Raw genomic sequence first — 576,716 nt, 5'->3', positions numbered from 1 at the left:
GTAGAAAGGCAAAACATTCAATTAACAAAAAAATTGTATCTGTTCATATACAGCAACGTTAGAGCATTGAAAAACGCAACCAAAAATAATGTACCTGCTATTGGTTCATCCAAAAATGCCTGTTTCTGTTTGCAGCACAAGGTGGGGCAGTTAGAGCCAAGTCTGTCCAGGGCTGAGATGAGGTGGTTGTGATAATGATAAAAGAATCCTTGCGGATAACGCTAGCGCCATAATGCGTTGGTGATGATGGATTAATGAGGAGGAAGAAGAATGACAGAACTTGGCCCTTTCCATATTCGCTATAATCGTGTACTTGGTGGAATATTGAATAAGATGACTTGTACTTATCTTGTTTTCTCCTTCCTTTGTTTGTTTGCTCGTCTTGTCCGACTTTTATCTTACTTTTGGCTTATTCACGGCTCCACGCCGTCCTCTCCATCGTTGTCACCAGGGCAGTCGTCTGTGGCTGATCTCTTGCCGCCCCTCACGACAACATTATTGTTGCCGTGAGAAGAAGCGATAGAGATCAGGCAGAGAAAGAAAAGACGAAATTTTTAGTCAACATGTTGAGTGCAATTTTTAGGTTAGTAATATCACGAGAATTCTATGTCTGTGTATCACCTATGCTACTACCGACTAACTACTCGCTAGGATGGACGCTACTCATCTCTCCAACTACCCACGTCAACACGGTTGACCTAGCGCTGTTCAACCACCTATGCTCATTAAAAGCCACAACCGCTTCCTTATCTACCATCTTTGCAGTATTGTAACTGTTGGTGTAAATTTTCGAATATTTTGTGCGGAATATTATTCAAGAGCCATATTATCGCTCAGGACTATCGAAAAACTACTTGAACTTCCGAGAAATAGAGCAGATGCGATATAATGGGGACTGGTACTCGCTCGTATTATTCTCGGTGGCAGTAATTGCCTATTTGTAGCGGTAGTCAACCGATTTGTCGGTATGCTCTTCAGACCGTGGTCCATTGAGGTGATTCTGTAACTAACTGTGGATCAACTAGAACTTCACTTGGAGATATGTATATATGCCGTGTTAAGTCTAAAGTTGCAGCTGTCACTGAGGCAAGACTTAATAAGATGTTAACGAAGTTGATAATTCTGTGAGGATGGTATTGAATCGAAAAAATCCTCATGCCATGGCCATATATTATGTACTACGACCATATTTTAGGAAGTGGGAATGATAGTATATTGAGGACAGCCCTTCGCTATCGCTTGAATCAGCCAGATAATCGAATACCTGTTTTTACTTGAAGAGCTATACTCTAAAAAGATTTAGTTAGAAATGAAATTCCAGTTGAAGTCTGCCAGGATTGGGCAATGGACAGAACAAAATATATATCGAGGCTATAAAGCTTTTCGAGAGATCCACTAAGTCCGACCGCGACGACAGCAGCAAGAATGGAGAGGAGCAGGCCGCCGATGAGTTGCCACCGTCCGACTTGATGGACTCTCCGACAGAGGCTCATCAGCATTAGGAGGGCCCTTGGGAGACAAACAGCGTCATTCATGATCATTTTATGTTGTTAGTTGAATACCGTTAACGCGGTTAGTCACACGACATGCAAATCATTCTAATAAAGGAGGGAAATAAGAAAATAATAATTATAATTAATTACATCCAAAACAATACAATAGAGGTGACAGTAACAACAACGATAGCAATATTAGTAATAATAGTAATAACATAAGAAACTGACACAGGAAACACAGCTACTGACTATAACTTCCTGCCCATTATCAATTGTACTTTGGCAGCATAGGTATAAGAAAAAATTCCGACTCATCATAGAACACTCAAACATATATTCATTCATACCTATACACCCATGCACACTCATACATGCATACACATGTATACATGTACGTGTGTGTATATTTTTCAGTGCTGGGCTGTCCATAATCGCATAACAGCCACAAATTCTATGGCAATCTCATAGAAAATGTCTCGATTACGCAAATAAAGACATCACATCATTTTTGAACACTCGTTCGTTCTAACTAGCGATAAATTTTAATTTTCATGAGTAAGTCAAAATCTCATGACTGGTGGGTAGGATTTGGTATCAGTTTTCTAGAGAAATTTCTGTGCATACCAGCAATTCATCTAGGGAACTGACTAAGCCCTCCCGGTGCTTCGGCCCAAACGGATTGAATTTAAAATCAAACCCGTTCAATTTCGCTCCATTCCGCTTTACGAGACACATGCTACACATAAAGCTAAATTATGCAATACTATACTACATACTGAGCTGAAAAACGGTAAGGCTGCTGGGAAGGACGGTATCCCGGCTGAACTTCTAAAAGCGGGGAGCGAGCGGCTGTACGAAGCAATCCACCGGATCATTGTCAGGATCTGGGAGGAAGAACAAATGCCGGAGGAGTGGTTGGATGGCCTCATTTGCCCAATTTTCAAAAAGGGACATCGAATGGAGTGTAAAAACTATCGAGGAATTACATTGCTCAATTCTGCCTACAAGGTGCTTTCCCGTATCCTGTTCTGCAGACTGAGACCGTTAGCGGAGTCCTTCGTCGGCGAGTACCAAGCGGGTTTTCGTGAGGGTCGCTCCACGACGGATCAAATGTTTACCCTGCGCCAGTTGCTAGACAAGTTCCGGGAGTACAACTTGCAGACACACCATCTGTTTGTGGATTTTAAAGCGGCGTACGATTCAGTTAAACGAAATGAGCTGTGGCAGATAATGCTAGAACATGGTTTTCCGACGAAACTAGTTACGCTGATTCGTGCGACGCTGGATGGATCCAAATCATGCGTTAGAATAGCGGGTGAGACCTCAGCTGCTTTCGTGACGTTGGATGGACTGAAGCAAGGGGACGCACTCTCTAACCTGCTATTCAACATTGCCTTGGAAGGTGCATTACGAAGAGCAAACGTGGAAAGGAATGGAACTATCATCACGAAATCTCACATGCTTCTTGGTTTTGCGGATGACGTCGATATCATCGGAATCAACCGTAGAGCAGTAGAAGAGGCCTTTAGGCCCTTTAAAAGGGAAGCAGCGAGATTGGGACTTACCATTAATACCGCCAAAACGAAGTACATGGTTGCTGGTAGGGAACGTGGGAGCTCAAGTGGTGTTGGTGCCGAGGTGGAGTTAGATGGGGAACGATATGAAGTAGTGGAGGAATTTATATACCTTGGTACACTCGTGACATGTGACAACGATGTAAGCCGCGAAGTGAAACGACGAGTTGCAGCCGCGAATCGGGCTTTCTACGGATTACGTAGCCAGCTGAAGTCCCGTAGTTTGCAAATTCGCACAAAACTGGCGCTCTACAGAACGCTAATCCTCCCGGTGGCCCTTTACGGACACGAATCATGGACGCTAAAGGAAGCTGATCGGCGAGTGCTTGGGGTTTTTGAGCGTAAAATTCTGCGATCTATACTTGGTGGCAAAATGGAAAATGGAGTGTGGCGCAGACGCATGAATCACGAGCTGTACCAAGTATACAAATATGCTGATATAGTGAAGGTAGTGCAATGTGGCAGGCTGCGGTGGGCTGGACACGTGGCCAGAATGCCCGATGAAAGAGTAGCCAAAACTATTTTCAGCAGAGAACCAGGAAGAGGCCGTAGACTCCGAGGCAGACCCCGCACCCGGTGGGTGTGTGCTGTCGAAGACGATGCACGTTCAGCTGGTGTTCGTGGGGATTGGAGAACGGCAGCCCAGGACCGACGGTACTGGAGGACTATAATTCGTTCGGTAACGGACCGTTGCCACTAAAGTAAAGTAAGTATACTACATACTACACATATATCTAACTTAAACTATATCACATTCTACATGCGGAATTAAGTTTAGGAGTGTGCCGAAGTGCGCGACAAACCACCTACCCATGGGAGGGCTATTGGTTCATCCAAAAAATGCCGTAACAAAATCAAATTACTCTTGATGCACAAATGGGTAACATTATCAGCAATTCAGCAACATTCGTAAGCAATTGCGCAATAATACAGTATTGTAACGCAATGTAAATATGTTGCTGTATCCATTCCATGCGAGACATTCGGCTTATACAAATTTGAAAAAAAGTTTATGTCGCCCCCCCCCTTCAAAATTTTTCGAAATGTGAAGGGGCAAAAAAATAAAGTGATATAATACTATGTTGCATTCTTTTGCAGATTTTTTACAGTTCAATGAGTTTACATCTCTAAATTATCCAATATGTGCAAAATTAAAGCAGTTATCCCGTTATTCTTGATCAACTTTCTTTCACCAATTAAGCTTTCTGGTTCCTGCTGTAAGTCACAGGCGACTATTTTGCTTGACTTTTAAGTTCCCGACCACCAAAATTGGGGTGCTTGCAATCAGACTTTTGGCTCCATTTGCTTTAAATTTCGTTCCATTTTAATTTAACTTGGTTTAAAAGAACCGAATCAGGTTGGGTCAATCAAACAATATATGAGTAATATATGAGTGAAATTCGGAACCGCTTTTGACGGAGCTATTCAGAATTGCAGTGGGATTATTTTTTCCGGTCACAGGTATTAAATAAGACAAAAATAGAAATACGACAAATTAGATACTCCGGAATACCAGCTATCGGTGCTTCCAAGGCTACAATTGGTCGTTTTATTCCGTAGTGTCCAAGTACATACCCTAATTTTGAATGTTGGGAACGTAAAACTCAAAGATACAGTTTTTTAGCATGCATTAGATGCATGCTAGTAAACTAGTAACTAGTAAGCTAGAACTAGTAAACGACACGAATTTGGATTATTCAGAAAAACAAGATAACTAACCGACTAACACGCAAGTTCAAAGCAAAATTCAAATGAAGTTATAGGTTTGTGACTCCCTAAGGTGGTCTTGTGGCACTCCACTATTATCACTGGTTCATCTCTACCAGGAACCGGGATGCTTACTTTACGTGCTCGGGTCGAAAAATTTTGAAGTTTGGTTTGGTTTAAACCATTTAAGTACTGTACAAAATTTTTGTATTAAATTTTCAATAATATGCATAAATAAACACTGCTTTCTTCTCTGTTTTTAGTTATTAAAGGTTTGATGTTATTATTTTTTCCTTGATAGCATGATGGTTGCTTTAGAAAAGTGTTCAGGAATTCTGAACAGGGCAAGTTATTCAGTATTTATCTATCATCAAATAATAGAAGAAAGACTTTAGATAAATTTGAAAGAGAGCAGAATTTTCATGTTTTTAACAGAAGAACCAAAAGACGAATTTCTGGCAAGTTGTAACGTCACCACGGTGCTCCAAATAGCGTTATTATCAAAAAAAATTCTCCATGAAATCTGAGTACACCAGCCGATTTGTAGCACTTACCACTATATTTGGGTGAAATTTAAAAAAAATCGTAGGCACGGTTTTGGAGATATGCCCTTTTAAAATGAAAAGAGCATAAATCATAAGAAAATTGACGCATAGCTATACAAATACGCTTGTTTAGTGCGCACAAGAGTACCAAATATCGGTAGAAGTATTCTAATATTTTTGAGATGTGCTGCATGTAATATAACAGAAATATGAATGACTTAATGAGTTTTGAATAATAATAATAAATTATTATGTAAAGTCACTTGCCACTCACTAAAGAAGGCTACAAGCCTAGGCTATTAGGCTCTGGCTAGGCTTTGGCTAGGACTTGTAGCCTTCTTTAGTGAGCTTTAGACATAAAATATTGTAGTGCTAAAAGTTTTCCAATTTTTTCTCGTGTATTAATGAATTTTGCTTTAATTAACTACATGTTTGTGAATATGTATAGAGTAAAGAGGGGCAAAAGTGTGATTCAATGGTTTATCAGTGCTGATTGCGCGTAATTTGACAACATTAGTATGAATAGTCGAATACTGCAGTAGCTATCTCATGAGATAGCTTGAATTTATCGTAAACATTTGTTGTTTATGAAGCACAATTGCTGAATTAAGTGTAAATGTTACTTTGGAGCGGTTTTGATGTAATATTTCGTTATATGGCAAATACGGCTCCTGTTGATATGGAGGCTATTGCTTGTTGAAACATTGCAGCAGCGTTTCGTATCAAACACCTTTTTTAAAAATGCGGTGAAAGAAATTCTCAAAATATATTTCTATTTCCATAATTTGATCAAACCCCTTAAAAAGTCTTGTACTGCAAAAATGCGATTCACGGGCGGAGCAAAAGTGCGATTCATGAACAAGTTTTTTTTGTTAGATTATAGTCACTTTAACCAGCTTGGGTCATTCGTGACTTCTGCGGGGTTGGGACTCGGCGTGAATGCTAACCACTACGTCGGGACTAACCCCTCATGGACAAGTAAATAATGCGTTGGTAATTATGAATTGGATTCAAACGAACTTTTGCCACGCTAATGGGCATTTTTATTTTTCGTAAAACTTTCCTACGATTTTCTTCGTGATTATCCATTAGAGTAAGGTGGGGCATAAGTGCGACATTTGAAGTTGTCTTCAATTTTCATGAAATGAAGCACAACAGTAAACTATATTTAATATTGATGTAACAACTCAACATCTTCACATTCAGCAATAAATCATCTGGAGCAATAGTATTAAAATTCATCATTTTTCTGATCAGGTGCCGAATCGCACTTTTGCCAAATTAGCACGGAAAAAGTGCGTTGACTGCGAGGCAAAAGTTCGAAGTTTGAATATATGAAATTAGTGCACTTGCTAATACCTACACTAATTGAATTGCACTTTTGTCCCATTTGGTGCTTGGCGGGATTTGATTAAATTATGTAAAATAGAAATATATTTTGTAAATTTTTCTCACCGCATTTTCAAAAGAGATGCTTGAGTAATGTGAAATGCTGCTTCAACTATGTTTATATTGCGTTTCCCGTATTACGAAATAAAACATCCAAACCGCACTGATTGAACATTTCCATTTAACTCTGCAATTATGATTCGTAAGTAGTAAATGTATATGATGGACTTTAAGCTGTCAAAGCATGTCAAGTCCATATTAATGTTGTCAAATTATGCGGAATCGGCACTGATAAATCCTTGAATCGGACTTTTGCCCCACCTTACTCTATCTCAAAAAAATAAATCTTACATTAACTTTTGTTGTAGTGCAGAACAAGGCCTACTATGTTCTTTTTATGATCATGACAGCAGTATGATTATTTCAAATCATTGTGTGATAAAATAAGCACAATTGTATGTGTATTTTGTCTTTTGCTACGAGATTTATGCCTTTTTGACATTAAATGGCCGTTTCTCCAAAACTGTGCCTACGATTTTTTTAAAATTTTGACTGAAGATGGTGGAAAGTAATACAAATCGACTGGTATACTCGGATTTTATGGAGAATTTTTTTTGATAATAACGCTATTTGGAGCACCGTGGTCACGCTACAGTAGATATTTGTATAACGCGGTTAATTGGGACCGCGTTATATGGAGCGCGTTATACAAGTACACTAATTGGGGGGTGACGGCTTTCTAAGGTCACTGACTTAATTCTTTTTATTTAAATTGTATCATTAACCCGACTTGAGTTAGTTCAAAAATGTTTTACCAATTTTACCAATACAAAAATTTCAACGGATATTCCCGAACCTCCAGCAGGCCAACCCGTAACTTTCTGCCCTACAACTTTTTAAAAGACACCACTGTCGTATCTGTTAACCGCGTTATAGAAATATTGTGGTATCCGCGCTATAGAAATCCGCGTTCATCGAATCCGCGTTTACAAATCTTGACTGTATTTGCTTTCCGAAACAATCTAGGTAAAGAAAATGCTATTAATTTGTTCACTTTTAATAGAAAATTTGATGCTCTTTCCAAATATATAATAATATTCGGGGGTTTCTCAACGATTTTCCAAGTTCAAACACAAATACTGTGCAAAGAAGAGTCAAAACGTTGTAACGTCACGGCGAAATGTGTCATATATAGATGTAACCTAACTTACGTCTGATTTTTCGCCCAATAATAATATTACGCTATCCAGTAGATTTACTTATAGAAGCATTTTTATAGCCTTACGAACAATCGAACTATTCTTTACATAAAATTCAACAGGAGTTCTCGATATTAGAAGGTTACAGAATATAATAGTTCTGCAGATTTTCCTTTTCTAGTATCTGTAATATAGTGCTCACAACTGTATAAAGTTACCTATGTATTTTTGCCTCATCCATTAATCGAACTTTAGCCCCGTCCGTGAATCGCACTTTTACCCTACTAGGTGGTGACGACCGGTCCAGCGTTATATAACCGTACATACATTCATTCATTCATTACATACATTCCTGGGATACATAACCGTAATTATTAGCTTTCTTCACCAAGCCCTATCTTATATATAAAAATGGATTTCTGTCTGTCTGTCGGGATGTTCCTTATGTAGAGGTTTTTGGGGCCAGGAAAGGTTTAAGTGATCGTTTGAGACCCCTCCCCCCACTAAGAGAGGGGGCTCCCATACAAATGAAACACAAATTTCCTCATAAATCGAGAACTCATCAAGCAGATAGAACAAAATTTGGCATGTGGGTGTTTTTGGTGACAAGAATTTATTCTATGGTAAATTGGGACCCCTCCCCTCTTTAGAAGGGGAATTATGACTCCTCTCCCCTTTAAGAGGGGGGGCTTCCATACAAATGAAATACAAATTTCCTCATAACTCGAGAACTAATCAAGCAAATGGAACCAAATTTGGCAAGTGAAGGTTTTCGAGGGCAAGAATATTTTCTATGGTGAATTAGGACCCCTCCTCACTTTAAGAGGCGGGGCTCCTGTACCAATAAAATACAAATTTCCTCATAACTCGAGAACTAATCAAACAAATGGAACCAAATTTGGCATGTGGGTGTTTTTCGAGACAAAAATTTTTTCTATGATGAATTGGGAACCCCTCCCCACTTTAGGATAGGGGGCTCCTATACAAATGAAATACAAATTTCATCATAACTCGAGAACTAATCAAGCAAATTGAACAAAATTTGGCACGTGAGTTTTCGAGGGCAAGAATATTTTCTATGGTGAATTAGGACCCCTCCCCACTTTAAGAGGGGGGCTCCTATACAAACGAAATACAAAGTTCCTCATAACTCGAGAACTAATCAAGCAAGAACTAATCAAGCAAATGGAATCATATTTGGCATGTGGGTGTTTTTGGAGGCAACCATTTTTTCTATGATGAATTAGGACCCCTTACCTTTTTAGGAGGGGGGGCTCCCATACAAACGAAATACAAATTTCCTCATAACTCGAGAACTAGTCAAGCAAATGGAAAAAAATTTAGCATGTGGGTGTTTTTGTAGGCAAGAATATTTTCTATGGTGAATTAGGACCCCTCCCCACGTTAGGAGGGGGGCTCCTATACAAATGAAAAACAAAGTTCCTCATAACTCGAGAACTAATCAAGCAAATGGAACACCTAATTTGACATGTAAGTGGTGTTGGAGGCAAGATTTTTTTCTATGGTGAATTGAGACCCCTCTCCTCTTTAGAATGCGAGTTATGACCTATCTCCCCTTTAAGAGGGTGGGCTTCCATACAAATGAAATGCAAATTTCCTCTTATCTCGAGAACTAATCAAGCAAATGGAACCAAATTTGGCATGTGGGAGTTTTAGATGGCAGAATTTTTTTCTATGGTGAATTACAACCCCTTCCCCTTTTAAGAGGGGGGCTCCCATACAAATTTTCTTATAATTTGAGTACTAATCAAGCAAATGGATCCAAATTTGGCATGTGGGGCTTTTAGGGGGCAGAAATTTTTTCTATGATGAATTAAGACCCCTCCCCTGTTTAGGAGGGAGGGCTCCCATACAAATGAAATGTCTTGAATTTATTTTATGATAGTTAGAGACCTCTCAACCCTGTGGTAGGGGGATATGGACTCTCATACAAATAAAACAGAAATTTTTGCGAAACTCAAAAACTAATCGAACTCGAGAAATTCGAGACTCTTGCATAAACCATTAGTCAATAACAAGACCACAAAAACTATCTATAGTAACACTAGATCATTCAGGACGACACGGCCGCGAGTGTTGCCGGTGACCCGCCGTCGGGAGCGCCGCCCACTGGGGGGAGGCAACTCCCCGCAGAAATCACTATGGTCTAGATTTATTTGTTTTCCTAGGTCTACCTGGGTTTCCTAAACGAGCGACAGCGAGTAAGGAGAGGATCGCGAAATGGTACTTTCCACTAAAAAGTTATCCGTGAAATGGTACATTCCGTTTAAGGTTTTTCGCAAAATGATATTCGGCGAAATGTTGTACAATAATGGCGAATATTACTATCCGCTTTCTGGCTATGCAATGAGGGGACAGGGGAGTTGTTTTCAACTTTACTGTGAGGAAAAATTACAAATTTGTATATTAAACTACCCATTCCTGGTAACTAATAAGCATTAACATAAGCAGCAAATCAGCGTATCTGGCATTTTATGCTACACGTTGTTGTATATTAGCGAAGATGTCATCGAGTATCTTCGAGAAACGCTGAATATCGAAAACTCTTCTGTGAGATGCACAAAGCTTGTGCCCAGGGGCAAACAACTTAGCGACCTGACATTCGTCTCGTTCAAAGTGTCAGTGTCTGCTGATCTGGAAGTTGCTGTAGGAGATAGCTTTTACTGGCCGGAAGGAGTGATAGTACGTCCTTTTCAACCAAAAAACGACAACTCTGCGGTCACTATTCGACCTCAAATATCAGGTTAACAACTGTGAGTAATTCTGCACCAATCAGTTCATTCTCAAATCAAGTTCTCCCTGTTGCACACGTTTCGGTTAGAAATGGCTTGGACAGTTACATTGAATCGGTAACAAAGGTTAACGACTTTTCTGACACCAGTTTAAAATCGTTGATTTCTAAAAAATCTCGTAATTTCACAACTATTGGTTTTCATAATGCTCGCAGCCTACTGAACAACATTGATAATTACCGTGCATTTTTCGAAAATACAATGATATCGGTTCTTGGAGTAGTAGAAACTTGGCTTAAGCCTGGAAACACTAACAGATCAATATCCATAAGCAACTTTAAAATTGTACGATCTGATCGCCTGAGCAGTACCAAGACTCGTGGGGGGGGAGTTGCATTTTACTTAAACAAATCAATGAAATATTCTGTTCTTTCTAAATCTCAAAAAGGTAGCGAAGTAGATTATCTTTTTATTAAGCTTACTAGTTTAAAAACTGTTTGCGGGATAATATACAAACCACCTAACATTCCTAGTTCTAGTCTAAACGAAATCTTCGAAATAATTGCTGAGCTATCCTCGTGTGAGCCGAATGTCTTAATCATGGGCGATTTAAACATTAATCTGCTAAAATTTGCTGAACCATCCGCGACAAAGCTGCTGAAACAGCTTGATACGGTGACTTTTAAACTAGTGCCCTCCCTACCCACATGTAATCGACCCAACTGCCCAGAATCTTGGATTGATTTAGTAGCGGGTAACTGTACTTTTAATATCAAAAATTTGTATCAGTCTTCATTTGGAGGTATTAGTGATCATGATCTAATCTGCTTCGATTATAGAATAAAAAGCCAATATTCCGCTCCCGAATATCATTGGACTCGTAAATATGGCAAAATTAATTACCACAAGTTTGCGCAGGATCTACGTAATGCCGATCTCTCTGTAATGCAACAATACAATGATGTAAATGATAAATTAGCTATTTTGAACGACACCCTTTTATCCATCATCGATCAACACGCTCCCTTGCGAAAGAAAAAGAGCATCGATCCCAAATGCCCTTGGATCGTTCAGAATTTAAATGTGCTATTTAAAAACAGATTGGATGCATATAATTGCTTGAAAAGAGATAAGCAATGTCTTAGTAAGTGGAACAATTTTACGCGGTTAAGAAATATTGTGAATCGTGAAGTAAAAAAATCCAAGCAAGAATTTTTCACTTCCCATCTTAACCCTGAACTTTCAACAAACAAACTTTGGAGAAACATCAAACAGCTGGGTCTTAAAGAGGCGTCTTCTAGAGCTGGTGGCGGGGACGTCAGTGCGTCATCGCTTAACACGTACTTTGTTTCTCAACTTAATCCCACACATCCCTACGATTTAACTGCGGATATAAGTCAGGAAAATTTTTCTTTCAGATGTTTATCTCAAGATTAAGTGTTAACCGAATTCAATTCGGCCACATGTGATTCTGCTGGAACTGATCAAATTCCATTGCATGTTCTAAAAAAGACACTTTGTGTCACGCTGCCTTTTATTACCGACCTGTTCAATTGTATATTAACTACGTCATGCTTCCCTTGTGACTGGAAAATTGCACGCGTTGTTCCTATTGCAAAAAATGAGAATCCTTCTACCGAGGCTGATTATCGTCCAATCAGCATTCTTCCCGCTCTCTCAAAAATCTTTGAAGGTCTAATAGCAAAACAACTGAATAACTATTTAGTGCAAAATAGTCTGCTGTGCCCTCTCCAGTCAGGATACCGTAAGCACTGCAGCACAACCACAGCGCTCATTAAAATCGAAAATGATATTCGATGCGCGTTGGATCGAAAGTTTGCTACAGTTATGGTGCTCCTTGATTTTAGCAAAGCTTTTGACTCAATCAACCATGCTTTACTTTGCATAAAGTTAAAGCGCATATTCTCACTACAAGACTGTGCTATTAAGCTCCTTCATTCATATCTTTCCGGCCGATCACTATACGTTGAGCTCAACGGCATAAAATCAGACTTGGCTACCGTAACAAGCGGAGTCCCGCAAGGATCAATTTTAGGACCGCTTCTGTTCTCGATGTTTATTAACGATCTTCCTGAGCAATTGCTGTACTGCAAATTTCATCTTTATGCTGATGATGTTCAATTATACCTTCCCGGTAAAAGTGATGAAATCGACATTCTCGTAAATAAAATCAATATGGACATAAAGAAAATTATGGATTGGAGTAACTCAAATGGTATTCGATTAAATGCTGGAAAAACTCAAGCAATCATTTTCAGAACGAAAAGAATGATTTTTGATGAAGTTGCTCAAGTTATGGTTGGAAACGAGATTATTCCCTATTCAGCGGTTGTCAAAAACTTGGGCATACTCATGGATAGCTATATGAAGTGGGATGCTCAAGTAGCAGCCGTGTGTAAGAAAGTTTATGGGTCTATGCATTCATTAGTAGCACTACGTCATTACACTCCACAACCTATGCGTTTACAACTAGCTAGAACTCTTATTGTTCCTTTGTTCGAATATGGTAGTGTCCTGTTTGCAAATGTATCTAACGAAAATTTCGAAAAACTCAAGTTGGCTTTTAATTCCGTCACTCGTTACGTCCATAACATTCGCCGTTTTGATCATATTTCAAGCTTTCAAAACTCATTGGTTGGGTGTACATTTGAAAATTTTCTCAACTTCCGAATATGCACTCAAACATATAAAATATTGTTTGATGGGCCAACTTATCTTTCAAACTTTTACTCATTCTCCCAATCAAATAGAACCAACAATCTTTTGCTAACCAGTTGTGTAACTGATGCTGGCAGGAAAGCCTTTCGTCACCGTAGTATCTGTCTCTGGAACCGTCTGCCGAGCGTGTGCAAAAGTGCTAGAAGCTACGCCGCCTTCAAAATATCTTGTAAAACATTCCTCTCAGCAGAAAACTGATTATTATTAGAACTGATTGATTATTAGCAGAAATCACATTGTACGCAAACTTTGAAAACCATTATAAGGTTACTTGTGTTACGTGAATATGTAGTTAAATAAATAAATAAAATAAATGTTGTACATTGGCATCCAAAATTGTATTCAAATTCTTCGTGTCGGTAATTAGCTGTAAATTAGCATTGTCAGCACTATAAGAAGGTTATCAGTAAAGTAGCTGTACATTTTGCCAAAATAGCATTTAAGGCGACTTAAATGCTTATTGGCCTACATTTGAATAGCATTGGTGATGCTTATTGGTTACCTGGGATGCCTTCATAGTTACGTAACTGCCAAAATGAATCATCTAAGGTTGAACTCCTCAGAAACTTGCAAAACTCGAGATTGTGACAAAGATCATCCGAGATTCATGATTTATGTACAACATAGGTTAATTTCTGGCAATACGAAGTTTGTCGGGTCAGCTATCATCAAAATAAAAACGCATAAATCTGTAGCTTCAATATTATATATTACTGCGGCATACATATTAACTTCAAAATATCTTACATCAAAACAAGCCATTTTCGAAGCCAGATTTCGAATCAGGCTATAACTGGAATAATTAATTCAATCACATTTCTAAGTGACCGAACAAGACCTATTTGCACTCATAAGATCAGTCTTTGGCTTCTTGATTCAATAAATATGCTATCGTTCCCTAATAGATATGAAATTCTGCCGATTAAAATGTTCGTGCTACAGTCGATTCTTAACAGTCGTTTTGCGACAAATATCTTACGGCTTGGAGGACTCTCATAATTGCAAGAAGACTATTACCGCTACTGTTAGATGATGAAGAAGGCATAAAAAATGAAAATGATGCAGTCATAACAATCCGGCATAAGTTATTTCCAACGACAGTAGTTGAACAAACCCCCGATTGTAGACTTCGGCCTGTTCTTGTTTAGCATTGTGCTTCTCTTCAGTACGTTTTGAATCGGATTTCGTCACAGTGATACGTGCAGGCGTAGCGAACGCAGGCAAACAGTAGAAACTGCTTTGAACGACAATCATGAAAAAGAGAGTACTTTTCGATAGCCTGCCTGGGATCATCATATTTCAAGTGAGCGCTGAGCGGTAAAAGGGGTCATGAGATTCCATTACTTTTTATTAAAAAAGTCACTATTATGAAATATTTAGAAACCAAGTCAATTTTTCTTGTAAACACAATTGTTTTCTGTATCTTATGACGCAAATTGGGTTTCGATGGACCTCAATTTAGATTTGCTATGGGACAAACTAAGCTAGAATCGTTTTTAAATGAGCGATAGATGGCGACCATACGGTAAATGCCACTCGATTGATCTATTATTGATGCTTCGTACGGAATATCATGTATGATTTTCGTCCAAAAACACCGCCGATATCACGTTATCAGTTTTTTTACTAGTTTTATAGGGTAGATCTTTATATAAACAACATTTAAATATAATCACAATTCAAAAGTTGCAACGATTCACGTTTAATACGTTTAAAACAAGAGACAAAACTCCCACAACACATCGCCTTAATTCTTGAGATATTGTACATTGGATATTGATTTCATTTCATTATATATCATGTGATAAATTTATTACATGCATTATATGATAAATCCATAAATACAAAGGCATCATATGAGTGGAAAACTGGAGGAAGGAGTGAGGAGTCAACCGGAATCACTAAGAGGAAACTCCTGAAGGTCTGAAGCAATATTTATTTTGCACTCTTCGAACAAACAAACCATCACGTGGGTTAAAGCTGGTGCACCGAAATTGATTGTTACATGGAAGAATCCTAATGCTGGAAGGAAAATCTTATAATCGGAATGCGCACAAGCGTTTTTGCTTGTGGGTCCGCCCAATCCCTTTTGGTCCTTCTACAACAGCTTTAGTGTGAAATTCATTTGACAATCAAATTTGGATCTGTCCCTAATGGTCCCCCCATACATACATACATAATACATGTTCTTCCACATTAAAAACTATTGAAGATACTGAATTACCTTGTCAATTTTTTTTTTAAACTCTGCCTTCTCCAATTTATCTATTTCTAGCAGAGTTATCTTATCATTGAGTTCCTGCACAACAGACTCTTCATTTTCCTTTTTGATAATCACCGCTTCTAATAGCTCCAGGATATTAATAACTTTAGGTATAAGATCAGTTACAGAGTTTGGTCCATTTTTGTCTATGATTTTTTCAAACTCCTTGCCAACTTCTGATGCCAAATCGTATATATCAACCACAGATAATTCTTCTATTGCGTTCATTATTTTATTAAAAACAAAAATAAATATCTAGTTTAAATTCACGTAATTTTGGGGCAAGAGATGAACCAGAGGACTAGTGTAGCTAGGTGCAGCTGTCAAACTTAAAGCCCTCCCTACACGCTTAAAAATTTGACCAGCTTTCACAAAAAGTGGACCAGCTCAAAACATGCGTATTTTTTACACACTATTTTGAGTAACTCTTACTCTTGGTTTTGAGTTCAACACTGATAAAAATAGACACGGCGCACAGTGGGACGGATTAAAAAGAATACGGACATCGGTATTTGTGACGAAACTACTAAAGATATCAACTTAATGTTTTCTGCAAAGTTTCTTCGCTTTATATTGCACTTTGCATTGAAAGTTGGATTTTGAGCACACTTGTCCAGTCACACATTTTCACATTTTGTAGGTGAGAAAAGTTGCCAAAATTTCATGGGAAAAAACCATGAATCTTGGTTGATTTCTATTTAAATTCTAATGCTTACGTAGAGTTGTTATCGACGCAAAGAATAATATAAAAATAGTTTCTAAATGCATAATTCCACGCATAATTCATAACTTGAATAAATATGCAGCATATAGGCATATATGAAATAAATGAAAAATTAAATACTATTTGCTTTCCCTACAACTGGTACTGGCGCCACTGCTAAATCAAATGTCAGCTCAGATGGGAGAGTTGTAATGATGGGAAATGTCGGTCAAAATCTATAACGATTATTGATAAAGTTTTGTTATCGTTAATAATTAATAACGATAATATGGCAATATAAGCAAAAATACGTAAGAAATGGAACAAAAATGTTAAAATATTAACAAACCAAGAAGAAGATTTCACTTTAAACCCTCCAATTTTCGATATTCTTCCATAACGATAAAGTTTGATGGTATTATCGATATAAGATTACTAGCGATATTATCAGTAGCACACTTTTCATCACAGTTTTGAAGGTTGCACTCAATAACTGTGCAGTCCAATTGAGTGTGAAGAGCGTAATAAGAACTTTTTTATGGTGTTGGAAAATTTGGGATTAAGGGGATAACACAACAGATAGAAAAAATAACTTTTTAGTTTTAAGCTTAACGTCTTCGATTGGTAAGAAATATTTGTAGATATTATTATTTTAAGCAACTTTACTGAAGAAAGAAAGTGGCTATCTCTTAAGGGAAAAAAGGTACGGAGCGAATCTTGCGGGTACCCCCTTAATATTGTTTTTTTTTACATAGCTCTTTTCTTTCAACTCTTATAAACATGAAATGTTCTGCAAAGTTGTAGACAATGCTAATTTGCATATTTTTGTAAAATATTTGGAAACTCTACAATTGCCGGTTTTCAATTTGTTGAAATTTTTTGCTTTTTTATTGCAAACTTTAAGGCGATGTATCTTGAGTAGTAGCAGAATGTAGCAGCTGACTTATAATGTTTTTGCAACATCCACTCTTTATGTGTAAGAGCATGTATAAATGACAGTGGGATCTCATGGGCCAAATGAGTAAACTGCATTTACATTTGGCGGACCGAGGATGGTTAAAAGCACCCGCAACTGCCGGCGCGGGAGATCTTGTAATTAGACCGTGAACCCGGAGGTATACAGTGCGCGAGGTCAAGGGACCCACCGAATCAGGCCAAACACAGTGTCGTGCGAACGCTAAGCCCACCGATAGCCTACCCGAACCGTACGAGCCGTAGCTAGTGAGCCAGTGTTGAAATCGCAAAGGGGACTAGCTTAAGGTCAAAGGACCGATCGAAGAGTGTCGTGAAATTCGTCCCACGCCAGTTTGGACGCTAATCCGCAGTTTTATTTGTGCGCAGTGCCTCTGGGTTGCGATTCGGCCGTTCGTTATTAGGCCTAGATACGCTACAGTGCCCCCGTCGGTGAAACAATTCTTGGCCAGCTTGGCTAAAACTTATTTACGGCCGTGACTATTGGTTTTGTGCACCCTGTCATCATAGCAGGACGCCGCTGCGTCCGTTTGTACCTCCTGTAGTGGATTCAACCCCTGATCACCCCTCGCATCACCCGTCACCAAAGTCGACCAACGAGCAGCAGCAGCAACCATCCCGGCACGCGGGGAGCCAGAAGGAAGTTTTCCGGCGAAAATTGCGCAAGTAAAAGTGACCTACTAACTCTTGTTTTAAAAAAAATAAATGTATGGTCTGGTAATTTTCGAGCTGTAAATTTATTTAAATTTGCACTTCCTTTTGCTTGTCTTTGAAGTTTGCTCGTTATAGTTATTCCTTTCAGTGACCATTGGTGTTGGCGTGGGTTGTAAGTCCGCCATTTTGTAGTTTTTTCCAGGAGACCAACCAAGACGACCCAAGCCGGTAAGAAACAAAGGCTATTGTAAAAAAAAACCTTATTGTACAAAAAGAATTGTAACAATTGGCGCCCAACGCAAAAATAAAAAAAATGGCTTAGTTCTTAGACCAGAAATAAGCCCCTTTTTTAGTCGGTCTCCTGGGGAAAATTCATTTCACAAATCGTTCATGAATGTCATCAGTTTTGCATTAAATTTCTAAGATTTGCCCAAAGAAGAAAAGTGATAAAACGAATCGTTGCGGGTGATGATAAAAAAAATCCTATATATCGAGTGCCGAAAGCTACGCGTTCGTATGAGTAGAAACGTCAAACACCGATCGATAAGTTATGCTCATCCATCGTTGCTATCTGCAGCATTGACATAAACGTCAGACACTGTTGTGTTGATCTTTGCTGCGCTGCAAATTGCGATCATTTACAGAAAAAGCAGGCTTAATTCCGTTTTTCTTTTGCATTTGTGGCAAATTTGGACAAATTGGATGGATTTTTCAACGTGAGCGATCGGGAAAAGTACAGTCAACTTTCGTTCGTTGGGCTATCTTTAACTGGGCTACGTTTTAATCGGGCTCCCGTTAATTGGGCTATAGCCCATCTAAAACGAAGTCAAACGTCATTTCTGACATCGTATTTTTTCTTTCGAGGGGCTCTTGAGTATAGTTCATTCAAGTATGGAAAATAATTTATATAGAAAATATTAAAATTAATTGAATGGAAAACAATTGCATCATATCGTTTTCCGATCCCTTATGAACTTGACCCTCCTATTTTTAGCATTACGGTGAAACAGTTAAAAATGCCAGTATATATTAACATTGTAGCATGAAATTCAGCTATTTACTTGTTAAACAATCTAGAACTAAATTTCAACAATGAAAAGATTAGGTTCCACTTTGATTCTGTATTTAACATAAGTGTATATTTTTATAAACCTTTCTGCGACGATTTCGACAAAAACAATCGATATATCCCTCGGTTTTGACATCTCAGCCCAATTAACGAAAGTCTTTCACTAAACGGTCTAAGAGCTTAGTGCAATTAGCGAAAGTTGACTGTAGTGGCATTTAGTTTTGACAGTGCTACATCGAGTGTTCGGGATAGTGATTGTGGGGGAAAATTTAGTTTGTACGGTAGTTTTCTGCTGTTCGAACTAATGAGTGAGTGTTTGGTGTTTGCTAATTGTGACTGCGAGTGTGGGCGAGAAATAATTTTGCGGTTTTTATATGCCACAGGCGTAGAAAAATAAGAGGGGGTCTCTTAAGAGTGATTGCGTGAGATTTTTTTTGCGAATTTTTTTATTTTTTTCATGATGGCCTTTAAGCACTACCCCGTAACAAAGTGACAGTTATTAACAGTTTCTCATAACACCCGCCAGTGTCAAAAATGTCGCGACGATCGTTTTTATGTACCGGTCAAAATTGACGCACCTTCGATTTCCAAAGGAAATATTAATTGTTGTTACGTTAAATGTGAACGCAAAAAGCTGACTGAACAACGATTTGAATAGTGCGTATTGATTATTTCAGCATTGTTTCACGTTTTCGGTAAAACTGTTTGAATTCTTGGTGGGTTGTTTAATTGATTTGTTTACAAGATAAAAAGCGGTATTTATTACAAGCTTGTCACTCTTGTGTACGAGTTGTCTGCTCTAAAGTATTTAAATATTGCGTGTTTCATTGAAAGTTATCCGCTGCGCAATTCAAAATGAAATGCTCTTTCATGATTGCTGGATCGATTTTGTCGTTAACAGAACAAGTTAAGCAAAATTCAAGAGTAAATCCAAGCAATAGAGATCGTTGCAGTTGTACAAAAAACACTCTGTTACATGACAGAACCAAATAGAGCATGTTATTATGACAGAAGAACCAGTTATGCTGCTATTGTCATCACCACGGAAACGTTTTGATACTTGACATAATGTTGTCAGTTCGTAAAATACTCTATTGAAATAATAAACCAATTCAGATCTTATATGCACAAGGGATTTTTTGCCAAAACAAATGATAATAAACTCTTTCTTCGATATTTACGCCGCTTTCAAACATCTATCGTGAACCATGAACCAGCAGTTTTAGGTACGTTTGATTAGTATGGGAGCTGTCACATTGTTACCGGGTTGTTTAAGCACTTAACATTTGACCAGGCAAGTGACGTGTTGTTAGGATGGTACTATGCGGTGAAGATGGAATGTTTAACCGACGAGGAATTAAACCATATACCAGGGACCGCAGCAGAAGAAGGAATCTTTTCATGACTTTTACTTTGAGGTTGAAAAGCTGTTTCGTACGATGAATGTACAAATTCCTGATTACAAAAAGCTTCAGATATTATTACAGAACATTCGCAGGGATTACAAAGGCGCTCTTGCGTTTACCCCGATCGGTGTCGCTTGTGTCTGTGGGACAAAATTTAGACTCGATAAGTTTTTTCTCTTACAACCGAGTTTTCGGAAACGATAGTAACGTCCAGGTAGTTGACGATACGAATTCCAAATCAACGAAAACAAAGAGCCAGTCACAGTCGCTACAAAGTAGTGCGCAAGTTTCCTTTAACCCCCGTAGTAGAAACCATCTGTCCACTAGCAACACAAAACAATCGTTCTTATTAATCGTTTGGAAAAAATCAGCAAAGCGCAAACTCTCAGAATAAGCAGAATGCCCCCTCACAAGCTGAGCCCGTAGCAGGAACTTCAGGCTCTCAAAATCGTTTGAAAAGTTTAACTTCGACGACTTGCTCAATTCCCATGTTCTCCCAGTAAACAACACATGTTTTAACTGCGACCGAGCCGGACATCATATGACGATGTGCCGTGAGCCACGCGGAATCTTTTATAGCCGAGGTGTGGTCTACACGGCTTCCCGACAAATTATTGTCCATACTGTTTTAAAAAAACGACCTAGACGCGGTCCAAAATCGTAAATCGCAGAATAGACGCGTAAATAACCACGTACCCGTTGACGCGAAAAGCCCCCTTCGTTCTGGACCAGCGCGAAAATATAGAAAAACACATCCTCTGATTCCACAAAGAAAAAAAAACACGGCATAAACACTAAAAAGTGCATCACTTTATTAAAAAAAAAACTCGTGAACAACACCATTCCTCTGCTTCTCCGTCTGCATAGCTCCATTTTTCGAAAACATGTTGAACCTACAAGAAAAATCGAAAAGAAAATCATTAATAACATATACTTACCGAAAATTGTCCGTATAAGCTGCTTTTCCGTCCAAAAAGTTCCTCAAATTGCTTAAACTTGTTCGCCACGAAGGCGATATGTTCCATGTTGGGATGATCATGATTTTGACAGAACCGTAAACATAAGTAAACTAGAGTGACTATATACAGAGTGGCGACAATGTCAAAATTGGAATGATAATTATCTGTCAGTGTCATTCCAATCGAGCAGACGGCCTATCCAACGCGTATGCAGGAAAGAGAAAGAAAAACCTTGGAAAAACCGCATTGCATACATTTGGGATGACTTGTCGCCACTCTGTATATAGTCACTCTAAAGTAAACAAGCTAAACAAGTCGACGACAGGGTTGTGTTGTGTCAGGCTACAAGCAGTCTGCGCACGTACGCAGCTACCCGCTTAGGCGCGCCCGGCAGAAATCGAACAAAAAACTGGCAGCGAAAAACTTTTTCTGCCATTCTGCCGGATTTCTGGCCGCCGTCACCCGTGAAAACTTGCAGAAATGCAACAACCGATTCGGGCAGAAATTTCGCCTAACGGTTTTGTTTTGATTTTTCTGGCCGAGTTCTGTTCGATTTCTGCCAGTCATATCGAACAGAACCGGTGCAGGAACCGGTTCGGCTGATTTTCCTTTTTTGTATTATTTTTCAATATTAAAGATAGAATGTCATCATACAAATTACGTTAAACCAAATTTATATTTATTTTTCTAGCTTTTTATTTACATTATCATAAGCACATCCTAAATGGCGCACAAAAGAACACCGGCACTGGAAACAATTTTCTGAAAAAAAGGTCTGGCTATAAATGTATCACACTAAACAAAACAAACATTTTTGTGATTAGTTATAGATGCAGATTGTTTAATTTGTTTAGTGTGGCTATACGAACAAAAACTGAAGTTTGCAGATATGAATTTGTAATTTCCTTACCTAGAATCGGAAACTGCAACGAGCAGCGTGTGTCATCTCTTGTCACTTGTTCTGACATAAAGAGAGTCACTGAGAAAAAAACCATGGTAATGCGAAACATGTATGCATGGTCATCTTAACTATATTGCAATATTGTAGCGCTTACCATGATTATTGTCAACTTGAGAAGTTTCGTGGTTAAAACTACTATGACAACAAGCAAATCGCTGACTATTTCCGTGGTTAAATTGACTTTTCTCTCTCATACTTCTAATGACAATATTTTTGCAGCTTGATATAACAATATTGAATTGTCAACAGGACCATAAAATTGGTAACTTACTAACTGTAAGAATATCATGGTAGTTTTAACATTTTTATGGGTTATCGTAACAGTATAAGTTTAGTGCTTTTCAACCGACTATGGAAACGCGTTTCTTGATGACAATTTTATGTTTATTTTGCCCTTTTTCTTTCTGTCATTTGAAACCGCACCGCCATTACGAAAAATTTGAGTCACGAGTGATGTGCTTAGTTGTGTTTTTTTGTTTTTATTAAAATTTTTTTGATATTATGAACAGTTTGTTAGTGCAAAACAAATAATAAAAAAAATCTAATCTTTAAGTGACAAATTGTATTAAATTATTTTCTGTGTACGTGAAAACAGGTTGAATTATTTTACTGTGTAGTGTACTAACAAAAACAAACTGCTAAACTGTTATGGTGTAATCGGTGTTATTTATAGCTTGTCTGTTTTATTTTTTTAATTGCGGATGGTGCTGGACTTCCGCTCTAAACAGTTCAATCGGTGGTTTAGACGTGTCCGTGAAGTGTTTTTGGATAAAACGCGAAATGATGTCCAAATATTTCCATTTAACTTGACTGCGGCGAGGGAGCTGCGGGATAGACTGTTGGAAACGTATATTTGGAACTGTAATAAAGGCAATTTATATATCCTATCTGCATGCAGACCATCATCTATAGGTAGTATTCGATATTTTTTGATTGTATGAATTATTGGTATCTTTAATATTCGTCAGGTATATTTGGATTACTACACATGAGACGCAAACTACTAGGAGCAAATTGTGATAAATAACTTTTTTAGGAAATGTACTGGCTAAGCTATGGCTTTACGATTGCCAATTGCAATCCTTGAGCGTAAAATATACCCTTGTGAATTAGTCAATGACCTGGTGAGTAACGGTTGAAAATTTAATAGTCATAATTTAATTGAAATGTTTTATACAGATCGAGTAATCCTTAAGCGACAAACATGCTCTTGAGTTAGGCCTTAGAGAGATCGCAATATGTGGAGGCGCGAGTGGAAAAGCACTATCGCAAGCGATTGAGCAGAGAATCATTACTGAACAAAGATTGCAAATTGCATCAAAAGTTGCGAAACACAAGAATCTTGCAGACAGGTATGCATTTAATGTTTTTATTGTATTAGCTATTAATATGCTTTGATTTCAAATTCTCTTTTATAAAAATTACTCAATCTGAGCAATTACTTTAGATACATTAATTTCTCTTCCATGAGTAGGTGGTTTGTTGAGTCCTTCAGCAACCGCCAGTTTTAGTTTCATGTATAGCATGTAACCTAACCTAATAACCCAATAACCAACACTCTCTACTTTTAAAAGCCGCAATTACCGTCACCGAGAAAAATTGGAATAATGCGAACGATTGCCATGTCCCCATTATACTATATCTGCTCGATTTTTCGTACTTCTGAGCGATAACACTGATCTTGAATAACTGTCAAGAATTGCGTTATGAAACTCCCTCTTCTGTTGAGTACTCTTACCACTGCGTCCATTATTTTGAACTATTGTGCTATGCCCCGTTTATTTCTTTTACTGTACGCTTCAAGCTTACCTATCACTTGTTAAGTAAGTAATAGGCTCGTAGCTGGAGCGAGACAGGTACCAATCAGGGATGACTTGGTTTTTGAACGTTGTTACCTTGATCGGCGACGCAAAGCAGATCTCCCTTGGCTCTGGTAGACCATTTTTGGGATACTGCACTCTACGTCCTATTAATGCTCCACAATTGCAGAGCAAGTGTTCCGAGGTATCACGCTCGGCATTACACAAGCGACAAATGTTATCTTGTACGAAACCGAGATTCCGAAGATGGTATTTACTCGCACAATGTCCTGTCACAAGACCGGTAAGCGTGCTGAGATTTCTTGATGTCAACTTTTGAGTAACCCTAATACACGGCGTTATAATTTTTTTGATTGTTTGAGGGATTGTACGGCCATCCAATTGGCCATGCCTGTTCGGCTCTCCCGTTGTGTCAGCTCACTTTTCAGCACACAGTCAGGGATGCAGCGAAATGGATTTGGAACCGTGAATGGAGGGTTAGATCCACATCTGGCTGGTTCGTCTGCAAGTTCATTCCACTCTATAGCGCAATGACCAGGAACCTAGTACAATTTTACCGAGTTCACTTGGCTTAGTTGCCGTAAGAAGCAATTGCAATCCCAGACAATTTTTGAGGAGCACTTAGAAACTTTAAAGGCTTTTAGTGCCGCTCCCATACCAATGAAACACAAATTTCCTCGTAACTCGTGAACTAATCAAGCAAGTGTAACAAAATATGACATATGGGTGTTTTTGGAGACAAGAATGTTTTCTATGATGAATTGAAACCTTTCCCCGCTTCAGGAGAGGGGGCTCCTATACAAATGAAATACAAATTTCCTTATAACTCGAGAAATAGTTAATCAAATGGAACCATATTTGGCATGTGGGTGTTTTTGGAGGCATGAATTTTTTCTATGATGAAATTGGACCCCTCTCGGTTTTTAGGAGGGGGGGGGGCTCCCATGCAAATGAAATACAAATTTCCTTATAACTCGAGAAGTAATCAAGCAAATGGAACAAAATTTGGCATGTGGGGGGGGGGGGTTTTGGAGCCAGCATTCTTTTAATGATGGTTTGAGACCCCTCACCCCTGTGGTAGGGGGATAAGGACTCTCATACAAATAAAACAGAAATTTTTGCGTAACTCATAAACTAATCGAATTCGAGCAATTTTAGATTCTTTCATAAAACATTAATCTTGTTATTGATTAACCACCAAAAACTATCAATAGTAACATTAGATAATTCAGCGTGCGACGGCCACACGCCGCGAGTGTTGCCGGCGACCTGCAGTCGGAAGCGCCGGCCACTGTGAGGGGCAGCCCCCCGTAGAGATTACCTCTATCTAGGTTTATTTATTTTCCTAGATCTACTGACCTCTATTACTTTCCTTCAGTTGGGTCACCCCTGCGAAATGGTACTTTCTACGAAAAGATTTTCCGTGAAATGGTACATCCCGCGTAAGGTTTTTCGCGAAATAGTATTTTGCGAAACTCTATATTCCGCGTTATAGTCAACCGAGAATTGGTGTTCCGCAAAATGGTATTCGGCTAAATGGTTTGCAATGATGGCGAATATCTAAATGCTATCCGCTTTATTTTATCAGGCTAAGCAATGGGGGAAGTTTGTCGGGTCAGCTAGTTTGTTATATACTACAAAGTTTTAAATAAACATGTATTTTGTTCTACCAGCTCAATAGGGGCAAGATGGGTTAGACTGAAAAAGACTTGTGTGGCACTCTATGTTTGTCCATATATCTATATTTTTGAGTTTATTTATTGTTGTTATTAAATAAGTTTTTAGCTGGCCCGGCATATATTTTATCCACAAAACAGTTAATGCGGCAAAAGGGTAGTTTTCCGACATTTCACTTTTTGTCTGATATAACTTTTATTTTGTTTCGTTTTATTTATTTTGGTTATTTTTGGATTTATATTATTAGTGATTTATCTAAATAAATGATAAGCTGCTTAAAATTGAATTCGTAGAAAAACGCATCGGGTACTTTCCTTAGGTGACCCGTCTTGCTCCACCTGACCCTATATTCTATTATAGCTGTTATCGCTGCCTGGACGACTGTGGGCCAGTCTCCCATAGCTACAGATATTCTTGTTCTGGGACCGTACACTCCAGCACCCATTTTGACTTCCATTTTTGACCTGTCGGTATAGAACTTGATTGAACCACTGTGGAGGCTAGGTCCCTCCCCAACTCATACCGAACGTGAGGGTTCGTTTAATGTGTATGGGATGTCATAGTTGGTTCTAGCTTTCATCCAATCACTATTCATTTCCGCAGCTGGACCGACAAACAGGTAGAAGATTCAGGATACTCAAGTGACCGGTTTTATCTCCGTCGAGTATTGTCTTCAATCGTTTAAGTGTTAGGACACTTTTCTTAGCCTCTAACTGAACATGTTGGTTCAGGGGTAGTAAGTGGAGGATAGCTTCTAGAACCTTTGAAAGTGTGCTTTTCATTGCTCCAGTTACGGCCATGCATGATAATCGTTGAAGTTTGTTCAAATATTCAATAGCTGTGGCTTTTATTAGTTTTTGGCCACCATACCTACGAGGCATAAGCTATCTTAGGTCTCACAACGGCGGTATAGACCCACATCACCATTTTTGGTTTGAGGACCCATTTTTTTCCTACCAGTCTAGAACATACCCATAAGGCAGTCTGCCTTGCTAATTATTAAATCTAAGTGTGCGTGCCAAGATAGTTTAGCGTATAGGATTACTCCTGAGACGAGACTCTACATTTAATTTCTTCCTTAAGGTGTAGAGATTGTAATTTCAGTTTCTTCTTCCTAGTGAAACAACACAAACAATTGTTGTTATAGAGGGATTGATGCCCAGGCCTTCTTTACTACACCAAGGCCCTCTGCATTCTATCCGATATCACGTCGTCGAATTTTCAAAGAACCATGATGACCAAATCATCAGCAAAACCCACAAATTCGAAACCTTTTGCCTCTTAGCTTCTCACAAGATCAGGTCCAAGACTTCCTGCCTCATAGCATTCATGAATGTAGGTTCATTGTTTTTATTAGCAATGTCGATATTGTTTAACGAGAGAAATTCTAAAAGGCACTCATCTCGATTGTTGATGTCGGTGCCAGCGAGGTGGTGTGGCTGTCAAATCACATACATTGTCCATGTCCCACTCATTGGTTTTAATACCTTTGGTGCTGGGACCTACTTAAAGGTTGATTCGTTTTAAAACAACTGAAATTAATTAGAAAGCAGTTAAACGTAGCCTTTTAGTTATAATTTAACTATTATTAGCTGTTATTTTCGATACGCTGGCTGGTTCCAAATTGTCGCCATTCATGGATGTTTAGTCCGCAAAATTTTGACAATTTCACACCCCTGGTCGGTGCTTCCCCACAAAATGCGATAGCGTTGGCATCGCAGCCGATAATACAGTCTTTGTTGACTTCTATGCAGAATTTGACGAACGCCGCAACCTCTTGAGTTGCAACCTTAGGAACGTCTCCAGGAAAATGGGGCGATGCTACGATAATATCGGATTTCCCTTGGCGATTGATACCTCAACTCTGATCGCCACTATGTCTCGTTTGATGAACTCTGTAATGGGCAAACAATTAATGTTTGCGTTGGCCAAGACAGCAGCTCTCGGAGGATCATATTTGTCATCATAGAAGAACTTACATGTTCTTGTTTGAATACCTTGTATTCTTCCTTTGTAGACCCAGGGCTCTTGAATCAGGGGTGGTATTGCGATTTTCGTTTCGAGTGATTTTAGTTCGTTTCGCCCATTCATTTAACGTGGTCGAAACGAACCAAAATCACTCGAAACGAGAATCGCAATGTCACCCCAGGGCCAGGTCCACACCGTGTTCGATAAACCTCCTGAAAATTACGCCCGAAACAGCTTTCGCAAGTGGAAGGTTTATCTGCACTGTATTTTTGTGATTTTTCCGCTCACTGGCATTTAGGAGAGACGGAATTACCGGAGGTTTGGCCTCATGGAGGCCGTAGTTTTCTTACTACCAGTAGCCGAACACACTTTGGATCGAGGGGGAGCTGGCTTCGTGTGGTCTCGCCTTTCCCACGTATATTACCGGAGTTTCCTAGAGACCACTTTTTTGGTTCCGCTCGAGGTTTCCACTCCTAGCGCCGAGGTTGCGACCCCGTTGACGGCCGAGCGTATCATACTCCACCCGTTTTCGAGGGTCGAAGCATCTAGCTTTAAGCGCACGTGTACTGCTATTAGGTAATTGTCCGAGTCGGTATCCGTACCCCGTAGGGAGTGTACGTTGGTGATATTCGAGAAAAACCGGCCCTCGATGTGAATATGGTCGATTTGGTTCGAAGTTCATTGGTCAGGTGATCTCCAGGTGGCTTTTTGGATATCTTTGTGGGAAAAGAAAGTGCTTCTGATCACCATCGCTGGTGATCATGCATCGCTGGCCGTTGTCGTTCGTATCGGTGTGCAGGCTATGGGACCCGATCACCGGTCTATACATTGCTTCCCTGCCGACCTGGGCGTTCATATCGCCGATGACGATCTTGATGTCCTGTCGTGTGCAGCTGCACATAGAACGCTTCCTTCTCGTCGTCGGGTCTACCTTCGTATGGACAATGCTCGTTTATGATGGTGTAGTTGAAGAAACGGCCTTTTATCCTCAACACACACATCCTCTCGTTGATCGCTTTCCAGTCCATTACGTGATCCTGCATTTTTCCCAATACTACGAAGCCCGTTCCCAGCTCGTCGATCGCTCCACCGCTCTGGAAAAATTTGGCTTTACCGCCACGGATCCTCCACACCTTCTCGCCTTTGCGACAGATCTCTTGCAGTGCCGCGATAAAAATGTGAGCCAAAATATTTCGGGGGATGGGCCAAGGCCGCCAGGCCCCCCTGGCTACGTGGCTGCTCCCACCATTATTATTACGGCAGATAAAATAAAGCTAATAGTATTTAAATATTCACCGTGATTATATAACATTTCGCCGAATTTTCGCGGAAAACCAATTCTCAGTTGACCATAATGCGGAATATAGTGTTAGCGGAATACCATTTCGCGAAAACCCTTTTAGCGAAGAGTACTACTTCGCGGGTGCGATCCTCACTTACCCGCCGTCGCTCGTTCGGACCCAACTGAAGGAAAGTAATAGAGGGCAGTAGACCTAGGAAAACAAATAAACCTAGACAGAGGTGTTTTCTCTGGGGTCAGCGCTTCCGCCGGCAGTACTCGCGACCTGCGGCCGTCTCGCCCTGAATCATCTAGTGTATATAAGCAGTTTTTAGTGATCTTGATATTGACTAATGTTTATGGAAGAATTTTTCTCGAGTTCAATTAGTTTTTGAGTTTTGCAAAAATATCCGCTTTATTTGTGTGAGTACAACCCCTTCCAGAGAAGGGAAAACCCCACCTCATCCAAAATTTGGTTCAATTTGCTTGATTGGTTCTCGAGATATGTAAAATTTGGGTTTTATTTGTATGGGAGCCACCCTGTGTAGTATAGTAAAATATTTATAAACTCTATTATCCGTTGATCTAGTAAACATAGATTCTTGGATATGCTATTTAATATACATACTGGGAAGTACAAACTTTACAACTGGGCGGCACAGACGTATTTTCATTAGCAGCACTAGCTAGTACAATAAGAACCTTCCCTGGCCCTAAAAACCGCATACAAATTTTCACTCCGATCGGTTTAGTAGTTTCCTATTCTATAAGGCACATGCAGAACAGACAAAATTCATTTTTCTGTATACCCAACAAACATTTTTGTTTAATAGTATACCTTATTAAAACCATTGTATAGCTAATACCGAGTAGCAAACGCCTGATAAGTTGTTATATAACAAAAATATTTGTTGGGTACAATATTTTCTTTTTCTTTATATTTTCCGCAACATATTTTTAAGAAAATTTGCATCTGTTACTTGCTTCCGAAATAGCGAACATAACCGGATTGCAGCTCTTTACAAAAACTAGGAATGAGCCAACACCATCCAGCAATCACAACATTTAGCCTCTATTGTGCGAACGGTATTGTTGCCGGGTCCAAGATCCACGTCATAGATCTTCTTGATTCGTCGTAAATACAATACAATGATCACGGTTTGCTCACCAACAGATGTTTTATATCGGAATCCACAGGCCAGTGAAACTTTTTATTTTATTAGGCCAGTGAAAAAAAAAGAATCAATCCAAAGTTTTAATCGCCGTCATCATAACTCCATACCGTACGGACTACAGGAAGCACCATTTGTGCTTTAGGTAAAGAAATAGAAAAATCATCTTTTATTATCTTCAAATACACCATAATAACTCTTTTTAGGACCAGCAATGAACTCGATTAGGACTGTTTCAAACGGTTGAGGCTAATATGTTGTTTTCCAGGTACAGTGTTTTACTGGATATTTCAGCAAAAAAACAGAAGTAAATACGTTTCGACAGAGGAAAGCGGCAATATAGTAGACCGACAGGAATCAAAAGTTAGTACATATTTTTCCTGACCGGTAGAGTGGCAGGTGCGGAACAAGCGTAGCATCCAGATGATCAGACAAACCAGTTCGAACATCCTGCCACACGTACAAACAAAAAGCAGGTTCTGGAACTGCCAACGATGGCTGATTCGTGTCGGGAATTGAGGATTACACTTTCGGTACCTTCAGTCGAATAATTCAAAATGACATCCTATGTAACACCAGCTAGACCAGTGATGGCCAAACTGCGGCTCTTGAATTTGGCCTTTGCGGCCCGCGAACTGGTTTGATAGATGGCGGACGGACACTATAGGTTGAATTTATTAATGTCAGAAGTCATTTAGGGCCGCGGATCTATTGGGGAGATCTGATTTAGCCCGCAATATGCTTGTACCGTGGCCACCACTGAGCTAGACCATCGTCAAACTATTTCCGTCAGCAGACACTGGAGCACAATAGACTTCTAAAACCGATCAGAGTCACAATTAGCAACTCCGAGACTTTGAAATATTTCAATCGTAAAATCTACTTCTACCAGCAGTTATGACGTCCTACTTGATCGGAAGATTTCGGCCGGCCTTTAAACTACCCCGAAACTACGGCATATCCAACGAACGAACGAAGTGAGTATTTAATTTTTGTCGTATTTCAATGTTTATTCAATTTTGTTCATTTCAGTCGTCTGTTATTCAAGTTGCTGACACACTACGAACGGACATAACGAAAACATCGCTCACAGTCGATGATATTTATTATGTGGTTAATCCAGGATTTGTTGAGCAAAAAGTCTTCATCTCAAAAACTAGAATGGAACGTAAAACGCTTCCGATGCTGGTTCCAAAAATTTAGCGTACCGATTTGACCACAATGATTTTCAGCTGGGAATTAACGATTTCCTGCAGTTTGATTTTATGGATGCTCCGCTAGTTGAATTACTGTTGCCTGCTTCAGACCTATTGCACTCTTTATCTGCATTAGACAACGAAAGACAGCCGGCATGATTAGATTGCCGTATGACAGACTTTCCCTTAGAACCGAACATATATAAAATGCTAATTATGTCGGTTGTACCAACCTGTTCTGATGAAATTGATCAGAAACCAATTGTTAAATCACTTGACGGAGATCACCTTTGCTTGCCGTTTATAACAGTTGAAATAACAATATTTTCAATGCATGGTGCACGGTGGAGAATCTTATCCTGTAGTTAGTTGGCATCATGGATAGGCTTAAGTTAGACGTGTTGTCTGCAGTCAAGAATACGGCATATGTCCAGAAAACTATTTCCAGGATTATCGATTTTCCCATCCGTACAGGATTCTGCTGCATAATGCCCCCGGGAGATGTTTCCAATTTATTCGAAGTCCCAATAACCGATGATCGTCATTGGATGTGCCATCATGATAAGGATTTTTAGAGTAGTAGCTACACGGGCTCGACAACTTTGAGGTAAATATTGGTATGTGTTAGTTTAGCACACGTCTAAAACCGCTTCTCATCCCAAATAGGATAACGTGAAGTCTATGCCACATTCGATTAATGTTCAGGCAGTTCAAACTCTTAGTGGTTTCACTTCAGTATATTCCAGCTAAATATGCCAGATCTGCCCGGCTCTGCTGCAGGCTGAACATCGCAAATTGTGGTTTTAGCCGCGGATGAATCTATAGTCGGAATGCAGGTAACCACAGTCAGCAAACCTACACTGCAGAGCCACACCAAAAACGTACGTAAAATTCCTGTTAAAATTATAGTAATCTACGATATATATGTATAGACATAACCGATTGTTTGTTATTTGGATTGTGAAATAATGAGAAATCCGTCTAATTTATTTATATATTACCGTTCACATTATACTTACTTCGAAAGAATCATATGAATCTTTTGCAATAATTGAATGTGGTGCATCTGCAAGTATACTTGAAAGTTTCTCTGCAAGTATACCTGCAGGTGCACCACATTCATTTATTGCAAAAGATTCGTTTGATTCATTCGGAGTAAGTATAACGTGAATGATCATAAAAACTATAAAATTTATAGTTGAGATGACTACGTTCATGGTTATTTCAACAATAGTTAATAACGTCATTTTTACCACGAAATTGTCACGACAACCAACTCGTCCCGTTCATTGCGTGTTTAAGATGACTATTTTCTTGTCAGCAATATCATACAAAACCTGGTCATGATAACAAAACCATTATGATGACAATTGTATAGTTTTAAATTATAGTTGTCCCAACCATACATGGTCATTTTTACCATAAAATTGTCACTGCAACCAGCTAGTTCCGTTTATTTTTTTGTCCAAGATGACTATTTTCTTGTCAGTAAAACTATACAAAAAGTGGTTAAGATAACTAAAGCATTGTAATGATGACAATTTTATGGTATACAGATTATAGTTATGCCTACTATGCGTGGTCAACCGTACCATGCGTCCATTGTTCAAGCTTATAGTCGAAATAACCATGAAAATGTTGTCTAGACCAGTTTTCCCAGTCGGTTGAAAACCACCATACTTTTCTGGTCAAGCTTACCCCTAAAATGGTAGAATTTACCATGAAATTTTTCTGTGTGCGTCGAAGTTACGTGAAAAGCTATGTGATTTTTTTCCATATAACTTTTCACGTAAATACTATATGATTTTCACTTGAGTCAGCCATGACGTAAATCAATGGCGAATCCAATGGAAACTATATGGTGGTCTAATAAATTTCAGTGGACTTTCACGTAACATTTATGTGTGAGAAACATAATTTTTAAATAAAAAGAATATGAATGCCATATGTCATTATAATGATTTTTATTGGATATTTTGATGATATTTATATATAGCTAGGGATGGTTTAGAAAATTTAGGGATTTTTTTTTTCAGTTTTCGATATAAAGGGAAATAATGAAGGTTTATTTATTATAATTTATTATAATATTATTTATAATATTACTGAACATTAAAGCTATTTTGCATTCTAAATAACATTTTTCTTCCCATAAGTTCATCATTTAGATTTCGATTGATGATTATGATTGATACTGGTGGTCTAGTGAAAAAGTTTGCTTCTATGATCTCAACTATATCTGTACTACCGATACATTCGTAAGCTTGGTAATGCTCATGAAAACAACCAGCTTTCCACTGTTGCAAGATCAGATAACATTTTTCCTCGCACAGTATTACCTCTATTATTTCGTACAACAAAATATTATTGCCAACACACTCCGCGACAAATTGACCTGTTTTATAAACAATATTTTCGTGAACTATAGAACTGGAAAGTAATACATGAAAACTTGTAGCTATATTTAAAGGTTGAATTAGCTTACAAAAATAATTTCTCAGTCTCAAATCTGACAGATGCGACTGTTTAGATTCACTAGATTTAAAAAATGTGTTATTTAAAAGATCGTTTGTAAATTGTAGATATGATTTGATACAAAGAGTATAACATATGTTTCTCCTAGAAGCCATTATATGAGCGTATTGTTTGAAACCTTTATGCTTCGCTTCGTTACGAAAACACATCATATTATAAATGGGCCCTGATGATAAAATTATGCTTGGGTAGTGTACTAGGAAATGATGTTTCGGTGTAAGGTCCTTTTTAAATAAATCTCTATAAATGGCATGGTGAGTGGCAATTAAACATTTTAATTCATCGATATTTTCCATAGAGAATGAGCGTCTTAAACAAAGATCAACAAGCTGTACGAGTTTAATGGCATAATTCCACACTGCATCATTTAGTGGTACATACTGGCCTATTAAGAATGTAAAACTGTGGCAAAAAACACGCATCTCGTTAGATGTTGATTTGAGTGAAACTGTTTTACGTTTATCTTTACTGCTAAATGATTCAATTATGTCAGGCATTCGAGATAGTTCACTATCCAGCGATAACTCCGCGACTTCTCTCTTCCGAGCATTCAAATCTTTAAGAGTAAAATATTTTTTGATATAGATACAATAATTTAGAATTTCAATAAAGCCGTATTTACACACTCCGGTACTAAATATATCGTGCATGGCATCCACACTTCTATTTTCGGTTACATGAAATGATGGCAAAGTGTTAAACAAAGAAGGTCCTGCGATACCTGTGTCACTAAGACTATTGATTTCCAAATCTTGTTCGTAGTCTACTCTGCGCCGAAGACAGTCTGCATGCTCAATCACATCCGTTTTTAGTAAATCTTTGGGCCTCCTGCAGAAGCGACAATAGAACGTGGCATTAAAGCCACTCGAAAACGAAAGCATGGAATGAATTCCAAGGTTGTCCCCTTGCAATAAACTTAAAACAAATTTCACTGACACAACTTCGCTGTCGATATTTAGTTTGATTCCATCTACTTCTATTTTTGTGAAAGCTTCTAAAACAGCAGCCATCACTTTATTTACCCCAACATCTTTTATGTCAACTTTTTTTTATCATGCCGGCCACAAAAATGTTATTCAATTTCGAAGCATATGTTTTTGGAGGTGTTGGGAAACTAAAATAAATTCCACACACTGAATGCCGGTTACTGTGTGAGCTTTGGCAATCATTGACTTCAAATTCGTCTGTATACAGCCAAACAGGAATTATAATTTCATTTACATACTTTTCCTTCACCCGCTGCCACGTAGAACCATTGATAAAATTATCTATAAACATTGATTTTTCCAAATGATTTTGATTTTCATTGGTTCGTTTAAAAACATTTTCGCACTCGAAAAATTTTTGTATTTGATTAAAGATTGGCATGATTATAAGATAACTTTTAGTGATTTCTTTGTCTATTTGTAATTCATGAATTGGAATAACTGAATAATTACAATTTTCAATCATTACTATTGATGGTGCTGGTAATCCGATTGCACACTTTATATATTTAAATAACTTGTAATCAGAATTTATCTCTCTAAATATCGTTTTCATTTTTTCTACTGTATTTCTAAATACATAGTCATCTTCTACATTTGATGAAGTGACATTTAAGCTCACAATGTAGTTCGGCAATTTCGTTAGCAGTTCTGTTACTTCATTTTGTATAGTATATACATCCTTCCTACTGAAGTTACTTTTTGCATGAAATTTCAACGTGAAATTAAGTGCTGCTTTATCGATTGCATTTAAACTACTCGCCGAGCAATAAGGTGCTACTAATTCTGCTTCCGATTGCATCTTTTCGGGAGATATGGCCCCTGATGATAACTCATTGACGTATGGCCTAGGGGCGTCTCACTAGAATTATATTAAATATATTCACTGCAAATACTGCAATCACTGCAAATATCGCTTTGCATCCATTTGCAGTGAATGCAAATTTTGCAACACCATCTGTCAAAAACTTCTCTGATATGTTGTTGTTCTTCGCGTTTGTGTTGTGTTTCTGTCCCGTTCGTAGCTGGTTTATTCCGCCAGAGAACTATTTTATTTTTGCTTGTGCGCTGATTTTTTTTGCTAGTGGTAAAAATTGTTTTTATGCAAGTAATCATGTATATTTAATAGAAGGATGCGGTATAGAGCATTCTTCAATGAAAGTGCATTGACAACCTGCAGTTTAATAACTTTATCGGAGGCTCGCCGTTGCACTTTTACCTAACCATGGTAAGATAAACCAGCTTTCGTACAGAATACCGGCAATGGAGGAGTTTGTTGGTCGCGTTCCGGACCACGTCACTACTAGCAGTTACTACGAGCAGGAACCACTTCGGAAGACCGTTCTCGAAACCTAACTGAATACGGTAAGGCGGTAAGTGTAATTCTATGAAATGTCAGCTTAACGTAGTCATTGCCATTGCTGTTTGTCGTTTTAGCATTCAAAGCGAAACATCGATACTGGATCACTGAGGGAGGGTGTATGGTGTCACTTGGAAATGCTCCGCAGTGATTACGAGGACGTAAAAAATACCGGAAGAGCTGAATCATGGTGCATGCCATCATCGGTGGCATCGTTGTTGACCAGTTAGACAGAAGCTCAGCAGTCGCAATCCTTTCGGCGCAGCAACCGCAATAGCATATACATATACATTAAGGGAACACGAAGATCCCACAAAATCTTTCAGTAATGTTGTTAAACATCACCTTTTCTCGATGGGATTTTTAGAGAAAATAGCTAACAAAAATCAAAGTTTCAAATTTATTCTATTGTCAGATTTTTTATTTATATATTTATTTTTTATTTGAATGTCAATATATTTCATTATTATAGTTAGGATTTTTTTTCTTCTTACAGTTGCTCATTTTGAGACAAATCATAAAAATATTAATCAACGGCTTAGTTCTAAGTCTCATCTAACCAGGTTAGATAGAACTTCATTATCTTTCGCATTATGACCGGTTACATTATCAGAATAAAAGTCAACAGGATAGCAACGTAGCTCCGGTATATCGCAAGCCAGCGAGGGAATCTTCAAGAAGTTACGAGTTGAGCAATCAGGTGCTTGCCACTATCGGTTGAATGCTTATCATCGATGGAAACAAAATTGTTTCCGGTACTCGGGTCCAACGTACTGAGCTCCTGTTTCGACATCCACTTCGGTGGAATCTTCGTTCCGAAATCATCCACGCAATTGTCGGTAAACGGGGCGCAATTCTCATAATCAACTCTAATACGATCGTTCATCACATCGTCTTTGTAAGCACGAACCAAAGTTTCCGACCACTGTTTTTATCGCTATAACCTCGGGTCAGTAAATTACACGCCAGAATATGCATTGTTGGATTGTTGCGCTCTTTGAACGAATTTTGACTGCCATGCTTCAGCGCAGCAATCAAAGCACTAGTAATCGTTTCGTGTCCAGAAATGTGTTTGGCCTTATTTTGGATACAGTAGCGACCACGACAGTATCGAATTCGACTTTGATTTAGGAGAAAAAAAAAGTAGCTTAATCGCGCCGCAACTGTACCCAACCACACTGTCACTATCTTGCTGATCGACAGAAAACCGATGAAACTAGATCCACAGAATCACAATCCAAAGCCATCCAGTACTTGAGCTAAAACTGTCACCGTCAGACGAAAGTTTGCCGGTTCCGGCCGGCAGCGCAGACGACAAACTAACACCGGCCGCGGATAGTTGGTTTTTTTCTCCGCGACACTCGCGATTTCATCGCTCTTTTGCTCCGAAACGCTACCATCCTACGTCGGTTTTGCCTTTGCCATCGTCATCTCGGGAACTGCTGGTGGCTTTGAACCAGAGAGCGAACAGTTCGCCTTGCTGTGAGCTGATTTGTTTTTTAGTTGACCATCCGCTAGAACTTGGTCTATCTCGGTTAATCTTCGGCAGCTGCTATTGTTATCTGTAAAAATGATTTACTTCTATAAGTGACTTTGTTAAAATATGTGAACAATGCTTAATTTAAATATCAATAATTCTATTCAAACGCCCACAAAACACTATTTATGACAATTTGTGAAATTAGACGCCTCCAAGAATTCGTTGTGCATTTGATGCAGAATGAAAGCATTCCAGTTTTGAATTAAACTTGCCATTATTGCCAGGACGGTACGTAACAAGTGCAGAAAGTTGCTAGTCTGGCAAGCTTGATTTCAAGTTCCAACATCATAGCACGTGGCGCAAAAAGCAAAGCTCACAGGCCAGAATGAACTCCTTTGCGCAACAATGCGACCAAATTCCTTTCCTCGACGGATAAATAAAATAAAGAGTCAAGTACAGTCAAATCTCGTTTTACGTCCACTATTGGGGGGACGTAAATCAAATCGGTCGTAAAAAAAGTGGACGTTAATTCAAATTTCGGACGTAAAACGAGAGGACGTTAATTCAAATTTTGGACGTAAAACGAGAGGACGTTAATTCAAGTTTTGGACGTAAAAAAAGTGGACGAATTGACATGGAATAACTCGTGATCCTGACCGTATAGCACGTTGGTGTCTTCGACAAAGTTGTTTAGCAGATCAAGGGCTTTTCGTCGGATTGTATGGATTATAGAATTGTCTCACTACGTGGCGCTAGTGTATATGTAGTACTCTTATGCAGGCCATATCTTGCGCTGCTGACTATCTAGAATGTTGCGGTCTTCGGGAAGTTTACGCAAATGACTGACACCTTCAAGATGGTATGGAAAATAATGCAGAATTCGCTCATTACGTGGCGCTAGCGTATATGTAGCATTCTTATACAAGCTGTACCTTGCTCTGCTGGCTATCTAGAAAGTTACGGTCTTCGGGAAGTTTCGAAAAAATTTCTGTTTTATTTGTATGAGAGTCCTTATCCTCGTACCACAGGGGTAAGGGGTCTCAAAGCATCGTAAAATAAATTCATGTCTCCAAAAACACCCACAAGCCAAATTTGGTTCCATTTGCTTGATAAGTTCTCGAGTTATGAGGAAACTTATATTTCATTTGTATGGGATCCCCCTTCTTAAAGAAGGCAAAGGCCTAAATTCACTATAGAAAAAAATCTTGCCTCCAAAACCCCTTACATGCCAAATTTGGTTCCTTTTGCTTGATTAGTTCTAGAGTTATGAGTAAATTTGAATTTCATTTGTATGGGAGCCCCCCTCCCACTAGCGCCACGTAGTGAGTCAATTCTGCGTTATTTTCCATACCATCTTGAAGGCGGCAGTCATTTCCCGAAGACGTTAATTCAAATTTCGGAAGTAAAACGAGAGGACGTAAATTCAAATTTCGGACGTAAAACGAGAGGACGTTAATTCAAGTTTTGGACGTAAAAAAAGTGGACGTTAATTCGAATTTTGGACGTAAAACGAGAGGACGTTAATTCAAAATTTGGACGTAAAAAAAGTGACGTAAAACGAAACACGTAAAATGAACGGACGTAAAACGAGATTCTAGTGTACTCCATTGTCAAAAAGTTTCAGGGTAATCCTCGATCAGGTTTGGTATCAAAGCCAATTAAAATTTTATCCATAACGACGAGGAACAGTAGCGATGAAGGTTTGTAACCCTGTCTTACTCCTGTAGCAACCCTTTTAGGGCTCACAGAAGGATCCAATCCACCGGAAATGTTGGAGTTTCCCAGATATTGCTGAAGAGTTGATGCAACATTTGCGATGGCGATACTGGGCAAGATTTCAGCATCTCGGCTAAAATACAGACTATTCCTGGTGATTTACAAGACTTCATATATACAATTTCTATTAATGACGGCACCTCCGGGTTGACACGGTCGATGCGACGTACTGTGGGCATCACGCGCTGCTGATTTTTCTAGTCTGCAGATTTTGAGACTCGGAAGAGTTGTTTAAATGCTTAGATGAACAGTTAGGCTTGTCTCGGTCGGTCGGACGGTCGATCAGTAATTAGCCAGCTCTGCCCGTGGCGACATCCTCGCATTGGTGCTAAGTCAACTAAGGTAGCAAAACTTTTCTACAATAAGTGGATATGTCTGCTGGTAGTGACCCTCTTCAACTAGTTAGTTGACCCTGGCTCTTTTGTCGCGTTTACAGAACTTCTGAACAGCTCTTTCCAGCTTGGAGTATCATTGATGGGTTGCTGTCTCAGTCGCCCTGGTTCGTGCACACTCAATCTTGGTTTTCGCCGTGTTTGGAATCAGGATACGATTGTTTTTATTGTTTATTCGCTCTGAGCCTCGTAAGCCCCTTGGACCTCGATTAGTTCCAGTATTTGGAGCTACAAGCTGCTAGCTTTTCTTACCCGTTGAGCCAACTGGCAAGACAAGTTGTTGGGCAAGGGTCTGTGAAGTAATCTGTGGCCACATTCCGCAACTCTTAATTTTACAAAATTGAAAAGCAAGCTCTCAATTCGAGTTACAGAATGACTTAAATTTTAAATAAGTACGAAATTTCTCTTTAAAGTAGTTAATCGTACTAGATTGAGTTAACTTATGGAAACGGGTGGTTTCAATCCTCAGAAGGTATTTTTAGCTCGGGTGGCACGTTCTTCATATTTATTTTGGACATTTGTGCCTCGCCGCTTTGGCTTCTCATCATCATTTCCCTGATGGGAAGGGAAAAGGATCAGGAAGAATGGGAGGGTTTGGACGGGGGAAAGAAATCTTCACAAAAACATTTAAATAAAAGAAAACCTATACTCCCGTATAGAGATGCCAATACTGGGCGGTATTTCGAAAACCGGTTTTTCGGTATTGATGAAAACCGCTAAAAGTTAATAATCGAAAACTACATTTAAAAATTTTATGATTTGAAGCAGATCTTTCCATAATCAATGGTACTCAATTTCTTTCGGCATAACTAATTGACTAGTTCATTAAAAAAATTTAGTTTTAAAACGCCAAGAGAATTTATCATGTTGTCTCTTAAACGAGAACAAATGTTAATGAATAAATTCTAATGAAAAAATTTGCGGAGGCAAAGAATTTTCATTCAGTGTCCTCGGATAAAGGAAGTACCTTACAGAATTTTATTAGCAAAACATCCTTGATGTCTTGAAGAATATTACAAAGTCATTTGTTTTTAAATCACGAATAGGGCGGTTAATTATAAAACGAATAAATTTAAATATATGAACTTTCTCTGAAATTCTACCAATACAGTAAATCGAACAGCAGTTGTGCGATACCTGAGAGGTGTTCCGAGAGCAGCTCTAGAGTCGTAGAGTTTGCAATTTTTCCGTTACAGCAATTCGACAGCAGCTTGGACTGGTTCTGGCAATGCAACGATTTCTTCATTCTTCATGAACTATTCATCGCATAACTAGTACAGCGTATATTTACTTTTTAGATCGAAGAGATGATTGGAGCACGTAGAATTGGCTCAGTCCTGTCAACAGGCTATTCTAACTAATCAGAAAGTTATTTCTATTCCAGTTTGTATTAGCACCCGAACGAATCCTTCTTCGGTGGTGTGTTCTGACATTTCTCTAGAATACTCCATCAATTTTCACTAGAGATTTTCTGAACAGCTTCACTGTATATCGCACATTCTTTTTTTGTTGCGCAATATTCTTAATAAATTGGTGCATTCAAGTAAGAAATCCAGGAAATCGGACCTGCTCTGCCCTTCGCAAAACGCTATGATGAAGGAGCATACGCCGCTGTACGAAGCTGACAATGTACAAAACCCTCATTTAACCGGTAGTTCTTTACAAACTTGAAGCTGTGACGTCACTCACAATGGAAATACGCGCTCTTGTCGTGTTTGACCGGAAGGTGCTGCGGATGATATTTGGCGGAGCACAAACTGAAAGCGGAGAGAGGGAACGTTTTATGAATCACGAACTACATACACTTGTTGGAGAGATTGCAATCGTAAGGGTAGACGGGGCAAGACCGCCCGCCTAAGCAAAACCACCTGTATAAAAAAAAGTTGTAGCTCAATTTCTAATCTATCTGCTTTAAATGAACAATTGATCTATTACCTACATGTAAAAAATAAAAACATAAATATTTGTAATGATTTTCTATTTTTTATTGCGATTTGGAAACACTTCCAAAAAATAGAGTATTTTTTCCATGCGGGGTGAAACATGCCCACTAACGGGGTAAAACCGCCATAGCGTATAACTTTAACAATATTCAACCGATTTGAATGAAACTGGTGGCATTGGATTCGTGAATTTATCTAATTTAAACAAATTGAACCAGTTTGCTATCAAACAATACATAGTTCCCCGAGATTCGCAAATTCGAAAGAGTGTCCGGCAACCACTCGTATTGGAAGAATATCAGTAATATAGGTACCAACAGTCTTGAAATTGATACCGTATAGTTTCTTTAGACAACAAGATGGATCGGGTTAGGCATCCTGGAGTCAATCTTTAAGGACTAGAGAGGATCTAAGATAAAATATAACAATATGGGTATTAAAGTTCCTACAATTTATCGGGTGGGTCATTTTTTGACATTTCAAATTGTTCTGATTGATAAAGCAGATGCATATTATTTTTCCATTGCTAAGATAATTTGCTATATTTTCATAAAAAATATGTTTATTCCATGATATTTGTTCCAAGAGGGAGGAATTATTGAAAAAAGCTATAACTGAGAAAACAAGAAAATGTCCATAGAGCCCGCGGGAAAATTGGCGATTTAGATTTTTCCAAACAGTCTACCAGCTACAAACACAGCACAGCACATAAGCACATTTATATTGCTTTATGTAAATCTGAGATTTTTTGGTCCAAACTATGCAATTATTTTAAAAATCTCCTTAGCGCACTAGCATTCTGTACAACGGTCTTGCGCCGTTCGTTGTGGTCGGTTTTACCCCCAAATGACCGAGTTACACATTTCACTATTTATTTCAACAAAACTGCATGAACAGTTACCTAATTTAGGTACTGTCGGATGAAGACAGGATCAGAGATGCGATATGGGTTGGATTTACTAAAAGTTTTAACGTTTTGAATAAAATAGACCCTAGGTTCTGCGGGAACAAAGTTATAAAAAACGAAACAATTATAACGAAAAATCTGTTTTTATTTATTTCTCCGATAGTTTATACGATATTGCTGTACAAGGTATTGTAAAATATTGCGAACGCATTCAGTAATATGACTGTCATCAACATTTAACACCAATTTGAGCAAGGCCCTGTAAAAACATGGTGGGCGGTATTACCCCGGCGGGCGTTGTTACCCCGTTTACCCTTATATCTGGCCAAAGTCAGTAGGCTGCGGTGGATTGGGCAAGTCGTAAGGATGCCAAATGACAGTGCGACAAAACCGGGTCTTTTCAACAACCCCACAAGTACTCGGTGGGATCGACGTGCTAGATTGCTCAACCAGATCAAAAGCGACTTGTAACTGCTGGGAAATTAGCGATGAGTGACCCATGGAGTGAACTGAGTTGAATGGAGACAACTGCTTAAAAAGCACGAGGCACTCCGGCTCTATGCTGACAACAGTGAGGTATTTCAGAGGTTTCCCTTTGAAAAAAATTACATGATTGAATTATTATTTGTAGAACTAAAAAAAGCAAAGCAAAGCCTAGCTGCTACATTCCGATTTCGAAACTTGACGTTCTGTTTTTATACGACAAAATTCGCAGCCAGCTTTTAGAGTGCAGGGCAATTGCAGGGCCAGTTGCTGCGATCCTATTGACTCTAACAGCCTCTCTCAGTCGAGATTCGAACATACGACGACTGGCTTATTAGGCCAGCACCATACCTCGAGGTCGACTGGGAGAACTATCAACAATACACTTTCAAAGTTTTACCAGCGATTTAAGCTTCTTGAGTTGTTATTTAATCATGCTAGAAAATACCGGTTTTTGAACGTGGAAAAACCGGTAATTCGGTATTGGAAAAGTGCCTGGCAATACCGGTAAAACCGGTAAAGCATCTCAACTCCCGAAGGGATACTGGTCGTCTTCGAAAAGAGCATAAAGCTTTTAACTAAGTTAGGAAACTTAGCGCCCCCGAGGGGATGACCTAGCAAAGCGTTTAATCCGTCATGCGGAATTGCAAGAGTTAAGCCATTCCACCCAAAATCTTAATCCATGCCCCTTATAAGTAGGCATGAATGAGTTTGGGGGAATGGCATACAGAGCCCTGCGCAGGCCTCTGAAAAGTGCATCTTTCAAAGATGCTGTAAAATGACGGCTTACCATCCTAACTTGGAACCGCAGGTCTGCAAAAGACAGACCCGAACGAGAAAAAGTATCTTGTCCGATTTTGCTTCTTTCGCCGATTTTTCTCATAATGTTTGCCTTTAGCTAACGTCGCCGACGCATTTTCATGAGAAAAATTTGCTAGAGAAGACTCACCGCTGGTTTCAATCCTAGTCAGTGTAGCAAATATAAATTTTTATGTTTACTCTTTCACATTTAGTAAAAGGGAATAGATAACCCGACAAACTTTCCAGCATAATATTCAACACAAAAAACTTGTATTTTTCCATTCTTGATGCTAATTTTGAGTTATATTCGAAAACCAGGAATTTTTCAAAAATCAACCAGGAAAACCGGGAAAAAACCAGGAATTTGAAATCACAGATTGAGTTGCCACCCTGATACACTTTGGCCAGTCGCTCAACCAGCTAGTCCCAGTTGCAAGGGGAGGCAGTAAAATCGACACAACCGTATCTACGAGCCGAAGCTGCTTTAATGGGGAAACAACTGTCAGCCTAGAGCAATTAGACGGTGAAAATTTCAATAGTTGCGGCTCCACTGTCTGCCACTAAAAATGAAATAAAAGCCTTGCACATCACAAACTCCCGGAATGCGTCGTCAATTCATGTTCGACAGACAGCGAATTTGGATCTCGCAGGGTAATTTTTCGTACGATCACCGCCTAGATATCGGGTGTGACTCCGCAAAATTGCACACCCATTTTGTCCTGCCGGGACAATCACCGCCTCACTGTACGTAGCCAAATCAATATCAATCAACTCGCTCTGATGTTAACCGATCAAAATCCGACCCGGTTGATTTTCAATCATACACAGCAAGTCCACCATTCTCTCCGACCGATATAGTTGATACTTGATAGTATTCTGGCGTTGAGACGGTTGAGACACTTGATCCGTACAATGTCATCACATGGTTTACTAAGAAGGATATGGTGGATCATGTAGAACGTCACTTGGAGATACGTATACATGCCGTGTTAAGTGCAAACTGTTACTGAAGCAAGACTTAATAAGATGCTACCGAAGTTGATAACCCTCTGTGAGGATGGTATTGAAGCGACAAAATCCGAATTCCATGGCCATATATTAAGCGAAAAAGGACTATGGATTGGAAACTCGGGACGTGGAACTGCCGATCTCTCAACTTCCATCGGAGCACTCGAGTGCTCTCCGACGTATTGAAGAGCCGCAAGTTCGACGTCGTAGCGCTGCAGATGTGCAGGAAGAGTTCAACGGTACGTACGTTCAGAGATGGACATACCATCTACCAGAGCTGCGGCAACACACGAACTGGGTATAGCTTTCATAGTGATGGGCGAGATGCGGACATGGGTGATTGGGTGGTGGCCAATCAATCCTCGAATGTGCAGGTTGAGAATCAAAGGCCGATTCTTCAATATAAGCATCATCAACGTGCACAGCCCTTACCTCAGAAGTAGGGGAATGCCGTCGTGGTTGGGTCATCTTTTGGTCCAAAAATCTCATTTCAAAAGAAACTTTGGTAATTTAACAAAGGTCCAAATACAAAGGTCTAAATACGAACTATTAATAACTATTTGTTAAATTTCCAAAGTTTCTTTTGAAATGAGAAAATTTAATCACCTGGTGAATATGAATAGCGAGAGCATTTCTAGTGAAACAACCTTCAATAAGAAATGATATGTTGCCGGACAAGAAAAGCAACTGCGTCCACAGAATCGGCCTCTTAGCGGAGCACGTCGAACGCGTGGTTCCAGCGAGTTCACTGGCATCTGCGGTCCCGTAAAAGGGACGTGAGCGTGACAAGAATTGCTGGAAGACTAACCTGACCGATGTATAAGGACAATGGACCATTTGAATGTTACCATTCAACAAATTGATAAAAATATGAAAGTGACAATGAATGAATGAATTTTACGGCAAAATTACGTATTGGGAGAAACGATTAGCAGCTGCTATAGGGATCACGGAGAGCAACTAACACAGTAACGGTGAACGAATTGGCCCGACTGGAACGGGAAACGCAGAATTTATTCTTGAAGCATTTCTTTATGTACAGCATGTTATGTTATAACTATATGTTCAAATACAATGTTTCATATCTCCGAGAATGTTTAACACATTCAAATCTCTGATAAATGGCTTAATACGTTAAAGTTATCTAATAGACCGTCTTATTTATAAACTGACTATACTTTGTGCACATCCTTCTATATACAACTGACACTTATCTCCTCGTCAGACATATCGTCTTTCGGTGGTTTATAGTCCTCAACTTGATCTTCCCGTATCATTCGGCTCAACAATTTAATTCAACGTTCATATTATCGTTCATATTCAATCGTTAAAACCGTCGATCGCTGGTTTTCGAAGAAGACAAAATAGAACCTCTTTGATTTTCCGGTCTTTAGATCACAAACCAGATACAAAACTAAGATTAGCTGGGTGTGCGGCATATATGGTGCCGGAGTGAATAGATCCTGTGAAGCCTGCGTATGACATTCGCACCGATGTTTGGTATCTAGGCATCACACTGCCGTATTTCCATACGTGCCGACGTCGCAGGCTGGTTCCGTAATGTTGCTAAAGATTTGATATTCAGTTAACTGCTCCGCAACTGGTTACCTCCGTGCTAATCACGCCGGAAAGTTTTTTGGATATACCTCCGTAAGCGCGCAGTTTTCTACCGTATTGCGGTGTTACGTTTGTTAAGTTAAAAACAAGTGAGTAAATAAAATACGTATATTTTAAAACAAGTCAAAGTGACTCTCATTCAAAATAACTCAATAACAGCACTTATTTACGCAAAACCAGAACTTTCTAATGTCAACGTTACTTTCAATATTCAAATCAAAACTGACGAAAACCCACTAAGTAATGTTTCAACTGCTTGTACGAAATTGATAATATGAAGCTACAACAGTTAAATATGACATGAACATCTGCAGTTTGGTATTGGTACTTCGCGTTGTCGGAAGTTTATCAAAAACAATCTCTTTTTTATTATAATTATGGTGATCGACACACTCTTGCATGGTCCATACAATCAATTATCTGCATGTCATTCAGCAATGCAACTTAAAAATAAAGAGAAAAAAATAACTCAACCGAATTGATTGGATGAGTTTCCTAAGACAGTCGACTAGATAGAACTTTATCAACAAATCTCGTCACAAAGATGCCAAATGTTGCACTGGGATGGTGTATGAATGTTGAAGAAATGTAGGTATTCCGAAATTTAGCACGCAAATCCCCGAGCAATCTTGGTCGTCTTTAATAATAGATTAAAGAATCAGTCAAACAATGTACTACGCACGTCTTGATATTCATACGACTCACGTGTTATTCTAGGTCGCCGTGGAAGCATTATGTCTATGTGCACTGGAGTTGCCTGAACTGGTATGCTGTGACGGTCCCTGATTTTGTTGTGTACGACTTGAGAATTGCATTTGGTTTACCGATTCTGTGTTTCGATAGCTTCCAGCCTGGTTTATCAATTACCAGCTGCCAGACAAGACCCAGGTAACCAATAAGCATTTCCAATGCAATTTAAAAGCAAGCCAATAAGCATTTAAGTTGCCTTAAATGCTACTTAAATGCTATTTTGGCAAAATATGCGGCTACTTTACTGCTAGCCCTCTAATAGTGCTGACAATGCTTATTTCTAGCTAGTTACCAACAAGAAGAATTTAAATAGAATTGTGGATGCCAATTTACAACAGTTATGTAGTCAAAAAGCTGATAAACAACAACCTGCAGTATAAAACGCCAGGGATGCTAATAAATGGCTAATTTACTGCTTATTTTAATGCTTATTGGTTACCTGGGCGATTTCTGATGTTGATTCTGAGCGTTGTCTTGACAATTACCAGACTACTGTTTTACCTGACTCACTGCTAATATACATGTTATTGAAATAAAACATAACCATACGTTTTATTCGTTTATAACGCATATGCAGCTAATATCGATAATGACTTTTTATAAGTTGTGCTTTCGTTATTGCATTTAACTTGTATTGTCAATTGCAAGAAAAATTGTACCATCCAAAGTGCGATATCGCTCATAAAAGTACTATTTTAGCTTAAATCGTTTCGGTCTCTTCGGCGCACTTTTTCGTTATCTTCCAAGCAATAAGTGCACCGAAGAGACCGAAACGATTTAAGTTAAAATAGCACTTTTATGAGCGATATCGCACTTTGGATGGTACAATTTTCCTTGCAATTGACAATAAAAAGTTGCATAAATAACAATTCAGTTTCACAATACAATTATTACGTACCACTGGCACTTGAAATATAACGTTTAAGTACGTTATTTTTAGTGAGCAAAATCTATACCTATAAAAATGGATTTCTGTCTGCCTGTCCGTATGTTCCTTATAGAATCGAAAACTACTGAACCGATCGGCGTGCAAATTAGCATTCAGGGGTTTTTGGGGCCAGGTAAGGTTCTTATGATGGTTAGAGATCCGTCACCCCACTAAGAGGGGGGGGGGGGCTCCGTAGCCGCAAGGTTACCGAGTCTGCTTTGACAAGCGAGTGGTCGTGGGTTCGAATCTTAGTAGAATCAAGTAATTTGATGTCAAGTGACTTTAGCATGGGTTTATTTTCAGGCCCCTCCACTTACCCTTCCTTCGTGCTGAATTCTATATTTACCATCTGAAGCCTCTTGATAGTGCGAATGTCCCTCCTATAGTTAAGTGTACTGGTCAGTGGTACGGGTGAGTCCTCGCCAGGGACGGCTATACTATGGGATAGTGCTGGCAGCGAGTAATAAGTGGGTAAAGTAGATCAAACTTTGAAGGAAGGGTAAACCCCAATACACGCAAGCACGCACACAATTTAAAATAAGCATATCGTTCACTCAATAGCGATTATAGCAAAATGAAACGCAGTGCAGGTCATACAGCAAACACCTTACAATAGATCAACTATACTGGTCGCAGTAATGAGTCCACACATGGAAAAAAGAAGGGGGACTCCCATACAAATCTATACCTATAAAAATGGATTTCTGTCTGTTATTTCACCATGGCAGTGATTTCCGCTATATGTATACGTTCATGCTTCATCACATTTGACATCACTAGTGTGCATCTTTCATCTATGTAAAGATACAGACCAGCCCTGGGACCTGGTTGCAGTTAAGCAATCCTCAAGGTTATGCCCGTGCGCAGGGGTTCGCCCAATGTACATAAATAAAACTAAAATCAAACTGTTTCAAGCGACGGCAATTTGGAGTCAGGTACGATGCTGCCAATGCTGCCTAAATTGCCCAGCATGGGGCTGTTATGTTAGGCCGTATAAATAAAACTGTTTGATTTGCTTTTCCGTGTAAATCTTATGGCAGAGTTTCCTCTAATTCTTTTATACGTACCCTTTAAAGGACGGAATTTTTCGGAAAACTGTTACTATGAAACAAGTAGGTACTTTTCCTAGAACTTATTTAACAATTGGAATATGAAGTGTAATTATTCAGCTAACATTACCCAACTTTTCTATTTTTAGGAGGCGCACCCAATTTTAGACAGTCTTTTTACCAACAGCTTTCACCTAGTAGTTGTGTGAGCTAGTGGTTAACGGGTTATAGGGAATTATATCCAATTTAAATTATATCCAAATCCATTTACGATTCCCTGCTTTCTACTCAATATTTAACAGAAGAATACAAGAAAAATGACTGAAGTCCTTGGAGCAATTCATCAAAAAAAAAACCCGAATTAATCCACCTAGCGGCGTGACCTAGCCTTTCTACTACAATAATCATTATTTAATTTCTCAGAAACATCTGAACAGAACAGAAAAATAATGTTAACACAAAAGATAATTTTTGCAGACTTGAATGAATATATATAGAAAATTAGAAAATAACCCCCTAACGGGTCTACAGGCGGCCTTTTCTTGTACAATTGTGAGTAACAGCAAGTGAAGAAAATGACAATTGAAATCTGAAATCAAAGAAAGAAAAAACTTTTCGATTGAATCCCACTATTTAATATTTATTTGCAACAGATACGTAGTTCGCCTAAGACGTGCAGGCTTCATCAGTGCCTTATTTCAAAGCGTATACGTATCTGTCGCGAATGAATATTAAATAGTGGAATTTAGTCGGTAAAAGTTTTTTCTTTTCTTTAATTTCAGAGTTCGTATTACACTAAGAGGCTTCAAAAACTTCAGACAATTGACATGTTTCTCACTTTTCTTGAATTTCAATGCAAATTAGAAAATTGCAAATTGTCATCACATACACACGTACATACATACATACATACATACATACATACATACATACATACATACATACATACATACATACATACATACATACATACATACATACATACATACATACATACATACATACATACATACATACATACATACATACATACATACATACATACATACATACATACATACATACATACATACATACATACATACATACATACATACATACATACATACATACATACATACATACATACATACATACATACATACATACATACATACATACATTGAATACAATCAACATTTGATTGATATGTTTTGATTTCACACGTTTTAACGGTTTAATATACGGTGCTCAAGTGTTAAAGTTTGAATAACTTTTGAATGAACCGTCCGATTTTAAATAACTCGGTTTCGTTTGATAGATCTCAGCAGTAATTTTCAAATTAAAATAAAATGCGTGATGTTTTACATTGAATTGATGTTTATATGTTTCAAAAATATGTTTTAAATACTATTTTTTCACATTTCTTTATGTAACTTTCAAACTACAAGGCCAATCGTCATGAAATTTGGAAGTTAAGGGTTTGCAAGACTCCTCTTTCATATGCAATCAATTTTGTTCAAATTGGTTAAGGGACCTGTGAGATAATGAAGTTCCATATTTTTCGTATTTTTATACATAACTTTTGAACTAAAAGTGCGATCAAAATGAAATTCAATAGCAACCTATAGGACACCTAGACCTTTCATTTGACACTAAGAACATTAAAATCGGTCCAGCCATCTCCGAGAAAAGTGAGTGAGATTGAAAGCGTTACATACCCACACACACACATACACACGCACACACACACATACATACACACACACAGAAAATGCTCAGTTTTCGAAACTGAGTCGAATGGTATATGACATTCGGCCTGCAGGACCTTCTTTCCATTTCCGGTTTTCCAAGTGATTTCTATACCTTTATACTATATATTTATATAGTAGAAAGGCAAAAAGTACAAGAAAAATGTTCAAAAGGAGTGACGCTGATTGAGACCGGTTTCGAAACCAGTCGATAATTTCGCTTTATGTTGGTCATTGTAGATTTTTTTTAAACATTAAGACTAGCATATATAAGATTGGATGTTGTTTTTTTTAAATGAACAATAAAAAGTATACTTACAGAATTTTTCAAAATATGACAGCGCCCGATCCTCGAACCCGTTGGACCGTTGATGGCCTGCTGTCCGACATAGATTATCATCTGAGAAATATTAACATTAGAGCCCTTCGAATCCAACTGGGCCATAATGAGGGAACTGTCGGTCGGATGTAGCTCGCGGAAGCAAGCAGCTGTCAGCTCTCGAATGCTGGAAAGTTCTTTCAGTATCACTGCTTCTATTGTTTTTTCCGCCGTGCAACCTGGCTGACATTAGAGTATTCCCTTCTTTGTTTCGGCAATGTACTCGTCACACCGTCTGTAGTCATTTTCAGCAAGGCCTGCTTTTCACCCAGCAGTTTTCGGTTAGAGGTAACACCCCCGACTCCAAACGAAAAACCATGATTCATCATAAAATAGGAAGCCAATCGCCACATCGACCGGATGGCCGTCTTCGCCGAAATCTCTCACAATCACGTAAAACATACAGCTTTTTGTATCAGATCCCATTGTACCTTTATCCATTGCGCCACACATCAGCTCGGAGTCACGGATGAAAACCCACGAATCCTTGATGCACATATCTTTGCCACTGGTATAATAGCGACCTTTCTTCGAGAGATTGGCATTTACAATGCACTGCCTGTTCGGTTTCAGTATCAAATTGAAAATTTGCTTGCCTATCCATATTTTTCTCGGCTTGACTATGGCCGGTTTTGGCAGGTCAATCTTCATATTAGTATAAGGACTGGACAGCATGCAGGCAGCCAATTGCATAATCTGTTCTCGAGTAAGGAATTGATCTTTCTGCGTTAGCAGAAAAGCACCAGTGATGAAATCCTGCGTAGCAGCAAATAGCAACTCTCCGTTTCGGGGTGTCACCAGATTGGATTTCTTCTGCAAGAGTTAATATGTAATGAAGTCAATGAGACACCGTGCCATCCCGCCACGATTACTGTACGCAAGGTACTTCTTAAATACGTTTCCTTTTTGCTGCACGTAATTTGCTCCGGAATATTTTTCTGTGCCATTTTTGACGCATTGCCATAATAAGTTGACGCATTTTCTGTCACAGAAATATAAAAATTAATCAGAATATATCAAATGAATAAAGTTAAAAAATCTTACCGTAATGTTAGCGCTATTGACTCTTACTGGAAACGTTAAAATTTTAGCAACACGGCTCCGGTACTCCTACTTGACGGATCATAAGGTTGGGATTGCGAAAATTACAGTACGAGTAGAGAAATCAACACGCTGGACGTACAAATTACCACGGAACCGATCCTGTTTTCCCTTCAGACGCTGTACAATTCCACGGGTTGGTTTTTTGGGTCGTAAAAAAAATTCAGCTCTGTTCGACTTCAATGTTCAATGACATTTCTTGCTGTCACACGCTGCGCTGACACTGACGGTTGCCGCCAATAAAAAAATCTTGCAGCAAAAAAATCTCGCTTGCATTTTTGCAGTGAATGCAAATGATGTAAAAAGCTAATGCAAAATTGCGAAGTGAGTCACCCCTAGCGTATGGCTCAGTCTGTACATTAACTATGGTATTATTTCGATTTTTAGAAAATGATTGATGATTTATAATGTGCTTTTTGAAAGGAAAGAAGCTTGAAAAAATCTGACGACAATTTTTAACTGTGCATATGTATTTAAATGTTGTGGGTATTGTCAATTGCAAGGAAAATTGTACCATCCAAAGTGCGATATCGCTCATAAAAGTGCTATTTTGCATTAAATCGTTTCGGTATCTTCGACGCACTTGTTCGTTATCTTCCAAGCAATCAGTGCGCCGAAGAGACCGAAACGATTTAAACTAAAATAGCACTTTTATGAGCGATTGCGCACTTATTGTTTGGACAATTTTTCTTGCAATTGACAATACCATATGATAATTTTTAATATGATCAAGATAATCATGAACGATAAAGAACGACATGCTACAACTTTTTAGCATACATTTAAACATGTTAAGCCTCGTCGATGTAACTGGTAGTTAAGAAATTGCGCAGCTGATTAATACTCGCGTAAGATTCTCGTTGGGGAATTCCGTAGACAACACCGCTCAAAAAATGCCACACAAGCTTAGACAACTTTGCATATGGTAGGTTGAAGACAGCGGTTAGTTTTATTAGTACATCCGTTGCTCTTGCAGCCGATGAAAGCTCGTAGCGTATATCTCCATATACGACCAAATATTTCCCAGAGAGATTATTTATTCCGCTGCCTAGGAAAACTAACTTCGGCGCAGGAGGCAAGTTGTGATCTCTGTATGCTTCATTCACGTAATCAACCTTCGATGCAACGTCTTCTTCGTTCTCCACAAAAACTATAGTATCTTCTTGTGCCACAGCGATGGTCGGCTTATATCTGACGGCTGCAGAAATGGGTGGCAAAACAGTATTTAATAGAAGCAGTAGAGCGCAAATTCTGGTATCTGAAATAAAACGTTTGAGTTAGATCTTAGATGTTAGCTAAAAGTATTCGGTCAACAGGTAATTCTTTTTTAAAGGACCAAAAACTAAAAAGTCTATGCTTAGGGTTGTATTTGATTTTGCAAAACAAGTCATCATTTCGGTTTTAGATCTATCATTGCTGCAAAAAGAGTTTCATTGCATTTTGTTTTCGATCAACCTGTATGATGATGCCTGTTTTGCCTTTTGAATCTGTAATTCACCCGGCAACCAAATAGATTATATACCACAGAATCACATTGACCGTTAGCAATCGTCAACAGGGGACTTAACGTAACGGAACCCCTGTGGGGGTCGAATTTATTTTCAATTTCACACGATTCCGGAACGTCAAAGTTGTCGCGTGAATGCGCACATTGAAAATACTTGCGACCATCACTGACGTTCCGTTTCATTACGATGGTCTTATAACAAATTCAGTAAAAGCTGTTGCTGTTTATAAATAAACTAGCTGACCCGACAAACTTCGTATTGCCACAAATTAACCTGTGTTGTACATAAATCATGAATCTCGGATGATCTTTGTCACTATCTCGAGTTTTGCAAGCCCCCCAGTGGGCGGCGCTTCCGACGGCGGGTCACCGGCAACACTCGCGACCGGCTCGTCCTGAATGATCTAGTGTTACTATAGATAGTTTTTGTGGTCTTGTTATTGATTAATGTTTTATGGAAGAGTCTCGAATTTCTCGAGTTGGATTAGTTTTTGAGTTTCGCAAAAATTTCTGTTTTATTTGTATGAGAGTCCATATCCCCCTACCACAGGGGTGAGAGGTCTCTAACTATCATAAAATAAATTCAAGACTCAAAAATCTCCTACATGCTAAATTTGGTTCCATTTGCTTGATTAGTACTCAAATTATAAGGAAATTTGTATTTCATTTGTATGGGAGCCCACTCTCTTAAAAGGGAAAGGGGTCGTAATACACCACAGAAAAAAAATTCTGCCATCTAAAACTCTCACATGCCAAATTTGGTTCCATTTGCTTGATTAGTTCTAAAGTTATGAGCAAATTTGTATTTCGTTTGAATGGGAGCCCCCCCCCCTCCTAAAAAGGTAAGAAGTCCTAATTCATAATGGGAAAAATGGTTGCCTCCAAAAACACCCACATGCCAAATATGGTTCCATTTGCTTGATTAGTTCTCGAATTATGAGGAAATTTGTATTTCATTTGTGTAGAAGCCCCCCCTCTTGAAGTGTGGAAGGATCCTAATTCACCGTAGAAAATATTTTTGCCTCCAAAAACCTCCACATGCCGAATTTGGTTCTATTTGCTTGATTAGTTCTCGAGTTATGGGGAAATTTGTATTTCATTTGTATTGGGCCCCCCCTCCTAATGTGGGAAGAGGTCCTAATTCATCACAGAAAAAATTCTTGCCTCCAAAAACACCTACACGCCAAATTTGGTTCCATTTGCTGGATTAGTTCTCGAGTTATGAGGAAATTTGTATTTCGTTTGTATAGGACCCCCCCTCCTAAAGTGGGGAGGGGTCCCAATTCATCATTGAAAAAAAAATTGTCTCCAAAAACACACATACACCAAATTTGGTTCAATTCGCTTGATTAGTTCTCGAGTTATGAGGAAATTTGTATTTCATTTGTACAGGAGCCCCTCCTCTTAAAGTGGGGAGGGGTCCTAATTCACCATAGAAAATTTTCTTGCTCTCGAAAACCTTCACATGCCAAATTTGGTTGCATTTGCTTGATTAGTTCTCGAGTTATGAGGAAATTTGTATGGAAGCCCCCCCTCTTAAAGGGGAGGAGTTATAATTCCTCTTATAAAGAGGGGAGGGGTCTCAATTCACCATAGAATAAATTCTTGTCACCAAAAAAAAACACCCACATGCCAAATGTTGTTCTATTTGCTTGATTAGTTCTCGAGTTAGGAGGAAATTTGTATTTCATTTGTACAGGAGCCCCCCCAGATAACACAAAATCGTAATAGAAAGTTCACATTAAATCGTTTTCATGTCAATTTCACATTGGAATTGTATAATGATTAGAGCATGTCAAATCGAAGTGAACAATAAGTTGTTTTGCAGTCGTGCGTGTCTTCAAATACAATTCATGACTGTGAATTATAAAGCAGGATAGACAATTGCAATATTTGATTATACCTTAATCATATATTCAGGAGTATTTAGTTGCGTGTTATAAAAACTGCGCAACATAGAATTACAAATAGTTGTCAAAATTTTCGCACGTATATCGCCTCCACTTTGGTACATATATGTTCTTATATGGCGTGAAATATAACTTTTTCGTTCAGATATGATTTCGTATACCTCAGTTGCAATCGAGACATACAAACCAAATGGTTTACTGGGCCCCCTCTTAAAGTGAGGAGGGGTCCTAATTCAACATAGAAAATTTTCTTGCCCTCGAAAACTTTCACATGCCAAATTTGGTTCCATTTGCTTGATTAGTTCTCGAGTTATGAGGAAACTTGTATGGAAACCCCCCCTCTTAAAGGGGAGAGGAGTTATAATTCCCCTTATAAAGAGGGGAGGGGTCTCAAATTACCCTAGAATAAATTGTCACCGAAAACACCCACATGCCAAATTTGGTTCTATTTGCTTGATTAGTTCTCGAGTTATGCAGAAATTTGTATTTCATTTGTATGGGAGCCCCCCCTCTTAGTGGGGGGAGGGGTCTCTAACCATCACTAAAACCTTTCCTGGCCCCAAAAACCTCTGCATGCAAATTTTCACGCCGATTGGTTCAGTAGTTTTTGATTCTATAAGGAACACAGGACAGACAGACAGACAGACAGACAGACAGACAGAAATCCTTCTTTATAGGTATAGATTTACTTTTCTATTGTTTAGTTCAATGTTAATTATTTCCTAAGCCTCATTGAAATTTTTTTCGTGAATCAAGTAGAAAAATTGGCAGCCCAGTCAGGACGTCATTTGACTTAATGTTTTTAATTACACGTTCATCGGTCATCCTTTTGAGTTTAATAAATGGATCAAAGAATGAAACAAACAGTAATTTTGAACTGTTGCTGGAATTAAATCACATTAAACACATTGATGTAAGTTAAAAGTGCATAAATGTTTTTGGCAAAAATCTACGCACAGTAATGAAGCAGTATCGCCTATAATAAAGGTGTTAGAGTAGCTGAGTATTGCCTAATCGAATCTGTCACCGAATCGAATCATTTCGGAACATATTGCAGTCATGGTTACTTCATTACAATATAGCATTAGCGGTCAATATTTCTGGCAAGAGGTACTACAGTGCAGAAATACAGAACCAGATAATCTTATACATTTCTTCTAATATAAGGCAAACTCTCAATCATCAAGGACCCTTCCATCTGAACAATTTTTTATCCGCTCGCAAATCACAGGATTTTCACTTAGTGAGTACAACAATACAACAGAAGTAATGAAGTCTTAAACACCAACGTAATTGAATCTTTATGCGTACATGTTTATCAGCAGTTAGATGGATTTTGCTGCTGGAAACGTTATACTCAAGTCACTGAGAAAAAATATGTAGTTTGCTTCAAAGGAACAACATATGCAGCATCAATCTGTGACAGATAGTCATCATTTGCTCTTTGTGTCCTTGATTTTATTAAATTGTAGATAGAATTAACCAAAGGGTGCATGTAATCAAAACGGACGAGTTATTTTTTGCTGGACCAGCATAGGAATCTTAACTCTCGCCCGGCTGGTTCATGGTTGCGATGCCCGCTCTTTTGTTGATTCTATCTTCTAATTGAGTAGTGCAACCGTTTTAAAGGTGTTCTATTTTTCGGAAAAGTGAAATTTTTTTGGACGAATGATTCTAATTGTTCGTATGGTTCACTAAATCAGTCGCTTGGTTTCATCGTGGTTCGATAAAACATATTCAAAGAATTAGACCTGAATTCTGGACAGGAATTTGATTAATTGTAAAATCAAGGCGTATACCGTGAGGTGCCCTAATTCCGTGCGGTGCCTAATGCAGCACACATGGCACTAAATGGACGGTTTCCTGGGGGAACATGCATATTTTCAAATGCTATTTTCCAAAATGCGAATAATTTGTTGGGAGATTATTGAATTAATGCTGAGTGCACGAAATTACCCGTGCGGAATTAGGCCACTTCACAGTATATATTTTGTTAAAACTAAATATACCTTCGTTGCTATTCTCAAGTAGCGGCAGCAAATCGACTGCAGATGGGTCATGCGACCTTTGTTTGAAATAAGTTTTCAATTTTCCTCCAATTGCGATAAATTTTTCCAGCCCCTTGGGTGCATCACAGAACAGTTGTGTAAAATCTAGATCAATCTGAAACCAAGTAAAAAAATAGAGGCTTTAAATGTTATTTTTACATTAAATACGATTAAGGCACTCATGTCTTCACATACTTACCAGCTGGTAGCCGAATGGATTTTGGTAATGGGGTAAATCCTTCACCAAATGTCGAACACACTTCAGGTTGCGTAGGGAGCGTTGTCGGAAAGAAAAGCTTTTGGCCCATTTGTCCAACACGGTTGACCAGGGTTCGTGATTTAGACGCAGCCAATCCACAACTTCTGTGTCGACAAGCGTGTCATCAGTGGCACTGTCTGCATCTGGCTTTAACCTCTTAATATGTTCTGCTTCTTTTAACTCCTTTCTTTTTAGGGTCTGCCTGATATTACCGATCTTATTCGCTATTTTACCTCCGTGGTTTCTACGGTCTCCTCCGCGCGGTATGTAATAATTTTCCTAAAGATAATATTAAAAGAAAAATATTCAATAAAATATATTGATTTTATACCTTTCTTTCCGACTTGAAGAGGGCCACGATGGTTGAGCTGTAATTATCTAAATCACAAGCCGTCGTCTTTTTCTTCAGTGAAATGTGGTACTTTGCTATAATTTCCGACAACTTCAGCTGGGATGTCTCCGATAATTCTGCCGCGTTTGCTCTCTGGATAATTTGTTTCCCGGATTCTGTTTTCTCGAGAATTTTGATTAAGAGGTTTGGCGTAAAACTTTCGGGGGTAGTTGCACAACTTCTTTCTAAAAGCAATTTTAAATACTATTTTGCAATAATGTTCATAAAAATTAATTTACCTTCTGTCTGATCGCTACACTCCAGATATTCAACGAGTTCGAACGTGTGCTGACTCTCGTCAGTACTGGCACAGCTAACTTCCTGAAAAGAGCAAAAAAATTACTTTATTCCTTCATAAAATATTTCATATATGTTCCTACCTGAGAATTGCAGTCACTCTCCGCCATTTTGCTATTTCAAATTTTCACACCGGAAATTCACGTAACTTTTTTTTTGCTTTTACTTGACGTTTCTCAGCATCACATACATTTTATGTGACGAACGCATGAAATTGAGGGGATATTCAAGTCCGATTTACCGTAGTCACATAGAAAATGCAATTGCTTCATAAAAATCAAATTACGTGATTTTTCACGTAACTTCGACGTGAATATTATTTTGAGTGTAAGCGGGTAGTCGACATTACACGCTTAACGTGAATAGTGTCATTCTGTGTGTTTCCCACTTTCTGTTCTCACGAGTTGAGATGTTTTCGGGCGACCACCCGGCACGCCGCCATTTTTCTATGACCGCAATCTAAAACGTCAAAACACTGGGCGGGAAATCATTTCATAGAAAATATATGGAGCGGCCATTGTTGTTTGGGGCCCAGCAACGAGGGGCCCATCAGTATGGGGGTACTGTCAAATCATATGTGAGAGTGTATTGGTGACACCGGGCTGTTTTCGGGAAATTCATGACGAGTGAACTAGTTTACCTCGTGCATCATATGGTAGATGCCAATGTTTAGAGTAAGTTTAAGATTAGGGGCCCCTAGCATAAATAGTGTAGTATGAAGTTGCGATTGATGTGAGTGCGTGATTTGAAAAAATGCGAAGGAAGAATGAAAAGAATGATTGAATTGTATGAATGATGTTGATTAAAAGGTCTAGAATGAACGTAGAAATTTACAGGAGAGAAGGATGAATGAATTGAATGATTGAAGAGCACGGATGAGAAGGAAATTGAAATTCGTTTGGTCCAAATTGATATTTGCGACGAGAAAAAGAAAAACAGACAGCCGGATGTTTGATAAGGTTTCGGTGGAGTAAAATTAGTTCGTAATTGGTTCTGTTAGACATTCCTACTCAACATGCGCGGCAATGGCAGAAAAATCTTTTATCTGACGCAACACGGAGATTCGATAATAAACACTTAGAATCTTCCATAAGGACAATCGGAGAGTTTGATTGATTCTGATTTTGACAGTTTTCGGATGGAGTGTTTGGATGGACAGGCTCACTGCTTTAAAACCTATTTCGATCCCATGGAAAGAGATCCTCTGTTTCACATGATCATTCACTGAATAGTTCTGGCATTGGAGGAGAAGTAGTCGCATCCCGCGGATGGCCAGGCTCACTTCTTTAATACCTAATACAATTCAGTGGAAATAGATCCTCTGTCTAATATGAAAAATCATCCATGGAATGGTTCAAGTTTTGGAGGAGAAGTAGTCGTATCCCGAAGATGGACAGGCTCACTGCCTCTGTATCACACAATTCATGAGAAAGAGTTCTTCGGGATTCTATCTCATGAATTGTATTTTTTATATTTATATTTATTTATTTCGTCAACCGATGTAGACTAGTATAATGCATATACAGTTTCTTATATAGAAGTCTTATAATTAGATGGTGATTAAAAAGTGTTCTTATTCCTTTGTTTCGTTATCTACGCGTTATGATTACGTATTGAATTAAAGTGATGTTTAAGTCTATGCCGAGACATTGTAAAGTCAATGGTTTCGCAGTATTGATTGTACGCTGCCATCATACGATTTAGTGGACCGAATTTTGCATAATTAGTACGATAATGGCTTATGGCAAATAAATTTCGATTACGAAGTTGCCGGGTAGGTGTATAAAAGTTCAGTTTTGATAAAAGTGTTGCTGAGTCAATACGGTGCGAAACGATATCGTTTACAAATGAGACCATTGCATAAATACGACGCTCTTTTAATGATTGTATATTTATAAGCATGCAGCGTGCTTCGTATGATGGAAGAGGAAATGCTGTCCAACCTAATTTACGAAGGGCATATAAGAGAAATTGTTTTTGTACTGATTCTATTCTTTCTTCGTGCGTGATTGAAAAAGGAGACCATACAATACTGCAGTATTCCAGTATTGACCTCACATAAGCAATATATAGTGTTTTGATGGTGTATGGATCTGAAAAATTATAGCTAAAGCGTTTAATAAAACCTAGCATGTTGTTTGCTCTGTGTATTATTGTGTTATAATGGTCGATGAAAGTTAGTTTGGAGTCTAAGATAATTCCTAAATCCCTAACTTTTTCACATTTTTCTACTATTTGATTTCCTAATATGATTGATATTTCCGGTGTAATTCTTTTTCTGCTAAATGATATAAGGTTGCACTTTTTTACATTAAGTTCTAATAAGCTTTTTTTACACCATATGTAGAATATGTGTATTTCGTTCTGGAATACATTGATGTCTTCTTCATTTCTTATTTCCAAAAAGAGCTTCATATCGTCGGCATATATTAGCACTTTAAGTTCCTTGAGAATGAAGGAAATGTCGTTTACATACAAGATAAAAAGAAGAGGTCCCAAATGAGAGCCTTGAGGAACACCAGAAGTGACTTGAATTGGATTCGAGGTCTTTCCGTTAAATTTAATTATTTGTTGGCGATTAGTTAAATACGATTCAAGCCATTTCTTTTGCAATTTGAAAAGCAGCATTGGTATGTCAATGCGATCAAATGCCTTGCTAAAGTCCGTATAGAGTGCTTCTACATGGTTTCCATTATCCATTGCATTCAGTGAGTGGTCTATGAATTCCAGTAAATTTGTCGTAGTCGAACGTCCTTTGAAGAAACCGTGTTGCATTTCTGTAATTCTGTTTTTAATTTGAAGGAATAGTTTTTCATTGATAATAGCTTCGAAAAGTTTTGGAATGCAAGAGATAATGGCAATACCACGATAATTACGTACGTCAGATTTCCGGCCCGATTTAAAGATAGGCATCAGAAATGAGCTTTTCCATATTTTTGGAAAGATTCCGGATTTTAGTGATAAGTTAAAAAGCCAAAACAGAGGAGTAGTGAACTCTATTGCAAGATTTTTTATAAATACTGGAGGGATTCCGTCAGGCCCAGGACCTTTTGAGGCATCCACATTTTTCAAAGCCTGCAAAATATCCTGAGCCTGAAGTTGGTTAACGCCAATATCCATTGAAGAATCCGGAAAAAATGCAAAATAGTCGCGATCGCGATCTTCTTCAGAAAATGTTGTATAGATTTCTTGAAAAAATTTTGCAAAAAGCTTACAAATATTTTCCGAGCTATCCCCAACATTTTCATCAAGATGCATTATGGATGGAAAATTGTCAGATTTTAGTTTAGTTTTCACGTAATTAAAGAAGTTTTTAGGACTGGACTTTATTTCAAGTTCAATTTTTGAATTGTACTCTTCAAACGCATTGCTGATTGCAAAATTTAGCTGGTTGCATACGTCCAAATATCTTGCTAAATTTTTAGTACTGGCATGTTTTTATAATTTTTATGCGCCTTTTGTTTGTGATTTTTCAAGTTCTTAATCTTACTGTTATACCAGACTGGACTTTCCGTATTTTTGTGACGTCTTCTTTTCTTTAACGGTATGTTCTGTATCATTACTTCTAATAAAATTTTATAGAATGTGTCTACAGCAACTTCGACATTTTCTTCATTCTTGAGAATAAGTTGCCAATTAACACAGTTTAATCTACGTCTAATGTTTTCATAGTTTGCCTTTTCGTATTCAAAAACTTCTTCGAACTCGCAATCGTTGGGTCTATGGTATTTGTGTATAGATAAAGAATATTCAATTGCTGTGTGAAACGCCTCATTTTTCCATAGTGGATTTAATGATTCAGTCACACAGAAGTCTTCATAAATGTTCGTAAGCAAAAAATCTAGATAGCAATTTTGTTGGTTTTTAATATGGTTAATTTGCCCAAATTGGCAGTTTTGTCGAAAATAAACTGCAGTGTTTCATTCTCCCCAACGATTGGGAGTAAGATGCATTCATTTTCAGAGTCTGGAATGAAGTCAGCATGGCGTTGATTGAAGTCTCCATAAATGTGAACTTTAACCTCGGGAGGCAGTTGTGATAGAATGTTTTCGGCAATTTGGAAAAATGCTTCGTAAGTTGTTTTATGAGCTTGGTCTGGAGGAAAATACACCGAGGCGAATACATGTGTTTCTCCTGCTAAATGTGATTTTACCCAGACATGCTCGAATTCTTTAAATTTTGGTGTCGTTATAATTTCGGAATTGAAATTAGACGACAAAGCTATGAGGACTCCGCCACCCGACTTCTTTTGAGACTCAAGAAAATTTCTGTCGTCTCTGAATACGTTAAAGGCACTTCCAAAAATTTCTTCACTTTTTACGCTTTCATTCCAGCTTGTCTCAGTTGCCAGAATAACAAAAAAGGATGAGCTATGTAAATTTTTATAAATTTCCTTCATTTTGGCTGGACTTTTCATGCGATTGAAATTTTGACAATAAATCAAAATTTCAGTCACATTCTGTTTTAGTGAAGAAATTGACGGAAGAGGGTCGGTTGAAGAAATACTTAAATTAGTTACCTCTTTCTCATCGAAAGGAGTCGTTACTTCCGAAAATTCTGGTTGGTGCTTCGGACCGGATGGCTAAATTTATCGGCGCTTTCCCTCGCACGTTGCAGGTACTGGATTCTCTGATTGTTGAGATGCCGTCGATAACCTTCCAAGTCGTCAGATGCTGCCTGTTTCGGTACACCAAATTCCTCATGTACCTCGAAAAAGATTTTCTGCAGGTCCTGCGCAGAGACCGGTAGTCCTTCTGAAGCCAAATTCATTTTTATGCTGGTGTTCGTCATACCTTCGTAGCAGAACGTTGGTTCCTTGTCGTGCATGCATGCCAGATAAAGACGAATGAGATACATAATTTTCGGATCTCGCAGTCGCGCTTTCAGGAAACGTCCGTCTCCGCCAGCTGATTGCTGCGTTAAGCTGACGATAGGTGGACGCATCGGGTTGGGTGTCCAGGTAGATGTTGAGTGCGATGATGACGTTGACGGTGTTGACGCAGTGCTATTTCCCGCTGGTGGTGATTCAATTCTATTGTGTTTTTTCTGGTGGCCCGTGTGGTAGGGGTTTAGAATTTCACCCTTTTGAAAGTCAATAAACTTTGGCACTGAAAGTCCTGCAATTGGGTGGTCCGTAGTTGATGGTGGACCAGCAAATTGTACTTTCGCTGTGGCCAGTAGCTGTTTGTCCGAAGCATTCGTACGGGTTTGTTTACCGATTCTATGATTGATATTTATATTGTTCTTAGTTTTGATGCGCTGTTGTTTTCTGCGTTTTCTGCTACGTCTGGCTTTTTCCGCAGCTCTTTCCTGAAGCCTACGAGTCCGTTGTTTGGCGTCATACATCGACCAGTTCTGCATCCAGCGCCATTTATTGCCCAAAAATCGCCATCCTGGAGATGAATGGTCAGTCTTAGGTTGTAGATTTTCATTATTTGCTGATGAAGTTTCTGCTAATTCTTCCTGTAATGTCTTCTGTGGCGGCGAAACAGCTGTTGCATTCGTTTCAACAGCAGACACAGCTGTTGAGACCAATTTTACCTCGTCCAGAATTTCGCGAAGGGTTGACTCGCAATTATATTGAGGTAATGATGTGTCGGCTCTTTCCATCGATAGAGCCATGTCGGTTGTCAGGCTTGATAGCCGTTCGTCCAAATATTTTTTTATTTTTTGTGACATCATTGAGTTTGCTTCGTTGATGCCAGTTATGGTCGTGTGCGCTTGTGAGTCACACGACTGAATGTGCTGACTGACCGCGTTGCACATTTTGTTGTTATTTGTGTTTATTGCCGCCAATGTTACTTTAACGTCGCTGAGCAGGTGTTCGATGCTATCGAAAAGTTCCGATACCAGGCAGAATTTCTTTAAGTCAGCAGCAACACGATGGTTAGCGTCGGTCTGTGAGGTAATGGCTTCTATGAGTTGTTCCTGTTGATGAAGCAGCTTCCTCACGTCGGCTTCCTTCCGTAGTATTTCCTGGCAATCGGCGCACATAGGCACCATGAAAGCCGTGATAAAATGCTCACGCTGCCGTTGCACTCCGATGCATGCTGCGTGATATTGTTTGTTACAATATTCGCACTTCCATAGGAAGCGGTCGTCACTGATACCACACGATTTAACTCCGCACGGCATGATTAATGATAAAAACGCGCGATTAAAACACAAAATTATTCACTATGTTATTGTTAAAAACGCTTACGCGACGGTTTAAGCGGTAAAATAAAAATTTAAAATTATGAAGAGCGCGCGCAGCAGCGATTCGAAAACGCGTGCGTCCGGTGTGACTGCCACTTGGCGAAAAAAAAAATTGACCTGATACTCAGGGAGCAGTAGTCTCATCTGCCGTTGATGGCCAGGCACACTCCACTAGTGTCATACAATTCGTGAGAAAGAGTTCCTCTGGTTCCCATGACAAATCATCTCACGAATTGAACTGATACTGAGGAAGAAGTTGTCGCATTAAACGATGACGAATGGTGGACAGGCTCACTCTTCTAGTGTCATACAAAATGCGGGATAGAGATCCTCTGATTATCATGAAACAATCATCCCACAATTTGCACTGATACTGGAAGAGAAGTAGTCGCATCGGATGTCAGCACTCAAATAGAGAAAAAACCTTCAGTTTTTTTAATCCGACTCGGGGAAAATTGTGACCATGTTTTGCCACGGTCACAATAAAATCCTTTGGTCACTGGGCCAGCTTGATTATTACCTTTATTTATATTGTTATTTTTTTGTAAATATTGTAAGTAAATGTCTGAATGTAAAATAAATGTCACTTCTCTGTGCTTGCATGTTTGAGAGACGTTTATTTTATGTTTAATAGCCCAATTGGTTGGTGTCCTCGAATATTATTTATTAAAAATTGTTTTCCCTGTTATTTATTTAAATTATTTTCCTTTTTTTGTTATTTATTTGTTGCATGTTATATTTTTTGGTTAGTTTAGTTTTGCTTGATATTATTTAGGATTCAATTTTATGGTTAGGGATAGATTAAATAAATATTTTGCATGCAACGTTACTTTAAAATTATCATACAGTTAAAGTTTGATCGGGACACCAACATAAAACGATAAAAATTGTCATAGATTTAGTACCATCAGCAGCCGTAGGAAAAACAACGGGGCAGCGGGATGAAATGCAAGGGGGGTTCAGGGCGGAAAGCGGACCGAGGGTGGTTAAAAGCACCCGCAACTGCCGGCGCGGGAGATCTTGTAATTAGACCGTGAACCCGGAGGTATACAGTGCGCGAGGTCAAGGGACCCACCGAATCAGGCCAAACACAGTGTCGTGCGAACGCTAAGCCCACCGATAGCCTACCCGAACCGTACGAGCCGTAGCTAGTGAGCCAGTGTTGAAATCGCAAAGGGGACTAGCTTAAGGTCAAAGGACCGATCGAAGAGTGTCGTGAAATTCGTCCCACGCCAGTTTGGACGCTAATCCGCAGTTTTATTTGTGCGCAGTGCCTCTGGGTTGCGATTCGGCCGTTCGTTATTAGGCCTAGATACGCTACAGTGCCCCCGTCGGTGAAACAATTCTTGGCCAGCTTGGCTAAAACTTATTTACGGCCGTGACTATTGGTTTTGTGCACCCTGTCATCATAGCGGGACGCCGCTGCGTCCGTTTGTACCTCCTGTAGTGGATTCGACCTCTGGATCACCCCTCGCATCACCCGTCACCAAAGTCGACCAACGAGCAGCAGCAGCAACCATCCCGGCACGCGGGGAGCCAGAAGGAAGTTTTCCGGCGAAAATTGCGCAAGTAAAAGTGACCTACTAACCCTTGTTTTAAAAAAATAAATCTATGGTCTGGTAATTTTCGAGCTGTAAATTTATTTAAATTTGCACTTCCTTTTGCTTGTCTTTGAAGTTTGCTCGTTATAGTTATTCCGCTCAGTGACCATTGGTGTTGGCGTGGGTTGTAAGTCCGCCATTTTGTAGTTTTTTCCAGGAGACCAACCAAGACGACCCAAGCCGGTAAGAAACAAAGGCTATTGTAAAAAAAACCTTATTGTACAAAAAGAATTGTAACAATGCAAAAAGAACGGAATCGCGCACAATCACTTCCACTTAACTTGGCGGTTGGGAATGAAGTGATTGCAAGTTTCGTCCTCAGATAAAGCCAGGAATCTAGGTACTTACGGAAGTACCTGGCCGAAAACTCTTCGGGATTGATCGCTAGTTCGTTAACTCAATCTTTCAGTTCGTTTTGGCCTACGCAAGTCATCTAGCCTTCCCTTTCCTTCAACCTGACTCGAACGGTTCCTTTTGAACTCGCGTTCGAAGCAATCTCATTCGGGCCACGTTATATATTCTGCTTCGGCTGCCTAAGGGTTCGCGCTTCATCGACACGGACGCATGGCTGCTATTAGCTTGGACAAACACCCAACCGGTCAATTTAGGAGTGGTGAATATTGCATCTGCTATATTTATCAATGCAAGATCGGAAACTGTTATATTCGCCAATTTATGGTTTGATCAACAAAACCATTCGAATTAAATAGCTAAACTAAATATAACTCTATATTGCTGTAACGTGCAACGGTTACATCACTCCATGCTTAAATTACGAAAATTTAGTTGAAGCAATTCAACTAAATTTTCGTAAGGGGAAATCTTACGAAAAAATTTTACTTTCATACTTAGAATAACGATTATATCTACGTACTAGATCTAATCAAAAGCTGAATAACATTCGGAGTCATATGTGTTCATCATCAGCCCGAAGGCCGACTCTTCATCTATTTCCAAACCACGATCGATAACAGATCGTGTTTGTAACTGACCTTTAACGTTGCGAAACTCCGGTCTTCAACGAATGTATACAAACTTTCTTTACGTTAATCTAATACTTCAAGAATTTCCCAGGTTTTTCTTTGATATTATGGACGTCATATTCATGACAGTTCGACAATTCAGTTTCCGTGATCGCAAGCATGGCATTCAAAACTCCCTTGGAGCGAAATAAAATCATTACCGTAAACTGGTATTTCCATCTTATTCTCCTCAATGAGAATGAAGATACCACTCAAACCCTGATAACCAGGGCTGTCATTCGCTCACACTATGCGCCCAATGTTCCAATATTATGCCTTGTCGCACAGAGCGATTCGCCAACACACCTCTACAGCTAATATGCACACAGCGTACGAGCGAAAGCGGAGTGGGAGCGAACGACAGCACTCGGTGAAAATCGCCCAGTGAGTGACAAACAGCACTTGGTGCTGCCCTTTGCCACACTCCGTGCGGAATTGCGCAAAAAATTGTTTTGTATTTACAAATTTTCTGCCCTTTTAAAAGTGAAAATACACGCTGCACTGAACAACTAATATGGTCTATGTTGAGTTAGTACGGATCAGGCACCGCAACAGTAAAAATGTTTTTTTCAATCACACCACTTCAACTGACGCAGCGCAGGGTGTACAATCCAGCCGCGCAGAGTGCGGCTCTTGGTGTGGTAAAGCACGCAGCAAATTTATCACTCTGCGTTTGCGGCTGCCTTTTCTTGGTGCGCATAAAACACGAAAGAGCGTGTTTAGCAAAAGAGACACTGAAGGGAATTTGTGGGCGAACACACACCGCATGGCGAGTGTTGCGTTGTTTAAGAATGTGTGTCTTTTGGTCTGCGCTGCGGTTTATGCCACCTCTGCTGATAACCAAACTTAAAACAGGCTCATTCAGCTTTGAACAACCTCAATCATTACGTTGAGCACTGTCGTGTCCGTCGGTTATTTTCAACCGAGTCCTCCGGAACACGGAACAACGTCCGTCAAAGTCTACGTTCGTCCAAAAACTGACTCTTTTGACGTAGGACTACGTCTTACGGCAAGTTTTGAGATAGGGTGTCATTCCAAAAAATCGAAAAATGCGAGCGTCACGAAAAATGAAAGGTTTTGAGCGCTAATAGCTCAGCGGTTTTCCGATCGATTTTCAATATTCTTACACCAATCGATCGGAAAATCTTCTAAGAATTGACCCAAATGAAGAAAAGTATGGATTCTTGATGTTGAACTATTGAAAAATTGAAAATAATAAACTTATGTTTTACCAGAATTCTCGCTTCGTGATTGGTTGGAAGATTCTTTACGATGATCTAAACCTATACTAATTTGATATCTGTGCTTGGGAAGTAAGCCAAAACAAGTGACAAAGTTTCCTCATTTCAACAAGATTTCTTAACACCGTGGTTAAACCTAGACTATTTTGATGTCCTTGCTTGGGAAGTACGCCAGAGAGAGTGACAAAGCCCCCTCGAGCCAACAGATTTCTTACGAACGCTATTAAACCTAGTCCAATCTGATGTCTGTGTTAGGAAAGTGTGCCAGAAAAAATGACACAAGTACGTTGTCCAAAAGATCGCAAATTCTTTACTGCGAGACGATTAAACCTCGGCGAATTTGATATCTGTGTTGGAAAAATGTGCTACAGCTGTAGTGTTCGGTTATAATACGACTCTGTATGAATACGCATGCTTGCCGTTTCATTTGAAGTGTAGTGAAAAGATGTGCTGTTGATAAAATAGGATTGAATTGGTAAAATCCCTTCAACGTGGGAAACCATGGATAATAAAAACAATCTTTAATTTCAGTAAGGTAGCAGGAGAATTTGTGTTCTTGATTTTGTTAAATAGTTTTCAAATTCACAATCTTTTGAGAATTGAACGTATGAAATGTTACTACTTTGATAAACGTTACATACAACGCATGTAGCATATATATATGTTGCATATAGCATGTATACGTGAAGAATCGAATGATTACAAGTATGAATCTATGCTACTATCACTACAAAGAGACTTACGTAGTCCTGCGTAACCTATATATGCGGTCGTGTCTTGTACACAACCTCTCTGATTTTTTTAGAGCATGCTATATCATGCCACAGTATGCGTAAATCTCATATTGAACGATTCATTTCTCTCCGTGTCTCTTATCATTCGTATGACGGTATTTTTCCTATGCAAGGGGTTTCAGTTACACTCAAGCGAGGGGCAAGACACTTCAAAATATTATCATAATATTAATATATTAGGCCCTATTAAAACCCTATAAATGTATAAATAAATGTAACTTTATAGGGCTTTAGGTTTATTATGGGTGGGAAAGGTCAATATATTAAGGTTGGAAAAATATTTCCATAGGGAAAAGTAATATATTTTCAACAGTGTCTTGCCCCTCGCACTCAAGTAAATACTCCAGTTTCATTAGATTTGTTTTACGCTGATTCATCTAACTCCCCAAGTAACCAGTGAGCACTTAAAGAAGCAGAAATCTAGCTTTTTATTAGCCTATGGTGCACACCATATCGTGCAGCATAGTTCAATATGCCAATAAAAAGCTGCTAGAAAGCAGGTTTTGGCGAAATATCCGGCTACATTAGTGCTTGGAGATTTACAAATGTCATAAAACGTAACGCCTGTTGCGTAACGGTAAAACGTCAAACATAAAAAAATACGAAAAATAATATTGTACATCCTTTTTTTTATCTTCCCTCTCTGTTATGCTTCACTCAAAAAAATAATCACTTACGTTTCAAGTGCAAAACCATATAAATATTTTCCATAATACTTTTCACCTAAATATCATCTGTTTTTCACGTAAATAATTACATTAATGTGATCTATGGGTGCACATATAAGTTACGTGAAATGCAGATACCTTGTGGCAGAACTTTATTTAACTTTTAGTTGAACGTCACATACATCTTATCTGCCTCATGCAAAACGGACAATTCCATAAATAATGATATTAAGTTTTTTTTTGCGAATATTAAAAAAACGGATTTTTTCTGACGATATAAAGTTTATTTAAAATTGTATATATAAGCACTATATACCTACATTCCATGTTTACATTGTCATTGTTTTATTCCTAATTTTTGCCTCAGCATTAGTCTGAAACCACTTGTTCTACAGGTGAATACTTTGTATCTGGATTCGATCTGGATGCTGCAAGCGTTGGTGGTAATACGGTGCTTAGGAGAAGTAACGCGATACAAAGTTTCGTATCTGAAAAATGCAAAATAATATGTAACATAATATCTTTAAACTGTTGATGAATTTATACCTTGGCTTGTATTCCTTGTGTTGAAACTTTTCAACAAATCAGCAGCTCCAATTGCTTTTTAGCTGCAAACGTCGCAGCTTAGCAATTCTTTATCACCGCCAAGAAAGCAGAAATGGATATCCTTCTACGGGGCGGATTTCCGCCTTGTAATAAAATATTGTTTTTTCCTAAAAAGGTAATTATTTTATAAATTGATTATTGAAATACGAGGAACAGTTACCTTTTTCCTAAAGCCTAAAGAGTGTCGGGACTGTGATCACAAGGACCTGCAGAAATTCGCAGTCTACCTTCTTTCCTGGCTCCAAATAATATTGTGCGACAACTCCAACAAGAAAAACGAAATCCTGAAATCATTGATATAAATGTATTTTATTGCTTATATTGTCAATTGCAAGGAAAATTGTACCATCCAAAGTGCGATATCGCTCATAAAAGTGCTATTTCGCATTAAATCGTTTCGGTATCTTCGGCTCACTTTTTCGTTACCTTCCAAGCAAGAAGTGCGCCGAAGATTCCGAAACGATTTAATGCAAAATAGCACTTTTGTGAGCGATATCGCACTTCGGATGGTACAATTTTCCTTGCAATTGACAATATGAATAATAATTTATATTTACCTTTGAAAAAGTGCAGTAAGTTGCCTGCGAAACACCAATTTAAAGACAATTCATTTGCCTCACTATCACTTGACGCCATCTTGAATGTTTTTCTTGTCGCTGTTTATTTTGCATACATGACAATCACGTGATAACTATGTGAACGGCACATGGAAAATACGTTAATCATCTATTTATTTTGCATATCTGACAGTCATGTGACAGTTATATGAATGGCACATGAAAATCAAGTTACATAATCTGTATTGCATACCTGACTATCACATGACATCAATGTGCACGTCATTTGAAAAATATGTTACATCATTTATTTATTTTGCATACCTGAAGGTCACGTGACAACTATGTGAACGGCACATGAAAATTACTTTATATCAACTATTTATTTTGCACACCTGACAATCACGTGACAGTTATGTGAAAGGCAAATGACAATGAAGTATATGTATATAAAATGTATATGTTGTCTACTTGAATATTAATATTTTACTATTTGAATATTAGATGGTCGTCGTAAAACTCATATGAATGCTGATATTTTAAAAGTATGTGCATTTACACGTAAAATGTATGTGGTCTTTTGGTTGAGTGTTATATAGCGTACTTTGTTGACGTTTCAAGATTGCTTTTTTGTTATTTTCTTTTTCGGTTAGAATTGAACCGCCAGCCAATCTGTCGATTACGTGGCTTGAAGTGGAAGAGTAGGGCAACGCCTTTACCAGTTGATCTGTTAACGGTAGTTGCGAGTCTACTTAAATTACCGAAATTCCTAACTCGAATGTTTGATTTGCTTATCAAGGCGGAATGGAGGGAAAGATTTTGTTTTTCACATTTCTTCCATAAGTTGCACTTTGGGAGAATTACCTACCTTTTATTTTCTTTTTATGTGATGGTATACATGTATAGAAATATTTCTTGCATATTATCAGTATGCATATGCCCTACAGATTCGTGTTGATGTTTAGTCAATCGGCGGAGCAGGATTTTGCGTAAGATAAAAAGAGAGGGAAGCATTTTTTCTGTTATCACACGTACGTTCGCAAGGAGATTTCCTGCAAGTGTGAGCAGTGTTCAAAATCTCTTTTGATGCCGGTAACGGCAATAAAGCTTGCTTAGAGCACCTAATCAGCTTTTCATAGTGCTTCAAGTAAATTTTAATTCAGCATTGAGAATGCCATTTTAAAGCTGCTACGCTTTGACAATGCTGAATTATATCTGGCAGCATGTAACTTGCAAATATACAGCAGCTTTCAAGCTTAATTCAGTGCTTAGCGGTTACCTGGGTCGGCTCGTTCCCTACATTCACCCCCTCCTCTACTCTTCTGATTAATTAACCAAAAAAAATCTCCATCACCATTTTTAACATCAGCATCGTTTTCATCTTTATCACTATCAATTTCGTCATTACCATTATAATTACCATGACCATCATCATAATTGAAGTCGTTAACGTAATTAAAACCATCAAAACGATCAAAATCATCATCATTTACGCCATCGAAATAATTAAAATCAACATCAATATCAACATCGTCATCAAATAGTCATTATTATCTAAATCGTCAACATTATTCACGACATCAAAAACATCAGCATCATCAAAATGCTCATCATATATGTCAACAATACTAACATCATTAAAATAACCAAATCGTCAATATCGTCTGCATATTTTTCGACATTACCATCATCATTTACGTCATTATTATCATTATCGTAATCATTTTCTATCATCAATACTATCATTGTTGTCATTACCACTATCATTTTCGTTATTACCCTCATCATTTTCGTCATTACCATTGCTATTTTGGCATTACCATCATCATTTTCGTTATTAGCATCATCGCTTTCATCATCATCACCTTAATTAGTTCCGTCTTTACAATCATCACTTTCATCAGATTCGTCATTGCCATCATCATTTACTTCATTTTTATCTTTATATTCGTCATTACAGCCATCACATTCGTCAGATTCGTCATTACCATAATTATTTTCCTCATTGCAATCCTTACTTTCAATATCACCATAATCAGTTTCGTCATTACCATCATTATAATCATCATTTTCATCATTACCTCTCAGGGGAACCTTCACACACAAGCGATTTTCTGCAGGTCAGATCAAACTACGCGTATCAGTGTGTTTCAGTAAACTATTCTACCTTCCCAGAGGCACGCGAATCACACACGAAGCATACACACAGAAAAATTTCATGGTAAATTCTACCATTTTAGGGGTAAGCTTGACCAGAAAAGTATGGTGGTTTTCAACCGACTGGGAAAACTGGTCTAGACAACATTTTCATGGTTATTTCGACTATAAGCTTGAACAATGGACGCATGGTACGGTTGACCACGCATAGTAGGCATAACTATAATCTGTATACCATAAAATTGTCATCATTACAATGCTTTAGTTATCTTAACCACTTTTTGTATAGTTTTACTGACAAGAAAATAGTCATCTTGGACAAAAAAATAAACGGAACTAGCTGGTTGCAGTGACAATTTTATGGTAAAAATGACCATGTATGGTTGGGACAACTATAATTTAAAACTATACAATTGTCATCGTGACAATGGTTTTGTTATCATGACCAGGTTTTGTATGATATTGCTGACAAGAAAATAGTCATCTTAAACACGCAATGAACGGGACGAGTTGGTTGTCGTGACAATTTCGTGGTAAAAATGACGTTATTAATTATTGTTGAAATAACCATGAACGTAGTCATCTCAACTATAAATTTTATAGTTTTTATGATCATTCACGTTATACTTACTCCGAATGAATCAAACGAATCTTTTGCAATAAATGAATGTGGTGCACCTGCAGGTATACTTGCAGAGAAACTTTCAAGTATACTTGCAGATGCACCACATTCAATTATTGCAAAAGATTCATATGATTCTTTCGAAGTAAGCATAATGTGAACGGTAATATATAAATAAATTAGACGGATTTCTCATTATTTCACAATCCAAATAACAAACAATCGGTTATGTCTATACATATATATCGTAGATTACTATAATTTTAACAGGAATTTTACGTACGTTTTTGGTGTGGCTCTGCAGTGTAGGTTTGCTGACTGTGGTTACCTGCATTCCGAGTATAGATTCATCCGCGGCTAAAACCACAATTTGCGATGTTCAGCCTGCAGCAGAGCCGGTCAGATCTGGCATATTTAGCTGGAATATACTGAAGTGAAACCACTGGCTACCTATTAGTTTGAACTGCCTGAACATTAATCGAATGTGGCATAGACTTCACGTTATCCTATTTGGGATGAGAAGCGGTTTTAGACGTGTGCTAAACTAACACATACCAATATTTACCTCAAAGTTGTCGAGCCCGTGTAGCTACTACTCTAAAAATCCTTATCATGATGGCACATCCAATGACGATCATCGGTTATTGGGACTTCGAATAAATTGGAAACATCTCCCGGGGGCATTATGCAGCAGAATCCTGTACGGATGGGAAAATCGATAATCCTGGAAATAGTTTTCTGGACATATGCCGTATTCTTGACTGCAGACAACACGTCTAACTTAAGCCTATCCATGATGCCAATTAACTACAGGATAAGATTCTCCACCGTGCACTATGCATTGAAAATATTGTTATTTCAACTGTTATAAACGGCAAGCAAAGGTGATCTCCGTCAAGTGATTTAACAATTGGTTTCTGATCAATTTCATCAGAACAGGTTGGTACAACCGACATAATTAGCATTTTATATATGTTCGGTTCTAAGGGAAAGTCTGTCATACGGCAATCTAATCATGCCGGCTGTCTTTCGTTGTCTAATGCAGATAAAGAGTGCAATAGGTCTGAAGCAGGCAACATTAATTCAACTAGCGGAGCATCCATAAAATCAAACTGCAGGAAATCGTTAATTCCCAGCTGAAATATCATTGTGGTCAAATCGGTACGCTAAATTTTTGGAACCAGCATCGGAAGCGTTTTACGTTCCATTCTAGTTTTTGAGATGAAGACTTTTTGCTCAACAAATCCTGGATTAACCACATAATAAATACCATCGACTGTGAGCGATGTTTTCGTTATGTCCGTTCGTAGTGTATCAGCAACTTGAATAACAGACGACTGAAATGAACAAAATTGAATAAACATTGAAATACGACAAAAATTAAATACTCACTTCGTTCGTTCGTTGGATATGCCGTAGTTTCGGGGTAGTTTAAAGGCCGGCCGAAATCTTCCGATCAAGTAGGACGTCATAACTGCTGGTAGAAGTAGATTTTACGATTGAAATATTTCAAAGTCTCGGAGTTGCTAATTGTGACTCTGATCGGTTTTAGAGGTCTATTGTGCTCCAGTGTCTGCTGACGGAAATAGTTTGACGATGGTCTAGCTCAGTGGTGGCCACGGTACAAGCATATTGCGGGCTAAATCAGATCTCCCCAATAGATCCGCGGCCCTAAATGACTTCTGACATTAATAAATTCAACCTATAGTGTCCGTCCGCCATCTATCAAACCAGTTCGCGGGCCGCAAAGGCCAAATTCAAGAGCCGCAGTTTGGCCATCACTGGTCTAGCTGGTGTTACATAGGATGTCATTTTGAATTATTCGACTGAAGGTACCGAAAGTGTAATCCTCAATTCCCGACACGAATCAGCCATCGTTGGCAGTTCCAGAACCTGCTTTTTGTTTGTACGTGTGGCAGGATGTTCGAACTGGTTTGTCTAATCATCTGGATGCTACGCTTGTTCCGCACCTGCCACTCTACCGGTCAGGAAAAATATGTACTAACTTTTGATTCCTGTCGGTCTACTATATTGCCGCTTTCCTCTGTCGAAACGTTTTACTTCTGTTTTTTTTGCTGAAATATCCAGTAAAACACTGTACCTGGAAAACAACATATTAGCCTCAACCGTTTGAAACAGTCCTAATCGAGTTCATTGCTGGTCCTAAAAAGAGTTATTATGGTGTATTTGAAGATAATAAAAGATGATTTTTCTATTTCTTTACCTAAAGCACAAATGGTGCTTCCTGTAGTCCGTACGGTATGGAGTTATGATGACGGCGATTAAAACTTTGGATTGATTCTTTTTTTTCACTGGCCTAATAAAATAAAAAGTTTCACTGGCCTGTGGATTCCGATATAAAACATCTGTTGGTGAGCAAACCGTGATCATTGTATTGTATTTACGACGAATCAAGAAGATCTATGACGTGGATCTTGGACCCGGCAACAATACCGTTCGCACAATAGAGGCTAAATGTTGTGATTGCTGGATGGTGTTGGCTCATTCCTAGTTTTTGTAAAGAACTGCAATCCGGTTATGTTCGATATTTCGGAAGCAAGTAACAGATGCAAATTTTCTTAAAAATATGTTGCGGAAAATATAAAGAAAAAGAAAATATTGTACCCAACAAATATTTTTGTTATATAACAACTTATCAGGCGTTTGCTACTCGGTATTAGCTATACAATGGTTTTAATAAGGTATACTATTAAACAAAAATGTTTGTTGGGTATACAGAAAAATGAATTTTGTCTGTTCTGCATGTGCCTTATAGACTAGGAAACTACTAAACCGATCGGAGTGAAAATTTGTATGCGGTTTTTAGGGCCAGGGAAGGTTCTTATTGTACTAGCTAGTGCTGCTAATGAAAATACGTCTGTGCCGCCCAGTTGTAAAGTTTGTACTTCCCAGTATGTATATTAAATAGCATATCCAAGAATCTGTGTTTACTAGATCAACGGATAATAGAGTTTATAAATATTTTACTATACTACACAGGGTGGCTCCCATACAAATAAAACCCAAATTTTACATATCTCGAGAACCAATCAAGCAAATTGAACCAAATTTTGGATGAGGTGGGGTTTTCCCTTCTCTGGAAGGGGTTGTACTCACACAAATAAAGCGGATATTTTTGCAAAACTCAAAAACTAATTGAACTCGAGAAAAATTCTTCCATAAACATTAGTCAATATCAAGATCACTAAAAACTGCTTATATACACTAGATGATTCAGGGCGAGACGGCCGCAGGTCGCGAGTACTGCCGGCGGAAGCGCTGACCACTACGAGGGGGGGCAGTCCCCAGAGAAAACACCTCTGTCTAGGTTTATTTGTTTTCCTAGGTCTACTGCCCTCTATTACTTTCCTTCAGTTGGGTCCGAACGAGCGACGGCGGGTAAGTGAGGATCGCACCCGCGAAATAGTACTTTTCGCTAAAAGGGTTTTCGCGAAATGGTATTCCGCTAACACTATATTCCGCATTATGATCAACTGAGAATTGGTTTTCCGCGAAAATTCGGCGAAATGTTATATAATCACGGTGAATATTTAAATACTATTAGCTTTATTTTATCTGCCGTAATAATAATGGTGGGAGCAGCCACGTAGCCAGGGGGGCCTGGCGGCCTTGGCCCATCCCCCGAAATATTTTGGCTCACATTTTTATCGCGGCACTGCAAGAGATCTGTCGCAAAGGCGAGAAGGTGTGGAGGATCCGTGGCGGTAAAGCCAAATTTTTCCAGAGCGGTGGAGCGATCGACGAGCTGGGAACGGGCTTCGTAGTATTGGGAAAAATGCAGGATCACGTAATGGACTGGAAAGCGATCAACGAGAGGATGTGTGTGTTGAGGATAAAAGGCCGTTTCTTCAACTACACCATCATAAACGAGCATTGTCCATACGAAGGTAGACCCGACGACGAGAAGGAAGCGTTCTATGTGCAGCTGCAGGCAACGTACGACAGCTGCACACGACAGGACATCAAGATCGTCATCGGCGATATGAACGCCCAGGTCGGCAGGGAAGCAATGTATAGACCGGTGATCGGGTCCCATAGCCTGCACACCGATACGAACGACAACGGCCAGCGATGCATGATCACCAGCGATGGTGATCAGAAGCACTTTCTTTTCCCACAAAGATATCCAAAAAGCCAACTGGAGATCACCTGACCAATGAACTTCGAACCAAATCGACCATATTCACATCGAGGGCCGGTTTTTCTCGAATATCACCAACGTACACTCCCTACGGGGTACGGATACCGACTCGGACAATTACCTAATAGCAGTACACGTGCGCTTAAAGCTAGATGCTTCGACCCTCGAAAACGGGTGGAGTATGATACGCTCGGCCGTCAACGGGGTCGCAACCTCGGCGCTAGGAGTGGAAACCTCGAGCGGAACCAAAAAAGTGGTCTCTAGGAAACTCCGGTAATATACGTGGGAAAGGCGAGAACACAAAAAGCCAGCTCCCCCTCGATCCAAAGTGTGTTCGGCTACTGGTAGTAAGAAAACTACGGCCTCCATGAGGCCAAACCTCCGGTAATTCCGTCTCTCCTAAATGCCAGTGAGCGGAAAAATCACAAAAATACAGTGCAGATAAACCTTCCACTTGCGAAAGCTGTTTCGGGCGTAATTTTCAGGAGGTTTATCGAACACGGTGTGGACCTGGCCCTGGGGTGACATTGCGATTCTCGTTTCGAGTGATTTTGGTTCGTTTCGACCACGTTAAATGAATGGGCGAAACGAACTAAAATCACTCGAAACGAAAATCGCAATACCACCCCTGATTCAAGAGCCCTGGGTCTACAAAGGAAGAATACAAGGTATTCAAACAAGAACATGTAAGTTCTTCTATGTTAGGTGATTTCGGAAGCTAAATTTTGTAGCGGTTGATTTTGTCTCGCTCAAACTAGAAATGGTTGTATATATTTAGAAATGTTAATTTATAAAGCTTTTATCATTCACGGATTTAGTTTCCTTAATAACGTATTGACGTAGGACTACGTCTTACGGCAAGTTTTGAGATAGGGTGTCATTCCAAAAAATCGAAAAATGCGAGCGTCACGAAAAATGAAAGGTTTTGAGCGCTAATAGCTCAGCGGTTTTCCGATCGATTTTCAATATTCTTACACCAATCGATCGGAAAATCTTCTAAGAATTGACCCAAATGAAGAAAAGTATGGATTCTTGATGTTGAACTATTGAAAAATTGAAAATAATGAACCTATGTTTAACCAGAATTCTCGCTTCGTGATTGGTTGGAAAATTCTTTACGATGATCTAAACCAATACCAATTTGATATCTGTGCTTGGGAAGTAAGCCAAAACAAGTGACAAAGTTTCCTCATTTCAACAAGATTTCTTAACACCGCGGTTCAACCTAGACCATTTTGATGTCCTTGCTTGGGAAGTACGTCAGAGAGAGTAACAAAGCCCCCTCGTGCCAACAGATTTCTTACAAACGCGATTAAACCTAGTCCAATTTGATGTCTGTGTTAGGGAAGTGTGCCAGAAAAAATGACATAAGTTCGTTGTCCCAAAAAATCGCAAATTCTTTACTGCGAGACGATTAAACCTCGGCGAATTGATATCTGTGTTGGAAAAATGTGCTACAGCTGTACTGTTCGGTTATAATACGACTCTGTATGAATACGCATGCTTGCCGTTTCATTAGAAGTGTAGTGAAAAGATGTGCTGTTGATAAAATAGGATTGAATTGGTAAAATCTCTTCAACGTGGGGAACCATGGGTAATAGAAACAATCTTTAATTTCAGTAAGGTAGCAGGAATGCAATAGTTTGTATTCTTGATTTTGTTAAGTTGTTTTCAAACGCACAATCTTTTGAGATTTTTACTACTTTTAGCGTTTTTGTTTTTTAACCTGGGTTTATTCCAACCGACCACTGAATAAACAAACATTTTCGCGAGCATAAACAAACGTTTTCGAGTTGTCAGTATATTGCTTATTGCGAGGTTCAAACTGTGAAAAAACTCAGTACGAACACGTCGCCTAAAAAGTGCAACCCAGAGCGAAACTAAATTCAACCTGAGTGAAAAAACAAACGTTTTGACAGCCGTTCGATTGGAACTAGAGCGAATCTAGATTGGACCTAAGCAAAAACAAAAACGGTATTTGATAAATTTTACATACAATGCATGTAGCATGTATATATGTTGCATGTAGCATGTATACTTGAAGAATCGAATGATTACAAGCATGAATACATGCCACTATCATTACAAAGAGATTTACGTAGTCCTGCGTCACCTATATATGCGGTCGTGTCTTGTACACAACCCCTCTGATTTTTTTCACCTATTACTCGTCTGCGAATATGCTCGCTTTAATTTCTCTCCGTACTATAAACATGATAATATAATATTTCATTTGATTAGTTTTCCCTGACTGTACTTACTGTACTTTATCGATGAAAGCCTATTAGTAATTAATATATAAACTTCGATATCAGAAATGTTAAATAACAATTTATCTTTAATAGAAAAGCACGTTTTTCACTCTACAACAATCTTCAATGTACCAATTATTCAATCTGCCTACTACAAAATGGTTTCCCTTCTGCTGATCTGTCAATACGATCAAGATGACCAATGTTGCGGTACGATAGGTTGAATCGACGAGCAGTGTTATCAACATTCTATGATGACAAATATGATCCTCCGAGAGCTGCTGTCTTGGCCAACGCAAACATTAATTGTTTGCCCATTACAGAGTTCATCAAACGAGACATAGTGGCGATCAGAGTTGAGGTATCAATCGCCAAGGGAAATCCGATATTATCGTAGCATCGCCCCATTTTCCTGGAGACGTTCCTAAGGTTGCAACTCAAGAGGTTGCGGCGTTCGTCAAATTCTGCATAGAAGTCAACAAAGACTGTATTATCGGCTGCGATGCCAACGCTATCGCATTTTGTGGGGAAGCACCGACCAGGGGTGTGAAATTGTCAAAATTTTGCGGACTAAACATCCATGAATGGCGACAATTTGGAACCAGCCAGCGTATCGAAAATAACAGCTAATAATAGTTAAATTATAACTAAAAGGCTACGTTTAACTGCTTTCTAATTAATTTCAGTTGTTTTAAAACGAATCAACCTTTAAGTAGGTCCCAGCACCAAAGGTATTAAAACCAATGAGTGGGACATGGACAATGTATGTGATTTGACAGCCACACCACCTCGCTGACACCGACATCAACAATCGAGATGAGTGCCTTTTAGAATTTCTCTCGTTAAACAATATCGACATTGCTAATAAAAACAATGAACCTACATTCATGAATGCTATGAGGCAGGAAGTCTTGGACCTGATCTTGTGAGAAGCTAAGAGGCAAAAGGTTTCGAATTTGTGGGTTTTGCTGATGATTTGGTCATCATGGTTCTTTGAAAATTCGACGACGTGATATCGGATAGAATGCAGAGGGCCTTGGTGTAGTAAAGAAGGCCTGGGCATCAATCCCTCTATAACAACAATTGTTTGTGTTGTTTCACTAGGAAGAAGAAACTGAAATTACAATCTCTACACCTTAAGGAAGAAATTAAATGTAGAGTCTCGTCTCAGGAGTAATCCTATACGCTATACTATCTTGGCATGCACACTTAGATTTAATAATTAGCAAGGCAGACTGCCTTATGGGTATGTTCTAGACTGGTAGGAAAAAAATGGGTCCTCAAACCAAAAATGGTGATGTGGGTCTATACCGCCGTTGTGAGACCTAAGATAGCTTATGCCTCGTAGGTATGGTGGCCAAAAACTAATAAAAGCCACAGCTATTGAAAATTTGAACAAACTTCAACGATTATCATGCATGGCCGTAACTGGAGCAATGAAAAGCACACTTTCAAAGGTTCTAGAAGCTATCCTCCACTTACTACCCCTGAACCAACATGTTCAGTTAGAGGCTAAGAAAAGTGTCCTAACACTTAAACGATTGAAGACAATACTCGACGGAGATAAAACCGGTCACTTGAGTATCCTGAATCTTCTACCTGTTTGTCGGTCCAGCTGCGGAAATGAATAGTGATTGGATGGAAGCTAGAACCAACTATGACATCCCATACACATTAAACGAACCCTCACGTTCGGTATGAGTTGGGGAGGGACCTAGCCTCCACAGTGGTTCAATCAAGTTCTATACCGACAGGTCAAAAATGGAAGTCAAAATGGGTGCTGGAGTGTACGGTCCCAGAACAAGAATATCTGTAGCTATGGGAGACTGGCCCACAGTAGTCCAGGCAGCGATAACAGCTATAATAGAATATAGGGTCAGGTGGAGCAAGACGGGTCACCTAAGGAAAGTACCCGATGCATTTTTCTACGAATTCAATTTTAAGCAGCTTATCATTTATTTAGATAAATCACTAATAATATAAATCCAAAAATAACCAAAATAAATAAAACGAAACAAAATAAAAGTTATATCAGACAAAAAGTGAAATGTCGGAAAACTACCCTTTTGCCGCATTAACTGTTTTGTGGATAAAATATATGCCGGGCCAGCTAAAAAATTATTTAATAACAACAATAAATAAACTCAAAAATATAGATATATGGACAAACATAGAGTGCCACACAAGTCTTTTTCAGTCTAACCCATCTTGCCCCTATTGAGCTGGTAGAACAAAATACATGTTTATTTAAAACTTTGTAGTATATAACAAACTAGCTGACCCGACAAACTTCCCCCATTGCTTAGCCTGATAAAATAAAGCGGATAGCATTTAGATATTCGCCATCATTGCAAACCATTTAGCCGAATACCATTTTGCGGAACACCAATTCTCGGTTGACTATAACGCGGAATATAGAGTTTCGCAAAATACTATTTCGCGAAAAACCTTACGCGGGATGTACCATTTCACGGAAAATCTTTTCGTAGAAAGTACCATTTCGCAGGGGTGACCCAACTGAAGGAAAGTAATAGAGGTCAGTAGATCTAGGAAAATAAATAAACCTAGATAGAGGTAATCTCTACGGGGGGCTGCCCCTCACAGTGGCCGGCGCTTCCGACTGCAGGTCACCGGCAACACTCGCGGCGTGTGGCCGTCGCACGCTGAATTATCTAATGTTACTATTGATAGTTTTTGGTGGTTAATCAATAACAAGATTAATGTTTTATGAAAGAATCTAAAATTGCTCGAGTTCGATTAGTTTTTGAGTTACGCAAAAATTTCTGTTTTATTTGTATGAGAGTCTTTATCCCCCTACCACAGGGGTGAGGGGTCTCAAACCATCATTAAAAGAATGCTGACTCCAAAACCCCCCCACATGCCAAATTTGGTTCCATTTGCTTGATTACTTCTTGAGTTATAAGGAAATTTGTATTTCATTTGCATGGGAGCCCCCCCCACTCCTAAAAACCGAGAGGGGTCCAATTTCATCATAGAAAAAATTCATGCCTCCAAAAACACCCACATGCCAAATATGGTTCCATTTGATTAACTAGTTCTCGAGTTATGAGGAAATTTGTATTTCATTTGTATAGGAGCCCCCTCTCCTGAAGCGGGGAAAGGTTTCAATTCATCATAGAAAACATTCTTGTCTCCAAAAACACCCATATGTCATATTTTGTTCCACTTGCTTGATTAGTTCACGAGTTACGAGGAAATTTGTGTTTCATTGGTATGGGAGCGGCACTAAAAGCCTTTAAAGTTTTTAAGTGCTCCTCAAAAATTGTCTGGGATTACAATTGCTTCTTACGGCAACTAAGCCAAGTGAACTCGGTAAAATTGTACTAGGTTCCTGGTCATTGCGCTATAGAGTGGAATGAACTTGCAGACGAACCAGCCAGATGTGGATCTAACCCTCCATTCACGGTTCCAAATCCATTTCGCTGCATCCCTGACTGTGTGCTGAAAAGTGAGCTGACACAACGGGAGAGCCGAACAGGCATGGCCAATTGGATGGCCGTACAATCCCTCAAACAATCAAAAAAATTATAACGCCGTGTATTAGGGTTACTCAAAAGTTGACATCAAGAAATCTCAGCACGCTTACCGGTCTTGTGACAGGACATTGTGCGAGTAAATACCATCTTCGGAATCTCGGTTTCGTACAAGATAACATTTGTCGCTTGTGTAATGCCGAGCGTGATACCTCGGAACACTTGCTCTGCAATTGTGGAGCACTAATAGGACGTAGAGTGCAGTATCCCAAAAATGGTCTACCAGAGCCAAGGGAGATCTGCTTTGCGTCGCCGATCAAGGTAACAACGTTCAAAAACCAAGTCATCCCTGATTGGTACCTGTCTCGCTCCAGCTACGAGCCTATTACTTACTTAACAAGTGATAGGTAAGCTTGAAGCGTACAGTAAAAGAAATAAACGGGGCATAGCACAATAGTTCAAAATAATGGACGCAGTGGTAAGAGTACTCAACAGAAGAGGGAGTTTCATAACGCAATTCTTGACAGTTATTCAAGATCAGTGTTATCGCTCAGAAGTACGAAAAATCGAGCAGATATAGTATAATGGGGACATGGCAATCGTTCGCATTATTCCAATTTTTCTCGGTGACGGTAATTGCGGCTTTTAAAAGTAGAGAGTGTTGGTTATTGGGTTATTAGGTTAGGTTACATGCTATACATGAAACTAAAACTGGCGGTTGCTGAAGGACTCAACAAACCACCTACTCATGGAAGAGAAATTAATGTATCTAAAGTAATTGCTCAGATTGAGTAATTTTTATAAAAGAGAATTTGAAATCAAAGCATATTAATAGCTAATACAATAAAAACATTAAATGCATACCTGTCTGCAAGATTCTTGTGTTTCGCAACTTTTGATGCAATTTGCAATCTATGTTCAGTAATGATTCTCTGCTCAATCGCTTGCGATAGTGCTTTTCCACTCGCGCCTCCACATATTGCGATCTCTCTAAGCCCTAACTCAAGAGCATGTTTGTCGCTTAAGGATTACTCGATCTGTATAAAACATTTCAATTAAATTATGACTATTAAATTTTCAACCGTTACTCACCAGGTCATTGACTAATTCACAAGGGTATATTTTACGCTCAAGGATTGCAATTGGCAATCGTAAAGCCATAGCTTAGCCAGTACATTTCCTAAAAAAGTTATTTATCACAATTTGCTCCTAGTAGTTTGCGTCTCATGTGTAGTAATCCAAATATACCTGACGAATATTAAAGAAAAGATAATACCAATAATTCATACAATCAAAAAATATCGAATACTACCTATAGATGATGGTCTGCATGCAGATAGGATATATAAATTGCCTTTATTACAGTTCCAAATATACGTTTCCAACAGCCTATCCCGCAGCTCCCTCGCCGCAGTCAAGTTAAATGGAAATATTTGGACATCATTTCGCGTTTTATCCAAAAACACTTCACGGACACGTCTAAACCACCGATTTAACTGTTTAGAGCGGAAGTCCAGCACCATCCGCAATTAAAAAAATAAAACAGACAAGCTATAAATAACACCGATTACACCATAACAGTTTAGCAGTTTGTTTTTGTTAGTACACTACACAGTAAAATAATTCAACCTGTTTTCACGTACACAGAAAATAATTTAATACAATTTGTCACTTAAAGATTAGATTTTTTTTATTATTTGTTTTGTACTATTGTGCTTCCCGAGAAAATATTTCGTTTTTCAACTTTATATAGTTGTGCGCAGAGGTAAATCATGTATTATTGACAGTGTAAGCACGTGTAAGTTTTCTATGTTTATGCTCTTATTCTTTGCTTAGATAACATTTGTTTTGTTCTATTACGTACAGACTTACAAACAACACAGTTACAATGTCTTACGTTAACCGACAATGATAAAATTTAAATGCTGATTGCGTTTGTAAAAAACTGGTCTATGTTTGAACGGACAAACACGAAGCAAGCTACCCTAGCATTCAGCTGATGAGCGAGAGAGAAATATTGTTGCTTTTCTCATCACCCTTGCGTTGACAGTTTCTTACGAGATTTCGTGTGAGTGTAAATGAGATACTTTGACTGCGAGCAACCAGAACAGAGCTGCGCGCAACTGTTAGGCGCACAACTTAACCTACGAAAGAAAAATTTTAGATAATAATCGCAATAACAAACTGTTCATAATATCAAAAAAATTTTAATAAAAACAAAAAAACTCGCAACTAAGCACATCACTCGTGACTCAAATTTTTCGTAATGGCGGTGCGGTTTCAAATGACAGAAAGAAAAAGGGCAAAATAAACATAAAATTGTCATCAAGAAACGCGTTTCCATAGTCGGTTGAAAAGCACTAAACTTATACTGTTACGATAACCCATAAAAATGTTAAAACTACCATGATATTCTTACAGTTAGTAAGTTACCAATTTTATGGTCCAATTGACAATTCAATATTGTTATATCAAGCTGCAAAAATATTGTCATTAGAAGTATGAGAGAAAAGTCAATTTAACCACGGAAATAGTCAGCGATTTGCTTGTTGTCATAGTAGTTTTAACCACGAAACTTCTCAAGTTGACAATAATCATGGTAAGCGCTACAATATTGCAATATAGTTAAGATGACCATGCATACATGTTTCGCATTACCATGGTTTTTTTCTCAGTGATGCAAAAAGTAGCCCTCACAGAGGCAGCTAAAAGATATAAGGATCAGATCTAGGGGCGTCTCACTTCGCAATTTTGCATTAGCTTTTTACATCATTTGCATTCACTGCAAAAATGCAAGCGGGATTTTTTTGCTGCAAGATTTTTTTATTGGCGGCAACCGTCTGCGTCAGCGCAGCGTGTGACAGCAAGAAATGTCATTGAAGTCGATTCTCGATTCTACAGACAAGAGTCAAGTTTATTTCGGATACGGAATTCGAAGTTGTTTTAGGTGAGAGGGAATTGTGTCGTGTTATTAGTTAATAGTTAGTTGTGTTATTAGTTAGTTTATAGTCCAAATGTTCGATTTCTGGAGTTCTGGACTTTCAAAACCCATATGACGGTGATTCGGTATTTATTTGGATTCGATCGTGTTCATGTTTTGTGTGAATAGAAATATGCTGCGGCAACGATATTCCGACTATTCGTTTGTCCGCGTCTGCAACTCTCAGCGAAATATAGTGTTCTGTGGCCAGTAACCTCAGTTAACGATTTTGCTTCCAATTAGGTACAAAATTATGCTTTCCACTGTATCGCAAACGTGCGGAATAACATTGTGTCTGGAAGCCGGATTGCAAATATTTATCTACGGTGGTAAATGCTAAAGGAAACCCGCCTCCGTTTATACGGGACATTGTTCATTGCCGCTTTGCCGTTAAAGCTTTCGAAATTATAAGATACGGTTATATGCGACAGGCAAGCTTTCCGAGAGCATTTTAGGGACCCACAGGAGCGTGGTTTTGTACTTTTGGATGCCACGGTTGAGCAAAACAAATCAATTTTCTATGCCAGGAATATAGAAATACCACAATTGAACATAACACCTTTTCCCGTAAATGCAAAGAAGCAGCGCAAGTTGTGTACCAAGCAACCGAACAGCAGCGAATCTCTTTTGATTGACGCCGGGTGGCGAAGAGCCGAAGAAACGTAATGTGTATTTACCAACCTATTTACAGTACAGTACGTTAGAATTGTCGAGGGACAATCGGTGATACACCATGTTGAAATAAAAGTTAAATACGCATAAAAATAGCCGATAGGATGCTGAATCTCGTGGAATATCGCCTGCTAATAGGTTTATACTTTCCGTTTTCGTTGGTGAGTCATAATTTGATTTAAATTCAAAATATTTTCAGTAAATTGACCATAACGTAAAACTAAGTTTCAAACTACTTATCTCTTTGTCATAGCCTACCCGGAGCACTCTAACAAAATTTGAAGGCTACCGTTTTCGTCAAGAATCTCTACACCGTCGGCACCGGTATCGCAATACCTAGTGTTGTTAAATTATGGTTTTGATCTATACTATAGCGCCCTGGTGGTTGTCGTGATTCAGCTACTGAACGTTTTCTTCGCCACTACTCTGTGTTGCAAAATCGGATAAACGTCATTTGCATCTCAACGAATTCGATGGATTCTGCACAAAAATAAAAAGCTCAAACTCGTTTTCTCAGGAGTGCAGCACCAATACTCATTGGTGACCATGCGGTGCAGTTTGCTAGCAGAATAATTTCGATTGTAGTCACCGATATTCCATCCTGTAAGTTTCAACAGCTCTTGGTTTAAACGATTCAACCACGAAAATTATTTTTCGTTCTAGACACAAAGATTATGACATTTACAAATTGTTTTGGATTTGGGGAAAATCAACAACTTGAACTTGAACAAATGCTTCAGAAGCGCTGCATACCGCGAGCGCTTGTCAGTTTCCGCCACAAAACATTACATCGCGAATCCGAGTGTTTCCTGTGTGATGCCTCCACTCGTACCGGTTATCTACCAAATCGAGGAGTGTGACACGGACGACGATAAGTTCTATTTTAGTAGGATAGGAGCATGTGTATAAAAAAGGATTTGGCGATCTTTTCAAGGGAATGGAGTCGATTTTCAGTACCATTGGTGAGTATGCAGAAAGTAGTTTGTATGGCATTCTGGTGAAACGCGTCTCGCCGCAATGGGAAATGCTTAAATGTATATCGGAACTTTTTTTAACTGAATTCACGTTTGGTTTGGTAACAAGAGCTGTCAAAAAAATTATTGGTTTGTACTTTATAACTCGCAATAAAATAGTAGATATTATATAGTATCGCCAACACCAAATTGGAGTTCGGAATAAACGACAAACGATTTTTCTTCCATACCGTACATTAAACCTAGTGTCGGAAGTAGTGCGCTGTATAGCAAATGAGACGTGCTGTACAGTGCACTACTTCCGACACTAGGTGTAATGTACGGTACTGAAGAAAAATCGCTTGCCATTTATTCCGAACTCCAATTTAGTGATTCGCGACACTACATAGATGTCAAACCTTTTTCTCCAATACTAAAATAACATGAATTTACTTCAATATGTAAGTCAATTTGCTATAAATCCTCCGCAAATACTTGGCAGGATAACGAAGGTCCGTAGTTTCATTTCATTTTCTTTTTTCGAAATCTCATCTGCAAATACTTGGCAGGATAGCGAAAGTCCATAGATTAGATTCATTTCTTTTATTCGAAATCTCATCTGTTTTTGCGATCATTGTTTTTGGGAAAATTGTTTCGATTTTAACGTATTGGGGTGTTCCCTCCCATGGGTAGCTGGTTTGACGAGCACTTCGGCATCCGCCTAAATTTTATTTCCGCATGTAGAATGTAATATAGTTTAAGATAGATATAGGGTAGTTGATCCAATAGTTGTGGTAGTACCAATAGTTGCGCTACTATTCATTATTAATGCATATTTTCGTCGCCGTAGCGTTTTAGATAAAACAATTACATTCATTATATAAAACAGGTTTTTAGAAGTATTGGTAGTTAGACTACACCATTTAAAATTAAAGCATTATTTGCTAAAATGCCAATTTTCCAAAATCCAACGCGCAGTTGGAGCGCACAACTACCGTGGACCCCCGTTCGTTTGACCATTTTTAATCTGAACACTTTTTAATTTGAACCCCGTTGGTTTGCACGACGTGCAAATTAAAAATGGTTCAAACGTCATTCTCAACATGACATCATTTGTTTATGCAGACAATGCACATAAACACGATTTGTTTGTACTGACCTAGCGTGTTTAATCGGTTTCACATGTCGTTTTCCTAACGATTAAGATAGAAATCCGATCAGAAAATGCAATATTCGCACTTGCAACTGCCAACTAAAACAAACCACCAAAACAATAACAAAGAGCAGGCCGGCCAGTTCACACAGGTTTCAGCATATTTCGGGTTTCCAGTTGTTCAAATTAAAAAGTAATCCCGTTAGTTTGCATGAGGAATCGTTCAAACGAACGGGGGTCCACTGTATAGGCGCTCATCTATAGTTTTGCTACGATGTTTTTTCACTTAGCAACCTAGCAATGTATATGGAATACCACAATTAAAGGAACATCAAACTTAACTAACGAAACATTAGCGCAACTGTTGGTACAATATAATTGAATCGGAAAATTCATTTTTTCTTTATAAAGCTTCTCGCACAACGAAAGCAATTGTCTTGTCTTGTGACAAATACCTTGTATTTGATAAATTTATATCCCACAAGCATTAATTGAAGCATGTACCTCAATAAACAAGAAAAATGAAGTTGTATTGTGCTTAGTGGCGCAACTAATGGATCATCTACCCTATGTGTGGTATGTATAGTATTGCATAATTTATCTTTACGTGTGGTATGTGTCTAGTAAAGCGGAATTGAGCGGAATCCAACGGAATTTTAAATCAAATCCGTTAATACACACAGTACTTGTCCGGCATTCTTGCAACATGCCCTGTCCATCGTATCCGTCCAGCTTTAGCTACCTGCTGGATACTGGGTTCGCTATAGAGCTGTGCGAGTTCATGGTTGATCCTCCGCCTCCATATTCCGTTCTCCTGTACGCCGCCGAAGATCGTTCTTAGCACTCGTCGTTCGAAAACTCCGAGCACTCGCAGGTCCTCCTCGCGCATTGTCCATGTTTCATGCTCGTAGAGAACAACCGGTCTAATAAGCGTCTTGTACAGGGTGCACTTTGTACGGGGACTTAGTCTGCTCGACCGCAATTGCTTGTGAAGCCCATAGTAAGCACGACTTCCGCTGATAATACGCCTGCGAATCTCACGGCTGGTATCATTGTCCGCCGTTACCAGTTAGCCAAGGTAGACAAATTCGTCGACCACCTCAAACTCATCGCCGTCGATCACTGCCCAAACGGCGTCGTTCGGCGTCGGTTCCGCTGGCCAGCATGTACTTTGTTTTAGACGTATTTACCTTTAACGTCTTTCCTTTAACCCAAACATAGCATAGCTTCGCGCTTTAGTCTGGTGCTGAGAGAGAGTCGCGAAGACGGTCTTTTTTTCTCGTGCTTTGACCGGTTTTATTTTTCCTATTATGTTTGTATTTATTTTCTGGCTGACTGTTCAAGCGCATTCGTGAACTCTACATTGGACGTGGTGATAAGTGCGTGTCTTGGAGTGACATTTTTTGCTGCTAGTTGGTCTATGGTGGGTACTAGAGTTGGTCGGAATTGAATCGGAAAATTCATTTTTTCTTTATAAAGCTTCTCGCACAACGAAAGCAATTGTCTTGTCTTGTGACAAATAGGGTAATTGATCTTGAATGGACCTATTTAGCGCTTTTTAACACCACCACTCGCACTCCTGCTCAATTTACTCGTCATTTATAAATAATATGTGGTGATGTTACTATTTGTTGGAAAGTACCACCTTTTTTCTACATTATCAGTACTTTAAAAATGTATAATTGATGAAACTTTTATTAAATATATCGTTTTTTGCCAAAGCCTTTTTTTGATCTTGAATGGACCCAACACGATCTTGAATTGGACCTATTTTTGATTTTGAAATGGACCTAAATTTGGATTGTCATAGTTTCTTCCATGTAAATGAACAAAATAATAACAAAGAATTTTTTTTAATAGTACAACTACACTACTGTTATTTATTAATAGGACACAAGGTTGAACAGCTTTTACCTTTCTTATACTCTGTTAGAAAGGTATGAAAGTCGGTTGAAAAATTTGAAATCAGTCACAGTCGCCGAGGGTCTTGTTTTTATGTCAGCCCAACAATTGAACAATGTTTCAGTGACTTGATATGCGTTATGTATGTATCTGTGTGTGACATTTGTATATTGGGAATTTATTATTACCTGTTGTTCAGATATGGTTGAAACGATTTCTACGTCATAAAAAAATTATGTCGCCTATTAGTTTCAAAAATTTAAACCATTCATTAAAAATATGTAATATAACTTGTATTAAACGTAGTTTATCAAGTACAGTGGGGTTCGAGTTTTTATTTAGTGACTACATATTTCGAAAGGTCAGACTTTTACTGACGTAGGACTACGTCTTACTGCAAAGTATCTAAAGGTTTGCGACAGCCCCCATCGAACATTTTGAATATAAAACCGTTGCAATCGTGAAAAATTCGTTAATTAGTGGTAATTATACAATTTTTGACACATTTATATGCAATTTTTTCAGTTAAAAAATGGTCTAGATTTTGCCACGGTTTCGATTTTGGCAACATAGGCGACACGCATCTGTTGTCAAATTCGAAATCATACTGTAAATGGTGCTTGAAAAAATTAAACTTGGTAATTCTACTAGGTTTAAAGGTAAGGTTGGATACTAGGTTTTAATTTTAAATGATAGTCGATGAAGAACTGTACCAGATAGAAAATAGGTGAACCTTCCTATTTTCTATCTGGTACAGTCGAATATTTTAGATCTCAGGGTCACTCAATTTCGGTGGACAAGGAGGTATTAATTTTGTCACAAGTCAGAGGGGAGAGGTGCTTAAAGAAAACTTTACATCCCCCAAGAAAAAAATCAGAGGGGTTGTGTATAAGATACGACCATGGATGACGTACTACAACGTTAGTCCGGTTGCATGATTTTGAATATTTTACTAAACTGATTTTTAATCTATCTGTCAATCGACCAAAAGACCGATTTTGTTTTCATAAGGGAACCTCTTCCCCTTGCCCCTACGGCTCCTTGAAGATAGTCGTTCAAAAAAACCATGAATTGCGGTACCATGGATTGGCGCTGGGGGCTGGGGGCAAAACGACATGAAAGAACATTTAATTATCTCGTATTTGATCCATCCTTTTTTAGAATCCGAACACATAACAAAATGGCGGACATTGATACATAAAAGTATGGTTTTTAAGCGAAAAAATTGACTTTAAACATTTCTAAAAAATACAAAAATTACAATATCAAGAAAAGGATGGGTCAAACACTAGATAATTTTGTTGGCTTTCAAACAAAAAAAGAATCATAAGAATTGCTTGAGCCGTTCTTGAGATATTTATGGTACCGACTTTCAAAACCTGGTTTCGAGAAAAACGACGTTGAAGTTTTTACTCGTTGTTTAATCGCTCCAGACATGCGCGGTACAAATAGCTGTAACTTTGTCAATATTTGGAATTCATGCAAACGACTTCAAACACATATGGTCAAAATGTTAATCTTTCGAAACAATCAATTAAAAAATTTAGGTTTTAAAAAATTGAAAAGGGGGCATAGTCCCTTAACAGAAGGCAGTTAGTATCCCTCTTATCTTTTGATCCATCTTATCTTTTAATCAATGATGGTTAAAATTTTTGTACAATACTGATTTTGTACAAATTAAGTTTATATTATTTTGAGCATAAAATGACATATGTTAGCTAACTAATTAGGAAGACTTTTTAGTTTCAAAACTAGAGGCTACAATGTACAAACACTATGAAGCAACTACGAAAAAGGATGAGTGATAGTTAGTTTTATCAATATAATTCAGTTTTTATTTAGGCTATAAATCAAGCCAACTTTCAATATCCCGTGCTTATAGATTAATTATAAACGGAGATACTATAGTGACAACAAGCAGTTTTATGGAATATAGAACGGCGTGTTCGTTGGTGGTAGGCAATGATAGCTACCGGCAGTGATGTCTCGGAGCGCAAAACTAGGTCCATTCTAAAATCAATACTAGGTCCATTCAAGATCAAAAAAGGGGGTTAACATTTTTAAGGAATTTGAAGATTTTACTGGTTTTACTGAACTTTTAAATACCTAAATCGAAATTACAAATATTTTAGCATCAATTTAAGAGCATTGTTTTATTTCAAACCAGAAGGGTTCCGGGTAGTAACAGTTTGAAAATACTCTATGGTGACTGCCAAAACGCTGAAAAACAGCAACTTTTAAATACGCGGCAATAAAGTAGTTTTGGCTATAATTTTAATTTAATTTTAGTATATTTACGTTCAGAAATGATTAAAGATAAACATAAAAGCTAAATACAGTACAAAGACTTGATAATTATATCCTAAAATTCTTATTTAAAAATAGGTCCATTCAAGATCAGAATTCGACTAGGTCCATTTCAAAATCATTTACCTTACCTTGTATTTGATAAATTTATATCCCACAAGCATTAATTGAAGCATGTACCTCAATAAACAAGAAAAATGAAGTTGTATTGTGCTTAGTGGCGCAACTAATGGATCATCTACCCTATGTGTGGTATGTATAGTATTGCATAATTTATCTTTACGTGTGGTATGTGTCTAGTAAAGCGGAATTGAGCGGAATCCAACGGAATTTTAAATCAAATCCGTTAATACACACAGTACTTGTCCGGCATTCTTGCAACATGCCCTGTCCATCGTATCCGTCCAGCTTTAGCTACCTGCTGGATACTGGGTTCGCTATACTGCCCCTCTTCGCATAACAATCCCATGGCGATTTTTGGTGATTTTGAGTTTATTGCGAATATTAGTTTGATTTTGTCTGTACTTTAAGAAAAACTTATAAAATAGTAGGCTTTGTTCGCGAAGAATAGAAAAACAAAACCCACTTGTGTTGTCCCATTTCAAAAATATTCGCATAACAGTCACATACATTTCTGCCCCTTATTAAATTGAAATAATGCCTCATAAATGCATTATATTCAATAAACTGACCATATTGTTTCTAGATATACTTATTTTGTATTATTAAATAGGGAATATAACAACTTTTGCACCTGTACCTGTTATTGTCATTTGCTAATAAAGTCTTATTTTTTTGGAACGCATCGTTTGCGACATATCGTTTGCGTTCATATTTGCGTATGTGCTTAAGGATTTTATTTAGTTTCAAATTAGATAATTCATTTATGGCCCTTTTAAATTATCGATATTTTTATAGTTAATCAAACATTTTCGATGATTCTGAAAATGATCAATTTGGTCACTCTTGCTCCGATAACTATAATCGTTAGATTTTTAAGCGAGACAACAGTTTTTGAAACCCTTAGGGTACCGCCAGACTAAACGCGACACGACTTCGCTCACATTCGTTTAAATACGCAGCACTTTTTCGCCGGAAGCAGGGTTGCGTATTTAAGCGAATGTGAGCGAAGTCGTGTCGCGTCGCTGTCACGTTTACTCTATACGGGGCCTTACTTTTCTATTTCATATTTAATTCGTTTCAGTTATTTTACTACATTTTTAGTGAAAATTATCACCAGTTTCTTAATAACTGGAACCAATTACAGGTCAGCCCAAATATTGACATATGAACATACACAGGAATGGTCCGATCTCTTTGACTCAATTTTGATTAATCGAGCATATTGATCGTAGCAAAAAGAATCATTTTTTAAACATTTAAATTTGATAGCTATTCATAGTCAATCAATATTTTATGCATTGTTAATTCATTGCCGACATATCAAATCGCAAGTTAATGGCGGTTATTATAATTTGGAAAAGGCGGTACACGTTTTGTGACGCGGTTTGCGTAAGCGGCCAATATTGCCCCTATCACCACTATTACTTGGAATATGGTATCATGTGAACTGAGGGGGTGGGGGTAGAGGGGAGTTGAGTAGGACGTAACTATCTTTTAGTCTTCAGTTTAGTTCTCGTTAATAAAAGCAGCAAGTAAATCTCGAAAATCATACCATACATTATCGACAGTGTGCCGGTTATGCGAAGATTTTGCTGATTCAATCGAAAATTATTCGCATGTCAGTCCCTTTGCTATTTTGTTAAGATAAACTGATGATAATTGAAAATCTGTAACTAATTTTTGTTTAAAACATTTAAACGTGTTCATTTTAACAAATTTATAGTAAAGGTTCGCTTGAAAATAACCTGTGGGAGCGTAATTAAGTAAAACTGACGAAAAACTTCAATCGCCGTTTTCTACGCTTGCTATTTTTCGCCATGGGACTGTTATGCGAAGAGCGGCAGTATAGAGCTGTGCGAGTTCATGGTTGATCCTCCGCCTCCATATTCCGTTCTCCTGTACGCCGCCGAAGATCGTTCTTAGCACTCGTCGTTCGAAAACTCCGAGCACTCGCAGGTCCTCCTCGCGCATTGTCCATGTTTCATGCTCGTAGAGAACAACCGGTCTAATAAGCGTCTTGTACAGGGTGCACTTTGTACGGGGACTTAGTCTGCTCGACCGCAATTGCTTGTGAAGCCCATAGTAAGCACGACTTCCGCTGATAATACGCCTGCGAATCTCACGGCTGGTATCATTGTCCGCCGTTACCAGTTAGCCAAGGTAGACAAATTCGTCGACCACCTCAAACTCATCGCCGTCGATCACTGCCCAAACGGCGTCGTTCGGCGTCGGTTCCGCTGGCCAGCATGTACTTTGTTTTAGACGTATTTACCTTTAACGTCTTTCCTTTAACCCAAACATTTCTGCTTCGCGCTTTAGTCTGGTGCTGAGAGAGAGTCGCGAAGACGGTCTTTTTTTCTCGTGCTTTGACCGGTTTTATTTTTCCTATTATGTTTGTATTTATTTTCTGGCTGACTGTTCAAGCGCATTCGTGAACTCTACATTGGACGTGGTGATAAGTGCGTGTCTTGGAGTGACATTTTTTGCTGCTAGTTGGTCTATGGTGGGTACTAGAGATGGTCGGGTATGAAAATTTGAATACCCGAACCCGACCCGTACCCGATCAAGAAAAAAATTGAAAACCCGTACCCGACCGCAACCCGACGGGTACGGGACGGGCCCGGGTACCCGACCATCTTTAGTGTTAAATGTGGTCAATAGGGATACCCGACCCGACCCGTACCCGATTTCAAAAACAAAAATTAAGAACCCGTACCCGACCCGAACCCGCAAATTATTTTTTTTCAATACCCGAACCCGGTGGGTACGGGCACGGGTGCGGGTTTCGGGCAAATTTTCCGCTACCCGACCATCTCTAGTGGGTACATCAGCTTTTACAAAAATACTGTATGAAACATGCAATAAATCGGAACTTCAACTTTTGTCAAGTTTTCCTAAAGAACTACCAGCCGAAAACTTGCATGAGTTACCAATACTTTTCAATTTCTGACGAATAATAACGACTGGCTGCAGTTGACACTTCGAAATGGCTGCATTTGACGTTGCACGTTGGATTTTTTCCTATCCGCGAATCTCTCAGATCTGGTGTACTGTTCAGCCACCGCCACAGATGATCTGCCGATAATATCCATGTCATCGGCAAAGCAGACGAATCGACTAGATTTGTTGAATATCGTGCCCCGCGTGTTGATATCCGCTCGGTTCATAACACCTTGTAGCGCTATATTGAACAGCAGGCATGCAAGACCATCACCTTGACGAAGCCCTCTGTGTGATTCGAATGAACTTGACAATCCACCCGAAATCCAAACACAGCACTATGTACTATCCATCGTAGATTTAATCAGTTTGATGAGCTTGCTGAAGAAGCTGTTCTCGTACATGGTTTTCCATAGCTCTTTTCGGTCGATGGTATCATATGCGGCTTCGAAGTCAACATACAAATGATGCGTTGGAACTCTATACCGTGGACTCCCGTTCGTTTGACCGTTTTTAATCTGAACACTTTTTAGTTTGAACCCCGTTGGTTTGCACGACGTGCAAATTAAAAATGGTTCAAACGTCATTCTCAACATGACATCATTTGTTTATGCAGACAATGCACATAAACACGATTTGTTTGTACTGACCTAGCGTGTTTAATCGGTTTCACATTTTGTTTTCCTAACGATTAAGATAGAAATCCGATCGGAAAATGCAATATTCGCACTTGCAACTGCCAACTAAAACAAACCACCAAAACAATAACAAAGAGCAGGGCGGCCAGTTCACACAGGTTTCAGCATATTTCGGGTTACCAGTTGTTCAAATTAAAAAGTAACCCCGTTAGTTTGCATGAGGAATCGTTCAAACGAACGGGGGTCCACTGTATTCACGGCCCTTTTGGAGGATTTGCCGCAGTGTAAATATTTGATCCGTTGTAGACCGACCTTCGACGAAGCCGGTTTGATAAGTTCCCACAAATCTGTTCGCAATTGGTGATAGTCGGCGGAGAATGATTTGGGACAGCACTTTATGGGCGGCATTGAGAACGGTGATCGCTCGATAGTTCTCATAGTCCAACTTGTCGCCCCCTTTTTGTAGATCGGCCAAATAACCCCATCTTTCCACTCCTCCGATAGCTGTTCTGTATCCCAAATTCTAACAATTAGTTGGTGCAGACAAACGGCCAGCTTTTCTGGTCCCATTTTAATAAGCTCCGCTCCGATGCTATCTTTCCCAGCTGACTTGTTCTTTAGCTGCATGATGACCTCCTTAAGTTCGTCTATCGTTGGGGCTGGCACCTCTTCCCCGTTTGTTGCACCGTCGAAATCGCTTTCCCCGCCGCCATGGTTCTCCGCTTGGCCGCCATTCAGGTGTTAGTCGAAGTTCTGCTTCCACCTATCGGTCACCTCACGATCGTCTGTAAGAATACTGCCAGTCTTATCTCGACACATTTCGGCTCGCGGTACAAAGGCTTTACGGGATCCGTTCAGTTTCTGGTAGAACTTTCGCGTTTCCTGAGAACGATGCAGCCGTTCCAACTCTGCATATTCCTGCTCTTCCAGGTAGCGCTTTTTCTCTCGAAAGATTTGATTTCGCTGCATCTTCTTCTGTTTGTGCCTTTCCACCTTTTGACGTGTGGCACTGCGCATCTTGGCCGCCCGCGCAGCGTTCTCCTCATCAATCACCCTTTTACATTCATCGTCAAACCAATCGTTCCGCTGATTCCGGGTCACATGCCCGGTGGAGCTCTCCGCTACACTGCTGATGGCTGTTTTGATAGTGTTCTAACAGTTATCGAGAGGGGCTTCGTCCTCTTCCGGCAGCGCAGTTTCGAGTGAATGCGCGTAGTTTGCGGCGACGTCTGGCTGCTTCAACCGCGCGAGATCTAACCGAGGCTGGCGTCGGTACCGAATGTTGTTTACAACGGAGTTTGGGCATCATAACCATCACTAGGTAGTGGTCCGAGTCAACGTTAGCGCTTCGATAGGGGGCCCTATTCCCACAGTCACCTCACCACACCTTACTTCTCTCACGTGCCCTATTCTGACAGTCACCTCACCTCACCTAACGGCTCCCCGTTTGATATGTGCAGTCACCCAGACAGGCTTGCCATTTCCTCACTCATTGTGCAAAAAGTTCAACTTTTTTCATTCAACACAATGAGCAGAACTGCTGCCACAAATGAGAAATACATCCACGCAATGAGAAACAGACCAAAAATAAAGAGAAATATAAACAAACTTTATATTCTCATTGTGCGCTCGTACTGCAGCAAGCAACGGCACGGGAATTACATTGTTGCCATATCTATCATCCACCATCGTCATATGCAACATTTTTTGCACTGTTGCCGCTGCGAGAAGTCTAAACAGTTTTTTTTGTGCCATATCATGGGCAGCCAAAAAGTTGCACTTTGTTGCTCAGTTTATTCCTCAATGAGAAGAACAATGAGCGGTTGCTGAGCAATCGCGATCAGTAAAAAAGAGAAAAGTTCAAACAAAACGGAGCAACATAAATCGCGACTGAGTAAAGTGTGAATTTTTCTCTTCTTTTTTTATTCTGAGGAGAAATCCCTGCACCCAGGTGAGCAGGGTCACCTAGGTGAGAATCGCAAATTGTCACCTTACCTGAAAAATTTAGGTGAGGTGACTGTGAGAATAGAGCCCAGGATCTGACGTCGATGTCTGAGAAGTGCCGACTGTCGTTCAAAACGTGGTCGATCTGTGACTCTGTCTGATTTGGTGACCTCCAGATGAACTTGTGATGGATTCTGTGCTGGAAAAAGGTACTATCGAACGGCAATGTTCTTGGAGGCGGCAAAGTCGATAAGTCTTAGGCCCATTTTATTGGTCCGCTGGTGTGCGCTGAACCTTCCAATCACCGGTTTGTATTCCTCCTCCTGGCCGACCTGAGCAGTGGGGCCCTATTCTCACAGTCACCTCACCCAAATTTTTTGGGTGAGAGCACAATTTGCGATTCTCGCAGTCACCTAGTTGGCCCCGCTCACCTGGGTGACGGTACAAAACAAACGGGGAGCCGTTAAGTGAGGGGAGGTGACTGTGAGAATAGGGCGCGTGAGAGAAGTAAGGTGAGGTGAAGTGACTGTGCGAATAGGACCCTTGAAATCCCCGATGACGATCTTGATATCATGTTTTGGGCAGCGGTCGTATTCACTCTCTAACTGCGCGTAGAATTCATCCTTGTCGTCATCGGTACTTCTGAGGTGAGGGCTGTGCACGTTGATGATGCTTATTTTGAAGAATCGGCCTTTGATTCTCAACCTGCACATTCGAGGATTGATTGGCCACCACCCAATCACCCATGTCCGCATCTCGCCCATCACTATGAAAGCTATACCCAGCTCGTGTGTTGCCGCAGCTCTGGTAGATGGTATGTCCATCTCTGAACGTACGTACCGTTGAACTCTTCCTGCATACCTCCTGCAGTGCTACGACGTCGAACTTGCGGCTCTTCAATACGTCGGAGAGCACTCGAGTGCTCCGATGGAAGTTGAGAGATCGGCAGTTCCACGTCCCGAGTTTCCAATCCATAGTCCTTTTTCGCTTAAAATATGGCCATGGAATTCGGATTTTGTCGCTTCAATACCATCCTCACAGAGGGTTATCAACTTCGGTAGCATCTTATCAAGTCTTGCTTCAGTAACAGTTTGCACTTAACATGGCATGTATACGTATCTCCAAGTGACGTTCTACATGATCCACCATATCCTTCTTAGTAAACCATGTGATGACATTGTACGGATCAAGTGTCTCAACCGTCTCAACGCCAGAATACTATCAAGTATCAACTGTATCGGTCGGAGAGAATGGTGGACTTGCTGTGTATGATTGAATATCAACTGGGTCGGATATTGATCGGTGAACATCAGAGCGAGTTGATTGATATTGATTTGGCTACGTACAGTGAGGCGGTGTTTGTCCCAGCAGGACAGAATGGGTGTGCAATTTTGCGGAGTCACACCCGATATCTAGGCGGTGATCGTACGAAAAATTACCCTGCGAGATCACAATTCGCTGTCTGTCGAACATGAATTGACGACGCATTCCGGGAGTTTGTGATGTGCAAGCCTTTTATTTCATTATTAGTGGCAGACAGTGGAGCCGCAACTGTTGAAATTTTCACCGTCTAATTGTTCTAGGCTGGCAGTTGTTTCCCCATTAAAGCAGCTTCGGCTCGTAGATACGGTTGTGTCGATTTTACTGCCTCCCCTTACAACTGGGACTAGCTGGTTGAGCGACTGACCAAAGTGTATCAGGGTGGCAACTCAATCTGTGATTTCAAATTCCTGGTTTTTTCCCGGTTTTCCTGGTTGATTTTTGAAAAATTCCTGGTTTTCGAATATAACTCAAAATTAGCATCAAGAATGGAAAAATACAAGTTTTTTGTGTTGAATATTATGCTGGAAAGTTTGCCGGGTTATCTATTCTCTTTTACTAAATCTGAAAGAGTAAACATAAAAATTTATATTTGCTACACTGACTAGGATTGAAACCAGCGGTGAGTCTTCTCTAGCAGATTTTTCTCATGAAAATGCGTCGGCGACATTAGCTAAAGGCAAACATTATGAGAAAAATCGGCGAAAGAAGCAAAATCGGACAAGATACTTTTTCTCGTTCGGGTCTGTCTTTTGCAGACCTGCGGTTCAAAGTTAGGATGGTAAGCCGTCATTTTACGGCATCTTTGAAAGATGCACTTTTCAGAGGCCTGCGCAGGGCTCTGTATGCCATTCCCCCAAACTCATTCATGCCTACTTATAAGGGGCATGGATTAAGATTTTGGGTGGAATGGCTTAACTCTTGCAATTCCGCATGACGGATTAAACGCTTTGCTAGGTCATCCCCTCGGGGGTGCTAAGTTTCCTAACTTAGTTAAAAGCTTTATGCTCTTTTCGAAGACGACCAGTATCCCTTCGGGAGTTGAGATGCTTTACCGGTATTGCCAGGCACTTTTCCAATACCGAATTACCGGTTTTTCCACGATCAAAAACCGGTATTTTCTTGCATGATTAAATAACAACTCAAGAAGCTTAAATCGCTGGTAAAACTTTGAAAGTGTATTGTTGATAGTTCTCCCAGTCGACCTCGAGGTATGGTGCTGGCCTAATAAGCCAGTCGTCGTATGTTCGAATCCGAGGAAAGGAATTTGGTCGCATTGTTGCGCGAAGGAGTTCATTCTGCCCTGTGAGCTTTGCTTTTTGCGCCACGTGCTATGATATTGGAACTTGAAATCAAGCTTGCCAGACTAGCAACTTTCTGCACTTGTTACGTACCGTCCCGGCAATAATGGCAAGTTTAATTCAAAACTGGAATGCTTTCATTCTGCATCAAATGCACAGCGAATTCTTGGAGGCGTCTAATTTCACAAATTGTCATAAATAGTGTTTTGTGGGCGTTTGAATAGAATTATTGATATTTAAATTAAGCATTGTTCACATATTTTAACAAAGTCACTTATAGAAGTAAATCATTTTTACAGATAACAATAGCAGCTGCCGAAGATTTACCGAGATAGACCAAGTTCCAGCGGATGGTCAACTAAAAAACAAATCAGCTCACAGCAAGGCGAACTGTTCGCTCTCTGGTTCAAAGCCACCAGCAGTTCCCGAGATGACGATGGCAAAGGCAAAACCGACGTAGGATGGTAGCGTTTCGGAGCAAAAGAGCGATGCAATCGCCGCGTTAGCGAGTGTCGCGGAGAAAAAAAACCAACTACCGCGGCCGGTGTTAGTTTGTCGTCTGCGCTGCCGGCCGGAACCGGCAAACTTTCGTCTGACGGTGACAGTTTTAGCTCAAGTATTGGATGGCTTTGGATTGTGATTCTGTGGATCTAGTTTCATCGGTTTTGAGTGCTATCGATCAGCAAGATAGTGACAGTGTGGTTGGGTACAGTTGCGGCGCGATTAAGCTACTTTTTTTTCTCCTAAATCAAAGTCGAATTCGGTACTGTCGTGGTCGCTACTGTATCCAAAATAAGGCCACACACATTGCTGGACACGAAACGATTACTAGTACTTTGATTGCTGCGCTGAAGCATGGCAGTCAAAATTCGTTCAAAGAGCGCAACAATCCAACAATGCATATTCTGGCGTGTAATTTACTGACCCGAGGTTATAGCGATAAAAAAAGAGGTCGGAAACTTTGGTTCGTGCTTACAAAGACGATGTGATGAACGATCGTATTAGAGTTGATTATGAGAATTGCGCCCCGTTTACCGACAATTGCGTGGATGATTTCGGAACGAAGATTCCACCGAAGTGGATGTCGAAACAGGAGCTCAGTACGTTGGACCCGAGTACCGGAAACAATTTTGTTTCCATCGATGATAAGCATTCAACCGATAGTGGCAAGCACCTGATTGCTCAACTCGTAACTTCTTGAAAATCCCCTCGCTGGCTTGCGATATACCGGAGCTACGTTGCTATCCTGTTGACTTTTATTCTGATAATGTAACCGGTCATAATGCGAAAGATAATGAAGTTCTATCTAACCTGGTTAGATGAGACTTAGAACTAAGCCGTTGATTAATACTTTTATGATTTGTTTCAAAATGAGCAACTGTAAGAAGAAAAAAAAATCCTAACTATAATAATGAAATATATTGACATTCAAATAAAAAATAAATATATAAATAAAAAATCTGACAATAAAATAAATTTGAAACTTTGATTTTTGTTTAGCTATTTTCTCTAAAAATCCCACGAGAAAAGGTGATGTTTAACAACATTACTGAAAGATTTTGAGGGATCTTCGTGTTCCATTAATAATGTATATGCTATTGCGGTTGCTGCGCCGAAAGGATTGCGACTGCTGAGCTTCTGTCTAACTGGTCAACAACGATGCAACCGATGATGGCACGCACCATGATTCAGCTGTTCCGGTATTTTTTACGTCCTCGTAATCACAGCGGAGAATTTCCAAGTGACACCAAACACCCTCCCTCAGTGATCCAGTATCAATATTTCGCTTTGAATGCTAAAAAGACGAACAGCAATGGCAATGACTACGTTAAGCTATTTCATAGAATTACACTTACCGCCTTACCGTATTCACTTAGGTTTCGAGAACGGTCTTGCGAAGTGGTTCCTGCTCGTAGTAACAGCAAGTCGTGACGTGGTCCGGAACGCGACCAACAAACTGCTCCGTTGCCGGTATTTTGTACGGCAGCCGGTTCACCTTATCGTGGAATGTAAAAGTGCAACGGTGAGCCACCGATAAATTTATCAAACTGCAGGTTGTCAAAGTATGTACTTTTATTGAAGAATGCTCTATATTGCATCCTTCCACTGAATATACAAAATAAAATATTTACTCTGGCGAAATAAACCAGCTACGAACGGGACTGAAAAACAACACAAACGCGAAGAACAACAACATCATCAGAGAAGTTTTTGACAGATGGTCTTGCAAAATTTGCATTCACTGCAAATGGATGCAAAGCGATATTTGCAGTGATTGCAGCATTTGCAGTGAATATATTTAATATAATTCTAATGAGACGCCCCTAGGATCAGATTCATGTTTTTCGACCAATTTCTAAGCCTTTGTTATAAAGAAACAAACGTAAAAACTATCCGCAAGATGGATGTTCCAACTGCTCACAGTTAACCAAGAACAAAACGCGCAAAAGCATCTTTTCGACAGTAATACGCGCACACCAGCGTATTCCAATAAAGTCAGACGCGCTCAAGTGAGTTGCTAAAAGTCCCTCTCCAGGAGAGGTATCGCATACAAACGAATTTGCGCCTCGATTTGCACTGCCTTCCCAGAGGCGATCAAACAACGCACACTAGCGTGTTTCAGCACGCGAATCACACGCAAAGCACCTGCAAAAAGTAGCCCTCACAGAGGCAGTTAAAAAATAATCAGATGCGCACAAGCATCTTTTCAACTTTCGCAAACGGACGTTTGCCAGACGCCACTAATACGCGCACACCAGCGTATTGCAATAAAGTCAGACGCACACAAGCGAGTTGCTAAAAGTCCCTCTCAGGGGAGCTATCGCATATAAACAAATTTACGCTGCCTTCTCAGAGGCGATCAAACAACGCATACCAGCGTGTTTCAGCACGCGAATCATACACACGAAGCATATGCAAAAAGTAGCCCTCACAGAGGCAGCAAAAAAATAACCAGATGCGCACAAGCATCTTTTCAACTTTCTCAAATGGACGTTTGCCAGACGCCACTAATACGCGCACACCAGCGTATTCCAATAGTCAGACGCGCTCAAGCGAGATGCTAAAAGTCTCTCAGGGGAGCTATCGCATACAAACAAATTTACGCTGCCTTCCCAGAGACGATCAAACAACGCATGTTTTAGTAAACTATTCTGCCCTCTCAGAGGCACGCGAATCATACACACAAGTATGTACAAAAAATAGCCCTCACAGAGGCAGTTCAGCAAACAACCAGATGCGCACAAGCATCTTTTAAATTTTCTCGAATAGGCGTTTACCAGACGCCACTATATATATTCAATTTACTATACTCCAAGGGGTCGGTCACTCGGCACAGCCGTTTTTATGTTAGGCGACTTGAAACGAACCGAACTGTGCCGGTGCTGTACCGAAAGTGCCGAACTGGAAGATTTGTTAAATTCGTTAAAATCTGATAGATCTGGCAACCGTGCGAGATGATTTTGACAACTGGCAGTGCTCCCATTTCATATGTAAAATTGAACCGGAGGTGTATAAAGCCCTATAAATGTTATTTTTATAAGGCTTTAGAGGTGTGCCGTTTGCTATCTCTGCAGTGCCGGGGCACTATGTGCTGAGTGTCCGACCCCTTGCTATACTCACTATTTGGGAGCACTACGCCAATGTCGTGTCCGTCGGTTATTTTCAACCGAGTCCTCCGGAACACGGAACAACGTCCGTCAAAGTCTACGTTCGTCCAAAAACTGACTCTTTTTTAGAGCATGCTATATCATGCCACAGTATGCGTAAATCTCATATTGAACGACAAGGTTGCGGATCCTCCCTAAGAGGCATATATCACAACTGATTCCCATCATGCTTGAATCAGTAACACCGCATGAGAACAGCTTCTTTTTCGCATACGAACATATACCGAACACGAATGTTTGTTCTCTTTGCGGCGGCAGTTCGTAATCCGAACGGACGTCGCTCGTGCATGTGATAATTACTCTACGAAGCGGGTTGTGTTCGATCTTTCTGATTGCTCTTCGCTAGCGAGGAATTTCCGTATAGTGATCAAAATGAATGTTCGCTGCGATTTTTTGGGAATAATCGAAGTAAGTACTCACTTCGCTTGCAGGCGCTTGCAGGCGCTTTTTACGGTTCAACTTGAGCAAAGCATTTTGAGCCTGCAATAATGATGCGTGATAAATGGTTAGCATACTGCAGAACTCTGCTGCAATTGATAAGTATTAGGGGTATTCACGTAGCGCTTGCGGTGTTGCGTACATATACGGCGTATTGCGTATTTATACTGTCGCTACTCACATAACAGTTCCATCTCCTTAGCAACCGGAACTGTAATGCGAATAGCGGAAGTATATTCACGGGATACACCGTTTACGCAACATAGCAAGCATTACGTGAATACCCCTATTATGTTTATGTAAGAATTGCATTGCTTATACGGGAATGTATTCCACAAACTTTCAACCAACTGGCAAAGATCAGGGTGGTAGTTCAATTTATGAAAACGTTAGTTGATTAAAAGTTACTCTAATTTAAAATATTTAAAATGGCAAAAGGAGCTTCCTTAGTACCATTAGGATTTTTTTTATATGAGTCATCCTTAGAACAGATGTCAACTACATAGATATTTGTTTATTACACACAGTAGATCACCGCGTTTGCGCGTGTATTTTATTTTTATTGCCAAATAGTTTTCAAATATGTACTTAGTTTTTAAATGAACCGCTCTGTAAATACTTTAACATTGACAGAAATACTAGAAGCATAATAAAAGAAGCAGTTTACAACGGAAGATGATTTTAATAATGTTATGGCTTTAGCAGCTATAAGTAGAGAATACATTTATTACTACTTTACATGTTAGTAACAAATACAAATTTGTATATGTTATTCTTCTTGACTTTTTCGGTGAGAAATAAGAACTAAAATGTTTTCAGTGGATATTTGGCCATTGATATTTAAACAACCAGTATGGGAGAGACGTCTACATTGAGACACTTTTTTCCAAACATTTTAAAATTTTTTTGTTGATAGCTACCAACGAGCTCTTTAATTCATTTGAGAGGTATATCCTTCTAATTTTTTGATAAAAACCCGATTTAATCCACCTAGTGGTAAAAGGAACCTTTGTTATACGGTCTAACATGCTCTTTCAGATAGAAATCGACACGTCTTCGGCATATAATTCATCTATTGGTTAACGTTGCGTAGTGCGTTGGTTTTCATAAAATTTTTGGAAATTGAATAAGTTCACAAAATTTGAACAAAATAGCAGCACCTATAAATTTTGATAGATCCTTTTTTCATGAAATTATTGAGTAAGGGTAAGTTGGTTGTTATTAATTTCAGTAAGTGCAAATAAAAACAAGTTGTAAGAGGAAATAGTATTCTTTAACATATACATTGCGTAGTAAAAGTCGAGTTTATAGGTTTTTGAACTACGCATAAATTTCTGTAATGCCATTCTTTTTGGTTGACATCAATAAAGTTTCTTGAATAAATTTCATCAATTTTTATTAACCTTCGGTTACTCACGCTGCTGCATTTTGTACAACACGTGTAGGTTTTTGAATGCCATATTTAGTGATGTCCGTTAATCGTTCGATTAATTCAACTAATCGAATAACACGTGGAATATTCGAATCATTTTTAATCGAATACTGCCAGCACGAGTAGTTGAATTAATCGAATAGTTCAATGAGTACGAATAATGCCCGAATAATGCTCGTTAATCGTTCATAATCGTTCGATTAATCGAATTGAAAAATAATTTGTAACTGCCTAATTGCTGATAAAGATTCGTAATCGAAAGAATAAAAGTGTTGAGTGTTTGGTTTACTTGAAGAATTTTATTAACAGCTTCTATGTACTATTAAGATAGCAAAAGTTACAATTCAAGGTAATTCGCTCGTTTAATTAATATAGACTCATTCGTTAAGATTTAGGTAGTGATAAAATAAATTACATTTACAGCTAACACTAACAAGTGCGATATATAACGCAGTACGACATTTATCTAACGGAAATTTGCATTAATAAATACGAGTACAGTAGCATTTAGAATTTGACAACAAATGCGTGTTGCCTATTTTACCATAATCTAGACGCTATTTTGATATGTAAAAATTTTATAAATATAGGTCATAAATGGGCTAAATATAATTAATCAGTGATTTTGCTACAATTGCAACAATATTATACCTAAAAAGTCCGACAAAGCTATCATGCCGACGTAAGCAATTTTTTGTTACCCTGCGGTAAGACGTAATCCTACGGCTATATCTAGCGGAGGCCACCAAAAGGCGGTGGTGGGCATTAGAGGATTGATTAAATAATTTACGCATAACTCAAATAAAAATTTGGCACGATACCTTCTTTAATTCTTATACGATTTAGTGGCATAATTGAATTGTTTTGATTGATTCGAATAACCAGAATAATCAGAAATGCTTCCCCGGCGTAAAGTTCAGTCTTTTTCAATCTTGATGAGCGCTCGTCCCGATTATTCATTATGAACGAAATCGCTGCGAAGGCGAACTCCTAGACTCCTACCCGACGGCATCGGCTCGTAAGGAACAAACGGAGACGAACAAAGCAGAATGAAAAATAGCAGTAGCAATCGTCTAACACCGATCGCTCATGAAAAATCACGCTGGTGACATCGCTCGCTTCGTTCACGAATGCAAACGGACAAGTAAACTGCCGAACGCGTTCGTGAAAGATTGTTCGTTTTGAATGCTAGGATGCGATTTTCTGCAACCTTGTTGAACGATTCATTTCTCTCCTTGTCTCTTATCATTCGTATGACGGTATTTTTCCTATGCAAGGGGTTTCAGTTACACTCAAGTAAATACTCCAGTTTCATTAGATTTGTTTTACGCTGATTCATCTAACTCGGCTCGTTCCCTACAAGCACGTGACTTCCAACTGAATTTACCGCAGAAACAGTTTCGTTAAGAATTTATCCTCCCTGAAGCTATACTTCAGGCCAAACACGGACTTTCTTCCCGAAACGCAGAACCCCAAACATATGCATACATTTCTACATCATTTCAAAATGATCAAAAGAAACAGCATAAAAATCCCTAAAATAAATCCCTGAAATATTTCACCCCTACCTTATGGAAATTTTTCACGCCGCCTCTGCAATCACAGTGTTGACGCACCCATCACTGTGCGATCGAATTGAGTGAGTACCGGTTTCGCCCTTTCGCAAAATCGAACGCGACTGTCAGGCTGACAGCGCTGCTCGTTTCAAAGGTAGAAGAAATTTGACACAAGAAAAGTGAAGTCATTTCGAGTTGAAAGAAGAAAGCCTAAAGTTGATAGAAGATAAAGTTAAAAGTTTGATATATAAAATTAGTATAAATTATAGTGTTTAGTAAAGCACAGAGAAACGGGAAGTGATTGAAAAGTTAGAGATAGTCGAAAGGTAGGAAAACAAATAAAATTATATAAATATTTAAAATGTAACTTAAAATCTTGGAAACTATAGGACGGAAAGATAGTTGAAAGTCAGAACAAAGGAGGAAAGCTAACCTATAGAACAAAGAATACTAAAAATGTAAGTTTAAAATCAAATTAAAACTAAACTTAACTATTTACAATTAAAATAAATTGCAGCTTTAAAGCTGCACCAGTACGTGCTGCTAAAAGACAGGTGTCTTACTACTTTTCCTCGAAAGTTCCGCCAACACACAGAGACCGAACTGTCAAACGAACGGAAACTACCAAAGTGATAAAAATTCTCAAACAACGTGTGTCCGTACTTTTTACTTGTCGCGGGTAAAATTAAAAATCTTCAAGAAACTGGATGGAATCTTTGCTTGGATAAACGAAAATGAGGCTATAAACTACGATTCTTACGGGGGGAGTATTTACTTACGAATCCTCCCTCAAAGAACTGAGTATTTTGTGGTCTTATTTCCAGGAGCTGCGTCGTGGGATTTTCTAATCTGGATCCTCTTCATTACGCGTAACCTGAGCTATTGCAGATAGGCGCATAATATGCGCGGCCGGACTATCAAACTAACAACTGCTAACATGAGCAATCGGATGATGAAAAAAATACTCTACTGAAATCAACAATTGGATGCTAAATGTTATTGTTGTCGCGAGCAACATTTAGTTTGGCTAGAGATGGTCTTAGCCGGTGGTTTTCGTTGTTGCTCCAAAGTCAGTTTTCCGACTAGGTCGTACTTTGAAATTGGATGTGATATTCACTCGTGCTGATTAATTCACTTCACTTTACTGCTATGTGGGAAACTATTCCCAGGAAAACTTAACTTTATTGAAAAAAGTTACAATTGTCGTCTTAAAGCTACGCGTTGAATAATCGATGGATACTTATGTAAAGCATCCCAGAAAAATTTACTTATATACTATGTCCCTTTAGATACCAGACTCTTCTTCAAATATCCATAATTTTCATTTATTTTCCTTCTGGAGTCTAACGGGTGCTTATTCTAAAACACTATAATTGTTTGAACACTCCTCATTGCGTCCTAACGATAAAAAGAGAAAGAAATTCTAAATGCGACACATGGAAGTGGCTTAATCTTTCATGCCCTAAATAAATAGTCTAATCAGTACATAATCCATGCGCGAGATGGTTTTTCAGATTCCTTTTCATATTCTGATTTTCCTACTCCCGATCAGATGGATCGTTTTCTGGCATGTTTATTTGATTACATCGTTGGCGCGTCTAGCTAAGCAGCTTGTTTGCTCTACCTCTGGAAGCGATAATGCCTCCAGCTAAGTTATTTATTTTTATCATTCCGCTCTAGCAGCGACATTCCGGGGCCCGTAAATCATCCTAGATTTACTAATTAATTTGTTGTATTTTTGGATATAAATATGCTTCGGGTGCAGCCGGCAGATCGGCCTCCCTTGGTGCACTTTCAATATGTAGACTTATTTCATTTGTTTCATTCTTTTGGGCCATTCTTCTCATTGAATCTCGGTGGGACAAGAAGCTCGTTAGTGAATCCCAAAATGATGCTATAAGTTGCCAACCGAGACCGTATATATCATATAATATACGTCCGTGCATAAAAGTATCAATTACAAATTTAATTATCCTACCAATCATGTATATTCCAATAAATGTAGAAGTTATATTCCCCAGCCAAGTTGACCAGGACATCAACTTACTCCAATATATTTCGATGACGTTTTCAACTATCTTACTTGAAACAAGCGCATCGAAACGAAATCCTTGAACATCGGGTCGCTGACCAACTAGGATTTTGTGTAGTACGTTAGACGCTATACGTCTGTCTCCCTATTCATATATCATATTCCTCATTTTTTCGACACTGTCCGCATCATATACTCCACTTTGCATAAGATTTGGTAGCGGTGTGTAGGACCATGTAGTAAGAATATCCGTTGCAAGCTGTAACGGAGCGGTAGTCTCTCGTATACGACTATCTGTGGTATACCATCTACCACCGATTCGAAATTTGGCAGGGAGTAAAGGTGTGCAATCAATTTGCGTCCCTCTAATTTGCAGAATTCTGGTCACAGGTGATATAAACATTGATTTGTTATTATAATTTACTGGTATCTCTTGATAGCAGTTTTCTTCCGACCTGGGCATTACGTAAACTGGTTTACACTCCAAAATGTGTAAAACTTCACCTGCTACAACGGCCGTATATCCGGACCGCTTAATTATGCTAGAAACAAATTCCGTAGGATTTAATCGTGCTAATGTTAATCTTGTTTCCATTAGCGTTTTATCGACTTTACATATTTCAGTCATAACTGTATTGTAAAGTTCAGTCATGCTCTGACCAATATAATTTTCGACGATTGTTATTTTTGAGTTGAAGTATGTAAACAAGTCAAAATTTCTACCTGATGTAGATCGTCTAATAAAGGGAGAGTTGAAGCCAACTACTTCTACTATTAATATTCGTGGGTGATCAGTTGTAAAACCAACATTACCACAAATTTTCGTTTGCTCCCTAGCACGAATAGAAAACAAATTCGACTTGGAGATTGTGCTGTAGATAACATTTATCGCTTTACGACCTTCGTGTTTATTTTCGTTTTTAGTTTTGTTTACTGTACCCTCGTAAATAACTTCGAACTCAGTTTCTTCGCATTTTTTATTAAGGTTTACGTCCCAGGTGATGTATCCGTCTTCTGAATCTAAACATCGTCCTTGGGAATAAAAGCAATTTATACCGTTTCTCAAATATACAGTATCGCTTTCGAAGTCAACTGTTGCTACATAATCTTGTAACGTTATCTCATACTCGTAAAAAACCAATGCATTCTCCCACGTATATTCGGGTGTCCAATGCCTCCCGCCTACGCAACTACTTCCAGAAACGGAACCCACAATGAGTTTCTCACCTCTAACTGTAGAGTTTCGTTTTAGTTCGCGAATCGTATGAGTGTCTGTAAGTGTCACTCTATTAAGTTGATGTGAAAGTCTACATTCTTCTGCAGTAAACTCTTTCACCATGTAAGCATAACCCCTCTCGAATTCAGATGTATGCGAATGCATACCACAATGCTTAATTCGGCGCTTCATTATCACCTTGCATTGGAATACATGTATTTCGCTTTTGACATTACGTTGCAAGACCTGTATTTGCACTTCTTCCGTCGTTAAATTGTTGGAAGGTGGAATACAAGATGCTACATCTAATAATGAATAACTTGTTAAGTTAACTTCAGGATTGCCGCAGTCATAAGCGATTAGCCCGGAACCTTCATAGGAAAACACGGATCCGAATGCCGCACATATAATGTAAATAAGCATAAGTAAATTACCCCACGTCCAGGGTCTAATTATAGCTTTTCTCTTACGCTTTGGTTCGGGTTTTGAAATTTGAGCTGCAATCCGTTTGACTTCGTCAAGATCAATGCATTTTCTCTTCCCATATTCGTATGGTTTAAATATTTCGGTTGGCGTTCTTTTTACTACACCAACAAAGTTATGTTTATTGCCTGCACTTGACTTTACAGCATGCGGCTTCCTAGAACTTTGCTCTTCAAAATTTTGCTTTATTGTTTGTTTGAGTTCAACGCCCAAATCTTCTTCTTTTGCGGTACCTCCCTCTTCACTCGGAGGGTTTACATCTAGTACGGCTAACTTAACAACGGGTCTTTTTAATATTCCTGTCGTCGTTCTGATTGTGGCCGAGCGAACCTTTTGGTCTTTGCCCGGATGTACTTCTATTACCATTCCTTTTTGCCACTTTGCTTTATGATGATCATCGGCTATCATTACGATGTCACCAACACGTATATTGCGAATCTCTTCTGTCCATTTGGATCTCCTTGCGATTGAAGGAAGATACTCATGTAACCAACGATCCCAACAATTTTTTGCTAGTAGTTGAACGCGCTTCCACTGTTGTCTTGACGCTTCCGCTTTGGAGGTGTCATTCAGGGAAGGTTCTGATTCCCCGGCGCATCCAAATAAAAAGTGGTTTGGAGTGAGTGGTTCATCATCAGTGGCGTCAAGTGAAATGGCTGTTAGTGGCCTACAATTTATTATAAATTCAATTTCTGCCAAAAGGTGTCTAAAGACGTGCTCAGGCATTGTTTCACTGGGCATTAAAGTGTTTATTTCGTACACCTGCCTCTCCCAGCATCCACCGTGGTGTGGAGATGCTGGAGTATTAAAATGCCATTCAATTCCTTCAGTAGACAATCGACGTTGAAGTTTTTTCAGCTCGTTATCTGCTCCAACAAAATTAGTTCCGTTATCGCTATAAAGGTGCTTAATTCTACCTCGTCTAGCTTGGACTGTAGTGAGGCACAATAAAAATGCATCTGCACTTAAGTTCTGTGCTACTTCTATATAAACAGCTCTAGTTGTCATACATGTAAATAGAGCTCCCCATCTTTTCTCCGATCGTCTATTAACCGATACGTTATATGGACCAAAATAATCCACTCCCGTATGTGTAAACGGCTTTACGAATGGCTGTAATCTACACTCGGGCAATGGTGCCATTTTAGGCGCCTTTGCTCTCGCAGATTCATTCTTACAACGCTGGCAACGATTTTTAATTTTTCTCATACCGGCGTCAATGTGAATGATATGATATTTCTGTTGGACTGCTGCTATAGCAGCCTTCATTTTCTTATGCTTGAAACGCTCATGTTGGTGTTTCAGTATTAACTCAGATACATGATGTTTATCTGGTAAAATGTAGGGATATCGAGCCGCATATGGCACAAATTTCGTATTTTTGTAACGTGTTTCTGATCTCATTATACCGTTGTCTGCCACAAACGGCGTGAGAGTTCGAATCCTACTGCTTTTATCAACCGTTCCAGTAGTTTGCAATTCCACCATCTCATCAGGAAACGTATTCCATTGAGCGGTTCGAATCAAAAACTCTTCAGCTTGCTGCATATCAGAAGCGGTTATTATGCTATTAAAGGGTAAGTTTCGCTTTTTACTTTTAATAAATTGTGCGAACTTTTTAATTATGCAGAGTGCTCTTTTCAATCGATTCCAATCAGAGCACCAAGTAATACATAAAATATCGAACTGTGGCTTATCGATTTCCTTTAGCGTATACATGGGTCGTAATTCTTCATGACACGACTCTTTAATTGATATATCATTGAATTTCGTTGGCCATTCGGATTCCTTTAGTTTTAAAAAGGATGGGCCTTCTATAAATTTAGACTCTGATGAAATTACCTTTGTTCCTTCATCAGCAGGGTTTGATGCGGAATCTATATATCTCCATTGAGATTCCATTGTACTATCGAGAATCTCACTTACTCGATATTGCACAAACTGCTTATATTTTCTAACATCTGATTTTATCCAGCTCAAGACTGTTTTCGAATCAGTCCAAAAGATTGTTTTGTGGATAGTTAATCTTAACTCGCTTTGTACTGTGTTTAATAAACGAGTTCCCAAAACTGCTGCCTGCAGCTCTAGTCGCGGCACCGATATAATTTTCGTAGGCGCGACTCTAGCTTTGGCGGCGACTATAGTGACATCAGTTTGCAAATGTGACATAGTTCTCATATATATTACAGTTGCGTATGCCTTTAATGATGCGTCGCAAAATATATGAAGTTCTCTTCTAGATTCCTTTTGTTGAAAAGAGTAACATCTTGGAATACTCAAGTTCTCAAGTACCGATAGCTTTTTTATCCAGTTTTGCCAAGTTTTATTAAAATTGTCGGGAATTTTATCATCCCATTCAATACCAGTGCGCCACAAATCTTGCATTATTAATTTTGATTCTATCGTTATGTGAGATATGAGTCCTAATGGGTCATACACACTCATAATGAAAGACAAAACTTCTCTTTTCGTTGGTTCTAATGTGACTGCTTCAGGTATTTTTAATTTGTATTTAAATGTATCGGATTGTGTATTCCAATACATGCCCAATATTTTCTCGAAGTTTTGCTCTTCATCAAGAGAGACTTCTTTTATTGGCGATATTCTATCAGCTGGCAATTTGCTGAGTAGTTCTTTAGAATTTGAAACAAAGCCTCTTATTTTAAAGCTTGCCCCATCATGTATGCGAATTACATCTGAAACTATTCTTGTCGCATTAGTTATGTCATGGAAGCTATCTAGATAATCATCTACATAATGATTTCTGATAATTGCTTCTACTGCATCAGGACTTTCGCTTAAGAAGTTTTTCGCGTTTGTGTTCTTTACGAATTGCGCGCAAGCTGGCGAGCATGTCGCACCAAACGTCATTACTTGCATCTCGTAAACGTCCAAACGAACCTTGGAACTTTCCCTGAAGAGGATTCGTTGGGCTTGCCGATCTTCTTTTATTATTCCAACTCGATGGAACATCTCTTGAATATCGCCTGAAATCGCGAATGGTGCTTCTCTAAAGCGCATCTTGATTCCTAAGGCTGATTCAGTCATATCTGGTCCTGATAGCAATTGAGAATTGAGGGAAACGCCCTCCATTTTTGCAGCTGCGTCGAATACTAGTCTTGGTTTCGGCGGCTGCTTATTTTTGTTTATAGTCACAAAGTGAGGGAGATAAAATGTTTTTGGAGTACTTTTCATATACTCTTCAACTGTTAATTTACGCATATATCCCTTTTCGACATATTCTTTTATCTTGGCATTATACCAATCTCTTAGCGTTGGATCCTTATCCATCTTTCTTTCTTGTATTAGAAGACGTCCCAACGCAGTTTTAAAGCTGTTTGGAAATTTCACGTCTTCATTTTTCCATAACAGGCCAATCTCATAGCCCTGGTTAGTTTTTGTTAAGGTGTTTTCCATTATTTTAATGGCTTGCTCATCCGCTTTCGGAATCAGGTTGCTTTGTGGGACTTTTACCCCAAAGGCTTCTGTTGAGAAGTAATTCGACATCATTTCTCTAATTGACTTCTCTTCTTCAATGACTTCATCTATGGAGAACAAGTTTTGGGTGTTAGTATTAACTTCGCTACCACCAAAAATAGTCCATCCCAATTTTGTTTGTTTGGCAATGGGCTCATTATTTCCCCTCGAGCGTTCTGCTATTGCCTTAAATAAATAAGCATGAGGTAGCCCCAATAGTATGGTGGGTACCGCTTGCTCATATGATCGCATATTTACATCACGAAGGTAAGGATATCGTGATTTTAATTGTTTCATATCTATTGATTGAACAGGTAAATTCAGTTCATCAACTGTTCTCATGTTTTTAATGGTAAAGATTTGTCCATTATCGGCTTGGACCTTAATTTGTATTACCTGACTATTCCGTTCTTCCTGGACTTCTCCATTGGTCCAGGCAAGCGTTAGCGGAACACATGAACCTGTTGCTTTAACATCATTTGCAACTTGTTCTTTGATCAAACTTACAGACGAACCTGTATCAAAGAAAGCGAATGTTTTATATTCGCAGTCTTCGCCGATTATTGTAATCGGCACTACTTGATAGTAGATAGTCTTGTTATTTTGCACAAGACAATTTACATTTTCAGGTTGTCTTCTTGGCGTGTCTGAATTGTTGTTTCTTGTATTAAAGGGCGCGTGCAGCAATGGATGGTGCTTCAATGTGCAACCGTCAACACCACATGTTTTACCAATCTTGCAATCCTGCATTCTATGGTTGCTGTAATTACAACAAGAGAAACAAATTTTCCTTTCCCTTGTGAATTGCCTTCTTTTGTCAAGTGGCATCCTTTTAAAATTTAAGCAATCAGATAAACGATGATCGCCCTTGCAAGCAAAGCATCTGGACTGTTTATTACCGAGGAAATTCACCCGGTCTGGTCTTGTTCTTTCATAGTTAACGCCTCTTTCCGCGATTAACATGTTCGCAAGAGTTTCTTGTGGTTTCAACCACTTATAAAAATTTTCTAATGTTGGAGCCGTATAGGGGTTTTTAGGAGTTGACATGAGTCTCTCCTCATTAAGGTGCATCAACCATTTTTGATGCAATGTTGTTGGTAATTTAAAGGCCAAGTCTTTAATCAGACGTTGGTCATTTAAATATTCCTCTCTGGAGCCACCATTAAATGTTGTCGCGAGCAACATTTAGTTTGGCTAGAGATGGTCTTAGCCGGTGGTTTTCGTTGTTGCTCCAAAGTCAGTTTTCCGACTAGGTCGTACTTTGAAATTGGATGTGATATTCACTCGTGCTGATTAATTCACTTCACTTTACTGCTATGTGGGAAACTATTCCCAGGAAAACTTAACTTTATTGAAAAAAGTTACAATTGTCGTCTTAAAGCTACGCGTTGAATAATCGATGGATACTTATGTAAAGCATCCCAGAAAAATTTACTTATATACTATGTCCCTTTAGATACCAGACTCTTCTTCAAATATCCATAATTTTCATTTATTTTCCTTCTGGAGTCTAACGGGTGCTTATTCTAAAACACTATAATTGTTTGAACACTCCTCATTGCGTCCTAACGATAAAAAGAGAAAGAAATTCTAAATGCGACACATGGGAGTGGCTTAATCTTTCATGCCCTAAATAAATAGTCTAATCAGTACATAATCCATGCGCGAGATGGTTTTTCAGATTCCTTTTCATATTCTGATTTTCCTACTCCCGATCAGATGGATCGTTTTCTGGCATGTTTATTTGATTACATCGTTGGCGCGTCTAGCTAAGCAGCTTGTTTGCTCTACCTCTGGAAGCGATAATGCCTCCAGCTAAATTATTTATTTTTATCATTCCGCTCTAGCAGCGACAGTTATCGAAAGCCAAAATGGATGTAATCGAGGTCTGCTCGACGGAAGAATAAGAAGGCTTAGCGGGTGATCAATTACTCTGAGTTAATTGACGACGGCAGTGAGCGACATCGACTGCACTCGGCGCATGAATGGAATAACCCAATCCTACACTGAGAAAACTTTTCGTATAGTTTCTATGTGTCCCACACATAGATTTTTGCAATGTGCCCAGTCAATGAACTTTATATGTCAAACAGTTATAATTTATGGGTACGCGAAACTTTTGCACATACAATTCATATGCGTATATATTTAATGTGAATAATTGCACCATGCTATTCATATCCGTATAATTTTTATGTGTATTTCTAGGCGGATTGTGCTTATATGTGGCACATGATAACCATCTGGAATTTCATATGGAAATTTACCATTAGCTATGTGCAGAATATTTTGAGTGTAAGATGTGGTACTTTTGAAACGGATGGCATTTTCTAGTGCATTTGAGACACCTCGCTGTCTCGCAAAGAGGAATGCAGCTACGAAGTGTGTTCAAATCAACTCGAATCGAGGAAGAAATGAATATTTCGAGTCGACTAGTTTCTAGAAGAGGTGGTTGTTTCCTTTAAAGAGTTTTTGTGCATACCTTGATGCTTGGTTACTTCCGAAGAAGAAGTTACATAGCTGAACTTGTGTTCATTCTCCGGTCGATGTGAAGAACGACGGTTACCGTACAAGGCGGTTAGTTGGGAAAACTGTGTTGTATCGCGAGATAGGTGTGTTGCCTTTTAAGGTGTTTTGGTGCATCTTAGATGCGTTGTTGCTTCGAAAGAAGGCACATAGCTGGGAAGTGTGGTCAACTCAACTCGAACCGAGGAGGAAATAGTTATTTCAACTCAACTCGTTTCGAGGAGGACGTGGTTGTTGCCATTGAAGGATTTTTGGTGCTTGGTTGCTTCATGTGAAGGTGCATAGCTAATGATTGAAGTTCATATGAGTTAAGAGTCCGGCAAATGAAACTTTTTTAGGTATTTACAGTGGAATACCCCTATTCTCTTCCCTTTCTCGTCCTCTAACTCATAGCAGTGTTCTCCTACAACTCGCTTGACAATTGCGGGGACGTATTTGGGAGCCAGTTTCGCGCAAAAGCCCTTGCCCTTATCCGATAGCTCAGTGTTTCGCTTAAGAACTTTCTCTCCCATTGAGTATTGTGGACAATTCGAATTGGATCGCAAGTTATAGTATTTGGAATGCTTTTCGAATGCTTTTTTCAGGTTTTCGCGTACCTCCGAATACAATTTGTCTCTTTCGTCGTTACCATGACTGTCGCTGCCTGCTGTATCTCTTAAATGACGATACTCTTGCCCGTCTGAAATCATATTCCTTCCGAATACCACAAAGTACGGCTTATGTTTCGTAGATTCGTGTACCGAGTTACGAATCGCGTTCGCGATCATCTGAATATTGTTCGCCCAATCTTTATGGTCTTTCTTAATTGTGACTCTAATTGCTGTGGTCATGACTCGGTTAACGCGCTCAGAATCGTTGATCTGCGGATGATAGCTGGGGGTCTTCCAATGGGTTACGTTATATCTACTCAACAGATCTTGGAACTGTCTAGAAATGAATTGAGTTCCATTATCTGTGAGCACCACTTCTGGTACACCAAATAGTTGGAAAACCATGTTTTCGACGAATGGTACCAGTGATTCAGCTTTCGCTTGCCTAAACGGTTGTATTAACACGAATTTACTGAAGACATCCGTGATTACCAATAAGTACGTGTTTTTTGCTTTGCCAGATACGGGTAGGGGTCCAACATAATCCATGGTGATGAATTGCCACGGATATTCAGCGATTTTCTTTCGTATTTTTAACGGTGTGGTCGTATTTACATTCGTCGCCTTGCTTGTCTGGCATGCTTTGCAGCTCTGACAAAAACGCTTGATTTCCGTGCTCATCAGCGGCCAAAAGAAACGTTCTCTTACTGCCGCCAGGGTCTTCTCGTAACCCAGGTGTGCTTTGTCGTGTATGAGCCGAACGATATCAGTTCTTTCTGCTTTTGGTGGATACCGTTTCCAACAAAATCTAGCATCTTCCATCCCATCTGCTTTGTTTACTAGTCTGTAAATCTGTCCGTCTACTATTCGAAAGTCCGAGTAATCCTGAGGGTTCTGTATAATTTTCTCTATCAAGTCTTTATAATCAGGATCGAGGGAGACTAATGATATTGTTTCCACCGAACGAGATAAGCAGTCCGCGGTTATATTTTGCTTTCCTTTACGATACTCTAGTTCTGTCATATGACTGAATCTTTAATGCCCATCTTAAAAGTTTCGAGTTCCCCGATTCTACTCCTATCGTAAACAGCCACAGTAAACTGCGCGCATCAGTAACGACTTTAAACTTCGATCCTTCTACGAAGTGTCGAAAGTGTTCAATAGCCAATAGTACCCCAAGACACTCTTTTTCGACACTCGCATACCTCTTCTGAGTGCTACTGCTACTAAGCTTTTTACTAAAATATGCTATTACCCTGGGTTCTCCGTCAATATTTTGAATCAAAGCTGCCCCCACTGCGTTATCTGAAGCGTCTGACTCTATCGTAAATGGCAAATCAAATACTGGGTTGGCCAGAATTGGAGCTGATATTAACGCTGATTTCAGCTGCTGAAATCCTTCTTCTGCCGCTTCGGTCCACTGAAACTTCGTTTGTCCTTTTTTTAACAGGTCTGTGACTGGTGCTACGATTTTACTATAATTTCCGATGAAACGTTGATAAAATCCAGCAAGTCCAAGCAACCGACGAACGTCTTTTACATTCTTTGGCCTGCAGTAGTTCAAAATAGGCTCAATCCGTGCATTATCTATTGCTACACCCTCGTTCGTTAGCAAATATCCCAAATAGTTTACCTGCTTTCTACAGAAGCGAGATTTGTCCAGCGAAATTGTTAAATTTGCTTTCCGTAGACGGTCAGCGACAATTCGTAGTAGCCTAAAATGTTCCTTTAGAGTTTTGGTTGCCACCACAATGTCATCTAGGTACACGAACACGTGTGGTTCCATATCGAAACCTATTACCTTGTCCATCAATCTACACATAGTGAAAGGTGCATTAGTCAGACCAAATGGACACACCTTGAACCTAAATAACCCCTTGGATGTCCTAAAGGCTGTGTAGTGCATTCTTCTTTTAAGGGGATTTGAAAGTACGCGTCCTTCAGGTCGATCACCGAAAAGTATTTAGCACTTTCAAGGCGATGAAAGATTCCTTTCATGTCCCTCATTGGGTAAGAGTCCTTCTTGGTCAAAGGATTTATTCTGTGAGAATCCAAGCACACTCTAAGTTTCCCGTTTGCCTTGCGAACAGGAACTAAAGGGTTGGCCCATTCACTTGAGCACTCCTCAATCACGTCAATCTTTTTATAACGCTCTATCTCACGGTCCATTTCTGCTTGTATCGATGGTGAACAACGGTATATCGGCTGTCGTCGTGGTTTGGTTTCTTCCCGAAGGTTAATTTCATGTTGTAGCAAACTTGTTCGTCCCAAATTGCTATCTGTCGTGCAACTAAAGGCTCGTATGACTTCCGCCAGCTCTGCTTTCTCCCTTGTTGTCAGTTCATGTTCCGTTTCGATTGTATCCGGAGTTACCTTTGACGGTTCCGGTAGGTCTAATCCTGGTATATCCAAAGTCTCGTATGGTATTTGTTGTTTGATTGCGGGTAACGAGTCAATCGGCTGTATAAAGAAGTGGTACATATCTTCTTGATGTGAAGATGGCTGGGTTTTTATTTCTGTTATTTCCTCATATCCGGACTCACCTTCTATCATTGGTTTTATCCCGAAAGCTTTCCAAAAGTCGATTCCCAATATCAGTTTCCTGGTGATTTGTGGAACGATAATCACCGATATAACCTTTGTTTTGTTTCTAAACGTTATAGGGATATTAGCGTAGCCTAAACACGAGTACTGAGTTCGATCTGCCGTGCAAATTAGAGATGGTCGGGTATGAAAATTTGAATACCCGAACCCGACCCGTACCCGATTAAGAAAAAAATTGAAAACCCGTATCCGACCCGAACCCGCAAGTTTATTATTTTTGATACCCGAACCCGACCGCAACCCGTCGGGTACGGGTACCCGACCATCTTTAGTGTTAAATGTGGTCAATAGAGATACCCGACCCGACCCGTACCCGGTTTCAAAAACAAAAATTAAGAACCCGTACCCGACCCGAACCCGCAAATTATTTTTTTCCAATACCCGAACCCGACCCGAACCCGGCGGGTACGGGTCGGGTGCGGGTTTCGGGCAAATTTTCCGCTACCCGACCATCTCTAGTGCAAATGTGAACTGGTGATTCGAAAATCTTTAGCCCATATTGCTCCACAATCTCTTTTGAATTTGTTACACTCACACTTACTCCTGAGTCTAACAGCGCTTCTAACACTGTATCAAAGATTGCTACTTTCAAGTGCGGACACTGGTTAGTTCTTACATGAATTTCAGAAAGATTTTGTAACGGATCTAGGAAAGGTTGGGAATTAGGTGTTTTCTGTTCAGGGGTGCTAGATTTCCCATATTCGCTCCCCGGAGTTAGTTTTCCGATTGCTGATTTCCCATCACCTTTTCTTGGCCAGAACTTCTGGGATGTTTGTCGCAATTTCTTACGATCTTCCCTGGGTTTCCGCACACATAACAGAAAATCGTTTTCTGATTTCTACATTCTCTCCAAAGATGCCCAGTGCTGTTGCAGTTCCAACAAGTTACTGTTCTTGCTTCCCGTGAATCATCTGTACGAACTGGACGGGTAATCTTATCGCGATTGTCCGAAGAGCGGCGAAATTGGGCATTGTTTCTGTTTATAGCGTTTACTTCTTCAGATTATGTATCGCTTTCATCCATTTCCACGCTATTTACCACATGTCGCGGTCCCAATGGATGTAGAGCAGGGTCACTAGCGTCAATCCTATAATTGACGTGTTTCAGTTCCTCAAGAGTGGTTACTGAAAAACAAGCTAATTTGGCCCGATAGTGATGGCGCATGTGATGACAGGGCGCGACGGAGAGAACACGGGAAAGTAGATATTTAAACCAAAAGACCAAACGCGTTATGCTCGAGAAAAGGAACAACTTTTATTATGCTTCGATTCGTCAGCAGAACAAAGAAAATATGAATACAAACCAATGTGAATATAAAAATGAGGTGACGCAGTTATACCTGTATCGTTGTATCAGTGTATCAGAGACAAGCCGGTGGTTATTCTACTCCCACAGCATGTTCTCCACACAATTTCGAATTTTCTGCGCCTAGACAGAGGCTTCGTCAGCAATTTATTCATTCTTTCGATCTCTGTAACGAAAGCAATGAGAGTCTCTCCTCGTTGCTGTTTTCTGTCGTAAATACGTTGGCGATTTCCCTGCTCTTGGTTAGGGTTGCCAAATCGAAACCGAATGTGCGCCTCAAAAACTGTCCAATTCCACGAAGCATCGTAATGTGTAAAGAACCAGTTTGCAGCATCGCCACGTAAAAGTAGGTGTACGTTGCTTAACAGGCTATCCTGTGGAATCCCATTCATATTGGCTAATACCTTCACTTTGTAGATGAAATCTTCAATGGTCGATGATTTCGACTCACCTGTGAAGAAGATGTTCCATTTCTCGATTCGTCGGTCATATTGCATGCGATCGTCGGTCCGTCGTCTGCGATCCGTTGTCGCTTGCGTAGTTGTGCTATACTGGTCTTCCTCGTCGCTTGTCTCGCTAGGTGCATCGCCCTGCCTCGAAATTCTGTACGGCATAGTCGATGGTCCAACTTCCTTGATTATTGGTTGTGCATCATAACTCAACTTATTTTTCTGGTCTCTTCTCATCTGCTGCCCTTCATTTTCCCAAGGCCAGCTCGATTCTAATCGCGGTGGAGCATAGCTCTGCACAGGTTTGTTTCGTGGTCCCATTTGCTGTTGTTGCTTAGGTTTAGTCATTTCCATATGTTTTTCGTGTTTTGATAATTGTTCGTTCCTCTCCATACACTGACTCATTTTCATATTCATATCCTGCATCTCCTTTTGCAATATTTGATTCATCTTGTAAACCTGAGACAGTTCATTCAGTACTCTTTGGTGCTCTTTAACCAAAGGAAGCTTAATTATGTCCTCTGCATCATTATTACCCTGGTTCCCCGGGCTGATTTGCATACTTTTCCTATATGCTCCTAGACTATCATTTCCGCGTTGACGAACTGGACTTATTACAGGCATCTCCTGTCCTCTCTCGTGAGTCGAGTCTGTGGCCAAAATACGCGGAGTTGCTCCCCCTGCTGCCCCAGTTTCTTCGGACGATTCGTGGTATTCGGTATGCTCCAGTGGTACTGTTGAATCTTTTGGAGCATGTTTATTTAAAAGTTCAACAATTCCGTCAATCATGAAGTCTTTCATTGCCTGGGCCTTATCGTCGGAAGTAGGACAGCGAGTTATTCTCCAGTAATAATGTTTAAGACGCGAAATTGATTTTCCGTCCATTCCTTTACTCAAACCATCTCGTATAGCATTCACTCTTGACGAAACCAAGTCTAATTCCTGCTCAATGGTGTATATTGAAATATACTCTAGGTTGTCTTTTACGTCCCTTTTAAAAAGTCTCCTTAGCAATCTTCGCTTCGTGTCTAAATCACTTGCCACCTCTTTATCATTCCGTAGTTTAAGTTCGTAATCTACCTCATCATTGAGTAAATGATCGGCGAAGGGATATTTACCAGCCATATTTCCGATCTTTATATGATTACACGACCAAGTAATGTACGTTAGAAATAGTTTTGATTCGATCACCAATGTAAAGTAATAGATTGTTCAATATAATAATTATACGATGTAAATATTATTAATGTAAGATCAATGATTGATCAAAGAGATAGTATAAATATCAAGGGGTCGGACACTCAGCACATAGTGCCCCGGCACTGCAGAGATAGCAAACGGCACACCTCTAAAGCCTTATAAAAATAACATTTATAGGGCTTTACACACCTCCGGTTCAATTTTACATATGAAATGGGAGCACTGCCAGTTGTCAAAATCATCTCGCACGGTTGCCAGATCTATCAGATTTTAACGAATTTAACAAATCTTCCAGTTCGGCACTTTCGGTACAGCACCGGCACAGTTCGGTTCGTTTCAAGTCGCCTAACATAAAAACGGCTGTGCCGAGTGACCGACCCCTTGATAAATACAATACTAAATTCCTTCCCCAAGTCTCATGAATAACTCAGCGAAATTTACATAAGATTTTCATAGGAAATACTTATGTTTTTTTGCCAAAGCAAAATACTATGTTAATCATACGATTTTCTAATGATAATCAATCGAACCACGCTTATGATTTTCATACATCCTGTATCGAAGAACATAGCGATTTCTTATGAAATTTAATATTTTTTCAAATGCATATCATACGATTTTTTGATGAAAATCAATCGAACCAAACTTATGATTTTCATACATCGTGCATCGAAAAACATACAGATTTCTTATGAAAATTAACATTTTCTCAAATGCAAATCATACGATTACGATATGAAATGTTAATATATGTCGTATGGGAATTATAGCGGCCCCGTATAATTTTCATAAAAAAGACCAATAATTTTCATACGAAAACTATATGATTAATGGAAGAATTTTCTTATGGATTTTAATACTTTTTATATGGTTTTTTATAGTACACACCATGAATTGTGTATTTATGAATCCCGCACTACGCTCGCCGAACGTGGTGATATAGGGAACACAACAGTTATCGTTCTTACATCAAAAATTATCTATTTACCGACCCATTTTGGATGTAATGTTGCCAATCTAGGCAAGGAAACATTGTACCCAAAATCGGCTGGGAACAAGATAATTTTTAATGTCATCAGAACGATAGTTGTCGTGTCCCCTATCACCGCGTTCAGCGAGCTTAGTGTGGGATTAATAAATACCTAATTCATAGCGTGTATTATATGCACCTGTGAAGCATTTTTTCTTGTTCTTACGTTAAAACGATTTAAATACATAAACTGTAAGTCTGTTTATAATTTATATATTTATTTTGTTTTAATTTTTGTATTTATTTTTCCTTTTAAAGTTATAATATCTTAATTTAGGATCTAATTAAATTTCTATTGCTGGTTTCAATCCGTTTGGTGCTTTAGTTGGAGTTAGCACAGTGTTCAAACCAAGAACTTGTAGCCGCAAGTCTGAAAGAGTTAATGAAAAATATTTAAATTTTATATATGTATTAGCAATTCGATAAAATAAGGCACCATCAAAATTTAAAAGTACTCTGATTTTGTCCAAATTTTATGTACTTTATTTTTATCGGAAAATTTTAATTTAAACCCGTATTTTTTTAAAATACTTTTCAAGGGTGGTGTCCTTGAAGAAGTTTATTAATAAAATAATAACAATAGGGTTACCTTGAATTCAGTGAATACGAACTTTTTTTAAATAATTAAAAAAATTCTTCCAGAATGTTGGAGAACATACTAAAATAAGCAACTTTGCTGAATATAGTAGGGGATAGTAGTCAACAGTGAGTCAACGGGATTAATTACGTCATAAAACATTCAAGATCCATGACATTTTCATGGAAAATGAAGTTTGTGAACCTACATCGCATTATGTAGTTTGAGAAAAAATTGTTGATTTTTTTATATCTATACCTATAAAAATGGATTTCTGTCTGTCTGTCTGTCCATATGTTCCTTTTAGAATCGAAAACTACTGAACCGATCGGCGTGAAAATTTGCATGTAGGGTTTTTTGGGGTTGCCGAAGGTTCTCTCGATGGCAAAAGACCCCTCCTCCCACTAAAAGGGGGGGGGGCTCCCATACAAATCTATGCCTATAAAAATGGATTTCTGTCTGCTCTATGTTCCTTACAGAATCGAAAACTATTGAACCGATCGGAGTGAAAATTTGCATGTAGGGATTTTTGGGGCCAGGGAAGCTTTTTATGAAGATTCGAGACCCCCTCCTTTTGGAATAGGTGGCTCCCATACAAATCACACACAAATTTCTGCATAACTCGAGAACTATCAAGTAAATGAAATCAAATTTGGTATGTGGAGGATTTTGGGGGCATGAATATTTTTCATGGTGACTTAAGACCCCTATCCCTTCTGAAAGTACCATTTCGTAAGAGTGATCCTCTCCGCTTTCGTTCGTTCGGACCTAACTGAAGAAAAGTAATAGAGGTCAGTAGACTTAGGAAAACAAATATACCTAGACAGAGGTGATTTCTGCGGGAGCTACCCCCTGAGTAGCCGGTGCTTCCGACGGCGCGTCGCTGGCATCACTTGTTTCATTTGTATGAGAATCCTTCCTACTTATCACAGGGGTGAGGATCCCCAAATGAGGAAATATGTTTTTCATTTCTTAAAAGAAAGAGGGGTCTCAGTACACCACAGAAAAAAAATCCTGCCTTCAAAAACCCCCATATGCCAAATTAAGCTCCATTTGCTTGATTAGTTCATGAGTTAAATGGAAATTTGTACAGTGGACTCTCGGAAAAGTTAATCGATTGGGGAATGGGTCGATTAACTTTTCCGAAATATTAACTTTTCTGAGTAGGTAGTCCTAAAAATCATTGAAAATGATAAATACAAAGGCGAAAAATGCATTCCAGGATATAGGATACACATTTGTATGTATTTAGAAGTTCTAATGAAAAGATATATGTAGTAAGATCTTTATGAAATAATACTTAGGTCAAGGGGTCGGTCACTCGGCACAGCCGTTTTTATGTTAGGCGACTTGAAACGAACCGAACTGTGCCGGTGCTGTACCGAAAGTGCCGAACTGGAAGATTTGTTAAATTCGTTAAAATCTGATAGATCTGGCAACCGTGCGAGATGATTTTGACAACTGGCAGTGCTCCCATTTCATATGTAAAATTGAACCGGAGGTGTGTAAAGCCCTATAAATGTTATTTTTATAAGGCTTTAGAGGTGTGCCGTTTGCTATCTCTGCAGTGCCGGGGCACTATGTGCTGAGTGTCCGACCCCTTGACTTAGCTCCTTTCAGTAAGTTTAAAATAGTCGGTTCACTAGTTTACTTTTGTTTTTTCGTAGTCTGCGACTACGTTTTAATAATGTTCGTATTTTAGTTCCTTCTTTTGCATTTAAAATTCAATCTGAGTTTGCGCTTTTCCAGTATGTTATTAATCAGTATCACGATCAGTAGTTTTCGATTCTGTAAGGAACATATGGACAGACAGGCAGAAATACATTTTTATATATAAGACTAGCTGATCCGACAAACTTCGTATCGCTACAAACTAAACTGCTGTACATAAATCCGGAATCTCAGATGACATTTTTGAGGAGTTCAACCTTAGAATAAATCATTTTTGGCAGTTACGTAACTATGAAAGCATGGGTAGTTCAATGCACAAATTTCCAATTTTACCGGACATTAAAGTAGAAAACAACTCCCCCCATTGTTTAGACAGAAAAACTAAAACGGATATCATTTAAATATTCGCCGTGATTGTATAACATTTCGCCGAATACCAGTTTGCGGAAAACCAATTCTCGAATGACCTTTTCGCGGAAAGTATCATATCGCAGTGGTGATTTCCATCTTACTCGCCGCCGCTCGTTTGAACCCAACTGAAGGAAAGTAATAGAGGTCAGTAGATCTAGGAAAACAAATAAACCTAGACTCTGAATCATCTAGTGTTACTACAAATAGTTTTTGGTGGTCTTGTTATTGACTGTTTTATGGAAGAGTCTAAAATCTCTCGAGTTCGATTAGTTTGAGTTACGCAAAAATTTCAGTTTTATTTGTATGATAGTCCCCCACCACCTCAATCCACCATGGAAAAAATTGCTTTCTCCAGAAAACCTCACATGCCGAATTTGGTTCCGCTTGCTTGATTAGTTCTCGAATTATGCAGAAATTTGTTTTCATGTGTATGGGAATCCCCCCCCCCTCTTAAAGGGCATCGTAAAACCCCTACATATCAAATTTGGTTCCATTTGCTTGATTAGTTCTCGAGTTATGCAGAAATGCGTGTTTCATTTGTATGGGAGTTCCCCCTCTTAAAGGAGGGAGGGGTCTTAATTCACCATAAAAAAAATTCCTGCCTCCAAAAGTCCCCACATGCCAAATTTGACTCCATTCGTATTTCATTTGTATGAGAGCCATTCCTCTTAGAGAGGCAAGGGGTCTTAATACACCATAGAAATAATTTCTGCCTTCAAAAACCCCCACATGCCAAATTTGGTTCCATTTGCTTGATTAGTTCCCGAGTTATGAGGAAACTTGTATTTCATTTGTATGGGACAACCCCCCCTTCTTAACCTTCCTAGTGCATTGGGGTCGTTTTCGACCCATCGGCATGCTTACAAAGGTTGATACTCAGTAACGGAACGAGCTAGAGACTTGAAATTTTCTGACTTTTCCTAACTTTGGAAAACTAACATTGTTAGGGAGTTTCAGCTTTCAGCGACATCTAGAAGTGCCATAGCAAAAAAAGTTACATATTATGCATTGGGGTCGAAAACGACCCAAGTTTTGAAATTGCTCTCATTCATCTATTTTCAATCCGAATTTCGTTTTCTTTACCTCGTTTGAAAGATATGCCCAATACCTGGCACCCAAGGCCACTTCTGCGTCGGTTCCGGAACACCCACTACCAGGACCCGGGGGACACTTTTATACTTTTTGGCTTGATAAAATAAGACTAGTGGAAGTACAATGGGGACACTTCTGCACCCGAATGGCCACTTCACCATCGGTTCCGGAACACTCGGTACCCGGTTTTTGAGGACAATTTTGAATTTTAGAATGATTTATATTGCGACACGTCAAATTTCATCACATTGATAACATAAGACTATTGAAAGTATAATAAAGACATTTTGTAGGCAAACGGCCACATCAGCATCGGTCCTAGAACAACCAGTAACCAGTTTTTGGGGACATTTTTATATTTTAGGATAACTCATAATGCGACATATAAAATCACATCGGCTTAATAAAATAAGACTGAAAGTAAAACAGTGTCATTTAGAAGCCAAATGGCAACTTTACCATCGGTTCTGGAACATCCGATGCCAGTTTCTGGGGGCATTTTTGGATTTTGCGGTACCTCAAATCACATCGCGTTTATAAAATAACTGTGGAAGCACAATGGGGTGTCAGTCGCATATAATCCGGTACCCGGTATTTATATTGAACCTTAAAACGAGGTAACACGGGCAGATGAATTGCCCTGGAATCCAAAAATGTCGCCAAAAACCGGGTACCGGATAGCCCGAAACCGATGGTGAAACGGTAATTTTGGCTGGAAATTTTATTGGTACACTGGCATTAGTGTTATTTTATCAAGCCAATATGATTTGATGTACCGCAAAATGAATTATCTCAAAATATAAAAATGTCCCCCGGGACCTGGTACTGGGTGTTCCGGAACCGACGCAGAAGTGGCCATTAGTCAACAAATATTCCTTAACATACCTTGGGTGCCAGTTTTTGGCCATAGTTTTCAAACGAGGTAAAGAAAACGAAATTCGGATTGAAAATGGATGAATGAGAGCACTTTCAAAACTTGGGTCGTTTTCGACCCCAATGCATGTGTAACTTTTTTCTAATGCATTAGGAACGTTAACGAAGGAAGAGGTCATAATTCACCATAGAAAAAACTGCAAGGTATACAACTCTAAGGGTTGTACGAAAGGGTGGCGTAGGACTAAATCGGATCATTAGATCAAAGACTGATGTAAACTGCATTTCAGGCATATGTATGTTTATAAGAATCTGTGAGTGCCATTAAGAGCAAAAGTGAAATATTCAAATTCAATTCTTCATTGAACGCAATGGTGGCTTTGACAATACGTGGACGAGGGTTCATAAGTACAACGCCTGCAACCATTAAGATATAGATTTTTTTTAAAAATCACTTGTGTGCATCATAAAAGTTGAAATTGTAATGAATGACCAGCCTACAGATTATTGTATTAAATATAATTATGCGTAGCTTGACATATTCCAATAGTCTTACTTTAACCACAGAGAACAGATTAACAGGCTCGAAGGAAGTAATCGATTTTTTGTGTGTAAAATCTGTCGGTGGCGCCCTCCAGAAATAGTTTGCCAAACGCATCAAAAAATGTGCATGTACCTTTATCAATATTTCCTTGTGCTGAAGTTACATAGCAGCGATGGCAGTGACATCAAGATTTAGTTTGCCACTTACTGCTCGAGGGGTGCTCTATAGAAGGATTACTCGTAGATTACATAAAAACCTTTTACACACTTTTTATCGATTACCTGGTAGTCTGTTCTCTGTGCTTTAACTCCCTTGAGGCCTTTCAAAGGGCCATTGGTTACAAGTAACATTAAAGCCAAAGCACGTTCATCGTAAATATGACGTGCCATTCGAATGTCCTTCTCTTTTAACATGAATGGCAACAGGCACGTAAGGTAACGGCGTCGATTCACTATCTTTTGCTTCGAGAAGGTTTGACTAGTTTATTTTCACACCTTACCGCTTGTTACATAGCAGAAAATATGGCACATACGCAAAAATTTCTGTTATATTTGGGACGATTCAAATATGACGTCCACCAAATTTCTGCTTTTTTAAACCCCCCCTCCCCCCTCTGTCCGATTGTGTCACAAAACTCAAACTCCCCCCCCCCCTTTGGACGTCACACAAACTCAAAATAAAAATGAAAAGCGTGTTGAAAGTAAAAGAGGTTTATAAAACTAGCTTAAGCTTTTAAGAGTTAATGTATGATTTAAAAAAAATAGAAAATAACAATTAATAAAAAATAATAACTACGAACAAGGGCTCTAACAACATTCAATTGCAAATTGTTACAAATCAATGAAAAAATGAAGCTTTGGTTTAAATTGCAGTAGCATGGCTCCGCTTCAAAACAAGCTTCAATCTGCGTTGGCGAAGCAGGTTTCACTACATCGTGACGATAGCTTTTAGAGTTCATTATACTTTTCTATCCATTATTTAGTAAAAAGCTAGAAACTTTGATTGCAAATGAACTGAAATTGATGTGTAAATTGATCCTTTAATGTAACGCGTGGTCTATCTAGTTAACATTGACAAATTGTGCCTGACTTTCAAGCGCCGTCAGCTGGAACAATAAGTTCGAAAATCGAAATAAATCAATGAGTGATGAATGACTGAGAAACATTTTTTTGCTGCCTTTTGATGAAAATGCAATTTTTTTTCGACGGATGTCACATTTGCCTAGACCCCCTCCCCCCCCCCCCTTTGTCACAACCTGTCACAAAATTGACACCCCCCTCCCCCCCATAAGCAATGGACGTCATTATTGAATGATCCCTTTGTATGAGAGTCCTTATCCTGGGTGAGGGGTCTCAAACCATCATAAAATAAATTCATGCCTCCAAAAACCCCCACATGCCAAATTTTGTTCCATTAGCTTAATTAGTTCTCGAGTTATGAGGAAATTTGTATTTTATTTGTATGGGAGCCCCCCTCCTATAGAGGAAAGGGGTCATAATCCACCATAGAAAAATTCTTGCTTTCTGAAACCTCCACATGCTAGATTTGGTTCCATTTGTTTGATTGGTTCTAGAGTTATGAGAAAATTTGTATTTCATTTGTATGGGAGCCCCCCCCCCCTTTTAGAAGGGGAAGGGGTCTCAGCACAGAACAGAAGTGAAAGTCCAAATGATTCGGCGATCAAAACTGGTAACAGAGTATTTTTTGTTTTTATTTTTCGTTGGGAAGGTTTTCGCATAGAAGCGAATAACAGCAATATAAGCAGAACGCTGGCTGCCAATCGCATAGGAGCTATCACATGCTTTCGTGTGCATTCGTATGCGTTCGTGTGTTTTCGTGGAAAAAAGTGACTCGCTACCGCCAGGTTCGCCAGTATCTGTAGAAAGTAACATGTACGTGTTTGGATTTCTACTTCCGCTTCTGTTCTGTGGTCTCAGTACACCATGGAAAAAATTCTTATCTCCAAAATCCCTCACATGCCACATTTGGTTCCTTTTGCTTGATTAGTTCTCGAGTTATGAGGAAATTTGTATATTATTTGTATGGGAGCCCCCCTCCTATAGAGGGAAGGGGTCATAATGCACCATAGAAAAATTCTTGCTTTCTGAAACCTCCACATGCTAAATTTGGTTCCATTTGCTTAAAGTTCTCGAGTTTTGGGGAAATTTGTACTTCATTTGTATGGGAGCCCTCCCTCTTCCCCTAAGAAGGGGAAACGGTCTCAGTACACCATAGAAAAAAATCCTGCCTTCTGAAACCTCCACATGCCAAATTTGGTTCCATTTGCTTGATTAGTTCTCGTGTTTTGAGGAAATTTGTGTTTCATTTGTATAAGAGCCCCCCCTCTTACGCCCTCCTTAAAATTGCTCTCTTAAAATTGCTTCTCCATAAAATTGCTGGTCATTTTATCTATCCAACGACACATAAATTGTTCAGTTTCATACAGTAGTTCAGAAGTTATTACATTTTGAAATCTTTTATTCAAACGTTACACTTCTATTTTCGTTTTCAGAAAGTGCTATCCAGTCCCAGTATAGTAAACAAAGACGTAGTCCTACGTCAAAATTCATCCCTGCAAAAATCCCCACATACCAAATTTGGTTCCGTTTGCTAGATTAGTTTTTGAGATATACAGAAATTTGTATTTCATTTGTATGGGAACCCGCCTCCTAAAGGAGAGCGTCTTAAAGGTTCAAACACGCGTGATTGATTTCTGGGATTTCAAAAGCAGTTTTGCGTCTGTCAGAACGCAATGGTAAATTTTCATGAACATATCTTGTGTTTTGAGCATGAAAACTGCTTTTGAATCCTAGAAATTAATGACGCGTGCTTGAGCCTTAAAAGCTCGATGCTCCTGCATCCATGGATATCGCAGAACTCTAGGGGCGTCTCACTAGAATTATATTAAATATATTCACTGCAAATGCTGCAATCACTGCAAATATCGCTTTGCATCCATTTGCAGTGAATGCAAATTTTGCGAGACCATCTGTCAAAAACTTCTCTGATGATGTTGTTGTTCTTCGCGTTTGTGTTGTTTTTCTGTCCCGTTCGTAGCTGGTTTATTTCGCCAGACGCCAGAGTAAATATTTTATTTTGTATATTCAGTGGAAGGATGCAGTATAGAGCATTCAATGAAAGTCAAAGTATAACCTGCAGTTTGATAAATTTATCGGTGGCTCGCCGTTGCACTTTTACATTCCATGATAAGGTGAACCGGCTGTCGTACAAAATACCGGCAACGGAGGAGTTTGTTGGTCGCGTTCCGGACCACGTCACGACTTGCTGTTACTACGAGGGAACCACTTCGCAAGACCGTTCTCGAAACCTAAGTGAATACGGTAAGGCGGTAAGTGTAATTCTATGAAATAGCTTAACGTAGTCATTGCCATTGCTGTTCGTCGTTTTAGCATTCAAAGCGAAATATCGATACTGGATCACTGAGGGAGGGTGTATGGTGTCACTTGGAAATTCTCCGCAGTGATTACGAGGACGTAAAAAATACCGGAACAGCTGAATCACGGTGCGTGCCATCATCGGTTGCATCGTTGTTGACCAGTTAGACAGAAGCTCAGCAGTCGCAATCCTTTCGGCGCAGCAACCGCAATAGCATATACATTATTAAGGGAACACGAAGATCCCTCAAAATCTTTCAGTAATGTTGTTAAACATCACCTTTTCTCGTGGGATTTTTAGAGAAAATAGCTAAACAAAAATCAAAGTTTCAAATTCATTTCATTGTCAGATTTTTTATTTATATATTTATTTTTTATTTGAATGTCAATATATTTCATTATTATAATTAGGATTTTTTTTCTTCTTACAGTTGCTCATTTTGAGACAAATCATAAAAATATTAATTAACGGCTTAGTTCTAAGTCTCATCTAACCAGGTTAGATAGAACTTCATTATCTTTCGCATTATGACCGGTTACATTATCAGAATAAAAGTCAACAGGATAGCAACGTAGCTCCGGTATAACGCAAGCCAGCGAGGGAATCTTCAAGAAGTTACGAGTTGAGCAATCAGGTGCTTGCCACTATCGGTTGAATGCTTATCATCGATGGAAACAAAATTGTTTCCGGTACTCGGGTCCAACGTACTGAGCTCCTGTTTCGACATCCACTTCGGTGGAATCTTCGTTCCGAAATCATCCACGCAATTGTCGGTAAACTGGGCGCAATTCTCATAATCAACTCTAATACGATCGTTCATCACATCGTCTTTGTAAGCACGAACCAAAGTTTTCGACCACTGTTTTTATCGCTATAACCTCGGGTCAGTAAATTACACGCCAGAATATGCATTGTTGGATTGTTGCGCTCTTTGAACGAATTTTGACTGCCATGCTTCAGCGCAGCAATCAAAGCACTAGTAATCGTTTCGTGTCCAGATATGTGTGTGGCCTTATTTTGGATACAGTAGCGACCACGACAGTACCGAATTCGTCTTTGATTTAGGAGAAAAAAAAGTAGCTTAATCGCGCCGCAACTGTACCCAACCACACTGTCACTATCTTGCTGATCGATAGCACTCAAAACCGATGAAACTAGATCCACAGAATCACAATCCAAAGCCATCCAATACTTGAGCTAAAACTGTCACCGTCAGACGAAAGTTTGCCGGTTCCGGCCGGCAGCGCAGACGACAAACTAACACCGGCCGCGGTAGTTGGTTTTTTTTCTCCGCGACACTCGCTAATGCGGCGATTGCATCGCTCTTTTGCTCCGAAACGCTATTTACCATCCTACGTCGGTTTTGCCTTTGCCATCGTCATCTCGGGAACTGCTGGTGGCTTTGAACCAGAGAGCGAACAGTTCGCCTTGCTGTGAGCTGATTTGTTTTTTAGTTGACCATCCGCTATAACTTGGTCTATCTCGGTTAATCTTCGACAGCTGCTATTGTTATCTGTAAAAATGATTTACTTCTATAAGTGACTTTGTTAAAATATGTGAACAATGCTTAATTTAAATGTACCAATAATTCTGTTCAAACGCCCACAAAACACTATTTGTGACAATTTGTAAAATTCGACGCCTCCAAGAATTCGTTGTGCATTTGATGCAGAATGAAAGGATTCCAGTTTTGAGTTAAACTTGCAATTATTGCCGGGACGGTACGTAACAAGCGCAAAAAGTTGCTAGTCTGGCAAGCTTAATTTGAAGTTCCAACATCATAGCATGTGGCGCAAAAAGCAAAGCTCACAGGCCAGAATGAACTCCTTCGCGCAACAATGCGACCAAATTCCTTTCCTCGACGGATTAATAAAATCAAGAGTCTAAAGTATTGCATTGCAGTAGGCATTTGGAAGGTTGGCTTCTAAACCAAGGAATCCGGTTTGATTGTGCTGTTCAAAGTCGAAATACCCACAACCGAGCTTGCTATATTTTACCTCCACACGACGATGGCGGGAAACCAAAATCTTGCCGTGCCTTTTGCCTAGAGCCTTTCTGTACGTTGCCCGCTGCCGGTGTCGAACTCTGGCTTGAGGCCGATTTTTTTTCCATAATGCAGGGAATTTAATTTAGAAACGATGTTTTCAGATTCGGACAATAGAGCCCCGGCTCTTCATGGAGGCTGTAATTTCCGGATTGATTGGCTTTTTCCTAAGATAGTCGCAGTTCATACACTTTGGCCAGTCGCTCAACCAGCTAGGCCCAGTTGTAAGGGGAGGCAGTAAAATCGACGCAACCGTGTCTACGAGCCGAAGCAGCCTTAACGGGGAAACAACTGCCAACCTAGAACAATGAGACGGTAAAAATTTCAACAGTTGTGGCTCCTCTGTCTGCCACTAAAAATGAAATAAATGCCTTGCACATCTCAAACTCCAGGAATGCGCACATAATTTTTCACACGATCACCGCGTAGATATCGGGTGTGACTCCGCAAAATTGCACATCCAATCTCTCCTGCCGGAACAAACAGTGCCTCACTGTACGTAGCCAAATCAATATCAATCAACTCGCTCTGATGTTCACCGATCAATATCCGAGCCGGTTGATATTCAATCATAAACAGCAAGTCCACCATTCTCTCCGACCGACATAGTTGATAGTATTCTAGCGTTGAGACACTTGATCCGTACACTATCATCGCATGGTTTACCAGCAGCTGTGATTGAATTTTTGAGAATAGATGCAACCCACTTGCTTCATGATCTTCGGGCTTTTCAGTTTTATGGTAGCATCCATCAAACGATATGATGACAGGCTTTATGTAGTAGAGTTTTGGGGATTTTTTTTGGCTTTCGCTTCCTCTCTATTCTCTTTTGGTTCGAAAATCTGCAAAAAATGAATATTAATTTTTTTCCATTTTCTCCTGAAACCTGCCGATTAAAGCAGTGAATCGAATACCTGAGCTTCAGTCTTATGGGACGTGCATACAACATGAACTATTTCAGTAATTTTCCATCGTAGATTTCTGACAAATGCCCCCTTGTTGTTTATCCTATCATTAGCATGCGTCATAAATACGTCGCCACTAGCTGTTCGATTTCCTCTTCATCGTTAACTTGTCGAATCATATTCACGCAAATGTCCAGAATTTTATCCTGTTCCGGATATTCGATGCAGACGCCACGAAAAATTTTGATTACCAGTTTTCTTACGGACACCTATTCTTAAGAAAGAGAATAAAAAGTGGAAGGTTGCGTCAGGGTCAGAGACCCTACCACCTATTGACGTAGGACCACGCAGAGCTGTTATTTATAAATATACCTTTACTACGTTCTTGGGGTGCAGTTTATGATACGAAAAATAAATGATAACATAACGGAAAATGGATACGTTTTATATACTTATAACTCAGCCTTTTTCTAAAAGACCATAGAGATCAATTTAACCATATGCATTGGCTATATGAGAGTCTTAGTTATAATTTTTCCTTTTTGAAATATGTACCTACTAACATCGACCGATCAAAAAAAAAATCCCTCCCATGGGTAGGTGGTTTGTCGTGTTCTTCGGCATCATCCTATAGCTTAGTTCCGCATGTAGAATGTAATATAGTTTTAGTTAGATATATGTGTAGTATGTAGTATTGCATAATTTAGCTTTATGTGTAGCATGTGTCTCGTAAAGCGGAATGGAGCGAAATCGAACGGATTTGATTTTAAATTCAATCCGTTTGGGCCGAAGCACCGGGAGGGCTTACTCAGTTCCCTAGATGAATTGCTGGTATGCACAGAAATTTATCTAGAAAACTGAAACCAAATCCTACCCACCATTCATGAGATTTTGACTTACTCATGAAAATTAAAATTTATCGATAGTTAGAACGAACGAGTGTTCAAAAATGATGTGATGTCTTTATTTGCGTAATTGAGACATTTTCTATGAGATTGCCATAGAATTTGTGGCTGTTATGCGATTATGGACAGCACAGCACTGAAAAATATACACACACGTACATGTATACATGTGTATGCATGTATGAGTGTGCATGGGTGTATAGGTACGAATGAATATATGTTTGAGTGTTTTATGATGAGTCGGAAATTCTTCTTATACCTATGCTGCCAAACTACAATTATTAATGGGCAGGAAGTTATAGTCAGTAGCTGTGTTTCCTGTGTCAGTTTCCTATGTTATTACTATTATTACTAATATTGCTTTCGTTGCTGTTACTGTCACCTCTATTGTATTGTTTTGGATGTAATTAATTATAATTATTATTTTCTTATTTCCCTCCTTTATCAGAATGATTTGCATGTCTTGTGACTAACCGCGTTAACGGTATTCAACCAACAACATAAAATGATCATGAATGACGCTGTTTGTCTCCCAAGGGCCCCTTCTAATGCTGATGAGCCTCTGTCGGAGAGTGCATCAAGTCGGCAACTCACCGGCGGCCTGCTCCTCTCCATTCTTGCTGCTGTCGTCGCGGTCGGACTTAGTGGATCTCTCGAAAAGCTTTATAGTCTCGATATATATTTTGTTCTGTCCATTGCCCAATCCTGGCAGACTTCAACTGGAATTCCATTTCTAACTATATCTTTTTAGAGTATAGCTCTTCAAGTAAAAACAGGTATTCGATTCTCTGGCTGATTCAAGCGATAGTGAAGCGCTGTCCTCAATATACTATCATTCCCACTTCCTAAAATATGGTCGTAGTACATAATATATGGCCATGGTATGAGGATTTTTTCGATTCAATACCATCCTCACAGAATTATCAACTTCGTTAACATCTTATTAAGTCTTGCTTTAGCGACAGCTTGCACTTAAAACTTAACACGGCATATATACATATCTCCAAGTGAAGTTCTACATGATCCACCTCATCCTTTCTTAGTTACAGAATTGCTTCAATTTGACCACGGTCTGAAGAGCATACCGACAAATCGGTTGACTACCGCTACAAATACGCAATTATTGCCACCGGGAATAATACGAGCGAGTACCAGTCCCCATTATATCGCATCTGCTCTATTTTTCGGGAGTTCAAGTAGCTTTTCGATAGTTCTGAGCGATAATATTGCTCTTGAATAATATTCCGCACAAAATATTTGAAAATTTACGCCAACAGCTACAATACTGCAAAGATGGTGGATAAAGAAGCGGCTGCGGCTTTTAATGAGCATAGGTGATTGAACAGCGCTGGGTCAACCGTGATGACATGGGTAGTTGGAGAGATGAGTAGCGTCAATCCTAGCGAGTAGTTAGTTGGTAGTAGCATAGGTGATGGACAGACATAGAATTCTCGTGTTATTACTAACCCGAAAATTGCAATCAACATGTTGACTAAAAACTTCCTCTTTTCTTTTCTTTTCTTTTTTTTTCTCTGCCTGATCTCTATCGCTTCTTCTCACGGTAACAATAATGTTGTCGTGAGGGGCGGCAAGAGATCAGCCACAGACGACTACACTGGTGACAACGATGGAGAGGACGGCATGGAGCCGTGAATAAGAGGAAACTAAGATAAGAGACGTACGAACAAGACGAGCAAACGAACAAAAGAAGGAGAAAACAAGATAAGTACAAGTCATCTTATTCAATATTCACCAAGTACACAATTATAACGAGCCAAGTTCTGTCACTCTTCTTCCTCCTCATTAATCCATAATCACCAACGCATTATGGCGCTAGTGTTATCCGCACGGATTCTTTTATCATTATCACAACCACCTTATCTCAGCCCTGGACAGACTTGGCTCTAACTGCCCCACCTCGTGCTGCAAACAGAAACAGAAACAGAACAGAAACTTACATCGACCGATCAAAAAAAATCTTTGTATTGCAAAAAATACGGAAGATCAGAGATATTTTTGGTTATTAACGTCTTCAGCTCTTTCAAGTGTTAAAAATTTAGAATAAAACGGTCGATTTAACTAATTCGCAAAAGTGAAGTTAAAAGCTTATAATGATGAGATATTTTTTTATAATAAAAGGGTTTACTAAATTTGTTTTACAAAACATGAAATTGTTTGAAAATTTTACGGAACGGATCGAGTTTCAAAAAATATCAACCACTTTTTTGTGCGAGTTGATGGGTTGCAGCGGCCCGACTCGCGAGTTAACTGTGCAAAATAAGTCGGCCGAACTAACCTGAGTGGGTCAATTGAACGCCGTTTCTCGGACCAAGAGGACTTAAGTTGCCTGAATTAAGCTCGAGATTTTTGTCGCTGAATTTTCATGTCATAGTCATCGTATTCAGTCGTCTCCTTTTTCCGTGTCTGACTTCTGGCCCTTGCTTTCTAGATTTTTTATATGCGCACTAGCTGACCCGACAAACTTCGTATTGCCACAAATAAACCTGTGTTGTACATAAATCATGAATCTCGGATGATCTTTGTCACAATCTCGAGTTTTGCAAGCCCCCCAGTGGGCGGCGCTTCCGACGGCGGGTCACCGGCAACACTCGCGACCGTCTCGTCCTGAATGATCTAGTGTTACTATAGATAGTTTTTGTGGTCTTAATTGACTAATGTTTTATGGAAGAGTCTCGAATTTCTCGAGTTCGATTAGTTTTTGAGTTTCGCAAAAATTTCTGTTTTATTTGTATGAGAGTCCGTATCCCCCTACCACAGGGGTGAGAGGTCTCTAACTATCGTAAAATAAATTCAAGACTCCAAAATCTCCCACATGTCAAATTTGGTTCCATTTGCTTGATTAGTTCTCAAGTTATAAGGAAATTTGAATTTCATTTGTATGGGAGCTCCCCTCTTAAAAGGGGTCGTAATTCACCATAGAAAAAAATTCTGCCATTTAAAACTCCCACATGCCAAATTTGGTTCCATTTGATTGATTAGTTCTCGAGATAAGAGGAAATTTGCATTTCATTTGTATGGAAGCCCACCCTCTTAAAGGGGAGATGGGCCTTAACTCGCTTTCTAAAGAAGAGAGGGGTCCTATTTCACCATAGAAAATATTTTTGCCTCCAGAAACCTCCACATGCCAAATTTGGTTCTATTTTCTTGATTAGTTCTCGAGTTATGAGGAAATTTGAATTTCATTTGTATAGGAGCCCCGCCTCCTAAAGTGGGTAGGGGTCCCAATTCATCATAGAAAAAATTTTTGTCTCCAAAAACACTCACGTGCCAAATTTGGTTCCATTTGCTTGATTAGTTCTCGAGTTATGAGGAAATTTGTATTTCGTTTGTATAGGAGCCCCCCCTCTTAAAGATGGGAGGGGTCCTAATTCACCATAGAAAATATTCTTGCCCTCGAAAACTTTCACATGCCAAATTTGGTTTCATTTGCTTGATTAGCTCTCGAGTTATGAGAAAATTTGTATTTCATTTGTATAGGAGCCCCCCCTCCTAAAGTGAGGAGGGGCCCAGTTCATCATAGAAAAAATTTTTGTCTCCAAAAACACACACGTGTCAAATTTGGTTCCATTTGCTTGATTATTTCTCGAGTTATGAGGAAATTTGTATTTCGTTTGTATAGGAGCCCCCCCTCTTAAAGTGGGGAGGGGTTCTAATTCACCACCGAAAATATTCATGCCCTAGAAAACTTTCACGTGCCAAATTTGGTTCCATTTGCTTGATTAATTCTCGAGTTATGAGGAAATTTGCATTTCATTTGTATAGGAGCCCCCCTTCCTAAAGTGGGGAGGGGTCCTAATTCATCATAGAAAAAAATTTTGTCTCCGAAAACACTCACTTGCCAAATTTTGTTCCATTTGCTTGATTAGTTCTCGAGTTATGAGGAAATTTGTATTTCGTTTGTATAGGAGCCCCCCCCTCTTAAAGGGGGGAGCGGTCCATATTCACCATAGAAAATATTCTTGCCCTCGAAAACTTTCGCATGCCAAATTTTGTTCCATTTGCTTGATTAGTTCTTCAGTTATGAGGAAATTTGTATTTCATGTGTATAGGATTCCCCCCTCCTAAAACGGGGAGGGCTCCCAATTCATCATAGAAAAAAATTTTGTCTCCAAAAACACCCACATGCCAAATTTGGTTCCATTTGCTTAATTACTTCTCGAGTTATGAGGAAAATTGTGTTTCTTTGGTACAGGAGCCCCCCCTCTTAAAGTGGGGAGGGGTTCTAATTTACTATAGAAAATATTCTTGCCCTCGAAAACCTTCACATGCCAAATTTGGTTCCATTTGCTTGATTGGTTCTCGAGTTATGAGGAAATTTGTATGGAAGCCCCCCCTTTTAAAGAGGAGAGGAGTTATAATTCCCCTTATAAAGAGGGGAGGGGTCTCAATTTACCATAGAATAAATTCTTGTCACCGAAAACACCCACCTGCCAAATTTTGTTCTATTTGCTTGATTAGTTGTCGAGTTATGCAGAAATTTGTGTTTCATTTGTATGGGAGCCCCCCCCTCTTAGTGGGGGGAGGGGTTTCTAACCATCACTAAAACCTTTCCTGGCCCCAAAAAACCTCTACATGCATATTTGCATGCCGATTGGTTCAGTAGTTTTCGATTCCATAAGGAACATACGGACAGACAGACAGACAGACAGACAGAAATCCTTCTTTATAGGTATAGAAGATTACTATTTTAATCTTTTTACCGCGCATCATTCATTTCCCATATCGTGATGATTCTATTCACTCTAGTCCTATAACCGCCGTAATTCGAAATATGTTGTAAAAAAATTCGCGTCAATTGAAAAACCGTCATAAAATAGATCGTGTCAATTCAAAATTCGACGTAAAAAACCGCGTTAATTCAAAGTTGTCGGAAAACCCGCTCAAGTTCAAAAATTGCTAAAAAACAAAGTTAATTCGAAAAATGATGTGAATTAAATTTTAAAAAATGTGAATTTCAAAAATCATAAAAAAACCGCCGTGATTCAAAAATCGTCATAAAAACACGTCTATTCAAAAATCGTAAAAAAACGTGTATAAAGGGACTTGAGTGTATGTAGATACCGGCTGTATGAGATTATCCTGGATATTCGTAAATACAAAAATTAATTTCAAATATACTCCTTTTTTATAAATTTAATATAATGGTAATGGTACTACATAACCAACCATCATCCGTTCATTTATATCAAAAAATATGCACATGCCACATTTACAGTGGCACGAAAACCTCGTGACAAACTTGAATTTATTATACCTGAAAAATCAGGCACGATGAAACGAGTCAATATAGTCCCTACGATGATAAGCATTTCCTCCTATCAACGCTAATATGCAATGATATAGCACCCTACACGCTTGAGTTTCAAAAAATATCTAGCAAACTTGAAACAAAAGTCGAATTGAATTACTGAAAACTGACTTAAAATTAGGCTTGGAACACAAACATAAATGAACATTTTAATTGGTTTCGGTGATACCTTTAGAACTTGAAGAGTTAATTTCAATGAATAGAAAATTAGTTCTAAGACTTCTTCAACCATTGGCTCTTAAAGAGGCTTATTGGTAGAGGATTTATAAAACTTTTCCAACATTCACTTAGAATTACCAAGTACACAGGTAACAGCTACCAAGCACACGATTAGAACTGACGAGCTTGTTCAAGTCTCCTGGATACAGTAGATTTGCAGAGATTTGAGGCTCAGAAGAGGTAATCGTAGAACGCTTATACTGAGTTATTATCGTTCAAAATCTATCAATTTTCGTATCACGATCATTTTTGTTTTCGCAGCATGCCACCCTATTAAAGACGTAGTCCTACGTCAAAAATCTTATCAAAATTTTAATGCTCTTACTTACCAATATTCGTTACGAAAGCATGTCATGATACTGAACAACGACATCCGGAGCAGAGCATGTACTTCCCCACCATTTGCTTTCATGTAAATGTTGCTGCTGCGATGGTCGTTGTTACTGACTTTGATCTTTTACCAATTGCAACTTTAACACTTCAGCAACCTCTTGCTGTTGAACGGAGTCAGTCTTTTGTGAGCAATTGCTGCTGACTGGTTGTGATTGTGGACGACGATGGGGGTGAGCTTGGATGAGATTCTGCCTCACTTTCTCGTTGGTGCATAACCCGGAACTTTTTGTGAGGCTTGTATGCCTCGTCCATCAAACTGTTCGTATCATACAAGGGAGGAGCCTGGAGGACTCGCTTCAAAACTGGCATATGTTCCACAATTGGGCGCTTATCGTCCGATTGACCGTGGACAAGAACAGGTTGTTAATCGGTTTATGGTCGTGTTTTTCATTTCCGAACTCGATTCCAGAATCGTTGGGTGAGTTCAGTTTCAGGTAGTGTACGTGATGCGTTCGCAACTCCACGTGCCATGTGAGCTGGGACTCTTTGTGGGATCTTCCCAATTCCACATCTGTTGACGTAGCATCTCTTTGTGCTCCGTTCGAAACTCTACAATCTTTCCCGTGTGCATCGTACTGAGCGTCCTCAAATCCGATATTGTTCTGAGTAGTTGATGCATGAATTCTGGCTTAGCTTAGCAATTTTGTGATGCAATTCACTGAAGGCAGGCCTTTAGCTTCGAGTACATCTGCTCGATCAGTTTCGTATTCCGCAAACCGGGCATATTCGGCACAGAACAGACCAATTTCCTCATCGGTTAGGTTTATCGAGTTCATTCGCTTGGCAAAGTTGAACGTCGAATAGACCAGAAATCGTGCGTTGGCACCATTCTGGATCGTATCGCGCTGCATCACCTGATCGTTCAAACAGATGATCGAATTGATTTGCAAATCGAACAAGCCGCTCAGCCGCACGAACAGCGCATCAAACAGATCGGTCTTCAGCAGTGTGAACTTGTCGTCCGGGGTCAGCATCTGGAAGCATCATGTCGGCAAAGTCAATCACCCCGGGGTAAGCGCTGACTAAACTCCTGCTCTGATTGCAGCTCTGGGGTCGGATTCAGCGGGCATGCCTGCATGAGAAAAAAAATCGTCCATTAAAAAAACGTTGGTTTTGTCGTCGTTATGGCAAATTTCTTTATGCTATGTTATATCCAGTAGGCAATGTACCCCGATGATTGTGATCAGGAAAATCTTCGCAGCACGCGGAAGCACGAGTCTAACCAATCAATGAAAAGATAATAATCATACATTACATTACGCGCCTCTTTTGGTTCCGTTCTAACGGAGCAGATGGCAGTAACGGCGATGGTGGTAGTGGTGTTGGTAGTGAACTCATTCAGCCACACGGAAGTACCATTTTATTTCTGATAACTCACTTCCGGGCTATGATCGTAAAACTGTTGTAAACATTTCTATCTACCCCACACCCCGTCTCCATTGAATATGATTAAACATGGCGATGCTCTAAAACAAAGAAAAAAAAATAGTATCATCCTACTAATAAAAACATACAACAGCCATAATACTCTTCAAATTTCACCAGATAATCCTCACGATAAATGCTCCAAATGGTACGACCACTGACTTCAGAGTTACGAACAGCATACGAATGAATGTGACACAAATAACCTATTAACTAATAACGACCGAATTCCCTCTCACCTAAAACAAATTCTAATTCCGTATCCGAAATAAACATGACTCTTGCTTGTCTATAGAATCGATTTCAATGACATTTCTTGCTGTCACACGCTGACGGTTGCCGCCAATAAAAAAATCTTGCAGCAAAAAAATCTCGCTTGCATTTTTGCAGTGAATGCAAATGATGTAAAAAGCTAATGCAAAATTGCGAAGTGAGTCACCCCTAGGCAGAACTGTTGTAATTCAATACTACCACCGGATGGTCGCAATTATACCTACAAGCTACTACTTTATCTTCGCAGATAGTTACATTATTATTGAGACTACGATCGATGAAGATGATAAAGCCCTCCCTGTATTTCCTGTGAAAAAATACGTGAGCTTTTGATCGCTTTAACAGATAAAAAATATCAAGTTCAAGTTATCAAGTGCGTCCCTTGTCATTGTTCCATAGTGGCAATGAGAAGACTAATTAAATTTCTAAAACGTTCCCAGTTTTCCCTAGTGGCGAATGCTACACTAGAGTTAAAATAACTCACTTCAATCCCACAACATAATACAACAGATAAAAAAGTGCCTAATTTCTTAAAACAAACTATAAATCGTCATCTAAAAACCTTGAAAACTATGTCAATAAAGCCCAGCTAATTAAAGCAAATCAGGTCACTCCCTCAGAGTGTCTCTCTAAATATCTATACCTATAAAGAAGGATTTCTGTCTGTCTGTCTGTCTGTCTGTCTGTCTGTCTGTCTGTCTGTCTGTCTGTCTGTCTGTCTGTCTGTCTGTCTGTCTGTCTGTCTGTCTGTCTGTCTGTCTGTCTGTCTGTCTGTCTGTCTGTCTGTCTGTCTGTCTGTCTGTCTGTCTGTCTGTCTGTCTGTCTGTCTGTCTGTCTGTCTGTCTGTCTGTCTGTCTGTCTGTCTGTCTGTCTGTCTGTCTGTCTGTCTGTCTGTCTGTCTGTCTGTCTGTCTGTCTGTCTGTCTGTCTGTCTGTCTGTCTGTCTGTCTGTCTGTCTGTCTGTCTGTCTGTCTGTCTGTCTGTCTGTCTGTCTGTCTGTCTGTCTGTCTGTCTGTCTGTCTGTCTGTCTGTCTGTCTGTCTGTCTGTCTGTCTGTCTGTCTGTCTGTCTGTCTGTCTGTCTGTCTGTCTGTCTGTCTGTCTGTCTGTCTGTCTGTCTGTCTGTCTGTCTGTCTGTCTGTCTGTCTGTCTGTCTGTCTGTCTGTCTGTCTGTCTGTCTGTCTGTCTGTCTGTCTGTCTGTCTGTCTGTCTGTCTGTCTGTCTGTCTGTCTGTCTGTCTGTCTGTCTGTCTGTCTGTCTGTCTGTCTGTCTGTCTGTCTGTCTGTCTGTCTGTCTGTCTGTCTGTCTGTCTGTCTGTCTGTCTGTCTGTCTGTCTGTCTGTCTGTCTGTCTGTCTGTCTGTCTGTCTGTCTGTCTGTCTGTCTGTCTGTCTGTCTGTCTGTCTGTCTGTCTGTCTGTCTGTCTGTCTGTCTGTCTGTCTGTCTGTCTGTCTGTCTGTCTGTCTGTCTGTCTGTCTGTCTGTCTGTCTGTCTGTCTGTCTGTCTGTCTGTCTGTCTGTCTGTCTGTCTGTCTGTCTGTCTGTCTGTCTGTCTGTCTGTCTGTCTGTCTGTCTGTCTGTCTGTCTGTCTGTCTGTCTGTCTGTCTGTCTGTCTGTCTGTCTGTCTGTCTGTCTGTCTGTCTGTCTGTCTGTCTGTCTGTCTGTCTGTCTGTCTGTCTGTCTGTCTGTCTGTCTGTCTGTCTGTCTGTCTGTCTGTCTGTCTGTCTGTCTGTCTGTCTGTCTGTCTGTCTGTCTGTCTGTCTGTCTGTCTGTCTGTCTGTCTGTCTGTCTGTCTGTCTGTCTGTCTGTCTGTCTGTCTGTCTGTCTGTCTGTCTGTCTGTCTGTCTGTCTGTCTGTCTGTCTGTCTGTCTGTCTGTCTGTCTGTCTGTCTGTCTGTCTGTCTGTCTGTCTGTCTGTCTGTCTGTCTGTCTGTCTGTCTGTCTGTCTGTCTGTCTGTCTGTCTGTCTGTCTGTCTGTCTGTCTGTCTGTCTGTCTGTCTGTCTGTCTGTCTGTCTGTCTGTCTGTCTGTCTGTCTGTCTGTCTGTCTGTCTGTCTGTCTGTCTGTCTGTCTGTCTGTCTGTCTGTCTGTCTGTCTGTCTGTCTGTCTGTCTGTCTGTCTGTCTGTCTGTCTGTCTGTCTGTCTGTCTGTCTGTCTGTCTGTCTGTCTGTCTGTCTGTCTGTCTGTCTGTCTGTCTGTCTGTCTGTCTGTCTGTCTGTCTGTCTGTCTGTCTGTCTGTCTGTCTGTCTGTCTGTCTGTCTGTCTGTCTGTCTGTCTGTCTGTCTGTCTGTCTGTCTGTCTGTCTGTCTGTCTGTCTGTCTGTCTGTCTGTCTGTCTGTCTGTCTGTCTGTCTGTCTGTCTGTCTGTCTGTCTGTCTGTCTGTCTGTCTGTCTGTCTGTCTGTCTGTCTGTCTGTCTGTCTGTCTGTCTGTCTGTCTGTCTGTCTGTCTGTCTGTCTGTCTGTCTGTCTGTCTGTCTGTCTGTCTGTCTGTCTGTCTGTCTGTCTGTCTGTCTGTCTGTCTGTCTGTCTGTCTGTCTGTCTGTCTGTCTGTCTGTCTGTCTGTCTGTCTGTCTGTCTGTCTGTCTGTCTGTCTGTCTGTCTGTCTGTCTGTCTGTCTGTCTGTCTGTCTGTCTGTCTGTCTGTCTGTCTGTCTGTCTGTCTGTCTGTCTGTCTGTCTGTCTGTCTGTCTGTCTGTCTGTCTGTCTGTCTGTCTGTCTGTCTGTCTGTCTGTCTGTCTGTCTGTCTGTCTGTCTGTCTGTCTGTCTGTCTGTCTGTCTGTCTGTCTGTCTGTCTGTCTGTCTGTCTGTCTGTCTGTCTGTCTGTCTGTCTGTCTGTCTGTCTGTCTGTCTGTCTGTCTGTCTGTCTGTCTGTCTGTCTGTCTGTCTGTCTGTCTGTCTGTCTGTCTGTCTGTCTGTCTGTCTGTCTGTCTGTCTGTCTGTCTGTCTGTCTGTCTGTCTGTCTGTCTGTCTGTCTGTCTGTCTGTCTGTCTGTCTGTCTGTCTGTCTGTCTGTCTGTCTGTCTGTCTGTCTGTCTGTCTGTCTGTCTGTCTGTCTGTCTGTCTGTCTGTCTGTCTGTCTGTCTGTCTGTCTGTCTGTCTGTCTGTCTGTCTGTCTGTCTGTCTGTCTGTCTGTCTGTCTGTCTGTCTGTCTGTCTGTCTGTCTGTCTGTCTGTCTGTCTGTCTGTCTGTCTGTCTGTCTGTCTGTCTGTCTGTCTGTCTGTCTGTCTGTCTGTCTGTCTGTCTGTCTGTCTGTCTGTCTGTCTGTCTGTCTGTCTGTCTGTCTGTCTGTCTGTCTGTCTGTCTGTCTGTCTGTCTGTCTGTCTGTCTGTCTGTCTGTCTGTCTGTCTGTCTGTCTGTCTGTCTGTCTGTCTGTCTGTCTGTCTGTCTGTCTGTCTGTCTGTCTGTCTGTCTGTCTGTCTGTCTGTCTGTCTGTCTGTCTGTCTGTCTGTCTGTCTGTCTGTCTGTCTGTCTGTCTGTCTGTCTGTCTGTCTGTCTGTCTGTCTGTCTGTCTGTCTGTCTGTCTGTCTGTCTGTCTGTCTGTCTGTCTGTCTGTCTGTCTGTCTGTCTGTCTGTCTGTCTGTCTGTCTGTCTGTCTGTCTGTCTGTCTGTCTGTCTGTCTGTCTGTCTGTCTGTCTGTCTGTCTGTCTGTCTGTCTGTCTGTCTGTCTGTCTGTCTGTCTGTCTGTCTGTCTGTCTGTCTGTCTGTCTGTCTGTCTGTCTGTCTGTCTGTCTGTCTGTCTGTCTGTCTGTCTGTCTGTCTGTCTGTCTGTCTGTCTGTCTGTCTGTCTGTCTGTCTGTCTGTCTGTCTGTCTGTCTGTCTGTCTGTCTGTCTGTCTGTCTGTCTGTCTGTCTGTCTGTCTGTCTGTCTGTCTGTCTGTCTGTCTGTCTGTCTGTCTGTCTGTCTGTCTGTCTGTCTGTCTGTCTGTCTGTCTGTCTGTCTGTCTGTCTGTCTGTCTGTCTGTCTGTCTGTCTGTCTGTCTGTCTGTCTGTCTGTCTGTCTGTCTGTCTGTCTGTCTGTCTGTCTGTCTGTCTGTCTGTCTGTCTGTCTGTCTGTCTGTCTGTCTGTCTGTCTGTCTGTCTGTCTGTCTGTCTGTCTGTCTGTCTGTCTGTCTGTCTGTCTGTCCTGTGTTCCTTATAGAATCAAAAACTACTGAACCAATCGGCGTGAAAATTTGCATGTAGAGGTTTTTGGGGCCAGGAAAGGTTTTAGTGATGGTTAGAGACCCCTCCCCCCACTAAGAGGGGGGGGGCTCCCATACAAATGAAACACAAATTTCTGCATAACTCGAGAACTAATCAAGCAAATAGAACCAAATTTGGCATGTGGGTGTTTTCGGTGACAACAATTTATTCTAGGGTAATTTGAGACCCCTCCCCTCTTTATAAGGGGAATTATAACTCCTCTCCCCTTTAAGAGGGGGGGTTTCCATACAAATTTCCTCATAACTCGAGAACTAATCAAGCAAATGGAACCAAATTTGGCATGTGAAAGTTTTCGAGGGCAAGAAAATTTTCTATGTTGAATTAGGACCCCTCCTCACTTTAAGAGGGGGGGCTCCTGTACAAATGAAATACCAATTTCCTCATAACTCGAGAACTAATCAAGCAAATGGAACCAAATTTGGCATGTGTGTGTTTTTGGAGACAAAATTTTTTTCTATGATGAATTGGGACCCCTCCCCACTTTAAGTGGGGGGGGGGGGGGGCTCCTATACAAACGAAATACAAATTTCCTTATAACTCGAGAGCTAATCCAGCAAATGGAACCAAATTTGGCATGTAGGTGTTTTTGGAGGCAAGAATTTTTTCTATGATGAATTAGGACCTCTTCCCACATTAGGAGGGGGGCTCCAATACAAATGAAATACAAATTTCCCCATAACTCGAGAACTAATCAAGCAAATAGAACCAAATTCGGCATGTGGAGGTTTTTGGAGGCAAAAATATTTTCTACGGTGAATTAGGATCCTTCCACACTTCAAGAGGGAGTGCTTCTACACAAATGAAATACAAATTTCCTCATAATACGAGAACTAATCAAGCAAATGGAACCATATTTGGCATGTGGGTGTTTTTGGAGGCAACCATTTTTCCCATTATGAATTAGGACTTCTTACCTTTTTAGGAGGGGGGGGGGGTGCTCCCATTCAAACGAAATACAAATTTGCTCATAACTTTAGAACTAATCAAGCAAATGGAACCAAATTTGGCATGTGAGAGTTTTAGATGGCAGAATTTTTTTTCTGTGGTGTATTACGACCCCTTTCCCTTTTAAGAGGGTGGGCTCCCATACAAATGAAATACAAATTTCCTTATAATTTGAGTACTAATCAAGCAAATGGAACCAAATTTAGCATGTAGGAGATTTTTGAGTCTTGAATTTATTTTATGATAGTTAGAGGCCTCTCACCCCTGTGGTAGGGGGATATGGACTCTCATACAAATAAAACAGAAATTTTTGCGAAACTCAAAAACTAATCCAACTCGAGAAATTCGAGACTCTTCCATAAAACATTAATCAATAACAAGACCACAAAAACTATCTATAGTAACACTAGATCATTCAGGACGAGCCGGTCGCGAGTGTTGCCGGTGACCCGCCGTCGGAAGCGCCGCCCACTGGGGGGCTTGCAAAACTCGAGATAGTGACAAAGATCATCCGAGATTCATGATTCATGTACAACACAGGTTAATTTGTGGCAATACGAAGTTTGTCGGGTCAGCTAGTATATATATAAACAAAATAAAAAAAATATGGCTCGTTACAATTTCTACAATTGAGTTTTAAGAAAATAGATAACTTATTAAACATAATTCTTTACCTATGTAGCACCGAGCAGCAACCAGTTCCATTTTCATCGTGCCATGTTGCGTAATCCGAATAAAATCAGGAATTCTGTTACTTTAATCGTTTTCCTGCAAAGTAATTTAAACCATTTTAAACAATGCGGTAGGTAGATAAATGAGTTCCTAAACCTACGTAATACAAAGCAGCAGCAAGCTCCTCCGTACCGTTTGTTTTTGTTATTCCGAAGGTTCGATCAGTTAGCGGGTTGCGGGAATACCGGCTTCTCTAGCAGCAAACACATCACGATAACAACTACGACCGGTAACAAGTTCCCAAACGTCGTATATTTGCCGGATCTTCCCGATCGTTCCGTTCAGATAGTTCCGAAACAGGTTTAGGAAAAGCAGCTCGTAGTATCATACAAACTGCACCAATAGCAACTATAACGGAAAATGGTAATGCAGAGGTGGGCACAATTCCGCTAATCCGCTAACAGCTAATTAGCTCAGCTAACATTTTGGTTAGCGGTTAGCGTTTTCGCTAATTTTTATAACCGTTAGCGTTTTTGTTAGCTTCCGCTAAATTTATGTACCGCTAAATAAACCGCTAACTTTTTTTTGGCAGAAGGAAAATTTGTGAGAAATATCACACAGGCTTCGGTTGAAGGGTTCCAAATTCCAAACTTTTGTACGTACTTTACCAGCCAAGAGCCGGGGTGGCTCTTACCGTATCAAGAATTCCTCTCCATTGTACTTCTGGGGTGACATTGCGATTCTCGTTTCGAGTGATTTTGGTTCGTTTCGCCCATTCGTTTAACGTGGTCGAAACGAACCAAAATCACTCGAAACGAGAATCGCAATGTCACCCATGGGTCCTGGGCTACTCGTTTCCAAATCGTTACGCGTCTCGGCACATGCAAGTCGGCTTCAACCTGGTCAAGCCATCTAACTCGTTTGGCCCCTCTATTCCTGGCGCCAGTGGGGCTCTTGTAGAAAACAGATTTTACTGCACAATCGTTCGGTATCCTTGCGATGTGACCGGCCCACAGTAGTCTCCCAACTTTTTCCAAATAGTGACTACAACTCATGGTGCATACGCCTATGCCACTCTCCGCTATCCGTTTGTACTCCGCCAAAAATAGTTCGCAATACCTTTCGTTCAAATACGGCAAGTGCACTTCCGTAAACAAAGTTGCTGCCTCAAGTCCGTAGAGGACTACTTTTGTACGCGGGCTCAAATAAATCGATATTTAAAAAAAATCGAGGCCTCCTACATTCACTGAAAACATCAAGGGAGATTTTTCAATTTTCTCGAACATCACTAGTTTAATAAATTCATAAGTGTTGGGCCAAGTATCAACGCAATAAAGTTTTCACAACAACCAAGGACAATTATTATCAACAAAATATGTTTTTACAAATTTTCTACCTGCTAATTCCCTTTATTCTGATTTCATTGGATTTTTACTAAAAACTTGAAATTTTATTACTACCTTTGAAACAAAAATGATCTTTTATTGCCGAAATCAGCGCTTTTCGCTGAAGTAATGTTGATTCTACAGTGCTTACAAATTTAGCTGTTAGCGGTTAGCGTTAGCTTCCGCTAAATTGTTGATTGATTTAGCGGTTAGCGGTTATCGAAGCTAACGTTTTGATTTAGCGAATTAGCTGTTAGCGAAGCTAAAATTTCGGTTAGCGGTGCCCACCTCTGTGGTAATGAAACACGACGTGCCGGAAAAATATAATCCAAAGGCAGGAAACAACTTACCGGCAGACCAACTTTTCCTTTGCATTAATTGTGCCGAAAAACAATTAGCTAGCTACACATTATCCACTCGTTCGATATTATGTCCCGCAACACGCCGACCGCAAACAAAATGCGAAAAAGATTAAATTCGCAACGTAATATTAAAAATTCACACATTTAAATAACGCGCACATTCAGAAACAAACAAAACACGAAAACTTTTGACAGCCGACGATCGTTACACGATAAAACAAGACGAAACGAAAAAGTTATAAACAACCCAAAAATGGGTAATCAACCTGTATTTCATACGTCACACGTATGAAATTCAAAGTGAACTATTATGTTTTTCTTCCTGCAGCTTATGAAGTTCTTTATTTTGCGTATGACAATCATACGTTTCGTATGAACGCGAAATTATATACCATTTACCTGATTCATATACGATCCATGTTATGAAAATCCTATGTGAATTTCGCTGAGTATACTCTTCACACAATATCCGAAAAATACCAAAAAATTCCTTAGATAATTCGTTATACTAAAGTTGAAAATAAATATAAACGTCTAAGAATATTTTAGCCAGGGCATATAACGTGTTCCACGTCAGAAACTATATTATTTTGCAATACTCCACGAATCTTAAATTTCTGCAACTTGAGCAGACAATTATACTTCAAACGTAACTTTAACTGAACCATAATCTCAAAATATTTTCACCATAAACTTGAACTCTAACTGTACCCACTAATTACCCAAATGATTCGTATTTCGTTGGGCGCTAATTTGTAGCCCAAAGCCGAAAGAAACTAATACTTAACCCTCACTCAATGTTCCGGTTCGAATTTGCGTTGGGCGCCAATTTGTAGCCGTCGCGGACCGATTCTGATGAAGCGTGTAGCTTAAGCGCCACTCCTTACGGAGGCTACCGCCAAGATTTATTTGCCCGGATGAGACTGCTTGCTATGCAAGTCCAGTTGGAATCCTTTCTAAGAAAAGAATCCGAATCGGTCAGCTAGGTACACTAGGTTGTGACCAAACAGGCGCAAACGCCCTAGAAAGATAACTCAACGAACTAAACGAGCTTTCCTGCAAGAATCCCCAACATAAAGTTCCTATCACTTAAGCTTTCCTCATCATGGGAACTTACAATACTCACCACCAGACTGCGCTAAGTTACGCGAAACTGAACGAAAGTATGTATTCAACATAGTCATACCAAACGAAGCGGACAAGATCGACTAAAGGTGACTAGGGAAATATTTTGTTACTAAAGTCCTACATAACTCAGGAGAGATCAAAAAGTGTTGTTCTTTATACACCGGTTACTTTTGTATTCAGTTTTGGGTTAGTTCATAATCCTACTATGTACAAATATTTACAATATATCGTTTTTCCATAGTTCTCACTAATCTAGCGGGTGTGCGAATTCTCTCTCTCACTTCCTATGTATATTCTCTTCAATTTGTCTTCACTGTGCGGGCATGACGTTTATAGAATCTTATCAATGAATCTTATCCCGGGAGTCAAGTGTCACATGGCATCTCTTGCACTCTCGGGAGCGAACGCAGAACGTATCGGGGACGGCCAAAAACGCGGTTACAATTTATTTCTGACCAAGCTCAATTCACAACATGTGAGTCTTAGCGGGTGCACCCGTCCCAAGCGGGACTATACAAAATGGCCGCCTAGCGGCGTCACTTTAACCGCGTGGCGTTTTCAATGGTCGGCACTTTCTTCACTGCATGCGGACGAAAAATGGAAAGGACTCACGGGCTCTCTGCTCTGATCGATGCGATGCGAAGAAGTAGCTGCTGCTGACGGAGTTGGTTGGCAATCGGTTACAACTCAATCATTCACCGATCATTCGATGCTCTAGCAGGCGATGGTGTTGGCTGGTAGGGATCGATTTCCCACTCGATCACGTCCTAATTCTGCGGCATTGGCCGCCCTGGACGAAAACTGCAAATGCCGGCCGAAAAGGGTTGATTCGGTCCGGCGGATATCGAAAACGGTCGGGACAATCTCCCGGAATGACGGTTGAGCGGGCCGGCTTCCTGCCGGTGCTGGCTGGGCGCTGTAGCGGTTGCTGACAAGCGGCGGGGCAAACGTGCGTAGAACACGCTCTCGTGTGGTTTCTCCGATTCGTACGCTGAGAAATTTGAGCCGTCTGGCTCGAAAGAAAAAGGTCGTTAGCCCTACGCACAGGTCATTGCCTTCGCACATGTCTTACCTATCTATTTATTTATTTATTTATTTCGTCAACCGATGTAGACTAGTATAATATATACAATTTTCTCATATAAAAGTCTTATAATTAAATGAAGATTAAAAAGTGTACTTATTCTTTTGTATCGTTCGCTACGCGTTACGATTACGTGTTGACTGAAAGTGATGTTTAAGTCTATGCCGAGACATTGTAAAGTCAAGGGTTTCGCAGTATTGATTGTACGAGGCCATCATACGATTTAATGGACCGAATTTTGCATAATTTGTGCGATAATGGCTTATGGCAAATAAATTTCGATTACGAAGTTGCCGAGTAGGCGTATAAAAGTTAAGTTTTGATAAAAGTGTTGCTGAGTCAATATGCTGCGAAACGATATCGTTTACAAATAAGACCATTGCATATTTACGACGCTCTTTTAATGATTGTATATTTATAAGCATGCAGCGTGCTTCGTATGATGGAAGAGGAAATGTTGTCCAACCTAATTTACGAAGGGCATATAAGAGAAATTGTTTTTGTACTGATTCTATTCTCTCTTCGTGCGTGATGGAAAACGGTGACCATACAATGCTGCAGTATTCCAGTATTGACCTTACATAGGCAATGTATAATGTTTTGATTGTGTATGGATCCAAAAAATTGTAGCTAAAACGTTTAATGAAACCTAGCATGTTATTTGCCTTGTGTATTATTGCGTTATAATGGTCGATAAAATTTAGCTTGGAGTCTAAGATAATTCCTAAATCCCTAACTTTTTCACATTTTTCTTTCTTCTAAGCTTTACCCGAATCGGGTTTCGCACACTAAGCACTCGCACGTTGCCTATCTTTCTATCTCCTTCGAATATAGAAACTTTAGCACATGTAACACTTCCCTATCACTAATTACTACCTTTATGCAAAAAGAACGGAATCGCGCACAATCACTTCCACTTAACTTGGCGGTTGGGAATGAAGTGATTGCAAATTTCGTCCTCAGATAAAGCCAGGAATCTAGGTACTTACGGAAGTACCTGGCCGAAAACTCTTCGGGATTGATTGCTAGTTCGTTAACTCAATCTTTCAGTTCGTTTTGGCCTACGCAAGTCATCTAGCCTTCCCTTTCCTTCAACCTGACTCGAACGGTTCCTTTTGAACTCGCGTTCGAAGCAATCTCATTCGGGCCACGTTATATATTCTGCTTCGGCTGCCTAAGGGTTCGCGCTTCATCGACACGGACGCATGGCTGCTATTAGCTTGGACAAACACCCAACCGGTCAATTTAGCAGTGGTGAATATTGCATCTGCTATATTTATCAATGCAAGATCGGAAACTGTTATATTCGCCAATTTATGGTTTGATCAACAAAACCATTCAAATTAAATAGCTAAACTAAATATAACTCTATATTGCTGTAACGTGCAACGGTTACAACCTAAGGGTACCGCCAGAGTAAACGCGACAGCGTATTTTATTTAAATACGCAGCTTTTTTTCGCCGGAAGCAGGGCAACGCATTTAAAACAATGTGAGCGATGTCGTGTCGCGTCGCTGTCGCGTTTACTCTGTACGGGGCCTAAGGGTACCGCCAGAGTGCAAGCGACATGCGACGCGACGCGACATTTCTTGCTGTAGTTATACGCGCAGCCCTTTTTCGCCCGAAGCAGGGCTGTACATTTGGCAACATGAGAGCGAAGTCGTGTCGCGTTTACTCTGTACGGGGCCTAAGTAAGTAGAACTTTCATCGATAATAAAAAGTGAAAAAGTACACGCGCCCGCATTGTTATCAAAGTGAAATTAAGAAAAGGAAAACTTCAAATGTTCGGTAGTAAAGTATCTGAAAATTTTAGAAGAAATAGCGAAGCTTCGGGCTGGTAAACGGCTTGGTAATGCATACCATCGGTGCCTTGTGCACTGGGCATAAAATAGACCCCACAGTGGTTCACAGCCTCTTACCTAGCAACTCCTACCCCAACCTCCTCGCGGTACCAGCCAGGATACGAGCAACCTCGGGGGGAGATCGGGTAACCAACCCCGGTGGAAACCAAGGTCGTATGCTGACAGGGGAGGAGGGCTCCCTCGAGCTACGTTGGCCCTCCGGCGATACTGTGGGGTTGGCTGCGGGCTTTGCAAGCCTGAACCACTAAAAAAACCAAAGCAATGGACTCCGTAAGTAATAATAATAACTCTAATCGGAACAATCGGCAAAGACCCAGGCGACGAAAACGGACTAACGATTGGAAATTAGAAACATGGAACTGTCGGTCTCTAAATTTCCTCGGAAGTACCCACGTGCTTTCTAAAGAAGTGAAGAACCGCAAGTTCGACATCGTAGCGCTGCAGGAGGTATGCTGGAAAGGAACGATGGTACGTACGTATAGAGATGGTCATACCATCTACCAGAGCTGCGGCAATACACACGAGCTGGGAACAGCTTTTATAGTGATGGGCGAGATGCAGAAGCGGGTGATCGGGTGGTGGCCGATCAACCCCCGAATGTGCAGATTAAGAATCAAGGGCCGATTCTTCAATATAAGCATAATTAACGTCCACAGCCCTCACCTCGGAAGTACCGATGATGACAAAGACGAATTCTACGCGCAGTTGGAGCGTGAATACGACCGCTGCCCAAGACATGATGTCAAAATTATCATCGGGGACTGTAATGCTCAGGTTGGTCAGGAGGAGGAATTCAAACCGGTGATTGGACGGTTCAGCGCTCACCCGCAAACGAACGAAAACGGCCTAAGACTTGTCGACTTCGCCGCCTCCAAGAACATGGCCATACGTAGTACCTTCTTCCAGCATAACCTCTACCATTGGTACACCTGGAGATCACCCAACCAGACAGAATCACAAATCGACCACGTTCTGATAGATGGTCGGCACTTTTCAGACATTATCGACGTCAGAACCTATCCGGGCGCTAACATTGATTCGGATCACTACCTAGTGATGGTAAGGATACCTCAAAAACTATCTGTTGTGAACAACATACGATACCGCCGCCCGCCACGGTATAATCTAGCGCAACTGAAGCAACCGGAGGTCGCCGAAAACTAAGCGTTATCTCTCGAAACCGCGCTGCCGGAAGAGGGAGAGCTGGATGAAGCCCCTCTTGAAGACTGTTGGAATGCCGTGAAAACAGCCATTAACAGCGTAGCGGAGAACGTCCTTGGCAGTGTGGCACCGACGTAACGAATGGTTTGACGAGGAATGCCAGCAGATATTGGATGAGAAGAACGCAGCGCGAGTACAAATCCCGCGTAGCGCCACCCGTCAGAATGTGGAGCGATACAAACAGAAGCGGAGGCAGCAAACCCGACTCTTCAAGGAAAAGAAGCGCCACCAAGATGTAGCCCTCCAAACTGCTCAGCGGGAAGGGAAGGGAAGGGTAATGGTGCTAAAACGGATAGAAACGGTTGTGCATCACGGCTATTCCTCAATACAATAAGTGTATCCGTCGCAAACAGAAACCGATGGAAATAAACCAACAATTAGGATAATATCACGAAGAATAATGCTGCCAGAAACACAATGATCGAAATTATATTGAGGTCACACTTCAGGAGAAAAATAAACAACCAGGACTGAAACTCCTTTCGAGTTCGCAATCGGAATTTAGAAGCAAGGTGGAGATAGAAATTTAGGACTATGATGCTGTTGGTGAAACTCTAGATTGTGTGCACAATTTTCAGGTTTATTAACTCTCTGCCAACAATTTTTAAGTTTAAATCTAGATTACTTATCTAAGGCTGGTACTACAGATATCTCCTCTCGACGACGATTACGACGAACATTTTATCCCTTTATGTGACCAAAGTGGCCTTGGCCACGAGAACTGTATGGTACGGGGTATTTTTCTCTTCCCGCAAGGTGTGACCGCAGCGGGGATTTTGCGGCGGGTAAGCTCAGCCACGGAATCCGGCTGGCAATGACTACTGTCTCTACCAATTGAACCGATGACAAGGAATGCCGAATCTTGCATTGCGCCGAATGCTGTCGGGCACGCAGGCTCGCTGGGTACAGCAGTTCGCGCTGGTTTTCTGCGCCTGTGGAATAGTCCAAGAATAAAAGGTCCCTCGAGGACCTTTTCGAGGGATATTAGCCTTTTTCACACACCAGCCTTAATTTTTCCTACACCAGCCGTAGTCTACTTTTATACATTTTAACATTTGCTTAGAACTATTTTTACCTTTTTCTTCTTTGTATAACAGCACTATTATTTTTGTAATCTTTTTATCCACGTCTGTTTATTTGTTACGTGTTTCTGAATTGTTCGCTTTTAGCTCTTTCTGTTGTTTTATAGCTTAGAACTAGAATAAAGATTTCACAATAGACTTTTTTCCACAATACACTTTTTTTCTACTTTACTGTTACCTAGTTTTGTTCTTTTAATTACACACAACACACTACATAATCTTCGTTTTATCTCACCGACAATAGAATCCTCAAATATTTATAAAATACTTAACACAGAAACCGATATTCGCGCACTGCTTTCGTTTAGTTTTCCCAAACATCAAATGATCTCGTGTTTATCGAGCCTGAACCCTTTTATAAGATTGGGATTTATGAGCAGATTGAAAAAAGCATTTTAAATTGGCAGAGCTAATTTTATATAACATATGTAACCAACGGTTACAAAGAGGAGAAGGAGTGCGAAGAACTCGAACAGCTGTACCGCTTTCACGACACACGGAAGTTCTATCAGAGACTCAACGGATCTCGCAAAGGCTTCGTGCCGCGAGCCGAAATGTGCAGAGATAAAGATGGAGGTATCTTGACTGATGACCGTTTTTTTTCCATGTTGGGTATTTTTATCACTGCGACCATTTGTTTGATCTATTGTGATATATCCCCCATTTTACTATAGCTATGTTGTCAAGATGACGCACCACTATTAGAAGCAACCGTCATTGTTTGACTAATAGCATTTGTCCAGTCCGGTGATACATTTCGGATAAAGTGCACTACCGTACTGGGAATTGTTCTCCAAATATCAAAGGGTTCTAACAGCCCTCTGTCGAAGAACCTTAATCTTTTATTAAAAATTGCCGGACATCGGCATAACAGGTGTTCCGAGTCTTCCTTTTCTATGCCACAGAAGCGACATATATCATCTTGAAGTTTTCCCATTTGCTTCAGATGATAGCGGCTCGGACAATGTCCTGTTATTAGACCAGTATAGATGCTTAGATCTTTCTTTGAAAGCTCCAGTATTTTGCGAGTCATAGAAATGTTTGGAGAGATAAACCGTTTCGACTGCCTAGCATTGAAGGTGTTATTCCAATTTGATTCCACTTTCCTACATTCCCATGCCTTCAGCTCCATTTTTAAAGCAGAAGCAAATAGGCCGCAAAAGCGCTCAGGTCCTATAAATTGATGAGAAGATCCGAATCTTGCAAGCGCATCAGCCCTTTCATTTCCATCAATTCCACGGTGACCTGGGACCCAATATAAGTTGACTTGGTTACGGCAAGATAATTTTTGGAGTGATTGAATACATTCCCAGACGTGTTTTGATGTGCATGTCGCCGACTTTAAAGCATTTAGAGCTGCTTGACTATCGGACATGATGCATATATTTGAATGTCTATAGTTTCTGCGCAAGCACACAGTAGAACACTCTTAAATTGCTTGAATTTCAGCTTGGAACACAGTTGGCCATCTACCCATAGAAATTGACATGTCTATTCCTGGGCCAGTTACTCCTGCTCCCACTTGGTTGTCCATTTTTGAACCATCTGTGTAAAAAACCGTCGAGCCGTCGAGCCAAATACACGAAAAATTCGGTCAAAGTTGTATTTTTTCGCCATCCAGTCTTCATTATTGATTACTAGAGGATTAATACTAATCAAGATACTAATAGTCTTTAGAATACTGAGATGACCTGTAAGATTACCATCAAAGAGGTTCATAGATCTTTTGATCCTCAGAGCACTCTTTTCAGCTTCTAATTGTATGAACTGATGCAGTGGAAGCATATAAAGTAAAGCATCCAATGCCTTCGACGGTGTACTTCTCATTGCACCTGTTATTGAGAGAGTGGCTAGGCTAGCCTAGAATGACTTCAATTTCTAGCTTTTTCTGAGAAGCTTTCTCTTTTGTTTTTGGCCACCAGACCAACGAGGCATAGGTAATCCTGCGTTTCACAATAGCCGAATAGATCCACTGGATCATCTTCGGTTTCAGTCCCCATTGCTTACCAAAAGTTCTTTTACATATCCATAGAGCATTTGTAGCTTTGTTTACAGCTTGCTCTAGATGTGTATTCCAATTGAGTTGTCTGTCAAGAAAAACTCCAAGGTATTTGACAGTGTCCGAAAGTTTCAGGAGTGTTCCTTTCAAACTTATGTTACTCAATGTAACTTTTTTTCTTCTCGTAAATGGTATGATAGTAGTTTTATTTGCATTAATGTTGAGGCCCTGCCTATCACACCATGATGAAATAAAATTCAAAGCAATTTGCATCCGGTCAGCGATGATAGAGTCAAATTTCCCACGAACAATTACGACTATATCATCTGCGTAGCCAATGATTTCAAAGCCTAAGGCTGTCATCTGGTGAAGAAGATCATCAATTATTAAAGACCACAATAGAGGTGATATTACGCCTCATTGTGGGCACCCTTTCATTGCTCTAACGCTAATGGATGTACTTCCAAGTTTTGCTGATATATCTCGTTTTGATAACATTTCGCCAATCCAGTGGATAACGGATACATCGAAACCACGTTTCATCATAGCCGCAATCATTGAACTATGGGATGAGTTATCAAATGCGCCTTCTATATCTGAGAAGGCTGCTAGTGATATTTCATTCGCTTCAAAAGACTTTTCTAGTTTCCTTACAACCGTATGTAATGCTGTTACTGAAGATTTACCTTCTAGATATGCAAATTGATATTTGCTTAGAGGGTTTTTAACTAAATATGATGATTTTATATGCTCATCAAGTATTTTTTCCATTATTTTCAGCAGAACAGACGAAAGGCTTATCGGCCTAAAGGACTTTGGTGAAGTCTTGTCCTTTTTATTGGCCTTCGGGATAAAAGTGACCCGCACTTGTCGCCATGCTGCTGGAATATGGCCTAGTATCAGGCTGGACTGATAAAGGTTTGTCAGAGTAGGTGTTAAAAACGCCTTGCCCTTCTGTAGTAGTACAGGAAAGATTCCATCCCTACCCGGTGATTTGAAGGGTTCAAAGGACTCAATCGCCCATTCCACTTTGCTTCTCGTAAAAATTTTTTTGGCCAAAGTGCATGCGTCCTTCCTGTTTCTGTCTAGCCCAGTTATTTCATTCACTATTTCATGAATGCCTGTCCTGGTTTCAAGAGTTACAGTTCTCAATGCCGGTGTACTTTGGTCTTCGTATGAGTTAATGACTGAGCATGGAAAATGTGCTTTCATCATTAGCTCTAATGTTTCTTTAGTAGATTTAGTAAAAGAGCCATCCTCTTTTTTCAAGGTACCTAACCCATTTGAATGATCTTTAGCGAGGATTTTCTGCAATCTTGCTGTTGCTGGAGTATTTTCAATGTTCTCACATGTATGCCTCCAGTGTATCCTCTTTGATCTCCTTATTTCTTTATTTATTTCAATCTTTTCAAGAAGGGAAAAGCCCGCGGAAGTGGAACTTTGTTCGACGCTCCTTCTTCCGTAGGCACAAAACCTTCATTTTTGCACCAACAGTTTACACCAAATGATACAATTATAAGCAGTTACATAATGAGGACTTAAATTATAACACAAAGTTCCTTAGTATCTATAAGTTGATGACTAACACTATACATTTTGCACGTGATTTACTTCAAAGCATGCAGAAAATTATTTTTAAGGACAGAACGGGACAAATGGAAATCAAACACATTAAAACAACGGTTGAAGACGCGAGACATACTCGAGAGAGGCTCGTTTTGGCCATAATTGGTGCGTGAAGCAGGAAGATTGAGAAAGGGGTGAGATCGTAGGGATCGCCGACGGGTATTGATGTTTAGTTGTTGGAGTATATCTGGGCTGTCAATTTGAGAGTTTAGAATATCAGAGATGAACAGAGCCCTAGCAATATCTCGTCGTATAGCTAAAGAGTCAAGCCCGATCAGATTACAGCGGTGTTCATAACTAGGAAGATTTGAAGGGTCGTTCCAAGGGAGAAGGCGTAAGGCGTATCGAACAAATTTTCGCTGGATAGACTCAATCCGTTGGATGCTGTTATGGTAGTACGGTGCCCATACAACTGCAGCGTATTCTACTATTGACCGCACTAAGGAACAATATAGTGTTTTTAAACATTGAATATTGTTAAAGCTCTTAGTAAATCTAAATAAAAAGCCTAGATTCTTCGAGGCTTTGGTAGAAATATAGGCCACATGTTCTTTAAAAGATAATTTTGAATCGAGCAGAATTCCCAAGTCTTTTACACATGTTTCCCTTTTCAAGGGTGTTCCAGAGACTTTGTAATCATAGCACACAATTGATTTCTTGCGTGTAAAAGAAATGCACGAACACTTAGAGGCATTCAGTACCATTCTATTCGTTGTGCACCAGTCGGCGAAATTATCCAGCTGCGCTTGCAGAAAATCAGTGTCTGTGTTATTTCTGATAACGGCAAAGAGTTTAAAATCATCGGCATACGATGATTTCATGCATTTCAAAGCAAAATTGATATCGTTCAAGTAGAGGAGGAATATATACGGGCCTAGATGACTGCCTTGGGGCACACCAGACGTGACGGGGAATGGCGAAGAGATGATGCTACCTACTTTGACAGACATGAAACGTTCAGTGAGGTAAGACTTAAACCAACAAAGCATATTACCGCTTACTCCCAGTTGCTGAAGTTTGGCGACTGCAATCTGATGATTTATTTTATCAAAAGCTGCTGAAAAATCGGTGTAGACTGCGTCAACTTGAAGATGTTTTTGCAACGAGTGGGCTATAAAGGATGTGTAAGACACCAAATTGGTACAGGTTGATCGCTTGGGCATAAAACCGTGTTGAGTATTATCGATGTAGCCGGAAAAATTAAACGATAGGAACTCGAGAACTATAAGCTCGAAAAGCTTCCCACTTGCACAAAGCGAAGCAATCCCTCGGTAATTGGCTACGTTCTGCTTTGAACCTTTTTTGTGAATCGGAAATACGTACGACGACTTCCAGATGGTAGGGAAAACACCCGAAAGCATGGACGTATTGAAAATTTTTGCCAACGGGCTGCATAAAGTAGAGCAACATTTTTTTAAAATTATTGATGGAATGCCGTCGGGGCCAGGGTTCGATGAGCTCTTCAAGGTAGAGCAAGCATTCAGGATAATCTGGGTTGAGATGGCAGGGTAGGATCCAATAGCTGCCTTGTCTGGAACATTTGAGATGGCACGAGAAACTTGCTGACTGCTAAGTGTCTCATGAGAGAAAACTGCGCTAAACTGAGTACGAAATAATTCGCATATGTCCGAAGCAGTGGACGCTTCCGCATCACCAAGCATCATGGTAGTGGGTAAACCTGATTCATTTCTTTGCTCGTTAACATAATGCCAGAACTTTTTGGGGTTACTACGTAGACATTGTTGCATACGGTTTTGATACGAGTGGAACAGTTTCTTGTTCAGTCGTTTATAACGAGTGTTGAGGGAAATATAACGACATTTGAATTGATAAGTACCATGTTTCGAGAATCTCCTTAGAGCCATCCGTTTAGCAGATTTATAACTTTTTAAAGTGCAGGTAGACCATGGGGGATGTGAGGGTTTGCAGAAAAGTCTCTTTGGAGTAAACTGATCGATAGCATATAGAAGAACGTTTGTGAAATTTTGGACCGCTAAGTTAGTATCCATATTCTCTAGTATTGAGCACCAGTTCACGTCTAACAAAAATTGGTTCATTTTTATAAAATCGGTCTTGCGAAAATCATACGAAAGAGGTTCGTTAGGTTCATCGAATGAGCAAGGAATACCATTGCAGAGAAATACGTGAAGCGCTGGATGGTGACGAGTTATCTTGACAAGAGTGCTGGGTGCGCGGTAAACCGAAATCCTGTCACTGCCGAATTCTGTACTAACGAAACACAGATCCAATATACGTCCATTTTCATTGAAAACACCATTTGTCTGAACCAGTCCAGCTGTGCTATACCCGTCCAAGAGCTGAGCTGCGCAGGAGTTTATTGATGAATGAGAGGGATCAGGATATAGAGCATGATGGTCATCAGCAAACGTCCAGCTAATGCCACTAAAATTGAAGTCACCCAATAATATGATTTTGTCTTTGGTTCCCATCCGCGAAGTTATCCATGAGAGCGAACTGAGATGCTGATCAATGAGGGTAGAATCATTCACGCGATTTGGCGGGATGTATAGTGCGCAGATGTATAGTGAATATATATTCATTCCTACTGTGATCCATTGTTGCTCAACGCCTGAGCAACCAGGGGGCGAGAGTGACCGAGATTTGTATTGCGAGCGAACGGCCAAGAGGACCCCGCCGCCAGATTTTTTATTGCTATTATCAGCAGTGCGATCTTGGCGAAAAACTGTATATTGTTCACCAAAAATCTGTTTGGAAAGCGTGTTGCTGTTGAGCCAAGTTTCAGTGAAAATTAACATATCATATGAGGCATCGGAAACAGCAAGCGCATAATCTGTAATACTCATGTTGATACCGCCTAAATTCTGATAGTAGAGTGTAAGGCCATTGCTTAAACTAGAGTTGTTTTCATGAACCTGAGAGCTGGTGACGGCGCCTTGACGTGCTGCTGCTTGGTTGTAATGCAGAGTTTGCTGATAAGTTGCTAATGTTACATCTGGGGGCGAATGATGACCGCAGAGCTGTCGTTTTTTGGTTGAAAAGGACGGACTACTACCCCTTCCGGCCAGTAAAAACAATCTCCTACGGAAGCTTCCAGATCAGCCGACACTGACACTTTGAAGGATACGAATGACAGCTCGTTGAGTTGCTTGCCTTTTGGTACAAGCTTTATACATTTCACCGTAGAATTCTCGATGTTGATAGCTTCCCGTAGGTACCCGATGACATCATTCTCCGATTGTTCGACGTGAAAAGGAGTGACGTAGAATGATTTCAGATCCTCAGAAACCTGCTGGCGACGTTCGGTTCGATTGACAACTCGTAGAGGATTTACTCGTTCTCCATTATTCGTTTCCGTACCGAGAGACGTTATGTTTCTAGTAGAAGTGGATGGAACGGGCAGTGCATTGGAAGTTTTTGTCGTAGCAGCAGTTGTAACAGTTGTAGCAGCAGCAGTGGCGGTGGTGGTAATGGTTGTGGCAGGTGCGACGCTGGGAGCAGTGGAAGATAGAACGACGTTGGCGTAGGTGGCAGTAGTGGTAGTGATAGCGTCTGAAATAGTGGAGACCATCACAGTGCCTGATCGTGCAGCATCAGAATTGGTTGTTGTGCTTCTATAGGTAGGAACACTAACAGTGTCCGAGATTGGAGGTGCATCATGCTCAGCGAAAGCATTTCCGTAGTTGGAGTGGATTGAGCTATCGAGATTCAAACGATCTATGCTTTGACGAAAGCCTGCCCCAATATTCAATGACGTATCGAGAACTGGTTGCGACCGTGTACCACCCATAGATTCTCTACGTTGCTGAAGGGATAACAAACTACTCATAGTTTTTAAACTTTCGGCATACTGGCCAAGCCGAAGGTCCATCGAGTCCACTCTTATCAAGAGATCACGCAATGCTTTCAGAATTTGTGATTCCCGATCCATAATTGTAGGGTTAAAGTTGATTCTACAAGCATCACAGAACCAGAGCAATCCAACATTCGACGACCATGCTTTGAAGTTTGTTGCGTTGAGCCCGGAACAGTTCACATGATGCAGCTTGTTGCAGGTGCCACTGCAGAGGACGTATTTTTCGTTGCCTTGAACAGGCTCCGCACAAACCTTGCATGCATTCATGGCAACAAAACTCCTACTATTCTGAAATCAATGAAAGAGTGAACTTATATCCAAAATATACTGAAACTTGTTCAATAAGAAAATCGCAGCTAATCACCCCAACAGATCGTAATGTTCGATTATTGCTGATAAGAGTGCTGCAGTTATATGTTTCACCTATTCATGCAATTGCCAAAGCTAGCAACTAGCACCAGAGCCAAATGTAAGATATGCACTTTTCACTTTTGAGTCCGCGAGAGTCTACAACCCCACACAGCTCTATCTAGTGCCAGCACCACTTGTCGAAAGCTCAATCAAAATTAAAGCAAACTGTAAACACCACACACAATTTTTGAGACCAAAGCGGATGGCGAAAACAGTCCCTTCAATTGATTAGCAACTTTCCCGTGTGCGCAGTAGAAGGGAAGCAAAATAAAAGCAATCACCACAACAATTCACTACTAGTTTTGCCTATGAACACTGTTACTGAAGCTAAGGACTAGCACCAGAGCCAGTTGTAAGATCTGCACTTTCCACTTTTGAGACCGCGGGAGTCTACAGTCCCACACAGCTCTATCTAGAAACACAGCACCTCTCACAGCAGACTACAAACACCATGCACAATTTTTGAGACCAAAGTGGATGATGAAACAGCTACGCCGATTGATGAGCAACTATTACGTGTGCACAAGGAAAATCAAAACAAAATAGCTCACTGCTATATCAACTCGAGACCAATGGCAGAAAGGGTAACAGCTGTAACGCACTTATTGTTTTACGAGATCAGCTGTCAGATAAGTGTTCGGTTCTATGATTGATCACAAAAAAGCAAAAATGTTGAAAACCACTAAGGCACTTTAAGATTAGCGGGACCTCACAAATGCACAATAATCACTTCGGAACGGTGTTTCCAAATCCTCACAGGTGAACTTTAGCGGCCAACAAGATCCATATACGATGAAATAATCGATGAAATGGAGACGATAAACAAAACGACTGTCGATGTTACTAGACGTTACGTGTATTTATTATAGGCAGTGAGGGTTTGCTTATATGCTTCCCACTGTTGTGTCCGTTTGGCCTGGTTGAACAGTTTCCGGGTTTTCTTCCGAAATTTATCTAAGGTTTTGTTCCACCAAGGTACATCTCTATTAGTAGAACGTTCCTTTGTAGAACAGCTTTTATGATACGCTTGTAGGATCAGGCTTGAAAGTTGCGTTGAGTTGTTTTCTAGCTCTTCATACGTTTTTGAGCAACCTTTCAAGCTATTGACTCCTACTTTGAGATTCAAATCATATTGCTCCCAGTTTGTTTTCCTAGGATCTCTTATAATTTCATTCAGTTGTTGATTAGCTTCGTAATCAAATATAATTTGCTTGTGATCGGACAGGGATTCTTCGTTCGAAACATGCCAGTTCTTTATTCTATCAGTCACCGTTGGACTGCATACTGTCAGATCAAGAACCTCTTGTCTTATTCTATTTACGAAAGTTGGTTTGTCCCCTTTATTACATATATCGATTTCATGCGATGATATAAAATCTAAAAGGTACTCACCTCTCTGGTTGGTATCTGTGCTGCTCCACACTGTATGATGCGCGTTTGCATCACATCCAATGATAAATGCCTTGTTATGTCTCTTACAATAAGAGACCAGATTTACAACCTCCGGTGGAGGTACTTCTCCCATGTCTCCTGGAAAGTACGCTGATGCAATACAAATTTCAGTTGTGCCATGGGTCGTTGGCACCTCCATCATGATTGCTACGGTATCTTTTGTAATTAATTCTGTAATAGGAAAGAAATTTGCCCTTTCGTTTACCAAATTGCAGCTCTGGGCGAGAGCTGGCTCTCAGCGTAAATCAACTTACATGAATTTGTAGGGATTCCTTGTATCCTACTTTTATTAGTCCATGGCTCCTGGATCAGTGCTACATCCAGTTTGCTTTCTGTGAATCTTCTCCAAAGTACAGCAGTTGCCCCCTTTGCATGATGAAGATTCACTTGAACAAATTTTATATTTTTATTGAATTATTTTGTTTGGGTTGCCGCGTTGGTGTGGTAGACTTTGCTTCCCTACGTTAGCTCCGCGGTTGCCAATATTTGGATTAGCATGGAGATTTATTTCTCTATACTCCGGTGCCTGATCCCTGATTTGCCAGTTCGACTTTTGTGGTACGAGCAGATTGCTCCGGGCTTAACCCCGCATCTTGGACTCCACTTGATCCTGGGATATCACTGATCATTTCAGTATCACCAGTTTCTTCGTGGGTCTCAATGACGCTAGGGTTACTCCTGAGCGTTGACACCCCACTTAATTGTTTTTTTTCTTTACCTGGCTTCGTTTCTGTTAGATTTCTTTTATGAAACTTTTTTCTGATTTGTGCATTCCCGAATTTGAAGTCGAGCACAAATTCACTGCTCTTGATCGAGTTCATAGAGACTCCATCGACAGTAAAAATTAATTCCAGATGTTGATTTACGATGTTGCGTTGGAGTATTCTCCACGCATCAACCGCTAATCCATCATTCTGGCTCTCTAGAAGTGTAAGAATTCTCTCATTACTGTCTTCTGCACTCCCAGAAGCAATCAGTATTTCTGGACGAGGAATATCTTTCTCGTCTACTGCTACTAGTTCTGCTCCCTCCCAAGGTTGAGGGGCGGAACGATAGTTTTTAGCCAGGTTGCTGTTTCCTGGTTTTTGCAAAAGATCACAAGATAGCCCGATTTGAACGCACAGTGTCCAAATTTAGGTTTTAGAGTATCTTTTCTTTGCTTTTCTACTCTAATTAAAATTTCATTTTGCATAGCTATTAATTGTTGTGTGGTGAGTTCTATGTTTGGATAGCTTCTTGGAAGAATACCTAACTTTACACCACTGACAACATCTCGGTATAATGGTTGCATCTTACCCTCAGTTCCTCTTGATTGCCCTGAGTGTCTGATCATATCGATGCGTTGCTGTACAGAAGTGGATGCTGAGGGAATGTTAGCTTTCCAATTCTAACGTCGTATTTTTTGTGGACGAGGATTGCCACTAGTGTTTGACCCATTTAAGTCGGAATTCCTGGGACGTTTGGTTACGTCGGATTGTTCTTGTGGGGTTTGAGCCATTTGGAATGCCTCCTGCCGGCTGTACCCACTATCGACTAGTCTCTTGAGACGCTTTTGGCCTGCTCCACTTAACCTGATGACCGTGCGGTGATCGAAAGGTGGAAGCAGCACTACGATGAACACCTGAATGGCGTGCAGGCGGAAGACCATGATAGCGGAGGAAGTGACCACATTGGTGCAGCAAGCGACGAAGATGTGCCACCCCCATCGATAAGGGAAGTTAAAGAAGCCATCCAGCGGCTGAAGAACAACAAAGCAGCGGGAAAGGATGGCATTGGAGCGGAACTTATTAAAATGGGCCCGGACAAGTTGGCCGGCTGTCTGCATCAATTGATTGTCAAGATTTGGGATACGGAACGACTACCGGAGGAGTGGAAAAACGGGGTTATCTGTCCTATCTACAAGAAAGGTGATAAGCTGGATTGTGAGAACTACCGAGCCATCACTATCCTGAATGCGGCCTACAAAGTGCTGTCCCAAGTCCTCTTTCATCGACTATCGCCAATAGCCAATAGATTTGTGGGAAGTTACCAGGCCGGCTTCATGGAGGGTCGGTCTACAACAGACCAAATCTTCACCCTGCGGCAGATCCTCCAGAAGTGCCGCGAATTCCGAGTCCCCACGCACCACCTGTTCATCGATTTCAAAGCAGCATATGATAGCGTAAACCGACAAGAGCTATGGAAAATTTTGGACGAAAACGGCTTTCCGGGTAAGCTTACTAGACTTATCATGGCTACGATGGATGGGATCCAGTGCTGTGTGAGAATCTCGGGTGGATTGTCGGACCCATTCGAATCTCGCAGGGGACTTCAACAAGGAGATGGTCTTTCCTGCCTGCTATTCAACATTGCGCTTGAAGGTGTTATAAGGCGAGCGGCGATCGAAATGCGGGGCACGATTTTCAACAAATCCAGTCAATTTATCTGCTTTGCTGACGACGTGGATGCTGTCGGCAGAACATTTGAGGCGGTGGAAGATCAGTACACCAGACTGAAACGCGAAGCAGAGAAGATTGGATTGCAGATAAATACGTCTAAAACGAAGTATATGCTGGCGGGCGGGACCGAGCGCGACAGGGCTCGCTTGGGCAGCACCGTGGTAATCGACGGGAATGAGTTCGAGGTAGTCGACGAGTTCGTATACCTTGGCTCGCTGGCAACAGAGGACAACAATACCAGCCGTGAGATTAAAAGAAGTGTTATCAGCGGAAGTCGGGCCTACTACGGACTCCACAAACACTTGCGGTCGAACAATCTGAGCCCCCGTACAAAGTGCACACTGTACAAAACGCTAATTAGACCGGTTGTCCTCTACGGGCACGAAACGTGGACATTGCTATAAGAGGACCTACGAGCACTCGGGGTTTTCGAACGGCGGGTGCTAAGAACCATCTTTGGCGGAGTGCAAGAGAACGGTGTATGGAGGCGAAGAATGAACCACGAGCTCGCGCGTCTCTACGGCGAACCAAGTATTCAGAAAGTGGTTAAAGCTGGACGGATACGTTGGGCAGGACATGTTGCTAGAATGCCGGACAACTATCCTGCAAAAATGGTTTTCGCATCAAATCCGGTAGGAACAAGACGAAGAGGGGCACAGCGAGCGAGGTGGCAAGACCAGGTGGAGCGAGATCTGACGAGCACTGGGTGCCCGCGGAACTGGAGATCAGTTGCCATGGACCGAAACAGATGGAGAAATTATACTGCGCAGGCCTTGTCATAAGACGCTAGGCCAATTAAGTAAGTAAGTAAACGTGGCTTCGCGGGTGGAAGTTTAACGTTCAACTGGTTTTTGCAAGGGGTCGCACACTCAGCACATAGTGCCCCGGCACTGCAGAGATAGCAAACGGCACACCTCTAAAGCCTTATAAAAATAACATTTATAGGGCTTTACACACCTCCGGTTCAATTTTACATATGAAATGGGAGCACTGCCAGTTGTCAAAATCATCTCGCACGGTTGCCAGATCTATCAGATTTTAACGAATTTAACAAATCTTCCAGTTCGGCACTTTCGGTACAGCACCGGCACAGTTCGGTTCGTTTCAAGTCGCCTAACATAAAAACGGCTGTGCCGAGTGACCGACCCCTTGGGTTTTTGCTTGTTACTGGCAAACCAGCATAAATTAGAACTAACCAAGTAACCAGTGAGCACTTAAAGAAGCAAAAATCTAAACAATAGGAATTAGATTTAAATACACTATTTTAGGTTATATTATTCCACTACTACTGTGTTACCTGACTCACTGCGAATATGCGTTGTGTTCGCGGGATCGCGTTGGTTCGAAAGGTTTCGAAAAATATCGCCCTTGTATCGAAAATATCGTTAATTTTGATCACTAAAAATAACATACTTAAACGTTATAATTCATGTGCCAATAGTACGCAATAATTGTATTGTGAAACTGAATTGTTATTTATGCAACTTTTTACAAGTTAAATGCAATAACAAAAGCACAACTTATAAAAAATCGGTTGTTATCGATATTAGCTGCATATGCGTTATAAACGAATAAAACGCATGGTGACGTTTTATTTCAATAACACGCATATTCGCAGTGGGTCAGGTAAAACAGTAGATTATTTGTTTCAGATGGCGACTCTCTAAGGCTCTCTAGAGCAGACGACCAATCCAACGCGTATGCAGGAAAGAGAAAGAAAATAAGCATTGCTATCACCCCATTGACATCTCTATAACGAGCTGCAGTGAACGTCAGCGACAGCATGTCCTGGGCTCAAAATTTGACAGCGGGCCCAAATCAGACTGCTGGCAGTTGAGTGAAACACAGTGCTGACATGCTATCTCATTTTCACACACACGAGATGTTGGCAGCGAAAACATGGTTGCCTGCCTCTGGGATGGGTGATTGTAGAGTGACTATATATACAGAGTGGCGACAATGTCAAAATTGGAATGATAATTATCTGTCAGCGTCATTCCAATCGAGTAGACGGCCTATCCAACGCGTATGCAGGAAAGAGAAAGAAAAACTTTGGAAAAACCGCATTGCATACATCTGGGATGACTTGTCGCCACTCTGTATATAGTCACTCTAGGTGATTGCTATTGAGATTGCTGACAGCCACCGTACGCACACTATGCCGCGTATACGTACACGCAATTTGTTGTTGCTGCTGTTGGTTTTTCCATGACGTTTTTCAAACTGGGGGAAAACAAACCACCAACACAACCGCAAATTAGCAAGCTCTATAGAGCATTGCATACTTTTGGGATGACATGTCGCCACTCTGTATATAGTCACTCTAATTCGCGTTGACGGCATTAAACGATCTCTTGCACACTCATAGAAATGCCCGTATGTACGTGTGGGTGAAAATCTGCCAAAATGTTTCGATCTCTTGCGCTCTTTAAGAAATCCCTATAGATCATTACACGGGAGCTCCTAACCACACTTTTTGACAGCACTTTTTGGTTTGTTTACATGGTGTTAAAGTTTGAATTGAGTTTTCTATCTTTGTCCGGCAGATAATGATAAAAAATTATAGTTTTTATTTAAGAGAAAGCACCTGATGCAGTAATCCTTCACGAAATTTCAAATCGAAACCGCTGGATGTGACAAAAAACATGTAAACAAACCACCAAGTGGTGTCATTTGACGGCAAAATGACGTCATCGCGAAATGATCTATTCCGCTACAGTAAACTTTTGGAGGTGGCAGCAGCCCAATGAGGTTTAAAAAGGTGTGGCAGATGAAGACATTTGATGGTATTAGTAGCGAAAAATCAGAAAACGACGTCAAACTACAAAAACAAACCGCGTCGGACAATGGGGTTTGTTTTTGGAGTTTTACGTCACGCTTCATCGTGATTGGTCGATTTACGATTTCACCCACACCATGATGAAATTTCTTCATTGCACTAACACCACTTAACCAACTTTGCCACACCTGTATATATCACATTGGCAGCAGCCTACGTTCGTCAACGCGAATAGCAAATTGTGATTGATTCATGTTAGATGTTAGGTCAAGTGTTATTCGATTAATAATTAGTGCCATCCGCCATGAATCGCAAAGCTCCGGATAATTTATCGACATCAGGTTCCACAAATTCAGTTTCTTCAAACGTTACATCCGCATCTGATTCGGACACGCCATCGATAAATTCCCGAAAAAGGCGTTTTGAGGCTACAAAAATAACTTCAGAAATAATCAACCTGCCGAAAGAATTATGTCAAAACCAAATAATATTCGAGGAATTTTTTTCTTTGGAAACATGGAATTCCTTGTCGGACCCGATACGAAAGCATCTGAGCTTGTTTTTACCAATGTTTACTGAAAATATAGAGTGTGAACGTTCCGAGACGATTAAGTCACTCCTTAACGGGAATGTTTTACGTTTTGGTGTATGTTCTTTGGTGAAACTTCGCTGGAAAATGGAGCAAGGAGATTACAAACCAGAGATATCTATGCTGAATAAAAGTGTAGTTAAAGCTCAACGACGTGAAAAACGATATCAGGAGCAAAAATTACTAGGGATACTAGCACATAGACTAGCTATTTCCCGCGAACGTATTCTGCGAAGAGTATATCGAAATACTACAACAGTACATTTTCCGTTTCATAACAACTGTGCGTCTCCGTCTAATTCCCTCAACGTTTTTCGTGTAGAAAGAAAGTTTTTACAAGAGTTGTATTGCATAAACAGTCAACCAAGGTGAGTTAAAATAGGTGATCTAGTTTTCACAGTTTGTAGAACAGGAGTGCGCGGAACGACTGGCTAGCAACCATCGACGTTGTTTATACATTCAACAGTTTCCGCTTTGAAAATTTCGGTGATCGTCAAGGGCAACCCAGAGGGGGTGAAAAACAAATTTGAACATCAGAAAACCTCTCTGGACTAACCTTGCAGTCAACTAGGGTTTCCAGAAAAGCTTTCCGATTCGGAGATATGGTGTGATACGTACACGCCTTATTACTTACCTAGGAAACAACGGCGCTTATTCGGAACAATGCAGGTATTTATTTATATAGTCATAAGACATCATGCTGCAAAATTTACAAAAATGAGCTAACGGCAGCAAACGATCACAAATTTTCTACATTTTACCTTAATCAGATTTCGTAAATGTTGCAAATAGTCAGAGAGGTAGGATAATTGCGAACGATTCGAAATTACAATTAAGAACAGTATTGAATTAATTTTTCTTTAAATAATTTCTTTAAATTTGACGCGGTTAAGAAATTTGTAATTTTTAACATTAATTACAAAATAACGGTTTGGCCAATAAAGTCAAGGTTTTGCACAGTAATAGTTAGACTATAGCAAAGAATAGGTGCAAATTAAACAAACAGTAAATATGCTTTGAATTCTTTATATTGTGTCAAGTTTTTGTGAGATGCTCGAGGTTCCTAAATTGACGCATGAATTTTGCAATGTGCGTTGTTTGACGCAAAATGTTCCTTATTTGACGCACTTGAAAAATTAGTATAATTTAACAAAAACGATAATACAAACTGGTGTTATAATTATGATTATAACCATCTTCACTATTGCTACCATTTCTGTTACTGTCACCTCTATTGTATTGTTTTGGATGTAATTATTACAGGGTGTCGATTACCTGGAAAATCAGGGAAAACCTGGAAATGTCAGGGAATTTCGTTTCAACCTGGAAAAGTCAGGGAATGTCAGGGAATTTTCTTTGAAGTCAGGGATTTTTGGCATGGGAAGAAAATATATCGGAAAAGTTATGGCATCGCAAGGATAACATTTACTTCAAGTATCTAACACCTTTTTATTCAAGGTCTTCGCGTATACCCGCGTGCATCCAATCTGCTGTGTACTAATTTCCCAGAGTTTCGAAATTTCAAATTTCATGACTGTGACTGACCTACTTTTTCAACAACGGTTGGACCGATTTTGGTTTCAAAGGGAAGGGCTCACAATCTAAAGTTGTGTAGATCAAAAGTTGTGTATAGAAATTTGCTTATTTTGTACGGAAAGTGACATGAAAAGTCCATACCAGGCTGGTAGAAGGTGACCCGCAAAGCGCATACTTTGTTAGAACAATACTTTATTTGTTTTCACTGCGGCGAATTCAGTAAGGATGTTAAAACACTCTTCGATGCATCGAGAACAAATACCTATTCATTGATATTTAAAAAAACTCAGCATTTAATACAAGCAAATTTTGCCTTTAGATAATTGCAGTCTTCCGTACCGAGATCGGACTGTAACTGGAATCAAACTGAACCAAGATCAGCTTTTGAAAATTTGCTACGATATTCAACCTGAACAGGTCAGAACCCGCGGATTTCAATTTTTATTCTCGTGTTTCATGTCGATCACTAATGAAAATCTACGCTTAATGCGTATTCGAATGAAAGACCATCTCAGCCTCAAAATTCTGATTAATTCTAACACATCAGTCATATTTTTGAAACACGAATGTGAGCAGAAAGTCGATAGAGTCGCAAACCCGAAGTTTTCTGATTATCAAAAGTTAATTGCAAGTAGGTCGAATAAAAGCAAATAATACAACGATGCTAAATTCCTGAGGAACAATTATTTCTTCAAATTTTGATAACAAATCGAAATTGCTGCTCAGGCAATCAGGCATTGTGTCAGAAAATTTCTTCAAATTATGTTCTAAACTAAAAAAGACCAACTTTTATGCTTAATGGTTTGCTTAGTTAAATGATTTATACCCATCCATCTCATCCCACCACCTTTTGACAATTGGTTAAACCAGCAGGCTATTTTAACTTTTCCCATAAATACCTCTTGCAATTTTTATTTAACTCAATTCTTTAATTGTGCGTTAATGTGCTTTCGATGTGCGTTAATCAAATTCGATAGTATTAATTTTCCACTTCGAAATTTCGTATAAAAAGATGAAAAGGAAAAACGAACTCGTTAAAAAATAATAATTTAAGAGTAAACAACCAATTAAGCCAAATGAACACTTTAAAAAGAGAAATTAACGAGATAGTCTGCGTCTGGATTTTTTCGAAATACACCTGGAAAAACCTGGAAAAGTCAGGGAATTTTATTTTCGCTGGATAATCGACACCCTGTATTAATATTTATTGTTATTTTCTCATTTCCCTCCTTTATTAGAGTGATTTGCATGTCTTGTGACTAATCGCGTTAATGGTATTCAACTAACAATATAAAATTATCATGAATGACGCTGCTTGTCTCCCAAAGTCCCTCTTAATGCTGATGAGCTACTGTCGGAGAATCCATCAGTCGGACGGTGGCAACTCACCGCCGGACTGCTCCTCTGCATTCTTGCTGGTGTCGTCGCGGTCGAACTCAGCGGATCTCTCGAAACGGTTTATAGCCTCGGGAAGCATTATGTTTCTGTCCATTGCCCAATTCTGGCAGACCTTAACTGGAATTCTAATTCTACCTAGATCTTGTTAAAGTATAGCTCTTCAAGTAAGAGTAGGTGTCGACTAACATTTGAAAAGGGCGGATAAGCCAACTGTCAAACAGAACGAGTGAGAGTTTATTTTCCTATGCTGTTCCAGCAAAAAATAACTCTCATCCGTTCTGTTTGACAGTTGGCTTATCCGCCCCTTTCAAATGTTGGTCGACAGGTATCCGATTTTTTTACTGATTCAAGCGATAGCGAAGGGTTGTCCACAGTATACCATCATTCTCACTTTTTAAAAAATATGGTCGTAGTGCTTAATATATGACCATGTTAGGTATTCTTATTTGAATCGGATTTGTCAGTAGAAGCAATATATATAGAATGCCAGTGTCGCTGTTTTTCTATTCGCTATGACGGTGCCGCAGTGGAGACACCTTTATTAGTTTTGAGTTTGCGTGAAGCAGAATAGCGATTTGTTAAAGAGTGCAAAAGACAGAATATGTCGGAAATAATTTTCACGCATTCAGCTACGGGCAGTTCTGTAGGTGGAAAAGAGATCGTGCGGTGCCGTCATAGCGAATAGGACTTATTGTGGTAAACATGATGCTAACAATCTGTATCAAGTCTGTGAATCGGGAACTTTCATTGTCAAAGTTGCTCATTGTTATTTATCTGTTCTTTATCTGTGCGCTGGTTGGTGCTGTGGTTAGAGCGCTCATCGCTGTTCTTTCATGCCAGTGAAATGTTTTTAAACGCTCATTTTCTTTTCGTCCGGATGAATTGAATCCCACAAGTACGCCCTTTTGCACCAATTTTTTCAAAAATTTAAAGCAAGAGAAGTATCTAATCACATTACTTGACAGCCATACTTGAAATTTTAAACTGGTTGTCAATAGGGATGGGAAAACTATCATTAACTACTGATAGTTATCAGTAAGCAATAATATCACTAAGTATCAGTAAGGTTTCGCTATTATTGATATTTACTGATATAGTTACGTAGTCCCGTTAGAAAAATTAGTTAGATTAAACTTATTGGTCGGTAGTTGCGTACGATAAACGTGGATGACACAATATATCGTAGTCAACGTCAGTAGCTTAATGCCGGGGTAGCTCGTGCTGATTCAAGCAGTCGCCTCCATTTAACCCGAACTTTGGCCACTCGTCGCCAATTTTCTAGTCATCTTAAAAATCACAAATCACTTTCGCCGTGATCGTGCCATCGGCATTCTTACGACGTGGATGGCCCACCATAGCCTACTGACTTTCGCCAAATGTACGATGGGATTAACTCCAAACAATGCCTGTAGCTCGTGATTCATACGTCTCCACCACTCTTCGCTTTCAGTACTTCGCCAAATATCCGCAGTACCCTTTCGTTCGGATTCGGCAAGGGCGCATATATCCTCCGTGAGCGACCTAACGAGTCCATAAGAAACTACTGACCTAATAAAAGATTTGCGCATTATCAGATTCGTACGGTAGCGTGTGCTTCTTAATCGTAGCGTATAGCGAAGGGCAAAGTAGGCTCGATTTTCCGCTTGAATACGCCGCTGGATTTCCTTACTAATGCTGTCCGCGGTCACCAGCAATCCAAAATACACGAATTCATCTACCACTTCTAGTTCGTCGCCGTCAAGGGTTACCATCCGTGAGAGGCACGCGTTTGGTTCCTTGGAGTCTCTTCCTTTCATGTATCACATTGACGTATTTATTATTAATCTGATCTTCCTAGACTACTGCTTTCAACCTGGCATGTTGCCTCCACCATCGCAAGGTTCCTAACTATGATATCAGTCATCTACATATATATATATATATATATATATATATATATATATATATATATATATATATATATATATATATATATATATATATATATATATATATATATATATATATATATATATATATATATATATATATATATATATATATATATATGTAGATGACTGATATCATAGTTAGGAACCTTGCGATGGTGGAGGCAACATGCCAGGTTGAAAGCAGTAGTCTAGGAAGATCAGATTAATAATAAATACGTCAATGTGATACATGAAAGGAAGAGACTCCAAGGAACCAAACGCGTGCCTCTCACGGATGGTAACCCTTGACGGCGACGAACTAGAAGTGGTAGATGAATTCGTGTATTTTGGATTGCTGGTGACCGCGGACAGCATTAGTAAGGAAATCCAGCGGCGTATTCAAGCGGAAAATCGAGCCTACTTTGCCCTTCGCTATACGCTACGATTAAGAAGCACACGCTACCGTACGAATCTGATAATGCGCAAATCTTTTATTAGGTCAGTAGTTTCTTATGGACTCGTTAGGTCGCTCACGGAGGATATATGCGCCCTTGCCGAATCCGAACGAAAGGGTACTGCGGATATATATATATATATATATATATATATATATATATATATATATATATATATATATATATATATATATATATATATATATATATATATATATATATATATATATATATATATATATATATATAGATGACTGATATCATAGTTAGGAACCTTGCGATGGTGGAGGCAACATGCCAGGTTGAAAGCAGTAGTCTAGGAAGATCAGATTAATAATAAATACTTCAATGTGATACATATATATATATATATATATATAATCCATCTGACTGTTTGTCTTAATGAATAAAATAATTCTGGCTTCTATTGAAAACATTGACTAGTCGCTCTCGAAAGACATGAACTGGAACATTGAAGTCAAATAACTCAAACACTTCATTGAAACGTTGGCACATAATTCTGACAGGTTCATGAGCGCCAAATTGGCGGTTCCGCGGCTCTAGGTACAGAAAATTCCTTTGACGTAACTGCCTAACAGGAGCATATATGTTCAACTGCTCCAGTAGCGAAGGACAGTCTACGTGGTTGGATAGAAGCTTCGCAGCGAAGACAGCTTGGGCAATTCGTCGTCTCAACTCCAAAGGCTGAATACCAAGAAGTCGGCAGCGATCTTCGTATGATGGCAAGTTCAGCGGGTCACTCCAAGGCAAATGGCGAAGCGCGTAGCGGATAAATTTCTTCTGCATCGTTTCTATTCTGTTGCACCAGTTAGCGTGAAATGGGCACCAAACAACAGAATTAGTTTCTAGGATCGATCTCACAAGAGAGCAATAGAGCGATTTAAGGCAGAGAGGATCACGAAACTCATCGGCAATTTTGAAAATAAATCCTAGCTGGCGGTTAGCTCTTGAGATGATACTTTCATAGTGGCTCCTGAATGTTAACTCGTTATCTAGCAGCACTCCCAGGTCTTTGACACATTGCACACGGTGGAGACAGTGGCCCGAAATAGTGTAGTTATGTTCGATTGGCGCACGCTTCCGGTGAAACGAAATTATGTTGCACTTGTCTATACTTAAAGTTAGACAGTTTGTTGCACACCAGCTCACAAAAGAGTTCAGGTATTCCTGTAGTTCCACGCAGTCGCTTTGGCACGTGATGACTCTAAAGATTTTTGTATCGTCAGCATAAAACAACCGACATTCCTGCGGAAGCAAAAGCGCGACATCGTTTATGAAAATCGAGAAAAGAAGCGGGCCCAGGTTGCTGCCTTGTGGAACTCCAGATCGATTGGAGAAGCAGTTGAAAACAGTAGATCCTACTTTGACACAAAAATTTCTCTTCGTTAAGTAAGATCTAAACCAGCAGATGGCGTCCGTAGATACACCCAGTCGCTCTATTTTCCCTAGCAGTATTCCGTGGTCTACACGGTCAAAAGCAGCTTTCAGGTCTAGATAGATAGCATCAGTTTGCAGGCTAGAGTCCAAGCTTTGCATACAGCGGGAAACAAACTGCATCAAATTTGTGGTTACCGATCTTTTTGGAAAAAATCCATGCTGCTCAGCATCAATGTAGAATTTACAACAAGCAAACATAGCGTCATTAACAATTATCTCGAAAAGTTTTGAGCAAGCGCACAAGGACGTGATCCCGCGATAATTAGTTATGTCACGTTTATCGCCTTTTTTATGGAAAAAGATAAGAAGATTTCCATCGGTCAGGGAATTTGCATAACTGCGCCTGCAAATGACGGATCTCGGTAGAAGCATGTTCGATGAACCTGAAAATACTGAGAACCTGAGCAGAGGGTCCAAAGCCCCTAAAGGAGGATGGTTGAATAGCTGTTATCCATGGCTAAAAGTAAAAACAAGAATGGATAAACCCCTAATCCAAGGTGTCATGCGACCCGTGCCGAGGGATGAATGGTGGGGGGGTTCTATAAATACCCAGCCTCAAACGGAGCCTGTGGAGTACCAGAGCGCCCTCCACAGTAATCAGCCCTTACCGCATCATGAGGGGCTCTGATGCGGCGGACTCTTCTTTCCCCTCAACTCGTGGGATTCTATATGAATAATCAAAATCAAAAAAACTTTACTTCAGTGAGCGCGGACGGATTAGATAATCCGTTCGCAAGAGGTGGTATCCAGCGATCTCCGCCGATGGATACGAGCAGAAGCGCAAGCGTAAGCGGAAAGGGAAACGGCATACCTGTCGCTCCAACTGCATCTACGCCGGACGCAGCGATGAATGGCCCGTCGCTAATAAAAGCAGTGGAAGGAAAGAGAGACATGCTACCGAGAGTGGTAGCGGCGTCTCATCAGCTCGATGCCATTATCGAGTTTGTGGCAGGCCGCAGCACCCTAGCGAAGGACCTGAAACAAAGCCTGCTCATGCTTCGGGGCACCATCCGTGCTGCGACGAAGGAACACGGCGAACTCGAAGCGCGAGTAAAAGTGATAGAAAAGGCGTTTGTATCGAGGTCTGTACAAACGGATGCCTGCCTGTCAACGACTGACCACACCGTAGCCCTTGTGACTACGGAGCAGTCCAGTGACAAGATATCGACTAAACGTGCAAGGCAGTCCCCAGGGGAACAAACCCCCACGGGCCCGAAGAAGCGCTTGATCGCTGAGGATCGTAAGCAAACTGTGAAACCCTCCGAGGGTAATAAGACGCAGTTAGCTCCCGACAATCAGTGGGAAACAGTGAAAAAGAAGAAGGCCAGGAAGAAAGAGGAGGATCGAACTCCACCGAAAGTGGCCAGAAAAAAGAGGAGCAAAGGCGATGCCCTTATCTTCAAAACTGAGGGGCTGAGCTATGCAGAAGTTTTGAAGGCCATGAGAGGGGACGAGCAGCTGAAGGGTCTTGGCGCGGATGTGCGGAGTATCCGCCGCTCCCGCACCGGCGACATGATCCTTGAGCTCAAAAAGGATGCCACTGAGAAGGGTTCTGCCTACAAAGTGCTGGTAGAAAAGGTCCTTGGTGATGGCATACAGATCCGCGCACTGACGCCTGAGCTGACTCTCCAGCTTAAAAACCTGGACGAGATCACTGAAGCGGTCGAACTGACACGAGCTCTCAAGGAGCAATGTAACATGGTGGTGACTACCGCAGCAGTTCGTCTGCGCAAGGGACCGGCGGGAACCCAGGTAGCTACAATAAGACTTCCACTGGTAGACGGGAATACAGCCCTGAAGGCGGCCAAGCTGAAGGTGGGATGGTCCGTATGCCCACTGAGCGTGTTCCAGCAGCCGGAGGCTTGCTTCCGGTGCTTTGAGCGAGGGCACAAGTCCTGGAGCTGTAAGGGGCCTGACAGAAGCCACCTGTGTAGAAGATGTGGCGGTGCGGGCCATATAGCGAGGGACTGTTCGGCGCCGCCCAAGTGCCTGATATGTACAGGCCAACGGGACGCTAAGCACACAACAGGAGGCTCAAAGTGCCCGGCAGGCGCGCCTGCGACTAAAACACGGGCGTAGTGCAGGTAACGCAACTAAACTTGAACCACTGCCATGCGGCCCAGCAGCTGTTATACCAAGCAGTTACTGAGTCGTTGACGGACATTGCCATCATCTCGGACCCATACCGCATCCCTGCCGGAAACGGTAACTGGGTCTCGGATAGGTCCGGGTTGGCGGCTATATGGACGACAAGCAGGTTCCCGGTTCAAGAGGTTGTGTCAACTGCAGACGAGGGATTTGCGGTTGCCAAAGTGGGTGGAGTGTTCTACTGCAGCTGTTATGCTCCGCCGAGTTGGTCGATCGAGCAGTTTACGCGGATGGTAGACCAAGTATCAGTTGCGCTGACTGGTCTAAGGCCGGTGGTTGTGGCGGGCGACTTCAACGCTTGGGCGGTTGAGTGGGGAAGTCGTCGCACGAACCATAGGGGTCGGATTCTGCTTGAGGCTCTGGCAAAGCTCAACGTAGACCTGCCCAACGTCGGCACCACAAGTACCTTCAGCAGGAATGGTGCAGAGTCTATTATCGACGTGACATTCGGCAGCCCTGGTCTGATAGGAGACTGGAGGGTAGACAATGGCTACACTCACAGTGACCATCAGGCGGTCCGCTATGGTGTTGGTCAGATAACGAGGCGGCAGGCGGCGGGTAGAGCCAACACTCCAACCACCCGTGGGTGGAAGACATCATACTTCGATACTGAAGTATTTGTGGAAGCGATCCGAAGAGAGTGCGGTGATCGCGATATGCCCGATCCGAACGCTGATTATTTGGTTGAGGTGCTGTCGCGAGCGTGTGACGCAACCATGCCTAGGAAAAGTCGACCTAGGTATGGTAGGTCACCGGTTTACTGGTGGACAGAAGAAATTGCGGAACTCCGCGGAGCCTGCTTTCGTGCAAGGAGAATTATGCAAAGAGCTCGTTCGGACGAGGGCAGAGCAGAATGTCGAGTAGCACTAGTTGCTGCACGCGCAGCGCTTAAGAGTGGGATAATAGCTAGCAAGCGAGCCTGCTTTGAAAGGTTATGTGCCAGTGCCAATGCGAACCCGTGGGGTGATGCCTACAGGATCGTAATGGCAAAGGCCAAGGGCGTGATGGCACCCGCAGAGAGATCGCCAGAGATGCTGGAGCGGATCATTGAGGGCCTCTTTCCGCGCCACGAGCCAAGGCCCTGGCTTCAGGCCGCTGAGTCGTCCCACGGCCGACGTTCCAGTATCTCAGACCATAGCGTAGGATGGTCGGTCTCCGGGCCGAACATCCAAAGTAACGTGGGCGACGGTGGCTTAGAGGTCGGGGAGGAAGTAACGGTTACGAACGAGGAACTCATTGAGATCGCTAAATCCCTAAAGGTGAGCAAGGCACCGGGACCAGACGGAATCCCGAATATGGCCCTTAAAGCGGCTATTCTGGAGGCTCCCGAATTATTCGGGGCAGTAATGAGTAGATGCCTGGAAGCTGGCAACTTCCCGGACAGATGGAAACGACAGAATTTGGTCCTATTGCCGAAGCCGGGAAAACCTCCGGGTATCCCCTCGTCATATAGGCCGATCTGTCTGCTCGATACTGCCGGCAAGGTGCTGGAAAGGGTTATCCTTAACAGACTCGTACAGTACACTGAGGGTACAAACGGTCTGTCAAGGAACCAATTCGGCTTCCGAAAAGGCAAATCTACGGTGGATGCCATCTTGTCTGTCACTAAGACAGCCGAGGTGGCAATCCAGCCCAAGAGGACAGGTATTCGTTATTGCGCAGTTGTCACGCTCGACGTGAGAAATGCGTTTAATAGCGCTAGCTGGGACTCCATAGCCAACTCGCTTCGGAACGTCCAAGTGCCGGTGTCGCTGTACAGGATCCTGGAAAATTATTTCCAGAATCGTGTGCTATGCTACAACACGGAGGAGGGTCAGAAGTGCGTTCCAATCACCGCAGGGGTTCCGCAAGGTTCCATACTGGGCCCGGTGTTGTGGAACGTCATGTATGACGAGGTGTTGAAGCTAAAGTTCCCGGTAGGGGTGGTGATTGTCGGCTTTGCGGATGACATCACCCTGGAAGTCTATGGTGAATCTATCAGAGAGGTTGAGTTGACGGCTGCCCACTCTATAAGCATTGTTGAAGATTGGATGCGATCCAGGAAACTGGAGCTAGCGCATCATAAAACGGAGGTTATCGTGGTGAACAACCGCAAGTCGGTACAGCAAGCAAAGATCAGCGTCGGGGACTGCACTATTTCGTCAACGCGGTCCTTAAAACTTCTGGGAGTCATGGTCGACGACAAGCTCAAGTTCGGGAGCCACGTCGACTATGCCTGCAAGAAGGCTTCCACAGCTATTTCGGCATTGTCTCGTATGATGTCTAATAGCTCTGCGGTATATGGCAGCAAACGAAGGCTATTAGCCAACGTGGTCCAGTCTATACTTAGGTATGTGGTCATCGGCGTTAGGTACCAAAAGCTATCTAGCCAAGCTGGAAAGCATCTATCGTCTCATGTGCTTGAGAGTGGCGAGTGCGTATCGCACAGTTTCACACGACGCAATCTGCGTCCTAGCAGGTATGATGCCTATTGGCATTATCATCAGCGAAGACGTAGAGTGCTTCAACCAACGAGGAACTAGAGGCATACGGAGTACCACAAGATCGGCCTCGATGACCACATGGCAGCGGGCATGGTCTAATTCCACAAAAGGTCGGTGGACACACCGACTTATCCCGGAACTATCTGGGTGGGTCAAAAGGCGCCACGGCGAAGTCAACTTCCACCTGACACAGATTCTGTCAGGGCATGGTTGCTTCAGACAGTATCTGCATAAGTTTGGGCATGCGGAGTCCCCCGCGTGTCCCGAATGCGTGGATGTTGAGGAAACGGCAGAACATGCTTTCTTCATATGCCCTCGTTTCGCGGGCGCGAGAAGCAGCGTGATGGCAGTGAGCGGACAGGACACTACCCCGGATAACTTAGTCCAAAAGATGTGTTCCAGCTCGGACATCTGGGGAGCGGTCAATGCGGCTGCTACCCAGATTGTACTCGAGCTACAAAACCACTGGAGAGCCGATCAACGGCGAATAAACAGCCTAACTACCATAGTCCAGTAGTTATCTAAGCGAGTGCATTAAGCACAATAGCCCCTCCCTGAAGTAATACCGATAAGGTGGTGCCAGGGGGGATTGAGGCTGGAGACTCGAGTAGGGTTTTAGTGGGTCGGGATCCTCACGCCCCATTAGGGGGGTCGGGATACCTAAACCCCACTCCCTGAGGTATCGTCTCAGGTGTCTGATAGTACCGTATCTTCTAAGGCGCTCAGCAGATTTCCCAACTCGTAAAAAAAAAAAAAAAAAAAAAAGAAAGGGAATTTGCATTGCTGTATCGACATATTCAAAAGCTTGGCGATAGGAGAACTAAGTGCAGAACCGCATCGCTTCAATACGCGCAGAATATATATATATATATACTAGCTGACCCGACAAGCTTCGTATTGCCACAAATTAACCTGTGTTGTACATAAATCATGAATCTCGGATGATCTTTGTCACAATCTCGAGTTTTGCAAGCCCCCCAGTGGGCGGCGCTTCCGACGACGGATCATCGGAAACACTCGCGACCGTCTCGTCCTGAATGATCTCGTCCTGAGTGTTACTATAGATAGTTTTTGTGGTCTTGTATTGACTAATGTTTTATGGAAGAGTCTCGAATTTCTCGAGTTCGATTAGTTTTTGAGTTTCACAAAAATTTCTGTTTTATTTGTATGAGAGTCTCACCACAGAGGTGAGAGGTCTCTAACTATCGTAAAATGAATTCAAGACTCCAAAATCTCCCACATACCAAATTTGGTTCCATTTGCTTGATTAGTTCTCAAGTTATAAGGAAATTTGAATTTCATTTGTATGGGAGCTCCCCTCTTAAAAGGGGAAGGGGTCGTAATTCACCATAGAAAAAATTTCTGCCATCTAAAACTCCCACATGCCAAATTTGGTTCCATTTGATTGATTAGTTCTCGAGATAAGAGGAAATTTGCATTTCATTTGTATGGAAGCCCACCCTCTTAAAGGGGAGATGGGCCATAACTCGCTTTCTAAAGAAGAGAGGGGTCTCAATTCACCATAGAAAAAAATCTTGCGTCCAAAACCACTAACATGTCAAATTTGGTTCCATTTGCTTGATTAGTTCTCGAGTTATGAGGAAATTTGTTTTTCATTTGTATAGGAGCCCCCCCCCTCTTAAAGTAGGGAAATCCATAGAAAATATACCATAGAAAATATTCTTGCCTACAAAAACACCCACATGCCAAATATGGTTCCATTTGCTTGATTAGTTCTCGAATTATGAGGAAATTTGTATTTTATTTGTGTAGAAGCACCCCCTCGTAAAGTTGGGAGGGGTCCTAATTCACCATAGAAAATATTTTTGCCTCCAGAAACCTCCACATGCCAAATTTGGTTCTATTTGCTTGGTTAGTTCTCGAGTTATGAGGAAATTTGAATTTCATTTGTATAGGAGCCCCCCCTCCTAAAGTGGGTAGGGGTCCCAATTCATCATTGAAAAAATTTTTGTCTCCAAAAACACCCACGTGCCAAATTTGGTTCCATTTGCTTGATTAGTTCTCGAGTTATGAGGAAATTTGTATTTCGTTTGTATAGGAGCCCCCCCTCTTAAAGTTGGGAGGGGTCCTAATTCACCATAGAAAATATTCTTGCCCTCGAAAACTTTCACATGCCAAATTTGGTTTCATTTGCTTGATTAGCTTTCGAGTTATGAGGAAATTTGTATTTCATTTGTATAGGAGCCCCCCTCCTAAAGTGAGGAGGGGTCCCAGTCCATCATAGAAAAAATTTTTGTCTCCAAAAACACCCACGTGTCAAATTTGGTTCCATTTGCTTGATTAGTTCTCGAGTTATTAGGAAATTTGAATTTCGTTTGTATAGGAGCCCCCCCTCTTAAAGTGGGGAGGGGTTCTAATTCACCATAGAAAATATTCTTGCCCTCGAAAACTTTCACATGCCAAATTTGGTTTCATTTGCTTGATTAGCTCTCGAGTTATGAGGAAATTTGTATTTCATTTGTATAGGAGCCCCCCCTCCTAAAGTGAAAAGGGGTCCCAGTTCATCATAGAAAGAATTTTTGTCTCCAAGAACATCCACGTGTCAAATTTGGTTCCATTTGCTTGATTAGTTCTCGAGTTATGAGGAAAATTGTGTTTCTTTGGTACAGGAGCCCCCCCTCTTAAAGTGGGGAGGGGTCCTAATTTACTATAGAAAATATTCTTGCCCTCGAAAACCTACACATGCCAAATTTGGTTCCATTTGCTTGATTAGTCCTCGAGTTATGAGGAAATTTGTATGGAAGCCCCCCCTTTTAAAGAGGAGAGGAGTTATAATTCCCCTTATAAAGAGGGGAGGGGTCTCAATTTACCATAGAATAAATTCTTGTCACCGGAAACACCCACATGCCAAATTTTGTTCTATTTGCTTGATTAGTTGTCGAGTTATGCAGAAATTTGGACAGGACACTACCCCGGATAACTTAGTCCAAAAGATGTGTTCCAGCTCGGACATCTGGGGAGCGGTCAATGCGGCTGCTACCCAGATTGTACTCGAGCTACAAAACCACTGGAGAGCCGATCAACGGCGAATAAACAGCCTAACTACCATAGTCCAGTAGTTATCTAAGCGAGTGCATTAAGCACAATAGCCCCTCCCTGAAGTAATACCGATAAGGTGGTGCCAGGGGGGATTGAGGCTGGAGACTCGAGTAGGGTTTTAGTGGGTCGGGATCCTCACGCCCCATTAGGGGGGTCGGGATACCTAAACCCCACTCCCTGAGGTATCGTCTCAGGTGTCTGATAGTACCGTATCTTCTAAGGCGCTCAGCAGATTTCCCAACTCGTAAAAAAAAAAAAAAAAAAAAAAAAAGAAAGGGAATTTGCATTGCTGTATCGACATATTCAAAAGCTTGGCGATAGGAGAACTAAGTGCAGAACCGCATCGCTTCAATACGCGCAGAATATATATATATATATATATATACTAGCTGACCCGACAAGCTTCGTATTGCCACAAATTAACCTGTGTTGTACATAAATCATGAATCTCGGATGATCTTTGTCACAATCTCGAGTTTTGCAAGCCCCCCAGTGGGCGGCGCTTCCGACGACGGATCATCGGAAACACTCGCGACCGTCTCGTCCTGAATGATCTCGTCCTGAGTGTTACTATAGATAGTTTTTGTGGTCTTGTATTGACTAATGTTTTATGGAAGAGTCTCGAATTTCTCGAGTTCGATTAGTTTTTGAGTTTCACAAAAATTTCTGTTTTATTTGTATGAGAGTCTCACCACAGAGGTGAGAGGTCTCTAACTATCGTAAAATGAATTCAAGACTCCAAAATCTCCCACATACCAAATTTGGTTCCATTTGCTTGATTAGTTCTCAAGTTATAAGGAAATTTGAATTTCATTTGTATGGGAGCTCCCCTCTTAAAAGGGGAAGGGGTCGTAATTCACCATAGAAAAAATTTCTGCCATCTAAAACTCCCACATGCCAAATTTGGTTCCATTTGATTGATTAGTTCTCGAGATAAGAGGAAATTTGCATTTCATTTGTATGGAAGCCCACCCTCTTAAAGGGGAGATGGGCCATAACTCGCTTTCTAAAGAAGAGAGGGGTCTCAATTCACCATAGAAAAAAATCTTGCGTCCAAAACCACTAACATGTCAAATTTGGTTCCATTTGCTTGATTAGTTCTCGAGTTATGAGGAAATTTGTTTTTCATTTGTATAGGAGCCCCCCCCCTCTTAAAGTAGGGAAATCCATAGAAAATATACCATAGAAAATATTCTTGCCTACAAAAACACCCACATGCCAAATATGGTTCCATTTGCTTGATTAGTTCTCGAATTATGAGGAAATTTGTATTTTATTTGTGTAGAAGCACCCCCTCGTAAAGTTGGGAGGGGTCCTAATTCACCATAGAAAATATTTTTGCCTCCAGAAACCTCCACATGCCAAATTTGGTTCTATTTGCTTGGTTAGTTCTCGAGTTATGAGGAAATTTGAATTTCATTTGTATAGGAGCCCCCCCTCCTAAAGTGGGTAGGGGTCCCAATTCATCATTGAAAAAATTTTTGTCTCCAAAAACACCCACGTGCCAAATTTGGTTCCATTTGCTTGATTAGTTCTCGAGTTATGAGGAAATTTGTATTTCGTTTGTATAGGAGCCCCCCCTCTTAAAGTTGGGAGGGGTCCTAATTCACCATAGAAAATATTCTTGCCCTCGAAAACTTTCACATGCCAAATTTGGTTTCATTTGCTTGATTAGCTTTCGAGTTATGAGGAAATTTGTATTTCATTTGTATAGGAGCCCCCCTCCTAAAGTGAGGAGGGGTCCCAGTCCATCATAGAAAAAATTTTTGTCTCCAAAAACACCCACGTGTCAAATTTGGTTCCATTTGCTTGATTAGTTCTCGAGTTATTAGGAAATTTGAATTTCGTTTGTATAGGAGCCCCCCCTCTTAAAGTGGGGAGGGGTTCTAATTCACCATAGAAAATATTCTTGCCCTCGAAAACTTTCACATGCCAAATTTGGTTTCATTTGCTTGATTAGCTCTCGAGTTATGAGGAAATTTGTATTTCATTTGTATAGGAGCCCCCCCTCCTAAAGTGAAAAGGGGTCCCAGTTCATCATAGAAAGAATTTTTGTCTCCAAGAACATCCACGTGTCAAATTTGGTTCCATTTGCTTGATTAGTTCTCGAGTTATGAGGAAAATTGTGTTTCTTTGGTACAGGAGCCCCCCCTCTTAAAGTGGGGAGGGGTCCTAATTTACTATAGAAAATATTCTTGCCCTCGAAAACCTACACATGCCAAATTTGGTTCCATTTGCTTGATTAGTCCTCGAGTTATGAGGAAATTTGTATGGAAGCCCCCCCTTTTAAAGAGGAGAGGAGTTATAATTCCCCTTATAAAGAGGGGAGGGGTCTCAATTTACCATAGAATAAATTCTTGTCACCGGAAACACCCACATGCCAAATTTTGTTCTATTTGCTTGATTAGTTGTCGAGTTATGCAGAAATTTGTGTTTCAATTGTATGGGAACCCCCCCTCTTAGTGGGGGGAGGGGTTTCTAACCATCACCAAAACCTTTCCTGGCCCCAAAAAACCTCTACATGCATATTTTCATGCCGATTGGTTCTGTAGTTTTCGATTCTATAAGGAACATACGGACAGACAGACAGACAGACAGACAGACAGACAGACAGAAATCCTTCTTTATAGGTATAGATAATCCTTATAGGAGCCTCTAGGTTTGCCTCATCTGCTCTCCCTGTGGATTACAGTTGGGTCCAGTTTTCCTGCAAATTTCGTTCGATACTCTTCTAAAAATATGTCCATCCATGATCCATCTCTACCTACGTTTCCAAATCTCTGTTTCTATCTGGCGCTGGTGATATCACGAGTGTTAGGCCATCAAGCCCGAATAATGTATTCAGGCAACGATTAACGAAGACCTGCAGTTGTCTCCGATCTTATTTGAGCAGCAAACGTTCCAAAGTAAGATCCAAAAAATCGCCGCTAGTCATCCTGATTTGTTTGCCTTGGCACCACCGTCTGGGGTTGTCTGGCTACCAAAATCTTCCACCTCCTCAACCTCTACTGTGAAATTGGAGGAATTATTATTGTTCACTCCCACTGACTATGGTCGCAAAGACCTGGAGTTGTAGCACAGGCCATTTAAATTTCTCTGCATATGATATTGCCATTCGGAGAGCAAGAAAATGTCGGTCAGCCTGAGGTTATTTTTTTTGTAATTCTCTTTATTTTTAAAATTTTATATGTACATGGTCAAATTGTGTATCAAATTCGCAACATTCTGGCTTGATTGAGGTGTTTCGTTTATGAATATAATATACCTAATGAACATCTTCATTATTCTTCTCATGCTGTTTGGATGATTTGCTCTTTGCAGCTCTGGGTATTGTAAAGTCTTGAAAGATTGAATTCTAGCTATGCTTGATAATTCTGTGAATATGTAATTCCATAGTGGTTGAATATACGTGCACTCTGAGTATTTATGTTCCAGTGTCTCAACAGCGTCACAATTCGCACAGTTGGGCGTGTCTCTGCGGTTCTCTCTGTGATTCAGCTGATGGTGGTCTAGTTTTTCGTTGCAGAGTAGGTAATATACAGACTTCTCCTCAGATGTCAATTCTTTGCGGTTTATGTTTTTCCAAACTTTGGGCCAGTCCCTGTTCGATGCGATTTTCTGGGAGTCTATGGAGAAAGTGTTTGTATATCTTTTGCGCTGTCGATTCGGTTATCACTTCTAGCGGAATGCTAAGAAGTTCTTTTATTATCTCCTTGATATGTGACATTTCGACAGGGATGTTTTGTATCTCTCTTCGGCTCCTGGTCTGCAAAGCGTATTCATTTTGGTAGGGGAGTATCCTTCTGGTTTCTTGAAATCGATTTACTAGGAGTGACTTGCTTTTTCGAAGCGGACAGTGTAACCCAAGACCTCCGTTGATTTTCGGTTTAACAATTTGTTCATATCGAACTCTGTGCGGAGTTCCACTCCAAAGAAACTGCGATATTCGTTGTTTAATCACTGTTCCTGTTCCAGCTGGCAATGGTAATATAGATGCGATATACCATAACTTGGAGCATATGTAAGTATTCAGTATCCAAGTTCTCTGCCTTACATTCATTATTCTCGTATGATTTAACCAAAGAAGTGAGTTCAGATTACGCTTTAATTTGTCCCAGTTAGAGCGTACGGTTTCCTCAATTGTTCGGCAGAAATTTACACCGAGGATTTTCACCTCGTCTTGGATTATAAGCTCTTGCGGGGTAGGGAAGTCTTCTGATAGTTTGAGGCCCACGGTTTTTTGTAAATTTAGTTGCGCTCCGGATGCTGTTCCGAATAGGCGAAAGCTATCAATCACCATCTGCGTTTTGGAAGAATGCTTAATTATTACCGTGATATCGTCCGCGTATGCTGTAATAGTTTCTCCTTGATCGTCGCATATATGCTTCAGTTTATCTATCACCGGTTGTAGGTATATGACGAACAGGCACATGCCCAAGGGATCCCCTTGACGTACTGAACGTTTGATGTCGAAGAACTCCGAGAGTTTTCCGTTGATCAGTAACTGCGATCTTGAATTCCTCATGAGCGTATGAAGAAGATTGATGAAGCCTTCATTTATGTTCATTTTGTGCATAGTGTTGATTAGAAACTCGTAGCTAACCCGGTCGAATGCACTGCTCAAGTCGCACGCCATTATGAGTCCGCCACGCTTTGTATGGTGCGTATGTCCGATTTCATCACGAATCAAGCAAGTTGCCTCGAAAATATTCCGCATACTGTTGCTGCATTACTGCTCGCTGGTAAGAACTGTCGGTATGATTTTGTTCAACCTGTCCTTAAGCACTCGACTTAAGATTGTGTAGTCCACATTTAGCAGTGAAATTGGACGATAAGATTGTACTGTATTGTTTCCATTTTTTTGTGAACTAATACAATAACTCCTTCGAGCTGTTCTCGCAGAGTTTGCCCATTTTTCATTTCGTTGATTATTTCTATGAACTCTATTTTAATGATGTTCCATGCTTGTTTGTAGAATTCTCTCGTTAACCGGTCCTTTCCCGGTGACTTGTTCACAGCAGACAGTCGGATTGCGTCGAAAATCTCTTCTTCTGATATCCGATTCATCATAGCGTTGTTTGCTTCTGTTTCCGGTGGAATGGTTTGCCCTGGTTCAAACGTAGTCCGAGATTCTACCGTTCCTTCTGAGAAAAGCAGGTTATAGTAGTTGTAGAGTGCTGTTTCAATGTCAAGTGCATTATTCAGTGTTTGCCCATTGATTTGGAGTTTTTCAATCATGGTTCCTTCTTTACGCTTTCGTTGATCATAAAGCTGGTATAGCGACAAATCCTCATTTGGCAGGTGGCGTAAGGATGGTTTTTTGATACATTCATTGAATTTCCTTTGCTTGACTAGCATTGTTGCTTTTATTCGGTTGATTTCGGTGATATTTTCAGTTTCCATATGAGCTGTATACGCCCTCTGCAGGCATGTGTAATAGAACCCCATTGTGTTGTTATGTGTATTATATAATTGGTTTTGTTTCCATTTGAAGAATGATATCAGCTTGCCTTTGACAAATTTCACCCACCATTCCGTCCACGTTCGATAATTTTGTTTGATTCTCTTCCAGTAGTTCCATTTTCTTTGTAACTCTTCTAGGTTTGCCGGTGTTAAAAGACAGTTGTTCAGTTTCCACGGTGGGCGCGGGATATTCTCCGATACGAACGGAAGGATTATTCGCATTACGACTGCCTTATGATCGCTAAAACAATCGGCCAGGATTTTACAATACCTCAACTGGTCGGTTATAGGTTGGTTTACATAGATAGTGTCTATTCGAGACATAGACAGCCCACGCACAAATGTATAATCGATTTCATTGTTAAACAATCTCCACGCATCAGTTAAGTTTCCAGTTTGAATAAGTCGTTTCAAATTTGAACTTACATTATTTGCTCCAGCAGTGTCACGTGCGCAAGTTACAGCGTTAAAATCCCCAGCTATTAGTAAACATTTAGCGTGATTTACCATATATTGAGCGATAATTCTATTGAAAAAGTCTTCTTTGGGAGCCCTGTTGTTTGTGCCAGACGGAGCATAAATATTTATGATTGTCACTGTGTTTTCTATAGTGGTGCATATAACCCTTGAGTCGATGCTTTTCTGTACGTTCGATACATTAATACCGTTTTTAACTAATATTGCTGTACCTCTTCTACGCTCGTCTACATTTACAAAGATTTTGTACCCATATATACTCAGATCGTTGCTCGCTACTTCTTGCAGACAAACAATATCCATATCTAACCTACGTATAAACTCTGACAGTGCTGACAATTTTGTTTTGTTTTGTATTGCGTTAATGTTGATAGTGGCGATTATATAGGAGTGATTGTGAATCGTGTCCATTTATTTGCGAGTAAACAGAGTTCTACTTGCCTCTCTCGATCTTGTAGCCGGGTGCAGCTTGGATGTCGAACGGCTGGGTCGATTGCTTGGCTGGGATGCATTCTCATCGTCAGAGATCGTCGCGTCGTCTATTAGCATGTTGATCGAGGTCGCTCCTGGATTACAGTAGGGTTCACCTCGCATACCAGTGGAAGTTGATGGTGCATTTCGCTCGGCCGATAGAGTACGTAGTTCCAGAGTAGTTTTTGCTGTTTTGCCTTTCCTGCTTATATCGAGTGCTTCGGTAGTGACCGCCGGTCGTTTCGTGGTGTTATTTTGTGTAGCATTAGTGACAAGAGTTGGTTCCGTGATTGTGGTGTTTGCTGGTAGATTGGTGCACGCTGATTGTGTTGACTGCTTAGAAGTTGCAGCACCAGAAGTGATATCTGCATACGATATTAGTGTACGTTCCTCTGCCGCAAGCCGCTCTCTGTTTTCAGCGCATCCTCGTCCCCGATGCATTATGTGCCCGCAATGGCGACAGGTTTGGACCTGATTGTCATAAGTGACGTAGGTGTTGTATCCACGAATGCTGATGTATGACAGGATGGCTCTGCGTAGTTGCATTCGCACTATTTTGACGCCACTGGGGATGTTGGGAAACTTCGCCGATTTGCACATTTCGTTTTTAATGTGCACAATGTGCCCATTGCGAGCCATGTGCTGTGTGACCCATTCTTCTGGCATTCTTGGGGGCAAATGATGAAGCTTGACGTCGATCCCGCCATCTTCGACGTGGAGTCGTATTTTGTGCGGTTTGTTTTCGATGATTATTTCTCGCTTACCATCCAAATTTTCGACGATTTCGGTCACTTTTTCTGCGGTTTGGAGTTCGATGTACACTTTTCCTTCGGTCAAGTCTACTTGAATGGATTGGACTTCATGCGGTGCCAGGAGCAGCTGATCAGCAATGTAATCGTAGATTTGCGGATGTTTTATGCCACAGATTCCTCGGATATCCATATATAAGGTATGTAGCCTTAGTGACTCCATAATTGACCAGGGGAGCTTGTTATATTAACTCAAGCTTTTAGACCCCTTGCAAAACCGTTAAAACTTATAGACTTTTGTCGAATGCTATCAGATAACGTCTGTACTATATGACGTGAACTTGACAACTCGTTATTTAATTACTCCGTTGTCAAAAAGTTTCAGGGTAATGCTCGGTTAGGTTTGCTATCAATGGCAATTAAAATTTTATTCATGACGACGAGGAACGGTATGTAAGCCTGTCTCACTCCTGTAGCAACCCTTATAGGGCCCCACAGTAGGTCATCGTGCAGCAATTTTCACGAAACCGCCTCATACTGAGCGTCGATGAGCATATAGCATATCAGGAACATCTCTAGGCTTTCCGCATACGCCGAGATGTGTTTGTGATTTAGTCGGTCAAATGCTTTTTCGAAATCAAGAAGCACTAACAAAAGGCAGTCCTGGATTTCGATGATTAGCTCCAATATTATACTGAGTGTCGTGATATGATCCACACACGATCGGCCGGCACGATCGGTTGTGTTTGGGATCAGGGTACGATCATTTTTATTGTTTATTCGCCCCGAGACTCGTAAGCCCCTTGGACCTCGATTAGTTCCAGTATTTGGAGCTACAAGCTGCTAACTTTTCTTGCCCATTAAGCCAACTGGCAAGACAAGTTGTTGGGCAAGGGTCTGTAAAGTAATCTGTGGCCACATTCTGCAACTCTTAATTTTACAAAATTGAATAGTAAGCTTTCAATTCGAGTTACAGAATGATTTAAATTTTAAATAAGTACGAAATTTCTCTTTAAAGTAGTTAATCGTACTAGATTAAGTTAACTTATGGAAACGGGTGGCTTCAATCCTCAAAAGGTTTCAGAATTTTTGGCTCGGGTGGCACGTTCTTCATATTTATTTTGGATATTTGTGCCTCGTTGCTTTTGCCTTATCATCATCACTTACCTGCTGGGAAGGGAAAAGGGTCAGGAGGAATGGGAGGGTTTGGATGGGAGAAAATAAACGTCACAAAAACATTTAAATAAAAGAAAACCTGCACTCCTGAATAGAAATACCAATACCAGGGGGTATTTCTAAAACCGGGTTTTCGGTTTAAAAAAAATTAAGTTTTAGAACGCGAAGAGAATTCATCATGTCATCTCTTAAACGAGAACAAATGTTAATGAATAAATTCTAATGAAAAAACTTGTGGAGGTAGAGAATCTTCATTCAGTGTCCTCGCAAAAAGGAAGTACCTTACAGAATTTTACTAGCAAAACATTCTTGATGCCTTGAAGAATATTACAAAGTCATTTGTCTTCAAATCACGAATAGTGCGGTTAATTATAAAACGAATAAATTTAAATATACGAACTTTCTCTGAAATTCTACCAATACAGTAAATCGAACAGCAGTTGTGCGAAGTGTTCCGAGAGCAGCTCTAGAGTCGCAGAGTTTACAATTTTTCCGGTACAGCAATTCGACAGTAGCCTAGACTGGTTCTGGCACTGCAACGATTTCTTCATTCTTCATGAATTACTCATCGTATAACTACAGCGTATATTTACTTTTTAGATCAGGCAGAGACGTTCGAAGCGATGATTGGTGCCCGCAGAATTGGCTCAGCCTTGTCAACATGCTATTCTAAGTATCCAGAAAGTTATTTCTATTCCAGTTTGTATTTGCAACCGAACCTTCTTCCGTGGTTTGTTCTGACATTTCTCTACAGTACTCCGTCAACTTTCACTGAAGATTTTCTGAACAGCTTCACTGTATATCGCACATTTCTTTTGTTGCGCAATATTCTTAATTATTTGGCGCATTCAAGTAAGAAATAGGACCTGCTTTGCCCTTCGCAAAACGCTACGATCAAAAAGTATACGCCGCTGTACGAAGCTGACAATGTACAACACCCTTATTTATCCGGTAGTTCTTTACAGACTTGAAACTGTGACGTCGCTCACAGTGGAGATACGCGCTCTTGTCGTGTTTGACCGGAAGATGCTGCGCCTGCGGATGATATTTGGCGAAGTACAAACTGAAAGTGGAGATTGGCGGGAACATTTATGAATCACGAGCTACATACACTTTTTAGAAAGATTGCAATCGTATATCTGGCTAAAGTCAGTAGGCTACGATGGGTACCGGTGTAAAAGACAGACCCGGACGAGAAAAAGTATCTTGTCCGATTTTGCTTCTTTCGCAGATTTTTCTCATAATGTTTACCTTTAGCTGAAGTATCCGACGCATTTTCATGAGAAAATTCTGCTAGAGAAGGCTCACCGCCGGTTTCAATCCTAGTCGGTGTAGGAAATATAAATTTTTATCTTTACTCTAGAAAAAAAGTAAAAGGGAATAGATAACTCGGCAAACACAAAAACTGGCAACTCTGTTGTGTTTCTGTTTACTGATTTTTATCTGCGTATTTAATTTCGTTTATTTATTGTGCAACGGCATTTCCTACCATTGGATTTCGGTTTACTCGTTGTTGAATCTTTTCTGATGCTGTGTAGTGTGAAGTTTACGAATATTTCTGCACAATTTGGTTACTTCTGATTAACGAGCTGGTCGTGCTTTGTGCTGCTTGAGTGTTGTGATAAAAGATAGTAGTGAGCCGCTTTTCGTTAACTGCTTATCTTGCCTAACCAAAGGCGTACACTCATCATGGAGAAGAATTTATGCGGTGAATGCCAACTCGAAATCAATGATCTCGAGCCGATTTGTTGTGGTTTTTGCGAAGCTCGCTACCACATAAACCAACAATGTTGTGGATTTAATAGTCGTATTTGCAAAGATCTCTTTGCGCAGGGCAAAATATTATTTATTTGTCCGCACTGTAGAACAAATCTGAACGGTCGCTCGATTAGCTGCTACATGAAAGAGATGCATGAAAATGAACTTTCCCACCCGCAACTGCCCGTTGATCTGCCTGCTCAAGTGCAAAAGCTAACTGAAATAGTTGAAGGGTTGAGTGAAAGATTCGACAATATAACGTATAAGCCGCCGATTGTTGACTCTGTTATTTGTACCCCTACAAATTTATCAACTACACCAGTATGGCCAGTAAGAAACGCAAAACGCCGCCGTGCTGAACGTATGCCAGTTGATGTCCCATCCGATCGTGGTACTAATAGCGTTGACCTCAGTGACCTTTCTGTGCCTACAGTAGCTACTGCTAAAGCTCAAAACTGTTTCTGGCTTTATTTGTCCGGTTTGAATCCTAAAATAACGGATAGCGATGTGCATAAAATTGTTTCGCGCTGCTTGAATGAAATCGAACCTGTAGCAGTTATTCGCCTTGTACAAAAAGGAACTGACACCGCCAATTTCTCATACGTGTCATATAAAATCGGATTGGATCCCGACGTGAAATCCATCGCACTTGACCCTGCTTCATGGCCGGCTGGATTGTTATTTAGAGAGTTCATAGATCGTCCAAAAAACTAGTTCCGTCCATCAACCAACCAGCTGCTGTCGTAGAATCGTCATTTTCGCGATCATCCATTGACGGTGGGAGTCTGCGGGCTCCCACCAGAGGCGAGTATTACAATAGTCATCTTGCGCTTCCTCTGCTGTACCGCTCATCTTTTCAGCATACCGATCGTAGTTCATCTAAAATATGGATATACCATCAGAACGTGCGCGGATTGAGAACAAAAATTGATGATGCTTTCTTGGCGATTAACGACTGTAACTTCGACGTCATCATGTTTACTGAAACCGGGCTCGACGATAACATCCTTTCAGTGCAGTTATTTGGTAGTGGCTTCAACGTCTTTCGTTGCGATCGCAGTTCATCGAACAGTAATAAACGTTCTTTTGGTGGTGTTTTGATTGCCGTCGCACGACAACACACGAGCTCGATCTTCGAAAGCGCCCACGGTAGATGTCTGGAGCAGATTTGCGTACGAGCGACTATCAACGGTTTGAAGCTTTTAATGTGTGCTATATATATTCCCCCGGACAAGAGTAATGATAAAGCAATCATCGATGCACACGTCGCTTCTGTCCGCGATTTTTGTGAGTGCTGCGATGATCATTGCACTACATTAGTTTGCGGTGATTACAACCAACCCCGTATTGTTTGGGACTACAGCGATGGTGCTATTAGGCATAATAATTCCACGACACTCTCCACTGCGAGTGCCGCACTCATCGACGGCATGGATTTCCTGAATTTGAACCAGGCTAATTTACACCGTAATCATCTTGGCCGTGTGTTGGATTTAATATTTCATTCTTCCGAGTGTGATGTCACAGTCGATAGGTGTGTTGCTCCGTTGCTGCCGGTGGACTTACACCATCCCCCGCTGACTATTTCGCTTCCGTCTGATATACACCATGATTCTGCTCGTTCTTATGCTATTTCTGTGATGCGTGAGTTGAATTACCGCAGGATCGATTTGGTTGCCTTTTCTGCATATATCACTAGTATAGACTGGTTTGATTTACTGCACAGCGACAATGTTGACTGGATGGCCGAACGTTTTTGTGAAATTATTCGTTCATGGCTTAGTGACAATGTGCCAGTTGTTAGACAGCCGCACTCCCCTGCGTGGAGTAACCGTCTTTTGAGAGTACTGAAACGGAAGCGAAACGCATGCTTGCGCAAGTTTCGTCGTTGGAAATCCGCAGCGACAAAAAATGATTTTAAGCGTTCTAGCGATGAATACCGTAGGTTGAATTCCAGTCTTTACAAATCATATGTTTTGAGAATCCAAACAGATTTGCGCAGGAATCCGAAAAATTTTTGGAATTTTGTAAATTCAAAACGAAAATGCCGCTCAACTACTACTGATGTGTACCTCGATGATGAGGAATCATGCTCGGGATCTGCTGCGTGTGAGCTTTTCGCAAGGTTTTTTTCTTCGGTATTCGCCGCTGAGTCTGCTTCAGATGATAGTGCTTTGCGTGCTGCTGAAAACGTTCCTGCTGACCTTATTGATCTTGATATATTTGAAATTACACCACAAATGATTACTACTGCTGCGAAAAAATTGAAATGTTCGTATTCGGCTGGCCCGGATGGGATTCCGGCTGTTATTTTGTGTCGTTGCATTGAAACTCTAGCTGCTCCTCTCTGCTGCATTTTCAACAAATCGTTTATGCAGGGCAAATTCCCGAATATCTGGAAATATTCATATATGTTCCCGATCTTCAAGAGTGGTGACCGTCGGAATGTAAAGAATTACCGCGGCATAACTAACTTATCGGCTGCTTCCAAATTATTTGAAATAGTTGTTAGCACAGTTATAATGAGTACCACTAAGAACTACATAGATCCCGATCAGCATGGATTTGTACCTGGTCGTTCCGTGACTACAAACCTTTTGGATTTCGTGTCGAACTGTATATTGGAAACCGAACGTAAAGCACAAGTTGACGTAATATATACGGATTTGAAAGCAGCGTTTGACCGTATTGATCACCTTACACTGCTAACCAAAATTTTGCGCTTGGGTGCTACTCAGCAGTTTGTCACGTGGCTGAAATCATTCCTGTGTAATAGAGTTTTACAAGTCAAGCTTGGATCGGATTTATCATCTGCATTCACAAACGAATCTGGAGTACCGCAGGGTAGCATTCTTGGCCCACTTCTCTTTATTATATTTTTCAATGACGCAGCTCGTGCTATAGACAATGGATGTCGACTTGTTTACGCCGATGACTTCAAAATCTACTTGACGATTCGTAGCTTAGAAGATTGTTATCGTCTGCAGCTTTTAATAGATAAATTTACGACGTGGTGTAAACTGAATTCCATGCTTATCAGCACTGCTAAATGTGAAGTAATTACTTTTTACCGAACTCAAACGCCGATTCTTTTCGAGTATGCGATTAATGGGCAAGCGCTCAAGAGAGTGGATCACGTTAATGACCTTGGCGTTATTCTTGACAGAAAGCTGACATTCGACAAGCACCGCACGGCGATCGTGTCTAAAGCGAGTAGACAATTAGGGTTCATCGCTAGAATAGGACGGGACTTCAAGGATCCTCATTGCTTGAAAGCCTTGTACTGCTCTCTTGTACGTCCGATACTGGAAAATGTATGTGCGGTTTGGACCCCGCACCAGCTCGATTGGAACTTGCGGATTGAGCGTGTGCAGAAAAGATTCGTTCGTTTAGCTTTGAGGGATTTACCCTGGCGTGATCCTGCCAACCTGCCCTCTTACCCGGATCGTTGCCGTTTAATTGGTTTGGACACACTTGAACGACGTCGCAAATTACAACAGGCCTTACTCGTGGCGAAAGTGCTTAACGGTGAAATAGACTCTCCAAAACTGCTGTCTATGATGAACTTCCGTGCTTCACAACGTGTGCTGCGACCATCCTCGATGCTTGTAAACCAGTTTCACCGGACGAACTTCGGTTATTTTGAACCAACAGCGTTTTGTGTGAGAATTTTTAATAATGTTGAACATCTCTTCGAATTTGGCGAACCCATTTATATGTTTAAAAATAGATTAGCTAGTAGTAATTCATTTTAGTCGCTTCATTAAGACTTTTATGTCAGATGATGTACAATAAATAAACAAACAAACAAACTTTCCAGCATAATATTCAACACAAAAAAAAGTTATATTTTTCCATTCTTGATGCTAATTTTGTGTTATATTCGGAAGCCAGGAATTTTTTTTAAATCGACCAGCAAACCGAAAAAAAACAGCAATTTGAAATCACAGATTGAGTTACCACCCTGATATATATATACCGTGTACCCCCGTTGGCATGACCTTCTTTAATCTGAACATTTTTAATCTGTACCCCGGTGGTATGAATGCGTTCAAATTAAAAACCAATCAACCGTCATACACAATTGAAGTTAAAGTTGACCGGGTAAATTGAAAAAAAAAAAGCAAAAAAACTTAATGCGTTTCCTCTTGTTCAAGAGCTTTCGCAATATAGCTCATATGGAACTTACCTCTCTCCAGCACTCAAAATAAATGATTTTAGTCAAAACTGCCGAGCCAATTACCTCTTCTACAAACCGGACGTTTGGGATTCACGCATGTTTGAAAAATTTTCTAAGCGTTTGTTTTCGTCAAATCAAAACAACAAGTTCATAGGGTACGCGTCTTGCGCGTATGTGAAAATGAATAGAGTAACCAAATATTCAGATTAAAAATGAACACGCCCAATCTGAACGAGGTGTTTTTCATATTAACGGGGGTTGAGTGTATATATATATATATATATATATATATATATATATATATATATATATATATATATATATATATATATATATATATATATATATATATATATATATATATATATATATATATATATATATATGGCGCATGCGGGGGACTCCGCATGCCCAAACTTGTGCAGATATTGTCTAAAACAACCATGCCCTGACAGAATTTGTGACAGGTGGAACTTGACTTCGCCGTGACGCCTGTTGAGCCACCCGGATAGTTCCGGGATAAGTCGTTGTGTCCATCGGTCTTTTGTGGAATTAGACCATGCCCGCTGCCATGTGATCATCGAGATCGATCTTGTGGTACTCCGTATGCCTCTAGTTCCACGTTGGTTGAAGCACTCTACGTCCTCGCTGATGATGATACCAATAGGCATCATACCCGCTAAGACGCAGATTGCGTCATGTGAAACTGTGCGATACGCACTCGCTACTCTTAAGCACATGAGACGATAGGTGCTTTCCAGCTTGGCTAGATAGCTTTTGGTACCTAACGCCGATGACCACACCGGCCCGCCATACCTGAGTATGGACTGGACCACGTTGGCTAATAGCCTTCGATTGCTGCCATATACCGCAGAGCTATTAGACATCATACGAGACGAAATAGCTGTGGAAGCCTTCTTGCAGGCATAGTCGACGTGGCTCCCGAACTTGAGCTTGTCGTCGACCATGACTCCCAGAAGTTTTAAGGACCGCGTTGACGAAATAGTGCAGTCCCCAACGCTGATATTTGCTTGCTGTACCAACTTGCGGTTGTTTACCACGATAACCTCCGTTTTATGATGCGCTAGCTCCAGTTTCCTGGATCGCATCCAATCTTCAACAATGCTTATAGAGTGGGCAGCCGTCAACTCTACCTCTCTGATAGATTCACCATAGACTTTCAAGGTGATGTCATCCGCAAAGCCGACAATCACCACCCCTACCGGGAACTTTAGCTTCAACACCTCGTCATACATGACGTTCCATAACACCGGGCCCAGTATGGAACCTTGCGGAACCCCTGCGGTGATTGGAACGCACTTCTGACCCTCCTCCGTGTTGTAGCATAGCATACGATTCTGGAAATAATTTTCCAGGATTCTGTACAGCGACACCAGCACTTGGACGTTCCGAAGCGAATTGGCTATGGAGTCCCAGCTAGCACTATTAAACGCATTTCTCACGTCGAGCGTGACAACTGCGCAATAGCGAAAACCTGTCCTCTTGCGCTGGATCGCCATCTCAGCTGTCTTAGTTACAGACAAGATGGCTTCCACCGTAGATTTGCCTTTTCGGAAGCCGAATTGGTTCCTTGACAGACCGTTTGTACCCTCAGTGTACTGTACGAGTCTGTTAAACATAACCCTTTCCAGCACCTTGCCGGCAGTATCGAGCAGACAGATCGGCTTATATGACGAGGGGACACCCGGAGGTTTTCCAGGCTTCGGCAATAGGACCAGGTTCTGTCGCTTCCATCTGTCCGGGAAGTTGCCAGCTTCCAGGCATCTACTCACTGCCCCTACTGCATCTACTGCCCCGAATAATTCGGGAGCCTCCAGAATAGCCGCTTTAAGGGCCATATTCGGGATTCCGTCAGGTCCCGGTGCCTTGCTCACCTTTAGGGATTTAGCGATCTCAATGAGTTCCTCGTTCGTAACCGTTACTTCCTCCCCGACCTCTAAACCGCCGTCGCCCACGTTACTTTGGATGTTCGGCATGGAGGCCGACCTTCCTACGCTATGGTCTGAGATACTGGGACGTCGGCCGTGGGACGACTCAGCGGCCTGAGGCCAGGGCCTTGGCTCGTGGCGCGGAAAGAGGCCCTCTATGATCCGCTCCAGCATATCTGGCGATCGCTCTGCGGGCGCCATCACGCCCTTGGTCTTTGCCATTACGACCCTGTAGGCATCACCCCACGGGTTCGCATTGGCACTGGCACACAACCTTTCAAATCAGGCTCGCTTGCTAGCTATTATCCCACTCTTAGGCGCTGCGCGTGCAGCAACTAGTGCTACTCGACATTCTGCTCTGCCCTCGTCCGAACGAGCTCTTTGCATAATTTATTTATTTATTTATTTATTTATTTATTGTCGCCAATCAATATTGTAGGCCATTTTGAGAAACACTTAATATTATCTTACGATCTAGCTTATTAAATTAATGTTAGGAATTATTACTGCGGAGTAAACTACCAAAGTATTGCTTAAGTTTTATTTTGGACATTGTGAAGTCAATATTGTTGCAATGTATATTGTAAACTGCCATCATTTGATTAATAGGTCCAAATTTTGCATAGTTCGTTCTATAATTGTTAATTGCAAATATTTGTCGTTGTCTCAAATGTCTTGTTGGCACATAAAAGTTTAATTTTGATAAGATTTCAGTTGAATCGATTTTATGCAAGACGATATTATTAATAAAAGATGCCATTGCAAATTCTCGCCGTTCCTTTAATGTTTGAATATCAATAAGCATGCATCTATCTTTATAAGACGTTAACGGGAATTGAGTCCAACCTATCCTACGCAGTGCATATAATAAAAATTGTTTTTGTACTGACTCTATTCTTTGTTCATGTGTGATTGTAAATGGAGACCATACTATACTGCAATATTCTAATATTGATCTAACATATGTAACGTATAATGTTTTAATAGTGTATGGGTCCTGAAAGTTATAGCAAAAACGTTTAATAAAGCCCAACATGTTATTAGCTCTGTTTATTCTCCTTGCACGAAAGCAGGCTCCGCGGAGTTCCGCAATTTCTTCTGTCCACCAGTAAACCGGTGACCTACCATACCTAGGTCGGCTTTTCCTAGGCATGGTGGCGTCACACGCTCGCGACAGCACCTCAACCAAATGATCAGCGTTCGGATCGGGCATATCGCGATCACCGCACTCTCTTCGGATCGTTTCCACAAATACTTCGGGATCGAAGCATGATGTCTTCCATCCACGGGTAGTTGGAGTGTTGGCTCTACCCACCGCCTGCCGCCTCGTTATCTGACCAACACCATAGCGGACCGCCTGATGGTCACTGTGAGTGTAGCCATTGTCTATCCTCCAGTCTCCTATCAGACCAGGCCTGCCGAATGTCACGTCGATGATAGACTCTGCACCATTCCTACTGAAGGTACTAGTGGTGCCGACGTTGGCCAGGTCTACGTTGAGTTTTGCCAGAGCCTCAAGCAGAATCCGACCCCTATGGTTCGTGCGACGACTTCCCCACTCAACCGCCCAAGCGTTAAAGTCGCCCGCCACAACCACCGGCCTTAGACCAGTCAGCACAACTGATACTCGGTCTACCATCCGCGTAAACTGCTCGATCGACCAACTCGGCGGAGCATAACAGCTGCAGTAGAACACTCCACCCACTTTGGCAACCGCAAATCCCTCGTCTGCAGTTGACACAACCTCTTGAACCGGGAATCTGCTTGTCGTCCATATAGCCGCCATCACGGACCTATCCGAGACCCAGTTACCGTTTCCGGCAGGGATGCGGTATGACCATCCCACCTTCAGCTTGGCCGCCTTCAGGGCTGTATTTCCGTCTACCAGTGGAAGTCTTATAGTTGCTACCTGGGTTCCCGCCGGTCCCTTGTGCAGACGAACTGCTTCGGTAGTCACCACCATGTTACATTGCTCCTTGAGAGCTCGTGTCAGTTCGACCGCTTCGGTGATCTCGTCCAGGTTTTTAAGCTGGAGAGTCATCTCAGGCGTTAGTGCGCGGATCTGTATGCCATCACCAAGGACCTTTTCTGCCAGCACTTTGTAGGCAGAACCCTTCTCAGTGGCATCCTTTTTGAGCTCAAGGATCATGTCACCGGGGCGGGAGCGGCGGATACTCCGCACATCCGCGCCAAGACCCTTCAACTGCTCGTCCCCTCTCATGGCCTTCAAAACTTCTGCATAACTCAGCCCCTCTGTTTTGAGGATAAGGGCATCGCCTTTGCTCCTCTTTTTTCTGACCACTTTCGGTGGAGTTCGATCCTCCTCCTTCTTCCTGGTCTTCTTTTTTCCACTGTTTCCCACTGATTGTCGGGCGCTAACTGCATCTTATTGCCCTCGGTGGATTCCTCTGTTTGCTTGCGACCCTCAGCGATCAGGCGCTTCTTCGGGCCCGTGGGGGTTTCTTCCCCTGGGGACTGCCTTGCGCGCTTAGTGGATACCTTGTTGTCACTGGACTGCTCCGTAGTCGCAAGGGCCACGGTGTTGTCAGTCGTTGACAGGCAGGCATCCGTTTGTACACACCTCGATACAAATGCCTTCTCTACCACTTTTACTCGTGCTTCGAGTTCACTGTGTTCTTTCGTCGCAGCACGCATGGTGACCCGAAGCATGAGCAGACTTTGTTTCAGATCCTTCGCTAGGGTGCTGCGGTCTGCCAGCTGCCATAATGGCTACCACTCTTGGTAGCATGTCTCTTTTTCCTTCCACTGCTTTTATTAGCGACGGGCCATTCATCGCTGCGTCCGGCGTAGATGCAGTTTTAGCGACAGGTGTGCCGCTTCCCTTTCCGCTTACGCTGGCGCTTCTACTCGTATCCATCGGCGGATATCGCTGGATACCACCTCTTGCGAACGGATTATCTAATCCGCCCGCGCTCACTGAAGTTACGTTTTTTTTATTTTGATTATTCATATAGAATCCCACGAGTTGAGGGGAAAGAAGAGTCCGCCGCATCAGATCTCCCCATGATGCGGAGAGGGCTGATTACTGTGGAGGGCGCTTTGGTACTCCACAGGCTCCATTTGAGGCTGAGTATTTATAGAACCCCCCCACCATTCATCCCTCGGCACGGGTCGCATGACACCTTGGATTAGGGGTTTATCCCTTCACGTTTTTACTTTTAGCCATGGATAACAGCTATTCAACCATCCTCCTTTAGGGGCTTTGGACCCTCTGCTCAGGTTCTCAGTATTTTCAGGTTCATCGAACATGCTTCTACAGAGATCCGTCATTTGCAGGCGGAGAGTTTATACTCAGCTCTCGCATGAGTGCCCCCTTCTCTGTCCGCATACGACCCTAGTTTCCGCCGGTTGTCCGGTTTCCACTAAGGAACGTATCCCTGATGGTACCACGAGGAAGTAGAGATAGGTGTTGCTAAATAAGAGGCTGTGGAACTTCGTGGTAGTTCTGGAGCGCATTATTCAACCATTTACCATCCTGGGGGGTGTATCTATTTGATCATTTAACAAAAGTAACCATTACTTCGTTCGAGAACCCGCGGCCGCAGAATATGTGGCCTATCCCACCCCCTCCCCCTCCTTAAAACTGGCAATTTATACATGGTATAATATATTCGTCTTATTAGAGTGTTTATTCAAGTATCTGAAATTTCCAGAGAAAAAGTAAAAATCAGTTTAAATTAGGCCATTGCAAATCATATTTAAAGTTTTTGTCACCCCCCCCCCCCCCCTTGGAAATTGGCTTGAATAATCGGGAGGCAAAAATCAGAGGGGTTGTGTACAAGACACGACCGCTTATAGGTGACGCAGGACTACGTAAGTCTCTTTGTAGTGATAGTAGCATGTATTCATGCTTGTAATCATTCGATTCTTCATGTATACATGCTATATGAAACATATATACATCCTACATGCGTTGTATGTAACATTTATCAAAGTAGTAACATTGCACACGTTCAATTCTCAAAAGATTGAGCATTTGGAAACAATTTAACAAAATCAAAAACACAAACTATTGCTTTCCTGCTACCTAACAGAAATTAAAGATTGTTTTTATTACCAATGGTTCGCCACGTTGAAGGGATTTTACCAATTCAATCCTATTTTATCAACAGCACATCTTTCCACTACACTTCTAATGAAACGGCAAGCATGCGTATTCATACAGTCATATTATAACCGAACACTACAGCTGTAGCACATTTTTCCAATACAGATATCATATTCGCCGAGGTTTAATCGTCTCGCAGTAAAGAATTTGCGATCTGTTGGTACAACGAGTTTGCCATTTTTTCTGGCACTCTTCCCTAACACAGACATCAAATTGGACTAGGTTTAATCGCGTTCGTAAGAAATCTGTTGGCACGAGGGGGCTTTGTCACTCTTTCTGGCGTACTTCCCAAGCAAGGACATCAAAATGGTCTAGGTTTAATCGCGGTGTTAAGAAATCTTGTTGAAATGAGGGAACTTTGTCACTTGTTTTGGTTTACTTCTCAAGCACAGATATCAAATTGGGATAGGTTTAGATCATCGCAAAGAATCTTCCAACCAATCACGAAACGAGAATTCTGGTAAAACATAGGTTCATTATTTTCAATTTTTCAATAGTTCAACATCATGAATCCATACTTTTCTTCATTTCGGTCAATTCTTAGAAGGTTTTCCGATCGATTGGTGTAAGAATATTGAAAATCGATCGAAAAATCGCTGAGGTATTAGCGCTCAAAACCTTTCATTTTTCGTGACGCTCGCATTTTTCGATTTTTCGGAATGACACCCTATCTCAAAACTTGCCGTAAGACGTAGTCCTACGTCAAAAAATAATTTGTAGGATATGAGTCAAATTTCTTGTTATAAAATCAATTGTCTGTGGGCTCTACAGTCTGAAAAACTCGAAAAATGAGTCTCCGAGTTGAATTAACGCTTCTAGCACGAAACAGAAATGGAATTCGAACAATGGAAGTTCCGAAAATCGTTCAAAAAAAATTTCCTTCGTTTTTGTCATTTTTCGTATTTTTTTGCATAGAAAATAATAACGTATATGTTATAAGCAAGAATAGATTCGGTTTTCAGTTTAAACCTTAAATAAAAATTCTTAAAATCCATGTTTTTTTTGCTCGATTAAAAAATTCACTTTGTTTTTTTTCGCCCCCCCCCCCCCCCCTCCCCCATTCAGTGACCGATCACCGGAAGGACAAAACCTTGATAAAATATTTGTAATGGTCTTATTTAGCAGACCTATGATGCTGTTTGCTCCAAAATGGATGATGCAATCTCATCTGACAAAATAGTGTGCTCAATAGTAAAGAATGTGAGTGTGCTGGTGTATACTAACGTATTTTTGTTGTGTATGCGAAATCCACAAATTGGATCGACCATTATGGCTTGGCACAATCTCACCCCTGTGAAGCTGGAAAAGTACAAAGTTTCGAAAAATATTATTTTCGTAATCAAAACCTTTGCCAACGCATAATAACCTTTCAATACATTGTAAATGATTAGTTTAGATACATTCAAGATAGCAAGTTGATGCGATTTCTGGTTTGGGTTGGTTTATGCGGAAGATCTTTTACAAGCGTTACTTCCGCGTATTTTTGATCGCGAACTTTGAAACCCTGTTTACGTTAAATAGCTTGCTAATATTATCTGTGTTCCATTCTAAGTTATGAATAAATACGTTATGTTCATCATCATTTTGAATTTAGGTCACCAGTTTCTATAGATATAATAAATTTTCACAAATAAACATTTTTGGTTTTTGGCACATGGTGGATATATATATATATATAGATTGCATACCATTCCCCCGAAAACCATTCCCCAGAAATTCATTCCCCAGAATTTCAAACCCCAGAATGACCCATTCCCCAGAAAACTATTACTCAGAATATAGCATTCCCCAGAAAGTAATTATCCCAAAAATACCATTGCCCAGAAAGCCGCTTCCCAGAACCTACTATTTCCTAGAAAATTTTGTCCCAGAATGAGCCACTTAGAAAGTTATGATAAATCATTTGGGCGAACGTTACTGGGCCGAATATCAGTAGCTCTAATAACACTAGCTCGACTGTAATTCTAGTGGTTTGGAGGATCTCACCGTTTCAGTTGTGAATCGTTACGAGGACTAAAGATTTGTAACTAACGGTCAGTAAACCTAGGCAAAGGAATAAGAATAGGTGTTTCCTGCCTAAAAAACAAAAACAGTTGTCACACAGTGTTGTTAATCAAACAGTTAGAATCAACAGGTAATCAGTTACTATGATTGAGTATAAAGAACAAACAGCTGGAATTTATTGCGAAAACTGAATTGATGATTTCCAGGAACTGCACTGCCTAAAAGCATTGTATTGTACTTTAGTTTACCCCCTTTTTAAAAACGCCAACGCGCGCCTAATTTGGACTCCGCATAAACTTCATTGGAAGCTTCAAAATGAACGAGTGCGCAAGAGGTTCAAACAATTGGCCTTGCGTAGTTTGCCTTGGCACAACCTGGAAAATTATCCCGATCGCTACTGCTTGCTTGATCTAGATAATCAGAACGTCGAAGCAAAATTTAATGGGCTTTGTTTGCGATAAACTGTTACATGGTTGATTCACCGCAATTACTTTCGTTAGTGAATGTCCGTGCAGTACAAGGATCTTTGTGACCATCCCCACCAATAATTCTACCAATTCGCCCTAGTCAATTGTTGGGTATATGCTTAACTAAAGGATAACCCCTACTAGTCAGTAAGCCTAGGAAAACGCCCGCTCCTAAATAGAGGTGGTTTCTGTGGGGGGCTCGCTCTGAATCATCTAGGCGACGCTTGCTACTAATTCGGTAATAAGCGTGACGAGGGCGAGACGGCCGCAGGCCGCGAGTGTTCGCCGGCGACCCGCCGTCGGAAGCGCCGGCCACTGCGGGGGGTAGCCACCTCTATTTAGGAGCGGGCGGTTTTCTAGACTTACTGACTAGTAGGTGTTATCCCTTAGTTTAGTCCGAACGAGCGGCAGCGAGTAAGGACAGCATATACTTATAAATTGATCAGGCCGACACTTAAACACCTCGTCTAAAATTCGTTTTCCTAGGTTTACTGAACTCTAGTTACAATCCTTTAGCCATACCCCTCGCAATAATTTACAGTTCGAAATTATTAATCGGCAAAGCTGCTGTCATAGAAACTTCAATCCGCTGGTGTTCGGGTATGTGGAATTCAGGGTATTGGGGACACGGAGAAACATCTTTTTTTTTTTGACGTAGGACTACGTCATACGGCAAGTTTTGAGATAGGGTGTCATTCCAAAAAATCGAAAAATGCGAGCGTCACGAAAAATGAAAGGTTTTGAGCGCTAATAGCTCAGCGGTTTTCCGATCGATTTTCAATATTCTTACACCAATCGATCGGAAAATCTTTTAAGAATTGACCCAAATGAAGAAAAGTATGGATTCTTGATGTTGAACTATTGAAAAATTGAAAATAATGAACCTATGTTTTACCAGAATTCTCGCTTTGTGATTGGTTGGAAGATTCTTTACGATGATCTAAACCTATACCAATTTGATATCTGAATTGGGAAGTAAGCTAAAACAAGTGACAAAGCTTCCTCATTTCAACAAGATTTCTTAACACCGCGGTTAAACCTAGACCATTTTGATGTCCTTGCTTGGGAAGTATGCCAGAAAGAGTGACGAGGCCCGCTCGTACCAACAAATTTCTTACGAACGCGATTAAATCTAGTCCAATTTGATGTCTGTGTTAGGGAAGTGTGCCAGAAAAAATGACACAAGTTCATTGTTCCAGCAGATCGCAAATTCTTTGCTGCGAGACGATTAAACCTCGGCGAATTTGATATCTGTGTTGGAAAAATGTACTACAGCTGTTGTAGTGTTCGGTTATAATACGACTCTGTATGAATACGCATGCTTGCCGTTCCATTAGAAGTGTAGTGAAAAGATGTGCTGTTGATAAAATAGGATTGAATCAACGTGGGGAACCATGGGCCTAATAAAAACAATCTTTAATTTCAGTAAGGTAGCAGGAAAGCAATAGTTTGTGTTCTTGATTTTGTTAAATTGTTTTCAAATGTACAATCTTTTGAGAATTGAACATATACAATGTTACTACTTTGATAAATGTTACATACAACGCATGTAGCATGTATATATGTTGCATATAGCATGTATACATGAAGAATCGAATGATTACAAGCATGAATACACGCTTCTTGATTTTGTTAAATTGTTTTCAAATGTACAATCTTTTGAGAATTGAACATATACAATGTTACTACTTTGATAAATGTTACATACAACGCATGTAGCATGTATATATGTTGCATATAGCATGTATACATGAAGAATCGAATGATTACAAGCATGAATACATGCTTCTTGATTTTGTTAAATTGTTTTCAAATGTACAATCTTTTGAGAATTGAACATATACAATGTTACTACTTTGATAAATGTTACATGCAACGCATGTAGCATGTATATATGTTGCATATAGCATGTATACATGAAGAATCGAATGATTACAAGCATGAATACATGCAACAAAGACACTTACGTAGTCTTACGTCACCTATATATGCGGTCGTGTCTTGTACACAACCTCTCTGATTTTTTAATTTTGCTTCTAGTTGTAAGCCAGCCCTTTTTATTTCTAACTTTCTTTTTGGGGAATCGTTTTCTGGGGATTGGTTTTCTAGGGAATGGTTCGTTCTGGGGAGTGTCTTTCTGGGGAATGGTATATTCTGGTGAATGGGATTCTGGAAATGGGTTTCTGAGGAATGGTATACAATCATATATATATATATATATATATACTAGCTGACCCGACAAACTTCGTATTGCCACAAATTAACCAGTGTTGTACATAAATCATGAATCTCGGATGATCTTTGTCACTATCTCGAGTTTTGCAAGCCCCCCAGTGGCGGCGCTTCCGACGGCGGGTCACCGGCAACACTCGCGACCGGCTCGTCCTGAATGATCTAGTGTTACTATAGATAGTTTTTGTGGTCTTGTTATTGATTAATGTTTTATGGAAGAGTCTCGAATTTCTCGAGTTGGATTAGTTTTTGAGTTTCGCAAAAATTTCTGTTTTATTTGTATGAGAGTCCATATCCCCCACCACAGGGGTGAGAGGTCTCTAACTATCATAAAATAAATTCAAGACTCAAAAATCTCCTACATGCTAAGTTTGGTTCCATTTGCTTGATTAGTACTCAAATTATAAGGAAATTTGTATTTCATTTGTGTAGAAGCCCCCCCTCTTGAAGTGTGGAAGGATCCTAATTCACCGTAGAAAATATTTTTGCCTCCAAAAACCTCCACATGCCGAATTTGGTTCTATTTGCTTGATTAGCTCTCGAGTTATGAGGAAATTTGTATTTCATTTGTATAGGAGCCCCCCCTCCTAAAGTGAGGAGGGGTCCCAGTTCATCATAGAAAAAATTTTTGTCTCCAAAAAGACCCACGTGTCGAATTTGGTTCCATTTGCTTGATTAGTTCTCGATTTATGAGGAAATTTGTATTTCGTTTGTATAGGAGCCCCCCCTCTTAAAGTGGGGAGGGGTCCTTATTTACCATAGAAAATATTCTTGCCCTCGAAAACTTTCACATGCCAAATTTTGTTCCATTTGCTTGATTAGTTCTTCAGTTATGAGGAAATTTGTATTTCATGTGTATAGGATCCCCCCTCCTAAAACGGGGAGGGGTCCCAATTCATCATAGAAAAAATTTTTGTCTCCAAAAACACCCACATGCCAAATTTGATTCCATTTGCTTAATTACTTCTCGAGTTATGAGGAAAATTGTGTTTCTTTGGTACAGGAGCCCCCCCTCTTAAAGTGGGGAGGGGTCCTAATTTACTATAGAAAATATTCTTGCCCTCGAAAACCTTCACATGCCAAATTTGGTTCCATTTGCTTGATTAGTTCTCGAGTTATGAGAAAATTTGTATGGAAGCCCCCCCTTTTAAAGAGGAGAGGAGTTATAATTCCCCTTATAAAGAGGGGAGGAGTCTCAATTTACTATAGAATAAATTCTTGTCACCGAAAACACCCACATGCCAAATTTTGTTCTATTTGCTTGATTAGTTGTCGAGTTATGCAGAAATTTGTGTTTCATTTGTATGGTAGCCCCCCCTCTTAGTGGGGGGAGGGGTTTCTAACCATCACTAAAACCTTTCCTGGCCCCAAAAAACCTCTACATGCATATTTTCATGCCGAATGGCTCAGTAGTTTTCGATTCTATAAGGAACATACGGACAGACAGACAGACAGACAGACAGACAGACAGACAGACAGACAGAAATCCTTCTTTAGAGGTATAGATATATATATATATATATATATATATATATATATATATATATATATATATATATATATATATATATATATATATATATATATATATATATATATATATATATATATATATATATATATATATATATATATATATATATATATATCCCTACGATAAAACTGAACCTTGTCGTGGTGTAGGGCTTTTTAACTAATCAGTAAATGAACAGCGGTCACGTTTACTTCTGAATGTGGGTATATATCAAAATACTTTTGTGATTTCAAGTGGGACTCGGGGTAAAAATTTACCAAATGTGATTGTTGCGTTGTTCAGAAAGTGCTTTTATTCCGTTTAAGAATAAGGCCAGTATGGGGATCTCTGACAATAGATGAAGTTTTCTGGGATTCATCCCTATTTATCACAACTGTCACAAATATCTCCGAAAAATGTCGGATTGATTGAGTTGGTCGGGGGCTTAGGGTTAGCAAGGGTATGTAAGCGGGATACCAGATCCGATTGGATGCCGAAGGATCACTCTGTAATGATTACGGGTAATAGCACTTCTTAGGTAGCAGATGGGAAAATTAAGTCAATTCGTGTCGCGTGTTCGAGTTTCGGCTAGGCTGTGCTGCTAGATAGAGTAGGATTTTTGCACTGGCCTCGTGGCTGTTCTGAGCTCTGATGGCCGCCCGCGGGCTCTGTTTAAGCCCAGAGCTTTACAGCACTTTGGTCTCGAGGGTTGGAAGGCGGGCGAGTCTCTATATTTTGAAGCTTCTGTCGACTACCGCGAACGTCCAGCTTGTGCTGCGCTCAATTTGCTTTGTATCGTGGGAATGCACTGTGAATGCTAAGGGGATGAAAGATTAAATTTGCCCTGATAAGTTGATAACCACTAATGCTCCGAAATTTGTGTTACCTATTGGTTCATTTGTGGTTGTTTGTGTTGGAAAACTGAAAGCGGGCGCTCGGTTGAAGACCGGTGTCAGGCGGGGCTGACGAATCCTCCACTTCTTCACTATACCACATATTGCAACTCGAGTGGTACAAAAAGTCCAAAGCACATTTACAAATTCGATCTATTATTTTTCTTCTCATCATCATCATTATCATCATCATCGTCATCATCATCATTATATTTAAAATATGACATTCCGGCCTTTGGCAGAGAGATCTTAGAGTCAGTTCGTGGAGTCCGCGCAGGGCCGAAACGCCTCCGCCTGCGGGTATAGGCGTGACGGCTATGCTTGGGGCTCTACCTGTGTTTTAGTGGGCGCCAGTGCCTGTCTCGTCAGGTAGAACTGATGTTTGAGGTCTCCCTGACACTTTGTTGACATCACAAAAGGGCCCAGCGCAGAGTTTTATACGCTATTAAGCGACCAGTTGGATAACCCGAAAAAAAGGAAAAAAAAAAATATGTATATATATATATATATATATATATATATATATATATATATATATATATATATATATATATATATATATATATATATATATATATATATGGGTCATTTTCCACGGGAAATTTACAGTCAAAATTTTTTTTCTCTTCGGAATATTTTTTTTACGTTCTTTGTCCAAAAAAAATCGACATGCATTTTTCTATTTCGATGTTACTGTTGGAATTCGCAAGATATGATTTTTTAAAGTATTGTAATCTGAAAAAATCACTATTTTTTAAATGCTGATTGTAAACATAGTTTGTAATATCAAAAAATGACTTTCTACCAGATGTATTCACTATTCCACAAGCTTTCAAAATTGGTATAACATACCCCCTTTCGATTGTTTTTCAATAGTTAAATAGTGCATTTTTATAAACAATTGCAATTTTTTCAAAGTTGGAACTTTTTTTTCTCGATTTTTTTTATTTTAAAATATTTGTTGATCTTTCTCGAAGAAACATGCAAAATTTGGAAATGGAGAAATGAAAACTCTAGAAGTTATGAATTTTTATATCGAAGCGCGCACATTAATGCAAACGACCGGACGAACGCGCGTGGTTCTACGACTCGTTACACTTAATAGCATCAAAGGCGGCCTCGTTATGAAGCTGCCCGTGGGTTAGAGCATCGATTGAGCATAACCGCTCGTTTGCATTAATGTGCGCGCTTCGATATAAACATGCATAGCTTCTAGAGTTTTCATTTCTCCATTTCCAAATTTTGCATGCTTCTTCGAGAAAGATGAAGAAATATTTTAAAATAAAAAAAATCGAGAAAAAAAAGTTCCAACTTTGAAAAAATTGCAATTGTTTATAAAAATGCACTATTTAACTATTGAAAAACAATCGAAAGGGGGTATGTTATACCAATTTTGAAAGCTTGTGGAATAGTGAATACATCTGGTAGAAAGTCATTTTTTGATATTACAAACTATGTTTACAATCAGCATTTAAAAAATAGTGATTTTTTCAGATTACAATACTTTAAAAAATCATATCTTGCGAATTCCAACAGTAACATCGAAATAGAAAAATACGTGTCGATTTTTTTTGGACAAAGAACGTAAAAAAAATATTCCGAAGAGAAAAAAAATTTTGACTGTAAATTTCCCGTGGAATGACCCATATATATCTATATATCTATACCTATAAAGAAGGATTTCTGTCTGTCTGTCTGTCTGTCTGTCTGTCTGTCTGTCCTGTGTTCCTTATAGAATCAAAAACTACTGAACCAATCGGCGTGAAAATTTGCATGTAGAGGTTTTTGGGGCCAGGAAAGGTTTTAGTGATGGTTAGAGACCCCTCCCCCCACTAAGAGGGGGGGCTCCCATACAAATGAAACACAAATTTCTGCATAACTCGAGAACTAATCAAGCAAATAGAACCAAATTTGGCATGTGGGTGTTTTCGGTGACAAGAATTTATTCTAGGGTAATTTGAGACCCCTCCCCTCTTTATAAGGGGAATTATAACTCCTCTCCCCTTTAAGAGGGGGGGTTTCCATACAAATTTCCTCATAACTCGAGAACTAATCAAGCAAATGGAACCAAATTTGGCATGTGAAGGTTTTCGAGGGCAAGAAAATTTTCTATGTTGAATTAGGACCCCTCCTCACTTTAAGAGGGGGGGCTCCTGTACAAATGAAATACCAATTTCTTCCTAACTCGAGAACTAATCAAGCAAATGGAACCAAATTTGGCATGTGTGTGTTTTTGAAGACAAAATTTTTTTCTATGATGAATTGGGACCCCTCCCCACTTTAAGAGGAGGGGGGCTCCTATACAAACGAAATACAAATTTCCTTATAACTCGAGAGCTAATCCAGCAAATAGAACCAAATTTGGCATGTGGGTGTTTTCGGTGACAAGAATTTATTCTATGGTAAATTGAGACCCCTCCCTCTTTATAAGGGGAATTGTAACTCCTCTCCCCTTTAAGAGGGGGGGCTTCCATACAAATTTCCTCATAACTCGAGAACTAATCAAGCAAATGGAACCAACTTTGGCATGTGAAGGTTTTCGAGGGCAAGAAAATTTTCTACGGTGAATTAGGACCCCTCCCCACTCTAAGAGGGGGGGCTCCTGTACAAATGAAATACAAATTTCCTCCTAACTCGAGAACTAATCAAGCAAATAGAACAACATTTGGCATGTGGGTGTTTTTTTTGGTGACAAGAATTTATTCTATGGTGAATTGAGACCCCTCCCCTCTTTATAAGAGGAATTATAACTCCTCTCCCCTTTAAGAGGGGGGACTTCCATACAAATTTCCTCATAACTTGAGAACTAATCAAGCAAATGCAACCAAATTTGGCATGTGAAGGTTTTCGAGAGCAAGAAAATTTTCTATGGTGAATTAGACCCCTCCGCACTTTAAGAGGAGGGGCTCCTGTACAAATGAAATACAAATTTCCTCATAACTCGAGAACTAATCAAGCGAATTGAACCAAATTTGGTATGTGTGTGTTTTTGGAGACAATTTTTTTTTCAATGATGAATTGGGACCCCTCCCCACTTTAGGAGGGGGGGTCCTATACAAACGAAATACAAATTTCCTCATAACTCGAGAACTAATCCAGCAAATGGAACCAAATTTGGCGTGTAGGTGTTTTTGGAGGCAAGAATTTTTTCTGTGATGAATTAGGACCTCTTCCCACATTAGGAGGGGGGGCTCCAATACAAATGAAATACAAATTTCCCCATAACTCGAGAACTAATCAAGCAAATAGAACCAAATTCGGCATGTGGAGGTTTTTGGCGGCAAAAATATTTTCTACGGTGAATTAGGATCCTTCCACACTTCAAGAGGGGGGGCTTCTACACAAATGAAATACAAATTTCCTCATAATTCGAGAAATAATCAAGCAAATGGAACCATATTTGGCATGTGGGTGTTTTTGGAGGCAACCATTTTTCCCATGATGAATTAGGACTTCTTACCTTTTTAGGAGGGGGGGGGGGCTCCCATTCAAACGAAATACAAATTTGCTCATAACTTTAGAACTAATCAAGCAAATGGAACCAAATTTGGCATGTGAGAGTTTTAGATGGCAGAATTTTTTTTCTGTGGTGTATTACGACCCCTTTCCCTTTTAAGAGGGTGGGCTCCCATACAAATGAAATACAAATTTCCTTATAATTTGAGTACTAATCAAGCAAATGGAACCAAATTTAGCATGTAGGAGATTTTTGAGTCTTGAATTTATTTTATGATAGTTAGAGACCTCTCACCCCTGTGGTAGGGGGATATGGACTCTCATACAAATAAAACAGAAATTTTTGCGAAACTCAAAAACTAATCCAACTCGAGAAATTCGAGACTCTTCCATAAAACATTAATCAATAACAAGACCACAAAAACTATCTATAGTAACACTAGATCATTCAGGGCGAGCCGGTCGCGAGTGTTGCCGGTGACCCGCCGTCGGAAGCGCCGCCCACTGGGGGGCTTGCAAAACTCGAGAAGTGACAAAGATCATCCGAGATTCATGATTTATGTACAACACAGGTTAATTTGTGGCAATACGAAGTTTGTCGGGTCAGCTAGTATATATATATATATATATATATATATATATATATATATATATATATATATATATATATATATAAGTTAAGAGTTGGGTTACATACGAGGAGTTTTTCAAAAAGGAAACTAAGTACTGCCCGCTACAGTGGTCGTCAATGGAATGGTTTTATTGGAATCGTTTATGGTACTCACTGCCCTAGTCTGTTGCCTAAAATATGATAAGCCTGCAAGACCTGGCGATGTCACGTTGCATGCACTGATGTTGATATTCGATGCCTTCGATCGTCCGGCGTTGCTGGGTATGAAAACTGCTGACTGTTTTCCTGTACAGGTGATTGATCGCTGAGTTAGAGTTGGTTGGTTGTCGTTCGGTGCGTGTACTTTGGATCCGTCGTTAACTCGTGCCTCCTCAAGTATTGCTCGTCCCGAGAAATCGCCGGTTTCCGTTAGCTGGTGAATTTTGATGATGCCAAAAATTATAAGTCCGATCATGAAAATTATGGTAATGCTGAGCGATGTGAAACCGACTAAGTGTTTTTCGTCGATTGTTTCCAGGTGTTGTCTGTTTTGTAGATTGAGTTCGTGCAGCTCTGTAAAATTTACATGCCTTTCGATTTGCAGGGGTTTTATTTTCCCAGGTTGCAGTGGAAGCATTATTGGTTGGTAGAACTGAAGTTCGTAATTTTCATAGAGCTGGTTTCCAACGTATATTGAACAATTGCGGAATGTTACTAGGTGGATTCCGGTTAATTTTTCGTTGCTGACGCCGCAGGTGCTGTTGATTTTTACGTCTTGGTGAACGGTTTGAACCAACAGTGTGTCTGGGGCTAGCATTTTTATATCTGAAGTTGGAGGTTTTTCTGAAAGGTTTCAATTACCATGATGGCCTCGCAAAAGTGGTGCTTCGCATAGGCTATCGCTGATATCGGTTAATTATGTCCGTTCACAGATCGTAACTTTATGATTTTCTTGGCATTGTGAGTTGATTGCCAAAATCTCCATTTCATTCATAAATACTGTTTTGTAGGGTATCTTGGCTGTATGATTGAGAAGAGGTAATGGTTCGATGATGATTTTTCTGTAGGATGTGGTAACTAGTTGCGGAATGTTTACGCTGATGATTAATGTTGATCCCTTGTAAATTATGGTGGTCGTGAGGTAGCCGCTGGCATCGTCAAGTCTATTGATTTCTAAGCCCTGATTCTTGATCTCTTGTGCTATTATCTCTAATTCTTTAGGTGTCAGTAAAAATTTGCTTACAATGTTTAATTTGGCTAACATTATTGCGTACTCGATTGATTTAAGAGTTTCTAGGAAAGTATCCATCTGTAGAATGATTGATAGTTTTTGAAATTCTGATATAATGTAATCATCTTTTTCGATTATGTTGTGCAAAATGCTTTGATGGTTTCTAATTTCGTTGTTGATCAGTTGAAGTCTGTTTTCGAATTTTGTGTTGATTTTTATCTGTCTATTATTTTGCTTTATCAGAGAATTTCCTGTTTTTCTAAGCTCATTCAAATTATTGTCAATTAGAATCATATCTTCTGCGTCTAGGTTGCCTGTAATAAATTTGATTGCACTTCCTAACATGTTAATTGAGCGTCTGTTTCTATTTGATTTGATATGTAACAAACTGAAGAATGATTTAATTTCTTTTAGTTTCATTCTGATGATACCTGAGAAATCACTGGATGAATTGTTTAGCTGATTGATTACGTTTTCAATAATTGATACGGAAATTTCGAATTGTGGAAAATCGATAATATGCAATAGTCTATCATGTCCAGCAATTACTCTCCCTTCCCCCCTTTGTAAAAGCAACGCTCCTGCGTTGTTGGTAATGTCGTGGATTTGAATGGATTGTTGGTAGGATGGTGGGATGTTGGTGTTTATGAGGAATATTGTTAGGATTATCCTTGCCGTATTTTCCATCTTGTTGGCCTAAAAATATACAAAGCATTAGTTATTGTACTTGAAAAGAATGTGCAACACGGTCTTTTAGATCCGTTTCACATTCTCTTTGTGTATCTCCCGGCCAGAGTCGTCTTCAAAGGTTCTGCCTTTGTCCTCGACCACTCTGATCGGTGAATACTGTGGCTTGGTCTTCTTTTTTATTCCTTGCACTTTGTTATATGCGATTTTGTTCGGCTCGAAGTCTGGTTCGATTTCTCTGTGTTTGTTGTGATAGTCAAGGTTCTGTTTTTTTGACTTTTCATGTGCTAAAATAATTTCACCATATACTTTGTTTCTGTTTTGGATCATTAATTCCATATCGAGAGACCTTTCTTGATTGTCTTTCAATCCAAAGAAGGCTTCTCTTGGTTTAATCTTGATTGCGGAATGGATGGTGTTATTGTATTGTGTGCAAGCAATATAAAAGATTTCCTTCGTACTTAGATCTTCATAGTTTGGTTTGGTGCATCGAAAGATCTCGGTTACGGTAGAGTGAAACCTTTCGACGGTACCATTACTTTCACTATGGTTAGGAGGTGTATAGTAGATTTCTATATCTAGATCATGTAGGAGTCCTCGTACTTCTACTGATCGCAAAGACGGTTCATTGTCACATATTATTTTCTTCGGTGTTCCATACGTTTTTATGAATTTTGTCAGTCCTTTTCTGACGTTTACTATGCTTCTTGATTTAATATGTGTCAATGATCCAAAGCGGGAAAACTTATCGACTGCTGAAAGGAAGTATATTTGTTGCGCGGTAAAAATATCAATATGTACAATATCTAGAGGTCTATTAGGATTAGGGGTAGAACCTAGCTTAAGTTTAAAGGGATGACGTTCATATTTGTTCTTGTGACAGGTTTCACAGAACTTAATATGATCTCTAATTTTTGCTTTCATCTTAGGAAAGTAAAATCTTTTAGAGATTTGTTGGAGATTCTCCCATATACCTCTATGCGAGCGATCGTGTGTCTGTTCAATGATGATGTTTTGTTCCTCCAAGGTTCTTAGATCGATCATTAATTTTTGCGTTAAGTAAATTTTAAACGGTTTCGTTCTACTGAAATGGTTTTTATAAACTGTTTGGATTAAATTCATGAGACTTTCTGGACAATAAATACAATTCGCTCTTCTCAAATCCATGATATTCGTTCGTTTCAATTATTTTCTTCACAAATCCACGATATTCGTTCGTGTTACAATTTACTAGGTTCCTACGGATTTCAAATACTTTTCTTCACAAATTCGCGATATTCGTTCGCGAACGCACCTTAGCGGAAGATAAAACTATTCGAGATCCGCGCCGACTGCGCCAGTTAAGAGTTGGGTTACATACGAGGAGTTTTTAAAAAAGGAAACTAAGTACTGCCCGCTACAGTGGTCGTCAATGGAATGGTTTTATTGGAATCGTTTATGGTACTCACTGCCCTAGTCTGTTGCCTAAAATATGCTAAGCCTGCAAGACCTGGCGATGTCACGTTGCATGCACTGATGTTGATATTCGATGCCTTCGATCGTCCGGCGTTGCTGGGTATGAAAACTGCTGACTGTTTTCCTGTACAGGTGATTGATCGCTGAGTTAGAGTTGGTTGGTTGTCGTTCGGTGCGTGTACTTTGGATCCGTCGTTAACTTATATATCCTACCATACTATATGTTATGTGCAAACTATCACTGAAGCAAGACTGGGTGAGATGATAGCGATGTTGCTAACTCTATATATATATATATATATATATATATATATATATATATATATATATATATATATATATATATATATATATATATATATATATATATATATATATATATATATATATATATATATATATATATATATATATATATATATATATATATATATATATATATATATATATACTAGCTGACCCGACAAACTTCGTATTGCCACAAATTAACCTGTGTTGTACATAAATCATGAATCTCGGATGATCTTTGTCACTATCTCGAGTTTTGCAAGCCCCCCAGTGGGCGGCGCTTCCGACGGCGGGTCACCGGCAACACTCGCGACCGGCTCGTCCTGAATGATCTAGTGTTACTGTTTTTGTGGTCTTGTTATTGATTAATGTTTTATGGAAGAGTCTCGATTTTCTCGAGTTCGATTAGTTTTTGAGTTTCGCAAAAATTTCTGTTTTATTTGTATGAGAGTCCATATCCCCCTACCACAGGGGTGAGAGGTCTCTATCATAAAATAAATTCAAGACTCAAAAATCTCCTACATGCTAAATTTGGTTCCATTTGCTTGATTAGTACTCAAATTATAAGGAAATTTGTATTTCATTTGTATGGGAGCCCACCCTCTTAAAAGGGAAAGGGGTCGTAATACACCACAGAAAAAAAATTCTGCCATCTAAAACTCTCACATGCCAAATTTGGTTCCATTTGCTTGATTAGTTCTAAAGTTATGAGCAAATTTGTATTTCGTTTGAATGGGAGCCCCCCCCCCTCCTAAAAAGGTAAGAAGTCCTAATTCATAATGGGAAAAATGGTTGCCTCCAAAAACACCCACATGCCAAATATGGTTCCATTTGCTTGATTAGTTCTCGAATTATGAGGAAATTTGTATTTCATTTGTGTAGAAGCCCCCCCTCTTGAAGTGTGGAAGGATCCTAATTCACCGTAGAAAATATTTTTGCCTCCAAAAACCTCCACATGCCGAATTTGGTTCTATTTGCTTGATTAGTTCTCGAGTTATGGGGAAATTTGTATTTCATTTGTATTGGAGCCCCCCCTCCTAATGTGGGAAGAGGTCCTAATTCATCACAGAAAAAATTCTTGCCTCCAAAAACACCTACCCGCCAAATTTGGTTCCATTTGCTGGATTAGTTCATAACTCGAGAACTAATCCAGCAAATAGAACCAAATTCGGCATGTGGAGGTTTTTGGAGGCAAAAATATTTTCTACGGTGAATTAGGATCCTTCCACACTTCAAGAGGGGGGGCTTCTACAATTTGTATTTCGTTTGTATAGGACCCCCCTTCCTAAAGTGGGGGGGGGTCCCAATTCATCATTGAAAAAAAAATTGTCTCCAAAAACACACATATGCCAAATTTGGTTCAATTCGCTTGATTAGTTCTCGAGTTATGAGGAAATTTGTATTTCATTTGTACAGGAGCCCCTCCTCTTAAAGTGGGGAGGGGTCCTAATTCACCATAGAAAATTTTCTTGCTCTCGAAAACCTTCAAATGCCAAATTTGGTTGCATTTGCTTGATTAGTTCTCGAGTTATGAGGAAATTTGTATGGAAGCCCCCCTTCTTAAAGGGGAGAGGAGTTATAATTCCTCTTATAAAGAGGGGAGGGGTCTCAATTCACCATAGAATAAATTCTTGTCACCAAAAAAAACACCCACTTGCCAAATGTTGTTCTATTTGCTTGATTAGTTCTCGAATTATGAGGAAATTTGTATTTCATTTGTACAGGAGCCCCCCCTCTTAGAGTGGGGAGGGGTCGTAATTCACCGTAGAAAATTTTCCTGCCCTCGAAAACCTTCACATGCCAAATTTGGTTCCATTTGCTTGATTAGTTCTCGAGTTATGAGGAAATTTGTATGGAAGCCCCCCCTCTTAAAGGGGAGAGGAGTTACAATTCCCTTTATAAAGAGGGAGGGGTCTCAATTTACCATAGAATAAATTCTTGTCACCGAAAACACCCACATGCCAAATTTGGTTCTGTTTGCTTGATTAGTTCTCGAGTTATGAGGAAATTTGTATTTCATTTGTATAGGAGCCCCCCCTCCTAAAGTGGGGAGAGGTTCTTATTCATCATAGAAAAAATTCTTGCCTCCAAAAACACCTACATGCCAAATTTGGTTCTATTTGCTGGATTAGCTCTCGAGTTATAAGGAAATTTGTATTTCGTTTGTATAGGAGCCCCCCCCCACTTTAAGTGGGGAGGGGTCCCAATTCATCATAGAAAAAAATTTTGTCTCCAAAAACACACACATGCCAAATTTGGATCCATTTGCTTGATTAATTCTCGAGTTATGAGGAAATTTGTATGGAAACCCCCCCCTCTTAAAGGGGAGAGGAGTTATAATTCCCCTTATAAAGAGGGGAGGGGTCTCAAATTACCCTAGAATAAATTCTTGTCACCGAAAACACCCACATGCCAAATTTGGTTCTATTTGCTTGATTAGTTCTCGAGTTATGCAGAAATTTGTGTTTCATTTGTATGGGAGCCCCCCCTCTTAGTGGGGGGAGGGGTCTCTAACCATCACTAAAACCTTTTCTGGCCCCAAAAACCTCTACATGCAAATTTTCACGCCGATTGGTTCATTAGTTTTTGATTCTACAAGGAACACAGGACAGACAGACAGACAGAAATCCTTCTTTATAGGTATAGATATATATATATATATATATATATATATATATATATATATATATATATATATATATATATATATATATATATATATATATATATACTAGCTGACCCGACAAACTTCGTATTGCCACAAATTAACCTGTGTTGTACATAAATCATGAATCTCGGATGATCTTTGTCACAATCTCGAGTTTCGCAAGCCCCCCAGTGAGCGGCGCTTCCGACGGCGGGTCACCGGCAACACTCGCGACCGTCTCGTCCTGAATGATCTAGTGTTACTATAGATAGTTTTTGTGGTCTTGTATTGGCTAATGTTTTATGGAAGAGTCTCGAATTTCTCGAGTTCGATTAGTTTTTGAGTTTCGTAAAAATTTCTGTTTTATTTGTATGAGAGTCCATATCCCCCTACCACAGGGGTGAGAGGTCTCTAACTATCGTAAAATAAATTCAAGACTCCAAAATCTCCCACATGCTAAATTTGGTTCCATTTGCTTGATTAGTTCTCAAGTTATAAGGAAATTTGAATTTCATTTGTATGGGAGCTCCCCTCTTAAAAGGGGAAGGGGTCGTAATTCACCATAGAAAAAATTTCTGCCATCTAAAACTCCCACATACCAAATTTGGTTCCATTCGATTGATTAGTTCTCGAGATAAGAGGAAATTTGCATTTTATTTGTATGGAAGCCCACTCTCTTAAAGGGGAGATGGGCCATAACTCGCTTTCTAAAGAAGAGAGGGGTGTCAATTCACCATAGAAAAAAATCTTGCGTTCAAAACCACTTACATGTCAAATTTGGTTCCATTTACTTGATTAGTTCTCGAGTTATGAGGAAATTTGTTTTTCATTTGTATAGGAGCCCCCCCCCTCTTAAAGTGGAGAAATCCATACAAAATATACCATAGAAAATATTCTTGCCTACAAAAACACCCACATGATAAATTTGGTTCCATTTGCTTGATTAGTTCTAGAGTTATGAGGAAATTTGTATTTCGTTTGTATGAGAGCCCCCCCTCTTAAAATGGTAAGGGGTCCTAATTCATCATAGATAAAATGGTTGCCTCCGAAAACACCCACGTGCCAAATTTGGTTCCATTTGCTTGATTAGTTCTCGAGTTATGAGGAAATTTGTATTTCGTTTGTATAGGAGCCCCCCCCCTCTTAAAGTTGGGAGGGGTCCTAATTCACCATAGAAAATATTCTTGCCCTCGAAAACTTTCACATGCCAAATTTGGTTTCATTTGCTTGATTAGCTCTCGAGTTATGAGGAAATTTGTATTTCATTTGTATAGGAGCCCCCCCTCCTAAAGTGAGGAGGGGTCCCAGTTCATCATAGAAAAAAAATTTGTCTCCAAAAACACCCACGTGCCAAATTTTGTTCCATTTGCTTGATTAGTTCTCGAGTTATGAGGAAATTTGTATTTCGTTTGTATAGGAGCCCCCCCTCTTAAAGTGGGAAGGGGTCCTTATTCACCATAGAAAATATTCTTGCCCTCGAAAACTTTCACATGCCAAATTTTGTTCCATTTGCTTGATTAGTTCTTCAGTTATGAGGAAATTTGTATTTCATGTGTATAGGATCCCCCCCCTCCCAAAACGGGGAGGGGTCCCAATTCATCATAGAAAAAATTTTTGTCTCCAAAAACAACCACATGCCAAATTTGGTTCCATTTGCTTAATTACTTCTCGAGTTATGAGGCAAATTGTGTTTCTTTGGTACAGGAGCCCCCCCTCTTAAAGTGGGGAGGGGTCCTAATTTACTATAGAAAATATTCTTGCCCTCGAAAACCTTCACATGCCAAATTTGGTTCCATTTGCTTGATTAGTTCTCGAGTTATGAGGAAATTTGTTTGGAAGCCCCCCCTTTTAAAGAGGAGAGGTGTTATAATTCCCCTTATAAAGAGGGGAGGGGTCTCAATTTACCATAGAATAAATTCTTGTCACCGAAAACACCCACATGCCAAATTTTGTTCTATTTGCTTGATTAGTTGTCGAGTTATGCAGAAATTTGTGTTTCATTTGTATGGGAGCCCCCCCTCTTAGTGGGGGGAGGGGTTTCTAACCATCACTAAAACCTTTCCTGGCCCCAAAAAACCTCTACATGCATATTTTCATGCCGATTGGTTCAGTAGTTTTCGATTCTATAAGGAACATACGGACAGACAGACAGACAGACAGACAGACAGACAGACAGAAGTCCTTCTTTATAGGTATAGATATATCTATACCTATAAAGAAGGATTTCTGTCTGTCTGTCTGTCTGTCTGTCTGTCTGTCTGTCTGTCTGTCTGTCTGTCTGTCTGTCTGTCTGTCTGTCTGTCTGTCTGTCTGTCTGTCTGTCTGTCTGTCTGTCTGTCTGTCTGTCTGTCTGTCTGTCTGTCTGTCTGTCTGTCTGTCTGTCTGTCTGTCTGTCTGTCTGTCTGTCTGTCTGTCTGTCTGTCTGTCTGTCTGTCTGTCTGTCTGTCTGTCTGTCTGTCTGTCTGTCTGTCTGTCTGTCTGTCTGTCTGTCTGTCTGTCTGTCTGTCTGTCTGTCTGTCTGTCTGTCTGTCTGTCTGTCTGTCTGTCTGTCTGTCTGTCTGTCTGTCTGTCTGTCTGTCTGTCTGTCTGTCTGTCTGTCTGTCTGTCTGTCTGTCTGTCTGTCTGTCTGTCTGTCTGTCTGTCTGTCTGTCTGTCTGTCTGTCTGTCTGTCTGTCTGTCTGTCTGTCTGTCTGTCTGTCTGTCTGTCTGTCTGTCTGTCTGTCTGTCTGTCTGTCTGTCTGTCTGTCTGTCTGTCTGTCTGTCTGTCTGTCTGTCTGTCTGTCTGTCTGTCTGTCTGTCTGTCTGTCTGTCTGTCTGTCTGTCTGTCTGTCTGTCTGTCTGTCTGTCTGTCTGTCTGTCTGTCTGTCTGTCTGTCTGTCTGTCTGTCTGTCTGTCTGTCTGTCTGTCTGTCTGTCTGTCTGTCTGTCTGTCTGTCTGTCTGTCTGTCTGTCTGTCTGTCTGTCTGTCTGTCTGTCTGTCTGTCTGTCTGTCTGTCTGTCTGTCTGTCTGTCTGTCTGTCTGTCTGTCTGTCTGTCTGTCTGTCTGTCTGTCTGTCTGTCTGTCTGTCTGTCTGTCTGTCTGTCTGTCTGTCTGTCTGTCTGTCTGTCTGTCTGTCTGTCTGTCTGTCTGTCTGTCTGTCTGTCTGTCTGTCTGTCTGTCTGTCTGTCTGTCTGTCTGTCTGTCTGTCTGTCTGTCTGTCTGTCTGTCTGTCTGTCTGTCTGTCTGTCTGTCTGTCTGTCTGTCTGTCTGTCTGTCTGTCTGTCTGTCTGTCTGTCTGTCTGTCTGTCTGTCTGTCTGTCTGTCTGTCTGTCTGTCTGTCTGTCTGTCTGTCTGTCTGTCTGTCTGTCTGTCTGTCTGTCTGTCTGTCTGTCTGTCTGTCTGTCTGTCTGTCTGTCTGTCTGTCTGTCTGTCTGTCTGTCTGTCTGTCTGTCTGTCTGTCTGTCTGTCTGTCTGTCTGTCTGTCTGTCTGTCTGTCTGTCTGTCTGTCTGTCTGTCTGTCTGTCTGTCTGTCTGTCTGTCTGTCTGTCTGTCTGTCTGTCTGTCTGTCTGTCTGTCTGTCTGTCTGTCTGTCTGTCTGTCTGTCTGTCTGTCTGTCTGTCTGTCTGTCTGTCTGTCTGTCTGTCTGTCTGTCTGTCTGTCTGTCTGTCTGTCTGTCTGTCTGTCTGTCTGTCTGTCTGTCTGTCTGTCTGTCTGTCTGTCTGTCTGTCTGTCTGTCTGTCTGTCTGTCTGTCTGTCTGTCTGTCTGTCTGTCTGTCTGTCTGTCTGTCTGTCTGTCTGTCTGTCTGTCTGTCTGTCTGTCTGTCTGTCTGTCTGTCTGTCTGTCTGTCTGTCTGTCTGTCTGTCTGTCTGTCTGTCTGTCTGTCTGTCTGTCTGTCTGTCTGTCTGTCTGTCTGTCTGTCTGTCTGTCTGTCTGTCTGTCTGTCTGTCTGTCTGTCTGTCTGTCTGTCTGTCTGTCTGTCTGTCTGTCTGTCTGTCTGTCTGTCTGTCTGTCTGTCTGTCTGTCTGTCTGTCTGTCTGTCTGTCTGTCTGTCTGTCTGTCTGTCTGTCTGTCTGTCTGTCTGTCTGTCTGTCTGTCTGTCTGTCTGTCTGTCTGTCTGTCTGTCTGTCTGTCTGTCTGTCTGTCTGTCTGTCTGTCTGTCTGTCTGTCTGTCTGTCTGTCTGTCTGTCTGTCTGTCTGTCTGTCTGTCTGTCTGTCTGTCTGTCTGTCTGTCTGTCTGTCTGTCTGTCTGTCTGTCTGTCTGTCTGTCTGTCTGTCTGTCTGTCTGTCTGTCTGTCTGTCTGTCTGTCTGTCTGTCTGTCTGTCTGTCTGTCTGTCTGTCTGTCTGTCTGTCTGTCTGTCTGTCTGTCTGTCTGTCTGTCTGTCTGTCTGTCTGTCTGTCTGTCTGTCCGTATGTTCCTTATAGAATCGAAAACTACTGAACCAATCGGCATGAAAATATGCATGTAGAGGTTTTTTGGGGCCAGGAAAGGTTTTAGTGATGGTTAGAAATCCCTCCCCCCACATAGAGGGGGGGCTCCCATACAAATGAACACAAATTTCTGCATAACTCGACAACTAATCAAGCAAATAGAACAAAATTTGGCATGTGGGTGTTTTCGGTGACAAGAATTTATTTATGGTAAATTGAGACCCCTCCCCTCTTTATAAGGGGAATTATAACTCCTCTCCTCTTTAAAAGGGGGGGCTTCCATACAAATTTCCTCATGACTCGAGAACTAATCAAGCAACTGGAACCAAATTTGGCATATGAAGGTTTTCGAGGGCAAGAATATTTTCTATAGTAAATTAGGACCCCTCCCAACTTTAAGAGGGGGTGGGGGGCTCCTATACAAACGAAATACAAATTTCCCCATAACTCGAGAACTAATCAAGCAAATGGAACCAAATTTGGCATGTGGGTGTTTTTGGAGACAAAATTTTTTTCTATGATGAATTGGGACCCCTACCCACTTTAGGAGGGGGGGCCCCTATACATATGAAAAACAAATTTCCTCATAACTCGAAAACTAATCAAGCAAATGGAACCAAATTTGACATGTAAGTGGTTTTGGACGCAAGATTTTTTTCTATGGTGAATTGAGACCCCTCTCTTCTTTAGAAAGCGAGTTATGGCCCATCTCCTCTTTAAGAGGGTGCGCTTCCATACAAATGAAATGCAAATTTCCTCTTATCTCGAGAACTAATCAACCAAATGGAACCAAATTTGGCATGTGGGAGTTTTAGATGGCAGAAATTTTTTCTATGGTGAATTACGACCCCTTCCCCTTTTAAGAGGGGAGCTCCCATACAAATGAAATTCAAATTTCCTTATAACTTGAGAACTAATCAAGTAAATGGAACCAAATTTGGCATGTGGGAGATTTTGGAGTCTTGAATTTATTTTACGATAGTTAGAGACCTCTCACTCCTGTGGTAGGGGGATATGGACTCTCAAACAAATAAAACAGAAATTTTTGCGAAACTCAAAAACTAATCGAACTCGAGAAATCCGAGACTCTTCCATAAAACATTAGTCAATACAAGACCACAAAAACTATCTATAGTAACACTAGATCATTCAGGACGAGACGGTCGCGAGTGTTGCCGCTGACCCGCCGTCGGAAGCGCCGCCCACTGGGGGGCTTGCAAAACTCGAGATTGTGACAAATATCATCCGAGATTCATGATTTTTGTACAACACAGGTTAATTTGTGGCAATACGAAGTTTGTCGGGTCAGCTAGTATATATATATATGAATTGAATTCGGTGGCGGCTTGCCGTCCTAAGACAAAGCCTGTTGAACAAAGTTTCTCCATGTAACTCGGCTCGGACACCGAGTACTCTCCGCCAGATCTCGCTCCACCTGGTCTAACCATCTTGTTCGCTGCGCTCCTGGTCGTCTTGTTCCTACCGGATTTGAGGCGAACACCATCTTTACAGGGTAGTTGTCCGGCATTCTTGCAACATGCCCTGCCCATCGTATCCGTCCAGCTTTAGCTGCCTTCTGGATACTGGGTTCGCCATAGAGCTGTGCGAGTTCATGGTTCATCCTCCGCCTCCATACTCCGTTCTCCTGTACGCCGCCGAAGATCGTTCTTAGCACTCGTCGTTCGAAAACTCCGAGCACTCGCAGGTAGGCATTGCAAGTAGCAATCAAAAACAATATTTGTAAGAAGGGTTCAATCAAAAATAGCGTAACAAAATCAGATCACAACGGGCGACTTTATAATTTATATAAAACATAGATCGTGAGCAATTACGCTGTAAAGCATTATTGTAATGAAATGTAGTTGAATATGTCGTTGTATCCAATTCTTGCGAGACGTAATTTAGGATTAACCATTGTTTAATAGCTCGAAAATACGATTATGATCTGTTTGTTCTACCATGCCCAATTCGGTTGAGCTACTCATAAGAGATAGTTACGTTATAATAACCACAACACTCTATTGTTTCAATTCCAGTTGCAGATTTGCTAAATTATATCAAATTTGCCTTTCCAAATTCAATTAACATCGTTTAGGTGTAATCAAAATGTAACCAAACTGTTTGTTCCCTCACAAGCTGTGCATATGGCCTTCTTTTTGGGGGCCCCTTGGTTTAGTTCTTTTCGGTTTTATTTTAAATTTTTACTGGTATAAATATTATGTAATTGAACCGAAAATGTTCGGTAGTTCATCTAAAAACCTGATTTAATCCACCTAGTGGTGAAAGGAACCTTTGTTATACGATCTTACTTGCCATTTGAGATAGAAATCGACACGTTTGGTTTACATGAAATTTTTGGAATTTGAATAAGTTTTCAAAATTTGAACCAAATAGAAGCACTTACAAATTTTGATAGTTCCTTTTCTCATGAAATTGCTGAGTAAGTTGTTACTAATGAGGGTAAGTGCAAGTAAAAGTAAGTTGTAAGATGAAATATTATTCTTTAACATATACATTGCGTAGTAAAGGTCTAGTTTCTAAGTTTTAGAACCATGCATAATTTCCTGTAATGCCATTCTATTTGATTCGCAACAATAAAGTTTTCTTGAATAAATTTCATCAATTTTTATTAACTTTCGGTTACTCACTCTGTTGTATTTTGTACAACATGTGTAGGTTTTTGAATGCCATATTGTTATAAAGTTACAAATCGTATATTACGTATATACTAACGTATATTCTTCAGTAAACTTGTTATGAGCAAAATGTCAGAATTATTCAATGCCTTAATACTTTAAATTGTTAGAAAACAAGATTAGCATAAACCGACATCACAGAAACGAAGCAAGTAGCATGTGTAAATGTAAAATGTTTAAGATGTATCCGTCTGTTGGTAGTCGAGTAATTCGGGGTCAAAATCAGGGTATTTTTCAAAATCAAAGTTCTACAGTTCCTAAACGAGCAGACATAGTGGTATACTATATTCAGCAAAGTTGTGTATTTTTATTATTTGTGCAACTTTGTAATACATGAAAAAGTCATACAATAATTACAAAAAGAGTTAGAATAGAAAAACTGACTTTACAAATTCATATACAATAAATAAGATTTTTCTATATTCACTGAAGAGATAGAAAGTTACTGTCTTCAGCAAAATTTCTTGCAATAATATGCTCTAAAACTGTGCAGAACACATCAATGTGTTATAGTGAAACTGAAGGAAAATAATTTGTTTATTTCACTTTTAGGGGGATTAATCAAAATTCAAATTCTACCAGACGATAGAGCTTTCAATTTTAAGAAACTCTTCCAAAGGTTCGATAAACTTAAAACCAAGTTTTCCTAGTCAAAACTCTAGTGCGCACGTTTTCTTTGGTTTTGGGCTATTGTGCGCGCAAGTAACCGTGTTATAAAAGTGGGCGCGAGTGTTCGAGGGTTAATATCTTTTGACCGGTAAAACCAACTCTTATGAAATTTAGCATATATATTCGTAGTGTGAAAACTTCTCGTTTGATATTAAAATAATTGAAATTAGGTAAATTATCTTGGTTAAAATCATTATAAATTATGTTAATTTTGGTGTGGTGTATTCGATTGCTCATAACTTTCAAATTAAACGTCCAATCAAAAAATCATTCAATAGTGATCTATTCGGCTATATTACCTAATAAATGAAACTAATAACGCGTAAATCGGTTTGGCCATCTCTGAGAAACAGGCGTTCATTTGTACGTAGTCAAAACAGGTTTTTCAAGGCTAACTTTTAAACTGCTTGTCCGTTTTCAATAAAACTTAGCAAAACGTTTAGTAATGATAAGAGCTTTCGTTTGGTACTAAGATCGTTAAAATTGGTTGCGTGGTTCCGGAGAAACCCGTGTCACGTAGTTTTCACATTTTTGCTTATAACTTTCAAACGAAAAGTCAGACCATGAAACAATTTAATAGTGATATACTAAGCAACAATTCCTTCCAAACAACAGTAATAGCGGTCGAATCGGTTCAGCCATCTCCGAGTAACTGGCGATAGAAAATTCGGAGCGAACACACACACACAGACATACACACACACACACACACACACACACACACACACACACACACACACACACACACACACACACACACACACACACACACACACACACACACACACACACACACACACACACACACACACACACACACACACACACACACACACACACACACACACACACACACACACACACACACACACACACACACACACACACACACACACACACACACACACACACACACACACACACACACACACACACACACACACACACACACACACACACACACACACACACACACACACACACACACACACACACACACACACACACACACACACACACACACACACACACACACACACACACACACACACACACACACACACACACACACACACACACACACACACACACACACACACACACACACACACACACACACACACACACACACACACACACACACACACACACACACACACACACACACACACACACACACACACACACACACACACACACACACACACACACACACACACACAGACATTGCTCAGTTCGTCGAACCCTATCGATTGGTATATGTGACCAGGCCCTCCGGGCCTTGGATCAATTTCCTGTTTTTCGACCAATTTCTAAACCTTTGTTATATAGTATAACAAAGGTAAAAATGTATTAAGACAGAAAGTTTTGTGCTGAAACACTTTATTTTTAATAGGTCCCACTTGCCCCGGGTGCTTTGAAGTGTCGACCGTATTTCGACCCATTTTTTTAATACCGTTTGTCAAATTAAACAACTAGTTTTCGGGTGTAATTTGTTATTACACTCATTATGTTTACCTACTGTCAGAAAAACATGTACTTTTACGTGAAGCCTGTGGCCAAAATATCATTTATAGAAAGGTGCGTCAAACTTACAACGCAAATTGAAAATAACGCTCAAATTAAAAGTCCAATTTTGGTGTTTGGAATGCCAGTTGTAAATAATCTATAATTTTAATACACGCGTTTGAGTGGTATCTTTCATTTCTAGAAAGGTTCGGTTGGATAAAATAAGGTTGAAGAGAGTTATGAGCTCCGTTCCCACTTACCCCGTATTCCCACTTGCCCCGGGGTACCTTAGTAGAAAGGCAAAAAGATTAAGATAAACTTTATAAGCACTGCATGAATAAAAAGAATAACCCCCAATAGATATATATATATATATATATATATATATATATATATATATATATATATATATATATATATATATATATATATATATATATATATATATATATATATATATATCTTAAAATTGATTTCGTTTATTGATAATACTTTCAATATTTCAATTCCAGATTGGCTCATCAATTTCTGGTGCGGACAATCGCATAGCAGATACGCTTGGTCCTATAGACGATCAAACTGCTAATAATTATTTACGTGGATCAAATGGAAAGCTATTCATAACGGATTGTCATTACAAAAAGCTATTGAATCATTACAAACAGCGGAAAATCGACCAACCGGTATGATTTTGTTTCGTGTAGAAAATCGTACTTATTTTTTGGCAAACTAACACTAACACGGGGAATTCTTTTTTTGATTCCTACTTCACAGTAAAAACGATTCCTTTACCGGGGTCAATCCCGGTGTAGTGGTTAGCATTCACGCCGAGGACCCGGGTTCAATTCCTAACCCCGTAGAAGTCACAAATGGCCCAAGCTGTTAAAGTGACTATAAAAGATTCCTTTACCGCTCCACATTGGCGGAATTAGCGCTCATTTCTAGGGGGGCTATAGCCCCCGGCATTTTTTCGACCATTTTATTTCCTTGACATATTAAAATTAAATGTACATTGATGCATGGGAACTTTAAGTTGTGATGCATATAAAAATTACTCTCAAGTTTTGATTATGTAAAGTTATCTAACTATAGTTTTTTCTTAAATTTAAAAATCCAGCTTAATTCTTCTAGGGGGGGCTAAATGTCTCCTAGGGGGCCTAGGGGGCTTAGCCCCCCCATAGCCCTCCCTAGTTACGCCAATGCCGCTCCACCAGTAGTATACAGCACTCGTGCGCTAATTGCACGGCCTCTAGTCGCACCGTCTTTTAATTGTACGTCCACTGCACTATCGTGCAACTAAAAAGTAGTTATCTTTCAAACTACACATGGTTTTCTAGGTAGTTATCTTTCAAACTACACATGGTTTTCTAGTTGGTTGCTATAAACAAAAATGCAGCGTTGCGGAATAAAAACTCTCTCTCTCTCTCTCTCTCTCTCTCTGAAGTTTTTGGAGCGTCTTAGTAGAATACGAAACTAAAAATTAAAAAAGAAGAAAACTTATCCACTTTAATTCTACTATGTATATTCTGTTCACGACAGATACGTGTTTCGCCTACGACTTGCAGGCTTCCTCAGTGTCTGTTTTCGAACTCGAAGTTCCCATTCATAGAACATTAGGGTAACACAGAACAAAAGTGGAAGGTAAAATCAAAACTCGTAACTCTAACCTTTTACAGATACTAGCGAACCTGGCGGTGGAAAGTGGCTTTTTACACGGAAAATTTACTACACTGTTTTCCAACTTTAGACTAGCTGACCCAAAGCAAAGTTGCCAGAACAATTCTATTCCTGTCAATTCCTGTACGAAAATGGCAAAAAGGTGTTAATAATCTTTATGCTCACGCGATCAAACCAGCGAAAACTCAATCATGCATGTATCAATTTAGTTATATAGAAGTGAAGAATTTCCTAGGAATCTCAAAAACAGTGCGTTGGTAACAATAATTTACATTCGTCTAACATAAAACTTCACTTTTCGGGCGAGAAACAGATGATGCCGCTACAAAAGTTAAGTTTGCTGCTGCGGATATATCGTATTAATCGTTCTTTTACACGCACACTAGCCGCACACTAGCATAAAAGTTCCACCTATTTTGTTCGAAAACGTCAAAGTTGCCACCGTGTGATCAAAACTAGCATAGGTGTTTTTTCATCTCTCAGACATGCTAATGTAGTTGCCGCTAACCGCAGGTGATCAATAATAAAAATCAAAATCTATACCTACGCGACCTTTGATTTTACTTCTGTTTTATACGTTACACCGGTTACGCATATCGTTGGAAGTTTAGCATAGAGATTGCTGACAAGAATATTACGCACACATCGCCGCGTATACGTGTACGTGATTTGTTGGCATCTGGAGTTTTTTCGTTGCAAAGTGTTTCCCGATGCATACAAACCACCAATACATCGCACATAAACAATTCTTAAATATCTAAAATTTGCTTAAGATCACAAGCCGCATGTTGATTTCGATTCTCGTCGCGATGATACATTTTGAAAATTCATAACACTTTTCTTTCTGGCATCCTTGCCAATTCGTCTAAATGCTCCAGTCTCGTTACTAGGGACTGGTGAGGCTGTCAAATTCTACATATTGTCCGTAAAGCATTTATCAGTTTTGGTTTTGTTACCCACTTGCTGGTTGGAAGATCGTTCAACTCTGTCGTTGTTTACATTGTTTTCGAGTGTTTGATAAATTATTTTTGAATATTTTATAGTGTAAACCGTTAATTTTATCTCTATATTCAGTGAAATCCCACTATTTGGACGATTAAGTATCTGCTCAAATTGAAGTTTAGTTCGGTTCGACCGTGTGTGATATCAATTTCGATTGTGCTTCTGGTCGTGAGCAGTACGACTCATACGTGCATTTTTGGTCCGGCGCCTATTGTTTGTACGTGGCAGTATCCAACGCAAAATGGATACAAAAGTGTGTGGAGAATGTCACCTACCGATCAACGATCTGGAGCCTGTGTGTTGTGGCTTTTGCGAATCCCTTTTCCACATCGGACAGCAATGTTGTGGATTCAACGGCCGTGCACACAAAGAGCTGTTCAATCAAGGGAAAGCTATCTTCATTTGCACAGCCTGCAAAGTGGAATTGAATGGAAGAAGCATCCGTGCATATTTAGCCGAGAAGTTAAATTCTGTGTCGGCACCACCGGATAATGCAGTATCTAATCAATTCCAACAGTTGGTTGAAACCGTTGGATCGTTAAGCGATAAAGTGGATCGTCTTATGCAAAGTCGTAATGAACAGAACTCGACTGTAACATCATGGCCCAAACCGGGAGTTAAACGCCGACGAGCTGATTCTGATCGAGCTGCACGTGATTCGACTGACCGTGGCACCAGCACGATCGATTTTAGTGATCTGTCGGTTACGTCTATTACTCCCGCTCCCCGTCCGGCTAGATGGTGGCTGTATTTATCCGGCTTTCAACCGACAATAACCAATGCTGATGTTACGAAAGTGGTGTCTCGCTGTTTAGGTCTAAATGAAACAGACACTTTTGACGTCACTCGTTTGGTTCCAAAAGGAATTGACTCTTCCAACTTAACATTTGTATCGTACAAAATCGGATTGGATCCACGGCTCAAGCATTTAGCTTTGACTGCCTCTCCCTGGCCAACTGGACTATTATTCCGGGAATTCATTGATATGCCAAAAAACCGATATACTGGATCGATGGAAGTGATGAATCCACCCGAAGCTGTTAGATTGATGCCATGCAATTACTCTTAACTGCAGACGATCGGAATGCTTGCATTTCTGATAAAACTTTGACCTCGTCCACGTGCTGTTTTGATGTTCCTGCTGTTGCTGTTTTGGATCCGGGACACTTTTTTACAGGCATTATGGAAGCCCCTGATCCCTCTGACACAGTCGAGCTAGCTGTAGAAACCTGCCACAATCGTCGTCCCGGTCCTGTGTTCGGAAGTGGTGACGGGGTCTTCCAGCCTGTGTCCTCAGGCAAGTATGATTGTATTCCAGAGCTGTCGGTACCTGATGATTCCTTGCATTCCAGTATTTCAAATCACGGTTCAGCTTCTCCACCACATCGGTTGCGGATTTATTACCACAATGTGCGCGGGTTGCGCACAAAAATCGACTCCTTCTTTCTGGCGGTTTCTGAAGGAGACTACGACGTGATAGTACTCACCGAGACGTGGCTCGACGACCGCATTTTCTCAACGCAACTATTTGGTGATCTCTACACTGTATTCCGGAATGACCGCTCTCATCGAACTAGTCGAAAAACACGGGGTGGAGGCGTACCGATTGCTGTTTCTAACAATCTAAATTGCTGCATTGAAACCGCTCCTATCTTCGACACTCTTGAACAATTATGGGTGATCATCGAAACATCGTGTTCGGTCGTCAGCGTAGGCGTTATATATTTGCCACCCGATCGAAAATCTGATCCTCAGCTCATTCAACAGCATATCGATTCAATAGGAGCAGTACTGATGTGTAAGGATCCTCATACACTGGCGTTACTATTCGGTGACTACAACCAGTCTGGTTTGAGCTGGCACATTACAAACAATGGTCTGCCTATAGTGAATACATTACGGTCGCAAATGCCTCTTTGCTGCTGTGCCCTGCTAGATGGTTTCAGTTTGCATGGGCTGACTCAAATCAACACAATTTTGAATCGGGACGGTCGCATGCTTGATCTTGTTCTTGCAAACGAATTGGCTATGCAAAACTGTGACGTATCTGTGGCACACGAGGCGCTGGTCGATTTAGAAGCTGTTCACCCTGCTATAATTGCGTCACTTAATATCCCATTACCTGTGCAGTATGACCAGCCGTCGCAGAACTCAATTTTGAATTTTCGCCGGGCCGACTACATCGAACTCTGTGCAGCCTTCTCTGAGGTTGATTGGAATGCTCTTTTGGATACCTCTAGTATCGACGATGCGGTTTGTTCTTTTAGCAGTGCCATTCAAAATGTCATCAATCGGGTAGTTCCAGTATGTGGACCATTACGCAAGCCAGCATGGTCCAATGCACGCCTACGTTCGCTTAAGCATCTGCGATCGGCCGCGTTGCGAAAATATTGCTGCCATCGCTCACCGTATTACAAACATCAGTTCAACACTGCAAGCAACCGGTATCGTAGTTACAATCGTTATCTTTACAATTGCTATGTGAATCGCATTCAAGATCGTCTTCGCATGCAGCCTAAACAATTTTGGTCGTTTGTGAACGCGAAACGAAAAGAATGTGGATTACCCTCTACTATGTTTATGGGCAACTGCATCGCTAATAGTAAAGGAGAGAAATGTGACCTTTTTGCCGAGCATTTCAAACATGTATTCACCGATTCCATCGCATCTGCTACAGAAATTGAAGAAGCCAGTAATGCAGTGCCATGTGATGTTTTTTCGTTTGAGTTACCGGATATTAACAGTGATATTGTAAATGCCGCGCTGGCTAAACTGAAGACTTCATATGCAGCTGGTCCGGATGGTATCCCCTCTGCTCTTTTAAAACGATGCAGTAACGTGCTTAGCCCACAAATCGCGAAACTTTTTAATATGTCGATACAGCAGCGCAAATTTCCTGATCAATGGAAGTTTTCTTATCTGTTTCCAATACACAAAAACCCGAATTATTCCACCTAGCGGTGTGACCTAGCCTTTCTACTGCCACAATAATTATTTCTTAATTTGTCAGGAACATTTATAATAAACTTGACTCTATTTTCCGTTCCTTATTCCTCAGAATCCTTATTTACCAGTAAAATTCACAAGAACATACTGCGTGCAATAATTACATTTTTCTTCCTGGAGTGCATAAATATTTGTAAGCATCATTTAATTTACTTTATCAACACCTTATTTAGTTTTATAATATTTACGTGATTTATTGAATTGATTTATAGAAATTAACCTTCTTAAGGCCTTACAGACGGCCTTAACTTTTGGGCGTAGGAGCCACATACGAAGCTTGTTTTGAATTTACAATTTGAGAAGTGTGTTCATAATAGATTTCTTGTTTTTAATACCATGCGTTCAAGAGTTAGCATCTTTCACAAACAAGAATTCAGAAAAATTACGAAAAAAAACTATTGCACGAATAATTCCTTTGCACTTTTGGAGGGAAAGTATATCTAGAATAAAATGATTGGCCTTCAAATTTTATTATGAGTTTACTTGACTTCAATTTTGAAATTTATCTGAAAACTTGAAAAAATAACATTAGATAAAATAACATTAGCATTAGATATGAAAAACGACAAAGAGAAATTGAACTTTTTCTTAGTTGGCGCTCCTTCAGCTAATTATTTTTGCATGAAACTCAAAACCTGAGCTTCTTTTGAATGCACTTTCATGAAAAGATAGTCATTAGCATAGTCGCATCGTTTTTACGATGTAGCCCGTTAGAGGGTTTAAAAAATTGTGTGAGATCAAAAAATAGTGCAAAAGCAGCGCCATAAACATGCTTGAGAATGGAAAATATGATCGATATGATTACTAGTGCTTGTCATTTTCGATTTATTTATTAAAACATGATACATAACATAAGACTTCTGTCTTTTAAAGTGTCTCTAACGAAAATATATCGTACAAAATTACTAGCAACTTTTTCTTTCTATTTTTCATATAAAATTTCTAAGCTCTAGTATCTATTGATTCAGTGTCTATTTTCGAAGCCTGCAAGTCGTAAGCGAAATACGTATCTGTCGCGAATAAATATTAATAGTGGAATTTAATCGGAAAAAGTTTTTTTTGTTTAATTTCATGTTTTGTATTCTACGAAGACGCTCCAAAAACTTCAGAAAATTAACGTGTTTCTCACTTTTCTTATATTTCAATGCAAATTTCAAAATTGCAAATCGTAACACATACACATACATAAATTGATATAAACACACATGCAAACACACATACATACACTCATAAATCATACATACATTGAATACAATCGACGTTTGATTGATATAGGGTAATTTGCCAATTGTTGCACACCTAAGGCAGGAACGTTCAGTTCATCTTATGTCTCGAGGAAACTATTTCGTTACTAAAATCGAAATTTGTCCTATAAACAAAATGACCTTTCACTAAAACATTTGGTATGTTTTCATATCCTGAAATATTGCACATATTATGCAATTTGAGGTTTTGTTCAACAGCATACAGACCCAATTGTTGCCCACTTCATTAATGTCCTTTACCTAATATTGCACACCTTCAATCCAATTTTTGCACGGCAAAGAAAATATGGAATTAGGAGAAATACCAAGTACAGAAAACTGACACATGAAGAAGAACTCCTTAAAAAGAGATTTACCAATTATAAGTACCGTACCGTTACCATTTTGTCACGTATTTGAACGTAATTCAATCTTCACCGAACAATGGTTTACAAGAACAGGTAAAAATTATTGCATTGAATTAATATATGTATTAATTAAAATTAATTAATATAATTTTGTTTTCCGGTATCTTTCCTTTTTCAAATTTAAATGCAGTATACGTTTTTGGCTGGGATTTGGTTTTTTCAAATGCAAAGTTTTTCGATTTTTTACATTCGAGCGTATAAGAAAAACTTCGACTTTTAAGTTCTTTTAGCAACAACATAACTTTTTTCTCTGTTTAATAGAAGCTGAAGCATTGTTCTGCGTTATTATGTTCATTTCTCAAGAATTTCTCATAATAAACTTCCGCACACATTGTTCCGTCAATCGACTGTAGATTACGGATACGAACATTATTTTCTATTCACGAAAATTGTTACACGCTGGTAATATCATTAGGCTTTTGCTGATTTAGTCTCCAGAGAAATCGAAAATTATTGGTATTGTTTTAATCCGACATCCAAATAGTGGTAAATTTTCAATAAGAGTTGGATCAAGTAAGAATGGTACAGTAGGGCCTAGCTTAGCGGCATTTGCGGATGGTGTGCAAGAAATGGACAAAATTCTAATTTTTTTCCAATTATTAACCACTACACAAAAATAGTAACATTTAGTTATTTAATTAATCAAAAATTATGAATGTGGGTATTTTGAAAGGCATACGAAGTAATATGGGATAAATTTGCTTTTTGTTGAAATCTATAAGCTTAAATTTGATGAGTGATTTCTTAATTCACACTGTAAGCATTCGACGTATTTTGGCTCTACTAAGAGTTGGATTTTATGAGGTAATTTTACTATTCCAAATATTTGTTTGCTAACAATCATGTTTACACATATTTGAAGGTAATGAAATATATTTGTGTTTGGATTGTTTGGAGTGCTGCAATAATATAGATATTCTCAGATATTATTCAAAAACCGAGAAGTGGGCAACAATTGGGAGGTGAGCAACAATTGGCAAACTACCCTATTTTGATTTTACACGTTTCAACGGTTTAATATACGGTGCTTAAGTGTTAAAGTTTGAATAACTTTTGAATGGATGATCCGATTTTCAATAACTTGGTTTCGTTTGATAGATCTCAGCAGTAATTTTCAAATAATAATAAATTGTAGGATATACGTCATTGAATTAATAATTATATGTTACAAAAACCCGAATTAATCCACCTAGCGGCGTGACCTAGCCTTTCTACTGCCACAATAATCATTATTTAATTTCTCAGGAACTTAATTGTAGATGTATAGATGTTATATTAGACTATATTTTTAAATATCCGTTCCGTATTCCTCAAAATCCTTATTTGCCAGTAAAATTCATAACGTATTGTGTAGAATAATTATATTTTCTTTCCTTGGGTGCGTAAATACATGTAAGCGTCATTTATGTTACTTAATGAACACCTTATTTAGTTTTATAATATTTATAGAAAAATAATGTAAACACAAAAGATAATTTTTACAGACTTGAATGAATATGTATAGAAAATTAGAAATTAACCCTCTAACGGGTCTACAGACGGCTTTAACTTTCGGGATTCAGAGCCACATACGAAACTTGTTTTGAATTGACAATATAATGTATTTGTTCATAGCAGATTTTTTGATATTTTGATATTAATACCATGCATTCAAAAGTTAGCATCTTTGAAAAACAAGAGTTCAGAAAAATTATTATTATATTTCGCTTTTGAAGAAAAAGGATATCTACAACAAAATTGTTGATCTCAAAATTTTACTATTAGTTTGCTTGGCTTCAATTTTGCAATATATCTGAATTAGAAAAAAAACTGAATAGAGCATTAGATATGAAAAAGAGAAATGGAACTATTTCTTAGCTGACGCTCTTTCAGATAATTATTTTTGCATGAAAATCAAAGCTTAAGCTTCTTTTGAATGTACTTTCATGAAAAGATAGTCATTAGCTTGATCGCATCGTTTTTACAATGTTAGAGAGTTAGGAAAACAAGATGAGGTCGAAAAATAGTGCCAAAGCTGCACCATAAACATGCTTGAAAATGGGAAATACGATCGATATGATTCCCAGTGCTTGTCTTTTTTTTGATTTATTTATTAAAACATGATACATGACATAAGACATCTATCCTCTAAAATATCAACAACAGAAACAAATCTTACAAAATTTCTACCGTGCAACGTTTACTTCCTATTTTTCATATAACATTTCTAAGCTCTAGTATCTATTGATTGAAAAGAGCATCTATTGATGCGCAGAATTTGTTTGGAATTTGTACAAATTTATTTGGAAAAATCAACTCACTAGTATTTTTGATTCTATTCACCACTATACCTACATGCTTAAATAAACTGCTTTTCTTCGCTTTTTGCTTTTCTTGTACAATTGTGAGTAACAGCAAGTGAAGAAAATGACAATTGAAATCTGAAATCAAAGAAAAGAAAAAACTTTTCGATTGAATCCCACTATTTAATATTTATTTGCGACAGATACGTAGTTCGCCTACGACGTGCAGGCTTCATCAGTGTCTTATTTCAAAGCGTATACGTATCTGTCGCGAATTAATATTAAATAGTGGAATTTAGTCGGTGAAAGTTTTTTCTTTTCTTTAATTTCAGAGTTCGTATTCCACTAAGAGGCTTCAAAAACTTCAGACAATTGACATGTTTCTCACTTTTCTTGAATTTCATTGCAAATTTTAAAATTGCAAATTGTCATCACATACATACATACATACATACACACATGCATACATACATACATACATACATACATACATACATACACACATACATCACACACATCTCATACATTGAATACAATCAACATTTGATTGATATGTTTTGATTTCACACGTTTCACACGTATTTTAAAATACGGTGCTTAAGTGTTAAAGTTTGAATAACTTTTGAATGAAGCGTCCGATTTTAAATAACTCGGTTTCGTTTGATAGATCTTAGCAGTAATTTTCAAATAATAATAAAATGTGTGACGTTTTGCCTTTCTACTATATAAATATATAGTATAAAGGTATAGAAATCACTTGGAAAACCGGAAATGGAAAGAAGGTCCTGCGGGCCGAATGTTATATACCATTCGACTCAGTTTCGAAAACTGAGCATTTTCTGTGTGTGTGTATGTATGTGTGTGTGTATGTATGTGTGTGTGTGTATGTATGTGTGTGTGTATGTATGTGTGTGTGTGTGTGTGTGTGTGTGTGTGTGTGTGTGTGTGTGTGTGTGTGTGTGTGTGTGTATGTGTGTGTGTGTGTATGTGACGCTTTTAATCTCACTCACTTTTCTCGGAGATGGCTGGACCGATTTTAATGTTCTTAGTGTCAAATGAAAGGTCTAGGTGTCCCATTGGTCGCTATTGAATTTCATACTGATCGGACTTTTAGTTCAAAAGTTATGTATAAAAATACGAAAAATATGGGACTTCATTATCTCATAGGTCTCTTAACCGATTTGAACAAAATTGATTGCATATGAAAGAGGAGCCTTGCAAACCCTTAACTTCCAAATTTCATGACGATTGGACTTGTAGTTTGAAAGTTACATAAAGAAATGTGAAAAAATAGTATTTAAAACATATTTATGTAACATATAAGCATTAATTTAATGAAAAACATCACACATTTTATGATTATTTCAAAATTACTGCTGAGATCTATCAAACGAAACCGAGTTATTTAAAATCGGACGCTTCATTCAAAAGTTATTCAAACTTTAACACTTAAGCACAGTGTATTAAACCGTTAAAACGTGTGAAATCAAAGCATATCAATCAAATGTTGATTGTATTCAATGTATGAGATGTGTGTGATGTATGTGTGTATGTATGTATGTATGTATGTATGTATGTATGTATGTATGTATATATGTATGTATGTATGTATGTATGTATGTATGTGTGTATGTATGTATGTATATATGTGATGACAATTTGCAATTTTAAAATTTGCAATGAAATTCAAGAAAAGTGAGAAACATGTCAATAGTCTGAAGTTTTTGAAGCCTCTTAGTGGAATACGAACTCTGAAATAAAAAAAAGAAAAAAACTTTTACCGACTAAATTCCACTATTTAATATTTATTCGCGACAGATCGTATACGCTTTGAAATAAGACACTGATAAAGCCTGCACATCGTAGGTGAACTACGTATCTGTTGCAAATAAATATTAAATAGTGGGATTCAATCGAAAAGTTTTTTCTTTTCTTTGATTTCAGATTTCAATTGTCATTTTCTTCACTTGCTGTTACTCACAATTGTACAAGAAAAGCAAAAAGCGAAGAAAAGCAGTTAATTTAAGCATGTAGGTATAGTGGTGTATAGAATCAAAAATACTAGTGAGTTGATTTTTCCAAATAAATTTGTACAAATTCCAAACAAATTCTGCGCATCAATAGATGCTCTTTTCAATCAATAGATACTAGAGCTTAGAAATGTTATATGAAAAATAGAAAGTAAACGTTGCTCGGTAGAAATTTTGTAAGATTTGTTTTCGTTAGTGATATTTTAAAGGACAGATGTCTAATGTCATATATCATGTTTTAATAAATAAATCAGAAAAAGACAAGCACTGGGAATCATATCGATCGTATTTCCCATTCTCAAGCATGTTTATGGCGCAGCTTTGGCACTATTTTTCGACCTCATCTTGTTTTTCTAACCCTCTAACATTGTAAAAACGATGCGATCAAGCTAATGACTATCTTTTCATGAAAGTACATTCAAAAGAAGCTTAAGTTTTGATTTTCATGCAAAAATAATTATCTGAAGGAGCGCTAGCTAAGAAATAGTTCCATTTCTCGTTTTCATATCTAATGCTCTATTCAGTAATTTTTTTCTGATTCAGATATATTGCAAAATTGAAGCCAAGCAAACCAATAGTAAAATTTTGAGATCAACAATTTTGTTGTAGATATCCTTTTTCTTCAAAAGCGAAATATAATAATAATTTTTCTGAACTCTTGTTTTTCAAAAATGCTAACTTTTGAATGCATGGTATTAATATCAAAATATCAAAAAATCTGCTATGAACAAATACTTCATATTGTCAATTTAAAACAAGTTTCGTATGTGGCTCTGAAGCCCGAAAGATAAGGCCGTCTGTAGACCCGTTAGAGGGTTAATTTCTAATTTTCTATGCATATTCATTCAAGTCTGTAAAAATTATCTTTTGTGTTTACATTATTTTTCTATAAATATTATAAAACTAAATAAGGTGTTCATCAAGTAACATAAATGACGCTTACATGTATTTACGCACCCAAGGAAAGAAAATATAATTATTCTACACAATACGTTGTGAATTTTACTGGCAAATAAGGATGTTGAGGAATACGGAACGGATATTTAAAAATATAGTCTAATATAACATCTATACATCTACAATTAAGTTCCTGAGAAATTAAATAATGATTATTGTGGCGGTAGAAAGGCTAGGTCACGCCGCTAGGTGGATTAATTCGGGTTTTTCATTAAATTAATGCTTATATGTTACATAAATATGTTTTAAATACTATTTTTTCACATTTCTTTATGTAACTTTCAAACTACAAGTCCAATCGTCATGAAATTTGGAAGTTAAGGCTTTGCAAGGCTCCTCTTTCATATGCAATCAATTTTGTTCAAATCGGTTAAGAGACCTATGAGATAATGAAGTCCCATATTTTTCGTATTTTTATACATAACTGTTGAACTAAAAGTCCGATCAGTATGAAATTCAATAGCGACCAATGGGACACCTAGACCTTTCATTTGACACTAAGAACATTGAAATCGGTCCAGCCATCTCCGAGAAAAGTGAGTGAGATTAAAAGCATCACATACACACACACACACACACACACACACACACACACACACACACACACACACACACACACACACACACACACACACACACACACACACACACACACACACACACACACACACACACACACACACACACACACACACACACACACACACACACACACACACACACACACACACACACACACACACACACACACACACACACACACACACACACACACACACACACACACACACACACACACACACACACACACACACACACACACACACACACACACACACACACACACACACACACACACACACACACACACACACACACACACACACACACACACACACACACATACATACACACACAGAAAATGCTCAGTTTTCGAAACTGAGTCGAATGGTATATAACATTCGGCCCGCAGGACATTCTTTCCATTTCCGGTTTTCCAAGTGATTTCTATACCTTTATACTATATATTTATATATAGTATAAAGGTATAGAAATCACAAAAAGGTGACAAACGAGACATCACTAAATACCGCGGAATCACGTCATTGTGCGCTTGCTCAAAATTATTCGAAATTATCATAAATGACGCTTTATTTGCTTGCTGTAAATTCTATATTGACGTTGACCAGCACGGATTTTTTCCGAAAAGATCAGTGACCACAAACCTGACACAATTTGTTTCCCGTTGTCTCCAAAGTTTGGATTCTAGCTCTCAAACTGACGCTATTTACCTAGACCTGAAAGCGGCTTTCGATCGAGTCGACCACGGAATATTGCTTAGCCAAATGGAAAAATTAGGTGTATCTGTAAACGCCGTATGCTGGTTCAGATCTTACTTGACTAATAGAAGTTTGTGTGTCAAAATAGGCTCTGCTGTCTCCAACTGTTTCTCTAATCAATCAGGTGTCCCACAAGGCAGCAACCTGGGTCCACTGCTATTTTCAATTTTTATAAACGATGTCTCACTTTTGCTCTCACATGGCTGCCGCTTATTTTATGCCGACGACACTAAAATTTTTAAAGTCATTACGTGCCTGAGTGACTGCGCGGAGCTGCAAGAATACTTGAATATATTTGTGGATTGGTGTGCTAGAAACCGCTTGACGTTAAGCATAGAGAAGTGCAATGTGATTTCGTTTCACCGAAAACGTACGCCCGTTAAATATAGCTACACTATTGCCGACCATCGTCTTCTTCGTGTATAGTGCATAAAGGATCTGGGAGTGCTACTAGACAATGAACTTACGTTCAAGAACCACTACGAAAACATAATCTCGAGGGCCAACCGACAGCTGGGATTCATTTTCAAGATTGCGGATGAGTTTCGTGACCCACTGTGCTTGAAATCGCTGTACTGTTCGCTTGTGAGATCAATCCTCGAAACTAGTTCTGTTGTGTGGTGCCCATTTCACGCAAATTGGTCACGCAGGATTGAAATGGTACAGAAAAAATTCGTCCGCTATGCTCTTCGCCATCTCCCATGGAGCGATCCGTCTAATTTGCTGCCGTACGAAAGCCGCTGCCGACTTCTCGGTATTCAGCCATTGGAACTGAGACGACGAATCGCACAAGCAGTTTTTGCTGCTAAACTTCTGACCGACCACATCGACTGCCCGGCGTTGTTAGAGCAGCTGAACATATATGCTCCCATACGACCACTACGACAATGAAACTTTTTGTACCTGGAGCCGCGGGCTCATTTGTTTGGTGCTAATGAACCGATACGTGTTATATGTCATCGTTTTAATGAAGTATTCGAAATGTTCGACTTTAACGTGTCCATCAGTGTCTTTCGTGACCGTCTTCTTGATGTTTTTCGTAGAAATTAGTTACTAGTTTATTCATTAAGACTCAAATGTCAGATGAGTTTTATACATAAACAATAAACAATAAACTATTAAACAGGAAGCAATTAAACACTGTATTTTTATTACGATTTTACTATTATTAGTTGTTGTCTCCGTTATGAAATTCAACTAGTCGAACCAACTGAATATGTCAGTTCGCTCAGTCAAACCAAAACAAAAACAAAAGTTGGGTATTTTAATCCCCCTGTGTCTCGTCTAATCTACCTGGACAGTGGGTAAAGTGATGAAATATGTAGTTATGAGTTCTTTTTTTTACGATATTCCTAATTTAAAAAGTTTTTGTATAGTTATCTTCTGTAAGTTATTTCAATTTATTGCTTCTTATAAATTCAAATAATTTGCTCCCGTTGTACAATGCATGTCGTTTGATTCCCCAATTAATTTGTATTATCGGTCTATCTAAACGAAAGCATCATTAAAAACGACCCAAATTTTGGGCTTACTCTTTTTCATCCATTTTCAATCCGAACTTCGTTTTCTTTGCCTCGCTTGAAAGGTATGACCCAAAACTGACACCCAAGGTAAATTCCGGAGTATTTTGTTGACTAATGGCCGCTTCAGCGTCGCCGGCTCCGGAACATCAACCACCTGTCTCCGGGGACATTTTTGTATTTTGAGATAATTCATTTTGCGGCACATCAAATCACATCGGCTTGGCAAAATAACACTAATGGAACTACCCGGTACTTGGGGGCAATTTTGAATTTTAGGATGATTCATCTTGCGGAACGTCAAATCACATCACCTTGATACCATAAGACTATTGAAAGTATAATAAAGACATTTTGACGGCAAATGGCCACATAAGCATCGGTTCTGGGAATATCCGGTACCTGGTTCGGCGGACATTTTTTTGTACCCTCTGTTAGGCTCAGGTTTCATGCGGAACATCAAATCACATCGCTTTGATAAAATGAGTTGATGGAAGTACAATGGAGACATTTTGGTGTCGAATAGCCACTCCAGTGTCAGTCGCATAAAATCCGGTACCCGGATTTAGTAGCCCATTGATGATTTTAGGTTACATAAGGTATTTGATTTATAATGAACCGTAAAACGGGATGATTCAGCACAAAGCAAAGCAAAGCCATGGGTATAAACGTCGTCTTGAGAACTTGACCCTTCTTTATCGACAGACTCCGCAGACGGTTATTAGAGTACAGGATAAATACGGGGCTAGTGCAACGATCCTACTGACTCTATAGCAGCACCTCCCAGCCGAGATTCGAATATACGACGTCTGGCTTGTTATGTTAGCATCTTCCCGAAGCTAACTGGTGGATTATGATTCAACACATATGCGGTTATTCGGGACAAAAATGTGTAATACCTTAGAAGCTATGCACGATATGCCTTCAACACATAAGATGGTTTTTATTCCAATGGTAATGGTTGCTTCTAAAACGCATTATTAGTTTGATATATGCATTGTAGTTCTCAGAGCCATACGATTTTGTTTCAAACCGCCCCAATATAACCAGAACTACCCCGTTAACCGGTTCATTATAAGTTAAATAGCTTATATACCCTAAAATCATCAATTGACTCCAAACCCGGTTACTGAAGTGGCTGTTTGGTTGAAAAATGTCTCCATTGTACATTGTAATGTCTTTTGATCAAAGCGATATGATTTGATGTGCCTCATGATGCATTATCCCAAAATCCAAACAATTCCTCTCAACCAGGCACCAAATGTTCCGGATCCGATAGTAATGTGGTCATTTGCTTTCAAAATGTCTTTATTATACTTTCAATAGTCTCATTTTATCAAGATGATGTGATTTGACGTGCCGTAAGATGAATTATCCTAAAATTTAAACAATGTGTCGCGAATCAGGTACCGGATGTTCTTCCGGCACCGATGGTGAAGTGGCCATGTTGGTCCAAAATGTTTCCATTACTTCTATTAGTCTTATTTCATCAAGCTGAGGTGATTCGAAGTTTGCAGTACATCAATTGATGCTTGCGGCAATGAATTATTTCAAAATACAAAACGAAATTCGAATTAAAATGAGAATGAGAGCAAGCTCAAATCTTTTTTCTGATGCATTAGTAAGGTTAAGAGGTTATACTATACACTACATTACACAGTTGAGAGGACTAAACCTTTTAACTGATTAAAGTGGAAATTTGTATACATGTTACGGCAACAGACCAAAAAAAAAAGAAAAATAATTTTAACCTTCGATTAATCTCTAGAAAATATTTCCAGAAAAATTGTATTAAATCAACAAATCGAAAATATAACTTGTTTAAAAGTTTCAAGTGGATCGGTTTAGGTTTTTTCGAGATATCATGCTCATCGACTTTGGAAACCGTTGTGAGAAACTCGCTTAGTTTTTAATTTGAACAACTGGTAGCCCTAAATATGTAAAACTTTTGTGAACTGGTCGCCCTGCTCTTTGTTATTGGTTTGGTGGTTTGATTCAGTTGGCAGTTGCAAGCAGCGAATATTTCTTTCTCCGATCGGATTTCTATCATAATTGTTGGGAAAACGCAACGTGAAACATATTAAGGCGGAACCGAAAGTGGCTAACGTTATTGTGTTAGTGCGACAAACACTGTGCTGTACATCTCATGTGTTCGTTAAAAACCTAAACGTTTATTTGAATATTACATTAGTATTGGTAATATATGTCAAATAGCGGAGCTTGCAAACATAAACAGCTGATCCGCAGCCAACCGCACTGACTACAAACATCCCGAAAAAGGGTTTGTTTTCTTTATCAAGACCTTCCGATTCAATCAAAATTAACAGCAGCAACTGAATAATGCGTAGGATCACTAGGATATTTAATTAATCCGCTTGCATCGGATTGCGTTTTTGATTCCTGCTTTTGCGTTTTGTTTGTTTACTTCACTCTAAGCTCATTGATGCGGCGAAAGTTGAAAGCTCTTTAAAAGCTCATTGATGTGATGAAAGTTTGATACTGTGTTGCTGCTTTTTCAGAAATCGCTAGTTCAACGAAATATGTGTGCTACCAAATATCTATTAACTAATTCCAAATTATACATTGGTCGCTTTTATGAACACGTACTGATCGATATGATCAGTAAAATTTATTTTCCATTAGCAATTATGTTTTGCTGAGCGTTTATTGATACAAAGCAGATCGATAAATTGAACTACAAGTTTTAGGAAATTATAACAGCACTGGAAGCACTGATTACGTGGCGAAAGCGTGCTCTGCCAATACAAATGCATTTTTAAGGCGCAAAACAATACATGCTTCGAATGGTAGCCATTTATCCAGCCATCTTTGAGCCACTTTCGGTTTCCCCTTAAACACGCTAGATCAGGTCAAACAAGTCGTGCTTATGTGCATCGTCTGCATAAGCAAATGTTGTCGTGTTGAGAATGACATTTGAACCATTTTTAATTTGCACGTCGTGCAAACCAACGGGGTTCAAATTAAAAAGTGTTCAGATTAAAAACGGTCAAACGAACGGGGGTCCACGGTATTGCGTACTACTGGCGCTTGAAACATAGCGTTTAGGTACGTTTATTTTAGTGATCAAAATTAACGATATTTTCGATACAAGGGCGATATTTTTCGAAACCTTTCGAACCAACACGATCCCGTGAACACAACGCATATTCGCAGTGAGTCAGGTAACACAGTAGCACGTCCCGCCAAGCCGAGATTCGAACATACGACGACTGGCTTGTTAGACCAGCATCGTACCTCGAAGCTAACTATAGGCGGTGCTAACTGGTTTGTGTATGTGACATAAAATTGGTTTGTGTGTGGTGACGCCTATGCTTGTATATGCATACGTACATGCGTTTTTTTTTTTTTTTTTTTTTTTTTTTTTTTTTTTTTTTAACGAGTAGGGAAATCTGCTATCAGACACCTGAGAAGACAGCTCAGGGAGTGGGGTTTGGTATCCCGTGAAGATCGTGAAGATCCAGACCCACTAAAACCCTACTCGAGTCTCCAGCCTCAATCCCCCCTGGAACCACCTTATCGGTATTACTTCAGGGAGGGGCTATTGTGCTTAACGCACGCTCTTAGATAACTACTGGACTATGGTAGTTAGGCTGTTTATTCGCCGTTGATCGGCTTTCCAGCGGTTTTGTAGCTCAAGTACGATCTGGGTAGCAGCCGCATTGACCGCACCCCAGACGTCCGAGCTAGAACACATCCTTTGGACTAAGTTATCCGGAGTAGTGTCCTGTCCGCTAACTGCCATCATGTTGCTTCTGACGCCCTCGAAACGAGGGCATATGAAGAAAGCATGTTCTGCAGTTTCCTCAACGTCCGCGCATTCGGGACACTCGGGGGACTCCGCATGCCCAAATTTGTGCAGATACTGTCTAAAACAACCATGCCCTGACAGAATCTGTGTCAGGTGGAAGTTGACTTCGCCATGACGCCTGTTGACCCATCCGGATAGTTCCGGGATAAGTCTATGTGTCCACCGGCCTTTTGTGGAATCAGACCATGCCCGCTGCCATGTGATCATCGAGGCCGATCTTGTGGTACTCCGTATGCCTCTAGTTCCACGTTGGTTGAAGCACTCTACGTCCTCGCTGATGATGATACCAATAGGCATCATACCCGCTAAGACGCAGATTGCGTCATGTGAAACTGTGCGGTACGCACTCGCCACTCTTAAACACATGAGACGATAGGTGCTTTCCAGCTTGGCTAGATAGCTTTTGGTACCTAACGCCGATGACCACACCGGCCCGCCATACCTGAGAATGGACTGGACCACGTTGGCTAAAAGCCTTCGCTTGCTGCCATATACCGCAGAGCTATTAGACATCATACGAGACAATGCCGAAATAGCTGTGGAAGCCTTCTTGCAGGCATAGTCGACGTGGCTCCCGAACTTGAGCTTGTCGTCGACCATGACTCCAAGGAGTTTTAAGAACCGCGTTGACGAAATAGTGCAGTCCCCGACACTGATATTTGCTTGCTGCACCGACTTGCGGTTGTTAACCACGATAACCTCCGTTTTATGATGCGCTAGGTCCAGTTTCCTGGATCGCATCCAATCTTCAACAATGCTTATAGAGTGGGCAGCCGTCAACTCAACCTCTCTGATAGATTCACCGTAGACTTCCAAGGTGATATCGTCCGCAAAGCCGACAATCGCCACCCCTACCGGAAACTTTAGCTTCAACACCTCGTCATACATGACGTTCCACAACACCGGGCCCAGTATGGAACCTTGCGGAACCCCTGAGGTGATTGGAACGCATTTCTGACCCTCCTCCGTGTTGTAGCATAGCACACGATTCTGGAAATAATTTTCCAGAATTCTGTACAGCGACACCGGCACTTGGACGTTCCGAAGCGAGCTGGCTATGGAGTCCCAGCTAGCGCTATTAAACGCATTTCTCACGTCGAGCGTGACAACTGCGCAATAACGAATACCTGTCCTCTTGGGCTGGATTGCCACCTCGGCTGTCTTAGTGACAGACAAGATGGCATCCACCGTAGATTTGCCTTTTCGGAAGCCGAATTGGTTCCTTGACAGACCGTTTGTACCCTCCGTGTACTGTACGAGTCTGTTAAGGATAACCCTCTCCAGCACCTTGCCGGCAGTATCGAGTAGACAGATCGGCCTATATGACGAGGGGACACCCGGAGGTTTTCCCGGCTTCGGCAATAGGACCAGGTTCTGTCGCTTCCATCTGTCCGGGAAGTGGCCAGCTTCCAGGCATCTATTCATTACTGCCCCGAATAATTCGGGAGCCTCTAAGATAGCCGCTTTAATGGCCATATTCGGGATACCGTCTGGCCCCGGTGCCTTGCTCACCTTTAGGGATTTAGCGATATCAATGAGTTCCTCGTTCGTAACCGTCACTTCCTCCCCGACCTCCAAACCGCCGTCGCCCACGTTACTTTGGATGTTCGGCTGGGAGGCCGACCATCCTACGCTATGGTCTGAGATACTGGAACGTCGGCCGTGGGACGACTCAGCGGCCTGGGGCCAGGGCCTTGGCTCGTGGCGCGGAAAGAGGCCCTCGATGATCCGCTCCAGCATCTCTGGCGATTGCTCAGCGGGCGCCATCACACCCTTGGTCTTTGCCATTACGACTCTGTAGGCATCACCCCACGGGTTCGCATTGGCACTAGCACATAACCTTTCAAAGCAGTCTCGTTTACTAGCTTTTATCCCGCTCTTAAGCGCTGCGCGTGCAGCAACAAGTGCTACTCGACATTCAGCCCTGCTTTCATCCGAACGAGCTCTTTGCATAATTCTCCTCGCACGAAAGCACGCTCCGCGGAGTTCCGCAATTTCATCTGTCCACCAGTAAGCCGGTGACCTGCCATACCTAGGACGACCTTTCCTAGGCATGGTAGCGTCACATGCTCGCGACAGTACCTCAACCAAATGATCAGCGTTCGGATCGGGCATACCGCGATCACCGCACTCTCTCCGGATTGCTTCCACAAATACTTCGGGATCGAAGTATGATGTCTTCCATCCACGGGTGGTTGGAGTGTTGGCCCTACTCGCCGCCTGCCGCCTCGTTATCTGACCGACACCATAGCGGACCGCCTGGTGGTCACTGTGAGTGTAGCCATTATCTACCCGCCAGTCTCCTATCAGACCAGGACTGCCGAAAGTCACGTCGATGATAGACTCCGCACCGTTCCTACTGAAGGTACTTGTGTTGCCGACGTTGGCCAGATCTACGTTGAGCTTTGCCAGAGCTTCAAGCAGAATCCGACCCCTATGGTTCGTGCGACGACTTCCCCACTCTACCGCCCAAGCGTTAAAGTCGCCCGCCACAACCACCGGCCTTAAACCAGTCAGCACAACTGATACTCGGTCTACCATCCGCGTAAACTGCTCGATAGACCAACTCGGCGGAGCATAACAACTGCAGTAGAACACTCCACCCACTTTGGCAACCGCAAATCCCTCGTCTGCAGTTGACACAACCTCCTGAACCGGGAACCTGCTTGTTGTCCATATAGCCGCCGTCGCAGACCTATCCGAGACCCAGTTGCCGTTTCCGGCAGGGACGCGATATGGATCCGAGACTATGGCAATGTCCATTGCTGACTCAGAAACTGCTTGGTGTAACAGCTGCTGAGCTGTGCTGCAGTGGTTCAGGTTGAGTTGTGTCACTTGCACTATGAACGTGGCTTAGTCGCCGGCACACCGGCCGGGCACCTTGGACCTCCCGTTACGTGCTTTGCGTCCCGTTTACCGGTACAGATCAGGCACTTAGGAGGCTCCGCGCAGTCCTTTGCTTTATGGCCAGCACTGCCACATCTCCTGCACAACTGACTCCTATCTGGCCCCTTGCAGTTCCAGGCTTTATGTCCGTGCTCGAAACACCGGAAGCAAGCTTCCGACTGCTTGGACACGCTCAGTGGGCATACCGACCACCCCACTTTTAGCCTAGCAGCTTTCAGGGCTTTGTTTCCATCAATCAGCGGAAGTCGTATGGTGGCTACCTGGGTCCCGGCCGGACCCTTGCGTAGGCGAACCGCCTCGGTTGCCACCACCACTCCACTTTGCTCTTTGAGAGCTTGTACGACCTCACGCACTTCGGTGATCTCGTCCAGGTTCTTAAGCTGGAGAGTCACTTCTGGTGTGAGAGCACGTACCTTCACTCCGTCCCCGAGCACTCCTTCCGCTATGGGCTTGTATGCGGAACTCTTCTTTGTGGCGTCCTTCTTTAACTCGAGGATCATATCGCCCGTGCGTGAGCGGCGGATGCTCCGTACGTCCGCGCCCAGATCCTTGAGTAGAGCGTCTCCTCTCATGGCCTTCAGAACCTCCGAGTATTTCGACCCGTCGGTTTTCAGGATAAGAGCGTCGCCCTTCTTCGCTCGCTTTCTTGCCGGTTTAGGTGGAGCAGTTTTTTTACTGGAGCCTCCTCCGCCTTTTCTCTTGGCCCTAACCTCGGTCCACGGGCCACCTGTCTTGGAGCTTCCCGCTGGTTCATCGCTTAGCTCTGCCAACCCGCTAGCCTGAGGGCTTTTACCGATCAGGCGTTTTTTCGGTCCGCCAGGGGTGCTATCCCCCGGGGACTGTCTCGGGCGCTTGGCGGATGCCTTACCGCTGCTGGTAGCGCTTTCCGTAGCCTCCTGGGCCGCGTTACGACACTCCGTCAACGGGCAAGCGTCCGTTTGTACTGCCTTCGACGCCTTCACGGTCACCTTCTTAGCCTCTCCTGCACGCGCCACGAGGTCGTTGTGCGTTTTGGTCGCTGCATTCAAGGTTCTCCGAAGCATGAGCAAGCTCTGCTTCAGGTCCTTGGAGAAATTGCCGCGACCTGACGTAAACTCGATTATTACCTCGAGCTGCTGTGACGCTGCTACCACTTTAGGTACAGCGTCTCTATTTTTCTCCATCGCCCTGATAAGCGCTGGGCCGTTCATCGCTGTGTCCGGCGTGGTAGGCATACCGCTGCCTTTGCCACCCACACTAGCGCTCCTAGTTGCATCCTTCTCCACCCTTGGTGGAGAACGCTGGATGCCTCCTCTAGCGAACGGGTTTTCCACCGTATCCACACTTGTTGTATTTTTGATTTTGTCTTCCATAAGAATCCCACGAGTTGAGGGGAAAGAAAAGTCCGCCACATCAGAGCCCCTCATGATGCGGTAAGGGCTGATTACTGTGGAGGGCGCTCTGGTACTCCACAGGCTCCGTTTGAGGCTGAGTATTTATATAACCCCCCCCACCATTCATCCCTCGGCACGGGTCGCATGACACCTTGGATTAGGGGTTTATCCATTCATGTTTTTACTTTTAGCCATGGATAATAGCTATTAAAACCATCCTCCTTTGGGGGCTTTGGACCCTCTGCTCAGGTTCTCGGTATTTTCAGGTTCATCGAACATGCTTCTACCGAGATCCGTCATTTGCAGGCGGAGAGTTTACACTCAGCCTTCGCATGAGTGCCCCCTTCTCTGTCCGCATACGACCCTAGTTTCCACCGGTTGTCCGATTTCCACTAAGGAGCGTATCCCGGATGGTACCACGAGGAGGTAGAGATAGGAGTTGCTAAATAAGAGGCTGTGGAACTTCGTGATAGTTCTGGAGCGCATTATTCAACCATTTACCATCCATACGTACATGCGTGCATACATATATACGTAAACATAATGACAAATATATTTTGTTCTTGTCGAACAGAGTCGAATGACAGTCGCCATTATGGCTCGAAGAAGCTGGATACACAAATGCATATCCAGCTTTTTACATGCCAGATGCCATAATGGCGGAGGGCGTTCGTAATATTTGGATCTAGGACAGGACGTTCCAAGTGTCAACCGCGGCGTTGACCCAAATTTGACCCAATTTCTGTATGGCTGAAAGCAAATATATTATATTAACAATATGGTTCACTTCGCAAAATCCCATATATATCTGAAAAGATGCAAAAGTAACACCCTGTTGCGGACAAAAAGGTGACTAAAAGCTTTTTGTAATAAAATTTTTTAAGCGTGCAACTAATACATAAGAAAAGGTGCGGTAGACAGAATGTGCTATTTCTAATGCTATGACGTCATTCTTGTAGATTGTACCGTTAGTTACTATCCATACCATGCTGGTTCCTTTATTTACATAACAAATGACAGGATCCAGCAAAGATTCAGGTGTTTAAACGGCATGTTTGTTGTTTAAACAGCAGCATAACTGAATTAGAAAAGCCGTTATACCTGTAAAACGTACAAAACACACGCTACATTCGATATAAATGAAAAAGAAAATATTCCAAAATGTAAACAAAGGCGTCACGCCGGTTTCTGTCAATTGACGGCATAATGATTTGGTCTATTTCATGAATGCAAAAGCGATAGAGCTTCTTAATCGTGAATTGAAGATAGAACCAACAAAACGGCGAATGTCGCAAGCGCGAACAAACCGAGCGAGAGCTGATTTTCTTAAGCTGGTCCCTCTCCCGTTTTGTTTACATTAGAGGTGTGCGCCGCCGCCGCCGACACTTTTGCACGCGCCGCCGCCGCCGATGATTTAGAACCGGCGCGCCGCCTGGGTCCTTTTTCCCACGCCGCCGACGATATAGCCCAACATTGACAAAAATGCGGGTCAAAATGTTGTCAGCACATAGTGAACTCGTTTTGTGAATTCATTCTTATAATGTATTTTTAATTTAGATTCAATTAAACTGCCGTGTTACCATGCGTCCAACTGAGAGCGAATCGAAAAGACCTAACGTAAACGAACTTTAGCATGACATTTTCTTTCAAACTTCTGTCTTGCGTTCCGGTGTTCATTTATTTTTAAGGAGACATAAGCGACCAACATTTTTGAAAAAGTTAAATTTTTGGACAAAAGGTAGGAGTCACAACGACTACTTGTTAAGCGTAGCTACTATATACCCCCCTCCCCCTTTCTCATCATTCCGCTCTTTCTCCTCCTAAAGATTTCATTACTTTCTTCTACCGTCGTCTTCTTCGTCAATTGTAAAAGAACATTTCAAAAACTATTCTTTTTCCTTTTTCTCTGGGCGTGTTTCGTTTACAGAGCTCAAAAGTTATCAAAGTCTTTGCCAAGCTTCTACCAATAAAACTAAAAAGTTTGTTCCGACATGTTGTGTAGTTTCTGAGAAAAAGGTATATAAAGTTTGAAAATCGTGTTTTTACAGAAGCGGCGTTTACGTTACATTGTGTGATAGGTATCTGAGAAGACAGCGATGTTTAATTGGAGGAGATTGAACGAGTTTTAATTTTCCTCATTTTGGCCAGCTTTTAGGTCCAAATACTCCTCTGTGCAAAAGAGTTCCGGGTAGTAACAGTTTGAAAATACTCTATGGTGACTGCCAAAACGCTGAAAAACAGCTACTTTTAAATACGCGGCAATAAAGTGGTTTTGGCTATAATTTTAATTTAATTTTAGTATATTTACGTTCAGAAATGATTAAAGATAAATGTAAAAGCTAAATACAGTACAAAGACTTGATAATTATATCCTAAAATTCTTATTTAAAAATAGGTCCATTCAAGATCAGAATTCGACTAGGTCCATTCAAAATCATTTACTCTACTCTTGTCGACAAACATCTCATGGAGGTCTTGCTCTATACGTGAGAGATGATATACAGGCTAAAGTAGATGATAACGAAAATTATGACGGATTCCATTTTATTAATATGAGATTAAAGCTAACTCAACGGTATTTAAACATTATTGCCGCGTATCGTCCCTCAGGTTTTCAGAGTTCCAGATTTTTGAACATCCTCGATGAAAAGCTGTCAACGATGAATGAACGACATATTTTGTTGGTGGGAGATATAAACATTCCTATAAATATGGATGTCGCCGCCGGCGTCGTTGTCGCCGAATACCAACGTTTATTAAATTCATACAACATGTATGTTACTAACACAGCAATCACTAGACCTGCCAGCGGTAACATACTTTACCATGTTGTCGGTTCAAAAGCGATATCTACTTTTCTGAATGAAACGATGCATACAGATACTAGCGATCACTCCATGGTCCTAACATTTTGGAAATTAAGTATCGAAAGACAAACCAGCACATTGCAAAAGAAAATAATTGATCACCAAAGGCTTCATTCCTTATTGGCTACTGCATAGAAAACATACCCTCCGAACACAAAGCAAACCAAAAAATAAATGCTGTAATCAGGATCTTCAATGATATATCCTCAGCGGTGACAAAGACGATATCAATTCAAGCCAAAACCAAGTCAAATTGCCCCTGGATGACCTTCGATGTATGGCAGTTAATGAAAATAAAAGACAATTTCTTAGAAGAAGTAGAAGACACCCCAGTGATACCCACCTGCATGATCTGGTGAAGCATGCGTCGAAGCGGTTAAATCAGCGTAAAGAACAGGCCAAACGGAATTATTACCACCACTTGATCGAGAATTCATCAGACAAAAACCCTGCAAATTAATTAACGAAATTTTGAGTTCCAAGCCACTGCACTCGAATCCAATTGCCCTAAAATGCAGTAACGGAACTATTTCTGATAATCACCACGTCAGTGAGATGCTAAACAGATTCTTTTGTAATATTGGAGTCTAACATATTCAGTGATAAAAACATATGGAAATTTTCGACCCTACCAATGACTAACTCATCTTTGTTCATGCGGCCTACCAATGAGCAGGAAGTCATACTTCTTATTAAAAACCTTCAAAATAATAAATCTCCTGAGCCGGACCAGATACCAACTTCCATAATTAAGACACATCATCAAATAATCGCTCGAATTCTTGTGGAGGTTTTTAATGAGATAGCTGAGACCGCGCAGTATCCCGCACCTCTGAAGATTGCATGTGTAATTCCTGTATTTAAGTCTGGTGATGTTACGGACATGAATAATTATCGACCAATATCGATTCTTTCTGTGCTGAACAAAATATTAGAACAGCTGATTGCAACCAGAATCAATAGCTTTTTGATGACGCACAACCTACTATTCTCTCGCCAGTATTGGTTTCGTCGCGGATGTAGTACGTTGACTGCTAACAGCGAGCTTCTTGAGGATATATATAACGACTTGGACAATCGACGCTTCGCCGGAGCGCTGTTTTAGGATTTGAAGAAAGCATTTGATACCATCGATCACGGCCTGCTGCTGCATAAGCTTAAGAGATATGGAATAAGAGTTGCTCTTGAGTTACTGAGAAACTATCTATCGGGGCGCACACAGTTTGTTTCAGCAAATGGATGCAACAGTGGTCTACAAGAAGTGAAGGTCGGAGTTCCTCAAGGCAGTAACCTTGGTCCGCTTTTATTTTCGATTTTTATCAACGACATCGAATTTGCAATTACACGGAAAAATTCGTTTCTTTGCGGACGACACTTCACTTACATACAGTGGACACGAAAGTGAGCATATCGTGAATCTTATTCAACAAGATCTTCTGAAACTACTGATATACTTCAACTCCAATCTGCTGTCGCTAAACCTAAGCAAAACAAAATTTATGATATTTCGTTCCCCGAGACGCCCAAAAGCCCCTATACCAGTTGTTTCGGTCAAGAAAACGATAATGGAGGAGGTTGATAATTTCAAATTCACCTTGGACAGTACTTTAAATTGGGCATTCCATGCTAAACAACTGAAACGTAAGATTGCTCCAATTTGTTTTGCACCGCGCAAAATAGGATCGTTTGTAGCCAGTAAATGGCTGTTGAAACTATACTTTAGCATGTGTTAGACTTAGAATCAACCAAATCCATGCTAGACGACTACGAGCTATAAATTATATCGATCGTGGATATTCGATCATCACTAGCTGACAAATACTCTCACAAAACACAAGAGAGCAGATCAGCAGCATCTAATGATAAGATGAAGTTTTAATAAAGTAGTAGCTTCTGGATAGCCAATACGATAACACGTCCCCTTTTGTACCCTCGTTCGGTAAATATACTCGGAAAGGAATAAATGTCGGTTTTTCAATACAATCTACGTGGAAATTATATTCGTTGGTGATACATTCCTGTGGCAAATTTCGGACTAAGATCGGTTTAATCGGTATTGATATTCATCTACACGCGGGGCTACGAGGTCGCGCTAAAGGGGGACTTTTCTACCTTTGGAATCTCAGTGAACGCTAGTTCATTGTGGCATGCTGGTTTTGGCTATCCTTGGTGATTAATGAAGCTGTTGGCATCGGCTTAATCCCGGCCTACGAACCAAACCAACATTTAATGGTGCCGTGACCAGGATTCACGGCGCTGGGCACTCACGTATCCAGTTGCTTCGGTACTAATTCTGATGCCTTCGAGAGAGTGAATGAAACTGCAACTTGGTTGTCATTGCTACTAACTACCATTCCATACCGTTGCATCTGGAGCGAAAATTACTATTCATCTACAAATTTTGCGGAAAAACTGGAATAAAGGCTATTTTTCAGGACTTAAATTCATCATGCTGCTTTAATATTATTTCAAGGCTTGCTATAGGCATGCCTCAGGTGAGTGCATGTCCTATCATTTTAATCAACTAGTTGGTTTGCTACGTGGTATCTCTATTTACTTTACATGTTCTACGGTATTTTGGAAACTTGGAGCGCTGAGCAGCAGCGTGCGTCGGCCTTGTTATTGAGGAGTATCATTGCATCAAACATCTAAAACGCATTTGCTACGACTACTTTCTTTCATGGTTGGAGAGATACAAAGGGAGAGGGACTTCGTCTTCAGCTGAAAATTCTTAAAACACGCGGATATCGGATTCATTTGGTTGATATATACGCGTTTTGCTTTGATTGGAGAATATTACTATAAATTATACAAGGCCTAAATTGGACAGACCTCAGGTGAGTACCTGTCCAAAAAATTTAACTGGCTACCTGCGGTACTTCCCGGTTATTTTCTTTTTTCGGTCTACTATTTTGCTGAGTACGTTTACGACTGTTGGGCTGGCGATAGTGGTCATGGCGGAGAAAATTATAAAGGAAAAGGTCAAAAGGCGAGAAAGAATGTTTGCGTCGTTGAAGCGTCATGTGCAGTTCTTAGAAACATACTCGCCCGATGCACATTTCGGACAAGTGCAAAGCAGATTGGATAAATCGGAGAAAAAAATGGAGGAGTTCGAGGAGTTGCAAGAGGAAATTGCGGAATTGGACGAGGCTGGCGTGTTAGAAGAGGAAAACAACAGAGTCTACGCAAGGTTCGAAAACGAATACTACGAGTTAAGGGCTGTTCTATTGGAAAAGATAACATCGAATAGTCCGCATACTGTAAACTTGGATAACACTTTCCCACGAAATAAAAACTTTCACAGTGGGGTCCGGCTACCACAAATTTCTTTGCCTGACTTCGACGGCGACTATAAGGGCTGGCTTTCTTTTAAGTCAACATACGAATCTCTGATACACGAGTCAGCTGACCTCAATAACGTTCAAAGATTCCATTATCTAAAGTCTGCCCTGAAGGGTGAGGCAGCCAAACTTATTGAATCATTGACGATCACCAGTGGAAATTACGCTATTGCTTGGGAGACCATAACCAAACGATACTCAAACGAGTATTTGTTAAAAAGAGGCATTTACAGGCTTCAATGGAATATCCCAAGATCGAACAGGAAACTGCTGCAGCTATCCGCGGTTTAATTGATGAGTTTGAGCAACGTTTGAAGGTTTTAAAACAGTTGGGCGAAAAAACCGAAAGCTGGGGTGCCTTATTGCTGCACTGGGTGTGCTCAAAACTAGACCCGCATTCGTTGCAGATGTGGGAGGAACACGCAGCCTCAATAAGCGAACCAACGTTTAAAATGTTGATAGCATTTTTGGAACGCACGCGAGTATTGGATGCTGTATCGTCTTACTTAGTAGAGGAAATGTCTAATAAATCGACGAATAGACGTCCAAGGATAGCAGTTAACGCTATTGGTACGATGGAACGGTCGTCAACGAAATGCCCTTGCTGTGGGGATGATCACTACATGGCTCGTTGTGCCACGTTTCTAAATCTGAATAATAAGGAGAGGTTAGAATTGGTCAACAATAAGCGTTTGTGCAGTAATTGCTTTCGATCAGGCCATTGGGTACGCGATTGCAACTCAAAATACAGCTGTAGGACATGTGGGCGAAAACATCATTCTCTGATTCATCCTGGATTTTCGCTCAGTAACTCAGCTGAGAATAGCACTGAGAATATGACCGCTTTAAAAGATGCGAGACATAAAGTGTCCAGTATTGCTGCCGATGGAACTGAAGAACAACCGCAAGAGCAAGAAGCTTTGGGAACATATACTGCTAGAACCAAAACCGTACCATACAATGTTTTCTTGTCTACTGTGCTATTGCAAGTTAACAAACAGAGCGGAGATAAACATCTGGCTAGAGCACTACTCGACAACGGATCACAAGTGAACATCATTGGTGAAAGGTTTTGTCAGATTCTAAAACTAAAGCGGCGGGCAGTTAACATACCAATTTACGGAATCGGGAAATCTGGAAATATGGCCAGATATGCGGTTAGCATTACTGTTAGCTCAAGAGTGATCAAATTCTCGGTTGAAATCGAATTTCTAGTGCTACAGCAGGTGACTTCTCAGCTTCCATCAGTATCTATTCCAGCATCACATTGGAACATTCCGGAAAATCTTCAATTGGCGGATCCCGAATTCAACGTATGCAACAAAATCGACTTGATTATAGGAGCAGAACATTTTAACCAATTCTTATATGAAAGCGGAAAGGCTCGTTTATCGCTGGGATGCGGACTTCCAGTATTGGTAGACACAGTATTTGGCTGGATAGTTTCGGGAAAGTGCTCGGATCGTGATGTTTCATCTACTAATTGCTGCACAGCTACATCTTCTAACAGTTTAGCAGAAGCACTTGAAAGGTTTTGGCAAGCGGAAAGCATCGATGAACAACCACCTTGGTTCAAAAGGGAGCAAAACTACGACAATCGTTACATTAAAACTTCGGAACGGAAATATTTAGATCTGGATCATAAGTATAAATTATCACAGAATGCAACGCAGAATACTTTCGGAGACATTACAGAATTATGCAGACAAATTCGGTTGCTTTTATTCGGTTTACTCGGTGATTTACCTAAACCTGGACTTCGTTCGGCGATTTGGTGTATATCCGCAACAGCGATTTCTCACACATTAGTTAGATTGTCTGATGACATACAAAGCCTATCTGCTCTCATGCCAGCACGTTTTTTGATTGACTCACCCATGAAACCATTGCCTGACCGTGACCTTAGTACTAAAAAATCTCGCCTGGCCTACTACAACCGAGGACACCAAGTTTTCCAACATTATTGGCAGTGAATATCTATCGGCAACAGATATTTATCGAAATTTAAGGCAACTAGCAAAAACCTTCAGCACAACTTAATTCGAAGTGCTGTTATCGCTGTTTTGCGGAAAGACAGCAAGCTACCATTGTTCGCCTTTGTGTGGAGTCACCGATCGTCATCTCGGATACTATAAGCTCACAGAATCCCATCCAGCACAGAAAGACCAGAGAAGATAAACGTGATTAAGATTTAGCTTTAAGTGTTGATTATTGTTTATAAAATTTTTATTGTAGAATCGTTTATGAAATATTTGTTGAATCTAGTTCAAGGGGTGCCAGAATGTTAGACTTAGAATCAACCAAATCCATGCTAGACGACCACGAGCTATAAATTATATCGATCGTGGATATTCGATCATCACTAGCTGACAAATACTCTCACAAAACACAAGAGAGCAGATCAGCAGCATCTAATGATAAGATGAAGTTTTAATAAAGTAGTAGCTTCTGGATAGCCAATACGATAACACGTCCCCTTTTGTACCCTCGTTCGGTAAATATACTCGGAAAGGAATAAATGTCGGTTTTTCAATACAATCCACGTGGAAATTATATTCGTTGGTGATACATTCCTGTGGCAAATTTCGGACTAAGATCGGTTTAATCGGTATTGATATTCATCTACACGCGGGGCTACGAGTGCGCGCTAAAGGGGGACTTTTCTACCTTTGGAATCTCAGTGAACGCTAGTTCATTGTGGCATGCTGGTTTTGGCTATCCTTGGTGATTAATGAAGCTGTTGGCATCGGCTTAATCCCGGCCTACGAACCAAACCAACAGCATGGTTCACTCTAGACTGCAATATTTAGTAGCTATATGGGGCAATGCCAGTTGTTCTAGGCTAAGAGAATTGCAAAGTCTTGAAAATCGCTGCCTAAAAGTTATTTTCCGTAAACCTCATCTGTACTCGTCGCAGCTGTTATATAATCATGAAAGCCACTCAGTTTTGCCTATTTGTGGGCTTCACTTGCACCAGCTTGCTACTCAAATGTTCAACATAATGAACAATCCCGCTAGAGCTAAAAAGAGTGTAAAATACCCGAAGAACGCGAGCTGCTGGTAATCTTAGACTAGCTCGACCTAACACCGAATATGGCAAGAAAAAGCTAAGCTACTCTGGTAGTAAAATTTTCAATGACCTACCATCAAGCAGTCAGGCACTATTGGACTCTTTAAAACCCGCCTCAGAAGTCACCTTAAGCTTAATATCCCCCAATTTCTAAGATAACGCCACTAATTACGCCCCTAAATATCTGCTTATTTTCGTTTCCGCATCGCCACCGCCACCGCCAACGTCAACACCACCGCCATTGAATACCACACCGCATCGCCTACAAACCAATATAAATATATGTGATATATGTATACAATAAGTAACATCCTTTTTAAAGAGCATTACTGCTCACTAAGGCTGCAATGTATTCTTTGTTAAAAGATGGAGGTTTTTATGCCCTGATTGAGACAAGAAACTGATAGTCCTATTTCTATCTCAATCTAAGTGCTTTTGCTTCCCACGATACAAGTGAAATAAAAATTAAATTAAAGACTTCCTTCATCGATACGAATTGGAAAAACAATGGAACCAAATTTAACATGTGGGTGTTTTTGGAGACAAGATTTTTTTTCTATGGTGAATTGAGACCCCCCCCTCTTTAAAAGGGGAATTATGACCCCTCTCCCCTTTAAGAGGGGGGGGGGGGGGGCTTCCATACAAATTTCCTCATATATCGTAGATCACCCAAGTAGAATACTCATTTGCATAAAACATCCTTTCTAACTTTTCTTTTTCATAAATTACATTACATGCTGTGCGGAATAACATTTCATATTTCCTCATACTATTCCACTCATTGACATAGATAGCCAGCATCGCAACTCATGACCTACTCAGGCAATAAAACAAATATACAACACCCAGCCTTTTCCTTATTGACAGTTTGTAAAGTTTAAGATAGAATGTACTTACCACATGTTTAACAACAAACGCAAAACGTCGCTTCACTTGTTGAACACCGGAAGGACAAAAACTTTATTAAATATTTATAATGGCCTAAGTTTACATAATTTGAACAAAATAGGAACACTTTTCAATTTTTATAGATCCTTTTTTCATGAAATTGCTGAGTAAGGATAAGTAAGTTGTTATTAATCTGAGTAAGTGCAAATAAAGGTAAGTTGTAAGAGGAAATCTTATTTTTTAACATATACATTGCGTAGTAAAGGTCTAGTTTATAGGTTTTTGAACTATGCATAGTTTCCTGTAATGCCATTCTATTTGATTCACATCAATAGAGTTTACTTGAATAATTTTCATCAATTTTTATTAACCTTCGGTTACTCACGGTGTTGTATTTTATACAACACGTGTAGGTTTTTCAATACCATATTGTTATAAAGTTACAAATCGTTGTTTAACTAACGTATATTCTTCAATAAACTTATTGTGAGTAAAATATCATAATTATTTAATGCATTAATAATTTAAATTGTTGGGAAAATGTATGCAGCAAAACTATCAGCAAATGTAAAATGTTTAAAATGTATCCGTCTGCTGGTAGTCGAGTAATTCGGAGTCAAAATTAGGGTATTCTTTATAATCAAAGTTCTACAGTTCCTAAACAAGCACACATACAGGTATACTATTTTCAGCAAACTTGTGTATTTTTACTATTTGTTACAAAAAGAGCAAAAATAGAAAACTGATTTTACAAAATCATACACAATAAATATGATTTTTCTATCTTCGCTGCAGAGATAGAAGGTTATTGTCTTTAGCAAAATTTCTTGTAATAACACGCTCTATAATTTTGCAGAACACATCAATGTGTTATATTGACTTTGAAGAAAAATATATCACTTTTAGGGGGATTATTCAAAATTTAAATTCCACCAGACGATAGAGCTTTCAATTTCAAGAAACTCTTCCAAAGTTTCCATAAACCTAAAACCAAGTTTTCTTTGTCAAAACTCTAGTGCTCACGTTTTATTTGGTTTGGGGCTATTTTGCGCGCGAGTAACTGTGTTACAAAAGTTGGCGCGAGTGCTCGAGGGTTAATATCTTTGGACGGGTAAAACCAATTCTTATGAAATTTTGCATATATATTCGTAGTGTCAAAACCTCTCGTCTGATATTAAAATAATTGAAATTAGGTAAATTATCTTAGTTAAAACCATTATAAATTATTGTTAATTTTGGTGTGGTGCATACTGTTGCTCAGAACTTTCAAATTAAACGTCCAATCAAAAAATCATTTAATAGTGAGACTAATAGCGCATGAATCGGTTAGGCCATCTCTAAGAAACAGGTGATAATTATTACCTTGTCAAAACAGGTCTTTTAAGCATAACTTTTAAACTACTTGTTTGTTTTCAATTAAAAATTCCTGAACAATTTAGCTTTAATAAGGGCTTTCATTTGATACTAAGATCGTTGAAATCGGTCATGTAGTTCCGGAGAAACCCGTGTCACGAATTTTTCACATTTTTGCTTATAACTTTTAAACGAAACGTCGTATCACGAAACAACTCAATAGTGATCTACTAGACAATAATACCTTTCAAACAAAAGTAATAGCGAACGATTCGGTTCAGCCATCTCTGCGAAACAGGCGATATAAAATAATCATTACACACACACACACACACACACACACACACACACACACACACACACACACACACACACATACACACACACACACACACACACACACACACACACACACACACACACACACCCATACACACACACACACACACACCCATACACACACACACACACACACACACACACACACACACACACACACACACACACACACACACACACACACACACACACACACACACACACAGAGACATTGCTCAAATCGTCGAACCCTATCGATTGGTATATGTGACTTGGTCCTCCGGGCCTCGGATCAATTTCGTGTTTTTCGACCAATTTTTAAACCTTTGTTATAATATAACAAAGGTAAAAAGAAAAACGTTATTGAAGTGATCACTAGCGAAAGGTGTGACATTGCATCATGGGAAACGATCAATCAACTCCGCCACCGACAACCGTCACACATGACCAAGTCATAAAGATCATAAACGCGAATAACGCAAACACACAAGCTCATCACGAAAAGACGGCAACTTCGATCGAACTTATTTCATACCCGCTAGTGTTCGTGCTTATATCAGCTGGATTCTATGTAATATATCGACTAATAACACGTTACGAACGAATGAAGAGCCATGCGAATCTCAGCAAGGCGATAAGCCTTAAACAAGTGACGTCGACAGCGTGCTAAAGCGAACAGAAAAACAGGCATTATAACGCGTCGACCGTGTGTTAAAGTGACCAAACATCAACCAAATAAACATTAAAAATTAATAATAAAAATAATTAAAGTGAAGAAACAAACAGTGAGTGACAAGGAGTTGGACGTAGAAAAACCCCGGGAAAAACACAAAAACAAGATATTGGACCACGAAAACGATGCTGGATGAATGCTGGGTAGCGGAACCACAGACAGGAAAAGAGAACCAACCATCCGCAGAAAAGTCCAGCAGAACACATGTATATTAGACGAGTAGAAATTTTTTTTATTATAATTATGTGTTACAATTTACCATTAACTATAAATGAAAGCTCTGCAAGATATTAGGAGAATTAGGGACAATTTGAGGAAATCTTTTTATAACAAAATTTTGCGCGAAACGCTACAAAAAAACGCGACGAAGCAAACCGTTTAAAGTTAGTAATTGAAAAATACCTAGAAGATAATACTGAAACACTATGCACTAGTGACTTCAACGAAGTCTGCAAAGAAACGAGAAATATTGTATTCGAAATTTCAGAGATCGTAAACAGAAAATTAGCTGAATTGCCCGCTAAAATGCCTACTAAATTCGACCTGAAAACGGCTACAGGCCTAGTGCAACCCTATGACGGTCAACCTGAAAAATTAGATTCATTCGTTGACTCGGTAAATTTATTGTCTGAATTAACAACCGAGACACAAATGAATGTAGCGGTAAAATTCGTAATCACTAGATTGAACGGTAAAGCACGATCAACGCTACCGGCCAACGTCAACAACGTAGCAGAAATCGTCAGCCCAGTAAAAGATAACTGTGTCAGTATTGAAAACGTTAACAAAAACCAGCGACAGCACAAAATTCTTGAACGAGGTCGAGCAGCTGACTACGCAGCTAGCCTCACTATACATGAAAAGCGAAATACCCGCAAACGTCGCTACGCAGATGGCAACGAAAAAGGGTATCGAAACATTAATAAATAAAACGGTCGATCCAGATATGAAAATTATTTTGAAAGCAGGAGAATTTAAATCAATTCAGGCTGCAATTCAAAAATATAATGAAACAGCACTTGTTCAAACAGCACAAATTTTCACTACGAGAACAAACACATCCCAGGTAACCAATAAGCATTAAAATAAGCAGTAAATCAGTCGTTTATTAGCATCCCTGGCGTTTTATACTGCAGGTTGTTGTTTATCAGCCTTTTGACTGCATAACTGTTGTAAATTGGCATCCACAATTCTATTTAAATTCTTCTTGTCGGTAACTAGCTGCAAATAAGCATTGTCAGCACTATAAGAGGGCTAGCAGTAAAGTAGCCGCATATTTTGCCAAAATAGCATTTAAGTAGCATTGAAGGCAACTTAAATGCTTATTGGCTTGCATTTAAATTGCATTGGAATGGCTTATTGGTTACCTGGGATATAACACCAGGGGGAAAAATAACCACCGCGGGAATTTTAACAACCGAAGGGCCAACGCTATCCAAACTTTGTTTCTAATAGTAGAAACCAATATCAAAATAATGATAACCAACGTTATCCAAACCTTCCTAACAACAGAAACCAATATCCAAATTATAGACACACCTTCCCAAGAGGTCGTGGAAACTATAATCAACAGAACCGTTACCGCATACCAGCAATATGGTAACTATATGGTCCTATTTGCAGCCGACACTGGAAAATCCGGAGCGAATGACCAATAAGGAACACGTGATGCATCAGCAGCAGCTGGCACCCCAACCGATATTTGAAAATCAACAAACAATCACCCTTTTCTGAGCACTTTGGGGCAGTGTTCTCAATCAATGTAGCTGCCTCAAACTTCGTAAAATTACAGCTTAATGCTTCATACAAAACATGTTCGTTTCTAGTCGATACTTAAAATTTGAATCAGTAAGGCCTAATTGGCGTTATAATCCCGTAAACTATTGTTATAACCACATTATAACTATTGGCATAACCACAGAGGAGAAAGTCAGTTACGGCACAATAGAGTGCTTAATTCTTACTGAAGACCATACTATTTCAAAAAATTTCCAACTGGTGGGAAATGACTTTCCCATACCCACCGGTAGAGATTTCCTTACTAAATATAAATGCGAAATAAATTATGATATATGGATGGTCACGCCACATGACAACGACAAATGCATTCAACTGCCAATATACGACAACCTAAACGTGATACCAGCTCGTGCAGAAGTCATACGTCATCTGTCCAACATACACACCGACACCGATAGTGTGGTTGAAGCGGCACAGATTAAAAACGGAGTGTTCTATGCCAGCACCATTGTAAATAATAAATCACCGTACATAAGTTTTATCAATGGTACGGAAAAAATGTAGTAATAAACAACTTTAACCCTAAGATCATATCATTAGATGCGCTTAACATTTTCAATATAAGCACCCATAATAGCGATAGAAAAAAATATTTACAAGAAGAGTTACGTTTAGATAACGTCCCGTATTACGCTACTACTGATAGATGAGAACTACTGATAGATTTATGCGAAGAGTTTAGTGATATTTTCAGTCTAAAAAATGACCTACTAACTTGCAATAATTTTTATTAACAAAAAATTCGATTACAAAATGACAATCCTACGTATATTAAAAACCCGAATTAATCCACCTAGCGGCGTGACCTAGCCTTTCTACTGCCACAATAATCATTATTTAATTTCTCAGAAACATCTATAATTAACTTGACTAGGGTAAACGCACCATTAGTGGTGGTAGTACCAGTAGTGGTGGAAACTCGAATTATTCCATTATTTTTGCAGATTTTGGTACAAGTTAGATACCTCTCAAATAATACTGTTACTGGTAGTTCGATACTTATCAAACCTGTACCAAAATATGCAAAAATAATGGAATAATTCAAGTTTCCCCCACTACTGGTACTACCACCACTAATGGTGCGTCTACCCTATATTTTTAAATATCCATTCCGTATTCCTCAAAATCCTTATTTGCCAGTAAAATTCACAACGTATTGCGTAGAATAATTATATTTTCTTTCCTTGGATGCGTAAATACTTGTAAGCGTCGTTTATGTTACTTGATGAACACCTTATTTAGTTTTATAATATTTACGTGATTAATAGAAAAATAATGTAAACACAAAAGATAATTTTTGCAGATTTGAATGAATATATAGAGAAAATTAGAAATTAACCCTCTTACGGATCTACAGACGGCCTTAACTTTCGGGCTTGAGAGCCACATACGAAACTTGTTTTGAATTGATAATATGAAATATGTGTTCATAGTTCAAAAGTTAGCGTCTTTGAAAAACAAGAGTTCAGAAAAATTATTATTATACTTCGCTTTTGAAGAAAAAGGATATCTACAACAAAATGATTAATCTCAAAATTTTACTATTAGTTTGCTTGGCTTCAATTTTGCAATATATCTGAATTAGAAAAAATAACTGAATAGAGCATTAGATAGGGTAGACGCACCATTAGTGGTGGTAGTACCAGTAGTGGTGGAAACTTGAATTATTCCATTATTTTTGCATATTTTAGTACAAGTTTGATAAGTATCGAACTACCAGTAACAGTATTATTTGATAAGTATCTAACTTGTACCAAAATCTGCAAAAATAATGGAATAATTCGAGTTTCCACCACTACTGGTACTACCACCACTAATGGTGCGTTTACCCTATGAAAAAGAGAAATTGAACTTTTCTTAGCTGGCGCTGCTTCAGATAATTATTTTTGCATGAAAATCAAAACTTAAGCTTCTTTTGAATGTACTTTCATGAAAAGATAGTCATTAGCTTGATCGCATCGTTCTTACAATGTTAGAGGGTTAGGAAAACAAGATGAGGTGAAAAAATAGTGCAAAAGCTGCACCATAAACATGCTTGAGAATGGGAAATATGATCGATATGATTTCCAGTGCTTGTTATTTTTTATTTATTTATTAAAACATGATACATGATATAAGACATCTGTCCTTTAAAATGTCACTAACGAAACAAATCTTACAAAATTACTATCGTGCAACATTTACTTCCTATTTTTCATATAACATTTCTAAGCTCTAGTATCTATTGATTGAAAAGATTGATGCGCTGAGATTGAAAAGATTGAGATTGATGAAAAGATTGATTGAAATGATTGATGCGCAAAATTTGTTTGGAAATATCAACTCACTAGTATTTTAATTCTATACACCACTATACCTACATGCTTAAATTAACTGCTTTTCTTCGCTTTTTGCTTTTCTTGTACAATTGTGAGTAACAGCAAGTGAAGAAAATGACAATTGAAATCTGAAATCAAAGAAAAGAAAAAACTTTTCGATTGAAACCCACTATTTAATATTTATTTGCAACAGATACGTAGTTCGCCTACGACGTGCAGGCTTCATCAGTGTCTTATTTCAAAGCGTATACGTATCTGTCGCGAATGAATATTAAGGTGATACGGTACTGAATCTAACGGTACTAACATGACCGGAAAAATGGCGTCTTTGTGAGGATATAGGATATAGGATATCCGGCCATGTTGGATTCAGTACCGTTTCACCTTAAATAGTGGAATTTAGTCGGTAAAAGTTTTTTCTTTTCTTTAATTTCAGAGTTCGTATTCCACTAAGAGGCTTCAAAAACTTCAGACAATTGACATGTTTCTCACTTTTCTTGAATTTTAATGCAAATTTAAAAATTGCAAATTGTCATCACATACACACATACATACATACATACATACATACATACATACATACATACATACATACATACATACATACATACATACATACATACATACATACACACATACACCACACACATTGAATACAATCAACATTTGATTAATATGTTTTGATTTCACACGTTTCAACGGTTTAAAACATGGTGCTTAAGTGTTAAAGTTTGAATAACTTTTGAATGAACCGTCCGATTTTAAATAACTCGGTTTCGTTTGATAGATCTCAGCAGTAATTTTCAAATAATAATAAAATGTGTGATGATTTTCATTGAATTAATGTTTATATGTTACAAAAATATGTTTTAAATACTATTTTTGCACGTTTCTTTATGTGACTTTCAAACTACAAGTCCAATCGTCATGAAATTTGGAAGTTAAGAGTTTGCAAGGCTCCTTTGTTCAATCAACTTTGTTCAAATCGGTTAAGGGACCTATGAGATAATTAAGTCCCATATTTTTCATATTTTTATACATAACTTTTGAACTAAAAGTCCGATCAGTATGAAATTCAATAGCGATTTGTGGGACACCTAGACCTTTCATTTGACACTAAGAACATCAAAATCGGGCCAGCCATCTCCGAGAAAAGTGAGTGAGATTAAAAGCGTTACATACACACACACACACACACACACACACACACACACACACACACACACACACACACACACACACACACACACACACACGCACACGCACACACACACGCACGCACACACACACACACACACACACACACGCACACGCGCACACACACACACGCACGCACACACACACACACACACACACACACACACACACAGAAAATGCTCAGTTTTCGAAACTGAGTCGAGTGGTATATGACATTCGGCCCGCAGGAGCTTCTTTCTATTTCCGGTTTTCCAAGTGATTTCTATACCTTTATACTATATATTTATATAGTAGAAAGGCAAAACTATCGAAGCGCATATAGCCAAACCCGATGAAATCTATCGCCAAGTAGACAAACTGATAGAAAATGATGTTATTGAACCATCAGTCTCCAGCTATAATTCTCCAATTCTACTAGTGTCAAAGAAGTCTGACACTCCTGAGAAAAAATGGAGATTAGGGTAATTTGCCAATTGTTGCACACCTAAGGCAGGAACGTTCAGTTTATCTTATCTCTCGGGGAAACTATTTCGTTACTAAAATCGCAATTTGTCCTATAAACAAAATGACTCTTTCACTAAAACATTTGGTATGTTTTCATAGCCTGGAATATTGCACATATTATGCAATTTGAGGTTTTGTTAAACAGCATACAGACCCAATTGTTGCCCACTTGATTAATGTCCTTTGCGTAATATTGCACACCTTCAATCCAATTGTTGCACGGCAAAGAAAATATGGAATTAGGAGAAATACCAAGTACAGAAAACTGACACATGAAGAAGAACTCCTTATAAACAGATTTACCAATTATAAGTACCGTACCGTTACCATTTTGACACGTATTTGAACGTAATTCAATCTTCACCGAACAATGGTTTACAAGAACAGGTAAAAATTATTGCATTGAATTAATATATGTATTAATTAAAATTAATTAATATAATTTTGGTGTCCAGTATCTTTCCTTTTTCAAATTTGAATGCAGTATACGTTTTTGACTGGGATTTGGTTTTTTCAAATGCAAAGTTTTTCGATTTTTTACTTTCGAGCGAATAAGAAAAACCTCGACTTTTAAGTTCTTTTAGCCACAACATAACTTTTTTCTCTGTTTAATAGAAGCTGAAGCATTGTTTTGCGTTATTATATTCATTTGCAAGAATTTCTCATAATAAACTTCCGCACACATTCACATACATGCCGTTAATCGACTGTGGATTACGGATACGAACATTATTTTCTATTCACGAAAATTGTTACATGCTGGTAATATCATTAGGCTTTTGCTGATTTAGTCTCCAGAGAAATCGAAAATTATTGGTATTGTTTTAATCCGGCATCCAAATAGTGGTAAATTTTCAATAAGAGTTGGATCAAGTAAGAATGGTACAGTAGGGCCTAGCTTAGCGGCATTTGCGGATGGTGTGCAAGAAATGGACAAAATCCTAATTTTTTTCCAATTATTAACCACTATGCATTAGAACACAAAAATAGTAACATATAGTTATTTAATTAATCAAACATTATGAATGTGGGTATTTTGAAAGGCACACGAAGTAATATGGGGTAAATTTGCTTTTTGTTGAGATCTATAAGCTTAAATTTGATGAGTGATTTCTTAATTCACACTGTAAGCATTCGACGTATTTTGGCTCTACTAAGAGTTGGATTTTATGAGGTAATTTTACTATTCCAAATATTTGTTTGCTAACAATCATGTTTACACATATTTGAAGGTAATGAAATATATTTGTGTTTTGATTGTTTGGAGTGCTGCGATAATATAGATATTCTCAGATATTATTCAAAAACCGAGAAGTGGGCAACAATTGGGTGGTGAGCAACAATTGGCAAACTATCCTAGTTGTAGACTATCGTCAGTTGAATAAAAACTTACTAGCTGATAAATTTTCCCTACCAAGAATAGAGAATCTTCTTGACCAACTTGGTAGGGCTAAATTTTTTACCACCTTGGATCTTATGTCTGGATTTCACCAATCTGGATTAACATAGATAAAAATTTCAGACACATTACAGCATTCTCACTACCCGAACGTGGATACTTTCAATTCAAACGGTTGCCATTTGGACTCAATATAAGCCCGAATAGCTTCCGGAGAATGATGTCCATCGCCCTCAGTGGTTTAAGCCCTGAGTGTGCTTTTCTATATATTGGCGACGTTATCGTCGTAGGTTGCTCAGTAGAGCATCATCTGAAAAATTTAAAACGAGTTTTCAATTGTTTTAGGGATAGAAACTTAAAGCTAAACCCAGCCAAATATTGTTTCTTTCAAACAGAAGTAACCTTTTTGGGACACAGAGTTACAGATCATGGTATTCTACCTGATAATTCCAAATTTGAAGTCATATTAAACTACCCTACACCCAAAAACGCTGATCAAGTCAGAAGTTTTGTAGCCTTCTGCAATTATTACAGAAGAGTCATACCAAATTTTGCGCATATATGTGTCAGTCTGAATAAGCTTTTACGGAAAGACACCATCTTCAATTGGAACTACACTTCATTTGAAACATTAAAAAATGCTTTGTTCCACCAAAAATATTGCAATACCCTGATTTCAGCAAACCATTTATACTAACAACAGATGCCTCAGACCATGCGAACGGCGCTGTATTATCTCAAATTCATAACTTAGATGATCTACCTGTCTCGTTCGCTATTCGCGCGATTACAAAGGGCGAACGAAAAAGCACATCATCGAAAAAATCAGAGGGGTTGTGTACAAGACACGACCGCATATATAGGTGACGCAGGACTACGTAAGTCTCTTTGTAGTGATAGTAGCATGTATTCATGCTTGTAATCATTCGATTCTTCATGTATACATGTTATATGCAACATATATACATGAACATGCTACATGCGTTGTATGCAACATTTAGCAAAGTAGTAACATTGCATACGTTCAATTCTCAAAAGATTGTGCATTTGAAAACAATTTAACAAAATCAAGAACACAAACTATTGCTTTCCTGCTACCTTACTAAAATCAAAGATTGTTTTTATTACCCATGGTTCCCCACGTTGAAGGGATTTTACCAATTCAATCCTATTTTATCAACAGCAGGGGTTTTCACTACACTTCTAATGAAACGGCAAGCATGCGTATTCATATAGAGTCGTATTATAACCGAACACTATAGCTGTAGCACATTTTTCCAACACAGATATCAAATTCGCCGAGGTTTAATCGTTTCGCAGTAAAGAATTTGCGATCTGTTGGGACAACGTACTTGTGTCATTTTTTCTGGCACACTTCCCTAACACAGACGTCAAATTGGACTAGGTTTAATCGCGTTCTTCAGAAATCTGTTGGCACGAGAAGGCTTTGTCACTCTTTCTGGCGTACTTCCCAAGCAAGGACATCAAAATGGCCTAGGTTTAACCGCGGTGTTAAGAAATCTTGTTGAAATGAGGGAACTTTGTCACTTGTCTTGGCTTACTTCCCAAGCACAGATATCAAATTGGTATAGGTTTAGATAATCGTAAAGAATCTTCCAACCAATCACGAAGCGAGAATTCTGGGAAGACATAAGTTCATTATTTTCAATTTTTCAATAGTTCAACGTCAAGAATCCATACTTTTCTTCATTTAGGTCAATTCTTAGAAGATTTTCCGATCGATTAGTGTAAGAATATTGAAAATCGATCGGAAAACCGCTGAGCTATTAGCGCTCAAAACCTTTCATTTTTCGTGACGCTCGCATTTTTCGATTTTTTGGAATGACACCCTATCTCAAAACTTGCCGTAAGACGTAGTCCTACGTCAAAAAATTCGGAATGAAAAATCCTAATTCGAAGCTTACTAGGATGAAATTAGATTTTATTTATTTATTTATTTATTTAGTCGTCAAATGGGGGGCTCTGTAGCCGCAAGGTTACCGAGTCTGCTTTGACAAGCGAATGGTCATGGGTTCGAATCTTAGTAGAATCAGGCCATTCGATGGCAAAGTGACTTTAGCATGGGTTTATTCCCAGGCCCCTCACCAGCACCACCCGTCCTTCGTGCTAAATTCTATGTTATCCCGTTATGGCCTATTGACAGTGTAAAAATGAGACCCTTATAGTTCAATGCACTGGTTAGCTGTTCCAGGGATGGCTATAATTGGGGACAGCGCTGTCATGTGGAACGAGGTGGGTAAAGTAGAGAAAAAGCATTGAAGGAAGGGTACTCAAATTACACATGAGCACGCATAAAATTCAATAAGCATATCGCTCACTCAATAGCGACTATAGCCAAAATAAATGCAGTGCGGGTTATACAACAAACGCCCGGGCGATATCACAATACACCATACTGGTCGCAGTGATGAGTCCATACAGGAAAAATAAAAATAGTCGTCAAATCATAGTAGACCTTTTTACAATAGTTGTTATATGAGTGTACCCCATTAGGCACACGGACGATAGGCATAATAGACGTTAGGCATAAATACGTTAGCCATAATGGACTTTAGGCATAATGGACCTTAGGCATAATGGACGTTAGGCATAATGGATGTTAGGCATAATGGACGGCATAATGAGCAATGTTTTTGTTTATAGGATACGAGACTACTGTATTTAGATCTATAGTAGTAGATCTACACGGGTGATAGGGAATGGACGTGCGGAAGGCATAATGGACGTTTGGCAATTTGCCGTTAGCTTGTAAGAGGTCTAATCAACTCAGTTTAAAAGTGCATTGCATATGGTATGGGTCAGATTACATACGAGTGACAGAAACACAAAAGAATTGTACATTCAAGCTAAGTCTGCTAATGGTAAGAATCTGACCTTCAAGAAAGGTTGTCAGATGTAGAAACTTAATGCCACATGCAGAAACCTATTTATGAAACTGAAGGAAACCTGTAGGGTACTTCCCAGTTTTATATTCTCATTCGATTGCTCCTTATTCGAGTGACTTGCACTTCTTCCTGCAATAGGCAGCAATTATCTAAAAATATTATGATATATCAATTGAGCCTTATCTCTTTTAAAATAACGCTGAGAAACAGCGGCGTGTTCCACATGCCAAAAATACCTTGTTTTATTTTTCTGACATATAAACCGGTTAACTACTTAAAACCTATTTAACTCACTGTTCGTGCAAAATAAATGATATAAAATAGCAATGAAAACCGTAGTTAAACAATAATTTCTGTAACAATTGCTATCTATAGCAATGCTTGCTATTGCTATTGCTGAATCCCAACTGTTTTGACGTAATGTGTGCGCCCCTGAAGACGCGAATGTGTTAGCAAAGCCCTATATACTGCCCTTACTTGCTAACGCTCGTTCGGACTCAACTAAGGTTGACTGAAGTTTTTGGAGCGTCTTAGTAGAATACGAAACCTAAAATTAAAAAAAAAGAAAACTTATCCAATTTAATTCTACTATGTATATTTTATTCACGACAGATACGTATTTTGCCTACGACTTGCAGGCTTTCGTTCGAAAACAGACACTGAGGAAGCCTGCAAGTCGTAGGCGAAATACGCATCTGTCGTGAATAAAATATACATAGTAGAATTAAATTGGATAAGTTTTCTTCTTTTTTAATTTTAGGCTCAACTAAGGGATAACCCCTACTAGTCAGTAAACCTAGGAAAACGCATGCCTCTAAATAGAGCTGATTTCTGCAGGGGGACTGCCCCCCGCAATGGCCGGCGCTTCCGACGGCGGGTCGCCGGCGAACACCCGCGGCCTTTGGCCGTCTCGCCCATCGCCTCATCGATGAAATGTTTGCTACTCACACGGTAAATAGGTATCGCACCTTAACCCATTCCCTCCCTGCGTTGCGAAAACGCAACGCACCCTTCTCACGATTTCAGAGAAGGCTAGGGTTGAGATACCAAATTGGACCCTAAAAACAAAGAAAGATCGGAAAAAAAATCTAATCGACCTGTTTTTGCTTAAAGCTTAGATATTACATATAACAAAATTACAGCCATGTAAACATAAAAGGTCTTGCCAATTTTCATTCAGCTCAAACTAGTAACTTTACCCTCTGTTCGTGATCGTCTTTAGCTTAGGCCGTTTACTATCGGGACTGTGATATTCACCAGCAATGAATGACAAACAAATGTTGCGATATGCACACCACCGCCAGCGGCGGTGGCGGCGAACTAACTGAACACAAGACTCACGTTTATTGCCCTATTTATATATCGTTCGATAATCGCTTATTGTTACTACATCTAGCCAGAACAACAATAGCGCTTTGTCTCATCTTCCACCGAGTACACTGATTGTTGTTCTGCTAGATGTGAAGGTCAACGCGGTCATATTGCGGCTTTGTGCCGCAACACCCTCTGATGGCAAAGGCGAAATGTTTTAATCTCTCCGGAGTGATAAAGCTACGTAAAAACTGCATACCATTCCCCACCCGCTGTAAATCCATACGTTTGCATTTTTTGGGCGTACCGTTGCGGGACATAGGGGCAAAATTAAAAATACATCTCTGCGGGTTTTTTTAGTTGATCCAAAACAAAACTTTCCTGAAAGTTTATCTAAGTTTTAGAGATAAAGCTTTTTATCTCTGCAGGAACATGTGTAGGGCTTAATGGATTACAATGAGCGTAACTCACTTGCGCCTAAGAGAAAGAAACTGTTTGTACTACAAATAATTACCAAAATAAAACATAAGGTACAGAATGTGTTTGTTTTGTTGTTCTTAGACCAACAATACAATGCTACTGTTTTACGAAATGCTATTTTTCCTTCATTTGATATTTTTCTAAATAAAAATTTGTGACGAGATTTAGTCAAGTAGAGGCTTGACCTTTCGTGCTTCGACCTTTTATGATTCGGTCAAATAAGGGTTTGACCCTTCATAATACGACCAAATACAATTTCGGCCTTCGGTGACAGTTGTTGAAATTCGGCCATTTGAATTTCGGTTATTTGTTATTGGACTATTCGATACCAACTCGCTGAGTCGATGCGAGCGGTAGGGAAAAAGTTTGTAGACGTACGAAAGCGAATAAATCTACACCTAGATCTCTGTGAGGGCCGCCTCCGCAGTGGCCGTCCCTTTCGACGGAGGTTCGCCGGTAACCCTTGAACGTTCACTTAGTTACTAAAGAGGTACTAGCATTGTAGCATCGTAAATACAAAAGATACAGCAATACTTCATTCAGCAAAATTCTAGATAATAACTATTTCTACAAACGTCCCGTATATCACTTTGTCAAATTTTGCTCGGCTGAGACGGTACTGTCAAATGAATCAAAATTGAGTCAAAGTGATCGAACCATCCCTGATCGAGACCCTTTTTCGATATGAAAAAATTTATTGTAAATGCTTTAGACATTGACTAAATATCATTAATCAACGATTGCAACCATTTTATGTTTAAAAAGTCCGCTAAGAGCTATCCGTCCGGTGCAAATATGTTATTGATACCCTGCGGTACGACGTAGTCCTACGGCAATAAAAATATTATTGTTCGAAACCATATAACTTTTTTTCACGAACATACTGAGGGCATCATTTCTTCGTCATTTAAAGCATGTATGGAGAAACTGATTGATATTTAAGCGTATTTTTGGAAGAAAAATATCTTGTGTTGCCAAAACCGAATACTTTTGTTGCCAAAATCGAGGCATGCCAAAATCGAACAATGCCAAAATCGAACCATGCGAAAATCGAAATACAACTGTATTAATACAATACAATCTACAAAGAAAACTGAACAGTGTAACTTTTTAATTACATAATATTGCTTACATTTTTTGCATTTAACGTGTAAAATTAAAGTATTGTTTTAATTTTAATCTAGACATAGTAAAGTCAACATTTTCGCAAAGTTTGTTATAGGCGATCATCATCTGATTTAACCTTTACGTCCCCGACATAAAAAAGGAAGGTACTTTCAGTTACACTTTTGGGTTTATCTCCACTGATTTTCAATCGATTGTGACGCAACTAGTCTTAAAAGAACCACATTAGATTGGCCTTAAAGCGTATTAAAAATATGCTGGTAAATTATGGTTCCATTTTCCCCAAAAGAATGCCAAATGACCACTTTTGAGCTCCGGTGGAACCGATGCTGGATATTCCGGAATGTCCAGATCGACTCAAAATACATCCAAATATGCACTAAAGAGCTCGTGTTGAGAAATCCTGTTATTTGATACCCCATTTGCCATATTTTCGAAGAGAATATTAAATGACCACTTTTGAGTTCCGGTAGAACCGACAACGGATGTTCCGGAGAGTGAGGCGTAAGCCAGCGCTCTACAGGATAGTGTAAAAGTCATTATTAGTGACTACAAATAAAATGGATAACTTTTGCGCTGTCAATTCAACAGATTTCTAATTTTATTTCATCTGTTACTTATAACGTCAAAAAAAATCCCACCGTGATCTGGAACACATGGTGCTCCACCTTTTATGTCGGTATGTAAACGCTGTATAACTTTCACATTTACTAACCGATTTCTTTCATTAGATATGTTTTGAAAACGCCATTTCAGTGCAATTTTCGCCATGTATCGCTTCACACCGAAAGAACCGGAAAATAACTGTGTGGGCCGGGATTTGCGCCAAAACCATCATTGGTCCATATTTTTTCAAAGAAAATAAAACTGTCGAAGGAAATCGATATCGGTGGATGTTGGCTCATTATGTCTGCCCTCGAATGCGCGAAAAAGGTCTAAAAGGTTACTGGTTTCAACAGGACGGTGCACCATGCCACACCGCGAATTCAACAATTCAATTTCTGCAACGAAAATTTCCGGGACGTCTGGTGTCAAAAAGAGGCGATATTGACTGGCCACCCAGATCACCTGATTTAACCCCCAGATCACCTGACTACACCATTTAAAAGCAAGGTTTACGCCAACCAGCCACAAACTATTGACGAGCTCGAGGCAAATATTCGTACGGAAATCGACGCTATAACACCCGAGATGCTCAAAAAGGTAATGGAAAACGCGGAAAAAAGGAGTCAATTTGTAATTTCTAATAAAGGTGGTCACTTAATTGATATTGTTTTCAAAAACTAAACCAAGAAAATTTTAAGGAACCAAACTAAATAAAAATGTATTACTAATAGAAATCGGTTGTTTTTTCTTAAAGTTATTCCATGTTTTTATACCGACATAAAAGGTGGAGCACCCTATATCTCCGAGAAAATAGAATCATAATTTACCAGCACATTTTTTTATTAAAGGCCAGACTAATGTGGTTCTTTCAAGATTAGTTGCATAAAAATCGATTGAAAATCAGTGGAGATAGAGCCAAAAGTGTAACTAAAAGTACCTTCATTTTTTATGTCGGGGACGTAAAGGTTGAAGGCCCGAATTTGGCATAGTTTGCGCGACAGTGACTTGTGCTAAATATATTTCGGTTCCGCAATTGTCGGTTCGGTACATAAAAGCTGAGTTTAGAATAAATGTCTATAGAATCTATACGGTGTGAAACAATATCGTTTACAAATGACACTTTGGCGAACTCACGTCGCTGTTTTAGTGTCTGTATATTTATAAGCAACCAGCAGGCTTCATAAGAGGGAAGAGGAAAGCTTGTCCAATTTAGTTTACGCAAAGCAAACAACACGAATTGTTTTTGTACTGATTCTATTCGTTCTATTTAGAAGACTTTCAATTTAAAATAGAATACCTACATACCTGGTAAAAGTAATGTGGCAGCTGATGCATTATCCAGAATACCAATAAATAGTAATGAATGCTTATAACCTAACGAACATGTTCTCTACCATCACAAGAGGATCTCGAAATTTTATAAATAAACAATTAGCAATATCTAACGAGGATGTTATATCCAATTCAATTACACGAACACAAACGACTTTCAGAGGATTGGAAACCAAGTACTTGATGACCCCCTTCCTTTCCACCCTTCCCCTTCATTCCCGGAAAAAAAATCCTTCTTCATTACTTTCCCTTACCGTCCCTTCATCAATTGTAGAATCATCGTTTCAAAAAAAAAAAAAAAAAAAAAATATTAATATATGCCACGAGTTTGGTCAATTTGGTCACTTGATGACGTCTCAATCTTGATTTTCAAACCTCCAACACTCGTAACCAATAGTAACGAAATACAACGGCTAATGCATAATTACCACAATACACGCACTGGTGGTCATAAGGGAATCAATAGAATCTCCAAAAAGCTAAAAAATGTATTTACATGGTCAAGTATGAAACCTACCATTGCCAAATTTGTTAAAGCTTGTGAACTATGTAAACACAATAAACATTTTTCATCAGTACAACAACCGCAAGTAAAAACCACTACACCATTGAAAGTGTTCGATATCGTAGCAATTGATACCGTAGGACCTTTCACAATAACCGAACATGTAAACAGATATGCAGTAACGATGCAGTGTGGTTTGACAAATACATCGTTATTGTACCGATACCCGATAAATCAGCACTTACTATTGCCAAAGCTATTGTAAATAGCTGTATCCTAATTTACGGACTTATGACAGCAATCCGAGTGGATCAAGGAACCGAATATAAAGGTATCTTTGATTCGGTTTGCAATTTGATGAAAATAAACCATACATGCGCAACAGCGTATCATCCGCAAATAATCGGCGCATTGGAAAGAAACCATAGGTGTTTAAACGAATATCTACGGATGTTTAAAAATGACGTTAGAAATAATTGGGATGAATGGTTAAACTATTACTCTTATTGTTATAGGGTAGTTGATCCAATAGTTGTGGTAGTAGCAATAGTTGCGCTACTATTCATAATTAATGCATATTTTCGTCACCGTAGCATTTTAAATAAAACAATTACGTTCATTATATAAAACAAGTTCTTAGAAGTATTGGTAGTTAGACTACACCATTTAAAATTAAAGCATTATTTGCTAAAATGCCAATTTTCCAAAATCTAACGCAACTATACGCACAGTTGGAGCGCATAATTATAGGTTCTCATTTCTATAGTTTGGCAACGATGTTTTGCCTTTCTACTATATACATATATAGTATAAACGTATAGAAATCACTTGGAAAACCGGAAATGGAAAGAAGGTCCTGCGGGCCGAATGTTATATACCATTTGACTCAGTTTCGAAAACTGAGCATTTTCTGTGTGTATATGTGTGTGTGTGTGTGTGTGTGTGTGTGTGTGTGTGTGTGTGTGTGTGTGTGTGTGTGTGTGTGTGTGTGTGTGTGTGTGTGTGTGTGTGTGTGTGTGTGTGTGTGTGTGTGTGTGTGTGTGTGTGTGTGTGTGTGTGTGTGTGTGTGTGTGTGTGTGTGTGTGTGTGTGTGTGTGTGTGTGTGTGTGTGTGTGTGTGTGTGTGTGTGTGTGTGTGTGTGTGTGTGTGTGTGTGTGTGTGTGTGTGTGTGTGTGTGTGTGTGTGTGTGTGTGTGTGTGTGTGTGTGTGTGTGTGTGTGTGTGTGTGTGTGTGTGTGTGTGTGTGTGTGTGTGTGTGTGTGTGTGTGTGTGTGTGTGTGTGTGTGTGTGTGTGTGTGTGTGTGTGTGTGTGTGTGTGTGTGTGTGTGTGTGTGTGTGTGTGTGTGTGTGTGTGTGTGTGTGTGTGTGTGTGTGTGTGTGTGTGTGTGTGTGTGTGTGTGTGTGTGTGTGTGTGTGTGTGTGTGTGTGTCTGTGTGTCTGTGTGTCTGTGTGTCTGTGTGTCTGTGTGTCTGTGTGTCTGTGTGTCTGTGTGTCTGTGTGTCTGTGTGTCTGTGTGTCTGTGTGTCTGTGTGTCTGTGTGTCTGTGTGTCTGTGTGTCTGTGTGTCTGTGTGTCTGTGTGTCTGTGTGTCTGTGTGTCTGTGTGTCTGTGTGTCTGTGTGTCTGTGTGTCTGTGTGTCTGTGTGTCTGTGTGTCTGTGTGTCTGTGTGTCTGTGTGTCTGTGTGTCTGTGTGTCTGTGTGTCTGTGTGTCTGTGTGTCTGTGTGTCTGTGTGTCTGTGTGTGTGTGTGTCTGTGTGTCTGTGTCTGTGTGTGTGTGTGTGTGTGTGTGTGTGTGTGTGTGTGTGTGTGTGTGTGTGTGTGTGTGTGTGTGTGTGTGTGTGTGTGTGTGTGTGTGTGTGTGTGTGTGTGTGTGTGTGTGTGTGTGTGTGTGTGTGTGAGTAACGCTGTCAATCTCACTCACTTTTCTCGGAGATGGCTAGACCGATTTTAATGTTCTTAGTGTCAAATGAAAGGTCTAGGTGTCCCATTGGTCGCTATTGAATTTCATACTGATCGGACTTTTAGTTCAAAAGTTATGTTTAAAAATACGAAAAATATGGGACTTCATTATCTCATAGATCCCTTAACCGATTTGAACAAAATTGATTGCATATGAAAGAGGAGCCTTACAAACCCTTAACTTCCAAATTTCATGACGAATGGACTTGTTGTTTGAAAGTTACATAAAGAAATGTGACAAAATAGAATTTTAAACCTATTTTTGTAACATTTAAGAATTAATTCAATGAAAAACATCACACATTTTATCATTATTTGAAAATTACTGCTGAGATCTATCAAACGAAACCAAGTTATTGAAAATCGGACTATCCATTCAAAAGTTATTCAAGCTTTAACACTTAAGCACCGTATATTAAACCGTTGAAACGTGTAAAATCAAAATATATCAATCATATGTCGATTGTATTCAATGTATGTATGATGTATGAGTGTATGTACGCATGTATGCGTGTATGTATGTATGTATGTATGTATGTGTGTGTGCATGTGTGTATATATCAATTTATGTATGTGTATGTGTTACGATTTGCAATTTTGAAATTTGCATTGAAATATAAGAAAAGTGAGAAACACGTCAATTGTCTGAAGTTTTTGGAGCGTCTTAGTAGAATACAAAACATGTAATTAAACAAAAAAAACTTTCCGATTAAATTCCACTATTAATATTTATTCGCGACAGATACGTATTTCGCCTACGACTTGCAGGCTTCGAAAATAGACACTGAATCAATAGATACTAGAGCTTAGAAATTTTATATGAAAAATAGAATGAAAAAGTTGCTAGCAATTTTGTACGATATATTTTCGTTAGAGACACTTTAAAAGACAGAAGTCTTATGTTATGTATCATGTTTTAATAAATAAATCGAAAATGACAAGCACTAGTAATCATATCGATCATATTTTCCATTCTCAAGCATGTTTATGGCGCTTCTTTTGCACTATTTTTTGATCTCACACAATTTTTTAAACCCTCGAACGGGCTACATCGCAAAAACGATGCGATTATGCTAATGACTATCTTTTCATGAAAGTGCATTCAAAAGAAACTCAGGTTTTGAGTTTCATGCAAAAATAATTTACTGAAGGAGCGCCAACTAAGAAAAAGTTCAATTTCTCTTTGTCGTTTTTCATATCTAATGCTCTTGCTTATTTTTTCAAGTTCAGATAAATTTCAAAATTGTCAAAAAGTCAAGTAAACTCATAATAAAATTTGAAGGCCAATCATTTTGTTCTAGATATACTTTCCCTCCTAAAGTTGAAAGGAACGATTCGTGCAATAGTTTTTTTTTGTAATTTTTCTGAATTCTTGTTTGTGAAAGATGCTAACTATTGAACGCATGGTATTAAAAACAAGAAATCTATTATGAACACACTTCTCAAATTGTAAATTAGAAACAAGCTTCGTATGTGGCTCCTACGCCCAAAAGTTAAGGCCGTCTGTAAGGCCTTAAGAAGGTTAATTTCTATAAATCAATTCAATAAATCACGTAAATATTATAAAACTAAATAAGGTGTTGATAAAGTAAATTAAATGATGCTTACAAATATTTATGCACTCCAGGAAGGAAAATGTAATTATTGCACGCAGTATGTTCTTGTGAATTTTACTGGTAAATAAGGATTTTGAGGAATAAGGAACGGCAAATAGAGTCAAGTTGATTATAAATGTTCCTGAGAAATTAAGAAATAATTATTGTGGCAGTAGAAAGGCTAGGTCACACCGCTAGGTGGATTAATTCGGGTTTTTTCACTTAGCAACCTAGTAATGTATATGGAGTAACACAATTAAAGAAACACCAAACTTAATTAAGGAAACATTAGCGCAACTGTTGGTACAATATAATTGAATCGGAAAATTCATTTTTTCTTTATAAAGCTTCTCGTACAACGACTTAGATCTATAGTGGTAGATCTACACGGGTGATAGGGAATGGACGTGCGGAAGGCATAACGGATGTTTGGCAATTTGCCGTTAGCTTGTAAGCGGTCTAATTAACTCAGTTTAAAAATGCATTGCATATGGTATGTGTCAGATTACATACGAGTGACTGAAACACAAAAGAATTGTACATTCAAGTTAAGTCTGCTAATGTCAGATGTAGAAACTTAATGCCACATACAGAAACCTATTTATGAAACTGAAGGAAACCAGTTTAATAATCTCATTCGAATGCTCCTTATTCGAGTGACTTGCACTTCGTCCTGCAAGCACCTTGTTTTATTTTTCTGACACATAAACCGGCTAACTACTTAATAAGTAGGTTTACTCACTGTCCGTGCAAAATAAATGATAAAATAGTAATGAAAACCGTAGTTCAACAATGTTTTCTGTGTTAATTGCTATTGAATCCCAGCTGTTTTGACGTTATGTGTGCCCCCCTGAAGACGCGAATGTGTTAGCAAAGCAAAGTTAGCTCGCTAACGCTCGTTCGGACTCAACTAAGGGATAACCCCTACTAGTCAGTAAACCTAGGAAAACGCATGCCCCTAAATAGAGGTGATTTATGCAGGGGGGCTGCCCCCCGCAGTGGCCGGCACTTCCGACGACGGTTCGCCGGCGAACTCTCGCGGCCTTCGGCCGTCTCGCCCTGAATCATCAAGGAAATGTTTGCTACTCACACGGTAAATGGGTCTTGCACCTTAACCCATTTCCTTCCAGCGCTGCGAAAACGCAACGCACCCTTCTCTCGATTTTAGAGAAGGCTAGGTTTGAGATACCAAATTGTACCCTGAAAAACAAAGAAAGATCGGGAAAAATTTAATCGACCTGGTTTTGCTTAAAGCTTAGATGTTACATATAACAAAATTACAGCCATGTAAACATAAAAGGTCTTGCTAATTTTCATTCAGCTCAAACTAGTAACTTTACCCTCTGATGTCAAAGGCGAAACCGGTGAAAGCGGGAACCCCAATGACGGTACTTCTGGATTCGAATATAATCTTCTAATCTCTCCGGAACGATAAAGCTACGTAAAAACTGCATACCATCCCCCCACCCCCTGTAAATCCATACGTTTGCATTTTTCGGGGTACCGTTGCGGGGCATAGGGGCAAAATTAAAAATACATCTCTGCGGGTTTTTTTAGTTGATCCAAAACAAAACTTTCCTGAAAGTTTCAGCTTTATACCTCAGCCAGAAAATGCGTGGGGCTTAATGGATTAAAATGAGCGTAACTCATTTACGCCTAAGAGAAAGAAACTGTTTATACTACAAATAATTACCAAAATAAAACATAAGGTACAGAATGTGTTTGTTTTGTTGTTCTTAGACTAACGTGCCAGTGTTTTACGAAATGCTATTTTTCCGTCATTTGATATTTTTCTAAATAAAAGTTTGCGACGAGATTTAGTCAAGTAAAGGCTTGACCTTTTATGATTCGGTCAAATAAGGGTTTGGCCTTTCATAATACGGCCAAATACAATTTCGGCATTCGGTGGCAGTTGTTGAAATTCGGCCATTTTAATTTCGATTATTTGTTATTGGACCATTCGATACCAACTCGGTGAGTCGATGCGTGCGGTAGGGAAAACTAACACAAGTCGGTAGGCCTACGAAAGCGAATAAATCTAGACCTAGATCTCTGTGGGAGGTCGCCTCCGCAGTGGCGGCTTGCGCCCATCTCGTTTGAATCATCTGTGAAGAGTCGTAAAACCTTTTTCACGGAATTCTATCAAAAAGTAGTTATGTCATATGTTTTTCTGCCAAATGGTCTCATGAATGTTTCTATGGGAAACGATGTAATGCCAAGCAGCATTATGCTAAATGACTTTATGTTGAATGGGTGGCTCCGGTTCTTATATTGTGACGCACTATTGTGTTATATTGTGATGATTAACTCAAGTGCGTTTTCGTAGAAAGCGATTTTTTTTTTAAATTATGCCTATCGTCCATTATGCCTATCATCCATTATGCCTATCGTCCATTATGCCTATCATCCATTATGCCTATCGTCCATTGTGCCTATCGTCCATTATGCCTATCATCCATTATGTCTATCATCCATTATGCCTATCGTCCGTTATGCCTAACGTCCATTATGCCTAATGTCCGTATGCTTATCGTACGTATGCCTAACGTCCGTATGCCTATCGTCCGTATGCCTAACGTCGCGCACCCCTGTCATATTCTGATAGAAAGGACGTGAAAAACATCGTGATCTGAACTCTAAGGTCACCAAATAGCACCACTTCCAAATTTTTATCCTAATATTCAATCTTCTTTTTTTCAGCATCATCCTGAGTTAGACTGTCAAGAAATAAAACTCAAAGATGTTGTTTTTCGGACACAGACCTCCTCTGGTTATCGTCGTATACTGCCAATATCAAAAGCAGCAGTTGCGGATGGAACAGCAATATTAAAACAAAAACATTGCAATTGGATAGATTCGAGTGGCTCATTATTAATACATGCTACTCCCAATACTCAGCCAATTATTCAACAATTGATGAATGCCGAAGCAATGCAAAGCACTTCTGATGAATTATCAGATGATTCCATGAACATTAAAGAAAATTGTTCGTTTGATATAAATGGTGAAAATATACATATTGATCAATCCAGCGAGCATACTCAAACTATAACTACAAATAATACACAAAGTATATTGAATGAACACCGACTTGACACACCTTCCGAGAGTAATTCGTTAGAGGATTTAAGTATACGAGACGCAAATTTTTTAGAAACCGGCAGAAAAAATACGAAATTCGCAGAGCAATTCTCAACATTATCTTCTAATAAGCCAAAATATGCGAATGCTATTCAATATGTGGATGATGAAGATGACAATAAGTGGTCCTGCAAAAAAGATGAGAAATATAGAGTAAACAAATTACATCAGGAATGCGACGAAGAGTGTACTACGCGGACATATGAAACTTTGTTTGATAAAGCTATGCTTCAGCTTGTAAGCGAAACGCATAAATGTTTTTTATCACTTATTCGGGACATGTTCTATTCAACTTCAGACCATCGTTTGACCATTGATGAACTTAAGGTTAAATTGGATATGTGGGTCAACACACCAAAATCAATGATGAATGACTGGTATAATATGGCCAATAATAATTGGACTGATATGTTACAGTCGGCTATACATTTCCTGTCTGGAGAATTTACTGATCAACCAGATGATTTTGTTCCATATATTGAGTATAAAGTACAGCTTAATATATATCAATGGATAGGGGCATCTAGAGACTCAGATTATCGACTACTGGATCTTTGCAATTATTGGCTTACAAGAAGGCATGAAATGGGCTTAAAAGGACAGTCAAATCCGCCTAGAATTGCTTCTAAACAAAGGTATTCTGGTTCAAACAGTAATAGTTTTATCGATGATGATGATGGTTTATCAGAACGTACCATATCGCCGCCTCCGCCACGTTTTCCAACCGATTGGTCCGTGAGAAAAGCAACTGAAGAGGAAATTAAACTATTCCGTGATCAAGAAAAAAGTCGCTATGAAAATCCTCATATGGCATTTACGTACAAACAACATTCCTACTATAGCGTAGTAGGTCCTGTGAAAGGAATTTATACCCAAGCTCCGGGAATCTCTAAAGCTAGAGGACACAATATGTTAGCTTCAGACAGGCCTAATTTTGTTACTATACTTACTTTAGTGCGTGATGCCACGGCGAGACTACCCAACGGTGAAGGGACTAGATCTGATATATGTGAACTATTAAAATCTTCACAATACATATCTCCAACTGCAACGGATCAGGTTTTACAAACCATAGTCAGCGGAGCACTTGATAGAATGCATACTGAGCACGACCCGTGTGTGAAATACGACACCAAGCGAAAAATTTGGATTTACTTACATCGAAATCGTACAGAAGCGGAATTTGAACGTCGTCACCATCAATATCAAGGTATCGCAAAACACAAAAAATCTTGCCCCAGAAAAAAAATCACAGATTTATCAATTGATACCGGAAAATCAATTTCTGAGTCGAATTTGAAATCTAACTCACAGTCTTCTCTGGAAAGCGAAGATGTTAATTCTGACTCTACAGTGGAATGCAGTTACATTTCGCAAAATTCAGTATCAGAATTACGAAACAATTCAATACAAATTCCTTCGAATAATCCCTTGCCTTTCTATAGAGATTGTGAGGAATTTCAACCTGAAAAAAATGACATTGTAGATTCTTTTAGAATTCAAGACACCGATGGCAATAATCCCAATATTATAACACATAGTACTCCCATTATCATTACTTCACAAAAAGATCCTAAAACGTCGCGTGATGAATCTCCGCCTAAAGTTCAAATAGTGCAACTAGATACACCGCAAACAGTTACTAAATCAGATATTATCGAACAAAATAACATTGCTGATATGATAAAAACGGATGAAAAACCGTCGTTACTAAATGCAAAAAAAATATTACCGATAGTTAAGAAACAATCTGAAGAACATACAGCTAAAACCATTACAGCAGATAACTTCTGTTCCATCTCTATTACAAAATCTTCCGAAGAATCGCAACAGGGTTCTAATGTTATAACAATTGGAAAAACTGTAGAGGCTGAATGCATAACTCCAGGTTTTACTGTACCGCCTACTCTAAATTCAGGAAACATACAACAGGAACAGAGTAAATTAAAATCGCCAACTGCACAATTGAAAACTCCGAAGCATGTTCCAGTATTAATTAGTGGTCAAACGATACCCACGCAAGAGATCGAAAAAAATACATCATTGTTTCAGGCGAGAAAAACAGTGACATTTCTTCCCTCGTGTACTAGTAATATATGTGTTGTACAACCAGATCCGATGTTAGTAGCTGCGAAAACAAGTGCTGCCGATATATCGGTAAGTATTGAGACGGATGACATTCCGAAAAATTTTAATACCTATTTGTTGAATCTATGCCTATAAAAATGGATTTCTGTCTGTCTGTCCGTATGTTTTTTATAGACTCGGAAACTACTGAACCGATCGGTGTTCAGTGGGGCCTGGGAAGGTTCTTATTGTAGTAGAACTAGACCAAATAAATTACACCCTTGCCGGTCACTCTCTGCTGCACTAATGCAGTGTATTTTTCTGCTTATTGTATTGCGATGGTTACGACGCTAGAATATTTACTTCGATGGTTACGATACTACAAGTGTTACTTCGATGGTTACGATACTACATTACTTCCCTTTTTTTTATTTTTTTTTTCGCAATTACTAATTAGTTTACAAATAATCTTGCAAGTACGACAATTAACAAGTTAAACCTTCAGCACTGGACTATAGGCTCATAATCTCATTCTACTGGACTTTTACAGCTTCCATCTCCTGATGTGCTGACTGAGTCCTAGATTTTCTTCACTCGTGCCAATTTTTGTACTCATTTGTCTGTTGTATGCGTTATCAATCTGTTGTAAATGTGACACGTGCCAACGAAAGGTTATTTCTCTAGACCTCTGCGATAGTTCAAGCCAATGAAAAGCGTTCGTTGCGTCCAATGTTGAGAAAACCTTTGCTTTGGCAAGATCAGAAAAATCTGCATTAGCTAATACAGGATGATTTTTCTTTTCAACTGCCTCGTTTGCTTGTTGCATATCGACACAAATTTAACTTATTAACGCCTTTGGCACAACGGCTGGAGACAACCATCTAGATGGTCCATTATTCTTTTCGATTACGCCCTTGAGCCAGTAATTCATTTATCACCCACTAAACCATAAAAATTTGCCGCTATGGTTGAACAACCAGTATGACCTCAATATTGATCGGTAGGCCAACTATTACATCCTAGATGGTTCCAAAAAACTTGGTTGGCTTTCAATCTTAGGGATTGAAGCGTTGATTTTCAAAACACCCATCGACTTAGTCCGGTGACTCGTCAATTAAGTTTCAGTTATATTTTCATTTTGGCGTCCTGACTTATTTTATTTATTTATTCATTTATTTATTTTTTTGCACTTGGCATTTCTAGATGATTTTAATCGCGCTTAGCAACAGACATCCTAGTGATCTTTCATCTTTTGCTTCCATACCGATTAACACCGATGACATTACACACTATTGAAGCAAGTGGATTGTTTCTATTGTTCGTTTTCACTTCAAACTGTTACTAATTATTAACTTTATCTGTCGTACTATTGCTGGTAAACTCCGACGAAAGATTTCTCTCATTGACCGACAATTTCAAAACTTTTTGCCACACGAGCTTTGTCAAGATTAACATCTCGTTGCTGAAAAAATTTTCTACGCTAAGCAGCAGTTTGAATAATTTGGTCTTTCACGTTTTATTCATAATTGTCACTTAATCCAGCCATATTTCAACAATTTTTTAAACTAGATTTTCAGAACATTAGACCTCATCTTTTCCGCATTTAAGCGTCTGATCTATTTCAATTTTTTTTCAAACCTGCTCGAAGCAGAATAGAATCAGTCCTTTTCCTCACGTTTTCCGCATTTAAGCGTGTGAGCTATTTCAATTCAACTTTTTTCCTGCTTTGAGCAGAATAGAATCAGTTCTTTTCCTCATGTTTTCCGCATTTAAGCGCCTGATCTATTTCCATTTTTTTTTCTTGTAGCTCAGATAATACTTTTTCACAATTTTTTTTACGTGCTTTCATGTTCTTACCTAATATTTTTTTTTCTTTTAATCCTCGTCGCCAATGTAGTAGAACTAGACCAAATAAATTACACCCTTGCCGGTCACTCTCTGCTGCACTAATGCAGTGTATTTTTCTGTTTATTGTATTGCGATGGTTACGACGCTAGAATATTTACTTCGATGGTTACGATACTACAAGTGTTACTTCGATGGTTACGATACTACACTTATGATAGTTAGAGTCCCCCCAGCTAGCAACAACTTGTATATCAATGTACGAAAACTATCGTAAATATCTCCTAACAAACTCGAAATCGTAACTAAAGCTGGATAAAGTGGGATCAAGTTGATTTTTTGTCGTATAGAATGATAATGACTGACATACATACGATTTTCAGCACAAAATCGTAGAGTAGTATGGAGCGACTCGCGCTTAATCGGATATTATCGTATATAAATACTTATAGAGTCGTAACGCTCAAAATTATTCGTAATCACGTACATCGCCTCCGAAATAGTGCGGATATGCCAATTTTGCGCATGCTGATTTTTACCTTTTTTATACATATGAAAATGCTCCCATACAACTTACTTACTTACTTAATTGGCCTAACGTCTTACGACAAGGCCTGCGCAGTATAATTTCTCCATCTATTTCAGTCCATGGCAGCTGGTGTCCAGTTCGGCGGGCACCCAGCAGTGCTCGCCAGATCTCGTTTCACCAGGTCTTGCCAGCTCGCTCGCTGTGCCCCTCTTCGTCTTGTTCCTACCGGATTCGATACGAAAACCATTTTTGCAGGATAGTTGTCCGGCATTCTAGCAACATGTCCTACTCAACGTATCCGTCTAGCTTTAACCACTTTTTGAATACTTGGTACCTACGCCGTAGAGACGCGCGAGCTCGTGGTTCATTCTTTGCCTCCATACACCGTTCTCTTGCACTCCACCAAAGATGGTTCTTAGCCCCCGCCGCTCGAAAACTCCGAGTGCTCGTAGGTCCTCTTCTAGCAGTGCCCACGTTTCGTGCCGGTAGAGGACAACTGGTCTAACTAGCGTTTTCTACAGTGTGCACTTTGTACGGGGGCTCAGATTGTTCGACCGCTAGTGTTTGTGGAGTCCGTAGAAGGCCCGACTTCCGCTGATAATACGCCTTTTAATCTCACGGCTGGTATTGTTGTCCTGTGTTACCAGTGAACCAAGTTATACGAACTCATCGACTACCTCAAACTCATCCCCGTCGATTACCACGGTACTACCCTAGCGGGCCCCTTTTGCACTCGATCCCGCCCGTCAGCATATACTTCGTTTTTTATCTTCAATCCAATCTTCGCGTTTTAGTCTGGTGTACTGATCTTCCACCGCCTCAAATGTTCTGTCGATAGCATCCACGTCACCAGCCAAGCAGATAAATTAACTCCGCTCGTCTTATAACACCTTTTCATTTACATTTATTATAGTCAATAGATAAAGTATAATCCTAATGACAAATATCTATTTAAAACATATATGAACTAACCTAGCACAAACATCTTTTAAAGCAACGTTTATTGCTTTCACGGGACACATTAAAATCAAACACTTCATTGCAGCTATTAAAAACCCGGCACATACTAAGCACTGGTTCGTGTAACCCATAGTTATTTCTTGAATGTCGATTGACGAGAAAGGCGTGCAAACGAAGATTGCGTGTCCTAGTGTTGATATCTAGGCGACTAAGCAATTCAGGACAATCGATATTTCCTTGAAGGAGATTGCCGACGAAACACGCCTTAGCCACATTGCGCCTTCCTTCCAGCGGTTCTAAATTAATCAGCTTGCAACGACTTTCGTAACCCGGCAGGTTACGTGGGTCACGCCAGCGTAGGTGTCGAAGCTTTTCGCAAAGCGGAACAGAAATCCTAGTTGCGAGGAAGCCCTGGATACAACGAAAGAAATGTGGTTCTTGAATGTTAGTTTCGAGTCAAGCAAGACTCCCAAGTCTTTAACAGTTGTTTCGCGCTTTAGGGGCGTCTCACTAAGGGCGTAATCGTGCAGATACATTTAACGTTTGCGACCAAAGGAGATGACCGAGCACTTGGACACAGTGACATCTTGTTAATTCGGTACCATTCGTCTAAGGTCTCCAGATTCTGATGCAAGAGATGGGCGTCATTAGAGCTTTTTACAGTACAGTACATTTTCAAATCGTCAGCATAAGATAATCTCGAACATTTGAGGATCATGTTCACGTCATTCATGTACAGCAGAAACAAGAACGGTCCCAAATGACTGCCTTGGGGAACCCCGGAAGTTGCTACGAAGAGTGACAATACGTATTCGCCGATTTTGACTGACATAGTTCTGCCGATGAGATAGGACTTCTTGATCAACTTGAACGTCAACTTGATTCCCTTCTTGCATTGCACGGATGATAAACGATGAAAAGGCGATTAAATTGGTTGTCGTTGAGCGCTTTGGCATAAATCCATGCTGGTCAGGAGAGATGCCGGAGAGAGTAATCCTGCATCAACTTTTCCAGAACGAGTAGCTCAATTAGCTTAAAGTCAGCACTTAAGGCAGCAATACCACGGTAATTAGCAAAGGATCTTTTGCATCCCTTTTTGTGCACAGGGAAAACAAAGGAATCCTTCCATCACACGGGGAAAACACCCGAAAACCTTAGCTAAGAGTAATGCAACAGTATTTAGACAGCGTTTCAAGACTATGGAAGGAATGCCATCTGGGCTGCATCCAGTTGAGGATTTCAAATGTTTCCTAGCAGAGATCACCACGTCGCTAGTTACGTTGAACGGGAAACTGGAAACGGTTAGTCGAGTAACGTTACTTGTGGCTGCCACAATGTCATGAGCATGGGCGACCTCATCAGAAAAAACACTAATGAATTGCATGCGAAACAAGTCGGCAATGTCTGCGACTGAATCTGCTACTTTAACGCCGTCAGTCATATTGGAAGGTAGTCCAGATTCTTTACGTTGTTCGTTTACAAAGGTCCAAAACTTCTTGGGATTTGCTCTTAGACAGCTCTGCAGATGCGAATTATGTGCAATAAACAAACTGTTATTTAGGCGCTTGTAGTTGGAGTTAGCATGTGCATAGTCAACTTTGGTACTATCCGTGCGATATTTGCAGTATTTCCTAAAAGCAGCTCATTTCAGGCGTTTAACTTCCGAGTTAGATCATGCGGGCTTAGAAGGCTTGCGTTTGAATTTTTTGGGTGTAAACTGATCGATCGCGTAAAGTATGATGCCACAAACGGTCGAAGCAGCAAAGTTAACGTCGTGACTAGCGAGTAACGAATCCCAGTCCAAGTTAGCCAAAAAACTGTTCATCGCCCCGAAGTCTGCTCTGTGAAAGTTGTAATAGACGGTTTTAGCATGGTCTAAGAAGCGATATTCGGGTTTCAAATCCAGTGTCAACAATAGAGGTGGATGATGCCTGCAATGCTTGCCGAGTGGTGTTGGGGCTTGCAGAATAGAACAACGTTGCCAAAAACATTTTCGACAAACAATTATTCACTCCTCCGACGACCGCGTTGAGGTTCGACAATCGATGAGGCACAACGCATCATCCAACCTCGTTGGCAATCACTGTTCCGTACCTTGCCATCTTCATAGACATTGCCGTCGAGAACACAACGCTGACCAACATCATCAATCTCGGACCTCTAAGAAGGAATGCTACACGATGGGTCATAATCAACATACATTTGACCAACATAAACTCTCAACACCGTACCACCATCGTCAGCAACACGCTTTCGTACACAAGGGAAATACCACCACCAATGACCGACGTCTAACGACTGCAAATTCGTGCTACAAACAGTCTGGACCCTCAAGGACAAAATGTGGGAACTCGCCCCCACGATTAATGACCGCTGCCACGAACATCAATCGCAACTAACTCGTTAAAGGGAATTACGCATCGACTGCTACGTATCGCTATCAACGCAACGCAACAAATCAACGCAGAAATTGTCAATTCCACAACTCGAAACTATCCGATACTTTGAAGTCATCGTAGAGCAGCATGGAACCCTATAATCATCGTCCAACTAGTCGCAATCATCCGCAACCATCGATTAGTCAGGGGCAAAATTCTCCCCTCCACTTGCCGTCACACTTCGCATCGTAGGCTACTATCGACGATTCACCTGAAATTGACGAGTAAATTCATCTTCTCTGGGCAAATTTACCTACCTAACAGCAGAAAAGCAATTCAACTGCAGCATCAAAGACTGCTCTGTGCAAAAGCCAGCCCGTTCCATCTAATTTTATCCGCTTTACTTGCGACGTTGGTTCTTAGGGGCCAGAAATCCACCAAATCATTTCCTCCGTGTAGTATCCATCCAAACATCGCAGTCCACCGGCTTCAAATCTTGTCTGCTGCTGATTGCACTATCAGCAGAAATTTCATCACCAACGTAAACAACGACGAGAGCCGGCAGCAATTCGCCTAGTTACTCGTTCCTGCGTTGGTTTCGGGAATCCGATGCACTCTACTCACCTGGTCCAGTCTGCTGTACCTGAAACGAAACTATACAAAGCCCTCTGAATCTAGGGACAAGGTGAGAATCTGTCCAATTAATTATTTTTACAAAAAACCCGCTACTAGGTCTTCATTTTGATTTCATATATCTGCTGAGCTTCGATCGTCAACAAACATCATCATCATCAACATACATCGCTTGACATAACCAGACGTCATCCGCACCAGAGATGCCAGCTCGACCAACATCATCGCTTTCGAGTATACATGCTACTACAAATCTACCCAAATGAAAGTAACATCCTCTCACCGCTCGCTGGACCGATTTGAAGAAAACCAGAAATTGGCATTTCTGAGGGGCCAGTATGTTCGTGTACAACGAATATTTAACTACGCGCATCAAATATATGTGATAAACTGCCCTGCATTTAATCCACAACTGCTGGAAGAATGTTCGCGAGGACCGGTTCAAGCTATACATATCGCCGTTTCGCTCATCTGCAATTTCCGGATTCTCTACACTATAAAAGCGTCGCCGCAGCAGGGCATCAATCTCTTTTCTAAGCATCTAGCAGCAGCAGTGAAACGTCAACCACTCCGCAGTGTTTACTGAACATTTCCAAAGTGCTACCAAACTTCATTACGTTAAATTGTGTAAATTAAGTAATTTGAGAATATACCCAGTTAGTAAAGAAAAGACAAGATAGTTACTTACCTACCACCGATGTTATTCTATCCGCCGAGAAATCTAAAAGGAAACTGAAGAGTACTTACCTGTGAAGTGGAAATAGTGCTATCAGAAGACTCTCGAACTTGAATAATAAACATACTCACCTGTGAAGAAGAAATACGTACCTGTAGAGAAGAAATCTTTATCTGCAAGGAAGAAATACACACCTGTAATAAAATTACTTACCTATGATCAAAGACCTGAAATAAATCGCTAATCTAGAACTATACGCGGCTTTAAAAAAGTGACTGAATTCCTAACCAGTGAAGTGAACAAATTCTGCTGCTATCCCTGTGCAATTCGACACTTACGAAACACAGATCAAGCAAACGGTTATTTGCATTCAAAATGCCATTCAGCTGTGTCAGTCCGGCTGTTGAATATAAATCAAGCAAGGACAATGAAGCTGGACGAAACGAGGAATGAGCAAAGTCAGGAAAGCGGAAATTATTCGTAACCCATTCGAGGGAGAGTGTATGTTTGTCGATTATGCTGCTGTCATTGATGCGGTGTAGATCCAGATTGAGTCGATATCGCTACCCACAGATGCTCGACCGTCGTTATTTCGGGAGGTTTCAATTGCCAGGATTTGATGCTGGAACGCACGACCAAAAGAACTCCGCCACCAGAGCTTTTGTTACTATTTAAGGCTGTCCGATCATGCCGATAAACCGAGTACGTGTCGTCGAACAGTTGCTTCAATAGTGTGCTGTTCTTCAGCCAAGTTTCCGTTAGAGCGTAGGTATCATAGCATGCGTCACTGCACGCTAGCTGGTACTCAGCAAGAGAACTATTAATACCACCAATATTCTGGAAGTATAGAAGAACTTGCGATGTGGTGGCTGATAGAACTACTGACGTCGAGCTGAAAGTGGAGGCGATATCAGGTCGAGCAACGTCGCGAGAAGATGTGTACTTGCCAAGGGGGGCAGCTTGGTAAACCCTGATCCCAGCACTAGACTCAGAGCCGGGATGGCAGGAACGATTTAACTGTGATTGGGTGAAACCGGCATCCGGTGAGGCTGAACTAGGCGGATCAAGGGCTACCATATTGCTTTGTGTCGTGCGTCCCGGACTGTTGCATCTCAATACTCCCAATCCGACCCTGTAATTTGGTAGATTAGTAGACGGTTCGCTGGAACACAGATGTTGATAGTGGCATGGCAAATGAATGTTACTAACGTACGCATACTTGCTTGAGAACGATGTTTGGGAGACCCCGCTACCAATCTCAACCGCAGGACCTGAACGACTCTGATGGCAGGAAACGAGATGACTACGACGACAAGAAACTTCCAGCATGTCTGGGTTGAGTGAGCTGAGGTCTCCCATAATGCGACAGGCAGTGCGTTCTGGTTCCTGGTATGTTAACTACTGCGCTTCCGGTGGTTTCGCATGATTCAGTCCATCGCCATCTAGTGGCTTGAGCAGAGTTGTAGTTTGTGAATTCAGCTGCAATCCGACAACAACGTTTTTTGATCGGTTGTCCTCGAATTCACGGAAAAACACATTTTCAGGCCAGGAGTCGCTAGATAGCGCAACATGTTTTAGGTCACGACTGATACCGACTTTAAAGGAGACGTATCTTAACGTAGAAAGGTGTGTACCTTTGGGTACCAGTTTTACCATTTTAAGCTTTGTACTAGAATCAAGATCCAAACAGTCCTGCGCAAACGCCAACATAGCATCCACTGAAGTATTAGGATGAAATGATGAAAGATTAATCCAAAAAAGGTCGTCGCTCAACGACACTGTTTTTACTGAGCCCGCCGAAGCCTTTGTACCACGAGTACCACTTGCGCTCTTAATTGATTCAGCAGCATTCCCGCTATTTGCACGTCTGCGTTTGAGGGTATTCGGCATCAAGTCGTTGCGATTGCCCCATGGCATAGGAGAAACCGGCAGAGGAATTTGAAGTTTGATGTCAACCTTGGAGGCAAGCGTGTTGATTGCGGTACACAGCTTATCAATGTCGGCCTTTATATCGCTTGCCAGTACTACTGCTTTCATTCTGTAGAGCGATGTTTCTAAAAAGTTCGTTGGAGAATAAATCCACACAACCATTGCACATCCAAAAAACCCGATTTAATCCACCTATTGGTGAAAGGAACCTTTGTTATACCATTTTATTTGTAATTTGGGTTAGAAATCGACAAGTCTTCGGAACATAATTCAACTCTTGTTAACGTTGTGTCATATATTATCAATGCGTATTTAATATACTATGCACATGCATTTAATATACTGAATAGATTAGTGGAAAATGTGTCTTTCTAACGAAAGAAATAAAAATTGTATGCAAAGTTATTGATCAGTTATTGAGATTTGAGGAGGAACGCTACTCTGGAAAGCTGAAAAAAAATCGCTTTTATAAAAAGCCCGCCATTTTGATAATTTTTCGAATTTTCAATTATTACTAGGAAACAATTTAGGTATTCACCTAATGTTTCGAAGTCATCATTCAAATCCGTTCTCCGATACTCCGTTGATTTCCACAAAGTAAGTGTTTTCTAGTGAGCATTCACGCGCTCAGTTGCCAACAGTTTAATAATCACTATTTTTACATCCAGAAATTCCAAAATACATATTCAAATACAAATCGCAACACTTAACTTTAATTCCAAAATCTGAAAAAATTTACGAAATTGTATTATTTGACGACTTTACAGAGTAGAGGCCTTAAATGATTTTTTAAACAAATCAATATATTTCGCAACTACTAAGAGATAGACCACAGAGAACAGACATTCATCTTAATTTCGCGGGATGTGTAAAAGCTCTACCGCCATTTTGAAAGTACCGTTCTGATTCAAACTTCGAACACTTAAGCTATGCTGAAACTTTCTTCAAAGAAAAATGTTCGAAAACATCTTTATTCTACTCCCATAAATGGTTTAATAGCATGACAATTTAATTATTTTCGAGTTAAAATTTTAAAAATGAGGATAAAATGTTAATTTACATGGAAAAACACTGAAAAACTGCTGTTCGGTTTTGATTCAAACTTCGAACACTTTCATGGTCGACATTCAAAGCTCGAATATTTCAGTCTCAGACATCGAACACTTGTATTACTTTGAAAAGTATCAATGTTTTTAGTGTCATTCAACTTAAATAAGTAAAATTTCATCCTTTTTCCAAACACTGTCTTTTTAAATCCACCTAACAGTATGATTTAAATTTTTCACACAATAATTAGTTTCAATCCGTACTTCTGTAGTCAATTGCTAATATTTTCAAACTCTATATACCACATCTAAAGCAAGTTAACTTTGTATAGCTTTACAATGCAGATAATTCATTTTCCCGAAAGAAAATCCGGAAAAACCGGATATTATTCGTGGGTGTTTGAAGTTTGAATTACACCTCAAAACGTGATTCAAACTTCGAACACTTTTTATTTTTCCAATATCTTTGAAATAATGCATGAAATTTTGTATTTTAACTATTCTTTAGTAGATATATATCTTGCACTTACCTAATAATCGCGAAGTGGGAAGGTAAATGTTCTAAAATTGGTAAAATAATGCAAACGAAAAAACAGCTACTTTTGCACGAAACGCTAAGAGTATGCGAACGAAGTTAAAATCTGAGTTCTCACTTTTTTCCAGCGCCTGCTGATTTCTTACAAGGAGTCCTACAGTTCAATGTCATACCTCACCGGAAAGAGGACATTCTAACGAACACGGTGGTGTACAATAAGCATAATATTTTATCATATTAGCGATACTAACAAGCATTTTATTCTGAAGTGTTCGAAGTTTGAGACTGTTCTAAGTTTGAATCAGAGCGGTATGTGGTAATGCTCCCGTTACGTGGCGCTCGCATTACAAAGAGGAAGAGCTTTGGTTACCAATGCACATGTTACATTATAACCGAGGCATTCAAAGTTGCTAAGGTAGTTAACAGTGTTTACCTAATCAAACAAATCTAAAACGAAAGTAAACAAAATTTTCCCCAAACGGTAATTATTGAATTTTTTATTTTAAACCATTTCTGTAAATTTTCTCTCAGAATGAAAAATGCCTCCGACAAGTGTAACAAATTGCTGTTTTCCGTTCTAGCTCGCGGGCACGAAAGGCTGATTTAGGTTCCAAAATGCTGACGAATCTAAACAACGGATTTTTATCGAAGATATTTTGTAACATGGTCACAATTCTCAAATATATAAATAGTATAAATATAATTTTTTAGTAAACTTCTTAGTAATTTAGCGTTACAATTTCTATTTTCTTATATAATTCGTATTCTTCACCAAAATCCTATAAATATTCTGATTCACTATCGTAGTAGTATAAATAACACTAATTTCCAACATGAGATTTGTATAAGTTGTTTAAATCAGCACAAGACGCATGCATGCAAATAAATATCTTGTACACGAACCTTTTTTATAGCGAACGCATAAGCACGCAGTGTGCAGCCGCTGTGCGCACTAACTCTCACAATAATCATGCGTGAATCTTAATCGGTGAGAGCAATTAGATAAGCCGGCCGCTTGCTTCGTAATTTCACGATATTTTCTTCGTCTGGCAAAAGTTCGCTTAGAGGGGGAATTCTTAGGATCGGTTCTAAGTGAGATGGCCATATTTTTAAAAGATCTAGACGGAAAAAAGATGCTAGTCCGGAAGAACAAAGAAGTCTTTTCTAAAACAATCTGTTGTTTGGAAATGTCACTATCTTGCTCCGGTTAGATAATGTTCCCCAGTTTTCAAATGTCCCAAAGATTAAAACTCACCATTTTACTGAGGGTCTTATTCAACTACAAAATCAATTTGACCTGGCTCGTGGATTTAAGTGGCAGTGCGAGAGTTTGTTCCGTGCGTGATCGAGAATATTTGAATATTACACACTTAAATTTTTTTTACCGAACTCTAAGCAGCCGAACGTTCGGTAAAATTCGATGGCGCCAATCGACGTTTACGGATCATTAGTAATGTTTGGCATCATAAAATTTTTTTACCGAACGTTCTGCTGCTCAGAGTTCGGTAAAATTTACGATAATTTACCGAACTCGGTACTTTTTTTTAAGTGTGTAGGTAATGAACGTGAAGAGTTTAAAGTCTTAGTTAATTATTGGAAGTTCCTTTCTCCCTTAGTTAATTGCATCTAGAAAGCTATTTAGTTTGTGCGGAATCGTGTGCGAGTGAAATTTAGGCAAAAAGGTAAATTTCTAAATAGTGTGCTAAAAAGGCCGAATTTTAAAATTCATTTGAACCGTCGTTCAAACGGCTTTTTATTGCCAGTTACTGCAGCTGTTTCGGTTCTATCGACGGATTGAACCACGCTGAAGTCGTCATCTCGCCGTCCACGAGTTCCTACATAGCGAAACCAGGTTCGCTTAGCCGTTTTTGGCTCAGAATTGGGCTTCCGTCAACATAAGCCCATTCCGGCTGCACCGGAAGTACGTTTTTTCGCCGCTATCGCTATTTTTCGGCCTCTGAACGAAACCATCGCCATCGCTCCGTGTTTCGGGGTACGCCGTCGCCATCTTCAGTAGTCAGTCGACGACGCTATCGTCACGCCGCAGCGTACCCGCCAGCCAATTCTTCGATTCGGTCAGTGAGTACTCAAACCTTCGTATATGACATGCGCATGATCATTTGAACAGTTTTACGAAATGAAGCACACAGTGATATCACGTTAACAATCGATAGAAGCAAAGCTAGAAGATAACCGCACACGATAGGTAGAGCAGAATAGGGGAATGAAAACCAATTGAGTGGCCCAGTCGATGTAACAAACCGTAGAAATATAGCACTATGCGCAACATGTATTTTTTAAATTGAAAGTGTTTTTCCCCGTAAATAGTGCTGACTTCCCTTGCCTGAATGATTGATTAGGTCCGAAGGATTCTTCACGTTCCCGTTCGTCCAGTTACCGGTTAATTTCTCTTTTTTTACTCCGAGTTAGGATTGCTCGGGAATCTCAATCCCCTCCACCCACTTACGAAGCAAATCACGATTTTGATCTAGGAGTTGTGCCCGTGATGATACACGTGAGTGGTGGATTTGTTAACTGGCCGAACGACGGATTGTGATAGAAAACTTTTTGGCGTTCTTTTGGTTTAGCGGAAATTTCTTACAGGTTGTTTAAAAATATTTTGTTGGCCCTGTTGTCCGTACGTTGTCCAGAATCCGCCCTGAAGCCGAACTCTTGCCGGGCAAAACACGATAATCGGCCCTCTACGGAGGTGGCGCTTAAGCCGATTGTTTGAGTTCCTTCGCAGAGAGGAAAAACCGTTCGCGCGGAATCGCACGCGCCACAATTTAAGCCCATTGTTTCGTTGTATCGTTTTATACCTGACTTAAGGCTTTGACTGGAGGTTTTCCAAAAGGCACCCCAAGCTACCAGTGCAGTCGTGGTGGGGTCAGATGGTATTATTTGAAAGAATAGGATTGCCACGAGAACCACCAAAAATGGACTAACTCTAATCACGATTATTGGTATTTTTAAAATTTTGGATGAAGATTACAATGCTTCCGTCAAACGATACTGTTTTTCCTATATAGTACCTATCTACTCTTGATTTAGATGAGCTCCGCCTTCAATATTTTGATCAGTTATGAGCAGCAATGGAAATATTCGGTTGAATTGCGGCAGTTATCCGTCTTTGGCATGCAATTTCCAGGCACCGAATAGTTCTTCAAATGTGTTTCTTATTGTCACTCGTCACGTTTATCAAAAATAATCAACAAACACTACGCCGTTGCCAAGTAGCTGATATTAGAGTTGCCAGTAACCCGAAATTGTAGAGCGTAGTAAGAATATAAATAGAATTTGGCAACATGGACGTAGCACAACTGGTGCACCCTGAGAGAGGTGTCGCTAGTGTTTTGTTCAAAAGCTTACACACCATTTGAAAGATATATGAACATATATGAACACAAATGTCTGTTCTCTGTGGATAGACAGTTTCTATATTCAGCAAAGTTGCTTATTTTACTATGTTCTACAACTTTTGTTAAGACACTTTATGTTTTAGATGCACTAGAAAAAACAAAAATTTGTGTCCCTAATAAATAGTTGGATTCTCGTTCACCCTAATAATGTAAAAAAATTCATTTAATAAACTTCTCAAAACCAGCCGCAGTCTGAAAACTTCTCTAATATACTCTTGTTTGTTCGTGTTAAGTTGTTCTTACGTTAAGCAAAAAAGTCAATTTATAAGATTATAAGTTCTCTAATATAGAATAAAAAAAATAACTTCTCTAAAGACACACCCCTTGAAAAATAATGATTTTTTACGCTCGTGTTTTTGAGGTTTGGCCCCGCTGTGCATTCTGTTTGATTCATATCAGCAAAGTTTTCTTAAGCAATTTCATCAAAATTTTATCAAATAACTTTTGACCGGTAAGACCATTTCTCGTCAAATTTGGCAGATACCGCCATCCGGGGTGAGATTGTGCCACGGGGGTGAGATTGTGCCAAAAACCAAAAATGTTTATTTGTGAAAATTTATTATATCTGTAGCAACTGGTGACCTAAATTCAAAATGATGATGAACATAACATATTTATTCATAACTTAGAATGGAACACAGATAATATTAGCAAACTATTTAGCCTAAACAGTGTTTCAAAGTTCGCGTTCAAAAATACTCGGAAATAACGCTTGTAAAAAATGTCCCACATAAACCAACCCAAACAAGAAATCGCATCAACTTGCTATTTTGAAGGTATATAAGCTAATCATGTACAATGTATTGAAAAGTTATTATGCGTTGGATGAGTTTTGATTGCGAAAATAATATTTTTCGAAACTTTGTACTTTTCGAGCTTCACGGGGGTGAGATTGTACCAAGTCATAATGATCGATCCATTTTGTGGATTTCACATACACAATAAAAATACGTCAGTATACACCAGTACACTCACATTCTTTACTATTGAGCACAATATTTTGACAGATTAGATTGCATCATCCATCATGGAGCAAACAGAATTATAAGTCTGTTAAATAATTTAAACTAATTCTTACTTTTTCTCTGGAAATTTCAGATGCTTTGAATAAACACTCTACTATAAGTTGAATATATTATACCGTGTATAAACTGCCAGTTTTAAGGAGAAGGGAGGGGGGCGGGATGGGCCACATGATCTGCGGCCGCGGGTTCTCAAACGAAGTAATGGTTACTTTTATTAAATGATTAAATAGGTATGCCCCCTTGGAACACACCCCTTCATATATCACCCCCTTGTTAACCCTAGAAACGCTACTGGCTATATAAAGGCTGTCCATTGACTACGAACTCATTTTTAGTCATTTCAGACCTCCCCGGGTTATTTTCGTTCATACTTTTTGTATGATGCGTTGTTTTTTGCCGACCCCCTGCACCTAATAGTCCACCTAGTTCATGGACGGCCCCATATGAACTACTTTATACTGATATTTATGTGTATTATTTATAAACATGCTAATGTTCACTGTTTAGGTTTTTAGCTTAACTTTATGTTTTGTCACCCCCTAGAAGGGGTGAGATTGTGCCAAAGTTCAAGCCTTCGAGTAAAATTAGGTTTCATTGTAACTAAACCATCTCTACGGTACCGTCATCCGAGGATACTTGCAACACCGGGGTTACTTGCAACACTTCGGCGCATCGCACTTTTGACAGCTCTAATGCATTTGTTTGTTAACATAGCCATTTATACCCAATGCCATTTTAAAGAAAGGACGTTTACCTATTGTTTAGCTAAGTTTAATCCATTACATCATTGTTTTGCTTGGTTTTATACGATTGGAAAGTTATTTCACTTTCAGAGTAGGAAAAATGGATGTGCAAAGTTGCGTCAGTTCATTGACATGGAATTATTTTTTATGTTTTGGTTGCTGTACACAATAAGTGCATCATATAAGCTAACAAATAGCAACTTTGAGCTTTGTTTATATTTTTAACTTGGAGAAGAAACGATGAATTCGTGTTGTTACTTCCAATATGGCGCGGCTTGCAGCACTTGTAAAAATGAAAATTATCGTAATTGACAGTATGTACAAAGTAAGTTTGCATCTCTACGATGTTATTTTGTCTACCACCATCTCCAGAAAAATTAAAATTGTGAAAAATGCCACGTACCCTCAAATGGCAATTTGGAGTTCACCGACATGCTGCATTTTCCCCGAATATCGTTAAAAAAGCGATAGACGAAATTAGGAAACAAAAGTATAAGGGTCCATGCCTAGTGGCACGGGCGCAGGCTTGAAGTAGGACTACGAATGTAGCGCAATTCGTCTCCCAATGCTAAAGCCGGTGATTGTTGTATGAATTTCATATATAGATGCTCAAGTTGCGCATTAAAGAATTGTGTTCTTACATGTGAGAAATTCATAATTTCAACTCTTCAGCTAATTTATATGGTGGACCTGAAAAGGTCCGTTCATTAATCTCTAATTCTCAAATTTCTGACTCGTAGTGTCCATTGTCAACTTTCGTCCTTCAGATGGGCTTAGTGATGTCCGTTAATCGTTCGATTAATTCAACTAATCGAATAACACAAGGAATATTCGAATAATTTTTAATCGAATAATGCCAGCACGAGTAGTTGAATTAATCGAATAGTTCAATCAGTACGTATAATCCCCGAATAATGCTCGGTAATCGTTCATAATCGTTCGAATAATCGAATTATGCAAAGAAATATGCGAATATTTCTAATCGAAGACCACTAGACCTTTCCAGTTATGTGTGTATTGGTGCTTGAAAATGAGGCAAACAACAACAGTAAACAAAAGAGATGCATTCCTTTGTCACCAAGGTACAGAATGAGTTTCGTCTTCCGCTGGCTTAAATACCAGCAAATTTTCAAAATGTGCTTGAATTTGGAACAGGATGAAAAATTTGACCGAAATATGTGCTTTGCAGTGTGGCAAACGGAGAAACACAACTAGTAATCGCTATTTTTCGGTTTGTTCCTCCAGCATCAGCTGTTCCCCAAAACGAGGTAAACATCATGTATATACACGCGTATTTCGTGTTCGCTAGTGTGGGTGCTTGAGCTGTCAGAAAGCTCTCTAGCACGAATAGTTGAATTAATCGATTAATGCAGACAAGGCTCATCGATTAATCGGTAATCGAATAATTGAAAATTTCGGACATCAATATTCCCACCAATTTAAACCCTTTGCTTCTGCGACCAAACTTTGGGTTTTCTAGCATATTTAATATTCTATTATAGCAGCTTATTGTCAATTGCAAGTAAAATTGTACCATCCAAAGTGCGATATCGCTCATAAAGTGCTATTTTGCATTAAATCGTTTCGATCTTCGGCGCACTTTTTCGTTATCTTACAAGCAATAAGTGCGCCGAAGAGACCGAAACGATTTAAGCTAAAATAGTACTTTTATGAGCGATTGCGCGCACTTATTGATTGGACAATTTCCCTTGCAATTGACAATAATCGATCGATGTTTCGAATCCAACACGGTCGACGTAATTTCCACTCCACCTTTGCCGCGTCCGGATCCGGACAGGGAGATAAAGTCGTAACTCATTATTATTTGTAACCCAAATAACACGAAAATGATGCCGTTCGCAAAATCAATTCAACTGCTTCATATACTTATTCAGTAGTTCTTAAAAGAACTGATTGTTTTCTACCAGCTGTTAATAAAACGAATCGAAGAAATTTACTGCTTGGCAGCAGCTTTTTTCGGACCGCATTCTCCGTTAGAACTTCTTTTGGCTTTGGAGTTTTCGAAGCCTTTGCTATGGTCTTTATTGACTTAGTAATCTTGCTTCTCGCTAGCAAGTTTGGTAGGCGAACGAACCGGAAGCGCCAGTTCTTTGTTTGGACCAGCTTTCTCTTGTTGAAAACTAACTTCAAAGCCTTTTTCACGAATGTGTCCAACTTTGAAACGTCACAATTGTAGCTGGCAGCGATATACTTCTAGACGGCTTGCAACGAAGATCCGTTGACTCTTCGGTTTATTGGCGTCTCGCTTAGTGAATTTGGATGTCTTCGTTGCCTTATTCCGGGGAAGTAGCAACAGCTGAAGCTCAACGATTTTCGAGCGGATTCTATAGAGCGTAAATTAAATACAATCAAACTTTGATTCAAAGGGAATTTAATCCACAGCTCTTCTCCTATATATTTCTGTCATCCGTGTTAGGGAAGCATTGGCGTGGGAAGGCAAAAATAAGATTAAAGCAACGTCATGAGTTAGAAGACCGCATGGTGAGTCACCACATATTTATCGTTTTATAGATCAAATCAGAAGAAATTCTTCATGATTTAAAGAATCAGCGACATTTGGAAATTTAAGTAAAGAAATTTAGTATGCAGAAAATTTTCATCTCTTCATAAACAAATTCGTTCGTCCTAAAAAGGACGTGTTGTAGTAAATTATGTGGTTGAAAATCCGGCCAGCAGAATGGCTTGAATGTTTGAAACAACACCTCCCAGTGCAATGGTGACAATGGTTACCGGACAGAGCATTTTCCATTGATTCAAGCTCTTCCGCTCCCGCAACCAAATATTCTAATATAGCAGATAACAGATCGATGCTCCGGTACCAACGCGTTCGGCGCACTTTACACCAAACAATGATCCGCTGCTCTGCCTTTGCCGCTGCTGCTGCTGCTGCCGCTGCGCTGCGTTTTACCAGTTTGCCGAGTCCAGTGAGGGAAATCGCAACTCTCTGCTGTCTGTTCTGCTTCTGCACCATACCAATGCCAATGCAAAAATGATGCCGTTCGCCGACTTACTTCTGATTATATACCAGAGCAAATGGAAGCAAGTTGTAACAAAGGCGGATCAACGTAGGGCAGAGAATCATAGACACGAAAGGAAGGCGGTACAACGAAACCGTACTCCGTACATTGTTTGAACACAGGGATGGCACGGCAACGAGCATGGCAGACGTGCACTCACAGTTGTGTTTGTCTTAATACAGTTTAAACATGTAATTTCTGACGGGCTCATACTTCGAACGCTCATACTAAACTGCTAACATCACTTTAAAATGTGAGAAAAATCAATTTAACTGTTTCGTATACTTTTTATTCAGTAGTTCTTAAAAGAACTGATTGTTTTCTACCAGATATTAGTAATGCAAATCAAGGAAATTTACATCTAGGCAACAGTTTTTTTCGGGCACCTTCTCCGCTGAAACGACTTCCTTTGACTGGGGCTTTTGGTGCCTTTGCTACGGTTTTCATTGGCTTAGTAGATTTTTGTTCGGGGGCACCCGCATATTTACTCCAGTAGTACAGCTTTAATCGGAGCCGCCTTTGCAGCAGTTAGCAAAGATATTGTTTTCGTCCGTTTTATCAACCTTGAACAAATCGGAAGCGCCTGTTCTTTTTGTTTGGACCAGCTTTTCGACAGCTAATTTCAAAACCTTTTTCACGAATGTGTCCAACCTTGGAACGTCACAATTGTGGCTAGCGGCGATTTACTTCTAACGGCTTGCAGCGAGGATCCATTGATTTTACTGGGTATTGATAGCAGCAAAAACCATATCGTTCGCTGGCGGGCGAGTCGGTGGCTTCTTCGGATTGTTGGCGTCTTGCTTGGTGAATTTGAATGTCTTCGATGCCTTATTCCGAGCAAGCAACACCCACTGAAGCTCAACAATTTTCGAGCGGATTCTATAGAGCGTAAATTGAATACAATCAAAACCCATAGCTCATCTCGTATATATTTCTGTCATCTGTGCTAGGGAAGCATTGGCGTGGGAAGGCAAAAACATGAAATTAATGAAATAATGAATATAGTCTAATATTTTCTCAATTATTAAACGTCTGTTTGGGAAACATGGAATCTATTGTATTGTTATGGATTTTTTGAAAAATTTCCAATCGATTGATACCAATATCTCTAGAATCTGTTGACGGATGACTGAGTTATAGGCGTGCAAACCATAACCACTTTTCGTTACATGTTCCCTTTTCGTTTTTCTAGAGTGCACCCCAATATAGAAATCAAAGAAGTAGTCCTACTTCAAAAAACGCCTCCAGTATCACTTCTTTTACTACAAATACATTCAAAATATCTAAAAATAGTCAGTCGTGGTTTGAAATCAGATATAAAATCATAAGAAACGCAAAATCAGAAAAGTGTTGCAAGTAACCCCGTTTACTGGGTAATTTGCAATACCCCTATTGTTGGTTCATTCTATTGATTCATTTAGTTTTTATTTTTCTCATAATCATAAATCAAAAGTACTGACCACTATACAAGTTTTGGTTACTTACACTTGGACCTAAACGGTCTACTTCGAAAGTTATACTAAGTCAAAGTTCAAAAGTGTTGCAAGTATCCCCGGATGACGGTAGTATCTTTTCGAAGGCAAATGGATACAGTTTAACAAAATATATTTGCTTTAGTATTTGAGCGTTGTACTTTAATGCAATAGCATCTCAAAATTGAAAATTGGACTGATTTTTCGGTATAATTCTATGCTGATGTAGCTCCGGGGAACAGGAGTATGTATACTATGTACGTAGGGGAAAATTCACACATCCAATTTTACTGTCACATTTAATGGAGACTAATTACTTTATTAACGAATCTAATCCTAACGTAACTAACACGGACTTGCGTAACGCGAAATTTTTAACTGCTAAACTTTCTTCAACACGAATGGAACTTACCTCCTACATTTTTCAACATGAATATAATATAACTGCTACATTTTTCAACACGAATGTAACTCCCTCTTTAACTCTACAATTTTCACACGAATAGCACTCTCCCTAAATCTAAATTTTTCCTCGCGAACATAACTTAAACTTTTTAACTCTACATTTTTCAACACGAAATGGGACCCCCTCGCGGCGTTGCCGCCGGTATTTATATCAGCTCTTAATTGTTCTTAGTAAAAAGTACTAGAACAGCTGCTGAGAAAAAAGAGAGAAGAGCGAGACTTTACGTTAAGTCTATTTGAGTTTCAGTTGGCGCGCGCGAAACCTCTCATACATGTACTACGATAACTCACATCGCACGATTCGACGTACAATATTTATTATGGTCCATGCGCAAACGTTTTCGCTTGCCCCTGAAACCCCAAGAAAAATAAACTTTGCGACAAAACCGCACCGAGAGGTAAAACTTTCGCTGTCGCGGAAGCTTCGGTCAATGTTAATCGTCAATGTTAGCTTTTGTCAATGTTACCCGTACGGGCGCTCTTCTTGGCACTGACGGTGCAAATCTCCCTTCCGAATGAGATCGCAGAATTTGGAAAGAGATTTTGCGATGGTGCGATAGATTGGAATTTTTAATTCTCTCTCTCTTTCTTCTCAGGTGTTGAAAAAAAAACTTTCCTATTGTTTACTACTGGCAGCTAAATAAATATTATTGTTCTGGCCATAGCGTTGAGTTATACTCTAATTCTTTAATTGTAAATTCTTCATTTTAATTTATGTTTTTACCTTTGTTATGCTATATAACAAAGGTTTAGAAACTAGTGGAAAAACACGAAATCGAACCGAGGCCCGGAGGGCCGAGTCACATATACCATTCGATAGGGTTCGACGAACTGAGCAATGTGTGTGTGTGTGTGTGTGTTTTTTTTTTTTTACAAGGTTTCGGAAAACTAATGTTCTTATCCGGAGCCAACCCGGACGTTGTGTGGGACTCTCACCCACCAAAACCTCATCCTTGCCCTCTGCCTACATCCCCCCGGTACCACAATGAAGTATTACATCAGGGGGATGCTGTGCTCTTGCACTTTTCCAATCATCACGCTTTCTAGCGATTCTCCTACAGGCATATCAAGGGGATGCCGTGCTCATGCACTTTGCAGTTATCAACGCAGGCTAACGTTGCTGGTCATTTGCGCAGCTAGCTCGCAGTACCCATCGAGACGTGTACCGATTAGAAGGTGCCGACAGGCATAACGTGCACCCCGTCACAGCCACCCTCGCGGGATTTCTTAACCTGACGAGACGTGTACCGATTAGAAAGTGCCCTCCAACATGACGCGCACTCCGTCACAGCCACCCTCACAGGGTTTCTTTGCTATGCCTATTTCAACAAGCACCGATCTGAGTATTGGGACTATTTCGGGATAAATCCCATCCCCACACATATGAATCCAGTCTAGGGTTTTACCGCGCCCCGAATCGCGTTACTTTGGGGCGTCATATGCGGCTCAGAGAGATTTGTTCCCTAGGCCACCTTTCATCCAAAATAACTTAACTGACGATGCTAGCTCGCTGCTCCGCTCTCCACTTACGCTGCAGATCAGACATGATGCATGCGATTGCGCTATTGACAGCATTCCAGATGCTCTCGTTGCGACACATTTCCTCCACCATATTTTCGACGTTAAGACCGGAAGGCAGATCATCCCTCCATGCTGCAAATCTGTGGCAGTCAAAAACCACGTGCTCTGCTGTTTCTTCCACGTTCCCACATTCCGGGCATAAGGGTGACCTGGCGTGCCCGAACCGGTAAAGGTATTGCCTGAAGCAACCATGACCAGACAGGAATTGCGTTAGGTAAAAGTTTACCTCCCCGTGCTTCCTATTCACCCAAACCGAGAGAGTCGATATGAGCCTGTGGGTCCATCTACCTTTCTGTGCCGTATTCCACTCCTGTTGCCACTTAGCCAATGATTCTGCTCTCATCAGCTAAGCTTGAGTGTGTGTGTGTGTGTGTGTGTGTGTGTGTGTGTGTGTGTGTGTGTGTGTGTGTGTGTGTGTGTGTGTGTGTGTGTGTGTGTGTGTGTGTGTGTGTGTGTGTGTGTGTGTGTGTATGTGTGTGTGTGTGTATGTGTGTGTGTGTGTGTGTGTGTGTGTGTGTGTGTGTGTGTGCGTGTGTGTGTGTGTATGTATATACGTGTGTGTGTGCGCTTCATTTTCTATCGCCTGTTTCTCGGAGATGGCCGAACCGATTCGTTCGATTTTACTTTCGTTTGAAAGGTACTATTGACTAGTGTATCACTATTGAGTTGTTTCATAGTCCGACTTTTTGTTTAAAAGTTATGAGTAAAACCCGATTTAATCCACCTAGTGGTGAAAGGAACCTTTGTTATACCATCTTATATGTCATTTGGTATGGGCATTTCCAGCTCAAATATTATTCGACCTTCACGGATTTAAACCAAATTTTGTCAGATTGTTCATTTTAGATCAGAAAGCGAAAATCTTAAATTTGCCGATTGTGCCGATTGATACCCCCACGATTAGTGGTAATACCTCCTTTTTAAAAGAAAAGACCCGTTTTATCAAACCTTTTTGTTTTTTTACTTACAGATAAACATAGGAATCTCGACCAACATGTCAAAAGGTTCAACGCGCAAATAAGAGATTCTCTTTGCGTTTCCGCTCTTATCTTACGGCGGCATAAATGCATTTCAACCCAATTTTTCTAAAGGATTAACTTTCCAATAACACTAGCAACCGTTTCATGCAAAATTCGCATTCGCGACGCATTCAAGTGTATTTAAACCGCCGTAATAAGCGTAAGAGAGGAGACGCAAAGAGAATCTCTGGACCTTTTGAAATGTTACTCGTAAAATATTAGGTTTAGAAAGAAACTATTTTCACATTCAACTTCCAATTCCAATCGAAAATAGTCGAGTAAAAAATGGCTTTTTTAGCGTTTTGAGCTGGAAATGATCATATATGATCATATCGTTTACACCCATGGCTTTGCTTTGCTTGATTTTAAAGTGGTTTCTTCAAACAAATCATTAAATTTCGCAACCAGTAAGAGACAGATAGTTACTATATGCAGCAAAGTTGCTTATTTTAGTGTTCTAGAATTTTTGTGAAGACGCTATTTTTTTGGACGCATGTAAAAAACAAAAATTTGTGTTACCCTATTAGGTGGATTCACGGTCACCCTAAAAGTGTAAGAAAATGTGCTATATTTTATTAATTAACTGCTGCAAAGAAACATCCGTTGAAAAATTACACATTTTTACTATATTATTCTGTTTTTGAGGTTTGGTCCCATTAAAGGTTTGGTCATTAAGGTTTTCTTGAATAAATTTCATCAATCATTTTTAAATATCTTTTGACCAGTAGAACCAATCCTTATGAAATTTAGCAAATACATTTGCTCTGTTAAGACCTCTCTTTTAATACTAAAATAATTGAAACTAGATAGATTATCTTAGTTAAAATCGATATAAAGTATTGTAAATTTTAACGTGTAACTTCAATTGCTCATAACTTTCAAACTAAAAGTCCAATCAAAAAACCATTCAGTAGTGATCTATTCAGCTATATTACCTTTCAAATGAGACTAATAGCGCATAAATCGGCTTGGCCATCTCTGAGAAACAGGCGATAATTATTACTTCAATTACGTAGTCGTGCTAACGTAAGAACTAGAATGAGTCTTAAATGTCTTGGACACTTTACTTTTTGTTCTTACAAAGTATAAAAATTACCTTTTTGCCGACCGGTTTCGGGTAAGTAGTTACCCATCTACGGGGCCGAGTCCAACTAATTATGTTGATGAGAGCAGCTACATACTTAACTTTGTTAAGCCGAAGAGCGGCGATACTATTGGAGCATCATCCTCGTTCATCAGTGGCCGCTCAGCTGTGAGGATGTGTAATGACTCCCACGCATTCAAATGTGATGATTTCCGTACATTTTTTAAAAGTTTAGCACTATTCCAGTTTATCACATGTTCACTGCTAATGGCATGCATTGCCACACTGGAGTCATTAGTACGTTTATTTTCGGTTGCTGCTTTATGTTCTTTCACGCGGACTTTAATTTTTCGACGAGTTTGGCCAATATTACCTTGTCAAAACACGTTTTTAAGCATAACTTTTAAACTACTTGTTTGTTTACAATAAAACTTCCTGAAAATTTTTATAATTTAGCAAGAGCTTTCATTTGGTATTAAGATCATTGAAATCGGTTGTGTGGTTCCGGAGAAAATCGTGTCACGTAGTTTTTACATTTTAGCTTATAACTTTTAAACGAAACATCGGACTACGAAACAATTCAATAGTGATATACTAGGCAATAATACCTTTCAAATGAGACTAATAGCGCATAAATCGGGTCTGCCATCTCCGAGAAACAGGCGATAGAAAATGAGCTGCACACACACACATACTCACACACACACACGCACACACACACGCACACACACACGCGTGTGTGTCTGTGTGTGTGTGTCTGTGTGTGTGTCTGTGTGTGTGTGTGTGTCTGTGTGTGTGTGTCTGTGTGTGTGTGTCTGTGTGTGTGTGTGCCTGTGTGTGTGTGTGTCTGTGTGTGTGTGTGTGTGTGTGTGTGTGTGTGTGTGTGTGTGTGTGTGTGTGTGTGTGTGTGTGTGTGTGTGTGTGTGTGTGTGTTGTGTGTGTGTTTGTGTGTGTGTGTGTGTGTGTGTGTGTGTGTGTGTGTGTTTACTATCTTATTATTATGACAGATACGCATTTCGTTTACGATTTGCAGGCTTCATCAGTGTCTTTTTCGAAATAGAGTACATCTGTAATAAAAATTATCCCTGAATCTGAGACCATCCTGTCTTTCACAGGGCCTTCACGTCAAAAGAAGCCAACAAGTGCCATTCGAATAACACAATCAATGTAAATTTGGATCTAACGGAATCAAAATTCGATGATTCCAATTCACTTAACGTTGCCTTCTTTACCTTCACCTAAAGTTAATGGTATTCGAAGAGTAAACGTCCTGCTGACAAATCAACAAAAATAACGCCAAGAAAAGAGTAAATAAGAACCAGTGGAGTAAAAGAACGTCTATTCTTATTTTCAACTGAACTAGTAGTAAAGTTCCTTTTTTTAGCAGGTGTCTAAATTAAACTATACCTTCTTTTAGCATGTACCTAAAATCCCTTAAGAACTTGTTCTTACTTAGTTAATAATATTGAAATTGTGTTTACAACTCAAAGAAACCTTCAAATCTGCCACAATCCGCCTTACTCCGCCATGGTCCGTCTTACCCCTTTGGTGGTCCTTCTTACCCCGCCTGGTTGTGAACGAGTAATTTTTAGACGTTTCGAAAATTGATGAAAAATCACGGAAAAAAACTAATTAATTCTTTATATGATTTTTAATGGTAGATAAATGAATGCTTTTCCATGTGTGGAACAAGAAAATGTGAATTTTCCTACACATTTTATGCTAGCAATTTATTCGCTTAGGGGGGCCGTCTTACCCCGTCTTCCCCTATATGAAAAATTACCCGAGATTTGCTGATAGTTTTCCTGCATACAGACACTATTTTTCCATATGAAGAAACGAGAGAAAATTCCAGTTGGGGCCAATTCCGGTACACCTTACATGCTGATAGCTTCGTTTCTGTGATGGCAGTTTGTGCTGATCTTTCCCAATAATTTAAAGTATTAATGCATTGAATAATAATGACATTTGGCTCATAACAAGTTTATTGAAGACTATACGTTAGATAAACAACGATTTGTAACTTTATAACAATATGGCGTTCAAAATACAAAATACAACAGCGTGAGTAACCGAAGGTTAATAAAAATTATTGGAATTTATTCTAGAAAACTTTGTTGATGTGAATCAAATAGAATGGCATTACAAGAAATTATGCATAGTACCAAAACCTATAAACTAGACCTTCACTACGCAATGTATATGGTAAAGAATAATATTTGCTCTTACAATCTACTTTTACTTGCACTTACTCAAATTATTAACAACTTACTTATCCTTACTCAGCAATTTCATGAAAAAAGGATCTATCAAAATTTATAAGTGCTCCTATTTTGTTCAAATTTTGTAAACTTATTCAATTTCCAAAAATGTTATGGAAACCAACGCCCTACGCAACGTTAACCAATAGATGAATTATGTTCCGAAGATGTGTCGGTTTCTATCTTAAATATCAAGTAAGACCGTATAACAAAGGTTCCTTTCACCACTAGGTGGATTAAATCAGGTTTTTTAACCATTGGTTTGGCTATGTATATATATAACTAGCTGACCCGACAAACTTCGTATTGCCACAAATTAACCTGTGTTGTACATAAATCATGAATCTCGGATGATCTTTGTCACAATCTCGAGTTTTGCAAGCCCCCCAGTGGGCGGCGCTTCCCACGGCGGTTCACCGGCAACACTCGCGACCGTCTCGTCCTGAATGATCTAGTGTTACTATAGATAGTTTTTGTGGTCTTGTATTGACTAATGTTTTATGGAAGAGTCTCGAATTTCTCGAGTTCGATTAGTTTTTGAGTTTCGCAAAAATTTCTGTTTTATTTGTATGAGAGTCCATATCTCCCTACCACAGGGGTGAGAGGTCTCTAACTATCGTAAAATAAATTCAAGACTCAAAATCTTCCACATACCAAATTTGGTTCCATTTGCTTGATTAGTTCTCGAGTTATGAGGAAATTGGTATTTTAGTTGTATGGGAGCCCCGCTCTTAAAGGGGAGAAGAGGCATAACTCGCCAAAGAAAAAATTCTAGCGTCCTAAGACCCCAATATGACAAATCTGGTTCCATTCGCTTGATTAATTCTCGAGTTATGAGGATATTTGTATTTCATTTGTATAGGAGCCTCCCCCCCCCCTCTTAAAGTGGGGAAATCCATAGAAAATATACCATAGAAAATACAGGGTGGCCACTCAGTCGGGAAAATCGGGAAAACCGGGAAAAAGTCGGGAATCGCTAACAGTCGGGAAAAAACCGGGAAAAAGCCGGGAATTTCACAAATAAACCGGGAAATACCCGCCCGAGAAGTTTTTTTTTCAATAGCTGCATTTTTTTAATCAAAATCTTCAGGGCGCCTTTCAGGTTTTTTTCATCTCGCCACTTCAGTTTGAGTTCAGCTCAGTTCATTCGGCTCACTTCTTCGGAATTGTGATTTGAACCCGAACCCCGCTCCACTATCCTCTTGGTTCGATTAACAGCGTCCAATTGACCGAAGTGTGTTAGTTCGGCTGGTCAATACGTACTTCGTTTACTTACGAGTTAGATCGACACCACACTAGCAAATGGCACCTTATCCCCACTTGTGAGGCATTATTAGGGGCAAGTCACCCATAACCGGACACTTAAGGGTTTTGACATATATAAAAGCAACACTGCATAACTTCAGTTTTTTTCACTGGAAGAGTAATATAGAAAACTATTTTCCAATAAAAAAGGATACACGTACTTGAATCACTAATGAACCATTTTAGAAGCGAAATGAGAAATCGATAAAAATCATTACTTAAAAATTGTGTCTCCCAATACCAGACACTTATCAGAAATCATAATGTAAACCAATTAAGGACTTATATTTCTGAATAAAACATGCCAAAATGTTTAAAATCTCTTATTGCTTGCATACTTGAATGAAACAGGCTGCTTTGCTTTTCCCGTGTAAATCTTATGGGAGAGTTTGCTCTAACTCTTTTATTCATACGGCCTAATGGCACGTGTCCCACCCCAGTGTGGGATGGAACCTTGGCACGCCAGTAATTAACCTTCTAACGGGCAACATATAAAAATAATGTGAACAAGCTAATGAATATTTTTTCATGAAATTTAACTCAAAATTTGATATTCATGCAAAAATGCATGCATATCGACGACACCCCATTAGCCATAAATACGATAGCCATACGAACGGTTGCCATACGTACGAATGCCATAAAGACGAATGCCATAATGTATGTTTGCCATAATGGACGGAAGCCATAAAGACGAATGCCATAATGTATGTTGGCCATAATGGACGGGAGCCATAATGTACGTTTGCCATAATTCATATATTCGGCTTTTTTGGTATGGTGGCCCAGAGCATTTCGACCAGTTCAAAGTTTTAAGAACCAGCATTAGCATGTTGCAAGAGATCAGTCAGATTCTACCAAGTAACAAATTTCTGATTTTGAGAACGAATTTAACGTTTGCTACTCTGCATTGTTTTTGGTTTTCAATATTACGAAATCATCTCATATCTCTGGCTGTAATATTTATATAATCTGACAGAGGTGGGCATAATTCCGCTAATCCACTAACAGCTAAACATTTTGGTTAGCGTTAAGCGTTTTCGCTAATTTTTATAACCGTTAGCGTTTTTGTTAGCTTCCGCTAAATTTGTATACCGCTAAATAAACCGCTAACTTTTTTTTTTGCAGAAGGAAAATTTGTAAGAAATATCGCACAGGCTTCGGTCGAAGGATTCCAAATTCCAAACTTTTGTATGTACTTTACCAGCCAAGAGCCGGGGAGGCTCTTGCCGTATCAAGAATTCCTCTCCATTGTACTTCTGGGTCCTAGGCTACTCGTTTCCAATTTGTTACGCGTCTCGGCACATGCAAATTGGCTTCAACCTGGTCAAACCATCTAACTCGTTTGGCTCCTCTATTCCTGTTGCCGGTGGAGCTCTTGAAGAGAACGGATTTTACGTTCGGTATCCTTGCGATGTGGCCGGCCCACCTTAGTCTCCCAACTTTTTCCCAAATAGTGACTACAACTCATACGTCTATGCCACTCTCCGCTATCCGTTTGTACTCCGCCAAAAATAGTCCGCAACATCTTTCGTTCAAATACGGCAAGTGCACTTCCGTAAACAAAGTTGTTGTCTCAAGTCCGTAGAGGACTACTTTTATACACGGACTCAAATAAATCGATATTTAAAAACTTCGAGGCCTCTTACATTCACTGAAAACATCAAGGGAAATTTTTCGATTTTCTCGGACATTACTCGTTTTATAAATGCATAAGTGCTCGGCCAAATTTCAACGCAATAAATTTTTCACAACAACCAAGGAAAATTATTATCTACAAAATATTTTTTTACAAATTTTCTACCTTCTGATTCTGATTCCTTTTATTTTGATTTCATTGTATTTTTACTAAAAACTTGAAATTTTATTACTAGATGCGCCACTACTGGTACGGTATAAATAACTTTTTATTAAGTAATCCAGAGAAAATATTATTTGGAAAGCATTTACATAAATTTTCACAGCAATGGAAAACTCCAATAAAAAATCGAGGAATCTATGTCATGGAACATGGAAATGTTTTGTACCCTTTTAATGTGATAATATGCGAAGTGATAATGTTCTTTAAACATTTGTCATGAATGCCTGCAATTCTTTGCACGGAATTATCTCAGGAATTTTTTCTTAGACCTTTGAAACAAAAATTTTCTTTTATTGCTGAAATCAGCGCTTATCAAAGTAATGCTGATTCTACAGTGCTAACAAATTTAGCTGTTAGCGGTTAGCGTTAGCTTCCGCTAAATTGTTGGTTGATTTAGCGGTTAGCGGTTATCGAAGCTAACGTTTTGATTTAGCGGATTAGCTGTTAGCGAAGCAAAAATTTCGGTTAGCGGTGCCCACCTCTGTAATCTGATTAGAGTAAAATGTAGCCTAGGACATTGTCAGTCGCTTGGTGTCATTAACCCATTGTTTTAAATTTTGCGGCTTGGTTCGGTCTGACTTAACACCGAACAATTTATTCAGTCAAAAAAAAAGCGGCTTTGCCGCTTTTATTTTATAAAGGATATCTCGATGCGAGGACTATGGAAAACTAACTAGAGGTCGGTAAACCTAGGAAAACGAATAGACCTAGACAGATGTGATTTCTGCGGGGGGACAGCCCCCCGCAGAAATCACATCTGTCTAAGTCTATTCGCAAAGCCGCTTTTTTAATCTGAATCAGTTAGGCCTCTTGCGACTTGGTCGCGCTGGTCCTTTAAACTTTGAACTGGTCGAAGTGTAGTTCTGGGTCTCCAAACCAAAAATATGAATTATGGCAAACGTACATTATGGCAAACGTATATTATGGCTTCCGTCCATTATGGCCAACATACATTATGGCATTCGTCTGTATGGCTTCCGTCTATTATGGCAAACATACATTATGGCAATCGTCTATATGGCATTCGTACGTATGGCAACCGTCCGTATGGCTATCGTATTTATGGCTCTCGTCCGGTCACCATGCATATCATACATTTTTTCACGAACTTATCCGCTAAAACAAACTTGCATCCGTTAAGAACCATCCCGCGAGTAGGAGCTTTGAAAAACTTGACCCCCGATAATTGGTTGTAATCGACTTTCGCATAAATTTCTCCTCCATGATCCATTGCGCTTCGTTAGCACCTAGTCGTATACAACTTACATGCCCGAATTCTGGCCTGCTCGGTACCACCTGTAGCCTTTCAAATTCGCCGTACAGTGTAGCAGCCATCTTCAGTTTTTTCTCCAAATCAATCTGAGATATTGGGATTAACCTTAACTTTCCGAAAAAAAAACTTTCCGAATGATCTTTACCCGCAGTTGACGATCAAGGGTTTCACTCCCACGTTTGGTTTGCACTTGGCGAGCAGTCGTGAGAATTTTCTAACATATTTTGTTAAAAAGTTTTTGATAACTCACGCCTCTATAACTTTGGGATAATCCAGCAGTTTTGCCTGCACCTGAGTTGACGCTGATGGATTTTGGGGTTGACTGTGTCAATCATTTTTATTTTCTCCTCTTGCATGATAAATATTTCGGAATCACATTAGTTTTAGACTACAAAAAATATAAATCAAGCAGAACTGTTTACAAGCAACATAACGCAGTCAAAAACTTGCATATCCGACTGAGAGCACCGCTATCGCCAAAATAAATTGCCTCATTTCTAAACGATCTAAGCTTAATTGATTTAAAATGAACAATTATCTTTATCAAGACTTCAAAACGGTTTCTCAAACGGTCAAACAATTTTAATGTAATCCGACCAGTTGAAAAAATTTTCGGTCGGGAAAATCATACATAAACCGGGAAAAAGTCGGGAAAAAATCGGGAATTTGAAATTGAGTGGCCACCCTGAAAATATTCTTGCCTACAAAAACACCCACATGATAAATTTGGTTCCATTTGCTTGATTAGTTCTTCAGTTATGAGGAAATTTGTATTTCGTTTGTATGAGAGCCCCGCTCTTAAAAAGGTAAGGGGTCCTAATTCATCATAGAAAAAATGGTTGCCTCCTAAAACACCCACATGCCAAATATGGTTCCATTTGCTTGATTAGTTCTCGAATTATGAGGAAATTTGTATTTCATTTGTGTAGAAGCACCCCCTCTTAAAGTTGGGAGGGGTCCTAATTCACCATAGAAAATATTCTTGCCCTCGAAAACTTTCACATGCCAAATTTGGTTTCATTTGCTTGATTAGCTCTCGAGTTATGACGAAATTTGCATTTCATTTGTATAGGAGCCCCCCTCCTAAAGTGAGGAGGGGTCCCAGTTCATCATAGAAAAAATTTTTGTCTCCAAAAACACCCACGTGTCAAATTTGGTTCCATTTGCTTGATTAGTTCTCGAGTTATGAGGAAATTTGTATTTCGTTTGTATAGGAGCCCCTCCTCTTAAAGTGGGGAGGGGTTCTAATCCACCATAGAAAATATTCATGCCCTAGAAAACTTTCACATGCCAAATTTGGTTCCATTTGCTTGATTAATTCTCGAGTTATGAGGAAATTTGCATTTCATTTGTATAGGAGCCCCCCTTCCTAAAGTGGGAAGGGGTCCCAATTCATCATAGAAAAAAATTTTGTCTCCAAAAACACCCACGTGCCAAATTTTGTTCCATTTGCTTGATTAGTTCTCGAGTTATGAGGAAATTTGTATTTCGTTTGTATAGGAGCTCCCCCTCTTAAAGTGGGGAGTGGTCCTTATTCACCATAGAAAATATTCTTGCCCTCGAAAACTTTCACATGCCAAATTTTGTTCCATTTGCTTGATTAGTTCTTCAGTTATGAGGAAATTTGTATTTCATGTGTATAGGATCCCCCCCCTCCTAAAACGGGGAGGGGTCCCAATTCATCATAGAAAAAAATTTTGTCTCCAAAAACACACACATGCCAAATTTGGTTCCATTTGTCAGCCGATGGAGATCTTAAGTGGTTGCTGAGGTTCCATCTCTTCTGTTGGTCACCTTTGCTTCTCATGTTGCCTGATTGTATTCGGTTATTTATCTAAGATGTTGGCGGAGTAATGGCTTTTACTCTGCGTACTTCGTATATCGTAATGCTTATCGATATTAAATTGTGTTAACTTTTCGTCTATTTGCTGGACGAAATAGTGTTTCGTGGTGTATTAATGGTGCCAAGTTCTATGCTTGACCACATTTAAGTTTTCTAATATATACTGTATAGTTATAGTGTATATGTATAGAGTGTGAATATTTGCCTTGTTCACACGACTTGGGAAGTAGATGCCCTCCGAATTGCGTTTTACTTTTTATTACTATTTGCCGGGTTGGTGCCTTTACGATATCTTCATCGCTTCTAGGAATTGTTTATTGTAGTGCGTTTACTTCGCATTGAATTTGGAAACTTCTTGTACTGGAATTCGCCTGGGATGTCTATCTCGCTAGTTCCTGATGTATTGCTATGTACTGCTTGACCGTCTACACTCGTTGTTCCCCACAGTCCTTTTTCCACTCGTGCCTGTGGGAGCTCTCCAAACTTGAGCTCACCGATATTCGTACTGTAGGATGTCCTCACTCGTCTCGGGTTGTCTTCCGGCTGTTGGTCTCAACGATCTTCATAATTTAATAATACTTCACTGCTTATATCTACACTCGCGAAAAAAGTTATACCAATCTAATAAAAAATTAAATTTTTTGAATTTGCTGAGATGCTCTGATCGCACCGAATTTTATTGTCCTTTTTCTCTGAGATTGGTTTACATGTAAAACGTTAATCACGGATTTACGTAATTAATTTAATTTCTTGGTTGTTTTCATAAATATCATATGGCGACTTTGTTTTAATCTTCACGCCTTTGATTTGATATACTAGTGTTCTTCATAACATTCAATTTCTTCATCGAATGAACTCTTACATTTTACTAATGCTCCTATTGAACTTCTTTCTTATTTCATTAAACGTAATGTCGCTCACTTTCCGTGGATTTCGATTTACTAGCGGGAGTCATTGCTGTTACTCTCCCTCCTTTAATTCTTCTAGGAGTCATACTTGTTACTCTCCCTTCTTTAGTCATTTCTTTTACTTTCAATGGTTTTGCCTTTCTACTATATAAATATATAGTATAAAGGTATAGAAATCACTCGGTCATTTATGTTACTTGATGAACACCTTGTTTAGTGTTATAATACTTATGTGATTTATAGAAATTTATAGATTTATGTAAACACAAAAGATAATTTTTGCAGACTTGAATGAATATATAAGGAAAATTAGAAATTAACCCTCTAACGGGTCTACAGACGGCCTTAACTTTCGGACTTCAGAGCCACATACGAAACTTGTTTTGAATTGACAATATGAAATATGTGTTCATAGCAGATTTTTTGATATTTTGATATTAATACCATGCGTTCAAAAGTTAGCATTTTTGAAAAACAAGAGTTCAGAAAAATTATTATTATGTTTCGCTTTTGAAGAAAAAGGATATCTACAACAAAATGATTGATCTCAAAATTTTACTATTAGTTTGCTTGGCTTCAATTTTGCAATATATCTGAGAATAAATAACTGAATAGAGCATTAGATATGAAAAAGAGAAATGGAACTATTTCTTAGCTGGCGCTCCTTCTCATAATTATTTTTGCATGAAAGTAAAAACTTAAGCTTCTTTTGAATGTACTTTCATGAAAAGATAGTCATTAGCTTGATCGCATCGTTTTTACAATGTATCCCGTTTGAGGGTTAGGAAAACAAGATGAGGTCGAATAGTGCAAAAGGTGCGCCATAAACATGTTTGAGAATGGGAAATATGATCGATATGATATCCAGTGTTTGTCAATTCGATTTATTTATTAAATATGATACATGACATAAGATTTCTGTCTTTTAAAGTGTCACTAACGAAAACAAATCGTACAAAATTACTACCGTACAATGTTTTCCTCCTATTTTTCATATAAAATTTCTAAGCTCTACCCGGTCAACATTGTTACATAACATTAACCAGATTGTTACGTAACTGTGTTATGATGTGACATTGAAGTTACGTAACCTGAGAGTAACAGGATGGTTGAAATTTCCCACTTTTTTACATAACATTGTTACATTACAATGTAACATTGCGATAATGTTTATGTAACATTGCAGTAACATTAAAGCAATGTAACGTTACATTACATTATTGCCATAGTTATGTAACAATCCTATTATTTCTGTTATGTAACAATATAAATGTTTTTGTTACGAACGTCACAAAAAATACTTAACTGTGACACCTCAATAATACTTGCCACCAGAATGTATGTACAGCCTTGAAAATACTATGCGAATTGACTAACTGCTAGCAAGTGCACTTAAAAGCTGATCATAAACTCACGCGGTTTACGATTAGCTTGCAAGCGCATTTGCTAGCAGTTACATAGTCAATTCGCCTAGTATTTTCGAGACTTTACATATATTCAGGCCTCCGTCACCAATCTTTGTTCTTTAAATAATCGACAAATAAAAAGTACATTTAGATTCCAAATAATTTATTATTAGATTCCTTTTAATTCATGTAGGGTAGATGCTCGAGTAGTTGTGGTAGTACCTATAGTAGTGGAAACTTTAAATATTCCGTTATTTTTGCAGATTTTGGTACAGTTTGACAAGTATCGATATTGACCAAACTGGTGTTTTAGTCTTTGACCTTGAAATGCGGTCAGGCATTAATATTAGACACATTCCGCCGTGACGTTACAACGTTTTGACTTTTCTTTGCATAGTATTTATGTTTTAGCTGGGAAAATCGTTGAGAAACCCCTAAATATTATTATATATTTGGAAAGAGCATAAAATTTCCTATTAAAAGTGAACAAATTAATAGCATTTGCTTTGCCCAGATTGTTTTGGAAAGCAAATATGTAGCGTGAAGTTACAACGCGCCAGAAATACGTCTGTTGGTTCTGCTGTTAAAAAGCATGAAAATTCTGCTCTCTTTCAAATTTTATCTAAAGATGTTCTTCTATGATTTGATAAGAGATGAATACTGAACAACTTGCCGTTTTCAGAATTCCGATAGTTAGTGAACTTAATTTTTAAACAGCTTTTACTTTTCGTGACGTTACAACGCTCTGCTTTGCACAGAGAGGTTCGTAGCTCCGTTGTAACGTCACGAAAAATCTGTTCAGTTAATATTCGTTAATTATCGCTGTTGCTGCCTTTTGTATATAAGAGATAATCCAAAAACATGTTGTTGATTTGTCTTCCACTATTTTGCCTATGTAATTGTGGGGTTGTTCACAAACTACGTCGCGCAGTGGGAAAGATTCTAAGAAAGTGAGACATAAGTAATAGCATCGAAACCTTAAGACATAGCATAATAGTAGCTTCAGAAAAGTTTCTTCATTTAAAAAGCACTTTCTAGTGGTGAAAAAATATTCGGACATTAGGGTGTCCTCAAGCAGATACAAAAAATATTTTCTCTATTTTAAGTCAGAAATGATAGCTGTCTACAAAACATTTGTATAAAAACTAATTTTAAGAAACTTTGTTGAATACTGAAGATTTATATTTCGTACATGAAAAAAGTTATAGCGCCAAACTCTTAGGGACACCCTTAAAAATAGTTTTTTTTTGAACTAGCTCTTTAATAACGCTTCGTATAGCTTGAAAATGTTATAATAAATTGGTAATCTAATTAAATTGCACATTTTTGTCGAAAATAGTTGGCTCTATCTTTTTCCCTTTAGAAGCTATTACTGGCTTTTTTATTTTTACGTGTACTCTTTAATGGACTGTATCTCGGGGAAAAGCAGCTATGAGCAGCTAATCTCACTTGTTTTATTGAGTTAATTTATGCTGTATTCCACCATGTACAATATAGGGTAGAACACTGTGGAATATCTAAAAAAAGGTATTATGAAGGCAACCGTAGGTGAACATGTCGAAATAAAAGAAACAAGGGATAGCTCCTAAAGGGAAAAGATAGAGCTCTACCCAAGTAACCAGTGAGCACTTAAAGAAGCAGAAATCTAGCTTTTTATTAGCCTATGGTGCACACCATATCGTGCAGCATAGTTCAATATGCCTATAAAAAGCTGCTAGAAAGCCGGTTTTGGCGAAATATCCGGCTACATTAGTGTTTGGAGTTTTACAAATGTCATAAAACGTAACGCCTTTTGCGTAACGGTAAAACGTCAAACATAAAAAAATGCGAAAAATATATTGTACATCCTTTTTTATCTTCCCTCTCTGTTATGCTTATATGGCATACTTTGTTGACGTTTCAAGATTGCTTTTTTGTTATTTTCTTTTTCGGTTAGAATTGCCAGCTGCCAATAGCTCTACTTAAATTACCGAAATTCTTAACTCGGATGTTTGATTTGCTTATCGAGGTGGAATGGAGGGAAAGATTTTATTTTTTACATTTCTTCCATAAGCTGCGCTTTGGGAGAATTACCTACCTTTTTTCTTTTTATGTGATGGCATACATGTATAGAAATATTTCTTGTCAAATCCGTCTGCATATGCCATATAGATTCGTGTTGATGTTTATTCTATCGGCGGTGCAGGATTGTGCGTAAGATAAAAAGAGAGGGAAGAAGAGGCGAACCAGCCGCAGGCTGAAAACCTCTCTAATATAGAATAAAAAAAGAGGGAAGCATTTTTTCTTTTATTACACGTACGTTCGCAATGAGAATTCCTGCAAGTGTGAGCAGTGTTCAAAATCTCTTTTGATGCCGGTAACGGCAATAAAGCTTGCTTAGAGCATCTAATCAGCTTTTCATAGTGCTTCAAGTAAATTTTAATTCAACATTGAGAATGCAATTTTAAAGCTGCTATGCATTGACAATGCTGAATTATATCTGGCAGCATGTAACTTGCAAATATAGAGCAGCTTTCAAGCTTAATTCAGTGCTTAGCGGTTACCTGGGTACCCATGAAAATGACCCTGTTTCATCCACTTGAAATACAAAATAACTGCAAAATTACATCCAAACTATTTTTGGAATAGATTCAGCATATATTCCTTTGTAAGGTGGTCAAAAACAAGTGATATTATTAAAAGTTTTAGCGCACTGTAGAAGCATTTTCAAAAATATCACGAAAAATCATTTATTTCTTGTAAATTTTATTTATTTTCGATACACGTTTTATATAACTTCCGAAAATGCTAGAATACCAGTTATGGCAGTTTTGAAAGGTTCAAACATTGCCAAATCATGGAAAAATAATCAACAATGCAAAAAGCATGTTTTATAAAATGTCTGATTGGTATACCGGCCCGCGGAATGTGTCATTAATATTTTTTTGAAACAATGGTTTTTACAACTGATGGAGGGACGGTAGGGGAAAGTAATGAAAATTTTTTCGGAAAGGAGGGGAAAGAGTGGAAAGGAAGGGGGGGGGGGGGTAATAGGTAGCTACGCTTAACAAGTTGTCGTCGCTTAACAAGTATTGGACAAAAGATAGGAGTCACAACGACAACTTGTTAAACGTAGCTACCTATTACTCCCCCCCTTCCTTTCCACTCTTTCCCCTCCTTTCCCAAAAAATTTTCATTACTTTCGCCTACCGTTCCTCCATCAATTGTAAAAACCATCGTTTCAAAAAAATATTAGGGCATGTACAACACTGTTTTACTATATATGAAAGTTTTAAAATGAAACAAATTTAAAATATCGGCAACCCCTACAGAGCGTTTCAGTTATATTTTTTCTAACAGTTGAGTTACAAAATTTGAAACTGGTATACAACAGTGTTCTATTTCTGCAGATACTTGAAACACGAGTAAAGCGGAGTTTCAAACAGATGGGATATTGTGTATGTGGCCAATAATAAGCAAAATACAAACTTTTGACAGTCGGTTGCTTCATAATCGTTTTCGTTCAGAATGATACAAGTAACTTAGACAAATTTGGGGTGTGTTTCGGCCGACGGTTATTTCTTTAGTTGTTTCATATTGTAAAACCTGCTACGTATGCAGGTTAGTACGAAATTATAGCAAAGGATTCTAAATTTCCCGGCGGCAGCACTATTGCTTTGCTATCAAAATAGTAGTAATGACGAATTTTCTTTAACGTTCATTAAAAGATGACATTCACATCACTATTCGCCGGTCCAGCAGAGCAAAGGGATGAAACCAAAGACGTCCATTGCTGAAGATTATCTGGGGCTCTATTCTCACAGTCATCTCACCAAAATTTTTTGAGTGAGAGCACAATTTGCGATTCTCAGTCACCTAGGTGACACCACTCACCTGGGTGACTGTACAAATCAAATGGGGCCGGCAAGGTGAGGTGAGAGTGACTGTGAGAATAGGACGCGTGAGAGAAGTGAGGTGAGGTGAGGTAACTGTGAAAATAGGGCCCCTGGTATGGCTTCCACCTGTCGTCCGGACCAGGGGGATCATTCGATAAGAAATTGTGAAACGGACAGGTAGGTGACCATGATTTCTAATGCTGCTCTTGCTACCTTTTTTATGATCGATTTTACGCTCCTGCCAGTATATGTAGCTTACAAAAAGTCACTTCGTTTGTTTCATTTATTCTAAAAAGGAGGTAAATGCATTACCGGGATCAAAACGACACAAACCATAACTGTGCTGCATGTTTGGAATTGAGTTTTTATCAGTTGCAATCACCCCATCGGCAGGCAACCATGTTTTCGTCGCCAACATCTCGTGTGTGCGTCGTTTCACTTGACTGCCAACAGTATGATTTGGGCCCGCTGTCAAATTTTGAGCCCAGGGCATCCTTTTGCTGTCACCTACTGCAGCTCGGTATAGAGATGCCTATAGGGTGGTTGCAGTAGACAAGAATAGAGTTTCGAGTCCCCTGGCTCGAAAACAATTACCCGCCGTTTAGTCCTTGACAGTGTTCAAACGTCATGGACCAAACACCATCCGCGGTAATACACATATGTAAAGAATTTGACACCAATAGATCCTGCCTGGTCCGGACAAAGTTTCGTTAAAGGCACGCGCCGAATTGGTACGTTGTGGCAGCGGATAGTACTTACTTACTTAGGTGGCTTTCCGTCCTAAGACAAAGCCTGTTGAATAACATTTCTCCAATCAACTTGGTTGTGGGCTACCACTCTCCAATTTCTTGGACACCGAGTACTCTCCACCAGATCTCGCTCCACATGGTCTAACCATCTTGCTCGCTATGTTCCTGGTCGTCTTGGTCCTATCCGACTTGAGGCAATCATCATCTTTGCAGGGTACTTGTCCGGTATCCTTGCAACATGCCCTACCCATCGTATCCGTCCAGCTTTAGCCACCTCTTGAATACTGGGTTCGCCGTAGAGCTATGCGAGTTCATGGTTCATCCACCTAGCGAGTGACATATGACCTTTGTTCCCCACAAATCAACACGCATATCTAAATAGGGGGAAAGCAGGAAGGATTGTTTATGGGGTAATATCAAATAGAACTGCCATTAAAACTGGATTGCGATTGCCTGCATTTTGTTTCATTTTTCACATGTTACAAAATTTAAAACTGTTATAAATTATAGAATAGAACAAACATTGTGCTGCACAAGCCCTTTCGATATACCAGTACCAGTTTCATTTGGTAAGTATCAAACGTCACACGCAGTGCCTTGTAAGTCGCAAGGGCCTGCATAGTGTCGTCGTCCCGCCAGTAAAAACAAAGTTAGATTAAACTTCTCGGTGGGTGGTTCTACAGTAGACGAAGGAAGAGGCACAATTTGTGTCTAAAAATAACCCAACCCATGTCGCTAGCTTAATAAGGGGGGTTTGCAGTCTCCTTTTGTCCAGCACCTCTGTGGTGAACACACGGTGTTTAACACTGAAAGTAACACAATGTTACTGTTAAGTACCACAGAAGTAACATTGTAATGTTACAAAGTTATCAAAATTTGACGTAACATTTACATAAAAAATGGTAGCATTGTTACGTTACAATGTTACCTATAGGTTATGTAACAATAACATTAAGTTTGTTACATTACAAACTTAAAGTTCTTGTTACATAACTTACAGGTAGCATTTTAACGTAACAGTGCTACTATTTTTTCATTTAAATGTTACTTCAAATGTTGATAAAAGTGTTAATGTTACACATTTAATGTTATTGCTACATAACCTACAGGTAACATTTTAATGTAACAATGCTACCATTTTTTTTATTTAAATGTTACGTCAAATTTTGATAACTTTGTAACATTACACAAGGAAACTATATATAGTAATTACCCGGTCAACACTGAAAGTAACACAATGTGGCTATTAAAGTGACGAATGACATAAGCTGTTAAAGTGACTATAATCTAACAAAAAAAAATGTTGCTATTAAGTAACATTGTAATGTTACAAAGTTATCAAAATTTGACGTAACATTTAAATAAAAAAATGGTAGCATTGTTACGTTAAAATGTTACTTGTAGGTTATGTAACAAGAACATTAAGTTTGTACTGTAACAAACTTAATGTTATTGTTACATAACCCACAGGTAACATTTTAACGTAACAATGCTACCATTTTTTTATTTAAATGTTACGTCAAATTTTGATAACTTTGTTACATTACAATGTTGCTTCTGTGTTACATAACAGCAACATTGTGTTACATTCAGTGTTGACCGGGTAGTAACTATTGATTGGAAAAATCATCTATTGATGCGCCAAAATTGTTTGAAGTTTATTTGGAAAAATCAACTCACTACTATTTTTAATCCCTTACGCCACTATACCTACATGCTTAAATTAATTGCTTTTCTTCGCCTTTTGCTTTTCTTGTATAATTGTGAGTAACAGCAAGTGAAGAAAATGATAATTGAAATCTGAAACCAAAGAAAAGAAAAAACTTTTCGATTGATTCCCACTACAGTGGGATTTCGAATTTGGCAAAAGTATCCGTTTTTGGTAACACAAAATATTTTACTTCCAAAAGTATGCTTAAATATCAGTCAGTTTCCGCATTACTTTAAATAACGAAAAAATATTGCCCTAAGTGTGTTCATGAAAAAAAGTTTGCGGTTATAGAATGTTTCGAACAATAATATTTTTATTGCCGTAGGACTATGTCTTACCGTAGCTCGCCAAAAACTTACTTGCACCGCACAGATAGCTCTTGGCGGATTTTGTGAACATAAAAAGGTTGCAATCGTTGATTAATAACATTTAGTCAATTTCTAATGCATTTACATTCAATTTTGTCATATCAAAAAAAGATCTCGATTTTGGCACGGTTTCGATTTTGGCAACATAGGTGACACGCATTTGTTGCCAAATGTCTCATTTCGAAGCGTATACGTATCTGTCGCGAATAAATATGGAATTTAGTCGGAACAAGTTTTTTCTTTTCTTTAATTTCACAGTTCGTATTCCACATTCCACTAAGAGGCTTCAAAAACTTCAGACAATAGGCATGTTTCTCATTTTTCTTGAATTTCAATGCAAATTTCAAAATTGCAAATTGTCATCACATACACACATATAAATTAGAGTGTCCCAAAATAGCACTATGTCAGAAAACCCGGGGGCTCACCCCTCAAATGATAGCTTAGGGTGTCACAACAAAACTTTAATATGACGCCAACATTGGTTGCAGCGATTTAGGGGTCGCACATTTGAGTTTTATGAAAAAATTGCATTTTTCAGGAGTAAATTCAAAAAAATATTTTTAGAAATGTTATAATAGATGAAACAAGGTACTTAACTATTTTTTTCACAATCATTGGGATCTGATACATTCGTAAACAAGTTATGGTGGCGTGTCTGGAGTCATATTTGGTTACAAAAATTTATTGAATTCGGCAAAAATTCAAAATTTTCGAAATTTCATTTAAATAAACGTCAAAACAGGGTATTGAATGGTGTCTCCGAGCAACGTAGCTATGCTGTATAGATGGGAAATTTTATGACGAACAACTTTGCCGAAGAAAGTAAGGACGTATCTTTAAATCTCGCTGAGATATTTACCGTTTTCTGAAGGCGGAACGAAACACATTTCTGTAATCTTCAAATTTTAGCAGTTTCATGTGAAAGATGTAAATGAAAAAACGTCACTCACGTTTTTGATAAGAGGAAACGTGTACCTTCCAAAGAATTTAGTACCATTTAGGCTCAAGAATTACTTTTAAAAAGGGCGTATTTATTTTAATAGGTACTATGTTTGAGAAATTGTACATCCTGAAACTAGGTTTTCAACATGAAAAAATAAACACTGAAAAAAAATTCACTATGTTTTAAAGTCAGGAAAAAATGTAAAATAGAATATACAGGAAATGGTAACTTCGATTTTTTTTTTGGAAAAATAGTGGTGATTTGAAGCATTTTGAGACTTTTTCTGAAATAGCACAACATTTATCAAAGGATTTTGTAGAACAACGACTTTATGAATATTTTGTAACCTAAGATTATTATTAAATTTCTTATTATTATTCTTATATTTCTCGTTATACATATATGTAATTTGAATTTGAAGAATGACTTCATATGTGCTTGACAACACGTGTTCAAAATAATAATTAGCTTCTAAATATAGCCGTATTTAAGATATTTCAAAAAAAAGTTTAATATATTTTATTTTTTTATTTTAAATGTGCCCCTTTCATATGTCATCCGTGTTATATTACCACGTTAGCAACTAGAATAAATAATACCTTTCAATTTGTCTGAATACACCTTGCTGATTCTACCATCTACTGATATTACAAAAAGGGTAAAAAAAAATTCAGTGTTTATTTTTTCAGGTTTAAAAATCAATTTTCTACAACTCACACTTAAGCATAGTTTTGGAGCAACCCTAGTTTCGGGAAATACGATTTTTCAAATATAGTAGCTATTAAAATAAATACGCCCTTTTTTAAAGTGATTCTTGAGCCTAAATGGTGCTAAAATCTGTGGAAGATGCATATTTCTTCCTATCAAACACGTAGGTAACGTTTAGAATAAATACTTCAAGTTTTATCATTTACCTTTTTCACGTGGACCTACTAAAATTTGAAAATTGCGAAAATATGTTTGGTCCCGCCTTCAGAAAAACGTGAATACGTCAGCGAGATTTGAACATACGTCCATACTTTCTTCGGCAAAGTTGTTCGTCATAAAATTTTCCATCTATACAGTATAGCTACGTTACTCTGAGATACTGTTCGATACCCTGTTTTGACGTTTATTCAAATGAAATTTCGAAAATTTTAAATTTTTGCCGAATTCAATAAATTTTTGTAACCAAATATGACTCCAGACATGCCACCATAACTTTTTTATGAATGTATCAGATCCCAATGATTGTGAAAAAAATAGTTAAGTACCTTTTTTCACCTACTTTAACATTTCTAAAAATATTTTTTTGAATTTACTCCTGAAAAATGCCATTTTTTCATAAAACTCAAATGTGCGACCCCTAAATCGCGGCAACCAATGTTGACGTCATATAAATGTTTTGTTGTGACACCCTAAGCTATCATTTGAGGGGTGAGCCCTCGGGTTTTCTGACATAGCGCTATTTTGGGACACTCTAATATACATACATACATACATCTAGAACTACCACGAAGTTCCACAGCCTCTTATTTAGCAACTCCTATCTCTACCTCCTCGTGGTACCATCCGGGATACGTTCCTTAGTGGAAATCGGACAACCGGTGGAAACTAGGGTCGTATGCGGACAGAGAAGGAGGCACTCATGCGAATGCTGAGTGTAAACTCTCCGCCTGCAAATGACGGATCTCAGTAGAAGCATGTTCATGATCCTGAAAATACTGAGAACCAGAGCAGAGGGTCCAAAGCCCCTGGAAAGGAAGATGGTTTTAACAGCTGTTATCTATGGCTAAATGTAAAAAGGTGAATGGATAAACCCCTAATCCAAGGTGTCATGTGACCCGTCCGAGGGATGAATGGTGGCGGGGGGGGGGGGGGGGGGTTCTATAAATACTCAGCCGCAAACGGAGCCTGTGGAGTACCAGGGCGCCCCCCACAGTAGTCTGTACTTATAGCATCATGAGGGGCTCTGATGCGGCGGACTCTTCTTTCCCCTCCACTCGTGGGACTTTATATGGATGTATGGATAATAAATTTAACTTCAGTGAGCGTGGACGGATTCCGTTCGCGAGAGGCAGAATCCAGAGATCTCCGCCGATGAATACAAGTGGAAGCGCCAGCGTAAGTGGAAGAGGAAGCGGCACACCTGTCGCTCCAACTGCATCTACGCCGGGCGCAGCGACGACCAGCTTGTCGCTAATAAAAGCAGCAAACTCGTTCGCGGGAGGAGGCATCCAGCGTTCTCCACCAAGGGTGCCCCTAGAAGCGCTAGTGTGGGTGGGAAAGGCAGCAGTATGCCTACCACGCCGGACACAGCGATGAACGGCCCAGCGCTAATCAGAGCGATGGGAAAGAATAGGGACGCACTACCTAAAGTGGTAGCAGCGTCACAGCAGCTCGATATAATTATCGAGTTCACGTCGGTTGTGCGGCAATTTCTCCAAGGACCTGAAGCAGAGCTTGCTCATGCTTCGGATAACCTTGTGTGCAGCGATACACAACGACCTCGTGGTGCGTGCTGGAGAGGTGAAGAAGGGGACCGTGAAGGCGTCGAAGCCAGTGCAGACGGATGCCTGCCCGTTGACAGGGTGTCGCAACGCGGCTGAGAAAGCTACGGAGAGCGCTACCAACAGCGGTAAGGCGTCCGCTAAGCGTATGAGACAGTCACCGGGAGATGGCACCCCTAGTGGACCAAAAAACGCCTGATCGGTAAAAGCCCTCAAGCGAGCAGGTTGGTGGAGCCAATCGATCAACCAGCGGGAAGCACCAAGACGGGTGCCCCGTGGATCGAAGTAAAGGCCAAGAAGAGAAAAAGGAAGCACCTAAGCCGGCAAGGAAGCGAGCGAAGAAGGCGACGCTCTAGTAGTAAGGTAAGTAGTAAGGGGGGAAATCCACCATCATTTCAAGGACTTGCCAGTGTATGTGGGTAGACTTACAGTAGATCCAAATTTGATTATCAAATGAATATCACACTAATGCTGTTATAGAAGGACCAAAAGGGGTTTGGCGGACCCACAAGCAGAGACACTTGTGCGCATTCCGGGGTTTTAAGATATTCCTTCCAACATTAGGATCCTTCGATGTAATAATCAATTTCGCTGCACCAGCTTTAACCCACGTGATGGCTTGTTTGTGAGAAGAAGAACTTACATAACTGTTTCAGACCTTAAGGACTCCGGTTGGCAATCCACTCCATCATCCAGCCATCCACAATTATGCTGTTCATAGCAATGATAATTATAATATGATATATAGGAACGTTATAATAATAATATTCTGGTAAAAGTTCTATATCATACCTTCATGTTTGAGTTTTACCTACATCCCGTTAAGTAATTTCCCGTTTTGTAGTCCTCTAGGACCAATTCCTCTCATCCTTCCTGTCCTAGCCATAGTTCTTTCCTCTCCACTTCAGCTAGCACTAATCTACAAGAAAAAAAGGGCCTTGGGGGTAGGTTTAATTATTTTTGTCTATTCTTTTGTACCTACTGTTCTGTCTTTTTATAATTGTGATTTTAAATTTTTTTTTAATTTTGTAATTTTTAATTTTGAAATATAAAACCCGATTTAATCCACCTAGTGGTGAAAGGAACCTTTGTTATACGGTCTTACTTGCTATTTGAGATAGAAATCGACACGTCTTCGAAACATAATTCATCTATTGGTTATCGTTGCGTGGTGCGTTGGTTTTCATTAAATTTTTGGAAATTTAATAAGTTTACAAAATTTGAACAAAATAGCAGCACCTATAAATTTTGATAGATCTTTTTTTCATGAAATTACTGAGTAAGGGTAAGCTGGTTGTTTCTAATTTGAGTAAGTGCAAGTAAAAGCAAGTTATAAGAGGAAATATTATTCTTTAACATATACATTGCGTAGTAAAAGTCTAGTTCATAGGTTTTTGAACTACGCATAAATTTCTGTAACGCCATTATTTTTGATTGACATCAATAAAGTTTTCTTGAATAAATTTCATCAATATCTATTAACCTTCGATTACTCACGCTGTTGCATTTTGTACAACACGTGTAGGTTTTTGAATGCCATATTGTTATAAAGTTACAAATCTCTGCTTAACTAACGTATGTTCTTCAATTACCTTGTTATGAGCAAAATGTCATAATTATGCATTAATACTTTAAATTGTTGGGCAAATAGATCAGCATAAACTGACATCACAGAAACGAAGCAATCAGCATGTGAGTTGTACCGCGATTGGCCCTGGAAGTTTCTCTCGTTTCTTCATATGTAAAAATGGTGTCTGTATGCAGCAACATAATTAGCAAATATAAAATGTTTAAAATGTATCTGTTGGTAGTCGAGTCATTCGGGGTCAACATTAAGGCTTTTTTTAATCAAAGTTCTACAGTACCTAAACAAACAAACATAGAGGTATACTACATTAATCAAAGTTGTGTATTTTTACTATTTATACAATTTTGTAATACATGAAAAAGGAATGCAACAATTACAAAAAGAGCTAAAATAGAAAAAAACTGATCTTACAAATTCATATACAATGAATAAGATTTTTCTCTCTTCGCTTAATAGATAGAAGGTTACTGTATTCAACAAAATTTCTTGTAATAATATGTTCTAAAACTTTGCAGAACACATCAATGTGTTATATTGAAACTGAAGAAAAATAATTTTTTTATTTCACTTATAGGGGGATTAATCAAAATTTAAATTGCACCAGACGATAGAACTTTCAATTTCAAGAAATTCTTCCGAAGGTTCCATAAACCTAAAACCAAGTTTTCCCAGTCAAAATTCTAATGCGCATGTCTTTTTGGCTTTGGACCATTGTGCGCACGAGTAACCGAATTACAAAAGTCGGCGCGCGTGTTGGAGGGTTAATATCTTTTGATCGGCAAAACCGATTCTTCTGAAATTTTGCAGATATATTTGTAGCATTAAAATCTCTAATTTGATGCCAAAATAATTCAAACTAGATAAATCATCTTAGATGAAATCGTTATAAATTATTGTAAATTTTAATGTGTTGTATTCAATTGATCATAACTCTCAAATTAAACGTCCAATCAAAAAACAAATCAATAGTGATCTATTAGGTTATGTTACCTGTCAAATGAGACTAATAGCGTCTAAATCGCTTTAGTCATTTCTAAGAAACAGGCGATAATTATTACCTTGTCAAAACAGGTTTTTTAAGCATAACTTTTAAGCTGATTGTTTGTTTTCAATAAAATTTATCCGAAAAATTTAGTGTTAACAAGAGCTTTCATTCGATACCAAGATCGTTGAAATCGGTCATTGGGGTACGGAGAAAATCGTGTCACGTAATTTTTACTTTTTTACTTATAACTTTTAAACGAAATGTCGGACCTCGAAACAATTCAATAGTGATATACTAGGCAATAATACCTTTCAAACAAAAGTAATAGCGAACAAATCGGTTCAGCCATCTCCGAGAAACAGGCGATAGAAAAGTTGCGCTCCGCACATACATATACACATACACACACACACACAGACATTGCTCAGTTCGTCGAACCCTGTCGATTGGTATCTGTGGCTCGGCCCTCCGGGCCTCGGATCAATTTCGTGTTTTTCGACCAATTCCTAAACCTTTGTTATAGTATAACAAAGGTAAAAACATATACTTGTGATGGAAAATGAAATAATCTGCTTGTACCGATATTTGGTATTTAGTATGTATTTGGTAATTTTGGTTATTTGGTAATTTTCAATAATATAAAAAAATATACATGTGATGGAAGGTGGATTAAATATGGATATTTTGCTCATCAGTACCGCTGATCCAATATGATTATTAAATATTATTATTAGAATAAATACCTGTATGAAACGTGTCAACGATACTGGCAACACTCACCCGCCTTGATATGCCAGTTACCAATACTTAAATATACTTTCTCACCATTCTGCTATTTAGCGCCGTCTTAGCTGTTAGTGCAGCGCTCTTTCGTTTCGACGCCTACTGTGCGAACGTAATCAACGAAATCGGGTCCGATACATACGTGCTTTATTTGCAGTTTTGCTGTGCATATGTAAACCAGCATCTGCGCCGGTTATTCAAACCGCACTTCGATGTGTGCGCACAGCCAGTATTCTCTTCACTCTCCCTCTCTCACTATCGCTCAACCAGCGACAAAATTTTCATCCGCGCTGCACTAACACTAGCACCTATATAGACGCAATTACGCCGATGCAACGGCTTGTATCGCTTATATATTGCGCACTGATATATACCCCCACACTCTTTCACTTCGGCTTTAACGGTTATTTTTCGTAACCGCCAGAAGCCTCCGTATTTAAAGCACCAATTTTTTATACATTCACTTCACTTTTGCACTATCTTCTTTAATATATATTTGTACCCCCGCTCGCTGCTCCTCCTTATATACTTGCTTCTTTCAAGATAGGAAGCAAATATTTCGGTTTCGCGTCCGAAAACGCTCAGAAATGCACTCCTGTGACACTTTTCCGCACAACTTTTTCAATTACCCCGGTCTTCCGGGTACCTCCGTCACCTTTTAGCACTGTATCACTGCAACACTCGCCACTTTCAAGCCTTTGGCTGACACTTTCGCGCACTTCCTCGGTTAATTTGGATTAACTACCCCTTAGCACACAGCGTCTACTTCTGCGACTGAACCGTTCGGCTGCTCGATTGCGTATGGGAAGAAGGGCGACGCTCTAATCCTGAAAACCGACGAGTCGAAATACTCAGAGGTTTTGAAGGCCATGAGAGGAGATGCCCTACTCAGGGATCTGGGCGCGGACGTGCGGAGCATCCGCCGCTCACGCACTGGCGAAATGATCCTCGAGTTAAAGAAGGACGTCACCAAGAAAAGTTCCGCATACAAGTCGGTTTCGGAAGGAGTGCTCGGGGAGGGAGTGCAGGTACGTGCTCTCACACCAGAAATGACTCTCCAGCTTAAAAACCTGGATGAGATCATCGATGTGTGTGAGGTCGTACAGGCTCTCAAAGAGCAAAGGGGAGTGGTGGTGGCAACCGAGGCGGTTCGCCTGCGTAGGGGTCCTGTCGGGACCCAGGTAGCCACCATACGACTCTCGCTGACGGACGGAAATAAAGCCCTGAAAGCTGCCAGGCTAAAAGTGGGGTGGTCGGTATGCCCACTGAGCGTGCTCAAGCAGTCGGAGGCTTGCTTCCGGTGCTTCGAGCACGGGCATAAGGCCTGGAACTGCAAGGGGCCAGATAGGAGTCAATTGTGCAGGAGATGTGGCAGTGCTGGCCACAAAGCAAGGGACTGCGCGAAGCCGCCCAAGTGCTTGATCTGTACCGGTAAACGGGACGCAAAGCACGTAACGGGAGTCCCAAGGTGCCCGGCTGGTGTGCCGGCGACCAAGCCACGATCATGGTGCAAATGACAACTCAACCTGAACCACTGCAGCACGGCTCAGCAGCTGTTACACCAAGCAGTTTCCGAGTCGGCAACGGACATTCGTTGTCCGAGTCCCTGCCGGAAACGGCAATTGGGTCTCGGATGGGTGCGGATGACAAGCAGGTTCCCGGTTCAAGAGGTTGTGTCAACCGCAGACGAGGGATTTGCGGTTGCCAAAGTGGGTGGAGTGTTCTACTGCAGCTGTTATGCTCCGCCGAGATGGTCAATCGAGCAGTTTACGCGCATGGTAGACCGAGTATCAGTTGTGTTGACTGGTCTAAGGCCGGTGGTTGTGACGGGAGACTTTAACGCTTGGGCGGTAGAGTGGGGAAGTCGTCGCACGAATTATAGGGGACGGATTCTGCTTGAGGCTCTGGCAAAGCTCAACGTAGATTTGGCCAACGTCGGCACCACAAGTACCATCAGTAGGAACGGTGCGGAGTCTATCATCGACGTGACATTCGGCAGTCCTGGTCTGATAGGAAACTGCAGGGTAGACAATGGCTACACTCACAGTGACCATCAGGCGGTCCGCTATGGTGTCGGTTAGATAACGAGGCGGCAGGTGGCGAGTAGAGCCAACAATCCAACCACCCGTGGATGGAAGACATCATACTTCGATCCCGAAGTATTTGTGGAAGCGATCCGGAGAGAGCGCGGTGATCACGGTATGCCCGATCCGAACGCTGATCATTTGGTTGAGGTACTGTCGCGATCGTGTGACGCTACCATGCCTAGGAAAGGTCGACCTAGGTATGGCAGGTCACCGGCTTACTGGTGGACAGATGAAATTGCGGAACTCCGCGGAGCGTGCATTCGTGCGAGGAGAATTAAGCAAAGAGCTCGTTTGGACGAAGGCAAGGCTGAATGTCGAGTAGCACTTGTTGCTGCACGCGCAGCGCTTAAGAGTGGGATAAAAGCTAGTAAACGAGCCTGCTTTGCAAGGTTATGTGCTAGTGCCAATGCGAACCCGTGGGGTGATGCCTACAGGGTCGTAATGGCAAAGACCAAGGGCGTGATGGCGCCCGCAGAGCAATCGCCAGAGTTGCTGGAGCGGATCATCGAGGGCCTCTTTCCGCACCACGAGCCAAGGCCCTGGCCCCAGGCCGCTGAGTCGTCCCACGGTCGACGTTCCAGTATCTCAGACCATAGCGTAGGAGGGTCGGCCTCCCAGCCGAACATCCAAAGTAACGTGGGCGACGGCGGTATGGAGGTCGAGCAGAAAGTGACGGTTACGAACGAGGAACTCATTGAGATCGCTAAATCCCTAGAGGGGTTCATCCATAAAGTACGTCACGCTTAAAGGGGGGAGGGGGGGTTGATCTAATCGTGACGATTTGTGACGTAGGGGAGAAGGGGGGTATGCAGTTATGTGACGTCACATGAAAAAAATCAAATGGAAAATTAATTTAGCCTTCATGAAAACTTTTTCTTAACATATTTGTGTGAGCAGGACTCATTTATTCTATGTAGTATGAACTCTCCATTAAGGCTTTACAGAATATGCAGTACACCGCTGAAGAGCTGCTTGAGTACTGTCCTGCCTACAAGATTTTTGCAACCGCAAATAGCAGACGCACAAACTCTTGAAGGGTTACGGGATGTTACCAGATGCCCATGGCAATGTTTTCCATTGATATTCGTGCTGAACTCAACGAAGAACAGAAACTTATACCGAAGTTTCACGGCTGCTTCTAAGGTTTTTCCACGGGGCGAATCACTATAAATTTATTAAATATATTTATGCATATTTATATACTTTTACCCGGGTGCTAAATATATTTACCGGTGCTAAATATATTATATTCATCAATATTTTACGAAAGTTTTCACATTTTTCAATACGGTCTTGAGCTGTTAAGTCCCATAAAAGTATGTGGCAAGAGCTGTTGTGATGAGGTGGACACATTTCAAATAGTAAATATATTTATCACTAATTGAATATTTATGCAGGAAGTGATTTACCCCGTGGGTTTTTCGGTATAATTTATACTGCCCCTCACTCGAAAGCTCTCTAAAGGATAGAGTTTATGCCACTTGCGGATTAAATTTCGCATCTAAGGTAGTGTTGAATGATTGCACGATTGAATGAATACACAAAATGACAAAATCCATCAGAAAAGTTCTTCCAAGACGTGTTGCTGTAAGACGTCAGCAGGAAGTCCTGAATCTTTCAACTAGATCAGAAGAATTTGAGTGGATGGATGTAAAGGGCGTGGATATGCGCGAAACATTAAACGACGACACATCAGTGACTTTTGAAGCGCATCCGATCGCAGCAATTGGAAATCATCTTCAAAATCCGTGAATCGATGACTTATAAGATCGAAATTTTCCTTTTTTTATTTGCTGAAATTCATTTGATAGCTTTAAATATAAAGGTTGGAATGAACATTTAATTTTTTTGTTGTGAAGGGGGCGGGGGAGTTGCCGTGACGTGACGTACTTTCTCAGGGGGGTCACGAATGTGTGACGAAATGTAACAAGGGGAGGAGGGGGGTTGATTTTGGTCAAAATTTGCGTGACGTACTAAATGGATGTCGCCAAAGGTGAGCAAGGCACCGGGGCCAGACGGTATGCCGAATATGGCCATTAAAGTCGCTATTCTAGAGGCTCCCGAATTATTCGGAGCAGTAATGAGTAGATGCCTGGAAGATGGCCACTTCCCGGACAGATGGAAGCGACAGAACCTGGTCCTATTGCCGAAGCCGGGTAAACCTGGTGTCCCCACGTCATATAGGCCGATCTGTCTGCTCGATACGGTCTGTCAAGGAACCAATTCGGCTTCCGAAAAGGCAACTCTACTGTGGATGCCATCTTGTCTGTCACTAAGACAGCCGAGGTGGCAATCCAGCCCAACAGGACAGGTATCTGTTATTGCGCAATTGTCACGCTCGACGTGAGAAATGCGTTTAATAGCGCTAGCCAGGACTCCGTAGCCAACTCGCTACGGAACGTCCAAGTGCCGGTGTCGCTGTACAGAATTCTGGAAAATTATTTCCAGAATCGTGTGCTATGCTTCAACACGGAGGAGGGTCAGAAGTGCGTTCCAATCACCGCAGGGGTTCCGCAAGGGTCCATACTGGGCCCGGTGCTGTGGAACGTCATGTATGACGAGGTGTTGAAGCTAAAGTTCCCGGTAGGGGCGTTGATTTTCGGCTTTGCGGACGATATCACCTTGGAAGTCTACGGTGAATCTATCAGAGAGGTTGAGTTGACGGCTGCCCACTCTATAAGCATTGTTGAAGATTGGATGCGATCCAGGAAACTGGAGCTAGCGCATCATAAAACGGAGGTTATCGTGGTGAACAACCGCAAGTCGGTGCAGCAAGCAAATATCAGCGTCGGGGACTGCACTATTTCGTCAACGCGGTCCTTAAAACTCCTTAGAGTCATGGTCGACGACAAGCTCAAGTTCGGGAGCCACGTCGACTATGCCTGCAAGAAGGCTTCCACAGCTATTTCGGCATTGTCTCGTATGATGTCTAATAGCTCTGCGGTATATGGCAGCAAGCGAAGGCTATTAGCCAACGTGGTCCAGTCCATACTCAGGTATGGCGGGCCGGTGTGGTCATCGGCGTTAGGTACCAAAAGCTATCTAGCCAAGCTGGAAAGCATCTATCGTCCCATGTGCTTAAGAGTGGCGAGTGCGTATCGCACAGTTTCACAGGACGCAATCTGCGTCGTAGCGGGTATGATGCCTATTGGTATCATCATCAGCGAGGACGTAGAGTGCTTCAACCAACGTGGAACTAGAGGCATACGGACAAGATCGGCCTCGATGATCACATGGCAGCGGGCATGGTCTATCTATCTATGGTAATTCCACAAAAGGCCGGTAGATACATCGACTTATCCCGGAACTATCCGGGTGGGTCAACAGACGCCACGGCGAAGTCAACTTCCACCTGACACAAATTCTGTCAGGGCATGGTTGTTTTAGACAATATCTGCACAAGTTTGGGCATGCGGAGTCCCCCGAGTGTCCCGAATGTGTGGACGTTGAGGAAACTGCAGACCATGCTTTCTTCATATGCCCTCGCTTCGCAGGCGTGAGAAGCAACATGATGGCAGTGAGCGGACAGGACACTACTCCAGATGACTTAGTCCAAAGGATGTGTTCTAGCTCAGACGTCTGGGGAGCGGTCAATGCGGCTGCTACTCAGATCGTACTTGAGCTACAAAACCGCTGGAAAGCCGATCAACGGCGAATAAACAGCCTAACTACCATAGTCCAGTAGTTATCTAAGAGCGTGCGTTAACCTTCCGTTACTCGCGCTGTTGTATTTTGTACAACACTAGTAGATTTTTGAATGCCATTTTGTTTTAAAGTAACAGATCGATGTCAAACCAATGCGTATTCTTCAATAAACTTATTATGAACAAAATGACATAATGATTAAATAGATCAATGCTTTAAATTGTTCTGAAAAATAGATCAGCATAAACCGAAATCGCAGAAACGACGCAAGCGCGGTACGCAGGGTACCGCAATTGGTCCCTACTGGAATTTTCTCTCGTTTTTTCATAAGGAAAAATGGTTTCTGTGTCCATTAAAATTATTCATTGATGATGATCATTCCGCAGGTGTGAAAAAGTTTACAATTTCGTGGCTTCAGGCCGCTAGTATATGGGTCAGTTTTCTGACTGTGTTCTATCTACGAAATCTGTTTTTTTGTAAGGACTTGTTTTCAGTAAATGTTGTAATAGACCAAAAACTCGAGGCTGATGAACGGAAGTTTCAAATTTTCTCACTATGTGTCATTACTGTGCGGAAAACTTTCTAAACCTTCTTGCCCAAGTGAATTAAAACGCCACATCAGCCCTACTTTCCAAGATGCCAACAGCAGAAATGATATCATACTATGTTTTATGTGAAAAACATCTAAGATAACGTGATAACTTCTAGAAAAAAAAACTAGTCAATAGAATGCTATCTCATTTCGGAACGATAAAATGATCTTTCCGAATGCAACAAGCTGTATACGGCCGTAATTGTAAAGAGTACAATTTGCAGTACATTTTAGCGCCGCCTGGTGACAAACTTATAAAATTTTATCCCCCAACCGAAAGGTCTTGACCTATTGATTAACTTTGCTGAAGACAGTAACTTTCTATATAGCCAAGATTCCGAGATATTCCGAGATAAAAAGCGTTGTACAAAATACAACGCGCGAGTATCCGTGTTACAAAAGTTGACGCGAGTAACGGAAGGTTAAGCACAATAGCCCCTTCCTGAAGAATACCGATAAGGTGGTGCCAGGGGGGATTGAGGCTGGAGACTCGAGTAGGGTTTTAGTGGGTCTGGATCCTCACGCCCCAGTAGGGGGGTCGGGATACCAAACCCCACTCCCTGAGTTACCTTTTCAGGTGTCTGATAGCAGATTTCCCTACTCGTTAAAAAAAAGCCTACATACACGCATGCATACATACATACATTATATACAGTCGACCCTTGATTGATATTTTTTGGTTTTGCCCTTTTTAAATGTTTTAATATACGGTGCTTAAGTGTTAAAGTTTGCATAACTTTTGAATGAACCATCCGATTTTCAATAACTCGGTTTCGTTTGATAGATCTCAGCAGTAATTTTCAAATAATACTAAATTGTGTGATGTTTTACATTGAATTAATGCTCATATGTTACAAAAAGATGTTTTAAATATTCACTATTTTTCACATTTCTTTATGTAACTTTTAAACTACAAGCCCAATCGTCATGAAATTTGGGAGTTAAGGTTTCGAGAGGCTTCCCTTTAATATGCAATCAATTTGGTTCAAATCGGTTAAGGGACCTATGAGGTCCCATATTTCTCGTATTTTCATACATAACTTTTGAACTAAAAATCCGATCAGTATGAAATTCAATAGCGACCTATGGGACACCTAGACCTTTCATTTGACACTAAGAACATTAAAATCGGTCTAGCCATCTCCGAGAAAAATGAGTGAGATTGAAAGCGTTACATACACACACACATAGACACACACATACACACATACACGCACACACACACACGGACAATGCTCAGTTTTCGAAACTGAGTCGAATGGTATATGACATTCGGCCCGCAGGACCTTCTTTCCATTTCCAGTTTTCCGAGTGATTTCTATACCTTTATATTATATATTTATATAGTAGAAAGGCAAAACATCACACGTTTTATCATTATTTGAAAATTACTGCTGAGATCTATCAAACGAAACCGAGTTATTTAAAATCGGACGGTTCATTCAAAAGTTATTCAAATTTTAACACTTTAGCACCGTATATTAAACCGATAAAACGTGAGAAATCAAAACATATCAATCAAATGTTGATTGTAGTCAATATGTGTGATGTATGTGTGTATGTATGTATGTATGTATGTATGTATGTATGTATGTATGTATGTATGTATGTATGTATGTATGTATGTATGTATGTATGTATGTATGTATGTATGTATGTATGTATGTATGTATGTATGTATGTATGTATGTATGTATGTATGTATGTATGTATGTATGTATGTATGTATGTATGTATGTATGTATGTATGTGTGTGTATGTATGTATGTATGTATGTATGTATGTATGTATGTATGTATGTATGTATGTATGTATGTATGTATGTATGTATGTATGTATGTATGTATGCATGCATGCATGCATGCATGCATGTATGTGTGTATGTATGTATGTATGTATGTATGTATGTATGTATGTATGTATGTATGTATGTATGTACGTATGCATGTATGTATGTATGTGTGTATGTGATGACAATTTGCAATTTTTAAATTTTTTATACGAACTCTGAAATTAAAGAAAAGAAAAAACTTTTACCGACTAAATTCCACTATTTAATATTTATTCGCGACAGATAGGTATACGCTTTGAAATAAGACACTGATGAAGCCTGCACGTTGTAGGTGAACTACGTATCTGTTGCAAATAAAAATTAAATAGTGGGATTCAACCGAAAAGTTTTTTCTTTTCTTTGATTTCAGATGTCAATTGTCATTTTCTTCACTTGCTGTTACTCACAATTGTACAAGAAAAGCAAAAAGCGGAGAAAAGCAGTTAATTTAAGCATGTAGGTATAGTGGTGTATAGGATTAAAAATACTAGTGAGTTGATTTTTCCAAATAAATTTATGACACATTCCCCGGTGGCCGGTGAACCAATCAGACATTTTATAAAACATGCTTTTAGCATTGTTGATTATTTTTCCATGATTTGGCAATGTTTAAAGCTTTCAAAACTGCCATAACTGGTAGTCTAGCATTTTCGGAAGTTATATAAAACGTGTTTCGATACACGATAAATGAAATTTACAAAAAATAAATGGTTTTTCGTGATATTTTTGAAGATGCTGCTACAGTGCGCTAAAACTTTGCATAATATCACTTGTTTTCGACCAACTTACAAAGGAATATATGCTGAATCCATTCCAAAAATAGTTTGGATGTAATTTTGCAGTTATTTTGTATTTCAAGTGGATGAAATAGGACCATTTTCTTGCATTGTAACGTCACGTAAAAGGCGTACTTTTCCGCTTTCGCAGAAAAGTACAAATTCGAACAATCTAACAATCCGTATTCTCTTTGTACTTAAAAATACCTTTAAAACGGTGCCTAAAGAATGATGATAAGTAAAGTAGAACCTAAGTTACAACTGATTGAAGCTCACGTTGTAACGTCACGGCGGTCAGCCGGACGGATTCCAAACAAGTGAGACATTAGTAATAGCATCGAAACCTTAAGACATTGCATAAAAGTTGCTTCAGAAAAGTTTCTTCATTTAAAAAGCACTTTCTAGTGGTGAAAAAATATTCGGACATTAGGGTGTCATCAAGCAGATACAAAAAATATGTTCTCTATTTTAAGTCAGAAATGATAGCTGTCTACAGAAAATTTGAAGAAAAATTAATTTCAAGAAACTTCGTTGAATGCTGAAAATTTCTATTTCTTACATGAAAAAAGCTATAGAGCCAAACTCTTAGGGACATCCTCAAAAACAGGTTTTTCGATCTAGCTCTTTAATAATGCTTCGTTCGCCTTTTAGATGTTCTAATCAATTTGTAATCGAATTAAATTGCACATTTTCATCGAAGATACTAGAGCTCTATCTTTTTCCCTTTAGGAGCTATCCCTTGTTTCTTTTATTTCGACATGTTCACCTACGGTTCCCTTCATAATACCCTTTTTTAGTTATTCCACAGTGTTCTACCCCATGTTGTACGTGGTGGAATATAGCATAATTCGACTCACAAAAAACAAGTGAGATTATAGCTGCTTATAGCTGCTTTTCTCCGAGATACAGTACATTAAAGTGTACATATAAAAATAAAAAAACCAGTAATAGCTTCTAAAGGGAAAAAGATACAGCCTACTATTTTCGACAAAAATGTCCAATTTAATTAGATTATCAATTTATTATTTCATGTACGAAATATAAATCTTCAGTATTCAACAAAGTTTATTAAAATTAGTTTTTATACAAATGTTTTGTAGACAGCAATCATTTCTGACTTAAAATAGAGAAAATATGTTTGTATCTACTTGAGGACACCCTAATGTCCGAATATTTTTTCTCCACTAGAAAGTGCTTCTTAAATGACGAAACTTTTCTGAAGCAACTATCATGCTATGTCTTAAGGTTTCGATGCTATTACTTATGTCTCACTTTCTAAGCATCCTTCCCACTGCGCGACGTAATTTGTGACCAACCCCACAATTACGTAGGTAAAATAGTGAAAGACAAATTAACAACACATTTTTGGATTATCCGTTATATACAGAGGGCAGCAACAGCGATAATTAACGAATATTAAATAAACAGATTTTTCGTGACGTTACAACGGAGCTACGACCCTCTCTGTGCAAAGCAGAGCGTTTTAACGTCACGAAAAGTAAAAGCTGTTTAAAAATTAAGTTCACTAACTATCGGAATTCTGAAAACGGCAAGTTGTTCAGTATTCATCTCTTATCAAATCATAGAAGAACATCTTTAGATAAAATTTGAAAGAGAGCAGAATTTTCATGTTTTTTAACAGAAGAACCGAAAGACGTATTTCTGGCGCGTTGTAACGTCACGCTATATATTTGCTTTCCAAAACAATCTGGGCAAAGCAAATGCTATTAATTTGTTCACCTTTAATAAAAAATTTTATGCTCTTTCCAAATATATAATAATATTTGGGGGTTTCTCAACGATTTTCCCAGCTAAAACATAAATACTGTGCAAAGAAAAAACGTTGTAACGTCACGGCGGAATGTGTCTTATACAAATTTCAAACAAATTTTGCGCATCAATAGATGCTCTTTTCAATCAATAGATACTAGAGATTAGAAATGTTATATGAAAAATAGGAAGTAAAGGTTGCACGGTAGTAATTTTGTAAGATTTGTTTTCGTTAATGACATTTTAAAGGAATGTTTTATGGCATGTATCATGTTTTAATAAATAAAGCAAAAATGACAAGCACTGGAAATCATATCGATCATATTTCCCATTCTCAAGCATGTTTATGGCGCAGCTTTTGCACTATTTTTCGACCTCATCTTGTTTTCCTAACCCTCTAACATTGTAAAAACGATGCGATCAAGCTAATGACTATCTTTTCATGAAAGTACATTCAAAAGAAGCTTAAGTTTTGATTTTCATGCAAAAATAATTATCTGAAGGAGTGCCAGCTAAGAAAAAGTTCAATTTCGCTTTTTCATATATGCATGTATGTCATCTATGTATGTATCTAATGCTCTATTCCGTTATTTTTTCTAATTCAGATATATTGCAAAATTGAAGCCAAGCAAACTAATAGTAAAATTTTGAGATTAATCATTTTGTTGTAGATATCCTTTTTCTTCAAAAGCGAGGTTTTGAACGCATGGTATTAATATCAAAATATCAAAAAAAAAATCTGCTATGAACACATATTTCATATTGTCAATTCAAAACAAATTTCATATGTGGCTCTAAAGCCCGAAAGTTACGGCCGTCTGTAGACCCGTTAGAGGGTTAATTTCTAATTTTCTATATATATTCATTCAAGTCTGCAAAAATTATCTTTTGTGTTTCTATAAATCACGTAAATATTATAAAACTAAATAAGGTGTTCATCAAGTAACATAAATAACGATTACAAGTATTTACGCACCCAAGGAAAGAAAATATAATTATTCTACGCAATACGTTTTGAATTTTACTGGCAAATGAGGATTCTGAGGAATACGGAACGGATATTTAAAAATATAGCCAAGTTGATTATAGATGTTCCTGGGAAATTAAATAATGATTATTGCGGCAGTAGAAAGGCTAGGTCACACCGCTAGGTGGATTAATTCGGGTTTTAACTTTTAAATTAATGTAACTTTCTATTTTTTTTGCCAAACCTTCTAAACAGAAAAAATATATTGAAAAACTAAAAGAGAAACAAATTTAGCTTATAAAATTATACTTTAATTCACTATTTTCTAGCCCTCCTTTCTTGGCCTTAGCCAGAAAGACTTACTTGCTCTTCTCCGTTTACATAGTTGCATCTGTCTCTCCCCGTTCCGATCGGAGGTTGGCGCGTCCGCTCACCTACTTAGAGGATTTCCTGGAAAATATAAATTGTTAGTAAAAGAATTGAAAGGTTTGAAATCCCCCTTTTCGTGAAGGTTAAGCGTTATTATATGTTCGTTCCTGTCTATTCGGTTTCGGCTCCTCTTTCCTCTTGTCCAACCTGCTCATTGATTTCCATCCCGTAATTATCTACTTTATAGATATTTATATTCCTATCTTATCTCATCAATTGCATTTTTCGCAACTGTCACAAGAATTTTATAGTCGTATGCAATTCTCTCTTGCATAACGATAATTTTCATAATTTACCTTAAACCATTGAATTAGACCAGAAGTTGAAGTTGAATTAGACTACTGCCGTATTACCACTGGAGATGCCAATACCTGGAGGTATTTTGAAAACCGATTTTTCGGTATTGATAAATGCAATACCGGTAAAACCGGTAAAAGTTAACATTTGAAAAGTAATCAATCGTACTCAATTTTTTTGTGGCATAACTAATTGACTAGATCATTAAAATAATATTTAACAATGCGAAGAGAATTTATCGTGTTATCTTTTAAACGAGAACAAATTTTAATGAAAATCTTCCGCAGGCAGAGAATCTTCATTCGGTGAAAACACAGAGAAAGAAAGAACAATTCTTAGCGGTAAATTAGAAATGTGGCTAGGAAAACCCTTGTTCAAGAGTTTGTTTTAATAAGCTGCTTAGATACTGACATTTATGATAAATTATAACTGAAAGTTCAGTTGATTTGGTTCCTCTGTCTGCTCGGTTTCTGAATTTATTCCATTGACTTTTAAAATAATAATACCTTGCAGAATTTTATTATAAAAACATCCTTGAAGCCTTGAAGAATCTATCAAAGTCATCGCGAATAGTGCTGCTAATTATAAAACGAATAAATTTAAATATACGAGCTCTCTCTCTGAAATTCTACCAATACAGTAACTCGAACAGCAGTTGAGCGATACCTGAAAGGTGTTCCGATAGTAGTTGTAGAGTTCGTAGAGTTTGCAATTTTTCCGGTACTGCAATTCGACAGCAGCCAAGTCTGGTTCTAGCACTGTGACAATTTCTTCTTTCTTCATGAATTCCTCATCGCTTAAGTAAAGCGCATCGCTGCTTCTCAGATCGGACAGAAACGTTCGAAGCGATGATTGAAGCCCGCAGAATTGTCTCAGCACTGCCAACAGGTTATTCTAACTGAACATAAAGTTATTTCGGTACCAGTTTGTACTAGCACCCGAACGAATTTCTTTTCTGTGTTGACATTCTCTGACATTTCTCTAGAGTGCTCTAGAGTACTGTTAATTTTGACTGAAGATTTTCTGAACAGCTTCACTGATATCGCACATTTCTTCCATTGCTTACTTACTTACTTATGTGTCCATGTCCGCCGGTCCGGCAGAAGAAAGGGATGAAATCAGAGATCTCCACTGCTGACGGTTACCCGCCATGGCTTTTACCTGTCGCCAGGACAGGTTCTCGTCTACAGCCCGGATGTCGTTAGCTAAGCTCCGTCGCCATGAGCCTCTGGGTCTGCCTCTTCTACGCTGTCCTTGTGGATTCCAGTCGAGTGCTGCTCTGCAAACCTCGTTCGCTCCTTTCCTCAAGGTGTGTCCGATCCACTTCCACCTACGCTCACGAATTTCTGTGGCTATCGGCCGTTGATGACACCGACGATGGAGTTCCTCATTGGATATCCAATTATCAGGCCACCAGGTACGAATAATATATCGCAGGCACCGGTTAATGAATACCTGCAGTTTTTGCGTTGTCTCCGCTGAGACGCACCACGTTTCGCAGGCATACAGCAGTACGGATTTAACGTTTGAATTAAAGATTCGGGTTTTCGTACGTAGAGTGATCTGGTTTGAGCGCCAAATGTTTCGCAGACCTGCAAAGGCACCCCTGGCCTTCCTGATCCGTGTGGCTATATCAGTCTTGGTACCACCATCGGGCGTTGTTTGGCTACCAAGATACTGAAAGGCGGCTACCTGCTCAACTTGTTGTCCCACTACTGTAAAGTTGGTGGAATTGTCAGTGTTCACTACCATAGACTTAGTTTTCGCTACATTGACTGTGAGACCTGCTGCCTGGGAGCTCTCGGAGAGGTCGTCTAACTTTCTTCCATTGCGCAATATTCTTAATTATTTCGCGCATGCAAGCAAGAAATCGGACCTACAAACTGAAAGCGGAGAGTGGCGGAGGCGTATGAATCACGAACTAAAAAAGGCATTGCTCGGGATCAGGGCTTCGACCGATCCTTTTTTTCTACCGCAGTCACACCAACGCGCATTCAAGTTCACACCGTCCGTTTAGAGGTGGAATACGAACGCTATGCATAACACAACTGGCAGTTTGCTCAGTCAAACGCCGAATGCACGCAACAGTATGAATGCGTTCTAATGCTTTTTGACATTTTCGTTTCGATCAAGTTGCCTTTACCGTTTGGAGCAGCGAATGACTGCAAAACAGTCAAATGACTGGCAATCACCACGCTAACGAAAAGCAACCGCATAATCGTATGATTCAATACTACAAAAAAACAACCACTACATGTGCATGGAAGAAGTCGGTCGGACTCCGTCCAATACAAACGAATATTTTGCTTGCGTCGGACCGACGTCCGGGTGACAAACTATTACTGTGAGCAGCCGATTTGGAGACAAAAAGAGAAACGAAAAAATACGTCACCGTATGCTTCCAGTCAGTTTGCAGTTTATATTCTCAAAGCGCAAAGCAAAACGGGAGATTGACTGTTTGCCTTAGCTGAGATGCCGCATGAATTGTAAGACGGCAGCAGCGCAAGCGGCATATTGACTGGATAAGAAAAACCCCAATTAATCCACCTAGCGGCGTGACCTGGCCTTTCTACTGTCACAATAATCATCATTTAATTTCTCAGGAACATCTATGTATAATTAACTTGACTATATTTTTAAATATCCGTTCCGTATTCCTCAAAATCCTTATTTGCCAGTAAAATTCACAACGTATTGCGTAGAATAATTAAATTTTCTTTCCTTGTGTGCGTAAATACTTGTAACACCTTATTTAGTTTTATAATCGGTCGGCCTAAACTTTCGGGCTTCAGAGCCACATAGGAAACTTGTTTTGAATTGACAATATGAAATATGTGTTCAGAACAGATTTTTTGATAATTAATTAATACCATGTGTTCAAAAGTTAGCATCTTTGAAAAACAAGAGTTCAGAAAAATTATTATTATACTTCGCCTTTGAAGACAAAGAATATCAACAACAAAATGATTAATCTCAAAATTTTACTATTAGTTTGCTTGGCTTCAATTTTGCAGTATATCTGAATTAGAAAAAATAACTGAATAGAGCATTAGATATGAAAAAGAGAAATTGAACTTTTTCTTAGCTGGCGCTCCTTCAGATAATTATTTTTGCATGAAAATCAAAACTTATGCTTTTTTTGAATGTACTTTCATGAAAAGATAGTCATTAGCTTGATCGCATCGTTTTTACAATGTTGGAGGGTTAGGAAAACAAGAGGGTTGCAAAAGCTGCGCCTTAAACATGCTTGAGAATGGGAAATATGATCGATATGATTTTCAGTGCTTGTCATTTTTGATTTATTTGTTGAAACATGATACATGACATAAGACATCTGTCCTTTAAAATGTCATTAACGAAAACAAATCTTACAAAATTACTACCGTGCAACATTTACTTCCTATTTTTCATATAACATTTCTAAGCTCTAGTATCTATTGATTGAAAAGAGCATCTATTGATGCGCAAAATTTGTTTGAAATTTGTATAAATTTATTTGGAAAAATCAACTCATTTTTAATCCTATACACCACTATACCTTCATGCTTAAATTAACTGCTTTTCTTCGCTGTTTGCTTTTCGTGTACAATTGTGAGTAACAGCAAGTAAACAAAATGACAATTGAAATCTGAAATCAAAGAAAAGAAAAAGCTTTTTGATTGAATCCCATTATTTAATATTTATTTGCAACAGATACGTAGTTCGCCTACGACGTGCAGGCTTCAACAGCGTCTTATTTCAAAGCGTATACGTATCTGTTGCGAATAAATATTAAATAGTGGGATTTAGTCGGTAAAAGTTTTTTCTTTTCTTTAATTTCAAATTTCGTATTCCACTAAGAGGCTTCAAAAATTTCAGACAATTGATTCAGAAAAGTGAGAAACATCTTTTCTTGAATTTCAATGCAAATTTAAAAAATTGCAAATTGTCATCCCAAGTAACTATTTGAGTTTTATTACACTCTTATGATGACATTCAAGACCAAAATTGGTCATGAAAACCACCAGAAGAGTACAATCAAACTCACATTGTTGCTTGGGATCACATACATACATACATACATACATACATACATACATACATACATACATACATACATACATACATACATACATACATACATACATACATACATACATACATACATACATACATACATACATACATACATACATACATACATACATACATACACACATACATCACACACATTGAATACAATCAACATTTGTTTTGAATTCACACGTTTTAACGGTTTAATATACGGTGCTTAAGTGTGAAAGTTTAAATAACTTTTGAATGAACTGTCCGATTTTAAATAACTCGGTTTCGTTTGATAGATCTTAGTAGTAATTTTCAAATAATAATAAAATGTGTGATGTTTTTCATTGAATTAATGCTTATATGTTACAAAAATATGTTTTAAATACTATTTTTTCACATTTCTTTATGTAACTTTCAAACTACAAGCCCAATCGTCATGAAATTTGGAAGTTAAGGGTTTGCAAGGCTCCTCTTTCATATGCAATCAATTTTGTTCAAATCGGTTAAGGGACCTATGAGATAATGAAGTCCCATATTTTTCATATTTTTATACATAACTTTTGAACTAAAAGTCCGATCAGTATGAAATTCAATAGCGACCAATGGGACACCTAGACCTTTCATTTGACACTAAGAACATTAAAATCGGTCCAGCCATCTCCGAGAAAAGTGAGTGAGATTAAAAGCGTCACATACACACACACACACACACACATACACACACACACACACACACATACATACACACACACAGAAAATGCTCAGTTTTCGAAACTGAGTCGAATGGTATATGACATTCGGCCCGCAGGACCTTCTTTCCATTTCCGGTTTTCCAAGTGATTTCTATACCTTTATACTATATATTTATATAGTAGAAAGGCAAAACAGTCAAATGATCGTTCAAAAAGCGGAGTTTGAATGCGGAAAGTTCGCATTCACGGCAGTCACATTCAACTTGCGATCCCTTTTCAAGCCCTGCTCGGGATATTCATCATACAGCTGGCGAAAGTTGGTAGGCTATGGTGTGGTGGACACGTCGAAGACTATGCTTCAAAAGTTTCACCAGCGATTCAGGCTTCTTGAGTTGTTATTTGATAATGCAAAAAATACCGAAAATACCGGTTTTTGATAGTGGAAAAACCGGTAATTCGGTATTGGACAATAGCCCGGTAATACCGGTAAAACCGGTTTCGGTAAAACCGGTATAGCATCCCTAATTACCACCTTAAAAACGAGGTACTTAATTTGGACAACTACCAGAACACTCTACGTATATACGGTTCGTTCAACAGCATGGATAAACCTTTGAATTTGATTGTACTGTTTCTCTAACCTCAGATTCCGTACTGTTACTTCCATTAATGTGTTCAATGTATATGTTTCGTTTACGAATTAATAATTGAATTTATCATTTTTACTTCGAATTTCAGCTTTAAAGAGAAATCGAAATTTGGATAACATAAAACTAAAATGGAATTTTGTTTTCTATATTTTTTAGTTTTAATTTTCTGCGTAACTGTAAGATGAACGTTACATTATACTGAAGCGTTACATGTATTAACATTTATTCTGCGTTCCTACTGTTGTTAAGTTAATTCTCTATCCTATTTCTGTAATCTCTCTAATTATGAAAATGGTTTAATGAATTCTTCAGTATTATTTCTTTATTGCATCTAATTACGAGAATTATTTAATTATTATTTCCTTTACTATGGCTGCCGTCAGCTCAATAGTCAAAATAATAAAAACTTTGTTTCAATTTTCTGATAAAATCAATAGTCAAAGTGGTAACACTTTTTTTTTTCAATGCAATATATAATAATTTTATTTCTTAATTTACCCACAATTGTAATTTATGAATGCTGTATCCCTCAATGTGTCATTTTATTAGCGCTCAAAATTATGTAAAGTTCAGTTATTCTCAAAATTTATAAAAATATATATTTTTTTTCATCATTAATTTAAGGATAAGCGAGACCATTAATTTGATCCTTCTGCTAGAATACACTATGTTGCCTCATTCGAAAAAAAATCTTTTAATTGAATTCTAATATATTTGTTCCTGGCACTTTCGCGAATCTAGTAATGTATCGTAAAGGTTTGATTGTTAGTTATTGTATAAAAATTCCTCAAAATATATTGCTAAATTTCGTACTTGAGACAGTTTGATACTTTAAAAGTGATGCACCAGCCAATGAAAAACGTTCTTCTGCGAAATAATTTCATGAATATATTCTACCTTCGGTAGTTCTTGGGCTTTTAAACGAGGCTTATGGCAAAAATATCGTTTTAGCCATATCTGAACTACAGGTAATAAAGTCTTAGTTGCTATATCAATACTCATCTTTACTCTAATAGTCTATGAACTATTATATCCAAATATTTAGCAAAAATAAAATTGTACAAAATATCGTTATTCCGCATTACACGAACTACACATACACTATTCCTGATATTGTACACGCTTTGGAGCAACGACCTGTGTGTATGTCAAGTTGATTCTACGATGTTGAGCATGTTTTTGAAACATGCAACATACCTATGGTTTACCAATAAATCCTAATAGTACGAACGCGCATTTGATCTGAACAGACACGATTGATATTTATATCGCTTTGCACATTAAACGCGTACTTTGTATCGTTATTTCAATTATGATAGATGAGTTTTACTCACTTGGCTCTAGTTACTCAGTTCAGCTCTCCACCAAGTAGATTTTCTGGTAGAAATGAGTTCAAGTTGGATGGTGTTCTTCCCGAACCATCTCAGTTTCGCAGTCTCGTTCATCACTGCACTTCACTTTCCTACTTCACTATTCCCCTATTCTATGTCCCTATTTCACCATTATAAAAGCCTTAACTTTGCCGGCTGCTGGTTGTCTACCAGTCAGAAAAGCGTACCTGTAGTGTTATCCTTCTTTGGCGCTGTCACCATATGTAGCTCCGGGGAACAGGAGTATGTAAACTATGTACGTAGGGGAAAAATTTACACATCCAATGTTACTGTCACATTTAATGAAGACTAATTACTTTATTAACGAATCTAATCCTAACATAATTAGATATCACAATGCAGTTCGGAATGTCACTACCTAGAATAACTACGAGACGCGCGACTATACTTCTCGAATGCTTCCGCATGAAAAAAGAGACCAGCTCTTCTTTATTCGCTTGTTTTACAAAGGGAACGTTCGCAGGGTGTCGATTACCTGGAAAATCAGGGAAAACCTGGAAATGTCAGGGAAATTCGTTTGAACCTGGAAAAGTCAGAGAATGTCAGGGAATTTCATTTGAAGTCAGGGATTTTTGGCATGGGAAGAAAATATACCGGAAAAGTTATGGCATCGCCTTCAAGTACCCGACAACTTTTTATTTAAGGCCATTGCGTGTGCACAATTCAAATCGAATATGACATGTTATTTTTACTTGGATTCTGCTATTCTGCTGTGTACAAATCAACGGTTGGATCGATTTGATCGGTTTTGGGTTTAAAGGGAAGGGCTCACAATATATCATTATATATATATAATCGATATATCGATCACTAGTGAAAACCTCGAATGAAAGATCATGTCAGTCTCAACATTCTGATTCAGTCTAAGTTAGACATTGTCTAACAGATCAGTCATATCTTTGAAACTCGACTGCGAGCAGAGAGTCGATAATATCGCAAACCCGAAATTTTCCTGAATGTCAAAAGTAAGCTGCAAGTACCTAGGTCGAATAAAAACAAATAATACAACGATGCTGCGTTGCTCGACTCATCGTTATGTCATTTATCATCAAAAGTTTTTAAATTCCTGAGGAACAATTATTTCCGTAAATTTTCACAACAAATCGAAATAGCTGCTCAGACAAATCGGGCTTGGGGTCAGAAAGTTATAATTAACTAACTTATATATTTATTGTTTTGCATAGTTAAATGTTTGAAACGGATTTATACCCATTCATTACATGTGATCAAATAGACAAAACGGCTCATCCCACCACCTTTTGGCAATTGGATAAACCAGTAGAGTATTTTCATTTTTCCGAAAAGACATCTTGCAATTTTTATTTAGCTCAATTCTTTAATTTCGATGTGCGTTGATTGAGTTCGAATTAGTTTTAATTTTGCACATAGAAATTTCGTATAAAAAGATGAAAAGGAAAAACGAACTCGTTAAAAAATAATAATTTAAGAGTAAACAACCAATTAAGCCAAATGAACACTTTAAAAAGAGAAATTAACGAGATATTTTGCGTCTGGATTTTTTTTAAATATACCTGGAAAAACCTGGAAAAGTCAGGGAATTTTATTTTCGCTGAATAATCGATACCCTGGTTCGTTACAAACGTTACGGGTTTTGAGATGTAAATACACTGATCGAAATCCAATGCTGAAGGCATGGACATGACAACTCTTCCCCCTTTAATTGGAGTTCGAGTTTGATTAGAACTTAATTGTAATAATTTCACTTGTAACTATAACCTGTAATCTATAACTATAACCTGTAATAATTTCACTGTAGCTATTTCCGATAACTGACATTCATCAATTTCGCTTAACATTATATGTGATTTGATTTGATAGGAAAGGATAACCAAAATTATCAATAACATGTAAAAAACTGCAAATTAACAATAATACGAAAGAAATAATTTCCAATATCTGATTGAAATGTATGACATCTGAATGAATTACGTGACATAGTATTCAATTATGTATAGAATATGAAATCACCGTTTCCATCAGTGATGCACAGGCATAGGCATGGTGCGGGCCAAATGAGATCGCCCCATGATGTCGCGGGCCGCAAATTCCTCTGGCCATTTCCGCGCATAACAAAATGCAAAATATGCGGCAATAAGAACCATTTTTTGGGAATTACCACAAGATTTAAACCGGAAATTATTCGGAACTACTAAATGCACGAGGGATAACGGCTGATTTGAGTGACCCCTGTGTCATCAAAAAAATTACTCATAAGTCCATCAAAAAAATTACTCATAAGACCATCTTTCAAATCAGTCCGCGGGCCGCAGTTTGGCCATCACTGATTTACATTATTCGATTTTTGCCGTTTAGATCTTCTCAATTGAAGAGTGTTCCCCTCTTCGATTTTCTTCCGCTTCCTTCCTCTTGGTATTTCGTTTGCAGAAAAACCGTAAAAGTCGTCCTCTACTTCCTCCGCGTTTTGATTCGGTACCACCGCAGAAATTACCGCGTTAGGCCGAACTTGCGTAAGGTGGTTCTTCATGTCCTCCGCGTTTGAATTCGGTGCCATCGCAGAAACTACCACGTTAGGCCGAACATGCGTTGTATTCATCTTAGGTTTCCTTAGCTGACTCCGATGGGCAAAAGTTTTTACATTTCCAACATGAATCTGGAATATGTTTGAAAGTACTTTTTAGTGAAATTTGCTTTTATCCATCTAGCCTGATTGTGTAGGTTGTGGTTTTTGTACCACGTTTCCTCACCCTCAATCAGACTATCCAAAGGGTCAGTGAACACCTTTGTAGAATATCCAACATTTATTGGTTTATTTATATCATCATTTCTTTAAAGTGCAGTTGAAGTATTGGTAGAAGGAAGCATTAAATGATGTTTACATTGCTTTTCAGGATTTAATATTGCTGAACATAGCAACTTGCTCATTTTGTTACGAGATATCCGTTTTTTACGTTCTAATTTGTCAAGATATTTCAAATTTTTCTCCCTTAATTTGTAGGGAACGTCATTAGACATTTTAATGCTGGGAACAATAGTATTCAACACCAAATCAGTGTTAAAATCTTTAACAGGAAAAGAAAAATCCTTTTGGACAAAATCAGGAAATTTTTGTTTTATATTTTGTATTTTATCGTTTTCCTTATTTGAGCAGACATTAATCGAAAAATTTCCTGAAAAAAATTACCTCCAATCAGGGAAAAACACGTCTAACCATGAGCGTCCCAACAAAGGTATGAAATTATTAGTACAATATAATACTAACAGTCGTAATTTAGCTTCTTTATTCTTTAATTTAACTATTACATTTGCTTCACCTTCCTTTAAGTTTTGCCCCGTTGACAACAATCAGCTCTTTGGTAGACTTTAATAATGAATTATTAAAATTAGAAAAATATTGATTTTTCCCAATAATTGAAACAGACGATCCACAGTCTACTTCCATTTTTAAACATTTACTTTCCACTTCCAAGTCAATTAAACATGGATTACTAACATTATTGATAGAAGAAATTTGCATGCAATAATTTTCACCTGATTTGTCCTCGTCGTTATCACTATCAGAATTCTGTGTCCACATGCGAGCAAAGTATCTACTCAGGCAACTGGGTTCTGGTTCCTCGACGTTCACCGAATTCACAGCGTTTTTTGTTTCATTTTTCAACTTAAAACATTTTCGTTTTAAGTGACCCCTTTTCCGCAGTAATCACAGAACCGATTTTCAAAATGTCGTTCGTTCTGCCCTCTTCGCCAACTAGCCGGTTTAAAATTAACCTGTCTATTCCGAGAAGTTGTTCCGCCTACTTGGTTTTGGATATTATAATGCTTGAAACCTAAGCGAGTTTTTACAGGAGCCCTGTTTCCCGCAGACTGATGTCTAAAATCAGACCTAGACTGGTAAAAAGGAAAATCGGATTCACGCCTTCCATCTTGTCTAATTGAAGCTATCTGCTCCTCTTGAGATCCAATTCCTAAAGTTCTCGCACTATTACCCGCCATTTCCCAAGTTGTAATAATGCGTTCTGCTGATGCCAAGGTCAAAGTTTGTTCCTTTAACAATGCCTTTTGTAAGTCAACATCGTTCAACCCAGCTACGATTCGTGCTCGTATATCAGAGTCCTTAAATGTACCAAAATTGCAATATTCCGCCTGGAGTTTTACTGATAGTACAAAATCCTCGATTGTTTCACCAGGATTTTGTTTGCGATTATTGAACTTGTATCGCTGGATTATTTCTGATTATGTTTTGTCGAATCGTAATTTCAATTTTTCAATCATCGACTCATAGGAAACATGAGATAAATTTGCAGTAGGGAATAGCAGTTTTAGTTCAGAAAATACAGTTGATCTACTCAAGGTTAGAAAATAAGATTTTCTTGCATTTTGTTCTACATTGTTCATATCAAAAAAGTAACCAAGGCGTTCAATCCAGTTAGCAAAAGATGAACCTCTGCGGTATGGATCTATCATTGTAGCCATATTTGCCATTTTATAATTTGTTCAGAACAATATATGTATACAATCCTTTGTGCGCAAAAATAGTTTATATTGAACAATGGTATCACAAATAAAAGAACAAAAAGAACTCACCAGATAATCCGATTTTTTTTTTTGTTTTACCTCCACTTATTGTTGGCCAGTTAATTATAAATGTATCTAGAAACAATGATCATCCAAAAATTAAATTTTTTTTGCCGTTCCTAGCAGTTGGTAAAACTTTTTACCATAACTGTTAATAAAAAGAAAAACACTCTTAATTATTCTGTTTTAATTACAGTGGTATTCCGATTATATCTACACCTGGTTTAATCTACACCCGAATTTAGGTACCCCCGATTTTGTCTACCATTTAGACCCGATTTTATCTACCTTTTTTTAAATTGTCATTTCGGCATGAAAATTTGGAAGATTTCATGAATTTATGCATATCAGGGAATATTTCTCTGTATTTTATAGTTTACTATATGGCATCTGTGGTATGTAATTATACACAGAATGGGTCAAATACGCAAAGTAACTTCCATTTATTTTGTAACGCATATTTTTAACATTTCTTAATGATCCTTTGTGATTTTCTACACTGTAACGCTAACGGGCACATCCCGTCTAAGCTAGAAACTATGGTTATCACCTATCTTTCCATAAAATTATAATCTTTTGAACCATTGAACCGATTTTAATAATTTTATTACCAACTAAAAGGAATTTTAATGAGCTTTTCAGAAAAAAAAAACAATAAACTGACGTTCAAAGTTTCTTATGATTGGAAAAACATTTTTTGTAGGAGCCTTGAAACTCTTAAAATCACTTAAAACATTTAAAATATTCGTTTCTGCCTTTCTACTATATAAATATACTAGCTGACCCGACAAACTTCGTATTGCCACAAATTAACCTGTGTTGTACATAAATCATGAATCTCGGATGATTTTTGTCACTTCTCGAGTTTTGCAAGCCCCTCAGTGGGCGGCGCTTCCGACGGCGGGTCACCGGCAACACTCGCGACCGGCTCGTCCTGAATGATCTAGTGTTACTATAGATAGTTTTTGTGGTCTTGTTATTGATTAATGTTATATGGAAGAGTCTCGAATTTCTCGAGTTGGATTAGTTTTTGAGTTTCGCAAAAATTTCTGTTTTATTTGTATGAGAGTCCATATCCCCCTACCACAGGGGTGAGAGGTCTCTAACTATCATAAAATAAATTCAAGACTCAAAAATCTCCTACATGCTAAATTTGGTTCCATTTGCTTGATTAGTACTCAAATTATAAGGAAATTTGTATTTCATTTGTATGGGAGCCCACCCTCTTAAAAGGGAATGGGGTCGTAATACACCACAGAAAAATTCTGCCATCTAAAACTCTCACATGCCAAATTTGGTTCCATTTGCTTGATTAGTTCTAAAGTTATGAGCAAATTTGTATTTCGTTTGAATGGGAGCCCCCCCTCATAAAAAGGTAAGAAGTCCTAATTCATCATGGGAAAAATGGTTGCCTCCAAAAACACCCACATGCCAAATATGGTTCCATTTGCTTGATTAGTTCTCGAATTATGAGGAAATTTGTATTTCATTTGTGTAGAAGCCCCCCTTCTTGAAGTGTGGAAGGATCCTAATTCACCGTAGAAAATATTTTTGCCTCCAAAAACCTCCACATGCCGAATTTGGTTCTATTTGCTTGATTAGTTCTCGAGTTATGGGGAAATTTGTATTTCATTTGTATTGGAGCCCCCCCTCCTAATGTGGGAAGAGGTCCTAATTCATCACAGAAAAAATTCTTGCCTCCAAAAACACCTACACGCCAAATTTGGTTCCATTTGCTGGATTAGTTCTCGAGTCATGAGGAAATTTGTATTTCGTTTGTATAGGACCCCCCCTCCTAAAGTGGGGAGGGGTCCCAATTCATCATTGAAAAAAAAATTGTCTCCAAAAACACACACATGCCAAATTTGGTTCAATTCGCTTGATTAGTTCTCGAGTTATGAGGAAATTTGTGTTTCATTTGTACAGGAGCCCCTCCTCTTAAAGTGGGGAGGGGTCCTAATTCACCATAGAAAATTTTTTTGCTCTCGAAAACCTTCACATGCCAAATTTGGTTGCATTTGCTTGATTAGTTCTCGAGTTATGAGGAAATTTGTATGGAAGTCCCCCCTCTTAAAGGGGAGAGGAGTTATAATTCCTCTTATAAAGAGGGGAGGGGTCTCAATTCACCATAGAATAAATTCTTGTCACCAAAAAAAAACACCCACATGCCAAATGTTGTTCTATTTGCTTGATTAGTTCTCGAGTTAGGAGGAAATTTGTATTTCATTTGTACAGGAGCCACCCCTCTTAGAGTGGGGAGGGGTCCTAATTCACCGTAGAAAATTTTCTTGCCCTCGAAAACCTTCACATGTCAAAGTTGGTTCCATTTGCTTGATTAGTTCTCGAGTTATGAGGAAATTTGTATTTCGTTTGTATAGGAGCCCCCCCTCCTAAAGAGGGGAGAGGTTCTTATTCATCATAGAAAACATTCTTGCCTCCAAAAACACCTACATGCCAAATTTGGTTCCATTTGCTGGATTAGCTCTCGAGTTATAAGGAAATTTGTATTTCGTTTGTGTAGGAGCCCACCCCTCTTAAAGTGGGGAGGGGTCCCAATTCATCATAGAAAAAAATTTTGTCTTCAAAAACACACACATGCCAAATTTGGTTCCATTTGCTTGATTAGTTCTCGAGTTATGAGGAAATTGGTATTTCATTTGTACAGGAGCCCCCCCTCTTAAAGTGAGGAGGGGTCCTAATTCAACATAGAAAATTTTCTTGCCCTCGAAAACCTTCACATGCCAAATTTGGTTCCATTTGCTTGATTAGTTCTCGAGTTATGAGGAAATTTGTATGGAAACCCCCCCTCTTAAAGGGGAGAGGAGTTATAATTCCCCTTATAAAGAGGGGAGGGGTCTTAAATTACCCTAAAATAAATTCTTGTCACCGAAAACACCCACATGCCAAATTTGGTTCTATTTGCTTGATTAGTTCTCGAGTTATGCAGAAATTTGTGTTTCATTTGTATGGGAGCCCCCCCTCTTAGTGGGGGGAGGGGTCTCTAACCATCACTAAAACCTTTCCTGGCCCCAAAAACCTCTACATGCAAATTTTCACGCCGATTGGTTCAGTAGTTTTTGATTCTATAAGGAACACAGGACAGACAGACAGACAGACAGACAGACAGACAGACAGAAATCCTTCTTTATAGGTATAGATAGTATAAAGGTATAACAATCACTCGAAAACCCGGAAATGGAAAGAAGGTTTTATTTTTTCATTATACTTTCAATTGCAAGCTAGTTGTTTATATACGATATCAAAAAACAGATATCTGACATTTTTAGTTTTTGAGATACTCTTTTTTAAGAAATAAAGATGCGAAAATGCAATGGACTCGCATGGCGTTTTATTTTAGAGACGCATTTCTTTGTCAAAAACCCCTTTTATTACAAGTAAAAACAAAAACCACGCGTCTCCATTGTATTCTCGATTCTTTATGAAAACTTTGAATTTCTTTGGTCTACACACCATGGAAACATAAAAAGTGAATGTTTTCAATGTTTTTGCGATAATAAAAAAAGTTTGGGTTTTAGTCCAATTTTTTTTCTGAAAAGCTCATTAAAATACTTTCCATTTGGTATTAACATCATTGAAATCGCTTCAATGGATCAAAAGTTATGAATTTTCAAAGAAAAAAAAGTTGGAAAAATGATAACTTTTGGGACCACACTGGCTCAGAAAAGAGAACCCCAAGGCAAACTGCAAAGGTATAAGTACAAGTACACAAAATTTAAATAAAATCGGAGCAATTTTGAATTTTAATATGTCTTTTTTCATAATATTGCTGAGTTGACATGCATTATGGTTAATGGTTGATATGAATAAAATGAGCCCTATGCGTAAAATTACGCTAAAATAATACATAATTGAAGAAAATGATCAATATTAATAATATTTTTTGTTCATTTAGATTATTTTGGAGCAATTTATTTTTCCCCAAATTTGTCTTCTTTCCAAATATATCTACCAAAAATTTTCGGATGGGTAGATAAAATCGGTAAACCACTGTATATCCATTAGCCCCGTTTTTCTGCATAAAAAAAATTATCAAATGGTCAAAATACGCACATCACCCTAACAATCATGCGGTTTGTGGTGACTCGATTATTAATAAAATCGACCTAGGATTAGGATTGAATTGTATTTTTCACTTTCACTAATTGTTGCTTTCTATAAATCACACCGTTTTACAAATCAAAATAGATTTTGCACTTGATTTAAAACAAAGATTATCATAGAGTATTTTTTTTACTTACGTTAATAACGGGTGAAACTTGCTGGTCCAAACAATTATCTGGCCGCAAAACCTGACAAACCTCGTTGTTGCGATCAGTCCGTTGATGGTTCTTCCGTAACTAAACCGGAATCTGGAATCTCCGCTACTTGCAATAGGAAGCCGGTGAACTGTTGTAGTATCAGCCTTTATCAAAGCCGACAGAAAAGACGATATGACGCTGATTTTTGCTTGTAAATACACTGATCGACATCCAATGCTGAAGGCATGGACATGACAAACGTCACTAACACGGACTTGCGTAACGCGAAATTCTTAACTGCTAAACTTTCTTCAACACGAATGGAACTTAACTCCTAGGGGAACTGTGGGTAAAATGAACAGGGGAGGTAAAATGAACAGGCAGCCAAATTCCCAGTAAATCGATTAAAATCTGTTCCACATCAATAGGTATCTTCTCTTAGAAGTATTTCAAGCTGTTTGAGACAATATGTGGTGATCATAAGCTTTCCAATGTGAAAAAAATCTAAAAAGTGGAAAATATTTGCTGAAATCTGACGCCGATGGTAATTTCCACAAGCTATTTTGGCGAAACAAATTAAATGTTGACTCAATAGTATTATTTAGTGTTGTTTGCTTATCACTATCCTGCGGATCTGTCGAAAATTCCAAATATTTTTATCAACTGTTTGTTTATAATAAACACTTGAAAACAATTGGTGTTTTGGAGGTAAATTTAATTTATTAATCTTCGAGACTGGATGAGGGATGTGGTAACCAGCCCAAGTCATATAAGGTCGGAGAGGATTTTGACGTGCCCTTCTAGCACACAAATCATCACGCAAGATAAGTTTGCACGGCGAAGTTATGTATCTAGAAACCGGAGGTCTATGCTGGAAGGAGTGTCTTATATTTCCGTGGAATCATATAAGCGACATTGCTTATAGATCCACCCAACCCCTTTTGGTCCTTCACGAACAGCATTGACATGAAAGTTGCTGGGTAGATAAATTCGATCTGCAGTAATTCTACTTGCATACAATGGGAAACCCTTGAGGTGATGGTGGCTACCCCCATACATACATACATACATACATAAATTTAATTTATTAATCTTCGACATAAAGAACATCACACAGACATAAAACTTATCTAACTAATTAAATATTACAGATTCTTAGCCTAAATACATTTTTTGACAATCCAAAATCGAACAAGAAAAAAAATGAATACTTCACTATGGGGGCAAAATGAACAGTGTGTATAATGATGTTTTATTTTCTACTAGCTGACCCGACAAACTTCGTATTGCCACAAATTAACCTGTGTTGTACATAAATCATGAATCTCGGATGATCTTTGTCACAATCTCGAGTTTTGCAAGCCCCCCAGTGGGCGGCGCTTCCGACGGCGGGTCACCGGCAACACTCGCGACCGTCTTGTCCTGAATGATCTAGTGTTACTATAGATAGTTTTTGTGGTCTTGTATTGACTAATGTTTTATGGAAGAGTCTCGAATTTCTCGAGTTCGATTAGTTTTTGAGTTTCGCAAAAATTTCTGTTTTATTTGTATGAGAGTCCATATCCCCCTACCACAGGGGTGAGAGGTCTCTAACTATCGTAAAATAAATTCAAGACTCCAAAATCTCCCACATGCCAAATTTGGTTCCATTTGCTTGATTAGTTCTCAAGTTATAAGGAAATTTGAATTTCATTTGTATGGGAGCTCCCCTCTTAAAAGGGGAAGGGGTCGTAATTCACCATAGAAAAAATTTCTGCCATCTAAAACTCCCACATGCCAAATTTGGTTCCATTTGATTGATTAGTTCTCGAGATAAGAGGAAATTTGCATTTCATTTGTATGGAAGCTTACCCTCTTAAAGGGGAGATGGGCCATAACTCGCTTTCTAAAGAAGAGAGGGGTCTCAATTCACCATAGAAAAAAATCTTGCGTCCAAAACCACTTACTTGTCAAATTTGGTTTCATTTGCTTGATTAGTTCTCGAGTTATGAGGAAATTTGTTTTTCATTTGTATAGGAGCCCCCCCCCCTTAAAAGTGGGGAAATCCATAGAAAATATACCATAGAAAATATTCTTGCCCCCAAAAACACCCACATGATTAATTTGGTTCCATTTGCTTGATTAGTTCTAGAGTTATGAGGAAATTTGTATTTCGTTTGTATGAGAGCCCCCCCTCTTAAAAAGGTAAGGGGTCCTAATTCATCATAGAAAAAATGGTTGCCTCCAAAAACACCCACATGCCAAATATGGTTCTATTTGCTTGATTAGTTCTCGAGTTATGAGGAAATTTGAATTTCATTTGTATGGGAGCCCCCCTCCTAAAGTGGGTAGGGGTCCCAATTCATCATAGAAAAAAATTTTGTCTCCAAAAACACCCACGTGCCAAATTTGGTTCCATTTGCTTGATTAGTTCTCGAGTTATGAGGAAATTTGTATTTCGTTTGTATAGGAGCCCCCCCTCTTAAAGTGGGAAGGGGTCCTTACTCAATATTCTTGCCCTCGAAAACTTTCACATGCCAAATTTTGTTCCATTTGCTTGATTAGTTCTTCAGTTATGAGGAAATTTGTATTTCATGTGTATAGGATCCCCCCCTCCTAAAACGGGGAGGGGTCCTAATTCATCATAGAAAAAATTTTTGTCTCCAAAAACAACCACATGCCAAATTTGGTTCCATTTGCTTAATTACTTCTCGAGTTATGAGGAAAATTGTGTTTCTTTGGTACAGGAGCCCCCCCTCTTAAAGTGGGGAGGGGTCCTAATTTACTATAGAAAATATTCTTGCCCTCGAAAACCTTCACATGCCAAATTTGGTTCCATTTGCTTGATTAGTTCTCGAGTTATGAGGAAATTTGTATGGAATCCCCCCCCCTTTTAAAGAGGAAAGGAGTTGTAATTCCCCTTATAAAGAGGGGAGGGGTCTCAATTTACCTTAGAATAAATTCTTGTCACCGAAAACACCCACATGCCAAATTTTGTTCTATTTGCTTGATTAGTTGTCGAGTTATGCAGAAATTTGTGTTTCATTTGTATGGGAGCCCCCCCTCTTAGTGGGGGGAGGGGTTTCTAACCATCACTAAAACCTTTCCTGGCCCCAAAAACCCTCTACATGCATATTTTCATGCCGATTGGTTCAGTAGTTTTCGATTATACAAGGAACATACGAACAGACAGACAGACAGACAGACAGACAGAAATTCTTCTTTATAGGTATAGATTTATCAGCAGCCAATTATATTACAATTCAAGCAATAAAAATGATCGAGTCTCTCGAAAAATGACGGAAAATGACCGAATGCTGGAAAATCATGCGAGTTGAAGGTCAAGCATTGTATGAACGTGGCGATTGGCGAAGATACATTATGTTAACTTTGTGGAGTCCCATTGTAATTCCAACAACCCTGTTGAATATCTACGGCTTATGTAGAACAAGTATAATGTAAAATAATGTTTAATTTATCCAAACTGTATGTTAACTTTAGTTTTCTATGACTTGTTCATTTTGCCCTCACTGCATGTTCATTTTACCCACACGAAAAAAATCAGGCTCGAATGTGACGCTTTCGAAAAAAAGGAATTTTTCATGACAAAACGTCCTTTTTCAAACATCTTTATATATTTCTACGTGGAATATGAATCCAGATTTCAATTCATGAAGTGCGTTCAGCATTTGGTTGGTTCCTGGGGGAGAAAATGGCGAAATTGTTAAGGGTGTTCATTTTATCCCCAGTTCCCCTACATTTTTCAACACGAATATAACTTAACTTAGGCTGACCAGACGTCCCGGATTATGCGGGACTATCCCGGATTTGAATGGCTTGTCCCGGATTACTAAGCGTCCCGAAAAACGTTCCGCATTGATTAATTTTTCAATCGAAACAGTTTCTAAGGATGAAACATAGGAAATTATGTTACATTGCATGAAAAAAAACTACTACTGACACCGCTCGATAGCCGGCCACCCTTCCCAGTCACGGCCCCGGCCAGCCGGCACCTCGAACTCCATCTGAACAATGTCGCTGGTGACTGTAATCTTCATCTTCAGCTTTCGCTTCATTATTCCCCAGTATTTCAATACTGTATGAACCCGGGGACAATTTGGTGTACTCAGCTCTTTTGCGATGAACTGAAGTCCATTGTCCATTGTAGCATGCATGCTGAAACTGCCGCAAGCTATCATGGGACTTAATGAAGGACAAAATTCGCCTGATGAAGCACCTATCTCTTTGTATGTTCAAATTCTTATGCGTCGCAAAACACTGGTTTTCACACGAATGCCAATGAAACAGATCCCTTGCTAAGTCATGACTATTTATCACGAACCCATTCCCAAAAACAAATTCGAATTTGCTACAAATCCTGCCGCGAGCATGAAGAATTTAACCACTGGATTTGGCTGAAATCAACCTTCTTCGAAACTTATTCATCATCGAGTCAGACACATGCATCGCATTTCGTCACCACCCGGCCGCATAGCCCGCTAGACCGGATTCTAGCATTTGTTGGGCTTCCCACTTGCTCGGTAACACTTGTAGCCATTCCGAGACAGATTTGCCGTACAGTGTAGTATTCATGTTTTTCGCCGAAGCACAGTCCGTGATGCTGAGATCAGCCTTGACTTTTCAAATGACCCTCAACCGCAGTTGACGATCAAGAGTTCAACTCCAACATCTGGCCTGCGCCTTGTGGACAGCCCTAAGTGTTTCCTTGCACCCCTCAATTACTCACACCACTTTTAGCATAATCCGTCAGTCCCGCCAACTCCCGAGCCGACGCTGATGGATTCTGCAGATGACCGCACATAATTACTTTCATTTCTCCTCCTGCATCATGAATATCTCAAAATCACGTTACCTTTAAATTGTAAAAAAATATACCGAGCAGAACTGTTTACAAATAACACAATGCTACCAAAAGTTAGCATTCACGGCCACTGGGGGGCCGCTATCACTAAAATGAAGTGCCCAATTTCTAAATGATCCCACCTTTACTATCAAACCGATTTAGCAAATAAGCCATTCAATATGTCCCGCATTCATCCAAAAAAATCTGGTCACTTTAACTTAACTGCTACATTTTTCAACACGAATGTATTGCGACATTTGCCCCTATTTAGACTACCCCGATTTACATGATTATCACAGTCGAATCTCGCACACGATTTCGCTCAAAGAAAATGAAGTAAAAAAGAAGGGGAAGAAGGAAAAAGAAGTCAAACTCATAAATTGATTATACTAAAAGCCTCTCTAGTGTCAGATTAACAGTGCAAAATGCGGTATGTTGCATTAAATGATTATCACAGTAGTCTAAATAGTCATAAAAGGGGCAATAACTCCCTCTTTAACTCTATAATTTTCACACGAATAGCACTCTCCCTAAATCTAAATTTTTCCTCGCGAACATAACTTAAACTTTTTAACTCTACATTTTTCAACACGAAATGGGACCCCCTCGCGGCGTTGCCGCCAGTATTTATATCAGCTCTTAATTGTTCTTAGTAAGAAGTACTAGAACAGCTGCTGAGAAAAAAGAGAGTAGAGCGAGACTTTACGTTAAGTTAATGAGAGTTTCAGGTGGCGCGCGCGAAACCTCTCACACATGTACTACGATAACTCACATCGCACGATTCGACGTACAATGTTTTTTATGGTCCATGCGCAAACGTTTTCGCTTGCCCCTGAAACCCCAAGAAAAATAAACTTTGCGACAAAACCGCTCCGAGAGGCAAAACTTTCGCTGTGGCGGAAGTTTCGGTCAATGTTAACCGTCAATGTTAGCTTTTGTCAATGTTACCCGTACGGGCGCGCTTCTTGGCACTGACGGTGCAGTGATTCGGGTTAAATAAAAAAGAACTAAGCATAATGACAGGATTACTTAGATTTACTGCCCGAGTAAATACCATCTCACGAAGATGGGCATCCTCAGGTAAGTTACATGCCGCGTCTGCGGATACGACACTAAAACATCAGCACATATACTGTGCGAATGTGGTGCGTTAATCCAATGCAGATTAAGAGTCCCGATAAAGAAACATTGGAGCCTTTGAATATTTGCACTGAAAGTGCCTACAAGGTAATTAAATTCATAAGAAGTGCTGTGCCTAATTGGGACAACTGTGCATAGTGAGTACTGACAACCGCTCGAATGAATTACTGGTGGTATGTCAGACAGTGCAAATAGATTGTGGATGGAGCATACAACAATAGATCTAAATGCTGGTCGCAGCGGTCTATTCTTCTATAAACAAAAAAGGCACTGATGGTACGCATTATCTATCCTTTTACCAACCTGAAATTTGATTTAAAAGCTTAAAATTATGCATGTTAATATACAGTAACGTTAGAGCATAGAAAAAAGCAACCAATGTCACAATGACAATGTGTCTCCTAATGGTTCATTCAATAACGCCGTAACAAAATCAGATTACTAGTAATGCACAACGGGCGACTTCACAAATAGTATGAAACACAATTCGTGAGAAATTACGCAGTTTGTTTGGTCCACTTCCCCACTAGATTTTCCCATTGAAAGAAGAGCGAGCGAAGCTAACGCCTAGCCCTTTTACGCGCTATACGAAGTGTTAATTTTCTCAACAAGTCTTTTGCTTTCGTTGCCACTACCACATATTACAGTCCACTACAAGAAGATCGTTCAGAGGCGAACAGTCCTTTTCAGTTATATTGTAAAGCTTTATCGATATAAATATTATGTGATTGAGCTTAAAGTGTTTGGTAGTACATCTAAAAATTAAGATTGGGATGTTTTATGCTGAACCACTTTATTTATAATAGGTCCCACTGGCCCCAGGTGCTCTGAAGTGCCGCCCCCATTGGGAGGCATGTATTTATGCCGTTTGTCAAATTATACAACTAGTTTTCGGGTGTAAATTGTTAATACACTAATTGTGTTTACCTACTATCAGAAAAACATGTACTTTTACGAAAGCCTGCAACTAAAATATCATTTATAGAAAGATGCGTCCAACATACAACACAAATTGAAAATGACGCTCAAATTTAAAGCTCAATTTTGGTGTTTAGAATGCCAATTACGCATAATCTATGGTTTTAATGTATGCATTTAAGTTGTATCTCTTATTTCTAGAAAGGTTCGTTTTAAGAAAATGAGGTTGAAGCGAGTTATAAGCTTCATTCCCACTTATCCCGTATTCCCATTCCCACTTGCCTCGGAGTACCTTACCATGAAACAAATTAAATTCGAAAATATATGGGCCAAAGCAACATTGTACAGTGAAGAACACATTTTTTTCAGTTGTGTACTTTCCATCCGAACATGCTAATAAACAATCTTATGAATTATTTTTCCAAAAAGTAGAAAACATTATATCGAACACGGTATTTGAAGTAAAACTACAGGTAAATACGGAGATTATCAGGAACAGAATAATATTCGTGAGCGATGGCTAAAGTGTAGAGTCACGGCCAAAGGAATTGGTTAAAAAGGTAATTGGTAAATTACCTATCAATCAATATAATGATGAAACTACTTACTTACTTAGGTGGCTTGCCGTCCTAAGACAAAGCCTGTTGAACAAAATTTCTCCATGTAACTCGGTTGAGGGCTACCGCTCTCCAATTCCTCGGACACCGAGTACTCTCCGCCAGATCTCGCTCCACCTGGTCTAACCATCTTGCTCGCTGCGCTCCTGGTCGTCTTGTTCCTACCGGATTTGAGGCGAGCACCATCTTTGCAGGGTAGTTGTCCGGCATTCTTGCAACATGCCCTGCCCATCGCATCCGTCCAGCTTTAGCCACCTTCTGGATACTGGGTTCGCCATAGAGCTGTGCGAGTTCATGGTTCATCCTCCGCCTCCATACTCCGTTCTCCTGTACGCCGCCGAAGATCGTTCTTAGCACTCGTCGTTCGAAAACTCCGAGCACTCGCAGGTCCTCCTCGAGCATTGTCCATGTTTCATGCCCGTAGAAAACAACCTGTCTAATAAGCGTTTTGTACAGGGTGCACTTTGTACGGGGACTTAGTCTGCTCGACCGCAATTGCTTGTGGAGCCCATAGTAAGCACGACTTCCGCTGATAATACGCCTCCGAATCTCACGGCTGGTATCATTGTCCGCCGTTACCAGTGAGCCAAGGTAGACAAATTCATCGACTACCTCAAACTCATCGCCGTCGATCAATATACTACTGCCCAAGCGGTGTCGTTCGGCCTCGGTTCCGCTGGCCAGCATGTACTTTGTTTTAGACGTATTTACCTTTAACCCAATCTTTTCTGCTTCACGCTTTAGTCTGGTGTACTGTTCAGCCACCGCCACAGATGTTCTGCCGATAATATCAATGTCATCGGCAAAGCAGACGAAATGACTAGATTTGTTGAATATCGTGCCCCGCGTGTTGATATCCGCTCGGTTCATAACACCTTGTAGCGCTATGTTGAACAGCAAACATGAAAGACTATCACCTTGACGAAGCCCTCTGTGTGATTCGAATGAACTTGACAATCCACCCGAAATCCAAACACAGCACTGTGTACCATCCATCGTAGATTTAATCAGTTTGATGAGCTTCCTGGGGAAGCTGTTCTCGTCCATGATTTTCCATAGCTCTTTCCGGTCGATGGTATCATATGCGGCTTTGAAGTCAACGAATAAATGGTGCGTGGGAACTCTGTATTCACGGCCCTTTTGGAGGATTTGCAGCAGTGTAAATATTTGATCCGTTGTAGACGACGAAGCCGGCTTGATAAGTTCCCACAAATCTATTCGCAATTGGTGATAGACGGCGGAAAATGATTTGGGACAGCACTTTATAAGCGGCATTGAGAACGGTGATGGCTCGATAGTTCTCACAGTCCAACTTGTCGCCCTTTTTGTAGATCGGGCAGATAACCCCATCTTTCCACTCCTCCGGTAGCTGTTCCGTATCCCAAATTCTAACAATTAGTCGGTGCAGACAAACGGTCAGCTTTTCTGGTCCCATTTTAATAAGCTCCGCTCCGATGCCATCTTTTCCAGCTGACTTGTTGTTCCTTAGCTGCATGATGGCCTCCTTAACTTCGCCTATCGTTGGGGTTGGCACCTCTTCCCCGTTTGTTGCACCGTCGAAATCGCTTTCCCCGCCGCCATGGTTTTCCGCCTGGGCGCCATTCAGGTGTTCGTCGAAGTGCTGCTTCCACCTATCCGTCACCTCACGATCGTCCGTCAGAATACTGCCAGTCTTATCCCGACACATTTCGGCTCGCGGCACAAAGCCTTTGCGGGATCCGTTCAGTTTCTGGTAGAACTTCCGCGTTTCCTGAGAACGATGCAGCCGCTCCAACTCTGCATATTCCTGCTCTTCCAGGTTGCGCTTTTTCTCCCGAAAGATTTGGTTTCGCTGCATCTTCTTCTGTTTGTGTCTTTCCACGTTCTGACGTGTGGCACTGCGTATCTTGGCCGCCCGCGCAGCGTTCTCCTCATCCATCACCCTCCTACATTCATCGTCAAACCAATCGTTCCGCTGATTCCGGGCCACATGCCCGATGGAGCTCTCCGCTACACTGCTGATGGCTGTTTTGATAGTGTTCCAACAGTCCTCGAGAGGGGCTTCGTCCAGCTCGTCCTCTTCCGGCAGTGCAGCTTCGAGTGAATGCGCGTAGTTTGCGGCGACGTCTGGCTGCTTCAGCCGCGCGAGATCTAACCGAGGCTGGCGTCGGTACCGAATGTTGTTCACAACGGAGAGTCTTGGGCGCATCTTAACCATCACTAGGTAGTGGTTCGAGTCAACGTTAGCGCTTCGATAGGATCTGACGTCGATAATGTCTGAGAAGTGCCGACTGTCGATCAAAACGTGGTCGATCTGTGATTCTGTCTGATTTGGTGACCTCCAGGTGTACTTATGGTGGATTCTGTGCTGGAAAAAGGTACTACGTACGGCCATATTCTTGGAGGCGGCAAAGTCGATAAGTCTTAGGGCCATTTCATTGGTTCGCTGGTGTGCACTGAACCTTCCAGTCACCGGTTTGTATTCCTCCTCCTGGTCGACCTGAGCATTGAAATCCTCGATGACGATCTTGATATCATGTTTTGGGCAGCGGTCGTATTCACTCTCCAACTGCGCGTAGAATTCATCCTTATCGTCATCGGTACTTCTGAGGTGAGGGCTGTGCACGTTGATGATGCTTATGTTGAAGAATCGGCCCTTGATTCTCAACCTGCACATTCGAGGATTGATTGGCCACCACCCAATCACCCGTTTCCGCATCTCGCCCATCACTATGAAAGCTGTACCCAGCTCGTGTGTGTTGCCGCAGCTCTGGCAGATGGTATGTCCATCTCTGAACGTACGTACCGTTGAGCTCTTCCAGCACACCTCCTGCAGCGCTACGACGTCGAACTTGCGGCTCTTCAATACGTCGGAGAGCACTCGAGTGCTCCCTTGGAAGTTGAGAGATCGGCAGTTCCACGTCCCGAGTTTCCAATCCATAGTCCTTTTTCGTCGCGTGGGTCTATTCCGATTGTTCCAGTAAGAATATATTTGTTCTTCGTTCCATGCTTTAGTATTTTTCGTGGTGACGGCTTGCAAAGCCTGCTACACCAACCCCCTGTTTCGCCGGAGGGCCAACGAAGCTCGAAAGAGCCCTCCTTTCCTGTCAGCATACGACCTTGGCTTCCACCGGGGTTGGTTACCCGATCTCCACCAAAGTTGCTCGTATCCCGGCTGGTACCACGAGGCGGTAGGAATAGGAGTTGCTGAATAAGAGGCTATGAACCACTGTAGGGTCTATTTTATGCCTACACGTGCACAAGGCACCGACGGTACGCATTATTCAGCCGTTTACCAGCCATTTGAATGATTTTACAATGATGAAGCTAAGATTCTTTTATAATTTGATCAGTTAATAGGTAATGTTCACTTAAATATTAGCCGTTACAGTCAAAATGACTAACCGTTGTGTGTGACCCATGATTGTGTATTGACTGTACTGCCGCTGGAAGCATATCTGTCCCATGTTACAAAACACGAAAATGAGCAAATCGCACTCAAAGTTGAAAAACTGATTTTTCTAAAATTATTTAGTTTTGATGTTATTATGATAATGTTGATAGATAATGTTGAAAAACTTCACTCAATTTTGTATACAGCTTGAAAACATTTTATATGAAAAGGTATATGCAGCGAGACAAATATGCGTTCATTTTTCCAGTGGGACAAATTGTTTTCAAATTTTTTCGAGTTTTTCTAGTATAAACACCATGTTTTCGATTCATATTATAAAAATACATATATAATTATAACGTTTGACGAAAAAATGTCGAAAATGACCAAATGTAACATGGGACAGTTATGCTTCCACCGGCAGTGTACACATTGCAGTTGAAATGCTGATATTGCATTGTTTAAGCTTCAGTAATACATATATTTTTTTCCTTCTTAGCCTATACATTTAGTAGCCGTTAAGCGTACATAATTTGAAATCATCAACCTTTGTGTCGGGATAAAAAATAATAGAATTTATTTTTACAGACAAGTACTTCGGAAACTGCCAATCAATTTTGGGAATTAACATCCTCTTTAGACGTAAGTAATACGATTACTTTTCACAAAGGACAGCAATCCATTTTGACACCGGCGCAGCAAAAGCAAATTCTTGAAAATCTTTTGGTTCAACAGAATAAACAGCCATCAATGCCGAAAACAACTGGTGTACATCACACAAATGTTGGAAATACTTTCCCCGTAAATTCCAACACCTGTAATAATTTTAATTTTCAAAGCAGAACTCAATCAAAAACAATTCTTAACAAAGTTCACAAATCTCCTGTAGTAACACTATCGAATATATCGCCAGCCGCGTCTGCTTCATATCAGACAGCAGTAACAACTAACTTAAAAAGTTCTGCAACACATTTGAGCACAGCTGATTCAAAACAGGCAGCAACCGACATTCAAGTAGAAACAAACATTGGTATAGTGAACGAGCTTTCTCAAAGTAAAATACACTCGAAACAACAAACTCCGGTATCACCGCAAGTGCTTTTAAATACAACGAATAATGATATTTGCACTGTTAGAAGAACCACAACTACCAATATCTTACAAACTGAGTCTCCTGGAACGAGAATCTCAGGAACGGTTAAATCAGCATCATCAATTTGCCAGCCCACGTCTTCTTGTAAATCTTTAAATGATGCATTTCGCATAGCACAAAGAGCTAATCGTATGACAACTAAAGGAGTTACGAATAATGAAGATTGCTTACCACGTCAAAATAAAACAAACACAACTGTACGATGCATAGATAACAAGTCAAGTAATACTAAATTAGTTCAGTTGGCCGACCATTCTTCGGTTTTACCTATTGCACAATACGCTGTGGTAGCGCAAAATACAAATGTTTTAACAGCGTCCCAGAATGTAACCCAGTGTTCAATGAAACAAACTGTTACAACGGCAAACAAATTCACTGGTATGTATAAATAAATATTAGAATAAGGATTCTACGAGAAATTTACAGTCAAAAATTTAACGAAATATTTTGTTCGTGTCCTACCGTGAAAGCACCAGTCGCCGCGCAGTTCCAGTGACCGCGCACTAGGCAGTATTTTTATTAATTTTAGCGGGTTGAAATTGAAATACTTAATATCTTTCGTATAAATCTGTTACTGGATGTTTTTTGTTTATTCTACAGCAAAATGAACAAGTATATGACATTTGATGGTAGATAAACAAAATAATTTTGAACGGGTGACATTGCAAGACGCCATCTGTCAAATTTTGTTAGCGGACGAGCTAAGAAGTGCATTTTTATTTTTAAGCGTTTTTCGGTATGCGTATGCAGGAATATTCGGTGAAAACTAAAGTAAATGGTAAGTTACAAACTTTTATGTTTGAAATGCTGCGAATTTGATTCATTTCCAGTTTTTCTCCATATATTTCAAGGTGCGTGTTCATTGGTACAGCAAAAATATTAGCTGATGCAATCGCCGCGCAAGATGTCTTCACGAAACAACAGCTATCAAGAGAACTTGCAAAACGCCCTTGAGAGCGTTCAAAAAGGATGCACCGTACGGAAAGCCGCTCGCTTGTACAATATTCCACCAAGCACACTTCGAGATAAACACAACAACCGATATGGGAAGTCCTCATTCGGACCGAACACTATTTTGAATGCCGATGAAGAAGAAAAAATTTGTCAATGGATAATCGCGACAGCCAAAGCAGGGTTTCCATTAAATACGCAGTCTCTTCGAGTGTCTGTTGCAAGTTTCATAAAGAAAACAAACAAAAATACCCCTTTTACAAACGGCGTTCCGGGGCGCTCCTGGCTTAGAGGATTTTTCAATCGGCATGCAAACATTACCAAGCGGATCCCCAGTATTCTTCCGAAGCACCGCGTCAACGTTAATGAGCAAAGTTTACGGGCCTGGTTTGCGGAGATACGTACTTTTTTCAAATCCGAGGAATTAGAAGATGTCTTACTAGATGGATCACGGATTGCTAACATGGACGAAACTGCTATACGGACCGTTCCTACTAAGGAGATTGTGCTTGCTGAAGTCGGTGTACCTTATGTGCACGCAAGGGTTGGAAATTCGGACAAAGAGTCATATACGGCCCTTTTTGCGGCCACGGCTGCTGGACAGCTTGCTCCAACTTTAATACTCTATCCCTATAAGCAAAGAATGCCATCCGAAATATTCAAAAGCTTGCCGGAAGGATGGGCAGCAGGGAAATCTGACAGCGGATGGATGAATCGTGATGTGTATTATCTTTATATGCGGAATGTTTTTATACCGTGGGTTCGCAAGATGAATATAAAACTCCCAATGATCGTCTTCGTAGATGGCCATCGTTCGCATTTTACCGTACAAACAACGGAATTATGTAAAATGAACAAGGTCATTTTAATATGTTTACCTCCCAATTCAACTCAAATCACGCAGCCATTGGATGTCTCATTTTTTCGTCCTTTGAAAGTACAGTGGACAAAGTTGCTAATCGATTGGCGGATCCGCAATGCCGGAGCAACTATTCTCAGAAAAGCAATAGCACCACTTCTAAAACGTGCAACGGAAAACATGGATAAGATTGAACAAACCATTAGCAGCGGATTTCGCAAATGCGGTTTATTTCCTTTTGATGAAGAAGCTATCCACTATTCTTCTTTAGTGACAGCCAATTCGAATACACGTGATCAATCAGAGCCATCGACATTCAGCAATATAATTCCAGACCAACCAGAGTTTCTCCAGGAATTCGAAAGGTATCTCTCAACCGATCAATTAAAATCGTTTATACTACAAGAAACAAATAGTTTTTGGAATGGTCCATTAGAAGATGCAAATCTGTTCAACGTTTGGAAAAAAATAAAAAACAAAATGATAGATGGTATGTTTCTTATTTTGATAATTTGACATAAATTTAAACGGAAATTTTTATTCTACGTTCACAGAGTCACAGAAAGCAGATGAGCCTCAATTGATCTCACAAAATTTTGAAGAGCACTTCAAAGGTTTTCCCGAGGCGGAAATATTTGATCGCGATAAACAAATGCAAGAGTTCGTGCATAACTTCAAGAATCATGATCCGGATGTTGCATTTCGTGAAATTTTTCGAGTTCCATCTGGCTCGGTTCTCCCTTCAGCAGAACGGAAGAGGAAACTTCAACCGCCATCTGTTGCAACAAGTGCAGCATACGACGAATATATGAGACAAGTTACACAGGAAAAAGAAGCCTCTGAGAAATTTAAACAGGAAAGGAAAACCATCAGATTGGCGAACAAAAAGGCTAAGGAAGAAGCAGTGCGTCTGAAAAGAGAAAAAGCAAAAACGAAAAAAAGGGAAACTATCCGCAACTAAATCTTTACTAAAAATGCTTAACTAAGACTGATTTTTTCTTCAACATACATTAATAAACAACTTAATTTTGTTGTTTACTTTTATATTACAGTCGTCAAAAAGATGATTTTTTGTTAAAAGATTATAAAAACATGCAAACGACTAAAAAGCATATTCATATTTATTAAAATAAATGAGTAAGAAAAGTGCGCGGCGATTAGAACACATGTGCGCGGCAATAGAAACATGCCTTAATTCTATGCGCGGCGATTGGTACACGTACACGCTGCACTGCAAATTGTTTTCTGCCAGTTGATGCAATAAAATGACGTTTTTAATATTTTTCTGTGAAAACATGATAAAACCGCTAACCAAATATATATTTTGCATAACAGTATGTAAAAAACTATATTTTTTACATGTATTTATATATTAGCTGATGTACTAAGTGCGCGGCGACTGGTGCCTTCACGGTATATAATTGGAAACACAACACGTGTTTTTTTAATTTGAATGTTTGTGTTGGATATTGCCAGATACAATACTTTAAATCTGAAAAAATCCCATTTTTCAAAACCTGATTGTAAATGTTAATGTTAATATAATATAAAATATTAATTGATACTGAATATATTCACTATTTCATAGGATTTTATTAATAGTACCGCGCCTTCTTTTGATTATTTTTCAATAGTTGGATAGTGATTATTATAAACAATTATAATTGTTTCAAACTTTGCTGGCAAATAAGGATTTTGAGAAATACAGAACTGATATTTAAAAATATATTCAAGTTAATTATAGATGTTCCTGGGAAATTAAATAGTGATTATTGTGGCAGTAGAAAGGTTAGGTCACGCCGCTAGGTGGATTAATTCGGGGTTTTTTTATCAACACTGTTTTTCGTGATACCTCTTTAATTATTTCTTTGCATGCGTGATGCAAAGTGATTATTCACTAAGATTATAACCGGTCAAAAGTCTTTTCCATTTTTTTCATCCCTTCACTTCGTCGTGGCTTAACCAGCCGGAAATGGCGCCCCTGGGGGTATTTACGCCTCCGCTTTGCGCTGTCACCATAAATGTAGGGGCCTTAAGGGGCCCCTCGATACTACAACTCCCGCGGGGAGGAAATAAAAAAAATCATAAAAATTGCTGTTTACGTTCCACTGACCTTAGCCGGCCGGTGCTCAACTCAAAGAACCCCCGTATATTTTTCGTTACATTCGTTTTGTTACTTAAGTCTAATGAGGGGAAACCCTCTCCTATTCTTAATTTCTCTCTATGACACTAATGTCAACCTACTCTAACGTGTATTAATTATCACGCCGCGTATGAGTGCCATCGCCCTTCACTTTTACTTAGGTGTTCATCCGGTCGCTCGAATTTGCGACGAAAGAGAACCCTGATAAATAATTTGAGTCAGGTGAGAAGTCTCTTGGCTTAACTCTCACGCTGTGCAATGCAACTCTTAGATGCCCAAGAGGCTTGCGACTTGGTTGCGATTGCGCAACAGCGTGTCTATATTTCGTAAATCGCTAAATCAGCATTTTGATGGTTTATGTTTGATTTCTGTTTCCAAAACGCGAAAGGCTTGCGTTTCTTGGAAATGTTGTCCGAAATAAATTAAGTAAATTGAGCCGGCCGTTGACCATCCTGCTATGGGTTCAACACCTCTTGATGGCGTGATATGAAAATATAATGGAATGTGATTGAAAATGGTCTGATTTGTCCAGGATTTCGTTCTTCGGATCCAGGCAGGACTAGTATAAGGGAGAGTGGCGGTCAGGGTCGCTACATGAGTACTAAACAAAATATGTCGAAATCTCGCGATTTAGATCTGTAGATTTGAGCAGCCATATTTAAATTAAAAACTAAAATTCAATTGAGAACAATTGAACGGCAAGTCGCTCAAAAGAAAGGGAACGAGATGGAAGCGGACATTTTCGCAACAGATCTACTTGCGTAACGACGCACATATAAAAGTTAAATTCTATAGTGAAAAGATTATAGTTGAATTGTTCAAAGGAATCGAGCTAGTGCTATTGCTAGTGCTAATTATTGCAAAAGGTGTGTAAAAGAGGAATTGTGTGAATTTGTTCTATTGTTTGCCGAATTGTTAACGTATTATTTTAAAATTTTATAGTTTGGTGGTGGGTGAAGAGAATTTAATCTGGCGTCCGTATTCTAAATACGGTTTATAGCAGAATAAGGTGAATTTTTGATTTTTATTTTTATATTATATGATTGTAATGGTATGTACGTTCGATTTGGACAGCGCTCCTCCAACGGGCGTTTTATTCTGGGTTTCTACGTTCGGCCATTTCTCCCTACGATAAAACTGAACCTTGTCGGGGTGTAGGGCTTTTTAACTAATCAGTAAATGAACAGCGGTCACGTTTACTTCTGAATGTGGGTATATATCAAAATACTCTTGTGATTTCAAGTGGGACTCGGGGTAAAAATTTACCAAATGTGATTGTTGCGTTGTTCAGAAAGTGCTTTTATTCCGTTCAAGAATAAGGTCAGTATGGGGATCTCTGACAATAGATGAAGTTTTCTGGGATTCTTCCCTATTTATCACAACTGTCACAAATATCTCCGAAAAATTTCGGATTGATTGAGTTGGTCGAGGGCTTAGGGTTAGTAAGGGGATGTAAGCGGGATACCAGATCCGATTGGATGCCGAAGGACCACTCTGTAATGATTACGGGTAATAGCACTTCTTAGGTAGCAGATGGGAAAATTAGGTCAATTCGTATCGCGTGTTCGAGTTTCGGCTAGGCGGTGCTGCTAGATAGAGTAGGATTTTTGCACTGGCCCCGTGGCTGTCCTGAGCTCTGATGGCCGCCCGCGGGCTCTGTCGATTGGAAGGGTTCGAGTCTTAAAGAGACGTTTGAGCCCAGAGCTTTACAGCACTTTGGTCTCGAGGGTTGGAAGGCGGGCGAGTCTATATTTTGAAGCTTCTGTCGATTACCGCGAACGTCCAGCTTGTGCTGCGCTCAATTTACTTTGTATCGTGGGAATGCACTGTGAATGCTAAGGGGATGAAAGATTAACTTTGCCCTGATAAGTTGATAACCATTAATGCTCCGAAATTTGTTTTACCTATTGGTTCATTTGTGGTTGTTTGTGTTGGAAAACTGAAAGCGGGCGCGCGGTTGAAGACCGGTGTCAGGCGGGGCTGACGAATCCTACACTTCTTCAGTATACCACATATTGCAACTCGAGTGTTACAAAAAGTCCAAAGCACATTTACAAATTCGATCTATTATTTTTCTTCTCATCATCATCATTATCATCATCATCGTCATCATCATCATTATATTTAAAATATGACATTCCGGCCTTTGGCAGAGAGATCTTAGAGTCAGTTCGGGGAGTCCGCGCAGGGCCGAAACGCCTCCGCCTGCGAGTATAGGCGTGACGGCTATGCTTGGGGCTCTACCTGTGTTTTAGTGGGCGACAGTGCCTGTCTCGTCAGGTAGAACTGATGGTTGAGGTCTCCCTGACACTTTGTTGACATCACAAGAGGGCCCAGCGCAGAGTTTTATACGCTATTAAGCGACCAGTTGGATAACCCGAAAAAAAGGAAAAAGGAAAAAAAAGGTTTCTACGTTCGGCCATTTCTACGTTTGAGTTCGTGTGTTATATAAGTCAAAATGCAAATAATGTGTAGCGTGTAAAAGGGAAATTATATTATTCGAAACATATATGTCAAACGAAGATTTCGTGTTCGAAGTATGGAATAAAGTGGATCACTTTATAATCGGTGATCGTCGAAAGACGTTGTTCCTGCTATTCTACGCCTAGTGAAGAATCCTTTAGTGGCGACAAGGATAAAAAGCAGATTTGTTGGAGTTTCTTTGGTGTAACCATTGAATCAGCTGTACAAAAGGTGAGTTGGTGAGTTAATAGTTAGCTGTAGTTAGTAGTGCAATATAAAGTTAAAACAAAGAAATAGTTTTCAGCCATTGTGTACGATTAAATCTTTTGTATTAACGGTTTTATGCTTATACAAATCATTTGTTTTCTTTTGTACAGTCGGTCGAAAGCGACACTGATTTTGTGGGTGCAGCATATAAAAGGATAAAGAAAAATAAAAGGACATCGGATCAAAGGCAATAAAAGAAGTGAACAAGGATACGTTTGTTTACTTTGTAGGCCATCACAATTCTATACAATTGTCTGCTGTTACAAAAGTACGTGATTTATCCAACGTTTAGTTTCATAAATATTGGTGCCGTCATGGCGTAAATTGGCACTATTGACCCGTATGTACCTGGTACTTCGTTTTCTAATTATGTGGAGAGGTTGGAATACTTCTTTTCATGTAATAATGTAGACGACGGACGAAAGAAAGACATTTTCATAAGTTTTTGTGGCATGATTGTCTTTGATGAGCTAAAATTGCTGTTTCCCGCGACTGACTTGAAAACGCTGACTTATGCGGAGATTACGAAGAAACTAAAGGAAAGGTACGACAAGGTGGAATCAGACATAATTTTGAGACTAAGATTCAGTCGACGGGTGCAAAGACCGAATGAGTCAGGAGAAAATTTCATTCTCGCAGTCAAATTGCTTGCAGAACGATGTGATTGCGGTGCCTATAGGGATTCGGCAATAAGAGATCAATTAGTCTTTGGCGTGTATGATGAGAAAGTTTTAGAAAAAATAGTTCAAGAAGATGATCTGACGTTACGGAAAACTGAGAAAATTATTAAAAATAAAGAAATGGCTACATCCACAGTACAGGTAATAAATCAAGAAAATAATGTGCATTCAGTTAGGTACCGTTTAGGGAATAGGGAAGAAATAAGTGGATATGGTTATCAGGAAAATCGAAGCAGGGCAAGGTCACGCAGTAGAAACAGAGTCGGATACGAATATCAGAGAGGATATTATAGGGAAAGGTCGCGTTCGAATCAGAAGTCCAATATGGGAAGATATACAAATTTTGTATGCCATTTCTGTAATATGAAAGGGCACATAGGTACAAAAGAATTGTTACCGGTTTAAAAATAGCCAAAGAAATTCGGTGAAATTCGTCGAGGAAATGCCGAAAACTGAGAGAGTTCACGACTACTTCAAAAGGCTGAGAATTGACTATGACACGACTAGCGACAATGAATCAGGTGATTATCCTAACTATATGATTAACCCATTTTGACCCAGCGTATGATATATCATACCTCGTCTTCAAAACCTGTTTACTGCTGAATTTCAATAGTTAGCATTATTAATATATCACTACAAGAGAGATAAGACATCAATCTGATGTGTGTGTGATATAATTTGTCAGTTTTTGTCATTTCATCTGTATTTTCAACAGTGCAAAGTTGTGATAAATGGCGGAAAAAAGTTGAAAAAACGGCGAAAAAATTTTTGTCTCCAAAACGCATGAAAAAGTCTACATTTAGTGACGAAACATTACCTGACATGTAAATTAGTATTTATATGTAAAGTCTATCACAAAATTCGGTAAGAAATCTGTAAAAAACTTGGTAATTTGTTTGTTTGAAACTGAGCCTATAAAATATTTAACCTTCGATATTTTGGCCTTGAAAGCATTCCAAATGACGATTTTGCGTTTCCCGACACATTCGAGCCATAATATAATAGATTACAGAATTTCACTTAATTTGGTCCAAATTTAGGTATACCCGGGTGATAATGGGTTAAATCAGTTAATAACACGGTGTTACACGGAAAAAATACTTCTCAAATGACCTAGTGTACGTTGTTAGTCATACCTAGTACATCATAAAAACACATTTGAAATCTTCCTAACACCCCCAAAATTTCAAGTTATTGCAAAAAAACATTTTTTGGCTAGGTGTACACATACTATTATGAATAACTCAATAATTTTCCAAGCAATTTTAAGTTTTTTATTCATTTTTGGAAAGCTTAGAGGATAAGCTTTCAGGATATATATACATACATTATGGTTCTACAAAATTTGGACGAGATTTTTTCTATTAAATATGAAATTTAATTAAAAAATTAAAAATTTTCTCACTTTAGGGGTCCTTAAAGTGACCTTAAAAATGACCCACATTCCTAAGCTCAACATCACTTGTTTTATATTCAATCCTAAGACTTTGGTCAAAATTTCAGCCAAATCGGTTAACATTTGCAAATTTGAGACCATTTTTAAGAGTTGTAGAATTTGTTGCTTCTCATATATCACACGCCTAATCTTACATCGTGTACAAGATGGTCAGTTGTAACTATAAAAAAGGATTTCTGTCTGTCTGTCCGTATGTTCTTTATAGAATCGAAAACTACTGAATCGATCGGCGTGAAAATTTGCATGTAGAGGTTTTTGGGGCCAGGAAAGGTTTTAGTGATGGTTAGAGACCCCTCCCCCCACTAAGAGGTGGGGCTCCCATACAAATGAAACACAAATTTCTGCATAACTCGAGAACTAATCAAGCAAATAGAACAAAATTTGGCATGTGGGTGTTTTTGGTGACAAGAATTTATTCTATGGTAAATTAAGACCCCTCCTCTCTTTAGAAGGGGAATTATGATTCCTCTACCCTTTAAGAGGGGGGGCTTCCATACAAATGAAATACAAATTTCCTCATAACTCGAGAACTAATCAAGCAAATGGAACCAAATTTCGCATGTGAAGATTTTTGAGGGCAAGAATATTTTCTATGGTGAATTAAGACCCCTCCCCACTTTAAGAGGGGTGTGGCTCCCTTACAAACGAAATTCAAATTTCCTCATAACTCGAGAACTAATCAAGCAAATGGAACCAAATTTGGCATGTGGGTGTTTTTGGAGACAAAAATTTTTTCTATGATGAATTGGGACCCCTCGCCGCTTTAGGAGGGGGGGATCCTATACAAATGAAATACAAATTTCCCCATAACTCGAGAACTAATCAAGCAAATGGAACAAAATTTGGCATGTGAAAGTTTCTGAGGGCAAGAATATTTTCTATGGTGAATTAGGACCCTTCCCCACTTTAAGAGGGGGGGCTCCTATACAAACGAAATACAAATTTCCTCATAACTCAAGAACTAATCAAGCAAATGGAACCAAATTAGGCATGTGGGTGTTTTTGGAGACAACAATTTTTTCTATGATGAATTGGGACCCCTCTCCACTTTAGGAGGGGGGGCTGCTATACAAATGAAATACAAATTTCCCAATAACTCGAAAACTTTGCACTTTTATTGTTGTTCTACAGTCTTCGGCACAAGGTAGTACAGACTAATTGTATCTTAAAACTAATTTACATTTACAATCAAACTTTTAAATCTAGTTTTGCTAACATTAAAATCGAACACATGTTTTACCTCGTTAAATAATGTACAGCAATAATGTAGAGGATTTTTCTGGCCATATTGGGTTCGAAGAGCTAGAGTCCAGAGAAACGTTCGATTCCGCAGAATTCGACGAGGCACGTGCAGATTTATTTCTTCCAAGAGATAACTGTTATCGATAATTCCCATTAGCAGATCGTAAACAATTTCATTTCATAAGCCGGAAGATGTATAGGGTCCTGCCAAGGCAAACGACGCAGGGCAAAACGTATGAAACAACGTTGTACTCTTTCAATTATTAATTTCAATTATCAATTTTCCCTGTGTGATACGGTGCCCACACCGATGCTTCGTATTCCAAAATACTTCGAACTAAGGTGCAGTAAAGCGTTTTTAAAGCGTAGATATCATTAAAATCCGAAGCGGTTCGTCGAATGAAGCCGAGTACAGCATACGCTTTTGACGATATTATGCTAATGTGCTCGTCGAACTTTAGCTTGCAGTCAAGCATGACTCCCAGATCTTTGACAGAGCTACAACGTTTCATTTCGCGTGCGTTAATTAGTTATTCGAAATGTTGAGGGTTTCGAAGGCGGGAGAAAGTTTTGCCGGAACATTTTGATGCATTTACCTCCATCCCGTTTATGAGGCACCAGTGCAAAAGGCCACTCACATCACATCACGGCAAGAATATTTTCTATGGTGAATTAGGACCCTTCCCCACTTTAAGAGGGGGGGGGTTCCTATATAACCGAAATACAAATTTCCTCATAACTCGAGAACTAATCAAGCAAATAGAACCAAATTTGGCACGTGGGTGTTTTTGGAGACAAAATTTTTTCTATGATGAATTCGGACCCCTCCCCACTTTAGAAAGGGGGGCTCCCATACAAATGAAATACAAATTTCCTCATAACTCGAGAACTAATCAAGCAAATGGAACAAAATTTGGCATGTGAAAGTTTTCGAGGGCACGAATATTTTCTATGGTGAATTAGGACCCCTCCCCACTTTAACAGGGGTGGCTCCTATGCAAACGAAATACAAATTTCCTCATAACACGAGAACTATAGAAGCAACTGGAACCAAATTTGGCATGTAGGTGTTTTTGGAGGCAAAATTTTTTTCTATGATGAATTAGGACCCCTCCCCACTTTAGGAGGGGGGAGGCTCTTATACAAATGAAATACAAGTTTCCTCATAACTTGAGAACTAATCAAGCAAATAGAACCAAATTCAGCATGTGGAGATTTTTGGAGGCAAATATATTTTATATGGTGAATTACGCCCCGTCCCCACTTTAAGAGGGGGGGCTTCTACACAAATGAAATACAAATTTCCTCATAATTCGAGATCTAATCTAGCAAATGGAACCATATTTGGCATGTGGGTGTTTTGGAGGCAGCCATTTTTTCAATGTGAATTAGGACCCCTCCCAACTTTAGGAGGGGGGGGGCTCCTATACAAATGAAATACAAATTTCCTCATAACTCGAGAACTAATCAAGCAAATGGAACAAAATTTGGCATGTGAAAGTTTTCCAGGGCAAGAATATTTTCTATGGTGAATTAGGATCCCTCCCCACTTTAAGAGGGGGGTCCTATACAAACGAAATACAAATTTCCTCATAACTCAAGAACTAATCAAGCAAATGGAACAAAATTTGGCATGTGGGAGTTTTAGATGGCAGAAATTTTTTCTATGGTGAATTACGACACCTTCCCCTTTTAAGAGGGGGGCTACCATACCAGATGGCAGAATTTTTTTTTATGATGAATTAAGACCCCTCTCCTGTTTAGGAGTGGGGGGGCTCCTATACAAATGAAATACAAATTTCCTTATAACTTGAGAACTAATCAAGCAAATGGAACCAAATTTGGCATGTGGAAGATTTTGGAGTCTTGAATTTATTTTATGATAGTTAGAGACCTCTCACCCCTGTGGTAGGGGGATATGGACTCTCATACAAATAAAACAGAAATTGTTGCGAAACTCAAAAACTAATCGAACTCGAGAAATTCGAGACTCTTCCATAAAACATTAGTCAATAACAAGACCACAAAGACTATCTATAGTAACACTAGATCATTCAGGACGAGACGGCCGCGAGTGTTGCCGGAGACCCACCGTCGGAAGCGCCGCCCACTGGAGGGAGGCAACTCCCCGCAGAAATCCCTACTGTCTAGCTTTATTTGTTTTCCTAGGCCTACCTGGGTTTCCTGGAACGAGCGACAGCGAGTAAGGAGAGGATCGCGAAATGGTACTTTCCACAAAAAAGGGGACGGGGGAGTTGTATTCTACTTTACTGTGAGGAAAAATTGCAAATTTGTATATTAAGCTACCCATTCCTGGTAACTAATAAGCATTAACATAAGCAGCAAATCAGCGTATCTTCGTGTCGGTAATTAGCTGTAAATTAGCATTGTCAGCGCTATAAGAAGGTTATCAGTAAAGTAGCTGTATATTTTGCCAAAATAGCATTTAAGTAGCATTTAAGCCGACTTGAATGCTTATTGACCTACATTTGAATAGCATTGGTGATGCTTATTGGTTACCTGGGATGCTTTCAAAGTTATGTAACTGCCAAAATGAATCATCTAAGGTTGAACTCCTCAGAAACTTGCCAAACTCGAGATTGTGACAAAGATCATCCGAGATTCATGATTTATGTACAATACAGGTTAATTTGTGGCAATACGAAGTTTGTCGGGTCAGCTAGTTAATGATAAAACAAAAGGATAAGTTTATAACAGACAAAGGAGAGAACAAAGAAAATAGAGTTACGGAATTTGAAAAAGATGCTTATGATACATTAAAAAAAGGGGACAACGTTTACTATGAAAATCCTAATAAGCATGATAATGCCAGATGGTTGGAAGCAGTTTATATTAACAGAATTTCAACTAATGTTTTCCAGATTGCAGTCGGAGCTCACGTAATCTCGGCCCACAGGGGGCAGATAAAGCTATTGAACAATCATAAACGCAGGCGAAGCGTCGCAGTTCAGATTGCAGAGAAGTCGGATACAAGAAACCACAAAAGAATGCGGTGTTCATCTGAAGAGGAGGAGAATTTGAGGTTCCACCGATTGGACCTCCACCAGCCAAACGCGAAAAACATCCTGTTATGCTGCAGCGATCTAGGAGTATTCATTTTCCTCCGAAACATTCATCGTATAAGTCTAGTACTAGACAATCTGAATACCAAATTGTTAGAAGATCTAAACGTACAAAAAAAGATAATCGACAAGAAGATTTCATATATTCTTAATTACTACAAGATAATGAATATCAAAACTAGATTTAGAAAACTTTAGCAGAAATGGTACGTTACTATCTCGAATATTATACTACTATCTGGTAAAGGAATTGTTATAAATTGCATCAGGATATCCGTTAGGACGTAAGCAATATTGTAAAATATTTTATCGTAGTTATAGAAAACATTTTTAATCACTATCAAATCGATAAAGCTAGTGTAATCTAAAGGGCGAAGGAATTGTTATATAAGTCAAAATGCAAATAATGTTTTAGCGTGTAAAAGGGAAATTATGTTATTCGAAACATATATGTCAAACGAAGATTTCGTGTTCGAAGTATGGAATAAAGTGGATCACTTTATAATCGATGATCGTCGGAAGTAGACGTTATTCCTGCTATTCTACGCCTAGTGAAGAATTCTTTAGTGTGCTAATAAAAGATCCGCCCTGTGGGGTAGCCAAACGGAGGCGTTGGTAAGTTCGCTCAATCGAAATTTTCACGGCGGTTGTCAATTGCCGCTCGTTTTTCCCGACCCAACAATTTACGTTACAACCTTTCGTGGGTCGAAGTCCGAGAGTCGGTCCTCGTCTCGTGCGTCGCCAATTGCGCACCGCACCGGTACCGAGTCCGAAGCAAGGGTTCATTTCATTCGCGGCGGTCGGCTGCGGAATCTTAGTACGCGAGGGCTGTCAGCGAGTACGTTCAGCCTTTGCGGAAGACTGCCCGGGAATCACGCGACAATTGCGTCGTCGTGAATACTCTCGTTGATGAAAATTCGATAGGTATCTGTCCAACCGCGCCACCCTCCGCAACTTTAGTTCGACCATTTAGCACACGAACAGACTACGCGCCCACCGTCTCGAACAGCGCCGACTGGCAACGTCAAACGCCACTGAAGGTTCGGTGTTCACCCGGATCACACCAGGCCGCCGTCGTCGTCTACTATAAAAATCCTGCGCGCAGGTAGGTGGAATTCCGCCCTGAATAAATTTTCCTGAATAAGAGTAATGTGCAATTCGAGCGAACACATAAAGCCAGGCTAAAGTTAATTTGCATTGAAAGTTGTGCACACGAAAATTTGACTTTTGCTGGTATACCACCATAATTCCGCTTAGCTGCCGTACGAACTATATACAGTGCGTGCTTGAATTTGATACGATACAGACATATTTTAGAGAGTACGAAAAAAACAAAAGGTGAAAAAACAATAGGAGAGTCTCAGCTTCAGCAGAGCTGATCCGGTAATAATTTGTGGAGTGATAAACGATATTAAAATGGTAGACACGGAACTACGAGCAAATTCCCTGCGGGTCAGTTTCGAGCGTGGCTCACAGTTTATGAAAGCAAAATTGAAACTCAACAGCGAAATGTTGCTGTCCATGTAAAAGATAAAGATGAGCCATCGGTCATCGTCAAGTTCAAGAGGGAAGAAGTTATGCAGAAAACGTTGCGAGAAGTGCCAGAAACAATCGTGTTCGATTGCAATGAATATGAAAGTACGGAAGTTAAGTTATCGGCAGCAAATGCGATTGTTCGATATGTGAGGTTATTCAATTTACCACCAGAAGTGGAAGATAGAGAGATTTCCACTATAATGGTGAGATACGGGAAAATTGTACGGATGGTGCGCGAAAAGTACGGGGAAGAAACTGGTTTTCCGATTTGGACATCAGTCCGGGGAGTCTATTTAGAACTAAAGAAAGGAGTAGAAATACCAGCCACAGTCTACATCCGGAATCTTCGTACGAGAGTCTTTTATGAGGGCCTTGTTAACAAGTGCTACCTTTGTGGAAGCAAGGACCATCTAAAAGCTGATTGCCCAGAAAAAAAATCGGTGAACGTAAGGTTGCAAGAGCAACAGGGAATATCGCACAGTGCCATTTTGAAAGGTGGAGAGAGATGGATTAAGCAGAAGCAAGCAAAGCCTACGGGTGACAAAGGAATGGTTAGTCTGGGTCAAGGTCTCCCAAAGAGAATAAAAGCTGTTCAACAACAATCGAGCTTAAACAATGCAGAGCAAGCAACGCAAGAAGAGGGAAGCAGCAGCCGTGGGGAAACTCATATTCAACCGACAGAGCTTTCGGAAGCGATCAATTGTCTAACGATGACGATATGGATAATACAGCGGTAGCTTCGGAGACCGAGTTCACAAAAGTTCAGGGTAAACGAGGCAGAAAGCAGAAATCTCTTTGCAAAGAGGGTACTTCGGATTCGGATGAATCACCATCGGCTAAAGTTCTTCGGGAGCAAAAAATTCTCCTATCAGCAAGACGAGGTACGTTGAGTAAGTCACTAGATCGCGTAACACGCCGTCCAAGTAGACGAAAATGGGAGAAAAAGATGAGTGCTCCACAGAAATCGAGGTAACCCATAACGATGAACATGAAGCAAATGATTATGGATGTGTAAAAATAGGCGAAATTTTTAACAGGTTTGGTAATAGCATTGCAATTGCAATAGGCTAGAAACTTATTACTTGGTTCAGAATCGATTAGTAGGGGGAAAGCGAACTTATAGAAAATGAATCATGTTATCAAAGTAGCAAGCATAAAGCACAGCACAGCAGCACAAGCACAGTGAATAAGAATCTGTTGAGTGATTTTATAAGAAATAATGAGATAGATGTTTTATATTTGCAAGAAGTATGCTACGAAAACTTTTCGTTTGTTCCTTCACACGTTCCATTCATCAATAAGAATGAACATGAAGCTGGAACAACAATACTAATACGGAACTCTTTCACTACAAGTCAACCCCTGTTTAGTTTGAATGAGAGAATAGGCTGTACCTATGAATAAAAGAGTTAGAGCAAATACTCCCATACGATTTAAACGGGAAAAGCAAAGCAACCTGTTTTATTCATGCGGCCTAATATCACCTGTTGTCGTAGAAAATATTAATTTTGTAAATATTTACGCTTATTCGGGAACTAACCGCAGAAAAGAAAGAGATGGTTTGTTTTTGAATGACCTGACGTTACACCTAGCAAAAGCTAACGTGGAAACGAATATAATAGGTGGTGACTTTAATTGTATCATTAACGCTTTCGATTGTGTAGGAGAGCATAAAAATTATTGCGCTGGACTTAGCAAAATTATAGATGCCTTTGGCTTGAAGGACGTTGCGCTAGAACTTAAACAAAATCAATATACCTTTCATAGATCTACATCTGCTTCAAGACTTGACCGGCTTTACGTACCACGTAATTTTATGTGCAATATTCTTGAGTTCAAAACCGAACCCGTAGCCTTTTCAGATCATTGTGGAATCTTAATAAAAATTAAAGTTGATAGTAGTTTGATTATAAGTCGGGGAAGAGGGTATTGGAAAATAGAACCTACTCTACTCAAAGATGAAACAATACTAGGCCAGTTTACCGAGGCTTATGAGAGCTGGAAATTACGTCAAATCTTTTCAATAGACAAGAATAAATGGGGCAATGAAATTGTAAAGCTGAAAGCCAAGCAGTTCTACAAAACCAAAAGCTGGGAACTTACAACTAAAATTTCAAACGAAAAACATTATTTTTACGCAAAGTTAAGAGAGTATATGGATAAAAGAAATAGAGGTGAAGATACGTATTTAGATGTAAAAATTATCAAGTCTCGAATTTTTCACATAGAGACTGACAGAATAAATCATTTAGGTGAAACGTTTAGTAACTACAATCTTTTGCAAGGTGAAATTATTAATATTTTTCAAATTGCGGCACAAATAAAGAGACGAGAAAAGAAAAGTATATTGAAATTAAAAACAAAAATGACATAATTACTGATCCGCCCGGTTTGAAGAATCTCATTTTTGAATATTATTCAAACCAGTTTAAAAAAGAAACAGAGCAGCATCACATGATTCCTGATGATCTAATAAACCATATCTCTGCAGCCTTGAATGATGATGATAGAGAACATTTACTAGCTCCGATTACGATTGAAGAATTAAAGCATGTATTAGAGGCAGCAAAAAACAAAAAATCACCAGGACCCGACGGTCTGACCTACGAATTTTATTCACGAAATTTTGAATCAATGAAAACTGATATTTTGCATATTTTTAATGGCTATCTCTCTGGTAGCTTTTCTCCGCTGAAAGGCTTCTGTGATGGGATAATTACGCTAATACCAAAAAATACAAACAAAAACTTATCTTTAGTTGATTATAGACCAATATCCATGTTAAACTGCGATTATAAATTGTTTACAAAAATTTTATCAGAAAGAATAATGGTACTGCAGGCCAAAATGATTGGAACCGGTCAAACAGCGCGCATAGGAGTATTTGACCCAAAAAGTTGGTCAAAAGTATTGTTAATCATTTTTATTAGAGTAAACAAGCGGTAATGAGTGAAAAATAGTATCATTAGTTCTATGAAGTAATTTTTTATGGAAATATGTTTGTATCTACCTAGTAGTGTAGCACAACTTTTCTGATTTTACAATTATAGTTGAAGAATGGAAACTTTTGTAGAAATTGTGTGCATAAAGGGAGAGAGATATATGATAGAGAGAGAGAGAGACGTGAGAGGGAGAGAGATGAGAAAGACAGGTGTGTATTAGAGAAAGACGTGAGAAAGAGAGGTGTGTGGAGAAAGAGAGTGTGTGTGGATAAAGAGAGTGTGTGTGGATAAAGAGAGTGTGTGTGGATAAAGAGAGTGTGTGTGGATAAAGAGAGTGTGTGTGGATAAAGAGAGTGTGTGTGGATAAAGAGAGTGTGTGTGGATAAAGAGAGTGTGTGTGGATAAAGAGAGTGTGTGTGGATAAAGAGAGTGTGTGTGGATAAAGAGAGTGTGTGTGGATAAAGAGAGTGTGTGTGGATAAAGAGAGTGTGTGTGGATAAAGAGAGTGTGTGTGGATAAAGAGAGTGTGTGTGGATAAAGAGAGTGTGTGTGGATAAAGAGAGTGTGTGTGGATAAAGAGAGTGTGTGTGGATAAAGAGAGTGTGTGTGGATAAAGAGAGTGTGTGTGGATAAAGAGAGTGTGTGTGGATAAAGAGAGTGTGTGTGGATAAAGAGAGTGTGTGTGGATAAAGAGAGTGTGTGTGGATAAAGAGAGTGTGTGTGGATAAAGAGAGTGTGTGTGGATAAAGAGAGTGTGTGTGGATAAAGAGAGTGTGTGTGGATAAAGAGAGTGTGTGTGGATAAAGAGAGTGTGTGTGGATAAAGAGAGTGTGTGTGGATAAAGTGTGTGTGTGGATAAAGTGTGTGTGTGGATAAAGCGTGTGTGTGGATAAAGTGTGTGTGTGGATAAAGTGTGTGTGTGTGTGTGTGTGTGTGTGTGTGTGTGTGTGTGTGTGTGTGTGTGTGTGTGTGTGTGTGTGTGTGTGTGTGTGTGTGTGTGTGTGTGTGTGTGTGTGTGTGTGTGTGTGTGTGAGAGAGAGAGAGAGAGGGAGAGAGAGAGAGGTGAGATCTCAAACACTTTCCTTCATTTTCCTGCGCATGCTTCACTCTCGGTCCATTACTGAATCCTTTCGATGGGTGACCCTCCGGAAATTATCACAGGAAAACCTAATCCAGATCCAGCATGTACTTATTGTTATTACAAAACAGGCCTTTTGACTGATACACTCCCTCCACAATTATGGATCACCCACAATTATGAATCACTTTTGTGTTTCAAGTGAAATAACTCAGTTAAACAAACTGTTTGAAGGTATGAAGCATTTTTACAACAAAATATACCCTATTAACTAGCTTTTAACACATAAAACATCCTTTAAATCCCGACATTGATGCTTTTTCAATGAGTGTACAAAGTTGTTGTCGAGAATCTATCAAAATGTCTGTCGTTTTTTCAATCAGCATAAGCAGTACGTTTCTCATTCATAAGGTTGCTATGTGACATAATCACCAATTTTCGAGCAAAAAATGTCTCGCCCATGAAGATTAAGCTAAGTTCTTAACGATTCAGCGAAATATTGGGGATTGCCAATGGTTTTCCTGTAAAAATAAGTAATTTTCAAAGTGATCCATAATAGGGACCAAAACAAGGTAATTTTTCACAATTATGGATCACTTTGATTCCAAAGTAATTTTTTCAAATTCAAACAGTTTAGCACCTATTACAAACGTTTTTTAAGCAGAATCTAAAGCTGCACAGATCTGAGTTTTTGGAAAATGCTGTTTCTGCATTACGCAGGACAGGAAAGCTACGTAAGGTAGTAAAACGCTATGATGGTACATATGCAAAGGTTCATCGCAAAAGTTAAGCGAATGTTAGCTCTAATGCAACAATCTAAAACGTTAATTTTTTCCTTAACTTTCTAGAAAAATTGTTAATGTATATTTTTCATTTTTCGGTTTATTGTCGCCTTTCCACTGTTTCATACAGAGTCGCATCATAGCAGCGATTAAAATAAACTCTTGCATCGATTAACTTTTCCGAGATCCACTGTACCTACATCGTTAAGAACAATTCGGAAAAAAGAAAGCTTCATCCTATACTAGTCTTTTCGGAGCCAACGCAGCCGGTGAGCCTAAGATTTTTTTTCCAGGACAAAAAATCAGTCGTGAAATTGCGAAAAGCATTCCCAAAGGCTGATCGGTAGGTGTCTTCGAAGAAGGACGGCAGGCATCTAAAGACAGACCAAAAGCCACACAAGGTCTTTCATACGATTTGAAACATGTTATTTTTATGTTATTACATGATTTGAATAAACTTCATTGAGTCAATTCGCTGCAAAAAGTGTATTGTTATTTTGATCCATAATATGATGAAAATTGTTTCATAATTGTGACCGCTTCCAAAAGTGATCCATAATTGTGTATTTGATCAGTCATAATATAAGCTTAATTTCCGTGGAAAACTTGCACTAAATGGGTTTAAGAACTGAATCAACTGAAATATTACATATTTCTGTAACTAAAAACGTTTATAAACTGCTTGTAAATAATAGTATGCGCTACAATTGATTGTTTTAAAATCATACTTCTGCTTAAATGGTCCATAATTGTGGGGGAACTGTAATAAGCTTATCGAATGAATTGCGTAATGAAGAGGCACAAAGCATGCGTAAATTTAATAGAAATTAAAGAAATTTGGCGAATTTTTCTTTTAATACCTAAAATTTCTTGTTCAATTACTTTATGGAGCATTCCTCTGGTGTCTCACAAGCACAGTGACATAAAATATATCTTTCAAATGCTTGAAATTTCATAATAGTATAATTTATCATAAGAAAAATGCTGCGAAATTGAATATTTCATCATTTAGTAAAAAGTTTTTATTTCATTAAATTGCAAAAAGTTGCAAAAATTTCACTCACAACCCTCTTCCTGGGACTCTAAGCTATCAAATGGCATCAAAGATTGTGATGAGAAAAGGTGAGAACATAAACAAATATCACTTTAAAGTAGCAACATATTTGTGCTAATTTGCTATAATAAATACTGCTCGCTTGTCATCATTATATTCATTGAAATCTCAAGTCTATATCAATAAATAATTGTAAAATCTTTCAGTTTCAAAAGCCTTCTTACTGCTGGTCGATAGGATATATATAGCCTTAGAAATGTGAAAGGCAACATCCTTACCTACATGAGCGAAAATATATAGCCCATTTTTACTCGAAGTTTGACAGCTCTATGTAAGATGTAAACAAAACAAATGGTTTCAAAATTAATGTTACATTGTGTGATAGGTATCTGGGAAGACAGCGAGGTTTAATTGGAGGGGATTGAACGAGTTTTAATTTTCCTCATTTTGGCCAGCTTTTTGGTCCAAATACTCCTCTGTGCAGCGTGTTTAGCAAACAAATCTTGCATTGATAATTTAAAAGATCTTAGAAGAGTTCTGACAAGAGCTTGCGAAAATAAAAGATTCAAATGTTGCTTAGTAAGTATCGATCTAAATAAAGCCTTTGACAGGGTTGACCATCACTATCTATGGAGAGTATTGGAAAAGTTCGGCTCTCCATCCTTGTTTATTAATTGTATTAAAAGTCTTTATGCCATCGCTTCTTCGCGTGTTTTAGTTAACGGATTTCTAACAGAAGCTTTTCAAATTACACGATCTGTACGCCAAGGATGCTCTTTAGGCATGGTATTATTTGTGTTATACTTGGAGCCTCTCGTTAGGATTATATCGGATAACCTAAAAGGCTTTTGGATTTATGACAAATTTGTTAAAGTTATTGTTTTTGCGGACGATTTTAATGTCATAATAAGATCAGAAGATGAATTTGATATATTGGTACCCATTTTTGAATGCTACTCAAAATACACCAGAATTAAAATAAATTACGAAAAATCAGGCTTTATGCGTTTGAACCAAATAAGATTGGGACCACAGAAAATAAAAGAGGTAGATAATTTAAAAATTTTAGGCGTAGTATTCAGTAAAAGTTGGTACTTGACAGTGATATCAAATTATAATTCATTGATCGCAACGTTGAAGGCAACTATGCAGATACACAAAATTCGAAACTTAAGCCTTTACGAAAGGTGTATAATATTAAATACATTTTTGTTATCAAAGCTTTGGTACTTGTCCCAGGTTTTTCCACCCCTTAATCGCCATATTGCGGAAATTAAAAAAGCTTGTGGAAACTTTATTTGGAATGGATATATTTTTAGAGTAGAACGCAACCAGTTATATCTTGATTATTTAAAAAGAGGATTGAAACTAATTAGTCCTGAGGCGAAATTGAAAGCATTTTTTATCAAAAATTTATTGTACAATAGAGATATAGACGGAAATTTCAAACAGGAAAAATATCTCCTAGAATTTAAAATACCACAAAGATTAACGAAAAACGCAAGAGAATGGATTACTATTGCGATAGATATTAAGGTAATTGATCTTGAATGGACCTATTTAGCGCTTTTTAACACCACCACTCACACTGCTGCTTAATTTACTCGTCATTTATAAATAATATGTGGTGATGTTACTATTTGTTGGAAAGTAGCACCTTATTTTCTACATTATCAGTACTTTAAAAAAGTATAATTGATGAAACTTTTATTTAATATAAGGTACCCCGGGGCAAGTGGGAATATGGAGTAAGTGGGAACGGAGTTCATAACTCTCTTCGACCTCATTTTCTCCAACCGAACCTTTCTAGAAATGAAAGATACAACTCAAACGCATGTATTAAAATTATAGATTATTTATAACAGAGATTCCAAACATCAAAATTGGACTTTAAAGTTGAGCGTTATTTTCAATTTGTGTTGTAAGTTTGACGCACCTTTCTATAAATAATATTTTGGCCACAGGTTTTACGTAAAAGTACATGTTTTTCTGACAGTAGGTAAACATAATGAGTGTATTAACAAATTACACCCGAAAACTAGTTGTTTAATTTGACAAACGGCATTAAAAAAATCAGAGGGGTTGTGTACAAGACACGACCGCATATGACGCAGGACTACGTAAGTCTCTTTGTAGTGATAGTAGCATGTATTCATGCGTATAATCATTCGATTCTTCATGTATACATGCTATATGCAACATATATACATGCTACATGCGTTGTATGTAACATTTATCAAAGTAGTAATATTGCATACGTTCGATTCTGAAAATATTGTGCATTTGAAAGCAATTTAACAAAATTGAGAACACAAACTATTGCTTTCCTGCTACCTTACTGAAATTAAAGATTGTTTTTATTACCCATGGTTTCCCACGATGACAGGATTTTACCAATTCAATCCTATTTTATCAAAAGCACATCTTTTCACTACACTTCTAATGAAACGGCATCGGCAAGCATGCGTATTCATACAGAGTCGTATTATAACCGAACACTACAGCTGTAGCATATTTTTCCAACACAGATATCAAATTCGCCGAGGTTTAATCGTTTCGCAGTACGTTGGGACAACGAACTTGTGTCATTTTTTCTGGTACACTTCCCTAACACAGACATCAAATTGGACTAGGTTTAATCACGTTCGTAAGAAATCTGTTGGCACGAGGGGGCTTTGTCACTTTTTCTGGCGTACTTCCCAAGCAAGGACATCAAAATGGTCTAGGTTTAACCGCGGTGTTAAGAAATCTTGTTGAAATGATGAAGCTTTGTCACTTGTTTTGGCGTACTTCCCAAGCACAGATATCAAATTGGTATAGGTTTAAATCATCGCAAAGAATCTTCCAACCAATCACGAAGCGAGAATTCTGGTAAAACATAGGTTCATTATTTGCAATTTTTCAATAGTTCAACATCAAGAATCCATACTTTTCTTTATTTGGGTCAATTCTTAGAAGATTTACCGATCGATTGGTGTAAGAATATTGAAAATCGATCGGAAAACCGCTGAGCTATTAGCGTTCAAAACCTTTCATTTTTCGTGACGCTCGCATTTTTCGATTTTTTGGAATGACACCCTATCTCAAAACTTGCCGTAAGACGTAGTCCTACGTCAAAAAATGGGTCGATATAAGGTCGGCACATCAAAGCACCCGGGGCAAGTGGGACCTATTAAAAATAAAGTGTTTCAGCACAAAACTTCCTATCCTAAACATTTTTTAGATGAACTACCGAACATTTTCGGTTCAATTACATAATATTTATACCAGTAAAAATTTAAAATAAAACCGAAAAGAACTAAACCAAGGGGCCCCCAAAAAGAAGGCCATATGCACAGCTTGTGAGGGAACAAACAGTTTGGTTACATTTTGATTACACCTAAACGATGTTAATTGAATTTGGAAAGGCAAATTTGATATAATTTAGCAAATCTGCAACTGGAATTGAAACAATAGAGTGTTGTGGTTATTATAACGTAACTATCTCTTATGAGTAGCTCTACCGAATTGGGCATGGTAGAACAAACAGATCATAATCGTATTTTCAAGCTATTAAACAATGGTTAATCCTAAATTACGTCTCGCAAGAATTGGAGACAACGACATATTCAACTACATTTCATTACAATAATGCTTTACAGCGTAATTGCTCACGATCTGTGTTTTATATAAATTATAAAGTTGCCCGTTGTGATCTGATTTTGTTACGCTATTTTTGAATGAACCCTTCATACAAATATTGTGTTTGATTGCTTCTTGCAGTGCTTTAACATTGCTATATATTAACTTACACAATTTACTATTATTAAATGCTTTTTAATCAAATTTGAATATAGGTCCCACTTGCCCCGGTAAATGGGGCAAGTGGGACCTACCGCCATAATTTTGAAAATTCACCTCCAGATTCATTTCATGTAAATTGATAGGCCTTTTTCGTAATTAATCCTTCGAAGTGATACCACTGAAGAGTTTCTGTACTGAAAGAATTTTGAAATAATCATAGGTATAGAAAACACAGTGGAATAAACCCAAACTATGTATTTTTTAGGTCCCACTTGCCCCGGTGTACCTTATCATTTTTTGTCAAAGCCTTTTTTTGATCTTTAATGGACCCAACATGATCTTGAATGGACCTATTTTTGATTTTTGAATGGACCTAAATCAGGATTGTCATAGTTTCTTCCATGTAAATGAACAAAATAATAACAAAGAATTATTTTTTTCAATAGTACCACTATACTACTGCTGTTTATTAATAGGACACAAGGTTGAACAGGTTTTGCCTTTCTTATACACTGTTAGAAAGGTATGAAAGTCGTTCGAAAAATATGAAATCGGTCACAGTCGCCGAAGGTCTTGTTTTTATGTAATCAATTTCAGCTTAACAATTGAACAATGTTTCAATGTTTTAGTATGTGTTGTATATGTTTCTGTGTGTGGAATTTGTATATTGGAAATTTATTATTACCTGATGTTCAGATATGGTTGAAACGATTTCCACGTCATAAAAATTTTATCTCGCTTATTAGTTTCAAAAATTTAAACCATTCATTAAAAACCCGATTTAATCCACCTATTGGTGAAAGGAACCTTTGTTATACCATATCATTTGTCATTTAAGATAGAATTCGTTAGAAAGTTAGAAACTGGCCGTTTTTCTTGCACATTTTATACGACTTCCAATGGTCTGGTTGTGCATTTGATTTGATACTAAGATAATTGAAATCTGATTAATTATCTGGTTAAAATCGTTATGAATAATTGTAAATGTTTTTATGCTGTACACGACTGCTCATAACTTTCAAATTAAACATCCAATCAAAAAACAAATCAATAGTGATCTATGAGGCTATATTACCTACCAAATGAGACCAAATGCGCATAAATCGGTTTGGCCATCTCTGAGAAACGTTCGACTAATTGACACCTTGAAAAAACACATTTTAAAGCATAACTTTTGAACCGCTTGATTGTTTCCGATAAAACTCTCCCAAAAAATTTGCAGTAGCAAGAGCCTTCATTTGATACTAAAATTGTTGAAATCGGTTGAGCGGTTCCGGAGAAAATCATGTCACGTAATTTTACATTTTTGCTTATAACTTTTAAACAAAATGTCGGACCGCAAAACCATTCAATAGTGATCTACAAGGTGATAACACCTTTCAAATAAGCGTAATAGCAAACGAATCGGTTCAGCCATCTCCGAGAAACAGACGACTAAAGTCAAGCGTCACATACACACATACACACACACACACACACACACACACACACACACACACACACACACACACACACACACACACACACACACACATTGCTCAATTCGTCGAACCTTATCGATTGGTATATGTGACTCAGCCCTCCGGGCCTCGGATCAACTTTGTGTTTTTCGACCAATTTTTAAACCTTTGTTATAGTATAACAAAGGTAAAAATAAGTAAAATAACTTGTATTATACGCAGTTTATCAAGTAAAGCGGGAATTCGAGTTTTTGTTTATTGAATATTTCAAAAGGTAAGATTTTTACTGACGTAGGACTACGTCTTACTGCAAAGATTCAAAAGGTTTGCAAAGGCCCCTGTCGAGCATTTTGAACATAAAACCGTTGCAATTGTGAAAAATTCGTTGATTAGTGGTAATTATTCAATTTTTGACACATTTATATGGAATTTATTGCGCACAGAGGATTTTATTGCCAAACCGGATAATTTTGTAGGTCGGTTGGGCATCGCAGAGTTTCACGAGGGTGACGAAGTTGGCGTTCTTAACCATCAGAAGTAGCTGCTTCTTTTTACTCAGACGAGTCTGGTTTTGTGACTACAGGAGCCGGTTGACTTTTATTGGCCTTAGGCTTTTCGGTGAGCGTGCTAAAGGTGTTTTGAAGCTTTGGTATATGCTTATATGCTTGATTAACATGTTTAGACTATTTCTTAGGCGACATCCATTTAGTACGTCACGTAAATTTTGATCAAATTCGTCACCCTCCTGAGAGCGTACGTCACGTCACGGCAACCACCCCCCTGCCCCCTCCCTCTTCACAACAGAAAAATTAAATATTCATTCCAACCTTTCTATTTAAAGCTATCAAATGAATGTCAGCAAATAAAAAACTCGAATTAATCCACCTAGCGGTGTGACCTAGCCTTTCTACTGCCGCAATAATTATTTTTTAATTTCTCAGGAACAACTATAATTAACTTGACTATATTTTTAAATATCCGTTCCTTATTTTTCAAAATCCTTAACCAAAAAGAATATCTGAATTTGAAAAAATAACTGAGTAGAGCATTAGATAAACGAAAAACGAAAAAGAGAAATTGGACTTTTTCTTAGTTGGCGCTCTTTCAGTCAATTATTTTTGCATGAAAATCAAAACTTGAGCTTCTTTTGAATAAACTTTAATTAAAAAATAGTCAATCAAGCTAATGATCGTATCATTTATACGATATTGCCCGTTAGATGTTTTAGTAAACGATGAGAAACAAAAGCAGCGCCATAAACATGCTTGAAGATGGGAAATATGATCGATATAGTTTTCGGCGCTTGTTATTGTTGCTAGTATGAGTGGACCCATATTTATTTAAGTGTCTAAGTGTCACTCTCCCTAGCGAAAACAAATCGTACAGAAATATTAGTAATCTTTTCTTCCTCTTTTTAATATAAAATTTCTAAGCTCTAGCATCTATTGATTGGAAAAGCATCTGTTGATGCGCAAAATTTGTTTGAAATTGGTATAAATTTATTTGGGAAAATCAAATACTTTTCTTCGCTTTTTGCTTTGCTCGTCCGATTGTGAGTAACAGCAAGTAAAGAAAATGACAATTGAAATGTTTCTCACTCTTCTTGTATTTCTATGCAAATTTTAAAATTACAAATCGCATTATCATACATACATGCAAACATACATACATACACGCATGCATGCATACATATACATACATAACACATTCATTGAATACAATCGACCCATGATTAATTTATTTCGATTTTATTATTTATTAACGGTTTAATAACGGTGCTTAAGTGTTAACATTTGAATAACTTTTGAATAAATCGTCCGATTTTCAGAAACTTGGTTTCGTTTGATAGATCTCAACAGTAACTTTCAAATGATAATAAATTATAGGATGTTTCCCTTTGAATTAATGCTTATATGCAACAAAAAACTGTTTTAAATACATTTTATTCACATTTCTTTATGTAACTTTCGAACCACAAGCCCATTCGTCATGAAATCTGTAAGTTGAGGTTCTGAATGACTCCCCTTTCATATGCAATCAATTTTGTTCAAATCGGTTAAAGGACCTATGAGCTAATGAAGTCCCATATTTTTCGTATTTTTATACATAACTTTTGAACTAAAAGTCCGATCAGTATGAAATTAAATAAACACACACACATACACACACACACAGATACACGCACAGAAAATGCTCAGTTTTCGAAACTGAGTCGAATAGTATATGACACTCGTCCCGCTAGGCTTTCTTTCGATTTTCGGTTTTTCGAGTGATTCCTATACCTTTATACTATATTTTCATATAGTAGGAAGGCAAAAAGGAAAATTTTCAAGCTTATAAGTCATCGATTCACGGATTTTGAAGGTGATCTCCGATTGTTGCGATCGGATACGCTTTAGAAGTCGCTGATGTGTCGTCGATTAATGTTTCGCGCATATCCACGTCCTTTACATTCATCCACTCAAATTCGTCTGACCTAGTTGAAAGAATCAGGACTTCCTACTAACGTCTTGCAGAAACACGCCTTGAAAGAATTTTTCTGATGAATTTTGTCATTTTGTGTATTCATTCAATCGTGTAATCAATTCAACACTATCTTAGATACGAAATTTAATCCGCAAGTGGCATAAACTCCATCCTTTAGAGAGCTTTTGAGTGGGGCAGTATAAATTATACCGAAAAACCTTAAAAACAGCCGTGGAATTTCGGTAGGAGTTTATGTTCATCGATTGAGTTCAGCACGAATATCAAGGGAAAACATTGCCATAGGTCTCTGGTAGCACCCCGTAGCCCCTCAGGAGTTCGTGCGACTGCTATTTGCGGTTGCAAAATTATTTTTTAATTTCTCAGGAACAACTATAATTAACTTGACTATATTTTTAAATATCCGTTCCTTATTTTTCAAAATCCTTAACCAAAAAGAATATCTGAATTTGAAAAAAAAACTGAGTAGAGCATTAGATAAACGAAAAACGAAAAAGAGAAATTGGACTTTTTCTTAGTTGGCGCTCTTTCAGTCAATTATTTTTGCATGAAAATCAAAACTTGAGCTTCTTTTGAATAAACTTTAATTAAAAAATAGTCAATCAAGCTAATGATCGTATCATTTATACGATATTGCCCGTTAGATGTTTTAGTAAACGATGAGAAACAAAAGCAGCGCCATAAACATGCTTGAAGATGGGAAATATGATCGATATAGTTTTCGGCGCTTGTTATTGTTGCTAGTATGAGTGGACCCATATTTATTTAAGTTTCTAAGTGTCACTCTCCCTAGCGAAAACAAATCGTACAGAAATATTAGTAATCTTTTCTTCCTCTTTTTAATATAAAATTTCTAAGCTCTAGCATCTATTGATTGGAAAAGCATCTGTTGATGCGCAAAATTTGTTTGAAATTGGTATAAATTTATTTGGGAAAATCAAATACTTTTCTTCGCTTTTTGCTTTGCTCGTCCGATTGTGAGTAACAGCAAGTAAAGAAAATGACAATTGAAATGTTTCTCACTCTTCTTGTATTTCTATGCAAATTTTAAAATTACAAATCGCATTATCATACATACATGCAAACATACATACATACACGCATGCATGCATACATATACATACATAGCACATTCATTGAATACAATCGACCCATGATTAATTTATTTCGATTTTATTATTTATTAACGGTTTAATAACGGTGCTTAAGTGTTAACATTTGAATAACTTTTGAATAAATCGTCCGATTTTCAGAAACTTGGTTTCGTTTGATAGATCTCAACAGTAACTTTCAAATGATAATAAATTATAGGATGTTTCCCTTTGAATTAATGCTTATATGCAACAAAAAACTGTTTTGAATACATTTTATTCACATTTCTTTATGTAACTTTCGAACCACAAGCCCATTCGTCATGAAATCTGTAAGTTGAGGTTCTGAATGACTCCCCTTTCATATGCAATCAATTTTGTTCAAATCGGTTAAAGGACCTATGAGCTAATGAAGTCCCATATTTTTCGTATTTTTATACATAACTTTTGAACTAAAAGTCCGATCAGTATGAAATTAAATAAACACACACACATACACACACACACACACACACACACACACACACACACACACACACACACACACACACACACACACACACACACACACAGATACACGCACAGAAAATGCTCAGTTTTCGAAACTGAGTCGAATGGTATATGACACTCGTCCCGCTAGGCTTTCTTTCGATTTTCGGTTTTTCGAGTGATTCCTATACCTTTATACTATATTTTCATATAGTAGGAAGGCAAAAAGGAAAATTTTCAAGCTTATAAGTCATCGATTCACGGATTTTGAAGGTAATCTCCGATTGTTGCGATCGGATACGCTTTAGAAGTCGCTGATGTGTCGTCGATTAATGTTTCGCGCATATCCACGTCCTTTACATTCATCCACTCAAATTCGTCTGACCTAGTTGAAAGAATCAGGACTTCCTACTAACGTCTTGCAGAAACACGCCTTGAAAGAATTTTTCTGATGAATTTTGTCATTTTGTGTATTCATTCAATCGTGTAATCAATTCAACACTATCTTAGATACGAAATTTAATCCGCAAGTGGCATAAACTCCATCCTTTAGAGAGCTTTTGAGTGGGGCAGTATAAATTATACCGAAAAACCTTAAAAACAGCCGTGGAATTTCGGTAGGAGTTTATGTTCATCGATTGAGTTCAGCACGAATATCAAGGGAAAACATTGCCATAGGTCTCTGGTAGCACCCCGTAGCCCCTCAGGAGTTCGTGCGACTGCTATTTGCGGTTGCAAAAATCTTTTAGGCAGGACGGTACTCAAGCAGCTCTTCAGCGGTGTATACTGCATATTCTGTAAAGCCTTAATGGAGAGTTCATACTACATAGAAGAATACACGAATCCTGTTCACACATATGTGTTAAAAAAAGTATTCATTCAAAAGATTTGCCTATTTGTTTTAAAATTAATCAGTACGTTAATTTTATAGAAGCCTTCAACTATATACAACTTTATCTTAAAACTAAGGCTAAATTATAATTTCCTGAATAAATTTTCCATTTGATTTTTTTTCATGTGACGTCACATAACTTCAAAACCCCTCCCCTCCCCCCTACGTCACAAATCGTCTCGATTAGGTCAACCCCCCTCCTTTTATAAGCGTGACGTACTTTATGGATGCCCCTTATCTGAGTTTTGTCAAAACTTAAGCTAATTTATTGCTGTATTTATATGGAAAATACAGGACGTTATTGGTTTATGAAAAAAAAATTTTGATTCCAGCCATTTTTACGATGTTGCCCGTTGATAGTTAAGCAGGTACCACTTTACATAGAGTTTGGAATATTAGCTTCGTAACTCAATTCGAAAGTTCCAATATTAGGGTTTCCTATACAATAAAGCTACATTTAAATCTTCGGAATTGTATTCTCAAATAACTTCTCTTATTCTTCTGTGCATTACTTTAAATGATACAAGATTGGTCCCGTTTAGGATAATTAGGGAATTTTTTTTACGAAGTGCGACCAAATTGAGAAAATTTTACTCTACTTATGTAGATTACCAAAAGTGCTTCGTGCTAAAACAAATACGTAAAATCCAATTGAAAAAGTTAAGTGTAACTGCTTTTCTGCTAAATGCAAATGACGCAAAAGTAGCTCTTTTTTAACAGAAGGTAATTAGTATCCCTCTTATCTTTTGATCAATCTTATCTTTTAATGAACAATGGTTAAAAGTTTTGTACAATACTGAGAATAAATTAAGTTTACATTATTTTAAGCATAAAATGATATATGTTATGCTAACTAATTAGGAAGACTTTTTAGTTTCAAAACTAGAGGGTACAATGTACAAACACTATGAAGCAACTACGAAAAAGGATGAGTAATAGTTAGTTTTATCAATATAGTTAAGTTTTTATTTGGGCTATAAATTAAGGGGGCATAGTACTTTTTCAACTTAAAAAAATCGAAATTTTTTTTATTGATTATTTCGAAAGATTGACATTTTGACCATATGTGTTTCAAGTGATTTCGATGAATTCCAAAAATTGACAAAGTTACAACTATTTGTACCGCGCATGTCTGGAGTGATTACACAGCGAATAAAAACTTCAACGTCGTTTTTCTCGAAACCAGGTTTTGAAAGTCGGCACAATAAATATCTCAAGAATGGCTCAAACAATTCTCATGATTCTTTTTTTGTTTCAAAGCCAACATAATTATCTAGTGTTTGACCCATCCTTTTTTCAATATTTCAATTTTTTAGAATTTTTTTAGTATTTTTTAGAAATGTTTAAAGCCAATCAATGGTACCGCAAATCATGTTTTTTCGAATGATCATGTTCAAGGAGCCGTAGGGGAGAGGAGAAGACGTTCACATATGCAAACAAAATTGTAAATATTAGTATAAAATGCAATGTTTAGAATGCAAAAAACCCGAATCGATTCGCTTTTCGCGTTATCGAGTAAAAAATATTTGAAATAAGGCAAAAAATATGGTGTAAAAAATACTATGCCCCCTTAAGCCTACTTTCAATATCCCGTGCTTATAGATTAATTATAAACGGAGATACTAGTGACAACAAGCAGTTTCATGGAATATACAACGGCGTGTTCGTTGGTGATAGGCAATGATAGCTACCGTCAGTGATGTCTCGAAGCGCAAAACTAGGTCCATTCTTAAATCAATACTAGGTCCATTCAAGATCACAAAAGGGGGTTAACATTTTTAAGGATTTTGAGGATTTTACTGGTTTTACAGAACTTTTAAATACCTAAATTGAAATTACACATATTTTAGCATCATTTTGTTTTATTTCCAACCAGAAGGGTTCCGGGTAGTAACAGTTTGAAAATACTCTATGGCGACTGCCAAAACACTGAAAAACAGCTACTTTTAAATACGCGGCTATAAAGTGGTTTTGGCTATAATTTTAATTTAATTTTAGTATATTTACGTTCAGAAAAGATTAAAGATAAACATAAAAGTAAAATACAGTACAAAGTATGTCCTAAAATTCTTATTTAAAAATAGGTCCATTCAAGATCAGAATTCGACTAAGTCCATTCAAAATCATTTACCCTAATTCCAACTGGAGAAAAGCTTCTAGTCTATAATATTCGGCAAACTTCACAGTTGTGTAACAAATGCGGAAGTGTGGACAGTATATCCCACAGAATTAAAAGATGTCATAGTGCGAAAACGATTTGGGATTGGTGTTCTTAGGTCATGCGATCACGAATAGGCATTATAATCAATGACATTGAAGATATTATCCCGCAGAAAATATGCCTAAAATCAAAACAACAGAAAGCAGCATTGTAATTAACAATACGGGCTATTTCCTTCAATTTAAGATACGAGAACCCGTCCTTGTTTGTTTTTAAAAAACAGTTGAGGGAAACACGGTGGAACAATCGGAAAGTTTTCGTGAAAGAATTCGGTAGTTATCTAAATATCTTCTTCTTCTTCTTCAGCAGCATAGAGCCGGGGTGGCTCGTGCTGTTTCAAGCACTCGTCTCCATTCAACTCGGTCTTGGGCCACTCGTCGCCAATTTCCTAGTCGTCTCAGAAGTCGCAAATCGCTTTCGACCTGGTCGAGCCATCGTACACGTTGGGCCCCCCTGTTCCTGGTGCCGGTGGGGTTGTTGAAGAGGACTATTTTCGCCGCACTGTCGTCCGGCATCCTTACGACGTGTCCGGCCCACCGTAGCCTGCTAACTTTCGCTAGATGTACGATGGGAGTCTCCCCAAGCAGTGCCTGCAGCTCGTGATTCATACGCCTTCGCCACTCTCCGCTTTCAGTTTGTACTCCGCCAAATATCGTCCGCAGCATTTTCCGCTCAAACACGGCAAGGGCGCGTATGTTCTCCGTAAGCAGCGTCACGGCTTCAAGTCCATATAGAACTACCGGTCTAATAATGGTTTTGTACTTTGTTAGCTTCGTGCGGCGGCGTATGCTTCCTGATCGTAGCGTTCTACGAAGGGCAAAGTATGCCCGATTTCCCGCTTGGATGCGCCGCTGGATCTCCTTACACTTGGTTTTAAATAAGAATTGACAACGGATTTAAAACAAATCGAATTGATAACCTTTCGTGTCCACGTACTTAATTACGACCGGATTAACACTGAAACAGCGCAAGAAACGAGCTAAAATATAACATGTTTGTGAAATCCCAGCCAGCACCAACTCGTATATCAATGTACGAAAACTATCGTAAATATCTCTTAACAAACTCGAAATCGTAACTAAAGCTGGATAAAGTGGGATCAAGTTGATTTTCTGTCGTATATGATGATAATGACTGACATACATACGATTTTCTGCACAAAATCGTAGAGTAGTACGGAGCGACTCGCGCTTAATCGGATATTATCGTATATAAATACTTATATAGTCGTAACGCTCAAAATTATTCGTAATCACGTATATCGCCTCCAAAATAGTACGGATATGCCAATTTTGCGCATGAAATACGATTTATTTAACATGTATATCTGTACGTAATGCTGATTTTTACCTCTTTTATACGTATGAAAATGCTAGCTGGGATATTTCAAAGTGACGCCTATGCGTTGCATAGTTTTTGTACTACCAACTAAAAAGCTTAATCGCGCTGTTGACAGGAATTTTTTTTCTGATATTTCCCTGAAGTTATATTTACATTTACAAACAAATATTGACAGACATTTTTCGCAAAATAAAATGGCTAAAGTTATATTTCGGTAATTCATCAATCACTCAAAGCAACATTGTAGCCTTCAAATAACCCAAACTAAAGTGCAATTTTAAATTTATCGTGAACTTTGCCATTCTTCTTCCAAAAAATTGATGCGCTCAAGATTTACTTTTATAAGCAAAAGTTGAGTGGAAGCGAAATAAATATCATTTTTGACAATCTCACAAAACATGCTAATCTCTTTGAAAACCGGTGGGATATTTTATATTAATTATGTTATATGTCCCTTGTATATATAAAATCATTCTACGACACAAAAATAATGATCTATTACATTATATTTTGGCGCAGTCATCGGCCATGTTTATACAAGATTGCGTTCAAATGAGCACACCGATAACCGAAAAATTCGAAACCAATAAAAAGCTTTACTGTATGCATTTTGTTTCGCGTTAACTTACAACTGATTCACAGTTAATTTTTATTTGTGAAAGAACTGAAATTGCGCTCAAAAAATACCCAGAATACTCATAAATTGGAGCATTTAAGCTCAATAAAATATTGCAATGTTGCGAAAATGTGTCAAAGTTATGGATCTGTGCTGTACTCATTGTCATCGCTTCGCCGCTGTTCAATGCCGGCAATTCGCCACTACGAAGTTGCTGATATTGGTTTGATTTTTGTGTGAGAAAAAAAGAGAAGTAAGTATTTTTGCTTTTGTTTTCACGTAAGTTTTGACAATTCGGCATGGAGTTTCGTGTGAGTGCGAACAGGCTTAGAAATCTCTTTTACTTTCGTAGTCGCGAATACTCAGTTGTAAATGTTCAATAAAAACCCGAATTAATCCACCTAGCGGCGTGACCTAGCCTTTCTACTGTCACAATAATCATCGTTTAATTTCTCAGGAACATCTATGTATAATTAACTTGACTATATTTTTAAATATCCGTTCCGTATTCCTCAAAATCCTTATTTGCCAGTAAAATTCACAACGTATTGCGTAGAATAATTAAATTTTCTTTCCTTGTGTGCGTAAATACTTGTAACACCTTATTTAGTTTTATAATCGGTCGGCCTAAACTTTCGGGCTTCAGAGCCACATAGGAAACTTGTTTTGAATTGACAATATGAAATATGTGTTCAGAACAGATTTTTTGATAATTAATTAATACCATGTGTTCAAAAGTTAGCATCTTTGAAAAACAAGAGTTCAGAAAAATTATTATTATACTTCGCCTTTGAAGACAAAGAATATCAACAACAAAATGATTAATCTCAAAATTTTACTATTAGTTTGCTTGGCTTCAATTTTGCAGTATATCTGAATTAGAAAAAATAACTGAATAGAGCATTAGATATGAAAAAGAGAAATTGAACTTTTTCTTAGCTGGCGCTCCTTCAGATAATTATTTTTGCATGAAAATCAAAACTTATGCTTTTTTTGAATGTACTTTCATGAAAAGATAGTCATTAGCTTGATCGCATCGTTTTTACAATGTTGGAGGGTTAGGAAAACAAGAGGGTTGCAAAAGCTGCGCCTTAAACATGCTTGAGAATGGGAAATATGATCGATATGATTTTCAGTGCTTGTCATTTTTGATTTATTTGTTGAAACATGATACATGACATAAGACATCTGTCCTTTAAAATGTCATTAACGAAAAAAATCTTACAAAATTACTACCGTGCTACGTTTACTTCCTATTTTTCATATAACATTTCTAAGCTCTAGTATCTATTGATTGAAAAGAGCATCTATTGATGCGCAAAATTTGTTTGAAATTTGTATAAATTTATTTGGAAAAATCAACTCATTTTTAATCCTATACACCACTATACCTTCATGCTTAAATTAACTGCTTTTCTTCGCTGTTTGCTTTTCGTGTACAATTGTGAGTAACAGCAAGTGAACAAAATGACAATTGAAATCTGAAATCAAAGAAAAGAAAAAGCTTTTCGATTGAATCCCATTATTTAATATTTATTTGCAACAGATACGTAGTTCGCCTACGACGTGCAGGCTTCAACAGCGTCTTATTTCAAAGCGTATACGTATCTGTTGCGAATAAATATTAAATAGTGAGATTTAGTCGGTAAAAGTTTTTTCTTTTCTTTAATTTCAAATTTCGTATTCCACTAAGAGGCTTCAAAAATTTCAGACAATTGATTCAGAAAAGTGAGAAACATCTTTTCTTGAATTTCAATGCAAATTTAAAAATTGCAAATTGTTATCCCAAGTAACAATTTGAGTTTTATTACACTCTTATGATGACATTCAAGACCAAAATTGGTCATGAAAACCACCAGAAGAGTACAATCAAACTCACATTGTTGCTTGGGATCACATACACACACATACATACATACATACATACATACATACATACATACATATATACATACATATATACATACATACATACATACATACATACATACATACATACATACATACATACATACATACATACATACATACATACACACATACATCACACACATTGAATACAATCAACATTTGTTTTGAATTCACACGTTTTAACGGTTTAATATACGGTGCTTAAGTGTTAAAGTTTAAATAACTTTTGAATGAACTGTCCGATTTTAAATAACTCGGTTTCGTTTGATAGATCTCAGTAGTAATTTTCAAATAATAATAAAATGTGTGATGTTTTTCAATGAATTAATGCTTATATGTTACAAAAATATGTTTTAAATACTATTTTTGCACATTTCTTTATGTAACTTTTAAACTACAAGCCCAATCATCATGAAATTTGGAAGTTAAGGGTTTGCAAGGCTCCTCTTTCATATGCAATCAATTTTGTTCAAATCGGTTAAGGGACCTATGAGATAATGAAGTCCCATATTTTTCATATTTTTATACATAACTTTTGAACTAAAAGTCCGATCAGTATGAAATTCAATAGGACCAATAGGACACCTAGACCTTTCATTTGACACTAAGAACATTAAAATCGGTCCAGCCATCTCCGAGAAAAGTGAGTGAGATTAAAAGCGTCACATACACACACACACATACACACACACACACACACACACACACACACACACACACACACACACACACACACACACACACACACACACACACACACACACACACACACACACACACACACACAGAAAATGCTCAGTTTTCGAAACTGAGTCGAATGGTATATGACATTCGGCCCGCAGGACCTTCTTTCCATTTCCGGTTTTCCAAGTGATTTCTATACCTTTATACTATATATTTATATAGTAGAAAGGCAAAACTTAGCTTTACAACCGAAATGCAACTTTAACCTGTCATTCTGGTTGAAAACATCGGCGTTAGAAATAAAACATTTTTATAACATCTTGTTTTCCATGAAACTTATTTATAATTTAAATGCAACTGTTTTCTGAATATTTTTCTAAAAAAGTATTAGGGTCCATGCCTAGTGGTACGGGCGCAGGCTTGAAGTAGGACTACGAATGTAGAGCAATTCGTCACCCAATACCAAAACCAGTGATTTTTGTACGAATTTCATATAATAGATTCCCCGGTTGCGCAGTAACGGAAGGTTTACTTGCGCTGTTGTATTTTGTACAACCCCTGTGAACCGTTGACTTTATCTCGGTATATCTCGGGAATCTAGCAATAAATAAAATTACTGTTTTCAGTAAGGTTGATCCGCAGACAAATGGTGGAAAAACTTCCATAAGTTTTTCACCAAGTGGCATTAGTATTCGAGAGAATTCTGTTACGTTTTAGCATGCCTATAAAACGGAGTTGACGCGAGTAACGAAAGGTAAAGGATTGTGTTCTTACATGTGAGAAATTCATAGTTTCAACTCTTCAGCTAATTTAAATAGTGGACCTGCAAAGGTCCGTTTGTTATTCTCGAATTCTCAAATTTCTGACTCGTGGTGTCCATTGTCTATTTTCGTCCATCAGATAGGTTATTGGTGTGTGGATTAATAGTGGGAATACTGTTTATGAGACAAACGCTACTGGTAGGATCTGTAATCAAGATAGACTTTTATGTTTATGATGGTATGAGTCGCAAGCTAGCTGCCTGCCGATGTGTCTCCAACGAAAGCCGGCGACCTACTGATCACGCACACCGAGACAAAGCAAACAATGTTTCAAATACAACCTTTAAAATTGCCACCGATGTGTCTCGAAAACTGGCTCTCCGATTGCGTCGCAAGCTAGCTGCTGCTGGCTGATGTTTCGCCAACGAAAGCCGGCGACAGACTGATCACGCACACCGAGGCAAAGGCAAACAATGTTTCAAATACAACCTTTAAAATTGCCACCGATGTGTAGCTGTCCGATGCGTCGCAAGCTAGCAGCTGCTGGCTGATGTTTCGCCAACGAAAGTCGGCGACCGACTGATGACGCACACCGAGGCAAAGGCAAACAAAGTTTCAAATACAACCTTTAAAATTGCCAATTTGCCACCGATGTGTCTCGAAAACTGGCTGTCCGATGCGTCGCAAGCTAGCTGCTGCTGGCTGATGTTTCGCCAACGAAAGTCGGCGACCGACTGATGACGCACACCGAGGCAAAGGCAAACAAAGTTTCAAATACAACCTTTAAAATTGCCAATTTGCCACCGATGTGTCTCGAAAACTGGCTGTCCGATGCGTCGTAAGCTAGCTGCTGATTGGTGTTTCGCCAACGAAAGTCGGCAACCAACTGATGACGCACACCGAGGCAAAGGCAAACAATGTTTCAAATACAACCTTTAAAATTGCCACCGATGTGTAGCTGTCCGATGCGTCGCAAGCTAGCTGCTGCTGGCTGATGTTTCGCCAACGAAAATCGGCGACCGACTGATGACGCACACCGAGGCAAAGGCAAACAAAGTTTCAAATACAACCTTTAAAATTGCCAATTTGCCACCGATGTGTCTCGAAAACTGGCTGTCCGATGCGTCGCAAGCTAGCTGCTGCTGGCTGATGTTTCGCCAACGAAAGCCGGTGACCGAAGAAGGTAAGGAAAGGAAGTTTAACTCATAGCTCATCTCGTATATATTTCTGTCATCCGTGCTGGGGAAGCACTGACGTGGGAAGGCAAAAAAATGCAAATAATGAAATATTAAATATTCGACTCATATTTTCTCATTTAATAAACGTCTGTTAGGGAAACATGTAATCTACTGTGTTGTAATGGATTTTTTGAAAAATTTCCAATCGATTGATACCAATATCTCTAGAATCTGTTGACGGATGACTGAGTTATAAGCGTGCAAACCATAACCACTTTTCGTTACATGTTCCCTTTTCGTTTTTCTAAAGTGCAAATATAGAAATATAGAAATCAAAGAAGTAGTCCTACTTCAAAACATGTTGCAAGTGTTACTTGGGTGTTGTTGTCCGCGGTCACCAGCGATCCCAAATACACGAACTCCTCTACCACTTCTAGTTCGTCGCCGTCAACGGTTACCGTCCGTGGGAGGCACGCATTTGTTTCCTTTGAGCCTCTTCCTTTCATGTATTTGGTCTTCGACGCATTTATTTTTAGCCCAATTCTCCTAGACTCCGCTTTCAGTCTGGCGTAGATTGCCTCCGCCGTCGAAAAGTTCCTGGCAATGATATCGAAGTCATCTGCAAAGCCTAGAAGTTGGCTACCCTTGTTTCGATGCCCGCTCGTCGGATCATCCCCTCAAGAGCGATGTTGAACAGCATGCAGGATAGACCGTCACCTTGTCTCAACCCTCGTCGCGTCTCGAAGGGACTCGAGAGTGTCCCAGAGATGTGTACGAAACACATCACTCGATCCAATGTAGCTCTGATCAGTCGCGTCAGTTTGTCCGGAAAACCGTATTCGTGCATTATCTGCCATGGCTTGTCTCGATCGACTATATCGTATGCTGCTTTGAAATCAATAAAGATGTGATGCGTGGGCACGTTGTACTCCCGACATTTCTGCAAGATCTGTCGGATAGTAAAAATCTAAATATCTGTTGAAGACAAAAATTAAATTTAGAAAGAAGACTGATACGCTAATAGGGTAGAGAGATTTAGACATAGGATACCTACTAGATTAGACATAGAGGATAAGATTGAATAACATGTACTATTTTTATTTTTATTCAATAAAAAAAAGTCGCATTCGATAAGTTAACCCTAAACGATAGAATAAACTCACACACCGAAGTTACGTCTTTTTTAATTTAAATATCGACAGGTTTCCTTTGCCGTTTCCGTACGAAAGTCTGATTCCGTGGTAACCGTAAGTCCGTTGTTGGCCCTGCGAGTTGTTCCCTGAAGAGTCGAGAAAAATTAGGCGGGCAACTAAACGACCGGTGCACATAGGAGTATGTAGAACAAAAACCCGAATTAATCCACCTAGCGGTGTGACCTAGCCTTTCTACTGGCGCAATAATTATATTTTAATTTCGCAGGAACATCTATAATTAACTTTATTTATTTATTAATTTCTAAATATCCGTTCCTTATTTTTCAAGATCCATATCTAAAAACCTGATTTAATCCACCTAGTGGTGAAAGGAACCTTTGTTATACGATCTCACTTGCTATTTGAGATAGAAATCGACACGTTTGGTTTACATGAAATTTTTGGAAATTGGATAAGTTTACAAAATTTGAACCAAATAGATGCACTTATAAATTTTGATAGATCCTTTTCTCATGAAATTGCTGAGTAAGTTGTTATTAATGAGGGTAAGTGCAAGTAAAAGTAAGTTGTAAGATGAAATATTATCCTTTAACATATACATTGAGTAGTAAAGGTCTAGTTCATAAGTTTTTGAACTATGCATAATTTCCTGTAATGCCATTCTATTTGATTCACAACAATAAAGTTTTCTTGAATAAATCTCATCAATTTTTATTAACTTTCGGTTACTCACGCTGTTTTATTTTGTACAACATGTTTAGGTTTTTGAATGCCATATTGTTATAAAGTTACAAATCGTATATTACGTATATAGTAACGTATATTCTTCAGTAAACTTGTTATGAGCAAAATGTTAGAAATATTTAATGCACTAATACTTTAAATTGTTAGGAAACAAGATTAGCATAAACCGATATCACAGAAACGAAGCAAGTAGCATGTGAGGTGTACCGCAATTAGCCCCAACTGGAATTGTCTCTCGTTTCTTCATATGGAAAAATGGTGTTTGTATGCAGCAAAACTACCAGCAAATGTAAAATGTTTAAGATGTATCCGTCTGTTGGTAGTCGAGTAATTCGGAGTCAAAATCAGGGTATTTTTCACAATCAAAGTTCTACAGTTCCTAAACAAGCAAACATAGAGGTATACTAAATTCAGCAAAGTTATGTATTTTTATTATTTGTACAACTTTGTAATACATGAAAAAGTCATACAATAATTACAAAAAGAGTTAGAATAAAAAAACTGACTTTACAAATTCATATACAATAAATAAGATTTTTCTATCTTCACTGAAGAGATAGAAGGTTACTGTCTTTGTTACTGTGGCAAAATTTCTTGCAATAATATGCTCAAAAAGTTTGCAGAACACATCAATTTGTTATATTGAAACTAAAGGAAAATAATTTTTTTATTTCACTTTTAAGGGGATTAATCCAAATTCAAATTCTACCAGACGATAGAGCTTTCAATTTTAAGAAACTCTTCCAAAGGTTTAATAAACTTAAAACTAAGTTTTCTTAGTCAAAACTCTAGTGCGCACGTTTTCTTTGGTTTTGGGCTATTGTGCGCGCAAGTAACCGTGTTATAAAAGTGGGCGCGAGTGTTCGAGGGTTGATAACTTTTGACCGGTAAAACCAACTCTTATGAAATTTTGCATATATATTCGTAGTGTGAAAACCTCTCGTTTGATATTAAAATAATTGAAATTAGGTAAATTATCTTGGTTAAAATCATTATAAATTATCGTTAATTTTGGTGTGGTGTATTCGATTGCTTTCAAATTAAACGTCCAATCAAAAAAACATTCAATAGTGATCTATCCGGCTATATTACCTGGCAAATGAAACCAATAGCGTGTAAATCGGTTTGGCCATCTCTGAGAAACAGGCGTTCATTTGTACCTAGTCAAAACAAGTTTTTCAAGGCTAACTTTTAAACTGCTTGTCCGTTTTCAATAAAATTTAACAAAATGTGCAGTAATAGTAAGAGCTTTCGTTTGGTACTAAGATTGTTAAAATTGGTTGCGTGGTTCCGGAGAAAACCGTGTCACGTAGTTTTCACATTTTTGATTATAACTTTCAAACCAAAAGTCAGACCACGAAACAATTTAATAGTGATATACTAGGCAATAATACCTTTCAAACAAAAGTAATAGAGGTCGAATCGGTTCAGCCATCTCCGAGTAACAGGCGATAGAAAATTCGGATCGAACACACATACACACATACACATACACACACACACACACACACACACACACACACACACACACACACACACACACACACACACACACATACACACACACACACACACACACACACACACACACACACACACACACACACACACACAGACATTGCTCAGTTCGTCGAACCCTATCGATTGGTATCTGTGACTCGGCCCTCCGGGCCTTGGATCAATTTCGTGTTTTTTGACCAATTTCTAAACCTTTGTTATATAGTATAACAAAGGTAAAAAGATAATATGTATCTGAATTTGAAAAAATAACTGAGTAGAGCATTAGATATGAAAAATGAAAAAGAGAAATTGGACTTTTTCTTAGTTCGCTCTTTCAGTTAATTATTTTTGCATGAAAATCACAACTTGAGCTTCTTTTGAATAAACTTTAATGAAAAAATAGTCATTAGCTTGATCGTATCGTTTATACGATATTGCCCGTTAGATGTTTTAGGAAACGATGAGATCAAAGAAACAAAATCAGCGCCATAGACATGCTTGAGGATGGAAAATGTGATCGATAGAATTTTCGGCGCTTGTTATTTAATATTTATTCGTATTCGTAAAACGTAGAGGATTATTAGTATCCTTTCTTTCTCTTTTTCATACAAAATTTCTCAGCTCTAGCATTTATTGATTGGAAAAGCATCTATTGATGCGCAAAATTTGTTTGCAATTGGTATAAATTTATTTGGGAAAATCAACCCATTAGTATTTTTAATACTATACACCACTATACCTATATGATTAAATGAAACACTTTTCTTCGCTTTTTGTCTTGCTCGTCCGATTGCGAGTAACAGCAAGTGAAGAAAATGACAATTAAAATGTTTCTCACTCTTCTTGTATCTCTATGCAAATTTTAAAATTGCAAATCGCATATACATACATACACACATACACGCATACATCTATACATACATACATACATACATACATACATAGACGCATGCATGCATACATACACATGCATAACACATACATTGAATACAATCGACCCTTGATTAATTTATTTCGATTTTATACATTTTAACGGTTTAATATACGGCACTTGAGTGTTAAAGTTTGAATAACTTTTGAATCAATCGTCCGATTTTCAGTAACTTGGTAACTTCAGTAACTTCGTTTTATAGATCTCAACAGTAACTTTCAAATGATAATAAATTGTAGGATGTTTCCTATTGAATTAATGCTTATATGCAACAAAAAGCAGTTTTAACTCCATTTTTTCCACATTTCTTTATGTAACTTTCAAACCACAAGCCCAATCGTCATGAAATCTGGAAGTTAAGGTTTTGAAAGACTTACCTTTCATGTGCAATCAATTTTGGTCAAATCGGTTAAAGGACCTATGAGATAATGAAATGCCATATTTTTCGTATTTTTATACATAACTTTTGAACTAAAAGTCCGATCAGTATGAAATTAAATAGCGAACAATGGGACACCCAGACCTTTCATTTGACACTAGGATCATTAAAATCGGTCCAGCCATCTCCGAGAAATGTTGGCTCAATCAAAAGCGTTCCACACACACACACACACACACACACACACACACACACACACACACACACACACACACACACACACACACACACACACACACACACACACACACACACACACACACACACACACACACACACACACACACACACACACACACACACTCGCACACACACACACGCACACACACACGCACACACACACGCACACACACACGCACACACACACACACACACACACACACACACACACACACACACACAGAGAGAAAATGCTCAGTTTTCGAAACTGAGTCGAATGGTATATGGCATTCTTCCCGTTAGGCTTTTTTCGATTTTCGGTTTTTCGAGTGATTCCTATACCTTTATACTATATTTTCATATAGTAGAAAGGCAAAACGTGGCTAAAATTATTTCAATGGATTTTAAGTCAATTGATGGTTCAAATAGCTCAAAAAAGTTATTATTTATTATTTTTAGATGTTAAACCAGCAAATAACAGCTTGTTTTCACCTAGCAGTGACTTATGTGCTTTTTAACATACATTTTCAGTATAGTATTCCCATATATCGTTAAGCAAATACGAGAATGAAGAGAAACATGACTTAAAAACAAAATTACATCGTTGTTGTAAATTGACCAAACTCGTGACTTTTAGTCATGACCTTGAAATGCGGTCAGGCATATATAAATATTTATTTTGAAACGATGATTCTACAATTGATGAAGGGACGGTAAGGGAAAGTAATGAAGAAGGATTTTTTCGGGAATGAAGGGGAAGGGTGGAAAGGAAGGGGGGGGGGGGGTAATAGGTAGCTATGGTTAACAAGTTGTCGCTGTGACTCCTATCTTTTGTCCAATGCTGGAAGGTGCATGGGTCGAACCAAGCTGTAATCAGAGATTATAACCGGATTTGAACCCACAACACCTGCCAGGGCGTGTCGCTCACTGGTACCCGTGTACCTTTGAACCACAGAGGCGCTGGACAAAAGAAGTCTGCACAACCCCCCTTATTAACCATAGCGCGACATGGGTTGTTCTATTTTTAGACACACAATGTGCCTCTTCCTACACCTACTGTAGAAACCACCGACCGAGAAGTTTTAGTCTAACGTCTTTTTACTTTCAGGACGACGACACTATGCAGGCCCTTACGACTTGCAAGGTACTGCGTGTGACGCTGTTCGTCCGAAAGCGTGTTAGTCCGCGTTTCTCAGCGCGGTTATTCGGAGAAAGGCTCCGTTCCTATGAAAATTGACCAAACTCGTGACTTTTAGTCATGACCTTGAAATGCGGTCAGGCATATATAAATATTTATTTTGAAACGATGATTCTACAATTGATGAAGGGACGGTAAGGGAAAGTAATGAAGAAGGATTTTTTCGGGAATGAAGGGGAAGGGTGGAAAGGAAGGGGGGGGGGGGGGTAATAGGTAGCTATGGTTAACAAGTTGTCGCTGTGACTCCTATCTTTTGTCCAATGCTGGAAGGTGCATGGGTCGAACCAAGCTGTAATCAGAGATTATAACCGGATTTGAACCCACAACACCTGCCAGGGCGTGTCGCTCACTGGTACCCGTGTACCTTTGAACCACAGAGGCGCTGGACAAAAGGAGTCACAGCGACAACTTGTTAACCATAGCTACCTATTACCCCCCCCCCCCCTTCCTTTCCACCCTTCCCCTTCATTCCCGAAAAAATCCTTCTTCATTACTTTCCCTTACCGTCCCTTCATCAATTGTAGAATCATCGTTTCAAAATAAATATTTATATATGCCTGACCGCATTTCAAGGTCATGACTAAAAGTCACGAGTTTGGTCAATTTTCATAGGAACGGAGCCTTTCTCCGAATAACCGCGCTGAGAAACGCGGACTAACACGCTTTCGGACGAACAGCGTCACACGCAGTACCTTGCAAGTCGTAAGGGCCTGCATAGTGTCGTCGTCCTGAAAGTAAAAAGACGTTAGACTAAAACTTCTCGGTCGGTGGTTTCTACAGTAGGTGTAGGAAGAGGCACATTGTGTGTCTAAAAATAGAACAACCCATGTCGCGCTATGGTTAATAAGGGGGGTTGTGCAGACTTCTTTTGTCCAGCGCCTCTGTGGTTCAAAGGTACACGGGTACCAGTGAGCGACACGCCCTGGCAGGTGTTGTGGGTTCAAATCCGGTTATAATCTCTGATTACAGCTTGGTTCGACCCATGCACCTTCCAGCATTGGACAAAAGATAGGAGTCACAGCGACAACTTGTTAACCATAGCTACCTATTACCCCCCCCCCCCTTCCTTTCCACCCTTCCCCTTCATTCCCGAAAAAATCCTTCTTCATTACTTTCCCTTACCGTCCCTTCATCAATTGTAGAATCATCGTTTCAAAATAAATATTTATATATGCCTGACCGCATTTCAAGGTCATGACTAAAAGTCACGAGTTTGGTCAATTTTCATAGGAACGGAGCCTTTCTCCGAATAACCGCGCTGAGAAACGCGGACTAACACGCTTTCGGACGAACAGCGTCACACGCAGTACCTTGCAAGTCGTAAGGGCCTGCATAGTGTCGTCGTCCTGAAAGTAAAAAGACGTTAGACTAAAACTTCTCGGTCGGTGGTTTCTACAGTAGGTGTAGGAAGAGGCACATTGTGTGTCTAAAAATAGAACAACCCATGTCGCGCTATGGTTAATAAGGGGGGTTGTGCAGACTTCTTTTGTCCAGCGCCTCTGTGGTTCAAAGGTACACGGGTACCAGTGAGCGACACGCCCTGGCAGGTGTTGTGGGTTCAAATCCGGTTATAATCTCTGATTACAGCTTGGTTCGACCCATGCACCTTCCAGCATTGGACAAAAGATAGGAGTCACAGCGACAACTTGTTAACCATAGCTACCTATTACCCCCCCCCCCTTCCTTTCCACCCTTCCCCTTCATTCCCGAAAAAATCCTTCTTCATTACTTTCCCTTACCGTCCCTTCATCAATTGTAGAATCATCGTTTCAAAATAAATATCGTTGTTGTATTTTTTCAGCAGTGCAATTCAAAAAATGTAGATAGTAAGTCCTAATTTTACGATTTAGAAACCGCAACGAATTTGAATCACTCTCACTTTCATCTGAACTCGCGTTTGATGCATCGTTGCATCCCTCAAGTTACAGGTTTGGCTGACCTGGAACGAGTAGTTTAACCGCTTCGGCTGTAAAAGACTGAGTAGTTTTTATTGAAAATTTTCGATTATATTGAATATTGTTGAGAACCATCCTTACTTGCTGATCAGTTCCGAATCGAATCAGAATTTAGATTGCCATCATCAGGCAAGGACAAAAAACTTCATCTAGATATTTACATAAGCGTGAAGCTGCTATTAGGGCTGCAACTTTACCTCAGCATGGGTATCTGTTACTGAAAATTCTACTTCTGGTGAATATCAGTTTCGTTTAGCGTTCTTCAAAACCGAATAATAAGGGTAAATGTTTGTGTTTGAAGAATATATGAATTTATACTGCTTTTTCGAAACGACGAATATAGTTAAAGCGTGTCCTGGCGAATGCTTTTGAACAGCATTTAACTGTACAGCTATCAGCGCGTTTTTTAATTCTGAAGCTTTTGAGGAATTTTAAGTGATATCTTTAATGATGCTGGAAACTGTCGTGTTTCCCACAGATCTTTGACTTATTTCTGTTGCACAACTTAAGATCATAACTGGGACATTTTCTCACAGTTCCAGGCTTCGCTTGTTGCTTTCAGTAGATTCTGCAAACTTCTTACTAGGATAACCTGCATTTGATATCTCAGACCAAGTAGATAACTTGATTGTAGAACTCATCCAAGTTTTGTTTGCCTCTTTGAACCGATTCTTATGGTTATAAGAAGTCGTCCATTTGCGTTTGAACTGTGTTTTAAAACCACTCAATTGTTGTTTCAATAGATGATAGTGATTAGGAGGGCATTTAAGAGTTTCTTTACGTTTTTTTCTGTAAACAAAAGCGTCAAAAATAGTCACAACTTCAAATTCAAAAATAAATTGAGAGCGTGAGGATGCGTGAGATTTTTTTTCGCAGCATTATTATGGAACTCCATACCTTTCTAATGATGGTGAAATTTTAGCTTAGAGATGCTTAGAACATAAACAAAAATGCTTTTTTGTAAAAAAATGCCTTAAAAAAAGAAAGCAAAAAATTGCTACTTCTTAGCCTGGTTTACGGGTTTCGCCTAAATGTGTATAAATAAACTTTTGGTCAAATTTACTCTACATGCCCCTGTCTTGATTATCCATATTGAATTTTTACGTTGCAATTTCTAACAAATATCAAAAACACAGCCGGAACTCAACCTTGCTGGTCGGACCACTTGCAAAAAAATCATGTTGCGATTTATAGCAAGGTTTTGACAGCTGTACAGTCTTATAAACAATCGAGATATTTTCAAAATGGCATACATATGATGCTATAAGTATCTAACAATACAACAATGATAAATAGCGCGCGGTTCATTCACATTTTGATTTTTGAATTTTGGCCAGGTTTTTGGATGATATACTCCTACGTGCGGTGGTCTCCCAGCACTGGGAGTGGTGCTAAAGCCACCGTGTATAAATAAAATTGTTCTCCCAACATCGCAGCGGTTATAGTGTGAGGTATTCTTATTGCAGTCGTTGTTATTTTCATTTTCGTTCAGGCTGACGCTTATGACGTTAGAATGATTTTCGGTCCTATATGGATTAATTGTTTCGCCTTTTTGAAAATTGATGAATTTGGATGTGATGTCCGTCTTTGGTGGTCTAGAAAATTGTAGCTTTGCAGTTGCCAGTAAGTCCTTGTCCAAAGGTAATGAGCACTTCATAATTTCACGCGCGACGGTACTGTTTAAGCGATCATAATAAATATGTTTGTAAATAAAAAAAGTGCCTACATGCACGTGTGTCAATATTGATAAAAGTTAAAATACGCGGTCCTGCGACGCGAGTCAAAAAAGAACGTCAGTTCGGTCGAACAGTTTAACTAGAGTTCCGAAACACCCACACGACAATTACATCACACTAGCATCGTGCACACGCATTATATAAACACATAAATTATATTGTGTAGTATTCAAATTAAGTAAATAGTACCTGTGTCATTGATTTTTTTTTTGTTTTTTTCAGACTTAGTAAGTGGAAAAGTTATACCTCCGAATCACATCTCTAAAAATATTGGGAACGACATATTGATTGGTATACAACCGTCCTGTGATGAAACTGCTATCAAATCTTTTTCACAGACTATCGATTCACAACAACCCGTTAAGACTCAACATTCACCAAATATTCAGCAGGTTTTTACAAAAATTGTTAGAGCGACGAAGTCACAATCCTCTACTCTACAAAGCGGTGCAAGGTAAGCTGTGGAAATTGCGACACAACATTGTAACTATATTTCTCGTGTCTGTTTTCGAACTAAATTAGCCAAAGTAATTTTAAAGTTTTTATGGGAGTGTAAGGTTACGTAACCTTTGTATAGGTATTCAAAATTAGTGTAGGTAAAGTACCTTTAAAGTACTATAATTTCATTCTTTCCAAATATTTTTATCATTTTTTGTTTTTGAGAAATCGCCAGTGTTCGGGCATAGAAGCCTGTTCGGCCATACACGACTTCCCCCTATACCAAAGTTGGTGTAGGTAAATCAGTTTTATTGTAGGTAGTTTAAGTGGTGTGTTTTGGCTAATGTCTTATGCAAGAGTCTGAAATCTAAGAAGACTTAAGTAAAACCTGGAACAAACCTGGTATGTAAACAAGCGTGAATAATGTAATCTCTTGTAAGTCTCTAAACTCTCCGTTACATCCTTATTCCACATAGGATTCATCGACGTGACATTCGGCAGTCCTGGTCTGATAGGAGACTGGAGGGTAGAAAATGGCTACACTCACAGTGACCATCAGGCGGTCCGCTATGGTGTCGGTCAGATTTCGAAGCGGCAAGCAGCGAGTAGAGCCGACACTCCAACCACCCGTGGATGAAAGACATTATACTTCGATCCCGAAGTATTTGTGGAAGCGATCCGAAGAGAGTGCGGTGATCGCGGTATGCCCGATCCGAACGCTGATCATTTGGTTGAGGTACTGCGGCGAGCGTGTGACGCTACCATGCCTAGGAAAAGCCGACCTAGGTATGGGAGGTCACCGGCTTCTCTTCTTCTCTTCTTCTGTTGGGTACTCTCACCACTGCGTCCATTATTTTGAACTATTGTGGTATGCCCCATTGTTTTTTTGCTGTACGCTTCAGGCTTACCTATCACTTATTGAAGAAGTGGTAGGCGGGTAGCTGGAGCGAGACAGGTGCCAATCAGGGATGACTTGGTTTATAAACCTTATAGTCCTGATCGGCGACGCAAACCAGATCTCCCTAGGCTCTAGTAGGGCCTTTTTGAGATACTGCAGTCTGCGTCCTATTAGTGCTCCACAATTGCATAGTAAGTGTTCCGAGGTTTCGCTCTCGGTATTGCACAGGCGACAAATATCATCTTGCACGAAACCGAGATTCCGAAGATGATATTTACTCGGGCAATGTCCTGTCACCAGACCGGTAAACGTGCTGAGGTCTCTCTTATTGAGACTCAGCAGCTTCTGAGTAACCTTAATACTAGGCATTATAAATTTCTTTGATTGTTTGAGCGACTGTACAGCCATCCAATTGGCCATAATCATTCGGCTCTCCCATTGTTTCAACCCACTCTTCATCACACAGTCCGAGATACCGCAGAATGGATCCGGACCTGTGAATGGAGAGTTAGAACCATATTTGGCTAGTTCGTCTGCGACTTCATTTCCATCTATTCCGCAATGACCAGGGACCCAGTACAGGTTTACCGAGTTTACCTGGCTCAGTTGCCGTAAGAGACAAATGCAATCCCAGACAAGTTTTGAGAAACACTTAAAAGCTTTAAGCGCTTTTAGTGCCGCCTGACTGTCAGAGAAAATGCAGATATTGGCATGTCTGTATTTCCTTTTGAGACAGACGTTTGCACATTCTATTATAGCTGCTATCTCAGCCTGGAAAACTGTTGGCCAATCTCCCATTGCTATAGATATTCTAGTTCTGGGGCTGTACACTCCAGCACCCGTTTTGACTCCCACCTTTGATCCGTCGGTATAGAACTTGATTGAACCACTGCGGACGCTAGGTCCCCCCTCGTCCCAGACCGAACGTGATGGTTCGTTCACCGTGTATGGGATGTCGTAGTTGGTTCTAGCTTCCATCCAATCACTGTTCATTTCCGCAACTGGGCCAACAGGTAGAAGTTTCAGGATACTCAAGTGTCCGATTTTATCCCCGTCGAGTATTGTTTTCCATCGTTTAAGTGTTAGGGCGCTTTTCTTAGCCTCTAACTGAACGTGTTGATTCAGAGGTAGCAGGTGGAGAATAGCTTCTAGAGCCTTCGAAGGTGTGCTTTTCATTGCTCCGGTTATGGCCATGCATGCTAATCGTTGAAGTTTGTTTAACTTTTTAATAGCCGTGGCTTCTGAAGTTTTTGGCCACCATACCAACGAAGCATAAGCTATCCTAGGTCTCACAATGGCGGTGTAGACCCACAACACCATTTTTGGTTTGAGGCCCCATGTTTTTCCCACCATTTTTGAACATACCCATAGGGCAGTGTTTGCCTTGCTGATTATTGAATCTAAGTGTGCGTTCCAAGATAATTTAGCGTCTAGGATTACTCCCAGATATTTAACTGAGACGCTACATTTAATTTCTTCTTTCCTAAGGTGCAGAGACTGTAACTCCAGTTTTCTCTTCCTAGTGAAAGGAACAATGGTTGTTTTTGAAGGATTAATGCCCAGGCCTTCTTTACTACACCAAGATAGTGTAAGGTTTAAGGCCCTTTGCATTCTATCCGATATCACGTCGTCGAATTTTCCACGAACCATGATGACTAAATCATCAGCAAAGCCCACAACTTCGAAACCTTTTGCCTCTAAGCTTAGCTTAAGCTTAAGAGGTCACCGGCTTACTGGAGGACAGCTGAAATTGTGGAACTCCGCGGAGCGTGCTTTCGTGCGAGGAGAATTTTGCAAAGAGCTCATTAGGACGAAGGCAGGGCTGAATGTCGAGTAGAGTGGGATAAAAGATAGTAAATGAGCCTGCTTTGAAAGGTTACGTGCTAGTGTCAATGCGAATCCGTGGGGTGATGACTACAGGGTCGTAATGGCAAAGACTAAGGGCGTGATGGTGCCCGCAGAACGATCGCCAGAGATACTGGAGCGGATCATCGAGGGCCTCTTTTCGCGCCACGAGCCAAGGCCCGAATTTGGCCATTAAAGCGGCTATTTTGTGCTCCGTGTGCTTTGCTACAACACGGGTAGGGTCAGAAGTGCATTCTAGTCACCGCAGGGGTTCCGCAAGGTTCCATACTACGCCCGGTGTTGTGGAACGTCATGTACGACGAGATGTTGAAGCTAAAGTTCCCGATAGGGCTTGTGATTGTCGTCTTTGCCAACGACATCACCTTGGAAGTCTACGGTGAATTTATCAGAGATTGAATTGACGGCTGTCCACTCATTGCCGAAGCATTGTCGAAGATTGAGTGAGCTCCAGGAAACTGGAGCTAACGCATCATAAAACGGAGGTTATCGTGGTGAACAACCGCAAGTTGGTGTAGCAAGCTAATATCAGCATCGGGGACTGCACTATTTCGTCAACGCGGTCCTTAAAACTCCTGGGAGTCAAGGTCGACGACAAGCTCAAGTTCGGGAACCACGTCGACTATACCTGCAAGAAGGCTTCCACAGCTATTTCGGCATTGTCTCGTATGATGTTTAATGCGGTATATGGCAGCAAACGAAGGCTTTTAGCCAACGTGGTCCAATCCATACTTAGGGATGGCGGACCGGTGTGGTCATCGGCGTTAGGAACCAAAAGCTACCTAGGTAAGCTGGTTATAATCTAGTTTTGGTGGTTGGAGATTATAAACCTTCCACACTTATGTTGGGCACACGATGAGAATTTAAATTCTTTGCTCCCGATAAATGCCTCGTCCGAACAAGAAGTTGTTGTTGTTGAATCAATTCTGTCAACTGGGCTATTTCAAATAAACAATTTAACTGACTTCAATGGCAGGCTTCTCGATCTAGCCTTTATTAGTGCCAACAGTCGTGTGGAATTGTTGGAGCCACCGTTACCGCTGCTTGCAATCGACCAGCACCATCGCCCCTTTGTAATAATATTTGAACTTGCTGACGAGAAGATAAATACTTCTGATAGTGTGGACCCACTTGCTTTTGACTTTAAGCGATGCAATTTTGACATAGTTAACAATCTAATTGCGGAGTCCCGTTGGGATGAATTTCTTGCTGGTTGCAATATTGATGAAGCTGTATCACGATTATATGAGCGCATATATGGTATACTAAGGGATGTTGTCCCGGTGAAGCAAAAATGTTGTCTGCGTGGTTGTAAAAAGCCGTGGTGGAATAATCAACTTCAGCGTCTGCGAAATCGACTCCGTAAAGCAAGGAAAAAGTTTTTTCGATGGAAAGATGAAAGGCACAAAGCTTTGCTGCGTGACATAGAGAGCGAATATAACTCTTTGCATGCGCATTGTTTTTGCTGTTACATTCGTCGCATGGAAGATAACATCAAGCATGACCCCGCATCGTTCTGGACCTATGTGAAAAGTCGGAAACAGCAAGGCGGAATCCCTCAACGTGTGCACTACAACGACAGCTCGGCGGAGTCACCACTGGAGTCAGCAAACCTATTCTCATCCTTTTTTCGAAGTGTGCAAAGTAATAACCGACCACCTTCGTCTGAAGCGTATTTGAGTAGTTTACCTTTGTTTGATTTGAATATGCCGTTATTCAACTTTTCTCAGAGCGACGTGGTGTTCAAGTTGCAATCAATTGATGTATCGAAAGGTGCAGGACCGGACAGACTGCCACCGCTTCTCTTCAAAAACTGTGCTGCGGCACTCGCTATTCCGACAACGATTATTTTTAATCTATCTATGTCGGAAGGAATTTTCCCGAGTGTTTGGAAGACTGCCGCAATTACACCTGTCCATAAAGCAGGGAGTACACATGACGTCAAGAATTATCGTGGTATTTCGATTCTAAGCTGCTTGCCGAAGGTATTCGAAAGCCTTATCCACGATTCACTTTATCCAATGGTTCATCATACGATCTCGGAATATCAGCATGGGTTTGTGAAAAAGCGTTCAACGATTACTAACCGGATGTCGTATGTTTCTACGTTGACGAATGCACTTGAGAAGCGTCAGCAGATCGATGCCGTCTATGTGGATCTCGCTAAAGCGTTCGACAGGGTACCGCATGCCTTGATGGTAACGAAGCTGGTAAAGTTGGGATTTCCTGAATGGCTGACACGGTGGATACTGTCGTATCTTACCGACCGCAATGCGTTTGTGCGAGTAAATGGAACTAGCTCTCTTCTTTTTGAGATGAAATCAGGTTTGCCCCAAGGAAGCCACCTTGGCCCACTGCTGTTCAATCTTTTTGTGAACGATCTGTGCTCCACTATAAAATCTCCAAAGTTGATGTTTGCTGACGACTTAAAATTTTACTGGGTGGTAGCATCGACAGATGATTACTACGCAATACAATCCGATATTGATTCGCTGTTGAAGTGGTGTACATTGAACGGCATGGAAGTTAATATACAGAAATGTAATGTGATATCATTCTGCAGAAACAGACAGACTACTTTGTTTGACTATAGAATGCAAACAGTCAGTGTCAGACGAGTCCATTCTGTAAAAGATTTAGGAATTCTCCTCGATAGCAAACTATGTTTTGCTCAGCACGTTGCAGTTACCACTGCTAAAGCATATGCGTTACTAGGCTTCGTCAAAAGGAATACGCAGCAATTCGATGATGTTTATTGCCTGAAGTCTCTCTACTGCGCGATTGTACGTAGTATTTTGGAGTACGGAGCGATAGTGTAGGCACCTTGCCATGCTGTCCAGATCAACCGGATTGAACGAATCCAGCTCACTTCATCCGGTATGCCTTGCGAGCGCTGCCCTGGGATGATTCAATTCATTTACCTCCGTACGAACATCGATGCGCTCTTATACGTCTTCCCACTCTGGCAAACAGGAGAAGTTTGCTGCAACGTTTATTTGTCTTCGATCTTCTTGGAAACAATATTGACTGTCGGGAGCTGCTGGAGCGGCTTCAAATCAACGTACCACCTAGGCTTACCCGGCGATCAGATTTCTTTCGGCTTCCAATGCATCGCACTCTATTTGACCAGAACAATCCTATTGATGTCTGTTGTCGTGAATTCAATGTAGTGTCTGACTCTTATGATTTTAATATTAGTAGAATGACTTTTAAATTTAGAATAAGTATATATTAGAAACTGTCTGTGCGATACTATCGAAGACTAGTAATAAATAAAATAATATGTACACAATAAGTGCATCATATAAGCTAACAAATATCAACTTTGAGCTTTGTTTATATTTTGAACTTGGAGAAGAAACGATGAGTTCGTGTTGTTACTTCCAATATGACGCGGCTTGCAGCACTTGTAAAAATGAAAATTATCGTAATAGACAGTATGTACAAAGCAAGTTTGCATCTGTACGATGTTATTTTGTCTACCACCATCTCCAGAAAAATTGAAATTGTGAAAAGTTCTACGTGCCTTGAAACGGCAATTTGGAGTTCGCCGACATGCTGCATTTTCACCGAATATCTTTAAAAAAGCGATAGACGAAATTGGGAAACAAAAAACGCCTCCGTATCTCTTGTTTAACTACAAATGCATTCAAAATATCTCAAAATAGTCATTCGCGGTTTGAAATCAGATATAAAATCATAAGAAACGCAAAATCAGAAAAGTGTTGCAAGTAACCCCGTTTACTGGGTAACTTGCCACACCCCAATTTTCGGTTCATTCTGCAGATTCATTTAGTTTATATTTTTTCTCATAATCATAAATCAAAAGTACTCACCACTATACAAGTTTTGGCTACTTACACTTGGACCTAAACGGTATACTTCGAAAGTTATACTAAGTCAAAGTTTAAAAGTGTTGCAAGTATCCCCGGATGACGGTATCAAATATCGGTATCAACGAATTCGAAAAGAAAAATGATACTCAGTATCAAAAATGTCAGTTACATCTCGAAGTGTTGATATTTTCACTAAGCGTTGTTTTCACCATAAACGTTTAATTTCAACGCAAACCGCACAAACAGTTATCTCAACTTTAAAGTAAATTGTCATCACACAGTCTACTGCAATCTGTTGCGTCCCTATCCACTAGAATATAAATATTCAGTGCAAGGCGCTAAAACTGATATTCATATTCACAGCCATGGAACTGAAAATGATATTCAGCTCTGACTTTTTTGTAACGCATTATGAATTTTTCGAAACGAATATGCAGCAACATCGAAACTTAGCGACTTGGTTTATCAATGAATTTTTATTCCAATGATATTCATATTCCTTCTGAAAAAAAAAGAGTTTCGATATTGCATTGACTCAAAATCAATCATTTTGAGTTTCGATAAAGTGTTTTTTTCCAGCACTGTACAAGACATATGACGCCAATGCACAGTGGTCCAGAAACGAAAGTTAAGTGGAAACTTACTTTTGCGGCTAAGCGATTTATAATAGCTCCCCACAATGTTCAGCAAAGTTGTACAACTCTAAAAGACAAATAATGTGAAATCAATGATTGAGTTCCAGTTTGGCTTGTAAACACATAATCAATAATAACTTTTTATAAGAAAGAGATAGAAGGATAATTTCTTCGATAAAGTTGTAGCTAAAGATTATATAAGTAACTTTGCTAAAGACATAGTAGGCGTATTTTTAGGCGTTTCTAACTTACAGGGTGTTTTACAACAAGATCTCTGAAAAATTACTTTTTTGCTGATTTCTTCCAATGCAGTGGTTTTATTGCATTACAATGTTTTACAAAGTTGGTTATCTTATCAATAGACATATTTTTGTAGAACATTGTATGTTGAAAACTCATACGTATAATGAGTTCTAACGTTTTTCCTGTGTTTTTTTAGTCTTTTTGGGAATAGAATATCTCAAAAAGGGGCAAACGAAAAAAATAAAACTTGGCCGTTTCTGAAAGCTTGGAGTTTAATCTCAAGCATATGTGAAAATAAAAAACTGGTTTTTCCTCTAACTCGAATAATTTCAGTTTAATTATTTATTAAACTTTATGTTTGACCATTTTCTAGTATGCAGTATTTTCCAATATCTTCTTTAAGACGATTAAAGTCATCATGTCAATAGTAAAACAGAAGTTTGTCGTACTTTGACACAATTTCTCCTGATTGTCACGTTAAATAGTGTTCGAACTCCAGATATGACATCAGTTATCTATCAGCACCAGCTGTTTTTGATAAATATCTATCTTTCAATTTTCATTACTTTGCAAATATGCTCAATCTACCATCAATAATGTTTTAAAAATAATTTTCAATAAAAAAGCAAAAAAATATTAGTTATTTCATACGTAATATTGTTAACTGTTATTTAAGTTTTATGTCAATTTTTAATCGCAGGTAAGTATATCAAAACAGGCAAAGAGGTAAAAGAGAAAATTAGGTTTCTATAGATCCTTTTCGAACTTCAACCACCTTATATCAGTATATCGTTGATTTGGAAAACATAAAGGGTAGTCATTTATTTGAGAGATTCAATAAATGTTTTGTTTTCGAAATATTTTATTATTGTTAGCAATATAATAATTTATTATATTAATAATTGGTTTGCGCTTGGTGGAAGCTCCAGAGTACGTGCACAATACGAACGATTTTGTATTGCAATGACTGGATCGGACGACAGCAGAAGGCGTTTGAACACATCGTCCAAATTGGCAATCCGGTTAAATTTTCTAGCGTGAAATTCCCTGAACTTACAAATACATTTATTTCGCGTTTCCTGTACCTCTTCGCTTAATAACCCTATGGGTTGTACCGTAGCCTGAATAATATCTGCGCCGTGTACTAGCATTTTATTAACGGTTGACGATATAGCTAATATGGAATTGAATGGGAAATAATCTCCTAAACTACCGAATTACTTACACGAACATTTTAGATACTAATTTAAAATAACAGTAACGGTACCCTCAAATCTTTTGACAAAAAACTCCAGGACTCTAATAGGATTTGCTTGAAAGCGTTCCTCCTTTTTTTCTACGATCATAGTCATGATCCTGTTGCTGAATACGTATAAGACATCAATTTTGAAGACTTCTCAGCTTTCTGACACTAAAGTAATTAAAAAATTACTTTAGACTAGAATCAGAAATATCAATATAAAATTTAATTTCATGTGCATATATCCAAGTGAAGATTTCCATGACTATTTGTAAAATAATGAAAATTGTAAGATAGATATTTATCAAAAACAGCTGGTGCTGAGCTCCATTTGTAGAGAGGACGATACGACAGTGATTATTTGAAATCCAGGATAACTGCTAACCAGAGTACAGTAGTTCTGTGGAGACCAAGGCCCTTCACTCTAAACCACCGTCGAACTAACTACGCGCGCAATGAACCAGCCTGCCGCTGTATGCAGCTAATGAACAATTTTAGAAACATACTAAGCTTAAACATGTTGACTGATACTATTAAGAAAAAACTTTCTGACTATTTCTGAGAGATCAATTACATGTACACACTGCACACTGCATTTTATATTATTTTGTATTTGATATTATAATTTATATTTATATGTATGGATTGGATGACGGGCGAAGTCCATATATCTTGACAATAAACAATTGTAAAAACTACCGTTATAAAAATTTATTTGATGAATATTTCAGCAGTGGTTCGAAAACTAGCACAAGGTCGAAAAACTAGATCTCTTAACTTATCCGGAGTTCGAAGATTATTTTACGTGACAATCAGAAGAAATCGTGTCATGGTATGACAAATTTCTTTTTTACTATTGACATGTTGACTTTAATCGTCTTCAAGAAGATATTGGAAAATACTGCATAATAGAAAATGGTCAAACATGAAATAATTAAACTGAAATTACTCGAGTTAGAGAAAAAACCAGTTTTTTATTTTCACATATGTTTGAGATAAAACTCCAAGCTTTCAGAAACGGCCAAGTTTGATTTTTTTCGTTTGCCCCTTTTTGAGATATTCTATTCCAAAAAAAGACTAAAAAAACACAGGAAAAACGTTAGAACTCGTTATACGTATGAGTTTTCAACATACAATGTTCTACAATAATATGTCTTTTGATAAGATAACCAACTTTGTAAGACATTATGATGCAATAAAACCATTGCATTTGAAGTAATCAGCGAAAAAGTGATTTTTGAGAGGTCTTTTTATAAAACACCCTGCAAGTTAGAAACGCCTAAAAATATGCCTACTATGTCTTTAGTAAAGTTACTCGTATAATCTTTAGCTACAACTTTATCGAAGAAATTATCCTTCTATCTCTTTCTTATAAAAAGTTATTATGTGTTATGTGTTTACATGCCAAACTGGAACTTAGCTGTTGATTTCACATTAATTGTCTTTTAGAGTTGTACAACTTTGCTGAACATTGTGGGGAGCTATTTTGAACCACAAAAAACTTTCCACTTAATTTTCGCTGCTGGACCACTGTGCAATGTGTTCTCGTAAAATTGTATCCATCACGCGTTGGAAAGTAGATGGGGCATTTTTCAGTCCAAACGGCATGCGTAAGAACTCATAATGCCCGTGTTCAACACTCAACGCTGTTTTGGGGATATCCCTTTCATCGACCTCTATCTGGTGAAATCCAGATGTGAGGTCCAAAGTGGAGAAGTACTGACATCTTCCTAATTTGTCTAGGATGTCATTCACGTTTGGGATAGGATATCGGTCCTCAACTGTGTTTGCGTTGAGTTTCCGATAATCAATTACTAGTCTCCATTTCTGTTTTCCCGAAGCGTCAAGCTTTTTCGGTACTACCCAAACTGAAGACGACCAGGGACTGTCCGAAGAACGGATAATGCCCTGATCAAGCATTTCATAGATTTGTTTTTGGACTTCCTGCTTATGGCAGAAAGGATATCTATAGGATTTTGAGTGTATGGGTGTATCGTCTTTTGTCTTAATTTTGTGGTATGGCGCTGGTGAAGGTCAGCGTCTGTTCTTTTAAAGAAAAAATGTCTATAAATTTGATCACTGTGTCTGTAAGTTTTTGTCTCTCTTCACTATTCAAATGTTCTAGTCGTAACTGTTGTAAAAGTTTATTCTTGTAAAAGTCATCCTTTTTATTGGATTTGATTGTTAATGAAGGGAGATTGTTAACTTCGGCGAAAATTGGTCGGTTATTATTAATTTGCACTGAGCAACTTCCAATGTTTTTTACCATTACCGTTGTTTTGTTGGAATGGGCCTTATAAAGTCCCTCCAATATCACGATATCATTGGTTAAATTCATTTGTTCACTGATGTAAAATTCTCCTTCGTCAATGTTACTTGGAAATTCTAGTGGAATGCATTGATTGCTGTTAAGGCTAGTTGTGTACGTGTCTGAATATTTCCTCAACATTTTAATCTGTTCATCTGGCAACTTCAAAATATTGGATGCGGTGATTATCTCCGAATTCTTAATGATTCATATCCAATTAAACCATCGAAATATGGGTGGAATTTTAGGTTTTCATTGGTATCTCTCTCTTCTTGCGATACCACAACCCTGGTATTAACATTTGTATTTACACAAATTGGTTTAACGTCTTCTGCTGTACCATAATTATCTTCGCTCTCGAAAAAGTACGGCTGTGTCGATGGAAAATATTCCATTTGGTAATAAGGTTCGTAATAATTTGGATATGGATTGTAAAGTTGTTCCATATTGTACATTTCCTCGTGGTAATGAGGAAAATTTTGCGATGGACCCTGTGCAAAACGCGGTTGAAAAAATGGTGAAAACCTCGGTTGATTGAATGTTTGATATAGTGGTTTTGGTAGTGCTTTTTGATACGAAAAAGGATTTTGATTACCGAATGGTCGCACATTTGGTCTGTTCATGTAATTTACTTGCTTGCTCCGTGTGGAAGGGTCCACTTCCATCGGAGTTGGTTTCGGTTGAGGCAAAGCAAATGGCTTAGGAGCGAAAACATTTTCACTCGCAATTGGTTTTCTCGGCACTATGAACGAATTTGGTTGATAACCATGTTGAAAGCTAGGAAAATTAAATCTCGGGAGTGGTCTCGGTGGAGGAAACGGCATTCTAAATGCTGGTGTAAAAAGATTCTTCGGAGGACGTGGTGGTGTCTCTACTCTTGTATTGGTTTTGTTCTTAATAAAATTTCGTTCCTCAATACTAGCATCGAAAGCTGCTTTTAGCGTGTCAGGCTTTCTTGCTCTAACGTGCCCTCCCAATGTGTCTGATAAAACACCAAGGAAGGTTTGTAAAGCATTTTCTTGATATGTCGTAATACGGTCTCTTCGAATTTCAGGGTCGGAAATTGTAATATTCGCATGGTTGATCATTAATGAGAAAACGTGTTGAACTCGACCGAAAAATTCTTCCACGGTAGAGGTTTGTTCCAACCCAAACAATTCACGCGTCAATGTCATTGAATCTCTTTTGTCACTATAATATGTTATTAAATTTTCTTTAATTTCATTCCAGTCGAGCTGGGTGCCGTAAATTTCCAAAACTGCATCAGCGTCGCCGGTTATCTTGCCACGAATTGATTGCAACCAAACATTGTAGAAAGGTGTCTCTTTCATCGGCATTAAAAAAGGTGTGAGATTATCCACCGCGCGGATAAAAGAATGTAATTTCACGGGGTTACCATCAAAACAGGGTAACTCACTTCTAGCTTGTGGCGTTTGCATAGATTTGAGGATTCTTTCAGCTTCGTTTAACATCCTCTCCGTTTCTTGTGCCCTGTTTTCGTTTGTCATTTTGGTAAAAAGCAATTCACACTTGAAATCATGTAAATTTTGTTGTTGTTTATTAATACTTAAAAAATACACTATCTGTTCACACTTGAAATTATGGAAATTTTATTGTTGTTTATTAATATTTAAAAAATACACTATCTGTTCACACTTGAAATTAAGTAAATTTTATTGTTGTTTATTAATATTTAAAAAATACACTATCAATACTCACCCGATATGCTTTCGGGGACTCCAGTCGATGAGATAACGGGTCCGATAATCCTTCGAGCGCTGTTATCCTACCGTAGACTGCGCCAGTTAAATCTTAAACGTTCCGAATTTTCTTTTTAGAAAAAATCAGAGGGGTTGTGTATAAGACACGACCGCATATTCAACGTAGGACTACGCAAAGTTAATGTAAAGGTGCGTTTAGAATGGGCAATTTTGGCTACGTTGGGAATGCGATATGTTGCTAGTTTTAGCTCAATGTTGCTTCTGTCGCCGCCTGCACATTTGTGGTACGGCGCCATAATTACTTGGAAACATCAGCAACTGTTAGGAACAATTGCATGTCACTAGTTGCCAATCTAGACACACCTTACTAAAAACACTTATGAGAAAATGGATTGCTAATGGAAATCATAATACTCTTCATTGACAGTTATGATGGTTCTGAAAAGAACCATTTTGAAAGTTTAAAATTGACTGAAACGATTGGATTGGCTACTTTGTGCTGTAGAGAAAAAACAGTGTTAGCATAACAAAAGCATTACATTACATTACATATTGCAGAACTTCGCATCGTGTAAATTATAAGCAATCTGGCACATGCTAAACCGTTATTTAGAGCAGCGTGGGGTCGAAATCAGACATCATGATAATGCTGATATAGTATCCCCCCGCTAATCCGACACCCAATAATCCGACGACTCAATAGTCCGGATCTCGCTAATCCGGAAAATTCCGAATTAAAAAGTATTGAACTTGACTTCTTTCAATCGAACACTACCTTCGTTTGGCGTCTCCGTTAGAATCAGAATGGCACTCTTTCTAACTAAATGGAAATGGCACATGGTGCTGCTTCTAACTACGTTTAGGTTTGCTATGGCCATAATATTTTCATTGCTATTCTCAATAGACTGATATGCTTGCACTTATTTCGACACTAACTAAGAGTTTCAAAGTATTTTGTTGTCGAAATTGAGCATTACTGAGTATAAAACATAGTTATTGCGTACTTACTATAAATATTTTCAAAAATTTCCGGACTTGTTTACGTATGGATGTAAACAAAACTACATTTCAAATTCACGCTGACGTCAGTTTGACTGTCGGATTATCGAGTCAAAATTCGCTAATCCGGCTATAAATTTGTCGGATTAACGGGGCGGTACTGTAATTTAAGTTTTCTGTTTGATACTGTGAATTGAAGTAATGTATGGTATAATCATAAATGACATTCTTTTTCTTACATCTGATTTCCAGTGGCAACATTATCGAGTTGATGTCGCTTGTCCGAATATTTCAACTGGATTGTTTAAAGGGTTCAAGGGAAGAAATCACATTATCTCTGGTTAAGATAGTGGTGAATTAACACTACAGAGTAACAATTATTAAAAAAATTGATTTGGCTAATCAGAAACTTACTAGCCGTTAAAATCAGGTACATGGTGTCATCTCCTTACCGGTTGGTAAGGAAAAGCTCTTGGCACTAATGTCGATATGGAAATAACTTCATTACTGTCCATCCATGTTTCGCTGAGCGCAAGGATATCTGCCTGTCTGAGAACCGCATCGGTTGAAATATCTGCTGAATGTGCGTGCATTTAGACTCTGTACATTCAGGCCCAGCAGTACAGCAAAATGGTTTACGTTAGATATACATTCTAGAAGTTCAGTACCTAAAGTAACCAATTTGTGGGTTTCCAAGCGCCTAAGTTTCGTCCGTAATTCCTGGATTTTCGGTGATGCAGTTCCCTTGGCATGGTAAAACTTAAATATGCCTCTGTTATTCGTTCAAGTACAATCCTTCAATCGATGTAACTCTTGACATTCCCACGTATACCAACTGCTGTTCCTGTCCCTTGCCATACTCGTACGCGATTTCAGAAAATGTGCCGCTTTGACTCTTGTGTACAGTAAGAGCATTCGCACCTACTAAAGGAAATTGTATACGTTTGCACTTAATGCTACTACTTAGCTTAATATTTGCAGATCGCTTTTCAATAGGTGTCCAATCGGGCTGAAGAACATCATGCTTAGAGTACACAGCGGGCCTCGATTTGACCCGCAAGACCTTTCCAATGTAGTCGTTTTCAAATTTGAGCAATGATAATATAGCACAGGTTGCGAGTATTTCACATATTATTATTTTGAACCTAGATTATTTTTTATAATATTCTATCCGGCAAGTTGAAAGCATGGAATGGTATATCCATAAACAAGCCGAAAATATTTGATGACTGATCCCGTACCCTACATTTTTACATCTTTTCGGCTTCTATAGGACTCACCTGTTACGTTAGGCGATACGCTGGCCTCTACGTGCGCCGGAGCGGTCACCTCACGCAACACTTCAACGTTGGAGGGACCAGCTATTTCGTGCGATGCACCATCTAACGATGTATTGCCCACTTCAGAATACATTGAATCACTACCATTTCCTTTTCTTCTCAAATGGTAGAATTTACAGTGCTCTGCCACCGTCAACGCTGGGCTCTTGCTGGTCCAGTTAATAATGCCTGCTCACGGACTCGCTTGCGGTATTTACGCATATATTTTGCTTGAAGCAATTGAGACATTGTAGAATCAGATGCACAAAATCACTCACTTCTCACTTAAATTGATTGTATGTTATTATTAACATAACTATGTAACTAACTATGGCGACGATTGGACGAATACTGTAGGGAATTTGGAAAAATTGTTCAACTTTACGTGGAAATTCCAGAAGTTACATACAAAGTACAATTTTCTAATAAAAACTATACAAAAGGCTGATATTTTGTGATTCGAATGGTATGCTAACCATAAAAATATATTCAGAATTGGCTGAGCTATAAGTGTTCAAAATCTATCACTTTGTCGTGTCGCGGTCATTTTTGCTTCTCCAACGTGCCACCCTATTAAAGTAAGACGTAGTCCTACGTCAAAAAAGGAAGAATACAAAATCAAAATCAACTGCACTGTTCGAAGCACCAAACTGGAGTGTTTTATTATTTCCCTTCTATCATCCTATTCCTGGCTAAGCTAAATGCTGACACTGCATTCCCAGCGCGGTGCTGTCTGGTCTGCTCGCTATTTGAGCCGACGTTCACCGTTGCAACAAAGTTAAGTTGGTTGTTTGTTGTTAGCCGTGATGAATTTGGCGAAGGGAGTATTCCGCTCATTAACTTATATATATATATTTTTTCGATATATTACCAGAATACCAGAGGTCTACGTACAAAAACGAGCGAATTGTATGGGTCACTTGCTGCTAGTGACTATGACATCATCGTCTTTACTGAAACGTGGCTTAATGAGAGCTTCTCCAACGCCGAACTCACCCACAAATACACATTGTACCGCTGCGACCGTAACCCACAATCAAGTCGGCTACTCAGAGCCGGAGGTATTTTGGTCGGAGTAAGAATGACTCAGTTCTTCCGTGCATCTGGCTGATGCAGACAGTTTGGAGCAAACCGCGGTTAAGATTAAGTTTCGTGACTCATCGCTTTTCATCTGCGTTGTGTATATTCCCCCGAACACCGAAGCTAATTGTTACGTAAAACACTCTGAGTGTATCCAAGGATTATGCGATTTGAAAAATGCGCGGGACGCTCTTCTTATCATAGGGCTTCTTATCAGCTGGCAGCACTGTTATGCTATCGTTGTTTACATTTTAGTATCGCTCTACAATTTTTCGTTTTTACCTGTGTAAAATAACCGATTATCAATTCTAGTTTTGCAAATTGTTTCTCTTGGCTACCATCTACGCGTGTGATATTATATTTCAAGTGACTCGAGTCGTTTGCTGTGAAATTTTCATCCGTCAAATCTGCGCTAGTGAACTGCTGATCGAACCATGGTGTCCACCTGCAGAACATGTAGCTCCGCAGTCAATGAAATTGACAGTTATATGTCGTGGCAACTGCCGATCGATGTTTCACCGCACTTGCATCCCTGGATTACAGCGTTCCACTTTGGATGCGATATCCACATACGGTGATAATTTGTTCTGGCTTTGCGATGAGTGCGCCAACAGCTTCAATAAGTGGTTGAAGCAGCCCGACCCCGTCGCCACCGTCGCCCCCGTCGACGATTCGTCTAAGTTGTGTGATGCAGTCGATAAATTGAATACTGCTGTCGCCGATCTCTCATACCGCATCGAAAACCATTTCCCGAGTGGATCTTCAGTTCCTGCTTTGAAATATTAAACTCGCAACGGCAGCTTGGCGAATTACCCACACCAAAGCGGAGCCGAGTGGACAGTGCTAAAGACTATGCCTCTGCGGTTGCTGTTTGTGGCACCAGATCCATTCAGCGTACAATAAAAACAGTTGCCGATGAGCGGCAGCAATTTTGGTTATATTTGAGCCGCCTGGATCCGAGCCATACAGTGGATGATATTGTTGCTATGACACAGGAGTGTCTTGATATTACCGATACACCGAAAACTATTATGCCAGTGAAAAAGAATGTGGATCTCTCGTCGCTTAGTTTTGTTTCGTTCCGAGTTGAGGTGCCAAAAGAGTTGAAGGATACTGCTTTGATGGCGTCTACTTGGCCTACTGGAGTTTTGGTTCGCGAATTTGACTTCGATCAGGAGCGATCTAGCAGATTTCGCCAATAGTACCTTGGCTCATTCAAATGCTTTAATTTCGGACAGCGGGAGTCAACTGACTCCCTTCCCTGGCGCCCTTCCCGAGATGGTTTTTTATATCCTGATCCAGATCACTCTGTCTTGCAGAGGTTCCTGGAAACACTGCATGGCGAACAGTTAGGTTTTGTTACCGCGTATGTTCTAGATAGTTTTTCGGTGTGTTGCAACGCGAGTGGAAGTGATTGCTAGTGTGCCAAATGAAGAATAGTGATCAATTTCATCATAGAGAATGAAGAATGCCATATACTCCTATTGAATTGTAATATAGTTTTTGGTTTATGTTTGCCGGTCATCGAGTCAACGAGTTGCCATGTTAACGAAATAAGCAAAGCAACAAGGGATAAGTATTAGTATTATTTCATACAGGGTTACAAATTAATTCAACACTAAATGCATCAAGTTAAACACTCAAACATGTATCCATTTTCATATTTCATAGAATTATTTTAAACATACTAACTTAAATGCAAACATTAAATTCTTTCTTAGTGATAACAGTTATTGAAATCATACTAATTACAAGCTTTCCGATAACAATACATCTGCAGTCCCCTCGCGAAGCAAGTGCTGCACCGCACCGATCCATTACCGTTTATCCTACAGACAGATTCTTATTAGAACTAGTTACCTCTCTCTCTTTCTCATATTTGCACTTGCAACTGTAAAATACCTCTCTTTCTCTTATATAGTGTCACGTTTTTTTTTTTTTGGCGAAGCAGATATGGTGTGAAGCGTGGGAGGATATTGTCATTTTTGATTTTATTCGTCATGTTTGCTATCCGCGTGCGCATGTCGTTGAACACCATTGACTGATTTTTGTTTCGTAAATGCAGTTACATGAGCTCACTGTGCTTCCAGGTCGAGCCTTATATTGCGGGACGGTAAATCGGCATTGTGCAGATTTCATAAAAGTGTTTAACCCTTGGTTTGGACTTGCAATTAATTGAGGGTGCGGTGGTTGGAATGCGTTTTTTTTCGCCTTTGGACGTTGGCTTGGTTTTGGATCCTTTGAATAGATTCTTTTGATGGTTGTTTGGAAGACCTGTGAATTCTCAGCTGTGAATAGGTTTAGTGCAAATGTGTTTTAAGCAAATTTGGATAATTTGACATTTTCTCAGTCAACTGAAAACTATGTATTGTCTGTCGTTTCGTTTTTTATGTTGTTCAGAGCTCTAGATATATAAAATTTTGCCTGTTTGGGGACGCGATAGGTAACTTTTTCGACACGTACAGAGTGGTCGTGCGGTTCTGAGTAAACTTAGGTATCAGGCTTTCACTTTAATCTGTAGACTTCGTAAGCGGTTTTTGCCGCCACACCGCATCAACTATTAGAAGCATATAATTTCCTTCAATATATTTCTTATATCGCGTGATAAAGATAATAATAACTACTAGTTTAAAATTGTAATAAGTAGCCAGTTTCATCCATGTTACCGAGAGTTATGAATGAAGCGAAATATTGACTTATTTTACCCCACTACCATCTTTCGGTTAGTAGTATTTATGTTTAAACGTACTATTCGTACTATACTATGAAATACACCATCTACAGGGATGAGACATTGTCGCGGTTATGCACGATTTAGCAACACTCCCTACAGCCGGCTGTCTGGAGTTTAAATTGCTATAAATACTTTTACCTAATATATAACTCTCTGCTTACACTTAGTAATAGTGTGAGTACTCATTCAAATTTTTCATTGGAACAAATATATTCTCAAAACTATAATAAATGAAAAAATTAAATACGATCGAATGAATAATGAATAGACGAAAAACATACCTAAAATTCTACATTTTATAAAAAAAAACAAAAAAGCAACGATCGCATCACTTATCAAGGTGAATCCTGATCCAACAAACCCAACCTTACTAGCAGAACTCCTTCCTGTAATCTTTGTAGGGATGCAGAGGTTAACACGGTCCCTAGAACAGCAAAGATTACACTAACATTCCTTCCTCGTTCCCACCTGATTGCAAGGACATGGCCGGCGCAGTTATTGATCATTACTATGTCGAATCACTGAATTTTGCACAATGAGAATGATCGGTAAATCCCAACCACATTCATTTGATTCATTGTGCAATTTCACTGGTTCTGGTCAATCACTGAGTGCAACCATTGATATGTGCAATCAGTCTAAGCTAAGCTAAGCTGATCCAGATCACTCTGTCTTGCATACCTCAGCTTTGGATCTTCTCGATGGATACAACACAGCAACCTTGCAGCAAATTAATAGCAACGTAAATGAAAATGGGCGTTGTCTCGATCTCTGTTTCGTCAGCACTAGCGACATCGCTCCCAAGCTGACGTATGCACCTGCGCCTCTCGTTAAGCTGGTTCCTCATCACCCAGCCCTTGTTCTGTCGATAGCTAACCGTCACAGTGTTGTGTACTCTGAGCCACCTACTCGTATTCGTTTCAACTTTCGCCAAGCTGACTATGAGGGTTTAGTTAGCGAACTACACAACATTGACTGGGTGGGCGCCTTAAATCCCAATAGTATCGACTCGGCAGTCAACGAGTTCTCATTAATCATGAACAGATTGATTGACCGTTACGTTCCACAAGTTCAAAGACGTTCGAGGAAATATCTTCCATGGCAGACAAAGGAACTTCGACGTTTGAAAGCAAAAAAGAAAGCTGCCTTTAGAAGACTTTCTGCTAGTGGTGCACTATTGCTTCGTGAATATTATCGACGTATTAACTATGAATACAAAGCTCTCAGGCGACGTTGCTACTCGAACTATAGACGACAAATGGAGAAAAAGTAAAAGTCATATCCCAAGATGTTCTGGAATTTTGTTTACGAACAACGAAAAGTTTCAGGTATGCCTTCCAGTATGGAATTTGGTGGCGATAAAGCTGATAGTGCCGCCGCTTTATGCAGCATATTTGCATCGAAATTCTCTAGCGTGTTTTGCAACGAAGTGCTTACTTCTGCACAAATCTCGGACGCAGCAAACCATGTTCCTCGTCTTGGACACTCCTTCGCTTCTATTGACATCGATAACCACATGATTCTGGCAGCTGCCGACAAGCTGAAGCATTCGTGTTCTCCAGGTCCGGATGGGTTTCCGGCAACGCTGATTAAAAAGTGCATCTCTGGCTTGCTCCAACCTCTCACTCATTTGTTTCGCCTATCTCTTTCCACAGGAAGATTTCCAGTTGCTTGGAAACAGGCATTTATGTTTCCTGTTCACAAAAAGGGCGATCGAGTGAATGTCGACAACTAACGGGGAATTTCTGCACTGTGTGCTGCGTCAAAATTATTCGAGCTGGTCGTCATTAAATCAATATTTTCGCATTGCCAACAAGCCATTGCAGACGAGCAACACGGTGTTATCCCTAAACGGTCCTGCACCACGAATCTGCTGTGTTTTACAAGTTATGTGACGGACAGCTTTATTGGACGATCCCAAACAGATGCGGTATATACAGACTTGTCCGCAGCCTTCGATAAGGTTAATCACCGCATCGCAGTCGCTAAATTGGATCGGTACGATTTTTGCGGCAATCTGTTAAGCTGGCTAGAATCTTACTTAACTGGACGAACCCTGAACGTAAAAATTGGTGACGAGATATCCGTCCCCGCTACTTCCGGGATTGCGCAAGGTAGTCATCTGGGTCCACTAGTGTTCGTTCTGTATTTCAACGACATAATCCACTCACTAAAATGTCCAAGACTCGCCTTTGTGGATGATTTGAAGCTTTTCAATAGGAGCCATAGCACTACCGACGCGCTATTTCTTCAAGAACAACTTGATATGTTTGCTAACTGGTGCGAAGTGAATCGTATGCTGCTCAACCAAGTTAAGTGCTCTATGATTACGTTTACGAGGAAAAATCAGCCGTTACGTTTCGACTATAATATCAACGGAATTCCAGTTCAACGAGTCGACCATGTAAAAGATCTCGGTGTGTTATTGGATGTTAAATTAACCTTCAAACAGCATATATCGCTCATTGTTGCTTAATTATGCGAATGACTCGTGACTTCCGCAGTATCGAGTGCTTAGTAACGCTTTACGGGTCGCTTGTTCGGTCTTCATTAGAATATTGCTCTGCTGTATGGATTCCGCACTACAACAATGCCATTCAACGCATCGAAAGCATCCAGCGCCGAGTCGTACGCTACGCGCTTCCGATATCCTGACTTCCAACATTCTTCGCCAGATCAATCTGAATGCACCATTAAGAGTGTTGCGAAGGATTCCTCTGCTTAACCTGCCTTTTCGTCGCACCAACTACAGTGCTAATGGCGCCATCACTGGTTTGCAACGTGCATTCAATCGTGTTTCAACAACGTTTGACTTTCATCTATCTAAGCAAGTGTTACGTTCTAAATTTGTCTCAATGTTTCGATGTTTGCTGTATTAGGTATTAAGAGCCGTTAGGGCATTGTTGCCTGTTGGTTAAATTATAATAAAGTAATAATAAAGTAATAAAGTAATAGGGGACTACAACCTGCCGCACCTTCAGTGCTGCTATGATACCGAATTGGGTCAACTGCTTCCCACAAATGCTACTACTGACCAAGAACTTGTTTTGGTGGAACATGTTGCTGCTGGGCTTCAGCAACTGAACACACTCACTAATACCAACAACAGAATTCTAGACCTGGCTTTCAAGAACGATGCTGGTTGCTTTGAACTATTGGAACCTCCTACAGGGCTACTCAGAATAGATGCTCACCATAACCCATTTGTTCTGACGTACCACTCAGTCATCAATATGGTCCCGGAGTGCTGGAGTCATTCACTGATTTCAATCGCTGTAATTTTGCCGACTTGAATACCTTATTCGACGAAATCAACTGGAGACAACTGCTAACCAGTTTGTCATGCGACGATGCGATTCAGCAGCTTTATTCAATTGTGAAGACGACGCTACGTGATAAAGTGCCGACAAAAAACCTCACAAGACGCTACAAGAAGCTTTCTTGATGGAATGCGGAGCTTCAAAACTTGCGCAACCGATTGCGTAAAGCGAGAAAACAGTACTTTACAAAAGTAATACGTGATTCACTGTGCAACGCGAAGGATAAGGTTCCTACCAAAGATAGGTCAGGAATCTACCAAATCAACTGTAAAGACTGCCCGTCAATATACATTGGCCAAACTCGTCGTAAAATCCAAGCCGGGATAAAGGAGCATAGGAATGCAACAGAGAACAAACGCATAAACGACTCCAGTGTGGCGATGCATGCCATTAGTCTTCAACATCAAATAGACTGGGACAGTGCAAAAATGTTAAAAAATGTGAGAAAATCGTCACACTTAAATGCCTGGGAGTCTATGCAAATATCTACAGCTGAGCAACCGCTAATGAATGAGGACGATGCTCCAATAATATGGCCGCTCTTCAGTTTGACTAAGTTAAGGATGTAGATGCACCATCTCTTCAAGATAATCAGTTGGACATCATCCCGTTGATGGGAAACATATTTCCCGAAACCGGTCGGTTTAAAAGGTAAACTATCCGTTTGTAAGAACTATTAGTGTTATGTTCCGTTCACTAAATATTGAGTTATCGGCATAAAAATAGTTTTTGTAGTGAAGAAAAATATATTTTTTATTTCACTTTAAGGGGGATTAATCAAAATTTAAATTCTACCAGACGATAGAGCTTTCAGTTTCAAGAAACTCTTCCATAAGTTCGATAAATCTAAAACCAAGTTTTCCCAGTCAAAACTCTAGAGCGCACGTCTTTTTGGTTTTGGACCACTGTGCGCGCGAGTAATCGTATTACAAAAGTTGGCGCGAGTGTTGGAGGGTTAATATCTTTTGATCGGCAAAACCAATTCTTCTGAAATTTTGCAGATATATTTGCAGCATTAAAACCTTTCGTTTGATACTAAAATAATTGAAGCTTGATAAATTGTCTTAGATGAAATCGTCATAAATTATTGTAAATTTTAATGTGTTGTATTCAATTGCTCATAACTTTCAAATTAAACGTCCAATCAAAAAACAAATCAACAGTGATCTATTAAGCTATGTTACCTTTCAAATGAGACTAATAGCGCCCTAATCGGTTTAGCCATCTCTAAGAAACAGGCGATAATTATTACCTTGTCAAAACAGGTTTTTTAAGCATAACTTTAAAACTACTTGTTTGCTTTCAATAAAATTTACCCGAAAAATTTAGCGTTAACAAGAGCTTTCAGTCAATACCAAGATCGTTGAAATCGGTCATTTGGTTCTGGAGAAAATCGTGTCACGTAATTTTCACGTTTTTACTTATAACTTTCAAACGAAAAGTCGGACCACGAAACAATTCAATAGTGACACACACACACACACACACACACACACACACACACACACACACACACACACACACACACACACACACACACACACACACACACACACACACACACATACACACACACATACACACACACATACACACACACACACACACACACATACACACACACACATACACACACACACATACACACATTGCTCAGTTGGTTGAACTCTGTCGATTGATATATGGAAAACTTGGTTTTAGATTTATTTTTTTTTATTTATTTATTTTCTGTTAAATTCATCTGACAGTGTCTACATGAATACTAATTGCTACTTAAAAATTTCTGTTACGTAGTCTTTGTACAAACTTATGCGATGCGAATCGAATAGCTCTTCCACTGTCGAAAATGTTCTAATGCAAGCAGTTACAGGCTCGTTACAACCGAAAGCAGTGCGATGAAATGGTGCTTGCAGTAATCCGGTCGATCTTAGATTACGCTGCGAAGCGCGAAAATCCATGAGTAACAAAAGCTGGGGAGAGTCAATTTCACCATTTATGACTTTTGCCACAAACACTGCCTGCTGGATTCTACGTCGGTGTTCAAGTGAATCTAGGTCAAGAAGACGGCAACGATCCAAGTATGGCGGGAGCTCCTCTGGATTACGCCACGGTAGATGTCGCAAAGCCATCCGGATAAATTTTCTCTGCACTCTCTCGACACGTAAGTTCCACGATACTTGCTGAGGATTCCAAACTAAGCAACAGTTCTCAAGCAGCGGTCGAACTAGAGCGCAGTATAGCGACTTGAGGCAGTGGGGATCCTTGAAGTCCCGACCAATTTTTGCAATAAATCCAAGCTGACGCATTGCTTTCGAGATAATTGATTCGCGGTGTAGGTTAAATGTGAGCTTAGTGTCCAGTAAAATTCCAAGGTCAGTAACATGGTCGACTCTGCGCAATTCAGTTCCATCTATCCGATAGTTAAAAAGAATCGGAGTTTTTAAGCGGTAAAAACTCATCACCTCGCATTTCGCAACACTTATTGTAAGCCAGTTTTGTTTACACCATATAACAAATACGTCGAGCAAAGCTTGAAGGCGGCGACAATCCTCCATTTTCCCAACAGCCAAAAATAATTTCAAGTCATCAGCATATACAAGTCTGCAACCAGCATCCAATAGGAACGTAACATCGTTGAAAAACAGCGAGAAAAGCAGCGGGCCCATATTGCTACCTTGCGGAACTCCAGACATGTTCGTAAACTGCGAAGAAATACAGGATCCAAGCTTCACACGCAGCACTCTTCCACGCAAGTATGAGCTTAGCCAACAAATCATCTGTTGAGAAGCCCCCAGATGGGAAAGTTTACGCAATAATATGGTATGGTCAATTCTATCAAAAGCAGCTTTCAAGTCCGTGTAGATTACATCAACTTGCTTCTTGTTCTCCATTTCCGAAATACATAACGAAGTAAATTCCATCAGATTCGTGCAAACGGAACGACCAGGCATAAAACCATGCTGCGCTGTGGATATATAGTTCTTAGTGCGGGACAAAATCACTCCACTCACGATTATCTCGAACAGTTTTGACGCAGCAGAAAGGCTCGTAATTCCGCGATAGTTTCTTACGTTATGACGATCACCAGTTTTATATACTGGGAACATAAATGATTGCTTCCAAATAGTAGGGAATTTACCTTGTTCGAATGACTTGTTAAAAATCGTGCGCAAGGGAATGGCCAAAGGCTCGGCACAGCGATTTAACACCACAGCTGGAATACCATCAGGTCCCGCGGAAAATGTACGCTTTAATTTTCTTGCAGCTTCTATCACCATGTTGGTAGTAATGTCGAATAAGCTCAAGTCAACTAAGTCGGACGGAACATGCGCAACAGCTACATCCGCATCAAGGTCCGAGGCTGTTTTATCGGCGAAGACAGATGCGAAAAAGTTAGCAAACAGCTCACAAGAATCGGCGACAGTTTCAGATTCATTTCCATCAAAGCAGACGCATGAAGGGATGGATGTACGTTTCCTCTTTGAATTGACAAAATTCCAAAAGCTTTTAGGTTTTCTGCGGAGATCGGTTTGCACACGCAACACATACGATTTGTATAAAACAGCATTCAGACGACGATATTCATCACTGCAGCGCTTAAACTTTCGCTGAGTCAGCAATGTTCTCGATCGACGACGACGAGATTTATGGAACCTTCGTAAGAATTTTTTGAAATTGAAAGCTCTATCGTCTGGTGGAATTTAAATTTTGATTAATACCCCTAAAAGTGAAATAAAAAAATTATTTTTCTTCGGTTTCAATATAGCATATTGATATGTTCTGCAAAGTTTTAGAACATATTATTACAAGAAATTTTGTTGAAAACAGTAACCTTCTATCTATTCAGCGAAGATAGAAAAATCTTATTTATTGTATATGAATTTGTAAAATCAGTTTTTTTCTATTTTAGCTCTTTTTGTAATTGTTGTATGACTTTTTCATGTATTACAAAATTGTACAAATAGTAAAAATACACAACTTTGCTGAATATAGTATACCTCTATGTTTGTTTGTTTAGGTACTGTAGAACTTTGACCCCGAATTACTCGACTACCAACAGATACATTTTAAACATTTTATATTTGCTGATAGTTTTGCTGCATACAGACACCATTTTTTCATATAAAGAAACGAGAGAAAATTCCGGTTGGGGTCAATTGCGGTACATCTCACATGCTGATTGCTTCGTTTCTGTGATTGCGTTATTTCGGTCTATAACAAGGCCGGTGGCTCAACCGTCTCCCCAGCATCTCAATTTAGAGGGCAGCCAGGAACAACGCAGCATCTCCTAGCTTAGCTAATCAATAGAGTATCACCGGCTATGGTTGCGTGTAGAAATACCCTTTCTTATTTCCAGGCAAGTTATTTTCGATAGCCAAAACTAACATACCGGGCACGGTATTCGTGGTAGGCTTCGTCCACTTTCCTCTGGTTTGGAGAGTGGACAGGTACTCTCTGACCACCTCTTCCAGAAGTGATCCCGCAACAGCGTCAAATATTGCCAGCGTGACAGTCGATTTTCTCTGACGCCCTATTGCTTTGGAACAGGTAATATTGAACCTGTGACAAAACGGTCGCAAATTCTTCGAAGTTCAAAGTGGTATTTTGTAGCGTTCTCATGAAATGCCATTCAATTTCTCGGGGAAGTAGGAAATCGATAATTCTCACTTATGTCATTTAATCATGGAATTGCTGATAGAGCTGGTGAAGCTCATTGGAACCTCCAACAAAATTAGTCGCGTTATCCGACAGAATTCTTCGAATTAGGCGGTGATGGTTTATGAAGCGGCCAAGCGCAGCTAAAAAAGCCTCAGTGGTCATACTGGATACCAACACTAAATGGATACCTTTGGTAACAAGGCAAACAAATACAGCTATGTATCCTTTGATTTGTTTTGGGCGATATTTTCCCTCTTTAACCATTATCTACACCGGTATATTCAAAGAGTATGGCAGGATTAGCATAAGCATAAGCATAGGATACCGCCCGCGTGCTGCTACTCCGTTATTTACCAGGATCGATGAAAATGGCAAAATGATGGATGGAAAAACCATGTTCGGGACAGCAGGCTATTCCCCACTGTGCAGCCTCACCAGCTCCCTACATGCTGATCAATACCGACGCCGGCCACGTCCGAATGCGGAATTCAAATGTCATGGCAGGATTCCATTGTGCGAGCAAATCATCTGGAAGTTTATCGCCCCTCCTATTTTTAGCACCCACACAGTCTGCCAAAACAGCTAACTGGTGAGACGAGGCCGAGGGGAGTAACAGTCATGAGCTCTAGAACACGTATCGGATCAGCAGGCTTTTCCTCCAGAATATTCGCTGAAAACTTGTATCACGGTCGTCAACCCTAATTTGACGATTCATCTTAGTAACGTCGGCTGTAAAAGCAAAACGAGGTCAGTGAAACAACAATAGGATAGTAAACAACTCGTTTTGGATGGTTGGACCGACTTGCAGCCAAGGCCCGACAACGTCACCTTCAATTGCATAGCGTCACTCAACAATGAAGTAGTGAAGCTTCGGTTTCAACAGAAGCAGCACCGCTTCAGTTTCAAACTGGCTTCAGTCAGCGTCAGCGAAACGGGTCGTCATGACTATCGATTTCAACTTTTCATTTGTACTTTTCTATCAGATATTCAGAAGAAGGCCAGCAACTATGAATGCAAATGAATTGAATTTGTAACATTTCCTATAATGCAACGCATATTAAAGTTAACCTTGTCAATGTCGACAAATCGTGCCTGACTTTCTACCGTCGTCAATTGAAACAGCCACCAATTTTAACTGAAGCTTGCTTGAACAGAACAACAAATGAACTGACCTCGACGACTTTGTTGGTTGACCACAGACGCTTTCCAAGTTTCTGGACCAGGTCGCTGGAAATGAGGCACACCTGAGATGCACAATCCAATAATGCGCGGTATGCATGGGAGCAACGGTTAGAGTCCATAAGGTTGCTTACGGCTGTCAACAGTAGCACTTCTTTTGTTGAGAAACGTGTACTGGAAACGTGACTAACCGTTGCGCTTGACATTGGTTCACTACCAGCGGACTCCACTGGCGCTTGATTTATGTTGATGGCGACTTGAGACGTAAATGGCATCGATGTTGCAGCCGTCTCAGGAACAGCTGATGCAACGGGGTTCTAGTAATGCAGCAAGGAATTATTTTTTGGAGACCACTTAATGCAAGTTTTCTCGGATATTGCTTCGATGCCCCTTCCGAAGAAAGTTGAAACAAACTCGGCTCTCTTTTACTTTTGCTGTACGTTGTGTAACAGTCATATTATGGAATACAGGACACTTGAAGTTCGGATGTTGTCCGCTGCGCCTATGGTTCCGAAGCTACAGACATTTTCTTGTAAAAAAATATGCTTTTTTCAAATGTCAAATTTCAAGCTGTATACAAAATTGATTGAAGTTTTTCCACATTTTCTCAAAGAGGGGCAAATAATAACATCAAATATGAATAATTTTGGAAAAATCAGTTTTTCAACTTTGTGAAAGTGAAGTGAAAGTTACGTGACACGATTTTCTTCGGAACCAAATGACCGATTTCAACGATCTTGGTATCGAATGAAAGCTCTTGTTAACGCTAAATTTTTCGGATAAATTTTATTGAAAACAAACAAGTAGTTTTGAAGTTATGCTTAAAAAACCTGATTTGACAAGGTAATAATTATCGCCTGTTTCTTAGAGATGACTAAACAGATTTAGGCGCTATTAGTCTTATTTGAAAGATAACATAACCTAATAGATCACTATTGATTTGTTTTTTGATTGGACGTTTAATTCAAAAGTTATGAGCAATTGAATACAACACATTAAAATTTACAATAATTTATAACGATTTCATCTAGGTTGATTCATCTACAGTAGAGATTTGTATAACGCGGATTTGTAGAACGCGGATTTCTATAGCGCGGGTACCATGATATTTCTATAACGCGGTTTTCCGCGTATAACAAATACACGTAGCATATGGATATTGAGTTAATTGGGGCTAAACTCGAATTTTGAGCGATTTTGAACAGATACGACCGTGGTGTCTTTTAAGAAGTTGTAGGACACATAACAGTTGACTCTCTAAGTGATATACAGAAACCACAAAGTTACGGGTTGGCCTGCTGGAGATTCCGGAATATCCGTCGAAATTTTCGTATTGGTAAAGTTGGTTATAATTGGTGAAATATTTTTGAATTAACTAATGTCGGGTAATTGATACGAATTAAAAAAAAAAGTAATAAATAAACGATCTTAGAAATCCATAAGGTGGTCCTCCGGAAAATTCAAAACATATCGTGAATATTTTGAGTGTAATTTAACTACACTAGAAGTATATTACGACTATTTGTGATTCAATTTGGCCATTAGATGGTTTATCGGGAGAAAATTCAAAGCTTGCCTGAAATTGGTCACTGGAAATGCAAATGTTTTTAATTTGTAACAGATCAAAATGAAACGGAATATCAGCAATCCTCAACTAAATAGGCCGCTCACGACTCGACATGGCCGCCAAAACGTTCACTGGAAAATTAGGATTTGTCGTCAAAGTGAATAATAAGTGAAAATTCATGTTGAAGTCCGCGTTACAATTTGAAAAAGGTTTGATATAAACCATTTCGGATTCAGAAACAGAAATGATGCGAATACTGCAAATGTTCGCTGACTATTTGTTTAAAACGAGGTTATTTCGCAAGTTTGTTGAAATTACCAATTTTGCTAGTGTAATTTGATAGTAGAATCAATATATATAGAATGCCAGTGTCGCTGCAGTGCTCGTGATAAACATCACACATTTGAAAATTATGTATTTACGTTGTATGCGCATATGTGTGAGTGCTCGATTCGAAACGAGAATCTCATTGTCAAACCCATTGTGAAAAGGCAACCCAATAAAAAATCCTTCTGCTTTTCCGTAAATCACGTAGGATAAACCACCCGATTTGGTCGTTTTGGGGTATTTCGTCGGCAGGAAAATTTTCTATTGGGCAATTTGACAATGTTGTTCCCGTATCCAAGACACGAACCACCAACATGTTTGCCACTAAAATATCCATGAAACACCAGCGACACTGGCATTCTATATATTGATTATACTAAATTGATAGATGTGGTATAGTGAACTGAACTACCGGTAACATTTACTATACTTACAAATCTAATGGCAAATATATCAACTTTTGTATAAGCTCTTTACCAGGTATTGTGCTCTTCTGGGAAAATTTTAACATAAATCTAACCATCGTAGTTAGCCATGTCATGGCCATTCCGAAATCCGCGTAGACGGTATCTAATATTTTTATGAGGTTTGCCTGAGAAAAAGTGAGAGAGAAGTGTTATTGCTTTTGTTTTCACCTTTTCCTGGACAATTCAGAATGGGGCTTCTTGTAAGAGCGTACAGGCTACGAAAACTTTATTGCTTTCGTCAACGCGATAAGTAGTTCGATGCCCTTGATCATCAAATTTAATCATTTAATATCGGATCTTTTGGTGCATTTCATAATGGCCAGGTTGAGTCATAAACCGCTGAATTTATATTCCTATTTCACATTGTTCAATTCGAGGTTGAATGAAGATAATTGTGAACTCAAAGAACAATTTTCGCTCGTTGACCACTATTACGGATGTTCCGTATTTGTCGGAGAATCGTATGTTGGCTTCTCAATAGTACGGATTGTTTACTTTACATATTTTACGCCAAATAATAAGCCATAGGAACTTTAAAAAGAATTTGGAAGCTATGAGAAGACTTCACAGAAATGAAAATTTACCGGATGTTCCGGAAGACCAAGAGGCGATTTTTTCTGTCTCACCAAGCATCTGTAAGATGAAAAAATATATACTTAACATCTTTCCCAAAGGAACCATGGTCGTGTTGATTCAAAATTTCGTAAAATTCAGGTATAGCCCCAATTAACTCAATTTTCATATGCTACGTGTACTTGTATAACGCGCTTCTTATAACGCGGTCCCAATTACCCGCGTTATACAAATATCGACTGTAGTTTGAATTATTTTGGCATCAAATTAGAGATTCTAATGCTGCTAATATATCTGCAAAACATCAGAAGAATCGGTTTTGCCGATCAAAAGATATTAACCCTCCAACACTCGCGCCAACTTTTATAACACGGTTACTCGCGCGCACAATGGCCCAAAACCAAGAACACATGCGCACTAGAATTTTGACTGAGAAAACTTGGTTTTAGATTTATGAAACCTGCGGAAGAATTTCTTGAAATTAAAAGTTCTATCGTCTGGTGCAATTTAAATTTTGATTAATCCCCCTAAAGGTGAAACAAAAAAATTATTTTTCTTTGCAGTTTCAGTATAACACATTGATGTGTTCTGCAGAGTTTTAGAACATATTATTACAAGAAATTTTGTTGAATACAGTAACCCCCTACGATAAAACTGAACCTTGTCGTGGTGTAGGGCTTTTTAACTAATCAGTAAATGAACAGCGGTCACGTTTACTTCTGAATGTGGGTATATATCAAAATACTTTTGTGATTTCAAGTGGGACTCGGGGTAAAAATTTACCAAATGTGATTGTTGCGTTGTTCAGAAAGTGCTTGTATTCCGTTTAAGAATAAGGCCAGTATGGGGATCTCTGACAATTATGAAGTTTTCTGGAATTCATCCCTATTTATCACAACTGTCACAAATATCTCCGAAAAATGTCGGATTGATTGAGTTGGTCGAGGGCTTAGGGTTAGTAAGGGGATCTAAGCGGGATACCAGATCCGATTGGATGCCGAAGGACCACTCTGTAATGATTACGGGTAATAGCACTTCTTAGGTAGCAGATGGGAAAATTAGGTCAATTCGTGTCGCGTGTTCGAGTTTCGGCTAGACGGTGCTGCTAGATAGAGTAGGATTTTTGCACTGGCCCCGTGGCTGTCCTGAGCTCTGATGGCCGCCCGCGGGCTCTGTCGATGGGAAGGGGTCGAGTCTTAAAGAGACGTTTAAGCCCAGAGCTTTACAGCACTTTGGTCTCGAGGGTTGGAAGGCGGGCGAGTCTCTATACTTTGAAGCTTCTGTCGACTACCGCGAACGTCCAGCTTGTGCTGCGCTCAATTTACTTTGTATCGTGGGAATGCACTGTGAATGCTAAGGGGATGAAAGATTAAATTTGCCCTGATAAGTTGATAACCACTAATGCTCTGAAATTTGTCTTACCTATTGGTTCATTTGTGGTTGTTTGTGTTGGAAAACTGAAAGCGGGCGCGCGGTTGAAGACCGGTGTCAGGCGGGGCTGACGAATCCTCCACTTCTTCACTATACCACATATTGCAACTGGAGTGGTACCAAAAGTCCAAAGCACATTTACAAATTCGATCTATTATTTTTCTTCTCATCATCATCATTATCATCATCATCATTATATTTAAAATATGACATTGCGGCCTTTGGCAGAGAGATCTTAGAGTCAGTTCATGGAGTCCGCGCAGGGCCGAAACGCCTCCGCCTGCGGGTGTAGGCGTAACGGCTGTGCTTGGGGCTCTACCTGTGTTTTAGTGGGCGACAGTGCCTGTCTCGTCAGGTAGAACTGATGTTTGAGGTCTCCCTGACACTTTGTTGACATCACAAAAGGGTCCAGCGCAGAGTTTTATACGCTATTAAGCGACCAGTTGGATAACCCGAAAAAAAGGAAAAAAAGAAATTTTGTTGAATACAGTAACCTTCTATCTATTCAGCGAAGATAGAAAGCGAAGATAGAATCTTATTCATTGTATGTGAATTTGTAAAATCAGTTTTTTCTGTTTTAGCTCTCTTTGTAATTGTTGTATGGCTTTTTCATGTATTACAAAATTGTTTAAATAGTAAAAATACACAACTTGGATTTTATATTATATTTTGAAACATTTTATATTTGCTGATAGTTTTGCTGCATACAAACACCATTTTTCCATATGAAGAAACAAGAGAAAATTTCAGTTGGGGCCAAATTCTGGTACACCTCACATGCTGATTGCTTCGTTTCTGTGATGGTGGTTTATGCTGATCTATTTTCCCAACAATTTAAAGTATTAATGCATTGAATAATTATGACGTTTTGCTCATAACAAGTTAATTGAAGAATAAACGTTAATTAAACAGCGATTTGTAACTTTATAACAATATGGCATTCAAAAACCTACACGTGTTGTACAAAATGCAACAGCGTGAGTAACCGAAGGTTAATAAAAATTGATGAAATTGATTCAAGAAAACTTTATTGATGTCAATCAAAAAGAATGGCATTGCAGTAATTTATGCGTAGTTCAAAAACCAATAAACTAGACTTTTACTACGCAATGTACATGTTACAGAATAATATTTCCTCTTACAACTTGCTTTTACTTGCACTTACTCAAATTAGTGACAAATAACTTACCCTTACTCAATAATTTCATGAAAAAAAGGATTCATCAAAATTTATAGGTGCTGCTATTTTGTTCAAATTTTGTGAACTTATTCAATTTCCAAAAAACCAACCAACCAAAACCAACGCACTACGCAACGTTAACCAATAGATGAATTATGTTCCGAAGACCTGCCGATTTCTATCTCAAAGAGCAAGTAAGACCGTATAACAAAGGTTCTTTTCACCACTAGGTGGATTAAACCCGGTTTATTAATAAGCAATTACATATACAGCTTTTGTTAAACGTTTGTTAGGTTTCTAACTAATTGCTAAACGATTGTAGAAAACAGACGTTCTATGAAAAGCCCGCATTTAATTAACCATTCCCTCAAACTTCTCAAAACAAGTACAAAACGTAACCTATACTTTAAATACATCCGCCATTAACAATTTACGTCTTTTAATACAATTGGTGGCAGTACGAAGTTTGCCGGGTCAGCTAGCTTTACGTATATTTTATTCAGTCAATTTAGTGTGTAAAACCTTTGTAAACATGCATTAGATACGCACCTAACGTAGAAAGTTTCCAGTTTTGGTTAGTTTCATTAATTTGATAAATGAGGTGAAAGAATTAGCTCTAGGCAGTTTTTCCAAATTTTCCACATGTTTCCAATGAATATTCGGCAGTAATCATTAGGATTTTGGAAAGAACACCATTTCTAACTAATGGTTTAGCACTGTTATAACGAACAGATGTTCTATGGAAATTTAGCACAATTCACTATTCAATCAAGTTACCTTCATCAACGTGTTTGTTTGCCTAGCAACGTCGCGACGCTGCTTCATATTGAATGCGGGTCGGCTGATTTGTACCGATAATAATCATAGCAATCTAAAACATTGTCTATACAATGGATGGCGGGAAAAGTAAAATATCGGTTTTTTACTATTTTCCAGCTTTTCGCGTGAAATTTTATTACTTTTTTTTACATATAAACCTGACGCAGACCAAAACACTGAAAAAAGAACCATGCAATTCCGTCAAGCCGTTCTTGAGTTTATCCCTTACAAACAAGCAAACAAACCAACTTGGTTTTATTATATAGATTATAATTATTTTATTATGTGTTATTATATTTAAACTAATATTTTTGGAAGACTAATCTGTTTTCAGAGAGTGAAATAAGGTGCTATATCCTTGGCCAATTGCAGCCTGGCTTATGGTCTAAATGCCATTAGTTCATCCCGAGTGTCCGGAGCATCACTTAACCTTTAATAGCAAAGATACTCCCAGCGTCTGTAAATAAATCATTATCTATATGGGAAGCGTTTGGAACGGGAGGTCTACGCTTTCTTCCTTCCGCTTGATCTCAAGGAGTTGAATGGAATTAGATATCCCAAGGAACATTTTTGTTGTATAGCAGCTTATCAAACGCTTCGTCAATTGGTTTTAGCTATAGAATAGTTGAATAAGCTACTCTTAAGCAAAATTGTTTGTTGGGATTATTTCTGGTTCCACTTTATTCCTTGCAATTCGCTGCGGTGCATGCTGCGCAGTTGGCCTGGCCGTTGACAAGAAAAATGATTGATTCAAGGTCTACTCTACACTTTCTTCCTTCCCCTTGATCTCAAGGAGTTGAATGGAATTAGATATTATATCTGGTTTCACTTGATTCCTTGCAATTCGCTGCGGTGTATGCTGCGCAGTTGGCCTGGCTGTTGATAAGAAAAATGATTGATTCAAGTAATCGTCATTTTCCAGGATGCTTTCAAGAGTTGGCTGCGTTAGTGTGAGATTAGATTAGATTAAGTGTATAAATCATGTTTGTACGCAAAATTTCATGAAATTCTTAGACCCTTCGACCGATTTTGTACGATAATTCTGAAAATGCTCTCAACTAAAGTACTAATACCATATATAATCATTTCAGCTTTATAAATACACCATCATTGAAATTTGCCAGCATTGGAGGTAGTCCTGTCATCATTACGAGCAAGACAAATTGTTCAGAAGACGTTCATCAATCTACCTCAAGCATTGTTTTTCAGAATTCTACTGAATCTTCTAACATTACTTATGGCGGAAAAGCGGTAAAAGTTCAAGGAAGCGTAATATCTCGGGTATGTGTAACAACCACCTATTCATAAAAAAATTTAACCTATTTTTATTCGAAGGATACAAACGTAGTTGGCTCACAGACAGCTAATAATACGGTTTGTCAGAAAATCCTGCTAGGCAACCCACTACTAAGGGTGCGAACTGTCCCTAGGCAACCATCTCATATGCAGTTCTCTTTCGCTCAATCATCTATTAGCAACGGTGGAACAACAACGGCTTCTACGAATATTCCTAGCAGCATTTCTAATATTAATGTTGAGTCAAGCCAGTATAGTGACATCGCTAGTAACCAATCACAGCTATCAATAGGTTCTACATCTATGAAGGTGGGTTATTGGTGGCATTTACCTGACAAACTAATTTCATTTATATCCGCATTCATATTAGATGGTCCCAAAGGTTGGCGTACGTTTAAATCAACAAACGCAACGGCTTATATTATCAACTCAAAGTGGCCAGTTAGTAACGCAACAAATATTAATGCCATCTGGTTTTCAAGCTGGATCTTTTAACATCAAACGATTAAAAGTTATTCCGGTGAATAACCAGCCAAAAGGTAAAGGTTTTTTTTACGAAATGTTATTAGGTTTCGTACACAAATTACGTAACGCATAGATAGATAGGGAGGGGTCAAGCTTGCGTTACTTGTTAAACAGGGGGAAAGGGGGAGTCCTGACAAAAGTTATGTTGGGTCCAAATGGTCCTCAACTGCATGAATTAAATTAATCATAAGCAATTATATACAATTGTTCTTTCAATGTTGTTAAGAAATGGAATTGTGTATTCAATGTTCAGAAAAAGAAGGGGGGGGGGGGGGGTTTATGACAAGCGTTATTCATTGTTACAGAGGAGATGGGGAATGGAAGTAAAAAAATTGTAATTTTTGCGTTACGTAATTTGTGTACCACCGATAACATCGGTGAAATGTTTAAAATATTAGTTACTAGCTGACCCGACAAACTTCGTATTGCAGCAAATTAACCTATGCTGTACATAAATCATGAATCTCGGATGATCTTTGTCACAATCTCGAGTTTTGCAAGCCCCCCAGTGGGCGGCGCTTCCGACGGCGGGTCACCGGCAACACTCGCGACCGTCTCGTCCTGAATGATCTAGTGTTACTATAGACAGTTTTTGTGGTCTTGTATTGACTAATGTTTTATGGAAGAGTCTCGAATTTCTCGAGTTCGATTAGTTTTTGAGTTTCGCAAAAATTTCTGTTTTATTTGTATGAGAGACCATATCCCCCTACCACAGGGGTAAGAGGTCTCTAACTATCGTAAAATAAATTCAAGACTCCAAAATCTCCCACATACCAAATTTGGTTCCATTTGCTTGATTAGTTCTCAAGTTATAAGGAAATTTGAATTTCATTTGTATGGGAGCTCCCCTCTTAAAAGGGGAAGGGGTCGTAATTCACCATAGAAAAAATTTCCGCCATCTAAAACTCCCACATGCCAAATTTGGTTCCATTTGATTGATTAGTTCTCGAGATAAGAGGAAATTTGCATTTCATTTGTATAAGAGCCCCCCATCCTAAAGTGAGGAGGGGTCCCAGTTCATCATAGAAAAAAATTTTGTCTCCAAAAACACCCACGTGCCAAATTTGGTTCCATTTGCTTGATTAGTTCTCGAGTTATGAGGAAATTTGTATTTCGTTTGTATAGGAGCCCCCCCTCTTAAAGTGGGGAGGGGTTCTAATTCACCATAGAAAATATTCGTGCCCTAGAAAACTTTCACATGCCAAATTTGGCTCCATTTGCTTGATTAATTCTCGAGTTATGAGGAAATTTGCATTTCATTTGTATAGGAGCCCCCCTTCCTAAAGTGGCGAGGGGTCCCTATTCATCATAGAAAAAAATTTTGTCTCCGAAAACACCCACGTACCAAATTTTGTTCCATTTGCTTGATTAGCTCTCGAGATATGAGGAAATTTGTATTTCGTTTGTATAGGAGCCCCCCCTCTTAAAGTGGGGAGGGGTCCTTTTTCACCATAGAAAATATTCTTGCCCTCGAAAACTTTCACATGCCAAATTTTGTTCCATTTGCTTGATTAGTTCTTCAGTTATGAGGAAATTTGTATTTCATGTGTATAGGATTCCCCCCTCCTAAAACGGGGAGGGGTCTCAATTCATCATAGAAAAAATTTTTGTCTCCAAAAACACCCACATGCCAAATTTGGTTCCATTTGCTTAATTACTTCTCGAGTTAAGAGGAAAATTGTGTGTCTTTGGTACAGGAGCCCCCCCTCTTAAAGTGGGGAGGGGTCCTAATTTACTATAGAAATTATTCTTGCCCTCGAAAACCTTCACATGCCAAATTTGGTTCCATTTGCTTGATTCGTTCTCGAGTTATGAGGAAATTTGTATGGAAGCCCCCCCTTTTAAAGAGGAGAGGAGTTATAATTCCCCTTATAAAGAGGGGAGGGGTCTCAATTTACCATAGAATAAATTCTTGTCACCGAAAACACCCACATGCCAAATTTTGTTCTATTTGCTTGATTAGTTGTCGAGTTATGCAGAAATTTGTGTTTCATTTGTACGGGAGCCCCCCCTCTTAGTGGGGGGAGGGGTTTCTAACCATCACTAAAACCTTTCCTGGCCCCAAAAAACCTATACATGCATATTTTCATGCCGATTGGTTTAGTAGTTTTCGATTCTATAAGGAACATACGGACAGACAGACAGACAGACAGAAATCCTTCTTTATAGGTATAGATTACATTTCGGCTTTCCCATATCTATTCGGACTCATTGAAATACGATCATTACGCTTACAATACGCGTTTCGAATTGTTCGGTGTTTTGAAAATTCAATGCACTAAATGATAAAATTCACAGGCCTGTATAAAAAAACTGCATAAGCTTTTTAAACTAATTCTTATAGATTTTTGTCCACTAAATTCAGAAAAAACCCGATTTAATCCACCTAGTGGTGAAAGGAACCTTTGTTATACGGTCTTACTTACTATTTGAGATAGAAAGCGACACATCTTCGTAACATAATCCATCTAAAAAAATAAAAAATAAGAAAACTTATCCAATTTAATTCTACTATGTGTATTTTATTCACGACAGATACGTATTTCGCCTACGATTTGCAGGCTTCCTCAGTGTCTGTTTTCGAACTTTGTTTCTAAAATCGATTCAATATTAAAGAAAATTTGTGGCTTCAACAGCGTTTTTCGTAGTTGGACCTTTTTGCAGATGTGACTGTCTTTTATATATGGGCAGTGCAGGTTTCATCGGAGTCTGTTTTCGAACTTTGGTTTTCGAAAACAGACACTGAGGAAGCCTGCAAGTCGTAGGCGAAATACGTATCTGTCGTGAATAAAATACACATAGTAGAATTAAATTGAATAAGTTTTCTTATTTATTATTTTTTTAGGTTTCGTATTCTACTAAGACGCTCCAAAAACAGTCATAATTCATCTATTGGTTATCGTTACGTAGTGCGTTGGTTTACATAAAATTTTTGAAAATTGAATAAGTTTACAAAATTTGAACAAAATAGAAACACTTTAAAATTTTGATAGATCCTTTTTTCGTGAAATTGCTGAGTAAAGATAAGTAAGTTGTTATTAATCTGAGTAAGTGCAAATAAAAGTAAGTTGTAAGAGGAAATCTTATGCTTTAGCATATACATTGTCTAGTAAAGGTCTAGTTTATAGGTTTTTGAACTATGCATAGTTTCCTGTAATGCCATTCTATTTGAATCACATCAATAGGGTTTTCTTGAATAATTTTCATCAATTTTTATTAACCTTCGGCTACTCACGCTGTTGTATTTTATACAACACGTGTAGGTTTTTCAACGCCATATTGTTATAAAGTTACAAATCGTTCTTTAACAAACGTATATTCTTCAACAAACTTATTGTGAGCAAAATATCATAATTATTTAATCAATTAATAATTTAAATTGTTGGGAAATGTATGCAGCAAAACTATCAGCAAATGTAAAATGTTTAAAATTTATCCGTCTGCTGGTCAAGTAATTCGGAGTCAAAATTAGGGTATTCTGTATAATCAAAGTTCTACTGTTCCTAAACAAGCAAACATACAGGTATACTATTTTCAGCAAAGTTGTGTATTTTTACTATTTGTACAATTTTGTAGTACATGAAAAAGTCATACAACAATTACAAAAAGAGCAATAATAGAAAAACTTGTAAAATCAGTTACATTCATATACAATAAATAAGATATTCCTATCTTCGCGGAAGCGATAGAAGGTTACTGTCTTTAGCAAAATTTCTTGAAATAATATGCTCTATAACTTTGCAGAACACATCAATGTGTTATATTGACAATGAAGAAAAATATTTTTTCAATTCACTTTTAAGGGGATTAATCAAAATTTAAATTGCACCAGACGATAAAGCTTTCAATTTCAAGAAACTCTTCCAAAGGTTCGATAAACCTAAAACCAAGTTTTCCCCAGTCAAAACTCTAGTGCACACGTTTTCTTTGGTTTGGTCCATTGTGCGCGCGAGTAACCGTGTTACAAAAGTTGGCGCAAGTGTTCGAGGGTTAATATATTTTTACCGGTAAAACCAATTCTTATGAAATTTTGCATATATATTCGTAGTATCAAAAGCTCTCGTTTGATATTAAAATAATTGAAATTAGGTAAATTATCTTGGTTAAAATCATTATAAATTATTGTTAATTTTGGTGTGGTGTATACGGTTGCTCATAACTTTCAAATTAAACGTCCAATCAAAAAATCATTCAATAGTGATCTATTAGGATAAATTATCTTTCAAATGAGACTAATAGCTCATAAATCGGTTTGGCCATCTGTGAGAAACAGGCGATAATTATTACCTTGTCAAAACAGGTTTTTTAAGCATAACTTTTAAACTACTTGTTTGTTTTCAATTAAATATTCCTGAACAATTTAGCTTTAATAAGGGCTTTCATTTGATACTAAGATCGTTGAAATCGGTCATGTAGTTCCGGAGAAACCCGTGTCACGTATTTTTCACATATTTGCTTATAACTTTTAAACGAAACGTCGTATCACGAAACAACTCAATAGTGTTCTACTAGACAATTACACCTTGCAAACAAAAGTAATAGCGAACAATTCGGTTCAGCCATCTCTGAGAAACAGGGGATAGAAAAAATCATTACATACATACATACACACACACACACACACACATACACACACACACACACACACATACACACACACACACACACACATACACACACACACACACACACACACACACACACACACACACATACACACACACACACACACACACACACACATACACACACACACACACACACACACACACACACACACACACACACACACACACACACACACACACACACACACACACACACACACACACACACACACACACACACACACACACACACACACACACACACACACACACACACACACACACACACACACACACACACACACACACACACACACACACACACACACACACACACACACACACACACACACACACACACACACACACACACACACACACACACACACACACACACACACACACACACACACACACACACACACACACACACACACACACACACACACACACACACACACACACACACACACACACACACACACACACACACACACACACACACACACACACACACACACACACACACACACACACACACACACACACACACACACACACACACACACACACACACACACACACACACACACACACACACACACACACACACACACACACACACACACACACACACACACACACACACACACACACACACACACACACACACACACACACACACACACACACACACACACACACACACACACACACACACACACACACACACACAGACATTGCTCAAATCGTCGAACCCTATCGATTGGTATATGTGACTTGGCCCTCCGGGCCTCGGATCAATTTTGTGTTTTACGACCAATTTTTAAACCTTTGTTATAGCATAACAAAGGTAAAAATACAAAAATTGTACATCACATTCTGACAAAACTTGTTAAACAATATTTAAACTTGGTTTTAGATATATAGAAGAAGACATATAGTAGAAATTTCCCGGGTGTAATTTACATCAAAATATTAATTTTTTCATCACAATTGTGTTCATTATGTAAACTCTCCATGTTTTGCAAGAAAACTATACTGCCCATCTTCGTATAACAGTACTATGACGAAAAACAGCAAGCGTAAAAAATGGTGATTGAAGTATTTCGTTAGTTCTACTTAATTTCGTGTTACTTTAAAAAAAACACGTGTACATGCTAAAAAACTCGAACACGCACAACTCTAGGCGGACTCTATCACCAGGAATTTTCGGATTATCGACTGACCTCATGAGTCATACTCTATAGACTAATTTATTGTAACATAATCTTTGAGAACGGAAGCTAATCTCGACGAGCAACGCCGCATCACACCAAGGTTTCATCCGATCGGCTGAATATACAGTGCTGAACGACCTCGCCGCTCCATCGATACCTGCCAACGTTGTCACTCGATAGCGGTCGTTCGCGAGTTTTTCGGTGACCACAAATGGTCCTTTGAAGCGTGGCTCCAGCTTACGACTTCCTCCTGGCACGTATTGGTCTTTGGCTACCAAAACTAAATCATCAGTCTGGTAACCATTTGCTATTTTTCGCCGGTTGTCATAAAACAATTTCTGCTTTGCTTGCATTGTCTTTGTCGCCGTCACCATCTGTTCTCGAAGTTGATCCGCATTCAAAACCTGATCGTCACCAACCGCTGTAATGACAGCCACCAATTCATTTTGAACCACATCTCTAGGTCTGAAAGACAACACTAAAGACGCTGGAGAAACACCCGTCGTAGAATTTGGCGCTGTATTAATTGCACTTTGAACTGCTTTCACTTTTTCATCCCACCACCTATCTTGCTCACCAACCAACGCGCGCAGTGCCGTTAGTATCGTACGATTGCTTCTCTCCACCTGTCCGTTACCTCGTGGAGCGCCAACAGCAACTAAGACATGGTCGATTCCGTAGTCTTTACAGAATTCCTTAAATAATTTTGAAGTGAATGCCGTACCCCTGTCTGTTATTATACGGGACGGCAATCCAAAAACACTCGAAATTTCTTGTAGCATCACCACTACTGGCTGTGTATTTGTTGACTTCACAGGCTTCACCAGCACCAATTTTGAAAATCCACACACGGCTGCTAAAATATGCTCGATCCCGCGAGCCGACGTCGGAAACGGTCCAAGATGGTCTAAATGTACAGTGTGGAAAGGAATTGGCGTCTTCGGTATCGGATGCAGAAACCCCTCAGGTTTTCCCTGTTTCGATTTGAAAAACGCACATTTAGGGCACGCCGCTATGTATGCACGCACATACTTCCTCATTTTTGGGAACCAAAAGAAACTTTGTATCATATTCACAACTTTCTCTTCGCCAAAATGGCCCTTACCATCATGATAGCTCTTTACTACTCTCCATCGTACTCTAGTTGGAACCACGAATCGCTTTTTACCATCGACGAGCCTAAACAGCCGATGATTATCCAAAACATAACATTGTTGTATTTGTCGATCCTCATCACACAATGGATCTTGCAAAAGTTTATTTATTATACCCACCAATCGCGAATCTTGACGCTGCATATACACCAAGAAATCATTATTAGAAATTTCCAACATCATAATACTTTCAGCAATCGATTGCACCACGCTCGGATTTTCGACCGGCGAACGGCTAAGGGCATCCACGTGTTGCATTCGTTTTCCTTCCCGATGTTCAATCCGAAAGTCGTATTCCATGAGCTTCAAGAAATAACGGGCGATACGGCTATTCATCTCCCGTTTGCACTATGGTCGAAAAAGCCAAAATTCCAGACAAAAATCAATATCTCGAAAACCATTGGCTCTACATATTTCATGTATTCAGAAGATTTTGTTTAGAAAAAAAGACCTATCTTTTGGTATAATTAGTCATTTTACAATAGATGGAGGGGACGGTAGAAGAAAATTATGAAATAAACGTGCTTATAGTGTCTGCAGAGCGAAAAAAACAGGTAAGGGATGGCCTTTGAAGCAACGCTTACGGGTACATGGAACAAAACAAGCTATAATGGGAGTCAATTATAACAGAATTCGAACCCAACATTTCCCCAGGCCCTGCGGATCGTAGATATTGGTGAACCTTTGGACCACAGCGGGCTGAATATGGAAAAATACTAACTTTTCAAATGCGTTTTTCTCAGAATAGGAGAAGTCTGGAAAAATGCCATTACATGGATTTTGTAGATCCAGGTACGTACGTTTAGACCATTCATTCCGTTTTCGAAAATATGTGCCAACGGAAGTGTGAGACGCCGTGGAAAACTATTATATTTTGAATCGAAAACTTCTATATCTTCCTTCAGACAATAGATAGCAACTATCTAGAAGTTGTAAAAAATGCATTATTTTACGTTCTAAAAGTCATCCGAACAAAGTTTTCAAATTGGTTTTCAAATAAAAAAGTTAGAGCAAAAAAACTGCTTTTTCAAGATCCACCCTGACATAATCTAGAAAATTCGTTGTATAGTGATACACAGATGAGATACAAATTTGGTTTCTTCAGCAAAGTTTCTGCAAAATAAATTATTTACAACTTTGTAGTAGAAAGTATTGCTCTATATCGCAAGACAAAAAAGTTAAAATTTTTATAACGAGTAAAAGTGGACCACCCTAATGACTAATTATACCAAAAGATAGGTCTTTTTTTCTAAACAAAATCTTCTGAATACATGAAATATGTAGAGCCAATGGTTTTCGAGATATTGATTTTTGTCTGGAATTTTGGCTTTTTCGACCATAGTGGTTTGTTGTAAGTATCTCGAATTGCTGAGCAGTCTGTACGGATCACAAAAAATCTCCCGATAAGAAATTGGCGAAACCGCTCAACGCTCGCCACCACAGCTAACATTTCTAACTCATAACTATGATAAGCCGTTTCGGATTTGCTCGTTTTTCGGCTAAAGTATCCGATCGGCTTCCACTCTTAACAATCTTTCTGCAGCAATATTCCGGCTAGCCCTAAGCTGGATGCATCCGTATGCAACTCGAGTTCTGCCATTGGATTGAACAACACTAATACTGGCCGCTTTAGCAGGATCTCTTTGATAGCAGTAAATGCACGCTGCTCTTCTTCCTTCCACACAAACTCGCTTTCTTTCCGTAAGGTACCTAAACGAAACAGTGGAACCGCAATGAGGCTGTAATTTTGCACAAAGCGTCTAAAAAAACCAGACAGTCCAAGAAATTGCTGCACACCATGTACATTAGTCGGAACTGGGAATTCCGCCACCGCTCTTATTTTACGTTCACCCGGCTTCACCCCTCGGCACTCACTTCGTAGCCAAGAAAATCAACTCTCGACTTAGAAAACTGGATTTTACGCAAATTTATTGTAAAGCCTTCTTCTCGTAACGCCAACAGCAAATCTTCAAATTTTCGCAAGAGCTCTTCCTCACTTTTACCGGGAATGATCAAATCATCGATATATGCCACTATCACTATATTTTTCTTACTCAGAACTTCCACAATTCTATTCATCGCTCTCTGGAACACTGCACAGCCGTTAGCCAAACCGAATGGCATTCTTAGAAATCTATAGTGCCCCTGTGTCGTAGCGAACGCAGTGTACTCTTGACTAGCTTCGTCCAGCCTAATTTGGTAGTACCCGCTGTAGAGATCGATAGTGATGAACACCTCAGCACCGGTTAACTTCTGCAGACATGCCTCGATATCCGGCATCGGGAACTTATCCTTGACCGTTTTGGCATTCAACAGTCTATAGTCGACCGCCATTCTGTATTCATTATTTTTCTTTGGAACGAGAACCACACGACTATTATACGGTGACTCTGTCTCTGTGATAATTTCCGACTCCAACAATTCGTGCACTATTCCCATCAAAGTATTTTCACGCATATACTCGAGCTTTTGCGGTTTAACATATACTGGTTCAGAATCCGTTAACTTAATTTTCATCATTGTCGACTTGGCGCAACCCATCTCTCTTAGGTTCAACGCAAAGCACTCTCGATAATTCTCGATTAGTCGAAACAGTTCACTATTGCCCGCCTGTGAGCCCTCGCTGTCGATCTCTCGTTCATCGATTTTTTCGAACTTCGAATCCACTCCGATCGTGTACATTCTGGAAACCGATGACTCGCCAATGACGTCTGCTCACCGTATCAAAGGGCATTTTCTCGCAATATTCCCCGGCATTGGAAACAAACACTTTCTTCTGTCGGATTTCTTCTCTGACCGCCGCTGTTCTCACCGTACTCCGGAAGTTTAGTAATGGTTGTAACTGCATCTACATTATTAATCCATCCCAACTCTTCGAGTAGCTGTTCTATAGTAGTAACTTTTCCGATCGTCATACCAGCTCTATTAGCGTACTGGCGAAGACCACCAGCAATGTAGGTTTTTCTTTTTTTTTCTTCTTCTGTTGGGTACTCTCACCACTGCGTCCATTATTTTGAACTATTGTGGTATGCCCCATTGTCTCTTTTGCTGTACGCTTCAGGCTTACCTATCACTTATTGAAGAAGTGGTAGGCTGGAAGCTGGAGCGAGACAGGTGCCAATCAGGGATGACTTGGTTTATAAACCTTATAGTCCTGATCGGCGACGCAAACCAGATCTCCCTAGGCTCTAGTAGGGCCTTTTTGAGATACTGCAGTCTGCGTCCTATTAGTGCTCCACAATTGCAGAGTAAGTGTTCCGAGGTTTCGCTCTCGGTATTGCACAGGCGACAAATATCATCTTGCACGAAACCGAGATTCCGAAGATGATATTTACTCGGGCAATGTCCTGTCACCAGACCGGTAAACGTGCTGAGGTCTCTCTTATTGAGACTCAGCAGCTTCTGAGTAACCTTAATACTAGGCATTATAAATTTCTTTGATTGTTTGAGCGACTGTACAGCCATCCAATTGGCCATAATCATTCGGCTCTCCCATTGTTTCAACCCACTTTTCATCACACAGTCCGAGATACCGCAGAATGGATCCGGACCTGTGAATGGAGAGTTAGAACCACATTTGGCTAGTTCGTCTGCGACTTCATTTCCGTCTATTCCGCAATGACCAGGGACCCAGTACAGGTTTACCGAGTTTACCTGGCTCAGTTGCCGTAAGAGACAAATGCAATCCCAGACAAGTTTTGAGAAACACTTAAAAGCTTTAAGAGCTTTTAGTGCCGCTTGACTGTCAGAGAAAATGCAGATATTGGCATGTCTGTATTTCCTTTTGAGACAGACGTTTGCACATTCTATTATAGCTGCTATCTCAGCCTGGAAGACTGTTGGCCAATCTCCCATTGCTATAGATATTCTAGTTCTGGGGCCGTACACTCCAGCACCCGTTTTGACTCCCACCTTTGATCCGTCGGTATAGAACTTGATTGAACCACTGCGGACGCTAGGTCCCCCCTCGTCCCAGACCGAACGTGATGGTTCGTTCACCGTGTATGGGATGTCGTAGTTGGTTCTAGCTTCCATCCAATCACTGTTCATTTCCGCAACTGGGCCAACAGGTAGAAGTTTCAGGATACTCAAGTGTCCGATTTTATCCCCGTCGAGTATTGTTTTCCATCGTTTAAGTGTTAGGGCGCTTTTCTTAGCCTCTAACTGAACGTGTTGATTCAGAGATAGCATTTGGAGAATAGCTTCTAGAGCCTTCGAAGGTGTGCTTTTCATTGCTCCGGTTATGGCCATGCATGCTAATCGTTGAAGTTTGTTTAACTTTTTAATAGCCGTGGCTTCTGAAGTTTTTGGCCACCATACCAACGAAGCATAAGCTATCCTAGGTCTCACAATGGCGGTGTAGACCCACAACACCATTTTTGGTTTGAGGCCCCATGTTTTTCCCACCATTTTTGAACATACCCATAGGGCAGTGTTTGCCTTGCTGATTATTGAATCTAAGTGTGCGTTCCAAGATAATTTAGCGTCTAGGATTACTCCCAGATATTTAACTGAGACGCTGCATTTAATTTCTTCTTTCCCAAGGTGCAGAGACTGTAACTCCAGTTTTCTCTTCCTAGTGAAAGGAACAATGGTTGTTTTTGAAGGATTAATGCCCAGGCCTTCTTTACTACACCAAGATAGTGTAAGGTTTAAGGCCCTTTGCATTCTATCCGATATCACGTCGTCGAATTTTTCACGAACCATGATGACTAAATCATCAGCAAAGCCCACAACTTCGAAACCTTTTGCCTCTAAGCTTCTCAGAAGATCATCAACTACTAATGACCAAAGAAGGGGTGAAAGAACCCCTCCTTGTGGGCAACCTTTTGTTGCAGTCACCGTTGTTGAGAGCCCTCCTAGCTCCGAGGTGATTTGCCTATGTGTGAGCATACTGTGGATCCATTCGACTATACAGTTATCAAACTGTCTTTTCTTCATCGCATTTACCATTGATAAATGAGAAGCATTATCAAACGCCCCTTCGATGTCGAGAAACGCGCCTAATGCTGTTTCTTTCGTTGAAAGAGACTTTTCAATTTTTGTCACGAGCGTGTGTAGTGCTGTGATTGTAGATTTCCCAGCTTGGTAAGCAAACTGGTGTTTCGATAATGGATATCTGATCATGTATTCAGACTTAATGTATTCATATAATACCTTCTCCATAATTTTCAACAATATTGATGATAAACTAATTGGTCTGAAGGCTTTTGGATGTGATTTGTCACGTTTTCCTGGTTTTGGTATAAATACAACTTTTACCAATCTCCATGTAGACGGAATATGATTTAGTATCAGACTTGCCTTAAAAATCTCGATTAGAGATGGAATTAGCGCTGATTCTCCATTTTGAATCTGCGCTGGGAAAATCCCATCAGCACCTGCCGATTTAAAAGGTTGAAAGGATCTCACTGCGTTTTCCATCCTAGCCCTAGTGAAAGCCATCCCTGCGACTCTGGTTGCAATCTCTTTTGTTCTCTCAGATCCCGAAGAGTTTCTTTGAGAACATCCTATGTCACAATCAGAGTCCGAGCTGGCAGCAGCATGAGCTGAGGAAGATCCCGGAAAGTGAGTCCCCATCATTAAGTCTAGTACTTCAGTCGGAGATTTTGTGAACGAACCGTCATCTTTCTTGAGAGTACCGAGTCCGTTCGAATGATCCTTAGCAAGAGTCTTGTTAAGTCTTGCCACAATTGGAGTACTTTCAATGCTTTCACAATTGTGTACCCAAGATTTCCTTTTTGATCGTCTTAGTTCTTTGCTATATTCGGTTAGAGCTCTCCTATATTGAGTCCAGTCCGAAGTAATCTTTGCTCTATTGAACAGTTTTCGCGCCATTTTGCGAAGCCGTTCGAGCCTTCTGTTCCACCAGGGAACATTCCTAGTTGAAGTAACCCTTTTAAGTGGACAATTACTGTTATAAGCAGAGACTATCGTTTGATTTAAGACCTTTGAGGCCGACTCAAGTTGTTGAACCGACCTAATTCGTGTAGTGAGGTTTTTCGTTTCGAGCTCAAGCGCATACTGATCCCAGTTGGTTTTCCTAGGATCTCGATATGCGACCTGTGACACTAGGCCACCCACCCATTCAAAAATAATGTGCCTATGATCAGACAGCGATGCTTCATCCGACACGTGCCAGTTCTGTATTTTCTCTGAAATTACTGGACTGCACAGGGTCAGGTCCAAGACTTCCTCCCTGATAGCATTGATGAATGTTGGTTCATTGCCTCTATTAGCAATATCGATATTGTTTGACGAGAGAAATTCTAAAAGGCACTCACCTCGATTGTTGATGTCAGTACTTCCCCACAGAGTGTGATGAGCGTTGGCATCACAGCCGATGATAAAGTCTTTGTTGACTTCTCTGCAATATTTTACAAACGCCGCAACCTCTTGAGTGGGAGCCTCAGGACAATCACCAGGAAAATAGGCCGATGCTATGATAATATCGGATTTTCCCCTGGCGGTTGGTACCTCAACTCTGATCGCGACGATGTCTCGTTTAATGAACTCTGTAATGGGAAAACAATTAATATTTGCATTAACCAGGACAGCAGCTCTCGGAGAGTCATGCTTGTCATCATAGTATAACTTACATGTTCTTGTTTGAATACCTTGTATTCTTCCTTTGTAGACCCAGGGCTCTTGAATCAAGGCCAGGTCCACAGCATCTTTGATAAACCTCCTGGAAAGTACGCCCGATGCAGCTTTCGCATGATGGAGGTTTATCTGCAGAACCTTAGTGTTCTGCATTTTTTTGAATTTTCCGCTCACTAGCATTTGGGAGAGACGGATTCCCTGGTGGTTTAGACCTCATGGTGGCAGTTTTCTTACTGCCAGTACCCGAACTCGGTTTGAATCGAGGGGGGGGGGGCTGGCTTCGAGTGGTTTCGCTTTTTCCACGGATCTTACAGGAGTTTCCTGGGCCACTTGTGGAGACCACTGTTTTGGTTCCACTCGGCCCTGGCACCGCCATACTGTCAAGATCCATGGGCATGGGAGACTCACCTCGATGAGTCTTCTCTTTACCAGAATCACTGTTGGGAGCCATTTGAGCATTCTGTGGAACCTCCTGTTTGGTTCCAGTAGCTCCATGGATCCCCTAGTTGTTAGGATTCTTGGAGTTTTGAGACTCAGCGCCAGCGGGCCCTTGATTCACTTTGACTTCGCTAGTACTGGCCTCAGAGATTTGTGCCTCCATAGGCTGACTTGTGATTTGACGTTGCCTCGGAGTTGTTTTTTTCAGCCGGGTTTCGCCGAACCGAAAATTTATGATGAAGTCTTTATTCACGAGTTGACGCCTAGAAGCTTCATCAATTGTTAGCGACCAATCCGCATGTTTCCCATTGGGATTAGTTCGCTGCAAAATTCGCCATTTGTCAGTAACTAGATACTCATTCTGACTCTCTATGAGTCCTCTGATTCTCTCGTTATCGAATGACGCGCTTTGTGGGAAGAAAGCATGATAGATTTCTGGACGCGGAATGTTCTTTGCATCCAGAGCAACGAGTCTTGATCCTTCCCATAGAGATAAGCCAGGAACCACTTCCTTCAACCACTCCGAAGTCTCCTGGTCTTTACAAGAAAGAACCAGGTACCCGGACTTGTACGAGCAGTTAAAGAACTTAGGTTTAACCTGCTCGTTACGTTGTTGCTCTATGGCTGTTAGTAGAGCATCTTGTATCGAATCCAGTTGTGCCGTACTCAGTTCAGTGCTGGGATAGTCCTCAGAGAGGATCCCAACTCTGATCTGACTTGCGGCCTCCCTGTAGGAAACACCAGTAGTGGAGTCCGAGGGAAGCTTGGGGGCTTCTCTCGTAGACCTCACTCCTGTTCCCCCCCTTCGAGCGGGATGGGTGGTTTGCTTTCGCACGACCTGTCCCACTCGCTCTCTAGGATTTAGAATTCGCTTCTGTTTTTTTGGGGATCGGCTTTTCTCCGCTGCTAGGCAGCTCCGATCCTCGTTGCCTTTTACCTGACACAGAAGCAGATTGAGCTAACACTTGCTCCCGTGCCTCCTTTGCAGGAAGCCCAGAGGCAAGCAAACTCTTTAATTTCTTTTTCTGAGCTTTTGTCAGGTTCCGTTTCCACGGAATTTCATTCTCAGCTGGACCTTCCGCTTTAGGTCCAGATCTGATTGTGACGGTTATTCCGTCGCTTTCATCATCCGTCGACTCACAACGAGTCGGCGTGTTGAGAATAGACGAGGAACAAGACGGAACCTCTGCTAACGCATCGTTCAATTCCTGATCCTCCCCTATGCTCATCTCCTCCTCCTTCGTTTCCGGCAGAGACAGGCTGCCGGAGCCCTGTGTTTTATTTATATTTAGACTCTCCATATGAATCCCACGAGTAGCTCGGTAAAAGGTGGTCCGCTGCATCAGTGACCGGCTTAATGCAGTAAGGGCAAGAATACTGTGGAGGGTGCCCTGGTACTCCACAGGCTCCGTTAGCGGCTGAGTATTTCTAGAACCCCCTCCACCATTCATCCCTCGGCACGGGTCGCATGACACCTTGGATTAGGGGTTTATCCATTTAGATTTTTACGTGATAGCCATGGATAACAGCTATTAAAACCATCCTTCTTAGGGGCTTTGGACCCTCTGCTCAGGTTCTTAGTATTTCCAGGTTCATTGAACATGTTGCTACCAAGATCCGTCATTTGCAGGCGAAGCAATGTAGGTTACGATGGTGTCTTCGGCAAATCCGCCTTTACGACCCATAGCTACCATTTCGTAGACATATTCTTCGACCGACTCGCCATACCTCCACTTTCTCGCCGATAGTAATTTGTGGTAGTGTATAGGATTTTTTTTTGACGGAAACCCTTTTTCGATCTCGCGCTTGAATGCTGTCCAATCTCTCACTCGGCTTTGACAGCCTTCAAACCATAACCTGGCACAGCCAGCCAGGTTCAACCTAGACCAGTTCAGTCGTGAAGCATGTGTCCACCCATATAGTTCACCTGTTTCGTCAATAGACCGCACCCATGCGTCAGCAGTTGGGCATGACGGAACTTTTGGATTGAATGTTGTTATAAATTCCTTCATCTCTCGGAAATCTGGCCCGATGTCTGCGCTGTAGGTCGTCTCCTCAGTTCATCTAACTCCGCTTTTAACCTCTCTACTTGCTCTTGAAGAGATTTTTCCATTTTAATTTGTACCGTCTTTTTCTCCTCCTTCTTGCGATCAGTTACGAATGGTGGTAAGCTATCTAGACTTAGCCGGGAATCCGAATCAGCGTAGATTTCACTTTCAGATTCGCTCACACCCCGCTATCCACTTACACCAATACTAGACAACTGGCCAGTTTTGTTCACAGTATTATCCGTTCGGAATATATGGAACTCGATCTTGTACGATATGTATTTCCCGACGGCGAACACGCGATTCAGCTAGTGGATTTTATCTTTCCGAACTTTTCACTCTTAGATGGATAGTCTAAGCTGTACGCAACTTAGTTTATTCAGTCTTCTTTTAGTCCGACTTCACACCACGTGTCTCATACCGATCTAAGAACACGCGCTTTCAATGCTGGTTGGGAAATTTACTATTTCTCGCCGTAAATTCCCACCGCCACTTCACAAAACGCTATAATCCGAATGTTTCCACTCAAGTTAATCTAGCCGTATCATGTCTACAGGATGTACATGCTAAAAAACTCGATCACGCACAACTCTAGGCGAACTCTATCACCAGGAATTTTCGGATTATCGACTGACCTCATGAGTCATACTCTATAGACTAATTTATTGTAACAAAATCTTTGAGAACGGAAGCTAATTGTTGTTAGTGTTTGTGTTATCGATATCTCAAATTGATCTAGGTATAAATCTTAATAAAGGGATATTTCCCATGTGGCAAAATTTGTTACACACGTGTTATAAATTTGTTAAAATGAACGGATCTAAACAAAATTTATGTACACATTATCATTAATCATTCGTCTATCTTAACAAAATGACAACGGGGCTGACATCCCGATCAAATGAAACTTATAACAGAATGTGTTCTAAATATCAAGGTTTTTAAAACAAAATCTCCTTTGCATTTTGCTATAAATTGTTCTGGTCTCGTTAGTAGCTAAAATAACAAAAATTGTAACAAAATCTACTCTAGGCATATCACAAATATATTAAACTAGCTGACCCGACAAAATTCGTATTGCCGCAAATTAACCTGTGTTGTACATAAATCATGAATCTCGGATGATCTTTGTCACAATCTCGAGTTTTGCAAGCCCCCCAGTGGGCAGCGCTTCCAACGGCGGGTCACCGGCAACACTCGCGGCCGTCTCGTCCTGAATGATCTAGTGTTACTATAGATAGCTTTTGTGGTCTTGTTATTGACTAATGTTTTATGGAAGAGTCTCGAATTTCTCGAGTTCGATTAGTTTTTGAGTTTCGCAAAAAGTTCTGTTTTATTTGTATGAGTCTATATCCCCCTACCAAAGGGGTGAGAGGTTTCTAACTATCATAAAATAAATTCAGGACTCTAAAATCTCCCACATGCCAAATTCGGTTCCATTTGCTTGATTAGTTCTCAAGTTATAAGGAAATTTGAATTTCATTTGTATGGGAGCCCCCTCCCCCTCCTAAACAGGGGAGGGGTCTTAATTCATCATAGAAAAAATTTCTGCCCCCTAAAAGCCCCACATGCCAAATTTGGTTCCATTTGCTTGATTAGTACTCCAATTATAAGGAAATTTGTATTTCATTTGTATGGGGCCCCCCCTCTTGAAGGAGAGAAGGGTCATAACTCGTTTTCTAAAGAAGGGAGGGGTCTCAATTCACCATAGAAAAAAATCTTGCCTCCAAAACCACCTACATGTCAAATTTGGTTCCATTTGCTTGATTAGTTCTCGAGGTATGAGGAAATTTGTTTTTCATTTGCATAGGAGCCCCCCTTCCTAAAGTGGGGAGGGGTCCTAATTCACCATAGAAAATATTCTTGCCTACAAAAACACCCACATGCTAAATTTGTTCCATTTGCTTGATTAGTTCTAGAGTTATGAGGAAATTTCTATTTCGTTTGTATGGGAGACTCCCCTCCTAAAAAGGTAAGGGGTCCTAATTCATCATAGAAAAAATGGTTGCCTCCAAAAACACTCACATGCCAAATATGATTTCATTTGCTTAATTAGTTCTCGAATTATGAGGAAATTTGTATTTCATTTGTGTAGAAACCCCCCCCCCCCTCCTCCTTAGGATGGGGAGGTGTCCTAATTCACCATAGAAAATATTTTTGTCTCCAAAAACACCCACATGCCAACCCCATTTGCTTGATTAGTTCTCGAGTTATGAGGAAATTTGTATTTCATTTGTATGGAAGCCCCCCCCCCCCTCTTAAAGGGGAGAGGAGTCACAATTTCTCTACTAACGAGGGGAGGGGTCCCAATTCACCATAGTATAATTTCTTGTCACCAAAAACACCCACATGCCAAATTTTGTTCTATTTGCTTGATTAGTTCTCGAGTTATGCAGAAATTTGTGTTTCATTTGTACGGAAGCCCCCCCTCTTAGTGGAGGGAGGGGTCTTTAACCATCACTAAAACCTTTCCTGGCCCCAAAAACCTCTACAAGCAAATTTTCACGCAATTTTCACAATTTTCATTTTCAAATCTAATTTGATCTACTGTGACCGCTCCTAATATATTTTTATGGTTTGCATACCATTCGAATCACAAAATATCAGCCTTTTGTATAGTTTTTATTAGAAGATTGTATTTTGTATGTAACTTCTGGAATTTCCACGTAAAGTTGAACAATTTTTTCAAATTCCCTACAGTATTCGTTCAATCGTCGGCATAGTTACCATATGAAATTGTTATTAATAACATACAACCAATTTAAGTGAGAAGTGAGTGATTTTGTGCATCTGATTCTACAATGTCTCAATTGCTTCAAGCAAAATATATGCGTAAATACCGCAAGCGAGTCCGTGAGCAGGCATTATTAACTGGACCAGCAAAAGGCCAGCATTGACGGTGGCAGAGCACTGTAAATTCTACCATTTGAGAAGAAAAGGAAATCGTAGTGATTCAATGTATTCTGAAGTGGGCGATACATCGTTAGATGGTGCATCGCACGAAATAGCTGGTCCCTCCAACGTTGAAGTGTTGCGTGAGGTGACCGTTCCGGCGCACGTAGAGGCCAGCGTATCGCCTAACGTAACAGGTGAGTCCTATAGAAACCGAACAGATGTCAAAATGTAGGGTACGGCATCAGTCATCAAACATTTTCGGCTTGTTTATGGATATACCATTCCATGCTTTCAACTTGCCGGATAGAATATTATAAAAAATAATGTAGGTTCAAAATATTAATATGTGAAATACTCGCAACCTGTGCTTTATTATCATTACTCAAATTTGAAAACGACTCCATTGGAAAGGTCTTGCGGATCAAATCGAGGCCCGCTGTGTACTCTAAGCATGACGTTCTTCAGCCCGATTGGACACTGAAAAGCGATCTGCAAATATTAAGCTAAGTAGTAGCATTAAGTGCAAACGTATACAATTTCCTTTAGTAGGTGCGAATGCTCTTACTGTACACAAGAGTCAAGGCGGCACATTTTCTGAAATCGCGTACGAGTATGGCAAGGGACAGGAACAGGAGTTGGTGTACGCGGGAATGTCAAGAGTTACATCAATTGAAGGATTGTTATTGACGAATAACAGAGGCATATTTAAGTTTTACCATGCCAAGGGAAATGCATCACCGAGAATCCAGGAATTACGGACGGAACTTAGGCGCCTGCAAAACCACAAACTGGTTACTTTAGGTACTGAACTTCTAGAATTTACATCTAACGTAAGTCATTTTGCTGTACTGCTGAGCCTGAATGTACAGAGTCTAAACGCACGCACATTCAGCAGATATTTCAACCGATGCGGTTCTCAGACAGGCAGATATCCTTGCGCTCAGCGAAACATGGATGGACAGTAATGAAGTTATTTCCATATCAACATTAGTGCCAGGAGCTTTTCCTTATCAACCGGTAAGGAGATGACACCATGTACCTGATTTTAACGGCTAGTAAGTTTCTGATTAGCAAAATCAATTTTTAAATAATTGTGACAATGTGATTTCTTCCCTTGAACCCTTTAAACAATCCAGTTAAAATATTCGGACAAGCGACATCAACTCGATAATGTTGCCACTGGAAATCAGATGTAAGAAAAAGAATGTCATTTATGATTATACCATATATTACTTTAATTCACAGTGTCAAACAGAAAACTTAAATTATCAGCATTATCAGGATGTCTGATTTCGACCCCACGCTGCTCTAAATAACGGTTTAGCATGTGCCAGATTGCTTATAATTTACACGATGCGAAGTTCTGCAATATGTAATGTAATGTAATGCTTTTGTAATGCTAACACTATGCTTTTTCTCTACAGCACAAAGCAGCCAATCCAATCGTTTCAGTCAATTTTAAACTTTCAAAATGGTTCTTTTCAGAACCATCATAACTGTCAATGAAGAGTATTATGATTTCCATTAGCAATCAATTTTCTCATAAGTGTTTTTAGTAAGGTGTGTCTAGATTGGCAACCAGTGGCATGCAATTGTTCCTAACTGTTGCTGATGTTTCCAAGTAACTATGGCGACGTACCACAAATGTGCAGGTAGCGACATAAGCAACATTGAGCAAAAACTAGAAACATATCGCATTCCCAACGTAGCCAAAATTGCCTATTCTAAACGCACCTTTACATTAACTTTGCGTAGTCCTACGTTGAATATGCGGTCGTGTCTTATACACAACCCCTCTAATTTTTTTATAATTGTCTGTGGAATATTACGCCATTACTCACAAACGGGCCATAATATTTGAGAGCGAAATAATTTAACGTGACACTGAAAGTACTTTATATGGCAGAAAACATCATCGTTAGCACCAACGCTAAGATTGTCCTTCTAGAAAATTAACAAATATATGATCGAAATTATTTGCAATGATCAAATTACCCAGCATAATTGGAAAGAATAATTAGTTTTAGACATGTTTTAGACAAAAAGAGTGATTGCATGCATTGCTTTCCTTAGAAAAATGCGATGCAATAATGCGCAGATTTAGGCACAGTTTTTTTTATTCATGTTCCAAATTCTGCGCAGTAATGTATCCTACGAAGAATCGCGAAAGAATACGCAACCTCACCCAAATGGGTGAGGTATAGACGCATGGAAATTCAAGTAGAATCATTAACTTGCATTGATTGGAAACCTATGCTGTGTCTCGGGGTACAAAACTACGAGCGCCAATTCATGAAACCATGTCTTCTAATTTGTTTCAATATCCAACTTCATGGGGCTGTCAGAGAGTGGGGAAGTGGTTTCTATATGAAAACACAATTTTTAGGTATTAGTCTAAAGTGTAATGGTCAGTATGCAGAAAACCCGAATCAATTCGCCCGTCACGTTATTGAGAATAAAATATTTAAAATGAGGCAATTAAAATAATAATAATATTCCTTTGCCACCCGGACAGCACAAGTAGGCCGAATCATGGATTTAATTTTGGTATTGGCTAATGCCGGATTTTTTGGTGTGCTTTCAGCGTATAAAGACATTAACAGCATGGCAGGAGTATTTATTTTCACTTTTTGGGTGCGCAGAATTCGGAGCAAACATGCGCAGAATTAGGAACATGGGCAAGAAAGTGCGCAGAATTAGGCACCGTGGATAAGTTTACAAAACAAAAATTATACTCAATTGTTGGTCGACTTATAATTCTCATATTTTTTACCAGATATTATAGACCGTAGCACTACACGTTGCTGCTATCCATGTTGTTAATTTAAATCTAGAATACTTAGAATAGCGGAAGAATCATAAAAATGTCTTAACTGCGCAGAATATGGTACGTTCACGGTAGTTTATATCAAAATGCGTCACAAAAACCAGAATTCTGCCTTGCTTCATAACCAAGATGTAACAAAGTATGTTATAAGTAGCAGAACGAAATAGAATCTTTGTAAAACATTTTGCATATCACAAGTTTTTCTGTCATATTTATAACAAACTTTGATAGAAATATCAACTGGAGCTACAATTCAATACAATTCTTGACAAAACCGAACAGAAACGGTGAAGGGTAACCCGTGCTACCCTACGGGATTTCAACCTATTGTTCGGAACGGAACGGACACCCAGCCAGTTCAATGTCTTAAACTTAATTCTCTGTGCTACCTGAAGGGCCGGCAGTCAAGAAGCCAATCCCTTTATTTCTCGCTTGATTACATGGTTTGTTCTAAGATTAAGCGTGTAGGGCGCTATGTCTCTGCATATTAGTGTAGATAGGAGGAATTGCCTGATTTTTATTTTCAGGTATAATAAATTCAAATTTCTCACGAGGTTTTCGAGCCACCATTAATTTCGCATGTGCATAATATTTTTAGATATAAATTAACAGATAGGGTGATTTATATATTTTGGACAGGCATTAAGAGTACTCTACTTTGGACTTTTACGGCAAAATCAAATGGAAAATGTACAAAAGAGGAGGCGTAACGCTTGTCCAAAATACATAAATCACCCTAATGGTTGATTGTGTAGTACCGTTACCACTATATCAAATTTATAAAAAATTGTGATATTCATTTTCGTAATTACTGGCTTTACAAGAAATTTTCGAATGTCTAGGTTAGTCTCATACAACCGGTGCTTCCATCTCAAGTCTCATTTTACACTTATTTTATTTGTGATAGGTACATTGTAAAAAAGTTTTAAAGTAGTACTGCTCAAATAAAAAATTAAGAAAGCAAGGGCCAGAAGTCAGAAGCGGACAAAAGAGGAGACGACTGAATACGATGACCATGACAAGACGATTCACCGACATTGATTTCGAGCTTACTTCGGGCAACTTAAGTCCTCTTATTCCGTGGATCGGCGTTCAATTGACCCACATAGGTCCCCACCCACGGTCGACTTATTTTACTTGGTTAACTCGCGAGTCGGGCCGAGACCCAATTAGCAATACGCTGCAGCCCATCAACTCGCACAAAAAAAAGATTACATGTTTTGTTCTAAGACTACCTACTTGGAGTTATCCCTACGACATTGATGTCATCCTATTCTATCATGCAATAATTACCGCTCCGCAGGTGAGTGCCATTCACTCGGGTGTTCATCCGGTCGCTCGATAATTTGAGTAAGCCAAGGAATCCCTCTCGGTTTAACTCTCACGCTATGCAAGCAACTCTAAGACGCCTAGCGACTTGGTTGCGTTTTCGTAACAGCGTGTTCAAATTTCGGCAGCCACAAAGGTGCGCTAAATCAGCACTCTGATGAATTCTCGCGTCACTTTTCATTTCGTCCAATGTAACAAATGTAAACAAATCCGGTTTATCACAACAAATTATTGCTCTTTTTAAACTCTATGTTATACAAAAACACCTGCCCAAATAGAATTATTTTGAGGTGAAAAAATTAGCATTATCAAAATGTCCAATGTGCACATTCGAATTACGAATGACTGACTGTTACTTCGGTCGTTCTCATCTGATGTCCAAAGTGCAAAAAAAATCAAAACAAACCCAATCTGTACATTGGACGTTTAGCAAGTGAAAGTTTTGCCTTTCTACTATATAAATATATAGTATAAAGGTATAGAAATCACTTGGAAAACCGGAAATGGAAAGAAGGTCCTGCGGGCCGAATGTTATATACCATTCGACTCAGTTTTGAAAACTGAGCATTTTCTGTGTGTGTGTATGTATGTATGTGTGTGTGTGTGTGTGTGTGTGTGTGTGTGTGTGTGTGTGTGTGTGTGTGTGTGTGTGTGTATGTAACGCTTTCAATCTCACTCACTTTTCTCGGAGATGGCTGGACCGATTTTAATGTTCTTAGTGTCAAATGAAAGGTCTAGGTGTCCCATAGGTCGCTATTGAATTTCATACTGATCGGACTTTTAGTTCAAAAGTTATGTATAAAAATACGAAAAATATGGGACTTCATTATCTCATAGGTCCCTTAACCGATTTGAACAAAATTGATTGCATATGAAAGAGGAGCTTTGCAAACCCTTAACTTCCAAATTTCATGACGATTGGACTTGTAGTTTGAAAGTTACATAAAGAAATGTGAACAAATAGTATTTAAACCATATTTTTGTAACATATAAGCATTAATTCACTGAAAAACATCACACATTTTATTATTATTTGAAAATTACTGCTGAGATCTATCAAACGAAACCGAGTTATTTAAAATCGGACGGCTCATTCAAAAGTTATTTAAACTTTAACACTTAAGCACCGTATATTAAACCGTTAAAACGTGTGAAATCAAAACAAATGTTGATTGTATGCAATGTGTGTGATGTATGTGTGTATGTATGTATGTATGTATGTATGTATGTATGTATGTATGTATGTATGTATGTATGTATGTATGTATGTATGTATGTATGTGTGTATGTATGTATGTATGTATGTATGTATGTGTATGTGATGACAATTTGCAATTTTTAAATTTGCATTGAAATTCAAGAAAAGTGAGGAACATGTCAATTGTTTGAAGTTTTTGAAGCCTCTTAGTGGAATACGAAATTTGAAATTAAAGAATAGATGAAACTTTTACCGACTAAATTTCACTATTTAATATTTATTCGCGACAGATACGTATACGCTTTGAAATAACACGCTGATGAAGCCTGCACGTCGTAGGCGAACTAAGTATTTGTTGCAAATAAATATTAAATAGTGGGATTCAATCGAAAATCTTTTTGTTTTGTTTGATTTCAGATTTCAATTGTCGTTTTGTTCACTTGCTGTTACTCACAATTGTGCAAGAAAAGCAAAAAGCGAAGAAAAGCAGTTATTTTAAGCATGTCGGTAAAGTGATGTATAGGATTAAAAATACTAGTGAGTTGATTTTTCCAAATAAATTTATACAAATTTCAAACAAATTCTGCGCATCAATAGATGCTCTTTTCAATCAATAGATACTAGAGCTTAGAAATGTTATATGGAAAATTGGAAGTACACGTTGCACGGTAGTAATTTTGTAAGATTTATTTTCGTTAGTGACATTTTAAAGGACAGATGTCTTATGTCATGTATCATGTTTTAATAAATAAATCAAAAAAAGACAAGCACTGGGAATCATATCGATCATATTTCCCATTCTCAAGCATGTTTATGGCGCAGCTTTTGCACTATTTTTCGACCTCATCTTGTTTTCCTAACCCTCTAACATTGTAAAAACGATGCGATCAAGCTAATGACTATCTTTTCATGAAGGTGCATTCAAAAGAAGCTTAAGTTTTGATTTTCATGCAAAAATAATTATCTGAAGGAGCGACAGCTAAGAAAAAGTTCAATTTCTCTTTTTCATATCTAATGCTCTATTTAGTTATTTTTTCTAATTCAGATATATTGCAAAATTGAAGCCAAGCAGACTAATAGTAAAATTTTGAGATTAATCATTTTGTTGTCGATATCCTTTTTCTTCAAAAGCGAAGTATAATAATAATTTTTCTGAACTCTTGTTTTTCAAAGATGCTAACTTTTGAACGCATGGTATTAATATCAAAATATCAAAAAATCTGCTATGAACACATGTTTCATATTGTCAATTCAAAAAAAATCAAGTTTCGTATATGGCTCTGAAGCCCGAAATTTAAGGCCGTCTGTAGACCCGTTAGAGGGTTAATTTCTAATTTTCTATATATATTCATTCAAGTCTGTAAAAATTATCTTTTGTGTTTGCATTATTTCTCGATAAATCACGTAAATATTATATAACTAAATAAGGTGTTCATCAAGTAACATAAATGACGCTTACAAGTATTTACGCACCTAAGGAAAGAAATATAATTATTCTACGCAATACGTTGTGAATTTTACTGGCAAATAAGAATTTTGAGGAATACGGAACGCATATTTAAAAATATAGTCAAGTTAATTATAGATGTTCCTGAGAAATTAAATAATGATTATTGTGGCAGTAGAAAGGCTAGGTCACGCCGCTAGGTGGATTAATTCGGGTTTTTTTATGCATTTTAAGTGAAACAAGCGGTCTAATATTGGAAAATAACCTCGAAAATAGCGTAGCACGGCAACGCACGTATTTTACGGTGATTTCGCTTAATTTATGTGCAATAGCCTGGAAAAATAAAACCGTCCAAAGTACAGCATGAGATGGTAAACAGTCCAATGTAACTTTTTCCATAATAAACCAAAACTGCTTAGTTTTAATTACATTTTTAAAATCTCCGTTAAATATTGAATGTTATTATTCATCAACCACGTTGAGTGAATGACTGAAAATTATTTCATTTTGAAACAATTTAAAGTTCAATTCGAAGAACTTCGATCTCGTTTTTCTCAATATGGTGGAATTGTTACATTGGACGAAATCAAAAGTGACGCGAGAATTCTAAGTCGTTCGGCGTTCTGGGAAATGTAAATTGCGGCCTTAACCCATTTCCTCCCAGCATTGCGAAAACGCAACGCACTTTCACTCGATTCTAGAGAAGGCCCGGTTTAAGATATCAACCTGGACCCTGAGAAACAAAGAAAGATTGGAAAAAATCTAATTGACCTGTTTTTGCTCATAGGTCAGTCGTTACATGTAGCATAATTACAGCTGTGACAAAACAACAGGTTTTGCTATTTTTCAGACAGTTATGGAAAAATGCTCATAGAACTCGATTTTACCTCTATTAACGCTTGACTTATTAATCAGTGTTAGGTTAGTCAGTTGCTTGTCAAAAAAAATCTGAGGGGTTGTGTACAAGACACGACCACATATTCAACGTAGGACTACGCAAAGTTAATGTAATAGTGCGTTTAGAACGGGCAATTTTGATTACATTTGGAATGCGATACTAAAAACACTTATGAGAAAATTGATTGCTAGTGGAAATCATAATACTCTTCATTGACAGTTATGATGGTTCTGAAAAGAACCATTTTGAAAGTTTAAAATTGACTGGAACGATTGGATTGGCTACTTTGTGCTGTAGAGAAAAAGCATAGTGTTATCAGATATAAAATTATAATTCTTACATCATACTGAAAGCTACTACCCAGTGACTCCACTACGTAAAAGACATTTGATCAAAACGTTTGATTTAATATTTGAAAGAAGTAACCGTAACTGCGTATTACAATGGTCATAGATAGGCATTGTGAAATAGAAATGGTTATTGATATTATGAATTTGCAGATCAGATTATTACATTACATTACATATTGACGAACTTCGCATCGTGTTAATTAAAAGCAATCTGGCACATGCTAAACCGTTATTTAGAGCAGCATGAGATCGAAATCAGACATCATGATACACTCCCTCCACAATTATGGATCACCCACAATTATGGATCACTTTTGTGTTTCAAGTTAAATAACTCAGTTAAACAAACTGTTTGAAGGAATGAAGCATTTTTGCAACAAAATATACCCTATTAACTAGCTTTTAAGACATAAAACATCCTTTAAATCCCGACATTGATGCTTTTTCAATGCGCGTACAAAGTTGTTATCGAGAATCTATCAAAATGTCTGTCGTTTTTTCAATCAGCATAAGCAGTACGTTCCTCATTCATAAGGTTGCTATGTGGCATAATCACCAATTTTCGAGCAAAAAATGACTCGTACATAAAGATCAAGCTAAGTTCTTTACGATTCAGCGAAATATTGGTTGTTTGCCAATGACAGGGCTGGAAGTTGGTCACTTTTTAGTGACTTGGTCACTTTTTTCAAGCTAGTCTCTTAAAAGTCACTTTTTTGATCAAAATGTCACTAAAGTCACTTTTTTCCATCAAAAAGTTACTAAAGTCACTATTTTCATAGAGGCCTATTCTGTAAGTCACGTCATGTGTCATTTTGCTCGAATAGTCCACTTTTAGTATTTTGTAAGTCACACGCGATACCATTTTTGTCGATTCCACTCGACCGAGTCGATCGCTACAAAGCTAGTGACACCTAAGCTTGCTTTGTTTAAGTTATTTATCGCACCGTCATGCTGTTCGTTCTTCCTGTACTCGACACTCGACAGTGACTGAGACGAGTCTAGTTGCTGGACGTGACTTACAGAACAGGGCGCTTAGTCCCATTTTTTACTACTGCTAAATGAAACTGCTAGAAATTTTTGGATTTGAAAATTTGAATAATGGTTTGTGTTTTCCGCGGGATGTTATCTGTATACTCTAAGCATTTTAAGTTTGGAGTGCTGCTTTGAACCGAAGTAGGATGGATATGTAAGCCACTTGTATGGCCAGCCAAGAAGAAATGGAATGAAATCATTGGAGACCACGTTGTAACCCAGCTTTACAAGCTAAAAGATATCGATAAAATCAACTTTTTTTCTTTAAACACGCCAACGTTATATTTCTGAATGTACCACTTAAGTACCGCCAATGCAAAATCCAACGCCAATGCCAATGCAGAAAACCTATCCTTAATTCCAACCCCCCCCGCAGAAGAAAATTTGGTCTACATGTACATGCTCGAAATTTCGCACTCAGATGTTTCTAGCATGGGTAAATTTACAGGGCTAGTTGTACGATCCTCGTCGTCGTCGTCGTCGTCGTCAGCAGCATTGATCCGGGGTGGTCCGTGTTGTTTCAAACAGTCGTCATCGTTCAACTCGATCCTGAATTACTCGTCACCAGGTGTCTCAGAGATGTCGCAAGTCGATTTGGACCTGGTCCAGCTATATCACACGTAGCACCCCTCTGTTTTGAGTCCCGGTGGGGTTGTTGAATAGAAGTGATTTCCTGTCCTGTTAGAAGTGTGTGCGGTCCACTGTGACTTATCAATTTTTGCTAGATAACGATAGTAATCTTCCTTAGCAGTGTCTGTTGTTCGTTATTCATACGCTTCTCCACTTTCAACTTGTGCTCCGGCAAGTATCGTCCGCAGTAGCTTCCTCTCGAACATAGCAAAGGCGCGTATGTTCTCCGTGAGCATCGCCAAATCCTTAAAAACTACCGGTCTAATGAGCGGTTTGTACATTGTTGGCTTCGTACGGCGGTTTGTGATCATAGTGTTTTGCGAAGGCTCGATTTCCTGCTTGAATGCGCTGGATCTGCTTACTAGTGCTGTTATCCGCGGCCACCAGCGATCCCAAATACACGAACTCATCTACCACTTCAGGTCCGCCTTCGTCAACGATTACCGTCCGTGAAAAGCGCACGTTCATCTGCTTTGAGTCTCTACCATTAGGTCTTTGACGCATTTATTTCCAGCCCAATTCTCATTGCCTTCACTTTTAGCTTTGCGTAGAAGTACTCCGCCGTTGCCGTTTACGGCTATAATATTGAAGTCATCTGCGTAGTTAAGGAATTGACTACTTCTACTGAAAATCGAGCTTCTCGTTTCGATACTCGCTTCACGGATCCCACCTCAAGAGTGATGTAAAAGCATACAGGATAAGCAATCAACTCGTCTCGACCCTCACCGCATATCGAAAAGATCGAGATTCGAACATACAACATACCTCGAAGGGTACGACTGGGGGTTTAAGTTTTAACATCTATTTTCTTTGGAGGAACGCTCAATTGAAACCAAAATGGCTTTTGATTGAAAATAATTCCAAATCCTCACGGTTAGGCTATATCAGATTTTTTTTTGCATGACCTTCCTAGGAAAATTTTCTAACTATGCCCCTTGATACGTCTTGATGGCATGTATCATGACTCGTAACTGATAAAAGGGTGACCACACTCGGGAAATGGGGAAAAATGTTGCGAGTTTGAACTTGTCGGAAATTTGGCGAAAATTGGTCTTAACGGAAATTTATTAATTCTGAATTCCATTCTGAGACAAATGAATCTGTACACCCAGAATGAAATCTGCGTACCAGGAATTACTAGACAGCTTTGATCTGTAGATCTGTGTTCTTTTAGAAAGATTTGAAATTAAAAGTGGGTAATAAAAAACAAAGTCCTTGAGGCACAAAAAAACAAAGCCTTGCGTTAAATTCTGCTTTCGGACCGACGAACCGACATGACATCTCTTACATTTTCCTATGAAAACTTGTATCCGAAATGGTAAATCAAAATACGTTGAGCTTTACTGCAATATGCACAACGAATCGCTGTTTAGCTTGAAAAAGTAGAGAATAGGTTTGGCAGAATGTTATTTTAGATACCTGACCGACACGAAAAAATAAAATAAAAAACGCACAAGTGAATGAACAAAGAGTTAATTATCTGTTTGTAGAATATTCAAACAATTACCGGATTTTTTTGATATTTATACATGCATACATGGTTTAAAAAAAGCCTTGGGTTTAAACGTCTCTCTAAGACTTGACCCTTCTTTATCGACAGACTTCGCAGCCGGCTGTTAGACTACAGGACAATTACGGAACTAGTGCAAAAAAACTACTGACTCCATCTAGCAGCATCGCCTAGCCGAGATTCGAACCTGCGACGACTGACTTGTTAGACCAGCATCGTACCTCGAAGCTAACTGGGCGATTACATGGTTTAAACACGTGTCATTGATTTCAAGGTTTTCAAAAGTACATAGTTTTCCTCCTCAAAATAATAAATATGTTCATGAAACTCTTCTTCACTTCATTTTTTGCATTTTTCAGAATATACTTACAATTTTTTGTGAACAAATGTTTTATTTATAACTATTTTTGAAATGAATGAACATTAAAACATAAGAATTTTGTATAAATGATGAATCTGTCTCTCGTACGCGTAGCGCACGTTAGAAATTTCCCAAAAAGGATATGGACTAGGGCGGTCTAACCGGTAGTACCGAAACAGGCCAAATTTTGAATACCAATATACTGGTTATAAAAGGGCAAAAAATGTGTATTTTTCTTCTTTCGGGGATTTAATTAAAACTCCGCTTCAAAATTATGTCTGATTGAAATCACAGCTTGTAATTAGTGCTGAAGAGATTTTTAAAATTGAATGGATTATTTAAAGAAATCTAATTAAATTGGAGTGTAATGCGAAATTACAACGAGCGATGAAAAGTTTGCAGCAGTCCATCAAATAATTGTAGCACTTGAATTTGTTTTGGCTGCCTTGAAGCATCTTCGCTGGGAATTTGGCTCAATGTATGAGGTGGACATAATGCTGCCATTCATGTTGGAACAACTTGCTATTCAATTATCTTTTTCGAATTTTTCAAAGCTGTCAGAATTGAGGGAAAACAATTGAAATGCGACGACTAAAGAAACTGACTAAAGAAATGACAAGTAACTCATTTTCGGTACGTCGAAACCAAGTGCGCATGTATCTCGATGAAAACTTCTGAATCTTTTGCTCGAAAACTTGCGGAGTATCAGTCGATGAACGCGGGAGAAAATATTTACTGCAAGCAAACTGCAACAAATATCATCGTATCATTACGAAATCGATCCGTGCTGTCTAAAGGAAAACGCCAGGCAATCAAGTTTGTGGCGTACAGTTAATAAAATCACCTAAATGTTGAGCTCGAAAAAAATATTGTTAGAACTTTTTCGAGCAACATTGAACAGAGTCACGCACAACAATCATCGTTGAGCAAATTAGATTTAATGATGACAGGAGGCCGCGAGTGACTGAGCTTCGATGTCATTTCTTTAGTCAATTTCTTTAACGACGACCTTTTCGTTTTCTGGGTCAATTGTAATCTTTAAGTAAAGACTTTAAATATTTTTAAGTCTTCTAAAGGTACTTTAAGAACAAACAAGTTGACGAAAACTTAATGTAAATAAATGCGCCTTACATTTATGGGATTGATTATGGGAAGTGCCTGGGTGAACGCAAAGTACTCATTCTACTAGCATTGAATGTAATAAAAACACCAGGATCTTTGAAAACAATCAAAAGTGAATTTTCCCTTTTAAGAAGAGATAGAAGAAAAATGCTTGACCATAATATTTAACGCGCTTGGAACCATTCGTCAAATTTCGATGGAAGTGGAAAGAGTTTTATCCATTGCTGGAAATTTTTCCATTAAAACCTGAATCGCTAAGTATAATGTGATTCTTGAAATTCAGCTTTGCTTAGGTGCAATCTGAAAGTAATAATTTGAAAAATAAAGTCTTGCAAGAGAACACCAACATTTTTTTAACACGAAAAATTAAAAAATACCACTATTTGCTCTCTGCAAGTTCAATTCCTTCTATGCCATCATTATCAGGAATCCAGTACCGATTTACTGAGTTCACGTGGCTTAGTGGGCGTTGCGAACGAGCTGTTGCGAGCATATGAGTAAATCTTGAGTGTATAAAAATTATGTAGAACTTAGTAAGGTTAATTTATCGAAATTCAAAAAACTTTCCGATCGAAAAACATGACAGCGAATGTTCCACTAGTAGGTACAAGCTTTGTTTGAGCGTGTTGTAGTTCTGAAGCTGTACATTAGATCACATGATGTTATAATGCACAGCAGATTTAGGAGAAGAAGTAGCGTAGTAATTTGCAAAAAAAACCTGGGCTTAAACGTCTTTCTAAGACTTAACTCTTCTTCATCGACAGCTTTCGCAGCCGGCTATTAGAGTACAGGACAGTGACGGGGCTGGTGTAAAAATCCTACTGATTCTATCTAGCAGCACCGCCTAGCCGAGATTCGAACATACGACGATTGACTTGTTAAACCAGCGTCATATCTCGAAGCTAACTAGGAGCAAATTTGTTAAAAGAAGAGGTAATGAAATTTAAAAAGGGCAAACTGATTATTTTCAGTTGTTTTCAACATTATATACTTCGTGAATAAGGTAATCTAAGTTATTTTTTCTAAAACTTTAGGTCACTTTTTGGTCACTATTTTTTAAATTTTGGTCACTAAAGTCACTATTTTTAGTTGGTTAGGTCGCTTCCAGTCCTGCAATGATTTTGCTGTAAAAATAAATAATTTTCAAAGTGATCCATAATAGTGACCAAAACAAGGTAATTTTTCACAATTATGGATCACTTTGATTCCAATGTAATTTTCACAAATTCAAACAGTTTAGCACCTATTACAAACATTTTTAAAGCAGAATCGAAAGTTGCACTGAGCTGAGTTTTTGGAAAATGCGGTTTCTGAATTACGCAGGACAGGAAGCTATGTAAGGCAGTAAAACGCTATGATGGTACATATGCAACGGTTCATCGCAAAAGTTAAGCGAATGTTAGCTCTCATGCAACAATCTAAAACGTTAATTTTTTCCTTAACTTTTTAAGAGTTTGCATTTACTGGTTCTTCGAGCTTTCGGTCAAAAATTTCCTTCTATGTTTATATTTCATTTTTTCGGTTTATTGTCGCCTTTCCACTGTTTCATACATCGCAACATAGCAGCGATGAAATTAAACTGTTGCATCGATTAACTTTTCCGAGATCCACTGTACCTACACACTTAAAAAAAAGTGCCAAAGTCAGCAAAATTTTGCCGAGATTTGGACAGCCGAGCGTTCGGTAAAATTTTTTATGATGCCAAAGGTTAGTAAGGATCCGTAAACGTCGATTTGCAAAACTGAAATTTTTACCGAACGCTCGGCTGTCCAAATTTCGGTAAATTTTGCTGAGTTTTTTAAATGTGTACATCGTTAATAACAATTCGGAAAAAAGAAAACTTCATCCTGTACTAGTCTTTTCGGAGCCAACGCAGCTGGTGAGCCTAAGACTTTTTTTCCAGGACAAAAAACTAGTCGTGAAATCGCGAAAAGCATTCCCAACGGCTGATCGGTAGGTGTCTTCGAACAAGGACGGCAGGCATCTAAAGACAGACCAAACAAGGTCTTTCATACGATTTGAAACATGTTATTTTTATGTTATTACATGATTTGAATAAAGTTCATTGAGAGAATTCGCTGCAAAAAGTGTATTTTTATTTTGATCCATAATATGGTGAAAATTGTTTCATAATTGTGACCGCTTCCAAAAGTGATCCATAATTGTGTATTTGATCAGTCATAATATAAGCTTAATTTCCGTGGAAAACTTGCACTAAATGGGTTTTAATAACTGAATCAACTGAAAGATTACATATTTCTAAACTAAACTAAACTAAATTCTAACTAAAAACATTTATAAACTGCTTTTAAATAATAGTATGCGCTACAATTGATTGTTTTAAAATCATATTTCTGCTTAAATGGTCCATAATTGTGGGGGAACTGTAATGCTGATTATTTAACCCTCTAACGGGTAAGACCGTCTAGAGACGGCCTTCGCTTTTGGAGCTCCAGAGCCGCATACGACATTTGTTTTTAATTGGCAATATGCAAAATGTGTTCAGAACAGATTTCTTGACATTTTGATACTAATATCATAACGTTCTGACCATGCATTCAAAAGTTATCATTTTTCAAAAACAAAAATTCCGAAAATAATTAATGCGCGAATATTCCCTTTTTTACATTTGAAGGAAAAGGACATCTAGAACAAAATGATTGACCTAAACAATTTTTCTATGAGTAAATCTCATGCATTATTTTAATTTTGTAATATATCTGAATTGAAAAAATATCTGGGCAGAGTGTTAGGCATGAAAAAAGAAAAGGAGAAATTGGACTTTTTCTTACCTGGCGCTCCTCCAGATAATTATTTTTGCATGAAAATCGGAACGTAAGGTTTTTTTTGTGTGTACTTTCATGACAAAATAGTCATTAGATTGATCGCATCGTTTTTACGGTGTTGCCCGTTAGAGGGTTAAGTTTAATGTTTGGACACTGTGAATTAAAGTAATGTATGGTATAATCATAAATGACATTCTTTTTCTTACATTTGATTTCCGATGGCAACACTATCGAGTTTATGTCGCTTGTCCGAATATTTCAACTGGTTTGTTTAAAGGGTTGAAAAAAAGAAATCACATTGTCTCTGGTTAAGATAGTGGTGCATTAACACTACAGAGTAACAATCTTATATATAAAAGAGGAGCGTAAAAGTTTGACCGCGCATCACTTGAGAACGGAGCGTCCGATTTGCGTCATTTTTTTTATTGTGTTCATTTTTCCCACCGTTATGTTTTTACGGCGAGAAAAATCGAAAAATTAACTTGAAAGATTAGAAAACTCAAAAAATTATTTTTCCATATAAAATCCACAGCGCATTGCAAACGCCATGACAGTGTTTGCTGCGATCATCGTTTGATTTTTAGCAGCGCCGTTACCGTGTTCATCGTCTGGTAAATAAACACGTGGTTGCCTTCATTGAAATCGCCACATGTAACAATGCTATTAACAATGCTTTTTGTGCCCTTGCAAATTCTGAAAATAACATCATTAACTTACAACTTATTGAAAAACCTAAGCACAAGTTTAAAACGTCAATAAAAAAATTGGCTCATTTAATTAATTCGTGTATTCATTTATCGAATTTATGAAACAACACAAAACTGTTATATGTCTTTTTACATCGTATGCTGATCAAGAAGATCCAATACAGGTTTACAAATGGTTTAATCATAAAATTGACTAAATTGCCAGTTCCCGATCATCAAATGAAGAATACATGCCACATATGTAGTAAAATAGAGTTTCCAGCAATTCAGCAACAATCTATCGTAAAAGTACTGACGTAAATGAAAATTTTACTACAGTTCATAACTAAATGCACCCCTTAAAAGTGTATAAAATCTCACAAAATTACGCTTCTGTGTGAAATTATTTTAGCGCGTGGAACACCAAAGGAACAAAGAGAGCAAAAATGGATTTAAAGCAAATGTGTATGTACTTTTATTAGCATTTTCACATATTTGACGAGACGGTTAGAAATAAAATTAGCAATTCAAATCATTTTGTGGAATAATAAAGCTATCTTGGTCAGTAAATTTTGAACTAAAAGTACTACAATATCTATTTATCAAAAAATGAGTGATCTCTACTTTTAAAACACGGAATTATATTAAAAAACTCAACTTGGTTCTCAGACGCTGAAAAAATTATAATTTTGGTGCACTACCAAATAAGCTTTTACGATCATTTTAATATCTTCAACTATCAAGTGCACACTGCAACATGATGTATACATTGTATCTCAAATTTCACCTTCATTGAAGTTTTGATTTTATACCATAATTAGTGTAAAAACCCGAATTAATCCACCTAGCGGCGTGACCTAGCCTTTCTACTGCCACAATAATCGTTATTTAATTTCTCAGGAACATCTATAATTAATTTGACTATATTTTTAAATGTATGTTCCGTATTCCTCAAAATTCTTATTTGCCAGTAAAATTCACAACGTATTGCGTAGGATAATTATATTTTCTTTTCTTGGGTGCGTAAATACTTGTACATACTTGTAAAATGACTTGCGTCATTTATGTTATTTGATGAACACCTTATTTAGTTTTATAATCGGTTGGCCTTAACTTTCGGGTTTCAGAGCCACATACGAAACATGTTTTGAACTGACAATATGAAAAATGTGTTCATCGCAGATTTTTTGATATTTTTTTTTTTTGGGTGGTTTTTAGTGGTTTTTTTGGGGTAGATTTTTTTGATATTTTGATATTAAAACCATGCGTTCAAAAGTTAGCATCTTTGAAAAACAAGAGTTCAGAAAAATTATTATTATACTTCGCTTTTGAAGAAAAAGGATATCTACAACAAAATGATTAATCTCAAAATTTTACTATTAGTTTGCTTGGCTTCAATTCTGCAATATATCTGAATTAGAAAAATAACTGAATAGAGCATTAGATATGAAAAAGAGAAATTGAACTTTTTGTTAGCTGGCGCTCCTTCAGATAATTATTTTTGCATGAAAATCAAAACTTAAGGTTCTTTTGGATGTACTTTCATGAAAAGATAGTCATTAACTTGATCACATCGTTTTTACAATGTTAGAGGGTTAGGAAAACAAGATGAGGTCGAAAAATAGTGCCAAAGCTGCGCCATAAACATGCTTGAGAATGGGAAATATGATCGATATGATTTCCAGTGCTTGTCATTTCTGATTTATTTATTAAAATATGATACATGACATAAGACATCTGTCCTTTAAAATGTCACTAACGAAAACCAATCTTACAAAGTTACTACCGTGCAACGTTTACTTCCTATTTTTCATATAACATTTCTAAGCTCTAGTATCTATGGATTGAAAAGAGCATCTATTAATGCGCAAAATTTGTATGAAATTTGTATAAATTTATTTGGAAAAATCAACTCACTAGTATTTTAATCCTATACACCACTATATGTACTTATATACTTAAATTAACTGCTTTTCTCCGCTTTTTGCTTTTCTTGTACAATTGTGAGTAACAGCAAGTGAAGAAAATAACAATTGAAATCTAAAAAAGAAAATAAAAAACTTTTCGATTGAATCCCACTATTTAATATTTATTTGCGACAGATAGGTAGTTCGCCTACGACGTGCAGGCTTCATCAGTGTCTTATTTCAAAGCGTATACGTATCTGTTGCGAATAAATATTAAATAGTGGAATTTACCGCCCATGGATGCGTAACGACCAGCACCATGATTGTTGAGAAAACGCATTTTTATCGTGAAAAACGTTTAAAGCCATATAATCTTTGCTATAAACTTTTTCAAACGAATAATCTGTCTAGTTACTAGAGTTTATCAATCAAAACAGGACTGATGGGGTTTTATGATTCATTCCTCATTTATTGTGTTTAAAATGCGAACGTCAGTTTATGTGAATAAACAGATTGTTTTTTGAACGATTATTCCCATAACTTGGCGTAAAACAAATAGGTTACTATGCTGATTGATTATGCAGGAAATTGCGTCAACCATTAGCATTACGTGAAACCAATAGCAGAGTAAGTCAATTTTCCTAAATTTCTCGAATATTTTCGAACAAACATATGTTGTTTGAGTATTGGGCATGTGACCAACATAGTTAAGAGTGTGTAGGACCGGAAAAGTACATTTTGGTCATTTTGGCTTTTACGTCAACTATGCATCCATGAGCAGTTTAGTCGGTAAAAGTTTTGGCTTTCTACTATATAAATATATAGAATAAAGGTATAGAAATCACTTGGCAAACCGAAAATAGAAAGAAGGTCCTGCGGGCCGAATGTCATATACCATTCGACTCAGTTTCGAAAACTGAGCATTTTCTGTGTGTGTGTATGTATGTGTGTCTGTGTGTGTGTAAGTGTGTGTGTGTGTGTGTGTGTCTGTGTGTGTAAGTGCGTCTGTGTGTGTGTGTAAGTGTGTCTGTGTGTGTGTAAGTGTGTCTGTGTGTGTGTAAGTGTGTCTGTGTGTGTGTGTGTCTGTGTGTGTGTGTGTGTCTGTGTGTGTGTGTAAGTGTGTCTGTGTGTGTAAGTGTGTCTGTGTGTGTGTGTAAGTGTGTCTGTGTGTGTGTGTAAGTGTGTCTGTGTGTGTGTAAGTGTGTGTGTGTGTGTGTGTGTGTGTGTAAGTGTGTGTGTGTGTGTGTGTGTGTGTGTGTGTGTGTGTGTGTGTGTATGTAACGCTTTCAATCTCACTCACTTTTCTCGGAGATGGCTCGACCGATTTTAATGTTCTTAGTGTCAAATGAAAGGTCTAGGTGTCCTATAGGTTACTATTGAATTTCATACTGATCGGACTTTTAGTTCAAAAGTTATGTATAAAAATTCGAAAAATATGGGGCTTCATTATCTCATAGTTCCCTTAACCGATTTGAACAAAGTTGATTGCATATGAAAGAGGATATTTTTTTGAAACGATGATTCTACAATTGATGAAGGGACGGTAAGGGAAAGTAATGAAGAAGGATTTTTTTTCGGGAATGAAGGGGAAGGGTGGAAAGGAAGGGGGGGGGGGGGTTAATAGGTAGCTATGCTTAACAAGTTGTCGTTGTGACTCCTATCTTTTGTCCAATGCTGGAAGGTGCATGGGTCGACCCAAGCTGTAATCAGAGATTATAACCGGATTTGAACCCACAACACCTGCCAGGGCGTGTCGCTCACTGGTACCCGTGTACCTTTGAACCATAGAGGCACTGGACAAAAGAAGTCTGCACAACCCCCCTTATTAACCATAGCGTGACATGGGTTGGTCTATTTTTAGACACACAATTGTGCCTCTTCCTTCACCTACTGTAGAAACCACCGACCGAGAAGTTTTAATCTAACGTCTTTTTACTTTCAGGACGACGACACTATGCAGGCCCTTACGACTTGCAAGGTACTGCGTGCAGGGCCTTTAATTATCACCAAATTTCAAACAAAACAGAAAATCTTTTTTCTTAGCATACATTGTTTTTTATGCCTCTGAGTTTCGTATGTACAACTGCACAGTGATTTTCATCGTAGTATACAAGTTCAATATATCGTGCAGGGTGTCGATTACCTGGAAAATCAGGGAAAACCTGGAAATGTCAGGGAATTTCGTTTCAACCTGGAAAAGTCAGGGAATGTCAGGGAATTTTCTTTGAAGTCAGGGATTTTTGGCATGGGAAGAAAATATATCGGAAAAGTTATGGCATCGCAAGGATAACATTTACTTCAAGTATCTAACACCTTTTTATTCAAGGTCTTCGCGTATACCCGCGTGCATCCAATCTGCTGTGTACTAATTTCCCAGAGTTTCGAAATTTCAAATTTCATGACTGTGACTGACCTACTTTTTCAACAACGGTTGGACCGATTTTGGTTTCAAAGGGAAGGGCTCACAATCTAAAGTTGTGTAGATCAAAAGTTGTGTATAGAAATTTGCTTATTTTGTACGGAAAGTGACATGAAAAGTCCATACCAGGCTGGTAGAAGGTGACCCGCAAAGCGCATACTTTGTTAGAACAATACTTTATTTGTTTTCACTGCGGCGAATTCAGTAAGGATGTTAAAACACTCTTCGATGCATCGAGAACAAATACCTATTCATTGATATTTAAAAAAACTCAGCATTTAATACAAGCAAATTTTGCCTTTAGATAATTGCAGTCTTCCGTACCGAGATCGGACTGTAACTGGAATCAAACTGAACCAAGATCAGCTTTTGAAAATTTGCTACGATATTCAACCTGAACAGGTCAGAACCCGCGGATTTCAATTTTTATTCTCGTGTTTCATGTCGATCACTAATGAAAATCTACGCTTAATGCGTATTCGAATGAAAGACCATCTCAGCCTCAAAATTCTGATTAATTCTAACACATCAGTCATATTTTTGAAACACGAATGTGAGCAGAAAGTCGATAGAGTCGCAAACCCGAAGTTTTCTGATTATCAAAAGTTAATTGCAAGTAGGTCGAATAAAAGCAAATAATACAACGATGCTAAATTCCTGAGGAACAATACTTTCTTCAAATTTTGATAACAAATCGAAATTGCTGCTCAGGCAATCAGGCATTGTGTCAGAAAATTTCTTCAAATTATGTTCTAAACTAAAAAAGACCAACTTTTATGCTTAATGGTTTGCTTAGTTAAATGATTTATACCCATCCATCTCATCCCACCACCTTTTGACAATTGGTTAAACCAGCAGGCTATTTTAACTTTTCCCATAAATACCTCTTGCAATTTTTATTTAACTCAATTCTTTAATTGTGCGTTAATGTGCTTTCGATGTGCGTTAATCAAATTCGATAGTATTAATTTTCCACTTCGAAATTTCGCATAAAAAGATGAATTTGAATTGAAAAGGATAAACGAACTCATTAGAAAATAACAATTCGAGAGTAAACAAACACTTAAGTCAAATGAACACTTTAAAAAGAGAAATTAACGAGATAGTCTGCGTCTGGATTTTTTCGAAATACACCTGGAAAAACCTGGAAAAGTCAGGGAATTTTATTTTCGCTGGATAATCGACACCCTGATCGTGAAAATAGAACAGGAGAAAGTGATTTTCAAATCCACAAGGTGATATTCACTTCAGGAAAAAAACAATTTTAAATGCAGTAAATGAAAAGAAAAATGTTATGTCCAACAGCTGAACGCAATAGATGCTAAATAACAGCATAAATTTTTTTTATTGATTTTCACTGCTCAAACGTGAATATCAGTTTGTTACAATATCACAGGGCGCTGATATTGTATATTCTCGTGCATGAAGTTCATGCTTGCTGCATTTAGTTATTATGTACGTTTGATCAAAGCAAGCAGATTTTCAATGCAAGGTAGACTGATAATCCAGAAGTTTGAACGCTATGCTGATGAATATTAACAGCACTGACTGCGTGTGACGCTGTTCGTCCGAAAGCGTGTTAGTCCGCGTTTCTCAGCGCGGTTCTTCGGAGAAAGGCTCCGTTCCTATGAAAATTGACCAAACTCGTAACTTTAGTCATGACCTTGAAATGCGGTCAGGCATATATTAATATTTTTTTGAAACGATGATTCTACAATTGATGAAGGGACGGTAAGGGAAAGTAATGAAGAAGGATTTTTTCGGGAATGAAGGGGAAGGGTGGAAAGGAAAGGGGGGGGGGGGGGTAATAGGTAGCTATGGTTAACAAGTTGTCGTTGTGACTCCTATCTTTTGTCCAATGCTGGAAGGTGCATGGGTCGAACCAAGCTGTAATCATTGGACAAAATTTAGGAGTCACAACGACAACTTATTAACCATAGCTACCTATTACCCCCCCCCCCTTCCTTTCCTTTCCACCCTTCCCCTTCATTCCCGAAAAAATCCTTCTTCATTACTTTCCCTTACCGTCCCTTCATCAATTGTAGAATCATCGTTTCAAAAAAATATTAATATATGCCTGACCGCATTTCAAGGTCATGACTATAGTCACGAGTTTGGTCAATATGAAAGAGGAGCCTTGCAAACCCTGAACTTCCAAATTTCATGACGATTGGACTTGTAGTTTGAAAGTTACATAAAGAAATGTGAAAAAATAGTATTTAAAGCATATTTTTGTAACATATAAGCATTAATTCAATGAAAAACCCGAATTAATCCACCTAGCGGCGTGACCTAGCCTTTCTACTGCCTCAATAATCATTATTTAATTTCTCAGAAACATCTATAATTAACTTGACTATTTTCTTCAATATCCGTTCCGTATTCCTCAAATTCCTCAAAAATTTGCCAATAAAATTCACAACGTATTGCGTAGAATAATTATATTTTCTTTCCTTCGGTGCGTAAATACTTGTAAGCGTCATTTATGTTACTTGATGAACACCTTATTTAGTTTTATAATATTTACGTGATTGATAGAAAAATGTTAACTCAAAAGATAATTTATGCAGACTTGAATGAATATATATAGAAAATTAGAATTTAACCCTCTAACGGGTCTACAGACGGCCTTAACTTTCGGGCTTCAGAGCCACATACGAAACTTGTTTTGAATTGATAAAAAAGAAGTAAAACAAAAAGTTATTTATATACTTTAATTCTACTACTGTGCTCTATTGATAAATACGTATTTCGGTCTCGACGTGTGACCTTCATCAGTATCTAACTAACTTAGACTGTTTTGTTTTGAATTGACAATATGATATATGTGTTCATAGCAGATGTTTTGATATTTTGATATTAATACCATGCGTTCAAAAGTTAGCATCTTTGAAAAACAAGAGTTCAGAATTTTTTTTATTATACTTCGCTTTTGAAGAACAAGGATATCTACAACAAAATGATTAATCTGAAAATTTTACTATTAGTTTGCTTGGCTTCAATTTTGCAATATATCTGGATTAGAAAAAATAACTGAATAGAGCATTAGATATGAAAAAGAAAAATTTCTTAGCTAGTGCTCCTTCAGATAATTATTTTTGCATAAAAATCAAAACTTGAGCTTCTTTTGAATGTACCTTCATGAAAAGATAATCATTAGCTTGATCGCATCGTTTTTACAATGTTAGAGGGTTAGGAAAACAAGACGAGGTCGAAAAATAGTGCAAAAGTTGCGCCATAAACATGCTTGAGAATGAAAAATATGATCGACATGATTTCCAGCGCTTGTCATTTTGGATTTATTAAAACATGATACATGATATAAGACATCTGTCCTTTAAAATGTCACTAACGAAAACAAACCTTACAAAATTACTACCGCGCAACGTTTACTTCCTATTTTTCATATAACATTTCTAAGCTCTAATATCTAATGATTGAAAAGAGCATCTATTGATGCGCAAAATTTTTTTGAAATTTGTATAAATTTATTTGGTAAAATCAACACACTTTAATCCTATACACCACTTTACCTACATGCTTAAATCAACTGCTTTTTTTCGCTTTTAGCTTTTCTTGTACAATTGTGAGTAACAGCAAGAGAAGAAAATGACAATTGAAACCTGAAATCAAAGAAAGAAAAAATTTTTCGATTGAATCCCACTATTTAATATTTATTTGCAACAGATACGTAGTTCGCCTACGACGTGCAGGCTTCATCAGTGTCCTATTTCAAAGCGTATACGTATCTGTCGCGAATAAGTATTAAATAGTGAAATTTAGTCGGTAAAAGTTTTTTCTTTCTTTTAATTTCAGAGTTCGTATTCCACTAAGAGGCTTCAATAACTTCAGACAATTGACATAATTCCCACTTTTCTTGAATTTCAATGCAAATTTAAAAATTGCAAATTGTCATCACATACACACTTACATACATACATACATACATACATACATACATACATACATACATACATACATACATACATACATACATACATACATACATACATACATACATACATACATACATACATACATACATACATACATACATACATACATACATACATACATACATACATACATCACACACATTGAATTCAATCAACATTTGATTGATATGTTTTGATTTCACACATTTTAACGGTTTAATATACGGTGCTCAAGTGTTAAAGTTTGAATAACTTTTGAATGAACCGTCCGATTTTAAATAACTCGGTTTCGTTTGATAGATCTCAGCAGTAATTTTCAAATAATAATAAAATGTGTGATGTTTTTCATTGAATTAATGTTTATATGTTTCAAAAATATGTTTTTAATACTATTTTTTCCCATTTCTTTCTGTAACTTTCAAACTACAAGTCCACTCGTCATGAAATTTGGAACTTAAGGGTTTGCAAGACTCCTCTTTCATATGCAATCAATTTTGTTCAAATCGGTTAAGGGATCTATGAGATAATGAAGTCCCATATTTTTCGTATTTTTATACATAACTTTTGAACTACTCCGATCAGTATGAATTCTTTCCATTTCCGGTTTTCCAAGTGATTTCTATACCTTTATACTATATATTTATATAGTAGAAAGGCAAAACATCGCACATTTTATTATTATTTGAAAATTGCTGCTGAGATCTATCAAACGAAACTGAGTTATTTAAAATCAGACGGTTCATTCAAAAGTTATTCAAACTTTAACACTTCAGCACCGTGTATTAAACCGTTAAAACGTGTGAAATCAATACATATCAATCAAATGTTGATTGTATTCAATGTGTGTGGTGTATTTATGTATGTATGTATGTATGTATGTATGCATGTATGTATGTATGTATGTATGTATGTATGTATGTATGTATGTATGTATGTATGTATGTATGTATGTATGTATGTATGTATGTATGTATGTATGTATGTATGTATGTATGTATGTATGTATGTATGTATGTATGTATGTATGCATGTATGTATGTATGTATGTATGTATGTATGTATGTATGGATGTATGTATGTATGTATGTGTATGTGATGACAATTTGCAATGAAATTCAAGAAAAGTAAGAAACATGTCAAAAGTCAGAAGTTTTTGAAGCCTCTTAGTGGAATACGAACTCTGAAATAACAGAAAAGAAAAAAACTTTTACCGACTAAATTCCACTATTTAATATATATTCGCGACAGATACGTATACGCTTTGAAAAAAGACACTTATGAAGCCTGCATGTTGTAGTCGAACTACGTATCTGTCGCAAATAAATATTAAATAGCGGGATTCAATTGCAAAGTTTTTTCTTTTCTTTGATTTTAGATTTCAATTGTCATTTTGTTCACTTGCTGTTACTCACAATTGCACGCAAAGCAAAAAGCGGAGAAAAGCAGTTAATTTAAGTATATAAGTATAGTGGTGTATAGGATCAAAATACTAGTGAGTTGATTTTTCCAAATAAATTTATACAAATTTCATACAAATTTTGCGCATCAATATATGCTCTTTTCAATCCATAGATACTAGAGCTTAGAAATATTATATGAAAAATAGGAAGTAAACGTTGCACGGTAGTAACTTTGTAAGATTTGTTTTCGTTAGTGACATTTTAAAGGACAGATGTCTTATGTCATGTATCATGTTTTAATAAATAAATCAAAAATGACAAGCACTGGAAATCATATCGATCATATTTCTCATTCTCAAGCATGTTTAAGGTGCAGTTTTTGCACTATTTTTCGACCTCATCTTGTTTTCCTAACCCTCTAACATTGTAAAAACGATGCGATCAAGCTAATGACTATCTTTTCATGAACGTACATTCAAAAGAAGCTCAAGTTTTGATTTTCATGCAAAAATAATTATCTGAAGGAGCGCCAGCTAAGAAAAAGTTCAATTTCTCTTTTTCATATCTAATGCTCTATTCAGTTATTTTTTCTAATTCAGATATATTGTAAAATTGAAGCCAAGCAAACTAATAGTAAAATTTTGAGATTAATCATTTTGTTGTAGATATCCTTTTTCTTCAAAAGCGAAGTATAATAATAATTTTTCTGAACTCTTGTTTTTCAAAGATGCTAACATTTGAACGCATGGTATTAATATCAAAATATCAAAAAAAACTCTACCCTTTGGGCTAAAACCACTCAAAAAAAAATATCAAAAAATATGCTATGAACACATATTTCATATTGTCAGTTCAAAACAAGTTTCGTATGTGGCTCTGAAACCCAAAAGTTAAGGCCGACCGATTATAAAACTAAATAAGGTGTTCATCAAGTAACATAAATGACGCTTACAAGTATTTACGCACCCAAGGAAAGAAAATATAATTATTCTACGCAATACGTTGTGAATTTTACTGGCAAATAAGGATTTTGAGGAACACGGAGCGGATATGTAAAAATATAGTCAAGTTAATTATAGATGTTCCTGAGAAATTAAATAATGATTATTGTGGCAGTAGAAAGGCTAGGTCACGCCGCTAGGTGGATTAATACGGGGTTTTTTCTTTTCTTTTATTTCAGAGTTAGTATTCCACTAAGAGGCTTCAAAAACTTCAGACTATTGACATGTTTCTCACTTTTCTTGAATTTCATTGCAAATTGTCATCACATACATACATACATACATACATACATACATACATACATACATACATACATACATACATGCATCGCACACATTGAATACAATCAACATTTGATTGATGTTTTAATTTCACACGTTTTAACGATTTAATTTACGGTGCTTAAGTGTTAAAGTTTGAATAACTTTTGAATGAACCGTCCGATTTTAAATAACTCGGTTTCGTTTGATAGATCTCAGCAGTAATTTTCAAATAATAATAAAATGTGTGATGTTTTTCATTGAATTAATTCTTAAATGTTGCAAAAATAGGTTTTAAATACTATTTTTCACATTTCTTTATGTAATTTTCAAACTACAAGTCCAATCGTCATGAAATTTGGGTTTGTAAGACTCCTCTTTCATATGCAATCAGTTTTGTTCAAATCGGTTAATGGATCTATGAGCTAATGAAGTCCCATATTTTTCGTATTTTTATACATAACTTTTGAACTAAAAGTCCGATTAGTATGAAATTCAATGGCAACCAATGGGCCACCTAGACCTTTCATTTGACACTAAGAACATTAAAATCGGTCCAGCCATCTCCGAGAAAAGTGAGTGAGATTGAAAGCGTTACACACACACACACACACACACACACACACACACACACACACACACACACACACACACACACACACACACACACACACACACACACACACACACACACACACACACACACACACACACACACACACACACACACACACACACACACACACATACACACACACACATACACACACACATACACACACACACACACACACACACACACACACACACACACAGAAAATGCTCAGTTTTCGAAACTGAGTCGAATGGTATATAACATTCGGCCCGCAGGACTTCCTTTCCATTTCCGGTTTTCCAAGTAATTTCTATACCTTTATACTATATATTTATATAGTAGAAAGGCAAACCCCATTTTTACTTTAACTACTTGACTGGGGGCGAAATGGGCACCCTGAGGTGGGGTGAAATGAGCACTATGTCACATTAACTAACCTGTCAATTTCTTTATTTATCGCATCAATGCTTGTTTACAGTGATGGTATGAATATGCCAAGAGAATCCGGAAGACATAATTGGTCAGAAAAGGCCTCGCAAGTGGCCTTGACCACTCTAAGGCGAGCAGGAATACTCACAAAACAAGTCGCCAAGTACCACAGCAATCTGCGGCAGACGTTAGCTCGGTTTGTGAGGCCATACGAAAGGGCAATCTCGGGGCAGGAGGTGGACCAAATTGATTCCTTCAAAACCGTTTTTACTCCCGCTGCAGAACAAGAGCTGGTGGTCCATATTTTGTATAAGGAAGTTCGATGCGACGGTATTACTACCCGTGAAATCAGAACCCTCGTATACTAGCTGGTAGAGGGAAACGGAAAAGCATATGTCTTCAACACTAAAACACAGCTAGCTTAAGCGTCTTGCGAAACTTTCCTTGTGTGCTCCAGAGGTAACCTCCGCGGCTTAATTGCCTTTAAGCGGCTTGCGGTCAATAGTTTTATCGGCGTTTTGACACGTTTTGCCTTTCTACTATATAAATATATAGTATAAAGGTATAGAAATCACTTGGAAAACCGGAAATGGAAAGAAGGTCCTGTGGGCCGAATGTTATATACCATTCGACTCAGTTTCGAAAACTGAGCATTTTCTGTGTGTGTGTGTGTGTGTATGTGTTTTTTTTTTTAACGAGTAGGGAAATCTGCTATCAGACACCTGAGAAGACAACTCAGGGAGTGGGGTTTGGTATCCCGACCCCCCTACTGGGGCGTGAGGATCCAGACCCACTAAAACCCTACTCGAGTCTCCAGCCTCAACCCCCCCTGGAACCACCTTATCGGTATTACTTCAGGAAGGGGCTATTGTGCTTAACGCACGCTCTTAGATAACTACTGGACTATGGTAGTTAGGCTGTTTATTCGCCGTTGATCGGCTTTCCAGCGGTTTTGTAGCTCAAGTACGATCTGGGTAGCAGCCGCATTGACCGCACCCCAGACGTCCGAGCTAGAACACATCCTTTGGACTAAGTTATCCGGAGTAGTGTCCTGTCCGCTAACTGCCATCATGTTGCTTCTCACGCCCGCGAAACGAGGGCATATGAAGAAAGCATGTTCTGCAGTTTCCTCAACGTCCGCGCATTCGGGACACTCGGGGGTCTCCGCATGCCCAAATTTGTGCAGATACTGTCTAAAACAACCATGCCCTGACAGAATCTGTGTCAGGTGGAAGTTGACTTCGCCATGACACCTGTTGACCCATCCGGATAGTTCCGGGATAAGTCTATGTGTTCACCGGCCTTTTGTGGAATCAGACCATGCCCGCTGCCATGTGATCATCGAGGCCGATCTTGTGGTACTCCGTATGCCTCTAGTTCCACGTTGGTTGAAGCACTCTACGTCCTCGCTGATGATGATACCAATAGGCATCATACCCGCTAAGACGCAGATTGCGTCATGTGAAACTGTGCGGTACGCACTCGCCACTCTTAAGCACATGAGACGATAGGTGCTTTCCAGCTTGGCTAGATAGCTTTTGGTACCTAACGCCGATGACCACACCGGCCCGCCATACCTGAGTATGGACTGGACCACGTTGGCTAAAAGCCTTCGCTTGCTGCCATATACCGCAGAGCTATTAGACATCATACGAGACAATGCCGAAATAGCTGTGGAAGCCTTCTTGCAGGCATAGTCGACGTGGCTCCCGAACTTGAGCTTGTCGTCGTCCATGACTCCAAGGAGTTTTAAGAACCGCGTTGACGAAATAGTGCAGTCCCCGACACTGATATTTGCTTGCTGCACCGACTTGCGGTTGTTCACCACGATAACCTCCGTTTTATGATGCGCTAGGTCCAGTTTCCTGGATCGCATCCAATCTTCAACAATGCTTATAGAGTGGGCAGCCGTCAACTCAACCTCTCTGATAGATTCACCGTAGACTTCCAAGGTGATATCGTCCGCAAAGCCGACAATCGCCACCCCTACCGGAAACTTTAGCTTCAACACCTCGTCATACATGACGTTCCACAACACCGGGCCCAGTATGGAACCTTGCGAAACCCCTGAGGTGATTGGAACGCATTTCTGACCCTCCTCCGTGTTGTAGCATAGGACACGATTCTGGAAATAATTTTCCAGAATTCTGTACAGCGACACCGGCACTTGGACGTTCCGAAGCGAGCTGGCTATGGAGTCCCAGCTAGCGCTATTAAACGCATTTCTCACGTCGAGCGTGACAACTGCGCAATAACGAATACCTGTCCTCTTGGGCTGGATTGCCACCTCGGCTGTCTTAGTGACAGACAAGATGGCATCCACCGTAGATTTGCCTTTTCGGAAGCCGAATTGGTTCCTTGACAGACCGTTTGTACCCTCCCTGTGCTGTACGAGTCTGTTAAGGATAACCCTCTCCAGCACCTTGCCGGCAGTATCGAGTAGACAGATCGGCCTATATGACGAGGGGACACCCGGAGGCTTTCCCGGCTTCGGCAATAGGACCAGGTTCTGTCGCTTCCATCTGTCCGGGAAGTGGCCAGCTTCCAGGCATCTATTCATTACTGCCCCGAATAATTCGGGAGCCTCTAAAATAGCCGCTTTAATGGCCATATTCGGAATACCGTCTGGCCCCGGTGCCTTGCTCACCTTTAGGGATTTAGCGATATCAATGAGTTCCTCGTTCGCAACCGTCACTTCCTCCCCGACCTCCAAACCGCCGTCGCCCACGTTACTTTGGATGTTCGGCTGGGAGGCCGACCATCCTACGCTATGGTCTGAGATACTGGAACGTCGGCCGTGGGACGACTCAGCGGCCTGGGGCCAGGGCCTTGGCTCGTGGCGCGGAAAGAGGCCCTCGATGATCCGCTCCAGCATCTCTGGCGATTGCTCAGCGGGCGCCATCACACCCTTGGTCTTTGCCATTACGACTCTGTAGGCATCACCCCACGGGTTCGCATTGGCACTAGCACATAACCTTTCAAAGCAGTCTCGTTTACTAGCTTTTATCCCGCTCTTAAGCGCTGCGCGTGCAGCAACAAGTGCTACTCGACATTCAGCCCTGCTTTCATCCGAACGAGCTCTTTGCATAACTCTCCTCGCACGAAAGCACGCTCCGCGGAGTTCCGCAATTTCATCTGTCCACCAGTAAGCCGGTGACCTGCCATACCTAGGACGACCTTTCCTAGGCATGGTAGCGTCACATGCTCGTGACAGTACCTCAACCAAATGATCAGCGTTCGGATCGGGCATACCGCGATCACCGCACTCTCTCCGGATCGCTTCCACAAATACTTCGGGATCGAAGTATGATGTCTTCCATCCACGGGTGGTTGGAGTGTTGGCCCTACTCGCCGCCTGCCGCCTCGTTATCTGACCGACACCATAGCGGACCGCCTGATGGTCACTGTGAGTGTAGCCATTATCTACCCTCCAGTCTCCTATCAGACCAGGACTGCCGAAAGTCACGTCGATGATAGACTCCGCACCGTTCCTACTGAAGGTACTTGTGTTGCCGACGTTGGCCAGATCTACGTTAAGCTTTGCCAGAGCTTCAAGCAGAATCCGACCCCTATGGTTCGTGCGACGACTTCCCCACTCTACCGCCCAAGCGTTAAAGTCGCCCGCCACAACCACCGGCCTTAAACCAGTCAGCACAACTGATACTCGGTCTACCATCCACGTAAACTGCTCGATAGACCAACTCGGCGGAGCATAACAACTGCAGTAGAACACTCCACCCACTTTGGCAACCGCAAATCCCTCGTCTGCAGTTGACACAACCTCCTGAACCGGGAACCTGCTTGTTGTCCATATAGCCGCCGTCGCAGACCTATCCGAGACCCAGTTGCCGTTTCCGGCAGGGACGCGATATGGATCCGAGACTATGGCAATGTCCATTGCTGACTCAGAAACTGCTTGGTGTAACAGGTGAACTACGTGGTGAACAGGTGTAGGTGAACTACGTATCTGTTGCAAATAAATATTAAATAGTGGGATTCAATCGAAAAGTTTTTTCTTTTCTTCGATTTCAGATTTCAATTGTCATTTTCTTCACTTGCTGTTACTCACAATTGTACAAGAAAAGCAAAAAGCGAAGAAAAGCAGTTTATTTAAGCATGTAGGTATAGTGGTGTATAGAATCAAAAATACTAGTGAGTTGATTTTTCCAAATAAATTTGTACAAATTCCAAACAAATTCTGCGCATCAATAGATGCTCTTTTCAATCAATAGATACTAGAGCTTAGAAATGTTATATGAAAAATAGGAAGTAAACGTTGCACGGTAGAAATTTTGTAAGATTTGTTTTCGTTAGTGATATTTTAAAGGACAGATGTCTTATGTCATGTATCATGTTTTAATAAATAAATCAAAAAAACTACAAGGTATACAGCCCTAAGGTTGAACGAAAGGGTGACGTAGGACTATATCAGATCATCAGATCAAAGTCTAATGTAAACTGCATTTCTGGCATATGTACGTTTATGAAAATCTGTGAGTTTCATTGTTTAAGTGAATGTTTAAAAGAGAAGAGCGAAATATTCAGATTCAATTCTTCATTTAATGCAATGGTGGTTTTGAAAATACGTGGACGGGGGTTCATAAGTACAATGCCTGCACCCTTTGAGACATAGAAAATTTCTTTTAAAAATTACTTGTGTGCTTCATAAAGGCTGAAATGGTAATGAATTATCCTCCTACCACAGAAGTAAGGGATCTCAAAGCATCATAAAATAAATAAATTCATGCCTCCAAAAAACTCCACAAGCCAAATTTGGTGCCATTTGCTTGATTAGTTCTCGAGTTATGAAGAAATTTGTATTTCATTTGAATGGGATCTCCCCTTCTTAAAGAAAGCAAAGGTTCTAATCCTAAGGTGGATTAAAAATCCCCCGCCCTCTCTGTTAAAAGACGGATGGGTCTCATTATACCATAGAAAAAATTCCTGCCTTCTAAAACCCCCACATGCCGAATTTAGTTTCATTTGCTTGATTAGTTCTAGAGTTTTGAGGAAATTTGTATTTCATTTGTACAAGAGCCCCCCTCTTAGAAGGAGAAGAGGTCTCAGTACACCGTAGAAAATTATTCCTGCCTTCTAAAACCCTGACATGCCAAATTTGGTCTCATTTGTTTGATTAGTTCTCGAGTTTTGAGGAAATTTGTGTTTGATTTGTATAAGAGTCCCCCCTCTTACGCCCACCTTAAAATTACTCTCTTGCCCCTTAAAAATTGCTGGTCATTTTATCTATCCAACGACATATAAATTGTTCAGTTTCGTTCAGTAGTTTGGTAGTTATAAGCATTTGAAATCTTTCATTCAAACGTTACACTTCTATTTTCGTTTTCACAAAAGGCTACCCAGTTCCAGTATAGTAAACAAAGACGTAGTCCTACGTCAAAAGACAAGCACTGGGAATCATATCGATCGTATTTCCTATTCTCAAGCATATTTATGGCGCAGCTTTGGCACTATTTTTCGACCTCATCTTGTTTTCCTAACCCTCTAACATTGTAAAAACGATGCGATCAAGCTAATGACTATCTTTTCATGAAAGTACATTCAAAAGAAGCTTAAGTTTTGATTTTCATGCAAAAATAATTATCTGAAGGAGCGCTAGCTAAGAAATAGTTCCATTTCTCGTTTTCATATCTAATGCTCTATTCAGTAATTTTTTTCTAATTCAGATATATGCAAAATTGAAGCCAAGCAAACCAATAGTAAAGTTTTGAGATCAATCATTTTGTTGTAGATATCCTTTTTCTTCAAAAGCGAAATATAATAATAATTTTTCTGAACTCTTGTTTTTCAAAGATGCTAACTTTTGAATGCATGTTATTAATATCAAAATTTCAAAAAATCTGCTATGAACAAATACTTCATATTGTCAATTCAAAACAAGTTTCGTATGTGGCTATGAAGCCCGAAAGTTAAGGCCGTCTGTAGACCCGTTAGAGGGTTTATTTCTTATTTTCTATACATATTCATTCAAGTCTGTAAAAATTATCTTTTGTGTTTACATTATTTTTCTATAAATATTATAAAACTAAATAAGGTGTTCATCAAGTAACATAAATGACGCTTACATGTATTTACGCACCCAAGGAAAGACCCAAGGATTTTAAGGAATACGGAACGGATATTTAAAAATATAGTCTAATATAACATCTATACATCTACAATTAAGTTCCTGAAAAATTAAATAATGATTATTGTGGCAGTAGAAAGGCTAAGTCACGCCGCTAGGTGGATTAATTCGGGTTTTATCTTTGTGTATGTATGGGTGTCTATGTGTATGTGTATATGTGTATGTATGTGTTTATGTATGTGTATATGCATGTGTGTGAGTGTGTGTGTGTGTGTGTGGTTGTTGTTCTTATATACACCCTTCAAGCATGTGTTTATAAGGGTGCTCATTATACCCCAGAGGGTGCTCATTGTGCCCCACACACTGACCGAGTTTTAGTTTTTGAAGCATAAGTTTAAATTGCAATTTTCGTCATCATATCAATTATTTTTCAATTTGTTAACAGTATGCCTTTAATTATCAATAGTGAATGTATGTTTTGCAATGACGACACTTTAAAAATTCTGTCATTTTGGGTGCTTAAATCAGCCAACAAGTTAGGGTGCTCATTATGCCCCTAATGCCCCTACATTATTTTTAATAATATTCTATCCGGCAAGTTGAAAGCCAGGAATGGTATATCCATAAATTTCCAATTATTCGGCACTGTTTGATTTTGTAGAAGTATAATGCAAGCCAAATATATTAACAAAATGTTTGATGACTAATCTGTGCCAATGACTCATTGGCTCATTTTATGGTTAAAGTCATATCTATTGGATAGATCAGCTATCGTGAAATTAGGATCGGTCGAGTCAAACAGTTTTTCAACACCATCAGGTGTGCCACAAGGTAGTCACCTCGGTCCCTTAATTTTCATCCTGTTCGTGAATGACTTGAGCCACCGAATTAACTCTAATCACCTTATGTATGCCGACGACTTAAAGATATACCGAACCATCAGCTCGTTGGTCGACTGCGCTGTTTTACAGCAAGACATTAACAACATAGCCACTTGGTGTGTCTTAAATGGCATGGAGATGAATGTAACAAAGTGCAAAATAATAAGTTTTACTAAAGCGCGGTCGCAGGTTACTTATGACTACACAGTAAACGGTTTCAGCTTGGATCGTGTTACATCGATAAAAGACTTGGGAGTGACGATGAACTGCAAACTCTGTTTCAACGAACACATTAGTGCGACAACTTCCAAGGCTTTTGCTATGCTTGGCTTCATCCGGCGTAACGCTCGTGAATTTTGTGATGTCTACGCATTGAAGACACTCTATTGCTCTCTTGTACGAAGTGTCCTCGAATATGCTGTTCAAATTTGGGCACCATACCACGCAACTCACATTGCTCGCATTGAAAGAGTGCAACGCTGTTTTGTTCGTTTCGCTTTACGACGACTATCATGGAACGACCCGCAAAGATTACCGCCGTACGAACAAAGATGCCTTCTGATAAGGTTGGAGTCTTTGCACCAACGACGCATATACCTTCAACGAATGTTTGCTTTTGGCGTGCTGAGCAACCGTATTGATTGCCCAGACCTCTTGCGACTAGCAAACTTTTTTGTCCCACCGCGTCGATCCCGCCAACGTTTGCTAATCCATGTTGTAAGGCATAGAACTGTTTTTGGACAAAACCATCCGTTGGAGAAATGTTTTAACTTGTTAAACAATCTAGAAATTTTTAGATTTTCACGGAGGCAGAGATCGTTTTAAAATTAACATAAGGCATATATCACATATATAATATCATAGATTTCAGTCTGTACAGTACCAATTCTGAAGACGTAGTAAATAAATAAATAAATAAATAAATAATCCCGTACCCTACATCTTTTCGGCTTTTATAAGACTCACCTGTTACGTTAGGCGTTACGCTGGCCTCTACGTGCGCCGGGGCGGTCACCTCACGCAACACTTCAAAGTTGGAGGGACTAGCTATTTCGTGCGATGCACCATCTAATGATATATTGCCCACTATAGAATATACTGAATCACTGCGATTTCCTTTTCTTCTCAAACGGTACAGTTTACAGTGCTCTGCCACCGTCAACGCTGGCCTCTTAGCTGGTACAGTTAATAATGCCTGCTCACGGACTCACTTGCGGTATTTAAGCATATATTTTGCTTGAACAAATTGAGACATTGTAAAATCAGATGCACAAAACCACTCACTGCTCACTTAAATTGATTGTATGTTATTAATAACAATTTCATATGGTAACTATAACGACGACTGAACAAATACTGTAGGAAATTTGGAAAAATTGTTCAACTTTACGTGGAAATTCCAGGAGTTACTTACAAAATACAATCTTCTAATAAAAACTATGCAAAAGGCAGATATTTTGTGATTCGAATGGTATCACTTTGTCGTGTCGCGGTCAATTTTGCTTTTCCAACCCTATTAAAGTAAGACGTAGTCCTACGTCAAAAAAACTTTGTTAGGGGAAGGGCGGTAAAGACGGACACTTGTCATATTTCATAAACAATAATTTTTTGCAGCAAATCAATGATGGGAAATGTTTCTATCGACTGAATTAACACTTTTGAACTAAAGTGCCGATTTTTAGCAGCACAGCTGTCAAATTGATAAGCAGAACAAAGAAAAAATGCGTACATACGCTAACCAATGTAATTTTGTGTGTGAAGAAAATAGCTGGTAAATCGTTAAAAAACAACATATTCATGCTAAACCGACGACGTTGCGTTAGTTTGATCTTTTACTGAATATCCAATGGAAACCTAGTGAATTTTTGAATATTCAGTAAAAAGTTATTGAAGTTTGAAAAAATGGTATCCAAGTCCGGAAAGACGGACACCCAACGGTAGGGAAAGACGGACACACAGATTTGAACCCATTTTGCCCAACAACGATTTAACATTGCAAATACTTACATATTATATATGTAAAAGTAACCAGAAGTCATATAACAGTTGGAATAGGCCAACTTTCGGAAACGATTAATTCGTCACCAATTAAAATATTGAAGGGAACAATTCTATTTTCTCGCTCAAAGGGGGGTTGGGAAAGGGGGTTTTTTCCAAACCAATTCTTTCCTAAATTCATGATGAAATATGTTAATCTTTCTTAGTACCGTCATCCGGGGCGAGATTGTGCCAAAAAAGCATATGTTTTTGCTCTTTAGCTCAGTATACACACAATTTAGGAACTAAGTTGATTTCAAACCTGACAATATATACTAAATTGTTCAATTAACAACTTCCGTAGAGATGGTTTAGTTACTATGAAACCTAATTTTACTGGAAATGCATGAACTTTGGCACAATCTCACCCCTTCGAGGGGGTGACATTGTGCCAAAAACATAAAGTTAAGGTAAATACCTAAACAGTGAAGATTAGCATGTTTATAAACAATACACATAAATATCAGTATGAAGTAGTTCATATGGGGCCGTCCATGAACTAAGTAGTAGAGTTAGGGGCAGGGGGTCGACCAAAAACAACGTATCATACAAAAAGTTTGAACGAAAATAACCCGGGGAGGTCTGAAGTAACTAAAAATGAGTTCTTAGTCAAAGGATAGCCTTTATATAGCCAGTTGCGTTTTTAGGGTTAATAAGGGGGAGATATATGGGGGGCGTGTATCCTAAGGGGGCATACCTATTTAATCATTTAACAAAAGTAACCATTACTTCGTTCGAGAACCCGCGGCCGCAAAACATGTGCGCCCCTCCCCCTCCTTAAAACTGGCAGTTTATACACGGTATAATATATTCGTCTTATATTAGAGTGTTTATTCAAAGCATCTGAAATTTCCAGAGAAAAAGTAAAAATTAGTTTAAATTATTTAGCAGACCTATGATGCTGTTTGCTCGAAAATGGATGATGCAGTCTAATCTGTCAAAATATTGTGCTCAATAGCAAAGAATGTGAGTGTACTGGTGTATTACTTACTTACTTTTTCGGCGACATTCCGCTTATCGAATCAATGCCGAATTCAGGAGCCGTCTCCACATTAATCGGTCTTGGGCTGCCACTCTCCAGTCGCCCCTAACACCCGCTGTTCTAGCATCCTCGTCAACAGCGCTCATCCAACGGGTACGGGGTCTGCCTCGAAGTCGTCGGCCTCTGTCGGGTTCTCTGCTAAATATTGTTTTCGCTGGTCTCTCATCCGGCATCCTTGCTACGTGGCCAGCCCACTGTAGCCTGCCGTACTTGAGTCGCTTCACAATATCCGCATCTTTGTACACTTGGTATATTTCATGATTCATGCGCCTGCGCCACACTCCTTCGTCTAATATGCCGCTAAGAATTGATCGCAGGATCTTACGCTCGAAAACGCCAAGAGCTCGTCGGTCGCTCTCTTTCAACGTCCACGCTTCGTGGCCGTAGAGTACCACCGGGAGAATTAGCGTCTTATAGAGCGCGAGTTTTGTACGGAGTTGTAGGCTACGGGACCTCAGCTGGCTACGTAATCCGTAGAAGGCCCTGTTGGCAGCCGCTATCCGCCTTTTTACTTCCCGGCTCACATCGTTGTCACATGACACTAACGTACCAAGGTAAACAAATTCGTCGACCACTTCAAAAGTATCTCCATCTATCACCACCGCAGTTCCAACACCCGAAGGGCTACCACGCTCTCTACCAGCCACCATATACTTTGTTTTGGTAGAATTTATGATAAGCCCTATCCTCGCAGCTTCCTCTTTAAGATGCGTGTACGCTTCTTCCACAGCTCTACGGTTAACACCAATGATATCGATGTCGTCCGCGAACCCTAGGAGCATATGAGATTTCGTGATGATGGTACCGCTTCTCTGCACGCCGGCCCTTCGAATAGCACCTTCCAATGCAATGTTGAACAGCAAGTTCGATAGTCCGTCACCTTGCTTCAAACCATCTAACGTCACAAACGAGTCCGAAGTCTCACCCGCTATCCTGACGCTTGATTTTGAACCATCAAGGGTAGCACGTATCAGCCTAATCAGTTTTGTTGGAAAACCATGTTCAAGCATAATCTGCCACAGCTCGTTTCGTTTAACTGAATAGTACGCCGCCTTGAAGTCAATAAACAGATGATGAGCCTGCAAGTTGAATCCCCGGAATTTATCGAGGATCTGTCGCAAGGTGAACATTTGGTCCGTCGTGGAGCGTCCCTCTCGAAAACCGCACTGGTATTCGCCAACAAAGGTTTCCTGTAACGGCCTCAGTCTGAGAAACAGGATGCGGGAGAGAATTTTGTATGCAGAATTGAGGAGAGTAATTCCTCGATAATTGCTGCATTCGAGTCGATGGCCCTTTTTGTAAATTGGGCATATGAGACCTTCCAACCAGTCCGTAGGTAATTCCTCCTCAGTCCAAACCTTTAGTATAACCTGATGGATTGCACAATACAGCCGTTCGCTCCCGACTTTCAAAAGTTCGGCGGGGATGCCGTCCTTTCCAGCTGCTTTGCCGTTTTTCAGCTCTCTCGCTGCTTTTCTAACCTCTTCCAAAGTTGGTGGATCCACAGCTTGTCCATCATCCTCAATCGTTATCCTGTTTCTGTTGACCGTTCCATCTTGTTCACCATTCAACAATGCATCGAAATATTGTTTCCACCGCCTAGCCACCTCCGATCTTTCGGTAATCAGGTTCCCCTCCTTGTCGTTGCACATAATAGGAGTTGGCACGGTCCGGTTCCTGATTCCGTTGATCGTATTAACGAAGCTTCTTGTATCGTGCCTCTCGAAGCAATTCTCCGCCTCCGCAAGAACGCGATCCTAGTGCTGACGTTTCTTACGACGGTGAAGTCTCTTTTCGGCAGCTCTAGCATCTCGGTATCTCTCCCTGCTCTGGCGTGTCACAGTTGCAGCCAAAATGTGACTTCTGGCTCGATTCTTCTCATCAGTCGCTCGCTGGCACTCTGCGTCAAACCACTCACTGGAAGTGGCTGCAGCAGTAGTACCCAACACTTCCCGCGCTGTAGTACTGATCGCGTCGTGGATGTGTCTCCACTGTTCGTTCAGGTTCTCTCCGAGATGTTCACCGATCCGTTCATCAGTCTTCTGAGAGTACTCTGCAGCAACTCCCTCCGCTGATAACCGCCGGATGTTCAGTCGTATCTTCCTCGTTGGTTTCGATTTGAATACGTTGGACAACCGTGCGCGGATCTTGCTTACTACGAGATAGTGGTCCGAGTCAACGTTTGGTCCCCGGAAGGATCGCACGTCTGCGACATCAGAAAAGTGCCGGCCATCAACCAGAACGTGGTCGATCTGAGAGCAGGCCTCTCCATTAGGGTGTTTCCAGGTGTGCTTCCGAATGTTCCATCGTGCAAAATGGGTACTACAGATAACCATTCCTCTGGCTGCAGCGAAGTTGATTGGCCTCAGGCCATTGTCGTTTGTGGTAGAATGGAGGCTTTCTCTACCAATAACGGGACGAAAGAACTCTTCACGTCCGACCTGTGCATTTGTATCCCCGATGACTATCTTTATTTATTTATTTCGTCAACCGATGTAGACTAGTATAAGGGGGCATCCATATACCACGTGGACAGCTTAGAGGGGGGTGGGGGTATAAAAATGTCCACGCTTGTCCACGGAAGGGGGGGAGGGGGTATGGAAAATGTCCACGTGGACAAGTTTTTTTCCTACAAAAAATAGACATTAAAAACATTGACCATTGATCAGTGATTGTTTTTGAGCTTAAATAAAATTTTATCTTCTGAAGCATATGTTGATCTAAACACATGAACCGAGCATTACGAGAGCACATATCTGGCATAAATCTTGTTGAAAAGATTAAGCCTGCGTCAGTACACGTTGTTGTTGCCCAGTAAACCATTTGGTTTGTATATCTCGATTGCAACTGAGATATACGAAATTATATCTGAACGAAAAAGTTATATTTCACGCCATATAAGAACATATAAATACCAAAGTGGAGGCGATATACGTGCGAAAACTTTGACAATTATTTGTAATACTATTTTGCGTAGTTTTTATAACACGCAACTAAATACTCCTGAATATATGATTAAGATATTGCAATCGTCTATACTGCTTTATAATTCACAGTCATGAATTGTATATGAAGACACGCACGACTGCAAAACAACTTATTGTTCACTTCGATTTGACATACTCTAATCATTATACAATTCCAATGTGAAATTGACATGAAAACAATTTAATGTGAACTTTCTATTACGATTTTGTGTTATCTGGGTGACTGCCTAGCCTGGATTAATCCACGAATATTCCACCGCTTGCACCAAATGTGGATTGCATTTTGCCTCAAATCAAATGCAGCTCACCACAAAAAGGGTATCCATAGGCAACGGATTTCCAAAAGGATTCGCCTTCAGACTATTTCAGACTATTAAGATCTTGTGTTGTGTAGAAGTAGACGGCCAAGCTGAGGTACTCTGGTTAGACAAAGATGCTCTGGAATAAGAAGAATCGTCAAGCGAAAGTTAAGCTGAAACGGACTTTCTTGCAGTCGATAATAATAATTTGCAGTAGAACAAGAATTAAGATCCAAACACCTTACATACGGATTTTAATACGCTGAGAAAATTGATGGAAAAACCATGGAAAAACTCAAATTTCCGCAACTAAAAACTAAAAATTCCTATGCATTGTGTCGGTGCCTTTAAACTGGAGCTTCCTTTCACGTAAGCTTGTTCAATAAATATTGCATAAATGAAGCTGAAAACAAATTTTTTAAAATGTAAAAATGTCCACGTGGACAAATAGGGGAGGGGGGTGGGGGTTGAGCAAATGTCCACGCTTGTCCACGGAGGGGGACGGGGGGGTTGAAAATTGGTATTTTTCTGTCCACGTGGTATCTGGATGGCCCCTAATGCATATACAGTTTCTTATATAGAAGTCTTATAATTAGATGGTGATTAAAAAGTGTTCTTATTCCTTTGTTTCGTTATCTACGCGTTATGATTACGTATTGAATTAAAGTGATGTTTAAGTCTATGCCGAGACATTGTAGAGTCAATGGTTTCGCAGTATTGATTGTACGCTGCCATCATACGATTTAGTGGACCGAATTTTGCATAATTAGTACGATAATGGCTAATGGCAAATAAATTTCGATTACGAAGTTGCCGGGTAGGTGTATAAAAGTTCAGTTTTGATAAAAGTGTTGCTGAGTCAATACGGTGCGAAACGATATCGTTTACAAATGAGACCATTGCATAAATACGACGCTCTTTTAATGATTGTATATTTATAAGCATGCAGCGTGCTTCGTATGATGGAAGAGGAAATGCTGTCCAACCTAATTTACGAAGAGCATATAAGAGAAATTGTTTTTGTACTGATTCTATTCTTTCTTCGTGCGTTATTGAAAAAGGAGACCATACAATACTGCAGTATTCCAGTATTGACCTCACATAAGCAATATATAGTGTTTTGATGGTGTATGGATCTGAAAAATTATAGCTAAAGCGTTTAATAAAACCTAGCATGTTGTTTGCTCTGTGTATTATTGTGTTATAATGGTCGATGAAAGTTAGTTTGGAGTCTAAGATAATTCCTAAATCCCTAACTTTTTCACATTTTCTACTATTTGATTTCCTAATATGATTGATATTTCCGGTGTAATTCTTTTTCTGCTAAATGATATAAGGTTGCACTTTTTTACATTAAGTTCTAATAAGCTTTTTTTACACCATATGTAGAATATGTGTATTTCGTTCTGGAATACATTGATGTCTTCTTCATTTCTTATTTCCAAAAAGAGCTTCATATCGTCGGCATATATTAGCACTTTAAGTTCCTTAAGAATGAAGGAAATGTCGTTTACATACAAGATAAAAAGAAGAGGTCCCAAATGAGAGCCTTGAGGAACACCAGAAGTGACTTGAATTGGATTCGAGGTCTTTCCGTTAAATTTAATTATTTGTTGGCGATTAGTTAAATACGATTCAAGCCATTTCAGGAGCCCTGGCTCAATTCCAATTTTTGCAATTTGAAAAGCAGCATTGGTATGTCAATGCGATCAAATGCCTTGCTAAAGTCCGTATAGAGTGCTTCTACATGGTTTCCATTATCCATTGCATTCAGTGAGTGGTCTATGAATTCCAGTAAATTTGTCGTAGTCGAACGTCCTTTGAAGAAACCGTGTTGCATTTCTGTAATTCTGTTTTTAATTTGAAGGAATAGTTTTTCATTGATAATAGCTTCGAAAAGTTTTGGAATGCAAGAGATAATGGCAATACCACGATAATTACGTACGTCAGATTTCCGGCCCGATTTAAAGATAGGCACCAGAAATGAGCTTTTCCATATTTTTGGAAAGATTCCGGATTTTAGTGATAAGTTAAAAAGCCAAAACAGAGGAGCAGTGAACTCTATTGCAAGATTTTTTATGAATACTGGAGGGATTCCGTCAGGCCCAGGACCTTTTGAGGCATCCACATTTTTCAAAGCCTGCAAAATATCCTGAGCCTGAAGTTGGTTAACGCCAATATCCATTGAAGAATCCGGAAAAAATGCAAAATAGTCGCGATCGCGATCTTCTTCAGAAAATGTTGTATAGATTTCTTGAAAAAATTTTGGAAAAAGCTTACAAATATTTTCCGGGCTATCCCCAACATTTTCATCAAGATGCATTATGGATGGAAAATTGTCAGATTTTAGTTTAGTTTTCACGTAATTAAAGAAGTTTTTAGGACTGGACTTTATTTCAAGTTCAATTTTTGAATTGTATTCTTCAAACGCATTGCTGATTGCAAAATTTAGCTGGTTGCATACGTCCAAATATCTTGCTAAATTTACAGTACTGGCATGTTTTTTATAATTTTTATGGGCCTTTTGTTTGCGATTTTTCAAGTTCTTAATCTTACTGTTATACCAGACTGGACTTTTTGTATTTTTGTGACGTCTTCTTTTCTTTAACGGTATGTTCTGTATCATTACTTCTAATAAAATTTTATAGAATGTGTCTACAGCAACTTCGACATTTTCTTCATTCTTGAGAATAAGTTGCCAATTAACACAGTTTAATCTACGTCTAATGTTTTCATAGTTTGTCTTTTCGTATTCAAAAACTTCTTCGAACTCGCAATCGTTGGGTCTATGGTATTTGTGTATAAATAAAGAATATTCAATTGCTGTGTGAAACGCCTCATATTTCCATAGTGGATTTAATGATTTAGTCACACAGAAGTCTTCATAAATGTTCGTAAGCAAAAAATCTAGATAGCAATTTTGTTGGTTTTTAATATGGTTAATTTGGTTCAGCCCCAAATTGGCAGTTTTGTCGAAAATAAACTGCAGTGTTTCATTCTCCCCAACGATTGGGAGTAAGATGCATTCATTTTCAGAGTCTGGAATGAAGTCAGCATGGCGTTGATTGAAGTCTCCATAAATGTGAACTTTAACCTCGGGAGGCAGTTGTGATAGAATGTGTTCGGCAATTTGGAAAAATGCTTCGTAAGTTGTTTTATGAGCTTGGTCTGGAGGAAAATACACCGAGGCGAATACATGTGTTTCTCCTGCTAAATGTGATTTTACCCAGACATGCTCGAATTCTTTAAATTTTGTTGTCGTTATAATTTCGGAATTGAAATTTGACGACAAAGCTATGAGGACTCCGCCACCCGACTTCTTTTGAGACTCAAGAAAATTTCTGTCGTCTCTGAATACGTTAAAGGCACTTCCAAAAATTTCTTCACTTTTTACGCTTTCATTCCAGCTTGTCTCAGTTGCCAGAATAACAGAAAAGGATGAGCTATGTAAATTTTTATAAATTTCCTTCATTTTGGCTGGACTTTTCATGCGATTGAAATTTTGACAATAAATCAAAACTTGACAATAAATTCAAAACACATTCTGTTTTAGTGAAGAAATTGACGGAAGAGGGTCGGTTGAATTAAATTAGTTACCTCTTTCTCATCGAAAGGAGTCGTTACTTCCGAAAATTCTGGTTGGTGCTTCGGACCGGATGGCTAAATTTACCGGCGCTTTCCCTCGCACGTTGCAGGTACTGGATTCTCTGATTGTTGAGATGCCGTCGATAACCTTCCAAGTCGTCAGATGCTGCCTGTTTCGGTACACCAAATTCCTCATGTACCTCGAAAAAGATTTTCTGCAGGTCCTGCGCAGAGACCGGTAGTCCTTCTGAAGCCAAATTCATTTTTATGCTGGTGTTCGTCATACCTTCGTAGCAGAACGTCGGTTCCTTGTCGTGCATGTATGCCAGGTAAAGACGAATGAGATACATAATTTTCGGATCTCGCAGTCGCGCTTTCAGGAAACGTCCGTCTCCGCCAGCTGATTGCTGCGTTAAGCTGACGATAGGTGGACGCATCGGGTCGGGTGTCCAGGTAATGTCATGTCTTGGGCACTCTCCATATGTTCTGTCAAGAAGATCATAAAACGCCTCTTTTACGTCATCGGGCTTGTCGTTCGTCGGTGCGTACACATTTATCAGACTGTAGTTGAAGAATTTGCCCTTAATTCTCAACACGCATAGACGGTCATTGATGGGCCTCCACCTAATGACACGCTTCATTTGTTTTCCATGTAATACGAATCCGACTCCATGCTCTGCTTTATCGCCGCCACTGTAGTAGATGGGATACTTGAATGTCGTGCCCGCAATAGGATCTACTGCGCGGAATTCACGTTCTCCCGTCTTCGGCCACCGCACTTCCTGGATGGCTGCAACCTCGACCTTCATCTTCTGCAGCTCTCTTGCCAGGATACCCGCGCGTGCCGGTTCAAGTAGAGTCCTGACATTCCAAGTACCAAGTTTCCAATAATCGTTGTCCTTTTTCTTTTGCCTGGGTCCATGCCGATTATCCGATTGTAGTTCCTTTCCTGAATTTCTCCTAGCGAAAATTGTTTAAGCATACTGCCTTACTGGGGCTGCGATGCCTAGTCTCGCGGACAGGGCTGCTGTCTTGGGTATAGCTGGCGAGACGCAGCGTTTCATAAGTCAGCCGTCCGCTCCGGATCAGTCGCTGTTGTATGCTGTTGTATTGTAACCTGGGATACAGCCGCATACCTGGTACGGAAACGGCGATTCACCGTGCAGTGGAATCACCGTCGCGAGCCGCCCCTAACCTGGAGTCAGACGCTCACGGCTGGCAAGGCTGTTCCTTTTGCCCCACACTCAGCAGATGCATGAGTGCCTCCTTCCCTGTCGGTATACGACCTTAGCTTCCACCGGGGTTGGTTACCCGATCTCCACCAAGGTTGCTCGTATTCCGGCTGGTACCACGAGGAGGTAGGGAGAGGAGTTGCTGGATAAGAGGCTAATGACCACTGCGGGGTCTATTTTATAACTACAGGTACGCGGGGTACCGATGTTACGCATTACCCAGCCATTTACCAGCCGTACTGGTGTATACTGACGTATTTTTGTTGTGTATGTGAAATCCACAAATTGGATCGATCATTATGGCTTGGCACAATCTCACCCCCGTAAAGCTCGAAAAGTACAAAGTTTCGAAAAATATTATTTTCGTAATCAAAACTTATCCAACGCATAATAACCTTTCAATACATTGTAAATGATTAGTTTATATACCTTCAAAATAGCAAATTGATGTGATTTCTTGTTTGGGTTGGTTTATGCGGGACATTTTTTACAAGCGTTACCATGCTGCATCAAAATCCGGACGGTACCAATATCCGGACACCTTCTCTATTTTATCCTCAATAAGCAATAATATATACAATTTATGATGTGTAGCTATGTGGATTACTTTGCAAATATATCTAAGATCCTGTCAACATAATCGGTGGTTAAGTAGGCTGCGCGAAATAACTTTAATAAATCCAAACGTAACGTTGGTGTCAAACAGTGCCTTTTTTCTGCGAGTTTCTTCATATTACTAAAAAGTAGTGCTTTCGCAATTTAAGGTTTTGGGAACTTATTATTACGAAGAAACCAACTTTTTAGGCTTTGTATCAACAAAGAAGGTTAGTTTTAATTAATTGAGACGGTGTCATTGATTAAAGTGGTGAAATAAAGTGTATTTTTATAAATAATTACGCTGTCCGGGTTTAAAACCATGTTTTTAAATCCGGACATGTATGATGGTGACTACCTTATGTTTTTCTTAGAAAATTTCTCTTATTTTAATGTATTTTATTTAGTTTTCGTTGTAAAATTGACGTGTTATTGCGAATTTAAGCTTTACATTTGATTATAGTACAAAGCAGTTACTAGAATGTTGCGAAATTATTGTTTACGGAGCATATCAAACATATGACCTGCTTAAGTGTCCGGATATTGATGCAGCATGGTATTTCCGAGTATTTTTGATCGCGAACTTTGAAACCCTGTTTTGGCTAAATAGTTTGCTAATATTATCTGTGTTCCATTCTAAGTTATGAATAAATATGTTATGTTCATCATCACTTTGAATTTAGGTCACCAGTTTCTGTAGATATAATAAATTTTCACAAATAAACATTTTTGGTTTTTGGCCCAATCTCGCCCCCGTGGCACAATCTCACCTCGGATGGCGGTACTGATAATTCGACGACGCGTGACACCTTTTTGCGAGTGTCCGTCTTTCCCATATCAAGTGTCCGACTTTCCCGCCCATGCGCAGAAACTCTGATTTATACATGATGTTTATAATATTAAAAAACCCGAATTAATCCACCTAGCGGCGTGACCTAGCCTTTCTACTGCCACAATAATTATTATTTAATTTCATCTATACATCTAACATCTAACATATATAATTAACTTGACTATTTTCTTAAACATCCGTTCCGTATTCCTCAAAATCCTTATTTGCCAGTAAAATTCCCAACGTATTGCGTAGAATAATTATATTTTCTTTCCTTGGGTGCGTAAATACTTGTAAGCGTCATTTATGTTACTTGATGAACACCTTATTTAGCTTTGTAATATTTACGTGATTTATAGAAAAATAATGTTAACACAAAAGATAATAAGATAAAGAAATTTCTTAGATGGTGCTCCTTCAGATAGGGTAAGCGGACCCTTAGTGGAGGTAGTACCAATAGTAGTGGTACTTGAATAAAATACGCCCATCACGAGATAAAACGCAATTATGCTTCTAGATAACGTTTATATAATCTGCACCTGGGTTATACACGTTTACTTGAAATAATCGTCTCCACTGGTTCCACTGGTCACTGAAATATTCCACTGGTTTTGTTAAGATTTTCTGAATAAAATTTAATTTTGCATACCCGCTAAAATAGGTTCTGAATTTTATCTTTTTCTGATATTATTTATTCATGAATTCAAGAAATTTAAATCTGTCGAGCATATAAAGTGAGTACGCATGCTCATGCAAACAAGCAGAACCAGTTTGTATAAATTTTTATTGCAGTAATTGAATGCTTAATGTGTTACATCCATTATGGGCTCGCGATGCCTCCAATCTAGCGACCTCGGTAGCAACCATACCACCACTAAAGGCAAACCAATGATCGTAGAAAAAATCTTTCTCTTTAACAAAATTTGAATTTTTAATGATTCCAAACGTCATTTTTAGTAAGATTAAGAATGTTTCAATCATATCGTGCGCCTGTGCATGTATATTTGTTCTGATATCACTGTATTTCAACCTCGAGTTTCGTTGAGTTGAGTAAACGGTTTTGATTTTTCGCTGCATAATTTTGTCGCTTTTCAAAGTGATATAGTCAGTTAAATCGTTTTCTTTCCGCGCAACAAGTTAATCGTATTAGTCTCACGGACGATCGTAGTGAAGTTTAATCATATTACTTGTTTTTACCTGCACACGGACGATTTGGATTTTGTGACTCTTCAGTTGTGTTTTGCTGCTAGCTATTGTTGACGATTATTTATCTTTCGTTAAGTTCAACTGCCACTCGCGCGCGCGCCAATTGTTGGAACAAAACAAAATGGATAAAGAACAGTGCGGAGAATGTAAACAAACCGTCAACGATCTAGAGCCGATCCGTTGCGGATTTTGTGAAACTAGCTTCCACATCAATCAACAATGCTGTGGTTTTAACAGCCGAGTGTGCAAAGATCTGCTCACACAGGGCAAAATGATGTTCTTTTGCCCAAAGTGTAGGGAAATGCTAAATGGCCGTTCCATTTCCTCGTACGTAGCAGATTTGCAATTGAACAATACAACACAACCGCCACCGCTCGCCGAACTACCTGCCCAGGTTCAAAAATTATTCGAGGTGGTCGATGGTTTGAGCAAAAAAATTGAAAATTTGCCCTACAAGCCGATGAATATTGATCCAGCAACTCCTGTGAACACAAATGCCACTCCTGTCTGGCCAAGCAAAAGCTTGAAACGTCGTCGAACTGAGCGGGTTCCAATACCAATTCAATCTGATCGTGGCGAAAGTAATATCGACCTTAGTGATTTATCCGTTCCAACTGTCGCTGCTGCCGTAACACAAAAGCGCTTCTGGCTGTACTTGTCCGGGCTGAACCCACAAGTAAATGATACCGATGTACAAAAAATAGTCTCTCGCTGCCTAAATTCTGCTGAGCCTGCTGTTGCTATCCGGCTTGTTAAAAAAGGAACCGACACATCCAACCTCTCGTATGTATCCTACAAACTCGGGTTGGACCCGGAACTAAAAAATGCTGCTTTGGATCCTGCTTCGTGGCCGTCTGGTCTGCTGTTCCGCGAATTTATGGATTTACCAAAAAACTAATTCATACCGTCGAGCCTGCTATCAACAGTGATCACGAGCCAACTACTAATGTATCTATGCGACTTATTGTGGACGGTGGGGGCCTACGGGCTTCTGCCAGAGGGAGCCCAAATTGTGGCTGGTACTACTATCAGAACGTCCGCGGATTACGTACCAAAATCGACGAGTTCTATCTAGCGACAATTGACTGCAATCTCGACGTGATCCTGCTGACGGAGACCGGACAGGACAATCGTATCAATTCGCAACAACTGTTTGGTGACTCATTCAACGTTTTCCGATGTGACCGAAGCTCTCTTAACAGTGACAAAAAATCGTTTGGTGGCGTATTGATCGCCGTCTCGAAACAATATCCATGTGCTCTACTGCAAACCTCACACGGCATCCATCTCGAACAGGTATGCGTGAGTACCGTCATTCACGGTTTGAGAATTCTGCTTTGTGCTCTGTACGTTCCTCCAAATTTGAGTTCCGACGTGGCTGTTATCGATAGGCATATTGCTTCTATTGCGGAGCTGTGTGACAAAAAGTCAGCGGGTGATATCGTTCTAGTTTGCGGCGACTTCAACCAACCACGTATTATATGGGCAAACGGTAGACCATTGTACACATGTTCATTACAACTGCCCGCTGCTAGTGCTGCTCTGATAGACGGCATCGATTTTTTGAATTTGCTGCAAGCGAATAACCAATCTAATCATCTCGATCGAATGCTTGACTTAATTTTTTGTTCTGCTGAGCAAAACTGTGTGGTCGATCTGTGCGCTGCTCCTCTCGTTCCTGTTGATACGCATCACCCCCCGCTTGTCTTTTCAATGTTGGTTGAATGTAGAAGTAACATTGCTAACGTTTTGCCTGCAAATAGTGCGGGTGCTTTGAATTATCGCAAAATTGATTTTATTGCATTCACCGAGTTTGTACGTGGTATCGATTGGGATGCTCTATTTGAAGTTAATGATGTCGACGATCTCGCTAGTTTATTTAGTGAGACACTGCACCAGTGGTTAAGAGCAAACCTACCGCTTGTAAAGAAGCCTGCTTCTCCTCCGTGGACTACCCCTCGCCTACAGGCATTAAAACGAGTACGTAATGTCTGGCAGCGTAAGCACCGAAATTTGCGTACAGACGAGACAAAATGCAATTTCAAACGAACGGCTACTGACTATCGACGGCTAAATGCTAGTTTGTACAAATATTATTTTTTTCCGATGCAAACTGACCTCCGGCGAAACCCCAAGCTATTTTGGAACTTCGTGAATTCTAAGCGCAAAAACTCTAATATTCCATCGAAATTTTGCCTCGATGGCATTGAAGCAACGTCTACATTGGATTCGTGTGAATTGTTTGCAAAGTTTTTTGCTTCGGTTTTCGCCAATAGCACTGCTACTGAATTAGACGCCGAGGCAGCTACCGAGTCGGTACCGCTTGATCTGATTGATTTGAGCACCTTTGAAATCACTCCCGAAATGATTATGCAGGCCACTAAAAAACTGAAAGCTTCTTTTTCTGCGGGTCCGGATGGGATTCCTGCCATTGTTTATACCCGCTGTGCGAACGTTCTGGCTGAACCTTTATGCCGTGTTTTTAACCGGTCGTTTGAGCAAAGAAAATTTCCGGCAATTTGGAAGCAGTCCTACATGTTTCCGGTTTTCAAAAGCGGCGATCGACATAATATAAGGAATTACCGTGGGATAACTAGTCTCTCAGCGTCATGCAAGCTATTCGAAATAATTGTAAGCTCTGTTATTCTCTCTCATACGAAAAGTTATATCTCGGTTGATCAACATGGATTTATGCCAGGACGATCCGTTTGCACTAACCTTATGGATTTTACGTCGACTTGTATCTCGCACATGGAACAGAAGGCCCAAGTCGATGTAGTGTACACCGATTTAAAGGCAGCTTTTGACCGTATTGACCATCGAATACTTTTACGAAAACTTTCTCGACTTGGTGCATCACAAAACTTTACTGAGTGGTTAAGTTCCTACTTATGCGGACGAACTCTACGTGTACAGCTCAATTCCTGTTTATCCACCCCATTTTCAAATAAATCGGGCGTACCACAAGGCAGCAATATGGGCCCATTGCTTTTCTCGCTGTACTTCAATGACATCGCTTTGCTTCTGGGTGACGGTTGTAAGTTAGTGTACGCAGACGATCTGAAATTGTATCTTGTTGTACGGTCAATTGAAGATTGTCTTAATTTGCAAAAGCTGCTGGATATTTTCGTGAATTGGTGTTGCAAGAACTGGCTGATCGTTAGTATTTCAAAATGTCAGGTTATGACTTTCCATCGCATTGCTAACCCTGTTATTTTCGAATACAACATTGATGGTCAAGCACTTGAAAGGGTTGAACATGTCAATGATCTTGGCGTTATTCTCGATGCCAAACTTAATTTTAATCTAAATCGCTCGGCTATTATCTCCAAAGCAACTCGGCAGCTCGGCTTTATTTCGAAAATTGGACGAGATTTCAAGGAACCATACTGCTTGAAGGCTTTGTACTGTTCCCTGGTGAGACCTCTATTGGAAAACGCGTGTCCTATCTGGACTCCATATCAACTAACCTGGAACTTACGAATTGAACGAGTGCAGAAGAGGTTCATTCGTCTTGCATTACGTAATCTTTCCTGGCGAGATCCCGTGAACCTGCCTCCGTATCCTGATCGCTGTCGCCTTATTGGGCTTGACACATTAGAACGCCGTAGGAAAATTCAGCAAGCCATATTTATTGCCAAAATATTGAATGGAGAAATTGATTCAACGAACATTCTTTCAACGTTGAACTTCCGTGCTCCTCAGCGTTCTCTCCGCTCTGCTGGACTGCTACAACCTCTATCGCACCGTACAACTTTCGGATTCAATGAACCTATGTCAGCGTGTATTCGAACGTTTTCTTTAGTGGAGCACATGTATGAATTCGGAGAACCATCGCACAAATTCTTCCAAAAGATTTCTAATTCTAGTATTTTATAAGTGACCATGATTTTTTGTATTTAGTTTAAGTTAGTTACTCACTTGACAATTAATGTTTATTTATTATGTAGTATGTGATGTGAATTGTAATTATGTATTTTTGTGAAGATGATGGGGTTTTTATGCCTACGTGAGGATGGCCTCAGCTTGGCTTTTCCCCATCCAACCATTGCTCCATGTAGACCTATTAGGTCGGATGGATAGAAAATTAATAAATAAATAAATAAATAAATAAATAAATAAATTTGAAATTTTACTACTAAATACGCCACTACTGGTACGCTTACTCTAATTATTTTTGCATAAAAATCAAAACTTGAGCTTCATGAAATTTGGTTTTTACAATGTTAGAGGGTTAGGAAAACAAGATGAGGTCGAAAAATAGTGCAAAAGCTGCGCCATAAACATGCTTGAGAATGAAAAATATGATCGACATGATTTCCAGTGCTTGTCATTTTGGATTTATTTATTAAAATATGATACATGACATAAGACATCTGTCCTTTAAAATGTCATTAACGAAAACAAATCTTACAAAATTACTACCGTGCACCGTTTACTTCCTATTTTTCATATAACATTTCTAAGCTCTAATATCTCATGATTGAAAAGAGCATCTATTGATGCGCAAAATTTGTTTGAAATTTGTATAAATTTATTTGTAAAAATCAACTCACTAGTATTTTTAATCCTATACACCACTTTACCTACATGCTTAAATTAACTGCTTTTTTCGCTCTTTGCTTTTCTTGTACAATTGTGAGTAACAGCAAGTGAAGAAAATGACAATTGAAATCTGAAATCAAAAAAAGAAAAAACTTTTCGATTGAATCCCACTATTTAATATTTATTTGCAGCAGATACGTAGTTCGACTACGACGTGCAGGCTTCATCAGTGTCTTATTTCAAAGCGTATACGTATCTGTCGCGAATGAATATTAAATAGTGGAATTTAGTCGGTAAAAGTTTTTTTTTTCTTTAATTTCAGAGTTCGTATTCCACTAAGAGACTTCAAAAACTTCAGACAATTGACATGTTTCTCACTTTTCTTGAATTTCAATGCAAATTTAAAAATTGCTATTTGTCATTACATACACACGTACATACATACATACATAAATACATACATACATACATACATACATACATACATACATACATACATACATACATACATACATAAATACATAAATACATACATACATACATACATACATACATACATACATACATACATACATACATACATACATACATACATACATACATACATACATACATACATACATACATACATACATACATACATACATACATACATACATACATACATACATACATACATCACACACATTGAATACAATCAACATTTGATTGATGTTTTGATTTCACACGTTTTAACGGTTTAATATACGGTGCTCAAGTGTTAAAGTTTGAATAACTTTTGAATGAACCGTCCGATTTTAAATAACTCGGTTTCGTTTGATAGGTCTCAGGAGTAATTTTTAAATAATAATAAAATGTGTGATGTTTTTCATTGAATTAATGTTTATACGTTTCAAAAATATGTTTTAAATACTATTTTTTCACGTTTCCTTATGTAACTTTCAAACTACAAGTCCAATCGTCATGAAATTTGGAAGTTAAGGGTTTGCAAGACTCCTCTTTCAAATGCAATCAATTTTGTTCAAATCGGTTAAGGGACCTGTGAGATAATGAAGTCCCATATTTTTCGTATTTTTATACATAACTTTTGAACTAAAAGTCCGATCAGATTTTATGTATTTTCAGAAAAAAATACACTGAAAGAGAAAGCTTTGTAAATAGGGTGCGGGATGGTTTCATCTACTTTCCCGACATAAGCGCGAAAAACAAGTAATATAACTAACTTTGAGGTGAATTACATTCAAACTAATATGTAATTTGCATCAATATTTGTGTATTGTCCCTTAATAATCGACAAAAGATAATGAAAGAAGCCCACTATTTTCACCATTTTTTTCAAAAATAAAAGTCCTCTTGGTTTTACTACCAGCTTTGAATATGAAGAAGAGCATCAGCAGCACATCAGCAGATTACTCGGAGTAAAAACATCGATATCTAAGCTCTGATTCAAACTACTTGCATTGTTTTGGTGCCAGTTGAATACCTCATGCACACGGCATAACGAATACATGCATAAATTTTTGTAAACAATTGCGTTTGTCCATGGTGGACGAAAGCAAAACTTCGTCATGACGAAGTGCAGTTTCCGTATGACGAATTGCCGCTGAACAAGAGCATCTGTGTCTGTAAAAACCCGATTTAATCCACCTAGTGGTGAAAGGAACCTTTGTTATACGGTCTTACTTGATATTTGAGATAGAAATCGACACGTCTTTGGAAAATAATTCATTTATTGCTTGTAGTTGCGTAGTGCGTTGGTTTACATAATATTTTTGAAAATTGAATAAGTTTACAAAATTTGAACAAAATAGGAACACTTTTAAATTTTGATGAAAAAAGGATCATGAAATTGCTGAGTAAGGATAAGTAAGTTGTTATTAATCTGAGTAAGTGCAAATAAAAGTAAGTTGTCAGAGGAAATCTTATCCTTTAGCATATAAATTGTCTAGTCAAGGTCTAGTTTATAGGTTTTTGAACTATGCATAGTTTCCTGTAATGCCATTCTATTTGAATCACATCAATAGAGTTTTCTTGAATAATTTTCATCAATTTTTATTAACTCACGCTGTTGTATTTTATACAACACGTGTAGGTTTTTCAACGCCATATTGTTACAAATCGTTACAAATAAAGTTACAAATCGTTGTTTAACTAACGTATATTCTTCAACAAACTTATTGTGAGCAAAATATCATAATTATTCAGTGCATTAATAATTTAAATTGTTGGGAAAATTTATGCAGCAAAACTATCAGCAAATGTAAAATGTTTAAAATGTATCCGTCTGCTGATAGTCGAGTAATTCGGAGTCAAAATTAGGGTATTCTTTATAATCAAAGTTCTACAGTTCCTAAACAAGCAAACATACAGGTATACTATTTTCAGAAAAGTTGTGTATTTTTACTATTTGTACAATTTTGTAGTACATGAAAAAGTCATGCAACAATTACAAAAAGAGCAATGATAGAAAAACTGATTTTACAAATTCATATACAATAAATAAGATTTTTCTATCTTCGCTGCAGAGATAGAAGGTTACTGTCTTTAGCAAAATTTCCTGTAATAATATGCTCTATAGCTTTGCAGAACACATCAATGTGTTATATTGACACTGAAGAAAAATATTTTTTTTATTTCACTTTTAGGGGGTTTAATAAAAATTTAAATTCCACCAGACGATAGAGCTCCCAATTTCAAGAAACTCTTCCAAAGGTTCGATCAACCTAAAACCAAGTTTTTCCAGTCAAAACTCTAGTGCACACGTTTTCTTTGGTTTGGGGCTATTGTGCGCGCGAGTAACTGTGTTACAAAAGTTGGCGCGAGTGTTCGACGGTTAATATATTTTAATCGGTAAAACCAATTCTTATGAAATTTTGCATATATATTCGTAGTCTCAAAACCTCTCGTTTGATATTAAAATAATTGAAATTAGGTAAATTATCTTGGTTAAAATCATTATAAATTATTGTAAATTTTGGGGTGGTGTATACTGTTGCTCATAACTTTCAAATTAAAAGGCCAATCAAAAAACCATTCAATAGTGATCTATTAAGATATATTATCTTTCAAATGAGACTAATAGCGCATAAATCGGTTTGGCCATCTCTAAGAAACAGGCGATAATTATTACCTTGTCAAAACAGGTTTTTTAAGCATAACTTTTAAACTACTTGTTTGTTTTCAATTAAAAATTCCTGAACAATTTAGCTTTAATAAGGGCTTTCATTTGATACTAAGATCGTTGAAATCGGTCATGTAGTTTTGAAGAAACCCGTGTCACGTATTTTTCACATTTTTGCTTATAACTCTTAAACGAAACGTCGTGTCACGAACCAACTCAATAGTGTTCTACTAGACAAAAACACCTTTCAAACAAAAGTAATAGCGAACCATTCGGTTCAGCCATCTCTGAGAAACAGGCGATAGAAAAAATCATTACACACACACACACACACACACACACACACACACACACACACACACACACACACACACACACACACACACACACACACACACACACACACACACACACACACACACACACACACACACACACACACACACACACACACACACACACACACACACACACACACACACACACACACACACACACACACACACACACACACACACACACACAGACATTGCTCAAATCGTCGAACCCTATCGATTGGTATATGTGACTTGGCCCTCCGGGCCTCGGATCAATTTCGTGTTTTTCGACCAATTTTTAAACCTTTGTTATAGTATAACAAAGGTAAAAATGTAAATTTTGAAATATTTTATCGGTCTAAATGGGTGTATATGCAAGAAGTGAGAGATTTATCTCGTGCCAAAAACTTGAGTACCGTGAATTCGGGTGAAATTGATCACTTTTTCGAGTGTTTTTTAAATATCTTTGAATAGAAACATATTTAGGAAGATGATTCAATTTTAAAATAAGTACTGTAGTGCTGGCTACACGACAGTATCATCTATATCTTATATAAATAGTTTTATTTTAGATAAAACTTAATGTAATCGTGAGATTGAAAATTTACAAATAACGGGTGAAATTGATCACGTAGAAATCAAGACGATATTGCTATTAAACCATACACTCTGACAGCAATAACCTAACGTGCATTATAAAATCTGGCGTAATCGAGATATTGCCTGTATGTAGGCAACAATGTCGCGTACAGCAACTAGCACAAAAATCAAACAGTCAGCTCTACATTAGCATGGTTGATGCATCTGCTAAATAAATATGAACGATAGAAAAGATATTAAGCCAATTTTAGCATCGTAATCGTTTGTTTTTGTTTAAACATTGCTGTATATATGTGTAAATGTACGATTTTCGTATACAATCTTCACCAATCTAGTGAAACAAATAATTTAATTCTCCTCATATACGGGAGCTTGACTGTCTCTTTGAATGTGTAGTTGCATTTCGCTATGTAAGCACAAACCGATCTCTTGCACTCTCATGCAACTGCCATATGGAGCGTTTGTAAAATTTGTGCGAAGTATTGTCTGTCTTTTGCACCCTTTTATAAATCTCCATTCTGCTTCACAGAAAGAATAAACTTTCGCAGGTGGCAGCTCCATTTCGCACCTATAGCCATCTAGAAATCTATGTTGCCTCAGTTCATGATGTTATCAATCGTTTTATTTCGTAAAAGGTCAAATCAAACAATTTCTGTCGCATAATTTTATTCATGGAAATTATCAAAGCACAGCCAGATAATTAGAGAATCGAATTAGTTCTATCAAAATTTCCTTCTGCAACGAAATGTGTGTTAACAGCAAGGAGTTTTATCGAGCATGTTGAAAATTGCGATTCGATCAAAATAGTAAATTTTAAAAAATCAAGCATTTTTCAAGATCAATCTTGCTGAAAGCCAAGTGACTTTGACCTGTAACTCAATCTTTATATGGATGGGTGCATATTCAGCTTTATGAATCAGTATAAACGTAGAATAAAGAGTTTTTTACTCGTTGGTCCAAGGTGATCAATTTCGCCCGAATCGACGGTACTTGTAAATATAATTCTTTTAAAAACTCGAAATAAAGTGTGAATCATGATTACGTATGACGTATGACGAGCAACGCTACGCTGCTTTTTTGTAAAACTAAAATAAAATTCTTCGCGTAATTTTACGCAAATTCTACGCATAATTTTGAACAAATTATGTCACATAAACTTTTTTCTTATGTCGTTCTCAAGTTATTGCAAATGTAAAATCTAAATAATACGTATTAGAGTAACTCTGCGCGAAGTATCCGAGATGTATCGATCTTCACGGATTTGGACCAAATTTGGCAGATTTTTCATTTCAAGTCAGAATGTAAAAATCCTAAATTTGGTACCGGTTGGTCCTTCCAACGATTAATGCATGCAACAACTAGCAACATGTCGCATTCTATATGCATTTCACATGTTGCTAATAAATTGTCTAATCTAAAACATACTCGATGCAGTAACGCGTCGCTCCTGTCAAGTCATGTTTTGGGAACCTAATGCACTTTATTATCAAAAATTACAGAACGTATTGACAGAAGTCTTTGTTTAAATAACCTAAAGAATTATTTTCGAACGTCATTGTAGAATTTCGTTTATGAGAGTTGTGTTATGAGTTATGAGTTAAATGGCATGTATGCTATGGAGAATCTCTCGTTTACTCAAACTTTTATTTTGGTGCTAGATGCTTGGAACTGAAATCTAAAATGGAATCTTATCTCTTATATTCTCGGTTTATGTTTTGTTTACAAAGTTACATAGTGACAAAGTCATAGTACAAAGTCACATAGTTACTAAGAAATAGTTTCTTTTACGCATCATTTGAATAATTAAGTTCGTAGTTGTTTTTAATCGTTTCTGTGGTCGGGTCCTGCCAGCAGAAAAGTCTATAGACGCGAAAGCTGCAACATTCTTAAGAAGGTGCCACACGGATTGAGGGGGCATAGCACCTTTTACACCATATTTTTGCCTCATTTCAAATATTTTTTTTCTCGATAACGCGCTAGCCAATTCGATTCGAGTTTTTTTGCATTCTAAACATTGCACTTTAGACAATTATTAACAATTTTGTTTTTATATGGAAACCTCTTCCTTCCCCATACGGCTCCTTGAAAAACGTCATTCAGAAAAAACATGAATTGCGGTACCATGGATTGGCGCTCGAGGGCTTATCCGAAATGAAAAATTCCAAAACGACATGAAAGTGTATTAAATTATCTAGTGTTTGACCCATCCTTTTTTTTAATTCGAACGCATAACAAAATGACAGACATTCAATCATAAAAGTCAGGTTTTTAGTCGAAAAAATTGGCTTTAAACATTTCTAAAAAAATACATAAATTGCAATATCGAAAAAAGGAGAGGTCAAACACTAGATAATTTTGTTAGCTTTGAAACAAAAAAGAAGCAAGAGAATTGCTCGAGCCGTTCTTGAGATATTACGAGTACAAATAGCTATAACTTTGTCAATTTTCGAAATTCATCCAAACGACTTCAACCACATATGCTCAAAATGTTAATCTTTCGAATTAATTAATAAAAAAAAATCAATTTTTTGGAATTGAAAAAGTACTATGCCCCCTTAAACGGATTCGATTTCTTCTTCTTGATCACGGCTTTGGACCGAACACCGAACGCTTTTTATCTATCACTTAATCTTCCTTCAGTCAAGAGTAGTTCTGGTATAGCGGATAAGACGGTTGCATTCTATGCGACATGTCATGAGTTCAATCCCGGTTGAAGGAGGAGCAATTTTTGAAAATGTATGAAAGTTTTTTTCTGTGCTATTTGTTCTCGAAAGTAGCTGTCTATTTTTGACAATTTCGTCGAAATAAAATGTCGGTATAGCAGATAAAGGCAAATAAGTTTTTGTTATATTTTAATAAAATTATAACAAAACCTGTTAGATATATTACAACAAATTTTGATATAATTTTGTTCTAAACATAACAAATTTTGCTATGTTTTGCTACAGCTGCACATAAGTTCTGATAGAATTTTTGATATTTTAACTACTAACGAGACCAAAATTATACCAAATCATGTTAGAAAAAATGTCGTAACAGAATATCATGATTTGTTATAATTTTGTTACGTTTGTCTGATCGGGATGCATTTAGCATTCAAACTGCATACTATGCGTCTAGTGCAAAGATGGTCTCCAACCCCAATGTTTCGATATCTACCATAAAATATAACATGTAATACTCTTACTCGTTCATTTAATCTTTATTAATACTCTAATTCCCAAAAAAATCCCAAGTTTGATTTAACGGTAAAAAAGAATGACGTATTTATATGCACAATAATGAATGTATGCAAAAACGGTATACCCTTAACGCCCAGCGTTGCGTTTTCGCAACGTAGCGGTGCGAGACACAGGGTCAAAATTAAAAATACATGTCAGCGGCTTTTTCTTAGTTGTTCCAAAAGAGAATTTTCCTGAAAGTTTCAACTTTCTATCCCTGCTGGGAAAAGTGTGGGGCTTAATGGGTTAATTCCGTATTCTTATGGAATGTTTTTTAAGGCGATGTTGATCGTTCTACTTTTAACCCCTCCCTTGGGTACGATCGGGAAACCGCTAAGCTATTAGCGTTCAAAACCTGACCACTTTTCGAGAAAGATTTTTTAGAATGACACCCTATCCCAAACCTTACCGTAAGACGTAGTCCTACGTCAAAAAATTTCGCGTTACAACCCACAATTTTTTTGCCCCCCGAGTTTTTAAACTAATTTCAAAAAGGGGGAGTGACAAAACCATTAATAATAATTCGCAGTGGCCTAATGCAGCATTCTCGTGTTGCAGTAAATTTTTCAAGTCTGTTGCAAGTTTAATGCGACCAGTGCAAAAAAACTACAGAATTTAATCGACTGATAACGTTGCAGTTTGCAGAGCATATTTGTAAGCACCCAGCCTGCTATGTCCGAAAGAACTTATTATTTTATTTACATGCACCTCAGATTTCTCTTCACAGTATGTTAGTATTGGTCAAAACAATTAATTTAAATAAGGTCTTAAAATATTCTATCTTGGGTTTTTAAAAAAATCAATTTTCAAGGTTATTTAGGGGTCATCCCTACTCAAGCGATCATATCCGTTGTAATCGACCACCTCTGATTCCAGCCAAATTTGGTATAATTGCTCATTCCGACCCCACATTCAATTTCCCAAAGTATTGAACGGATTGATCAATCCCTCTTGCAGTAAGGTTTCTTAATTTTTCTCAGATTTCGAAAAAACTCATTTTGCACTGCATGTCACTGCAAGGGGGCTTAATCAATCCGTTCAAAACTTTGGAAAATTGAATGTGGGGTCGGAATGAGCAATTATACCAATTTTGGTTGAAATCGAAGGTGTTCAATTACAACGGATATGATCACTTGAGTGGGGATGACCTCTAAATAACCTTGAAAATTGATTTTTTCTAAAAACCCAAGATAGAATATTTTAAGACCTTCTTTAAATTAATTGTTTTGACCAATACTAACATCCTGTGAAGAGAAATCTGAGGTGCATGTAAGTTAAATAATAAGTGCCTTCGGACATAGCGTGCATTGTCGTATGAAATTCTACTTTTTACTTGTAAAGCAATCTAGAAAAGAAATTTCAACAATGAAAAAATTAAGTTTCAGTTTGATTCCGTGTTGTTTAATAAAGGTATATATTTCTATAAACCTTTCTGCGACGATTTCGACAAGACAATCAATGTATCCCTCAGTTTCGACAGCTCAGCCCAATTAACGAAAGTCTAAGTGGGCTGAGAGTTTAGTGAATTAGTGAAAGTTGACTAGTTTTTGAGTGACAACCACTTGCTTCTGGCACTAGTGTATATGGACGATTTAATGTACACTAGCACCAGAAGCAAGCTGTTGTCACTACAAAACTAATCATATTCAATTATCCATTCACTTTTAATTGGATGCGTAGCAACAGTAGATACGCAGGGTACAGCTATTTTATATCATAAATGAAACATATCAACATATTTCTTTTTGATAAAAATGAAAATAAATCATAAGTGCCATTTGGACACGGTATCAAAACAGAATTTCTAGTCGATTTCAACAGCAGAATATGTAATAATTTTGTCAAACCTTGCCACGTTAAAAATTCTAACCTGATATTTGATAAAGCTTATAACACAGCTTATAATTTATGTTTTCCATTTCGTTATTAGTAGATCAGTAACCTCAATAATGTTAGTAAAACATTTTTTTTTATTCTAGGAATGATAATACGAGCTCCGTGTACTGCAACTTCTAGCAAATCAACAGTTTCCTCAGTGTCAACATTTGCAACTAATAAAGTTACCGCACCAATTGTTAAAAATCACAGCAAATTGCTTCGCATTTCTTCTAATGTCATCAACAAACAAGATCAATCGGAGTCAAATGCAGAACACACCGAAAAATAAATTGAATATTGTATTTGCTCTATTCAATTATGAAATATATTATTTGTTTTTTCTTTATTCTAAATCGTCCCAATAAGTTTGTAACCTGCTGCACGTTAAATTCGCGGGCTGCAGAACCATGCTGCATCAAAATCCGGACGGTATCAATATCCGGACACTTTCTGTTCTAGCAACACTGCATAACGTTTGTTATTGTGGAATCTGCTCTGAATAATTTTCGAAGTTTTGTGTGATATTTCTCAATTTGCGGCAGTTAAAGCTTCACGAAGTGTTTAATAAGTATTTACTGTATTGTGCTAAAGTGAAGTTCAGTTCATCGAAACGATTGCACCGGCTAGAAATCAGTGATTTTGTACGCATATCGGCTGGTTTGTTTACTTCACTGACTACAATGGAGTTCGTCTGTGATAAGTGCACCAAGCTGACAAAGGAGTCTGACCATATCAAATGTCAGGGCTTCTGCGAAACGGTCGCTCACTTCAAGTGCGCAGGTGTAAGCAGCCAACTGTTTACAAAAATAAAAGCTGGTACCGATAATATTCTCTGGTTTTGCGACGGATGCCTGAAAATGTTGAAATATGTTGCTTTTCGCCCTACGATTGCTGCTCTTGGTAACACTATAGCAGAGCTAATACCACATCAAACGACTGCTATCAATGAGCTGAAAATGGAGATGCGTAAAGAAAACGCAAAGGCTGCCAGCATAGCGGGTAAATCGGACATCACGCCGCGCATTCCGCAAAATAATTGGCCATCCATTCACCGTCCAACACCTAAGCACCGTAGAGAGGACCAGCTCGTTTCTAACCGGGACATCACAGTCGGAACGAATACTAACTTGGCAACGACAGTCGTCACTATTCCGATAGCGGAAAAGAGATTCTGGATTTACTTATCCAGAATCCATCCGGACGTACCAGTTTAGAACGTCCACGATATGGTTAAAGAATGCCTACAGTGTGACGAGCCGCTCGAAGTTGTTAAGCTGGTTAAAAGAGATGTTGATACGAAATTGCTGCGCTTTGTTTCCTTTAAAGTGGATATCGATCCAAAGTTCAAAACTGATGCACTAGCTGCAAGCACTTGGCCTGCTGGGATCTACTTCAGGGAATTCGAAGAATATGGAACGAAAAACGGACAGGGATTGACGCCAGCCGTGGTAACTACACCGATTGTTCCCTAGTCAAAGATCCTCTTTCTTTGGAGGATGCGGGGGGCCAACGGGTCGAAAGCGGGAACGAATTGGTGGAGGATGCATTTCGCATTAATTTCTCGCAGCCGAGTGCGACACTTCTAGCATTGACTGTGATATCAATCACTGCGCAAATTTCATTGTCGAAGGCAATACCGCTACCTTTCAATCTCATCTGACGATGCTAAATACCGATATTTCTTGTAATGTACAAAGGCGCATTCGAACTGACGGCGAGGCTATTACTACCCTTGTCACAGGCGAGTACCATGAGGAAGAATTCAATGTGCTCGCGTTTGAATTTCCACTTTTCCAGCCAATGGCTCCTACTCTGGTTCCCGGAACGGCTACGGATGATCAAACTAAGCTTCGAGTTTTCTATCAGAACACAAGAGGACTCCGGAATAAAATCGACGATGTCTATCTGGCTGTTTTGGAAAACGACTACGACGTATACGTATTAACGGAGACTTGGCTAGATAGTCGTTTCAATTCGTTACAATTATTCGGCGATGACTACACCGTCTTCCGGAATGATCGCAACCCAAACAACAGCATACATTTGCGTGGAGGTGGCGCGCTAATTGCTGTCTCGACTTCTCTCGTTAGTTGTCAAATCGTCGAATTAGTTCCAGTAAGACTCGAAACGCTTTTGGTCAAAATAGTTACAGGAACCAAAAATTTGTTCATTGCGGCTGTCTATGTCCCACCCGAAAAACGGGCCGATTGCTGTATTATACAAGATCAGCTGAGTGTGTTTGAGTCCGCTTTCGCCAGAATGCGAACGTGTGATACTTTGTTGGTATTGGGTGACTTCAACCAGTCTGGTCTAGCATGGAAAAGCTGTGTGCAAGGTTATGCTACTGCTGACCCAATTGAATCGTCATTTACTTCTGCTAGTCGTATGTTGTTTGACGGTATTGCGTTTTTGGGACTCCAGCCATTAAACGGTATTTGTAACCACCAGTCACGCTGTCTGGAGCTTGTTTTCGTGAATGAGGATTGCTGCCGTGGTTACTGCGTTTCTGAAGCACCGGAAACTATTGTTGCTCCTGACCCATTTCATCCTGCCCTCTGCGTGGAATTAACTACTCGTCGGCCAATACAATTCATCGACATACATGATCCAATTCAACTTGACTATCGTACAGCAAACGTTGGATTGTTACGGGATCTTTTATCGCAAATTGACTGGGGTTCTCTTGTGCACTTTGCTGAAGTCGATGACGCCGTGAATTTTTATGACCAGATGATGAGCGAATGCATAAACATTGCTGTACCCCCTCGGCTGCCCCCGCGGAATCCCCCTTGGTCTAACGCAAAACACCGTAGAATGAAAACAGCTAGAGCGAAGGCTCTCCGTGTCTACACCTCACGTCGTTGCTCGATTCTGAAGCGCAGCTTTACCATTGCCAGCAATAAGTATCGGTCTTTCAACAGGTTTCTTTATAATCGCCATGTTCGCCGGGCTCAGCAAAATTTGCGTCGGAATCCGAATAAGTTTTGGAGCTTTGTTAACACCAAGAGGAAAGCAAGTGGTTTTCCTTCGACTTTGTCGCTTAACGATGATAATGCTGAGAAGTACAACTTATTTGCGCAACACTTTTCAAGCGTTTTTAACTATAACTTGACCACTGCTTCGCAAGTAGGCTCTGTCATACATACCATCTGCTGTGCTGGAAATGGATATATTCAGCATATGCGAGCAGACAGTCATTTCTGCTGCTAGTAACCTGAAGTCATCTTTTTCGCCCGGGCCTGGTATGCTTCCACCAGCGTTAAGGGGACATGAACGACTAAAAATTTTGGAAAAATCATTTTTCCAAGTCTTTGCCAAGCTACCACCAACAAAAAAGAAAAAGTTTGTTCCAATACATTGTGTAGTTTAAAAAAAAAAAGGTACATAAAGTTTGAAAATCGTGGTTTTCCAGGAGCGGTGTTTTATTCCGCTGAAGTTATTTCACGCTGCACTGGAATGCTTATATGTATGATCGTTTTACAGCCACTTCCCGTGGTCAGATCATTACAAATTTAGTATCAAAATAAGCGAGAAAGACTGCAGAATCAAAATCTGAAATAAAAAAATAATGATTTTTTTAAAATTTATAGTCGTTAATGTCCCCTTAATGGAAAAATGTTTAGATATCTTGGCAGTTCCGTTAACATCCTTATTCAACTGTCACTTCAACAACAAAAGCTACTGCAAGCCTACTGCTTGGAAGAAATCTTACATGTTTCCGGTTTTTAAAAAAGGTGACAAATGTAATGTAACAAATTACAGAGGAATAACTTCATTGTGTGCGGAGTCTAAGGTTTTCGAGACTTTCGTGAACAACACATTATTTGCTGCCTGTCGAAACTATATCAGTATCTTGTTGATTTCGCGTCATTTTGCATCAAAAATATCAGTTCCATACCACAGATTGATACAATATACACTGATCTAAAAGCCGCCTTTGACACTGTCAACCACAAACTACTTCTGTGCAAGCTGAAGAGACTTGGCTGTACCGAGAGGATTTGCAATTGGCTGGAATCATGTCTTGTTGATAGGCAACTCTACGTACGGATTGGAAATCGCCAATCTGCTACAATTACGAATCATTCAAGTGTATCGCAGGGTAGTAATCTTGGTCTCTTATTATTCTCAATATTTGTAAACGATACAGCACTCATCCTTGACCAAGGCGGATGACAATTCTTTGCTGATGATTTAAAAATATACCTTGCAATTCGGCAAATCGGAGACTGTATGGAACTGCAGACTTTGTTAAATCGATTTACTGATTGGTGTAACAGAAACCAATTGTTATTGAGCGTGGAAAAATGTTGCTTGATCAGTTACCATCGAACGAAAAATATAATCCGATTTGATTACAATATTGCCGGAACTAAACTTAGCAGAGTCGAGCAGGTAAAGGATTTGGGAGTAATACTAGATGAAAAACTGTCCTTCGGACCTCACATCGCAACGTTTATTGAGAAAGCTAGCCGTCAACTTGGGTTCATTTTCAAAATAGCTCGTGAGTTTGATGATCCATTATGCTTTAACCCTTTATAAGGCAGTGGCAACTATATTGCCACCAACAAAAAATTGTTATTTTGCTTCTATAATTATATTGATGTCATTATAGACGCAAAACAAATATTTTTCGTTGGTGCCAAAATAATTTCCACGGCCTTATAAAGGGTTAAAGCCCTATATTGTTCGCTCGGCCGTTCAAGACTAGAGTTTGCCAGTGTTGTTTGGTGCCCGTATCAGGTAATATGGATTATAGACTAGAGAGCATTCAACGCAAATTCGTCCGTTACGCCCTGAGGAATCTACCTTGGAATGATCCGCACAACTTGCCTTCCTACGAAGATCGCTGTCGCCTGTTGGGCATCAAAATATTAGATCAGCGTCGAAGAGCATCGCAAGCAGTTTTCATCGTAAAACTAATTACTGCAGAGTACGACGCTCCGGATCTGTTATCGCAAATCGGTTTCTACGCATCTTCTAGAGTCCTGCGACCAAGAACCATGCTTCAGGTGGAATTCCAGACCACCCAATATGCTGCCTTCTCACCAATTTCATCAATGGCCCGTCAGTTTAACCACAGAGAACAGACAATTATGTTCATATAAAATATTTCGCAAATGGTGTGTAAGCTTTTAAGCAAGACACTAGCGACATCTCTCTTAGTGTGCGCCAGTTGCCCAATATCCACGTTGCCAAATTCATTATATATTCTTGTCATAATCTACATATTCGAAATACTGGCAACTCTAATGTTAGTTACTGTAGCAACCTAGCAACGGTTGTAGCAACGGATCGATTTTGTTTATGTTATTTGTTGAATACGGCTAAACATTGAAAACAGCGAATTGAAAAGCGCAATTCAATATTTTCTGTTATTTTGGCGGTATTGTGAGTTTTTCAACATTACATCGCTCCATTTCGTCGTTACACGTAGCATGACCCCATCGCGGTGGTACTAACAGTGAATTTTTGAACACCGGAAGACCTGCATCACATCAACGATATCCGCCGGTGCGCCGCACAGTGGGGAATCGCTGGCCAGCAGCCAAAAAATGAAAGTTCATTTCGACTCTCCGTTGTATTTTTCCTGTGATTCTATACTATTGAAGTGTTCAAATCCAAAATTTTAGATCAATATGATAAAATTTGAATTTTCTATGAATCTGGAAAGTATGCTATCTCAGCATGTTTTAGCGTTTTTTTTGAAAAATAACCCAATATTTCAAAACATGCTAGAGGTCTAATGGTAGCTTGGATTTCAATGGCGTCTAAGGAAAAGTTTGGAAAGTCTAAGAAAAAATAGTGCTGAATAAAGCCCATTAATTGAGTATGCAGTAATTTTATCATAGTATGCCTCAATTTTAATTTTCATTAAAAAAGTGCCATATTTTCGCGTAAAACACGCTTAAAAGTTTTGAAGCCAAGGTTCGCCACTATTGACACTACCGGTAAAAGTTAGCGTAAAATATGAGCTTTCAAATGGATATAGTTTCATTTAGCGCAGAGTAGCGCAGAGCACAAATGTTACGCTTGTAAGGCTACTATATCAGAATTCAACAATATAGACAAAATGCAAACACTTAAAGTAAACGGTGGATATCTTAATTATGGGATATCTCCTTTACATTGTTGGATAGGCTACTTCGAATGTATGGTCAATATTGCATATTGACCAGATTTTAGAGGCTGGAGGGAATCTCGAGGATACAGCGATAGTAATGACGGAAATCCAGCTCGAAGATCTTATGCCAATCCTGGTATTTGTTCTGAAATCACGGGTATTGATATGAAATTAATTAAAAGGTTGAGAAATTTTCTTATAGCAAGTTCTTGAACACATTATTTCAGAAAAATTCGAAACTTATTGATTGTATACCAAAAACATTTACGTCAGGGTATAGTCCTCATATAATACGTCCACTGCAATGCAAAGAATTTTAATTCGCGGTCATACATGAATCTAGACAACTATATTGCTGATAGGACGTTGTTAACAACTCGGGTCATTCGTGACTTCTGCGGGGTTGGGAATTGAACCACGGTCGTCGGTGCCCAAGTAACAATTTGGGTTTTATTACACTCCCATGATGGCATTTAAGACCAAAATTAGTCTTCAAGACCACCATAAGAGTACAATAAAACTCACATTGTTGCTAGGGTGTGAGAGCCGTGAATGCTAGCCACTGCACCGGTATTGACCCTCACGAAAATAAGGTTATTACCAATATTTGTAAGACAATATTTTACATGCAAAAATAAGTGTGAAAATACAAATCGTGATAGACTTATTCGCCTTCATATTTCTCCGGATAAAGCTTATAGCTTCTTCGAAACGGAAAAATGTAATTAGAAAAATCTTTCTGAGAACGCTATATTACTATTGAAGACGAAACGTGAAACTAGTGATTCTGCAGAAGGAGAAGAAGAAGAAGAAGAAGAAGAAAAAGAAGAAGATAGAGATAAAGAAGATTAAGAAAACTAATAAGGCGAAAAGTTTTGATTTTTGATTAATATTAACTTATATGGATTTTGTGTTGACTATTAAAGCTCATACTTGCTTTGAATTGTTTTATATAATGTTTTATCCTATAAAAATCCATCTGCAATAGTTTTCCAAATGACCCTCATTTCTTATACTTCATTATACTTAAAAAATAATTGAAAAATAAATGAAAATTCTCCCTAACACAAAAAATATACGTTCTAATGCAAAATAAACCTGAAATTCGGGCTCAGCACCCCAAAATTTCTTAAGAACCACATTATCCTTGATTTAAAGAGATTTTTTTGCTTGGCCAGCGTTTGTATGAAGTCGCCCCATTGTGCACCGGTTTGGCTGGGATTCATTGCTCTCGAAGGTGGCGGCTGATAAAATCGCGGCTTATTCTCGGCCTGTATGCCAAAATTGCCAATAGCTCGTGACCGATACAGAAACACAGTTTCTCCGAAGGATTAAACAGGAATTCTACAATAGTTACTATTATTGATAAATGTTTACCTTTATTTCAAGCTCGATAGCATGGGTAAACAATACGTTAGTTGCTGTAGTAACTGTTAAAAACAAGTTAAATGCTTTGGTGAAAATATGATGAAAGCTTTGATGTGTATTGACAAATATTAACAACCAAAGCTCTTTCTATTGGTGATGTGAGCGCCACGTAGCGGAGGCATTACCACATACATTCAAAATGGTGGCTGAGCTTTACTATTCTACATACCGATCGGAGCCGGATCTGATCTGAAATTGCGCTTCGATCGGAATACATCGTATGCTATAATACACGTCGATCGGGACGTTTCTGATCGGAGCGAGCCCGATCGGAATGCAGAATAGAGGCGAATATCCGGTGCAATTATTACCACAAGAAAAAATATCAGATAATTGCCTTGCAGTTGTCAAAATTTCTTCGGTAAATAGCTGGATTTTTCTTGAGCTGTTTTCTTTTCAGCTGGATACTAGGCTTTAAAAAGGGAAAGTAAAGAAGGGATAAAAATAGAATTAAGAAATGAGGGAAGTACAGAAATCACAGAAAAAAATTGAAAATACTGCTTACCTAAAAGCATGCCACTAATGCCGTCATCTGCAGTCCACTAATAACTAATCAAAACAATTCACTACCAAATCGAAGATGGTCATTGAACGTTACATGCAGAGGTGGGCACCGCTAATCAGCTAACCGCTAACCTTTTAGCCAGCGAGTAGTGCGTTCGCTAGGTTTGAAATCTGTTAGCGCTTTCATTAGCTTTCGATAAGTTAAAGTGCCACTAAATAAACTACTAGCCGCTAATTTTTGAAAATAATAACAAAAATAAGTGTGCGGTTTCTTACAAATTGATAAAATTGCTCGCTGCTGTTCGCGACGCGAGCAAATATAGTTCATTCATGGCTAGTTGAACTATTTCCAAAAATTATTTTCAAAAATTAGTGACTGGTAGTTTATTTAGTAGTACTTATGTTTATCGGAAGGTAATAGAAGCGCTAACACATTTAAAACCTAGCGAACGTGCTACTCGCTAGCTAAAATGTTAGCGGTTAGCTGATTAGCGGTGCCCACCTCTGGTTACATGTGACGGAATTGATAGACAAGACGGCACTCGCTACCTGTCCTGCTTCAAACGAAATCGAATATAAACCGTCGAGGGCAATAGTAGATAGAGATCACTCCTACTAACTGTACAACACTCCAATTTTAAACAAAAACGCAAATAAATGATTTCATTTTGGAAATAGTGCCGCATGTCATATTGGTGGCCAAATTAGAAAAAATTGGATTCCCCGAATGGCTAACACTGTGGATACTGTCGTATCTCACCGAGCGTACTGCATACGTCCGCATAGATGAAACGAGTTCACTTCCGTTTGAGATCGAATCGGGTGTGCCTCAGGCAAGCCATCTAGCTGCTGTTTATATTATTTGTAAACGATCTGTGCACCACCATACAGTCTCCTGTTCGCATGTTTGCAGATGATCTCAAATTTTTTTCGTGTAGTAACATCAGCGGTTGACTGCTGTGTAATCCAAGCTGACATTGACGCGTTAGTAAACTGGTGCTCGCTGAACGGGATGGAAGTGAATGTACAGAAATGCAATGTTATCTCTTTCTGCAGAAAAAGACGCAACGTTATAACATTCGATTGTGGGGGGCTCCGTAGCCGCAAGGTTACCGAGTCTGCTTTGACAAGTGAGTGGTCGTGGGTTGAATCTTAGTAGAATCAAGCCATTCGATGTTAAGTAACTTTAGCATGGGTTTATTCTCAGGCCCCTCCATATACTCTTCATTCATACTGAATTCTACATATTTACCCACTGAAGCCTCCTGACAGTGCAAATGTCCCTCCTATATTTAAGTGTACTGGTCAGAGGTACGAATGAGTCCTCACCTGGGACGGCAATATGGGATAGCGCTGGCAGCGAGGAATAAGTGGGTAAAGTAGATTAAGCTTTGAAGGAAGGGTAAACCCCAATACACACAAGTGCGCATAAATTTAAGCATATCGCTCACTCAATAGCGATTATAGCAAAAAGAAATGCAGTACAGGTCATACAGCAAACACTCGGGCGATATTACAATAGATCAACTATACTGGTCGCAGTCATGAGTCCACACATGGAAAAAAAACATTCGATTATAAAATATCTGCAGCAAGTATCAACCGTGTAAATACAGTGAAAGATCTAGGCATTCTACTGGACAGCAAATTGAGTTTCACACAGCACATTGCGTCTACTACTGCCAAAGCCTATGCTGTATTGGGGTTCGTCAAACGAAATATGAAGCAATTCCAAGATGTTTACTGCCTAAAGTCATTATATTGTGCACTTGTACGGAGCATACTGGAGTATGGAGTGCTTATGTGGGCTCCTTATCATGCTGTGCAGGTAAATCGAATCGAACGAATCCAACGCCACTTTGTTCGATATGTTCTACGATTCCTGCCCTTGCGCGATCCAGTTCGTCTACCGCACTACGAAAACCGATGCGCGCTTATCCATCTACCGACGCTGACAACTAGACGCTGCTGCAACGACTTTTTGTTTTCGATCTTCTTGGCACTGCCCCGACTTGCTGAGCTGTGTTCCAATCAACGTGCCTCCAAGGCCTACTCGCCAGCCTCATTTCCTTCGGCTTCCTGTGTATCGTACTCAATGTGCCCAAAATAATCCGTTTAATGTTTGCTGTAGAGAGTTTGACAATATCTCAGAGTGCTACGATTTTAATATTAGTAAAATAACCTTTAAGCATAGAATAAGTAGTATGTAGCGACAGTCTGTACGAATTAGTCGAAGACTTGTAAATAAATGTAAATGTAATGAAATTATTTGCCCAGAGCAAAAAACTTGATAGGTTGTATAAGGAATTCCACAAGCGTCGCCCAAATAATTCTATTCAAAGCCTGAATACTATAAGGGAAGGCGGGGCAAGAACGCCACATTAAGCAAAGACACATGTGTGAGGGTCAGAGGGGTTGTGTACAAGACACGACCGCACATGTAGGTGACGCAGGACTACGTAAGTTTTTTTTTTGTTAGATTTTATAGTCACTTTAACAGTTTATGTCATTCGTGACTTCTGCGGGGTTGGGATTTGAACCCGGATCCTCGGCGTGAGAGGCGTGAATGCTAACCACTACGCCGGGACTGACCCCGACTACGTAAGTCTCTTTGTAGTGATAGTAGCACGTATCCATGCATGTAATCATTCGATTATTCATGTATACATGCTATATGCAGTATACATGCTACATGCGTTGTATGTAACATCTATCAAAGTAGTAACATCACAGAGAACAAATTAACAGGCTCAAAGGAAGTAATCGATATTTTGTGTGTAAAATCTGTAGGTGGCGCCCTCCAGAAATAGTTTGTCAAACGCATCAGAAAATATCCGTGTACCTTTATCAATAGGTGAATAAACGCAAAACTAATGAAGCCCATGCGACTCCTACATTTGGCTGTCCGAACTAGGAAAATGATGATCAGTTACAATTTTTTGCTGGACGGATATACAAATCAAAACATTTTTTATTTAAATCTCAGTAAAATGAATATTGCGAACATAAAATTTTCTGAAGCGGGTTAGAAATCTTATTTACTAGCTGGCGCCCTGGTGGTTGCAAATGAAATGTGTAAATTGAAATTGAATGTATTTCGAATATAGGCTTCAAGCCCTTTACCCATTCTTAAATCTATACAAGTAATACTGACAATAAATCTAATTCTACAGGTTACAAAAGTTACAAAAAATTACAAGTCATAAAATAATTAGTCTAGAGTTAACGTAATTGTCCTCTGAAGTATAAACTAAGTCTATGCCTAATCACATCCGAGCTCATGCCAATGGTTATAATATGCTGCAGTGCATTGAAGGCATTCATGAAGCGAGAAGTAGGTTCGTGCTGCGAATAATTTCTGGACCGAAAAGGCGGCTCAAAGGTCCTACGTTGTCGGAGTGTGACTGCACTATCGTTAAATATTAACCGACTGCTCAGAGGTTGGCTGTTTGTTCGTTCTGAGAGGATGTTCAAAAAGAATACTATGTCGGCTATTTTGTGTCTCGAGTGGACCGTATCAATATCCACCAGAGAACACAGATCGTGATACGGTGGTAGCTGTTCTCCGTTCCATCTAAGATTCCTTAGAGCGAATCTTACAAACCTTTTCTGGATGCCTTCGATGCGCTGGATGTGCGTTATATACTGAGGACGCCAAATAACGCTCGCAAAATCGAGTTTACTTCTGACAAGGCCTTTGTAGATCGAAAGTACTGCGTAAGGGTCGTCGAGATCACGGCCAAATCTTCTGACAAGTGCATAAAGTCTCAGACTCTCTTTAATCACATTGTCAATGTGCCTACTAAAGGAAAGCGAGCAATCGAACGTTATCCCCAGGTCACGAACATATTCAACTCGCGGCACCACATTTCCTCGATATGCGTAATCAAAGATAACAGGGTTGGTTTTTCTGGTGAAGGTCATAACTGAACACTTGTTGGTATTTACTTTTAATCCACGGATTTCGCAGTACCTTCCCACATGACCTAAATCAAGCTGCAATTTCATGCAATCACCAATGGATTTGATAGGAAAAAAGATTTTCACGTCATCTGCGTAAATCAGTATAATTGCATGGAAGATAGCATCAGGCAATTTGTTCATCAGAAGCACGAATAGCAATGGTCCTAAGCAGTGGCGACTCGTGGGGGTTTAGCTTACCTGTTCAACCAGCGAAAAATACACATTAATACGCCGGCCGGTTTTTCACTTGCAAAGCCGGTGACCGGTCAATCCGCCAAAAAGGCCGGTTTTCCGACATGTGAAGCCGGATTTGTACTTTTACCTGATTTGTTAAATTTTCTGATAAATAGTCAGTTTAGCAGTGACAATACCTTGCTTCTGGCTGTAATATACATTAAATTGTCCACTAGCGCCAGAAGCAAGTAGTTGTCATTCTAAAACTACTATAAAACGGCTCTTTTGTGTGAGTGGCTCCGAACCGTTCATTTGCTGCTGCGAACCGATTCAAATGAGCGGCTCATGGCTCACAGTTCGTTATTCGGCAGGTCGACAGTTCGGAAAATTACGATTCCCGAACCAAACTTCGTGTCGCCTTCGGGTGCGTTTGAGGAACCGTGGTTCTTTTTCAAGAGCCGTTCGTTTAAACGCTCTGTTTTGTGAACCGGTTCATTTGAACGGCTCGTGAGCCGTTCGCCCATCTCTAACTATAATCCATTCATTGTTCGTTGTGGTTGCGACTGTGATGTCCTGCCGTTCGCTATCTCCACAACTGACTGCTCATCCCATTTACAACTGTCAATCAACTTCCACTTTCTCTCTGTGCTGGTTACTCCAGGCAAATCCTCTAACATGCTGCCACAACCCTCCCCCCCGCATTTTGTTTAGGCAGGGCCGACCGACCGGTTTTTGTAATTTTCCGACTTGGCAACCCTAATCATAAAACAAACATTAGCGGTTTTCACCGTAGCGCTTGCCATGTTGCGTAAATGGTGTGTTTCGTATATATGCTGCCGCAATTCGCATTGCAGTTCCAGTTTCTATGGAGATTGATCTGTTATGCGAGTAGCGGCAGTATAAATACGCAATACAAATACGTTGCAAATAGCAACGGAATACGACGGTTTACTTTACCAGCAAACTCGTCTCTGAATTTTAATTACGAACCGAAAACTTTTCGTTCAATTTACCTATTGAACCAAATTCAAGAATTACAACCTTACTGCGATGCGCGCACAAGCCCACATCACACGTACCACAAGCAACAAGCAATATGCGTAAGTTGTTCAATGCTAAAGATGAACGAGTTAATGAGAAAATTTGGCGAATAATGCATGCCAAATTGCCAACCGCGCTCTTTTCAAATCCCCTTCGTACCAACACATTGTTCCTGGTGCTAATCTCTAAACCAACGTTCAAACATCGTGTTGAACGTTTTGCTCATTAGCTTCCCAACTAACTAAAATGGAATCAAAGCGCAGGTTATAGGGATATGTGGTAGCAGGGCTTGAAAAGGGATCGCAAGTTGAATGTGACTGCCGTGAATGCGAACTTTCCGCTTTCAAACTCCGCTTTTTGAACGATCATTTGACTGTTTTTCTTATCCAGTCAATCTGCCGCTTGTGCTGCTGCCGTCTTACAATTCATGCGGCATCTCAGCAAAAGCAAACAGTCAATCTCCCGTTTTGCTTTGCGCTTTGAGAATATAAACTGCAAACTGACTGGAAGCATACGGTGACGTATTTTTTCGTTTCTCTTTTTGTCTCCAAATCGGCTGCTCACAGTAATAGTTTGTCACCCGGACGTCGGTCCGACGCAAGCGAAATATTCGTTTGTATTGGACGGAGTCCGACCGACTTCTCCATGCACATGTAGTGGTTGTTTTTTTGTAGTATTGAATCATACGATTGTGCGGTCGCTTTTCGTTAGCGTGGTGATTGCCAGTCATTTGACTGTTTTGCAGTCATTCGCTGCTCCAAACGGTAAAGGCAACTTGATCGAAACGAAAATGTCAAAAAGTTTTAGAACGCGTTCATTCTGTTGCGTGCATTCGGCGTTTGACTGAGCAAACTGCCAGTTGTGTTATGCATAGCGTTCGTATTCCACCTCTAAACGGACGGTGTGAACTTGAATGCGCGTTGGTGTGACTGCGGTAGAAAAAAAGGATCGGTCGAAGCCCTGTGTGGTAGTAAGTTGTTCAATGCTGAAGATGAACGAGACAACAAAGCGCCCGCGCTTTCGAGTAAAAGCTGTGCCACATTATCTTTTTACCTTCTTCGTACCAACACATTGTTCCTGGTACTAATTCAGTATCAAGAATCAATACCAGGAATAATGCGATGGTATGCTTGTGCATTGAGATCTCTAAAGCAACGTTCAAATGTCGTGTTGAACGGTTTGCTCATCAGCTTCTCTAATCTAATCTAATCTCACACTAACGCCGCCAATTCTGGAAGGCATCCTGGAAAATGACGATTACTTGAATCAATCATTTTTCTTGTCAACGGCCAGGCCAACTGCGCAGCATGTACCGCAGAGAGAATTCCAAGGAATCAAGTGGAACTAGAAAAAATACCTAATTCCATCAAACTCCTTGAAATCAAGGGAAGGAAGAAAGCGTGGACCTCCCGTACCAAACGCTTCCCATATACATAGATAATGATTTATTTACAGTCGTTGGGAGTATCTTTGCTAATAAGGGTTAAGTGATACTCCGGACCCTCAGGGATGAACTAATGGCATTTAGACCAGAAGCCAGGCTGCAATTGGCCAAGGATATAGCGCCTTATTTCGCTCTCTGAAAATAGATTAGTTTACCAAAAAATTAGTATAAATCATATAATACTTGAAATTAAAGTCGTGTGGTTTAATGGTTGCCTAAAACTACATTTGTAAGGTTAGGAACTGAAAACCGCACGACCCCGCACCTCCTAGCTTGGCTACTCAATTATACAAATTGAAGTATTTCCAGGTAAGGCCACGTGGAGGCGCTAGGTAGGGGCTTTGAACGGTTTGCTCATCAGCTTCGTAACTAAATTAAATTCGTATTGCACTGCATATGCGTCGGTGCAAACGAAATTTTGTCGGGCTGAATTTTGTTTGCCTGTCCTATGAACAGCGTGTTCATGCGGACGAGTCGCCACTGGTCCTAAGTGACTGCCTTGTGGTACTCCTGAGTGCACAGTAAACGAACGAGATTTGTAGCCACGCATTTTTACAAATTGTGTTACGAGTTATTATATGCCAACTAGCTCAGAATGATTGAAAACAATTTTACATACTAATTGTGTGTATTATACGAATCAATGACGGCTCCTTGAGCCAACTCCTGACGGCCCTACGCTTTACTTGGCCCTCATTTCACTTTGTCTTAAACTAGCTTACTTGAGTATGGGACATGGTTCCCGCAAACCTTCGCGCCACGCTGTTGATCGATGACTAGAATTCGATGAGTTGCTTCGGTTTGCGGGGATAGTCCACTTAATAATCTACACTGAATTAAATGGGCTTGTTTTCTTTTTGCTGCGATAACAAAATATTCTGTATACGCTACAATTGTACTCTATATTTGAGGTAAGATTTTACCCAGTTATACAGCGAGCCACGAATGCCGAAATCTTTAACCGCCTCCAAGATACTATTAATGTCGACAGCGTCAAATGCTTTGCTCATATCTGTATATATACAATCCACTTGAAACCCTTTTGAAATATAATCCGTAACTGTAGAACTGAATTCACAAAGGTTTGTAATGACAGTTTTTTTCTTCACGAATCCGTGTTGCGTAGGAGAGATACGGCTACTCACATTATCGTAAAGGCGACTGTAAACTAACGACTCAAAAAGCTTCGGAATAGCCGATTGAATAACAACTCCTCGGTAATTTTCCACATGAGCTTTAGCCCCTTTTTTATGTATCGGAGTGATGTGCGAGATCTTCCAGATCCCCGGAAAATGGCCGCTAGCTAATGACACATTGAACAAGCGTGTAAGAGGCACCACAAATTCTAGTCGAAACTGTTTTAAGATTCTATTTGTCAGCATATCAGGACCAGCAGACTTATTGCCATCGAGCTCGCGAATACCGTTTGCGACACAAGAATTGGACAATTGGTATGGTACATCGTCGCTTTCAACGGACAATTCGGCGATGCTGCCCGTTGCTTCAGTAAAGACACTTTCAAAAAACTCCGCGAAAAGCTCTGTTGATGCTTGAACATCAGTAGATGTGACACCCTTGTAACAGACACAATCCGGAACGCCGGAACTCTTTCTTCTGCTGTTCACAAATTTCCAAAACGCTTTGGGATCACTTTTCAAACGAAATTGTATGTCTGCGATGTAAGCCTGATACGAATCTCTATGAGCGGCATTAAACGTTCTTAGTATTTGTTTGTACTTTAATACGTTTTCGTTTAAAGGAGTCCGACGCATCCGCTTCAGAGCTGCTCTTTTCTCCTTCATTAAATTTACAAGTGCCGGTGTAAACCATTCTGGATAGCTGTTTGAGTATTTTCGTCGTTTTGTTATCATCGGAGAATGACGAGAAAATAATTCAAATCGCCGGCGACAATAATTTCATCTTCAGGACCAGCTGATTCTACGATGGATTCAACGTATGAGCAGAACGAGCGGTAGCGATCAACGCTGGAGGTAGGTGGAATATAACCACAGCACAGAAATAGTGCACCATTGGCTATTGATAACTTAACGCAAATTGCTTCGTTATTTTCAGCCTTTGAATGCTCGGTGCTTCTGAAACGGTTGTGTACAGCAATCAATACACCACCACCGGATTGTTTGTCGCTATTGGTGGTGTTTCTGTCGCAGCGGTAAATGTTGAAGCAGGGCGAGAAGAGTGCTGAATCTATTACAGTGTCGTCCAGGTGAGTTTCAGAAAATGCAAATACATCTATGTCCAATTCTAGCGAAGACAAAAATACATTTTTTTTGCCTTTCGCTACCTTTTATACTGTTCATGTTTTGATAATAAATATCAAACATTCTTTCCCTTTTCGCAGTGTTTTGCGTTGGTATACATACGGTGGCAAAGATTTCGCTATGACGGTGGCTTGTTTCAAGTACTTGTTCATTTACAACATTATTTACTACAGTTTCATTATAATCATTTCTTATTTCAGATATGTTCGTAGGTTCGTCATCACTGTCTTGGCTGAAAGCTGGCAAGCGGAGTGAGGAAGTTTTCCGGGTTGGAATCGTTGTCTTTAGGATCAAATCGAAAAGGTTGTGTTGCATTGTCGTTCACGAATTCCCGGAAATATATTCCTTTTTGCCAGCTCGAGGGCTGCATCGCTTTTTCTTTGTACTGAAAATCAACACCGACTTTGAACGACACAAAAGTCATGCGATTCAAGTCGGCATCCCTACGTACCAGTTTAATTACTTCGATAGAATCATCAATTTCAAGATTCCGCTGTACTAGTCTAGAAATTTCGTCCACAGTGGCGTGTGGCGAAAATCTAGATAGAAACAGCCAGAACTTTTGTGCACGCGGTGCAACTGGTGGTATAATAGGGAGGGACAATCCAACTTCGGGTTCTCTATCACCACATAGCACACGAGAAGAGTTTGTTTCATTGTTGTAAGCATCAATCAAAATACGGGGACGTTTAGAAGGTCGTCTGTCTGTTACGGGAACTGTTTGAACTGGTTGAGGAGGTACTGGAGTCAATGGAATTTTTCGTGCTAAACGGTTTATCATATAAGCGTTATTTTTTATGTCACTTTTAACTCATCGAACATTTTGGTTTGCTCCCCCAGAATAGCTTGAAGCCCGTCGTTAGCGTTACTAAGAGTATCACGGAAACTCACGTTGCGCATTAGCTTTCTGCAAGCTTGACACATCCAGAAAACAGCGGCACTGGATTTAATTTCTAACCACAGTGCGGGGCTTAGTTTGGAACAAGTGATATGAAAAGTTGACTTACAAAAGCCTTAACAGGTAATAATATCATCATCCGTAGGGATGGTATTCGCGCAGGCATTGCACAAATGCTCCATGGTAAGTTTTGGTTTATCCGCTCGTCACTAGCAAGAACTTTATACTTCTCCGGTGTCAAATGTCTTTAGGAAAGCTTGTCACTTAGTAAAATTAATATACGTAGCACAATTATTGCGAAATTTTACAAAAAAACAATAAGCGTCGGTACCCGTGGTAAATTCACTCTTTGTTTACAAACAAAGTTACTTAGGGCAAGTAAATTGAGATCCGGATTTAGTTTAGGTGTATGATTATGTTTACAGGTGCGGGACCGAAAAATTTAGATCCAGATATAGCTTAGCTTAGCTTAGACTGATTGCACATATCAATGGTTGCACTCAGCGATTAATCCGAATCAGTGAAATTGCACAATGAATCAAACGAATGTGGTTGGGAGTGACCGGTCATTCTCACTGTGCAAAATTCAGTGACTCGATATATGAAGGATCAATAGCTGCGCCGGCCACGTCCTTGCAATCAGGTGGGATTGGGGAAGGAGTGTTAGTGTAATCTTTGTAGTTTTAGGGACCGTGTTAACCTCTGCATCCCAGCAAAGATTACAGGAAGGAGTTGAATTTTGTTAGTAAGGTAGGTTTCGTTGGATCGGGATTCACCTTGATAAGTGATGTGATCGGTTGTTTTTTTATAAAGATATTATTATGTATTTTTTATATTTATTTTTTTAGCGTTATTCTTATATTCGACCTTTATTGAGCCGGCCGTTTTGAAAAGCTTGTTTAAGATAATTTAGTTATGTCGACAGATTTATATTTGGAGTTAGTTTAAACCAACAGTCGAAATATTGAGTGGTCCTTACCGACACATATTGTCATTATTAGTAGCAAATTGAACTCCAAACAGCCGGCCGTAGGAAGTTTTGCTATATTTTCATATTCACGATATAAAAACCCTGCAATAAGCTTTCGAAAGTACAATAAATGGGCGAAAGGAGGGACCAAGGGATATACAGGTTCATGTTCATGAAAAACTACAAGGTATACAGCCCTAAGGGTTGTACAGATCACCAGATCAAAGACTAATGCAAACTGCATTTCCGGCATATGTCTGTTTATAAGAATCTGTGAGTGCCATTGTTTAAGTGAATGTTTAAAAGAGAAGAGCGCAAAATTCAGATTCAATTCTTCATTGAATGCAATGGTGGCTTTGAAATACGTGGACGGGGGTTCAGTTCAACGCCAGCAACCATTGAGACATACAGATTTCTTTTAAAAATCACTTGTGTGCATCATAAAGGTTGAAATGATAATGAATGACCAATTTCTGTTTTATTTGTACGAGAGTCCTTATCCTCCTACCACAGGGGTGAGGGGTCTCAAACCATCATAAAATAAATAAAATCAAAATAAATTCATGCCTCCAAAAACACCACATGCCAATTTTGGTTCCTTTTGCTTGATTAGTGCTCGATTTATGAGGAAATTTGTATATTATTTGTATGGGAGCCCCCCTCCTAAATAAGGTCTCAAACTCTCAATTCATCATAAAAAACTCTTGCCTTCTGAAGTTCCCACATGCCAAATTTGGTTACATTTACTTGATTAGTACCCGAGTTATGAGGAAATTTGTATATTATTTGGAGCCCCCCAAATAATTGGGGAGGGATCTCAATTCACCATAAAAATAGACTCTTGCCTTCTGAAACCCCTACATTCCAAATTTGGTTCCATTTGCTTGATTAGTTCTAGAGTTATAAGGAAATTTGTAATTCATTTGTATGGAAGCCCCCCCCCCCCCCTCTTAGAAGGGGAAGAGGTCTCATTTGCGTAGGAGAGATACGGCTACTCACATTATCGTAAAGGCGACTGTAAACTAACGACTCAAAAAGCTTCGGAATAGCCGATTGAATAACAACTCCTCGGTAATTTTCCATATGAGCTTTAGCCCCTTTTTTATGTATCGGAGTGATGTGCGAGATCTTCCAGATCCCCGGAAAATGGCCGCTAGCTAATGACACATTGAACAAGCGTGTAAGAGGCACCACAAATTCTAGTCGAAACTGTTTTAAGAATCTATTTGTCAGCATTGTCAGCATGACCTTTATGTGGCACCGACTGATGCTCGTTCTACGTGGCTTTCGTGGCACGGTTCGTGTGCTGGCTGGGGCCTAGCTCTCGCAGACGAACTGAATGATCTCTAGGGACACTTTCTATCCGCTTGCTGTTGTCGATCATGCACGCCCTTCCGGGATCGGTACCTTGAATTAAAGATAGGGAAAACGACCCTACGATGTCGTAGGTCAGCTGTCCTGAGCTCAACCAGTCGTGCCTTAGTGCTGTGCCACTCACCCTTGAAGGGGTCCGTTTTCGTGCTGCTGCAGAATGTTAAATCTGAACAGGTGTCGTTTCCTGCTGTGATGACAATTGTTCGTTAGATAGGATTCTGCTTAATATTGCCGTTCACTTACAGCGTACGTCGATCTGACCCTGAAGGTGCGTCTTGCACGTGTACACGTGTATCAACCTCTAGTCGAGCCAAAGTGCACTGCACTGGTGTCGTCGAACTGAGGTCCGCTGATTTAACTGCTGTGGTGACAATTACATGTTAGATGTGATTTTGCTCAATATTGCCATCAATGTGACTTTGCTTGACTTACAGCGTCTGTCGTCGTTATGACCCGGAAGATGAGTATTCCGACGTTGGCTTGTACGTGAACGCGGGCACCGACTTTCAACCGAGCGCAGTGATGCAATGCACGATGTCCTGACGCTATGAAACGAACGCCGCTGGTTCTGCTGCTGTGGTAACGATTATAAGTTAGATGTGATTTTGCTTCACATTACCGATCACTTACAGCTTTTATCGTCGATGTGACCCGGGAGAAGGGTTCCGAGGCGGGCCTACACGTGAACACAGGAAAATCTCTTGACTGAGCGGACTAGCTCACTGTACGACACACTAGCCTACTTTTGCCTATTTCCAATGGCAATTCTGGCGGGTTTCGGCTGATGTCTGCTGATCGAGCGGATCACGTCCGCGACATGTGATTTTCGCTTTTCTTCTGTCTGCGATCTGAGCTAGCGGAACTGCCGTTTGACGTTTCGCTGTGCGTTGTTTGCAAGAAAATCGCTTGGATGTGTTTGTTTTCAAAGTAGAATTCGATGAGTTGCTTCGGTTTGCGGGGATAGTCCACTTAATAATCTACACTGAATTAAATGGGCTTGTTTTCTTTTTGCTGCGATAACAAAATATTCTGTATACGCTACAATTGTACTCTATATTTGAGGTAAGATTTTACCCAGTTATACAGCGAGCCACGAATGCCGAAATCTTTAACCGCCTCCAAGATACTATTAATGTCGACAGCGTCAAATGCTTTGCTCATATCTGTATATATACAATCCACTTGAAACCATTTTGAAATATAATCCGTAACTGTAGAACTGAATTCACAAAGGTTTGTAATGACAGTTTTTTTCTTCACGAATCCGTGTTGCGTAGGAGAGATACGGCTACTCACATTATCGTAAAGGCGACTGTAAACTAACGACTCAAAAAGCTTCGGAATAGCCGATTGAATAACAACTCCTCGGTAATTTTCCACATGAGCTTTAGCCCCTTTTTTATGTATCGGAGTGATGTGCGAGATCTTCCAGATCCCCGGAAAATGGCCGCTAGCTAATGACACATTGAACAAGCGTGTAAGAGGCACCACAAATTCTAGTCGAAACTGTTTTAAGATTCTATTTGTCAGCATATCAGGACCAGCAGACTTATTGCCATCGAGCTCGCGAATACCGTTTGCGACACAAGAATTGGACAATTGGTATGGTACATCGTCGCTTTCAACGGACAATTCGGCGATGCTGCCCGTTGCTTCAGTAAAGACACTTTCAAAAAACTCCGCGAAAAGCTCTGTTGATGCTTGAACATCAGTAGATGTGACACCCTTGTAACAGACACAATCCGGAACGCCGGAACTCTTTCTTCTGCTGTTCACAAATTTCCAAAACGCTTTGGGATCACTTTTCAAACGAAATTGTATGTCTGCGATGTAAGCCTGATACGAATCTCTATGAGCGGCATTAAACGTTCTTAGTATTTGTTTGTACTTTAATACGTTTTCGTTTAAAGGAGTCCGACGCATCCGCTTCAGAGCTGCTCTTTTCTCCTTCATTAAATTTACAAGTGCCGGTGTAAACCATTCTGGATAGCTGTTTGAGTATTTTCGTCGTTTTGTTATCATCGGAGAATGACGAGAAAATAATTCAAATCGCCGGCGACAATAATTTCATCTTCAGGACCAGCTGATTCTACGATGGATTCAACGTATGAGCAGAACGAGCGGTAGCGATCAACGCTGGAGGTAGGTGGAATATAACCACAGCACAAAAATAGTGCACCATTGGCTATTGATAACTGAACGCAAATTGCTTCGTTATTTTCAGCCTTTGAATGCTCGGTGCTTCTGAAACGGTTGTGTACAGCAATCAATACACCACCACCGGATTGTTTGTCGCTATTGGTGGTGTTTCTGTCGCAGCGGTAAATGTTGAAGCAGGGCGAGAAGAGTGCTGAATCTATTACAGTGTCGTCCAGGTGAGTTTCAGAAAATGCAAATACATCTATGTCCAATTCTAGCGAAGACAAAAATACATTTTTTTG

General features: G+C 39.3%; 1 protein-coding gene and 1 pseudogene across 2 annotated transcripts; one reads left to right on the top strand and one right to left on the bottom strand.

Annotated features, from left to right (window-relative positions):
• Positions 1 to 37,055: 37,055 nt before the first annotated feature.
• On the bottom strand, positions 37,056 to 52,318 carry LOC128735953 (DNA-directed RNA polymerase III subunit RPC1-like; annotated as a pseudogene).
• A 123,224-nt stretch (positions 52,319 to 175,542) lies between these two features.
• LOC128737376 (nuclear factor related to kappa-B-binding protein) lies at positions 175,543 to 554,397 on the top strand. Of its 2 annotated transcripts, XM_053832000.1 has the most exons (9): positions 175,543 to 176,539; positions 237,949 to 238,119; positions 295,337 to 297,934; positions 386,039 to 386,981; positions 436,092 to 436,323; positions 471,797 to 471,986; positions 472,041 to 472,310; positions 472,372 to 472,540; positions 554,178 to 554,397. In XM_053832000.1, the coding sequence occupies exons 1-9, from the start codon at positions 176,534 to 176,536 to the stop codon at positions 554,363 to 554,365; spliced, it is 4,767 nt and encodes a 1,588-aa protein (XP_053687975.1). In that variant the 5' UTR covers positions 175,543 to 176,533; the 3' UTR covers positions 554,366 to 554,397. The 2 variants fall into 2 exon arrangements, with proteins under 2 accessions (XP_053687975.1, XP_053687977.1); XM_053832002.1 differs by lacking the exon at positions 237,949 to 238,119.
• Positions 554,398 to 576,716: the final 22,319 nt, after the last annotated feature.

Source organism: Sabethes cyaneus, chromosome 2 (genome assembly GCF_943734655.1).
Source record: "Sabethes cyaneus chromosome 2, idSabCyanKW18_F2, whole genome shotgun sequence".
In the NCBI taxonomy this organism is placed as follows: Eukaryota; Metazoa; Arthropoda; class Insecta; order Diptera; family Culicidae; genus Sabethes; species Sabethes cyaneus.
This window is presented reverse-complemented; position numbering and strand designations above follow the sequence as displayed.

Bases quoted from the DNA above. Each gene is read 5' to 3' on its own strand.
- LOC128737376 (XM_053832000.1), top strand. The intron at 436,324-471,796 runs GTAAGCTGTGGA...TAATCATTTCAG, and splicing joins ACTCTACAAAGCGGTGCAAG to CTTTATAAATACACCATCAT. The intron at 472,541-554,177 runs GTAAAGGTTTTT...TTTTTATTCTAG, and splicing joins GGTGAATAACCAGCCAAAAG to GAATGATAATACGAGCTCCG.